The sequence below is a fragment of the Paramisgurnus dabryanus genome, chromosome 13 (assembly GCF_030506205.2).
Source record: "Paramisgurnus dabryanus chromosome 13, PD_genome_1.1, whole genome shotgun sequence".
Taxonomy (NCBI): domain Eukaryota; kingdom Metazoa; phylum Chordata; class Actinopteri; order Cypriniformes; family Cobitidae; genus Paramisgurnus; species Paramisgurnus dabryanus.
This window is the reverse complement of record NC_133349.1, coordinates 17,950,628-18,527,343: the sequence shown is the minus strand read 5'-3', so window position 1 is coordinate 18,527,343 and position 576,716 is coordinate 17,950,628. Positions and strand designations below refer to the sequence as shown.

At 37.4% G+C, this 576,716-nt stretch overlaps 32 protein-coding genes across 54 annotated transcripts; 18 read left to right on the top strand and 14 right to left on the bottom strand.

Annotated features, from left to right (window-relative positions):
• The first annotated feature begins 1,090 nt into the window (after positions 1-1,090).
• On the top strand, positions 1,091-2,689 carry LOC135743340 (uncharacterized). Its single transcript, XM_065261001.2, has 4 exons — positions 1,091-1,238; positions 1,331-1,377; positions 1,537-1,687; positions 1,771-2,689. Exons 2-4 carry the CDS (start codon positions 1,338-1,340, stop codon positions 2,339-2,341), a joined length of 762 nt encoding a protein of 253 aa, XP_065117073.1. The 5' UTR covers positions 1,091-1,238; positions 1,331-1,337; the 3' UTR covers positions 2,342-2,689.
• A 10,833-nt stretch (positions 2,690-13,522) lies between these two features.
• LOC135727715 (uncharacterized) lies at positions 13,523-14,888 on the top strand. The gene is made up of 3 exons (XM_065245699.2): positions 13,523-13,599; positions 13,725-13,875; positions 13,957-14,888. Exons 1-3 carry the CDS (start codon positions 13,560-13,562, stop codon positions 14,531-14,533), a joined length of 768 nt encoding a protein of 255 aa, XP_065101771.2. The 5' UTR covers positions 13,523-13,559; the 3' UTR covers positions 14,534-14,888.
• An 8,708-nt stretch (positions 14,889-23,596) lies between these two features.
• Positions 23,597-24,996, top strand: LOC135743338 (uncharacterized). The gene is made up of 3 exons (XM_065260999.2): positions 23,597-23,659; positions 23,774-23,924; positions 24,009-24,996. Exons 1-3 carry the CDS (start codon positions 23,620-23,622, stop codon positions 24,583-24,585), a joined length of 768 nt encoding a protein of 255 aa, XP_065117071.1. The 5' UTR covers positions 23,597-23,619; the 3' UTR covers positions 24,586-24,996.
• A 3,860-nt stretch (positions 24,997-28,856) lies between these two features.
• On the top strand, positions 28,857-30,135 carry LOC135727713 (uncharacterized). Its single transcript, XM_065245696.2, has 3 exons — positions 28,857-28,919; positions 29,032-29,182; positions 29,257-30,135. The coding sequence occupies exons 1-3, from the start codon at positions 28,880-28,882 to the stop codon at positions 29,831-29,833; spliced, it is 768 nt and encodes a 255-aa protein (XP_065101768.2). The 5' UTR covers positions 28,857-28,879; the 3' UTR covers positions 29,834-30,135.
• A 4,565-nt stretch (positions 30,136-34,700) lies between these two features.
• apoa4b.2 (apolipoprotein A-IV b, tandem duplicate 2) lies at positions 34,701-35,954 on the top strand. Its single transcript, XM_065245695.2, has 3 exons — positions 34,701-34,802; positions 34,942-35,092; positions 35,167-35,954. The coding sequence occupies exons 1-3, from the start codon at positions 34,763-34,765 to the stop codon at positions 35,741-35,743; spliced, it is 768 nt and encodes a 255-aa protein (XP_065101767.2). The 5' UTR covers positions 34,701-34,762; the 3' UTR covers positions 35,744-35,954.
• Positions 35,955-41,105: 5,151 nt separating this feature from the next.
• apoeb (apolipoprotein Eb) lies at positions 41,106-42,892 on the top strand. Its single transcript, XM_065260992.2, has 4 exons — positions 41,106-41,262; positions 41,455-41,608; positions 41,704-41,991; positions 42,080-42,892. Exons 1-4 carry the CDS (start codon positions 41,169-41,171, stop codon positions 42,438-42,440), a joined length of 897 nt encoding a protein of 298 aa, XP_065117064.2. The 5' UTR covers positions 41,106-41,168; the 3' UTR covers positions 42,441-42,892.
• Positions 42,893-47,124: 4,232 nt separating this feature from the next.
• apoc1 (apolipoprotein C-I) lies at positions 47,125-48,612 on the top strand. Its single transcript, XM_065260991.2, has 4 exons — positions 47,125-47,237; positions 47,855-47,923; positions 48,045-48,180; positions 48,330-48,612. Exons 2-4 carry the CDS (start codon positions 47,869-47,871, stop codon positions 48,388-48,390), a joined length of 252 nt encoding a protein of 83 aa, XP_065117063.1. The 5' UTR covers positions 47,125-47,237; positions 47,855-47,868; the 3' UTR covers positions 48,391-48,612.
• Positions 48,613-54,588: 5,976 nt separating this feature from the next.
• On the top strand, positions 54,589-55,511 carry apoc4 (apolipoprotein C-IV). Its single transcript, XM_073811720.1, has 4 exons — positions 54,589-54,740; positions 54,816-54,858; positions 54,978-55,056; positions 55,209-55,511. Exons 2-4 carry the CDS (start codon positions 54,816-54,818, stop codon positions 55,381-55,383), a joined length of 297 nt encoding a protein of 98 aa, XP_073667821.1. The 5' UTR covers positions 54,589-54,740; the 3' UTR covers positions 55,384-55,511.
• A 2,182-nt stretch (positions 55,512-57,693) lies between these two features.
• apoa2 (apolipoprotein A-II) lies at positions 57,694-59,074 on the top strand. The gene is made up of 4 exons (XM_065245692.2): positions 57,694-57,817; positions 58,008-58,044; positions 58,254-58,470; positions 58,586-59,074. Exons 2-4 carry the CDS (start codon positions 58,008-58,010, stop codon positions 58,743-58,745), a joined length of 414 nt encoding a protein of 137 aa, XP_065101764.2. The 5' UTR covers positions 57,694-57,817; the 3' UTR covers positions 58,746-59,074.
• A 3,812-nt stretch (positions 59,075-62,886) lies between these two features.
• On the top strand, positions 62,887-64,439 carry apoc2 (apolipoprotein C-II). Its single transcript, XM_065245691.2, has 4 exons — positions 62,887-62,969; positions 63,413-63,475; positions 63,623-63,776; positions 63,966-64,439. Exons 2-4 carry the CDS (start codon positions 63,427-63,429, stop codon positions 64,057-64,059), a joined length of 297 nt encoding a protein of 98 aa, XP_065101763.1. The 5' UTR covers positions 62,887-62,969; positions 63,413-63,426; the 3' UTR covers positions 64,060-64,439.
• Positions 64,440-77,143: 12,704 nt separating this feature from the next.
• Positions 77,144-119,053, bottom strand: bcam (basal cell adhesion molecule (Lutheran blood group)). Its single transcript, XM_065245702.2, has 16 exons — positions 118,817-119,053; positions 89,146-89,273; positions 88,832-89,045; positions 86,755-86,831; positions 86,553-86,649; positions 85,584-85,766; positions 85,362-85,483; positions 85,130-85,274; positions 84,870-84,985; positions 84,583-84,724; positions 83,083-83,207; positions 82,832-82,970; positions 82,529-82,567; positions 81,150-81,291; positions 80,966-81,065; positions 77,144-80,388 (listed from the first exon to the last, which is right to left on the bottom strand). The coding sequence occupies exons 1-16, from the start codon at positions 118,875-118,877 to the stop codon at positions 80,386-80,388; spliced, it is 1,833 nt and encodes a 610-aa protein (XP_065101774.2). The 5' UTR covers positions 118,878-119,053; the 3' UTR covers positions 77,144-80,385.
• Positions 119,054-143,431: 24,378 nt separating this feature from the next.
• Positions 143,432-147,866, bottom strand: rps19 (ribosomal protein S19). The gene is made up of 6 exons (XM_065245689.2): positions 147,789-147,866; positions 147,163-147,239; positions 146,941-147,041; positions 144,455-144,638; positions 144,233-144,287; positions 143,432-143,488 (listed from the first exon to the last, which is right to left on the bottom strand). Exons 2-6 carry the CDS (start codon positions 147,237-147,239, stop codon positions 143,462-143,464), a joined length of 444 nt encoding a protein of 147 aa, XP_065101761.1. The 5' UTR covers positions 147,789-147,866; the 3' UTR covers positions 143,432-143,461.
• A 7,980-nt stretch (positions 147,867-155,846) lies between these two features.
• Positions 155,847-335,211, bottom strand: cadm4 (cell adhesion molecule 4). Of its 3 annotated transcripts, none has more exons than XM_065245687.2 (9): positions 334,953-335,211; positions 185,844-185,990; positions 180,068-180,355; positions 175,915-176,076; positions 173,614-173,704; positions 171,746-171,918; positions 166,682-166,759; positions 161,506-161,634; positions 155,847-157,467 (listed from the first exon to the last, which is right to left on the bottom strand). In XM_065245687.2, exons 1-9 carry the CDS (start codon positions 335,023-335,025, stop codon positions 157,358-157,360), a joined length of 1,251 nt encoding a protein of 416 aa, XP_065101759.2. In that variant the 5' UTR covers positions 335,026-335,211; the 3' UTR covers positions 155,847-157,357. The 3 variants fall into 3 exon arrangements, with proteins under 3 accessions (XP_065101759.2, XP_065101758.2, XP_065101760.2); XM_065245686.2 differs by lacking the exon at positions 334,953-335,211 and adding an exon at positions 235,419-236,417; XM_065245688.2 differs by lacking the exons at positions 166,682-166,759; positions 334,953-335,211 and adding an exon at positions 235,419-236,408.
• Positions 335,212-338,012: 2,801 nt separating this feature from the next.
• LOC135727704 (vascular endothelial growth factor receptor 3) lies at positions 338,013-346,365 on the bottom strand. The gene is made up of 7 exons (XM_065245685.2): positions 346,207-346,365; positions 344,518-344,639; positions 343,386-343,596; positions 342,654-342,808; positions 340,135-340,279; positions 338,900-339,038; positions 338,013-338,689 (listed from the first exon to the last, which is right to left on the bottom strand). Exons 1-7 carry the CDS (start codon positions 346,262-346,264, stop codon positions 338,602-338,604), a joined length of 918 nt encoding a protein of 305 aa, XP_065101757.1. The 5' UTR covers positions 346,265-346,365; the 3' UTR covers positions 338,013-338,601.
• Positions 346,366-348,025: 1,660 nt separating this feature from the next.
• Positions 348,026-353,679, bottom strand: LOC135727703 (uncharacterized). Of its 2 annotated transcripts, none has more exons than XM_065245683.2 (3): positions 353,012-353,679; positions 352,394-352,646; positions 348,026-351,620 (listed from the first exon to the last, which is right to left on the bottom strand). In XM_065245683.2, exons 1-3 carry the CDS (start codon positions 353,030-353,032, stop codon positions 350,191-350,193), a joined length of 1,704 nt encoding a protein of 567 aa, XP_065101755.2. In that variant the 5' UTR covers positions 353,033-353,679; the 3' UTR covers positions 348,026-350,190. The 2 variants fall into 2 exon arrangements, with proteins under 2 accessions (XP_065101755.2, XP_065101756.2); XM_065245684.2 differs by lacking the exon at positions 353,012-353,679 and adding an exon at positions 352,749-352,945.
• A 1,440-nt stretch (positions 353,680-355,119) lies between these two features.
• On the top strand, positions 355,120-367,570 carry nfkbid (nuclear factor of kappa light polypeptide gene enhancer in B-cells inhibitor, delta). 2 transcript variants are annotated; one of them, XM_065260974.2, is made up of 12 exons: positions 355,120-355,672; positions 358,236-358,366; positions 358,452-358,482; positions 358,581-358,786; positions 359,737-359,966; positions 362,511-362,616; positions 362,702-362,848; positions 362,945-362,996; positions 363,142-363,314; positions 363,783-363,899; positions 365,488-365,652; positions 365,801-367,570. In XM_065260974.2, the coding sequence occupies exons 1-12, from the start codon at positions 355,657-355,659 to the stop codon at positions 365,867-365,869; spliced, it is 1,443 nt and encodes a 480-aa protein (XP_065117046.1). In that variant the 5' UTR covers positions 355,120-355,656; the 3' UTR covers positions 365,870-367,570. The 2 variants fall into 2 exon arrangements, with proteins under 2 accessions (XP_065117046.1, XP_065117047.1); XM_065260975.2 differs by lacking the exon at positions 355,120-355,672 and adding an exon at positions 357,291-357,502.
• On the bottom strand, positions 367,522-371,228 carry fxyd7 (FXYD domain containing ion transport regulator 7). Of its 2 annotated transcripts, XM_065260978.2 has the most exons (6): positions 371,061-371,228; positions 369,586-369,624; positions 369,429-369,503; positions 369,056-369,086; positions 368,428-368,468; positions 368,178-368,345 (listed from the first exon to the last, which is right to left on the bottom strand). In XM_065260978.2, the coding sequence occupies exons 1-6, from the start codon at positions 371,074-371,076 to the stop codon at positions 368,326-368,328; spliced, it is 222 nt and encodes a 73-aa protein (XP_065117050.1). In that variant the 5' UTR covers positions 371,077-371,228; the 3' UTR covers positions 368,178-368,325. The 2 variants fall into 2 exon arrangements, with proteins under 2 accessions (XP_065117049.1, XP_065117050.1); XM_065260977.2 differs by lacking the exon at positions 369,056-369,086 and having other exon boundaries at positions 367,522-368,345.
• Positions 371,229-371,848: 620 nt separating this feature from the next.
• fxyd6l (FXYD domain containing ion transport regulator 6 like) lies at positions 371,849-382,142 on the bottom strand. Of its 4 annotated transcripts, XM_065260979.2 has the most exons (10): positions 381,933-382,138; positions 378,217-378,273; positions 377,885-377,911; positions 376,333-376,356; positions 375,937-375,960; positions 375,206-375,280; positions 372,637-372,670; positions 372,459-372,490; positions 372,348-372,376; positions 371,849-372,251 (listed from the first exon to the last, which is right to left on the bottom strand). In XM_065260979.2, the coding sequence occupies exons 2-9, from the start codon at positions 378,266-378,268 to the stop codon at positions 372,366-372,368; spliced, it is 279 nt and encodes a 92-aa protein (XP_065117051.1). In that variant the 5' UTR covers positions 378,269-378,273; positions 381,933-382,138; the 3' UTR covers positions 371,849-372,251; positions 372,348-372,365. The 4 variants fall into 4 exon arrangements, with proteins under 4 accessions (XP_065117051.1, XP_065117052.1, XP_065117053.1 ...); XM_065260980.2 differs by lacking the exon at positions 375,937-375,960 and having other exon boundaries at positions 381,933-382,140; XM_065260981.2 differs by lacking the exon at positions 377,885-377,911.
• Positions 382,143-391,410: 9,268 nt separating this feature from the next.
• LOC135743172 (engulfment and cell motility protein 1) lies at positions 391,411-398,029 on the top strand. Of its 2 annotated transcripts, XM_065260744.2 has the most exons (7): positions 391,411-391,697; positions 394,776-394,912; positions 395,029-395,141; positions 395,281-395,388; positions 395,802-395,884; positions 397,218-397,295; positions 397,513-398,029. In XM_065260744.2, exons 2-7 carry the CDS (start codon positions 394,875-394,877, stop codon positions 397,723-397,725), a joined length of 633 nt encoding a protein of 210 aa, XP_065116816.1. In that variant the 5' UTR covers positions 391,411-391,697; positions 394,776-394,874; the 3' UTR covers positions 397,726-398,029. The 2 variants fall into 2 exon arrangements, with proteins under 2 accessions (XP_065116816.1, XP_065116817.1); XM_065260745.2 differs by lacking the exon at positions 391,411-391,697 and having other exon boundaries at positions 395,010-395,141.
• A 1,036-nt stretch (positions 398,030-399,065) lies between these two features.
• On the bottom strand, positions 399,066-402,686 carry LOC135743321 (serum paraoxonase/arylesterase 2-like). Its single transcript, XM_065260973.1, has 9 exons — positions 402,536-402,686; positions 402,285-402,355; positions 402,011-402,066; positions 401,472-401,637; positions 400,929-401,055; positions 400,650-400,850; positions 400,454-400,535; positions 400,218-400,346; positions 399,066-400,132 (listed from the first exon to the last, which is right to left on the bottom strand). Exons 1-9 carry the CDS (start codon positions 402,610-402,612, stop codon positions 399,971-399,973), a joined length of 1,071 nt encoding a protein of 356 aa, XP_065117045.1. The 5' UTR covers positions 402,613-402,686; the 3' UTR covers positions 399,066-399,970.
• Positions 402,687-406,306: 3,620 nt separating this feature from the next.
• On the top strand, positions 406,307-416,276 carry ywhabl (tyrosine 3-monooxygenase/tryptophan 5-monooxygenase activation protein, beta polypeptide like). Its single transcript, XM_065245670.2, has 6 exons — positions 406,307-406,462; positions 407,952-408,257; positions 411,429-411,552; positions 414,685-414,848; positions 414,932-415,027; positions 415,242-416,276. Exons 2-6 carry the CDS (start codon positions 407,964-407,966, stop codon positions 415,299-415,301), a joined length of 738 nt encoding a protein of 245 aa, XP_065101742.1. The 5' UTR covers positions 406,307-406,462; positions 407,952-407,963; the 3' UTR covers positions 415,302-416,276.
• A 998-nt stretch (positions 416,277-417,274) lies between these two features.
• negaly6 (neuromast-expressed gpi-anchored lymphocyte antigen 6) lies at positions 417,275-420,064 on the bottom strand. Its single transcript, XM_065246113.2, has 5 exons — positions 419,959-420,064; positions 419,553-419,666; positions 419,316-419,462; positions 419,080-419,190; positions 417,275-418,743 (listed from the first exon to the last, which is right to left on the bottom strand). The coding sequence occupies exons 1-5, from the start codon at positions 420,005-420,007 to the stop codon at positions 418,532-418,534; spliced, it is 633 nt and encodes a 210-aa protein (XP_065102185.2). The 5' UTR covers positions 420,008-420,064; the 3' UTR covers positions 417,275-418,531.
• Positions 420,065-423,039: 2,975 nt separating this feature from the next.
• Positions 423,040-424,906, bottom strand: LOC135727433 (urokinase plasminogen activator surface receptor-like). The gene is made up of 5 exons (XM_065245222.2): positions 424,855-424,906; positions 424,405-424,518; positions 424,148-424,291; positions 423,819-423,929; positions 423,040-423,709 (listed from the first exon to the last, which is right to left on the bottom strand). The coding sequence occupies exons 1-5, from the start codon at positions 424,904-424,906 to the stop codon at positions 423,537-423,539; spliced, it is 594 nt and encodes a 197-aa protein (XP_065101294.2). The 3' UTR covers positions 423,040-423,536.
• A 5,053-nt stretch (positions 424,907-429,959) lies between these two features.
• LOC135728009 (urokinase plasminogen activator surface receptor-like) lies at positions 429,960-431,748 on the bottom strand. Its single transcript, XM_065246111.2, has 5 exons — positions 431,697-431,748; positions 431,130-431,243; positions 430,868-431,011; positions 430,552-430,662; positions 429,960-430,461 (listed from the first exon to the last, which is right to left on the bottom strand). The coding sequence occupies exons 1-5, from the start codon at positions 431,746-431,748 to the stop codon at positions 430,235-430,237; spliced, it is 648 nt and encodes a 215-aa protein (XP_065102183.2). The 3' UTR covers positions 429,960-430,234.
• Positions 431,749-436,902: 5,154 nt separating this feature from the next.
• Positions 436,903-441,068, top strand: smg9 (SMG9 nonsense mediated mRNA decay factor). The gene is made up of 13 exons (XM_065260971.2): positions 436,903-437,416; positions 437,885-437,959; positions 438,055-438,283; positions 438,400-438,497; positions 438,586-438,698; positions 438,791-438,902; positions 438,986-439,081; positions 439,180-439,265; positions 439,389-439,495; positions 439,606-439,713; positions 439,863-439,988; positions 440,141-440,282; positions 440,499-441,068. Exons 1-13 carry the CDS (start codon positions 437,273-437,275, stop codon positions 440,575-440,577), a joined length of 1,515 nt encoding a protein of 504 aa, XP_065117043.1. The 5' UTR covers positions 436,903-437,272; the 3' UTR covers positions 440,578-441,068.
• Positions 441,069-441,567: 499 nt separating this feature from the next.
• On the top strand, positions 441,568-446,122 carry LOC135727696 (uncharacterized). The gene is made up of 4 exons (XM_065245665.2): positions 441,568-441,694; positions 441,879-441,943; positions 442,022-442,136; positions 442,867-446,122. Exons 3-4 carry the CDS (start codon positions 442,044-442,046, stop codon positions 445,873-445,875), a joined length of 3,102 nt encoding a protein of 1,033 aa, XP_065101737.2. The 5' UTR covers positions 441,568-441,694; positions 441,879-441,943; positions 442,022-442,043; the 3' UTR covers positions 445,876-446,122.
• Positions 446,123-446,676: 554 nt separating this feature from the next.
• kcnn4 (potassium intermediate/small conductance calcium-activated channel, subfamily N, member 4) lies at positions 446,677-467,014 on the bottom strand. Of its 2 annotated transcripts, none has more exons than XM_065260969.2 (9): positions 466,463-467,014; positions 463,959-464,054; positions 461,647-462,101; positions 460,596-460,731; positions 457,030-457,140; positions 453,914-454,035; positions 450,756-450,825; positions 450,052-450,257; positions 446,677-447,698 (listed from the first exon to the last, which is right to left on the bottom strand). In XM_065260969.2, the coding sequence occupies exons 1-9, from the start codon at positions 466,745-466,747 to the stop codon at positions 447,695-447,697; spliced, it is 1,485 nt and encodes a 494-aa protein (XP_065117041.1). In that variant the 5' UTR covers positions 466,748-467,014; the 3' UTR covers positions 446,677-447,694. The 2 variants fall into 2 exon arrangements, with proteins under 2 accessions (XP_065117041.1, XP_065117042.1); XM_065260970.2 differs by having other exon boundaries at positions 450,052-450,218.
• A 2,030-nt stretch (positions 467,015-469,044) lies between these two features.
• Positions 469,045-474,571, bottom strand: LOC135743315 (maternal B9.15 protein). Its single transcript, XM_065260967.2, has 5 exons — positions 474,386-474,571; positions 471,575-471,756; positions 471,270-471,407; positions 469,823-470,123; positions 469,045-469,605 (listed from the first exon to the last, which is right to left on the bottom strand). Exons 2-5 carry the CDS (start codon positions 471,745-471,747, stop codon positions 469,417-469,419), a joined length of 801 nt encoding a protein of 266 aa, XP_065117039.1. The 5' UTR covers positions 471,748-471,756; positions 474,386-474,571; the 3' UTR covers positions 469,045-469,416.
• A 5,374-nt stretch (positions 474,572-479,945) lies between these two features.
• spaca6 (sperm acrosome associated 6) lies at positions 479,946-513,423 on the top strand. Of its 13 annotated transcripts, none has more exons than XM_065260955.2 (12): positions 479,946-480,379; positions 492,576-492,695; positions 504,816-504,865; positions 505,625-505,681; positions 508,379-508,465; positions 508,954-509,025; positions 509,286-509,309; positions 511,154-511,231; positions 511,775-511,875; positions 512,531-512,687; positions 512,787-512,967; positions 513,201-513,423. In XM_065260955.2, exons 4-12 carry the CDS (start codon positions 505,651-505,653, stop codon positions 513,298-513,300), a joined length of 831 nt encoding a protein of 276 aa, XP_065117027.1. In that variant the 5' UTR covers positions 479,946-480,379; positions 492,576-492,695; positions 504,816-504,865; positions 505,625-505,650; the 3' UTR covers positions 513,301-513,423. The 13 variants fall into 13 exon arrangements, with proteins under 13 accessions (XP_065117027.1, XP_065117029.1, XP_065117037.1 ...); XM_065260961.2 differs by having other exon boundaries at positions 479,949-480,379; positions 505,625-505,677; XM_065260957.2 differs by lacking the exon at positions 504,816-504,865.
• A 6,221-nt stretch (positions 513,424-519,644) lies between these two features.
• has1 (hyaluronan synthase 1) lies at positions 519,645-525,080 on the bottom strand. Its single transcript, XM_065245653.2, has 5 exons — positions 523,754-525,080; positions 522,804-523,478; positions 522,486-522,711; positions 522,263-522,395; positions 519,645-520,945 (listed from the first exon to the last, which is right to left on the bottom strand). The coding sequence occupies exons 2-5, from the start codon at positions 523,467-523,469 to the stop codon at positions 520,270-520,272; spliced, it is 1,701 nt and encodes a 566-aa protein (XP_065101725.1). The 5' UTR covers positions 523,470-523,478; positions 523,754-525,080; the 3' UTR covers positions 519,645-520,269.
• An 18,292-nt stretch (positions 525,081-543,372) lies between these two features.
• On the top strand, positions 543,373-545,749 carry fpr1 (formyl peptide receptor 1). Its single transcript, XM_065260951.1, has 2 exons — positions 543,373-543,465; positions 544,212-545,749. Exon 2 carries the CDS (start codon positions 544,228-544,230, stop codon positions 545,344-545,346), a length of 1,119 nt encoding a protein of 372 aa, XP_065117023.1. The 5' UTR covers positions 543,373-543,465; positions 544,212-544,227; the 3' UTR covers positions 545,347-545,749.
• Positions 545,750-548,197: 2,448 nt separating this feature from the next.
• Positions 548,198-567,619, top strand: LOC135743310 (uncharacterized). The gene is made up of 3 exons (XM_065245651.2): positions 548,198-548,433; positions 549,165-549,250; positions 565,035-567,619. The coding sequence occupies exon 3, from the start codon at positions 565,444-565,446 to the stop codon at positions 567,070-567,072; it is 1,629 nt and encodes a 542-aa protein (XP_065101723.1). The 5' UTR covers positions 548,198-548,433; positions 549,165-549,250; positions 565,035-565,443; the 3' UTR covers positions 567,073-567,619.
• The last annotated feature ends 9,097 nt before the right edge of the window (positions 567,620-576,716 follow it).

Below are 576,716 nucleotides of genomic sequence, written 5' to 3'. Positions count from 1 at the left end.
GTTAAAATAGGGCCCAATGTGTTAAAAGCTTATTGCACAAAGATGTGTTAATCCTTTTTAAGAGTGTATCAATATCCACATACATGTACATGGAGATGATAAGGCATATTTTATGGATTGGGTCCAAAAAATATCAATCGAAAGTGTTTGATGAATGATAATGTGCTGAGAGAAAACATGTAAAAACATTGTGCTTGGTAGATTAGATCAATAGGTGTTGTTTTGTGGCTGTTTTAACACTTTCGACCACATGAGCGTCTAAACCAGTGGACATCAAAAAGTTTTTCACCCCATTTACACCTGTATTTAGCACCGCCTACTTGTGATCTAAATGACCAAAATGCATCCTTAGCTCCTCATATGGTTAAAATGACAATAAAGCTTGACCTGACTTGAGGTCAGTTATTAGATGATACGACCACAGCCAATAAAAACAGTAAACCGTAAAATAGATAACCATGAAATTATATTAAACCATTTTAAAATGTTTAAATATACATAAGTCTATAATATAAATTGCTAACAAACATGTGACACATTAGGCAAATGGTACAAAAATCAGACTCTCATGTAAGAGAGTTCAACAGGAATTTATTGCAGACATCCAATAGTGTTGTTGTAAGTGAACTCTGGCCCTCCACGCTGGCTGGTTGTGAAAGAGGTGTGTCTCTAGGGGAGGTGGAGGATCAAGGTATACATGTTATCAGTATTTCTTTGGGAACATGCTCAAGTCCAATTTCATCCCTTCATAAAATACTGTACACTTCAATATGTTGGTTTTTGATTTGATTATGTTAATGATATTTCTTTGCTTTTCTCTGGTTTACAGTGCAGTGTAAACTGAGTTTACATGTCCTATTTACAGCAGAGGTCTCCAACCTTTTTGTGAGCAAGGGCTACCACAATGGATAAAACAATGGATAACACTATGTTGGAGACCACTTAAATCATGAGTGTTACATGCCATTATGAATAATGTATTTTAAAGAAAGGTTAAAAACCATGATGGTCAGTTTGTATTCAGTCAGTAACGGTAGGTTCAAAGCTTTACAGCAACATCATGACAGCAGGCTTGAGTGACGCAGGGGGATCGGCACTGACAGCATGGCACTGAGTATTGGACTTTGATTTTTCTGTGAACTACTTAACTACACACTTTTATATTTTTAGCAATAGACTGTCTAGACCAACTGAAGTTTATTGGACTAAGAACTACCAAGGCTGTGGAGCTTCACAAGGTAAGTTAAACTATGTAGAACTAATATAACAACCATTCAAATAAAATTAGCAAATGTGTAAACAATTCTTTTCTCTCACTCCCTATGTCTAGAAACAAGATGAAATTGTATTTTGTGCTCGCCGTTGTTGCATTCACAGGTAAATAATGCTAAATTCAAACATAAGAAAGCTCTAAGATAATTGTTAATAACATTAACATTGGTACCTTAATTAAACTATAACTAGATGTGCATACTGTATTCTTTTGCTATTTAAGGGAATTTACAACTTAAATAACTTTATTTTGAACTTTTCCAGGTTGCCAAGCCAACCTTTTTTATGCCGATGAGCCCAAGCCACAGCTGGAGCAGCTGACTGATGCTTTCTGGAGTTATGTTTCAAAGGCAACACGCACCGCCGAGGACACTCTAAAAATGATCCGAGAGTCTCAGCTGGGTCAGGAAGTCAAGTGAGTTAGTCTGCGTTCAAATTACTTAAATCTCAGCTCGTATGGACTTTAACAAAACTGTGTATTTTTTTTACATTTCACAGTGCTAGATTGACACAGAGTGCAGATATGGCCAGTGAATATGCCGTCACCCTCAAGAAACATGTGGATCCTCTGACTGAAGAGCTGATGACCAAAATCACCAAGGAGGCTGAAGTGTTGCGAGAGCGTCTGGGTCAGGACCTGTTGTCAGTGAGAGACAAACTGGAGCCCTATGCCGACAACATCAAGAGCCAAATTCAGCAGAGAGTTGAGGATCTCAGGACCGCCATGGCTCCATATGCAGATTCCCTGGATTCTGAGACCCTGAAGGCCACTCTGCTCCAGAAAAGTGAGGAGCTGAGGGGGAGCGTGGAGGAGAGCGTGAAGGAGCTGCAGGCTCAGCTGGAGCCCTACACCGCTGATATCAAGGACAAAGTGAACCAACATCTGCAGGAGTTTCAGAAGACTGTGAACCCAATGGCTGAGGATCTCCAGGCCAGGATTGCTGAAAGAGCAAAGATGGTTCAACAGAGTTTAGCACCTTATGCTGAAGACCTGAAGGAAAAGCTGGACCCCTATGCTCAGGATCTGAAGGCCCAGCTCACTTCCCTTTATGAGTCCTTTGTCAACTAATGCTTTAAAGACTTCTTATATCACTAATGGGATTGTTTATTCGTGACCCCAAAACCTCATACATTTAATACCATGCCCTTAATTAAGCAATTAGGCAACAGCATTATCTTTTTGGTCTTTCAATTTTCCATTTATAAACCATCAGGAGAAAGAGTTAGAATTAAAATCTTGACATTTACACCTTAGATATACATTCTCTTTTTATTGTGATAGTTGTGTGTATTTATTTAAAATGAGCAACTCTATTACTTGTGACTTAAAATTGTGTTTATTAATTTTATGAATGCAAAGTTTATCATTTTATATTTAATATATATATGCAACAATAAAACAGCTGACATTTATTAACATATGTTTCAGCTTAAGTGTGAAAGATGTGCCCAGGTTACAGAAAACAATGAATCTTTATAGGTATAAAGGATTTTTCAAATTCTAGATAATAAATGTGGGATGCCATATGATTTTTCAAAGCACAACATTACTGTGCAGAAGTCTGTTTACTTGTAAAATGAAAACATTAAAAGTAGTTGAAGCACTGAACTCTTCTGAACACGTTTTTTAAAAATAAAGCAGTTATCTAAAAAAATGACTTTAGCTAGGTTTCCACTAGCCGGGTCACAAATGTTTTTTTCACGAGTATCAGATGCACAATGGTATAAAGATACAGGAAGTAATTTTCAAAATATAAAAGTTTGTTCATATAAACAAAAGGTGACACATGGAACCAAATGTCTACAATGTAAATCCCGATAAGTTAACTCAACTTAAATCGTTTGAGGAAACCGATTGCCATGAACATTTAAGTTTTAAAACTCATACATATGAGTACTGTAAACTGTAAATTATAAGTGCATATGACAAAAAATGTTTGAATTACCTTTACTCAAATATTTTTAAGTTTGCTTAAAGGGGCAATAAGTAGGATTTTAAGTGTTTTATTAATCAAAATCAATGTCTTTATTCATAAATATGTCCTCATTGGTGTCAAATGACCTCTGCCAGTGATCTGAATTTTCTTAGGAAGCTTAGAATTTCTTCTCGGTAACACTTTATTTCGATAGTCCACTTTAGACATTTTACTAATTATAAGTAACTTTGCAACTACTTATCAACTTCTAATCTTTAGAGATTTAGTAAACTGTCTGAATTAAAAAAAAACTGTACAAGAATTCAAGATCCAACCTGAAGTAAGTGTTACAGTATTGTGTATTTGAACACTATTAATGGTCATTTCAAACACTGTCCGAGTTCTTTTGCCATATGCACTCTTGTGCAAGCGATGAGAAAACCTAGTGTAAGTTAAACCATACAAACAGCACGTTTACATCTGCACATTTCCATATCTTTTCCCCACAACTAAAACAAACTGAACACCATACTGTAAGGACGTCTTGCATTTATACACAAATCCGGACACCTCACTAATGTGTAGAAAATACATTCAAATAAAAACTGGATTGTATTTTATTTACATCCTTCCTTAAGAATGAATGAATAAAAATAAAAGAATAAAGTTTGATTTTAAAGAAACATGCATTATATATTATAGTAAATGTAGAGTTGATTTGCACAAACAGATAAGTTCCATATGAAATTCTAAAATGATCATTTTTATTAAGCTGTTTATGTTCAGTAATTGCACTTTAATGGCAATGAAAATAACCTATTCATATAAAACATGATAACAAACAGACACACACGTTCTTTTTTGTTTACTGTTTGCATGTTTAAAGGCAGATGCTGACATGTTTGTGTTGTGAACATGAAAATAAATACAGAGTTAACCGTCAGAAAACATCTGTGTGTGTGTTTGAGATTTTTTCTCAAATGACACATTATGCGATGTTAATGTACCCATTGCAGGACTGGGATAGGCTGCTTTACTTGTATATAAGCAGAACAATAAGACTTTTGAGGAGAGGTTTGTGAAAACCCTCCAAGTAGTCTGAAATTCAGTGCTTTTGCGCTACTTCTTTATCAGATCGGAAGTAACGAGTAACTAACTACTTGAGTTTTTTCATCTAATACTTTTTTACTCTTACTCAAGTAAATAATTAGATTTGATACTTTTACTTTTACTGGAGTACATTTTTGTATAAGTACTTGTACTTTTACTTGAGTACAGATTTTGGGTACTCTACCCACCTCTGATAGTGCTAGGTCTTTGTCCTGTATATAAATTAATTTCTAATTGCAAATTGCAGTTCACCTTTTTGAATGGGTTACTATTAAGGAGTTTATGGAGTGATTCTAACTCATTTTTTATTTGTTGAATTTAATTAATGAACTAAAGTTCTCCCTCCGCAATGTTTCACGTTGCCTGCAGGAAACTGCAGTACAGGCCTTCATGAACACACAATTTAGATAATAGGTCGCAAAATTAATAATAATAATAATAAATGTTCAATTTACATTATGTAGAAAGCTTAAACATTTTAAAAAGATAACGTATACATTTAATATCTTACTCACCTTTTGTGGAATTAAATGAATAATGTTATATTTCTCTGTTATATATGCCTTTTTCAAACAATTCAGTCAGCAATGGTTCATGTTTCCGCGGGAAAATTCAACACAGGGCGTCGCAATTGAGCACACAATTAATTTACAGCGGAGAATAGTTTTACATTACCAATTTATTCGAATACTTTGTGGATATAATTAACACAAAACTAAATAAACCGAAAAAGACCGCAATAAAGTCACATTTATCTTTAAAACACGAACCGAGCGAGTGAGCGAGCAGAATTTGTCTTAATAGATACATACATATCTATTCGTGAGAGAACCCACCCATTCAGAGGAACAGTATGATTGGTCAGTTTTTCTGTCACTCAAAATGAGTTACAGCTGGACCACCAATCGCAGGCCGTTTCTGAATCCAAAGGGTGTAGACTGCGGAGGTCACATGCAGACTGCATACGCCATTAAAGGGATAGTTCACCCAAAAATGAAAATTCTGTCATCATTTACTCACCCTCATGTTGTTACAAACCCACATAGATTTCTTTGTTCTGATGAACACAAAGCAAGATATTTTGAGAAATGTTTGTAACAAAACCATTTATGGACCCCATTTACTTCCATAGTAGGAGAAAAGAATACAATGGAAGTGAATGGGGTCCACGAACGGTTTGCTAACAAACATTTCTCAAAATATCTTGCTTTGTGTTCATCAGAACTAAGAAATCTATGTGGGTTTGTAACAACATGAGGGTAAATGATGAGTAAATGATGACAGAATTTTCATTTTTGGGTGAACTATCCCTTTAAGCCTGGTTTGTTTAAGTTAACTAAGTATTACATTCGCAAGTCATACGCATATTACAACAATTTACGATTAACTAAGAATAAAAGTCAACTTGTTAATATTCTGAAATAAGACAGTCTTGATGACGAATGCATCCTAGATAAGGTCCTAAGGCTGAAGTTACGTCCAAACCCAGTTCATATTAATCCTTATTGTAATTAATATTTACAAATTACAAACAAATTATACAAAGAAACACTGCTTATAGACTTATAAGACCAAAGATTGCACGTTAAATTTACCCGAAATGAATTTTATCCACAGTTTAAACACTACATTGACGTCACAGCCAGCTGTGATTTTCAGCAAGACTGGCCGTTGTCCGATAGATATGAGTGCTGAGCGCCCGCTGATTATCTGGAGCTCCCATCGCCAAAAACTCGAAGGAAATGTTTAAATAGGCGATATCTTTATGAACCTACTGCAGATTCTTGTTTAAAAAACATACATTCTCGACTGAAATGCTTTCAAAACTTAGAATTTTGGCACAATAACAGAAATATTTCCTAAATCCGTGTGGTCAGCGCTCACGACATGCATATCAACCATGAAATGGTTTTTAATTTAAAACAGCTCATTTGTATTACTTTGGATTTATTCAGTATTCGCCACAAAATTACTTTTATTAAATAAAGTTTACATATTTAATTTCATCAAATCTACAAGCCTGCAGAATGACTTTTTACAGTGTATGCTAAAGACCTAAAACGCATGAGATGCGGCAATACATCCAATCAGAGAAACTGGTCTATTTTAATTAAAGAAAACATATATCAACTATATTTTCCTCATTTGATTAAATTACAAGTCATGAAACATTCAATGTTTAATTTATTTTAATTATTCTTGATATATATTAAATTAATAAAAACTTTGTAGGGGGGGGCACAACAACCTGTTTGGGGGGGCACGGCCCGCGAATGCCCCCCCTTGATGCCGGCCCTGGCTAAACAGTAAGAAAACCCACACAAATATGAAATAATTTCCCATTGAAAGAACTGTGGTGTACTCACAACATAATAAATGAATGTGGTAAAGTTACCTTTTTAAGGTTTTATGAGTGAAGGGCTGTCCGTCAGTACTCACTGAAAGAAATTCAAACTTGCGTGGGAAATGTTTGTGCTAAACAGTAAGAAAACACATAAATATTAAATTATTTTTCAATTTAAAGAACTGTGGTTTACTCAAAACATAAATGAATTAAAAAATCTGGCTTTTTTTAAAAAACGGGCTCCTTGCTGCTTGAAGAATTAAAACATCGTCAGAAACGCTCACCACACTTCCAAACCTGAGTATGGTAATGTGCAGTTAACCCTCGATGTGTAACAAGGTAGGGTGAAAAATGTGTCACTCTCAACGTATATTAGTAGATTTCTAGACTAATTTCTAGATACAACGGCAGAGTTTGCCCAAGATCACATACATTATAAAGGTAGTCAAATTTAGTGTAAAATTCGTTCCTCTAATAATTTTATAGAAACAAGTTTTTAGTAATTTGCAATTAAAATAACATTCATTTAATAAAATAACGTAACATAATGGCACAATTAAGCACCATTAAACAAGTTATTAAACAGGAGCCTTTATCTTAATTTCGTTATTGCCAAATACCCATCTTAATTCAGAGTGTATTATCTTCATTTAATTCGTTAAGAAATAATTGTTTTTATTGGCATGTTGGCCTATTTATAGTGTATTGCATAGGCCTATTTAGAACGAGATGTTACGATGTTACAGATTACTTATTTTAGTTCTTTGTTTCAACTTCCAAGTGGGGTGTAGCCTAGTTAGTCATGAATAAATAATGTTAAAACCTGTGTAAATGACCCATTCTTGACAAAAGCTATGTGTGTGCGCACATTTAAATATTGTCGGGCTGTAAACGGGTTCGGGCTTTTAAGCTGTCAATCTAAATGTACTTTCGGGTTCGCGCTGCATTTTGTCGGGCTTCGGTCATTTCAGGCCTAACTTTTAAGGCCAGATTACAGCTCTAGCATGACGCCCCTGGTCTTGTCCTTGGTTCACAGAGAACATCTGAGACAGACATGTTCAATTGTATTTTGGAATTCCACAAGAAACGCAGAGCAAAGAACAAGGAACAAGAAAAAACAAGGAACAAGGAACCAACATCACATACATTGCATACTTTACTGGGGTGAAAATATGCAGAATAACAAGAGGGATAACAATTAACTTTTTGAGCTAATGAAATACTAACATAGACAGGAAGCAAGACAAGACACAGCGTCTATATATATATATATAGACCTAGCTTGACACATTATTCACGCCCGTCACGCTGCATATGACACAGCATTGAGATTCCCTTGAAAGGGAATAAGGTCGTTAACCGTAAAGGTCTCCTTCCACAAGGTCGGCAAAGGGGACCCTTTGTCCAACTGTTTCCCTAAGTTGTCCAAATTCTCCGCTTGGTAAGTGAAGAGGAGTAAGGAAACGTTAAGGGCCCTGACAGCCAAGGCCAAGGACTTATAAGAGGCCTGGTGAACTGGTTAAGATGTCTGGCGCGTGGCCACGCATTCACAGACATCAAGGATAATGGACTGGGGTCAGTGCCGTGTTTACCCACCATATAAACCACGCAACTGCGTGGGGTCCCGTGGGCTTGGGGGCCCCCTTCTGGCCACAATTGGTTAACTCTTTTAATAATTTCTTTTCATTTAGACCCAAATCTAAGCCATGGATATAAAGAAAGCGTAAGCGAGAGATGTGCGCAGATATATATTCATGCACAGAAAAGCATTCTTGTGTGCGGTCGCATCCGTCAAGCACCTGCTGTGCTTTCACACATACTCCGTTTGCAGTGCGCTGTTGACCGCGGATTCTGCATATAAAATGATCGTGTGATTGACACTTTCTGTGGAAAAGCGCATAAACAATATACATTGTAAAAAAAATCCCATAGTAATTACAATGTAATTGCAGCTGGGTTGCCGGTAATTTACTGTAAACTTAAATTTATGTTATTTACTGGCAAGAGATTGTTCAAAGTTAAATAAATTTTAAATATTAACAAGTCTTTATTTTTACAGAATAAAACTATACAATAACAGCCTCATGCAAAGCATTCTGAAAATCCAGAAAGCATCATCAACCTTTTTCTGGGTTTTGGTTCAGATTTTGTTTCCAAGAATGTTTTGCTTAATGCTGTTTTTTTTTAGTTTACTCTGTAAAGACATAGACTTGTAAATGTTAAATGTTCATTTAACTTTGAACAAAATGTTGCCTGTAAATAACATACATTTAAATCTACGGTAAATTACCGGCAACCCAGCTGCAATTTCTACGGATTTTTTTTACAGTGTAATAAAGCATCCGTTTGTTCACAAAAAATATACTTTAGATAATATTTGATAGACTAGTAAGTGTAGATTAAGGATGTTTAAAATCTCTAGCCTCAGGACATGAATGGATCAAATCAGCAGATTTGCAAAGGTTTATTTATCTCCTATATCATAAATAAAAATTAGCAGGGTTACTTTGCAGTATACCACATTATATATGTGATTTCCGTATTATAAACGAGAGTTTTCAACGACAATATATATCTCATATGGCAACAAATATCCTCACAACTTTATTATTTCGTAAAACTTTGACAAAAAGATATTTTCAAAAGAAACTGTATTCTTACAGTTATTCAAAGATGTTAAAGATAACAATAAATAATCGGAAACTGTAAAAAGGCAATTTATTTTTAGAGGATATCCAAACAATCGGTTTCAGAAACCAATTGTGTGGATATCCTCTAAAAATCCTCATTTAATTCTTCTTCACTAACTTTCCAAATGAGAAAATTATACATTTTTCAGGCCATATTATTATAGATTAAGTCCAATTCAAATGTGCCCATCAACAGATTAGCATAGCTTGGAGCCAAACATTTTTTAGTTTTATAAAGTTACATTTACTCACTTTAAGTAAAGAATCTAAGGTGATTTTAAAGACCAGCATAAACTGATGAGCTGGTTTTAGCTAGTCTCCCAGCTCGGCCTAGTTGCCCACAACAATATTTGAAGACACCCCAATCACTAATTTTTTCCACATACAATTAAATAGAACTTGGAATGAATAGACAGATGTATATTTGCTACAAAAATGGCCAAAAAAGAGAAACTTTAAAATGGCTTGTTTTGATTTATTTTAATGCGTTTGTCCAATTTTTTATAAAAAAAAAAAATCTGCGGAGGCCCCCCTGTGGACCCTGGCCCCCTGGTTGGGAAACTTTGCAGTAGGGAATGCCAGACAGATTTAAAGTCGCCATGAAACGGAAGTAGCAATTGTTTTTTTTCTGTAGTGATATTTGAGCGAAACCGGCTTCTGAAATGAAATAAGGCAGGGCTGGACTTGAATTCATCCATTAAGAACTGATTGGATCATTCAGGGCCAGCTCTATCCCTTTAGTTGCCCTATGCGAAATGAGCTTTTTCACCACGGTGAAAAGACACATTCCACCGCATTATTGAACATAAACAGCTTAGCTAGTGATGGCTTAGTAACAGCAATGAAACGTCCAATGCACAATACTAAGTACATTTATTTCGTTTGACAACTTAACAGGGTGTGAAGGATCACAAAACATGGTTCAGATCACATTATGATTTTTTTTTAGGCACGCATTGGATTATTTTTCGGATCAGCAAAAAAGGGGTGGAAAAAATCTAACAACAAATAAAGAAATTACAAACATTAATAAAAAAGAAGAAAGTTGCACATTAAGTAAGGTCTTAAGTTAGCAATAGTTAATCAAATCAAATGAATAATAACACTGTCTTTATTGTATAAATTAAATATAATTATTCTTTTTTTTAGAGCTGCAGAAGTGATTTTCTCTTTGTCTTGGGTTGTTTGATTAACATTAATGACACAGAGGTTAATTGAGGGTTACTTTTTAAAATAAGCTTGAAAGTGTTTTTTTTACTCTAAAAATGCAGTACAGCAGTAACGTAGTGTCAATTCATAAACGCTTAATTTGTCAGGCACATAGTATGCAGACTTGATGTATATGGCTCTCAAGTCAAAAAGTTTGCCTACAATCTTCAAAGATGGACCTCTACCAGTTACTGTACATTCAGTACTAATGATACAACAAATCATACAGTTGGCCAATGTGCACACATTATTATCAGTGTTGACGTAGATACAAAAACACATACAGATCTTCAGTACATATCTAGGACACAGAGTCTGTCTATATAAACATTCACTCTGATATTGAACCATTTTCCTTGACAAATAAATCTTGTAGATAAAAAACTGTGTTGAAGCAAGGCGTCATTAAAGAAAAATAACTGACAAGTTTTTGAAACACCAATAAGTCAGATAAATCAGTGGTTCTCAAACTGGGGGCCCTGAGATGGTTCCAGGGGGACCCCAGTTTAATCACATTTTATAAAATAAATAAATGTATCATAAATTCTGTGTAATTAAACTTCAGAAAAATAAGCCTACTAACCAACAGCACTACATTGTACACTTTAATATGCTTTGTTTATTTGAAATTTTAATGTTTTAAGTCCTACATTTTCTGTGGGAGGGCCACAAAGGGATGCACCGTACATAATGGGGGCCGCACACAGAAAAAGTTTGAGAACCACTGAGATAAATAAAGAACGAGTAGGAAATATAACAATTAACAACTGAAATAAAAATCCAAATCACAAACCTAGGTAACTAAATTTGACCTACAAAGTGGGGCTGAATTTTTACTGTCAGTAGCTTTACTAACTAAACTTTGATTTAGACATTATAGTTAAACCATCCACATCTATGACAATGGAAGCTAATTCTTAATACAAAATTATTAGAGTATTTATTTTCTTAATTTACTTCATCAGTTCAATATGTCATACTTTATATTTAATATTACATCATGAAAGAGTCTATTTATCGCTAAACCTAACATTATTTTTTATGAGTGTGCTTTTATTTAAAATAGTTTATAACTCCACTTATCATTGTTTACACTGATTTAAAGACTCATTGATATGAAATGTGTTTTGTTTTGATGTGTAATCCTGACAGCAAGACGCAACCCACTGCATTTATGCTTCATTCACCTCCTCAGAATATATAAATACAGATATGAAACAACTAGTTTTACTTGCTCTTCAGGCTGGACAGTGTGAATTAAAAAACACAGCAACAAAGGTAAGTGAAGAAATTTGCTGCCAATTCAAAGTACAGCTTCTTTCAAATACTAATTTATTTAACATAACAGAATTTTAATATTTTCAGGCTGAAACCGAAGAATGGAGACTATTGTGATTCTTTTGCTCTCCATGGCTGTTTTTACAGGTAAATATAACTAGTGACAATACTGTTTTACAAATCAAATTTAATGTTATTTACAATTGTAAAACAGAATACATGGTAAACATAGAGTTGACAATGAAAAATAATTTGTAGTGTGAAAAGTTACAGGTATGTTCATCTGAAATGGTTTATTTTCACAACAGGTTGCCAAATTGGTCTTATTAATGCTGAGGAGCCCAATCCACATCTGGAAAACTTAAAAGATTTGTTCTGGAGCTTTGTTGCCCAAGCAACACACACCACTGACAAAACAGCAGATGAGAAGATCAATGAACCCCAGCTTGGACAGGAAGTCAGGTGACCTGAGAATATTTACTAGACACTTTAATCGAAAGGGTACGTTTGCACTATACTTTTAGTTCCCAGGTATAAACTACATCTTTCTTTTCCAAATTATAGTACCAGCCCAACACAGGACTCAGATCAGTATATCACCACCATCAAGAATCACATGGATATAGTGGCTAAAGAGTGGATGAGCAATGTCGCTAAAGAGGCTGAAGTTTTAAAAGACCTTCTGGAGCAGGATCTGATGACATTGAAAGACCAACTTGAGTCCTACGCTGATAATATCAAGAGCCAAATACAGCAGAGAGTTGAGGAGCTCGGGGCCGCCATGGCTCCATATGCAGATTCCCTGGATTCTGAGACATTAAATGACACTCTGATCCAGACAAGTGAGGAGATAAAGAGCTGAAGAAACTGTTTACAAATGTTGTGAATCTGTTTTTGGTATAATGCAACAATAAAATCATGTTGTATTTAAACACTCCATACTGCATATTGACTTCCTCAGATGAAAAATGTTTGCACTTAAAGCATCACTGTGTATTTATAGCGCTCTCTAGTGGTGGGAAATGCAATTTCTCTCATCTCTTTCTGATCATATTTGATGAATAATTACATACAGTATAATTTGATAAAAAAGCAGAGAAACACTACTGGTGACTGTTTATACTGCTGATGTTATCACATTTATTGCCTGTTTTTTCATTATGAACTGCTTAAGTCAGGGCTAAAGGGCCGGGGACTGAGAAACACTGCACAAAATGCCAGCAGACACAAAATCAAGAGGCTTTAAGTGACGTTTCACGTCTTATCAGAGAGTGAAGAAAGTGTGGTATCATATAGGTTAAAACAAGGCTCTGTCTTAGCTGCTGTGCCTTTAATTAAATACAAAATTCAGGACAATATTTTCTTTTTTGTAATATTTGTAAATATTAAATGTTTTGGTATAACATTTAGAATTTTGTCTCTTTTAAAACTTTATTTTAATGACAGTTATAGTGTGATGAAGCAATAACCTCCTTATATAAAGTTTCGGTTCTACAAACGTTCATATCATTTTGTAAAAAAAGTTCACAGTCCCACACTTATCTGTAAAGAATACGAGGATCTATGGTGATAAAAGGTCGAGTCAGAAGTTATGATGTGGAGTGTTCTGACAGCAAGGCACTACCCACTGGACTTTGGGTTTACATTACAGCAATCACCTCACTATGCTGTATAAATACAGATATGTGACAGTTACATCCTCACTTGTTCTTCAGACTGGACACTGTGGAAAATAAAACCATGAAGGTTCTTGTGGTGCTCGCCCTTGCTGTATTTACAGGTCAGAAAGAAACCTAAATATTTTAGCAATATGAAATGTCTGCTTTGCATTATTCATAATGTAGCTGACTATAATTTACATGTAACAATATTGTTTAAAACTGAAATGCCTTGTTCTATAAACAGGTTGCCAAGCCAACCTATTTTATGCTGATGAGCCCAAGCCACAGCTGGAGCAGCTGACTGATGCATTCTGGAGTTATGTTGCCAAAGCAACGCACACCGCTGAGGAGACCGTCCAGATGATCAGGAATTCCCAACTGGGGCAAGATGTCAAGTAAGTCAAGAACATTTTTAAGAGCATTTTTAAAATAAATTTCTTGTGTACCACTGACATTAAACTTTTTTTTTCCGTCAGTGCTCGACTGACACAAAGTGCTGATATGGCCAGTGAATATGCCGTCACCCTCAAGAAACATGTGGATCCTCTGACTGAAGAGCTGATGACCAAAATCACCAAGGAGGCTGAAGTGTTGCGAGAGCGTCTGGGTCAGGACCTGTTGACAGTGAGAGACAAACTGGAGCCCTATGCCGACAACATCAAGAGCCAAATTCAGCAGAGAGTTGAGGATCTCAGGACCGCCATGGCTCCATACGCAGATTCCCTGGATTCTGAGACCCTGAAGGCCACTCTGCTCCAGAAAAGTGAGGAGCTGAGGGGGAGCGTGGAGGAGAGCGTGAAGGAGCTGAAGGCTCAGCTGGAGCCCTACACCGCTGATATCAAGGACAAAGTGGACCAACATCTGCAGGAGTTTCAGAAGACCGTGAACCCAATGGCTGAGGATCTCCAAGCCCAGATTGCTGAGAGAGCAAAGATGGTTCAACAGAGTCTGACACCCTATGCTGAAGACCTGAAGGAAAAGCTGGACCCCTATGCTCAGGATTTGAAGGCCCAGCTCACCTCCCTCTATGAGTCCTTTATCAAGACAAACTAAAGCTTTAAAGACTTCTGAATGCTTATTCCTGCTTGACTCCAAAATCTCATACATTCAGTACCGTACCATTACAGTACCATAACTTAACAAATTAAGTTAAACAATTTCAAGTTATGTCAACTTATCATAAGTCAAAACCTAAAATAGTAGGTTGAATTGAATTGTCAAGCTGCATTTTTTTGCAGTGTATACAACAGCAATATCTTTCGGTTGTCCATTTATAAACCATTAAGAGACAGTGTTAGAATTAAAATCTTGGCATTTACACCTTAACCATTAATCTACACCTTTAAAGATATCTGTTCTCTTTTTATTGTAACAGTTGTGTATTTATTTAAATTAAGTAACTCTATTACTTGTGACTAATATTGTGTTGTTGTTTTTTATAATGTTCTTATTTATGCAACAATAAAACAGCTGACATTTATTAACTTAGTGTTCTTGCTTCAGTGTGAAAGAAGGTTACAGAAAACAATGAATCTTTATAAATGATTTTGCAAAGTCTAGATAATAAAAGTAAGATGCCATGATTTTTCAAAACACAACATATTACACAGTCCAGAAGTCTAAGGCCATGATGCCACCATTAGATTTGTTGTTTTTGCGATAATAACCAAATATAATTACTACTTAGTCTCTTTATTACAATACAATAAAGGAATTTATGCAATAATTAAAAACATATAAAAACAGCTTTTTGTTTTTTATAATTAATATTACTTTGATTCGCTTGGAACCTGCAGGCTTGCTTAAACCTAAATTGAATAATTTCTAATGCAGTCTACTGATCATGAATAACAGTAGGAATGTGTTAATAAAGCATTTATTAACACACTGACTAACTTATTACTCTGTCTAAATAATAAGATGTATAAATGAATCTTTATATAATTTATTAATCATTTACTTACACTTCCTAAATCAGGGGTCGGCAAGTAACTTTGGCCGCGGGCCAATATTTTTTTTAGCCAGTAGATGGCGGGCCTACTTACTGTAGGGATGTGTTAATAAAGCATTTATTAACACACTGACTAACTTATTACTCTGTCTAAATAATAAGATGTATAAATAAATCTTTAAATAGTTTATTAATCATTTACTTACACACCACTAAATGATCTTATGAACCACTGACAACTCCTTAATAACTGGTCTGTAAATAATGTAAAACTTATTTTAGGAATGATGAATTGATCATTAACAAAGTATGAAAAGACAATTATTAAACACATTATATATTATAAATCAAGAATAAAGCATTTATAAACTACTTACTAATGTTTAATAAATGATGAATTGACTATTTAGTAAGGCTTAACTATGCTTTACTAATGCTTCATAGTGTGCAGTTATTATAAACAGAGGTGTAAAGAGTAGCTTAAAGCCATACTTGAGTAAAAGTACAAATTCCTTACTGTAAAAATTACTCCACTACAAGTTACAAGTCACCAATTTAAATACGACTTGAGTAAAAGTATTAAAGTAACCCAATTTAAAAGTACTCATGTATTTTTACTCGTACTAAAAGTTGGCTCAAAGATGCACTAGTATTCAACACAAAGAGACATTGTAGGTCTGGGCAGTGAAAACTAAGAAAGTTTATTTATGAGGTTTTATTTCCTAATATAGAAAAGAAATCAAACACCTCAAAATTTTGACCTGGCAGAACAAACACAGATTAAACATAGTCATAGTCTTTTGACTCAAATTTAATTTAGTTTTAGTCATATTTTTGTCATCTGAATTGATTTAGTTTTAGTCTAATTTTATTCAACTAAATGCCATGAGATTTTAGTCTAGAAATCTACATTAAATTTAATTTAAACCCATTTAATTTTAGTCTAGTGTCATTGTGTACTTGAATGTGCCATACTGAAAAATATATAGCCTAAATTTGTGATATAAATATATGGTAACACTTTACAATAAGGTTCATTAGTTAACATTAGTTAGCTACATTAGTTAACATGAACTAATAATGAACTGCACTTATACAGCATTTATTCATCATTGTTAATGTTAATTTCATCAATTACTAATACTTTATTAAAATCTTGTTAACATTAGTTAATGCACTCTGAACTAACATGAACAAACAATTAAAGCTTACATTTTTATTAACTAACATTAACAAAGATGAATAAATAATGTAACAAATGTATTGCTCATTGTTTGTTGAAGTTGGTTAATACATTAACTACTGTTAACTAATGAACCTTGTTGTAAAGTGTTACCAAATATTCTTATATAGGCCTATCCTAAAAAAGATATCATTTTAATATTTAAAAAATTCCAGTAAACTAAAATTACACTAACATAAATATGATAATGCATATTAAAAACGTGAAGTTGTTCATTTGAAAGATTAATTGTAAACACATGTAGTACGTAACACGACTATCTCACAAGTGCACTACATTTCTTCCGTCGTGCATCCCTCTAACAGTAAATACATTACAGCATACTTGATTAAATGTGAGGACAGTAAAATTGTACACTTATTATCAATCTTATAATGTCAAGTTACTCAGGCAATCAGTACAGGACATCGCTGGTTTATTTTGGCTTATATAGTAAGTTATATCAAGTTATGAAACTTACCAGCTCGTGTTAGCTGATAAAGTAGCATCAGAGTCAGGGGCGTCAGTTTGTGTTGAAAAGTGGTGGGGACAAAAGATTTGAAGAAAAAACATTACAGCAGGACGGGAAAAATATTGAATAACGGCTCATAAAAAATGGGCCGGTCAACAACACAAAAATACTCAGCATAAAACCCTCAACAATGTCGACTGTACAAGTAACAGTCCCTGCAACACCAGCTCAACCAAACAGTGCCAAAGCACCATACGGTAGAAAACAGCAGCACGTTGAGTCAATGATTACAATGAAATTCATATGTAAAACAAATAATCTTGAACATTTTTCTTAAACACTAAATTCAAGAAAAATTCAAGAAAAATTGCTTACCCCATTGGCAGATTTTCTTGCTTGTTTTATGCAGAAAATCACTTTAATTTGATATTTTGGGTCTAAAGATCAGATTTTTGCTCATCAAGAAAAAGCATCTTAATTTAAGAATTTTTAGATTATTTTACTGAAAATAAAGACAAAAATACCTGACAAAAATAAAATCTGACTTTCTTACTTAGTATTTTTGTCTTGTTTAGTAGAAATATCTAAATATTCTTAAATTAAGATGCTTTTTCTTGATGAGCAAAATGACGTTAGAAAATAAGTCTAGTGTTTAGACAAAAACTATACAATTTAAGTGATTTTGTGCTTAAAACAAGCAAAAATATCTGCCAATGGGGTAAACAATTTTTTGCTTAAATTAAGTGTTTAAGAAAAAAGAAATCTTATTTTTAGATTTTTTTTCTCATCCCATTGGCAGATATTTTTGCTTGTTTTAATCACAAATTCACTTAAATTGTATATTTTTTGTCTAAAAACAAGACTTTTTTTCTTGGGTCATGAAAATACATCTTGATTTAAGAATTTTTTGATATTTCTACTGAAAACAAGACAAAAATACTAAGTAAGAAAGTCATTTTTGCAGTGTAAGACAATCATGCATTGCTTGATTTTTCAGAACATTTTAACCAAATGCTTTCAAAAAGTGGTGGGGACAAAATCAGCCATTTCAAAAAGTGGTGGGGACATGTCCCTAGCGTCCCCAGTGTAAATGACACCTATGATCAGAGTATATAAACATTTGTGCTTGCCTTTGAGTTGCGGGATGACTCTCCTGCAATCGCGCATCACTTTTGCTTTGATTGTAGCATCACATGTTTAACAAAGGGTCCATTGACTGAAGCAAATGTGATATGCATCCATATGTTTGCTCTTTATCTCTTCTCTCAGACCAAACGCGAACTTTTCTCTACAGTTTATGACATACGCAGCACGCAGATGTCCCGCTACGGTGGCTCAACGCAAGCCATTCAGCGTTTGACATCAAAGTACCGCGAGACCAGACTTCTCCATATGCATTTGATTCGCTCTCGCAGTACTTTGATTTCATACGATTGCTCTGCGCAGCGCCAAATGTGTGTGCGTGTAACCTCGCGACCACAGATTCTATCCATCATCACTATGGAGCTAGAAGAGTCTCAATAAAGATAAATGCACACACTACATTCACATATGCACACACAGGATTCATAAATACACATGCAGGATACACAAATGCACACAAAATTCACAAATGCACACACAAAATTTAAGAAGCACAGAAGATTCACAAATGCACACAAAATTCAGAAATGCACACAAAATGTATAAATACACAACCAATTCAGAAATGCAAACAACATTTACAAATGCACTCAAGATTCACAAATGCACAGGACAAGATTCAGAAATGTATTTCTGATGCACACACAAATATATCTTGATTTACAAACTGTTTTTGGTCTGTGAACTTTACTGCATTTGTGTGTGAATTTTGAGACTCCCCTGACTTGGCTCGACACACAAATGGCTTTTTTTAAACAGGGAATGATCTGCAACCAATAAGATATCTCCCTTGTTTAAGCCAATCACATGACCTTTAAGCTGGTTTGCCAACCGCCAATAAAACTGAAAAAGAAGTAGTTTACACAGCGTGATATGCACGTGGTGCGGGCGCGAGCTAACGTTAGCGCGGTGGAGTTCTGTCTGTCAGTTGGTTTGTTGAGAATAATTGCAGATTATTCACATTGATATTGTAATCACGATTATCTGTATTTGGTGTCCAAACATACGTCCGAAACGCACAAAAATAAGCACAAATGGATAGTTGTAATTGAGGCTTTTGGCGATTATAACAAGGAGATAACTAGCTAAACACTTTAAGTTCTACATACCGCTCCCCTGTGGTTGCCAGAAGCCATGTTGAGGTCTCAACCAACCAACTGACAGACAGAACTCCACCGCGCTAACGTTAGCTCGCGCCCGCACCACGTGCATATAATGCTGTGTAAACTTCTTCTTCTTCGGTTTTATTGGCGGTTGGCAAACCAGCTTAAAGGTCATGTGATTGGCTTATAAGTAAACAATCCCCCACGTGGGGTGCATTCTTGTGATTGGCTAAAACAAGCGAGATATCTAATTGGTTGCAGATCATTCCCTGTTTAAAAAAGGCATTTGTGTGTCGAGCCAAGTCAGGGGAGTCTCAAAATTCACACACAAATGCAGTAAAGTTCACAGACCAAATACAGTTTGTAAATCAAGATATATTTGTGTGTGCATCAGAAATACATTTCTGAATCTTGTCCTGTGCATTTGTGAATCTTGAGTGCATTTGTAAATGTTGTTTGCATTTCTGAATTGGTTGTGTATTTATGAATTTTGTGTGCATTTCTGAATTTTGTGTGCATTTGTGAATCTTCTGTGCTTCTTAAATTTTGTGTGTGCATTTGTGAATTTTGTGTGCATTTATGTATCCTGCGTGTGTATTTATGAATCCTGTGTGTGCATATGTGAATGTAGTGTGTGCATTTATCTTTATTGAGACTCTTCTAGCTCCATACATCACCCTCTGACACTTTCGTCTCGTTTTTATTTGACGAATAAACAATGTAGCGAGTAACGTTAAGTGTCATTTCAAATGTAGTGGAGTAAAGAGTACAAATACCCAATCAAAAATGTAATTGAGTAGAGAGTAAAAGTTGCCTATATTTTTGATACTCAGTACAAGTACAAAGTAGCCCAAAAAATACTTAAGTACAGTAACGAAGTACATTTACTCAAGTACTTTACACCTCTGATTATAAAGTGTTACCCAAATGGGTGCTAAATAGCACTAAAAGCTCGTAATCAAAGGGGAACCATTTTTAGTGCTATATAGCACCTATAAAGCAGCTATGAAGAACCATCTGGGGGTGATATAGCACAATATGGTTTTACACAGGTACACTGTAAAAAATTTGCTGTAATTATGCAGCTGGTTGCCAGTAACTTACTGTAGAAGAAAAAGACTGAACATTTTCATGTTCATTTAACTTTGAACAAACTGTTGCCAGTAAATAACATAAATGTAAAATCTACAGTAAGTTACTGGCAGCTAGTTGCCAGTAATACCCAGTAATACTGTAATTTCTACAGTAATTTTACATTGTACTACAGAAGTCGTTTAGTGTCAATTCAGAAAGGTTTAATTTGTCATGTGTATATGATGCAGTTCTTTACTTGCATTCAAAAAGCTTGATGTGTGACTCTCAAGTCAAAAGGTTTGCCATCACTCTACAATTTTTAAAGATTGACCTCTACCAGTAACATTCAGTACTAATGATACAACAGATCATACAGTTTGTCATTATGTCCACGTCATTATCAGTGTTGACGTTGATACTCAAATTAACTTACTGTATGAGCCTGACACTCCTAAAATACATCAAGATCTACATCTTAGGACACAGAGTCTGTCTATATAAACATTCACTCTGATACTGAACCATTTTCCTAAAGAATATCTTGGAGATAAAAAAAACTTCTCATTATCATTCTTCTGCTGTGGACGTCATCATGACTGTTAAAGATGAAAATTATCCCAAGAAGTCAGAGAAATAAAGGGACGAGTAGAAAATATAACAATTAACAACTGAAATAAACATTCAAAACTCCTCTTTCTATGACAATGTAATGCAGGTTTTGCGTGAACGTTTGGCCTGTCAGGGTTGAGCTGAACTTTTACTGTCACTTGTATAGTAAATTTACTGACTAAACTTTAAATCACACTCTTTATAGGTAAACCATCCACATGTATACCAATGGAAGCAAATTATTGATACAAAATTATTAGAGTATGATTTATTTTTTTAGTTAACATTATATGTTCAATATGTAATACTTTTTATTTAATATTACATTATAAAATAGCTCCACTTATCATTGTTTACACTGTTTTAAAGACTCATTGATATGAAATGTGTTTTGTTTTGATGTCCTGAGGGGAAGACACAACCCACTGCATTTATGCTTCATTCACCTCCTCAGAATATATAAATACAGATATGAAACAACTAGTTTTACTTGCTCTTCAGGCTGGACAGTGTGAATTAAAAAACAGTGACAAAGGTAAGTGAAGAAATTTGCTGTCAATTCAAAATACATGTATGAATGTTTATTTATTTAATATAACAAAATGTGTAATTACTTTACAGGCTGATACGAAAGGATGAAGACTATTGTGATTCTTTCTCTGGCTGTTTTTACAGGTAAAATATATAGCTAGTGACAAACATTTATATATGGTTTTAAAAATCAAATCTCACTGTTAAAAAAGTCGTGTCAACTTTATAAATTAAGTTACCTTGTAGCATATACATTTATCCTAATTAAACTTAAAATATTGGTTGCCACAACAATTTTTACACAAGTTTATTTTTAAGTTAAATAAACTCAAAATTTTAAGGCAACCAGGCAACTGTTTACATTGTAATGTAATTTACATTTGTGAAACTGAATAGTTTACATGAAATTCACAATGAAAAATTATTTGCGGCACAGCTGCAGTATTGACATGATCTGAAATGGTTTATTTTCGCAACAGGTTGCCAAATCAGTTGTATTAATGCTGAGGAGCCCAATCCACATCTGGAACACTTAAAAGATTTGTTCTGGAGTTACATTGCCCAAGCAACACACACCACTGACAAAACAGCAGAGAAGATCAATGAACCCCAGCTTGGACAGGAAGTCAGGTGAATTGAGAATATTTACCGGACATTTTAATCGAAACGATACGTTTGCCTAAACTTTTAGTTCCCAGGCATAAACTGCATTTTTCTTTTCCAAATTATAGTACCAGCCCAACACAGGACTCTGATCAGTATATCACCACCATCAAGAATCACATGGATATAGTGGCTAAAGAGTGGATGAGCAATGTCGCTAAAGAGGCTGAAGTTTTAAAAGACCTTCTGGAGCAAGATCTGATGACATTGAAAGACCAACTTGAGTCCTACGCTGATAATATCAAGAGCCAAATACAGCAGAGAGTTGAGGAGCTCGGGGACGCCATGGCTCCATATGCAGATTCCCTGGATTCTGAGACATTAAATGACACTCTGATCCAGACAAGTGAGGAGCTGAAGAGCAAAGCGTGAAGGAGGGGTAGTCTAAGCTGGAGCCAACTGATATCAAGGAGAAATTGGCCCACATTAAACTTTTAGATTGCTTTTCTTAAACATTTTTTGACATTTTTGAACTTAACAAAAAGTAATATGTCGTGTATCTGTTGTTTTGTATAATACAACAATAAAATCAAGTTGTATTTAAACACTCCATACTGCACATTGACTTCCTCAGATGAAACATGTTTGCACTTAAAGCATCACTGTGTATTTATAGCGCTCTATAGTGGTGGGAAATGCAATTTCTCACATCTCTTTCTGATCATATTTGATGAATAATTACATACAGTATAATCTGGTAAAAAAGCAGAGAAACACTACTGGTAACTCTTTATACTGCTGATGTTGTCACATTTATTGCCTGTTTTTATCATGAACTGCTAAAGTCAGGGCTAAAGGGCCGGGGACTGAGAAACACTGCACAAAATGCCAGCAGACACAAAATCAAGAGGCTTTAAGTGACGTGTCAGGTCTTATCAGAGAGTGAAGAAAGTGTGGTATCAAATAGGTTTTCAACTTTTAATAGGTGAAATGTTCAAACAAGGTTCTCAAATTAATAACAAAATTCCGGACAATATTTTCTTTTTTGTAAAATTTTTATTATGTAATATGTTATTGTAATATTTAGCATTTTGGCTCCTTTAAAACTTTATTTTAATGACAGTTATAGTGTGACGAAGCAATCACCTCCTAATATTTTTAATTTGTATAAAGTTTCGGTTCTACAAACGTTCATATCATTTTGTAAAGAAAAGTTCACAGTCCGACACTTATCTGTAAAGAATACGAGGATCTATGGTGATAAAAGGTCGAGTCAGAAGTTATGATGTGGAGTGTTCTGACAGCAAGGCACTACCCACTGGACTTTGGGTTTACATTACAGCAATCACCTCACTATGCTGTATAAATACAGATATGTGACAGTTACATCCTCACTTGTTCTTCAGACTGGACACTGTGGAAAATAAAATCATGAAGGTTCTTGTGGTGCTCGCCCTTGCTGTATTTACAGGTTAGAAAGAAACCTAAATATGAAATGTCTGCTCTGCATTATTCATAATATAGCTGACTAGAATTTATATGTAACAATATTGTTTAAAACTTAAATGCCTTGTTCTATTAACAGGTTGCCAAGCCAACTTATTTTATGCTGATGAGCCCAAGCCACAGCTGGAGCAGCTGACTGATGCATTCTGGAGTTATGTTGCTAAAGCAACGCACACCGCTGAGGAGACCGTCCAGATGATCAGGAATTCCCAACTGGGGCAAGATGTCAAGTAAGTCAAGAACATTTTTAAGAGCATTTTTAAAATAAATTTCTTGTGTACCACTGACATTAAACAGAATTTTTTTTCCTTCAGTGCTCGACTGACACAAAGTGCTGATATGGCCAGTGAATATGCCGTCACCCTCAAGAAACATGTGGATCCTCTGACTGAAGAACTGATGACCAAAATCACCAAGGAGGCTGAAGTTTTGCAAGAGCGTCTGGGTCAGGACCTGTTGTCAGTGAGAGACAAACTGGAGCCCTATGCTGACAACATCAAGAGCCAAATTCAGCAGAGAGTTGAGGATCTCAGGACCGCCATGGCTCCATTTGCAGATTCCCTGGATTCTGAGACCCTGAAGGCCACTCTGCTCCAGAAAAGTGAGGAGCTGAGGGGGAGCGTGGAGGAGAGCGTGAAGGAGCTGAAGGCTCAGCTGGAGCCCTACACCGCTGATATCAAAGACAAAGTGGACCAACATCTGCAGGAGTTTCAGAAGACGGTGAACCCAATGGCTGAGGATCTCCAAGCCCAGATTGCTGAGAGAGCAAAGATGGTTCAACAGAGTCTGACACCCTATGCTGAAGACCTGAAGGAAAAGCTGGACCCCTATGCTCAGGATTTGAAGGCCCAGCTCACCTCCCTCTATGAGTCCTTTATCAAGACAAACTAATGCTTTAAAGACTTCTGAATGCTTATTCCTGCTTGACTCCAAAATCTCATACATTCAGTACCGTACCATTACAGTACCATAACTTAACAAATTAAGTTAAACAATTTCAAGTTATGTCAACTTATCATAAGTCAAAACCTAAAATAGTAGGTTGAATTGAATTGTCAAGCTGCATTTTTTTGCAGTGTATACAACAGCAATATCTTTCGGTTGTCCATTTATAAACCATTAAGAGACAGTGTTAGAATTAAAATCTTGGCATTTACACCTTAACCATTAATCTACACCTTTAAAGATATCTGTTCTCTTTTTATTGTAACAGTTGTGTATTTATTTAAATTAAGTAACTCTATTACTTGTGACTGATATTGTGTTGTTGTTTTTTATAATGTTCTTATTTATGCAACAATAAAACAGCTGACATTTATTAACTTAGTGTTTATGCTTCAGTGTGAAAGAAGGTTACAGAAAACAATGAATCTTTATAAATGATTTTGCAAAGTCTAGATAATAAAAGTAAGATGCCACGATTTTTCAAAACACAACATATTACACAGTCCAGAAGTCTAAGGCCATGATGCCACCATTAGATTTGTTGTTTTTGCAATAATAACCAAATATAATTACTACTCAGTCTCTTTATTACAATACAAGAAATGAAATTATGCAGTAATTAAAAAACATATAAAAACAGCTTTTTGTTTTTTTATAATTAGTATTACTTTGATTCGCTTGACAGGAACCTGTAGGCTTGCTTAAACCTAAATTGAATAATTTCTAATGCAGTCTACTGATCATGAATTACAGTAGGAATGTGTTAATAAAGCATTTATTAACACACTGACTAACTTATTACTCTGTCTAAATAATAAGATGTATAAATAAATCTTTAAATAGTTTATTAATCATTTACTTACACACCACTAAATGATCTTATGAACCACTGACAACTCCTTAATAACTGGTCTGTAAATAATGTAAAACTTATTTTAGGAATGATGAATTGATCATTAACAAAGTATGAAAAGACAATTATTAAACACATTATATATTATAAATCAAGAATAAAGCATTTATAAACTACTTACTAATGTTTAATAAATGATGAATTGACTATTTAGTAAGGCTTAACTATGCTTTACTAATGCTTCATAGTGTGCAGTTATTATAAAGTGTTACCCAAATGGGTGCTAAATTGCACTAAAAGCTCGTAATCAAAGGGGAACCATTTTTAGTGCTATATAGCACCTATAAAGCACCTATGAAGAACCATGCGGGGGTGATATAGCACAATATAGTTTTACACAGGTACTACAGTGATCTCTTAGTGTCAATTCAGAAAGGTTTAATTTGTCATGTGTATATTATGCAGTTCTTTACGTGCATTCAAAAAACTTGATGTGTGACTCTCAAGTCAAAAGGTTTGCCAGCACCCTACAAGTTTTAAACATTGACCTCTACCAGTAACATTCAGTACTAATGATACAACAGATCATACAGTTTGTCATTATGTCCACGTCATATTCAGTGTTGACGTTGATACTTAAATTAACTTACTGTATGAGCCTGACACTCCTAAAATACATCAAGATCTACATCTTAGGACACAAAGTGTGTCTATATAAACATTCACTCTGATATTGAACCATTTTCCTAAAGAATATCTTGGAGATAAAAAACTTCTCATTATCTTTCTTCTGCTGTGGACGTCATCATGAATGTTAAAGATAAAAATTATCCCAAGAAGTCAGAGAAATGAAGGGACGAGTAGAAAATATAACAATTAACAACTGAAATAAACATTCAAAACTCCTCTTTCTATGACAATCTAACGCAGGTTTTGTGTGAACCTTTGGCCTGTCAAGGTTGAGCTGGACTTTTACTGTCACTTTTATAGTAAATTTACTGACTAAACTTTAAATCACACTCTTTATTGGCAAACCATCCACATCTATACCAATGGAAGCAAATTATTGATACAAAACTATTAGAGTATGATTTATTTTCTTAATTAACTTCATATGTTCAATATGTTATACTTTTTATTTTATATTACATTATAAAATAGCTCCACTTATCATTGTTTACACTGATTTAAAGTCTCATTGATATGAAATGTGTTTTTAATGTCCTGACAGCAAGACACAACCCACTGCATTTATGCTTCATTCACCTCCTCAGAATATATAAATACAGATATGAAACAACTAGTTTTACTTGCTCTTCAGGCTGGACAGTGTGAATTAAAAAACAGTGACAAAGGTAAGTAAAGAAATATGCTGTCAATTCAAAATACATGTATGAATATTATTTATTTGATATAACAAAATGTGTAATTACTTTACAGGCTGATACGAAAGGATGAAGACTATTGTGATTCTTTCTCTGGCTGTTTTTACAGGTTAAATATATAGCTAGTGACAAACATTTAAATGTGGTTTTAAAAATCAAATCTCACTGTTAAAAAAGTTGTGTGAACTTTATAAATTAATTTACCTTGTAGCATATACATTTATCCTAATTCAACTTTAAATATTGGTTGGCACAACAATTTTTACACAAGTTTATTTTTAAGTTAAATAAACTCAACATTTTAAGGCAACCAGGCAACTTACTTTTTTAAGTTCTAGTCTGTTTACATTGTAATGTAATTTACATTTGTGAAACAGAATGGTTTACATAAAGTTCACAATAAAAAATTATTTGCGGCACAGCTGCAGTATTTACATGATCTGAAATGGTTTATTTTCACAACAGGTTGCCAAATCAGTTGTATTAATGCTGAGGAGCCCAATCCACATCTGGAACACTTAAAAGATTTGTTCTGGAGTTACATTGCCCAAGCAACACACACCACTGACAAAACAGCAGAGAAGATCAACGAACCCCAGCTTGGACAGGAAGTCAGGTGAATAGAGAATATTTACCAGACATTTTAATCAAAACGATACGTTTGCACTATACTTTTAGTTCCCAAGCATAAACTACATCTTTCTTTTCCAAATTATAGTACCAGCCCAACACAGGACTCTGATCAGTATATCACCACCATCAAGAATCGCATGGATATAGTGGCTAAAGAGTGGATGAGCAATGTTGCTAAAGAGGCTGAAGTTTTAAAAGACCTTCTGGAGCAGGATCTGATGACATTGAAAGACCAACTAGAGACCTACGCTGATAATATCAAGAGCCAAATACAGCAGAGAGTTGAGGAGCTCGGGGACGCCATGGCTCCATATGCAGATTCCCTGGATTCTGAGACATTAAATGACACTCTGATCCAGACAAGTGAGGAGCTGAAGAGCAAAGCGTGAAGGAGGGGTAGTCTAAGCTGGAGCCAACTGATATCAAGGAGAAATTGGCCCACATTAAACTTTTAGATTGCTTTTCTTAAACATTTCTTGACATTTTTTAACTTAACAAAAAGTAATATGTTGTGTATCTGTTGTTTTGTATAATGCAACAATAAAAGCAAGTTGTATTTAAACACTCCATACTGCATATTGACTTCCTTAGATGAAACATGTTTGCACTTAAAGCATCACTGTGTATTTATAGCGCTCTCTAGTGGTGGGAAATGCAATTTCTCTCATATCTTTCTGATCACATTTGATGAATAATTACATATAGTTTAATTTGGTTAAAAAGCAGAGAAACACTACTGGTGACTGTTTATACTGCTGATGTTATCACATTTATTGCCTGTTTTTTCATTATGAACTGCTAAAGTCAGGGCTAAAGGGCCGGGGACTGAGAAACACTGCACAAAATGCCAGCAGACACAAAATCAAGAGGCTTTAAGTGACGTTTCACGTCTTATCAGAGAGTGAAGAAAGTGTGATATCATATAGGTTTTCAACTTTTAATAGGTCAAATGTTCAAACAAGGCTCTCAAATTAATAACAAAATTCCAGACATTATTTTCTTTTTTGTAATATTTGTATTATGTAACATGTTATTTTAATATTTAGCTTTTTGGCTCTTTTAAAACTTTATTTTAATGACAGTCATAGTGTGACCAATATTTTTTAGAAAGTTTCGATTCTACAAACGTTCATATCATTTTGTAAAGAAAAGTTCACAGTCCCACACTTATCTGTAAAGAATACGAGGATCTATGGTGATAAAAGGTAGAGTCAGAAGTTATGATGTGGAGTGTTCTGACAGCAAGGCACTACCCACTGGACTTTGGGTTTACATTACAGCAATCACCTCCCTATGCTGTATAAATACAGATATGTGACAGTTACATCCTCAGTTGTTCTTCAGACTGGACGCTGTGGAAAATAAAACCATGAAGGTTCTTGTGGTGCTCGCCCTTGCTGTATTTACAGGTCAGAAAGAAACCTAAATATGAAATGTCTGCTCTGCATTATTCATAATGTAGCTGACTATAATTTATATGTAACAATAATGATTAAAACAAATGTCTTGTTCTATCAACAGGTTGCCAAGCCAACCTATTTTATGCTGATGAGCCCAAGCCACAGCTGGAGCAGCTGACTGATGCATTCTGGAGTTATGTTGCCAAAGCAACACACACCGCTGAGGAGACCGTCCAGATGATCAGGAATTCCCAACTGGGGCAAGATGTCAAGTAAGTCAAGAACATTTTTAAGAGCATTTTAAAAATAAATTTCTCGTGCACTGACATTAAACTTTCTTCTTCAGTGCTCGACTGACACAAAGTGCTGATATGGCCAGTGAATATGCCGTCACCCTCAAGAAACATGTGGATCCTCTGACTGAAGAGCTGATGACCAAAATCACCAAGGAGGCTGAAGTTTTGCGAGAGCGTCTGGGTCAGGACCTGTTGTCAGTGAGAGACAAACTGGAGCCCTATGCTGACAACATCAAGAGCCAAATTCAGCAGAGAGTTGAGGACCTCAGGACCGCCATGGCTCCCTTTGCAGATTCCCTGGATTCTGAGACCCTGAAGGCCACTCTGCTCCAGAAAAGTGAGGAGCTGAGGGGGAGCGTAGAGGAGAGCGTGAAGGAGCTGAAGGCTCAGCTGGAGCCCTACACCGCTGATATCAAGGAGAAAGTGGACCAACATCTGCAGGAATTTCAGAAGACCGTGAACCCAATGGCTGAGGATCTCCAAGCCCAGATTGCTGAGAGAGCAAAGATGGTTCAACAGAGTCTGACACCCTATGCTGAAGACCTGAAGGAAAAGCTGGACCCCTATGCTCAGGATTTGAAGGCCCAGCTCACCTCCCTTTATGAGTCCTTTGTCAAGACCAATTAAAGACTGTTTATGTCATTACCAGAACTGTTTTCTCATAAGTGAGAACTGTGACTTCAAAATCTGACATATTTGATCCATTCATCCAGTTATGTCTAAACAACAACTACTAGTCAAAAATATTCAATTGATGCTATGGTTATGAGTAAAATGTTTTATAACTGTTTTGTATATCTGGTGCATATTTATTTAGTAAAACAAATGAAGTTTATTGTTTGTGAGTGAAAATATATGTGAAGTTTCCTGTAGGTGCCACAATTTTATTTGATTTGATCAAATAAAAAAATCAGCATTTATAAACTTAATGGTGTTTCTTTTAAATGGAAAAAGATGTTACACATCCATATCAGTCCCGTTCCATATCTACCCTATTGTAAATATTCTCTATGATAAATATACAATCTCTTCCAATCTAAACATTTCACTTATCCAGTCAAAGAAATCAATCAATATCATAAACAGGTCGTATGACATATAGTCTCGCCAAAATACAGTATCATAATTTTGACCTGACACCATAGATATCCTTTTCATGTTTAAGCAGACGGTACTTTCAAGTTTACCGCTTGACACATTTCATGGTTTGCACTCAGACGTTTGTAACTACAAGTCCCGGTCAGGAAATTTTAATGTGGAGTAATACTGACAACATGGCACTACCCACTGGACTTTGGGTTTTTATTGCAACAATCACCACCTGAGGCATAGGTATATATAAATATTGATATGAAACAGTTATCTAACCACTTCAGACTCAACAGCCTCGATTAAAACACACCAGCAAAGGTAATTAATATTAAGTTCAATTATTATTTGCTATTTAATAGCACTTTATTTATTTGCTATCTGCAATTATTTTAAGCACTCTGCAATTTCTTTACAGGGAAAACTGAAAACCATGAAGGTTTTTCTAATTCTTGCATTGGTTGTATTCACAGGTTAGACCTTTAACAAATACACCTTCAGAAAATATGTGATCCTGGACCATGAAACTAATCATAAGTAGGAAAAAATACAATATATGGGTCAGAATTATAATTTGTTTATGCCAAAAATCATTAGGATATTAAGTAATGATCATGTTTCATTAAAAGTAGGGCTGGGCATAGATTAATCTAGATTAATCTCATACAAAATAAAAGTAATTTTTTGCATAAAATACGAGTTTGTGATGTGTGTAAATATTATGTATATTTAAACACACACATATACATATAAATAAATGTAAGAAATGTTTTATTTGAAATATAGTTTTTATTTATTTATATAAAATTAAGAATAAATAAAAAATAAATAAATATATAAAAATATGTAAATGTTTCTTAAATACATACATGAATGTGTGTGTATTTATATATACATAATAATTACACACAGCACAAACTCAAATATTATGCAAAAAATACCTTTTATTTTGTATGAGATTAATCTAGATTAATCTATGCCCAGCTCTAATTAAAATATTTTGTAAATTTTCTACCGTAAATTAATTTATCATTTATAACATGTTTTGCTAAGGACTTCATTTGGACAACTTTAATGGTGGTTTTCTCAGTATTTATATTTTGTACACCCTCAGGTTCCAGATTTTCAAATAATTGTATCTCGCCCAAATATAACAAGAAATCAAACATTAACAGAACGATTATTTATTCAGTTTTCAGATGTATAAATGTAAAAATAATTACCCTTATGGCTGGTTTTGTGGACCAGGGTCACATTTACAGTAGCCTACATACACCTTATACTGTATAATCATTTCTTACAGACAAAAAATATGATTATGGAATAAAATGTGTATAAGGCTGACATGAATAATTATTTTTCATATAGTATATAACTATTGTAAACTATTTATATAACTAATTGAAATTCTGCGTTGATTCAACAGGCTGCCAAGCCAGCCTGTTCAGTGCCGATGAGCCTAAGCCACAACTGGAGAGGCTGACAGACCGTATAAAGGAGGAATTGAATAATGTGAAGTGTGCCCTAAAGCCCTACTTTGAATATGTGATTACCGATCCCATTAAGAAGGGAGTAGACTACATAAGATCGTCTGTGGCTCCGCATGCAGAGAGTTTAGATTCTGAGACACTGAAGGACGCTCTGCTCGAGAAAAGTGAGGAGCTGAGAGAAGCCATGGAGCAGCGCTTAAAGGAGATTCAAGCTCAGCTGGAGCCTTTAACCGAAGAGTTTAAGGAAAAAATGAATCTCTACACCCGAGAGCTAAAGGCACAGCTCACCTCCTTTTATGATTTCTATATTAAGAGCAGCTAAATATGTGCTCCTCCAGACTACAGTCTCGTAATCGTTTTATGAGCATCAAAGTGTGATTTCACTATTTTAATCTTACTCAGTCTATATATTTTTACAGAATGTTCTTTACATGATGTAGAATGATTTTAAATTTTGTATATCATGATTTTATATAGAATGTATTAATATTTTGATTTTGAAATCTAAGTTGTATGCTGTTAACACCATGTACGCAAGCTGGCCTAAATTTTAAGTTTTCCTCTAATGATGTATTGATGGCCTATCACACAAACCTTTAAAGGCATAACTGAATGTTTTAGTAGACAATGTCTGTTTAATTTTCCATACAGTCTCCTTAGCCATAAAACTGTTTTATTTAAATATAAAAAAACGTTGTATTTATTCCTGAAAAAAAGACTAATTTTTCATGTTTTTTTCCATTTGCAACTAGGAGACACTTCATTTATCATTTGTTAACGCAAAGTTTTTTGTTAAATAATAGAAAAATGTGCATATAGATAATTGAATAAATTCAATAAATGCAGAAGAATACACGTCTTCGTACCATACTCAACAAAAAAAGTAAACCGTACTAAACACTGTAAAGGCCATGTCCTTAAGAGTTTTATGAATACATTATACATGTATAATTAAAGTAGTACAACATGCTGCCCTCATCCATAAGTATTTTTTCTGGGTTTACATGTAAACACTGTCAAAAGAAAAGGTACAAACTGTACATTTTCTGTAACTGGGGTGGTACTCTCAAATGTTAATTTTTGTACCTTTAAGGATAAACAACACATTTAAATGTTGTACCTTTTGGGGTACAATATTATACCCTAAAAACCTATTGTGTACCTTTAAGGATCAATTCTTTATTAGGTAAATACAGTACATTTACTATGTCCCCAAATTTACCCAAAAAGGTACAACATTGTATTATGTTTTATATACATGTAAAGGTACAAAACGGAACCTTATGGGTACCACCCCAGCGACAGAAAAGTTGACATTTTCACCTTTTTTTCTGACAGTGTAGGCGTAAATTATTAGACCTGTAATGACAGTGTTAAAACCCATGCATATTTGCTGAAATAAGCTTATTGTTTTGTTAAAGCTAACCCCCAGCATGTGACCTGTTTTCCCTTTAAAGAATACTCAATTTTTAAATAAATTTTAGCCAGTTCAAAAGTCACCTTAATGTGCTTCCAGCCTGATCTCACATGAACTTGTACTTATTTTATAAGTTGGTTAGTTCATACAAATTTGTACAAAGTAAATCGTACAAAAACATATGATCATTTTTTTTTTATTATGAAACCCACCCCTAACGTCATAGGCGCAAAAGCAAATCGTACAAAATGTGGGCGTAGGAATTAATATGACCTTGATTGCATTGTGTGCTTCTTCTAGCAAATAAATTTATATTAGGTTTTATGTATTACCAACCGTGACATGAATTTGTTATTATAGCTATGTAATTTTCTGTTCAGTCACACACAAAAATTTATTTCTAAAAGGTTTTAGAGGTATACCATTCTTCAGCAGCAATAACTTGGCCACTAGGTCAAACAGACACCTTTACCAGGCACTTCACTTTAAAAACGGCTGGGTTATTTTTGATCCATAATGTGTAAAACAGGGGTGTCCACTCCTGTTCCTGGAGGGCCGGTGTATCTGCAGAGTTTTATTCCAACCCTAATCAAACACACCTGATCCAGCTTATCAAGGTCTTACTAGGCAGACTTGATACTTTGAGGCAGGTGTGTTAAGGGAAGTTTTAGGTTAACTCTGCAGGACACAGGCCCTCCAGGACCGACTTTGGACACCCCTGGTGTAAAAGATAATATACGTATATTTTTACCCAGCGGTGTGGTTTGTCCAAATGTTACCTATTTTTGGTAAAAAATGGCCCAGACATTTTTAAAAAGGTGTATGTAGGCTACCAATTGTAATAGTAACTCTGTCAGATATTAGTTACAGGGTCTGTTTCATTTCAGGTTCTGGGCAGGTTCATTAAAATAACACAAAGTATTGTAACTTAAATAACCTACTGCCAACATGAAGGCAAAATGGCAGGAAAACGTGTACATTTGTGAAGTATGAAGCTCGTGGATATTTACACGTAGAAACAGAATCAAGAACACATTTCACTTTAAGTGATGTGTCAAATCTTATCAGGAAGCGAACAAAGTCTTGTCGCTATTATTAGGTCAAAGGTCCGAACTCTGTCTGGTTTCACATAGATTAAGTGTATCAGATCTACACAGAAAGCCGCTTCAAATATCCACATTATTAAATCATTTATATGATATTAAAAATAATACTTTTCTTTTTGAGATTTTTAAATGATTTGGTCTGCATATTTATTTATTTGCTTGTTTATTCATTTGATAATTAATTGATAGAATATCAAAAACTCTTTTTAAATAATAGATTAATAGATCAAACTAATATTTTGTTTTCCAAGTGCTACCAGTGTGTAAATTCAGGATGTAATATTATGATGACAGGATGTCAAGTTATGATGTGGAGTGTTCTTACAGCAAGGCACTACCCACTGGACTTTGGGTTTCCCTTACAGCAATCACCTCACTATGCTGTATAAATACAGATATGTGACAGTTACATCCTCACTTTATCTTCAGTTGGGACAGCGTGGAGACTAAAACCATGAAAGTTCTCGTGGTGCTCGCCCTTGCTGTATTTACAGGTAAGAAATGAAAACTCAAGAACTTTACTGAAATTATTTTCACAATTTAAAATGTCTCTGCTATTGAAAATGCTTCTGACTGGAATTTAAATGCAACACTATTGCTGCTTAAAACTAAAATGTCCTTTTGAATCAACAGGTTGCCAAGCCAACCTATTTTATGCTGATGAGCCCAAGCCACAGCTGGAGCAGCTGACTGATGCATTCTGGAGTTATGTTGCTAAAGCAACGCACACCGCTGAGGAGACCGTCCAGATGATCAGGAATACCCAACTGGGGCAAGAAGTCAAGTAAGTCAAGAACATTTTTAAGAGCATTTTAAAAATAAATTTCTCGTGCACTGACATTAAACTTTCTTCTTCAGTGCTCGACTGACACAGAGTGCTGATATGGCCAGTGAATATGCCGTCACCCTCAAGAAACATGTGGATCCTCTGACTGAAGAGCTGATGACCAAAATCACCAAGGAGGCTGAAGTGTTGCGAGAGCGTCTGGGTCAGGACCTGTTGTCAGTGAGAGACAAACTGGAGCCCTATGCTGACAACATCAAGAGCCAAATTCAGCAGAGAGTTGAGGACCTCAGGACCGCCATGGCTCCATATGCAGATTCCCTGGATTCCGAGACCCTGAAGGCCACTCTGCTCCAGAAAAGTGAGGAGCTGAGGGGGAGCGTGGAGGAGAGCGTGAAGGAGCTGAAGGCTCAGCTGGAGCCCTACACTGCTGATATCAAAGACAAAGTGGACCAACATCTGCAGGAGTTTCAGAAGACCGTGAGCCCAATTGCTGAGGATCTCCAAGCCCAGATTGCTGAGAGAGCAAAGATGGTTCAACAGAGTCTGACACCCTATGCTGAAGACCTGAAGGAAAAGCTGGACCCCTATGCTCAGGATCTGAAGGCCCAGCTCACCTCCCTCTACGAGTCTTTCATCATGAGAAATTAAATATTGCCTGCATAGCCCAGCTATGTTGTTTCAAAGACTTTTGCCATTTGCTGCTAATGTAATTGGATTTTTGATTCATTTGAATGTTGACGTATATAACTTAACTATCTGTAGTTGTATACTGCTTAACAACTACACCTGTTCAGAAGCACCCGATGGAAGTATTTATTAACAGCAATGAAACAAAACATAAAAAATAAAGGTTATGTTAAAAGAAATTATAGTTTTCCTTTTCTTTACAATGGGGTTTCTTTACAACACTCTTAGAAAGGATTTACACATCTTTGTGGGTTAAGCATTTAACACATTATGTGTAATTTTAACACATTATGTGTCATTTTGTGTTGGTTTTGTGTTAAAATATAACACAAGTTGTGTTATAAGTAAAAAAAACACACCAAACGCGGGGCATCGCGTTACTCGCTCTAGATTACTCGCGGTATTTAAATTCGTGTCATGCGAATTTTTCGCTCGAGTTGAATATTTTCAACTTGGGCGTGAACGCGTTTGAGGCGAATACCGCGTGTTTTCGCGGCAAACGCGACGCCCATATCGCGTCATTCGTATCGCCCCACGCGAGTGCGTCTATGATCGCGTCTTTGCATTGACTTTGTATGTAATCTACTAGCGCAAATCGTTGAACTCGCATCTGGTGTGAACCCGAGTGATGAAGTTTCTTATTGATGTTTTGTAAGAATAACCTAGTTATGTTTACTGTGGCATTTTAATTCAACTAAACTTTCCAATTATGGCGGGGTAAGACAAGTCAAACAACTTGCATTGTGAAATATATTATTCAATGCAATCTAAAACTATGCAAATTAAGTAGGGCACCCAGGTATGTCAGACAAGTCACAATGCACAGATAAAAAAACTGCACACTGCAGGAAATTATAAGTAAGCTTTTCCAAACATAGAAATTGGTTTATGTTTTATGGACCCTGTTTATCAGACAAATGATATAACATCTAGCATTCCTCAAGGACAAAACTCCTCTCACCACACTCCTTATTGCCATTAACTGGCCAAAGTTAAAACACAGACGGATTTCCCAAACTATTGCTATTGTAAACAATTTTTTGCATACACAGTGTTACAATTGTGTATACAGTATACAAACACACAGCATGTGTAATTATTAAAGTGATTTAATATACAGAGTTAGAGAATTGATCAGTACTGAATTATGGACTTTATAACTGTACATGTACTTTAATCTCTATAAGAGATTTTTTTTACAAACAGATCTTGCCTATACAGATACTAGCTATCTATTTAGGCCATTGGATTAACTGGCTATAAAAATGAGCATGACTATTAGTCAGACAGTTCATAACATGTTTGTATCCACCCATAAAGTGATGATTTGTAAAAGGGCAATGTCATGCACTATGCACTTTGTTTTGTTATATAACATTTTTAAGCATATGATAAAGCTTGATGGAAAGATAAAAAAAACTGAGAGAGAATGCAAAGGCAGGGCTTCAGGATCACTTGTTCAATTCAGGAACACAGCAGTGGACGTACAAAATAAGGAGACTTTTATAAATGCAGGTCAGAACATGAGTAAACATAAAAGAAAGTTCAATACAATGCGTGTTATGTGCAGAACACACGCCACCTAGTGGGAGTTCACATTATAGTGAACTAATTCTACAAGTCACTACAAGAACATTATAAATAATGCTTAGTGTTCATACTGGTCATATCAAGTGACTGTTTGCCAAGTAAATCTTTTCAATAGACGCATGAAGACACGTGTGCATCGGGAACATTGGTAAATACCCCCAAACATTAAAAACAATAATCCCACACAATCTCTGTGGCAGCATGTTGGGATCGGGCTGTGCAGGCTTGTACTGTAAAATTACCTGTTCTGCTATTTCCAAGAGTCTCCCACACACTCCCATCGGAACAAAAACAACCTTTATCTGCTAAATGCACACAATGGAGTTCATCCTGCCCCTGCCAAGGCAGAGGCAATTCAAACAGGCATGCAATCATTACAATGACACAGCTCAAAAGGAAGCCTATTGTTTTCCATATACAAAAAACACAGTTTAAGGTAATAGAAGTGACCAAAACAAAAACAATCGAAATGAACAAACACACACACATAAAGAAAATGCGAGGTTTCATTTATACAGTATTGTTAATGAAATATAATAAAATTGTAATGGCAATTCCACTGGTGAAATTGTTTGCTTCCATTACACTTTTTTTTTGGATATTTATATAGTCCTGTGGGTCATCAATAAAGTACTGCCATCAGCAGAAATCTTAAAAGTGGAGATCAAGACAGAGATTAAAATGCTTTGGCTGCTTTTTCCAACACAAAGCAGCTGAGAACCCTTTGACCTGGAATGTCTGACTGATAAAAACAATGACAACCAATTTAAATGAATCACAAACCACAAAGCATAAGACAACAGTACTAATACTAGAGTTCACTATAGTTCATCTCCACATACACTGTACAGAGCTTGTGTGTGGGTTTGTGTACAGTATCTGGATAAGTTTCATTCTGCGTATCTACTCAAGTTTAAATAGCATATTTTAGTTTGTAGGGGGACAGGGCATAGTTTGGTTACTCATAAGACTCAGCTTGTGTGTGGGTTGTGTACAGTATCTGGATAAGTTTCATTTTTGCGTATCTGCTCAAGTTTAAAAAGCATATTTTAGTTTGAAGGGGGACAGGGCATAGTTTGGTTACTCATAAGACTCGGTCCACTGGACTGAGAAACCTCATTAATCTAAATGATGAGTTGGCTGAGGTTACATGCGTTCAGTGCTTACTGTTCACCTTTCACACATTTGGGCAAAAACCACATGGTCCATGAACAACAAAGACCTTTCATGAGCTCATAATTAAATCATCTTGAGTTTTTTCAAAAGCAAAATTTGTTTTCATCCACGTATTCCACCTTTTTCAGTACTCCGCAATCCGCATATCAGATTCTGGTTATTAAAAATGTCAAAAAATACTTTTAGCAACTTCTAATTAGAAACCTATGAATGCTTTGTTTGACACTTGGCACAGATCTTCTTATGGAAAGAACTGTTGTGCTGCTTTCATCTACAATCCATTAAAAGGCTGCCTTTTCATTTTTTTCCTTATTCCAACAGCAGAAGCGTCAACTTCAGTCATCAATAACTTTTACGTGGTTAAACTCTGCCTTACTCTTAATTTATAAAAACAGAACCATGGAAATAGGAAGTATTTAAATTGTCATAGAGAATCAGCATGACAGACATTACATCAATGCCACACCGGTCACACTGGCATAATTCATTTCAACACAGAATAACCTTAAAGGAATAGTTCACCCAAAAATGAAAATTCTGTCATCCTTTAGTTATCCTTATGCTGTTACAAACCTGTAAGATATTAGTAATTAAGCAGGAAATGGGAATACTACTGACTTCCATATATTATTATAGAAGTCAGTGGTACTGTGGAAGTCAATGGTGCTCGAAATATCTTTATTTGTGTTCAGCTGAACAAAGAAATGAATACAGGATTGAGATTGAATAAACGAGGACAGAATTTTCATTTTGGGGTAAACTATCCATTTAACTGCACCAAAGCAATACTGTTTATATTTACAACTTTTGTCCAAAGCAATGATGATAAATGCTACAAATGTCAAGTGATTTTATAGGACAGATGCATACTTTATTTTTATTCTGTGCATACTGATGTTTTTAAGGAAATAGATTAAACTCACAAAATTCTGCACACTACTGTATCAGTATTCCTTTATCATAAGAAAATTTATTAAAATGGTGTAAAAAAAAGACCAACAGCAGATGGGGAAATGTACATCAGACTATTCATATAATAATAAAAATAATAAATGTTAAACTGTATGAACCTTGTATGTATGCATACTTCTGCAACAGCGATCCTGCTGGGCCCTCTGCTTAACCAAAAATCTTGTTTGTTTGCAGCAGCTGCAGGGGTGAATCAGACAAGGCTGAACGAGAAGAAAAGGGACAAGTTGGGACAAGAGGCTAAAGATCACTGAATAGGTGGAATTAAATTGTGGGTGATAAGCCTTGTGTTATACTGCCATGGCAAAAACAAAATTACACAAGACATATTGGCCTGGATAAAGATTTAGTTAAAGAACACGATCCTGTTTAAACGAGTTGTGATTTGTGTTCAGAATAGACCTGCTGAATGAAATGCAAGGATGTGGTTATAAGTAATTCTGGGAAAACATGGAATGCATTATCTTTGTAAGATAAACGACACCACGTGGAGGGGCACTGGCGATCAGATGGGGTAAAATCAGCAGTTGTTTAGAAACCCATGACATTATAATTACATCAGTAGGTAGGTATTACATAATAGCATAGATACGCAAAAAGATTTTGTGAACATGTTGGAAAGCCTCGTTTTAACGTAAGCAAATGTTTCTCTAGTGTTTATCTTCTTCGTGTTATTGTCATCGCTAATGTGAATGCAAATCTGAATGTGTCACTATAAAGATGCTAATAGGGTTTACCCACGTTGATATCCATCGCTGTAGAACAAACAAAGAGCCTGAATTGTTGAATAACTATGCTGGCGCCTGCGTTTGGGTCACAAACAGTCCCTATTATCTCTTTGATCACGAGGGCTTTGTCTCAAGAAAACAACTGCGCGATTGACCACTCAAAATGAACAGCGTCAGTTTTATCCTAAACAGTGTAATTTTTATTAAGCAAAATTACGAAATAAAACAGTATTACAGTATGAAACAGTACAATACTGTACAGTATTATAATTAAAATTCGAATATATAATATTTTCGTTATATTTATTAGTAGGCTATTTTATTATAATGTAATTTTAATAACTAATAATTTTGTTACTGCAGTAAAATTCTGCAATAAAATTTTTACTAGGACATATTAAAGTTCCCTTACGAAAATTAGCCATAGTTTTAACCTTGTGAACTCCTGAACTGAATCGCGCGATAGCCAGAATCAACTAGTCTTAAATATGTGAAGGGTTATGTGCTTATTTGAAGGGAATCAAGAAGATTGTGCAATGTGTCTCCAACCGGTGCGAAAAGATGCGGACTTCGCTTGCTGTGGTGACGCGTGGGATGATGCTGAGCACAAAGGATGAATCACGTGGCAGTGATTGTGAGTCGCGGGACAGTATATAAGACCTGACACCACCACTCTCTCTACACGGAGAAATCAAACTTCTCAGGTTAGTAAGCTCCATTTGAAATGCTGAGGTCACTTGTTATTGAAAAGTTTGTAAATATATTGTTTGATTTATTGTCTTTTTGAACACTTGAACGGTTATTTTGCTCGTAATATTAAACCATTTTTTATTAAAAACTTTGAATGATTACTGTTTAATAGTTATGTATGACTTCATACATTTGACTTTCCATTTTAAACCACTTACTCTGATCTCTGTATAATGATTTTTCTTGTTTTTCCTTTCCTCAGGTGTACTTGTCTGACTATCAAAATGAGGGCTCTCACAGTTATCTTTGCTCTGGCAGTAATTACTGGTATGAAAAACGTAATAATTATCATTCACTCAGGCTATTTTTTTGGTACATTTACAATATAAAATTTGTAGTTTTTTACTAAGTGTAAAATCACTGGCAATGACTGTAAATTGTCTTTCAGTTATTGCCTCTCATTCCAGTGTAATTGTAAAAAAGAATCAAAGTTCACATTGTTATTTTCACCCCTTGCAGGCTGCCATGCTCGTTCCCTGTTCCAGGCTGATTCCCCTCAGCCCAGATGGGAGGAGATGGTGGAGCGGTTCTGGCAGTACGTAGAGGAGCTGAACACACAAGCTGATGGCATGGCAAAGAACATCCAGGGCTCCCAGCTTACCAGAGAGCTTGAGTAAGTCAATATTGTTTATATTTTAGTACAACCACATATTTATCTTCCCATACCTGCTGCCTAAACATGGTCCTGACTGACAATTTGTTTTGCAGCACCCTCATTACTGACACCATGGGCGAGTTGAACACTTACAGTGAGAATCTTCAAACCCAGCTGGCTCCATATGCCTCCGATGCTGCTGGCCAGTTGAACAAGGATCTTCAGCTCTTGACCACCAAACTCCAAACTGACATGAACGATGCCAAGGAACGCTCCAACCAGTACCTGCAGGAGCTGAAAACCATGATGGAGCAGAATGCTGAAGATGTGAAGAGCCGCATCAACACCTACACTCGCAAATTGAAGAAGCGTCTGAACAAGGACACTGAGGAGATCCGCAAGTATGTCTATGTGCCATTAAGGTCTCATTTTGTTCGATGTTCAACAATTATTTTTGATGACAATATGCATTTTCTTTTAACCTTGCAGCACCATGACTACCTACCTGGGTGAGCTGCAGTCTCGTGCTTCCCAGAATGCAGAGGCCGCAAAGGACCGTCTCCAGCCCTATGTGAGCCAGGTCAACGACGGTACCAACCAGAAACTGGAGGCTTTTGGCGGTCTGGTAAAGTCCCATGCCCAGGAAATGAGCGAACAGCTGGAGCTTCAGGCTGGAGTTCTGAAAGAGAAGCTCGAGCAGACTGCGGAGACCCTGCGCACCTCCCTGGAGGGACACGTTGAGGAGCTAACCAGTCTCATCACCCCCTACTCCGAGAAGATCCGTGAGCAGCTGCAGATTGTCATGGACAAGATCAAGGAGGCCTCTGCAGCTTTTCCCGCTCAGGCTTAAGAACTCTGTCCAGTCATCTACTGTAAACACCAAACATAAAAAGATAGATGGTTTCTTGTTACTGTAATATGCTACTGTGGTAGGATGCATATGCGGTTAAGATCTGGACTACTGGTGTCCATTACTGGACAAATAAATAACTCACCATGTTTACTTTCTCAGTATTAACCCACTGAATATATACTTTCAATAATTAGAATATAAAGTATAGAAAAATCTTATGAGGAATCAACATGTCTTCATGTTTCACAGTTGGGGGGCCAACTCGAATTCATAATAAACAGTCACAAAGTGCTATCGCGGTTTAAAATAAGTCACTGGAATATATGCAGAGATGAGCTTTGTTATCTATAGCTCAAAAATTGTACTATGCATGTTTGTGTGCACTGAATTTGTTTACAATAAATGTTTGTCCTACAATAAAATTCATTTTCTCATTTGTTTCTTAATAATATGTATTGTGTGTGTGTTTACATTTGTGTTCCCATTACATGTAATGCTCACGCAACACCTTAAAACCATAATGAAAATCTCATAGATAGTATATAAAAGATAATATACTGTATATAAATAATGCATAAGTGTGGATTATTAAAGCCGTTTTCAGTCTTCTTTGCCCATTGGTCTGTATTATTTTAGAAAGAGACCAGGTCAAGCTAAAAAATTGACTCCTATCACTTTAAACAACTACTATGGATGTAGACCATGATTCACAAATATGATTTACATACATGCTGACAAAAATATTTATTTATTCATCTTAATTTTACAAGGAAGTCTGTTTGAGATTAAAATCTCTTTTACAAGTAAGAACAAGGTCACTCTAAAAAAACAAACGGTGCTATATAGCACCAAAACAATTGCTTTGGATCGTAACGATAGAAGAACCATTTTAGTGCCATATAGCACCGGTGAAGCACCAGTGAAGCACCAGTGAAGCACCAGTGTAGAACCATATAGGGGCCATATAGCACCACATATGGTTCTACATAGCACTATATGGTTCTACACAGGTGCTTCACTGGTGCTTCACTGGTGCTTCACTGGTTCTTCACTGGTGCTATATGGCACTAAAAATGGTTCTTCTATCGTTACGATCCAAAGCAACTGTTTTGGTGCTATATAGCACCGTTTGTTTTTTAGAGTGATAGCATCCATACAGTAGACAATACAATTTTACAATAAGACAATACATTTTACAATACAATTACACAATAAAACAGAAAATGAACACATAAAAACTCAAACTTCATACACTGATACTCAATCAACAAACTGCCTTGGCTGCAATCTTGGAAATGTGATGAAGGATGTGAAATATAAAAGCATGTTTCGACAAATACTATTTTATACAAAACTATGTTTTGTACATTTAAGCATGACTGATCCAACTTTTTCCTTTCACTTGCTCCATGTCTGATTTCAGATCACTGTCACGCATGTCTATGTCTCCTGCATTCACAACAAGACTTGTGTGGACAAGACTAAACTGTTATTTACACCTTTCCTTCTCATGGATGACATAACCTCTTCAAGGAAATCTTTAGTAATGTTGCCTTTTAATAATTCCTTTCTTCTCTGCATGGTTTGGATTAATTTTTTGAATGTATATTGGATGGTTGTGTGTTGACATGGATAATATACAATGAATGTCTCTGAATAACATTTGCAGAGGCATCTGTCTGAAATACAATACAGTAAACAAAAGAATGTTTAAAACATAAAATATGGCCACCTTTTCATTTTAAACGGATGGAAATTATTATTTGTTGAATAAAATATGTTCAATGAAGTTGATATAAAGTTTAAATATCACACATGTGAAAACTTTTAAAACAAGGTGAAAACGAAAAAAAAAAAAATTATTTAAATAAATTAAAACAGAACAGATGTATCCACATGGTCTTTGACCAGTCCTTTCTACCGTACAACTCAAAATCCCACACTTACATCTGTTTACAGTAAATGACTCAAAAGGGATAAGTTATTTTTGAATTAGACACTTGCATGTTCATCAACACATTTTGCAAAAGAAAAATCATAAGGCCCTATTTTCAGAGGGAAGACATTCTCCTTAAACTCCTCCATACATTTGTTATAACAGGTCAATATATCCCTGCTTTGTTTGTGTCCAGATCAAAAGGATCCAGATCCCTATTTATGCTCCCTTATAATCATTTCGTCATTGCTGTAAATTTTAAAGGGGACATGTTGAGATTTGCTCCAAATTCCATTTGTTTACCTGCGGGTCTGCCGTATTAAAGAACATGCTGTGCCCGTAGTTGCGTTCACTGTGCTTGTTTTTCCTTTCCTAATCTTTGCCATATTGTTTGTCACAGTAATGCATCTGGGTAACAAATACAATTACGCAAACAGACTGCGATAAATTAACAGTTGAACAACACTATCAAATGAAAGTCCCATCTTTGTTGCATATGCATTGCCAGTAGATGCCACCCTTCCTCCGTCTGCCTCCGTCCGTAATATTTTTCCTAAAATCAGTTATTTTGCCTACTATTTTGTGTTCTACCGAGTTGCTGATTTGTTCTGCAGTGGAAAGTTTTACCTAAAAACCAGTTTACCTAAAAACAGAGAAAAATCGCATGAACATCTCTTATTTAAAGAACATAAGTAGAATAGATCTTTTTGTAAATTGTTTGTAAATGCATTTATACATACATTTAAAAATAAATTCATGTGAGAATATTTTTAGACAAACAGACAGAGAGACAGACAGAGAGACAGACAGAGAGACAGACAGAGAGACAGACAGACAGACAGACAGACAGACAGACAGACAGACAGACAGACAGACAGACAGACAGACAGACAGAAAGAAAGGTTAAATAGGTGTTTTGCACTGACTTCACTCTGAAGAGGAATGGCATAATCCTGGTTACTCCCCCTTTTCCAAGAAAAAGGCTCTTTTTTTCACTACAGTTTCTTGTTTGCTTGTGATAAACAGAAATTAAGCAACATTCAAAAAGTCTTATTTAATAACAAACGGTTTAGATTTAAAGCGTCCAGATTGCATGCATACTGGTGTTTGGCAAAAGATAAGCCTATAAAAATATCCAAATGCTTTTTTTCAGCAGAACATTTTAACTGGATTCTGCATTACAGCTACTTTTTATGAATGCATAAATACGGTTCCTGTAGTTGCACTATCTTTTGTAGTTTTTATAAACTCAAAAGCACAGTTTTTCTAATGCACCACACTTTGCATTACAAGCCCAAAGGCCAAACAAAGAACCTAAAATGGCACAGCATGCCACTGTCTGGACAAGCTGATGGCCTACATTGCCACAAATTTTAAAAGACTATGGGCCATCTTTAACAGCTACTGTATAAGAAAGAGGCATGCATAAACAGGGGCCAAACGGCCAAGACTAATAAGGTGGGCTGAAGAGCCTTTAACAGTCACAAAAGAAATATCTCCACCATGACTCTCACCACCGCTCCCCCACAGACTTCATCTTCATATGTGACCAGAGGTAACTGTAGTTCATGCCTTTGCATAAACATTGTTGTCGTTTGTACAAAAAGCTCACTTCCCTCTTCTGAGTCTAGACTCTTTCAACACTTTCATAGTCAGCCTTAAAAACATCAACTTTCCTATCAGAATCATAACTTTAAATAGATGTGCTAAAGTACAAGAAAGTGTTTTATTCTTTCTCTAAATCAATTTTAATACAAATACAAATGAAACAATCCAATTGCCACCGCCTGCAAAGAACTGTTGTGTACGTTTGTGAGTCAGTTTTTTTTAAATCTGTGATTAAGCTGCTTACAATTAATTTTTTAAAGATTACTCCCATATCAAAGTTCAAACTCTTGTTTATTTTGATTTTAAATTAAAAAGCAAAGTTTATACTTTTTAATAATACTATAATTTACTAAAAATAATGTTAAAAGACATGCAGCATGATGAGAGTCAAGTACATTGTTAGAGAAAGCTGTTCGGGGCTTTCTTTGGGACCAACAGACAGTTACAGAAATAAATTATTATTCTAGTCTATGGCATATACAGCAATGACATTTTAAAGATTGGTATGCATTAGATTGGGTCAATAAATGTTAGATCTAATCATCTTGCTGACCTAGATCAGTAAAAATCCAAAGGTGGTTAAAATGCAGCTGTTATATCAGAGGTTAACACAACTCTGCATATCTGGTGTGCTTTGAGACGGTGCCAGGATTAAAGGCAAGCTTAAGTAATACATTCAGATAAAAACAAATACACCTCAAGACTTTATATCTCATCTTATGATGTGGCTAATAGCTCAAAGGACAAGTCCAAAATGACATGTCTTTGTGTTCAGACATAACAGTACTTTTATAATGATAGAGGTCTGATTGATTAAGGATAATGACACTTAATGATTACAAGCACAGAATGTTATCCATCTTTCTTAAAATTCCTGATAATGCATGGACATTGTACTACCAAAGCCCCAAGTGTTATGTAACATTATTTTAATTGTGACTGATATTGTTGTTTCAAAGGTTGCTGATTTTACATCTTGACTACATCCTAGGAGTATCGGAATAAACATCTGGTGTACAGATGTAGCTCTGAAACATGTTTACATTTAAGCAACTATCTGATATTTGCAGTATGACAACATAGAAATGAAAACAGATAACAAATCTGTTTGGACACTAACGATCAGCAGGAGTCTTAATAGGTCAGAGGTGGTGCATTTCGCGTCAGCTCTGTAGGACTATAAAGAGTCCTTGCAGTCATCTGTGAGCCATTAAAATCTCAACTGAACTCTCCTGTGGACCACAAGAAAGGTACGACCACTTACATTTATAAAGCTTTAATTCAGAAAAAAAGTATTTTACGAATAGCAAAATCTTTACGCTCAAATATTAAAACAAACTTGAATTACGTGAGCTCTTCTTAATGATAAGCAGTATACTGGCGACATCTAGATGTCAAGGCTTGGCATCATCGGCAAATTTATCAGCTTTTTAAATATTGACGCAAACAAACAAAAAAAAATCGACTGGTTAGTTTTATTCGTTTTTATACAATTTGTTATTTATTATATTTTATAATAATAACCGATCAAGTAAACGCAAATATAAAATTTAAATATATCAATATAAATATTTTTATGAGATTTAACAAAAAGTTTAAGTGAAGGTCTTAACCATTTTAATAATAATTTACTCTATTAAATGCAATAGGTAGATATTTAAGTAAAATATACTTAATTTGCAATGTTTCTGAAAAACAAAAAAAATATTAATATCGAAATTACGCTTAGAGAAAAAAGAGAGCTGTCCATACAGCCAGTGCTGATTTAGTCCCGTCTGCGTTTACGTTTACATATTTAAAAGTCGAATTGTATCATCCCTACATAATCTTGGTTTTTAATGTAGTTTAATAATTTCTGTGGTTACAGGAAGTACTGAAAAGATGAAACTGTATCTCGCTGCAGCTGTGCTGATGCTTGTGCTGGCCGCACACACAGGTAACTTACTTGCGCTGACTCTTTAAGACACATGTTTCCCATTGAAATTAAATAAAAAGTCTGCATCTGTAATGCAGTTTTAATGCATCGACTTACATACTTATATCTGAAATGTAAACAGAGGCCCAGGAGGACACACTGGAGCAGCGCTTCGCCAACTTCCAGAACCAGATGAAAGATATGACAGAAGACCTCGCACAGAAGACCAAAGAAACATTCGCTAAAGTTGAAAATCACGAGTATGTCGTTAAAACCAAGTAAGATAATTACGCATTTTCTCTAATAAAATATTATTAAAGTTTGTATTGCATCTATGCTTTATAGAAACTGGCATGAAGGCTGTTTTTATTTCTATTTGTTAATAAGATAAATGTTTCAAATGTGCATTGTTTTTTTGTCTTGACAGGAACTGGTTATCTGAGCAGTTTGAGAAGGTGAAGCAGAAAATGTCAGAAACTTTCAATTAATGAAAACCGCTGACCTACATCTCTACAACCAATCAATCACATTCAGCCTTTTGTGTTGATTGGCCCAAATGTTACAATTAACTCCACAAGGTTATCATCTGCGTGTCATTTGTAATCTGTACAACGTTGTTTTGTGGAATGCTGTTAAATAAGAAGAAATGGAAATGTACAGAAACATCCTGGATTTTTTTTTCAAATGAATAAACAGTTAAATAAAAAACATGTTTTTTGCATCATTTGCAATATGTGTTTGTTCATATTAACCAAGTTAAAAGGTTATAAAATATTAACATCCATAACATCAACTAAATAATAAAGAAATTGTAAATATAAGATATTTGTATATTTAATATACAAAACGCAAATATGTGACATTATACTGAATAAATAAACCGAATTTACTTTAAGCAGTTTTGTAGTATACTACCATACTCTAAATAAAATAACAAATAATTTTTTTGATATTTATGTCAACTCATCACTAGTCAAAAGCTTAAAATAGGTTCAAAAACTTAACATTGATTAAGTAAGTACACTGTAAAAAGTGACAAAATCGAATCGACTTAAAAAATTACTTCAATTGGTAACATCTAAAATACTTAGGTTTATTCAACTTAATATTTAACTTTATTTTAGGTGAAAAGTTTAAGTTGAATAAACACATTTTTAGGTGTTACCAATTCAAGTAATGTTTAAGTTGATCCAACATTTTACATTTTACAGTGTAAGCAAACAAGTAAACTTTATTTATATAGCACCTATTAAAATTGAAATCACAAAGTGCAACAGTGCAAACAATTTAAAAACAAAACATAAAGGCCTGACCAACTAAAACAGGGTTCCTACAGGTTTCTTCAAGTTAAATTCAAGTCTTTTTAAGACCTTTTTATAAAAAATTTATACCCATTTCACGTCCCTACCAGCAAAGAAAAACTAAAATACTTAAACTTGTGTTCATTTATTTTTCCGATGTGAAATGGGTAAAAAGATTATAAGCCAAGCAAGTGTGAAAAAAAATTTTCAGTAGGCCACAAGAAAGTTTGCCAAACAATGTTAAGTTGTTAAGGAATTTCTGAGATTTTCTTTGATTTTTCCCGCTTCTCCTTTGCCTGTTGCTGTGTTGTGTTGCAGTCTATGATTGTGGTGATCTTCATTTACTGAAGGTATCACGTGTTCGCAGTATTTTGTACTGTGACCCAGGACTGTGTTTCGTTCTCAATTATTGGATCCGCCACTCTTTATTTATACTACTTTATTAAACAAACAGAGATGCAAACACATGTATGTTCAAAAAAGAGAAAGGTAATCTAAGCCCTCACACCCAGGCAAATATCCAGATACTTAGCCACAGACCCCTGCCATCCCTACCAACCTAGGTATATAGAGAAAAATGAAATTCGAAAATCAAAAGACGCCGACATTAATTTGGAATATTCAATTTCATTTTTTATGTTAAACCAAAACTCTTATTGAACTATCTAGCACTTCTTCTTGCTTTACTCCTTCTTCCTCTTCTTCCTGGCCACCTCCTGCAACGTATCCAGGGCCTTCCATCTGGCTGCATTCATTTATATTAATTTCACATTATATTTCATAAATCCAACCATAAATGAACAAAGCTGACAATGTTTGTCAAAGCATCACAAAACACTTTACTGTTTTTGCACTGACATATGAAGCAATACTTGTGTAGATGACCCCTTTTATCAAACTCTTTTGAATACAATAATATGTATAGTATATTAATGATAGAAAGTGCAGGTCTAGAGATTATAAATGTAATCGGTGTGTTATGGTTTATGTAGTTTTCTTTCCTTTTTTAGATAGAGCAGAAGCAGTAAAAGTGCCTCTTTTAATTCCTCTCTTGCAGATTAAAAGAGCTTAATCCACTTATTATTTTAGATTCAAAAGTCTACTTGCTGTCCCAGTGACTGGTGACTTTATATTAGAGCTTTGCGTTTTTTATATCTAGAGTCAGCTTGAGCTTTGCTCGTGCAATGGGCTTAATTAACATTCACATTGCTTTTTTGCTACCATCTTTGTGATCTTTGAGCAAACTTTTTAGATATAAAAAGATGGTTCATTAATAAGAATATTATTAAACAAAGGGACGGAGAAAGAAAGTGCAGCGCGTGGTCGTGACTTTCAAACCAAGCCAGTTGTTATCGCAATAGAAACGGAGGCACGCAGCTTGAAACTGCACGTGAACATTAGCGCTGACTGACTCTGATCACGGCCGTTTTCCTATCGACTCGGGTTTTACACATAATGTTAATCGGACCCGGTCCTCCGTGAAAACCTCTATGCATACAACTCTGCTCAAGTTCAGAAACATGTTACGCTGAACTCGCTTCATGTCGCACCCAATTCATCGAGAAACAGAGAGCATGTGAACGTACAGCAGACTCATCGGGAGAGACACGATGTGCTCGCAACCAAAATGCCATTAATAATAAAAAGGCGCAGGCGCTGAAAAGCGATGTGTTTGCATCCCTGATTTAATCAAAATGTGGTTGACAAAGAAACTTTTAAGGAAAAATACAATATGGAGAAGTTACATACAGCACAATTTTTAAGACCCAGACATCAAAATTTAAGACTTTTTTAAGTCTTTTTAAGGTATTATTTCCAAATTCATAAATTCAATGCTTTTAAGGATGTACTGCTCAATGCTTTTATGTCCATGTACTGCTCTAAAAGTTAGAACTAAAATGTTAAAATTAATTCGGTCACACTTTATTTTACGGTATCACTGTTACAGTGTAATTAAAATTTAAGTACTAAGAAATAATCATTAACAACATGTACTTACTAGGGTTGGGGTTAGGATTAGGGTTTGGTTTAGGGTTAGTTGCATGGAACTAACGAAAATAATTAACTGTTATTACTATAAGAATTACATGTAACGTGTAACAAAGAAACTGTAAAATAAAGTGTTACCATTAATTCTGTATTTGACTGGAAGCCAATGAAGTGTAAATAAAATCAGTGTTGTTTGTGCCCTTCTGTTTGTTCCCGTCAAAAGCCTGGCTGCAGCGTTTTGCACCATTTGGAAACGACTCAGTGAAGATTTGTAAAAATTGAATTACAGTAATCTAAAGAATTACATTACATTAAGTCATTTAGCAAATGCTTTTGTCCAAAGCGACTTACAAGTGAGGTAAACTATAGAAGCAACACAAGAACAGCAATACATAAGTGCAGTAGAAGTAGTCTCATCAAGTCCGAGGGTTGGTTAGTCAAAATTTTTTTTTTAGAAATGTACAGATAAAGAAAAAGGAAAGTAGAAAGAGATAGTAAGTCCTTTATAAGGAACTGAGGTAATGGCGGAAGAGATGGGTTTTTAGCCGAGTCTTAAAGACAGCTACAGAAGAAATAAAGAATAATTACCTCGAGGCAACTGTATTCTCAATTTAGAGATATTTCTTAGATGATAAAAGCTATATCTGACCAGCGGCCTAAAATAACCAACCAGAGACATTGATTGGTCAAACAAAACATCAAGGTTTCTTGAAATGCCTAAATGTGCAAAAGTAATGTGTTTTAAAAGGTAAACGGATTAATGTAAACATGGCCTTAGGCTGAACTGGACAGAGTCCAAGAAGTTGTTTTATATGAGGTCATTTTTGGTCTGGAGCAATGATTAAGATTTCAGGTTAATTTTGTAAATAGTTGTAAGTAATTATTATTGTATCAGATCTTAATGGATGACAGGCATTTCAATCATTCAGTCAACTTAACTCTGACTCTTAATGTCGTCAGCATAAAAGTGATAAGACACACATTAAAACATACAATTATTTCACCAAGGGGAGTAATATACAAAAAAATAAATAAAACTGAGCACTGTGGACATCCACATGAACGAGGGGTCATTTCTGACAGAATGTTATTAACAAACACACAAAATGATCTATCACACAAATAAGAGGAGAACAATTTTAGAACATACTCATTTCTATTTAACAGTACATCATGGTCCACTGTATCAAATGCAGACAATAGATCAAGTAAAATCAACACAGTGTACTGTCCAGAGTCTGCAGCCTTCAACATGTCACTTAATACTTTTACAATTGCAGTCTAAGTTGAATGGCATTTGCGAAAACCTGACTGAAATTTATCAAACAACTTATTTCCATCAAGAAACCCAGTCACCTGCCCAGCAACCATTCTCTCAAGGATTAAGGATTATAGTTATGCTGCGTTCCAGGCAGGTTTTTAAACCCGTGAGTTACGACTTCAAAACCACGACTCACGACCTTATGCGTTCCAGGCAGGTTTTTAAACCCGTGAGTTAAGACTTCAAAACCACGACTCACGACCTTATGCGTTCCAGGCAGGTTTTTAAACCCGTGAGTTACGACTTCAAAACCACGACTCACGACCTTATGCGTTCCAGGCAGTCTGTAACTCGTGTTTTTACATCCTTCTACCGGAGAAAGTGCACTGGAACAGCAGTCAAACCCGTGACTTCCCACCCGTGAACTCGTACTAGATCGATGTACTCCCAGTTCAGAGTCGTGAGTCGCGGTTTTGAAGTCGTGAGTTACGGGTTACAGGTTGCCAGGAACGCAGCATTAGTTGGTTCAAAAGAATCCTAAGTAGGCTTTTTCAGTAAGGGGCTAACAACTGCTTGTTTAAAAAGGCTGTGCACACAACTGGTTAAAAGGAAAAGATTGATCAGTTAAACAACTAAATCAAACACATTTAGCAATAGCTTAAGGATAGTTTCACTTTTCTAAGAAAAACTTAATATCCTTGTAGCATGATGGGTGAAAAAGCATCCCAAAGATACAAGGGTGATAAACCACAGGATATGACCTCAGAAGATGGGTTTAATTAGTAGTTCTAATATCTTGTACCTTGTTTACTAGAGCAGTGGTTTTCAAACTGGGGGCCGGGGCCCCCAGGGGGGCCGCGAGATGGTGCCAGGGGGGCCCCAGTTTTATGACATTTTATGAAATACATTAATTTATCATGAATTCTGTGTAATTAAGCCTAAAACAATAAGGCTACTAACCAAAAGCACTACTTTTTTGTATAATTTTAGAGTTTTAGAACAGTTTTTGTCACAAATTTTCTTTAGGGGGCCACGAAGGAATGCACCGTTTACAAGGGGGGCCGCACGCTGAAAAAGTTTAGGAACCACTATACTAGAGCATGTAAAACATGTTACAATCAGTCTTTGAGTGCATAGGCACTTGAGGAGCTAGAGGAAAGACATATCAAACAGGACCTACTACAAGATTAGAATAAACAAAAAAATCAGATTAAGAACATAAGAGATCATTAAGAACATAAAGGGTGACCCGCAGCGAAAATAAACTTTTTATATATTCAGTATCGTATTCCTGTTCTTCAACCAGTGATATGTGTTGCTATCAACCCTAAGGTCATGGGTTTGATTTGAATGGGAAGCACAAACTAACAAAAAAAATAGAGAATTTTTTGGCCATAAACATTTCCATTAACTGTAAAACACAAAGCAATGCAGTAGAAATTCAAAATGGTAAAACAGTTGTAGAAAACAAATATGGAAATGAATACAATATTTTGAATTCCCACTGCATTGCTTCGTGTTTATATTATGGTTTTTGTTTCCCAAGTTGAATAAAAGTTGCTTTGCATAAAATTCTCCGCCAAATGTGTAAATGCAAATATACCAGCAAAGTAAAGTGAAAAGCAAATCAGAGGTCAAAGACCTTCCACCATCAGGCCACATCAGGCTAAAGTCACTGTTTGTCCTCAGTACATTCATTAATCTCAACCCCCACAGTTTAGTAGGGAGTTTCTGAACCCTTTTCCTAGAATTGCATCCTATTTTGAATTTCTTCCGTCTGAAAGTGACAAATGTTTAAGTTGAACAGAATCGGAAATAGTTCACTAATAACATCAAATTACTACTGTAACAGGGCATTGTAAATGGTTTTAGAAATCTTAAGTAGTAATCTTAAATTATTAAATCTTTACTTAAAAAAAAACACTGTTGAGTTTGCAAACACTTTGCAGACAAAATTTTGCAGCATCTGACAAACTAACATGAACCAGTTCAGAAAAGCATATTGTATTAGCGGACAGCCACAATATGAAAAAGGCATTTTCATATAAAGCTTTTATTATTAGTATTTAAAATTTGTACCACAGGCTCAATAACATTTGCTTGTAACCTGGCCATCATCTAAACAAACAAGCAGTGTTTTCTCAGAAACGATCTGTTGTCTGGTTCTCAGAATGTGAATTGATTCAGATACGGCGCTGGTGCAGCATGTTAGAAATCAGACTGAAACCAAGACATCCTCACCAAAAACCAACTCATTAAGCAGTGGATTAACTAAAGAACTACAAAGGTATACGCTTACATCACATACAGTTATATAGCTATCAGCAAAAATTGATTCATTTAATTGATTTGTTTATCATAGATGTCCAGATTGATGTTGTTTGTTCTGGTCGTGATGTTGCAAGGTCTGCCTCTATTTATACATTTTATTTATTTGCTACTTTTATGATAAACTGTATACATGTAAAATCTTTAACAGAAATCAATGCAACATATTTTTTATTTTTATATCTGTGTCCATTAGCATGCATGACCACATCTGTCCCAACTGAAAGTCCAGAAGAAACTGCTGGAATTTTGGAAAGGGCAAAGCTAAAGTACAGGTATAACTGTTATATGCAATTTATTCCTTCTCATTTCATTTAGTAATAAAGTCTAATTGAATCCATTCTTTAAAAGAAGGACATGATCTGAACATGTTGTCCTATGTTTTATTTTACTGTTTGTGTATGTCTGTTTGCTTGTTACGTGACAGGGAAACAAAGGCTAAAGTTCTGAATGTTGGCAGCACAGTGGCTGATTTGGCTGGCATGTACTATGAAGAACATATCAAGGAGGTTGCTGACTCTTATATGGAGTGGGCTAAAGACAGTGCAAGTTCTCTGTGGCACAGACTAAAAAATAGAGTGCCCACCTTCAGATCCACCTGATATACTCCAATTATGACTTCAAGACTTAAGTTTGTCATAAATCTTAAAGTCATATAATTAGGTGTTGTAAACCAGATACCCACTGTAGTTGTTCCATTGTAATACAACTAAATAAAACTTCACAAATATCCAGTTTTTGATGTCATTTATTAAAAAAGCATATGCTTCTTCAAAAACGTTATTCATGGGGTATTCTTTTGTAAATTGTTTTAGCACATTAAACAAAAATATCACAACACAGAATGTAGAAAAAAATGGAAATTGTTGATATTATGTACCAATAATAAGCAATATACCAAATATATTATACCAATAATTAAAAAAAGTAAAAAGTACACAGTTTGTAGATTAGACACGTCATGTTCCAAAGTTGAAAGTTCACTACGTCTAGATCTGTCTATTTAGTATGTGGTAAGCTTTTCACAACCTTTGGACAGCCTTTGCTCAACCCTGATTGGCATATGTACATCAAAGCCAAGAATATTGATTCTGGCACTCTTGCAAGAGAAATGAAACAGCTTTCCTGCATAAGCACAATCTGCAATTTCAGTGCTGAATAACATTATCCTCCTAAGACCCAAGATTTGGTTTGTCTTTTTTTGTCAGATTTCTACCAGCTATTTTGGGGTTAGGAAGAACCAATAAATATAATAACTAAATATTTTTCGTAGAACATGAAGTATTTGTCCATGTTCGTGTACAGCAGGTTCCAGTTACACAGAATTAACTACTATGGTGCAAAGCAACAAAAAATTGGATGTCCACGTACACTGTGAAAACTGCTACTTAGATCTAACTCAATAAATTTAAGGCAACATTTTCCAACTAATTTTGTAAGTTTATTGAACCAACCGGTATTTTGAGTAAGGACAACTTAATATTATGTATTAATATGGATTTCAATTAATGCAAAAATATTAAGTAAAATTTATAGAAAAAGCAAATAAATTAAGTACAACCAATGTCAAAAATATCAGCATATTATACACAGACTTAATTAAATAGGTATATTTTAAATGAAAAAATACTAGTTAATGTCTTCTGATCTATTAATTAATTTTATTATTATATTATTTATGGTTTGTTGTTGTTCTTTTATTCCGTGAGATGAGCGCACAAAATGTTTCTTCAATCAACGCACCCACTCAGTTTAGTTTGGGCAGCTTTAAAGCGCAACATACTTACAAGCACCAGTCTTCTGAACAATGGCAACTACAAAACTCAAAAGAAGAAACAGTAACACTTCCATATCTCGAAGATAAATAAACATTAAACACTAACAAGTCTTTCTTTTTAGTTAAAAACACATAAAATAAAGTTTAGATTCAAATTATACTCTCCAAATGCAGTCCCTTGCAAAGCATGCTGGGAACTATGAGTCCACTGCCTAGTTAGTTATGTTTAATAATAAAATCATGTAGTTACAACACAAAATTATTAGGTTAATTTCCTTCTTACAAATTTAAGTGGATTATACATGATAAAATGAAGTTGAATTTACTCAATGATGTTTTAATTTAGAATTACTCAAATTATTCACATTATTCTGTAATTTTGTACTCATATTTTGATTAAAAATTTTTTTTTTTTAAATTGTAACACAGTTTACTCATTTTATTTAGTTAAATCTACTAAGGCACAGAAACACCTTTTAAAGTGTATGTAAGGAAGTTAAATATAAATGCAAAATGAAAAGTTTATAAGTGAAATGCATTCAGAATTGAAAAGTGAAATGCTTGTTCCCCAAGAAGCTACCAAAAAAAGCAATTGAACATTTGATCAACAATTCAGTTTATGATGTCATTGTAACAAAAAAAAAACTATGCATCTACTCGTGTGCATCTTCACTGAAAAAAATTATTAATTCAATTTACTACATTTTTTAAAGGTAAGTGGTTGCAATCAATTTATTTAAGCTACATTTAAACAAAAGTTTTTAATTCAATTTAATTTTACTATTTTTTATATATTTTTTTTGTTTAAATGTAGCTTAAATAAATTGATTGCAACCACTTACCTTAAAAATTGAGTTAATTGAATAAATATTTTTTTCAGTGTTCTTTCCGCCACTTTCACATATTTAAATTAAAACAGAGTACACACACACATGCACAATTCTTTATTGAAAGATTTCATAAGCATCCTCTAATGCCTTATGTGCCAAACAGTGGACTTTGAGTATGTGTATGTTTGCCCTGTAGGAACAGTAGGTTCACCTGTGTGGGTGGGTGGGTGTGCATGCATGCAGTGTGAGCAGATGTGTGTGCTTAAAATTGATTGTGTATGCAGATGTGTGTGTGTTTGTGATGACGTTTGTTTGGCCTAGCGGTCAGTCAGATATAGGGGTGGATGCCGGACAGTATAACTGCAGGCTCAGCTGGTGCAGTTGACTCCAGTCCTTCATTTTTCTCTGCAGGAATCCTATAAGCACAAGGTAAAGTAACTAATCCTAACAGTCGTATATTCATGCATGCATGCTTTTACTTGTATCACTACATAAAGAAACTACTTGCGTCTAACCTTTTTTTTATTGTGACACTTGTATGTTTAAATAATGGTATGGAAATAAATCTGCGGGATTTAAGTCGTTCTGACATGTCACATCTAAATTTCTCCTCTCTTAGATGAAGCTGACATTAGCTCTCCTCCTTGCACTCCAAGGTAAGATACTTACAATAAAAGTTCACACTGGGATGTATGGTTCACTTTATTAGGTGGTGCACATATAAGATTTTTAAAACAATGCCTGGGCCTGTTCATCTCTTTTTGACTCAACTTTGACCTTTTTCTTTACATTCTGTAACCTTCAGTATATTAAGTAGGCAACACATTTTATTAAATGTCAAGTTATCTTTCTTTTTGTCTTTTAGTGTCGGTGTGTGTTTGGGCAGAACCTGTTCCCGAGCCAAGCAGGGAGTTAGTGGAGAAATATGAAGGGTTGAAGGCTGTTTTCTCTAAGAGGATTCTCAATGCTTTTTCAAAGTTCGCAGCTGCCATGGAACCAGTGCTAGAGCAGTCAGAAACTAAGGAGTTTTTGGAGGAACTTAAGAAACGCCCAAGAGTGGAAAGCGCCGCCAAGATCATCTCGTGAGCATTACCCTATAACCTCAATAGTCTCTGTGTCATTCTTAGTTGCTTCTCATTCTGCTGTCATTCAGATGTTTGCTGCGTGTAAAATGGTTTTCTTGTCTGTTTCTTCCAGTGGATTGGCTGCTGAGCTGGAGCCCGTGGTGGAGAAAGCTCGCTTGGCTATCCTTGGTGCTTATGCCCACTATCTGCGCCCTCACATTGGGGAATCTCTGGACAAAGCCATCAACAACATCAAGCCAGTCCTGGATGTCGTCTTGCCAGCTGAGAATTAAAGCCTGTTGCTTGTTAATCTCTGACTCTGTCAGATAAGATATATCAGCCAAGCTGTGCTCAAACTAGACTTATTTTATATATGGAGAGCATGTATCAAACATGCATTACATCATATCTTTAATAATGGATCCAAATCTGCATCCAGCCCCAGCTATCATGTCAACACAATTTTTGCATGTATATACTGTATCTGTATATTTGATACTGTTCTGTTCAGTGTAAGGCAGAGTAGAATTCAATCCAGCATTAATGGAGCATGAGAACTTTTTGTGACTCAACAGCAAACAACGAGACTCTAAATAAAGATCCCTGGATAATGCAAACTGCATTTGATTTGAGTACTGTGTTTATGTAAATACTGTATCTGTCTTTGAGACCTTACTATAGTGCTGTATTTATAAAGCATTATTCAATAGATTAGTTTATTCTAAATCCATAGGGCCAGTGTTCTCACAGTGTTTTGACGAAAAGGCCCTATTTTTTCAAATATTAAAATAAGAATTATATGATTCACAAATCCACAAAATCTGAATAAGCATTTAAAGAAATATACCATATTATATAACCATAGACTTCCAAAAATACATAGAAATCTGCATTTTGCCACGACAACTACCACATTTTACCCAGGATTTTCTAACGAAATAAATTTTCTTTGCAAATGCGAGTAGCTCTATAGCCATATATGACCAGAATACCCTGGTAACCAACCATAACAACCTACTATTGGCAAGCAGCGGTCATGAGGAAATCTAGTTATTATTATTTTATGGGTACTGACCACTTGGGTCTATATATATGAATTAAGTTATCTCTGAGACTGGGACTGTACACTTCTGGTGAAGTCATATTAATTACATGTCTTTGTTATTGCATTCGATACTTCTTTAATGTTACTGTGTTGAACACACAGCACATCTGGCTTCCTCCAACCCCAGCAAAACCTCCCAAATCAAAAAGGGAAAGCAAAACAGAATATTACTAATAATAAATGGATTTCTTTTCAAGCTTTTTTGCTTCAGTGACAAACTGCTCTAAAATTTTCTATGGACAAGCGCTACGGAAAGCCCTTATATGGAGCTGGTTTGGTAAGAACGAGTATAAAAACAAATTCATGTGCGTACAAAAAGCGTCCACAATTACTAGTGAATAAGGTGTAAAGATTCTAAATCATTAATGTTTGAGAAGAAATGGAAACATTATTGTGCTTTTTATCTGTAAAAGTATGATTGAACGATATTGCAGTGGCCAATATATTATACATAACAAATGCTTATAATTTTAACAATTTTCTCAAATTTAGTTTGTCTTTTTGTTTCTCTCACCAGTTTGTCTCTCATTTACTGTAAACACATTTGTGTTATATCGGCCTTAAATTGGCCATACTTGGGGCTGCAACATTTCGTAAATTTTCAAAGCATCTGTGCTTTATCAGAGTGTTTGTCCTGGGAAAAAATTACTTTACTAAAAAATGTTCACTACATTCTAAAGCATAGAATCATACTGTGTATTCTTTTATATTGCATATTAAAATTATTTAATACCTAATTACATAAAAATTGTGTTCTTTTACTTTTCTACAAAAGTACTTAAGTAAAAGTAGATGTTTAATGTACTTAAATATTAAATATAAACCAAAAACTTGAAATTATGAAATGTAGTTGAGTAAAAACTATGATAATATGCTGTGGAATGTATGTTTTCCAAAGAAAAACACTGATAAAATACAAATACTTAAAAATGTACATTTATGTAGATAGTAAAAATATTTAAGTAGTCTCCGCCTCTGTATTAATGATGTCTTGTGCTGTGTGTGAGCTAGTGTGCAACAACATCATACCATTGTAAAGGTTGTAAAGCATTGAATTTAGCTAATATATAATTTAAAAAAGTAGTATATATATATACTAAAAAGTAGTATATATAATTTTAAAGTAGTAGCTCTTTCTTCTACATTTTGCTATCCAGTTTTCTGTTTTCATACAGAATTAATGTACCACCCAAAGGTTTGGACCCATTACAATTAAGTTTGAAAACTATTTTTAATTTTTTTAAAGTCTCTAATGCTTATCAAGCCTGCATTTATTTGATCAATACATTTATTTGTTTTAAAAGATTTTTGTTTAAATAAATTCAGGCTTGATTAAGTATCAGGATTCTTCAAAATCTGTATATACCTCGCTTATGACCAAACAAAATGTTTATTAATATTTGTATATGATATAGGGGGGTTTCCCGGACAGGGATTAGACTAGTCCTAGACAAAAAAAATAAATGTAAGAGCTGTCCAAACTGACAACAATTTTGCACTGACATATCATAAAATAAATCAGTGCCCTTGTTTTGCCTCAAAATGCACACAATAATGTTTTTCATAAGTCACGTTTGTTAAAACTAGTTATATTTCCTAATTAAACTAAGGTCTTGTCCTGGCTTAAACTAATCCCTGTCTGGGAAACTACCCCATAGTTCATTATATAGTTTAAGCTGATATAGTTAATTTCTTTAAATTTCCAAATAATTCCCATAAATTCCTTTTAATTCCCGTTTCCCCAGATTAAATTCCCATTAAAAGTTTCCGCCCCCTTTGCAACCCTAGCCTCACTGTTTTCTCAATATAGATATCGGCCATAAAATGACTTATATCGGTTGACCACTAAGTAAAAGCGCAGCTCGCCCATTTAGTTGAATGTATTTTATACATATGTAAACATAGACATACTATAGTCATACTATATTCCCAATTTGGTGGCACAGTTGATCCATCATAGCAAAGGGCCAAATCACTCAGTAGCCCCTGTGAATGTCTTTGGGCTGTACTACATCAAATATTTTACAAAACATATTACATTATACCATAACAGTTATAAACTTTGTTATTACATCATTCATGAGCCCCACTGTACTAATTTCTATTTGGCAGTGTAAATAAAGATTACAACTCTCATTGTTCCGCACTCCTTCGTAGCATCATCAAGCTGCGATTTAGTTTTGTATGACGACCTCTAGTGGTGAAAATTACATATATTGCCTTCAAATATACTGTACATACATAAATATTTAAATGTAAATTTAGCTGAAATGTGAGTAGATTGAATCCCTGAATATCATAAAATCTTCAAACACGTTTTACACTAAACCAACCTACAAAATAAACACCTAAAAACTATCTTATAAACCAATCTGATTAGATAATCATTACAGTTTACAGACTTATTTCACTTCGACTACAGAATGTCTTTTCTCATCATCTGTCCCTTCTGCCTACATTATCACACCTTTCTTGGGTCTGTTAGCCAATGATTACCTCAGCTGTTTTACTGGAACTAAAAAATCCAATTAGTATGCAAGAACAGCAAAACAAGTCCATAGCATATTTTAAAAAAAATGCTGCTATAAAGGACAAAGGGACATTAATTTTCACAAACGTCCCACCTGTACAGACACAAAGAAACAAAACTGGCTGATTGACACACACACACACACACACACAACACTGCGGTGCAAAATAACTTGAAGTTATCAGGATGACGTGTCTATGGTAAAACAGACTTAGGACTTTAATTGGAAACGTGTAGAAGTTCAATTGCGTAAGACAAAAACCTGTGAATTTCTCTGTCTGGAGGTGGTACAAATAACACACAATACAAAAGACATACAAGGTTTTTTGAAAGAACAACCCCTTTTATTATTATCAGAGAGCTCATTTACATAAACTTGTCTCCTTTTACTTTCAATCATCTTTGAAACTGAGTGAATCAATATTGACTATTTTGTAACCAGCCTAATTCGTAACATTATAAAAAGTTAATTGTTTTGTTTTATGTTGCTAATTTGATTTAAAAAACAATCCTTTATTAAACTGTTTTTTTTTTTCATATTAATTCATAGACCATTTTAAGGTGAATGGTCATTGTCAGTCTCCATTAATGTTTTGCAGTAAGTTTTCCAGAACTCAAAATTTTTCTTATAAACTCTCCCAGTTATTTGAGACTCTCTGTTTCTCTCTTTTGTAACAGTATTCTTTTTTTAGTTTATAACTTTCAAATAATCTTCATTTGAATAAAAACAGCTCCACAGAGACATGAACACAACTCACAACATTTATCAGAAAGACTTTGACCCATGGGTTAAAAGGTCAACACATCAGCACCTATATATAAGATAGGCCAAAGAATTGTTGCTGCTATCTAGTCTGACACATCTTCCACTGAGGAGTAACTGTGAGTATTTTCCCTGTTGTATTAAAGTGTTAAGGTGCAAATGTTTAACATATCTGTCATAATGTTGATGATTGGCTATTGAAGAATTTTGGTGTTTGTTTATTGAAAAGCTTCAATAAAAGTGACAAAATGGTAACGTAGATACAGATTAAATTGTTGCATACTTCATGGAATAATGTATGTAAGAGGACGGTTTTCATGCTTTGATTGTTACAAGCAATTTATAGCCACAGCGAATAATTTTTAAAAAAAAATAAAAAAGTATAATATTATAATAATTTTCTATCACTCATTTTTTTAAATGTTTGTCAAGTAACACTGACTTTATGAATGACTAAAAAACACAGACTTTATGAATGACTTTACTGATGCTAAGATTGTAATAAGGAATACAATTCTGCCCCTTGTGGTCATATTTAAACGTATTTGAATACATTCCTCAGATCTGACAGTCACTATGAACAAGCTGCTGGCTATCACAGTACTTGTTGCTTTCCTCGCTCTGGGTATGTACAACACACAGATACTAAGACTATTACGTCTGCTTCTTTTATGTTTTTTCTGATAATGACAATGAAAATAAAGTAGATTAACTTCAGATGCTGCACACTTCTGAATGACTTGAGAACTTAACTCACTACTGCCCCCTGCAGGAGCCGAAAGCTTTCGTGTGCTCAGAGAGGCTGAGGAGAAGGGAACAGTTGCCACTGTGATTGACACACTGAAGGGTTACTATGACAAGAGTATTGACACCGCTAGCAGTTATGTAGACACCATCAAGTCTTATAAACTGGAAGAAAAAGCCAAGTAAGTCCAGATATATAAGCTACCTTGCTTAAAAACAATTCTTTTAGGAACTTCTCAAGGCTTTGGAGACAGTCATAATACAGCTCAATAATAAAGTTTGCACCGGGCCTTGCACGCCCCCTGTGAAGTCTAGTCAAACAACATATCACCTATTTTGCTCTGACAATATGTATTTCTTCTCTTCTAAAGGAACCTGTATGAGGAGACAGTAAGTGCTGTCACCACCTACTCAGGCATCTTCGGTGACCAAGTGTACCACCTTTTCTATTCAGACAGCCATTAGGTCTGAGCTCATAAAGTAAATACCTCACTTGAACTTTTCCCACCTCTTTCTGAGTTAACCACAACGTTGGAACCACAATGTCATTCTGCAAGAAGACAGAAAGGTCTACAGTGAAGACATAACTGTAATATTCCAAAGGTGCTCTGTCGATTATATAGCAATATACTGCAAAAATACATTTGCATAGGGATTATAGATTCTACTGCTGCTTACTGTTGTCTATCTGGTGCCTTTATGGGCATCAAGGTTAAATCATTGACTGTTTCATTGTATTTACCTGTATAGATTACAGAAATGTATGTATTGTATCAACTTTTACTAGTTCTGTGTCCATGCTTATTAACACGTTGAAATAAAACTCCACATTTGTAGATAATAAAGTAACTGTCTCTACTTTTGGGCACTTAAAATCACATAAACAACTATACTGTATGCACTATGAGGATATATGAGGAAATATTAGAAATCTATTAGATAACTTTTCAAAAAGTAGTGGAGAGCAGGGCACAACCTAACGCTTTTTAACTGTGGCTCTTTGGATCATTAAAAAAATATTTAAGATAGACTGATAATTTTTTTACACAATCAACACAAACATCTCTGCTACAAATGAACACTTAAGGCTTGTTTGTGGGACCTATTGTTATCTTACAAGTACAGCGAAAGTGACAGGAGTGAAAACGCTACAACTTACCACTTAGGTGGGGTTCATTGTAACAAACAGAGGGTTTGTTGTAACACCTGCTGGACAATTTAGTTTCAACACAAACAATTCAATAAAATTCTGTCTATATACTAAAGGTGGATATTGTTTATACATCTGCCTATAATAGATAGATATCCACACATTCATCCATTTTTGTGATTCTGTATCTAACACTGTTACAACTAACCCCGCTGTAAAAAAATTCAATCCCAGCTATCATTTACTAGGAGTTGCTGACATGTTTTGAAATGGTGTTATGTTTAGGTTGACAAGACGGTGATTTAAATAATCTTCTGATAGTAAGAGAAAAAGACCAAAAGCACAGATAGCTAGGCCCTGTATAAATATGTAAAGCAGCTGCGTTACAATTAACCCTGCATTAGATTCAGGGTTTCCACACCTTAGTTAACTTCAAATTCAATGACCTTTCAAGGACTTTACAGGTCCAATACCCTCAAATTCAAGGACTAAATGTGGGGACACATTTCAAGTGAGAGCAAGGTTACATTGTGTTACCTTTTAAGATACATTTACAGTTCCCTTTTAAGGAAACTCGCGCTGCGTCACTGCAGTGACACTTAAGGGATGCCTCCAGTGGTAAGTTTGTATATCAAATTCAACCAATGGTGAGGCTTAATAACAAAGACAGGGTGCAGGAAGTATGGCAAGGAAGACACAGCGTCTCGTTTCCTTCTCAGGGAACAACAGTTACATAGGTACCCGAGACGTTTTAGTGTGTCAAACACAACTATGCAAAAAAGCATTTTGACATCAACATTCGCATACAGAAGATATAAGCATTTAAAGCGAACAGTTTAGCACGTGTGCTTAAAAAGTCTAGAATTTTCATGACATCATCCGACACTACACAGGGAATAATATGGATTTTTTTTGGGTACCTCAAAGGTACCTATCTGTACCAAAATGGTATTAGGATCTTTAAAAAAGTACTGTCCGAGTGACAACTTTTGTACTTTTTCTGAGAGTGTAGTTTAATTCCTAAATATTTATTTCACCAGGTCTATGTAGTTTGCACAGGTAGAAATGCTTTAACAAACAGATCGAGAGGCAGTGGGATGGGGTCAGCGGTCGCATACAGCCATTCCTGCAGTGTAAACAGCTTAAAGTCAACAATTAAATTCAGAGGAACAGGTTTCTGATAAAGATTTAAACCAGAAATATTCCTTCGTAAATTAAAAGTCTATTACTCTCCACTGGCTATGTATGAATACATCTATTTTGTTTATTTGTTTTTGTTCTTTTGAAATATTCTAAACCCTGGAGAACCCACGGGTCAAATTTGGCCAATGTTAATTAATGCTAGAAGGGTTATTGGGTTCTCCAGGGTTAAACTGATAGATGTATAATACTGAATGAGGGTCAGTGGTGATGGTCCCTATCCACTTCCATTGTGTGCAAAAGAACAGCATTTTAGCTAAATGGCTTTTTTCTGTCCTATGCATAAAAAAATATGTTTAGAGCAACATTAGTGTGAGCAAATGATGAGTGTGCCATCAATTTAAGGATATTCAAAACTAATTAGATTAATTTCTTTAACAGTACATTAGTGGCAGTTTGTGATTTTCCCCAAAACTTAATTAAGTTAACTTAATACCACAAAATCAGTTACATTTAAAAAGTAGTAATTTGCATCCCTTATTATCCTAAAAGTTCTGGACACTTTTTCTCATTGATTTAGCTTGATAAGAAACACAAACATGAATGTACTTATTTCAAATTGTGCAACAGTGACATGACATTTAATTATTAACTGTTGTTACCTTTTCTTCAAAACTACCATTTGGCCTAGAACCTTCAGTAAACAACACACAGAAGTCTAATACCACAGCTGATAATTCTTTGCAAACCAACTTTGTAATACAGAATTTTGAAAGTGAATTTGAGACATATTTGTCAAGTATGATTCATTTGTTACATTTTAGCTATTTTCTACAGACCTCAAAGCGCTTTACATATGAATAGAGGAATCTTTTCAACCACCACCAATGTGCAAAATCCACCTAATCCGACGGCAACCATATTGCGCCAGAACTCCCACCACACACCAGCTTATTAGTGGAGAGGAGACAGAGTGATATAGCCAATTAGTATATATGAGGATGATTAGTAGGCCAATGGGCAAGTTTGGCCAGGATGCCAGGGCACACCCTTACTCTTTTTCAAATGACATCCTGGGATTTTTAATGACCACAGAGAGTCAGGACCTCGGTTTAAGGTCTCATTCGAAGGATGGTGCTTTTTGACAGTGTAATTTCCCGTCACTATATATGGGGGTGTTAGGACCCACACAGACCACAGGGTAAGCACCCCCTGGTGGTCTCACTAACACCTTTACCCTACTTAGCTTTAGTGGGCAAGGTGTCTTGGGCTACAGGGTGATATGGCTGCTGGTCATTTGGAACCCAAATGTGACCTCTGGATCCCAGTCAGTAGTGAACACACGCACGACAAGTCATAAACACACACTCGGAGCAGTGGGCAGCTATCTGTAGAGCAATTGAGGGAAACATGCTTTGCTCAAGGGCACCACAGCCACAACCAGGAGGTTTAATACTAGAGAAATATAGTCCATACCGGCCATGCACTGGCTTTTATCGCTTGGCATTGAATTTTGAGCTTTATAATTTTGCAGGTATTATTTATGCTCTAACAACAACATTACACACTAACTTAAGTTTGAAAAATCGGATCAGGAAAAACGGTACCTTTAAGGACTTCGGGCCAACCCACTTACAGCCATAAACCTGGGCAAGATTTTTTTTGTCTTTTTTTGAAAAATTACCTAGTTTCAAACAGTTTATCTTCAGCTTTATCAGTAAAAAACCCAGTGTTGTGTAAAAACCATGCTTGCGCTGCACTTATAAAAAAAGGCCATTAATTTAAAACGGTCAAACTCTTTAAAATTGTACCTTAAAATAGTGGTAAGGTAGCAGTGAGTGTTTAAGTGTATGATGTTAGTTTCTATTTGTGTGTCTGCAGATGTCTGACAGATATTAATAAACCCAAACTTTTCCTGAATGAAAAGAGATTTTTGAACTAACCTAAAATTCAATATAAACATAATGAGGCGGTTTCTCAAACAGGGTTTAGATTAAGCTAGGACTAGGCCTTAGATTTATTAGGACATTTTCTACATCTCAAGAAAAACAATGGCACTGACATATTTTAAGATATAGCTCAAACATGCATTTTAGTCTGGGACTACCACCCCAACATGGCTTTATTTATGCCTTTATATGCCTTTATATTTTCCAATCCCTATTCTGCATCATCAAGACAGAACCTGAAAAGCAATACAAAGATCTAAACCAATCATAAAAAAACAATTTCAAAAGAACAGTAGAGCAAACTCAAGTATTCTGGTTCTGTGTGTATTCATATATAAAAATTTTCCTGCAGGCGGTACCAGCAAAATATTTAAATAACCACCAAGGAGAAACAATGCAATTATGCTAATGTGTCCTTTCTTTAATAGGTTCTCTATCTGGAGGACAGCCTCCAGGCTAATGTTCTGCTCTCAGGTGTTACATTTTCTGTTTCTCTCTTGATATAAAATCCACTGGGATACCTCAGCTTTTCTCCCCTTTATGCCTAATTCACTTTGATAAAGACATTAATGCTTCATGAGGCACACACACACACGTTTCTCAAGTCTTGACGCTGCTTGATTTGGTCTACTGTATTAACGTCTGCCAAATGCATAAATGTAATTTCAGGTTTAATGAGCTCATATAAATACTTTAGCCAGTGTTAATTACATGACCTATGCATGTTTCAACCAAAAGCTCATGCCTTCTTCACCGCTAGATGGCAGTAGATGAATATTTCTAACCAGGAGGGTCTACGTATAATACAGAAAGCCCTCTCTCAGTATTCACATTAAACGCAGTTGCTCGGCTGGCACAGGACACCACAAAATTATATGGTTTATTATATGTAGGGCTCTCGGTACAGGTCAATTTTCAAGAGAGAAATATGTTTTTGTGTTGAAGAATGCTATCCAACCAAAACATGAAACCATGACTCCTCTACATCTCCACTATAAAGATTTTAAAATTCTCGTCTCGTCTAATACTTAGACCAAAACTGAAGTCGCTTCACCATCTGCCTTTCCTCTACTGTCATCCATCTCTCTTTCCATTTCCTCCTCCCCATCCCTGTACCTCATCTGTCTTTTGATAGGTGCATCTGTTTCGGCTGTTAAATACCCTGCCCTGTTCTAACTCCTCTTTATTTACCTTTATTTTCTTTTTGACCTTCTGCATTTTTCCATCATCCATAATTCCACCTCCATAACTTCAGCCATCATTCATCTTAGTTTAGGCCATTATGCTTGATTTCCAACAAATATATTAACTCAAAACACTTCTGTTTATCTGCATTTCAGATTACAAACAGAGAGATGAAAAGCAGTCCTTAATACTGTACCAGGAAGCACTATTCACGGACAATTACACAAACCAGATGAGCCTTCGGTGATGGACACCATTTAACAGACCGCACACACTACACCTTAACTATTTTATTCATCAATCTCTATCCATCTATAAAACTTCTCATATAGATCTAACTGAAAACTAAAGCACATTAGCAAGAGATTTTAGACTGAATACAGATGAAGGAACCATAGCGTGTGTCCACCTTTCATATATAATATATGTTTTACAGTGCAAATGGTATTTCCTTTCTTTGTCATCCTAAACTGAAGGAATGTATAAATATTCCCTCTAAAAACTAGGGGACTCGATTAAGTCACACATTTACTCTAGTGGAAATTTCTCTCTTGAAAATGACTTTTGGTTTGGAAGACATCCAAAAAAGTCAAATCTAAGAGGTTTTACGTGTTTAAAAGCACTATTATGTATCATTTTGCTATTGTATAACTTACAGTTACTGAGCTGCTGCCTTTGTGACAACCAACCCCAGTCTCTTCTATGAATGAATGCTTTTCCAACTCAATTTACGGTTCTTGCTCCATCTGCTCCCCTTCTCTTATTTCTCCTATATCAGCCACAGTACAGTATTTGTGTTTTTCCTCCATCCAATTACACATATGACTCCATTCAGATTTATTACAGTAAGTTAAACTGTTGTATACTGTAAGTGGATCTGGATTTTGCATAGCATAAGCATACACACCACCTGCTCTGTTGAATGTGTGGTTGTATAAACTCTGGTTTATCCCACGCCACCTCTTCCATCTCCATCAGTGTTTCCGCAGGCCACTAAGTGAGTTCTGTGTTCTAATGGTTTAACGCAGGGGATTTTAATTCTGCCCAAGCGATCTATAGTGTCAGCCCACCGTATTATTGACCTCAAGTGTATTTATATAAAAGAACACCTGCGTTTCATAATAACAACATTCATTGCTCTAGGTTTACCAACATAAAAATAGGTTTGATAAGTGGATAATGCATCGGTAATCTCGTTTGTCTTGTGCTTTTATGCTATGAAAGAGCCAAACGCTTTCATCTCTGCAAAAAATGTGCAATCACAAAATGCATGAATAATCTAATGGAAAATCTAAGCTCACCTCTGGATCGAGTTGAATTTGAAACTTAACTCACTTGTGCTACTTTTGCATTCAGATGGCTTTATAAAGGACCCAGAGAGATCAAACGCTGGTGTCAATTTAGCATAATTCTAACCGAAAGGAACCTGTGTCAGCGGCACCCGCTTTAAATCTCAATCAGTCTCTGTGATGGCAAGACTCTGTCTCCCGCTGGCAAAAATACATATACTTATCTTTTATTTATTGAAGCACAATTTCCACAAAATGCTATTTGCAGTAAACACACTGATAAAGCACAAATAAAATGCTCTTTACTGCTTAAACACACTTTTCTATTCAACATATTTGCACCAGTGTGCACTGCCAGTAAGTATGGGAAATCTCAATATATTGATGAGTTTATTTTTGCTACTGTGTTTTGAGGGGGATGAGGAAGCCTTTGATGAGACTAAAAGAAACAGAGTGGAGCTGAACAAGCCGGGTCTTGCATGTGTGTGCCAAACTGGGAAAACAGTGCTGAAAGGCATGACTGCATCAGAACGGGTCATAAAGACAGACATCTGCACACACATTCAGTTTCCTACAAACATGTGTGTGTAGGTACTGTATGGTATGAATCACAAAGAATGCCAAAATAAAACTTGTAGCCTTGGGATATAGATTTTAAACTGATACAACATAAAAATACCCAGACTATTTATTTTCTGGAGGTCTAACATAGTTATACAAATTTTGAGCAAAAAGGCTGCAGTGATTAGATATACTTTACAAGACACTTACACACACAGCAGCATACACGTATACATGAAAGCACTGACAGCACCTGTCATCAGCTGTGTATAATGGCACTTACAGGAATTCTGATGTATAAAGCACGTTTTGTCATGGCATTATGTCATAGCAGAAGGAAACCCCTGAGGCAGAACACCGCAGAGACCAATAACACTGCCAAAAAATAAGCTTTCCATTTAACGACCAAGATTATTTTGAGATCTTTAGGCTAAAAGCCAGGGTAAATAAATAAATCAGTGAAATATGAATCGATGATGATTTAACAAACTGCAACACTACTGACATAAGATTTCAGACCTACTGCTTTTCATTTGTACCAAACAAGCAGTCTGTTAAAGGGCCATTCCACCGAATCGGTGCCATTTCTGTCCCCAGGACATTATATATAAAAATGAAACTCTAAAATAGATTTTCTCATTAAGAAAAGTGTAAATTTAAATTATATCATTTAAAACATTAATAAAAACTAAATAGAAAACTGAAAACAGCATTGTTTATCCATCCCAGCTCTCACTATATATATTTTACCTTTAAATATAAAGCATAAAAATCTTCAGATATCTTTATTTTTTTTTATTCTGTGTGGGTTCATATCCCATCTTTGCTTCCATCCTTCCATAGTTTCCACCCTCCAAACCATGTTAAAAAATAAACAAGCTACCCAAGATTGACCAATACGTATTCATTTAGCTGACGCTTTATCCAAATACTTATTTTGAAACTTCAAATTTGATGAGTTACAACACGCGAATTGCACCGATTCAGTGGAATGGCCTCTTAAATATTAAAAAATTTGTGAGCAAATTAGACTTCATCTGGTAAAAGACCTCCAATGCACACCCCTTATTTAACCATGGTTTTACTACAGTTCTATTATGAAAATCTGACCTTTTCCCTGTTTAAGTGCTACAATTGCATCCCCAGTGCTTCTATCAAATGTGTAAAAGATCAACCCAGTAACTTAGTTTTAATAAGCCATTCTGTGCAAGCATGTGAAAAAAACTAGAGCCGTTTCTCAATACCAAGTACGCCAAACTCGGACTTGTGTCCTTCGTAATTCTAACTTGCAAGTTCAGACTCGGAAGAACGAACTCCTGACGCGAAATGCATTCTGAGAAACTTCGCTGTCATAAGTCCACACAAGTCTCCTCTGATGCATCCTCAATAAAACGAGCAGATCAAGAACACATCCGGGGATTTTATGTGAACTTGGGCTTGATGCGAACTTTGATTTGGAACAGTACTTGGTCCGCGACTGATGACGTTTCACAAGTCACAAGAACACAAGTACAGACAAGAACGCATATTGAGAAACGGCCTAGGAGATCGTAATTTGGCTCCGACTGTGATGTCAGAAGGGGATAATACCACCCCTTAATCTGCACTAACCAACTACTGCACTGCCATTTAGTGCAGAAATCTGCTCATTTGCATTTAAAAGGACACACCCAAAAATGACACATTTTTGCTCACACCTACAAACTGGCAATTTTAACATAAATGAATAATAAATTATCCATATGGTATTTTGAGCTAAAACTTCACATACGTAAACTGGGGACCACAAAATGAAGTTTTATTTTAACAAAGTTCGGGAGGCGCACGTTCAGGGAATCAACCAATCACTGACGAGAAGACCGGTATATGAAGCCGTCTCTCACCTCTATCCCGCGACAAGTTCAACAGCATCCCTCCACCACCCCCTCACCTCACTCTAGCCTAGGCTCTTCTAACAGTGATTAAAAGGGGGGGGGTTCTCTGGGTTCGGGCCATATTCCGAGCTCGGAGCCCTCCCCGGACAGCACGCCAAATACGCATAAATTAATATATATGAATTACCCAAATTACGATTTCATGTACGTGTAAACTCGTGAAGATGTATTTAACATCTTTAAAAAGTCTTGTGAAATGTCCCCTTTAACTTAATATTGGAGATCTGAGACGCATGATACTATATGGATGAAAATAAAGTCGAGGATTTTTGTGTTTAACCTCGCTCTAGATAAGCAAACCTTGTGGTTACTTAAAAAACAGTGGAGGTCTGTGGGAGTTTTTGGAGGGTACTGACATGATAATGTTAATTAAACCAATAAAAACTTGCAGTAGACGTTATGCGCCACCACACAGGCAATCAGCAACACTTGTAAACCTACGCGACAATTCACACAGAGTCATACAGACGAACACAAATACCGCATGTCATGTGCTCACCTGCATTTGAAGAGTCCATCAGATGCTATCTTGTCTGGGCTTTGATATTTGTTTTGGGGCAAATTGTATTACAACATGAACATACGCGTTAAAAAAGCTTGAAATGACCTCGACATTGTTCGTTGTAGATGGAATTTTGAGGTGTGTGCGACTTCCTGCGCTGCGAAGACCAATCAGCGCATAAAGTCAAATTGTCGCGAGAGTGATTGGAAAGCTGAGATTTGATCTCATGCTTTAAAGTTACAGTTTTGTGATTTTTTTTTTGTATTTTAGTCGTATTTTAGTTGAAAGCAAGTGCGTTATGTGTATGTGCATTTGGTCTGTCTAATGGGGGAGGCAGTATGATTAATAGCCTACATGGTTGCCTTTAATTTACATGAGAATCCTGGCTAGATCGGTTATTTAAAACAATAGTTAATTTAATTTAAGATACGTTTATTTATTATATTTTAAAGTATTAAATAATAATGTATAAAATATCCCCATACACGCACACATGTACTCAATCTATAATCTTTAATGGAAGTAGAGTCTGTACCGCGCTTGTGACTTTCAGTGTAAGTGCACATATTACACCTTGACAGCAGCAACGAGTGAACTGCTGTGGACGAAAAGTGCTGATAAACAAAGAGGGCTTAGTATGTGAGTAATGTCAAGGTCTTTCTGCTATCTCTCTTTCACTTCATGAGAAGCTCCCTCCCACCCTAGAAAACTGTTACACACCCAATTCTTCCCATTTACAATGCTGGTTCGGGGTTATGCTAAACTTTTCTCATCAGTAATAGAATCTAATTAAAACATAATGATCCCATCACAAAAAAAGCTAATTAACAAAATGTCTCACTTGAAGTAACAAAGCGAGATAATTTAGCTTTGTCTGGTTCTGCTTCAACCCCTAACACAGCAGGAGCTTTAACAGAGGGTTAAGGATAATGAGGAACTGAGGACTTCTTATGCTCACTGCATCATTAAAGAGCAAATTGAGTGTACATACAACATAGTGCGCACACATTTGCAATTGAAAGTTTCAAAAAGACCCCCCCCACTCACACACACAAACAAAAAATAAGCCTTAAAAACTCTCTTCTACGAGAAAGGCAATGTGGATAAGAAAATAAATGAGAAAAACTGTGAGTTTTAAAAAAAAAACTACAAAAGACAAGATAGGCATTGAGTAAATAGGCCATCAAGATGGCAACTAACAGTTGCCAGGGTATTGATTAAAAAGCAGCTGTAATGTAGAAAACAGTTCAAATATTCTTCTTTTATGCTATCTTGCCAAACACCAGTATGCATGAAATCTGGAAACTTCTGGACAGTTTACTATTGAATATGATTGTTGAATGTTGTTTACCACAAGCAAGTGAGATAAGAAACTATATTTTTTTTAGAAAAGGGAGGAACCAGAATTATGCCGTTCCTCTTCAGTCTATGGAGTCTACAAGAAGCTGATGACTAATTATGCATCCTCACGTTTAGGACAGTGTGTGTGGGCAGCAGAACTGTAAAAGCATTCCTGAGGTGCAGCTCTCAATAAATTAAACATATCAGGATATTTGCATCTTGATGGCCTATTTACCCTAAAGGAGATGAGACCGTCTGCAGGAGAGATTTCACCTCAGGGCCAAACATTTACAAGAATGTGACCTTTGTCTGAAAACGCATTTGTTTAAGCAATGCTTTTTTTCAGTCACAACAAGTGCCTATTTTCATCTAAGAGAAAGATCTCTCACAAACCTCATGCATGCAACAAGAGGATGGCAAAAACCTAGGTCACCTTTTCCAGAAAAAAAGTTCCAGAAGAAATGGCACATTTTCTGAATTTACGTGCCACTTTGTGAGATGATTTCAGATGCAGGGTGGCTGACTTTCATGCATGCGTTTTCTTCAGCTACATTTATGTAAATTAAGGCCAGCGTTTGATCTCTCTGGGTCCTTTACATGCAATATGCCAAGTATATACAGAAACAACATGACTAAGTGGAGTGGACTTGGATTTTCAGAATCTTAAGAACATGTAGCCTACTATAAGAGCAACATCATGTAAACAAAACAAAATCTCTAACCCCCCAAATTTTTCCAACATTAAAAACCACACTCCTTTAAACAGTGGTATGTGGCGCAGCATCTCAATCATTCACATAGTATTAGGGAGTAGAGACAGATCAGCATTAGGAAAAAGATGGAGAGCCACTTGCTTTGATGTGGAAGAATCATCATTAAATCAATGGAATGGATCTAGACACGAGTGTCTCCATTAGCTAAATTAAATGCATCGTGACTGAGAATATCTGATACAGCTGAGTCACCACCATTTTCACATATTTCACATCCTTCAAGTATCCTTTCTAATCTTCTCCACAAAAACATCTGTGGATCTTAAAAAAAAAAGATCTTTGAACTTTGTTCAGCCTACTGGAACACACCACTTCTCTTTATATTAAACATCTTTTCATCTTCCAATTATGTTTTTCATTTCCTTCTTTTCAAACTATATCAGAAGGCATCTGAGCTGAAAATGTTTTGGTCTGACAGGAGACTGAGCTCTATCTAGTGATTGAAATGTCAAAATCAATGATTCTATAGTGATCTGCAGATGCTCCTTGTTTTTCATTTGACTCTCTCCTCATATGGACACCACAGGCAAATAATGTTAATCACACCCGAGGCAGGTTTATTATCCTGTATTTAGAGCTGTCGCCTGAGAGGAGACAACTAGAATGATGTCCTGATTCCTGGGATAAGGGCTCACAAACATGCCTTTACACGCTACGGTCAACTCTGATAACTTTGTCCTGGGTCAGTGGTTTTCAAACTGGGGGCCGAGACCCCCAGGGGGGCCGCGAGATGGTGCCAGGGGGGCCCCAGTTTTATGACATTTTATGAAATACATTAATTTATCATGAATTTTGTGTAATTAAGCCTAAAACAATAAGGCTACTAACCAAAAGCACTACTTTTTTGTATAATTTTAGAGTTTTAGAACAGTTTTTGTCACAAATTTTCTTTGGGGGGCCACGAAGGAATGCACCGTTTACAAGGGGGGCCGCACGCTGAAAAAGTTTGGGAACCACTGTCCTGGGTCATATAAATCATACTACTGTAGGTGTCCTGTCTAGTGAAACATTATATTTTTAAAAAAGACTTAAGTTACATCACATCTATGAACCAGGATTTAACTAGTTTCAGAAATGTGTTACTTTGGATGTGTTGCTTGTTTGAGGTGCAATGAAAAACTTTCAGGAAAATAATTATAAGCAAACTTTCTATAGGGTAAACTGTATCTCTACGTACATGAATGCAGGTTAATTCTATCAAAAATTTTGTCTTTACATGTGGAAATACCTGGAGGGGGGTTGCATCATTTAATGATTAACAAGATCATGCACGATAGGTTTATACCAGACAGTTTTGACAGGAGTTTATTCCAGGCTGTTGACTTTAAACTTTAAAATATTTTAGAACCATAAAGGAAACATTTTATTCTAGTTTAGTATAAATTATTATGGTTAATATTATTATTCTTAATATAAACTCACCTAAAGGATTATTAGGAACACTATACTAATACTGTGTTTGACCCCCTTTCGCCTTCAGAACTGCCTTAATAATAAGTGGCATTGATTCAACAAGGTCCTGAAAGCATTCTTTAGAAATCTCGTGTTGACCAGGACAACACCCCTAAATGCATTGAAGCAACTGCCATTGTGATTGGTTGATTAGATAATTGCATTAATGAGATATTGAACAGGTGTTCCTAATAATCCTTTAGGTGAGTGTAAATGATATATTGATATATGAAAATTATTATAATTTCCAGAACACAAAACAAGAGGCATATGTTTTGGGATTTCTTTTTTTGGCAGTATAAATTCTACACATTTCCATTCAGAAGACAAGCTACAAAGTTCACAAATGCGTACCACAAAATATACAGTATACCTGGAGGGCATAAACAATTTTAGCAATCCATATGACAAGTATGACATCTTTTTCAAAACAGTGTTATTCTGTATCCCAAGACCAGTTCAATTGGTACAAAAAAACTGTTCAGTAGTTAAGACATACATAAACGTTTTTAAACACATCGGTATGCATGTAGTGGTCACATGCACATATTACATTGGTAATGAAGCTGTGGTACATTTTGCAGAATTAAATCAGTAAATGTCAAAAGTAGCATTAGGATAATAATACAACATAAGTCTGAAACAGAGGCTTAACAAATAGTCGTTATACATTTCCAGTGTTTGAAATTGAAGTTTCACGTTCCCATATTCTCAATAATATGATAATCTTCCATGTGTCGATTGGACAATGAATACATACCAGTTCATTAGATCACTCACCACTACATACAAAAAAATAATGTCATAAATCCAAACCAAGCCCTGCTGCACATTCAACCCAGCTCATGTCTGCTCAGTCCACTCTGTGCTGTATACATGATACTAGTTAAGAGTCTAGAATCACTGTTTTGTTGGTTCAGACAAGCACTTTATGTGTTATCTGCATGTGTCTGTGGACATTGAGTAAACTGTAATTGAGTAAATATCGTCCCTGCAATTTACTGTTGTTCTGGTATGCAATGGACCTAAAGAACTGCTATTATGAATCTGTTACCTGAAGAAAATAACAAGGCTCACATAATCACATAAGAGTGGAAACTTGGTTAAAAATGACAGGGTGTCCCGACAACATTGTGATTCTAGAATCTTCCAGCTGTGCCTAACCTGAACACCAGTGTGCTTTCACTGAAAAAAAAAAAAACATACATACAGATGCAAAACAAAGAAACCTGAAACAAATATACAAGCTTACAGAAATAATTTTTACAGTCTTCAATCATATATTTTTTGGTTTAAAAAAAGGAAAAGATAAAGCAAAATGAAAGAGGTTATGAATAAAATGATAAATAACAAAAGCTGATCACTCATGAACCTATATATATAAAAATTCTGCCATTATCCCTTAACTTTTACAAGCTGTTTTTGTGTCTCCTTTCTTTTAAAATGTACAGTCATTATTTGTATATGAAATGCTGTACAAGCAACCAGGCACATGTCACCAAACTTATAGGGGGGGTTTCTTGGACAGGGATTAGATTAGTCCTAAAATAAATGTAAAAGCTGTCCAAACTGAAAACAACTTGCACTGACATATCTAAAAATACATCAGTGTCCTTTGTTTTGCCTTAAAATGCACACAAGTAATGTTTTAGTAAGGCATGTTTGTTATTACTACATATATTTCCTAATTAAACTAAGGCCTAAGCATAGTCCTAAAATACAAAGCATGTTTAAGCTGCCATAACTGAAAACAGCTTACATTGTTTTGTCCCAACATGTACACCAGTAATGTTTCTCGTAAGGTATGTTGTAGAAACTACTTAATGTCTTTAATAACGGAGGCCTAGGCCTGGCTTAATCTAAACCCTGTCTGGAAAACCACCCCTTAAACTTTAAGAAAGGCCTTCAGTGTTTAATTTGATGGTTCAAACTGAAAAAAAAGTAAAAAAAAGCACTTTGATTTGTACACAATACAGAAATAATTTTCAATCAATTTAAAATATGAATACAAAAAGAGCAGAGGTAATAATATATAAACAAATCAACCCTAAACCCTGTCAGGAGCCATTTAAAAAGAGCGCGTGCCTGTATTTTAAAACCACAGGATAACCCTGACCTGACCTGTCCTCCTAGTAGCCCATGTTTATTAATTACTGCATTAGGTTCAAGTCTTTGAACATGTTTGGGATGTAGATTGGAATTCAGGGCAGTACAGAGGAAATGAACTGATTCAGTTAGTATCTCTGAAGCATTCCCAAAACAACTAGATGTCTCGCATGTCACTTTTCTTATTTAGTCTTAGCTCAATTCTTAAAGGTGTAGTACATTAAAATAGCATTTTGTGTGCTGTTTTGGGAATAATCTAAACTATGAGGCAAACATGTGAATATGAACTACATATCAAGGTGGATATGAATGGCAGAGCTTAATAATGTCATAAGCAAACAGTTGGACAGTGTATATGATAATGGCATATCCATATGTTTCATGCAGAACACGACCAAAGCAGTTAATGTCTACCACCCAAGATAATGATGGCATAATATGGTAAGTTATGTTTATGATTCAAAATAAAAACTTTAATAAGTGCGGTTTCTTGGTTAATAATGGTTGGCGGCTTTACTGCACCGAGCAAAAGCATGTTCAAATAGACCAAGGTGTAGCACGGTATGAACAAGAGCAACATGCAGTGCCTAAACTTTATAGTTTGTAAAGTGGGTATTTAAAGGAAGACATCACAGTTTTACAATATTTTACTATGTTCTTACCTCAACTTAGATGAATTAATACATACCTATCTTAATCAAAGGGTGTACTTTTACCCTTTTACAGCGCTTCTTGAATGTGTAAGCATTTAGCTTAGCCCCATTCATTCCTATGGCTCCAAACAAACGTTTTAGTTTGTGCCACCATACTTACTTGTGTAACTACTCTTGTAACAGTCATTCAATAGGGAAAACATGGAAGTGTTTGGTGGCTTTTAAATTCATCCATGTATGGAGCCATAGGAATGAAGGGGGCTAGGCTAAATGCTAACACTTTCACGACGCGCTGTACAAAGATTAAAAGTGCACGCATTGAAAAAAGATTCATTTGTTTAAGTTGAGGTAAGATCATCAAAATATTGAAAAATGGTGGTGTTTTCCTCTAAGTAAAATTGACCCTGCTTGTTTAGCACTGAACGGCTCTTGTTTAGCACTGCATTAATGGCTCTATCCCATAAAGAGATCTACTACCCAGACATTCTTAATGGACAAAGATTGACCTGATATAATCATGATACAGTAGACACCCTTATCAAAATAATGCCAGATTTACATTTGTTGTGCCCAAATTGACCCCCCTCCCCAGATTCATCAAAATAGCCCATCCCTTTCCAACCCACCCAACCCAAAAGAAAACTGTACAACTAAAAATGTATCCTCTCTCTTCTCCATCAGGCTTAATACTCATGAAGAGAAAACAGCGCTTCGATTCCAACACTTCATCTCCTCTTGAGTTCTTCTCTGTCTTTATCACTGTGAACAGGTAAAGGTAGTTAATAAACCTTCTTTATAGACATATTAGTAAATATGAAAGACTCAACTAAGGGTATTAGCCATTATTTAGCTGCCTTAAGAGATAAAATTCTTGGGTGATAGTGGTGGAGTGAATTATTGATCCACACAAAATCTGCACCTGCACAGAAAATTCAGAAGATCTCTACAGAAAGTTTAGCAGATTTCCACTGAATTGAAATTGAAAGTGTTCAATGCTTCCCTTAGCCACTGCAGACACATTTATTTGGGTATTTGTGTTCATTTGTGCATTCGGCTTCCAGTAAAAGCATCACGCATCAAAAGCATTTTTATTTTTACATTTCTATCTATTTAAAACTCACTCTGCAGATTATAAATATCAGTCAATTAATCAATAGCCAACCACAAACAGGAATACAATCTAAATCTCAATATAAGCATAATCTTTACTGTCCTGTATTTGAGGACATTACGTTTTTAGCTGTGGTCAGATTAAATAACATGTTTGCCATTGACCTGTGATGTCTCAAGTGTGCACAGTGCACCCTATACTGAACGGTATCTGTGACCCCCTCACCTGATCTGCATGAGGTTTGTTTAGCAGACCGGACTCCTCGTTGCCTTTATCGCCGGACTTCATCTCCACCACAATACCACCTTTCATGTCACCAGAAGGCCTGGAAAGACAAAGGATCTTGGCATTAATACATGTGCCACGAAACATGACATGTAAATGTTGTTTATTGCCGTTTGGTACTCACACGTCCTTCTTGTCCTTCTTTCCACAGCTCAGCTTGCCTTTCTTATTCAGGAAGAAGATCAGAGCCACCAATATAAGCAGGACCAGAACGCACACCACCACCGCGATCACGACCACACTCGAACCCGCCTGCTGTGTTTCGGCTGAGGAGAGCAAAAGCGTGAGGGAGAACATATGAGGGAGGGAGCATGGAGAGCGAGAGAAAATTAGAAGAACGTTGGTGAGATGTTGAAAATAGAGATTAAATGGATAAAAATGGGGGATGCAGAGAAGTTGTCGGTTCGGGCGGGAGAGGATAAGAAAGAAGGCGTGGGGGGCGTTGTCAAGAGGGTGGAGAGGAAGTAAACTAGAAGTTTACTATTGTTCTTCTATCAATAGCAAATGCAAAATACACAGTGTGATTCGTGGTAAATAAGGTCATGATACAAAAACATGAAAATACACAGCCTCACACACTTCCTCAATGCTGTAAGCAAAGGGACGATCAATACACACAGCCTTTCATTATAATGCACAAACTGAAGATGGAAGAGCAGCAGGGGAAATACAGACCTGTTTTAAACACTGGGTTTCCTTCAAGCAGCATTATAGGAAAAAGACAGTTGAGTCCCATTGAACAGTACACACACATCATTAACCCTCATTTATTTACTGCAAAACATTCTTTTCTCAATCATTTTTGCATTGCTTTCTAGTAAAACTATCTAAACGTGTTTAAACCAAGATAAATATACTATAGAGGCCAAAGAAATTTTAAGAGAATATATATTGAGGTTTATTTGTCTGTGCCAGATGAATATTTTTCTTGTTTCAAGCATAAACCTCACAGAGTTTTAGAAGATTTATGTAAAAACCATGACAGATCTCTGTTTTAATATTTAATACAATTAGCTTCTTAAGTAAATTTATCTTGTTTAAGGCTGTTTAGATTTTTAGATCTTAAATGTTTTTGCTGCAGTGCTTGAATGAGGTCCATCACCACAATGATGACACAAACATGTGCACATACAATACAACAGTGATGGAAATGAGCCAGCTAGACACCTCACCACACGCCCGAGGATGGAAGGAAAGGAGAAGAGTATTAAGACACAGACACCTCAGACACAGAGAGGAAGGAAAGAGAGGAAAGTAAAATAGAACAGAATCCTTTATTGTCCCAAACAAGGGAAAGTTAAAGGTGCAGCATCCACAAAATATAGGACGGACATCATACAAAGATCACATACATAATACAATATACAATATGCACAGTGTTTGGTAAGGGTACGTAATATACAATGTACAGAGCTAGAGAACTAGATCATGGAGTATATTCAAGAAAGAGTCCTGAGAGGAGGAGGAAGAAGAGGAGCAGAGAGAGCTGGGACAAGTGTCTACCTCGGTTAGCGCCATTGGCATCTGCTGCTGTAACTTGCTCTGCAAAGATGTAACAAGAGAGGCTGAATTTAGAGAATGTGGCTTGAAATAATTTTTATATTATTGATCATTTACTATATGTTTGGAATGGTTTAGTTTGCCCTCCAGGACCAAAGTTGAATGGACTTGGAATACCTGCAGAATTTTCTATATGCCTTAAAATACTACATACAAAAAGCATACAGCATAAACTGCACAGTTAGCAATAAGCTAGTTTTCTAATCTAAACATAGCCACAGTATGTACAAAATAAGACGTGCTAACCTTTGATGGACACCGTAAATTTCTTGCTGTCTTTTCCATGCACGTTGGATGCTTCGCATGTGACACCGTCGTTCAGAACTGCAGATGAGGCTTTAAGTGTGATAGTGCTGATAAACTTGTTCCCCATTACTGTTACAGACTACACACACACAAGCAAAATCATTTTACAATTATACAATGATTATAGATCACATAGATGAAAATGGATCACTGATGTGAAGATCATTATTACAGTAGTTAAAATCACACACCTCTTTGCCAGAGGGTTTCCAGGTGAACTGTGGAGGAGGATAACCAAGAGCGGAGCAGTTGAGCGTGACCACGTTCCCCTCTTTAGCAACCAAACTATTCACTGGAGCCTCAATCTCAGGTTTACCTTCAAGAACAGACAGCAGAGAGCGTGCACAAGAGAGAGAGAGAGAGAGAGAAAGAAAGAAAGAAAAGACTTAACATTACACCCTCAACCAGGTCATCTTAAATACCAGCTCCTGCTTTTCCCCTTAGTTACAAAAAAATCTAGCCATGACATTTCTCCATGTGCTCTGCACCAGGGGAGAACTTAAGTAACAAATTATACAGTCAATAACGCCCAAATGTTATAGTCCAGAGCATACTCTCCTGCTTGTAATTTATTAAAACCAGGAAAAGGTGTAAACTCCACCCATGAACACTATAAAGGTCATTATGAGTATAGAACAAACACAGGAAAGTCAATGTGGAAACAAAGTTTTCCAGGTTTAACATAATAGGCACTTGAGACTTGAGAGTGTGTCACATAAACTTCAAGGGGTGGTTTCCTGGACAGGGATTAATTTAAGACAGGACTTGACCCTAGTTTAATTAGGAAATATAACTTATATAACTAAAATATAATATAACAGTTTATATTAGATATATAAATGATTTTAGAATGCAGCCACACTCAATAGAAGAGTAACTACATATTACATATTTTGCAAATAAAGATTACTATTCAATGTATATGTATTTTTTATACTTATTTACTATTATATATTATTATTATTTTTTATTGTTATTTATTTTTGTTTATTATTTATATATATATTTTTTTTAACCATAAAAAATGTAACAGTTTATACTAAAACATGTGAAAATATTTGACAAATAAAAATGTATATGTATTTTTAAAAATTAAAACACACATTTTCATTTGAAATCTCTGTTATTTCACAGAAATGCAAACTCTGATAAGTGGATCTCGGTTCAGGATTGGTAGGTAGGTTAAACTTTACTATAAATTCGACAATTAAACCTTTTTACAAATGAAGTTCAAACTGACATACGCCATTATATAAAACATACACGCACCATAGTTTAACAATGTTTATAGCTTATTGTAGGTTTGTCTTAAAAGCATCAGTCATGAAGCTGAACTGACATTATAATAAAGAGGAATCTTGATACTGATAATGACTATAAACAGTATTATCAAACATGCAAATTTATTGTGGCTGTGTTAATACCTCAATCTGTAGATATCTAAACATATTATCCAGACAATGGAGGACCAGCTGCTATTACATAAGAGCTGGCTGTTCACATTGTTGACAGTGAGTAGTTTACTTAATAACCAAGCATATTTTCATCTTCTGAATACAAGCTGTTTTGACAGCTTTTATTCACATTTTACATTGGCAAGCGATTAACATTCAAGTGTCATTTCTTCCCTGAGTTCAATTCATTTTGATTGCATTTGTATAACACAATAAGACAATTGTGTGTGCAGGTACCTTGGACGGTAATGGTGACATTGGCTTGTTTTTCGAGACCTGGCACAGTGGGTACAGCTCCCACACATAAATACAGACCAGCGTCAGAGAGAGTCACCGACTGGAGAGTCAACACACCGTTCTGCGACAGCACCTTTGAGCCCTACAGTACACACGCACAAAAACACAATGAAACAAAAAGCCCCATGTAGAAAATTGATACCAATATGTTCACAGAAAGCAACGTGACAAAGTTAAAACAAAGCATTTGACGTACTCAAAGAAAGGATGGAGATTTATTGACTTGCCTTTTTCCACTGCAGAGTGTAACTGTCTGAGGACTTGGTCTTACATTGAAGCTCCACAGCCTCTCCCTGAGAAACATTCAAAGGACCTTCTGGAGCTACAACCACAGGGTCAAGATCTGGATGACATAAGAAGAGAGTGGTTACAAGAAAATATAGCTAACGAATGATGGAAAATTACATGGTTGTGATTTACTTTAGCGATACTAGTTAACTCAACAACAAGTTCTCACATACTCTGCCATGGTGGCATTGATACTCACAATGCACATTAACATTCAAAGTCTTGTCAAGCACAACTTCGGGTCCAGCATCAAAATCCTCAGCTACACACTTGTAGGTTCCAGCGTCCTCGCGAGTCACGCTCTTCAACATCAAACTACCTGTTGCCCCTGCCAATTGCTTATCCTGTAAATAAATAAGTGAATGAGTCAATGTGAAATGATCAAAACAATATTCATTTATTTGGTTGCAATCCGGGATGGATGGTCTCACCTCTTTAGAAAAAAGAAAGTTTGGCTGAGGGTTTCCATCAGTCTCACAGATCATATGCACATCATCCCCCTCTTTGATCGGCCCATGATTCATAATTTTAAAGTACACATTTTCCGCTGAATCTGATTGGAGGAGGGTACAAGATTAGGGTTTTCAGTCTAATAGAAAGTATAGTTGATTAACGTGGCTCATCTTGAGTGTATGTGTGTGCGTGGGACTCACAAAGCAATGTGAGGTTGAATGTATCAGAGTTTTCCTGTTTGATCTGTTTGTTTGGCATGCTGTACTCCACAGTGCAATGGAAAACTGATTTAGCATCTGCTTTTTCTGGCCGCATGAATAGTGTGCTGGTCACAGTGTACAGGCCTGAGGCTTCCTTCACTACACCAGCTATCATGTATGTTTCTGAAAAGCAGAGAGAAAGGCAAGGTAAGAAGCAGTTTTCAACTTTAACAAATAAACGGAACCCCATCCAGACCCTACTGAAAGAACCGGCAATGTACTGTAAAATAGTTTTAGTCTCGAATTACATCTGTAACTTTTATTAATAATATATTACTTACTATAATGCTTTTTGTTGACTATTTAAAGGGGACATTTCACAAGACTTTTTTAAGATGTCAAATAAATCTTTGGTGTCCCCAGAGAATGTTTGTGTTTTAGAAGTTTTAGCTCAAAATATCATATAAATAATTTATTATAGCATGTTAAAATTGTCACTTTGTAAGTGTGAGCAAAAATGTGCCATTTTTGGGTGTGTCCTTTAACATGCAAATGAGCTGATCTCTGCACTAAATGGCAGTGTAGTGGTTGGATAGTGCAGATTAAGGGGCGGTATTGTCCCCTTCTGACATCACAAGGGGAGCCAAACCTATTTTTTTCACATGCTTGTGGAGAATGGTTTAACAAAACTAAGTTACTGGGTGGATCTTTTTCACATTTTCTAGGTTGATAAAAGCACTGGGGACCCAATTAGAGCACTTAAACATGGAAAAAGTCAGATTTTTATGGTATGTCCTCTTTAAAGATAATGCAATGCCTTTATCTGTCTACAGTCCCCCGGCCTGAAAATACAGGCTGTAGAAAATCTGTAATTCAACAGTTGGTGGGCACTGAAATTGACCTCAGTTGGATTTTTTTTGGACTATAGTGTGCAGACAGTGATAAATAGGAACGATCACGAACACTTACTCTCCTTAAGGTCCTTTACTTCAGGCATAGGTGTGCCATCCTTGAACCAGATTAAACGAGGCTGAGGGTGTGCGTTCCTACTGGTGCACTTTCCAACCTAAACAAATGAATGCCACAAATGCTATTCTTGTTAAAACAAGGTACAAATGAAACAACACACATCTCACATAGATCATACAGTATGCAGCAATATGAGATTCACCTCAGAGGAGGAAGTAAATCCCTCAAAGACAGGGATAGACTGGTCATTGCCAGATATCACAGGCTTCTCTGGAGCATCTGTGATAGGACGAGATGAAAAACATTGTTAATGCAAGCTCATTTTTTTAATAGATTAATAATTTGTATATGATTTCCAGACCATCACACAAACAGGCAGGCGTCAACTGGCAAGTCTAAAGCCTTAAAAGGGAAAATAAATCTTCTAAATATGTAGAAAAGGCAAATAAATTTACACTATAGGTATGTCTTTGCTCTCTTTCCAAAACACTTTAACACTGCAATCACTCCCCACCCCTTAATTCACTCGCAAGGTCATCATATCACTGCCCCAGCTGTCATCTGCTACAAATATAAACACATCATTTTCAATAGCATTAACAGTCTTTCTTCCTAGAGCCTCTATCTCTCTTTGTCTCTTTACATTGATTGCCTTTCCATAGCACAAGAGACCTAATGTAGTTCTCAGTTCAAGTATGTTTCAATTTTTAACTTTTATTTCTTAAAAAAATTAAAATATGGAGGAATTACTCAGTGTTGGAGAAACAACTGAGATATGAAAAATCATTTATAAAAAAAACATTTACTTTTCCTATCCAAATTCAAGCAATACACCAAATAATCTCTTTCTCTCGCTTTCTCTCTCTCTCTCTCTCGCTCTCTCTCTCTCGATAAATAAAACAGCTACAGAGAATAAGAGTGTACAGTATTTGTACGGAGATGGACGTTTCTCCCTCTTAAAACGAGGACATTTCTCTCTAGTGAAGCCATTAGCCATGAAGCAGGCAGAAGTATTGTCTCCTGGGAGAAGATTCCATTGTTTTCCGGTCCCAGTGCACTCATTCACAATTATTACAGCCATTACGGCTCTCTCTCTATACAGTCTGGCGTGGAAAATGAACAAAGAGCCTGTTCTGTTACTCTCTATGTATGCGCACACATACTTGCACGCAGCACACGACCCCCTATGCACAAACACAGTTGCCACAGTTTTTCATAAAGTGACCTCTTCACACACACACAACTGGGGGAGGGTTTTTAAAGAAATAATGAGTTGGCAAGCAGCGGGGCTGAAAGTTCAATGTCACCAAATGCAGAAGTAAACTGAAATAAATGTATTTATGGAGCTTTTGTCAAGGTTTGTCAGTGAACTCCTTTGCTCCTGAAAACATTTTTGGAGTTTCACGAAGAGGTCTATTTGCAGGACTGGGTACTATACTGTGAGAACCTTCCCTCTTACTCCTATTTGGCTATCACAGCCTTAAAATGACATCCATCAAACATGACAAGTGCAATCACTCTATTAATCAATAGTGTCAAATGCAATCTTAACGGTTATAATTGACCCGGGGCAATTTATAAACAACACCCAGGGCTAATGAATAGGAGTTAAAGTGGCTGGCCATATGTCTCATTTAGGTTATGCAAAATTGTGGAGCAGACACATGCCCAGATGAATACGCCATAAGCCAAAAAAGAATTTTCAGCTGTATTTGCTGTATGGATTTACCCTGTACATGTTAAAATAAAACTGCATAAGGTTTACACTTTGTATGATAAAGCCAGTAGAGCCAGTTGTAAAATAAAAAGTTGGATAGAAATCAAAAGAATGATTTCTGGACAGTGGCAGCTCGTGACTGCTCTTCCGAGGGGCGCAAATTCAAAATGTGTGTTTGTTGTGTCATGTGAACCATGTGCATTATGTGTTTTGTCAAAATAAGTGCCTGCCGCACACGCGTCAAAACCGTTTATGATAAAAGAGATGCTCACATTCACAAAATACACGCAAGACACTCCCTTAACAGTAAACTCTGATTACGCATCAGATTATGTGAGTATCTGACAAACGCGAGCGTCTCTTTTATCATAAGCCCTTTAGACGCATCTGCAGCAGACAAGTCATGCACATAGATTAACTAGACGTGCAAACACATATTTTGAAATTACGAACCACACACGACGGGCTACATACATGTTGTGACAAACTTCGCATATTGCGCCCTCGAAAAAAGAAGTCACGGGCCGCCACTGCTTCTGGATTCATTTTCAGCCAGACTTACAGAAAACCTTGACCACGGTTTCAGCCTCAGAGACCCCCGTAGACCCCGTTGTAACTTGGCAGTAAAAGCTCCTCTCATCGTCCACTATGACTGGAGAAATGGTGATGGACAAGTCATCTCCCAAGACTAACCGATCTGTCAACGGTGTGTTAGCATCAACGCCAAAACTACGCTCAGTCTTGTAAGCTATCTGCTTCCTTACACCTGCAACCTCCTACGGATAAAAAGTGACACGTATATGATGCATGATCATAAAATAAAAATACTGCAATTATTTGCTTATTATTAGGAATAAAAATCAAAAATGTACTCACAATGAACCACTGAGCAACAATAGTGGAGGCAGATGCAGTGGTGGTGTATGTGCACGGCAGCTTGGCAGTCTCTCCTTTAATCACCTCCACCTTTGGGGTCACCATGACTTTGACCTCAGCCAAACACACTGTAAGGTGAACAAGAGAGGGAGAGAAACAAAAAGTCATGTATATATATCTCAATTGAAAGGAATAGGCAGATTAAACAATTTGCACGACAACTTTTCCCCACACCAGCCTCAGTCACACGCAGTGAGAAATGATACACATGCTGTGATTCTCAAACAGCCATTATGTTCCTGCTGTCCCAAAGCATGAAGGCCAGCTGCACAGAACCAGGTGCAAGAAGAAAGAAAGAAAGAAAGAGAGAGATTACAGATAACGCTGTGGTCTTATAAAATTGGGTAGCTGGACTATGTCACCAGGAAAAGTATTTCTAATAAATATATAACAAGCTATGCTAAGAACCAGTTTTTGGCCTCCAACTGTAAACAAAACCCCAAAAAATCCCCATCCTTTTTGTCTGTAGTATGTAACATGAGTTATGGCTTTGTGAGCATAGTATCCATGGGACCTCCTACCTCAGAGATCACAGGAGCAGTGTGGCATCCAAACAGACAATAATCTCTTTCAAGATCCGCCCTCTTCCTGAGATTTTTTCATCTGATAGACAACACACACGTCCGAACATAAACACTCCCTAGCAGATTCTCATGACTCCCACTAAAGCGCACAACCCAAACAAACAGCTCGTGATTTTACACACCTGCCAACTTTATTAAACGGTAAAATGAAAAGAGGCTAAACTCTTTCTTAACAACAAAGGAACCAGTCAGATCCAGATGGCCTGTTTTAGTCAAACACTTCTTTGGCTCTGGACATCCACACACAGTGGGCCGCTCTGATCGCACACATCACAGAGCTTCATTCTGACTAATAAAGTTACAGGTAATTCCTGCTTTCAGGTTTTTAATTTACTCTCTAACTCGCCCCCTCAGACAGATCTCATATCACTGTCGGTCTGGATACACATCCCTGTGGAAGTGAAATAACAAACACGAGTGGTGACAGCCCAGAAGACACAGTCTAGCGTAACATTATTGGCCAGACTTGAGATCATATGCCCGATTAGAAATGAGCTGATGATGAGCTGCTAGGGACTAAACAGAATGTGTTGATCTTTACAAATATGCACTGAAGAGCCGGTGGAGTGGTGTTTTCTCAATGTAAACTAATTGAAATATTTGTGTATGTTAGACAGTGAAAGTGTACAGGCCAATGTTCGGGTGTGACATTCCTTTGGGGATTGAAAGGGGACGCTTGGGAGACCTTAGTGGGCAATGGTGGGGTCAAAGGTCAATATGTGTAGACATGCACAAAGCATATAAGTGACATGTAAATTTATGGCTCAATCAATAGTGTCTACCTGTTTTAGGAAACATCCATTATTCAATCTTTGTTGGAAAACAACCTTACTTTTTGCAGTATATAGAAATTACACTCTGCACCTTTATTATATTGCAATCTGAAGTCGGTAAACACCATGTGAAAACACCATGTGAAAAAACAAATGATAAAAGGGATGTATCATGGGTTAGACCCTGACCTGGTTTAAAGGATTAGTCCATTTTCTTAAAAAAAATCTAGATAATTTACTCACCACCATGTAATCCAAAATTTTGTCTTTATTTGTTCAGTCGAGAAGAAATTATGTTTTTTGAGGAAAACAATCCAGGATTTTTCTCATTTTAATGGACTTTAATGGACACCAACACTTAACAGTTTTAATGTAGTTTAAAATTGCAGTTTCAAAGGACTCTAAATAATCCCAAACGAGGCATAAGGGTCTTATCTAGCAAAACGATTGGCATTTTTTGCAAGAAAAATAAAAAATATAGAAGAGGTCACGGATGACGTATCGAAACTACGCCCAGTGTTTACAAGTGTGGAGAAAGAGGACTGTTCCAATGTTGTTGTATGTCGAATGATACTAATTAATGTCTCTGTGTCAGTTTATTGTTTAAAATGGTCCCCAAATGTGCGTTTCGTATATGTAAAACTTGACCTTTTGACGTCATTATGCAATGACGTGAGGTCGCACTGACGCGTCACACAGCCGGAGGAAGACTTGGGGCCCTATCTTGCACCCAGCGCAATTGACTTTGTCAGTGACGCATGTATCATTCGTATTTGCACCAGCGCACAGCGGGTTTTTCCCTCCACAGACGCACGTCGGCAAACTAGGGAATGAACTTGCGCTCCCTGGGCGGTTCAGTGCAAAAAAGGAGGCGTGTTGCGGCGCAAACCATACCTGATGCTATTTTGTAGTTTCAAAAAACAATTGCCCCACTGACCAAAAAAAAATAGTCTAAAGTCAGTGTGTTATAATGTATAGTGTGCACAAAACGTGCACACACTTTGCTTATCTAATCTACACAGATGCAACAGTTATTTTTGCAAATCATAAATTGTTACAATAAAAAATATTAACACATGAGATAAGGGAAATCCTAGTGGTGAGCATTGTGGTGATAGTTTTTAATTATTGTGTGGCTGCGTTAAAAAATTCTCATAATATTTTCATAAGCTTGTTGTGTGGCTGTATTACATTTATTTTATGTAAATAATAATTAAAATGTTTTCATAAGAAACCTTAATGTATATGAACTTGATTTGTAAGTTTACTTTGGGGTTGGACCTTGCTTGCGTTTCTTGGGTCCGATTTCAAAGCCCCCAAACCCTTTCAGCGGTGAGGGTGGACGCAGCGATGTCCTCTGCTGGCGTCAGGTGCTGTGTAGAGGCAGATCCACCTCCCGTTACACGGTGTGCCCGATTTATGCTGGCAAGCTTGGGATTCCCCCGTCTCCTGACATCATTGTAGCGCTTGGCGCAACGATGGGGATGCCAGCTGATGAGACAATTGTGGCTATTTCCTCTCACGCCTGTTTAACCTACACTGATTTGGGCGGATTTCTCCTATCCCCATACAAAACAACTTCTCTGTCTTTGACTGCTCTTACAAGAATGTCGGTCTCCTCGGCTGTGAACCGCTCCTGGCGTGCGCCTGGTAAATCCGCCATAATAATAGCAACCCTCCATGGTTCTTGCGCTCTTGCGTTTAAAGGGAATGTTGGATAGCGTTCTTTATTTGACGTTACGCCCAAACCACACCTATGAATAATGAACCTACTTCAGACCAACCCCTTATTGATTTGCGCCTGGCGCAAGAGTTATTTCTCCCGCCGGGAAAATAGCAACAGCGACCAAGATCCGCCCACAAACTCACTTGCACTTGGCGCTTCGCACTTGCGTTTCAGATCGTAAAAATAGGGCCCTTGAAGTTTAAAAGTGCATTTTTTTATTTTTCTTGCCAAAGATGACAATTGTTTTCCTAGATAAGACCTTTATGCATCGTTTGGGATCATTTAGAGTCCTTTGAAACTGCAATTTTAAACTGCATTAAAACTGTTAAGTGTTGGGGTCCATTAAAGTTTATTAAAATGAGAAAAATCCTGGAATGTTTTCCTCAAAAAACATACTTTCTTCTCAACTGAACAAAGAAAGTTGGAGTAAATTATCTGAACTTTTTTAAGAAAATGGACTTATCCTGAATATCACATGGTTACAGGGTTATAGCTACTGTAGAAATTCTGGACTCCTGACTGTATTCTGCTTTGGTCCCATTTCCTGTAAATCAATATTACTTGAATTGTTAAGGGCCCTGTTGCACCTGTGGGGGTAACATTTTTCCATCTATGCTTAATGCATCTGTGTAAAGCTCCCATCCCAATTTCAACTTTCAATCTCCACACTATATTTGCCTGATCAATACTCCTCTGCCTAGGGGAGCAGCTGGACAAGCAGAGGGGCAATTAATGGGCAATTAGTGGCTTCAATCTCCACCTCAGCAGGGGCTGGGCGGGGCACGGTCAAGGGCGAGTTTGTGCGGGTGCGAGTCGTCGCTGCGGAGGGAAAGATAATCGGATTTAAAGACATAGAGCGCGATAGTGGAGAGAGAGGCAGATGGACAGGAGACGTTCTGACAGCGAGCAGCAGACACATCGACAGACACTCACACTGAGAGGAGATCGTCCACACACACTTTTACATTCAGTATTCATGAACCGGTGCCATACTGCACCCAAAACAACAGTTTTCACCTGGATGGATCATTTCAGTACTGTCCAGATGGTTGAGAGTTAGACAGAACTGGGTCAGTCGATTTTAAAAAGATTGAAAGCCGCCATAGGAGTCAAAGCATGCTGTCGTAGAGTCTCATTGAAGTTTTGGCCCAAATGCTAACTTTATACTATGTCGGTCTTAGTACACGATGCAACTACAGAAGAGTCAAGTTTTAAATAGCAAAAATACAGAAACTCTGTTATTTTTTAAGAGCGGCGCTAATGGTCTAATCAGATTCAATGGATTATGCTAAGCTATGCTAAAAGTGCTAGCGCCAGACCGGGAGATCAGCTGAATGGATTCCAAAACATTAAGAATCAAATGTTTAACTCTAGGGGAGCTGGAAAATGAGCATATTTTCAAAAAAAAGTGGAATGTCCCTTTAAATTTCAATCTATTGTAACAATACGTCCTCCCTCCTTATTTGCCCTCCTCCCTTCATTAATTTTCTGGTTGGTGGTGTCATCACAGGCACACACAGAGGGCTTGATGTATTATACAGATGAATGGTGTGTATACAGTATCTTTCCACAAAGAGGACATACTGTACACTCCCTCGCTCAGACACACACACAAGGTCTGACAGGCGAGGTGGATGATCGCTCCCTCATGGCCAACAGATTCAGTGTAAACTCAATTTTCCATTAACACCCGGTCATGGGTACATGATCTGCCCGTCCTATGAGGGATCTGACAATAGAGGCAGCTGAGTCCTCTGAGCATATAAAGAGTGTAATATAGAAGATATTAATTGTAAAACCGTCCTTTTGTTCACTTAGAGTGGTACTTGACACTTATCAACAAAGTATCATTGAGCTACGGTGCTCAAACTTAAGACATACTCTCTGCAAATTAGATTGGGATAAGTATTATAGCAGAAAAATACACACTGGTTTAAGGCTATGTTATGATGTGAAAATGATCTAGTTAAACTGTGTGCATCCTGATGTTCCACAGAGGGTTTATAAATTATGAACGAGTGTTTATGTTGTTGCAAACAGGATTAAACTGGCCATTTAAAAAAGCCTTGCGGCTAGTCTTAATGATAGTAAAAACAATGAGTCATAAATATTCTTACTAACTATGCTGATAAATAAAATACACATAATGTTTTTTTCTTATCTAAAGGAGTATTTCCATATCCACTTGACCACTTTTCTTTATTTTGAGAATAAAACATTAATTTCCTGCCATTTATTTTCCTATGAGCACATTTATTATCTGCAATCCCTCATGTGGAGGAAACTAAACAGATATACTTGTCTCTCTAAGTGTTTGTGACAGTTGGTCAACACAGCAGAGCATCTTTATTCAATCCCGACTCTATTTTGTATGAAAACTGTATCTGCTGAACTAGTGAACCCACTATTGGTTCATGCAATATTGGACTTAGATTGAATTATACCCTGAGGGCAATAGGGATGTGATGATGCTCCATCACTTTCGCTCAAAAAAAGTACTATTTTCGCAACATAAATACTGTGGTCTTCCAAAAACGGTAGGCATGTAAAATCAGATATGCGTTTACTCATATAGAATTTGAATCGGAGGTGGAAAAGCTACTTTCACTAAAGTTCGGCTTTTGGATATTATTTATGCATGAAGCCCCGCATATATTAAAACAAAATAGACAAAAACACTAAGAATATGAATATTCATTTGAAAACATCCACCCACACATATGCAAACACAGAAAGGGTTAACCTTGTTGAATTTTATGTAGGTCTTATATTTTCACGTAATGTTGAGCTGAATATTATTGCTATGGCAACAGGGTATCAGGACTGCCATGGGTGGGGGTACAGCAGTGAATGGCAGGGAAGAGTATCAATGGTGCTTCACTTACAACTAAAGCATTTACAACTTAAACCATAATACAAAAAAATAATTATTTCATAGAATAAATTAACTAACGTAATATCACTTCGTCAGTAAGCTGCCAAACACAAAATGATCAGTCAGTAGATGTAGCCAGCCTGCTGTGACTGTGTGTGTTTGTGTGTGTCTGCGTGTGTGCAAATACTGGGTGTGGGGGGCAGAAAGGGGCACGGTGGGTCCATGTAAGGCCTGACATCAGTCATCACTGCCATGATGAGACATGAACAGGTGCAAGAGCACCAACAGCAGCTGCTGGCTCTCTCACACACACTGGCACACACCCTCATAGTCATAAGATCAGGGGTGAACAGAACAAGACAGAGTGATTTGGAGAAATAAGAACTGAAACTGGATTTGTTACAATATGACAGACTATAAAAGAGCAAGACACCGCCAAAGAGACAAAAAGATGGAATTGAAAGCTAAAAATGAAACATGCTGATTGCAACTAGTGACACATCAATTACAAACAATAAAGGCAGACATTTCACCTTTAGTGACCCATTGTTACAGCCATGTGGAATAAATTAAAACTTTGACTTATATCAGTTCTCCTTTCAATAACTATTACATTTTTGTATCTCTGTACACTTTTAAACTGTGTTGAACTGTGGCTGAGCCGGTCAGAGACATAATTTTGAAAAGCAGAATAAGATGATCAGACCAATTTCTTTCCTGTTTTAACACAAATCTAACAAACTTTAGCAAGATTTATGCCTAAAACACAAATTTCATATACTTATTTCTAATTATATTCTTTAAATATAATATTCTACCATTTTAGTTCTCAAGTAAATGTATTTTGTTTTTTTAGACTGTTTAGACAAAATACATATTTTAGTCATCGTTGTTGCGTCAAGTAGCTTAACTTAATTTATAAGACTTAAAAATCTTAGCTGGTTTGGGTGTAACCCATTTCTGTGATACAGTAATAAAGCGGTCACATCTGGATCACAGCTGCCACAGGTTACACAACACTTACTGACATAAAAATGAAGTTTGGAAATTCAATTTAAGCATTTAGACTTAACTGACTCCAGTCTTTACATAAAGGTTATGTGTGCGTGTGTGGTCAAAGAGTCTTCAGCTAAAACAACACATCAAACGTGTGTGTGGATTTATCTTTTGGCTCCCGCTAAGCGGTACATTCCTCTATCTCATGCATCTCACCCTGCCAGTCTGTTTTCATTTTGGGACCACAGACCTGTGACAAATGACACTGGAGTGTATATTTACAGTCGTGCTGTTATGAATTAGGCATGCTGTTGGTTGTTTAACATTTAGCCATTCACAAGGATTTATCTATGCAATAAATCTAACCTTAATTTGTCCGCACTATAAACAAAGCATAGCGTTCTGTTTCTCTCCATGTATTTTTTTCTCCCACCTTTTTAGTTATGCTCTTCATATTTACTTAATAATATATCCCAATATGCAAATTCAGAATGCTCTAGTTCTTGTATAAATAGATAAACAGTCTCATTCTATAAACTCTGAAGTGGGCTACAAGGTCAATACACTCCAGGTCTTTTGTACTGGCAGCGTACCCCTTTGATACAGCAGTTGTCCTGACAACAGGGTCATGAGTCAAAGCAATTCTGTCTGAGGGCTAAAGTAACTACCACACACAGCATGACATATAGACAGACAAGCTGGGAACTATATGCTGCTTACACGGGGAATGTGAGCATTACGTTTCGCCAATCTATAAGATTTAAGAATTAATAAAAGATGTGTTTATTAAGCATGTGGTTCACATGCCTCCATAAAATCAATGTTGGAGACATTTTAAAAGCTATCTTATGTGGTGTTCTGCATCTATAATGTATAGTCTAGTTAGTTAGATGTTGCATTTGGGCAGCAAATCTAAAGATAAATAATTCAGACGAAATATATCCTCTGGAGCTAGCCCAATTGATGTTTTATTCTTTTTTAGTTATTTTAAGCTAGTTTGAACTCATCCAAAGAATTTTTTTTTATTTTTACTACTCTGAGCTTGCATAACAATACCAAATGTGGACGCATATCTGTTTGTGCCTGAATGACACAAATCAAACTGTATCAATAAATATGACAGCACTACATTAAGTGGCCTGAGATCTTAGGGCACGTCTCAAAAGTTTCAAATTGCCTGTTTCCAAAAACTCAATTTGAAATTGCCTCTAAGGGTCCGGAATGAAACTCGCACGGCATTGACAAAAATGAAGAGATGGGATTCTTATTAGGGGGTGTCACCAACGAGGCATAGATGAAAAACTGAGTTAATATTTAATGTTGAGGGACAACTCTCTCTCCCTCTCACCTCACCAGCCCTCAGGCAGAGCAATTACCAGCCCCACGTTCCTAACTCTGGCTGAATGCGAAAATTAATTTTGGGAGGAAGGGCGGTCAAATCTGAGAGCTGAGAGACAACCAGGACACAACCAAAAGATGGATAGTTAAAAAAAATGGGAATATAGACAAAGATGTCTAAATGGACGGAGAGCCTAAATGGTGCAATTTAGTTCCTGTCTGCATTTCCCCCACTTACTTAGCAAATATGAGCACCTATAACAAACAGGAGCCAGATATATGCATTGTTTGGCAGAGCAATCAGCCTCAGTAGATGACATTTAATGGTGCAACAGCCGGTAATGGACATCTAAAATGAAGTAAATTGAATAGAACTAGGAGGGAGAGAGAGACTGAAAATAAATACTCTGAATGAAGGCAGGCAACAATAAAACAAATAGGTAAGTGACAGCAGCGGGGTGGCAGTGGGGGTTGTATTAGTGCTGACAGTTACTGTAAAGGGGCTCGCACACGGTTTGTGTTTTTTAATGCTGCAGCTGCTGTAAGCACAATGCAGAGGGAGGTCGGACGGCACACGGGCACCTCTGCCGTGCCACTCAAACTCATTAATGAGATAGAAGGATAAGGAATAGGGGAGAGAAAGCTGAGTCAGAAGATAAATAGTAGGGCTGTGTGAGAGAGAGACATTGCGGCTCGAATTAATCTCGCTAAAAGGGTTAGGACAGTGAGCACTGCCCTCCCTCTCTTCCTCCAGAGCCAATTCACTTGTCCACTACATCTCTCTCTCTCTCTCTCTCTCGTTCTCTCTCAGCCTACTCTCTGGGCAGCATAGTTTGCTCTGAGGGATGATCATAATTTGTTTTTTTATAAATATTGAACAGACACACTTGTGTGTTTTGGCTGTAGATAACCAGAGGGAAAATATGTTATAGGTTATTCAGTCAATTCCTTCTTATTTATCTGAGATGTTTCTCCTAAAATCCATTTGAGAAATACAATAGAAACTAATTGAGTAGTTGTTGACATTCAGTAATATTTAGGAGTCTATCAGGCAACTTTGAGAGGTTTGTGACCCTGTCAGTGAAATGTAGGCTAAAGTCTAAATCTAATAATGAGATTAGGAGCATTAAAAGTTTTTTATTTGATTTTAATTTCAATCTTTAACATGACCTTAGTCAGTCAATCAAGTCAATGTTAAATATATCAATATTATTAGAGATATTTAAGATAGCAAGGTTATATTTTCACAAAATCATTGTTTTTTAGATGTATTTAGAAAACAGCTTTTACAATACTTGACTTTAGCTCTGTTTTCACAGACACGGTCACATTTGACTTTTCATTGGATTTCATTAAATTAATTTATCACTTTTTTCTCATTTATTATTTTTTGTCTTCGTGGCTGCGTATTAAAATCACTAGGAATTTAAACTAAAGTTCAAATGAAGTTCTCCTTTTGACCGGGCCACACACAAACACATTTTCTGTCCCCTGAGTCAGTCTTAATGCAAGTCTCCTGACTTTAGTTTTTATTAACACTTCTCCTTTTGTCAATCCCTTCTCTCTCTTTCTCTCTCCTCCCCCCTTTAAGCTCCCCATTTCTCACACTCAGGTGCTGTAATAGCCGGACAATAGTGTGGCTGACTTTTGGAGGGGATGGCGGGTGGTCGGCACACAAGCTCCACACAAAACAGTAAACATATGCATTAGTAAATACAGGAAAAAAGCTTTAAATTGGATTCTGCTAACAAACAACAAACTAACTGCAAACATTGCCTCCCCCTAAACCCATTATATTCAACCTTTACAACAGATAGAATAAATTAATCGTATACTGGGTTTAAACACTTTGGGGCGGTTTCCCAGACTAAAATGCATGTTTGACAAAATTTTACCACCAAAGCCACCAAACACTTCCATTTTCCCCCTATTTAAAGACTGTTACATGAGTAGTTACAGGAGTAAGTATGGTGGCACAAAATAAATCTTTTGTTTGGAGCCATAGGAATTAATGGGGCTAGGCTAAATGCTAACACATTCAAGAAGCGCTGTACAAAGATTAAAAGTGCACACATTGAAAAAAAGATAGGTGTTTATTAATTAATCTAAATTGAGGTAAGAACATTAATTTAATTTTAATTAATAATATTTATTTAAAAACACCTTTACTGACATCTTATATCAGTGACATTTTTTTGTCTTAAGATCACATCAGTAATGTTTTTGTAAAGTATGTTTGTAAAAATTCATCTAAATTCATCTAAACCCTGTCCAGGAAACTGCCCCAATATGCTTTACTTATATTTAATGTAGGATACATCACATTCTGTTTAAGCTCACAGGTAAGCTAAAATGTAAAGAGTTTAGGTAACCTAAAACAAAATGCCATCAACCCATACTGAATATTACTGATTATTAACTTAATCTTAAATGTCTATCGTTATAATCTTAAATCTCTAAAAAACAATAATTACAAGACCATTTTAACCACCAATTTATCCACAGATGAATAATTACTTTAGGTATCTGCATTCTCCAATACTTTCCTGGAAACAATGCACATAAGAACAATAAACCATGGTAGACAAACATACCATGCAAAGTCTCAAAACCTAATTTCCCACAATTATTTATTTAAATATACCAAATATATAAAGAAAGTGAAAAGTTAATCTAGGATTAAAAATTGACCTGAAAATGTAACTATTTCCAGTGTAAAAGGTGAATCCAAGTGAAATCCAAAACCTCTCTATATCCAACCCATAGGCAAAAGATTATTATTCCTCACTTTTCCAACATACTTTTCCTCTCTCTCCTTCTCTCGCCCTCATCTTTCACCCAGTCTGGCAGCAGCCCCTTTCTATTTAGTCAGGAAGCTCTTTTCCTCTAATGAGCTTCAGTTTGGCACTGGAGACAGAGAGAGAAACATAGAGAAGGAGAAAAGTGTCTCCAATCCCTGAGGCAACTGATGTTTGACTGCACATCCCCGACCCTGTTTTCCTGTCAACCGCTGTGGAGTTAGCGCTGCATAGTTTTCCCATTTCCAGAGTTATCACGAGCGGAAAAACCAGGAAATGAGGGGAGGGTATAAGAAAATCAGCATGGAAAGGAGTTTATGGGCTGTGTGATAAACGTTAAATGACTGTGAATAATTACATCCGCAATGCATATATTAACAGCTTCACCCATGAGTAAGCCGGGGCGAAATTTTAATCAAATGATACGCTGTTAATCCGATAGGATTAAGGAAAGACGTTATCTTAGCATTTCACGTCTCCATGGTGAAACACAATGAAAGTGGTCTTGTCGAACCGGTCCCGTGAAAACAGTGGAAACGAACACCGATGGCGATCTCGTGAGGTCCGCTTACAAGAAACCCAACTATTGTGACCGCGGTCTGTGCGGGTGTGTGTCAGGAGAAGATAGCGAGAGCCACCGGGCCATTAAAATCTCTGCTTTGATTAAATAAAGCTGAATTAAGAGAGGGGTGGGAGAGGGAAAGACTGATAAAGTTCAATTGAGGTTAAGAGTCGTTTTGTTAGGTGCATGCATGGTGCTTGCAACAGTAAAGTCAAGCGTTTGATTCCCAGGGAAAGCATGAACTAATAATATGTTTAGCCTGAACGCACTGTAAGCTGCTTTGGATAAATGCATCAATGTAAATGTCTTGCTGTTTCCAGCACAATGCTATTAAAGTCAGTCCCGCACCTGCTTCCCTCCCTCCCTTCCTTCCTTCTCAAATCTTTTTTCCTCTTCTCCTCCGCCTCTCACCCCATGTCTCTCCCCTCCAGGTTTTCTTCTTATTCCTGCTGTTTCTGTGTCTCATATTGCTTTATTCTCCGAGCTTGTCTCCAGCATAAGATATGATTGTTTACAGTGTTGACAGTGCTAACAGTAGACTGAAGGCAAAAGGTCACACACAAACAATCCTTGCTCTTTCAACACACCCTTTCATCCTTTCTCCCTGTTTTATTCACTCCGCTCTTGAGGAGTTTTTCGTTTAATATTCCCTAAACCAGACAGAGATACAGTTATGTGGACATATCATGATATAGTGATCCTATTAAATTGAACTTTTCATAAGGATGCATGATATATTTGTGACCATATCAGTCTTTGTAATATTAGCAGATTTTTTATGACCTGTATTGGTCCATGCATTTTTGATGCAGGTTACAAATTATGAAAAGTAAAAATAAATGTTTGATTATAATGTACAGTGCATTGTATATTTTGGTGAAATTAACAATAAGGGAAAAAACAACACAACAAAAACTACATTTAAGATAGTAAATCTTGTCCAAAGAATGTTAAGCAAAAAAAGAATGGTTAAGCAAAAAACTGACAGCTGTATATTTATCATTTATATTTATTATATCGACCCACATATCAACTATTGATTAAAGGGATAGTTCGGCCAAAAATGATATTAAACCCATGATTTACTCACCCCCAAGCTCTCCGAGTTGCAAATGTCCATCGTTTTTCAGACAAACACATTTTCGGATATTTTAGCAAATGTTTTAGATCTTTCAGTTGATTAAATGTAATGTTACGGGGTCCACAACCTTCAAGTCCAAAAAAAGTGTGTCCATCCTTCACAAAATAAATCCAAACGGCTCCAGGATGATAAACAAAGGTCTTCTGAGGGTAATCCGCGCGGTATTGTTGTAGAAATATTCACATTTAAAACTTTATTAACGTAAATAACTACCTTCCGGTAGCGCCGCCATCTTAGTCGTGTCTGCATTCAGGATGAGAGCTTACGCAGCCTACAGAGGCTACTCTGCTGCTGCTCTGTGCCCCCGCCCTCCGAATTTGTCATACGTCACTAAGAAAAGTGCGTACACTACGCTAATACTCTCTCCTGAATACAGAGAAGTCTAAGATGGAGGCGCTACCGGAAGGTAGTTATTTACTAAGGGTGTCACGAAATTAAGTCACAGCTTCGAACTTCGAATTAAAAAATGGGATCGTCGATGCTGCCACGCCCCCATATCACGTCCGGTCGGCTTGCCAAGCGAGGGGAAAAAACTCTCAGAGATGCCTTTAAAAACATCTGTCCAGCGGAACGCGATCATATTTTAAACATGAGGGATTCTACAACTCCTTGAAATGCATATCATAAACAGGATTACTACCTAGTGATCTGACTTTGGACAGAGCGCAGCTCTCTGCTCTCTTAACCCAACGGCAGGGTTTTTCCTTTTTACCCAATGTTGGGTTGAAAAAAAAACAGCAAGTTACTTTAAATAGCAGCATGGCATTACTATCCTGCCACTATATCATAAAAACATGGCACTGTTTTTCCCCTCGCAATTTATTAAGTGTGATTATTGTTGGGTTTAGCCTAGTGGCACAAACCATGACCTCATCATAAGGGACTGTCTGTACAAGTTATCAGTTTCTTGAACCAAAAACACAAAGCTAAGCTTCTAGTATGAAACCACCGATCCATTTTATCCCTCCATTTCACTTGCTCTCGTACACTGCGACACCAAGCCCTCTATTTCTCCCTCTCTTTTCCCTATTAGGGGGGATTAGCTTCATAATGCTTCAATGACTGTGGGTAAGTAGAAGGCAGCGAGTCACAATCTCACGGACGCTTGGGGTTTGTGTCTCCAGCTCTGTAGCTCAGAGCAGCCAGTGCGTAAACAAGTCAGAGAGTTTGACGGAGGATCGATGCAGCTCACGGCCAGCTAATCCATCTTATCCCTGTTAGCGTTGTGCACTCTACCTTTAATGATTCCTTTTTGTCAACCTACTCTCTACTGTACTCTTCCTCTCTATTTTTTCCATCATTGTATTGTTCTTGTGTGGCTGTGAGGTGATCCATTTGATTGATTAAAACAGAGGGTCACCTAGCGCAGACGACGCTCAATGTTAAACCACACACAGTCCATATACCCAGACACTGAGGAGACGCTGATTCACAGCAGCAGGAAATTATATTCGGATGAGATGAGGAGATTTATTTAGTATTGCTTGCTCAAAAATAACCATGTTGATCTTAAAGAGATAATTCTCAAGGATGGGTGATATTGACAATTATTTATATTTTGGTAATTTTAGGGAGGATTGCAATATGCAATAAATATTTGTATTTCTACAAAGATTTGTAAATGTTAAAGGGGCGCCTTTTTAAAAATATGCTAATTTTCACAGACGGAAAATTAAAAGTTTCTATGCCGATATGGGTAGAATCATTGCATAATATCACTACGCCTCCTGCAGCCATGATACGGCAGCAAAGTCCTTGATTATAACGCCAGAATGAGAGTATAGTTCCTAGTCCGCCTAGAAAATTGCAACTTTTAATTTTCCGTCGGTCTTAATATGTACAGAAGAGTCAAGTTTTAAAAAGGAAAAATATTGAAACTCTTTGGTTATTTTTTAGCACTATGCTAATGGTCTAATCAGATTCAATGGATTATGCTAAGCTACGCTAAAAAAGGTACCGCCAGACCCGGAGATCGGCTGAATGGATTCCAAAACAGTAAAAATCTAATGTTTATCTCTTGAAAATGAGCATATTTTCAAAAAAAGTGGAATGTCCCTTTAACATGCAATTCAAAGCCTTATGTGAGACGTTTAAAAAGTGTATGACGAAAATAAAATTCAAAGACATGGTTTTCCTCCCTGTTTAAAAATATACAGCTGCACAAAATGCATGCTGGTTGAAAAGCTTATGTCTGAGCTTCTGGTACAAAAAGTGAGGGTCATATCAGGCCATACCGATATAAGCGGTATAGTTACTGTATCCCTCTTTGAAACAATACTGATATATTACCAAAACTAGATATACTGCCAAGCCCAACATTAACTCACCCTTATGTCTTTCCAAATCTCAACACCAAAAATATAGGACAGGCTAAAATTGAAGTCACTTTTGTGCTTCGAATACAGAATGAATTATAACAAGTTTTAAATGGTATGAAAGTAAATGACGACAACAATTTATTTCAGCAGTGCTATTCTTCCAATTGCCCTACACATTAGTGATACAACACAACAACCAGAGCCATATTTAGTGTGCGCTTGTTTGTGGACTGCTGGGAAGACCTTGTTAACACCCCGTCTCATCTATAATGCAGACAAAGTAAATCAGATAGCAACCTCATATGTGTGCATTGAGAGGTTTTCATTATGTGTGTTGGGACAAAGTTTACGTTTGTGACGTGCTTTCATTAAAGATAGGCTACTATGCATTCTACTGTGTCATGTGAGCAGAATATCGCACACACTTAGGTATGTAATCAAACACACATGCATGCATGTTTCTCTGAATTCAATCAGTGAGACACAGATAGACATAAAGATAGACAGAGAAGTTCAGAAATACGCAAGTGTCTGCGAACACGTAGGAAAGAAAAATCATCAAGTGATGAGTTTATACATAAACTGGAGAAATTAGATTAAATTGAGACTTTGTCTTAAATCTCCAGAGAAAGACTTTAGTAATCTCACGCGTCTTTTTGAGACATTTTTTAAAAAAATGTCTCAAAGTGTGCAGTCTGCAACCATATTCAATACGAACTCAAACATTTCTTGTACAATTCTTCAAAATTATTATCCAAATCCAATATATACCTCAAAATTCTTTAAAAATTGAGTAATAACTAAACACAACACTGTTGCATTTTTTTGTGCTATGAAATGTGCTATGTGTTTTTCCTTTAGAAAGACATCAGTGGCCTTTGCCAATGGCAACAAAGGCAGGAAAAACAGCCATCCCACCTCCCTAAAACGTTATCCATCGGTCTTTCAGTGTGTATGTGGAACAATCTAACCTAATCTTTGTTGTTACGAGACACCTGTATTTTATCACTCTGTTAACACACATACGCACACACACACGCACACACACACACACTCACTTCCACTTGCCCTTTATCCATCTATCACTTGCCAAAAAAGTCAGCTATAAAGACATGAGAAATTCTAAATTACACCCTAAAACACAGACAAAGTGTCCTGCTTCATATCCTCAGGGAAAACCTCCAAATTTGAAGGGCGGAGAGGACAACAATGCAGTGTCAACAAGGTTACTGGCTTATTTGTAGGACAGCCACTAAGGGGACAGAGATAATAGGGGAGGATGTATCCCCTTAGATGGACAGAGGTGGGATAGAGGCGGTGGGGTGGCGGATAGGTCAGGTCAAGGACGGGTCTTTGGCCTAAGGAATCACGTCTTTATTGATCGCTTCACTGATTTAAGGTAACACTGCTGGAGGTTACACAGCAGAGATCATAGTTAAGACATCAAAGAAGAGACAAATCACCCTCCAGAAAGTATTTTTCATTCGTCATTCATGATGTCACTGCAGTGCAAATGTACTGTAATATGGGAAATGCTGTCCTTATGTACAAAAGTTCATTCATAAAAAGGCTGAATAAACTGAAGGATTTATTAAAAGCTACAGTAAATATGGCAACACCCAGGTATTAATTGTAAATAGACTTTAAAAGTTCAACAACAGAGCAGAGCGAAGACTGCGTGAGCCAGAGATTAGGATCACACAGCCATATCTGCATTACAGACATAACACGTCTCAACCTGTAGGAGCCAGGAAGAAGAGATATGAGATTGTGTTTGTCAGGGGTATAGAGCTGTATAATTATTGAGCAGATTGAGAAAAGTCTATAAACACAAAAAGTTGCAATTTGACTCTTTCATACATGACGGGATGGGGAAAAACATCCTGCTGAAGACAGACACATGACCACACATGGAATCTGAGTAACCATCTCAGACCGATACTCGCACACATAAATGGTTGTTTTAAAATGTGTCACATCGGATGTGAAGTCACAGGTTCCTTAAGGCTACGGATCAGGTGTACTTTATTACATCTCTTCCTGCACACGCTGCCCTTCAGTAAACACATGTTCATCTCTCTGTCTGAGGTCCCTCTTCAGACCCAATCCAGATATTCACTAGCTCCACCTTCAAACACAATGCAGCAGATCTGTTTCGGGACTAATCTGTCTTGCTGTGTACAGCATATACATTAACTGTAAAATCTGTACTTAAATGGTACATATTAGGACATGTTTACGTTCTTACGTTCTGTCTTCTCATATCAAAGACATTGGCAGACAAGGACATGGTTCAACTATGAAGGTCAGCATGCAAGCACCCAGCTAAAAAAGCTACCACTGCTTTAATAAAGACACAAACAAACAGATACAAAACCACCATCATACTGATGAACTTGAGATATAGTTGGTGAGCGCGAGCCAACATGAATGTGAAAAGGGGCGGATGGGGTGGAGACTGGCCAGAATGTTCACAGTCTGCTGAGAAGCAGATAAAGCAGACGAAGAGCGCGACCAAAACAAAGACATGAAGGTGGAAGGACCAGCATTGTATGATCAAAAAAAGATGTTTATCAATAATTAGGGCAGGTGACAAATTATCTTTTCAATCTGATTTCCGGCTGGACAGAGAGAGAGAAATGTAAGACAGAATTTTAAAGCCTCCTTGCTGAAGTTAAATCTATGGCTTCTAGTGAATAGCGGGTGAGATCTGAGGGTAAGGGAGGGAGAGAAAAAGTGAAAAAAAATAGATGAAATTGAACACAGGTTACTCCGATGCCCTTGGCACAACATCCTCCTCTTCAAATGTTCTGGCAGGATGGACAGAAGCTTGAGCTTGTGGAGATAAGAGAAGAGATAGAAACATAGAGGAGGGTAGTGAACTGAAACCTTGGGTAAAAGAGTGATAAGAACAGAAGCTACTGTCTCCCAGAAAACTTTTTATGAAATTCTGAAACAAAGACAGAAAGAAAAAAACAGATGAGGTGTTGATCTCGTCTATGAAAATAAATCTATGAAACAAGATAAATGTACATTATACTTTAAGAAAATGGACCCAAGCTGACACTAGGCTGTCACCTATTTCATTGTTAAAACAATGTTATTTTGTGTATTTGGTATAATACAATGTGTTCAAAAAACATTCTTTTCCACATACCATACATTTTTCTAGCTCCAGATTTCACTTGCTTCATGAAACGCATGGATTCACAAAACTCATCCATTTGAAGAGCGCTAATCTGTACGTTGTGATTGGCCTAAATACCTCTGACGTCAGCCGGAAATGTGACGCTCCTTACCATGTTTGAAAGATTCGGTCACAATCTTTTTTTCTGATAGTGAAAACTAGGTAAATTAATAAGACTTATTTTCATGAATGTCTCTTGAACCAAAATTATTTTTTTAAACCAAATCGCAATTTTGATTCTAAAATGATTTCATCTTGGTTTAAGCATATTTGCACTTAAAAACACAGATTATAAAAATGTTTTTCAGCTGTGTAACCTTCAGTATCAAATGCACATGTAACGATTACAAGGTCATACAGAGCTTAACTATGACAACTATTTGACAAACATGATAAGAACAAACATTAAAGGACTGCAGTGTATTCCCAGCCTTTTCTTCTGAGTTGTGACTCATTGTATGACCGTTAAAATATGTTACACGCGCACGATTGACATGAAAGGACATGTCACACTGTATCCGCTGAAAATCATGCAAACACACACACACCAGGTGGAGGTGATGGCAACTGTCGGCAGTTTAAAGTTGCAATGAAATTGAAATATCAAACGGTCATTTGTTTTGGAATATTGTGTTTTTTTTTTTTTACAAAATACTTTGTAAAATTCAAGTGCCCTCATAATCTTAAATCAAAAAACGCAAATCTCCTCCCCTCCTCGAAACAATCTCTCTTTACTTCCGGTCATATGGTATGGTGGGTGGGCAGGGTCCGGGTAAAGATCGCAGAAATTAGCAAATAGCAAACATGACCCAACTTTAAACGATCCATTTAGTTCTTGATGGACGAATTCAAGTCCAGTCCTACCTTTATTCATTCCAGAAGCCGTTTTATTCGGATATACGTCACCACAGGGAAAATAAGACAATCACTACTTCCGTTTCATGGTGACTTTAAGCTAGAATGAGAGTGTCAGTTCAACACTTAGGGGCGTGCACACCAAAGCTTTACGCTGGCGGCCGTCGTATGTTTAAAATTGTTTCAAATGGGAGAGCTTTTTTTTAAATGCCAGCAGCTGGCAATAAAAAGTCGTCACTTGCCATGAGTTGAAAAATATACAACTTTGAGTGAAAAGCTCAACTCGTCAATGTCAGTTCTCACACCGCATCCAATCACAGTGGAGGAGGGGCGGGACAAATATCACAACAACCAACCGGCCAATTGTACAATGACTGATAAACGAAGCAGAAGTATCACAGAAGCCAAAGCGCTCAGCTGAAGAAAGCTGGCAGTCGGTTGAAAAAATCTGGCAGACGGTGTCGGCCTAGTGTTTTCAGCCGAATTTTAAAGCTTTGGTGTGCATACACCTTTATTGCTAAATCTTTAAAGAGCTTTGGTGCTAAAACCAACCTGGAGAGGTATGCATGGCCTTAGGCTGTGTCCTAACTCTTGGGTAAGATGTGTATTTTAGCGTGTTTGCTAAAGGTTCTGCAAGGCTTGGTGGCATAGGGTCTGTGTCCAGGCAGGTATAAAGAAGAGGGAACATAGTGACAAAAGAAAGAGGGAAAATGGCCATCTGTCATCTAAAATGGGGGTACGGCAAATGCGGAGGGGGTGGGGTACGGGGATAGTATCTGCCTGTCTGTCACTCATCAGTCTTTACCATCTAAAGTTTTCCATGCTTGACAAATGAATGACACCGCAGGGGTTCGAAGAGTCATGCTTTTAAAACGTGTTTCCATCTGAATGTGTATGTGTGTGTGTGTGTGTGGTAAGGGGCTTATAGTTACTGCCCCAGAGCAGTTTCACCCACTGCTCCACAAAAAAGAATACAAGACGCCAACTCTACCATAACACATAGCACCGTGTGCATTTACAGTAGGGAGTTGATAAAAGGAGTGCAATGGGCAGAATAAGAGAAGTGGAACGAAAGAGAATTAGAGATAGAAAGAGAGGAAAACTGTAAGCAGACATGCCAGTGAGCATGTGTAAGCTGATCCGTAGGGCAGCGTGTCCAGCTGTCTCTCTGTCAATCCGTCCAGAGCAACACTGTACACCATCATTCCCACAGAGATCGGTGACAGGTCTTTAAAGCATAAAAGCTTCCTAATGGAGGTTAAGATTTACGCTTAAACCAAGACAAAAATAAAAAGAATCTATTAACAGTACAACCAATCGTAATAAGTTTATTAGAGTTAGTGTTCATGTAGCTCAATTGGTAGAGCAACATGTTAGCAATGCAAAGGTCATGGGTTAAATCACAGGGAACATTCATACCAATAAAAGAAATGTCAAATGCCTAAATGTAACTAGCAAATTAAATTCAAAATTACATTTTTATTCTTGGCATTCTGAACATTATTCAGCTTACGAATTGGCAAATGAATGAATTTGTACCTAGTCAAATTTCAATATAGGAAACCATGACAAATGTTTAAAGGAACCTAAACCCAGTTGCCCAGCACTTGCAGGAAGCAGATGGACATAGAAGCTGGAATTCTATGGAGGGTGAGGGCAGATCATGGGTAGAGGAGGTTGACTTTGACATTGATTACACCACCATGCGTGTTGGAAACGGGATGGTGTGGAAGGTGCCAGGACATGATGCTGGCTGATGCCACCTGGCCATGTAGCAGAGATGGCATGGTTGACATTGGTTGGCAATGTGGCCCTCCCCATGGAAGCACCAACAGGCAACCCCCATCTTTCCCCACCCTCTTTGGTTCTCTGTTATTCATACACTCTGAGATCCACGGCAGATCTGATCACCATCTGGTACTGTTATGATGGGACCTCCCAGGCATTCCACTTCCTATTTTTAAATACAGTTCAATCCAAAAGGTTCTTTTTTAAGTCCCTGTTTGATAGTGATGCCCCCCCACGTATACACACTTAAAAAGTTAACACACTCATGTTAACACACAAACACATCGGAATGTTAGTTCTGTCAATAATAAACACATTCCGCATATACAAACTAATCCTAGGAATTCAAAGTGACCTGTGAACTGCATTTACCCAGAATCCTCTCCTGCTTCACAATGCCTCCACCTGCAATATGCTCCCCAATCTGTCCCACTCCATCATTATTTTCTCCCAATCCAGTCTTTCTTTTCTTTCTCTTGTTCCTCCTCATCTCCGTGTTCCCTCTCGCTGCGTCTAATCACTCAGCATTAATACCTGCATTCCGGCAGCCTGAGGAATGTCTTAACAATGTAGCCCTGTCTTTAAACTGCTGCACAGGTACAAGAGGATGTGTGTCTGCGCACGTGCGGCTGCATGTTTCTATGTCTGTGTGTTCGTAAGACAGAAAGTGAAAAGATTCAAATGAATTGAATGGGTCGGAAAAAGATTAAAAAGTCACAGTGCACTTACTCAATAAATAAATAAACATGAAATACTGATTTACATTGATTTTATTGACTGATTTACGGCCCAAAACTGGTTACATTTACTTATTATGTAATGAAAAAAGCAGATGGTACCCTTTTAAAAAGACCTAATATGTGCCATTTATTTGTATACATTTGGTACCAATTGTACCAAAGCAGAAGTACTTATGTTCTCTTAAAAGTGTACTTTTTTAAAGGTACCGCCCCAGTGACAGCTTTTGCATTTTTTTCTGAGAGTGCAGAGACAATTATCAAATCTTTTTTTCAATTTACTGTATATTTGGAAGGAAGGGAATTTTCACAACAGTAACAGAGACGTTAACAAAGCAAGTCAGAATAGACAAAGTGCAAAGTAAAGAGCATAGTGTGAGAAAGTTGCCTTAAGCTGAGTGTGGTACAGTAACCACTGTTACACACAACCACTGTTTCAAAGAGAATGAGAAAGGGGGTCTTCAGATCTTACATCTGAACCAGAGTGGATCATTTTAATGAACATGTGTCCTCTGTACTCTCTCCACCAGCCCTCCCCGGTGCACTAGTCAATATGCGCCCATACGCCCACTCCTACTCCCACTTTGACTGTTAATTGACTAGGGAATTGTGCGTGCTTGTCGCTATGGTTACTTGGCAGGGAACGGGGGTTAGACTGACCTCCATCTCAAAAATGTTCATCCGAGGTGTGGGGAGCGACAGCCGCCAGTGCCCTCGCCCAACGGGCGTTCCACACCCCATACGGCAGGCCAGACTGCCCAAAGACACCAACAAACCCGACAAACATATGCCTGACAGATTCAGTCTACCAATGTGTGTTTGTCTCATCCCAAAATGACTGTCTAATTAAGTCAGTCTTAAAAACATAAAGCCCTGTGTGTTTTAGTGCAGAACCATTTCGTAAGCTTTGCCTTTCTAATGAACTAAACTAATCCACCGTAAGCCAAATGCCACAGTTGTATGTATAATTGTCATTTAAGAGCAATTCGGGATTTTGCTGAATTGAAAGCAAACAAGAATTCATTGGTTCTCATTAAAGCTTAATTTGATTGCACCGATCCCATTTCCTTTGATTACACATAATATCGTCATCTGGATTTTCATTTGTGCTGAATTTTAGTCAACTTGGCTCTCATATTCTAGCTATGGGGAAATATCTTTCCCATTGAAGCAGGTGCATAATGCAAATGACATCTACATCCTCTGTGATTTCTGGCCATTAATAACCTTTCATTTCAGAGCAAATATATGGTTACAACCTATAAGAAATAACAAGGTAGGAAACTTGAAACTCAATAGGGAATTTAGCCACAGCTGTCAGTCACATGCTGGTATACTGTACAGGGAAATCACTGATTGGATGAGATTATACTGCAGTTAAACCATTGTGAGCTTAAACCCCGCAGGCCTGAATATGATTATCAAGCTAAGTGTCAATCAGGAGGCCACCAGAATTCCAGTTGGCACCGAGATCCTCGTAGTCCGTCCGACCACCTTCCAGATTAACTATCAGCTTGGGACACTCATTAACCAAAAACCGCTACGCCAGCTAATCTAAATCACAGGAATGAGGGGTTTTAGATGAGGAGGAGGGAAAGTGTGAGAGACAGAAATCATGTTTTTTTTTTATTTAAACTGGTCAATTTTAAAGTCATGTTCACACAGGTTTAAGCAAAGTGAGCACTGAGCAGGTTGTGGGAGCTGACGTTAGATGAAATGAAAGGTGCTGTTCTCCCGCAGGTAAACATGTGCATCCTGAATGAAATGTGATCTGTCACCCAATCCCAGTCTGAATACGGGGAACCCCCAATCTTAAAGCCTTACTAAAGTGTCCATAAGCCTGCTGGTTATCTAATGTCGCGTCCTCCAAATGTGGTTATTTTATAAACAGGTTTATTTATAGAGAAACATGCCATGATTTTTGCAGTACGTCTTGATGTAATGCGCCCCAGACCCACACACGCACTCACTAATGGACTCATTTAATTTGCTTTCCTCTGCTCAGCAAAACTCTCATTGCTTTCCTCCCTATGAGGACATTTTAAATCATCAGTGGGCCCTGCAGTGCTCCATGGGTCAAGCGCTGTTAAAGCAACAATGCGGCCTGTCAAGCAGTGACCGTTTCGCTGAAGAGGTTAACAATGGTCGGCTAACCATTAACCAGATTAAAAAAACGACAACATAGTCCCGATAGAAGAAAATGTGTCCTTCATGGCACATGCTATGTAAACAGAGCATGAAAGATTGAAAAGGAGTCTTTAGATGATAAATAACAGCCAGCACACCAACACCTTGTTTGTCTTAGTTAAATATCCAGAATAAAACATTTAAATTGTAGATCCTGTGTACACATAAGGACACTTAAGACTACACAGTAACCAAACTTTTCCAATAAAATAACTTTTTTGTATTTTTACAATTGCAATATTTGCTGGAGATTTTGTGCACACACAACTCAAGGTTTTGCAAAAGATCAAAAGATCAGGGTTACTATAATGTGTATGTGTGTGTGTGTGAGTGTAATATCCAATGGGAACACATCTTAAAGGGTCTCTGGAGTGCAGGGTAGTGAATACCTGAGCCTAGGGGTGTGTTCTACTAACCAAACAGCCAAAAGCTAAGGGTTATAAAAGCTTTTTTCTCCCCTGTGTCAGTATACTTTTCTCTAGGGAATGTTTGCCAGCTGATAATACAAGGACAACAAGCAGAGTCTGTGTGAGGAAGAGGATGTTTGAAGAGTTCTTAAACAAGTAGTGTTTCAACAATTCTGTGTTTTCAGGTAAATCTTGCCCATTTTAAAACAGTTTCTGTGGATTCTAACTGCGAGTGAAAGAGATCAAGATCAAAACATTGCTGAGCAGCATCAAACCAGCATAAACTAGCTTGGGAATTCGTGCTGGTCTATAGCCTACTGGTCTTTCAGTCTGTGATGTAGTAAGGAATACATGATATATTTATTATTTGCAATGCACGTTTTATGCGGGTGATATATAAATGAAGTGGCATTGTAAAAATACTGCTCAAAGTGAAATTAAAGGGCCACAAAGGTTTAATAGTTTTGAATCTGCTGTGCAACAATGGCTGACAATTCCAGGTATAAAGGGCAAAAAAAATCAAGATATTATCATGCTATATCATCATCCAGTCCTAGTTTTAATCAAACAACAAAACAAACAATCTAGTGCAGTGGTTCCCAACCTTTTTCACTTCAAGGCCCCCTAGTTCCCCACAACAATATTTGAAGGCCCCCCACTCACTCAGTTTTTTCCACATAAAATGAACTAGAGCTTGAAATGACTAGACAGATGTATATTCCCTACGTAATTGGCCAAAAAAAGAAACTTCTAGATTTTTGCTTGATTTAGCCAATATTTTATAATTTTAAGTCATCTTGAGGGCCCCCTTGGATATCTGCTAAGGCCCCCCTGTGGGCCCCGGCCCCCTGGTTGGGAAACACTGATCTACAGTAGTGTATGACAGAAAACAAGATACAAAGCATTTCTCGTAAGCAAAATCCCCAAACACCGTTAGGATAAACAAATCAATTCAGTATTACTAATGTCCATCTCTGGATCGATAAGAGTCTAATAGATGCTGCGATGTACTACAGGATGGGCAATAATACATCATGACCTAAGTTCTCTGCTAAAAAGGGATATTTTCCCCAAAAGGAAACCCATCAGCATTGAATCCATTAGGAATGCCTGAGAGAGGCTTCAGGATTTGCATTGGCCAATCACCTTGCTGATCTCTACAGCTAAATGGATCAGTCGCACTTAACCCTGTCTCCCCAAAGAGCCCATGAGGTTTCCATTCTCATCAGACCCACATTCAAGGATGTGCTTCAAAGCACTACCCCAACACACACACAAAAATGCACTTTCAGTGTCCCTTATATCCCACTTTAGTATCAAACCACTTCAACATCCTTTACAGCCAACATACACTACTTCCTTACACACTGTTGTGTTTGTCTGTGTATGCCAGTAATAACTACCTTGGAGAAATGAAAGAGCAGCGGGTCTACCTGCTTCCTCTTTCTCAGCCCTGCCCGAATGCTTTGTAGTGTGGGCAGAATGTTTGATGGCTGGAGGACTGGGCAGGGTCAGGATTTCATGAAAGACCCGAGGGTTGGTGAGGGGCTGAGGTGCAGACGGAGAAGAAAAGTGGAAGTGGAGAGAAGAGACGGCGGGGTATTCTTTTCTCTTCTTAAGTCGTGACTCTATCAGCAGTGGTGGTGGTGATAAATTGCGAAAAAAGTGAAAAGTCTGCATGAATTTACTGCCACCCCCCGTCCACATAAACACGTCTGCCCTCAGTGTCAACCTCTCTGTGTGTACGAAAGCTAGATATCTATGCTAGGACACGCACAATAGCTGCATGTTTAATGGAGACAACCGTAAATCACTGAAAACATCAATAGTCACCCACTGATTTTCAAACAAAAAGCTCCATCATTACTGAAAACAATGAGAGAAACTAATAATCATATACGGGCATTGAAAGAACTGAGACAAAGCTCATCCATTGCAATACAAGTCTGTGTGTGTGTTGTGTCTGGGTTTATAACATCTGCAGCGCCGTCTCAACTGAACCAACAAGGGGGTCGTCCTTGACAAGAGGTACTAAACCAGGTTCAAAGAGAGGCTTTTTACAGTTCACTATATTTGTTGAACTATAAAAAAGATTTGATGTTATGACTTGATTTTGTTTCTAAGTAACTTCACAGGTCCTTCTCAAGAAAGTCAGAACTGTTAAAACATAGACATAAAGACATAAACAAGCTCAGCTATCTTATTCATTGGAAGTGAGCTACTTGGCAAGCCTATTGTTGATTTAGTTATATGACAGTCATTGTAATAATGCTAAATGACATGTAGCATAAATATACAGGGAAGTTAAAAGAAACCCATTTTACCTTAGAAACGAACCTTGAGGCTCACTGTTGGGGTTTATAAGATAAAAACGGCTTGGGAAACACTGGCTTAATAGATGATATTAAGATGAAATGCCAGACTGCTTTGTTTCTCTCTTACTGAGCTCACATCAAGCTGTAGTGCAGCATGTGGTTGCTGCTGCTTTGTTGCCAGCGAGCTCTCTTCAAACGCCTGCCAACACGACTGCCGCCATTGGGCATAAGCTTCCAAAAACAAGCTTTCGTAATGGGCTTTCCAAACAATTAAAGCAAGCCCAGCGCTTTTTGATCATCATTTCAGGCATTTAAAGAATCACTTTAAGCTGGCTCTGATTTTGGTGTTAAATGAAATAGATATGTCATATTACTCAGGCTACAGTTGTATTTACAAACAGTCTGTTAAACCACCAAAATCTGAACTATGCATAAAATGTGCCTTATGGTCTAACACCAAACACCAATATTGGTTTGGATAAAAACCAGTGTTGTGGTTGCACGACCATTTTTTTGGCAACCTGTGTGTCCATCTGTGCCGAATGAGAGATAGCGAAAAACAGAGAGAGAATCTGGGGGGGTGGCTTAAGAGTCAGGGGGCGAGATGTAACCTGTCCCCTGCTGAATGCCTTTCATTCCAAGCAGTAACTCCCCCCACAGGCATGAATCACAAGGCTTATGCGAATCTGGGTCCCACAACAATAAGCTGCCTCACACACTACCACCATCCCCAACCAAATGAGTACCTTGAGTCTGTAATGTTGCACAATGTGTAAAGTGAGTTGCAGTAGCCGGTGTTACCGTAAATGGGTGTGCGTGTCTAGCTGCAGGTGCACGCGCTGTCATAAAGAAATGTATACGTGTGTGAGATGGATATCTACGTGAGCTTTGAGCTCGGAAAATCCACCTCGGAGACACAAGTTTGGCTTTTATCTGCGGGCCCGGCACAAAGAGCAGGTTTTAATTTGAAGCTTCCTAATACCATAATAATTACAGTTGGCAGCAGGAGGTGATGTGTGTGCGTGCTGGCGTTTGATGCCGCGGAGTTAGGGGAGGCGAAATTTAAGCAAGGAAATGAACTGGGGAAATAAGCCAGTGATAGACAAAGGAGGGAAGCGCAGTGTTTTTACCCAGCTCTTTAAACTCGGTTGACAAGCTGTCTCAACGATTCTTTCCGCCACTTTCTAACATCCTACTGTGATCAAACGCATGAAGCCACACACACCTCACTGAGGTGCACGGTGATACCACCTAGGGATATACAGTTGGGACCCCCCACCAAAAAAATAGCAAAAAAATACCATCTAAATGCCACCTGAAAAAAAAGGAATTGCTTTGTGACTGACAGTGAGGGTGGTTAAAGTAACACGGTCAGGTGAACTTAATATGAGGATGGCCATGAACTATTTTATATGCTAATCACTGAATCATCCGTTATGGAATAGATAGGATAAATTATAAGAAACCAGCAGCAGAAGCCAGTGCCCCTTTGGGCTGGCAGAGGAAAGCAACAAATTGAAATGAATGGGCATGGGTCCAACAGCTTCCATTTGGCAGTTAAACACTACAGCGATGAAACCACTAGAAATGTTAAAACAGGTTTTCCTGTGGATGCATTTTCTGTTCTAAATATAAAGGAAATGGTATTTTAACCCCACCAAGTTCATGAAATCATGGGTCATGTGGTATTATTGCAAACCACAAGTACAGTACAGTGATACAGTCTGGCCACAAAAGAGAGTATGCAGATCAAACAACATACTGTTTCGGACTATGCAAAGCATTGCAAAAAAAAAAAAACTTTGCTTACTAAACAGTTAAGAAAACATAAATACACTTAAATACATAGGCTCACATGAGGTACAGAAGCATCAGATATTGATTAAACCCTGTGAGCAAACATCATCAGAAATACTTTATCTATGTGTTGCTCCACACATACAGTATTTTAACACTGCCCAAGGGCACTGTGCGCATTTCTCTCAAGGTAAGTATAGGGCGCTGACTGAGGGATAACATACATGGGTAAAAAAGGCAGTAGATATCTGCACCAGAAAGAAGGTGAGAATGCTAGAAAAGGCAGATACACTTGATATGATTGGGGAGTGAGAGAGCCTCGAGAGCAGATAAGATAAAAGCAGGTACCTCTGAGATGGAGAGGAATGCCAGCCTGGGAGGGGTTTGGGATTTGGGAGGGGGGTTTGGGGAGTGCAGCTGCACATAAATCGCTTTTATTTACCAAATTCAAATAATTAGTCATAAATTGATGTTTTGAGACATAGGTGAAACAGATTTTGCAGTTTGCAATTAAACTCATGATTCAACAATTCAATAACTTGATTTGCTAAACGAATGTCGTTTAGCAAAGCGGCTTCGGCTGTGCCGTATACCAAAGTGCTAATAAATTAACCCATTCATTTTTTATATGTAATAATAAGTTTTAATGGTAAACATGGTGAGTCGGAGTTTTGTAGTTGTTGCGCATTTAGAGCGAGACGCGCGTCTATCCGGCGACAGTCGCGCGCACGCGGACACCTCCGCTCTCAAGCGCAACGGAGCGACTCCTCAAATACAAGACTTGTCCGAGTTGTTAACCCATGAACCATTCCCTGATTTAAACAAGTCACAAACCTTCAAAGACCACCAACAGGCACAAAAATTATCACAATCTCGTTACTTTGAGGAAGTGTCTCTTTTAACGACAGACGTGAAGCCCGTGAAGTTGTGTAGGGTAAGTAAAAACCGTTAAAGAAAAAAAGTACACACTTGCGCTCTTTTATCTTCCGCACAAGGTTTCGAGGAACAGGTTGTTGAGACAAAACATCAGAAAAAAATATGCATATGTATCCATTTTAGAAATATAATCTGCGTTCAAACATTCAGAAGCACGATCATAAATCAATAAGTGCATTAATTATAACTTGATTTTTTTTTTTCAAACAAATGCGCTTAAATTGAGCCGTAGCAAGTCAAACTTCCTTAGGCGCTTTTTTGTAAAATGACTCGTGTTTGAATCGTTCTTACCTTGCAGTGTTAAAGCAAGTAAGGTCCAAAACCTGCAGCGTCCCAACATCGTTCTTTCCATAGTTGCTTTATTTCGAGTAGCGTCGCTTTAATATTTTTGCGATGTCTCGTCAGTCCGTCTCAGGTTGGTATAACTCCTTCGCTCTCTGCTTTCAAACTGCCTTACACACTCTCTCTCACACACTCAGTAGTGCGCACCCCCTGTCCTTTTTACTGCAAGAAATCTGATGCGGATGGCAGTGACTTGGTTGATATATTTGTAGCAAGGTGACCATCCGCCCCTCCCCTCTCCCTCCCAAAAACGTGCAAAGTGCTGCTAGAATGAGTGCAAACGGACGAGAGTTTTGTCTCAAACGCACATTTTAATTTTTATTTCAAAATGAATGATTATGCGAAAAGAACAAGATTAAAATGCAGGGGTGTCTTTGTACAATTTCTAAAAAAAAAAACACTTTTACAATTACAGTTTTTTTGAATTGCTAAAACACTAATCCCCAATCTCTGAACCAAATTCATAGTGGCCTAAACCCATTTGTCAAATCATGCACTCTTTTTGCAAAATTCTAAACACAAACTTCTCACTAAAACACACATTTCACACTGCAATGAACTTGTTTTATAAATAGGCCTACTAAACACAGGCAGGCAAAAGTTGAACACAACTAAAACACCGTTATCATCGAGTAAACACAACAACTCAAAATTCTACACACTTTTATCTAATGGTATTTTTACCAATTGTGTGAATTGGAAACAGTCTAAGAGGCAGAAGAAGAGTATGAGGAAGAAAAGGACACCAGAGACAATGCAATTGGCAAAATTTGCAGTTGGATTGCTGACTTTTTACAAAATACAAGTGCTGCTTACAGTAATATTGAAAACTTACTATTACTTGCAGTACTTACAGTAAAGTATTCACTATGTTCACTGAACTAAACTTGTGATTACAGTAATAGAGATTTTAAAAGTATTTGTCAAGTGTGTTGTTATGTACAGTAAACATGTATTTTTCTGTAAGCAGAACTCCTGGATGTTGTGTTTTCCATTTTTTAAGGTAGTGTCTAATGGATGCTTGTAGTGTTTTATATTATAGACTTATTTGTTTATGATTTGAAAGCTTAGTTTGATTTTGAGTACAAGTGAAATGGTTTTGAAGCAATTGTTTGATTTTGCTAAAAGAGTCAGGGGTTCTGTGAATTTTGTTTAAAATTGGGATTTGTGTTTAAGGTTTTGAGAAAATGAGTGATGGTTCCAAAAAATGTGTTTTAGCAATTCAGAAAAACTGTAATCGATGCTTTCATTTAAAGCAACTTACAATGCATTCAAGTTATAGGCTACAATTGTTTAGCAGAATGTGTTGACTGCTCAGTGGTTTTACACATAATAGTCTTATAGTATGAAAACATTCTGTAAATGCCCCATTCAAGTGTAGTACTACACTTGTATGTCTAAATTAATGTTGTTTTTCTGTGACTAAAGAGGAGTTTCTAATTTAGGCAGGGATGGGATGTGATAATCTCACCCCAGCCACTGATTTAGATCATGCATCTCTGCGTCCTATCCTATTGGTAATAATAGTTTCTAAGCTACACACAAGGTTTCAAACAGACATTCAGAGGATAGTGATAGCAAATGAACTATTTTTCTCAAGGTAAAAGTGGGGTACGTGATAAGAGGGAAGGGTGTGGGAAATGAAGTAGCAGAGAAGTAAAGAAAGAATGAGAGAGAGAGAGAGAGAGAGAGAGAGAGAGAGAGAGAGAGAGAGAGAGAGAGAGAGAGAGAGAGAGAGAGAGAGAGAGAGAGAGAGTGAGAGAGAGAGAGTACAGGAGGCGGGCATAAAGAGAGAGAGAGAGTACAGGAGGCGGGCATAAAGAGAGAGAGAGAGTACAGGAGGCGGGCATAAAGAGAGAGAGAGAGAGAGATGGATTAATACAGTGATGTTCAGATGTGTCATAACTGTTACTTTGCGCTATTCTTGGATCATGACACCACAGCAAAGCATTAAAATGCTCATCTCATAACACTAGTAGTGACTCTTAGCACTTCAAAGTCCATATAGACCCTGCACAGGCATTTCATCCTCACATTTAAAGGTAAGGGGAAATTACAGTTTCCTGAAGAATGGAATAGTTGGGATTTAAGTTTGTTTTTTCAAGAAAAACAGTCCAAAAATAACCCCTAGCTTTCAATGGGGCAGTGCCCTTTCAAATAGTATATTTGCACCTAAAGAGTTCTTATTAGTACCCCAAAGGTAGCAAATGTTTACACATCTACGGTACACAGTAGCAGTTTGTTAAAGAGTACTGGCCAGTGATAGTTTGGAACCCATATATACCATATTTTTTTGTGAGTACAAATGTTCTGCTAACAACACGACAGACTGATATAAAGCAACCTTGCTATGATATTAAGCTTCTGTTGTACAGTATGTGGTATAAAGTTTCAAAGCCTACTTTACTACTGGTACCAGAGCCAGAATAGGAAAACATTCTAGTAATTGAATCCCAGTCTGTGACCTTTCCATGATCCAAACAGTAGTCTTGTAAACATTGACCCAGAAGTGTACATAGTAGTGATCTAAACTGAGCGTGATTTTCCTCAAAAGTGTTGTGCTGAGTGTCATTTTCAGGACCATCAGAATTACACTCAAATGGCAGGGTGAAAAAGAGAAGTAATGATAAAATGATGAAAAGGGCAGAGAAGAGGTCAGAGAAGTCTTTGATTCTTAGGTGTGACTAGCATGAAGCCTCAGGGAACAGAGATATAAGAACAGAGGAGGGGAGAGAAACAGAATGATAAATTGGTGCTTAAGAGACAGAAAGCAGGACTTTAGGCTTTAGTGAATTAGTACAGACAGAATAAAGGGATAACAGACAGTTCAGCTATAATAAATTGATGCGCTTTATGCATTCTGATGCACATTATAGGTTGTTGCGCATATAAATGCACTTACATAACTTGCTTTTTCATAAACGCAGGCGAAATTTGAATTTAAATTCCTTTGTGCAGCTTCTTGCTTTCATTTTTCTTTTTACAGATGCACTTTACAGATACATTTTACCTTCCCCATGTTTATTGCATGTGGTATTCCTGTCATTAGGAGATGTGACTGAAAATGTGCTTTTAAGAGATGCCCTTTTAACATTGGACTACTCTTGGTTTAGAAAACGGAAAAAAAGCCAAAATGGTGCAGGAAGTGGTAAAAATTGGCAGCGTTTCAAGAAGTGCTGTGAAAAAATCCTGGTCATTGAAAGATGCATGAGATACAGTATTTTACAGAAACAAATTTCAAATGATGGTATATGCAACTACCAATAAAACAAATATTTCACAAATAAAGAAAATATTGCCATTGTCAATCCAAATGCAAGAATTTGAGTCTTTTCCTCACAAAGCTATCATAAGAGATCATTAGACTTGAAACAATTTTCCAGTGGTGGTGGTTTTTAATATTGTTATTTGAAAATCCCTTTCCACTTACTACTCAGATATTTATCTGCATAAAATTCCTATTGTGCGTCACAGTCAGAAGACACAACATACAATTGGCTGAATGCCATGATGGTGAGTAAATGATTAAAAAAAAATGATTTTGATAGGACTTTTCCTTTAAATCTCCTAAACTGGATTTATTATGTACATTATGCAGAAATGTGCTGCACATGGTGCATGTGGCAGACGGTATAACTCAAATACAGATGGGACAGATCCACATTCGGCAATTTCCAGGAATGACTGTCACCACACTAAGTCCACAAGCTGCATATATCCAGCTTTTAGATCTAGCCATAACAGTCTCTAATCATAACGGCACAGTGCCTAGGATTTAAACCAAAAGTTTGCCTTTTACGTGCCAATCATGGCAGCGTGGCACGTAGGCGGGCGTGCTGACATTTCAGCTCTAGGGTTCTTCCTCATTGGGGCCTTTAGAGAAACAATGGAGGCTATCATTTCTGCTGCCCACAACCTGACTTAACATCCTTCTCTGCACACAGAGCTGATTATCATAAACCATAAACCACATAGACCAGAGCTTAATGTGTGGGTCAGAGAACACAGAAGACGACATCGAACTATCAGTTAACACTGCAGATTGAGATTCATCGTGAAGACAAAGTAACAGCCTCATTAAACACAGTCAGTGTGTACAGAATACAATTCAATGACTCTATGCTCCATAACGCAGGAGTTTACTGTAAACGCAAATAGGATGACTCACACAATAAAACTGCCAGTGTCATAATCACTATAGTGAAACAGTTCACACAAGAACTTTGTAATAGCAAAGTTTTGTTATTGTGTATACGGCAGCATCTTATGTTTTTATGTTTTACATTAGGCAATGATTTTCGGTTCAGTACTTATAGTTCTGTCTATAAATGCCTGGCTTTATAAAGCAATATGTAGGCTAAATCAACCTTTAAAGTATATGATATATTACATCTCGGTTAAGTTTGTAACCCTTGTTCCTTGAAAGAAGGGAACGGAGATGTCACATGCAAATTTGCAAATCGTCGGTCACGATGTGACGCTGTAGTAACCGACTGAAAGGGAAAACTTTATGTAATACATCAATAATTAACAGGTAGCATTTATTGTAAATGCATCTTATTAGTCTTTAGTCAGTTTAGAGCAAAAACAAAACCACCAAAAAGGACATTGTTACCTTATAAGAGGAAAAATCACATCAGTAAGAGTTGAAATAGTTAGTAATTTAATTCAGCAAGAAGCACATTATGACTGATAGGCAGGGATGAAGGATAGCAGCACATCTAGCTTCATGAACTTTCTCAGCTGACCTCATATATAAAAATTTGATTATTTAAGCTTCAGTCTGACATGTCAATGTCTAGTTTTTGGAAATAATATACATGTACTACTCTATTATGCAGGGGTCTCCTGATAAGGATCTGTTTTTGTGGAAACAGAACCATGTATTTAAGAGTGTATTTAGGATTGCTGTTGTTTAAGCAGCATGTGTAATATTTTTGAACCACTTGCATATGGTCTACTACTCTCATCCAAAGCTTACAAAGTAATTAAAATATCTAAATTAAGGGTAGCACATCAAACAAACCCATCCTCTACTTTGAAAACTGTATGGTAAGCATCAAAGCCTAATAAACATCCAATTTTATAAAACATTAAAAAACAATATTAAAATATTCATAGTTTAAATGCCTTGAGAATTTAAACCTTTATCCGTTTTAGCACTCTCTCTTTACACACATACAGTACGCCTGCACCCTGCCTGGGGTACAATTCAACATGAGTCAAAAATGTATGTGTGGGGGTGTCAGAGCTTTAAGGCAAATTACATAAAGTTACATAAAAAAAAATGATAACTCACTTTCAAGGGAAATAATCCAGGTATATAAAATGAATTGAGAGGTGATTATGCACGAGTCAAAGCGTGACTGTTTATCTAAGAAGCATTTTAATGAGGCAACCAATATGTGCATAAACATGCCGCGCTGGCCACGCTGGATCTCATAATCCCAACACAAAGAAGACAAGCAACACTGCAGTCTGAACCAGCCAGAAAAACTAATATTTGAACACTTTCTCAACCCACAGCTATCATTCCCGCAATTTCATATAACAATTGCACCATACAGCAGAAATAACAGTGAATTTTGGCTGAGAGATCTGTGCGCTCAGATTTCTAGTCCATCTCTCTAGAGCCAGATCGTAAAAGTGTTTGTCCACCTGTGCATCCATTAGGCAGTGTTGCTGACTGTCTGTGCGTCTAAGTTGCTTTATAGTGGGGCCCCATCTGTGTTCAGTGAGGCCTATTTCAGTGCCAAAGTCCACTGATGTCACCTTCCCCCAAGGGGCCTCATCACATGAGGGGGACAACCAGACTCACCCCAAACCACCATATACACATTTATATAGCCAACTTCTGCTCTTTGTCGATTCAGCTAGCAGGATAATCCACCACCACCACAGATTCTGGACTAAAGCCACTTCAGCCAATAGTCTTCTTAACTTAGCACATAGTGTTAAAAGGTTTAGTTGGAATGCTCCAGCCTTAAGAAGAATTTGTGTAATGCAGACATGCACTAGCAATGCATTTCAATGTTATCTGTTTAAAAATAACAAATATCATACAATATTTCCATCTATTTTTCAACCCCAAGTTCCTCCTCTCCCCCACTCCCATCTCCTTTACATCACCCTGAAAGCCCTTTCCTTTTCCAACCCATGCCTGCCCATCTCTCTCACCATCTACTATTACTCATGATGACGCTCATTATCGTATTAACCCCAATGACGGTGCATTCAGGGAAGAGACACTATGACACATGCTCAGGCACAATGACAAATTGCAAGTATAAATTGAAGCTTCTGTTTGGAAAAAAAAAGATAGAGATCCCATGCTTCTTGCAGTTCTGGGAGGGTGAAACTGAGCACCCTTACTGCTGTGATTTAACACTGTGATCTGGGCTCCTGAGCACCCAGCATGCCCGCTCATCAAGACGAATGGAGCAATGCAGTGGAATGCCCATGTGTTCTTTTAATCAACTTACCAGCTGATTTACCATGGCTGCCAGCAGAAATAGATTGTTGCAGAGATCTGCAAAAACATTGCATTATTCAAGTATAAAGCAAAGTCTTTGCTGTTTTCAAAAGCCAAGGGCAGCATAATGTAATTTCACTGCAGTAATTTCCTGAAAAAGGTTTAGACTTAATTAAGTGCTAAGGCATGGAAGTATAAATCAATAAGAATCATAATCAATATTCAGCATATGGTGAGGCACGGTGTCCCACAGGAGAGCATATGTGTGTGACGGTGGGTGTGATCATCTGGCTCGGTTGGTTTGAGCTTTGTTTCTGTCCCTTTGATCAGGCAAGCAGGTCACAGAGACAATCCAAGCTTCTGTGTGAGCCCCTGCACAGACGAACACTTTCACACAGCGTCACATTCACAATTTGAAAGCTTGTTCTGAGTCTATAACAGCATTTTAATATTTTTTGATATTATTGTCAATATAAAACATATTTGTTCTTATAAAAATCTTACACATATTTCTGTGAACTTTTTACATTCCTATCTCACAAGCGTGAATACATATTATAATTACATTATAATGTATATACATTACAAGAACTGTGATTATATAAATCTTCATATATAATAACAGTATATCAGATTAATTTACGGGCCAACATAGAACATTGATTTAGTAGTTGTTTATTTATTTAATTTTCAAGTGCAGCAAGTAGTTTAAAGGGCACATCATTTTATGCAAAATCCACTTTAACAAGGTTTGGACCAAAATTGGCAGTGTGTGAAAAAAACAACAACCCTACAATCAAAAAACACCCTCTATTTCTTTTTTAATCCCCATTAAACCAAAGCAGTCTCATTAGACATGCTGGTTTGATGCTCTTGTTAAAGGGATAGTTCACCCAAAAATGAAAATTCAGTCATCATTTACTCACCCTCATGTTGTTACAAACCTGTATAAATTTCTTTGTTCTGATTAACACAAAGGAAGATATTTTGTAACCAAACCATTCATGGAGCCCATTTACTTCCATAGCATTCGTTTTTCCTACTATGGAAGTGAATGGGGTCCACTAACTGTTTGGTTACAAACATTCTTCAAAATATCTTACTCTGTGTTCATCAGAACAAAGAAATGTATGTTTTTTTAACTTGTAGCACTAATGTGGCTTAAGATACTATTGTCTCAGACTGTATTTACAGGAATCAGATCTATTTTCAACTAAAAGCTCTCACTGTCTGTTTATAAGACAATGCGGACCTGTCGCTGATTTGCATTTAAAAGTACAGACATGAAAACAGTGCTTTTTTGCTCCTAGAGGCATTTTGGACAATACATAATCAAAATAATGAGCAATACCTTTCTGGGGTCAAATGGACAAAATATGTGCACGTCAATGTGTTTCACGTCGGTTAATCCAGCTGAGATAAAACTCTGATTATGATATTATTTTATTTATTTTATATTATTATGATTCACAAGATATACAGTATAAATGTTCTGCAGAAAGGATTTGTTTATTTTACAGTAAAATGCTGTGAAAACTACAGAAATTTGTTACAGTGTACCCAATTACAGACATTTTGGCATTTTTAATAATTATCACAATATCTGGAGTATTAGGAATAGCATTCAATATGAAGTGGTTCATTTAGGAAAACAAGTCACCTTTACTTGTATGATGAGTAATTTAGTTAATAAAATGGCACCTAGTTATTTAACCCATGCAACTATCTAGACAAGATAAGCAGGCATTTCAGAGCACACAAAGATGAAACAGGGCAAGAATTATGATCCACTTACATGTACAAGCATTTCTTTATAGTTTATTAAAATGTGTTATCTTCATAACCGGGACAGCTAGCATCAAGTATACCACTGGACCAACTGGCAAAGCCAAAAATTTTAAACTGAGTGGACCTCGATGAAATAGAGTGGACTGTGTACTCTCAAATTACACAGTTTTAAAATATAGTAGTGGTTAAATGGGTCAAATTAAGTTTTTTGAGTCATAGATCGAATAATTTTCGGATCAGCAAAAAAATAAAATAAAGTTAAAACAAATCAAGAAATTATAAGGATATAAAAAGAACAAAGTTACAAATAAAGTATAACAGTAGTATTTAGGAACAGAAATAGAATCAAATGAATAATTCTTCATTCATTCTGTAAATTAAATATAATAAAAAAATTTAAAGCTACTGTACAGAAGTGATTTTCCTTTTGCCTTCTGTTGTTTGATTAACATAAGTACACAAACATAAGCAGATTTCTTGAGGGTACTGCCACTGACCAAATCAGCATGGGTCCTTATACACATCTTTCTTTCTGAGTTGTTTGTGTTTACTTTTTAGACAGAACTTTTTTTATGAGAATAATTGCCAAGACTCTCGTATTTCGAGATAATTTTGGGTTGTCGTGGGTTTTCCAGATGGAATAATGGATGCAGTAGAGAGATATGTAAAATAATTCATTTTATTAAAGAATTGGATCTAGACAGCATAAACACAATACTGGCTCAGCCTGATGATCATCAGAGAGATATGACAGCTGAACTGCCTCTCCAAACCCAACAACTCCTATTCTTATAGTTTCATTGCAAGCTTGCGATGCACAAATTTCCTGTTTTTTAACACCTTTTAAAACAGGGTGTATGTTTTGTGTCAAGCACAGATAGATTCTGTGTTTATGTGCTTTTTAAAACGCACGTCTCCATGTGTGCGCTTATGAGTGTGTGTTTGTGCATACAGAAAACAGCTCAATTTTAACATCTTCTTGTGCTCAAACTGTCTAAAATTGCTTGAATGTTAATATTTACAAGGTTTAGAAACACATTCACACGATAAACGTTCTATATAAATAGTTATTTATTTCTGAGTATTATATATGATTTCTTCTGCTTTTCCACTAAAATATTTTGTGTCTCTTCTGACTGGGTGGGCCAGCTGTCAATCTGAGTGGGCCAGTGCCCTGCCCCTTATGTAGCCTCGCCACTGACATCAGATCTTATGGGTTCCCCAACAAGTCCCAATTTAACCCCTGTGCACTCACATACTCCATAACCACCAAAAATCTGACTCACTTTCATACTTCACATCCTCTGACATTATCAACAATAGTTTGATTATTATGTCATAATGACCCACTGACAGATCAGTTATTCTGTCATGGTGACCCACCACTCAGCACTTCCTGGTAGAATGATGCTTTCTGAGGTTATGAGCAATCTGACTCAGCATCTCTGACTCGTGCTGGACTAAGATGAGATGACTTCACACTGCAGTCTACAGAATGTGCGCTACTGTTGGCAGGAATATCAAAGAAAGGGGGAAATGCAAGAACAATCGATCTGTTTACAAGTAGAAATAATAGATTTTCTCTGAGTGCTTTTTAAAAGCATACAATCACAATCACACCCTTTCTATTTCTTGCCTCCCTTCTTTCCCTCTCTTATATTTTACTCCTACCTGCCTTTGTTGTGTAACTCCTCCTGTCGGGTTGCATTTTTTCCTAAGGGATGATCCATTCTTCATCAACATGCAAAGTGGCTGCGTTCCAGCTGTGAACAAGGGATTGAAATGGAAATAGAAGAAAGAGAAAGAACAGATTATCCTCCTCCAGCATTTGTTATGGCTTTAGCTCAGAACTGGACTATGTAGACTGCTTCAATGCAGTGCCTAATTCAAGTGTTTGAGAGATGAAAAGGGCACTAACAAGTGCACTATGGTAAGGGCACATGGTAAGTATTAAAGAATGGAACTTTCTTAATGTATGTTAATTGAAATGTCTTTAATGAATATTAAAGCTATTAGAGGTACAAAACAAGTTGAAATATTATTTTGTGGCCTTGGGCAAGTGTTTTATAGTCACTATGAATCTGTCAGTCACTCACACTACCACAATATTAACTCTAACTAGGCTACAGTATTCTTAATGTATAAATGAATAAAACAACAGCAATACAAACCATCCATCCAGTCCCAAAACAAGCTTGTCTTCTGCAGGGTTGCGGATCTCAGGTCACAGTTACCTTTAGGGTACACCCTGGATTGAAGGCAACTCTCTAAATTCTGCTGAGTTATTTTTAACCCAATGCTGGGTAAATATTGTACAGATCACATGTTGGGTTACAAATACACCTATGCTGGGTTGATTGTTAACCCAACCATGAGTTGAAACAACCCATCATTGCATTGAAACAACCCAGCACAGGTTTATTTATTAACCAAACATGTGATCTGTACAGTATTTACCTAGCATTTGGGTTAAAAATAACACAGCTAAATTTAGAGTGAGTGAATATAAACCATCAAAAGCAAACATAACTTTTGATAAACTATATAACCAATTATTTTGGTACACTTCTATTAAAAAATTGGAAAAAAAACCGGTAACACTTTATTTTACGACCCGCAAAGTACCGCGTAATTAAACCGAATTTACAGCGTACCTATTTGTAACAACAGGGTAGGTAACCTGTAGGTATAAGGGAATAATATTTTAAGTTTGGGGTAATAAGGGGGTAAGAATATGAAGAATTATAAATTATTTATACTCTAAGTATTTTATAACAACAGGGTACCTATTGTAATATTACGTGGTATGTGACTTAGTCAAGTCTATGGGGAAATTATGTTTTATTTATTTTTTATTGTGAATTTTTCATATTGACTACTGAATGTTGTATACAGTCAATGTCTACGAGCCACATCGGCAAATAAATATAACAGCATATCACTTTTATTTTAGTAGCCTATATTACTTGCTTTTAATAACAAAAGTCCAGCTGATTTAATGTGGTTATCTTTTTTTTAAGGTAAGTACAATACAAATAGCAACTTATTCCCTATTTACCAGGAAACTCCTACATTTGCGGACATATTTGAAGTGGTGCTTTGCAATTTATTTACTGTAAACACAAGTATTTTAGCCAAATATAATTTATGAAATGGCAAACCAGAATGAAACAACAGCAGATATCAGCTCCCGCTAAAGCAAAAGACGACTACATGCGTAGGCTTCTGCGCAGGTGTAGAGCGCGCGGTCGTCTGCAGGAGGTTTGCTGGAACGCGATCCTGAGGTGAAATTTCTTTAAGAGGTTTTAAAAACGTTCTACACTGTGGAGTACGACTGCGAGTGATGTCAGCAGGATCCGCATGCTGGATAAGGTGACTGGTTTTGTTAATACATGACTCACGCATTTCAAACAATGTTTTTCAAGAAAGTTGCTAGCTAACGGTAGCCGGTTAGCTAGCACATAAGTAAGCCTAAAATTTATAAACGTAACTGGCTTAGAAAACTCTGTTTCTGTCAAGGCACAGTGAAGAAACATTTACTGAAGGCTTTCATTTATGTTTTTTATATGTAATGCAGAACAGCATTTGTGAGACGACATCAACTCATCATCCGAGTGGAGTGGACAAGAACACCAACAGAGGAAGCCAAGCTGCAAAAACAATGAAAAATTGTCATGGACTTTTTATTTTAAATAAAAGTTATGTGATAATAAACATTAAGTGTTGGCTTAATTATAGTGTTTTAAAGATGTTTTGAAATAAGTTGTTTTAAAATAAAAATAACAATATTCTGTATGTTTATGGTATTTACCCTATAACAAGAGGTGAACAAAGCACCACTTTAGTTTACAGCCCGCAAATATGAGAGTTACCTGGTACATACACAGAACAATCGGGGAATAAGCCCCACTTTAGTTTACAGCCCGCAAATATAAGAGTTACCTGGTACATACACAGAACAATCAGGGAATAAGCCCCACTTCAATTTACAGCCCGCAAATATAAGAGTTACCTGGTAACTCCTGTATACATATACAGATCAAAGAGGTACAAGTTGCTATTATCTTTATTGTGTGTTATATTTTATTTGCCGACGTGGCTTGTAGACATCAACTGTAGGCTATACAAAACAGACCATATTATATAATAAGACCATATTACCCATAGACGTAAGTCATACATACCACGTAATATTACAATATGTACCCTGTAGTTATGAAATACTTAGAGAATAATTTTCCATATATTCTTACCCCCTTATTACCCCAAACTTAAAATATTATTCCCTTATAACTACAAGTACGTACTGTAGAGGTACTCTGTTGTTACAAATAGGTACGCTGTAAATTCGGTTTAATTACGCGGTACTTTGCGGGTCGTAAAATAAAGTGTTACCAAAAAACCTTGTTGGTGGCAATTTTTTTTATTGACACTGTGTCCATCATTTACATTCTAAAAATGCTGACATTTTTAACTGCGTTGGGTAAAATAAAACAAACTCAGATGTTGGGTTAAATTAATCCAGAAAATGTTTATATTTGACCCAAAAATTTAACAAACCAAGCACTTTCTGTTAAAACAACCCAGCATATGTTAAGTTACAACGCAACGGTAGGTTTGTTCTTTGAAAATAATCATCCAACACTGTTCAGAGTGCAATGAATAAACTATGCTGATACCCCATTCAAAATATACAAATTAGCCACATCATTTACATATTTTCGTGAGTATATTTGCAAATGTGTTAATTATGAGGTCACAACACATTAAACTATGATAGGCAAAAGTATTCTGACATCACAAAATGCACTGAAGCTAATTTCTCTGTCAAAATATGAACGCAAAAACCCAACCTGCTCAATCCAAGATAAAACAGGACAATAAAAGGAATAAAAGATGTTATCGCAAAAACAACAGGGATCGAAGGGCTGTGCAGGCAGCAAAAGCTGAGTGGCAGTTACAATTGCAGGTGGCAGAAATTTTTAATGGGCAGGGATCTTTGTACCCACCCAACCATTACTCCCATAGGGCAATGAATAGTATTAGCGCATTGTTATTCATGAAATGCCGTGTGTGTGTAGTGCTACAGATTTAAAACACAGTCAGACATGAGACAGCTGTAAAAGAAGCATCGTGGCTGTGATGAAAAATGAAAAAGAGGGTCATTCATATATCAAAAGGCAGGAAAGCACGACTCCCTATTACTGTAGTACAGAAGTGCCTCAGGCAAATGCATAATGTAACACTAAATATCTGTCTGTAACAGTTGAGCAGCACTAATGCTGGTTGGAACCTTTCATCTGCATTTGATGACAAGAGTATGCAGATGGGACAGAATGAGACGCTAATTTACAAGTTTGCTCTATAGCGTACGGAGTGATTCAAGTAGCCTGCATTAGACACCTCACATCCATCACAAAGTAGCACTTCAAGGTCTCTTCTGCCCCTTTAAAAGAAGGGGATAGTGTACTGTATGTGAGACAACTTGGCATGCTAATAGATGTGAGAGCTATGACACAATGTCTTCTTTCTGGAACAGTGTCCTAAAATTTCACTGTCCTGACTTTGAACGTAGCATTAGTATTCTACGCCTGTTTTTTTCCTGAGTGTTCTTCAAAAACAGGCGACAGGCACTATTCTGTATCCAGACAGCGGTCTCAATGTCCCAGTGTGGCTCTGAAGCTCTGTACTACCTGACAGACAAGCACTATGACTGTAGATGGAACATAAAAGATCTCAGTCCCAGTCCCACTCGGTCCACCCCCGTCCACTCAGTTCAGATGCATGGTCATGCAATTTAATGACTGTATAAAAAAAACAAGAAATAGAATGAGAAAGGGTAAAAGGACAAAACACTGTTGAAAAAACAGAATGTTGTGGATGCTGGTCCTCAGGACTGGAAGGTCAACCAACCAGCTTCATCAGAAAGATTATGCTGGTTGACCAGCATTTTTGCTGATGAACAACAGTATAGGTCATGTGCCGGCCCATCTAGACCAACACACAACAAGCACTGGATGCTACCAGAAATGGTAACTAGAGATTTTAAACCTTATTTACATAATTCATTACTGCACATTCATTATGAACAATAAAGTTAGGTGATTGTCTAAAATGGTGTATGTTTTTCAGTAAAGATAAGAGTAAATGGTGCTCATTTGCATTTAAAGAGACACATACAAAACAGCCCCTTTTATCCTAAAAGGGGCTTTTCAACATGTTGTAATAAATTATCTTTAGGGAATTTGGTCCTGAAACTTTACAGTCATATTCTGGGGACACCTTAGAATAATATTGCATCGTGAAAATGTGCAATATTAGGTGACCTTTAAGTAATGAATAATTACTGACGGGCTGTTGAATAATTTGAAAATAATGCACACCCAAATAAGGGTTAGTAAATGATTCTGCTTATAGCACAGTTACAATAAACATTGCTCTGGTGGTTATTTTAACTCTTTCCCCGCCATTGACGAGTTAACTCGCCAATTATGAGAAAACGCTTCCCTGCCCATGCGAGTATTTCCAGCTGTGTGTTCTTACGCAACTTATGCAACCCAGAAGTAATGCCTCATGTTAAAGAGCAAGAAATCTGTGTTTTTAGGATCGCGCTGAATGAGATCTCTATCAAAAGTCCTTCACAAAAATGGAATTATCTCAGCTTTTTGCTCAAATTTGGTGTTTTTTAAAAAATATTTGTGTGAATATGTGATTCCAAGAGAACTAGGTAGGATGATTTTTTTTGTTTGAAAGCAGAGGGTCTGTTCTTTCATTTGATATATTGTATGTTTATATTTAAGGAAGAACATTTTCTGGAAGTCATTCAACTTTTGAGAAAATCATGAAAAATGCTGGCGCTGGCTGGGAAAGAGTTAAAGGGGACATATCATGAAAATCTGACTTTTTCCATGTTTAAGTGCTATAATTGGGTCCCCAGTGCTTCTATCAACCTAAGAAATGTGAAAAAGATCAACCCAGTAACTTAGTTTTGGTAAACCATTCTCTGCAAGCATGTGAAAAAATAGGTAATTGAAATTCGGCTCCCCTTGTGATGTCAGAAGGGGATAATACCGCCTCTTAATCTGCACTATCCAACCACAGCACTGTCATTTAGTGTAGAGATCATCTCATTTGCTTTTTAAAGGACACATCCAAAACTGGACATTTTTGCTCACACCTACAAAGTGGCAATTTTAACATGTTATAATAAATTATCTATATGGTATTTTAAGCTCAAACTTCAAATATGTACTCTGGGGACACCAAATACTTATTTGACATCTTAAAAAAGTCTTGTGAAATGTCCCCTTTAAGACATTTGACAGGTCAGGGGTGCGTTTTACAGAAAAATAATCAGCACCTGTGGAACATTTCTCAACCAATCAAAAATAAAGCATCTCACAGGACTGTGGTATAAACTATAATTAATTATTTATAAAGGGCATCAGCCTTAGAAACAACCAGTTTAAAGTAACCCCCAAAAATTGTCATCTTCGCAATTCTTCTAAGATTTTTAGAATAAGATAAAAAGTTTGGGGAAAGTTGGAGAATGTGAAAATGTTAGAGAGAAACACAAACGCCAACCCTTACACACACACACACACACACACCTTTGGAATCACACATCCCTGAAGCATTCCTATACTACAAACAGCATGTTTTAACACAGATGGGCACAAGAGGAAAGTAGAAGAGAGTGCAGAAGTGGGAGAACTTTGCTACAAGTCAAAGAAACGGAGGCCTGCATTCAACTAAAACCAGAAGACGGCTGCAAGACTATCATCCCACTAACCATAACAGCTGCCATAAATAATAATCCATCATTCCTGCCATTCTAGAGAATACACTTGTTCTGATAAACCCTACTTGTGCGTGCCTGGTCTAGTTGTCTTCACTAACTGCAGGGATGTGGACTGTCACATGAGACTTAAAAAATAACTGCAGGTATGCGCATGGCTAGTGTTCACATTCTCCTGGACACTGTTTGAGTAAATATTTAATACCAGGATGTTGCAAAATTCATATTTCGGCGCCAAGGAATGGAAAGGTGGACGTGTATTGTCTGCAGAGTACAGATTGAATGCAGAATGGGTTGATGGGTATAAACCAGAGTGAGATGCTGATAAAACAGCAAAGCTGAGAACTTATAGTGAACTGTGACTTAAAAAAAAGAGAAAGAGAGAGAGAGGTAAAGTAACTGCATATAGAGCTCATAGCAAGTGAAGGAAGCAGACTCAGATGAGATAAATACTGCAGAAATGGAAGAAGTGTCTGGTTATCAGTTTGTATGATTAGATTATGAGGAGTTGTTTAAGAGGAAAGACAGAGACAGCCTCTTAAAAACATCAAACAAGCTTGTGTGTGACTGTTATTTAGGGTACCAAAGCAGAGGTGGGCAAGACAGATAATCCATCATACTGTAGATGTTTTTGATAAAGCCATGTTACATATGGAGGTGTCATCATCTCACACCCTGCTATATGATTCACTTTTCATTTGCCTCTGAACCTCTGGATTGACCAGATGCTTATAAACGTGTCAATCCAATGCATTCTCATTAAGTGCGTATAAATAGCATGCAGTGTGAAAAGTCATGCAATACATACACTAAATTCCAATTTTGCGTGCGTATGATATGCCAGCCCTTCCCATTCACTTAGTACAACCCATCGTGTTGTTTTATGTAATGTTTTTTCTGTTTTTTAAATTATTGTTGCTTGTGTTTAGGATTAGATTTGGGATTTGCTTTAGGATGTCATTTAATATATAGGGGTGATTCTCACGAAATTAGACTTATGAGGTGTCATGAAACATTTTGATAATAAAAGTAAATGCTATCAAAATAAGAAGCATACAGTTACAAACATCTCTTCATGTACTATTTTGCACAAGATTTCAAATGACATCATATGAACCAATTTTTTTCCACATTTTAAGGGAAAATTTGTCCATGACTATTTGGGTTCTCATTACCGAAACATGAATTTGTAAATGCATATATTTAATGTATATCATATTGCAGTAATGATAATTTTTGATAATGATAATCTAAAAAATTTAAATAATTTGATAGGAAATATTTTTTTAAATCCTCTAAAAAATAATGCTTATAGTAAGTTCAGACCTTAATCTTATATATGCAAAAATAAAAATTGGCTTCAAGGGCTTTTTAAAATTTCTGATTAGGTTTCTCCATGTTTTGTCTATTTTTAAACAATGGTTGCTTGGAGTTGGGGTTAGAATTGGGGTTTGGATCTCATTTTATATAACAACAGTTGTTCTAACTCCAAACCCAAGCGACAATGGTAAAAAACAGGAAAAAAATAAGAAAAAACAATACATAAAACGACACAAAAAGATGGACTGGTCTATCATATGCCTGCAAAATTGACATCTGAGTATGTATTGTACGACTTTTCACATTGCGTGCTATTTATAGACATGGGAATGCGATGGTCAATCTCATGAATCAGCTCTGCATCCACTGCAAAAAAAGTTAAAAATGCCTTGAAACCTGTGAGGATATCTAAATATTAGTGTTGTAGTCAAGACCATCTAAACCGAGACCAAGTCTTAACCAAGACCAAGACAGGCCGAGACCGAGACAAGACCAAGACTTTAAAGAGTCGAGACCAAGTCAAGACCAAGACCAGTGCAAGTCACTGCATTAAAACACTTATGATAAAATGTGGAATATGCAAATGATTAGGTACTTCTTGTCTGTGTGTGAGAAGTTGATAAAATAAACAAAGGCATTGCAGATATGTGGGAATTTATCTTTGTCTATAAGCAAATTAAAGTGAACAAACTCTAAAGAGCTGAAATCAACACAATGCAGGTGTTTTAAATAATAAAATTAGAAAAATTGTCAACGGGAGAGACCTAAACTATGCTTAAACAATGCCAACATCATATGCCAAACCTAAAATAAAATGCATAAAATTTATGATAAAAAATACATTTGTGATGTGCCATCAGTTGTGGTCTTGACCGGTCTTGAAATAAAATTCAGAGTCCTCTTTGTCTGAGACCGAGACGAGACCGAGTAAAAATGCGGTCGATTCCAAGACAAGACCAAAACCTTTAAAAAGTGGTCTTAAGACCGATCTCGAGACCGAGACCAGTCTCGAGAACTACAACACTACGAAATATTCTTAAAGCATGTTCAAGCTAACAAAAGATCTCATAAAATTTGACAGAAAAACTATTTGTCAGTGCGATAAAGAAGACTACAAATGGATAAAACATCTTACTTTTGCACATGTTATCCTAAAATGATCATCTTTTTTTATTTTTTTACAGAAATGGAACGAAAAATGAATCCCATGAAAACACAAAGGATTTTTCTTTGACAGGTGTTACACTTGGCAAATGTGTGAACCCAGATCATGTGCCAAGCAAACACACTCCAACACAGTCTTTCTAACCTGCATCTGTTCCCTGCTCGCCTTTTGCCCCCAAAACAGGTGTTATGTTTTAGAGAGCAGACCATGCCATGCGCCTGTTGAGTAAAGACAACACGGGCTTGTCCGCCCCAAGGCTGTGCCACACACACACAAGGAAGCATCACAGCCACATTTGCACACACAGACAAGATTAATGCACAAACCACCAGGATTTACCACACCACCTGCCCAAAACAAAAACAAAGCATGATGGGAAGATTAGCAACGACGCCATGAAGAAGCTGTAAGTGTCAGGGACGGTCTGAGGAAGAAAAACAAACCAGCAAAACAGCTAGAAAGAATGACTAAATGAAACAGAATGAGGGTCGGAGGTGGGCGGCACATCATGAAACTCTACCAACTGCAAGTATTTGTTTAGATAATGAGTTCTGCGAGTGTTTCTACTCAGTGTGTTTATTTTTCTTTTTACACAACCAACCAACAAAACCAACAACGACAACTCTGTGCGCAGTTCAGATAGTGGACAGTGAGATGGTGAGAACAGAGGAAAAGAGAGAAGAAAAAATATTTACAGACACTTTAGCACTGTGTGAAAAGAAAAACCTCTGTATGAATAGATACTGGAAAGCACACATACACAATGGTGTTCGTCTGTGTTTGGAAAAGGAGAATGCAAAACGAAAGCTTTATTTAAACAGGAACATTAAAATGTATCAATCATATTACCTCATTCCATCACTGCCTTTAGTCACATTGACATTTTGCCCTAATCTCAATATCCTCCAGGTAAAAGAAGACTGGTAGAGACAAGACCAGTGTGTCAGGATATGAAGGGTGATGAGTGGCATCACTGATAAAACCGCTATTTTAGAAGCAGATGCTCAACCCAGAAATCCTCAAATCAACACATATGCAATGGAAAACTACAGATCCTTGATAGTTCCAAAGTCGTTTTTGCTGGCATTAAAAGGTTTAGGGATTACCTGAGAGCACAGTCATTTAATTATCTAATCTCAATAATACAGTAACTATCGCTTTAATCTACTCTATATACACGCACATGTTCCATTAGGGAAACAATGCCTTGGAAAGGTTAACAGACGAAACATCAAGGCTGCAGGGCTTGGAGCCGCCAGCGACAGAGGAGGCCAGACTAGATCTCCACAGTAGCAAGTGAACAAACAGCAACACCTCCTCAACCAGCATTCTTTACATTCTCCTCCATCATCCAAAGACATGTTTATCTTTCTCCCGTGCTTTCAAATTACAGGGTAGAGAAAAAGAGAAGGGGGCAGGTGAGAGGGGGAGGGGCTCAGGTGTTCTACAACAGCTGGTGCTCTAAAAAACAGAGATGGAACAAGGATGAGAGAAAAGGAGGGAGGGAGAGAGAGAGAGAGAGAGAGAGAGAGAGAGAGAGAGAGAGAGAGAGAGAGAGAGAGAGAGAGAGAGATGAAATGTTAAAAAAGAATAACTTTGATGAAGGATAAATGCGGAAACTGCTGACTGATTTTGTAAACACTTTTGTTTGTACACACAGTCACAGATAAATTGTCAGAGTGGGTAGTGTGGACACAGAAAATGACACAGACTCTGCCGCTTTTTATCAGGGATCATCTGAACACACATTTGGTTCAGAAAACGCAGTACAGTAAACAGTAACTCAAATTACCTCCTAAACACAAATCCTCTGTGGGGCATTCAAAACAGAATTTTTGTTAAGTTATATTCATAAGACATATTCCCACAATTTGGAAAATGGACCGCAGTAGTACTAAAAATAAATCATGATCTTTGCTTCCCTCTGCTGTTTAACAGCAGTAGTAGTCTGTAAGTCATATTCAGCAATAACGCCAGCTAATGGTTGATAAATGTATTACATTAAGCTAACAGAACTGAACTGTAGATGAACTGTAGGCCTACCGTTTAACACAACGATCATGTTGCTTCTGCCATTTCATTTTTATTCCTTGACAAGCAATTGTTGTTATAACAGTTAAAGTGTATTAACAAAGTTTTTTTGTGCGTTAATTGTATAACCACAGTACAATTGTGTTGTTTAACTACCTGTACTTGGTCAACTATAGCAAAACCATGGTTTACTTGATTATTATGTAGGCTACTGCAGTGATATGTGAAAATCAATCATGGGCAGTTTCCCAGACAGGGATTAAATTGAACCAGGAATAGTCATCGTTATATTGGGACATTAAGTATTTTTTATTTTTTATTTTTAACAAATAAACCTTTTTTACTGGTGTGCATCTTTAGACAATACAATGCCACTGACATATTTTAAGGTATTCAGTTAAGAAAACTCAAACATGTATTTTAGTCTGGGACTAAACTTAAGCCATGGACAGGTATTAGACTAGTGCTAGACTAAAATAAATGTAAGAGCTGTCCAAATTGCAAACAACTTGCACTGACATATCTTAAAATACATCAGTGCCCTTTGTTTTGTCTCAAAATGCACACAAGTAATGTTTTTAGTAAGGCATGTTTGTTAAAACTAGTTATATTTCCTAAACAAATGTCTAGTCCTGGTTTAAAATAATCCCTGTCCAGCCGGTTGCATAAAACTTTAAGACTAGACTTAAAAGTTAGTCATGATTTTTTCTTCAAGACTGATCATAACTGTTTTAAGTATGTTACATAGAAAGGTAGATTGGTCTAATTTAAATCCAAATAATAAGACTGATTAGCCCTAACTAATTGCTAGTCAGAATCATTCTTAAAACGCAGTCTTAACGTCACGGCTATGTTTATGCAACCGGCCACTACCACCCCATAGAGTAAGAGCCTAGACCAGCTTTAAAAGAGACCAAAACACAGCTAGACCCGCTTGCTACACCAGCAAAACCAGCTTTCTACACTAGCATATGTTGGTCTTAGCTGGATTTTTTCATAGGCTAAAATAATGCATTCTTTAAAATATGCCTACCAGGTGCACATTGTATCTAATTTTTCTAGCCAGCAACCATATCCCCTGTAGCCTAAAACTGGTTGCCCACTTAAGCTAAATAGGGTTGAGCCTGGTCAGTAGGGGAGAGTGGGGCAAAGTGAGCCAGTGGGTAAGTTGACCCACTGCCTGTATCTATGCAACCATACAGATTTGTAGCCATGTGACCACAAATCAAAGAGAGAAGTATGACTTTTTTTACAAAAAGAAAAAACTGTTTTTATCCGATCCAAGTAAAATTTATGCATGTCAGGTATAATGGCTGTTATGTCAAAGCATATTTATCCAGGTCTAAATATTTATACGATACATATTGGTGATAGGCTAATGTAAAAAAAAAAAACATGTGAATGATTTAGCTGAAGATTAATCTGAATGATTAAACTAGGCAGTTTTCCCAAAATGTTGGCTATTGGGCAAACTGAACCAAATGCTGTGGGGCAAACTCAACCAGCGGTTCAACATACCCATTAGGCACTGAAACCACTTTAAATAAAGTTGTTTATTTAAAAAAATATTTCTGTGTAGTTTCACATAACTGATTTGTTCATTTGTAAACATTTTAGAAACCATATCATGCCAAACCATTACAATTTTTATTCATTTAATTTTATGCATTTGGCATAAAAATATCTTGCGTTTAAAGGTGCCATAGAATACAAAACTGTATTTACCTAGGCATAGATAAATAATAAGAGCTCTGTACATAATGACATATTGTGACCTCAAACGCAGTTGTTTCCTCCTTCTTATGTTAACCTTGTGCTCGCAAAAGACCACTGTAAAACAAGCCAATCTCAACGTAACATCAACTGTGAATGTCACAGTTGAGATGTACTCCCCAACATTAAATTACACAATAAATTAATAACATAAAGTTGTTAAAATGCTAAAAACAAAGTTGTGACTGATGAGTTAGCGCTACATGCTAATTAATGCTATATGCTAGCATTTAGGCTGAAGTTCTACTATTGACATTACAATTCGTTTTGCAGGTCCATACTGAAAAAAAAAACTTCTCACTCATCCATTAAAAATCTCCAAACAATAGTAGTTCCTTAAAATCTGTATTTTCGTCTGATACAGGCTCAACCATATAAGGTCTGTTTACTAATGTGAGCTACTGGCATGAGCCGCAGAGCAATCAGAACATTCAAAGGACAAATCTTAGTGTTGTAAATGGACATGTAAAAACGTTTCTGGATAATCTTTGCACTTAATAAAGTCACAAACCTTCTATGTAAATATCAAAGAACAATTTAACATTATTTCAATGCATTCTTTGGCACCTTTAAAATTACATTTAAGAAAAGTGTTAATTTTTAAACTATGTTCAGGTTTAAACAATAAAAGTCAGTGGGTCAGTTTACCCCTTCACATGTATCAACTTACCCCTCAGCTGGGCCAAGTTGAGTCACAAGAACACTTTTTTTTGAGAAACCATTTTTCAAAGCCCTTTGTTGTGAAGGCATTCCTTGATGGGTTGATGTTTTTGTTTGACTTCTGTCTCATTTTTTTTATTCAGAGAAGGCAACATATGTAAAAATCGGCTCATCTTACCCCACTCTCCCCTACTTGGATGGGAGACCTCCTAGAAAAACTATATAGGTGGAGGTGTTAGTGAGTCCAGCAGAGGGTGCTCACCCTCTTGTCTGTGTGGGTCCTAACAGCCCCGTGCATAGTGATGCGGACGCTACACCGTCAAAAAGCAGTCCTTTGGATGAGACATTAAACTCTCTGTGGTCGTTAAAAATCCCAGGATGTCCTACGAAATAAGGTAGGGTTGTGCCCCCGCACCCGGGCCAAACTTGCCCATTGGCCTACTAATCATCCCTCATACACCGTGTCTCCTCTCCACTATTAAGCTGGTGTGTGGTGGGGATTCAGGTGGATGTTGCACATTGGTGGTGGTTGAGAAAAAAAACCCCTTTCATATGTAAATTGCTTTGAGTGCTGCAGAAAAGCACTATATAAATGTAACGAATTATTTTAATGTTGACCTAATGAATTTGACAGAACACCACATTAATTCATGAACCGTTATGTGTCGGTTTATCATTTATAACAATTCAGAAACATTATATAATGTATATTGAAAAATTTTACAAACCAACATAATGCTTTGGTGATAGGTAATGGGGCTGAATTGGCCTCATAGCCTAGACCAGGGATTTTTGAAGCGGAGGTCCCCAGACAATTTTGTAGTTAATTCATTAGGCTACATGAAGTATGTTTCAGAATAAATGTTTGTTTCTTTCTATTATGCTTTTGTTTGAGTCCTCTTTATCTTACTGGTGTTCATACTCATTGTAAAGCTGCTATGAAGCAAGATGTGTCAAAATTGCTGCCTGCAGTACAAACAAATAAATAAAAAAGTTTGCCTTCAAGTTTATACATCAGGCTTTACTCTGTGTGGCCAATAATATTCCTTATAAAAAAATATGGAAATGTTTTATATATTTAAAAAAAGAATAACTATCCTTGGCATGATAAGGTTAGAAAAATCTCTGCCCTAGACAGCCACACGATGGCACTGTTGACTTTAGTATACAGCAGCCACATTGCACTGCTCAAAATGCCATTATACTCCATTTATGCGTTTACTGCTTAAAATTTTCTGCCAAAATTAACAGCAGGGAAAGACAGACACTTGTCTTAATGACTAAATCAATCAGCACCCGTGGCAAGAAGTGATGAAATGAATACAGCAGTTTTCTTCATCAAATTCTTGGAACAACATGCAAGCAATTTCCATGATTCACTTTCGAGTCCAAATTAATGCACAATATGATTCAAGGACTCAAAAAACATCATGCAGTCGCTAAAACTAACAAACTAACTCAAACACATTTTTACAGAACACAAGATAATGACATTAGGAAGTCAAAGTACTTTCATGGTTCGACTTCGGTTTACTCAAATTAAAACAAAACACTGGATTGAGTTTCTCACAAAAGTTTATTGTACATTTATAATTTCTTGCTCGCAGCAGCAACCTGTAAAAGAACAGGAAGAGACCAGAATTAACAGACATAAGAAAAAGACAAATGTGCAGTTAATCTTTAAATCACCCCAATAAACCTTTAGAAGTGAACAAACAGCTGAAAATATTTTGCTTATCCAGTGCTGGGTCTGAGATTAGGAGGTACATGCCGTTTTAATCAGACATTTTTGCTCAAGCCATTAACAAGTAGCCAAGTATATAAACAGAGCTCTGGAAGATGTCAGAGAGCAAAAATAAAGCCAAGGCAAGCGCAACAAGAAAAATCACATTAACTCATCTGAATTCAGCTCATTAGGGGGATCAAGCAAAATAAAATGCGCCATACGGCAACCCAGCGAGCATGAAATTCAATCGGTTTGTTTACTTCCTCCAGCACTGGACTGGCACACAGTAGCAGCTAGCAGAAGGACCAGTGCAGGACCAACACACAAGCTTTTTGGGGGGAATGAATTTCTTTCTTCAATACTGTTTCCTACCCATTTACAATAGCAAAGACATTGTGGTTTTCTGAACCTAAACCTTCAAGGTATTTAAAAGCTTCTAGAACAGGTCGATGAGACTTAACAAATGGATCAGTTCATTCATGCTGCGACTCATTCATCTTAATTACTAGGAAAATGGTGATTGCAGGGCTGAATTCAAGGAGCATTTAATGAGAAGCTGTATTTAGTTTCAATTCAGAACCCTGATTAGCACGCTAACAAACTTAAGAAAAATCAAAGTTCCAAATGCTTACCTGCCCAGCAATTCTGTCCAGGTCTCTGGTCCCCTGAGGGGTCAGTCTACGCCCACTGGTAAAAAGAACCAATTCAAAATAAGTTAAAATCACCCCACAACTATTCATCACACCACAAACTTACACAGATGTGGTCAAGCAATCAATGCAAGTGTTATCGTACACATTACTAAAAATGTAAAAACGTACAAAGCCCAAAGAAAGTTACTGAAGGGCACTCACCCATTGGGGTCTTTCTCCACCATCTTAAGGCCTTCAAGGGCCTGGAGCACTTTACGGGCCACGTTCTTGGAGCCCACGCTGAAGTGAGAGGGACACACACCGTTCCTCTTACGCCCGCCGTAAATCTTGGTCATAGCGCCCACACCAACACCTCCACGTAGGTACAGGTGACGAACTGTGGAGGCTGAGAGAGAGGAGAGATAGGGTAAGGGAATTGGACATACTTAAGCCTGAAGATAACCAAGCAATGAGTAGCCACACTTTTCAGTCCAAGACGGAGAAATCTGATGCAAGACATACAGAAAAAAAATCAGCTCACATTCAAAATCAGTAACAGCCATTTTTAAAGACTAAAACTGCTCTTTATTTTCTACATGGTGTTAAAGGCACCTGTGATGAATATCTTACTGACAGAAGCACCATACACCCCAAAATGCTGACACGCACTAACATCAATAACAAAGCCTAAGCCTGCCACAAAAGCCTGCATTCAAAATCCATTATTTTTAAGCAATAATAAGAAACATCGTGTTCCCTAACTCATCTTTAAAAACATTTTTGTTGTGCTCAGGACATTCTCAAACAAACTCCACACAATGTATTTTAATATTAATCCACAAAAATCAAATAAGAGTTAGGAAAATCCATGGTTTAAACAAAAGGACACACAAAATCAAGTTTAAACCAACTGCTGTTTAAATAATTTACAGAAAACGGTGATCTCAAAACAAAAATGATCAGGGCTGGACGATAAAACAAAATCGATATGTACCGTCGATACACCTTTGCCGGTAACAATAGGGGGAATCCGTTCGATGTGACACCTGGTAACGCATTGCTAAAACTGCATTGGACTACATTACATTGCCGTTCCTAGATCTTTATCAGGACATATAATAGAATGAGTGACAAGCAAACAGACAACAAGTGTTGCTGTGGGGTATGGTTGCGCCATCGCCCTGTAACAGGAAAAGGACAAAAATGTGTAAAAATGCTCAGCCACAGCACTCATATTTATTTCCATAATAAAAGGAAATGTTAGATCGCCAGTGTGGCAGTTCTTTGGTTTTTTGCATGGGAACAATGTTGTGTGTAAGCTGTGCATACTTGAGGGTACACGTCAGCGCAGCTTTCAAAGTATACTTGTTGCGCCTACGCGCGGATGGCAGTTTCTATACAGTTCAGTCGCACATGTGCAACCATTAAATTTGACCTTTTTTTGGTGATGTGACACTGAATTTTAAAATTGAGCACATTGTACTTTCTGCATCTATCATCAAAGTATTTATTAGTAATAATGTGAATATTTGGTTCGCATGTTGATTATGGTATGTGCCCCTAAATTTTCTGGTTGCGCCCCTAAAATTTTTAGTTGGAGGCCACTGTGCTCCTAGTGAAAAAAGTTAGTCTGGAGCCCTGTGCTGAACTAAAACTGTTTGTTTGCCTTAATAAGGTGTGTACATAAAACATACAGTGGTTAAATTAAAACTTCTCTACATGTCATTTTTTTAAAAGCTTAATAAAATGTAGCGATAATGATCGCTATCGAATGATATTACACGTTATCGATGATAAACATTTTCACTCTATCGCCCAGCCCTAGATCAAAGATAAAAAAATTACATTACAGCCAATGACGTAACGACTAATATAAAGGCCAATTCACACGGCTCTCAAAAAAACACCAACCAACAAATGTTGGTTGGAGTTTGCTGGATCACTGTGATTTGGCCTTTTACAAGTCTGTTATCAACTGGCTATTATACAACAGTTTATATACAACAACAGGGTATTAAAGGAAAATGTCATGGGCGACAACTGGAAAAAAAATTATAACATACATTCATATTTTTTTCTGGGAAAAGAAAGCATCACTCTCCCTGTCTTTGTCAGACTCTTTTCTATCTGCAATAATCTAGAATTTTGACTATAGGCATTTTTATGGAAGTTTTAAAATCATTTGGTTATTGAAAACTATCGCACACTGCAACACTCAACATTTGCAATGTTATGGTTATTTCGGAAAATCCTGCAGCCCTAGTACAGATAAAATCATTATTTACGGCATATACTAATGCACGGTTTACCACACCAACACTACTCATTTTTTAAGGCTTCCTAATCAAACACACCCAAATTCACAGAGGAGCACATTAGTAGAGACTTCAAGATGGGAAATAATGGGGTTAGATGTGGGAGACATCCAAAATAATCCAATTAAATTTTTTAAACTAATACACTGTTTAAATAAACTACCAATTCCTCTTAAATATTTTCTTTTACAATTATTCTGATTCACTTTTGATAGATATAACAAAATATATAAGAAACCTACAACACGAGGCCAACGTATAATACTTCAAATGAACGTGTCAACACACAGCATCCTTGCTCTTCATATTTACATCTCCACTCAAGTTATCATAAGACTGAATTAATTTTCTGCCATGAATTTGCATTAATTCTTGCAACAGGTGAAGACTCACCAGCTCTGATGTAGAACCAGTTGTCATCGCAGGGAGCCAACTCTTTATGCTTGGCAAGCTTAACAATGTCAACCCAGTCTGGCACCTTTACCTTTCCTGACCTGTAAAGACATCGAGGTTCAAAGACAAGAGAAACCACCCAATGCATTTTTACTATTAAGGTCCAAGCCATCGACGCAGGCATGTGAATACAATCTTTATCGACCAGCGTGGTATACTCACTTCTTCAGGAAGGCTGCCAGCGCACGGACAAACTCCTGCTGGTTGACGTCTTTCACCGTTACACCACCGCCTGGCATCTGAAACAACAATTAAACAATCTGATTAAATATCACAAAACCTTTCTAAATCAGAAAAACAGATATTGGTGGCTTCCTGTTCTACATTTAGAAATAAAATATTTTTGAACAGACGCCCGCTCATCTATCTGGCGTGTTAGCCGTGCTGCTAACGACCACGTTTATACCAACGCGGTAAGCATCACAACAGAGCGCATATACAAAACACACCGATTAACAAATAACACGCCTGTTGTGTTGGACTACACATGTCGAATTGTAAAAATTAATTTTTGACATCGGAACCGATGTTTAAAGTGAGACATATTGAATAGACCAGGCCCCAGTATATGCATGGGCGCAGCCATTATACATCAGAGCTTCGTAGCGTGACATGCGATCTGAATTGTTTAAAAATAATGTATTCTGCTATATTTCAATGGCTGTTTGGTGTAATTTGGGGTAAATACGAGTATTGCTCAAATAAAGAAATGTTTCTTGGAGCGAACTACCGGCAAACAAAGCTTAAAATCCACTTTATTGCACAGAAAGACACGGAGAATGTTTTACCTTGCTTGTGGACAGCAAAAGGAAGAGGGACTTGCGGGGTTTCCTAGGCGTGTTAACAGGGGCGAATCACGCTCAGTATCGCGAGATTTGAACAGACCGTAATGACTGGAGTGAGCGGTCATCTTAATTTTGTCTCTGTAAAACGTATTTATTTACAGGATTTTATTAGAAATCGTGTGCATTGTATTGACACACTGATAAAACAAATATAAAAGAACGTAGTGGATATATTTTGAAATATGAGTGCAACGTTACATTATACAGAATTGAGATTATAAAACATCAAACACACACACATCTATCTAACCGTATCTATCCATCCAGGCAGGCAGTCAGACTATTGAATTATACATAAGATTAAATTTGTGTTTTGCTACAACCTTTTATTTTTTTTAAGAAAAGCAATAAAGCAGACTTATTGAACCGTGGCTGACTATTATTTTATATCCTGCTGAGAACTGAAAAAGTTATGCTTATTGACACCTAAACTTCCAAAGAGAAAGCTCTTCTTCAACAGTTTTGTATTCTCTTGTGATGTCTGTTTACTATGAGCAGTGTTGTCACCCCCCCCCCCCCCAAAGAAGAATTTGAATGAAAGAAAACATTAAATGATACAAAGTAGTGCTAATGTCAGTAGCCATGTTTTTCTAAGGTTACATTTATGATAAATGTATTTTATAAAATGTCATTAAACTAGGGGCCCCCCAAGTCCCATCTCGTGCCCCCAGTTTGAGAACCACTGCTGTAGAGAGAGTGTACACATATCTTTGTTGGTGTTGATTGTGTTCTTTGACATCTTTATGTGTTTCTGGATGAAATGGATGTTTATTTATGGTGGTAATGGAATCCTTTGTACTGATCTAATGGAAAGGGCTGTTCTGCTCACGCACCTGACTGAACTAATAAATCTACACACTGCTTAGAGAAGGCAGAAGATGAAGTCAGAATGGATTATGAGTATGTGTTTACTCTGTCCATCAGCACACAAGACCTACAGAGCATACTAAAGGCAAAGGGATTTAATAATGAGATAAATAGTAAATGATTACTCTAGGCTAGAAAATTCATATCTTGTCCAATTAAAGTCATTTTAAAAACTTACTCTCACATGTTTTGCTTTTTAATTAGCACATTTCCTATTCCTTAGTTCGAGGAAGACCATGTATCCATGTGTTTGTTGTATATCAGGGCTTATAGTTGATTAGCTGGAGAAATTAATTGTGCGGCGAGTGAAGTGCAAAAGAATTACAATGGGAGCCACAAAATGAGAAGACTTCTAACTTTAACACCATTAATTATTTCAGCTAATCAATTTGTGAGAGTATAGGGAAAACAATGAGAGAGGAACAGACCCAATGGCCCAGCTATGCTTGTGAGGAGCAGGGGATTAAAAGATTGCGCAATCATTGTTCATTACTATAAAGCACTCATGGGCATTCTGGAACTGATTACCGTCGCTGCCTGTTAAAAAGGTCAAACTCATTATGATAAGGAGACAGGTGGCGTATTGAAGCGTTTCCAGGGATATTTTAACAGCTTTTTCATCTGGATATATATTGCTTATTGTCTAAGCACAAAATGAAATAACCTGTCTGTCAAAGCAGCGACTGTGGCAAGTACGTGATTAGTTTGTCCCAGTAGCTGTTACCGTGTGCATGATTCCTCTGGCTGCTGTTCCACACTGTGGATTCTCATTACGCTCACATACGCTGTGTGGATGCTCTCTGTCCCAGCAAGACTCTGCTAACCTTTTCAACGATGTGTAAACCACAAATGCCATGAGAAATCTTTCTGTCTTTGTACTCCCGTTGCCTGCTATCTTTTTTAATCCTACCTGGAGTGCTAACAACCGAGGAACACAGGACTGACCGGAGCCCCTGCGAGTTATAGACACAAATTACAAGGAGGGAGTAAATGTGAAGGTTTGGCCCGTCGACTGCTTTTGAGATCGCTGAACCCCACTCATTTACATTTATTCACTGGGCAGAGGCTTTAAATCAAGGTGATATATAAATGAGGAATAGTTCAGCAGAAATTATTTCATAATTCATTAAGGGTCATCAACCTTTTCAAGCCAAGGACCCCTTGGTGGAGAGAAAGAGACAGAGATGAGACATTTTGTTAAATATGGAAATAATGGAAAAAAATAGGAGACACTCCAGTTTTGCCTTTATTGATAATTTCAAAATGTATTATTTATGGCATTTCAGCTTTATTCATGGAGAACCAGTTAATCTACACACACGTTTTATTCAGACAAGTTGATTCATACACTGGTTGGAGAAAGGAACAATTTGGCATCTTCAATTTGCATGTTTTTGGCCTGTGGGAGGAAACCAGTACCTGGAGTAAATCCACGCTTACACAGGAAGAACATGCAAACTCCACAGAGATAGGCCACCTGCCCTAGCCGGGACTTGAACTGGGGAGACATTTTTAATTATACGAATAATATATATTTTTTCTTTACTTCCCATGTAATTAATGCTGTCTTTTGGGAGATATTAAAGGAACACGCCCACATTTTTGGAATTTAGCTTATTCACTGTATCCCCCAGAGTTAGATAAGTCCATACATATCTTTCTCATCTCCGTGCATGCTGTAACTCTGTCTAACACAGCCCAAGCTAGCTTAGCACAAAGTCTGGAAGGGAATGGTTCCAGCTAGCATACTGCTCCCAATATGTGACAAAATAACGCCAACATTTTCCTATTTATGTGTTGTGATTTGTATAGTATACTATACAAATCACAACACATAAATAGGAAAATGTTGGCGTTATTTTGTCACTTATTGGGAGCAGTATGCTAGCAGGAGCCATTCACTTCCAGTCTTTGTGCTAAGCTAAGCTAGATTGGGCTGCGTCAGACAGTTACAGCACGCATGGAGATGAGAAAGGTATGTATGGACTTATCTAACTCTGGGGGATACTGGTGAATAAGCTAAATTCCAAAAATGTGGGCGTGTTCCTTTAAGTACTTTTGTAAATGGTAAATGGACTGCATTTATATAGCGCTTTTAACAGACCTATGGCCATCCAAAGTGCTTTACAAGTTGCCTCACATTCACCCATTAACTCACACATTTATACACCGACGGCGGTGTCCGCCATGCAAGGCGCCATCCAGCTCATCGGGAGCACATGGGGTTAGGTGTCTTGCTCAAGGACACCTCGACACTTGGTCAGGTGGAGGCGGGGATTGAACCACCAACCTTCCAATTTGTAAACAACCTACATGAACCACTGAGCCACTGCCGCCACTTGCAGAGGGCCATAAAGACCTATTGCTTTCACAGGATGTGGCCAACTGCTCACATCACTATTTTAGTGATACATTTTGTGAATTTATGTATATATAAGCATTAGAAAGGACATTCAAAATAACTATTATTCAAATAGTAGAATTTTTTTGTAGTTTCTGATGCATTTTGAAATGTCTGTTTTTACAAAATGCCACAGAAATTTGACTAAATGTAAGTGTGTGTGTGCACGCATGCATGTTTGTGTGTGACTTTGTCTTTCTCTGTGTGTCTTTTTGTGTGTGTAAGTGATAAGGGCTCGTTATAGTTGTGCGTAGGTCCTACGGCGAAGCTGCCACAGTGTAGATCATTCCGCGACGGTTTTCATTTATACTTTTGCGTCGTCTTTCGCGTCGACGTGCAAACCCGCGTGCAGACCTCTTTTAGGCAGTATCCACGTGTGTAACCACAGTAGCAGCACAACTGTCAAAGAAGAACAAGCTTGGCAAGTAAACGCACAAACAAAGAAGAAACAGCAACTTGTTGTGTATGATTTGAGAAGACCAGCAATGATGGAAGTAAATAAACAGCGACTTTTGTTGCAATTTGAGTTAAATCACTCCTTAACTTGGCCATTCTTTGTTTTTACCGTCGCAAACGTAAATACCTATGACGCAGCTTTTTTACCCGAGGGGAGGGGTTCTGGTAGACCAATCACAGCTCTTGCAGTCCGCGTAGAACTGACGCGCTGTTAAAAATTGTACACGTCAGGCTACACAGAGCTACGCACAGGCTACGGATAGCCAATGCCGTAGCTACGGCCTAGAACTTATGCATGACTATAAACCGGGCTTAACTGTGTCTTTGTGTGTGTGATTGAGCTGTTTTTTTATATATTGCATTTGTGCTCTAGTTTCAGACCTTCTTTTCTGGAAATTTTCAGATTAATTCTGGATGCATTTTTTTGACAAATAAAAAAATCCTATTCATTTTCAATTGGGGTCATATTGACCCCCAAGGACCTCTTTTGTAAAAAAGAAATACACATCTTCAGAACAACCGAATCAAGCCCAGTTTTTTCTATGAATAATGACAGATAATTTAGAAAAGTAACAAAATCTTATTCCACTGAGATGAAGGGAACCATTTTTTTAAATAAAGAAAAGTGGCTTGTGGGTTATTTTGACCCCAAGGTACTTATATGTGGTAATATGGGAAAGACAACTAACTATTTAGATTTATTTAGCTTTGTTTGAAGTTAACTTAATATTGTAAACACACTCTTTTTCTGGTTGAAGACATCTGCCATAATTCATTTATTTTCTTTGCAATGACCCTTCCCATTTTATCCCACACAACTTTCTCACTCACTCACTCACTCTCTCAGGTGTTATGTATGCTGTGTGGCTATAATCCCTGTTTAAAAACTCTATTAACGGTGCTAATGATGGGAGTGAGTGTGAAGTTGTGTATGAAGACACGTTCCACTGCAGCTGGTATAGGAACCAGACGCTAGAGCTTTGCCTTGGTTTGGTTGGATCAGTGGGTGATGTTGTGAATACTGAAAATGTGGAGTTGTTTTAATCCATGGTTGATTTTAATATGGACATTTTGCAGGCTAATTTATTCCCAGCGGTTGTATTTGTCCATTTCCTTTTTTATCCAAATATATTTTGAAAGCAACCCTACATTTTTAAAAGCATATGAAGGCTTGATTATAGGCAGATTTTTGTGTTCAGTGCTGGCTTGCTGGGTAACCTCAGCGATCGCTGCCTTTGGCCAGTTCATTGTTTTAAGCTCTCCTGGCACCTGGAGACCTGGTCAGACAGAAGATACAGCTGGACCTGGACGAATAGCCTAAAGCGAATGATAACACGCCTTTAAAACTGCACTACCTGATAACTCTGCAATCGGAAAGTTTTGCCTTATGAAAGCTTCCTCTCAAAGTTCCTGGCCACAGACAATATGCAAAGTCCAGTCTCATTCCATGGTTCACATATACGCCCTTACTGTTTTTCTTATTCCTCTAGTGGTTGTGTATCTGGATTTGATACTGCAAGTTGCGAGTTCTACTTTATGAAGCTCAGTCTTGTGTTGCTCATTGGTTCTCTGAATTTCCCCCATGGTAATGCTTTGCCTGCCCATCCACATCACACATACTTTCCAGCTCTTCGCCCTAAGTGCCACTAGACCCAGCTGGTCTTCTCTGATAGCCTTCATACTTCTCCAGATAAATAGCATTGTGCCCCCTCTCTTCTCTTCACCACCACATCCCACCCTGTAGGTAAATGAGTCCTGCTGTTATTCGTGCCCAATCTGACTACTATCTCTAAAGAGAGAAGTCTGTGGATGGTGCATTCTGTTCAGTCTTGGATTTTTGTTTCTCTGGCCCGACCAAAGACAAAATATCTCCAGGCGTGTGATATCATTCGATGCTTAAACAGCTATTTTTGTACACTTATATAAAACACAAATAGAGTTAATTGATATCTAAGTTGTTTGTCCTATACAGAAATGAGAATAAATGGAGAGGAAACAGAAACTTTTGCTTTGAGTTGTTGTCCTCAGAAATAGATTTCAGTCATATGTCTCCTATAGTTTTAGCGTCCTAAGACATGGTGTGTCCACATACGTGGACATCACATTTTTTTGTTGTTTGAACCATAATACTTAATTCTGTATTACTGGAACATGTTTTACACAAACTGCTTCATATTCAAAGAAACTTTTTGGTTATTATATTTATTGGTTCTTCCTAACCCTAAATAGCTGGAGGAAATCTGAACAAAAGACAAACTAAAGCTTGGGTCTTAGCAGGTTAATATATAGTCTTAGATTTACTCATACAAGTTCTTATTTCACTTTCATTTTGATTGGTAAAATAACATTTCTGCTATTTACATTGAATGTATAGCGCCATACCGTACATCAGTAATTATCTCATTTGTGTCTGTTTTTATTTCTTGTTTTCATTTCCTAAATGAAATCTTCAAAAAAGCACTATCCAGAGCTATTAAAGAGCAATATTTGACCAACAAAACATCTTCTCTGGGCTTTAATGGATTCTATGTAAATCTGTTCAGTAGTTGAATAATACAAACCCAATATTTGTCCATTCAAGATGCCAGGCTTTCTGCATCCATATGCATGTTAAACTTGTAAATTCTTGTCATGTGGCAAAAACCTCTCAATAAATATTCCATTGCTGTCATGTCTTTTATCAGTGATATTCCAGGATTATGGTCAAAGTGAATAACACAGAAATGGGATCCCAGAGGACTGTTAGATGAATGCCATCAATAAGTTTAAATATACTAATGCATAATTAAATACAGCACATTTAAATGCACCCCATCAACATTCAAACTCAACGTACCCTTTTGGTTTGATCTAAAAGTTTAATTAAATGACTTTAATAGCACATCAAGTGGGAAAGACTGTATGAATGCTTTGAGATGATTAACCACTTAATAACTCCCGTGCAGGGAAAACAGGATTCCATAGCTGATTAAATGCACACTTCTTATGTGCAGCTTGAATGAAAGCCCTGTTTCACACTAATTGGATTATTCGTTTTCCTCACTTTTGCCAGTGCCGCTGTGAGAAATGACTCCTTTTGTATCTGTATATTTGTGTTGATCTCCCCCCATCTCTCTCTCTCTCTCTCCCAAACCACCCATTATCCATCTGTTTCAAGCATGAAATGCTCAGTCTAATGTCACTTTATACCCAGTTTGTCTTTTTAACACTCCACAGGCTGAACTTTGAGACTGTAATTTGTCTGGTGTTTTTTCTTAATTTCTTGATTACCATCTTTCACTTTCTCTCTCTCTCGCTCACTCGTTGGAGAGTGCGCTAACCTCAAGTTCTGGTGTGAAGTATTGAGTGAACGCATGCTGTTAAAAGGAAAAAACAAGTAAAACCTTTTTCGTGACTGAGAGCTCATTCAATTGTTCTTCTCGCATGAGAGCCCTCAGCTTCCTGCCAATATGACAATTTTACTTCACCAAAGCAGTTTCGGTCAATTCATCACACCTGCTCTAATCCACATCTCCTTGAATGGGGTCATTACCAGGAGCACGGAAGCTTCAAATCCGTCATGCGGAGAATGCAATGTTCATTGTCCTTGCCTGGATAGAGCTGAAGGAATCTTTGATGTGGTATTTGACCAACAGCCCATGGATTCACATCAGCCAAATATGTTTGTGTCTTATAAAGGAAATTTATACAAGAGTGATGATATCTTCAGATGTCTACTGTCATTCTTCATTTAAATTCTACATCCGGAGTTCACTTCTCGGAAGCCATCTATATGTATTTGTTTTGCGGAGCAGTTAGGAAAAATATTGCTAGCATATGTCCTTCTGTATCCAAGAAGGCCATGCAACAGAACAGCAGGGAACAGTGTGTACGCTTTGATTGTCATGTGACGCTTACTGTTTACGACTGGCTTCTGCAGTGCCTCTCCATCAATAAAGGACAAACACATCGATCATCCATCCTACCCTCTGCTTTAAAATCTAAACGCACTCGCCCCCCTTGTGCGCCCAGCAAGGGACTTCTGACACAATCTTATATTGATTGCTCTGGAATAATAGAGGATTCATATTTTAATCCACCTATTTTGTCTCTCACTGTCTGTCTTCTACTTCATTCAAATGATCCATCATCCCAGTCGCATGCCTTTCCATCTTTGTTATTTTGATGCTGTTTCGGCTAATCAAAAAAAAAAAAAATATCCCCTGTTCTCTCCTACTTTTGTGAAACTCCATCAATGTGTCTAATAAGTATATGAAAGGAAGTATCAAGTCACATGAGATTCTTTAAGTTTTTTATTTTGTCGTGCTTGGTATCTTTCCCCTATAAAGATGTACAGTTAGCTATATCAACAGCGACGCAGAGACTATAAAATAAACAGGAAGTGAAAGACAAAGAGGAGACGGACAAATCTGGAGAAAGACACGAAGAGTATAGAAAGATCTAGAAAGGTGAAAGAGATGAGAGAAAAGTGGGTACACAGCTGTTTCTACAGGTCAAACTAAAGCATGGAAAGTATACAATTTATAACATTTACAATTATAATAACAGTAAGAATAATAACAATAACAACGATCATAATAGTCCAAATAATAATTAATAAAAACAATTAAGACCTCAGGTATCTCTTTAAGACGTAACGAAATATATATTTTTGTAATTTTCAGTTTTTTCTTTTAAAGATGACGTAACAGTAGTTTGTTCAATTTTGCACCTCTAAGCTAATATTCTGTGTTAGTACAATAGCATCGCTCAGTAATGCGCGAAAAAGAAAGTCTTTTTTTTTCAGTTTTTAAAAGAGTAATTTAACTTATTCATAGACTTTTTCCTCATACAAATAATGACTTCAGAGATATGTTTCATTGTGTAAGTGTTCCGTGTAGTAACAATCAAAAATGTTTAAATATCTGGCACGTTCTCTATACAAACCCTTCTTCGCTCATTTGTTCGCATTGACGCTTCGTGATAATTAAGCCCCTTTTTACAGTTTCAGAGCGAGCCGTCCGCTCCAATTTATTCTAGTCATTAAAAAGAACATGTCCAACGCTTTAATTATTAACAAACAAAAGTGGAAATAGAGGACGGAGAGGAAGGAAAATGGAAGAGGGGGAAACTGAGTTTCACAGAGAGAGAATCAAAACAAGAGGGACCGTCTTTCAGCAGGACCACTAAATCGTCAGGAAGCGAGTTTTGGCCAACATGAGCAGATAATGGAGTTGCCGGATGAAACACGGTGATAGACCGGTATGAATACTTTATAAGGGCAGCTCTGAGGTCTCAGCGCTGCTATTGGTGGATGAATTTCCAACTAGTTTAGTCTCTGAAGCTCAGATGCTTTGGCAATGCAAAGTATTTCAATTTGCTCACATTGGGACATTCAATAGCTCATGAGCCCTTGTGGCTTCCCGCAGCGCCGCTGTCCCAGCCAGTTATGGATCGGACCGTTTTAAATGGACACTTTTCTCTCCTGGCCCTATAGTTACAGCTAGTTGTCTCAATCTTACTCACAACTAAAACGGCATGTGTGTGAGAGATGAGATGGTCTTTGTGGTTCTTCGCATCTCTTTCAATCATAATAATTATACTCTTGTCTTGGCTCCTGCTCCCTCTCCCTCTCTCTCTTGTTCTCTTTTTCCGCCCTATTCCATTAAATTTCCTGTCCTCTCTTTTCCACTCCATCTTCATATGGCACGATTGTGATGCCTCTTTCTGGTTGTCGTTGTGGTGGTGTGTCTGTTTCAGAGCGGTGTGTGTGGTTGCTGTGTTTCTGAAGTGATCCACTAGGGCGGCGCTACAGCAGGTATTCCTTTTTGCCCTGGCTGGCATCGTTACCGTTGAGGAACGCCTCCTGCACCTCACCATGTTCATCCAACCCACTGGCCTCATGAGTCAAATATGAACCTAAAAGAGATAAGCAGAGATGACTTTGAGTTCATCATACTAATCGTAATTATTTATGAGGACATCATCTTCCCACTAAATACTTTAATTGTTTGCTTTTAGCTTTAACTGTATATTTACTTTACTGTATATTATTTATGTTACATTGTAGACTTTTTATTTAATCTATTCTCATTTTATGCGAACATAGTCATACTTCATATATGGGTGAATCTCGCGAAATAAGACTTATGAGGTGTCGTGAAACATTTTGATCAAAAAAGTAAATCAAAATAAGAAGCATACAGTTACAAACATCTCTTTGTGTACTATTTTGCACATGATTTCAAATGACATCATACAAACCAAAGTTGTTGTTTTTTCCACATTTAAGGGGGAAATTTTCATTACCGCAACGTGTCCATGACTGGATTTGGGTTCATTTGACATTGAAATATTTCAAATTAAAAAATCTAAAAAATAAAAAGCTTCAGTGCATGTTATACTATAAACATTTACAGTAAAGAAACATGTGGTATTTGGTGATCGTTGATAAATGTAGAGACAATAATACGGAATATAAATGTGTCCAAGACCAATATTCTCATCCTCCGCAACAACTTTAAATCATTGTTTAAGCCCTCAAGGAACTAATATTTAAAAAAATTGTTGGAAGGGACATAATTGACTGTGACACTTAAGATGGCTACCAGGTAAGCAGTTGTTATTTTTTCTCTCCAGATAAAGTTGAAATTATTTTTGTCATAGTACCTAGATAACTTTTTAGTTCTCATTACCGAAAAATGAGTTTGTAAATGCATATATTTAATGGAATATCATGTTGTGGTAATGATAATTTTTGATAATGATAATCTAAAAAATTTAAATAATTCTATAGGGAATATTTTTTAAATCCTCTAAAAATAATGGTTATAGTAAGTTCAGACCTTAATCTTATATGCAAAAAAATTGGCTTCAAGGGCTTTTAAAAAATTCTTATGTTGGACACCTTCAAAATCTGGATTTCGTGAGAATCACCCATATATCTCGTGTCTTCACCTGTACTGTACCTATAGGGTATGCATTTGTCTCCACTTCAATCTGTCTGCTAAAAACTAATTGGACCCTTGGGATTAATGAAGTTGTTGAATTAAATCAACCTCACATACACTTCTAAATCTTCATTATCTGAGTGCCATGTTTCGGCCGAGCAAAGAAAGCAATCTGGGCTTCTTCTGCAGGTCATTGTCTATAACTTAAAGGACAAGTTCAGTATTTTACACTTAAAGCCCTGTTTTCAGATTGTTTATGGTGAAATAGAATGGTTTTGATTGAATTTTCGACATATGCGGCTGCCCTGAGAATTTTCGCTTGTTTTCGTTTCACCTCACACCTCTACAATGGGTTTAATGGTGCACTGGAACAATCCTTCCTAAAATGCATTAAACTTTCGTTTACAAAGACGTGAAACTCACCGAGTGGCCTGGGGTGTTCACTGATATGCTCACACAAAAATCACTGCAAAAGATGCTTTCCAACAGGTGTTTTAGCATTCATTGTAAACTTGTGGACCTATTTTTCCAAACGCCTCACACCCGTACATTCTTCCGCTTAGAGCTTGAATAATAGACACTCCAGCCCAGGTGGTGGCGCTAATCCGCCATTGCCAATTTGCAAGAAAAGAAACAATTACTTCCCGGCGCGGAGTAATATCGTACCTCACAGCACATCTAATACATGTCAATGGAGTTGGCAAAAAGTACGATAAAACCTGTTGGAATGCGTATTTTGCAGCGATGTTTGTGTGAGCATACCAGTGAACACCCCTGACCACTCGGTGAGTTTCACGTCTTTGTAAACGAAAGTTTAATGCATTTTAGGAAGGATTGTTCCAGTGCACCATTAAACCCATTGTAGAGGTGTGAGGTGAAACACAAGCACGCGCAAATTCTAGGGGCAGCCGCATATGTCAAAATTTCAGTCAAAACCGTTCTATTTCATCATAAACAATCTGAAAACAGGGCTTTAAGTGTAAAATACCGAACTTGTCCTTTAAAATCCTATGTGCACCATCTTGAATCACAAAAGTCAGTGACGCTATAATCCCCCCTAAAATTTTAATGCGTAGTCAGTAACACAATTCAATATAACCTCTTTATTCACATTATTATTTAAGCCAATAGTTTTGTATTTGTGGCACAGGGACAAATAACACTAATAACTATGGTAGCGGCACAGTGTTTAATTAAAAAAATCGATCTTTAGTACGTGCGGTTTTATTTTTAAGAGTAGAGGAGAGGCTGATAGGGTCGTTACAACAACAGGAGTGTCACAGACCATGCCCGCCAGGGCAATACATCAAGGGCTTTAATGTTCCTCTTCCTCTATACTAAGCCTCCGATTAATCACTTCCATTCTGTCTTGGAAGCCAGCTCAAGGTTAGACAGGATCAACTCTTAATGCTCTCGGTTTCTACGCTGATGGGTGAACTAACTGCTTCTGACTTTGATTGGCAGGTGGACTCTGGTACCTCCCTCCCTCGGCCTCCGCCCCCAATTTGTGGGGCTTGTGATCTTTATTGGAAATTGTGACATACTGAGATTGGCAGAAGTTTCAAAGCAGCGCAGGGACAAGGTAATTAAGTTTTCTTTCTAGATGTGCCACGATACGGTCGGCAAATGAAGGCAATTAAACGTGAGGGCTATGTATGCCTACGTTTCCCACATTTCCCTGGGCTAGATCTCTATATAACAGATCTGTCACAGTCTCTCTCATCTCATACTAACACATACACTTTTCTTTGTCTTGCCCTCGGGAACACAAGATGTCTCTACACCAACTATTTTCTCCTGCTGGGTTTTACTCATCCATTATTCTCTCACTGTAGAGGTGGGTGGCACAACCAGAATCTTATTATCTGACTGTATATATATTTTTATATATATGTGTGTGTGTGTCAGTGTAAATATATACTGTTTGTACATAAAATGAATTATCTGCTCAAATACCTGTGCATATACTGTATACACAGCACTTTCTTTTATTCCAGTGCCTTTTAATTAAACAACTGCTTTTATAGCCTAAACGCTTTGTTTACCTTGTTCTGTCGCGAGTCCAGCAGACCAAAGTAGTAAATACACGAAATGGAGTTTAAATTATACAGGCTCTAATTGAGCCAAATGGGATTTGAGAAAACAGCAGGGTGAAAGTCAAGGCTGTAGCTAAAATGTGGAACGGAGTTTAATTTATTAGGGCATTTCTCTAGTAAATGAATTTGACTGACAACGCTCTGACAAGTGAACAGACAAATGCGCTAAATAAGAGAAAAATTAAGTGGGTCCAATTTCCTGTGTCTTAAGAAATGGGTGGATCTTGTCCTACCCACATACAATGGTTCCGATCCCAATAATTTTAGGAAAAACTGATAATGATATATTATTACATAGGCCTAACCATGTGCTGATGCCTCTTTTTGAATAAGACGGCTTTTAATGGCTGAAAAGATAAATCTACAATTAAAAAAAATTAAGTATTGCATCACTGCGAAAACAACTGCACATTATGTAAACCCTAACATTTAAAAATCAAAATACGGAATATGAAAGTTATTGTAAAACAGCCAATGCGTATTAAGCCCATCAAACTAATTCTTATAATTTAACAAGATTAAACCCAATGATCCTTTTTTGAGAAACTATATTATCAGCATACTTTTAGTGAGAAAAAGTTAACGCTAACATTAACATAATTATGTGCAAATGATCCCAGCAGATCGTTCCAATCAGCATCTAATGTGCCTCAATGGGAGCAGAAATCTGACCTTTTGTACAAAAGAGTTAGTATGGGTCAAATTAGTCACTTTAACATTTCTTTGTTTTACATTCTTTTGTTTTGCCCTTCCTCACCACACACCCCTGTTGCCATTTATTTACTTTTATATTCCCTCACTCCTTCTCTCTACCATTAGACATTTATTTGTGTCCTCCCTCCTCAGGGGGTCGAGCTGTAACATGTCAGTGTGTCACGCCCGGCTAAGTGCGTGTGGACAGAGGAGGTCACCTTTCTGTCGGACGGAGCACCAGATGGTGATGATGAGCACACAGATAATAGTAAAGACCAGTAGAGCCAGGATGCCCCCTATCACCGCATATGGAACTGCACTGTGGGTCTCCACCACTGCCCCAGGGTCTGAATAACAGGACAAAACACAAGGAGTACAGCTTTAGCATTGGAATTTAAAAAGAGTGAAAACAAGAAAGACAATTGATTATTTTTGTGCGTGTAAACACAATGAATAACAGCAAAAGATTGCAGAGAATAGATGAATCGATGTAATGAGATTGTGGGTGCATTCAGGCATGTATTCACTAAAGTTTTTTACACTGACAGATAGATAGAGGCTGACTCAGAATCATCATTTTTTGTGACAGGACAACACTTAAATATTTAACAACCTGAGAGAGAGAGAGAGAGAGAGAGAGAGAGAGAGAGAGAGAGAGAGAGTGTCATGAAATAGTGAGGACATAAAGACAGAAGAACAAAGTATGCTTGCTTGCAGCCAAACAGTCAACAGAAATGTTTCCACTGGTGCCTGGAAAAGAGGGCAAATGTGTCTTTCCAATGGATGCCACTGCATTTTAAGCTGACACAAGAGTTATTTTACACAAAAATGAAACACTTCAAACTATAAGCTTTAAATGTTTAAGTAAGAGTGGGAAGTCTGCAGAGAAGGAGGCTTCATTAGAAACCATAGGCAGTGGAAAATGAAGAGCGCTCCGTGTCTTACACACTTCTCAGGGAGCCAGTCAACCGGCACCCAGCCAGTGACATTAAAAAGAGAACACAAGCTCTGTGTTTCCAATGTAGTGCTTCTCTGCCCGCTATTGTTCTTCTCTCCCCGACTGTTCGAGAAAATATCATTTCAGTTCTCAAAAGTTTCTGGAGAAAGCAAAAATGCGAACAGCTGCAACTCAAAAATTAGATGAAAAATTGCACAGATTGGAGATAAAGCGAGAGGCCATAAGAAAGGGACTGAGAGAGAAGACCATAACAGAATAGAGAGCAAAAGGTGATAGATTCAGTGACTCTGCACTATGAAGTGCATGAAATGAAAATGTTAGAAATGGATGTGATATAATCTTCTTTAGGTCAGGTGGACAGAACAGAGCTTTTCACACTGATTAACCCTGAACTTTTCTTATGATCACTCTTTTTTGGGGGCCCTTACACTGAATTGTGGATTCAGACGCACCGAGTGTGAAATCTTTTTTTTTTCCTTTAAAGAAAGGTTATTGCTCAGAGATTGCTCTCTCAAAGCTCAAGAGACGACTTTTTGAGTTTTCTGTTATGTTTTATTTAAAAATCCATTTTCTGGATAGTGTAGTTCAGATAGGATGAGAAATTCTGCAATTGACTTCTGCTTTCAGACTTCGCTGCCTGAGCACCATCTGAGGCCTTGATGACATCTTTTCTGAAACTCTGGAGACACGTAAAATGACTGAGGCTTGTTTTCCAGGAGAAATATCTGAGATGCTTTTGTGAAGTCTCCCATAACTCTCCATTTTATTATATTTCTGTCTGTAAAAAACTAAAACTAAAATGTTAAAGAGAGAGGGTGTGTCAAACAACAGATCTTCACAGACCCGCTGTCAGCTATAACTGGGTTTCCCCCAAAAAATTATGGCAATACTTGCAAAAAAAAACAAAAGAAAAGAATATATAAACGTATATATAAGCCCACTACTTTAAGACAGACAAAAAGAGATTGCTCACGGCACCACACTTGCACACTCGCTAGCCAGGTTAACTGTCACAGATCTTTTTCTGGGGCACCTTCTTATAGGCAAAGCCCTGCCCCTTTTAGTTAAGACTATCATTAACACAAGAGGTAAGTAAACAGGTAAGTATGTACATTTACACAACGCAACACAATTATATATATAAACATATATCAACAAAATATTTATAGAAACTAAAAAGGTGATCAAAATAACAAAACACAAAAGATAAATGCTTTCATTGTTTGGAAAATATAACCAATCATAAACTAAACAGTGCTTACCTTATTACGTATTTATGTGCTCGTACAGAACACCATAGCGTTTTTTTGTAGGCTAAGCCGAATGCTAGCGGGACACAAAATAAATAAGCTCTGTATTTAACAAAAGTTTTTGAGTTTCTGATCGGAGCCGCTCCGATCGCGAATTGTAAATATTAAACATGCTTAATATTTACGATTCGCGATCGGAGTGGCTCCGATCAGAAATCCTGATGTGTGGGGCGAACCCCAAGGACAAACGCACACACGCTCTTGAGATTATCACGTGAATTGAAACAATATACAATCAGAAAGCTATGATGGAAGACGGAAGCAGGCATGCCGCAGCACAAACTGAAGTTGATGCAAAGTTAGTCTCAGCCTCACGGCGCGTTCACACGGGACAAAAGCGTTATCGCTTGACGGAAGGCTTGTCTGAAGCGTGGCCAACAGCCAATCACAGTGGCTGCAGCACATGCTCCGGTCTTCCATAAACACATTTCAGTTTGCCAACGCTTGAGGTCACCCATTAAAAGTGAATGGAAAGCGGCAACGCTTATGCCCCGTGTGAATGCGCCGTCAGACGTCACGCCCACAGAATGTTAGCTAAACGTCTGATGTTTATCGTACACTTTCCTGGAAACCCTGTGCGAAAGACAAAGTCGTCTTTTGATTTGTTGAAATAAACCGGATTTCCGGGAGACGCGAGTGTCGCGCTTAGTTTCCGTCCCTGAAAAACAAAACTCTGACGTTCAATTGAGGAAGAGAATCAGTCAGGTTCATGTGTATTATAATGACCAGTTATCATGATCAGCGAAACATCGGATTCTCAAAAATATACAAAGTTTGCGGCATAGACTCTCTAAAAGACGTCCAAGAGTTTTGCTTTAGGCAGTTATGAAATCCAAAAGTTCGGTTCTTCTGAATTGCTTGTAGGTGTTAAAAAGTGGAGTGATATTCTTCAGGGCCAACAGCCTCGTGGGCGGGCTTTGTCCAGAAAAAGCAGCGAAAAACACTAGACCTTCAGTATTGAAGACCTTCAGTATTTTTTTGCGAGGGAACCAGTGTCCACTTCATCCCTGTGGCACTCTATTGGCAAACACATTTATTGGCACGAAGAGAATGTATTATTAATTTCTTTTCTACATTTCAATACACTGAAATCAACAGCTGTTATTAAAAACAAGTTGCATGCCCGTCGAGTTTGATCTCATAAATATGCAAATAATAACATTAACTTGGAGTTCATAAGCATAGAGGGAGAAATCTTGATATGTAATTATCTAGGATATATTTCTAACCCTGGATAAAGTATGATCTGCGTGAAACAAGATGGCACTTAAAATGCAAAAACGTGACGTATGTCTTTGAAAACTTTCAGTAGCTCTGTGGGGTTGGATGTTCAAGGGCTCTCTGGTGACACGACCCCACTTCCCACAACATTATGAATTTAAGGAGTTTTTCTTTTTGTGCCCTCTCCTTTTAGCATGTGTCTCTTCATCTGTTCACCGGCTCTCATATGCTAACAAAAACATGAAACAGCAGCTTAGCAGATACTTCAGAGAGCAGCGCTAGTGCTTTAGATGACAAGGGCACTTGGAAGACAATAGGAGTGTATGCACGTGCATCTTAGGGAACAATAATAAATACAGAAACACATGAATAAGAAAATGGAAAACATATGAAGGAACGCTATTTTAAAGGTAAGCATTCAGAGCAGCGTAGTCGGAAAAGGAATTCACATGGATTTACTCAGAATAAGTTAAAACAACTGAAAAACAAGATTTGCAATTCCTAAGGGAAAAAGAAATGTGTGAGGCGGCAAAAAATACTGACATTTCAGGTAAAATGAAAAGCTGTAAATCCAAATATATATATATCAGATAGAGACAGATATAGAGGGTAATATGCAATAAAGACCGATGAGTAAAGATAGCTTCTGTTTCTGATGTGCTGCCTATAAAGGAAAAGATCAAATGGAATACGATGCTAATCAAAAAATTCCTATTAAAAACAAGTTAACTTTAATTCTTAAAGGGATATCCCAAAGAAAATGTACTCACCCTCATGTTGTTCTAAAGCTGTATGAGTTTTTTTTTATTTTGGTGAACACAAAAAAGATCTTTTCATAATGGCAAGCACACAGCTGATTGTAACCATTGACTTCCATAGTTGGAAAAACAAATAAGATGGAATTCAATGGGTACCGTGAACTGTGTGCTTGCTTACCATCATTTATCAAAATATTTGTTTTCCTACTTAAAAAAAATATATTTTTTGTGTGTTTATCAGAAAAAAGAAACGCATACCGGTTTAGAACAATACATAACATTACATTTAGGCATTTAGCAGGCGCTTTTGTCCAAAGCAATAAAAGCGATATGTCACCTTTTTGCAATAGTACAAAAGGTGCTTATAACAAAATACAAGCATTCACTATTTCTAAACAATACCTGTTGAGATAAAAGAAAGAGTTCTCTCTTGTAAAACAACATTAGAATGAGAAAATGATGTCATAATTTTTATTTTTGAGTGAAAAACTGTACCGTATTTTCCGGACTATAAGTCACACTTTTTTTCATAGTTTGGCGGGTCCTGCAACTTAAGTCAGGTGCGACTTATACGTCAAAATTATTTCATATGGACCAATAGAAACAATTAATGTCTACAGCAGCGAGAGTCCGCTCCTAGCTGCTCCTGTATTTATGTAATTCAATGGATTCAGTAATACAGACCTTTTTTAACTTAATTTGCCTTATTGTTTTAATTTTGCCCATTCAGCCACCCAGGTTTTTTCTGTATGCTATGGTGTATCGTTTAAATAACCGTTTATGTTACTTTAACGTGACACCTATTCAGCCTGCTGTTCTGTGCTATTGTTTAGTTTAATAACTTGCCTTTTCAGATTAAATCTCTGTTCTTCGGCTTGAATTTTGTGAAATCATTTTCTAAATAAACGCGACGTACAGTCCAGCGCGACTTATATATATATATTTTTTTCTTCAAAATGCATTTTTGACTGATGCGGCTTATACTCCGGAGCGACTTATACTCCGGAAAATACAGTATCCCTTTAATAGGTACAATAGCAAAAAGCCTCTTAAAAATAGGTGAAAATGCCAAAAACATAAATTTGGTTAGAAACAGGAAGGGAAGGGAAAAGAAGCAGAGGAGGTGAGGTGATGGAGGAAGGGTTACCTTGATACTCGTCTTTAAACCTGGTGGATGGAGGGGTGGGTTGAGCAATGGCAGGATGGGAGGTGGGTGAAACAGACACTACAAGGGAATGGCAGTAATACAGGGTTATTTATAAACTACTGCAGCTGAACACAAGCTCATGCAGAGGCAAACACATGCAAAATGACACATATTAGACATGTAGTGTGTGTGGGTAGAGAGAAAAAAGGTTGGGGGTCAAGAGGTCTCCACATCTCCAGCCAGCAGGGTGCAGCAACTTTCTCCTAAAGCCCTTTATTCCACACCGCTGACAAATACTGCAGTTACGACGCACCCCAGGTTTCGCGCTCTGTCTCACTGTAATCTTAAATCCCTCCGTCCCAAAGATCATCAATCTTTCTGCTGTGCTCACCATCCTCCACACCTCTAATATAAGCACTAGTCTCATCAGTCTTTCTTGCACTGTCTCGCTCTCCTCAAAGGCTCACAGCTACTCTTTCTTCCATCTGCATATAAGTCTATCATCTTTATATATAACCCAAAGCAATGACTATTTTTATGAGCGTGTATGCGTGTGGCCCCTTCGAGGGATAAATAGCATGGGACCACACAGATTAATAACTCGGCACAGATCAATATCTTGAGACCACCCTGCATGTTCAAAAAGAGGAGGGAGCTATATTTTCTCTTCCTTTCCTCTCAATGACTGACACCGTACGTATGCCAAAGAATCCCCAAACAGCCGTGATACTCAATCATTCAGATTCTTTAATTATATTACATCTGCTCCTCTCTCCTTTTCAACTCTCGCTTTTCATTCAATGCTTTTCTATAGCACTTTTTCGTAACTGCCATTTAAAAGGCATTTCTTCCTGCTTCCTGTATATCATTACGGTTTAAGCTGAAATCTAATAGGCAGTTCATCACACAGATGTTAAAGATGTCGGTCTCAGAGTTGGTTTTGGGCTAGCATTATACCAAAGACAGATAGACAGGAAATAGGTCTTGCATTTATAATTATTTATATATTCTAAGCGACTTAAAGTGCATACTTTAATCCATACATTTATTCATCAGTATGTTACCTGGGGTCAAACCCACAACCTTTGTTCTGCTAACAAATTCTAGTTAAGCTAAAGAAACATATTCTAATCCACCGACTACGGAGTCCATCTTGATCTCTCACCTCTCCTCTCTTCTATCAAAGATCACATCCCTGTCGTCAACACCGTCGTCGTACCTGAGATTCAGCACACTTAATATTCCTATCATGACTTCTAAAATGTCAAAATTACAATTTTACTTCTTGCTCACTTTCTCACCCTTTTTACCGAGCTTCACTTCATTAATTAATCGCCTGTGTTGTTTCTCCCAATTAAAGCTCCAGCTCATTACTGTATGCATCTCTCCTGCGGGCAACGATGGTTCTGCCTCCATCTTTCTCTCCATCGCACTTTCCCCTCCATTCATTTCAATTTCAGTGGCTCTCTCAGGCAGTTCGATAGTAATGGCTTTTATTGGCAGCGAGGTCAATCATAGCAAAGTGCTGCTTCTGTTTTACATAAGCACGTCTCCGGAGGGCTTCAAGGTCTGACTGGATGACCACTAAAACAGACTGCGTATGTGGAGGTAAGCAGCACACACTCACAGTTTGAAGCTATAGGACCTCGCCGACAGTTGACTGCTCTCCACAATGGTTTTAACATCCTTGTAAAATTTTGGTTGCAAATTTTCATGACTAAGTAGTTACACAATGGCTTTGTTAAGACAGCGTGTTAAAGCAAATAAATAAGAAAAGCACAGAAATGTGTACAGAATGACAATTTGATAAAAACACACAGCATGTCAGCATAAATGTTCACAAACATATTTTCCTCCGCCTTTGTCCTTTGCTCCTCACAAGGGTGAATTCAATAATTTGGAGGCCCAAGGCAAAGAAAAGACTGCGTTTCCCCTGAGCTTTCTCTCCTGCTGCTGCACTCCCTGCTGTTAATCTCCTCTGAGACTGTTAACAGTTCTAATTATTCCTTTAAATCATGATTTTACTAGTACGTTTTAGGTCTCAGGTGGATTTAATGTAATTATTGTGTAATGTTTAATATACTCGTGTACTTACAAAGAGAGAAAGGGTATTTTAGCACACACAAAAATGGTTGCCAATAGATTTATAACAGATGGATTAAATTTATTTTCATAAAATCTTCATCACATATATGTGAACCTGTCTGTAAAACAACAGCATCAACGTTTCATTTCAATCTTTGACATGACCTCGCTCATTTTTACATTTAAGACCTTAAAACTGGCACCATCCTGTGAGCGAGACACCTGATATTACTTTCAATATTTTGCATTAAAATTTTTATTGATCACGACAAACCATGTATCATTGGAAAGGTCTAAGCCTCTAGAATACATATTTCTACAGTGTTTTATAAAACAGATTATGTAGGGAGAGTAAATTATTCATTTAGGAAGAAAGTGTGCCTCAAAACATTTATATCCTGCAAAATGTCACTGTCCCGACAGCGGGGCGCCTACGTTTACTTCAGTGTTTTGCATGTGAACTCTTATCCAATCATTACAAACTATATATCGTTTGAAAGCTCTAAGAGTGTAGTTTTCATCACCATTTTAGTAAAGGAATGACAAAGTGACAGCCATTTTCTAAAATACCACGGGTCCACAGGTGGGCACACTTTGTTATTATATATTTGTAACACTAATATCCTATTTTGAACCTAAACAATCTTGATAAACTATATATTGTTGGAAAGCTCAAAGAGTGTAGTTTTCATATTGCATCACCACTTTTTTGTTACATAACCCCCCATAGGAATGCATATTAATTTGATATATTCCTAACTATATATCCTATTATAAATCTTCAAAAATGTTGACAAACTATATATCATTGGAAATCTCTAAGAATGTAGTTTTCATATTTCAAAACCTTTTTGCATAAATAATAATGCAGTGACAGTAATTTATTCATTTGTGACAAGAGTATGCAGCACAACGTTGACACCTAGTGGCCGTTGTTGGTAAAACCACCAAAAGTGTGACACAAACCTCATTTTTTGTGATTTTACCTTAAAATTTGGATCTTAACTATTTGAAACATGTGGCTTTATGCTTACATTAATACTTTTGTGAAACATTTACATTATTATAATTTAATTGATTTATTTATGTTATTGCATTATTTGTATATATATTTTAAAACATTTAAACTGCTATAACTATTTTTTTAATTTAATATTTCACGTCCAGATCTGTGAAAAACCTTTGATTGTCTTCTTTAAAACAAGACCACGATTAGGCTTCTAGCCCAAAAAAAATCAAAAGGGATTTGTGCCAGTTTAGGGGTTAAGATATCAAGGTTAAATTTTTACAGAATGTTCATTACATTATGTATGACTGCTTTTTGTAGGAAGCAGTAAATAAATAAAAAAATCATTTAGCTGAGTTTTCACAGGCAGGGTCGCATATTTGAAACATGACATTACAATTAGATAAATGTGTCTAACTGTTGTGAATAACTTTATATGCGCTACATATTTAACACATTTAACTAATTTCATAACTTCATATATTAACGCTGGAAGCAATTCATTGAATGTACAGATATGATGATATAAAAATACTATACTGTTAAAATGGGAACTGTGCAGCCCACTGTCAAGGAGATATATATAGATCAAAAGAGTGTATGTGTGTGTGTGTGTGTTGCATGTTTCATCACTTCTGCTGTCTCTCTCACCCTCCTCAACTTTCTAAACATCATTCAAAACCCAGCCCATCTTTCTTAAAGTGGCTGTTTGCTCTTCATTTCGCACTTCGTGGTCACTTTAGACAAGACAATAAATCGCTGGGAAAAATGTTTGTCAGTGCGAAACAGTGAGATATTGAGATCTCCCCTCCTCCATCCTCAATTCCATTGAGCTGTCACGGTGATGGCTGACTCATCATCTCACCAGCTCTCCCTCTTCTTCAGTCAGCCATTTCACTACCGCTATCACTGAACATATGAACTCCGGCATGTGATGCTTGAATAAGCTAATACTGCGAGTAAATGCTTCATCTTCTCCTGGTCTTAGCCTGGTCTGTCTGGCCTGTATATTGATTTTAGGAGGGGTTTGAGGCATCTTAAACTGATCAGCAGAGGGGACCAGCTGGTCGATTACCTAAACGAGTTACAGTAAATACAAACTTGGCCACAAAGTTGGAAGACCAGGCGGTCCTAAACCAGCTAAAACCTTGTGATTGTTGTGAACTCCCAGATTCATAAAATAAGGTCTATGTTCTGTCTAGGACACAAAAAGAAAGAAATTAAAGAAAAAAAGAAAGGAATATGTAGAGAAAGGGCCATTTTCTGAAGTGCAGAGGAGTTTCAAAGCTAAGAGGCTCACCTACACAGATCTGTTAAAGAGAAAGAGCAAAAGAGAGAAGGAGCGAGGGATGAAAGATGACATTCCCACCCACCTGCTCTCTCTGAGCCCCCTTGTTAACAAGAGTGTTTGATGGCTGTCACTACCATGTGAAAAAAAAAATGAGAAGAAAGAGAAAGCAACCTCTGGGGATCTAATTTCTAACACTCTTTCAAACTACATCACACTTCCGGCAGATCTATGGATGGTTGAAATGTGCATTACCCCGCATGGCCACAGGGGGCGACCTTGGTTGAGAGGTAAGGAGAGGAAAAAACACATGGGGGTCGTGTTGGGGGAGACACAGGATGACTTTGTTACAGCCAATGCAATAAAAAAAGACTTATGTAGCTATGAAGAACTTTCCTTTAAGACCAAAGACACACATTTCTCCCTCCTTCTCTGTGTATGTGCGTGTTAGATTTCATTTACATTATGCATTTGGCAGATCCGAAGTGATTTACAATGCATTAAAGGTTGACATTTTATCAGTATGTGTGTTTCCTGGAAATCAAACTCACAACCTTTACGATACTAATGCAATACTCTACCAACTGAGCTGCAGGAAGGCCGAAAAGAATGGATGGTAATAAATAAATGAGTGCTTAATGTGAAAGGTCATGTGACCAGGGAAATCTTTCTCTTTAATTCTTACCATACACCAGCAGAGTGTAGTGGTCAGCTGCACGGCCGTAATTATTATGCGCTTGACAGAGGTAGGTGCCGTTGTGTGATTGGCTGAGGCGAAACATATGAAGTATGTTGCCAGTTTTCTCCGCCCTCTCAGGAAGAGAGTCATTTACTCGTGACCACTGGATGTCACGTGGCCTAGAAAAGACGACAAATATGAAATTAATCAGGACACATTGTTTCATTTGGATCATTAAGAAATAAAAAAGCAAAAGAAGTACTAGGAACAAAAGAACAACACATGTAAGTGTTAAGACTTTCTAAACAAAAGAGAGGGAGAAAAAGAAAAGCCAAAAAAAGGAAGAATATAATGAAGCACTCTAAACCATGAATATGCACGGTAAGGATTATAAGAGGTTCAAAAACTAAAAAATTCAGCAAATATGAGGCAGACAGAGACAAAAGAGCATGACGGGAGAAGATAACTAAACACAAACAGCTGTGAGGTTATCCATAGCAGCAGGAGATACATGAAAGCTGCAGGGCAAAAGCCTAAGGCTTCTGTTCTGAGCCCTGCTAAACATCTCATCTTTCATCCACCCTGACTAAAACACAATCCCTCCATCATCACCCACTGTAATCCCATTGGGCACTTTTAATTACAGCCCTCACAGGTTTTTGATCCACACACACACACATGACCACAAACACCAAAGATGAGCCCACCGAGCACCGAGGGATAATAAACACACCCCTTCGACAAAAGCAGACTGTGTTTAATTGGTGATTAATGCCGGACGAACAGGATCGTAATGGCTTTATAAGCAAGCAGCACGAAGCGGTGTACCATGAGTTCAGCTACTATAGAGCAGCATCTGGAGTCATCCCTCATCCTGCTATCACCGCACACGTTTATCTCCACCCATCCAGAGACGCAAGCTCTGTATGGGTGGGCGGTCTAGTCTCATTTCTCATCACTGCAACCTGTAATCGTCAAATGTGTCCCTACAATTAAACATTTCGTACAATCTTTTCTCTAATGTTCCCCATATCACATAAATCATACGGTATGTCAGGGTCAATAGGTACAAACGGGAGTCATTTGTGTCCTATATGCGAGTGAATTTCTTAAACAATGAATAACTTACAGCAGTAAATGACTATGTAAATGTAGACATTTTTGAAAATGACAATACCAGTTTTGGCTTCTTGTCAATAAACTTGTCAACTCTGTTGCATCCTAACATTTATTAAAAAGCATTAATATGGCTTGAGATGCCAGCATGCAATTTATTTACTCATTTATCTGTCTGACAGAATGGCAAAATCTTAAAAATTACCATCTTATCAAATAGAAAAAGGCACCCATTTTATAATATAAGCCTTTATCTCTGTTTTACAGCTAAGGCTTTCTCTCTCTCTCTCTCTCTTCTTCAATCCTTCGTTTCAGCATAAAATGAGTGACATTGGCAGTTCATCCGTCCTCTCTATCTCTCCATTCGTCCATCTTTCATTTTAGTGCCGTCCCTTACGAGACTCCAGAGAGGTTTAATGGCTTGAAGCTCACAGCCACTGTGGGAGAAGGACAGATAATTATAAAGAGTGCGAATAAGAGAGGCCGTTATGGGGAGTCTGTTACGAATGTTTTCCCTCGCGCACACGCAGGACGCTTCTTTCCCAGCTGCTATACTTTGGATGGATTGCGATGATCCATTGTAAGCACTTTGGATTGTAAGAAGATAAAAGCTGCGCTTTTGGGAGCGGTTCAGATGATTCGATTTTAAAGCACATGTAGAAACAAAACTTCACACAGGCTTTCGCATCCATCAAAACTTCCCACGCACCATCGGAAACGACAGCAAAAAAGAAACAAACACATTTGTGTGTACTCACAGTGGGTTGCCGGTAACAGAGCAGGTGAGACTGAGGGAGTCTCCCTCTCTTAGGATGCCCTGAGGGGGGATGATTTTCACTGTAGGAGCAACTGCAGAGATAAAGAGAGAGATGGAAAGTAGGAAATAAAGAGGGAGGATGAGACGGGAAGTATCTAGGCACGTTGTTAACAGGTGTCTGATACAAACTCACTGTGGGTTACAACAGCAGTAAACACTCTACAGCTTAATTAGACTCTTTGGACTCAGATGTCTTTACAGTATATCCACCTGTTTCTTGACGTAAAGTGGGCGCCGCCATCTTTGAGCTTTCCTGTTTATGACTTCCGGTGAGCCACTAAAGCTAATGGTAGTCTATTGCGAAGGACACAAGTGTGCCGTTTTGACTAGCTGTTTAATGTTTATTATGAAATCCAGGAAGACCGACATAATTTTTGCAGTTAGGGGTTGCCATAATAGCTTATACAAACGCAGTAAATCTCTACAAAACATTTGTTTTAACCATAATCCATGCACAAGAACTGAATGTGTATGTGGCATCTGTATTTACAAATCCATCCAGTAAAACCTCTCATAGAAACTGCCAGTAAACAATAAATACATTATATATATTATAAAAACATTTGATTACAGTACAGAATATATCCGACATAATCTGCTTAGTTAATGTTTATAATAGTAATGGGTTTGCGCATACTTTTGAACACTTTAAAAAGTAAGCAAATAATTTCATAAGCTCATGTCTCCACCTAGTGCGTAAGAAGCCAGGGTTTCCCGCAGCACTTTGCAGTTCGGGCGGCCCGCCTAAGCTGGGAAACCCTACCGCCCTAACTAGGTCGTAAAAAAAATCACACCGCAAGCGGGCACGCGCGCCACACAGCCGAAGTGAGAACGACGTGGTCTGGACCGTCACTGTCTAGCCAATTGATAAAACACGTGTCCGTGAGAACTGTAAGTGTACTAATGTTTTGGGTTTATTTAAGCCTGTTATTGTATTATTAGTCTATAGTTCTTGCAAATGTAAAGTAAGTTAGCTGGTGATTTTGCTGTTTGAGCAACCTGCTAGCTAGGTTTCACGTGCCTGTTGATTAGATATAAATGTAATCAGTTTTTGAAATTTTTGCGCTATCTATCATCGTTTGCCAGACGTTCTACAACATCGGCTTTAGTTTGTGTTTATTAACCCTTTAGTTTCCCTTCATCACGCAGCTATTCCTGTTAGAGGTGAAAACATTTGATTCATTAATAATCTAGTATGTGTTCATTTTCTGTCATACTTTCTTCAAAATTACGTTTTATTTTAGTGTTTTAAATAAAAATATTTAGATTTTCATCATGACGCCCCTTTGATTGCCACGCCCCCGGCAAATTCCATGTACAAACACTCGACTGACTTTCCCATTGTAAAGGTACTGGTATGTCTCTGTGCTTTTATATTTGCTCATTGAAGACCTGTGACCTCCGATCAATAACACTAAATGATTGAATATATCTTCATATATCAAGCCACTTCTTAATTTCATCCTTACACTGGTTCATACATGGCAGGTGTAGTAAATATTAACTGTTTAAATCATGTTTTACGCGTGCTCCCACTACACTGTTTTCTACCAGCTGGCTATTGAACCGGAAGTCTTGCACAGGAAGGGAAATCTGTCACATCACTTACTTCTTCCGCATTCGAGAAAAAGGTGGATAGAGTAGAGATGCACTGATGCTGATACAGATATTCGATTACTTAAAATGACATCTGATACCGATAGATAACGATAGTTTTGGTTTTTACTTCTTGTTTCAAATGATGATGTGAAATCATCCTAGAAGTACAGAGTATACAAACTACAATTCGGTTGTCATTGTCAACCATTGCCCCTGGCATCTCACCACCACCCTAACACTGTTAAGCCACCCTCTATTAATTTTACTTTTATTATGTATTAAATATTATGTTACATTAATTGATTTAGTACTCCAAGAGGGGAAATTTAGCTCGAGTCGATCGTCATTCTTAAACCCTTCATCAGAGACGGCAAGCCAAATTTGTCTCATTTACGAATTAAGAGATAATGTTAAATCGTGAATCATTTTTTCAAGTGTTTAACACTTGATGTGTAATGGGATATACTGTCATCTTCATCATCCTTTATCAGAGCAGGCGAGATGTAACACAAACAAACAAACCTTGTTAGAGACTTGCCAAGTGAACATGTTTAAACAGATGGGGCTTCAGCTAGCTAATAACAACCGCTAATCAGTGTAATATGGCAGTAGTCATGGAAACGTGACTGCATTGTTGGCTCACAATGAACATCCAGGCTGTAGTGACGAATTCGCTTCTGTCCTCTGAGAGCCGGGTGAGACGCCTCGCAAGTCAGCGCCGCTCCATTATCTTTCCTCTCCACAGGGATACGGATAGTGTTGGACACACTCACAGTCTTCCCGTTCTCCTGCTGAGAGATCACACCTGGAGAAATGAAAGGGACGGAATAGAAGCATTAGAAGAATATTTTCTCTAAACTGTTTTACATTTCAACTAGACACTATTTGCATACTTTTGATGTTGTGAGTGGCACATGAAGCACAAAACAGAGTTGTGTTTTCGCTGCATCTCTACTACGTTTAAATTGAGTGATGTGAAGAATGAAGGAGAAAAACATATAGCGAGGAAGAATGAGGTGATTAAGAGACTGAAGTTTAGTGTACTATTGGTTGGCCTAACTAACACAGTTGATATATTTATGAGTGATATTTGGTAAAATCCTTCATCAGGCAGACATTTGAATTATTTTTAGTCAAGCGGAAAAGGAAAGCCGTTGGCTTAGAGGTGTAAACTCTGAGACCTGTCTTATTGAATCTGCTGTGGGTAGGCAGATACAGACATACACTTGATCTGTTTTTTCCCACTGTACCATCCTAACCATCTTAGGAACCTGATAAGTGACTGATCTGCCTACACAACTAGCACTGTGTACAGGAAACATGTTAGCTTAACATCATGTGCCTTCCCAACAGCCATTAACTGTAATTTGCAACTTGCCAGTTGTATGCAGTTGAATTTGTTGTCATTCAACAAGAATTTCATTAGTCAAAACTCAAAAACTTCCAGTACACACACACACACACACACACACACACACACATGTTTCCATGTTTTGTAGGGACATTCCATAGACGTAATGGTTTTATACTTTACAAACTGTATATTTTATTCCCTTCCCCTAACCCAAACCCAAACCCCAGTCGTCACATAAAACCTACTTCAGATTTTTCTAGTTTTTTTCAAGAAACATAATTCTGTTTGATTTATAAGCTTGATTCCTCATAGGGACTTTAAAATGTCCTCACAAGGTCAAAAATTTACTGGAATTCCTGGTTTGTGGGGACATTTGGCATCTGAGTTCACGTTTAATCTGGTCTCTTATTAGGGCTGGGCAAAAAAAAAAGATTTTTCGATTAATCTGTTTTTTTTTACGTGGCCGATTCAAAATCGATTCTGAAGAGCAGAATCAATTTTTTCAAATTTATTTCCGCAAACATTGAACGCAAAATTAACGTTAATCTTATTACTATTTTTCTTCACTAGATGTCACCCTCTTTTTTGCCTTGTGCGATGTTACCAAGGAGCGAGAGGCGAGCCTGTCATTCATTCATTCAGTGCTTAATATAGCGGTTTCAGGTGCTTCATTGACGTTGATGCCACCTTCACATAAAAAGTCAGAGGTATGGAAGCATTTTAGATTTTGCAAGCAAGACGACGACAATAGTGTTGAGCCCCTTAGACTGCATATTGAAGGTAAAACAGCCAATAGGAGCTCACTGTCTCCTGTGTATGTGCACCTCTCACCCTTAAAGGTAACGTTTTTTCTGATACCATTTTTAAAACCCTAGTTAGTGTGTAATGTTGCTATAATAGCATAAATAATACCTGTAAAATGATAAAGCTCAAAGTTCAATGCCAGGCGATATATTTTCTTTAACAGAATTCGCCTTTCAAAGCCTACAGCGAACGGCCGGATGGACTACAGCCCTCTACTTCCTGCTTTAATGACGTCAGTAGAACAGTTTTTGACTAAACTCCACCCAAAGGAATACGGCAGTCGCCAGCTAAGCTAACGGCAAGCTAAGCTGCTATCATATCACAACACAATAAACAAACTACACAATCAGAACTCGGTACGTATTTCTGAAGGAGGGACTTCATAGAACAAGGACGACATCAGCCCGTTTTGAGGACAATGAAAACAGTAAACTGTGTGAAAAATACCGCTTTTTTATACGTGAAACATGAACACATATTAGGTTATGCACTGTAAACACAATCAAAGCTTCTAAAACACAGAAAGAACGGGACCTTTAAACAAGGTCAGAGCAAGCGTCCTCTTTTTAAAGTTTCTGCTAATATGACAGTTAAAGGAATAGTCTACCCTTTTGCCATATTAAACTATGTTATTACTCAACCTAGACGAATTAATACATACCTATCTTTTTTCAATGCGTGCACTGTACAGCGCGTTGTGAATGTGTTAGCATTTAGCCTAGCCCCATTCATTTCTATGGTACCAAAAAAAAAGTTTTATTTTGTGGCACCATACTTACTGGTATAACTCCTCATGTAACAGTCTTTAAAAATGGAAAACATGGAAGTGTTTGGTGGCTTCCCTGTTTGGTAGCATAGAAATGAATGGGTCTAGGCTAAATGCTAACACATTCACGACGCGCTGTACAGTGCACGCATTGAAAAAAGATAGATATGTATTAATTTGTCTAAGTTGAGGTAATAACATAGTTTAATATGGCAAAAGGGTAGACTATTCCTTTAACAGCAAAAGAGCTCTCACGCTTCAATATTTGACTGAAAGGACATCTGTGTCGGTGGTTGCCTAGCAATATAAGAAGCTGCAATATAGTACTGCTTGTGACCAAAAAAGGCAGTGCGGCGCGGCTTTTTATATAGCTAGGCAACCACCGACGCAGATGTCCTGTGAAAAAAAAATAAGACTTAATTTAAGCAAAATTTTCTCACCCCATTGGCAGATAATTTTGCTTGTTTTAAGCACAAATTCACTTAATTTGTAGACTAAAGACTAGACTTATTTTCTAACGTCATTTTGGTCATCAAGAAAAAACATTTAAGAATTTTTAGATATTTCTACTGGAAACAATACAAAAATACTAAGTAAGAAAGTCATTTTTTGCAGTGTACAGCAGAAGGCCCGCCTCTCCCCTCATTTGATTGGACAATGGAAAGACATGAACGAGGTCAGGCACTTTTCTGCTCTCAGCGCTCCTTCAAAAACGCATTCTGCAGCAGGCGTCAAAAAACGCAAGGCGTTTGGCGAGCATAAACAGCTCGCATAGCGCTCACTGCCCATAGAAAATCATTAAAAAAAGGCAACTGCCATAAACGCATTTGGTGTGATCGGTCCCTAAGTAATCTATTTCAAAAATTATATTTTAAAATAAAATAATATATATAAGGTAATATTATCACTTTATATAAACACACTAGCATATAGACACACACTGAGGCCAAAAGCCACAAAACTCTAATATCGATTTTATAAGGTCTTTAAAATGCTGCCTCTGTAAGCAGCTCACTAGGTTTTGGGAAAAGAGCATCTATCTTGTGCCTGCAATCAATCTTTACATTTTAACAGCCCTGATAGCGCACTGAGCCTAAAATCCAACTCTGCACTTTCCCCATCGCCGTTTCTTTCTTTTTCTCTCTCTCTCTCTGTTTCATTCTGTTTCTGTTTCTTTTTTTTTTTGGAGCCCAAGAGAAAGCTGAAACAAAAACACACAACAAATGTGATGGCAGTGAGAAAAAGGGGAGAGATAGAGGGGAAAACAGAGCAAAGTTGACAGAAAAGAAAGGAAAGCACAGATTGGGCTGCACCTGGATCCAGATTCTAGCACAGTAGTGTGTGGGTGTGTTTGACAAACCCTTCTCTGCACACATGCATAGGGACACAGATGGACAGATGCATTTGAAACTCGACAGAATGGCATGAATCATTCGAGTGGAACATTTCTGGCAGAGATTAGTTAAAACTTATGACATTTACTTGTGAGAACAGAAAGTCTAACAGACAATCAAAACAAATCTATATGTCTAACCCTGTCTATCTGACCCTATGAATCTGTCAGTATTTATGTGTGTGATCTTTTGTGTCTTTATAAATATGAAGTACATATTGCTTGTATGTCAAATGAGTGTATAGTATATAAATGTTTGTTTAAAGGATTAGAGACTCCTCACGTATGGCCATACACTCTCACCTCTTTATATTTATCATTGTAAAGGACACAAACCTTCATGCAATTTTTGATTTTCATTAAAACCCATTTTAATATGTTTATTAAACTGTCCTCATTGTATGTTGGTCATGTCAGGTTTTACAATACTAATGGGGACTTGAAGTCCCCTCAGTTTAGGCACAACCCCAAACACTCACCAGGGATCTCTCTGCGGTCTCGAACCCAACGCAGCGTGGCCGGCGGTTTGCTCCGTGGAGAAACACATGTGAGTTCCACCTCTCCGCCCTCCACCGCCTCGGTCTTCACCTCCACTGTGGGGATCTCTGGCAGCACCACCACTGACAGCGTGGCCACCTGGTGGTGTGTGGCATCGGTGTAGAGCTGGCAGAAATAGCCGCCCTCATCAGACACACTAACATTAGTCAACGTAATCCTCACCAGCTGCGGCGAGAAAAGAACCATCTGAAAACGGTCGTCTTTGAGCGCTGAGAGACAGAAATAGAGATAGGGGATATATGAATATATAGACAGGATAAAAATATATTAGGAAAAACAAGCAAAAGTAGATGGGAACCTGCAAAATGCAAGGAGCATGAAAGTATCTTGTTGTTTCGAAAATAGTGTAGCTGTTACAAGTCATTTCACTACAAGCTATTTCCAGTAACAAGTTGCGCTGTGGTGTGATAAAATACAACATTTTTATGTCGCACTGTCAAATTTTTATGTCCTATATTTACAATACAAATGCACACCCTTTAAAATCCTGCATTCTTAAAATGTGCTAGGAAGGCCAATTCATTCTGTCAATTGGTTTGTTCAGATTGTTTACAACAATAAGTTTACAGTCACATAAATTAGTTTTTTTATTAAGTGTCAATCTGACACTGAGATCATGATTGTTTATATGGAAGATATGTAAATTTGTTATAAATCATTTGATAGTAAAACAGATAAGAGGTATTTTGTCCTTTAAAAAGCTTGTAGGTGTAGCTTAATGCTAACTATTTTATTAAGAGTGGACCACTTTAACTTTGCAGTCAATAAAATTTTATTATGCAAAAATGCATGTATTTATATATCATTTTCTAATAAAACTGCATTGCATTCAAGCTACACATTTTAAGAGTATGTGCATTCCCTAGGAACCAAAAATCTGTTGAGCTTCACTCCGATGGAGAATAAAATGATACAAGAGAACAAAAAGATGATGAAAATGAGAAGAAACTGAAAAAGTGAAGGGTTTAAGTATTGTTTATCACAGACCAACACAAAAACGGTGAGAGTAGGCAGAAAACACAGCGATTTAGGACAAGATAGTGGAGAAAATGATTTGTGCTTTGAAACCAAGGTGAAAGAAAAATCAATCTTCAGAAAATGATAATAATAACAAATAATGATGCCATGTTGCAGGGGCTGAACGAGGCTTTTTGGGATAAAAATCACACAAACTCATTTTGTATTGACTGGCACTAAATACTGCTTTTTCTCCTACTTCCTTTAAAGCTGTTTGTCAGGCTGACTGTGCTATGGAGATATGACCCTTTGCCATCAGCACACTCTTAGATAGCAGCACTATGCACTGGATCCATAAGATGATTACTGCTCTCAATGGGCTGAGGGCTTTTTCAACACCTGGGCTTTGACTGCATTTATCTCACTTTTAAGTTGGAATGTGAGTTAGAGAGAGAGAGAGAGAGAGAGAGAGAGAGAGAGAGAGAGAGAGAGAGAGAGAGAGAGAGAGAGAGAAAGAGTGAGTTAGTGAGTCAGTTATGAGTGAACAACCGAATAAGAGTGGGAGATTTGTGAATGAATGAAATACACCGAGCTCAGATGCAAACATGAGATAATGATATTGACCGAATGCTCCAGGCACGTATTATACGTTCATCAAATACTTTTGCTAGTAATCCGCTTAAATCACGCCCTCAGGCCATTCAAAAATACAGGTTTGTTGGCAAAATCCATTTAACCGCATAAAGATTTTTTAGCAAAGTCCTCCAAGTGCACTTAAGAACAAATGAACTAACAAATGCATATGGGTTATTCTCACAAAACAACAGATTTAGAAGTTGTCCAGCATCAGAATTTTTAAAAAGCCCTTGAAGCCAATTTTTTTTGCACATACAAGATTAAGGTCTGAACTTACTATAACCATTATTTTTAGAGGATTTAAAAAATATTCCCTATATAATTATTTACATTTTTTAGATTATCATTATCAAAAATGATCATTACCGCAACATGATATTACATTAAATATATGCCTTAACAAACTCATGTTTCGGTAATGAGAACTAAAAGTTGTCTAGGTACTATGACAAACACATTTTCAACTTTTATCTGGAGAGAAAAAATAAGAACTGCTTACTGTACTCATCTTAAGTGTCACAGTCAATTAAGTCCAATTTTTTTGTTGTTGTTGAAAATGTTAGTTCATTGAGGGCTTAAACAATGATTGAAAATTGTTGCGGAGGATGAGAAAATTGGTCTTGGACACATTTATATTCCTTATTATTGTCTCTACATTTACCAATGATCACCAAATACCACATGTTTCTTTACTGTAAATGTTTATAGTATAACATCATGCACTGAAGCTTAATATTTTCTGAAATTTTTTAATTATAAATATTTCCATGTCAAAGACCCCTAATCCAGTCATAAACATGTTGCGGTAATGAAAATTCCCTTAAATGTGGAAAAAAAAATTGGTTTGTATGATGTCATTTGAAATCATGTGCAAAATAGTACATGAAGAGATGTTTGTAACTGTATGCTTCTTATTTTAATACTCTTACTTTGCATTTACTTTTTTTATCAAAATGTTTTATGACACCTCATAAGTCTAATTTCGCGAGAATCACCTTTATACACTGGATTTCAATTGTTAATTGTTTTGTTACCCGGTTAAAGAGGACCTATTGTGAAAATGTACTAATATGTGTTTGTGTGTGTAAACAAACAGCCTATAATTGTAAACCTGCTCGCTTCATTTTTAATAATTTAATAAGTGACAGAATAAGTAAGTGAGAATTTACTGATACGTACTGTAAAATTGTGAGTAAGAAATTGAATGCTCCCCCATGACATGTGTATCGACTCACTCTATCCCTGTTTCATTCGCAGGGAATAAAAAGACTCACGCTGAAGAAGATAAATACCTTTGCTTGTGCTAAATGGCAGGGAAATGTCAATGCATTGTCCATACTGGTGTCACCTTTAGTCACGGCTCATTTACATACCACAAAGATCTAGCCAGTCTGAATGAATCTTACAGAAAGGACGCACACTGATAGGCTACAGTATTGTGTCCGTGACCGCCAAGGGATATTTACACCCTGCCGCCCACTAAAAGACTGTTATCAAGATTCATTAGTTATCAAGATGAGAATTTAATTCAGTGTTTTGCTGTGCATTCAGACCTGAGCACACAAGATCAGCCAGGAGCCATCACGGCCACAGCGTAGAATCCACAGATATTAAAAGCACAGAGATTATTAGCAAAAAGCATGTCTGGATATATTGAAGTAAATGCTTTAGAAGAGGGGTGATTTAGCATTTACAAAATGGCTCAATTATGTTCGCGCACAACGGCGGATATCACAGATACTATTTTAGATTTCAGCTTTTGTATCGTCTATTATTCTTTCTCCATTTTGTATTTGGCTAAATTACGTATGCTTTCTGAGCTCTCCCTTGAGTCAAGGGTTACAAAGAGATGGATGAAAACATTGTGGGTCATGTAAAACGAGGCCGACAGAGAGTCATCACTTAGAGACATTACAAATTTAAGCAATAGTGACGGCTGGAAGGTAAAAAAAACAAATGTTATTGCATGAAAGCGACTTTAAAAAGGAATAGGAATAAGGTGTAATCAGTTAAAAAGGATTCAGAAAGACTGATAGCACCAGTAGATGATAAAAGCTAAACAGAATGAAAAGAGACTGCTATAGACTCCAAAGTTGTGTTTAATATATTTAACACTTGCCAGCGCTGCAAGACAACCATTAATAACCAAGATTATGTCATGTCATATGGTATACAAAACACTCTGAGTGTGTCTGGCATGTTTTCTTTTAAATGAGCATTTTTATCAGGCTCTTATGTTAAGGTGTTAAGTGCCATTTATAGTCGTAAGGTCTAAGCCGTAGGTTATCCATAGCCTCTGTGTAGTCTGATGTAGACCTCGCCAAATTTTTTAGAGCACGTCAGTTCTACGCGGACTGCAAGCGCTGTGATTGGTCCACTAGAATCACTCCCGCCAGGTAAAAAAACTGCATCATAAGTATTTCCATTTGCGACAGTGAAAACAAAGGTGACCACGTTGGGGTTTAAATTAACTCAAACTGCAACAAAAGTCACTGTTTATTTACTTTCATCACTGCTGTTCTCAAAACATACACAACAAGCTGCTGTTTCTTGTTCGTTTGTTGGTTAAACTGACCAAGCTGCTTCTTCATTGATGGTCGCACTTCTACTGTGGTTACACACGTGGTTTCTGCCTACCAGTGGTCTGCATGTGTGTTTGCATATTGACGCGGACAACGACGCAGAAGTATATTTGAAAACCGACGCATATCCTATGCCGTCACTGCTACGCCGTAAGACATACACACAACTATAATGAGCCCTTTATATTTTCATTTTAATGGCCTTATTTTCACAAATGTCACTTCAGTCATTTTATTGGTATTTTAACAAATCTGACTCTCTTTTCAGTCCTTTCAGAAAAATGCAGTTTTTTTGTGATTGTTGCGGGCAAAAATCCTTGATTTTGCAGCCCGTTTTCTTAAAAAATGCGATGGAATATGCGGGATAGTTATGCAATTTTATGCAATGAAACTGCGGGAACTTGCAAAAATTGCGGGAACTTGCAAAAATTGCGGGAACTTGCGAAAACTGTTTGCAGCTTTTTACTGATGTTCACGTCACATAATAACGTCACTTTATAATGTTCATATGGCAACAGGGGACATGGCTGCGCTTGTGTGAAGTAAATGCAACATTTTTCAACTTTCTGCTAAGATATATGTGACTTTTTGCTATGACAAAGCAGGGATATTTTGCAGAAATCTGCAATTTATGCAGTGAAAGTGCGGCGTATTTGAAAAAATGTGGCCCCCGCATAAATATGCGATTGCATAATCACGTTTTTCTGGAGGGACTGTCTTTTGCTGCAAAACCCTCTAAGTATATGATCTCCAAAAATAAGTATATGATCTCCTTTTGCTGCAAAACCCTCTAAGTACATCATCTCCAAAAATCTCCAAGTCTCCAGTCACGCTTTACTATTCTCGGCCATTTCATATTAATCAATGTTGTCAGTAAATCAATGTGGTGTTTAATGGATTTTGCCAACAAAACAGTATTTCTAAATGAACGAGGCTGGATTAAGCAGATTTAAAGCGAAAGTATTTGATGAACACTTAACATGTGCAGAGAGCAGGTTAATATCACTTTTTTATTTTTGACCACGTGGCGTTTAAGCGGCTTTTGCATCTAAGCTCTTCATATATTCTAACATATAAAAAGTTTGTGATTTATAATAACTGAGATTGACTAATGATCTGTTAAGCATTATATAATCAAATTAGGATTGTTAGTGTTATTAATGACATGATTATGAAGTTGTTGTATCATGTCACCAAAAACTTTTCTCATTTGCTAAATCTCATCGGCTTTGTACTGCCTGCTTTGTTTTATAAATAGCAGATACATTCGTACAAAATCAATTTAAACGACTCATTGCTGTTGTTTTCCATTCCTTTGTTGTGTATATTCTTCTATTAAAACTATCTGACTAATTAAACCCGTTTATCCCATAACAATCAATCTTCAAGCTAAACTAAAATCACTGCAGCAGGCACAATAAAACGTTCTCTGAAAACATCAGTGATAACATCTATTTCGAGATTTAAGCATTCAAATAGACTTCTTGGTGATTGAGGTGGACATCGCAGCTCACGATCTCACCTCGCGTTCCATTGAAGAAGAGCGTTTGCCTGCGTGGATTTTGAATGACCACGATTGAACCATCGTAGTTCTGAAGACGACACGCGATCTGTGCCGTCCCCCCCTCAAGCACTGTCACGTTCTCAGCCTCCACAGCCTGTCCCCGTGCTGAAAGAGAGAAAGAGAGAGGGTTTTAATGGATACGTCTCATTCATTTAAATGAATCATTTATAAATGCATTTTGATGAACAGGAAGAGATGGTACAATAGAGCAATTCAAAAGATAAAATATCGCAGTGACCAATTAAAACATAGATCACGTATCTACCTTTGTGCTCAGAAGTATGAGCTATGCAGAAGGGGAGAAAGCAAGAAATAATGAGAGACTGACAGATAGACAGACGCAGCGAAAAGGACAAAAAGAAAGAAAATGGTCTTAATTAAGTGGCGGTAAGACCAATAGCATCATTATCTTTATCCATTATTTTGGGCCTGGCACACATCTCTCTCTCTCTCATCTGACACTCAGCTCATGAGAGCAGTGGTAATGATGGCTCTTTTTTAGGAAAGCGAACTCAGAACCCTCACACACAGAAACAGGAAGCATCCCTAATGGCACTTTCGATGCTTTAGTCTGTTTACAACATCTTAATGGCCAGTCGAGCACAACAGCACTTGTGGCACGTCGCTGCTTCATATGTTGTGCCTGACGCTTCGCAGCCATCGTTGATTGTTGATATTCATTTGAGAAGGCTTAAGATGGGGTCATCACCACTGGATTGCGAGTGGATGTCGCGGAAACCCACGGCACATCATTAGCCATGATCTTGGTCGAGAGCCTGTCTCAGTGCGCGGGATAATGATTCGCAATACTGACAAGTTTTTCAGCGGTACACTGACTCAATCTGATGACAGATCACTAGGGTAAAATTGTCAGATTTCGTCCAGCTCCGCACTCGTACACAATAGCTAAGACATGATGGCTGACATGCTCAGAGTGACTGTTTGGCATGACACATGACATTTTACAGATATACTGTAGGGGTGTCAGGACTGGAATGATGATCACCCACGTTTCCGGACTACTTTTGCTGAATTCATCTGGGAGTTCGTAAACAACAGGAATCTTTGCTGTATGTACTGTACAGTGGAGTCTAGGTGGATGGATTTTCAGATTTTTTCATTACAGATTCAGTGTAATATTGAATCGAACATTAATTTCATAATGCTTGATTAGTTTGTGCAAAAGTTTGACCTTAAAAAGTGCTTTAGGTCAAAAGAAATAGCTGACAGCAAATTAAAAGAAAATTAAAAGTTGCGATTTTCTAGTCATATGCTCTCATTCCGGCGTAATAATTAAAGGGGACTGAGAGTGAAAAACCATTTTTACCTTGTCTTTGTTGAATAATGGTAGTCTACCCGCATTCATGAACATACAAAAAGTGCTAGACATGCTAAACATCTCAGTCTCATAGAAATTCCTCTTTTAGGAAAACGGCCCAATCTGAAAAACTGATGCTTATGACATCACAGGCATCTCACTGCCCCTCCACCTTAAAATAATTGGCTACATTTTTTGAGTGGCAGCAAAGTCAGCCAATCAGTAATGAGATTGCAAATTAAGCCAGTAGGGGGAGCCTAATAGGTGCAAAACCACTTGTTTAAAATCCCCCACCCTAATAGAGCTATCTGAGAGAGGTTTTTAAGAAGCTTCTAGGCATTACAGACCCAAACAAAAAAATTTTGTCTACATGTCACATCACAGAACAAGGATAAATACCCCGTTCAATCATTCTATGTCACCTTTAAGGACTTTGCTGCCTTACCATGGCTGCATCAGGCATAGTGATATAATGCAGTGCCCGAAAATAGTCCGCTGCTATTGAAAGTAACCAAGGAAACTATTTTCGGGCGCTGCATAATATCACTACGCCTGCTGCAGCCATGTTACATCAGCAAAGTCCTTGATTATTACGGCAGAATGAGAGTATAGTTCCTATCCACATCAGCCTAGAAAATAGCAACTTTTAATTTTCCGTCTGTCTTAGTACACAATGTAACTACAGAAGTCACGTTTTAAATAGGAAAAATATTGAAACTATTTGGTAATTTTTGAACATCGTGCTAATGGTCTAATCGGATTTAATGGATTGTGCTAAGCTATGCTAAAAATTGTACCGCTAGACCCGGATATCGGCTGAATGGATTCCAAAACGGTAAAAATTTTAATGTTTTACTCTAGGGGAGCTGGAAAATAAGTGTCCCTTTAAAATGTTCAATGTCAAAAATTTGTTTTAAATTAAATTTTGTATCTCATTATGATCTGAACATTTTCTAAATTATCAAAAAATCTAAAGTTTTTGAATGGTCAATGTCACAAATTTGCTTTAAATTAGTTTTTAAGGAGCCTTTCAATATGGACTAAGACTTTTAAACCTTGCTGTAGCTTTGAACTACAGTTTATAAAGTGCATTAGAGTTTAAAACTCACACAAAGGCATACTGTAGAGGTCCTATTTAAACTTCTCATCAGGGGCTCCTGGGAAGATTGGAGGCAAAAGATTTCTCGGAAAAATAATGACTTTTTTTAGAAACGTGGTGTTCGCGTGAGGTGTGATGACAAAGAATACATACGAAACAAGAAGTTCAAGAAGGAAATAAAGAACAATGTATCAAGGTGTGAGACTGAATCTTCCATCATCCACTGGTCCGTTCGTCTGCTTTCATTTAAATTTAATACTGTCAGGGTCTATCCATCTCACTGTGCCCTTGTCTTAAATTCTGAGCAGAGGTATAGCAGGCTAATAAAACATTGTGAAGGTTTTGAGCTGAAACAAACAGGGCGAGAAACACAATAAAATGAGAGACACTGACTGAGAACATCCTGATATTTTGCACAATTGCTATTGTAATTGCGGCCATTATTATTTCTGTCCTCTGCATCAATATTGTCATTCATATCACGACAATCGGTGCCGCCATTGCCATCCCAATTATTATTCTAATGACTGTTATTACTCAGCGCTCGGGCGTCCGTGGATTTGGCCGCCATTGTTTTAATGGCTCCTAATTGTTCCAACAGCGCTATACATCAAAAGAAATCGTGTGAATGCAAGAAACTTGAAGGAAGGCAATTATAAACCTAATTCTAACCAAAAAGAACTCAAACAAGTGGCCAAATTCACAACAAAGGTAGCTGAAAGTGTTTGATTGAGAAGTCAAAGAAAACACGGCTAATTGAGCATCGGTTAAATGCACTATGCCACATGCCAGCTGTCTCCTCTTCATGTAAATGAACGAAAGGAAGGGACGTGAACAGGAAGATAGATGGCGCGGAGGGAGGGGAGACGGCCATTATGCCAATAAACCATTTGAGAAATCTGCCAACACACTGATGGGAGAGAAAAAGAACTAAAAGTTCAAGCCGTGGGGTTAGGACGCATTTGCGGATGGATCTGTTAAACCTGCTATAAGTTTGATAGCAAGATAAGGAGTTGTTTATGGTCATATTTGCATTGTGGGAGGTTTATGAGTACAAATGGGCAAATGAACACAACAAACGACAAGCTGGAGATGAATTAATCTTGACCCTTGTAAAATCAAGCCATAATAAAATACTCAACTCGCTCTGAATTGGATTAAGTAAAGAAGTCAAGCAATCGATAACAGGCTGGTACTGACACTATGAAAAGTAAATAAATGAACACTGGAGGGGCCGAGGTACAAACATTGGCCAGATGAGGGCGCCCTATCGATACACACAGAAAGCGTTGGCAAACACTCATGCAAATGCCTTTCAGATATAGAGAGTTTTTAATTTACTGCACCCTTGCAATGAAGAAAAGGGTTATTATTTCTGGATGAATGAGAAAATAAATAAATAAGATGAGTGAATAAATAAACAAGGCCATATCATGGCAGCGTAATGGTCTTGGGAAGCTGCGGTGAGTTATGTTGTATGTAGGTGAGTTCAATTTGGAGAGTTGGTAGAAAGCCAGATACAGTACACAGTTGGCATATGAGCAATATGATTAACTAGCTGAATTATAGCGCCGAGACCCTGAGACGCCCACAAAGAAACCAAAAACGCTCACGCACACACATAGAAAGCTGTCATATATTCACTTTTACAAGCCTCAAATGAATTAGCAGATATGCAGGCGGAGAATCATGACCTCCCTGGAGATTTACATCAAAGTTTAACAATACTCCTGCTATAGAGACATTACCGCAAGTCCTCTTTTATTTAATCTTTTAATCCAATTTCACTTTCGTCTTTCTGTTTCGCTCTATAAGCACATGATATCTTCATAACTCATGAGTCACCTGATCCTCTTTTTATCACGTTTTATTCTTCTAACCGTGATTCTCCATGACCTGAAGCTCCTGGATTCATCGATCATTTTATCATTTCCAAAGTGTTACTAAAACATTGTAGGCTCTTTAACCAGCCAAATCATGTTTTAGTTTAAATGTAATAATGTCAGTAGGTTTGTGTTTGAGTTTCTTATGTTTCACTAATGAGTATTTTGGTAGAAAATCTGTCAGAATGTGAATTTTTAGGCCCTTACGGTTGGTTACACACTATAACTATATCTGGCTGCAAAAAGCATCTCTACTGAAGGGCATTCAACATTGGCTGTCTAATCAGATGGGATAAAACTTTAATAAAAGCAACATGACAATCGCAATGTTTATTACACAGTTCTCTGGAAGGCTTGAATCCGGTCAATTGTGTCAAAGGATAATGTCATTACAGCAAAATAAATCTGACGTTGACAGCTCTCTCAAGTTACCACAGACCTTATCTCTGAATAATCTCTTTCTGTCAGTCATTTCAAGTTTTAAAAAATACGTTCAAACCAAAAATAATGCAAAATCCCTAGCAAATCCTCTCTCTTTCCGATTATGCCAATATGTCAGTCTCTAATTCCAGTTTTTTGGCTTCTTCCGGCTTTGTGATTCTTCTCCAATCCTGCACATTTCTATCTCTGCCCTTCTTTTCCTCGCTTTCCGCTCCGTTCGAAAACTCATAATTCCCCCTCCTACCGCCAGCTTTTCCTCACTAATCTCATTCCGTCTCCCTCTTTCACACCTACACACGCTCCCCTGCCTCCTCTTCTACATTAAACCCCGTCTTTCTTCTTCATCTTTTCCTCTCTTCAGTCCCTTTAACCCTCATGCTAAGATGCCTTTACTCTTTAACAGCCATCATTTACTTACTTTCCCTTCAAGGCACATAACCTTCTCCTGTCCCCGTGTCTCCCGCTACTTTACATTTTCTTAACTTTTTCCCCTTTATCTCCCTGCCATGGATTCCTCATCATTTCTCTGGTCTCTGTGCTATCTCTCCAGTGAGGGCCCTGTTTATTTCCATCTCTCTCCTTCAGAAATGTGATTTGTTCTGCAGCTCAGGCTCGCGGTATAATCATCCCCTTTTGTCCGAGGGAGAGAGAGGGAGCAGGAAATAGGAGCTAAAGTGAAAGGGACATGCAAGAAAAGCCAAGAGTGGGGAAAATGGGCCGAACATCCATCACTTGTGTCTTTGTTGCACTTCTGTAATTAGATCCAACTGATGCTGATATTTTTCCATTATTTTCCTCGCGCCGGTACGGGTGTGGGGGGCATTCGATGTTGTATTGGTAATTTATTGGCAATGTACTGTTGGAGTTCCGCTCGCCCAACCTAAATGTTAACTACACAAAACACTTTGAACAAAAAACACTTCTTGGGCATTTGTTTGTGAAATTACTTGTCATGTCTTATTGATGTACCGTCCGATAATGATCAGAGAGGCCCGTTGTTGCTATGGTAACCTGCCCAGGCAATTCAGTTATGCTAGAGTATAATAAGTGTATTTAACTGGAAGTCAAATTGCATACTCTGAGTAAACTGTCAAGTTTTTTTTAATACTAAAAAGCACTTTTAAACCACCCACATGCACACAACATTTAATTTGACTTACTTTAGGGGGTTCAAACCATAATTGGGGAGACATTAAACATCCTCCCTTTACCCGCCCACCCATAATTCACATCCCACTTTTTTCTGTCTCTTATCTGAAGCTCTATTTTAAATCTGTACCAAACAGCCATTTGCCTCAGCATTTCATTTCCTATTTATGGTGTTTTTTCTTTCATTCTCAGTTCCTGATGCATCTGGTCCTCATCTGTGATTTCTGCCTGCTGTTCTGCTTATCTCTTCCCCACACTAAAACTGCTGCACTCTCTCTTTCTTTTGACCTTCATGTTTTATGCTCGCCTGTCCTATCACCATATTTCAGTCATATCCTCTCCTCACTCCATTTCATCCCTCGCTTACTCGCTCCATCCCTTCATTCCTCTACAGTAGATGGCTTCTCTCGCTCTATCAGGTTATACTGTCCCTGATATCTGCGGTTTCTTTATGTGCGTGTGTGCGTTCAGCGGTTTCGGGGCAATGCGGAGAGACCCATTGTGTTCCTGACATGCTGTATGAGTTGTATCGAAGCGCTGCAGAGACATTTACAGTCAGGCATAACAAAGGGGGCTTACGGGAAATTTACAGGGCAATTACACCAGGCAAGCCTGCGAGAGTTAGCCCAAGGCCAGCACAGAAATCCAGACTGCACACATACACTCATCTGGCTAAACTGGCTCCCATCCCCACCAGCATCTCGCATTTAAACTGCAAAGGAAAAATGCTTTATTGGCGAGAATTACGTAGTGGCTAATGCTGCCAAAGCTAGAGAGACCGTTCTTTATCTTTATCCACCCTTCTCTCATACACGCACACAGTCACTGGTGCAGAGAATGACCTTTTGTTGATATGAATATACTGCACACTGGGGTCCAAAAGTCTGAGACTACATTTTTTGTCATTTATTGATTTTTTTCCATTATCAGCATAACAATTTGAATGAAACATGAGTTTAATCATTTTGTAGTGTTTGGGGTGTTGCTCAAATAACAGCATGTACTCATGTTGGCATGGATTCAATTTGCTAAACCTGATGATCCGTGTTATCCCAGCATGACTTCCAGAATGTTCGAATGAGCATTTTGCGCACTTTAATATGAGCAAGGAAATCTGACCTTTTAATTAAAATTACTTAGGGGGCGGTTTCCCAGGCAGAGATTAGCTTAAGCCAGGACTAGACCTTAGTTTAATATAACTAGTTTTAACAAACAAGCCTTACTAAAAACATTACTTGTGTGCATTTTGAGGCAAAATAAAGGGCACTGATGTATTTTTAAGATATGTGCAAGTTGTTTTTAGTTTGGAGAGCTTTCAAATTTATTTTAGTCTAGGACTTGTCTAATCCCTGTCCAGGAAACCGCACCTTAAAGGATTAATTTTCTTAAAAAAAAAATCCAGATAATTTACTCACCACCATGTCATACAAAATGTTGATGTCTTTCTTTGTTCAGTCGAGAAGAAATTATGTTTTTGAGGAAAACATTCCAGGATTTTTCTCATTTTAATGGACTTTAATGGACCCCAACACTTAACAGTTTTAATGCAGTTTAAAGTTGCAGTTTCAAAGGACTCTAAACGATCTCAAACGAGGCATAAGGGTCTTATCTAGTGAAACGATTTCATTTTTGGCAAGAAAAATAAAAAATATGCACTTTTAAACCACGACCTCTCCGGTCCTGTGATGCGCCCTCACGTGATTGCATAGTTACATCGAAAGGTCACGTGTTACATATATGAAATGCACATTTGCGGACTATTTTAAACAATAAACTGACACAAAGACATTAATTAGTATCATTCGACATACAGGAACGTCGGAACGGTCCTCTTTCTCCAAACTTGTAAACACTGGGGTGTAGTTTCACATTTGTCTTCCATGACCTCTTGACGTGATGATGTATTACGGCACAGGACCGGAGATAGACGAGAATTTATTTATTAGTAATTTATTTTTCTTGCCAAAAATAACAATAATTTCGCTAGATAAGACCCTTATGCCTCGTTTGGGATTGTTAAGAGTCCTTTGAAATTGCAATTTTAAACTGCATTAAAACCGTTAAGTGTTGGGGTCCATTAAAGTCCATTAAAATGAGAAAAAAACCTGGAATGTTTTCCTCAAAAAACATAATTTCTTCTCGACTGAACAAAAAAAGACGTCAACATTTTGGATGACATGGTAGTGAGTAAATTATCTGGATTTTTTGTAATAAAATGGACTAATCCTTTAATGAAATAGTGCCAAATCTTAAATATTTGTTTATTACAGTGCATTGAAAATGCGCTGTACTGTTCTTACTGGGCTTTTTATTATTATTATTACAGTGCATTGAAAATGCGCTGTACTGTTCTTACTGGGCTTTTTATTATTACAGTGCATTGAAAATGCGCTGTACTGTTCTTACTGGGCTTTTTATTATTACAGTGCATTGAAAATGCGCTGTACTGTTCTTACTGGGCTTTTTATTATTATTACAGTGCATTGAAAATGCGCTGTACTGTTCTTACTGGGCTTTTTATTATTATTACAGTGCATTGAAAATGCGCTGTACTGTTCTTACTGGGCTTTTTATTATTATTATTATTATTATTATTATTATTCTTCCAACCAAATTTCGGCAATTAATACGGCTCGAACCGCTTAACTTAGAAACTTCATTCAAACTCTCAAACGTGCGGACTATTCGGGAATAGTGGGCTATGACTTTTATAAGCGATCGGGGGTACGGTCTTCGCCCCAGGGGCGAAAAAGCAGCCGAAAAATCCCATTGACTTAACATGGAGACAAACTTTGACGAGTCGTAGCTCAGACCTAGAATTTCACAGAAACTTGTGACTTGCCACATTTGAAGAGGCTGGCAGGCTCTGTAAGAACATACCTCACAATGGGGTGTAAGTTGTACCCCTGGGGTGTAAGAGGCCCCCAAATTTCCCCATAGACTTATAATGGGGCAGGAATCATGCCCATATAAGGAAATAAAAACGTCCCAGATGGGATATCTTTGCAGCGCAGTGTCGTAGAGACATGGGGGTGGGCTCATTTTACTCAGGCATCCAATCAGTCCCTTAGGATCCTTATTGAGCTATCAAGCCACGCCCCTAGCAACCATTTTGGGCACCCTAGCAACATCTCCCATAGACTGCCATTATAAAATGCCCAGATGGATATCTTTGCAGCACAGTGTCACAGAGACATGGGGGTGGGCTCATTTTACTCAGGCATCCAATCAGTCTCTCACCATCCTTATTGAGGTATTAAGCCACGCCCCTAGCAACCAAATATGAGCAGCCTAGCAACATAATAAACAAAGCCTTATATCTCTGGATCCGGACATCATAGAGACATGGGGGTTGGGTCTTTGGGTCATATTAGCTTCATGCTTGCTTCATGCTAAGTCATGCTAGCTTCGTGCTAGTTTCATGCTAGCTTTATGCTAATTTTATAATAAATCTTGCTAACTTAATGTTAAATCATGCTAGCTTCATGCTAAATCTTGTTAGCTTCATGCTAAATCATGCTAGCTTCATGCTAGTCATGCTAGCATCATCTTAATCATGCTAGCATCATGCTAATAATGCTAGGATCATGCTAATTTCATGCTAAATTCATGCTAACTTCATGGTAATCATGCTAGCATCATGCTAGCTTCATGCAAATTATGCTAGCTTCATGCTAATCATACTAACATCATGTTAGCTTTATGCTAATCATGATAACATCGTGCTAGCTTCATGCTAATCATACTAACATCGTGTTAGCTTCATGCTAATCATGATAACATCGTGCTAGCTTCATGCTAATCATACTAGCATCGTGCTAGCTTCATGCTAATAATGCTAGCATCGTGCTAGCTTCATGCTAATCATGCTAACATCGTGCTAGCTTCATGCTAATCATGCCAACATCGTGCTAGCTTCATGCTAATCATGCTAGCATCGTGCTAGCTTCATGCTAATCATGCTAGCATCGTGCTAGCTTCATGCTAATCATGCTAGCATCGTGCTAGCTTCATGCTAATCATGCTACCATCATGCTAGCTTCATGCTAATCATGCTAGCATCATGCTAACTTCATGCTAATCATGCTAACATCGTGCTAGCTTCATGCTAGTCATGCTAGCATCATGCTAGCTTCATGCTAGTCATGCTAGCATCATGCTAGCTTCATGCTAATCATGCTAGCATCATGCTAGCTTCATGCTAGTCATGCTAGCTTCATGCTAGCTTCATGCTAATCATGCTAGCATCATGCTAACGTCATGCTAGCATCATGCTAGCATCATGCTAGCTTAATGCTAGTCATGCTAGCTTCGTGCTAGCTTCATGGTAATCATGCTAGCATCGTGTTATCTTCATGCTAATCATGCTAGCTTCGTGTTTATCATGATAACATTGTGCTAGCTTCATGCTAATCATGCTAGCATCGTGCTAGCTTCATGCTAATCATGCTAGCAACGTTCTAACTTCATGTTAATCATGCTAACATCGTGCTAGCTTCATGCTAATCATGCTAGCATTGTGCTAGCTTCATGCTAATCATGCTAGCATCCTGCTAGCTTCATGCTAATCATGCTAGCATCCTGCTAGCTTCATGCTAGCATCGTGCTAGCTTCATGCTAGCATCATGCTAATCATGCTAGCAGCATGATAATCATGTTAGCATCATGCTAGCTTCATGCTAATCATGCTAACATCATGCTAGCTTCATGCTAATCATGCTAGCATCATGCTAGCTTCATGCTAATCATGCTAACATCATGTTAGCTTCATGCTAATCATGCTAGCATCATGCTAGCTTCATGCTAATCATGCTATCATCATGCTAGCTTCATGCTAATCATGCTAGCTTTATGCTAGCTTCATGCTAATCATGCTAGCATCATGCTAGCTTCATGCTAGTCATGCTAGCTTCATGCTAGCTTCATGCTAATCATGCTAGCATCATGCTAACGTCATGCTGAATCATGCTAATCATGCTAGCATCATATTTCATCATGATAACTTTTTTAAATCATGCTAGCTTCACACTAAAACATGTCAACAGCCAGGTAAACTACTAGACTAAATTTCTTTTACATTTCTGGCAATCAACTTTTTGCATTTTCATGCACTGGTAATTCCTTGGGAATTGCATATCTAGTTATTACAGTGCATTGAAAATGCGCTGTACTGTTCTTACTGGGCTTTTTATTATTATTATTATTATTCTTCCAACCAAATTTCCGCAATTAATACGGCTCGAACCGCTTAACTTAGAAACTTCATTCAAACTCTCAAACGTGCGGACTATTCGGGAATAGTGTGCTATGACTTTTATAAGCGATCGGGGGTACGGTCTTCGCCCCAGGGGCGAAAAAGCAGCCGAAAAATCCCATTGACTTAACATGGAGACAAACTTTGACGAGTCGTAGCTCAGACCTAGAATTTCACAGAAACTTGTGACTTGCCACATTTGAAGAGGCTGGCAGGCTCTGTAAGAACATACCTCACAATGGGGTGTAAGTTGTACCCCTGGGGTGTAAGAGGCCCCCAAATTTCCCCATAGACTTATAATGGGGCAGGAATCATGCCCATATAAGGAAATAAAAACGTCCCAGATGGGATATCTTTGCAGCGCAGTGTCGTAGAGACATGGGGGTGGGCTCATTTTACTCAGGCATCCAATCAGTCCCTTAGGATCCTTATTGAGCTATTAAGCCACGCCCCTAGCAACCATTTTGGGCACCCTAGCAACATTTCCCATAGACTGCCATTATAAAATGCCCAGATGGATATCTTTGCAGCACAGTGTCACAGAGACATGGGGGTGGGCTCATTTTACTCAGGCATCCAATCTGTCTCTCACCATCCTTATTGAGGTATTAAGCCACGCCCCTAGCAACCAAATATGAGCAGCCTAGCAACATAATAAACAAAGCCTTATATCTCTGGATCCGAACATCATAGAGACATGGGGGTTGGGTCTTTGGGTAATATTAGCTTCATGCTAGCTTCATGCTAAGTCATACTAGCTTCATGCTAGTTTCATGCTAGCTTTATGCTAATTTCATAATAAATCTTGCTAACTTGATGCTAAATCATGCTAACTTCATGTTAAATCTTGTTAGCTTCACGCTAAATCATGCTAGCTTCATGCTAATCATGCTAACATCATCTTAATCATGCTAGCATCATGTTAATTTCATGCTAAATTCATGCTAACTTCATGGTAATCATGCTAACATCATGCTAGCTTTATGCAAATTATGCTAGCTTCATGCTAATCATACTAACATCATGCTAGCTTCATGCTAACATCATGCTAGCTTCATGCTAATCATGCTAACTTCATGCTAATCATGCTAACATTATGTTAATCATACTAGCTTCATGCTAATCATGCTAGCATCATGCTAGCTTCGTGCTAATTATGCTATCATCATGCTAGCTTCGTGCTAATCATGCTAGCATCATGCTAGCTTCGTGCTAATCATGCTAGCATCATGCTAGCTTCGTGCTAATCATGCTAACATCATGCTAGCTTCGTGCTAATCATGCTAGCATCATGCTAGCTTCGTGCTAATCATGCTAGCTTCGTGCTAATCATGCTAGCTTCATGCTACCTTCGTGTTAATCATGCTAGTTTCGTGCTAATCATGCTAGCATCATGCTAGCTTCGTGCTAATTATGCTAGCATCATGCTAGCTTTAATACTAATCATGCTAGCATCATGTTAGCTTCATGCTAATCATGGTAGCTTCATGCTAACTTCGTGCTAATTATGCTAGCATCATGCTAGCTTTAATACTAATCATGCTAGCATCATGTTAGCTTCATGCTAATCATGGTAGCTTCATGCTAGCTTCGTGCTAATCATGCTAGCATTATGTTAGCTTCGTGCTAATCATGCTAACATCATGCTAGCTTCATGCTACCTTCGTGTTAATCATGCTAGCTTCGTGCTAATCATGCTAGCATCATGCTAGCTTCGTGCTAATTATGCTAGCATCATGCTAGCTTTAATACTAATCATGCTAGCATCATGTTAGCTTCATGCTAATCATGGTAGCTTCATGCTAACTTCGTGCTAATTATGCTAGCATCATGCTAGCTTTAATACTAATCATGCTAGCATCATGTTAGCTTCATGCTAATCATGGTAGCTTCATGCTAGCTTCGTGCTAATCATGCTAGCATTATGTTAGCTTCGTGCTAATCATGCTAACATCATGCTAGCTTCATGCTAATCATGCTAACATCATGCTAGCTTCATGCTAATCATGCTAACATCATGCTAGCTTCATGCTAATCATGCTAGCTTCATGCTAATCATGCTAGCTTCATGCTAGCTTCATGCTAATCATGCTAGCATCATGCTAGCTTCATGCTAATCATGCTAGCATCATGCTAGCTTCATGCTAATCATGCTAGCATCATGTTAGCTTCATGCTAATCATGCTAGCTTCATGCTAATCATGCTAGCATCATGCTAGCTTCGTGCTAATCATGCTAGCATCATGCTAGCTTCGTGCTAATCATGCTAGCTTCACGCTAGCTTCATGCTAATCATGCTAGCATCATGCTAGCTTCATGTTAAGCATGCTAGCTTCACGCTAGCTTCATGCTAATCATGCTAGCATCATGCTAGCTTCATGCTAATCATGCTAGCATCATGCTAGCATCATGCTAATCATGCTAACATCATGCTAGCTTTGTGCTAATCATGTTAACATCATGCTAGCTTCGTGCTAATCATGCTAGCTTCATGCTAGCTTCGTGCTAATCATGCTAGCATCATGGTAGCTTCATGTTAATCATGCTAGCATCATGCTAGCTTCATGCTAATCATTCTAGCATCATGCTAGCTTAATGCTAATCATGCTAACATCATGCTAGCTTCATGTTAATCATGCTAGCATCATGCTAACTTCATGCTAATCATGCTAGCATCATGCTAGCTTCATGCTAATCATGCTAGCTTCATGCTAATCATGCTAGCTTCATGCTAGCTTCATGCTAGCTTCATGCTTATCATGCTAGCTTCATGCTAGCTTCATGCTAATCATGTTAGCATCATGCTAGCTTCATGCTAATCATGCTAGCATCATGTTAACTTCATGCTAAATCTTACTAGCTTCATGTTAGCTTAATGCTAAATCGTGCTAACATCATGTTAAATCATGCTAGCTTCATGCTAGCTTCATGCTAAATCATGCTAAATCATGTTAACGTCATGTTAGCTTCATGTTAAATCATGTTAGCTTCATGATAAATCATGCTAGCTTCATGATAAATCATGTTAACTTCATGGTAAATCATGTTACCTCATGCTAGCTTCATATTTCATCATGATAACTTTTTTAAATCATGCTAGCTTCACACTAAAACATGTCAACAGCCAGGTAAACTACTAGACTAAGTTTCTTTTACATTTCTGTCAATCAACTTTTTTGCATTTTCATGCACTGGTAATTCCTTGGGAATTGCATTTCTAGTTATTATTATTATTATTATTCCTCCAACCAAATTTCCGCAATTAATACGGCTCGAACCGCTTAACTTAGAAACTTCATTCAAACTCTCAAACGTGCGGACTATTCGGGAATAGTGTGCTATGACTTTTATAAGCGATCGGGGGTACGGTCTACGCCCCAGGGGCGAAAAAGCAGCCGAAAAATCCCATAGACTTAACATTGCGACAAACTTTGACGAGTCGTAGCTCAGACCTAGGATTTCACAGAAACTTGTGACTTGCCACATTTGAAGAGGCTGGCAGGCTCTGTAAGAACATACCTCACAATGGGGTGTAAGTTGTACCCCTGGGGTGTAAGAGGTCCCCAAATTTCTCCATAGACTTATAATGGGGCAGGAATCATGCCCATATAAGGAACTAAAAACGTCCCGAATGGGATATCTTTGCAGCGCAGTGTCATAGAGACATGGGGGTGGGCTCATTTTACTCAGGCATCCAATCAGTCCCTTAGGATCCTTATTGAGCTATCAAGCCACGCCCCTAGCAACCATTTTGGGCACCCTAGCAACATCTCCCATAGACTGCCATTATAAAATGCCCAGATGGATATCTTTGCAGCACAGTGTCACAGAGACATGGGGGTGGGCTCATTTTACTCAGGCATCCAATCAGTCTCTCACCATCCTTATTGAGGTATTAAGCCACGCCCCTAGCAACCAAATATGAGCAGCCTAGCAACATAATAAACAAAGCCTTATATCTCTGGATCCGGACATCATAGAGACATGGGGGTCGGGTCTTTGGGTCATATTAGCTTCATGCTAGCTTCATGCTAAGTCATGCTAGCTTCGTGCTAGTTTCATGCTAGCTTTATGCTAATTTTATAATAAATCTTGCTAACTTAATGTTAAATCATGCTAGCTTCATGCTAAATCATGCTAACTTCATGCTAATCATGCTAGCATCATCTTAATCATGCTAGCATCATGCTAATAATGCTAGGATCATGCTAATTTCATGCTAAATTCATGCTAACTTCATGGTAATCATGTTAGCATCATGTTAGCTTCATGCAAATTATGCTAGCTTCATGCTAATCATACTAACATCATGCTAGCTTCATGCTAATCATGCTAGCATCGTGCTAGCTTCATGCTAATCATGCTAGCATCGTGCTAGCTTCATGCTAATCATGCTAACATCGTGCTAGCTTCATGCTAATCATGCTAACATCGTGCTAGCTTCATGCTAATCATACTAGCATCGTGCTAGCTTCATGCTAATCATGCTAGCATCGTGCTAGCTTCATGCTAATCATGCTAACATCGTGCTAGCTTCATGCTAATCATGCTAGCATCGTGCTAGCTTCATGCTAATCATGCTAACATCATGCTAGCTTCATGCTAATCATGCTAACATCATGCTAGCTTCATGCTAATCATGCTAACATCATGCTAACTTCATGCTAATCATGTTAGCATCATGCTAGCTTAATGCTAATCATGCTAGCATCATGCTAATCATGTTAACATCATGCTAGCTTCATGCTAATCATGCTAACATCATGCTAGCTTCATGCTAATCATGCTAGCATCGTGCTAGCTTCATGCTAATCATGTTAACATCGTGCTAGCTTCATGCTAATCATGTTAGCATCGTGCTAGCTTCATGCTAGCATCATGCTAGCATCATGCTAATCATGTTAGCATCATGCTAGCTTCATGCTAATCATGCTAACATCATGCTAGCTTCATGCTAATCATGCTAACATCATGCTAGCTTCATGCTAATCATGCTAGCATCATGCTAACTTCATGCTAATCATGTTAGCATCATGCTAGCTTAATGCTAATCATGCTAGCATCATGCTAGCTTCATGCTAATCATGCTAGCTTCATGCTAGCTTCATGCTAATCATGTTAGCATCATGTTAGCTTTATGCTAATCATGCTAGCATCATGCTAGCTTCATGCTAGTCATGCTACCTTCATGCTAGCTTCATGCTAATCATGCTAGCATCATGCTAACGTCATGCTAATCATGCTAACTTCATGCTAATCATGCTAGCATCATGCTAGCTTCATGCTAATCATGCTAACATCATGCTAGCTTCATGCTAGTCATGCTAGCTTCATGCTAGCTTCATGGTAATCATGCTAGCATCATGTTAGCTTCATGCTAATCATGCTAGCTTCGTGTTTATCATGATAACATTATGTTAGCTTCATGCTAATCATGCTAGCATCGTGCTAGCTTCATGCTAATCATGCTAGCAACGTGCTAGCTTCATGCTAATCATGCTAGCAACGTGCTAGCTTCATGCTAATCATGCTAACATCGTGCTAGCTTCATGCTAATCATGCTAGCATCGTGCTAGCTTCATGCTAATCATGCTAGCATCGTGCTAGCTTCATGCTAATCATGCTAGCATCGTGCTAGCTTCATGCTAATCATGCTAGCATCGTGCTAGCTTCATGCTAGCATCATGCTAATCATGCTAGCATCATGCTAATCATGTTAGCATCATGCTAGTTTCATGCTAATCATGCTAACATCATGTTAACTTCATGCTAATCATGCTAGCATCATGCTAGCTTCATGCTAATCATGCTAACATCATGCTAGCTTCATGCTAATCATGCTAGCATCATGTTAGCTTCATGCTAGTCATGCTAGCATCATGCTAGCTTCATGCTAGTCATGCTAGCTTCATGCTAGTCATGCTAGCTTCATGCTAACGTCATGCTGAATCATGCTAATCATGCTAGCATCATATTTCATCATGATAACTTTTTTAAATCATGCTAGCTTCACACTAAAACATGTTTTACATTTCTGTCAATCAGCTTTTTGCATTTTCATGCACTGGTAATTCCTTGGGAATTGCATATCTAGTTATGTTGGCTTGAAAAAGCCAACATATTGTTATTGCTTTTAAACTTATATCTTATTATTATGTTGGCTTTGAAAAAGCCAATATATTGTTATTGCTATTAAACTTATTATTATTATTATTATTATGTTGGCTTGAAAAAGCCAACATATTGTTATTGCTTTTAAACTTATATCTTATTATTATTATTCTTCTTAGCACCCCAAAATTTCTGACACTAACTCGTCCTAGGGCTTTCAAGCTACATGCACCAAATTTTCCACGGACCTTCAGACTGGTCTGACTTAGTGTGCTATATCTTTTCTAACTGATGGGACCTTCCGAATTCCTAAACGGGGCGCTCAAACACCCCAAATTTCCCATTTACTTAACATGGAGACAAACTTTGACGGGCCATAGCTGCGAGTGAGAAACTTGTAGAAACTTGTGGCTTACCACATTTAAGGAGGCTGACAGGCTGTGTAAGAACATACATCACATTAAGGTGTAAGCTGTACCCCTGGGGTGTAAGAGGCCCCCAAAATTTCCCATTGACTTATAATGGGGCAGGAAACATGCCCATATAAGGGAGTAAAAGCGTCCCAGATGGAATATCTTCACTTTAGAGTGTCGTAGAGACATGGGGGTGGGCTCATTTTACTCAGTCATCCAATCGGTCTCTTAGGATCGCCCCAGAGCTATTAAGCCACGCCCCTAGCAACAATTTTGGGTACCCTAGCAACATCTCCCATAGACTACCATTATAAAAAGCCCAGATGGATATCTTTACACCAGAGTGTCATAGAGACATAGGGGTGGGCTCATTTTACTCAGGCATCCAATCAGTCTCTTAGGATTCCTACTGAGGTATTAAACCACGCCCCTAGCAACCAATTTGAGCACCCTAGCAACATAATAAACAAAGCCTTATATCTCTGGATCTGAACATCTTAGAGACATGGGGGTTGGGTCTTTGGGTCATGTTAGCTTCATGCTAGCTCCATGCTAAGTCATACTAGCTTCATGCTAGTTTCATGCTAGCTTTATGCTAATTTCATAATAAATCTTGCTAACTTCATGCTAAATCATGCTAACTTCATGTTAAATCTTGTTAGCTGCACGCTAAATAGTGCTAGCTTAATGCTAATCATGCTAGCATCCTGCTAATCATGCTAGCTTCACGTTAAATCATGCCAGCTTCATTCTAATCATGCTATTCTCATGCTAGCTTCATGCTAGCTTCATGCTAATCTTGCTAGTTTCATGCTAGCTTCATGCTAATCATGCTAGCATCATGCTAGCTTCATGCTAATCATGCTAGCATCATGCTAGCTTCATGCTAATCATGCTAGAATCATGCTAGTTTCATGCTAATCATGCTAGCTTTATGCTAGCTTCATGCTAATCGTGCTAGCATCATGCTAGCTTCATGCTAATCGTGCTAGCTTCATGCTAGCTACATGCTAATCATGCTAGCATCATGCTAGCTTCATGCTAATCATGCTAGCTTCATGCTAATCATGCTAGCATCATGCTAGCTTCATGCTAATCATGCTAGCATCATGCTAGCTTCATGCTAGATTCATGCTAGCTACATGCTAATCATGCTAGCATCATGCTAGCTTCATGCTAATCATGCTAGCTTCATGCTAATCATGCTAGCATCATACTAGCTTCATGCTAATCATGCTAGCATCATGCTAGCTTCATGCTAGCTTCATGCTAATCATGCTAACATCATGCTAGCTACATGCTAATCATGCTAGCATCATGCTAGCTTCATGCTAATCATGCTAGCTTCATGCTAATCATGCTAGCATCATGCTAGCTTCATGCTAATCATGCTAGCATCATGCTAGCTTCATGCTAGCTTCATGCTAATAATGCTAACATCATGCTAGCTTCATGCTAATCATGCTAACATCATGCTAGCTTCATGCTAATCATGCTAACATCATGCTAGCTTCATGCTAATCATGCTAGCATCATGCTAGCTTCATGCTAGCTTCATGCTAATCATGCTAGCATCATGCTAACTTCATGCTAATCATGCTAGCATCATGCTAGCTTCATGCTAATCATGCTAGCATCATGCTAGCTTCATGCTAATCATGCTAGCATCATGCTAGCTTCATGCTAATCATGCTAGCATCATGCTAGCTTCATGCTAATCATGCTAGCTACATGCTAATCATGCTAACATCATGCTAGCTTCATGCTAATCATGCTAGCTTCATGCTAATCATGCTAGCATCATGCTAGCTTCATGCTAGCTTCATGCTAGCTACATGCTAATCATGCTAGCATCATGCTAGCTTCATGCTAATCATGCTAGCTTCATGCTAATCATGCTAGCATCATGCTAGCTTCATGCTAATCATGCTAACATCATGTTAGCATCATGCTAGCTTCATGCTAATCATGCTAGCATCATGCTAGCTTCATGCTAATCATGCTAGCATCATGCTAGCTTCATGCTAATCATGCTAGCATCATGCTAGCTTCATGCTAATCATGCTAGCATCATGCTAGCTTCATGCTAGCTACATGCTAATCATGCTAACATCATGCTAGCATCATGCTAGCTTCATGCTAGCTACATGCTAATCATGCTAACATCATGCTAGCTACATGCTAATCATGCTAGCTTCATGTTAGCTTCATGCTAATCATGCTAGCATCATGCTAGCTTCATGCTAATCATGCTAGCATCATGCTAGCTTCATGCTAATCATGGTAACATCATGCTAGCTTCATGCTAATCATGCTAGCTTCATGCTAGCATCATGGTAGCTTCATGCTAATCATGCTAGCATCATGCTAGCTTCATGCTAATCATGCTAGCATCATGCTAGCTTCATGCTAATCATGGTAGCTTCATGCTAGCTTCATGCTAATCATGTTAGCTTTATACTTAAACATACTAACTGCCAGATAGCCTACTAAACTAAACTTCTGTCAATCCGTTTTAAACGTTCAGGCTACGCTTTTTCAAGCCAACATAAAGTTTGTCTTCAAACTTTAATATCTAGTTATTATTATTATTATTCTTATGTCTGCACACTTTTTCGGCGCGTAACTCGTCCCGCACGGTTTGCCGTAGTCCCATGAAAGAGGGCTCAAATCGACCGGTTTTTTGAGGAGATGGTGGCTATGACTTTTATAAGCGGTCGGGTGCAGAATTTCCGAAAGGGGGGCAAAAAACCACCCGAAAAATCCCATTGACTTAACATTACGCCAAACTTTGACAAGTCATAGCTCCGCTCGAGGATTTTGTAGAAACATGTGGGTTACAACATTTGAAGAGGGTGGTAGACTCTGTAAGAACATGGATCACAATGGGGTGTAAGTTGTACCCCTGGGGTGTAAGAGGTGCCCAAAAATGCCCAATGAAAAGTCAATGGGGGAAAATCCCATAGACTTAACATTGCAAAAACTTTGACGGGTCACAGGTCCGAGCGAGGATTTCGTAGAAGCATGTGGGTTACTAAATTTGAAGAGGGTGCTAGACTCTGTCAGGACGTCCCCCACAATAGGGTGTAAGGTTACCCTAGCAACCATTTTGGGCACCCTAGCAACCTATCCCATAGACTGCCATTACAAAATGCCCAGAGGGATATCTTTGCACCACAGTGTCACAGAGACATGGGGGTGGGCTCATTTTACTCAGGCATCCAATCAGCCTCTCAGGACCCTTGCAGAGTTACTAAGCCACGCCCCTAGCAACCACTTTTGAGCACCCTAGCAACATAAAATTCAAACAGTTATATCTCGGCATCAGAACATCGTAGAGACACGGGGGTTGGACCGTTTGACTTGTGACTAGGGGTGTAACAATTGGGCACATCATTGGCCACTCCCAAGCCACGCCCCTAGCAACCAAATACAGTACCCTAGCAACAGAGTAAACAAAGCCTTATATCTCCGCATCAGAACATCGTAGAGACACGGGGGTTGGACCGTTTTACTTGTGACTCGGAGTGTAATCACTGGGCACATAATTGGCCACTCCCAAGCCACGCCCCTAGCAACCAAATACAGTACCCTAGCAACAGAGTAAACAAAGCCTTATATCTCCGCATCAGAACATCGTAGAGACACGGGGGTTGGACCGTTTTACTTGTGACTCGGAGTGTAATCACTGGGCACATCATTGGCCACTCCCAAGCCACGCCCCTAGCAACCAAATTTGAGCACCCTAGCAACCGAATAAACAAAGCCTTATATCTCCGCATCAGAACATCGTAGAGACACGGGGTTTGGACCGTTTTACTTGTGACTCGGAGTGTAATCACTGGGCACATCATTGGCCACTCCCAAGCCACGCCCCTAGCAACCAAATACAGTACCCTAGCAACAGAGTAAACAAAGCCTTATATCTCCGCATCAGAACATCGTAGAGACACGGGGGTTGGACCGTTTTACTTGTGACTCGGAGTGTAATCACTGGGCACATAATTGGCCACTCCCAAGCCACGCCCCTAGCAACCAAATACAGTACCCTAGCAACAGAGTAAACAAAGCCTTATATCTCCGCATCAGAACATCGTAGAGACACGGGGGTTGGACCGTTTTACTTGTGACTCGGAGTGTAATCACTGGGCACATCATTGGCCACTCCCAAGCCACGCCCCTAGCAACCAAATACAGTACCTTAGCAACAGAGTAAACAAAGCCTTATATCTCCGCATCAGAACATCGTAGAGACACGGGGTTTGGACCGTTTGACTCGTGACTCGGAGGGTAATCACTAGTGAATGCCATTTTTTTCCCTAGCAACCAAATACAGTACCCTAGCAACAGAGTAAACAAAGCCTTATATCTCCGCATCAGAACATCGTAGAGACACGGGGGTTGGATCGTTTGACTCGTGACTCGGAGGGTAATCACTAGTGGATGCCATTTTTTTCCTTAGCAACCAAATACAGTACCCTAGCAACAGAGTAAACAAAGCCTTATATCTCCGCATCAGCACATCGTAGAGACACGGGGGTTGGACCGTTTGATTCATGACTCGGAGGGTAATCACTAGTGGATGCCATTTTTTCCCTAGCAACCAAATACAGTACCCTAGCAACCGAATAAACAAAGCCTTATATCTTCGCATCAGAATATCGTAAAGACATGTGGGTTGAATTGTTTTACTTTTGGCTTGGAGTATAATCATATATTGTCCCCCGAAATTTGCCACGGCAAGCACCACTTCACATTTTCTTCAGGAAATGTACCTATCTAGTTATTATTATTCTTCTGGTCCACACTTTTTCTAACTGTAACTCCTCCTAGAGTTTTCAAGCTACACCCACAAAATTTTACAAAACTTTTAAGACTGGTACGTAGATTTATGCTATATCTTTTCTAACTGATGGGACCTACCGAATTCCTAAACGGGGCGCTCAAACACCCCGAATTTTCCATTGACTTAACATTGCGACAAACTTTGACGGGTCATAGCTGCGAGCGAGAAATTTGTAGAAACTTCTGGGTTACCACATTTGAAGAGGCTGGCAGGCTCTGTAAGAACATGCCTCACATTGGGGTGTAAGTTTCACCCCTGGGGCGTAAGGGCCACCCAAATTTCCCCATTGACTTATAATGGGGCAGGGAACATGCCCATATAAGGGAATAAAAGCGTCCCAGATGGAATATCTTCACTTTAGAGTGTCGTAGAGACATGGGGGTGGGCTCATTTTACTCAGTCATCCAATCAGTCTCTTAGGATCACCCCAGAGCTATTAAGCCACGCCCCTAGCAACCATTTTGGGCACCCTAGCAACATCTCCCATAGACTGCCATTATAAAATGCCCAGATGGATATCTTTGCATCACAGTGTCACAGAGACATGGGGGTGGGCTTATTTTACTCAGACATCCAATCAGTCTCTTTGGATTCTTATTGAGGTATTAAGCCACGCCCCTAACAACCAAATATGAGCACCCTAGCAACATAATAAACAAAGCCTTATATCTCTGGATCCGAACATCATAGAGACATGGGGGTTGGGTCTTTTGGTCATGTTAGCCTTATGCTAGCTCCATGCTAAGTCATACTAGCTTCATGCTAGTTTCGTGCTAGCTTTATGCTAATTTCATAATAAATCTTGCTAACTTCATGCTAAATCATGTTAGCATCATGTTAGCTTCATGTTAATTCATGTTAACATCGTGCTAGCTTCATGCTAATTCATGTTAGCATCGTGCTAGCTTCATGCTAATTCATGTTAACATCGTGCTAGCTTCATGCTAATTCATGTTAGCATCGTGCTAGCTTCATGCTAATTCATGTTAGCATCGTGCTAGCTTCATGCTAATTCATGTTAGCATCGTGCTAACTTCATGCTAATTCATGTTAGCATCTTGCTAGCTTCATGCTAATTCATGTTAACATCGTGCTAGCTTCATGCTAATTCATGTTAGCGTTGTGCTAGCTTCATGCTAATTCATGTTAGCATCATGCTAGCTTCATGCTAATTCATGTTAGCTTCATTCTAATTCATGTTAGCATCATGCTAGCTTCATGCTAATCATGCTAACATGATGCTAGCTTCCTGCTAATCATGCTAGCATCATGCTAGCTTCATGCTAATCATGCTAACATCATGCTAGTTTCATGCTAATCCATGTTAGCATCATGCTAGCTTCATGTTTATTCATGTTACCATCATGCTAGCTTCATGCTAATTCATGTTAACATCATGCTAGCTTCATGCTAATTCATGTTAGCATCATGCTAATTCATGTTAGCATCATGCTAGCTTCATGCTAATTCATGTTAGCATCATGCTAGCTTCATGCTAATTCATGTTAACATAGTGCTAGCTTCATGCTAATTCATGTTAGCGTCGTGCTAGCTTCATGCTAATTCATGTTAGCATCATGCTAGCTTCATGCTAATTCATGTTAGCTTCATGCTAATTCATGTTAGCATCATGCTAGCTTCATGCTAATCATGCTAACATGATGTTAGCTTCCTGCTAATCATGCTAGCATCATGCTAGCTTCATGCTAATCATGCTAGCATCATGCTAGCTTCATGCTAATTCAAGTTAGCATCATGCTAGCTTCATGCTTATTCATGTTAGCATCATGCTAGCTTCATGCTAATTCATGTTAGCATCATGCTAGCTTCATGCTAATTCATGTTAGCATCATGCTAGCTTCATGCTAATTCATGTTAACATCATGCTAGCTTCATTGTAATTCATGTTAGCATCATGCTAGCTTCATGCTAATTCATGTTAGCATCATGCTAGCTTCATGCTAATTCATGTTACCATCATGCTAGCTTCATGCTAAGTCATGTTAGCACCATGTTAGCTTCATGCTAATTCATGTTAGCACCATGCTAGCTTCATGCTAATTCATGTTAGCATCATGCTAGCTTCATGTTAATTCATGTTAGCATCATGTTAGCTTCATGTTAATTCATGTTAGCATCATGTTAGCTTCATGCTAATTCATGTTAGCATCATGTTAGCTTCATGCTAATTCATGTTAGCATCATGCTAACTTAGTGCTAAACATGCTAACATGGTAACTTTTGGTATCATGTTTACGGAAAGTTATAATACTAAACTAAACTTGTTTTAAATTTCTCTCAATCTGTTTTAAACATTCAGGCTTGGCTTTGTCAAGCCAACATAAAGTTTGTCTTCAAACTTTTCTATCTAGTTATTATTATTCTTTTTCTCCCCCCAAAATTATAAACACTAACTCGTCCTAGGGCTTTCAAGCTACATGCACCAAATTTTCCACAGACCTTCAGACTGGTCTGACTTAGTGTGCTATATCTTTTCTAACTGATGGGACCTTCCGAATTCCTAAACGGGGGTCTCGAACACCCCAAAATTTCCATTGACTTAACATTGAGACAAACTTTGACGGGTCATAGCTGTGAGTGAGAAACTTGTAGAAACTTGTGGCTTACCACATTTAAGGTGGCTGACAGGCTCTGTAAGAACATACATCACAATGGGGTGTAAGCTATACCCCTGGGGTGTAAGAGGCCCCCAAAATTTCCCATTGACTTATAATGGGGCAGGAAACATGCCCATATAAGGGAATAAAAGCGTCCCAGATGGAATATCTTTACTTTAGAGTGTCGTAGAGACATGGGGGTGGGCTCATTTTACTCAGTCATCCAATCAGTCTCTTAGGATCGCCCCAAAGCTATTTAGCCACGCCCCTAGCAACAATTTTGGGTACCCTAGCAACATCTCCCATAGACTACCATTATAAAAAGCCCAGATGGATATCTTTACACCAGAGTGTCATAGAGACATAGGGGTGGGCTCATTTTACTCAGGCATCCAATCAGTCTCTTAGGATTCCTACTGAGGTATTAAACCACGCCCCTAGCAACCAATTTGAGCACCCTAGCAACATAATAAACAAAGCCTTATATCTCTGGATCTGAACATCTTAGAGACATGGGGGTTGGGTCTTTGGGTCATGTTAGCTTCATGCTAGCTCCATGCTAAGTCATACTAGCTTCATGCTAGTTTCATGCTAGCTTTATGCTAATTTCATAATAAATCTTGCTAACTTCATGCTAAATCATGCTAACTTCATGTTAAATCTTGTTAGCTGCACGCTAAATAGTGCTAGCTTAATGCTAATCATGCTAGCATCATGCTAATCATGCTAGCTTCACGTTAAATCATGCTAGCTTCATGCTAATCATGCTATTCTCATGCTAACTTCATGTTAATCATGCAAGCCTCGTGCTAGCTTCATGCTAGCTTCATGCTAATCTTGCTAGTTTCATGCTAGCTTCATGCTAATCATGCTAGCATCATGCTAGCTTCATGCTAATCATGCTAGAATCATGCTAGTTTCATGCTAATCATGCTAGCATCATGCTAGCTTCATGCTAATCATGCTAGCATCATGCTAGCTTCATGCTAATCATGCTAGCTTCATGCTAATCATGCTAGCTTCATGCTAGCTTCATGCTAGCTACATGCTAATCATGCTAACATCATGCTAGCTTCATGCTAATCATGCTAGCTTCATGCTAATCATGCTAGCATCATGCTAGCTTCATGCTAGCTTCATGCTAATCATGCTAGCTTCATGCTAATCATGTTAGCATCATGCTAGCTTCATGCTAATCATGCTAGCATCATGCTAGCTTCATGCTAGCTACATGCTAATCATGCTAGCATCATGCTAGCTTCATGCTAATCATGCTAGCATCATGCTAGCTTCATGCTAATCATGCTAGCATCATGCTAGCTTCATGCTAATCATGCTAGCATCATGCTAACATCATGCTAGCTTCATGCTAATCATGCTAGCTTCATGCTAGCTACATGCTAATCATGCTAGCATCATGCTAACTACATGCTAATCATGCTAGCTTCATGCTAATCATGCTAGCATCATGCTAGCTTCATGCTAATCATGCTAACATCATGCTAGCTTCATGCTAGCTACATACTAATCATGCTAGCATCATGCTAGCTTCATGCTAATCATGCTAGCATCATGCCAATCATGCTAGCATCATGCTAGCTTCATGCTAATCATGCTAGCTTCATGCTAGCATCATGGTAGCTTCATGCTAATCATGCTAGCATCATGGTAGCTTCATGCTAATCATGCTAGCATCATGCTAACTTCATGCTAATCATGCTAGCATCATGCTAGCTTCATGCTAATCATGCTAGCATCATGCTAGCTTCATGCTAATCATGTTAGCTTCATGCTAGCTTCATGCTAATCATGTTAGCTTCATACTTAAACATACTAACTGCCAGATAGCCTACTAAACTAAACTTCTGTCAATCCGTTTTAAACGTTCAGGCTACGCTTTTTCAAGCCAACATAAAGTTTGTCTTCAAACTTTAATATCTAGTTATTATTATTATTCTTTTTCTGTTCCAAAATTTCTGACACTAACTCGTCCTAGAGCTTTCAAGCTACATGCACCAAATTTTCCACAGACCTTCAGACTGGTATGACTTAGTGTGCTATATCTTTTCTAACTGATGGGACCTTCCGAATTCCCAAACGGGGCGCTCAAACACCCCAAAATTTCCATTGACTTAACATTGAGACAAACTTTGACGGGTCATAGCTGCGAGTGAGAAACTTGTAGAAACTTGTGGCTTACCACATTTAAGGAGGCTGACAGGCTATGTAAGAACATACATCACAATTGGGTGTAAGCTGTACCCCTGGGGTGTAAGAGGCCCCCAAAATTTCCCATTGACTTATAATGGGGCAGGAAACATGCCCATAAAAGGGAATAAAAGCGTCCCAGATTGAATATCTTCACTTTAGAGTGTCGTAGAGACATGAGGGTGGGCTCATTATACTTAGGCATCCAATCAGTCTCTTAGGATCACCCCAAAGCTATTAAGCCACGCCCCTAGCAACAATTTTGGGTACCCTAGCAACATCTCCCATAGACTACCATTATAAAAAGCCCAGATGGATATCTTTGCACCAGAGTGTCATAGAGACATAGGGGTGGGCTCATTTTACTCAGGAATCCAATCAGTCTCTTAGGATTCTTATTGAGGTATTAAGCCACGCCCCTAGCAACCAAATATGAGCACCTTAGCAACATAATAAACAAAGCCTTATATCTCTGGATCTGAACATCATAGAGACATGGGGGTTGGGTCTTTGGGTCATGTTAGCTTCATGCTAGCTCCATGTTAAGTCATACTAGCTTCATGCTAGTTTCATGCTAGCTTTATGCTAATTTCATAATAAATCTTGCTAACTTCATGCTAAATCATGCTAACTTCATGTTAAATCTTGTTAGCTGCACGCTAAATAGTGCTAGCGTCATGCTAATCATGTTAGCATCATGCTAACCATGCTAGCTTCACGTTAAATCATGCTAGCTTCATGCTAATCATGCTAACCTCATGCTTACTTCATGCTAATCATGCTAGCCTCATGCTACCTTCATGCTAATCATGCTAACATCATGCTAACTTCATGCTAATCATGCTAGAATCATGCTAGCTTCATGCTAATCATGCTAGAATCATGCTAGCTTCATGCTAATCATGCTATAATCATGCTAGTTTCATGTTAGCATCATGCTAGCTTCATGCTAATCATGCTAACATCATGCTAGCTTCATGCTAATCATGCTAGCAACATGCTAGCTTTATGCTAATCATGCTAGCATCATGCTAATCATGCTAGCAACATGCTAGCTTCATGCTAATCATGCTAGCATCATGCTAGCTTCATGCTAATCATGCTAGCATCATGCTAGCTTCATGCTAATCAATGCTAGCATTATGCTAGCTTCATGCTAATCATGCTACCATCATGCTACTTTCATGCTAATCATGCTACCATCATGCTAGCTTCATGCTAATCATGCTAGCATCATGCTAATCATGCTAGCTTCATGCTAATCATGTTAGCATCATGCTAGCTTAATGCTAATCATGCTAGCATCATGCTAGCTTCATGCTAATCATGCTAGCATCATGCTAGCTTCATGCTAATCATGCTAGCATCATGTTAACAACATGCTAACATCATGCTAACATCATGCTAGCTTCATGCTAATCATGTTAACATCATTCTAGCTTCATGCTAATCATGCTAGCATCATGCTAGCTTCATGCTAATCAATGTTAGCATCATGCTAGCTTCATGCTAATCAATGCTAGCATCATGCTAATCATGCTAGCATCATGCTAATCATGCTAGCATCATGCTAGCTTCATGCTAATCATGTTAGCATCATGCTAGCTTCATGCTAATCATGCTAGAATCATGTTAGCTTCATGCTAATCATGTTAGCATCATGCTAGCTTCATGCTAATCATGCTAGCATCATGTTAGCTTCATGCTAATCATGCTAGCATCATGCTAGCTTCATGCTAATCATGCTAACATCATGCTAGCTTCATAATAATCATGCTAGCTTCATGCTAATCATGCTAGCATCATGCTAACTTCATGCTAATCATGCTACCATCATGCTAATCATGTTAGCTTCATGCTAATCATGTTAGCATCATGCTAGCTTCATGCTAATCATGCTAGCATCATGCTAGCTTCATGCTAATCATGCTAGCATCATGCTAGCTTCATGCTAATCATGCTAGCATCATGCTAGCTTCATGCTAATCATGCTAGCATCATGCTAACAACATGCTAACATCATGCTAATCATGCTAGCATCATGCTAGCTTCATGCTAATCATGCTAGCCTTATGCTAATCATGCTAACATCATGTTAGCTTCATGTTAATCATGCTAACATCATGCTAGGTTCATGCTAATCATGTTAACATCATGCTAGCTTCATGCTAATCATGCTAATCATGTTAGCATCATGTTAGCTTAATGCTAATCATGCTAGCATCATGCTAGCTTCATGCTAATCATGATAGCATCATGCTAACATCATGCTAATCATGCTAGTATCATGCTAGCTTCATGCTAATCATGTTAATATCATGCTAGCTTCATGCTAATCATGCTAGCTTCATGCTAATCATGCTAACATCATGTTAGCTTCATGCTAATCATGCTAGCATCATGCTAGCTTCATGCTAATCATGTTAACATCATGCTAGCTTCATGCTAATCATGCTAATCATGCTAGCATCATGTTAGCTTCATGCTAATCATGCTAGCATCATGCTAGCTTCATGCTAATCATGATAGCATCATGCTAGCTTCATGATAATCATGATTGCATCATGCTAAATCATGCTACATTCAAACTTACATACTAACTGCCAGCCAGCCTACTAAACTAAACTTCTGTCAAACCGTTTTAAATGTTCAGGCTACGCTTTTTCAAGCCAACATAAAGTTTGTCTTCAAACTTTAATATCTAGTTATTATTATTCTTCCAACCAAATTTCCGCAATTAATACGGCTCGAACCGCTTAACTTAGAAACTTCATTCAAACTCTCAAACGTGCGGACTATTCGGGAATAGTGTGCTATGACTTTTATAAGCGATCGGGGGTACGGTCTTCGCCCCAGGGGCGAAAAAGCAGCCGAAAAATCCCATTGACTTAACATGGAGACAAACTTTGACGAGTCGTAGCTCAGACCTAGAATTTCACAGAAACTTGTGACTTGCCACATTTGAAGAGGCTGGCAGGCTCTGTAAGAACATACCTCACAATGGGGTGTAAGTTGTACCCCTGGGGTGTAAGAGGCCCCCAAATTTCCCCATAGACTTGTAATGGGGCAGGAATCATGCCCATATAAGGAAATAAAAACGTCCCAGATGGGATATCTTTGCAGCGCAGTGTCGTAGAGACATGGGGGTGGGCTCATTTTACTCAGGCATCCAATCAGTCCCTTAGGATCCTTATTGAGCTATTAAGCCACGCCCCTAGCAACCATTTTGGGCACCCTAGCAACATTTCCCATAGACTGCCATTATAAAATGCCCAGATGGATATCTTTGCAGCACAGTGTCACAGAGACATGGGGGTGGGCTCATTTTACTCAGGCATCCAATCTGTCTCTCACCATCCTTATTGAGGTATTAAGCCACGCCCCTAGCAACCAAATATGAGCAGCCTAGCAACATAATAAACAAAGCCTTATATCTCTGGATCCGAACATCATAGAGACATGGGGGTTGGGTCTTTGGGTAATATTAGCTTCATGCTAGCTTCATGCTAAGTCATACTAGCTTCATGCTAGTTTCATGCTAGCTTTATGCTAATTTCATAATAAATCTTGCTAACTTGATGCTAAATCATGCTAACTTCATGTTAAATCTTGTTAGCTTCACGCTAAATCATGCTAGCTTCATGCTAATCATGCTAACATCATCTTAATCATGCTAGCATCATGTTAATTTCATGCTAAATTCATGCTAACTTCATGGTAATCATGCTAACATCATGCTAGCTTTATGCAAATTATGCTAGCTTCATGCTAATCATACTAACATCATGCTAGCTTCATGCTAACATCATGCTAGCTTCATGCTAATCATGCTAACTTCATGCTAATCATGCTAACATTATGTTAATCATACTAGCTTCATGCTAATCATGCTAGCATCATGCTAGCTTCGTGCTAATTATGCTATCATCATGCTAGCTTCGTGCTAATCATGCTAGCATCATGCTAGCTTCGTGCTAATCATGCTAACATCATGCTAGCTTCGTGCTAATCATGCTAACATCATGCTAGCTTCGTGCTAATCATGCTAGCATCATGCTAGCTTCGTGCTAATCATGCTAGCTTCGTGCTAATCATGCTAGCTTCATGCTACCTTCGTGTTAATCATGCTAGTTTCGTGCTAATCATGCTAGCATCATGCTAGCTTCGTGCTAATTATGCTAGCATCATGCTAGCTTTAATACTAATCATGCTAGCATCATGTTAGCTTCATGCTAATCATGGTAGCTTCATGCTAACTTCGTGCTAATTATGCTAGCATCATGCTAGCTTTAATACTAATCATGCTAGCATCATGTTAGCTTCATGCTAATCATGGTAGCTTCATGCTAGCTTCGTGCTAATCATGCTAGCATTATGTTAGCTTCGTGCTAATCATGCTAACATCATGTTAGCTTCATGCTACCTTCGTGTTAATCATGCTAGCTTCGTGCTAATCATGCTAGCATCATGCTAGCTTCGTGCTAATTATGCTAGCATCATGCTAGCTTTAATACTAATCATGCTAGCATCATGTTAGCTTCATGCTAATCATGGTAGCTTCATGCTAACTTCGTGCTAATTATGCTAGCATCATGCTAGCTTTAATACTAATCATGCTAGCATCATGTTAGCTTCATGCTAATCATGGTAGCTTCATGCTAGCTTCGTGCTAATCATGCTAGCATTATGTTAGCTTCGTGCTAATCATGCTAACATCATGCTAGCTTCATGCTAATCATGCTAGCTTCATGCTAATCATGCTAACATCATGCTAGCTTCATGCTAATCATGCTAGCTTCATGCTAATCATGCTAGCTTCATGCTAGCTTCATGCTAATCATGCTAGCATCATGCTAGCTTCATGCTAATCATGCTAGCATCATGTTAGCTTCATGCTAATCATGCTAGCTTCATGCTAATCATGCTAGCATCATGCTAGCTTCGTGCTAATCATGCTAGCATCATGCTAGCTTCGTGCTAATCATGCTAGCTTCACGCTAGCTTCATGCTAATCATGCTAGCATCATGCTAGCTTCATGTTAAGCATGCTAGCTTCACGCTAGCTTCATGCTAATCATGCTAGCATCATGCTAGCTTCATGCTAATCATGCTAGCATCATGCTAGCATCATGCTAATCATGCTAACATCATGCTAGCTTTGTGCTAATCATGTTAACATCATGCTAGCTTCGTGCTAATCATGCTAGCTTCATGCTAGCTTCGTGCTAATCATGCTAGCATCATGGTAGCTTCATGTTAATCATGCTAGCATCATGCTAGCTTCATGCTAATCATTCTAGCATCATGCTAGCTTAATGCTAATCATGCTAACATCATGCTAGCTTCATGTTAATCATGCTAGCATCATGCTAACTTCATGCTAATCATGCTAGCATCATGCTAGCTTCATGCTAATCATGCTAGCTTCATGCTAATCATGCTAGCTTCATGCTAGCTTCATGCTAGCTTCATGCTTATCATGCTAGCTTCATGCTAGCTTCATGCTAATCATGTTAGCATCATGCTAGCTTCATGCTAATCATGCTAGCATCATGTTAACTTCATGCTAAATCTTACTAGCTTCATGTTAGCTTAATGCTAAATCGTGCTAACATCATGTTAAATCATGCTAGCTTCATGCTAGCTTCATGCTAAATCATGCTAAATCATGTTAACGTCATGTTAGCTTCATGTTAAATCATGTTAGCTTCATGATAAATCATGCTAGCTTCATGATAAATCATGTTAACTTCATGGTAAATCATGTTACCTCATGCTAGCTTCATATTTCATCATGATAACTTTTTTAAATCATGCTAGCTTCACACTAAAACATGTCAACAGCCAGGTAAACTACTAGACTAAGTTTCTTTTACATTTCTGTCAATCAACTTTTTTGCATTTTCATGCACTGGTAATTCCTTGGGAATTGCATTTCTAGTTATTATTATTATTCTTCCAACCAAATTTCCGCAATTAATACGGCTCGAACCGCTTAACTTAGAAACTTCATTCAAACTCTCAAACGTGCGGACTATTCGGGAATAGTGTGCTATGACTTTTATAAGCGATCGGGGGTACGGTCTTCGCCCCAGGGGCGAAAAAGCAGCCGAAAAATCCCATTGACTTAACATGGAGACAAACTTTGACGAGTCGTAGCTCAGACCTAGAATTTCACAGAAACTTGTGACTTGCCACATTTGAAGAGGCTGGCAGGCTCTGTAAGAACATACCTCACAATGGGGTGTAAGTTGTACCCCTGGGGTGTAAGAGGCCCCCAAATTTCCCCATAGACTTATAATGGGGCAGGAATCATGCCCATATAAGGAATAAAAACATCCCAGATGGGATATCTTTGCAGCGCAGTGTCGTAGAGACATGGGGGTGGGCTCATTTTACTCAGGCATCCAATCAGTCCCTTAGGATCCTTATTGAGCTATTAAGCCACGCCCCTAGCAACCATTTTGGGCACCCTAGCAACATTTCCCATAGACTGCCATTATAAAATGCCCAGATGGATATCTTTGCAGCACAGTGTCACAGAGACATGGGGGTGGGCTCATTTTACTCAGGCATCCAATCAGTCTCTCACCATCCTTATTGAGGTATTAAGCCACGCCCCTAGCAACCAAATATGAGCAGCCTAGCAACATAATAAACAAAGCCTTATATCTCTGGATCCGAACATCATAGAGACATGGGGGTTGGGTCTTTGGGTAATATTAGCTTCATGCTAGCTTCATGCTAAGTCATACTAGCTTCATGCTAGTTTCATGCTAGCTTTATGCTAATTTCATAATAAATCTTGCTAACTTGATGCTAAATCATGCTAACTTCATGTTAAATCTTGTTAACTTCACGCTAAATCATGTTAGCTTCATGCTAATCATGCTAGCATCATCTTAATCATGCTAGCATCATGTTAATTTCATGCTAAATTCATGCTAACTTCATGGTAATCATGCTAACATCATGCTAGCTTCATGCAAATTATGCTAGCTTCATGCTAATCATACTAACATCATGCTAGCTTCATGCTAACATCATGCTAGCTTCATGTTAATCATGCTAACATCATGCTAACTTCATGCTAATCATGCTAACATCATGTTAATCATACTAGCTTCATGCTAATCATGCTAGCATCATGCTAGCTTCGTGCTAATCATGCTATCATCATGCTAGCTTCGTGCTAATCATGCTAGCATCATGCTAGCTTCGTGCTAATCATGCTAGCATCATGCTAGCTTCGTGCTAATCATGCTAGCATCATGCTAGCTTCGTGCTTATCATGCTAGCATCATGCTAGCTTCGTGCTTATCATGCTAGCATCATGCTAGCTTCGTGCTAATCATGCTAACATCATGCTAGCTTCGTGCTAATCATGCTAGCATCATGCTAGCTTCGTGCTAATCATGCTAGCTTCATGCTAGCTTCGTGCTAATCATGCTAGCTTTATGCTAGCTTTGTGCTAATCATGCTAGCATCATGCTAGCTTCATGCTAATCATGCTAGCTTCGTGCTAATCATGCTAGCTTCATGCTACCTTCGTGCTAATCATGCTAGCTTCGTGCTAATCATGCTAGCTTCATGCTACCTTCGTGCTAATCATGCTAGCTTCGTGCTAATCATGCTAGCTTCATGCTAGCTTCGTGCTAATTATGCTAGCATCATGCTAGCTTCATGCTAATCATGCTAGCTTCGTGCTAATCATGCTAGCTTCATGCTACCTTCGTGCTAATCATGCTAGCTTCGTGCTAATCATGCTAGCTTCATGCTAGCTTTGTGCTAATTATGCTAGCATCATGCTAGCTTCATGCTAATCATGATTGCATCATGTTAGCTTCATGCTAATCATGCTAGCTTCATGCTAACTTCGTGCTAATCATGCTAGCAACATGCTAATCATGCTAGCTTCGTGCTAATCATGCTAGCATCATGCTAGCTTTATGCTAATCATGCTAGCTTCATGTTTTCTTCATGCTAATCATGCTAACATCATGCTAGCTTCATGCTAATCATGCTAGCATCATGCTAGTTTCATGCTAATCATGCTAGCATCGTGCTAGCTTCATGCTAATCATGCTAGCATCGTGCTAGCTTCATGCTAATCATGCTAGCATCGTTCTAGCTTCATGGTAATCATGCTAGCATCGTGCTAGCTTCATGCTAATCATGCTAGCATCGTGCTAACTTCATGCTAACATCATGCTAACATCATGCTAATCATGCTAGCATCATGCTAGCTTCATGCTAATCATGCTAGCATCATGCTAGCTTCATGCTAATCATGCTAGCTTCATGCTAATCATGCTAGCTTCATGCTAATCATGCTAGCTTCATGCTAGCTTCATGCTAATCATGCTAACATCATGCTAGCTTCATGCTAATCATGCTAACTTCATGCTAGCTTCATGCTAATCATGCTAGCATCATGCTAACGTCATGCTGAATCATGTTAATACCATATTTCATCATGATAACTTTTTTAAATCATGCTAGCTTCACACTAAAACATGTCAACAGCCAGGTAAACTACTAGATTAAATTTCTTTTACATTTCTGTCAATCAACTTTTTGCATTTTCATGCACTGGTAATTCCTTGGGAATTGCATATCTAGTTATTATTATTATTCTTCCAACCAAATTTCCGCAATTAATACGGCTCGAACCGTTTAACTTAGAAACTTCATTCAAACTCTCAAACGTGCGGACTATTCGGGAATAGTGTGCTATGACTTTTATAAGCGATCGGGGGTACGGTCTACGCCCCAGGGGCGAAAAAGCAGCCGAAAAATCCCATAGACTTAACATTGCGACAAACTTTGACGAGTCGTAGCTCAGACCTAGGATTTCACAGAAACTTGTGACTTGCCACATTTGAAGAGGCTGGCAGGCTCTGTAAGAACATACCTCACAATGGGGTGTAAGTTGTACCCCTGTGGTGTAAGAGGTCCCCAAATTTCCCCATAGACTTATAATGGGGCAGGAATCATGCCCATATAAGGAACTAAAAACGTCCCGAATGGGATATCTTTGCAGCGCAGTGTCATAGAGACATGGGGGTGGGCTCATTTTACTCAGGCATCCAATCAGTCCCTTAGGATCCTTATTGAGCTATCAAGCCACGCCCCTAGCAACCATTTTGGGCACCCTAGCAACATCTCCCATAGACTGCCATTATAAAATGCCCAGATGGATATCTTTGCAGCACAGTGTCACAGAGACATGGGGGTGGGCTCATTTTACTCAGGCATCCAATCAGTCTCTCACCATCCTTATTGAGGTATTAAGCCACGCCCCTAGCAACCAAATATGAGCAGCCTAGCAACATAATAAACAAAGCCTTATATCTCTGGATCCGGACATCATAGAGACATGGGGGTCGGGTCTTTGGGTCATATTAGCTTCATGCTAGCTTTATGCTAAGTCATGCTAGCTTCGTGCTAGTTTCATGCTAGCTTTATGCTAATTTTATAATAAATCTTGCTAACTTAATGTTAAATCATGCTAGCTTCATGTTAAATCTTGTTAGCTTCATGCTAAATCATGATAGCTTCATGCTAATCATGCTAGCATCATCTTAATCATGCTAGCATCATGCTAATAATGCTAGGATCATGCTAATTTCATGATAATTTCATGCTAACTTCATGGTAATCATGTTAGCATCATGCTAGCTTCATGCAAATTATGCTAGCTTCTTGCTAATCATACTAACATCATGTTAGCTTTATGCTAATCATGATAACATCATGCTAGCTTCATGCTAATCATACTAGCATCGTGCTAGCTTCATGCTAATCATGCTAGCATCGTGCTAGCTTCATGCTAATCATGCTAACATCGTGCTAGCTTCATGCTAATCATGCTAGCATTGTGCTAGCTTCATGCTAGCATCATGCTAATCATGCTAGCATCATGCTAATCATGTTAGCATCATGCTAGCTTCATGCTAATCATGCTAACATCATGCTAGCTTCATGCTAATCATGCTAGCATCATGCTAACTTCATGCTAATCATGTTAGCATCATGCTAGCTTCATGCTAATCATGCTAGCTTCATGCTAGCTTCATGCTAATCATGCTAGCTTCATGCTAATCATGCTAGCATCATGCTAGCTTCATGCTAATCATGCTAGCATCATGCTAGCTTCATGCTAGTCATGCTAGCTTCATGCTAGCTTCATGCTAATCATGCTAACATCATGCTAACGTCATGCTAATCATGCTAGCTTCATGCTAGCTTCATGGTAATCATGCTAACATCATGCTAGCTTCATGCTAATCATGCTAGCATCATGCTAGCTTCATGCTAGTCATGCTAGCTTCATGCTAGCTTCATGGTAATCATGCTAGCATCATGTTAGCTTCATGGTAATCATGCTAGCTTCGTGTTTATCATGATAACATTATGCTAGCTTCATGCTAATCATGCTAGCATCGTGCTAGCTTCATGCTAATCATGCTAAGATCGTGTTAGCTTCATGTTAATCATGCTAGCATCGTGCTAGCTTCATGCTAATCATGCTAGCATCGTGCTAGCTTCATGCTAATCATGCTAGCATCGTGCTAGCTTCATGCTAATCATGCTAGCATCGTGCTAGCTTCATGCTAGCATCATGATAGCATCATGCTAATCATGTTAGCATCATGCTAGCTTCATGCTAATCATGTTAACATCATGCTAACTTCATGCTAATCATGCTAGCATCATGCTAGCTTCATGCTAGCATCATGTTAATCATGTTAGCATCATGCTAGCATCATGCTAGCTTCATGCTAATCATGCTAACATCATGCTAACTTAATGCTAATCATGCTAGCATCATGCTAGCTTCATGCTAATCATGCTAACATCATGCTAGCTTCATGCTAATCATGCTAGCATCATGCTAGCTTCATGCTAATCATGCTAGCTTCATGCTAGTCATGCTAGCATCATGCTAGCTTCATGCTAGTCATGCTAGCTTCATGCTAATCATGCTAGTCATGCTAGCTTCATGCTAATCATGCTAGCATCATGCTAACGTCATGCTGAATAATGCTAATCATGCTAGCATCATATTTCATCATGATAACTTTTTTAAATCATGCTAGTTTCACACTAAAACATGTCAACAGCCAGGTAAACTACTAGACTAAATTTCTTTTACATTTCTGTCAATCAGCTTTTTGCATTTTCATGCACTGGTAATTCCTTGGGAATTGCATATCTAGTTAGTGGTGCTTGCATTTATGCAAAGCATCACTATTACTATTGCTCAGGGATATTATTATTATGTTGGCTTTGAAAAAGCCAATATATTGTTATTGCTATTAAACTTATTATTATTATGTTGGCTTGAAAAAGCCAACATATTGTTATTGCTTTTAAACTTATTATTATTATTATTCTTTCTTATCCCCCCAAAATTATAAACACTAACTCGTCCTAGGGCTTTCAAGCTACATGCACCAAATTTTCCACAGACCTTCAGACTGGTCTGACTTAGTGTGCTATATCTTTTCTAACTGATGGGACCTTCCGAATTCCTAAACGGGGGGCTCGAACACCCCAAAATTTCCATTGACTTAACATTGAGACAAACTTTGATGGGTCATAGCTGCGAGTGAGAAACTTGTAGAAACTTGTGGCTTACCACATTTAAGGTGGCTGACAGGCTGTGTAAGAACATACCTAACAATGGGGTGTAAGCTGTACCCCTGGGGTGTAAGAGGCCCCCAAAATTTCCCATTGACTTATAATGGGGTAGGAAACATGCCCATAAAAGGGAATAAAAGCGTCCCAGATGGAATATCTTCACTTTAGAATGTCGTAGAGACATGGGGGTGGGCTCATTATACTCAGGCATCCAATCAGTCTCTTAGGGTCACCCCAAAGCTATTAAGCCACGCCCCTAGCAACAATTTTGGGTACCCTAGCAACATCTCCCATAGACTACCATTATAAAAAGCCCAGATGGATATCTTTACACCAGAGTGTCATAGAGACATAGGGGTGGGCTCATTTTACTCAGGAATCCAATCAGTCTCTTAGGATTCTTATTGATGTATTAAGCCACGCCCCTAGCAACCAAATATGAGCACCCTAGCAACATAATAAACGAAGCCTTATATCTCTGGATCTGAACATCATAGAGACATGGGGGTTGGGTCTTTGGGTCATGTTAGCTTCATGCTAGCTCCATGCTAAGTCATACTAGCTTTATGCTAGTTTCATGCTAGCTTTATGCTAATTGCATAATAAATCTTTCTAACTTCATGCTAAATCATGCTAAATCATGCTAGCTTCACGCTAATCATGCTAGCATCATGCTAGCTTCATGCTAATCATGCTAGCATCATGCTAGCTTCATACTAAATCATCCTAGTTTCATGCTAATCATGCGAGCATCATGCTAGCTTCATGCTAATCATGTTACCATCATGCTAGCTTCATGCTAATCATGCTAGCATCATGCTAGCTTCATGCTAATCATGCTAGCATCATGCTAATCATGCTAGCATCATGCTACCTTCATGCTAATCATGCTAGCATCATGCTACCTTCATGCTAATCATGCTAGCATCATGCTAGCTTCATGCTAATCATGCTAGCATCATGCTACCTTCATGCTAATCATGCTAGCATCATGCTAGCTTCATGCTAATCATGCTAGCATCATGCTAGCTTCATGCTAATCATGCTAGCATCATGCTAGCTTCATGCTAATCATGCTAGCATCATGCTAGCTTCATGCTAATCATGCTAGCATCATGCTAGCTTCATGCTAATCATGCTAGCATCATGCTAGCTTCATGCTAATCATGCTAGCATCATGCTAGCTTCATGCTAATCATGCTAGCATCATGCTAGCTTCATGCTAATCATGCTAGCATCATGCTAGCTTCATGCTAATCATGCTAGCATCATGCTAATCATGCTAGCATCATGCTAGCTTTATGCTAATCATGCTAGCTTCAATGCTAATCATGCTAACATCATGCTAGCTTCATGCTAATCATGTTAGCATCATGCTAGCTTCATGTTAATCATGCTACCATCATGTTAGATTCATGCTAATCATGCTAGCTTCATGCTAATCATGCTAACATCATGCTAGCTTCATGCTAATCATGCTAACTTCATGCTAATCATGCTAACATTATGCTAGCTTCATGCTAATCATGCTAGCATCATGCTAGCTTCATGCTAATCATGCTAACATCATGCTAGCTTCATGCTAATCATGCTAGCATCATGCTAGCTTCATGCTAATCATGTTAGCATCATGCTAGCTTCATGCTAATCATGCTACCATCATGTTAGATTCATGCTAATCATGCTAACATCATGCTAACTTCATGCTAATCATGCTAACATCATGCTAGCTTCATGCTAATCATGCTAGCATCATGCTAACTTCATACTAATCATGCTAGCATCATGGTAGCTTCATGCTAATTATGCTAGCATCATGCTAGCTTCATGCTAATCATGCTACCTTTATACTTAAACATACTAACTGCCAGACTGCCTACTAAACTAAACTTCTGTCAAACCGTTTTAAACGTTCAGGCTACGCTTTTTCAAGCCAACATAAAGTTTGTCTTCAAACTTTAATATCTAGTTATTATTATTCTTTTTCTCCCCCCAAAATTTCGGCAACTAACTCGTCCTAGGGCTTTCAAGCTACATGCACCAAATTTTCCACAGACCTTCAGACTGGTCTGACTTAGTGTGCTATATCTTTTCTAACTGATGGGACCATCCGAATTCCTAAACGGGGGTCTCGAACACCCCAAACTTTCCATTGACTTAACATTGAGACAAACTTTGACGGGTCATAGCTGTGAGTGAGAAACTTGTAGAAACTTGTGGCTTACCACATTTAAGGTGGCTGACAGGCTCTGTAAGAACATACATCACAATGGGGTGTAAGCTATACCACTGGGGTGTAAGAGGCCCCCAAAATTTCCCATTGACTTATAATGGGGCAGGAAACATGCCCATATAAGGGAATAAAAGCGTCCCAGATGGAATATCTTTACTTTAGAGTGTCGTAGAGACATGGGGGTGGGCTCATTTTACTCAGTCATCCAATCAGTCTCTTAGGATCTCCCCAAAGCTATTTAGCCACGCCCCTAGCAACAATTTTGGGTACCCTAGCAACATCTCCCATAGACTACCATTATAAAAAGCCCAGATGGATATCTTTACACCAGAGTGTCATAGAGACATAGGGGTGGGCTCATTTTACTCAGGCATCCAATCAGTCTCTTAGGATTCCTACTGAGGTATTAAACCACGCCCCTAGCAACCAATTTGAGCACCCTAGCAACATAATAAACAAAGCCTTATATCTCTGGATCTGAACATCATAGAGACATGGGGGTTGGGTCTTTGGGTCATGTTAGCTTCATGCTAGCTCCATGCTAAGTCATACTAGCTTCAAGCTAGTTTCATGCTAGCTTTATGCTAATTTCATAATAAATCTTGCTAACTTCATGCTAAATCATGCTAACTTCATGTTAAATCTTGTTAGCTGCACGCTAAATAGTGCTAGCTTAATGCTAATCATGCTAGCATCATGCTAATCATGCCAGCTACACGTTAAATCATGCTAGCTTCATGCTAATCATGCTATTCTCATGCTAACTTCATGTTAATCATGCAAGCCTCGTGCTAGCTTCATGCTAGCTTCATGCTAATCTTGCTAGTTTCATGCTAGCTTCATGCTAATCATGCTAGCATCATGCTAGCTTCATGCTAATCATGCTAGAATCATGCTAGTTTCATGCTAATCATGCTAGCTTTATGCTAGCTTCATGCTATTCATGCTAGCATCATGCTAGCTTCATGCTAATCATGCTAGCATCATGCTAGCTTCATGCTAATCATGCTAGCTACATGCTAATCATGCTAGCTACATGCTAATCATGCTAGCATCATGCTAGCTTCATGCTAATCATGCTAGCATCATGCTAGCTTCATGTTAGCTTCATGCTAGCTACATGCTAATCATGCTAGCATCATGCTAGCTTCATGCTAATCATGCTAGCTTCATGCTAATCATGCTAGCATCATGCTAGCTTCATGCTAATCATGCTAGCATCATGCTAGCTTCATGCTAATCATGCTAGCATCATGCTAGCTTCATGCTAATCATGCTAGCTTCATGCTAATCATGCTAGCATCATGCTAGCTTCATGCTAATCATGCTAGCATAAGGCTAGCTTCATGCTAGCTTCATGCTAGCTACATGCTAATCATGCTAACATCATGCTAGCTTCATGCTAATCATGCTAGCATCATGCTAGATTCATGCTAATCATGCTAGCATCATGCTAGCTTCATGCTAATCATGTTAGCATCATGCTAGCTTCATGCTAATCATGCTAACATCATGCTAGCTTCATGCTAATCATGCTAGCATCATGCTAGCTTCATGCTAATCATGCTAGCATCATGCTAGCTTCATGCTAATCATGCTAGCATCATGCTAGCTTCATGCTAATCATGCTAGCATCATGTTAGCTTCATGCTAGCTTCATGCTAATCATGCTAGCATCATGCTAGCTTCATGTTAATCATGCTAGCATCATGCTAGCTTCATGCTAATCATGCTAGCATCATGCTAGCTTCATGCTAGCTACATGCTAATCATGCTAGCATCATGCTAGCTACGTGCTAATCATGCTAGCTTCATGCTAATCATGCTAGCATCATGCTTAGCTACATGCTAATCATGCTAACATCATGCTAGCTACATGCTAATCATGCTAGCATCATGCTAGCTTCATGCTAATCATGCTAGCATCATGCTAGCTTCATGCTAGCTTCATGCTAATCATGCTAGCTTCATGCTAGCATCATGCTAGCTTCATGCTAATCATGCTAGCATCATGTTAGCTTCATGCTAATCATGCTAGCATCATGCTAGCTTCATGCTAATCATGCTAGCATCATGCTAGCTTCATGCTAATCATGCTAGCATCATGCTAGCTTCATGCTAATCATGTTAGCTTCATGCTAGCTTCATGCTAATCATGTTAGCTTCATACTTAAACATACTAACTGCCAGATAGCCTACTAAACTAAACTTCTGTCAATCTGTTTTAAACGTTCAGGCTACGCTTTTTCAAGCCAACATAAAGTTTGTCTTCAAACTTTAATATCTAGTTATTATTATATTTTATTCTTACATCCGGACACTTTTTTCGGCAATTAACTCGTCCCGCACGCTTTGTTGTAGACCCATGAAAGAGGGCTCAAATCGACCGGATTATTGAGGAGAGGTGTGCTATGACTTTTATAAGGGATCGGGTGCAGGATTTCCGAAAGGGGGGCGTAAAACCACCCCCAAAATCCCATTGACTTAACATTGGGCCCAACTTTGATGGGTCATAGCTCCGCTCGTGGATTTTGTAGAAACATGTGGGTTACAACATTTGAAGAGGGTGGTAGGCTCTGTAAAAACATAGATCACAATGGGGTGTAAGTTGTACCCCTGGGGTGTAAGAGGTGCCCAAAAGTGTCCCAATGAAAAGTCAATGGGGCAAAATCCCATAGACTTACCATTGCAAAAATTTTGACGGGTCATAGGTCCGAGCCAGGATTTCATAGAAACATGTGGGTTACTAAATTTGAAAAGGGTGCTAGACTCTGTCAGGACGTCCCCCACAATGGGGTGTAAGGTTACCATAGCAACCATTTTGGGCACCCTAGCAACCTATACCATTGACTGCCATTATAAAATGCCTAGATGGATATCTTCGCACCACAGTGTCATAGAGACATGGGGGTGGGCTCATTTTACTCAGGCATCCAATCAGTCTCTCAGGATCCTTACAGACTTACTAAGCCACGCCCCTAGCAACCACTTTTAAGCACCCTAGCAACATAAAATACAAACAGTTATATCTCGGCATCAGAACATCGTAGAGACACAGGGGTTGGACCGTTTTACTTGTGACTAGGGGTGTAACAATTGGGCACATCATTGGCCACTCCCAAGCCACGCCCCTAGCAACCAAATTTGAGCACCCTAGCAACCGAATAAACAAAGCCTTATATCTCCGCATCAGAACATCGTAGAGACACGGGGTTTGGACCGTTTTACTTGTGACTCGGAGTGTAATCACTGGGCACATCATTGGCCACTCCCAAGCCACGCCCCTAGCAACCAAATACAGTACCCTAGCAACAGAGTAAACAAAGCCTTATATCTCCGCATCAAAACATCGTAGAGACACGGGGGTTGGACCGTTTTACTTGTGACTCGGAGTGTAATCACTGGGCTCATCATTGGCCACTCCCAAGCCACGCCCCTAGCAACCAAATACAGTACCCTAGCAACAGAGTAAACAAAGCCTTATATCTCCGCATCAGAACATCGTAGAGACATGGGGTTTGGACCGTTTGACTCGTGACTCGGAGGGTAATCACTAGTGGATCCCATTTTTTTCCCTAGCAACCAAATACAGTACCCTAGCAACAGAGTAAACAAAGCCTTATATCTCCGCATCAGAACATCGTAGAGACACGGGGGTTGGACCGTTTGACTCATGACTCGGAGGGTAATCACTAGTGGATGCAATTTTTTTCCCTAGCAACCAAATACAGTACCCTAGCAACAGAGTAAACAAAGCCTTATATCTCCGCATCAGAACATCGTAGAGACACGGGGGTTGGATCGTTTGACTTTTGGCTTGAAGTATAATCATAAATTGTCCCACGAAACTTGCCACGGCAAGCACCACTCACATTTTCTTCAGGAAATGTACCTATCTAGTTATTATTATTATTCTTCCAACCAAATTTCGGCAATTAATACGGCTCGAACCGCTTAACTTAGAAACTTCATTCAAACTCTCAAACGTGCGGACTATTCGGGAATAGTGGGCTATGACTTTTATAAGCGATCGGGGGTACGGTCTTCGCCCCAGGGGCGAAAAAGCAGCCGAAAAATCCCATTGACTTAACATGGAGACAAACTTTGACGAGTCGTAGCTCAGACCTAGAATTTCACAGAAACTTGTGACTTGCCACATTTGAAGAGGCTGGCAGGCTCTGTAAGAACATACCTCACAATGGGGTGTAAGTTGTACCCCTGGGGTGTAAGAGGCCCCCAAATTTCCCCATAGACTTATAATGGGGCAGGAATCATGCCCATATAAGGAAATAAAAACGTCCCAGATGGGATATCTTTGCAGCGCAGTGTCGTAGAGACATGGGGGTGGGCTCATTTTACTCAGGCATCCAATCAGTCCCTTAGGATCCTTATTGAGCTATCAAGCCACGCCCCTAGCAACCATTTTGGGCACCCTAGCAACATCTCCCATAGACTGCCATTATAAAATGCCCAGATGGATATCTTTGCAGCACAGTGTCACAGAGACATGGGGGTGGGCTCATTTTACTCAGGCATCCAATCAGTCTCTCACCATCCTTATTGAGGTATTAAGCCACGCCCCTAGCAACCAAATATGAGCAGCCTAGCAACATAATAAACAAAGCCTTATATCTCTGGATCCGGACATCATAGAGACATGGGGGTTGGGTCTTTGGGTCATATTAGCTTCATGCTTGCTTCATGCTAAGTCATGCTAGCTTCGTGCTAGTTTCATGCTAGCTTTATGCTAATTTTATAATAAATCTTGCTAACTTAATGTTAAATCATGCTAGCTTCATGCTAAATCTTGTTAGCTTCATGCTAAATCATGCTAGCTTCATGCTAGTCATGCTAGCATCATCTTAATCATGCTAGCATCATGCTAATAATGCTAGGATCATGCTAATTTCATGCTAAATTCATGCTAACTTCATGGTAATCATGCTAGCATCATGCTAGCTTCATGCAAATTATGCTAGCTTCATGCTAATCATACTAACATCATGTTAGCTTTATGCTAATCATGATAACATCGTGCTAGCTTCATGCTAATCATACTAACATCGTGTTAGCTTCATGCTAATCATGATAACATCGTGCTAGCTTCATGCTAATCATACTAGCATCGTGCTAGCTTCATGCTAATAATGCTAGCATCGTGCTAGCTTCATGCTAATCATGCTAACATCGTGCTAGCTTCATGCTAATCATGCCAACATCGTGCTAGCTTCATGCTAATCATGCTAGCATCGTGCTAGCTTCATGCTAATCATGCTAGCATCGTGCTAGCTTCATGCTAATCATGCTAGCATCGTGCTAGCTTCATGCTAATCATGCTAGCATCGTGCTAGCTTCATGTTAATCATGCTAGCATCGTGCTAGCTTCATGCTAGTCATGCTAACATCGTGCTAGCTTCATGCTAGTCATGCTAGCATCATGCTAGCTTCATGCTAGTCATGCTAGCATCATGCTAGCTTCATGCTAATCATGCTAGCATCATGCTAGCTTCATGCTAGTCATGCTAGCTTCATGCTAGCTTCATGCTAATCATGCTAGCATCATGCTAACGTCATGCTAGCATCATGCTAGCATCATGCTAGCTTAATGCTAGTCATGCTAGCTTCGTGCTAGCTTCATGGTAATCATGCTAGCATCGTGTTATCTTCATGCTAATCATGCTAGCTTCGTGTTTATCATGATAACATTGTGCTAGCTTCATGCTAATCATGCTAGCATCGTGCTAGCTTCATGCTAATCATGCTAGCAACGTTCTAACTTCATGTTAATCATGCTAGCATCGTGCTAGCTTCATGCTAATCATGCTAGCATCGTGCTAGCTTCATGCTAATCATGCTAGCATCCTGCTAGCTTCATGCTAATCATGCTAGCATCCTGCTAGCTTCATGCTAGCATCGTGCTAGCTTCATGCTAGCATCATGCTAATCATGCTAGCAGCATGATAATCATGTTAGCATCATGCTAGCTTCATGCTAATCATGCTAACATCATGCTAGCTTCATGCTAATCATGCTAGCATCATGCTAGCTTCATGCTAATCATGCTAACATCATGTTAGCTTCATGCTAATCATGCTAGCATCATGCTAGCTTCATGCTAATCATGCTATCATCATGCTAGCTTCATGCTAATCATGCTAGCTTTATGCTAGCTTCATGCTAATCATGCTAGCATCATGCTAGCTTCATGCTAGTCATGCTAGCTTCATGCTAGCTTCATGCTAATCATGCTAGCATCATGCTAACGTCATGCTGAATCATGCTAATCATGCTAGCATCATATTTCATCATGATAACTTTTTTAAATCATGCTAGCTTCACACTAAAACATGTCAACAGCCAGGTAAACTACTAGACTAAATTTCTTTTACATTTCTGGCAATCAACTTTTTGCATTTTCATGCACTGGTAATTCCTTGGGAATTGCATATCTAGTTAATTATAAATGTTGTACTGAATGCAATTCTAATGCTTCTTTCCAGGTATACAGTATGAGTATTTGAATACCATATTTTCAAACTTTTGGACTCTTTATATTCTCTTTTTCACCTGCTGACACCAAGATCCAGCATGCCAAATCCGTTAGTTATTAAAATTCAAAGGAAACCGCTAGGGCAGTCAAAAGACAACAAGTAAATAAAGTCTGTCATATTATCCTGAGATAGTGAGTCACAGAGTAAAGGAACAGCGATGGCCTGGCAGAGATATTAATGGAAATACTTGGGGAAATATAGCAATTACACCTCAAAATGCCCGATCAAAGTTTTCCTCGAGTGCTTTGAGGTTTCTCTGAATACACGTTCTCTTTAACTCCAAAAATCCCTGAGTGGGTTTGAGGTTATCTTCTATAAAGCTGCTGTCATATCTTCATCCTTCATGCTACCTCTTCTGGGTCCCTACTGAGCTTGTTCTTGTTCGCTTTCTTGCTTTCCTTTACACAGCAGTTTCCTTTTTCTACAGTGTACTGTTCAGTTTAATGGTTGTATTAACAATTCCCTTTTTATCACGGTCCTGTCCCCTTGGAGTTTTAAGCAAATTTATCTTCTATAAACAAATCTTAGATAATTACAAGGTTTTGCTACACAGGTTTACCTCTGCCTAGATTTCTGCATAACCTGAAAGGCATTTCTCTAGGTGCATACTGGTGTCTATTGGTTGGAGTGTCCACTAGAGGCACTAGAGGTGCTTGTTTGTTCTCCATTTTGATGCAAATTGATTCCCGGTTACAAAGCAGACAATACCGAACATTACGTGAGGAATAATTGACGACAGACCATTAAATTATTTGAAAATATTTACTTCATGCTGTTACACACGAGGGTGTGCATTATTTTCAAATAATTAAAAGGACCGGAGTTAAATATTTCGCTTATATTACGGTTAACACAGACATTGCTCTGGTGCTTATTTTAAGACATCTGACAGCTTGGGTGTGCATTTTACAGAAAAATAATCAACACCAGTGGAACATTTCTTAACCAATCAGAATAAAGCATTCAACAGGCCTGTTGTATCATTTCAAATATTTAAAAGTAGCGGATAAAGGACCTGAATCAATTATTCTGCTTATAGACGGTTTCAGCAGTAACCACATAGCTTGACTTCATTACATCTCAAACAACATATCTGAATGAACACTAATCTGAATTATCCAAGCAATGCCATAGAAGAACCTTTCTCACCTTTTCATAGTCTGAAGAACCTTTTTTTCAGTGCAAAGCAAGTGTCGTGCAACAAAATGCAACCATATAGTTTGGCCTTTCAAGAACCTTTTTTTAAGAGTGTACACAATTTATAAGAAAATTTTGCTTTTGTTGGTCATGTTTTATCTCACGTACACCTGCTGCTGATGCCCCCCTCAGAAATGTAAAAAATAGTTGCATGACATTCCTGCTTTCTGTCCTTTTTTGTCTTCAGTCCACACTCATTCTCTGAACCCTCAATCATAAATCTGCCAGCTGGCTCGGTCTTCACTTTTCCCTCACTGTATCCTCTTTTTATGCTCGCTCTGTCTCTCCACGCTCCCTCACTCCTTCCCATAAATTATCTTCCTCAAGAGTGAGAGAGAAGGACAGAGAGATGTTTCTGGAGAAACAATGACTGCCGAAACCAAAGAGAGAAGGCTGAAGTTGAGAGGAAAATGAAAAATGAATGTAGCCGAGGTTTTCGTAAGGTTACAGACACAGAAAGCAAAGATTCATTTGGAGGTGCGTTCAGAAATTGAGATGGCGAGAGAGATGCCCAGATGGAAAAATAGAGGAAGGGGGGAAATAAAGAGTGGAAGTGTGACACTCACGGCTGAGGGAGAGCAGAACGAGAGATCGCAGTAGGAGAGAAGGAGTGGAAGAGAGGAGAGATCGCTGGCCCGGTCTCATTGTGTATTGAGGCTCGGCAGCTGATCAATGAAGCCTCTGTGGTCGATGACTGCACAATTCACCACATACACACAAACACACACACACACACAGTACAGGCTCACACACCAGACAGCTGAAAATGCTGCGAAATTACTACACTAAACATGCAGGGTTAACTAAATCACTTAAGCGGCAATGTTTGAATACTAATATCGCATGCGGTAATATCCAACTGAACGCAGCTAATTGAAACGATCCAATCTCCACGTTTCAAGAGTGAAAAAAAACTCTCGGCAATTTTCACACTTAACTTTCTGATTAATGCAGCCCGACCACTTATTAGCACTCAAAGTACGAACTCAATTGTTATAAACATGAATGAGTAGGCGCTTTTAGATAATAATGCACTTTATATGCAGAAAGCCGTTTATTGTATTCTAAACGCTTGCCAGCTATGAACACTGTCTGAAGCCACAACACATTTAAATCCCCCAAAAAGCTTTCGGATATAATTTTTTTTGTTTATCCAAACCTTCCTTCCAATCGTCTGATTTTTGCGTACTGTATTTGTTTTTGTGTTTGTGATGAAGCAGATCCCGCTGATTTTACCCCGCTGTAAAACACACCTCAGTGCCAGCACGATGCTGTGATACCACAAACATAGTTTGGCTTATGGAAACAACCATAAATCAATACGCTATCAAGACTGCCAACTGTTTTTATCAGATTCTAAGTGAGTTAAACGGTTTTTAAATTGAGAAAAATCAAAGTACATTCAATCAACTTCAGAAAGGCAAATTAAGGCTTGCACAAATGAACCGACGCCTTTGCAGGTCCCAAACAATGCAGTTCATAATTATTACATGCTTATTACAGTGTAATTACATAGTAACAAACCCCTAAATAGCTCAACTTCAATGTGACATTAAAGATCACATATATATCACAGGAAATATTTCAAAGTTTCACAAGAAAACGTACAAACTGCGCACTCAAAGTCCAGTCTGATCTTTAATGATTAGAGGGCTATGAGCCTTATCGCAGCACCCTGTGCCTCTGCCTCTGTTTCATAAAGCCCAAAACAGCAAATTAAGCCGTCTTCTAAGCACACCATGAAACTGAACACAATCAGGCATCACAGACACACACACACACAGACATCAACTGTGTCACAGTTACAACGTGTAGGGATCACAACCCGAGATCTGTGCCCCAGGTAACTGCAGCGGCCGTCTGATGCGGAATCAATCCTCTCCGAACCATTCACACAATGTCCAAGGTTGGGTCAAAGTTAATCCATCTCTCCTCTCTTATCCTCGCTCTTTGTGGATCTATCCATCCGTGAATGGTCATGAAGTGTTGTGTCTGCCGTTTTCTCTGATTCCAGCGTACTTTGTTTTAGTCCTCACAAGGAGTCCCTTAAACAGATCGATTAATCTAACTCCTCTTAATACTGAATGATTTGGGTGGTGCAACCTAATATATACTCGAGTGTGTGTGTGTGCGCCTGCCAAAGCATACTCCACATATCAGTTATTTTTCTAAAGGGCAACAGAGGGTGTAAGGCTACAATAGGACTCATTCAGTAACCAAAACAGTCAGTCAGTCAGTCAGTCAGTCAGAAAATCTCTTTCTAATTCATCCTCACTTCTACAGTGGTGTCTGTTTGGCCAAAGCTCTCTGGGTCATTAGCTTTTTTCTGATCAGCCTTTATCTGTCTGCCACACAGAGAGTGTTCATGGGTCACGAGGGGCCGTTTTAAATGAATGCGTCTTATTTCACAATGCGTTGTACATACACTGCTACACTACGTGCACATGCATGTGTATGAATGCAGCGGCTTTTGTGTGTGTATGTATTCGTGTATTTTAAATGTGTGTGCATCATGCATTAACAAGTATCTTGTCTGTGTGTCTGAAAGTCATGTATAGACATCACCATTGTGTGTGCATCTCTATGCATTTATATATCAACATTATATACTGAGATGTGTGTGTGTGTGTGTAAGGAAATATGGTTGCATGCATGTGCACAAACTAGCAAATTAACATGCAAATTTCTCGCTAATCAACACGTTCGGTCTAGTGGGTCACATGACTTCAGCCGAAATTGCTCTACTCATGGTTGGAGGAGGATGCATTCGCCCGCACTGCAGACATCTAAGATGGTCTGCTTTAATGTGGAGTGTTCACACACAAGCCAAAATGCTTGCAAACCAACCTGAGACTAATCAAGTCGCCCAAAGGCTGACAGAAACTGTAAGCGAGTGTGACATGAGTGTTTCTGCACCATTTATGATAATCCAAGCAGCATGAATCTGGCAATGGAGATATGCATGCTTTCGTTTCTCACCCGTATCATCTTGGCTATGTGCACCCTTCTTCCATTCACACCCTGTGTTAATGCTGCATCGGACAGAACCAGCAGGCAACCGAAGTGACACATGCGTATTTAAAAAAGACATTTACATAAGTTAAACATTGACTTGCCTATTACTTGAGTTTCTTCCAATTTGGCTACACTCACTGCAAATAAATAAATCATTTTCTTATTTAGTGTTTTGTCTCATTATTAGCTCAAGATAAATCTATTTCAGAAGTACTAATGCATAACTTTCAGAGAATATATTTTGTATTATGTTTATTTTTTAAGCCACTGGCAAATAGTTGTCTTCCTGTTTAGCATAATTCTCAATAAATTGGCCAGTGGGGTCAAATAAACAAGCTTAATTCGAGATCTATTCTCTGAACACGAGTCTTAACATCTGATGCAATTTTGTTTCAAGGAATTTCAGGAATTTAGATATTTTCATGAAAAACAAAACAAATTACTACCATTTTCTCAATCAGTAAAAGCAGCCCCTCAAATGCCAAGGGCGAGCATTTGGCATGCTCTCAAGCCTCCACCAGCTCAAATTGAGCACGCGCTGCCATGTTTATCTGTCTGACACAATTATCACTTCTCTAATGCACAGATGTTTCTTCATTTAACTTTATCCTTTTGTCCTTATTACGCTCTATTGCCAATAATGCGACTGTGTCCCACAGTTGCAGCATGACACCGTGTCCCCAGCCCATCTTCTCGATTTTTTAACCAAATCCAAATCATTTTGATTTTGGCTTTCATCAGCGCCACATCTCAACAAACGCTGCCAAAGGGTCCAGAACTCACAGCTGCGTGAGCATAATGTCATAAACTTCAACTTGATATACTCTCTGACCTATTCTGCTGATATAGTAACATTAAAGGTTTTAACGCTTAATCCAGCACCCATAATTTGGTTCAGGAAGGCTTGAGGCGGGCGTCTGTGGATGCAGGAATCCTGGCGTGTCAGCAGAAAAGGTGGAGGATACTTTTAATGCACTGATCCTGTGTTCTGCTTATCAAAGATTAAATTTGTGCTTTGTCCTTCGGGCGTTGTAATAATCCGTGCGGGTAGAGGGAGGGAGCAGTAAATTTACGCCCTTTGGAGAAGGATGGCGTAGAGTAAAAGAGAAAGAGAGAGAAAAACCGGGTGTGTGTGGCCCTGTGTGTGTGCTGAAGACCGTCTTGGCTCTGCTCTCTCTCTTTCCTTCCGAGTCTTGTTGTTTGTTACTGCCAGGCTGTTATGCCAAGCCGGCAGCCATTACTCAGTCAGACAGCTTCCTGCGAGCTATTCTCATTAAAACATCACGCAAACTCTAAACCTACGAGCACAATTATAGCCCTTTACATACAAATGAGCACAAACACGGACGTATTTGCGACCAAAACATAGGCGAGACCGAAATCCACGTGCTGTTGTGGTCTCGGTTGATGGGACACCATTAAACACTTAATTTAGAGATGAACCGTCCCCTACTACAGACACATACAAAGCCTGTTTACAACAGCTAAGTGCTCCCGTAAGGATGAAAACAACATGTAAAGCCTGTTGCATGCTGTACAATACTGGCCAGGATTTTGTGACCTGAGACCTTGGATGAAGTAGGGTCACAGTCTGGTGCTTCAATAATGACAAAGAATCATAAGAGCAAAGCAGTTGTGTTTGAAAAAGAACTCTAAAATGTTGATTCACATCTCATTTGTACTATTAAAATTTTGCTCTTAAAGAACATGACTTTTGGAGACTTAGGCTTATTCACCGTATCCTCCAGAGTTAGATAAGTCCATACATAACTTTTTCATTTCTGTGCGTGCCATAACTGACACACCCACCGATAACCTAGCTTAGCACAAAGACTGGAAGTAAATGGCTCCAGCTAGCAAACTGCTCCCAATAAGTGACAAAATAACTCCTATTTATATGTTTGTGATTTGTATAGTCACACCATGTACAAATAACAAGGTCATATTAGACACAGCCATCTTTTAACATATACATACTGGGAACTATATTCTCTGCTTGGGCGGAGTGATTAGCACAACACTTGTGCAAACTCTCTGTTCCTCACCACGGGGCTTCTCAGGTGCTGCAAGCAAATCACACAAAATTAAAAAATATATATTTTACTAAATCTAAAGCCTATATGTGTATGCGGCAGTCCTGTGGGCGAAAATGCTTGTCGATGCTAGAGGTCAGAGGAGAATGGGCTGACTGATTCAAGCTGATAAAAGAGCAACTTTGTTTGAAATAACCACTCGTTATAACCGAGGTATGCAGCAAAGCATTTGTGAAGCCACAACACGCACAATCCTGAGGCGGATGGGCTACAACAGCAGAAGACCCCACTGGGTACCATTCATCTCCACTACAAATAGGAAAAAAAGACTACAATTTGCACAAGCTCACCAAAATTGTACAGTTGAAGATTGGAAAATGTTGCCCGGTCTGATGAGTCTCGATTTCTGTTGAGACATTCAGATGGTAGAATCAGAATTTGGTGTAAACAGAATGAGAACATGGATCCATCATGCCTTGTTACCACTGTGCAGGCTGCTGGTGGTGGTGATGTAATGGTGCGGGGGATGTTTTCTTGGCACACTTTAGGCCCCTTAGTGCCAATTGGGCATTGTTTAAATGCCACGGCCTACCTGAGCATTGTTTCTGACCATGTCCATCCCTTTATGACCACCATGTACCCATACTCTGATGGCTACTTCCAGCAGGATAATGCACCATGTCACAAAGCTCGAATCATTTGAAATTGGTTTCTTGAACATGACAATGAGTTCACTGTACTAAAATGGCCCCCACAGTCACCAGATCTTAACCCAATAGAGCATCTTAGGGTTGTGGTGGAACGGGAGCTTCGTGCCCTGGATGTGCATCCCACAGATTTCCATTAACTGCAAGATGCTATCCTATCAATATGGGCCAACATTTCTAAAGAATGCTTTCAGCACCTTGTTGAATCAATGGCACATAGAATTAAGGCAGTTCTGAAGCCGAAAGGGGGTCAAACACAGTATTAGTATGGTGTTCCTAATAATCCTTTAGGCGAGTGTAAATAGGAAAATGTTGGTGTTATTTTGTCACTTATTGGTAGCAGTATGCTAGCTGGAGCCATTTACTTCCAGTCTTTGTGCTAAGCTAGGATAGCGGTGGGTGCGTCAAACAGAGTTACGGGACGTACAGAGATGAAAAGGGTATGACTAATCTAACTCTGTGGGATACGGTAAATAAGCTAAAGTCCCAAAAAAATCAGCATGATTGATTGATGATCTAAGCCGCACGGTCAGTGCTGTCAAACATGACCAAGGTCTATCTGTGACATACAGCACATAGTACAGTCTTATGGGCTTTTAGCAAAGATCTCAATGGGTTCACATCGTACAATCTGACAAGTTTGCACCCATCAACACAAGCTTGCAAACAAACCTAGAACGTATCTGGTCAATAGGAAATGTGATATCGGAGGCTCTGAGAGCGCTGTTGTATATTGCTTCCTACAAGGATCAGAGCCTTTTGTGCAGAGCTCTATGTTGTTTATTAAAGGAACAGGAGACAGGGAACATGATCGGCATGCTCTTTTTTTAAATCTCCCCTCCTGTCCCCATTCTGCCAGTTATCTCCTAGCACACAAAGGAACTGTTTCTTTCCATATGATAACATAATCTTCCCTTTCTGAATAGTGCCCTTTAGTAGCTCTTTATCAACACTGTTTCCCTCTCCCGAGCTGTCGTTTTCTGTCACTTTCTTCTAAACAACTCTCTCTTTTTTTCTGCCAGTGACCTTACAGTGTGGCTTTGAACCTTTGCTCTTTCTTCATCCCTCTCCATCATTCTCTCATTTTCTCTTCCTCCCTCTCTCTCAAGAGGAAAATCACACACTCATCAGTTTTCCCTCGCTCGGCTCTGTCGAGCAAAGTCACAAGGAGAATATTAATGGACTTCTGCGACCAATTAACACCTAACTCACATAACAACCTATTATACAAGCCAGCAGGCTGGGAAAATAAGGAGAGCGGGCAGGGGAGAGAGAGGGTGGATAGAGTGATAGACGCATTGAACGCCATTAATGTGACATTTACACATCGATGATGAAAATGACAGCGGTGTCTGGGAAAGAATGGTGAGAGACGGAGCGCGTGATTGTGTTAAAAAGACTTTGAGGAGGGGTGATGGGTTTGGACACGGCGTGATGAGGAATCATGGGATGTTACTTTAGTCACAATTAATCAAGAGTTGTGCTTTCTGACCTATCCTGTTGAGAGTATTAAAGTGATTACAAAGGAGTTCATTATTCAACACACATAATTAAATTCCAATCCCTATTAAATTCTCAAGAAAAATAATTGAAAGGGAGCTTATTGCTGTTGTGACTGCACTATAAATTTAAAATGTGTGATATATTCAGTTAGACAGTCATATGTTAAAGGAAAGGCATCATCGAAATTCCTTGAGACAGTGTTTTGTAATATTTACTACATGATGCTCTGACTACTTGATTCTGATTGGTCAATCTTGTAATGATAACAGACACATGCGACACTTAAAGGGAAAGTTCACACAAAAACAAAACCTCAGCCTCATGTTGTTCTAAACGTTGAACACATGAGAAGACATTTTGATACATGACGGTAACCACACAGTTGACAATACCCATTGACTTCCATAGTAGGAAAAACAAATTCTATGAAAGTCAGTGGGTAATGCCAGCTGTGTGTTTACCATCATTAAGTCAAAATGTAAAAATGAAGAAACTGAACAACACAATAGGCCCAAGTACTCAATTGCATGCTGCCATTCCTCCAATTAATCTTTTGTGCACTTAGAGGACTTTGCTAAAAAACTAATGTGGTATTTAGCGGATTCTGACAACAAACCAGTATTTCTGAATAGCCTGTGACCAGAATTAAGCAGATTTGATGCAAAGGTATTTGATAAACTTATAATGCGTCCATAGAGCATTCGGTTAATATCATATCTCTTTTTTGAAACAGGTGGCGTTTAGCGGTTTTCGCATTTGAGCTCCTCATACATAAAATTTGTAACCATCTAGTTGTGTACAAAGCAAAGATACAGGATGTGTGAATGAGAATATTGTGAAATATTTTGTTGGAAACCAAGATGTGTTCTAAATCCAATTTCTTCCGGTGGCTTCGAAATCTATAAATAACAGCTAAAGCACATCAGAAAAAAAACATCTCCTCTGACCCAATCCAAATGAAAGCAAATCAAATTACCAAACAAAATATAAATGGCCTTGGAATACTGAAAGTATAAAACCAAACCATGATACAAGTCATAATGTCATTGAGCCTCGAAATAAGATTAGGAAATGGCTGAATATGTCGTCACTGTCATAGAAACTGAATACAGATTCACCTAATGTACCATGCAATACAAATGCACAGAATATATGCCCATTTGCAGAGGTACAAAACTGTAAAGGTTCAGTAATCACACTGCACTGCAATAAGACAATGCCATGTGAGAGCCACTGAGGTTTTCTTATTGCTGGTTGGTTCACTTTGATTAGATTTGATGACCAAGCTCTCCTGACAATGTGAAAATTATATCGATTCAAAGCATAGAGCCTTCGTGGATATTCTTTTGTGCAGCAATGTAGAAAGGTACAAGAGATGCAAGAGAAGTTGTGTATTCTCATACTAAAGCTTTCTAATAAAAATAAAAATTATAATGTAGATCATAAATAGCATTAAATAACAGTTTATTTATACATTTGTATATGGTTAAACTGAGAATGGATCCTGGTTTATTGGGCCTTCATCCAAAAATAATCCTACTTTTAGGTAAATAATGCTCCCTTAAATGGTTACGCTGAAAAATAAATTTAGAAATATATCAGGGGCAACCCTCTTTTTCACATCGCAAATTATGTTGCAAATGGTTTAAAAAAATATTTAAATACCATGCCAATTATTACTTACATTTGCCACTCAGCGGGTGTTTATTTTGGATAGTTGAGATTTTGGGCTTCATGCACCGCCGTAACTGTGCGCCAGTAATGCACTTTCACAAAACACACTTACATATTTCAGTCTGTCCTACATTAAAACTCACTACCTGATCCATTTTGCTCCATAAAAATCAGAAAAAAACATTGTGTGCATGTGCACGCATGTGCTTTATCTAGTCATTCAATCATGTCAGTGATAAATGAGGCAAACTACTTTTGACTCCAATGCATTGCTGTTTCTTTGATTAATAAAGGGTTGCATAACCGATACTTTGCTGATTTGCCAACAGTGTGACGGTCACGCCACAGAGAGAGAACTGAATTAAATTGAAATATGGGAAATAGAGGTGAGAGGGCTCTAGGGAGAGTTTAAATGAAATAGCGCGTTTACAATAATGACTTTGGAGATCAACAAAGGTGGACAGCAAAGCTAAAACAACTCCAAAACAAAAAGAGGTTAAAATGGGTAATGACTGCAAACAAAGCAGGTACACTAGCAAGAAATAAACGAAGGGTAAAGATGCTTAAATGGTTTGGAAAAGTAAAAGAAAGTCTACAGAACACATCTTCACAAAACCAACAGGCTGTTGACGGAGAGAAACAACTTAGGAAATGAGAGCTGAGGGAAGATGAAATAATTAGAAGGTCTACCTGCGGCGTTCATTCAAATATGCAAATCCATTTAATTTTCCTTTGATTTGCTCGGCTGCTCCCATTTCTAACTTGCCCTCTCTCTCCTCTTTCCTCCTTTCTCTTTCTCATCCTTTCCTATTCACTCCAGACATATTAAACTTGCATTAATACACTGTAGGTATGTCAGTTCAATTACTGTGGTTCTGTACTGCCCCTGGGCACAGATAGGGTGCACGGAGAGATATAAAGAGAGAGTCGGAAAGCGTGTGATAAGATGTTTAGAAAAGTTGTTATGTCTGAATCATTGTTTTCAAAAGCCCAAAGAGTTGAGTTATAATCAGTGTCTGAGGTAAGCATTCAAGTGAGAAATATTTGGTTATGAAAATACACGATGTAGCTGGGTGTGACTGTGTATTTGAAAGAGAGAGAGATAGAGCGTGAGAGAGAGAGAGCGAGAAAGAGAGGGGTATATAAATATCTATTTAAACTGCAGATCATGAGACTGACCACAAAAAGAGGAATCTGTCTATTGCTAGCAAAATTGCAAAAATAATTACTGTTTATGCACAGGTTTCATGAACAGCCATTTCATACCTGACAATATAAATAAACAGTGACCGGCAATCCAGATTACAATTACTGTGTTCTCAAGACTCATCCTGCACAACATATATTTTGTCCTGTCAAATGCTTTTAAGATTGTTAATTCACTTTTTCCTTATGACATCTGCCACCAGCAGCAAATCTTGATTAACAGTGGTAACATAACAACAACCTACTGGCTTTTTTGCATGTTTTGGACTGTGGGAGGAAACAGGAGGACCAGGAGTAAACATATACCGGATAGATGCAGTAAAGGTCACCTGACCTAGCCAGTGCTCAAACAGGGGACCTTCTTGCTGTAAGGCAACAGTGCTATCATTTAATGGTGTCGATGACTTATGGTTGTGTGCGGCTCGTCACGTCAAAATATGTGTTCGGCATGTCATGTGTGTGGCTCGTCTTGTCAAAATGTGTGTTCAACGTGTCGTGTGTGGGTAGTCATGTCAAAATATGCGTTTGGTGTGTCGTGTGTGGCTCGTCATGTCAAAATATGCATTTGGAGTGTCATGTGTGTGGCTTGTTATGTCAAAATATGTGTTTGGTGTGTCATGTGTTTGGTGTGTCATGTGTGTGACTCGACATGTCAAAATATGTGTTTGGGGTGTCATGTGTGTGGCTCATCATATCAAAATATGTGTTTGGCGTGTCATGTGTGTGGCTCATCATATCAAAATATGTGTTTGGCGTGTCATGTGTGTGGCTCGTCATATCAAAATATGTGTTCGGTGTGTCATGTGTGTGGCTCGTCATGTCAAAATATGCGTTTGGTGTGTCATGTGTTTGGTGTGTCATGTCTGTGACTCGACATGTCAAAATATATGTTTGACGTGTCAAATGTGGTTTTTCATGTCAAAATATGTGTTCGGCGTGTCATATGTGTGGCTCGTCATGTCAAAATATGTGTTCGGTGTGTCGTGTGTGGCTCATCATGTCAAAATATGTGTTTGGTGTGTCATGTGTGGCTCGTCATGTCAAAATATGTGTTCGGCGTGTCATATGTGTGGCTCATCATGTCAAAATGTGTTTGATGTGTCATCTGTGGCTCGTCATGTCAAAATATGTGTTCGGTGTGTGGCTCATCATGTCAAAATGTGTTTGACGTGTCATCTTTTTTGTAGGCAAAACACGGAATTTTAGCGCTTCCGTTTCCATCGTCCAGAAGGCAGTGGGTTATTTTGGGACACCTTCAATAAGATCTGGGACACCTTCAATAATCCCAAAATATTTTATTCTACCACATCAAACACACAAATAATCCCCCCCCTTTCATTAGTGATTTTTTAAAGCTTTAAAGTGTCTTTACAAGGATGATGGCAAACAAGTTGCTACATGGGACTACAGACTTTGTCAGGCACTTTAAACGTCTTCACTCATTAAGATCTCAAAAACATCGCAACATCTGCATGCACAATTCCCAACACAGATGTGTTTAAATGTGTTTAATAAAGTTTAAAAAAGTTATTGAAAGCTTGGTGGTGATGATGTCGTGTGACCGTGGTGTAGTCCGCTTGTAGCCTAAAACTAGCTTTTATTCTAGTAAACGCCTTAAGACTTCATAAAAGTTAAGTGTTCATTTGTGAAGATAATCCTGTTGGACAGAATGTGTAAGTGTCACAAACTGTTGTTGAACACAGAGCCTATTTTTTGCGATAATCCAATAGTCTATGGGAAAAATGAAAATGAATGGGCTTTTTGGCAAAAGAACCTGTGCAGTGTCCCGCTAATTTCCAGGTTGGCCTGCAAAAATACGTCAAAAATCTCTGCAGCACTCTTTTTCATGGGGTGTTTTAAATATGGGAAAATGCACAGTTTTATTAATAACTACACTTTACCTTTATTCACACTTTGTGCCACCTCTTCCCACCTACATCCTCTATTCCTTTTCTCCATTCCAGATTAATAAAATGCCTTCCTTCTGTTCATCTGTTAGAGGCACTGGGCAGTTTCTGAGAAAGGTGACCTTAGCTTACAGGTGCTCTTTGATAAATAATGCACTCACATTTTACTACAGCGCTTCATGTCAAACTCAAGCTGTTGCTATCAGATAGTCAGCAGCCAAGAAAACAGTACATCTTGGCTGCTCAAAAGCATTATTATCTCCAACCTACACACACACACACACACACACACACACACACACACACACACACACACACACACACACACACACACACACACACACACACATATATACACGCACACGCACACACAAACGCACACACAAACAAACACAAGTGTATCTCTTCTCAGCTGCATGCATCTCTTTGCACCAAAGAGTTCTATTTCTGTGCGTCTGCATTTGCGTAGATTAATCACAAGCCTCATTTGCTTGTTTTTACAGATAAAGCTCCAGACACTCTAACTTACTACACACAAACACACACTAAAAGCTTTTACTTTAATTTGTTTGTCTCTCTTTGCGGACAGTGATGTGCAGAATTGATTGAGGGACGGGAAAGGAGGTGGAAAGGTAAACAAGACATGACCCAGGTCAGACTCCAATCCAGGTCTGCCTGCACCAGCAGCTCTTATATATGAGCAGCATACAGTATAGGCTTCACATTGTACAACAGCTGGTTTGTCTCTTTCTTATTATTTGTGACCCAATATGTGAAAACCCAGCTAAAGTAATTTTTGCGATTTGCTGTTGAGAAACGCTCCTACGTAATGAAATATAATTCTGTAAAAATATAACCTTGATATCTTTAAAGTGATAGTTCATCCAAAAATGAGAATAATGTCATTAATGACAATAAAAACATCATCAAAGTAGTCCATGTGACATCAGTGGGTCAGTTAGAATGTGTTAAAGCATCGAAAATACATTTTGGTGAGACTAAAGTCACGTGACAATGATGTATGACGTGGCTGACGTGTTATCTGGTGCGCTCCAGCAATTTTTTTTGTTTGTTTGTTTTTGTGTGCCTGAGCTTTGTTTACAATCTGAGGGAGACGCACGCTGTAAGTTTGAATAAAAAAAGGATAACTGAGGATTCAGTCACGTGACTTCAGTCTCGCGTATGTTCTTCACAACAGAACCGGAAGAGAAGACAATGCTAAATAAAGTAGTAATTTTTGTTATTTTTGGCCCAAAATGTATTTTCGATGCTTCAACACATTCTAACTGACCCACTGATGTCACATGAACAACTTTGATGATGTTTTTATTACCTTTCTGGACATGGACAGTATACCGTACGTAGATTTTCAATGAAGGGTCAACAAGCTCTCAGACTAAATATAAAACATCTTAAACTGTGTTGCGAAGATGAACGTAGGTCTTACGAGTTTGGAACGACATAAGGGGGAAAGGCATTAATGACATTATTTTCATTTTTGGGTGAACTATCCCTTTAATGCTAATTGAGGAAGGTCATGTCAAAGGTTGAAATCAATGTGAAATGAGTAAAATCTAACTTTGATGCTCCTAATCTCATAGATTATGAGACATAGGGGTCGCATAGGGGCAGTTTCCCAAAAAGGGTTTACTGTAGAGGAATCCAGACCAGGACTAAGCCTTGGTTATATTAAGACATTTTAAGTTCCTTTTACAAACATACCTTAAAAACAATACTGGTATGCATCTTGGGACAAATACAATGGCATCAATATATGTTAAGATATGTCAATGCAAGGAGATTTTAAATTAAAGCGTGGGTTTACTGCGGTTTCCTTCCACAGGCCAAAGACATGCAATTTAGGTGATTTGGAGATACCAAATTGCCCTTCCCCCAACGTGTGTATGGATTAACTTGTGGGGATCAATGTATGGATTGACCGGTTCATGCCATTATGAAATGGATTGAAGAAATAAGAAAGAAAAAAATTAAGGCAGCTTAAATATGCATTTTACTCTGGGACTAGGATAACCCCGGTCTGAAAAAACACTCTATACCGTATAAGCACAGGCAAACTCGCAGAAGTAAACACAAACACAGTCTATAATTTTCAACTGTATATGCATGTACACACGTCCAATAAAACAGTCTATAGGTTTGATTTCAATCACCTAAATGCATTTAATACATTGTGCTGATTATCATATAATTACAGTTTTTAAACCTATTTCCATCCTCACTCATTTTCCTCCCTCTCTACCTGTTTTTCTCATGCACAGCTGGGCACTGGCTGCATCAATCACTGCCTGTAATGTTATTCAGCATAAAACACACAGTCGCCAAGCAACTGCCTATCAGAAGACACACAAGCCTCTGTGCACCGGCCACACACCAGCACATTCGGCCAATCAGGTGAGTCGCTCCCCTGAGTCATTCCACTGTGATCAAAAAATACAAGGGGTCTGGGCATAATCTAAAACACATTTCATTCCCTATTCTTCTCATTCATTCCTGGCAGTTTTCACCCTCAAGTGAGAAATAAAAAGCAAAAGAGGCCATGTGAATAATTTATGTGACTATTATATATGGAGGGGGGGGGGGGGGTCAATGAAGATGGAGTCCTAGTTCAAAATCGAGGATTTCCATTTCTTTTATCCATGAAAAGGCCACCAAAGCTATGCTAATTTCAAACATAAATATAGTGGAATTTTCTGCATCCATGCTGTGAAAATATAAAATATGTCTCCAATTTTGTTCCAACCAGTAAATCTCAGCCACTTCCATTTCTGACTATGTACAGTATATGAGGAATCCATGTTATTTACAGTACAGAAGTAGTGTATCCCACTGCTTTTCCAGTGTCAGTCATATACTATCTGTGCTCCATCACTTTGCTGTCATTAGTATGGCTAAAGTGTCAGGCATTGGCGATGCTGAGCACCAGGGTTCATGTAGAGGACAGCCGAACAAAAATGGAAAGACAGCAGCTGGCAGGAGGTGACAAGGTAGAAACACAAAGGAACTGAAGCTCACCCACACACATTTCTTGACCCGAACAAGATACATACAGTACAGTACAGTATGTCTTGAACGGCAGATGGACCACAGAGCTCCAAACAAAATAAGAATTTCATGTTGCCCATATTGTGCATTTATTGTATTTGCAATGCGAAAGCTTTAATGATAACTTTCGCACCAAACTACTATTCTAATATACCAATTTATTATCTGAAATTCATGTATTTCTATTATTCTTGCTAGGGATGCATCGATACCGATACTGGTATCGGGTATCGGCCTCGATACCACATTTTCTAAAGTACTCGTACTCGTTAAAAGTCCCCCGATACCAGGGATCGATACCACGGTCTGAGAAATGTCTATATTTGAGCGGCGTGTAAGGGGTTAATGCCTCTTGTTTTGTCCAAAGAGGCAGAGTTTACAACAAACTGGAAAACTAGTCCCTTGTTTTTTTGTTAAATTATATGACTAAACCTGTTACCTGTAAATTTAAATCATGTTTTTTTATTAAGGGGGGGGGGGTTTAATGGTATTTCAAGCATTCTGACTTATTAACACAGTTATAGAGTTGTTTCCTCATGCTAAACGTAGGCAAAGTGACAAAAATGCAGTTGGGCGTGTTTCAAAGTATTTCTGTGCCGAATGCACTTCGCCAGGGTTCGTACAAGTTTCGGCTAATTTTTTTCGATTACGGTTCTAACTGACGTTTCAGGGGTTTTCGATACGTATCACTTCTTTATATGGGCTTCCGCCGGAAAACTTCCCCCGGAAAACCCCGCCCAGCCGTCAGTCAGCGGGAGACGCTAGAGCTTGCTAACAGCTTATCACGCCACTCAGCTTTGTTTAATTTCAAAAGTCAACAATGGCACAACAAGAAGTGTGTTTTTGGATGTAAGGGGAAGACATCCAGCCTTATGGAAACAATGGATATAGTTTATTATCCGGATTAGCAGCGGAGTTTTGCGTGTGTGTGTTTGATGCGGTGGATTTTCATGACGAGTTACACGCGGTAAGTAAGACTTCTGTCTTATGTTGGAAATAGGCGCGTGTATATTATATAAATGACACGAACATGTAGTGAATCATAAGTTAAAACAGTGTTGTATAGTGTTGCATGACTCGTACTCGCTCCTCCCGTGTTATAACTCCTCCTTCTTCATTTTTTCGTACGTTATCGGAAAGATTCGGTAAAGCTAATCTTTCTTTTATAAATCTGATTAAACTAAAGACTCTTCAGAGATATAAAGGATGTCATACTACTCCATAGGTACTCCAGATTAATATCAGAAATGCAGAAACAGCGTGTGTTACGTGAGCTTTAAGTACTCGGTATCGGTATCGGCAAGTACTGAAATGCAAGTACTCGTACTCGTACTCGTATTCCAAAAAAGTGTTATCTATGGAAGAAAAATAATGACAAAAGTTTTTGAATTAAAATAGCCTGTTGAATTGTACTACCTGAAAAAAAAATGCATTGTATTAACCGTACTTGAATTTTAATGCATTGTATTTTTATGTTTTTGAATTAAAACAGCCTGTTGAATTGTACTACCTGAAAAAAATGCATTGTATTAACCGTGCTTGAATTTTAATGCATTGTATTTTTAGGTTTTGCATTTTTAAGGGCTGAAATTCAACATGCGTGTATATTTTCTGTATTAAAAATTCAATAGTCCACATTCACCTTTTAGATTTCACTTTAAAATATTCGGTCTGTTTAAAAATACAACGTAAAATATTCAGCAGGCAATTTTCAGTCCATTTAAATTCGCGTCCAAAAATTCAAGTCCAAAAATTCAGTCTTACAGATTTCAACATTTAACATCCGGGAACTGCAGGAAAAGCAGTAGAGCACCGAGTATAATCTCATCTGCTGTTAATCGATCTGGCCAGCAGGTGGTGCACGTGTTCGCCAAAACTTTGTACATGTAAGATGATTTATCCACTGCAGTGATGAATGTTGGCTTTTATGTTCAGTTTTAGTAGAACAACTGTAATGCACTCATACAGAGAGTGTATTGTTTGGTTATGTTATTGACAGGATACTAAACGGTTTTTAAATGCCATATAAATTAAATAGGGCCTTTCTGCCTGCTATTGGCTTCGTTTCTCAAAAGCTAAGTTGATTGTAGATTTTATTGGTGGCAATCTACCATCTTCTTATGCCTACGAGAAACGGACACGTTTTTGTAATTCGTCACCTCAGTTTATAAACCATACTCGGATTATTGAACTGTTCAAGTTACAAATCGTGCGCGCGGATTAATAAACCATACGCACAATTAAACAATCAGTGCTCTCAGATTTTCAATCCATATCCACAAATTCATAAACAATAAATAAATAGTGCACACGCTTTCGCAATGGTTTTGCAAACTGAGTCCACTACCGCAGAGGTCCCCAACCACTGGGTCGTGGACAAGTTGCCCCCGGTCGCAAGAACATCCTGAAAAAATGTGTATAATAGCTACGTTATAGTTTAATCAGGTGTTTTGTCCTTTACGAGCCGACTTCAAATAACATATCAATCCACTTCTATACAGGGCCGCGCTCTCTCTTTTTCTTTTTCTTTTTTTTCTCTCTCTCTCTCTCTTTCTCTCTCTCTCTACCAGCGCATCGGCGATCACAGTGCTGTCATTAGAGTTCAAGCATACAGTACTTCTAAAACACAATCAATCAAAGAATTTCAAAGGTATGACTTTATGAATAAAATGAAGACATTCATTTGATATCGCAAATGAAACTAATTGCAGGCAGGCGCGGAGCTATGGGCGGGCCCGCCCAGATTGACAGCTGGCCCGCCCAATCAGAAATGTAAAAAATACTACTCGGGACGTCGGGTAGCGATTTTGCGAGCCCTGCATAGGTTTGTTTTGTAGAAAGACTTTCTTTAAAGTGAATTTCGTTTTGTATAAATTTTATCTTAATATTAATCAATGTTTAATCAAACAATTGCCTCGATTTAATAAATAAGAAGCAAACCAAGAACGTCTGTGGTGTGGATTATAGTCAGGGCCGGTTCTAGATATTTGGAGGCCCTAGGCAAAATTTATGTTGGAGGCCCCTCACACCCCTCTAATTTTCAGAATAATGTGAGAACGTGTTATTCTACTGCATAAGAAATCAGATGAGCACTACAGTTATTAAACATGTTTTTCCCCATTACTTTTACTTTTTATTAAGTTTTATCAACAAATTGATTAACTTTATGCTAAAATGTAATTAGATATTATGCAAAACCACATGTGTTAAACATTTGAAGGCAGTCACATTTATTAAAAACACCACCTTTTTGTGATAACACAGGATAACAGTTTTGCTTTCTCCAAAGAGTAAAATAAAAAAAACAGTACATTGCAAAAACCCTAACCGTAAAAAAATTACAGGTGAACAACTTTTATTGTTTTTTTATTTTAACTTGGTATAAAGAAGAATTTCCCTCTTACTTAACCAATATACAGTATAAAGTTATCTATCAGACTATTGCAATACCTTTTATAAACTACCTTAAATATCCATACAAATCAGCTGCCACTGGAAGTTAAACAGACAAACTACTTTCATGATTTGAAAACTAAAATAAAGTGTAGAGGACTTAAAAGATATACAGACAGTTTACTTTAGGTAATGCCAGTTTTGTTTGCTGTTCGACTTTAAATACAAACCTTTTTAAATACAAACTTAATTCTTGCAGTGGCGGCGGCGCCTCATAAAGTTGAACTCACCTTAAAACTTTATCCAATGCTGTCAGTAGTGATTGTCGGACCAGCGCACATGGACTTAGCAGTTATGGAGGCCCCCCTTCCTAGCTTGAGGCCCTAGGCATTTGCCTACTCTGCCTATAGCTAGCGCCGGCCCTGATTATAGTGAACCCACTATATTTCCGCAGCCTACTCTTTCTGCTTTTAATGCATTTCTTAAATGAATGTCTCAATTACACAGTAGGCTTATAGGTTGTTATGATAGGCTATTTGTTGCTAAAAGCAATAGACTATATTGTATAAAGTGTAGCAATAAACATGGCGTGACTTAGTGCTGAGTTAGAGAGCTGGTAGGCTATCAAACAACATCACTGTGATCAGATGGTTCCTTTCTATTTTTTACCCCGCTGTCATATTTGTTGTGTGTTTATGTTATTGAGAGGAAAGCGCGCAGCACATATTTATAACGTATTGTTATTCAAAATACGTTTTCCACTTGCTTGCAAAAAAAGTTCTCAAAGTGATCATGGCTGAAAGCTGCTCGGGAATATTTTTTTCATTAGAACCATATAACGCAACATTCAACTTCTTTATAATAGTTTTTAAATAGTTATCAGGCTTACTTATAATTTTACTGTTTTTAACATAACATGCAATAGGTAAAATACACCATATGAAGTAGTATCCATGTCTAACTGTCCCGGGGCTATGGCGAATTCCTGTCGGGCTACAAAAATGTATCTGCGCCCTGCCCGTCGGGCGGAGGAAAAAATATTGTAATGTTCACGTCTGAAATGCGCGCTCCTCGGCTCCGCTCTTTACGAGTACCCGCTTGCTCTTATGGTCATCAAAAAGTATATTAAATGTTTATTTATTTGTCATTTCGTTTAACCTCAGAGTCAAACATTTTTCTAGCAATTCCCTTTTTCTTTCTTTATTTAGTAAGTTAACTTAAATATGTGAGAACGAAAATATATTTTTAGTGATTTGTATGAAGAGAATATGATGTTAGAAGCTTTATTTTATAACACAAAATAGTGACTTCACACTCACTTGCAAAAATTATTTATTATAACCAACGTATCTGCAAATAGCCTTCGTCAAGGTATGTGTTCGCTCAGAGTGAAGCTTCATTTTAAGCATTTAGTAGCTTAATTTATTTAAACAGTTTTAATAGGCTATTTTAAAAAGTATTAGGTTTTTTGTGTTCATTTATATTTCTTGTCACTGTGTGCAGGTTCTTTTTTTGTAGGCTATGTGACAGCCCAATAATTTTTTTAACCAAAAAGGCTTAATTAATGTCATGTTGCATTACAATTTAAAGTATATCAATAATGTCAAAAATGTGACGTGCAGTTCGGGTGTTCTCACCAATACGCTTGTGATTCCTGAAGTTTTGACGAATTTTATAGACTTGTTATAGTTTCTTATTCAAAAGTGACACCCATAGATTCAGGTCCACCCGGACTTAATCCATGTCCACCCATATGTCACGTTCTGCATCCGCAACTGAAAGGGTGACTTCAGATGATGAAATGTAACCACTGATTTATTTTGGGTGCTTTTAGTCACCAACAAAAATTCTCACAGACACAGTTACATTTGTGCTATTGTAGTTTGGACGTGTTTATTATTATTCTGTAATATGGAAAAAATATAAATAATAAAAAAAATGTAGGGGTTGTCCTCGGTATTTGAAAAATCCTGGCTACGGCCTTAATGACAGCAATGTGATCGCCGATGCGCTGGTAGAGAGAGAAAGAGAGAGAGAGAGAGAGAGAGAGAGAGAGAGAGAGAGAGAGAGAGAGAGAGAGAGAGAGAGAGAGAGAGAGAGAGAGAGAGAGAGAGAGAGAGAGAGAGAGAGAGAGAGAGAGAGAGAGAGTGAGCACAGCCCTGTATAGAAGTGGATTGATATGTTATTTGAAGTCGGCTCGTAAAGGACAAAACAGCTGATTAAACTATAACGTAGCTATTATACACATTTTTTCAGGATGTTCTTGCGACCGGTGGCAACTTGTCCACGACCCAGTGGTTGGGGACCTCTGCGGTAGTGGACTCAGTTTGCAAAACCATTGCGAAAGCGTGTGCACTATTTATTTATTGTTAATGAATTTGTGGATATGGATTGAAAATCTGAGAGCACTGATTGTTTAATTGTGCGTATGGTTTATTAATCCGCGCGCACGATTTGTAACTTGAACAGTTCAATAATCCGAGTATGGTTTATAAACTGAGGTGACGAATTACAAAAACGTGTCCGTTTCTCGTAGGCATAAGAAGATGGTAGATTGCCACCAATAAAATCTACAATCAACTTAGCTTTTGAGAAACGAAGCCAATAGCAGGCAGAAAGGCCCTATTTAATTTATATGGCATTTAAAAACAGTTTAGTATCCTGTCAATAACATAACCAAACAATACACTCTCTGTATGAGTGCATTACAGATGTTCTACTAAAACTGAACATAAAAGCCAACATTCATCACTGCAGTGGATAAATCATCTTACATGTACAAAGTTTTGGCGAACACGTGCACCACCTGCTGGCCAGATCGATTAACAGCAGATGAGATTATACTCGGTGCTCTACTGCTTTTCCTGCAGTTCCCGGATGTTAAATGTTGAAATCTGTACGACTGAATTTTTGGACTTGAATTTTTGGACGCGAATTTAAATGGACTGAAAATTGCCTGCTGAATATTTTACGTTGTATTTTTAAAGAGACCGAATATTTTAAAGTGAAATCTAAAAGGTGAATGTGGACTATTGAATTTTTAATACAGAAAATATACACCCATGTTGAATTTCAGCCCTTAAAAATGCAAAACCTAAAAATACAATGCATTAAAATTCAAGCACGGTTAATACAATGCATTTTTTTTCAGGTAGTACAATTCAACAGGCTGTTTTAATTCAAAAACATAAAAATACAATGCATTAAAATTCACGTTCGGTTAATACAATGCATTTTTCTTTCAGGTAGTACAATTCAACAGGCTATTTTAATTCAAAAACTTTTGTCATTATTTTTCTTCCATAGTTATCGGTGCATCCCTAATTCTTGCCTTGGTCTCTTTCTATGTACTGTAAGTAGAAAGTTATTGGCCAAAATAAGCTACACAGTGGACTTGTTGTTGTTCGATCAGGGACTATGCTGGCTACGCTAAACTAGTTTATGGAGCCTCATATATCTCAGACAGAGAGCACCAGGGGTTTGGGAAATACAGGAGGAAAAGAAATATGCGTTTCTGTTCACAGTCAAATACACTCTCACATACTCCCAGTCTGCTGCTGACCAGCATGAATTGATGTGCTGGTTATTGCTGGTCTACCAGTATGCTGATAAGTGCTAGTAGTTGACATGGGTGTTTTTTAATAGCACTACAGCAACACAGCTGGATGGTCGATGCAAAACCTTATTTGTATAAAAAAAATATTTAATTTAATGGACAAAACTGAAAAATGAAAATGTGCACTAAGCCATTGGCAAGGCTATTGGTAGATTTGGGAATTGCACTCAGCAGAATGACCACTTCTGTTAATCGATGGCCAAGTGGGCATCTTTAAATGGTCTAATATGGGCTGAAGTATCAGTCGCTTGCCAACCAGAAACAGCATCCAACAACATACGCAGGTGACCAGTTACGCTTGCCTTTTCAGACCGCAAGGTTAAAGGGGTCTTGAGCTTTGCAGTCACCATTCAGCTCTTTGAAGAGTTGCTGAACAGTGTATGTAACATTTATCATGTCATCTCAAGTGCTCACAGCTGGCAGAGTAAGAGACAACACAAACAGGCAGAAAATAGAGAAGCTTTAGCTTCGACTAGCCATGGGCTGTTATAAGATTCTGGTGGTATGATAACCTTTAGCAAAAATACCACGGTTTCAATGGTGTTGCGGTATTGCCATTGCAACACTAAATGTGTTATTTTCAAAATAAAGCCTTTAAATTATAATATGCTTTCGAAAAATATATAATATTTCCATAATGTATATTAAATCAATTACATGACTTAATAATTTAATGAATTTTGTATAAACACAGCTCATACCTTGGAGACAGTATCACAGAACATTTTAGTGGTTTTGAAACCTTGACTGTTTAAAACCTCGTTATACGTTGAAACTGGGAACCGATTCATGCTTAGCTTCGACTGCTGTTTTTTTCCAGTGTAGCCAAGCTGGTACAAAAAAAAAGTGGAAAGAGCATAACACACCTGATAAGACAGCTTCAGAGACACAGCCATCTTTTAACACTATACATACTGGGAACTATATTCTCAGAAGGCGAAGCACTGCTATGCGGGCGGAGTGATTTGCTCGCAGCACCTGAGAAGCCCCTGGTGAGGAGCAGAGAGTTCGGTCAGAGTTGTGCAAATCACTCCGCCCAAGTAGCAGTGCTTTGCCTTCTGAGAATATAGTTCCCAGTATGTATACTGTTAAAAGATGTCTGTGTCTCTTATGACCTTGTTATTTGTACACGGTGTGTGTGACATAAATAGGAAAATGTCCGCGTTATTTTGTCACTTATTGGGAGCAGTGTGCTAGCTGGAGCCATTCACTTCTAGTCTTTGTGCTAAGCTAAGCTAGCGGGGACTCCGTCAGACAGAGTTACAGCACGCACGGAGATGAGAAGGTATGGATGTATCTAACTCTGGGGGATACGGTGAATAAACTAAATTCCCAAAATGTGGGTGTGTTCGTTAAAAGGTTCTTAAAACAACCATTTCTTTCTTACATTTTTATAGTCTGTACCTTTATCTATATCCAACCTTTGCCTACAAAAATCCTTTTGTCCAAAGAAAGATTCTGTGGATGTTAAAGGTAATTTATGAATGCCCCATGGAGTAAAAGAATTGAGGAACAGATCACACATTAACATTTTATATCACACCAATGAATTATTGCCTAGTCACCTTCCAGAGATGAAAATGAATAATTAAGCTTGTCTGTTTGTTTCTACTTGAAGCTTCTTTTCATGTCTCCGTGATCAATGACATTTGCGTTCATGTGTGCAAGGGTTTGTTGGCTGATAGACTCTATGCATCAAAAGGAGGCTGAAGCATCGCTATTATTCTGACAAGCAGCTTGCTGATGATGTCAACCTTAAATTGTTCTCATTGTTCTCGGTCCTGCCAAGCACTCACACATACAATTATTAATACTCCCACATCCCCAGACAAGCGGGCACAGACACACACGGAAATAATGCTTGAAATGTTTGACATATTTGTTCTTTATAACCGCACACCCACACTTTCAATCCTTTCGCCCAGTTGGGCTCCGATGAAACGCACGCCGCCCTGCATTGGGGTGGCCGCTGTGCCGTGAAAACTGCTTAGTTCTGTCCTTCTCGGGTCCTGAGCACACTGATGCCATTAGCCAAGTTTCCATCCACTTGTCAATCGAATTATCTGAAGTTCGGTAAAAAAACGTATGCGAATAAAGCGGGTGAAAGTGTGTTTCCATTCAACGGCTTTAAAGCGAATAAAAACCTGTACGTAATGACGTCACATGCTGTTTTGCGATCAAATTGGTATATCGAATTGATTTGAGACATTTGAAGGTGTTTCCATTCATTTTCACACTGAATCGCACAATATTTAAGCAAACATTTGCGAACAAAGTTTTGCTAGACAAAATGGGTTGCGCCATACAAGTTATAAGTGCTTATGTGCCAGCTGAGCTGATAGCGACATATCAAGCTATAATAATAAGAAAATGACGTTAACATCAAATTGCTATGATTATGCAGATGCATGTAAATGCCCGACGACAACGGAGGCATTAACGTGAAATGATAGTCCGGATCAATGCTTTACGTAAATGAGAACGACAAATATCTTTCCTGAGCTGTTAATATTGGAAGCCAATGAAACTACGAGGGTTCTTTGGCCAAGGATCCATCTCATCAAGGTCGAATTTGCTTTTATTTTCCCTCTGGCACCGTTGCGAGATAACTCTCTTTTTTAAAACACATATCGCTGTTTGAGCACCTTACATTTACTCTGGAGGACGTCCCACGTCTTGTCATAACCATTGTTGGACATTTCCTTTGCGAGTTCCTAATAAATTATGGCATTTCTTAGATTTTTGCTATCTAAAATAGAGCTGTAATCGTGCCTTAAAAGTTAGGCCTGAAATAACCGGAGCCCGACAGAATGCAGCCCGAACCCGAAAGCACATTAGATTGAAAGCTTTTTAAAAGCCCGAACCCGTTTACAGCCAGATATTATTTAAATGTGCGCACGCAAACAGCTTTTATCAAGAATGAGTAATTTACAAATGTTTTAACATTATATATTAATGACTAACTGGGCTACACGTCACTTGGAAGTTGAAACAAAGAAAAAAAATAAGTCATCTGTATTCTGTAACTATAACATCTCGTTCTTAATAGGCATATGCAATAAATTATAAATAGGCCAACATGCCAATAAAAACAATAATTTCTTAACGAATTAAATTAAGATAATACATTCTGAATAAGATGGTTATTTGAGAATAACGAAATTAAGATAAAGGTTCCGTGGGATTTGCTTCGGCATGCCAACATTAGTCTATATCCTCTGTCTAAATTATGTATTTAGTTAAACATTAAAAAACCTTTACTCACCATGATTAGGCTACATTTTTGTTGAGGAAATTATTAAATCCACTGTAAATGGCTTCAGCGTGGTCCTGCGCTTACTGATAGGGCATTCAGCAGGATTGAACTTGACCGCTCATTTACCGTGCAAAGGCGGAGCACGAGCCCGTTGAAAATGTTAGAAATGAAGCCCGAATCCGACCGAACCCGTCGGGTTTGGGCAAAGATCTTCAGCTCTAAAATAGCCGTTATTTTCTCTGGTAAATTAAATTTTAAATGAATCTCGTCTCGTCGTGTGTCCACTTACATATGACTTTGTTGACACACGCCATGTGTGCCACCAGAGCGGACCTAAAACTTTTTCTTCTTTGTTTTGTGTGTGGGTTGCAACCATAAAATGACATAAACCTTAATCGCAAATCATTATTTATTCGGCAAATAACGTTTCCATCAGCGTTTATCGCATAAGCCACATATCGATCAAGATAAAATCCGATGAGATCGAACGTATTTCTTTTGAGTCGATATTCATGAAATTCAATCGAATTTTACTGTTTCCATAAGGCATTTTTCATTCGATATCACTTAATTCGGATAAAAACATGTGGATGGAAACATGGCTAGTGTGTTTCTCTAAAACGGCACAAAAGATGTTTCTACGCCCAATCTCACAGTAGGGCTGTCAAATTTTAATTCGAATTTCGAATATTCGTCGAATGTAAAAAAAATATGCTTATTCGAACGTAAAACTTTGCATTCGAATTTTACCTGTGTCAGGAAGCTCACGCAACGTGATAATGCATAACTGACGCGGATTGTTATACAGAGCGGCTCAGCCAACTATGCGGAGCAAGCCAGCGTTATTCATTTGAAAAATAGCAAGAAAAGACAGTGGGGATTACGAGTCGGACAGAATACATATTAAAAGGGCTGTGTGATGCTGCTTTGGTTTTTGGAGCATCAACTGGAATTCAACCGCAAAGTGAAACTAACTGAGATGAATTATTGTCGTCTGCTTCTAAATGCAGTTTTAAAGTTTAAAATAACTGATCAACACGAAAGTGCCATAATACAGCTGCTTGTTTAGCAACATTAAAACCATATGTGCATCTACAGAGTCCACAACGCATATGAGAGAGTTGCAATGTAACGCCGCGGTGGCTTTATGTTTATAACTGACTGGAAACTTGACTTTCACCTGGACATTTGATATGCAAGTTTTTCATCAACATTATCTGCGTGAAATATAAACATGATGATCATCTGCCAACTCGACTGTTTCAGCACGTCCTCTATTAATTACGGAGAGTCTGCTTTATTAACGGCTTCGCTCTGCGCGTAAGTTAAACATTTCTGTTCTGTACTTTATTACTCGCATATATTTCTACATATTTTCAACCAAGGAACCAACAAAATATAATATAAATTGTTGTGAATAGCGTTTAAGCTTGACAAAATTTAAATGACTAATGATCTTTCCCACTTATTTTGGCTTAAATAAAGATTCATTCGTTTTTATACTTTATTAGAAACACGTTAATTTATCTACTTATATAAAATGCCCTATATTAATATGCATTGTCTATGTATGGCATTCGTTTTGTACATTTACAGGTGCACAACTATACTGGTTAATTTTGATTTTATTAGTAGTGTTTATAACATTCGTTTTAACAAAAAAATATGCTGTGCATTATTATATTATTGGGGCTTTGTGCTGCGCCCTCTTGTGGGCTTTTAGGAGTATTTTCTCCAAGAAAAAGTAGGTCTTTATAATTCGAATATAATTCGAATTTTATTATTTTTCAAGGACGAATTTCGAATGTACTTGTTCAGCCATTTTGACAGCCCTATCTCACAGTCTCCCTGTCCTATTCTTTCCACCCTAATTGTTGCCTCAGATGTGACCTAGAAAGGAGTAAGTGTGAGAAAGAAACAAGAAGGGGAAAAAATCTTGACTGAAAGAAGTTAATGAGGAGAAACCTGTCTGACCCCCGCAGGCAGAAGAATGTAATTGCAGTTAACTCTCCTAATGTGGTGCTAACTAACAACAACAACCTAATCTACTGGAGGGGGCTCGCAGGTGCCCGATAGAGGCTTGCCTGATTAGCCTTCTAATCTCACCGTGTATGAAGACTGTTTAGAGAGTCAGCGTTTCCCCTTCACCAAACCCCCCGGTCAACTGTTCTTGTGGGGAACAAGAAAGCAGCGACGAAAGGAAGAAAGCCAAGAAGTAGAAACAGGCACATAGGACAAAGGCAACAAGGAAAGCCGGTGACAGAAAAGCACACACAGTGCAGAGGATATTGGCAGGATGCTTTCATGTTGTCAGATACTGGCTGGGAATCTCTGTGGTTGTTTAAGTAGGCCACCATTGGTGTGTCTTTGTTTAACCTGATGATGTGTGGCCCCTGTGACCTGTCAGCTGCCACAGCGGGACTTCGGTCCATCTGCGACACGTAGCCGACCGGCAGGTACGCCAGCATGCCGGTTTTACAGTGCGATTTCTCACCTTTCTCTATAGTCGGCCTGTTTCATTCCCTCTCTCTACATCTGGGTTGTTTGGTCAGATGAATAGAAACGCGTATGGCCTGTACTGCTAACTGTTATTTTATGGCACAGAGACATTGTAAGGGTGCTGAAGTGAAACTAGCAGCAAGCTGAGACAGTGCGAGTGTGCGCGCTGTGGTGATAAAACGCTGGTGCCCACGCGTGGCATCAGGGATGGACCAGGCAGCGGGACGCCCTTCGGAGAGACAGTTACACAGCCATACTGCAATCTGGAGAGCAAAAAGAACACGTCTTGCTGGGAGCAATCTGTAGTCTTTTATCTCTCTCTCCCTCAGTTTGTCAACCTCTCCTAAAGTCACTCGCTCACCTTTTTATTCTCCTGTTTTAGGAGGAATTCGTTAAACATGACCCCTATACTCACCTCTCCCCTGTCCTGTAATGCCTCTCTGTGTGAAGGGTTTCTGTGTGCCTCATTAAATAGCTGCTTAGTCTCAGTGGCACCTGCAGCTGTATGGCTCTATGCACTGTGCGTTATACGTTTATTACCATATTGTATAAACTCAAATGAGACAGAAATGAGAGCGAGAGAGACAAAGATGTTTGCATGTGGTGGAGGGTTGGGGTGTCAAAACACAACACAGCATCTACACCAAATTGGTGTTTAGGGTGGCAGAAGAGGCACAGCCTGCAAGTAGATGCCAAGGCCCAATTCCAATTTTATCTTATACCCCTACGCCTACTCCTCACCCCTTACACTTGCCCCTTGAAATGGAGTATAAAGGGGAATGGTTACAAATTTTCCCCTAAGAAATGGGACACCACTACGTCACCGTCAAATGACATCAAATGTCCTATATCAAAGTAGATGCAATGTTTATAACAAACTTAAAAGATGCTGCCTTCACTTTCTAGTCATATAAGTTTAGTTACAGCCTTAAATGCGGTCCTGGAAGCCCAAAAGCGGCACAACACACACCCCTCTCTTAGCTCCCCTCCGTCTATTCACGTTCCGGTTTTTCAGCTGTCTGTTTGAAATCCCTGTAGTGGACTGGCAATCTGTAGCACCGGGAACAACGAGAGCAGACTAGGGGAACCGGGATGCGATCAGACTGGAGGTACCAGGATGTGTTCAGACGGGAGCTCCATAGCGCGATCGCATCCCTGTTCCCCAGTCTGATCAAGTCCTGTTTTTCCCAGTCTACTCCACCGACCGCTGAAAACCGGAACGTGAATAGACAGAGGAGAAAGGCATTTGAATTGCTAACAGAGGGGTGTGTGGTGTGCTGCTTTTGGGCTTCCAGAGCCACTTTTTAGGCTGTAACAAAACTTAACTGCAGATGAAGGCGGCAATGGGATAAACATTGCATCTACTTTGATGTAGAACGTATGATGTCATATGACGGTGTAGTAGTGGTGTCCCATTTTTTAGGCGAATATTTTTAACCCTTCCCCTTTTTTCTCTGTTTCAAGGGGCAGTGTTGAGAGGTAGGCATAGGGGTATAAAATAGAATTAGAATTGGGCCTAAACAGAGGGGCAGGGGTAAGGGTAGAAATGGAATTAGGCCAAAATTTAGCAATTTAACTTTTCAATGTCTTTGTTAGTGTCTTCAATGCAGATTTTGAACATAGACTGTATAAAACATAACTGTAGTGTCCATGACGTCAACAAAGGTTTCTAAGGAAGCCCAAAGTTGGCAGAGTTGGCCGTCGCCATCTTGGCAGTTTGTCACCACTCGTCACTTTTGGATAACAAAAATGGGCAAAGAGGCGGAATGTGTGTGTGGTTGCTGAAACCACGCCCAACTAACTCGATGGTAATGACAGCAGTGCCAATCCACCTGTCACTCAAGTGGCCACAACCTAATAATGCAGAACTTTAAAGACGAATTCACACTCGTCCAAAACTACCAACTCCAAAAGATACCTAGAGACACCAAAATTCTAAAGTCTCATTTACTTTGATCCAACAACTGCCAACAGGGGTTTCACACTGATCCAACAGACTCCAACAGATGCATTCAAACGGATGAGTCACAAAAAATTCACCACCCTCACAGTTGTCATAAAATCACTTTTCGTACCAGGCTGTAAAAAAAATTTTTCTGCTGTAAAGTTGGACATTTTAACATGGAGAGATCTATGGGATTGACGATTTCATAGGGAATCGTGATATTTTGGTGCTGTGACAACCCAACTTTTCTTAGAAAGTTTCCCTCAGAGCACATTGCTTCTTTCATCTGTTTTCGCTGTCCACAGTAATCCCAAAGTAGTGTGTGGTATCACATTCATTTCACAATGCAATTTCTCTGTCCCAGCAAAGTAAACCCCTCTTGACTCTCTCTCCACCCACTTGTCTTTCCCTTTGCCTTATCAATTTGTTAGACGCCCACCATCACACTCAGACCCATAGCAGTTAAATCTGATAAGAAAAGAAATTGCTGCAGAGGAAAGAAAGAAACTGGAATTCTACCTCTCCTTAACTTATCCTTATATTCCACTTCATTCATCTAAAAATCCCTCCGGCTTATTCTTCCCAGGCTTTTACCCCTCACAAATCCATAAATGATCGGTTCTATCCCACCAACATCAAACACTTCAATACGCTCCCTGTCCAGTGCTTTGCTTCATAATCTCTTCATCTCCAAACACGTCTCTCTCTTTTAATATCACACTGCCTGTCCCCTGCGCAGCCCTCCTGCCTGTTTGTGTTCTTCCGTTGTGCATCACTGGGGGTCGCCATGACAACATCACCCTGCCAACCAACCCTCCTCCCAATGTTCCACTCGTTTGCATCTCATTTGCATGTTGTCACAGCAACGGGCCGCATTTGACTTTGACAATAAAGGGGTTCGTGTAACCCCCGCCATCGCTCTCTACCCTGACCCCTTGGCTTTTTTATTTAATTTAACCAGCATGACATGCTATTTATTTTATTTCTGTCATAATTCTTTCTTTCAGTCACCATGCACATTTCTAAAGCATTGGCTTATTTTCTCTCTCATTTTTGGGTAGAGCTCATAAAAACTAATTAAAAGTTGACTGAATCATTTCCTTTAAGTCAAATCAAATATTATGCATTTAAACTTAATTTCACCAGACACCTTCTCAGCACAAATCTATTTCTTTTTGTCAAAAACATTACTTAATTGCTCTTTTTCTCTTCAGATTCACACACACAGAGAAATTGGCACTAAGACAAGGACTTTCCATTGCCTTAATGTTTTAATGAAATTGCACAAAGGTTTCTGTCAGGGTGAAGTTTAAAAAATATATAATTTGCTTTTCATACAAACCATTGCTTTAATAGATTTATTAATCGGTTTTAGTTACAAGGGCAGTTTGGTTGTCCTCAAAAAAATTGTTGTCCTGTACTAAAATTCAGTTTCACCTCTTTTCTAAGGTCATTTGTTTTTATATAGCCATAATGGATACATAATATGTAGCCACACACACTTTCTTCATTAAAGATGGGTTATTTCATTGACATCTATTGTTTTAATACAGAGCTAATGATATTTTCTATTCCCCAAACCTAACTCTCATATTTTTATGCATTTTCAGTAGTTCATTAAGACATTATTTAGTATGTTTATTAAGTCTTTCTTCTCTCGGGGACCGTTGGCTGTTTCCCTTAATTTAAGTGATTTATACTTTTACTGTCCTTTGGGAATATTCTGTCCTTTTAATATATAGTCAAAACCTACCCACCGCCCATCTCGCACACATCTTCACCATTTATCCTGGGACTGAGGTGGTCCCCATCCCCTTTGCCCAGCAGCTCCAAGCACAGCTGCTACAAAATGACTTACTTCCCATCTGCAGGAGATACAGCCAATACTTCCGTCATTTGCATTCCAGCTCCGCAGAGACACACACACAAACACAAACACACACACATATCACACAGGAGACTACCTCAAGCAGCTGTGAAATTAGTTACACATTTTGATTTTGTCATTACTGAAACATTTTGTGTGCATTTAGGTGACTAATGAAATGCCGCCTGTTTTTTTAAGACAAGGATTTCGGTTAAGCCCTCTTCTGATAAATGCAAGCGAACGCGTGACAGGGATAACTAATGCGTTTGGTCTTTAAAAGTATTTACAAAAAGGAAGCAACAACGCTGTTGAGTCACGGACCACTCTGGCAGGAGCACGGTGGCCGGGCCTTCGTAAATCGGCTGGCTGATGGAGGCCGAGAATTAAGTCATCCTTATCTTAGGAGTTTTGCTCGGTTTGTCCACTAAAAAACAGACCCACAACGAGCACTGTTGAAATGAACTGCATACGCAGAATGCAAAGTAGTTCATACTCGGCCTGCAACTGCTTATTTACTATGCTGAAGTGTGTGCTTGGGTGTGAGTGTACCTACAGGTATGTTTACCGTTCAGTAGACACTTGTATGTGTTTAAGAGTAGGTGGCACATTGTTTGCATCAGCACAAAATGACCACATTCTGCCTCTGTGACTTCCATTTGACATTTTAAAGCTAAAGAGAGAGAAAGAGAGAGAGGTAAAGACTGAGAAGGAGAGATACAGGGTAGCAATACAGAGAAAGTTTTATGAAAACAGAAAATGCCTGTTGTTTAAAAAAAAGAGTGATTTCTGGTCACATGATGGACAGCGCTTAAATTGGGTTCAACCCTTTGCAAATGAGCTGTCCTGTGATGTGCCAGCCACTGGAAGTCATCAGGTCAGAAGGCGTTCCTGCGTCTGCATGCCCGAATCTTTTTAGTGAGATGAAAGTGGCCAGCTTGATAATTCTGGCCAAACACAAGATCAGGGAAATTTAATTTCAGATGTAGTATGCACATTTCTACCTGTTCATAAACAAAACTTTGCAGGAAAAGTGTTTGCATGCAACATCATCCCAGGAATATATACACATTCGTATGTATATGTTTAAAATCAAATGGCATTTTTATCGTGTTTCATTATATCCCTGCATTATTTTAAATCTATCCCCCCCATTCATAGCTGCTAGTTTTTTCCATTAAGCTGATTTGCTTTTGCATTCACTTTTCTTAAATTTGTGGGGTAGCTGTGCATGACTACATTTCCCGTCCCACTAAAAATAAATGACTTCCGGGTGACATTCAGCAATTTAATCACTCAGACTGAAATGGGCTCGTGTTTGTGTGTATATCAATGTGCGTACAGTATGTCTGTATTGCCTATCCAAAATGGATACAGCAAAAGGACAAATTAAATGAAAGATGGTGTGATTCAGAAGCAGACAGTTGAATTTAATGTCAAACGCTGTTCATGGACATATATGAAAACGTTGAGGAGGCTGTCCTTGTAGGCACAATAACAGTAAAGCTCTGGTGGAACACGCATAAGCCTACCATAAAAATCAATAATATAGCCACTCTACATAGTGCTTTATTTCTGAAGAAAAACACAGTGTGCTTACCGCACTTCAATACAAAACAGCACATCACTGTCTGGAAACTGAACATGAGCAAGGCCAGGTCAATTCAAACTATTCATTTCTGTTCTAAAGAATTTATTCTGCGCATCCTGATGTTTATATAATGCATCTGTGTTATACATACTCTGTATGTTATTGCACTCTCCACAACATACAACAAGTAAAAAAGCAAGAATATAAAAGCATAAATGTAAGTCGTAAAACTAAAAATAGGAAGAAAAAGAGAAAGATAGATAACAGAAGAAAATAAAGCAATAAGCGGCCACAAGAGACTGTGCCTTGCAGACCCATTTAACCAATGTTAAGGTGTGTTGTTACAACACACAAGCTTGGAAGCATGGTAAAACTCAGCCTGAAATTGCTTTCATAAAACAAAATATGTTAATAGTGACAATAAACAACTCTTCTGCCTACTTATAGAGTTCATGTGGTTGCTTAAATTCACCCAGTGTGAAGCTAGACGTGCACACAGTATTGATAATTTAACAACAATATGAAATGCTTATCCATTACAATTCAAAAACGCAGAAATGAGATCTGTCTAGTTTTTTTGAAGCTGGAAGCGGATGGATATTTGAAAATAGAAAATTGAGGACAGAAAATGACATTTTGGATGATGGACAAAACGGCGAGTGTGAGACATGAGAGAGGGAGGAAGGATTGAGATTAATACAGTGATTGACAGGAGGTAAAAATTCCCCATTGCGGGAATACTTTTCATCACCCCTCACACTGCTCAGTTTCATCTCACTGTAATTCTACCCTATCTGTGACTGCCAAAGCACTCCAACACTCCACTGCCATCTCTCTCTCTCTCTCTCTCTCTCTCTCTCTCTCTCTCTCTCTCTCTCTCTCTCATGTAAACTGAATGTGAAAGTAAATGATGTAAGAATGCTGTCTATGAAAACATGCTCTTCGCTAAATTAACATTGAAGGTTGGCAGCCAGCTCACCTGACAAATATTTCAATCTCAACCAACCAAACTAGCACTGTAAAGCCTCACAAGGAACCGTATCACTTAAAACGCCTGTGAACCTTCACTGTAACTCGGTTTCATCTCTTGCTGTCTACACCAATGTTACATCTTTTTTAATAAATCTCTCTTTCTCTCTTTTTTCAATCTTCTTGTCTCTTGTGTCCCTCATCCCAGCATCCCCCAGGACACAATTACAGTTTTCCTTTGGACGCAAGATAATTAGCTTAAAAACTCCCACGAATGAATAAATGAGGGAATGGAGCTAAACAAATGCTAATCCTTGGTGCAGTGCTCATGTACATGGGCAGAGGGATGGTAAAATAGCAGAAACATGAGTATATACACACACATACACAGCGGCAGGGTGAAGTTGTTACTAGAACACAGTGGGAGTCTGTAGTAAATCACTACACCTGTGCCGTGTAACCTGTGCACAACACCTCTCTATCCCCAAGGGAACAAACGGCCCACTTAAATGCTTGTATAAAAGCTTTGCAGGAAAACAAATGTGTGTTGGGAGAAAAAGCTCTTAATAAAGGGTAGACTGAGTTAAATGCCTCAAACGGCACGTCCCGAAAACAGTCTTAAACAAACACATTTTAATAAGAGCTGGCGCTACAAGCCAACATTATACTAACAGGTTTGTGTTCAGTGTACTTTAGCCAGGGGCGAAAATCTCATCTAAATGTTGGGGGGGACAATAAACATAAAATTTTTCAAGAACAATTTTTGAAGGGGACACCAATAATACAGGCAAAATTGTACTTGCAAGGAAATGGGTACAGATAGAAAACGTTTCTCTTTCTCTATGAACAGACGCAAATTTAATTTTAATACATATGAATGCAGAGGTGAAAAGAGTAGGCTAATAAAATTTTCTACTTAAGTAATAGTAAAGTTACTTTAATAATATGCTACTTAAGTAAAAGTAAAGTTACTTTAATAATATTTTACTTAAGTAAAAGTAAAGTTACTTTAATAATATTTTACTTAAGTAAAAGTAAAGTTACTGGTCTAAAAATCTACTCAAGTAAAAAGTCATTTTAATTTTAAGAGTTACTTTTTTACAGCGGGGAGAGGTTTCTAGTATAGTTCACAAAGGAAGGATATATACATCTCAAACTATGTTTTTAATTGTAAACATCTCTACAATTAAAGTGCAATAACAAATGTTAATAAAATAAAAAGCTTTTTTATAACTAAGAAACATTTATGGAATTATTTAATGATTTTTACAGGTGAGTTATGCACTTTTGAAGCAAAAATAATATGAGGTCAGCAGCTAAATACAATCATTATATGAAGGTTGTAATTGATGTATTGCTGGTAACATACATTGTTATTAAACTATATACATAAATGAGCATATAATGAGATGAGTGCCATGGCTATACACTATACATCCTTTACACGTTTATTAGCTCCCAGACCTGTGTACCTGATGTCTTTCAATCTATCTCTCTCGCGCGCTCGCTCTCTCTCTCTCTCTGCAATGTCTAATGATCTGCGCATTCTCGAGGACTTCTTAAGTTGTTTGACTTGACGCAAAGCTGCTAGACCTCGGAAGATAATGCGCATGTATTAAAAACGCATCGTGCAAATTAGCGGTTAAAACCCGGTCGGCAATTCACAAACTCCGTACTCAAGAGCACGAACCCTACCTGAATGAAACAATCGCTTTGCGTCAAAGGCCAGGGGTTTCTTTCATAAGAATTGAATTGAGGGTCTGCATTAGCCCGCGCCTGTCTCGTCCCTCTCCATGGTTCTTTTTGCGCGTTCCCCCGCCCATCAATCAATCATCCGACCGTGGCGCGTCTTTATCACCTTACTTTTTTATTTATTTTTACTCAGTAACGGATATGATTTAACATGTAGCGAAGTAACCTACAATACTTTAAACATACTTAAGTAAAAGTAAAGTACAGATTTTAAAAACTACTCAAAGTAAAAGTACACAAAAAACTCAGTTACAGCCAGGTGAGTAAATGTAATTTGTTACTTTCAGCTCTGCCTCACCTCTGCATGAATGCATAAAAATGTTTTCTTGATCGTTTATCTGCTTCTGTTCTCAGAAAACAAAATATGTTCATGTTTAGATGTCAAAATAGTCCAGTTTTAAAACATATGAGGATAAACTGATAAGTGATGGGAAACGTTGTATAGCTGATTAACGCGTCGGCTCCGTACACTTCTCTACCACCGGAATGTGTGGTGGTGAGGTAAAAGGGGCGCGGGCAGTGGACCAAACCACTGTGAGGCAAGGGAGGGGGAATCAAAATGTTTAAAACGTTTTTTTGTTGTTGCTCCGTTTGCATTTGTATTGTTTCACTTCTTACACAACTATTTTAAGTATTATAAATCATTAAATTATTTTCAATACACATATTCTAATGATATTTTAGGGGGGACAACCCTCAGATAGGGGGGGTCCTGTCCCCCCCGACCCCCCCGGGATTTCCGCCCATGACTTTAGCTGCTAATGTAATCTAGGATAAGGAAGGATGGTAATTATGAGGAAACAAGCTCTGGGAGCCATTAGCACTTCCTCTATGAATAAAAGAATAGAGCAAAATTGACAAGTGTGCATAACTCATGGTGCAAATGCTAATGCCACGGGATTTTCTGTATTGAACACCTACTGCAACACAACGTTGACCCCTGATCAGTTTTAAAATTTTCTCATATAACCACCAATCACGGAAATCAATCCAAAGGTTCTTCGCATCAGCACCTGAGGAAAACAATTACCCGTAGAGGGGATGCTCTTTCGGCGGCCATTTTGATATTCATGACTTAACATCCGTGAACTAGACCTAGAAAGATATTGATGGCACGAACTCGGCTCGGAGCGATTTTTAATAAAGGCCAGACTAACAAAGTGTAGAGAGCTTCGGTAAATGACCCCAGTAGATCCAGCGCCATTCAGCTGTAATGGACTTTAATAAAACAGCATGAAGATACGTTTATAAATCCTCACTCCGAGGCAGGTGTGGAGGCACAGCAGGGGCAACGCTTCAAAATCGCTAAGCTAGGGATGCGGAACGAAGAAAGGTTGCTTAGCGGCACTACCGAAGATTTGCAGCATTGCTTAATGAATGTTACGCTAACGCAGATGAGCTGTGGGAGTTTAGCAGTGAGACAAAGTGCTTCATTACTCAGTGACTCCAGGGCAATGGAGATGGAGAGAGAGCGACTAGGCTAATACACAGGTTAGTAGATGTGGTAATTAGCAGGTAGTCATTCATTACCATGGTATAAGATATTAGATAGGTAACAGACTGTCTCATAAAGAAGGCTCAGATATGAAGGGAGTGAATGAAAAGGGCAATGAATATATTAACTGGACAAGGTTTGGTCACACTTCACAATAAGGTTTGCATTAGCTAACATTAATATTTATAAATCTTAGTTAATGTTAATTGCATCATTTACTAATGCATTTTAAAAGCATAAGTTCACTGTTACCATTAAGTAATGCAAAATGCATTAGTCAATAACATGAACAATGGTACTGGCATTAACTTACATTAGGAGAGGTTAATAGAAGCTGATTAAACTTCTGTATATTGCTTGACTGTAGGGCTTGACATTAACACCCCCCAAATGTGGGAAGATTTCAGCTTAAAAGAAAAAACAATATTTTTTGCAATATTTTACTACCTCAACTTAGATGAATTAATACATACCTATCTTTTATTAATGCGTGCACTTAATCTTTGTACAGCATGTCATATGTGTTAGCATTTAGCCTAACCCCAATCATTCCTAAGGATCCAAACAGGGATGAAGCCACAAAACACTTCAATGTTTACCCTATTTAAAGACATGAGTAGTTACACGAGTAAGTATTGTGACACCAAATAAAACGTGGCGATTGTTTAAGCGAATAAAAATGAGAACTATATTTTATGGCGGAGGAGCACTTAGTTTGCAGCACTTTGACCTTAGGCGCAGTAATATTGACAGAAGTTTGAGCGAGAGGGGGAGTAGTCAGGAGTGATGATGTTACTGCGCGCGAGGTCGAAGTGCTGTTCCGCCATACAATATAATTCTTATTTTTATCTGCTTAAAAAAATCGCCACATTTTAATTTGTGCCACCATATTTTCTTGTGTAACTACTCATGTAACAGTCTTTAAATAGGGAAAACATGGAAGCGTTTGGTGGATTCTAAATTCATCCCTGTTTGGATCCTAAGGAATGAATGGGGCTAGGCTAAATGCTAACGCATTCACGACACGCTGTACAAAGATTAAAAGCACGCATTTAAAAAAGATAGGTATATGTCAATTTGTCTAATTTGAGGTAAAAACATGGTAAAATATTGAAAAACTGTGGTGTTTTCCTTTAAAGTCAACTTTAATCATATAAAATGTATCTCCCCCCCCCCCCCAAAAAAAATACTGAGTGGATAGTAACTTTGGAAAACCACTAGCCACTTTGGGTGGTGAGCAAAAAGTTAATATCAAGCCCTGCTTGACTGTATAGCTAATGCATTTACTAATGTTAACAAATTCAACCTTTAAGTACAGTGTTACAGATGGTTAATTTGTAGTATGCATACTTTTTTCAATTATAAAGTCCACATTAATCGGCATTAACTTCTAACATTAAAAATTCATTTGAATTGTTTGTTTGTCCCACTCCAAAACATTCCACCTCGTAAAAAATAATGTTATCCAAGGCTAACTTTTTTGTCCTTGTCCATCCAGTTAATTTTCTTGCCACTGCATAAATAATCAAGTTAAATAAATACTAAAGTTGCCAGACTTTTGCCAGAAATACTTCCTTAAAATGACATATTGGGCATATTCATTTTTTTAAGTTATAATGCACAAAAGGAACAAGAGAACAATGTCAGCTTCAGTTTGACAGAGCTTGTCTCATCTGTGTCACATGACTGGTACATCATTAGAGAGATGGGTGGAAAAAAGGTGTCAATCTACTATGGACTAACCATTAGTGTCAAAGAGGGTCTCCGCTGTCTGACTCTCTCTCTCTTTCTCTCCACATTTACTTTCTATCCTGGTCATGATCTTTATTTTATACCTCACTCATTTTCCCTTTCATTTTTTAATCAGGTGAAGGCTGCTGCAATATTACTTATAATATTTTATTTCTATTGCTATAATTACGCTTCATTAACTTTCTCTAACATGTATTAACATTACCTTTGTAGCAGCCTGGACTTGGAATGCTAACACTGTAACAACACATACGCATAAACATACACATACACAACCTTCAACAACCCTTCTGGTACCCCAACGCTTAACCCCAGCCTCTATTGCATCACCATGGTGACCAGTGCCTGGCAACAGCTGGAGAGTAGTTGTCGTAGCGATGCAATGCACGGCGGTGATGTCATGGCCGGGTTACCTTGGACTCAGGGGGCTATTATTGCTGCTCTTAGGGGAGATATTTAAACATTATGCATTCTCTGCCCCGTTACCACGGCGATCCATCGCAATCGCAGTCGGACTTGGACCTCGATTCGTCTTCATTAAGGAGGGCTCGGCTGCATTTCCAGCCTTACTCTATCCACACTTTACTGTCATTCATTTCTGTAGCTGATCTCGCCGTACATCAATAGCTCTCTGAAATATCTTTCCCTTTCTCTGTCTTTCTCTCCTCAGCCTTTTTCCTCTCTGCTCTAATCAAGCCTAAGTAATGCTGTCACCAGCTACACACACACACGTAAGCTGGCCTGCTTTGTGCTTTTTCACAGACCACAGAATACATGCAAAATCAATACGGTTCACTGTGCTCACCTTAGAGTAAACATATAAACTCACAGAACCTTTCTTTTTTCTCTCGCGCTCCCTTTTAAACATGCACTCCATGCTCTTAATATTCTTGAAAGACTGACCTTTTAAATCAAACAGACTCAGTGCAGAATGTAGTAAGCAAAAGAACATTCATGGTGCCTACACCTAAAATTAGTGTAAAATGTGTGATGCTCCAAAAATTAATCCATTACAATAACGTTTTTGGTTTTAATGAAAAATATTAATTGGTTTTTAGGCATATTACATGTGTTTAAAATCAACATATGTGAACTTGACACATTAAAGTTGGGACTACATGAAAAATTTGTGTTGTATTAAAACAATATTACTAATACTGGGCAGGAAAATACAGTTCAGAGCATGCTTTACATAATGAGCGTGAATATCAAAATAAAGGGTTATTTTATGCATTTTATTTAAGATAAAAAAAGAAAGTGGACTTATTAATGTTTAGTATGTTGTTATATTAGTATTTGAAAGAGTTTCTGTTTTGTTGTTGGATTTTTTTAAATGGTAACCATTAAGCATTTTCTAAGGATGAGAACAATCTCATTGTCATGAATCATGTATCAGTTATTTAGTGTTGTTACTGTTTCAATTGAGTGTTATTGGTTATGGTTAGCATGATAATGAGTGCTGTTGCTGTAGTATAATAACGTTATATTTCTAAATTTAAGTAGAACTAACATGTTTAGATGATAGTAGCATTGGTAAATGTAACAAATTTTTACTCATATCAACTTAATTTAATTGTGCTAAGGTTATTAAAAACAATTGAGTAAGTTCAAGTAAATACATAAATGCAATTTAATTGTGTGCAACCACTTGCTAAAAAATGAGCCAATTCGATGAATATTGTTTTTTGTGTGAGCAGCGCAAAAGGTCATGTTTTCAATTCCCAACACACACTGATAAACAAAAAAGTTTCCAGTATAGCTTAAACCCCCCTAACCTAAAATGCACTTTCAGATGTGTTTCTATCAGAAAATGATTCGCCATTGTGTGTGTTCAGAAACATCCTGTTATTAAAGGAATATTCCATTTTCTTAAAAGAAAAATCCAGATAATTTACTCACCACCATGTCATCCAAAATGTTGATGTCTTTCTTTGTTCAGTCGAGAAGAAATTATGTTTTTTGAGGAAAACATTGCAGGATTTTTCTCATTTTAATGGACTTTAATAGACACCAACAATTAACACTTAAATCAACACGTCACAGTTTTTTTGAACGGAGTTTCAAAGGACTATAAACGATCCCCAACGAGGCATATGGGTCTAATCTAGCAAAACGATTGTCATTTTTGACAAGAAAAATAAAAAATATACACTTTTAAAGCGCAACTTTAGAAAAATCCTGCAATGTTTTCCTCAAAAAACATAATTTCTTCTCGACTGAACAAAGAAAGACATCAACATTTTGGATGACATGGTGGTGAGTGAATTATCTGGATTTTTCTTTTAAGGAAATGGAATATTCCTTTAAGGGTGGGCGATAAACTGTTAGATATGATAAACCTGTAGAAATTTGTCAATCGGTAAAAATTTTGGGCTATCGTCTCTATCAACGTTACACGCCCACATCACATTCCTGTGCACGTGGTCACCAAAACTTTACATTTGTACACATATATAAGCACCGCTGTTTTAAAACAAGTGATTTTAAGCCATTGAAACACAAACAACATTGTATAATGAAAAATCTGTTGTGTATTTTGAGCTAAAACTTTACAGACACATTCTGGGGATACTAGAGACTGTTTTAATATTGCTGAAAACACCTAGGTTGGGGGCTCTTTATAGTGATAGTGATACCCAAAAATGAAAGTGGTATCATTTACTCACCCTCATGTTGATCTAAACCTCTCTGAACCCAAAAAAGCTTTTTTTAATAAATAATGGTAAGCACACAGCTGCTGATATCCTTTTACTTCCATAGTATTTGTTTTTTCTACTATGAAAGTCAACGGGTACCATCAATTACGCGGTTAACATTTATCAAAATATTTTATTTTGTGTTCAACAGAAGAAAGAAACTGATACAGGTTAAAAACAAGTTGAAAGTGAGTAAATGATGACAGAATTTTATTTTGAGTGAGTTGAATTGTACCATTACAGTAAGTAGCTTTGCTTTTGCCAAATGCATAATTGTAAATGTGTGTGGGGGGGGGGCATTCTCAATCTAGAAACCATTTCTAGAATGAAAGAGACTCTAAATTGGAAATACTTGAATCTCCTAAAGGTTAATTTAGTCATTTTTTAGGAGTGCACTCGCATACAGATGACATCAAAGCTAATGGACATGGACTAAAAAACTCCACTTATGATTTTATGGCATTCCTAAGCATCTTATTTACGATTACATCTTATATAGCACAATTACAGGCCACAGACTCGCTTGACTTATCCACAGGAGGTTTTCAAACAACCCAATGTTATCAGAAGAAGAACAGCAAACTTTTAATATGATGGTAAAAAAATAAACTGGTCAGTGGCATCAAGGGCATGGAGATCAGCAGCATGTGATCAACACACACATTTGCATAGGCTCGACTATTGAAATGAGCAAAAACCATCAGGTGTGTGCACTCACAAACACAACGCTTTTCTCCCACTCGAATGGCCTTTGCACATGGTGCGCACATGGTGACATTTAAAGGGGACAACAGAAGGACACAGTAATTGTATGGCACTGCAGAACGGGCCCGTGTATGTGCGAGTGGACAGGAGGTTGTAAATTATCAAGCACATGTGTTCCAGCTCGCACAGATAAAAGTATTATTCTCAGTGGAGCAAATTGCCTCATTTCCAACCCATTTAAAAGGAAGCTCATCCCCATCAGCAACATACAGCAAAATTACATACAAGCCCATAAACTGTCCATTTAATTACCTCTCACCAACATGCACAACTTCAATCCCGCTGTTACAGTGCGACGTCTGTTTCTCTTTGCCTAAGGACAGAAAGCACTGCCGCAGAGGGGCGGCCAGCCAAGGGATCACATCGAAATTCTGTATGTGTGTGTAACTGTATTAGTGTGAAAGGCTGCGTTAAACACTGTGGTTTATTACTTAACCAGATCTTTATCGGTAAGCCGCGCATGCGTGATTTTGGTTGTACATAATGTATTTTTATTTCATGCGTACGATGCAGGTTTTCCCAGCAGAGTTTCATTGTGATTACGCTCACGGTCTCACCAGATCCAAGCAGTGGTCCATGTCTCGCAACGGGGAGGGGAATGAATAATGCCTGCTTTGTCACCAAACTCATAAATCCAGCATCTTGTCTCACCTATGCCCAACTGGCTTCCCTTGTCCGTGCACGAGTTGTCTTTGAGGTCAGGAAGTATACAACACGGCCAAGCAGCCACTTAGTCAATGACCACCTGGTGTCAGGGCCCTTTTACAGACGCTTCCTTCACTTTCAGCCCACCCCAATTTTGTAAACACCCTTCTTAAAAAAAAACACAACAGCATTAATATAAAAATATCATATTTTGGATACTACTACTACTATATATAAGACGAGCCAAGAATTTAAATGCTGGAAGAATTTTTTATATGTGGGCCATCTCTACCTGGGCCAATGAGTAGTTTATACTTCAGAGGACAATGAATATTGTACAGTATATGATAAGGATGCACCGATACCACTTTTTTGGAATACGAGTATGAGTACGAGTACTTGCATTTCAGTACTTGCCGATACCGAGTACTTAAAAAAAATACATGATTTAACAGATTTTTACAGGTAACAGCTTTAGACATATAATTTAACAAAAAAACAAGGGACCTGTTTTCCAAACTCTGCCTCTTTGGACAACACAAGAGGATTAACCCCGTACACGCCGCTCAAACATAGACATTTCTCTAACCGTGGTATCGATCCCCAGTATCGGGGGACTTTTAACGAGTACGAGTACTTTAGAAAATGTGGTATCGAGGCCGATATCCGATACCAGTATCGGTATCGGTGCATCCCTAGTATATGAATATGGTAGCCATACACTATTGTGGTCCATACCATATGAATTGCCAACTGATAGAATCACTGCCAAGCTAGTGCCGCAATACTTTTTTAGTACATATCAAATCACTTTTATTGTCACATTAACAATAGCAGTGGTGAGTGAAAGTCTTGAATGCTCCAGACAGTGCAAGACACAGTTAGACAAAGTGTAAAAATAACAGTAAACATTACACACAGTACACAACATGCATCTGAAATACACAATAGATACACAAGGTCATGTTCACTTAATACACATAATGCAGTTATGTGCTGTGGTATTAAGGTTGATATTTGGATGATGGCACAGTTAGTTGTGTTAAAGTGCATTGCATGGTACATTACAGACCATTACAGCGTAGTGCATGGCATAGGTTAGAGTAAGGATGTGCTGTGTGAGGTGTATCAAAACACATTTTGTCTCATACCCATCCACACAATTTTATGTGTATTACAGGCAATCCTGCTGTACAACTCCCTTACAATGTACTGGTGTTAGATGATAAAACTGTGGGGTACTTATACCCCATGGTGCTGATTAATTAACCAAATTTATATACAGATTTATATACACTGAGAGTATGTTTGAAGGTGTGTGTCCCGAAAACCCATGGTTATATAGCATGTTTTAGTAAGTGCTCATGCATTAGTACATTAGTGCTGTGTTCGTGTGTGTGTGTGTGTGTGTGTGTGTGTGTGTGTGTGTGTGTGTGTGTGTGTGTACTTGGTAATTATCACGTTGCGGGGACCAATTGTCCCCACAAAGATAGGACATTTTGACGTCCCCATGAGGAAACAAGCTTATAAATCAAACAAAATGATGTTTCTTGAAAATGTTAAGTACCAGAAAGTTTTCTGTGATGGTTGGGGTTAGGGTTTGGGTTAGGGAATAGAATAACAGTTTGCATGGTATAAAATGCATTACTTCTATGGAATGTCCCCACAAAACATGGAAACCAGAATGTGTGTGTGTGTGTGTGTGTGTGTGTGTGTGTGTGTGTGTGTGTGTGTGTGTGTTGCTGGTAAAAGCTCTAGTAACTGTGCTTTGTGGTTGATTTACAGCGTGCCAGCGAGTGGAGGAGATTAAATGTGCAGTTTGACTTCTACCCTTCTCTCGCTCTCTCTCTCGCTCTCATTTCATCTCTTCATTCCATACATTTTTTTCCACTCTTTAGTTCCTTTATTCATCTCATGATATACCCCCCCCCATTTTATGGATGATCCCTCTCTCTCTCTCTCTCTCTCTCTCTCTCTCTCTCTCTCTCTCTCTCTCTCTCTCTATGCAGTAATGATTTACATCTCCCTGTATTTAACTGTGTGCATCTACTGTATATTAAGACTCAAAGTATCATACTAGAAATATATATATTTATTATTTAAGATTCCTAAACTAACAACATTATGAAAAAAATAACAATTTACAAATGATAATTTATAAATTTTCACCCTTAAAATGGGACATATCATGAAAATCTAACTTTTCCATGTTTAAGTGCTATAATTGAGTCCCCAGTGCTTCTATCAACTTTGAAAATGTGAAAAAGAACAACCCAGTAACTTAGTTATGGTAAACCATTTTCTGCAAGCATGTGAAAAAATAGGTAATTGAAATTTGGCTCCCCTTGTGATGTCGCCCCTTAATCTGCACTATCCAACAATGGCAGTGCCATTTAAGGGTTGTGCACACCAAAACTTTTAAACGCGTGTGAAAATGCCTGGAGGACACCGAATGCCAGCTGTTTTTTTAGCTGAGCTCCAGCTTTCTTCAGCTGAGCGCTTTCTGATACTTTTGCTGTGAGCCGGTTGGTTGTTGTGATACATGTCCCCCACCTCCTCCACTGTGATTGGACGGCCGTGTGAGAACTGACATTGACGAGCGGAGCTTTTCACACAAAGTTGAATCATTTTCAACTCGGTGGCTGGTTTTCAGCGCTGAAGACGACTCCTAGGTGCTGGCATTTTTGAAAAACGCAGAGCTTTCATTGGAAACAACTGAAAACATGCGCTGGCCGTGGGCGTAACAGCTTTGGTGTGCACACCCCCTTGGTGCAGAGATCAGCTCATTTGCATTTAAAAGGACACACCCCAAAACGGCACACTTTTGCCACACCTTCAAAGTGGTAATTTTAACATGCTATAATAAATTATCTATATGGTATTTTGAGCTAAAACTTCACATATGTACTCAGGGGACACCAAAGATTTATTTGACATTTTAAAAAAGTCTTGTGACATGTCCACTTTTCAATATCATAATTAGGGTAGCAAGAAAATATCGTGTGAAGTTTTTGCTATTTTGTTTGGCAATACTGTAAAAAAATTAAGCAATATCAATATTTTTACATACAAGATTCATGGCAGTTGTTAAGTTTGGAGTATACATCCCAACCTCTAGTAAGCATTCTTCTTGTCTCTGAACTTAAATAGTGACAGGAGCATAGGAATGCATCACAAATATTTTTGCTAAGGTTTGCAAATGGTGGTGTGGTCTCAATGACAGCTTTCCTTAAATGAAGTCCTATTATATTTTTGCAGTACCGTGACATATCGCCTCGCAACCCCCTGTATCGTGATCACATTGTGAGATTCTCGCTGATACAATCCTAATTGTAATATGTAAAAAAATGCTTACTTTTCTATGCTTTTTCCTCAAATCAAAAAAAATTTACATAGTAAAACTCCATTCACCTGGTTCAACTTGGATCCCAAAATTCCTTTTTATCTTTGACTCTCCCTATATAAAGGCACTTCGGAAAGGTCTAGAGAACAGAAAAGCCTGTCACAGTCCAGCAAACAAACACTCAGACCCTTCAACTTATTGACTCGCTCACTTGCTTTTGGTCTCTCGGCCATTTCCACTCTCATTCTGCTGCAAGACCTTCTGGTGATACACAAAATACACACAATGTCCCCTCCCAATTTCTTTCCTCTCTCCAGAGGGTAACGCAACAACAAGCTTGTTTCATTTAGAGTGCGCTTGACTGTTGGGGTGAAGACACTGACCGCAGTACAGAAACACATTCATCTTTAAATATCCACACATCTCTCACACTTCTGTAATCAACACACATGGATAAACAACACACAGATAAAGCGAAGATGAAAAAGATAAAGAAAGGAGTTGAGTGGGTGAGATTTGAACAAGAGAGAGAGAGAAAGAAGTAACAATCCCGGGAGGGAAAGGACGAGACATCGTGGACTTTTAAGTGATGTCAGCGCTGTTGTCACTGTCTGGAGTAGACAATCTAAGCATACAAAGGCCAGACAGAAGAAACACTGTTTGCTAAAAGCGACTATAATGACGGAAAGAGCTGACGTCTTAAGAACGGTGACATGGAAAGCTGAGCATAAGAGTGGACAGAGCAGCAGAAGGTCTCAGCCAGTGCCAGCATTGATTAATTAAAGATTTATATCAGAAGTGATACAGAAAGGACCAGACAGTGATAGAGAGATTGATAGAGAGATTTATAGATAGATGGTGATGAAGAAGAGGCCTTTGGCAGGCTATTTACCCTTCAATGTGCTGTGAGGAAAAAGGAAAAAATATCGGTACGGCACGGGTGCCTTGGTATAGATTAGGACTGAAAGGCGAGGTGAGAATCTGTAAGCTTACTTGTGGTCAGCCATCCGTGAAATAGACCAGTGATATTTATACCCTTCATTGGTTGAAAATATTAAACATCTGTAATCATTACAGACATAACCTCTAATCTGTGATGTTTTCGTGCAGTAGTGAGGTGAAATTAAATAAACCATGCATTACGGCAGTGGTTCTCCAACTGGGGGCGCAAAATGGTGCAAGGGGGTGGGCACAGTGTTTGACATTTTATAAAATACATTAATTTATCATCGATCAAAAACCAACAGCACTGTAATGTATAATTTAATACGTTTAATTTAATTTCTATTCTAATTTTGTTTTATGTCATGAATTTTCTTGGGAACGGCGCGTAGTGCTGCACCATACACGCGAAAAGACAACCACTGCATTACGGTGATTTTACCACAGTTTGGGGGTTTGTGGCATGATACAAATTACACATTGCTTGAAACTATTCTGCCAGCAATACCATTAAAGACACCAAAGTTTGATAAACAATTATCATAGTAAACTTATAAAAAACAATTGCAGCAACTTTTACAGCTCATTAGCATAACCGTGGACAATTTATGAGAAGCAATTTGGCACAGTTCTAAGCTAATGTTGTCTGTTTAGATTACTGTCATCCTATGTGGCTCATCCAATCCGCTTAAGATCCAGAACAATCCGTAAAAGTCTGACATAAAGACCAACAATCCCTGCATTCACACTTTCCAGCACCAAAAGAAAAGCCCATTTTTATCTATTAAATTAGCGTAATTGTTTTCATTTGAACAAGCGTGTTAAATTTATTCGCTTGTTTCGTTAACTTTAGACCACCGTTGTAATTTTATGAGGCAATAACTCTCCATTCTCTTTTCAAAGAGGCTCAGTTAAAAGGATGCAGTGCAGTGTGGACCCAAGGCTGCACTGAAACCAGCTCTTATATAGCATGTTCAATTACTCACTGGCATGAATTTACTTCATACTCTGTAAGTGCTTATCTTTCTGTGCCAGCACATCTGCTGATATTGCTACACGGGCTCATTGAAATGACTTATCTCTGCCTATATTTCTGTATAACTTGAAATACGCTGCTCCTGGCACTGTACATATCACTGCATCTTTCAGTTGGAGTGTCCACTGGAGACGCTTGATTTCTCTCTGTTTTGATGTCGGTTCATTTAAGGTTACAAAGCAGACAATACTGAACATTATTGGAGTATATTCTTCAGTTCATGCTTGTGTGACTGTGGCGGATAAACGTCTGATGTCAAAAACACAAAAAACAAACGCCTCTAGTAGACATTCCAATGAAACATGCAGCAATAATGTGCCCGGAGCAATGCAATTTGGAGAACCGAGGCGAAAGTAGCGCTGGACGAAAGTAACAAAATCATTTACTCCAAGTCCTGATTACATTTGCATTCCAAACTATGACAGCAAATTTAGCACACAACCCTTGACTGAGCTGACAAATATCGCATTATTTTGTCACCGTTTTGCACGTGTAGGTCCAGAAAGCGGTTTTCAATCATGAAGTAAATTCCTAAAGAATTATTTTTGTTCCTATAAAACGTTGTGTTTCTCGTTTCATGTGCTCCAGTACTGATCAGTCTACAGGTTATTTAGTGTTCTAACAAATCCTGAAGTTTGCCATCTCAGAGTTTTTCAAAATAAAAGTAGATTGGGTTTAAATGTCAGGAGTTCCTGTATTATATTTGTCCGGCTGCTAATATTGTTGCATTATGTTGAAAATGTATATTATTCTAATTTGATTTAGTTTAATTTTCATAGTGTTAAACATTTTAAAAAATGTTGAAAAATGTTTTATTCTCAATAATTCAAGTTTATACTGTCGGGTTGCTTTTGAAACATTTAATGAAACTGAAGTTTACAATGAAAATGTAATTTAATTATTTTTTGCAAAGATAAAAGACAAAATATTTTTGCAGTTACATATTAACAAGGTCATAGTCATGTAAAGTTTACAGGTGTAACACAAAAATTGACCCACTTGTGTGGACTTTCGTCCCAGCTGACAGGGTAAAAAGTTACAATGCGCTACTTATGCAGCCTGGTTCCAGGATGATAAACGGCTCCAGGATGATAAACAAAGGTCTTCTGAGGGTAATCCGTGCGGTGTTGTTGTAGAAATATCCATATTTAAAACTTTATTAATGAAAATAAATACCTTCCGGTAGCGCCGCCATCTTAGACTTCTCTGTATTCAGGAGAGAGTATTAGCGTAGTGTACGCACTTTTCTTAGTGACGTATGACAAATTCGGAGGGCGGGGGCACTGAGCAGCAGGAGAGTAGCCTCTGTACGCTGCATAAGCTCTCATCCTGAATGCGGACGCGACTAAGATGGCGGCGCTACTGGAAGGTAGTTATTTACGTCAAAAAAGTTTTAAATATGGATATTTCTACAACAACACCGTGCGGATTACCCTCAGAAGACCTTTGTTTATCATCCTGGAGCCGTTTGGATTTAATTTGTGAAGGATGGACGCACTTTTTTTGGACTTGAAGGTCTTGGACTATGGGTGGACCCCGTAACATTACATTTAATCAACTGAAAGATCTAAAACATTTTCTAAAATATCCGAAGATGTGTTTGTCTGAAAAACGATGGACATATGCAACTCGGACAGCTTGGGGGTGAGTAAATCATGGGTTTAATATCATTTTTGGCCGAACTATCCCTTTAAGTTTTTCTGAAAAAAAAAAGTACTTTCGCACATGCACTCCACTACATATGGCGCGTGAGCCTGGTTTGCGGTATAGTATTCATTGTAAATCTGGTTTGTTTTCGAAACCTCTGCTTTTTTTACAAAGCTTTCATCCATTATTTACTCACACTGCCACGTTCAGCGGCCAATATCAGATTCACTTTCAAAATTTTAGTTAAAAGTTAAGTCTTAAAGGTTTTTCAAAGGCCATCATCATTAGTACCACTTGTTTACAACAGCACAGGTGCTTATGAAGAAGCAAAACACACACTGATAACAACAACAGCAGAACAAAAGATCCAAGAGATCTCAGAGCTGATGCTAGTGCCAGGTAGTACAGATTTGCTTGGCCAAAACTCAAAAACCTGGGGAAACATCAAAGCAGGATCTCCGTGGAAACCAGTGGCATCCGAACCAGTTTTCCATCTGTAGACGAGTTGGGTGGGCATAAGTGCTGAGAAGACTACAGCTCGTGTGTACCGCACAGGGGTCGATCTATCTCCAAAACACTTCATATTCAATTCAGACCAGCTCGTCCTTTAGAAAGTGAAGACACGAGATGAAAAATGTGCACACTGGATTAAACGTCTATTCTGCTATTTAACAGATTGCAATGAGGTTCAAGAGAGACGGCGTATCGATATTTAGTGTTTTTAGCTCCAGGGCCCAAATCTGCTTTTGTAATTTGCACCGTGCCAAAAAGAAATGAGTTACTGCAGGTGCGAGAAACTCATCATTCTAAATACCCTGATGGCCTTGGCTCTGTTAGATAATGTGTTTCTAATGTAAAACTTGTAATACTATTACTTTGCTTTGCATCAAAGAGATGGAAGGTTTTACTTCTTATATCTTGAGAATATTATTACACTTTTCTTTTTTGCCTGTAAAGTACATCGATTTCTTTTTCGCTCAGCGGAGCACAAAGCGTTCTCGTGTCGCTAAGCAATAACTTTGACAATGACTGCGGTGTCTTCAGAAACACAAAGGAATATTCATTCTTTCTATAGACCGGTGACTTCCCATTTATGGGAGCATAGCAGTTATTGCTTCTGGGACTTTTATGAGGGTTTTACAGAGGTTATCCCGAAACATACTTTATAAGAGTACTTTAAAACGCTATGCAATAACAGCATCAACACCTATGAATGACTACGTTTCATTAAATAATTGAACCATTTACATTCATATTCGGAGCATTTTGCAACAACCTAAATTGAATTTGTGAGGGCAGGAATACGTTTTTGTTGTGTGATCACACCTTTTGAAAACCTGAGGCTCTGAGGGATGGTGGATTTCATAATGTGTATATGAAGAGAGCGGGTGTTAAGGAGCAAGGTGCATGTCCACACATCCTGGCCCAGTAAGCAGCTGTAATCATGAGGCTTGGTGTGCTAATAGATGAGCAGCGGTGGAACGGCATGGATTAAGAAGCTTAGAATGAGCTCTAATAGTCCTGGATTTCAGCTTCATGTGATCCTGCGACACACGTACGCCAACAACAAGCCCAATTACATCTGCAGTATGTCTATACCTCACAGGCATCTGTCTTGTTTTGCTGTGTTTGGGTGTGTGTGAGGATCAAAAGGATGAAACTGACTGGCACTGTGTTTGTGTGCATGTGTGTGAATGTTTGTGTGTCAGAATCAATCCTCAAACAGAACACCAGGACCAACATACTGTATAGGCAAGGGACAAAAAGTATTTTTGGTTTCCTTGCAGCTTTTTCTCACATTCACCACACATGCAAACTGTTTGCAAACCATGTCTTCACACTGAAAGTCACATGGGAAAACAGAATATTAATATTAAGGTGTTTCATTGTTGGTCCATTCGCCAGTTCGACCTCAATCAAACCAGCACAACCCAACCAGGACCAATGAAAATTCATGCTGATCAGAATTCAAATGGTGAAATCGAACCTTTCTCTATAATAATGAAGTCTAAATGTACAGTAAATGTCTAAATTATAAATCTGTGGAATATAAAACAACCAATCAGTGTTAGTTTTAAAACATAGACGGTTTCAACAGCAACAGCGTAAACAAACAGTATACAATATACAGTACATACTGTCATTTTAAGAGTGCATTTGCTGTGGGAGCATAAAGCCATCATTGTGTATGAAGTACAGGGTAAAGCGATTAGATTTGAAATTAACTTGTTCTTTCTTGGAAGTCAGCATTTTTGTAGCAGTGTGAAAACTTGTACACATGACTTTTCTCAGACGGGTAAAAACATTCCGAGACTGACTCCCAGAAATTACATACAACAAAACAACAATCAGATTAGAGCTTACAGTTTTATGAAAGGTCTTGCTAGTTTTGTGTGCAATATGCATTCGATAAAGTATAAACCATAGACTGTAAAAAACGATGGACCACGTGACTTCGCTTTCTTCCATTATAATGATCTGAAGGCAAAATGTCTGATCGTGGGTGCTGCCACGTTACACAAAAAATTTTTGGAGACAAGGCATCCCAAAGCCAGGGGGCGCCCTCGTGCAGAAACTCCCTTTGTGCCACAGAAGAAGTAGCATTACAAACGCTATTCCAGGAAATGTCTATAGGAATATTTATATTTCTGTTCTTCTAATTGTTTCAGAGATTTTCATGATAATAAAGAATATTTGGAATGATTTTGTTTAACAAGTGTTGCTTTTATAAATGCACGTTACAAACAACTCCGACTTTAGATTGATAAGGACTTCCTACTGACCAAATGCCGAAGTACACGCACAAGCTGTGCATGAAACACAGAATCAATTCAAAATCGATTCAAGATGCTGTTTTTTTTAATAATTTTTGGACAGAGAAATGTTTTATATATATATATATATATATATATTGGCCCATTTTGCCTTTGTTTGATAGACAGTAGTTAGAGAGATGACAGGAAAGTACAGGGTGGAGAAGGGGTATAGGATCGGCAAAGGACCTCGAGCCGGGATTTGAACTTGGGTCGCCGAAAGTGCGTCTGCACCATATGTCGGAGCACTGTCCACTACACCACCGGCTCCGACTTAAGACGCATTTTTAATGGGACACGCGATTAATCGTTGCAGCCCTACTGTCAATCACAAATTTCAATCATAACATCACGCCCCTTTCTATAGCATCAAATTACTGACTAAAATTAAACTTATCACAAAAATGAACAATTGAACATATATCAGCGTGATAACAATTACAGTAGCCTACCTTAAAGGACCAAAACCATCTTTCGGAAAAATGCATTTATTTTGTCCTGAGTCTCGTTCATGGAGAGGGCGGGGTTTAGGACTTGTACTGCAGCCAGCCACCAGGGGGCGATCAAAGAGCCAGCAGCTTCACTTTTCAAGATGTATGAGGCACATACAGTATGAACACTTCACTGGACAGCCTGGACATTTTGACATTTCAGCTAGTCTGTACACATTAGAGTTGCTTGGCAACACCTTGGCACACCAGAGTGACACAACACAGTATGGGCTCATGTACCCTAATATTATGAGCTACCCTGCCACACACACACACCAGACAGATCCAGGATAGGCCAGAACGCAATAGAAAAATAAAGTGCAAGTTCTGACAGAAGTAAAGCAAACATGGGGAGATGTACAGATATTTTACGAATTACAAAGTTTTTCTAAATATACAAAACAAAGTAGTCTAAAACCACAAATTTAATCAATTGAAATGCATTCTCGCTCTGGACAATTGTGTCTATAAAATAAAATCAACATGACATTTAACAGACAAAATTTCAGAAACACCTAGAAGTCTACACAGATTTAAGAAAACATTTTTTATCACAAACTTGCTTTACCTTTGTAAATGGCTACTATAAAATCTCACCATGATCACACCATGATTAGACCTGTTGTCGTTTCAGACCCTTCACACTATATTTGCAGTGGCTTATGACTGTAGATTTAAAGAGCACCTCATTGCTAAAACACATTTTCCACATGCAATATATTTTTGTAGCTCCAGATTTCATTTTCTTTCTAAAACTTGCGGATTTGAAAAGCGCTGTGTCCCTGATTGGCCAACTAATCTGTATGTTGTGATTGGTCTGAATACCTCTGACGCCAGCCGGAAATGTGACGCTCCTTACCATGTTTGAAAGATTTGCTCACAATGCAATGCTAAGAGTCCAAAGCAGGAGGAATTATGATAATGTCAGTCTTCTCCACATCACCAATCCCAGGAAGTAAACTGTTGCCTACAATCTGTGTGTTTGTTGTAGTCCAAGAAAAGAGATTTACGTTATAGACGATAACGCGCGTCATCTTTTACTTTGGGGTACCTTTTGCATATCGTTAACATGTCCTAATACACACTTACACACCAAAGGGAATGTAAAATCGTGAATTGGATCATTGGTGCTCTTTAAGTAATAGGACATCATACACTACACAATGTTTTTACTCTAAAGTCAGCTCAAAATATCAAAAACTTTTTAATATTTTCAAACAAGACAAAAAAATGTGTCAGACCCAACATACTGTACAATATGAATCTTCGATGAAATTCATCAAATATACAACATTTGCAGACTTTAGGCTAAATTAGCCTTGAAAGTCATGGAGATGGGTAGAGCGATGTTGTGCTGCTAGAACACAGCAGTGTGCATATTCCTGTAGCAGTAAGATGAGGAGTTTGTCAGACGGCAAATCAAGGCACAGGTTGTGAAGTGTAATTCAGCTTTAAACCACCATCAATTGCTTTTGAGTGAAGTGAGTCTGACACCCTCTCATCTCACTGCTTACACTGTCCTTCCTCTCTAGAGTAAAGCACTGCCTGACAAGTCTTCATAACACTTCCTTCTCTCTCCGCCCCTGTCTCTTACTTCCTCTTGCTCACAATTCAATTTAGATGTAATCATACAATACTGTGCAAAAGTCAGACATTAGGTTCTTCATCAACATTTTTTTTACATTAGTAATATGGTATGTTTTACTGTGTCAGTGCGATATCTCAATATCCGCCCTTTTTCACAAGACCAAGCAAAATTCCCAGTTATGTTCTGTGTGGATGTAAGAAGGACACTTAAGTCATCCGATTTGCAGTTTAATGTCTTTAGTAAGGCATTATTGACTTACTCTGAGCTCTGAAATGGTGGTTGTAATCTGTTTAATTTCACTTTAAAGCCTAAATGCTAAACAATGGCAACATTAGTCTGCTGCGGTGGCAGCACGACCACGAGTATTTAACAAAGACTGTAAACAACATTAGTCAGTTACTTAGCCAATGATGTTGCCCAGTGCCAAGATCCTAATTTATCTCATATTAATTCAATTTTATGCAATCTCAGGTGTATATGACAACCATTTATAGTTGATCACTTATTTTCTATTAAAACACTGTGATGTCATCTTCATATATGACAGCATTATCCAATGGCAAAGGCCAATAAAGCACATTCATCCATCAAAGTAATACAAATAACTCAAGTGTGTAAAAAATTTGATAATTTTGCTCTAGAAGACATTTGTTAGGAAAAGCACTTTTTGATTGATATTTTTAAATTATTTAATGTAAAATATGCTGTGTATTAGCAAACATATCCGAGTGTGAAATTCAAATACGACTATTATAAAAAAACGACTTTAATTTCAACCAGATTTAATAGTAATAGTAATAGTAATAGTAATAATGATTTATTGGGATGCACATCCAGGGCATGAAGCTACCATTCCACGACATCCAAAAGATGCTCTATTGGGTTGAGATCTGGTGACTGTGGGGGCCATTTTAGTACAGTGAACTCATTGTCATGTTCAAGAAACCAATTTGAAATGATTCGAGCTTTGTGACATCAGAGGATGACTACATGGTAGGGGTGTCACGATTCATCTTGGCGGCTCTCTCGCGCACGTGCAAAGAGCTGGGCTCTGTACAAATGCAGATCACTAGGTAGTAATCCTGTTTATGATATGCATTACAAGGAGTTGTAGCAATACATCCCTCGTGTTTAAAATATAAATCGCGTTCCGCTGGACCGATGTTTTTAAAGGCACCTCTGAGAGGTTTATTTTCACCCGCTTGACAAGCCGACCAGACGTGACATGGGGGCGTGGCAGCATCGACAATCCCATTTTTTAATTCGAAGTTCGAGGTTGTGACTTAATTTGGATCGATTTCGATTTAAAATCGAAATCGTGACACCATTAGTACATGGTGGTCATAAAGGTATGGACAGAACAATGCTCAGGTAGGCTGTGGCATTTAAAAGATGCCCAATTGGCACTAAAGGGGCCTAAAGTGTGCCAAGATAACATCCCCCACACCATTACACCACCACCATCAGCCTGCACAGTTGTAACAAGGCATGATGGATCCATGTTCTAATTCTGTTTATGCCAAATTTTGACTCTACCATCTAAATGTCTCAACAGAAATCGAGACTCATCAGACCAAACAACATTTTTCCAGTCTTCAACTGTCCAATTTTGATGAGCTTGTGCAAATTGTAGCCTCTTTTTCCTATTTGTAGTAGAGATGAGTGGTACCAGGTGGGGTCTTCTGCTGTTGTAGACCATCCACCTCAAGGTTGTGCGTGTTGTGGCTTCACAAATGCTTTGCTGCATACCTCAGTTGTAACGAGTGGTTATTTTTGCACACAGGACTGCCGCGTACTGGATGTTTTTCCCTTTTTATACAACTCTTTGTAAACCCTAGGAATGGTTGTGCATGAAAATCCCAGTAACTGATCAGATTGTGAAATACTCAGACTGGCACGTCTGGCACCAAACAACCATGCCACGCTTAAAATGGCTTAAATCACCTTTGTTTCCCATTCTGACATTCAGTTTGGAGTTGAGGAGATTGTCTTGACCAGGACCACACTGCTAAATGCATTGAAGCAACTGCCATGTGATTGGTTGATTAGATAATTGCATTAATGAGAAATTGAAAAGGTGTTCCTAATAATCCTTTAGGTGAGTGTATAAAAAAGTTACATGTAACTACACAGTAAGAATAAAAGAATGAGGAACAACAGCAGGAGTGGTGACTGATCACTCAATGGCCCTCGTGTTGTGACATGCGGACAAATATTGTGCAGCTGCCCTAGAACACAGGTGTCTCAGTATTCCCAGAGTAAAATGAGTCTGACACTGTTTGGCAGAGTCTCAAAAGTGTGGTATATGTGTAGGCCCAGTGGCCAGAGCATGAGATGCCTAATCTCACTCTCTCTCCCCATTTCCACTTCTCTTACATAATAAAAATGACAAAATTGCCCTTCTGGCTATGCAGAATGCAAAAAAAATGAAGAAACGTTGGGGGGTTGTACTTTCTTTTTCCTTCCTGATCTCACTTTCATTTTACATGCTGAGCTTATCAAGGGACACAAAGCTGGGATGGAGTGAGAATTAAGAGAATTTTTGTTGAAAGAACTTCAGGTAGATGTAAGCGCAGGAGAGATGGATGTTGTAAATGATACAGGGAGAATGGGATCACAGAGGACGAAAAACACAGATTCAAAAATCAGTACAGAAAAAGAGACTTGAAATCAAAGACAAACAAAGACACAGCGGGCTGCAGATCGGATTCGTCCGCGCGCGAACACATTTGCAAACCTTCAGAATCTTTCCGAAGAGTCCAGACAGACATGACTACAGGAACTACCCACAAGAAACAAGGAATCAAAAACAGACAGATGGCTCAAACGAGACTCCAAGAGACAAGCAGGAGAATGAAAGATGTTACGGGGAATAAAGAAGAATGCATCAGGAAGAACAATCCTGCTGAGGGGAGTTTGTATTTTTTGCTGTTTCTCTAATACAGGAAAGGTTTCGACTTTTTATTTGCGTCCCTGGAGAAAACAGAAGCCAGAGAAAAAAGACATAAGAACAAAACATCAGAAAAATAAGGACAAGCTGAAAAACTGTAAGACAAACTGTAACTAAAGTACACACACACAGACAAAGAGAAGCAACGGAGTGTGTAAATCAAAGGTTAAAATCTTATCCTAAATCAGTCTTCACACATTTTGAATCATGCTACTAATGCAGACAAACAAATGCTGGCTTGAGCAAAGAAAATAAACAAGAAAACATCTAACAAAATAAAATGAAACTTTAATCAATAAGCCTTTGAATTAGCGCTATCATTAAGTAAACAGGAACAAGGCACATGAAATATTCATGTGGCACTCACATTTATTAAGAAACTGGCCCTCAGGCCCCCCCCAGAACTGGGACATATCATAATATATACAGAGTGTATGTGTGGGAGAGAGAGAGAGAGGGAGAGAGAGACGAATGATTAAAGAAGAGAGAAATTGGAACATGACAGAGATACAGATACTGTATGGAACGAAAGACAAAAATGGATTTGAAACGATGAACTGAAAAGGGCAAGATGATGAAGTGATGTGTAGAAAACAACTGCAAAATGATGAAGGGATTCGGAGGTGAAGGTGTGTGGAGTAAAGAAGAAGAAAAATACAGGAAAAGAAAAGCTGAGCTGAGACAGAAGGGAACGGCAGGTATGCTGAGCTAGAGGAAAACAATGATTTCAGAGGGCGAGAGCTGAGATGAAACAGAACAAAAATATTTAGACAGCAATGCTCGAAAATGCAAGATTTGCAACAAGATCAAAGCACGACGGACCTCACCATATGGTTGCTTACTGTAATACACGCACTGCATCCACAAAATGCCTTTGAGAACAAAAAGTGCTCGGTAAAGGCACAAAGAGCTTAGAGGTACACAACAACACATACACAGACTTAAATATTTATTGAAAAAGAAATTGCATCATTAAAGAACGTCAGTAGTAGTTGTTCAAGCATGAAACATCGTCCTGTGTGCATCACAGTGGAAAGTTCAAGCATCTCATTTTATCCACTAATTAGTTTTGAATGAGACTACTCTTCCCTCGGGCAATACAGGCTTTTTGACGAACAAAGCCTGGGGTTACATTAATCCGTAAAATCAAACAAAGGATCACATACATGTTGGCGGATTAAATCAACCAATAAAAGATTAAACTTTTTGACCACACATTGATTATACGAAGTCTCACCTCATCTTGCCGTTCATACATATTCATAGATAAGTGAAGCTGGTGTTTATATATAAAGATTTGTCCCGTGCTTGCTTTATAAATAATCTTAAAAGAGAGAGCAGATGTGCCGGAGTGAAGTATTAAAAACACGATACACAAAACAGAGGAGAGGGGGGAAAGAGAGAGAGATAAAGTAAGTGCGATCAGATGAAAGAGGAGAAATGAGAACAAACTGAAGGTATAAAGTGATTGATTTTCACACAGTTCTAAAGCTTCGTCTCCAGAGAGAGAGAGAGAGAGAGGACGAGGGAAAGAAAGAGAGGAAGAATTAAAAGAGACTCTCGCTCTAGTTACACACATTTATTTCTGCCCTTTATCTTTCTTTTTCTATCACCCACCCTTCTATTCCCTCCTTTCCCTTTGGCTCTCACGGTCAACCTTTATTCAAAGTCTCTTGCCACTGTTACTTGAGCTCTGCGCCACATGGGAAGAGCAAAATAAAGAGCGAGATGAATACGGAGAAGAAAAGAGGATACAAAAGCACAGAAAAGCGAAGTAGAAAGACACAAATCAGTCAAAAAAACAAAACAACAGAGAAACTTGAGCGCTGAGTCAAGTCATTTTTATTTGTATAGCGCTTTCACAATACGTATTGTTTCAATCAGCAGCTTTCACTGAAAATCTGAGGATGCCAAACAGCGCTAAAGAAAAGCCAGATAGTGTCGGTTAGATAGTGAGAAGAACATTAGGAGGAGCCAGACTCATCCGGGAAGGCACATTTTATAATAAATCTGCCCAATATTATCCACATAATATGTATAATTCCTCATGGAAATCATCTCAATAAGTGACTGAATAATTGAATGCTAGCAACACATTGTGTGATCTACTGTACGGTAAAATTATATCTCTGAGGCTGTTTGCTCATAGCTCAGGAGATTTAACAGAGCCCTCAGTTATAATTTAAGTAACCACCTTTTCGCAAACACTTCTGTTCAATGACACAAATGAGAGCATGGATCTATAAGAAGTATTGTGTATACCGTCTCAAACATGTAGTTTTTTCTGTGGTTCTATCATTCAAAAAATATTTAGGTTAGATGAATCATTTTTACACAATCAACACACACACAGACACATATCTGCTAGAAATAAACACTTACAGTTTGTTTGTGGGACCTACTGTTATTGTACAATACACAGAAAGTGACAAGAGTGCAAATGTTACATAGCTGGGGTTAATTGTAACAAACACAATTGTACCACCTGCTAGAAAATTTTGTTTAAACACAAATAATTAAATACAATTTTGTTTATATACTAAAGGTGGATATTGTTTATATACCTGCCTATAATAGATAGATATCCACACATTCATCCAGCCATGATCATTTATCTAACCATCCTTCTATTATGCTTTAACGCATATAAATTGATTTATTTTTAAAGGGCTGTACAATTAATTGTCAGTTATTTTCCTCTGATATTGTATCAGTTATCATTTTGATTAATAGTATTTACATTGTTTTCATTTCATTATCACCTGAGGCTTAATAGTAACACTGCGTTTGCAACTAACACCGCTGTGTAAAAATGTTTTCAATCCCAGCTATCAGTTACTAAGAGTTGCTGCCTTGTTTTAAAATGGTGTTATGTTTTAAGTAACAAGACCGTGATTAAAATAATATGAAGTTGGATTTGATGAATTTTCTTTTATGCCTCCAAAAAACTCTTTGTTCAATATCTTAACCAAAACAAATCAAAACTTTTCACAGTTTTGATTTGAAAAGGCTCAACCCTACTTTGTTTTTAATGCATGCTTGTATATCAATGTCAAATCTCTGCACAGTCTGGGACCTTGAAAATGAAATCTCCACTAAATCACTAGAAACAATACATTACATTACTAGTTTTTTATTTATATAATAGCAAAAACAATCAAAACAGTATAAAGAGATCTCATTTTGCTTATTTATTTGCTTCTATGAACAATAAAAAATAAATTAAGTGATAGAAATAACTAATTATAGTGATGCCAATGAGCTCTTAAGTTATTTAAGACACAACAGAGCCAGAGAAATAAGCAGACACATCACTGTTTCTGAGCAAAGACTTGGAAAATGAGAAGGAGGAGGAGTGTAGGAAATGAGGTGGAGAAAGGGCACTGTTTATGTCTGAAAATATTATCATTAATAAAATCTAAAAATAACATTGGCACTCAGAGAGATGTCTGAGTTATAGCGCGAGGCAGAGCGGTAATTACAGTGGGCTATCAGAAAGCACGCTTACATTAAATATTAAGAGAAGAACCGGTGCGCGCGGCTAATGTGTTTGAAAGTCCTCCAGCGGTGCTTTGTATCCGGTGTTAAGACCAGCCTACCCCTGCTGAGAGAAAAAAACACAAGCGGGTGATAATTTGCCCTCAGCTTTGGTTCTCCAAAAAGCAATGCTCTTAGAATGAGCAAGGACACTGTCACTCTCAGATGTGAATTCGGTAAACAGGGTTTTTTTATCTATAGAAAGACGAAATTATCCATTCAGAGCGCAAATTTCAATGTTCAATAGAACACAAACAAAGCCACAGGTGTGCCCGCACATACGCACAAATACATGTGTGTTCCCTCAATCCTCGTCGTGGACAAACAAACAACCATGACCTGAAAAAATGTAAATAAAGGTGAGACACAAAAAAGTCCAGTTCAATGGTGCATAAAGACACAAATAGCATTCACAGACATAAAGATGCCCTGGGTCAGCGCCACTGGCCAGATAATGTATCCAAACGCTCACACACATACAATACAGCAATTACATCGTCTGCTCTCCAGTCACATTTTGGCTCTAGACATGACATAAAGATGCTCATGTACTGTATTTATCACCTTTAGACTGACCATACTGCATGTCTGTGAAATCCTAAATTTTACTAAAGATTGATTTCAACGACATGACTTGCTAAATCAATATTGAAGATATCAAGGTTATATTTTTTATACTTTTCTTTTTAAAAATGCTAGGATTTCACAGTCACAAATCTCAGCTTTTAATCCTTATTTCATCAAATAAATGCAATGTAATGCATGCATACTGTATAAACACAGAGGTGACCTCAAAATATATTCAAGTAAGGTCACAAATATACACACACACTGACAGTTCTGTACCAGTGGCACATTCAATATCAATGTGCTTTGTAACAAACAGCCTTAGAACACATAAATAAGAAGTACTGTTTGTTCTGATACTAGTAATGATTTTAATGGTGCCTTTTATTATAACGCTGTTGCGACTGTTTTATAAAACCAATTTGTGCATAACCTTGATTTTACCTCAGATACACCCTGCAAAGCAAACAAATTCTGTCAGATCTTTTATAAACTCTCCGACAAGTACAGCTGGTTTTCGGTACACCTGTGCAAGATGGCACACAAATGTTAACACGCACACACACATGATACACAACAGTTATTCTGATTACACAATGTAACCAGACTTGACAGTTTCCTTCGATTTTAATTACAGGAAACACTGTTTGTGTTAAACGATTGCAAACGAGTGGGAGAGGGCCCGACGGGAGTTTGAGGAAAATAAAATCCCAGCAGTCGCCCCTATATTATCATAGCTTCCAAGATTATGTAATGACAAAAATCCCCTTGAAGGGAGCATTGCGATTTCATTTTAAGCATTGCGTCCCTCCCTCTTTCCGGAGCTTTAATTCAAAGTGTGCCTGATTCATCTGCACAGGGGAACATGAGGCTCCTCATGCTGCTGTGATGTCGGCACCCGGCACTACGCCAGCTCTGACCCCAAACTGTTCATTTGTCAAAGCTATTTCTTTACCCCGGTGGATTGACCCTGCGATGACAGCTCGTAAACGCACATGTCGGGACAACCGGTGGGGCTGAATTGTTTTTGTGGACTTGAATTTTCGAGCCACATCAAACGCTCTTAGATCTGCGAGTAACATATTTCTGAAGTCAAAGCAATTTCCACATAGATGACAGACAAGGATGAATATAATAGCAGAGGAGCCGTGAAGCACTTGAGGACTGTCATTAACATCAGCCGCTTGAGACACAAGAAATCAAACAAGTGCAGTGGTTCCACAAAGGCAGCTGAAGTCTGGGCTGATTTAATAGTTGCAGTGGATATTTTTTTTCCTTTATTTTTCATTAGCTTGAGGGGTCAACATAAATCAAGAACAGGGAGTGAGGAAAGAAAGATGTATGTATGTGTGTGTGTGTGTGTGTGTGTGTGTGTGTGTGTGTGTGTGTGTGTGGTGCACAGGGAGAAGAGCTGGGTAAGAGTGTTCATAAAAGATAAGCTCTCTTGGCTCAATCATAGAATAAGAGAGAGGGCCCACCATTAAGCAGTACAAACATGATTATTCAACCAGCAACTTTCACTCCACAAATGAGAAATGTCTAGGGAAACATGCAGCAGAAAATAACAGAGGAAAGAGAGGGCAAGGGGTAAATGATGGAACGAGAAGCCCAGCAGATTCAACAAAAGAGAAAGAGGGAGGGCAGGAGATGGACATGTTTTTCATTTATCTGAATCTTCCTCATTTCCCAAAACAAGCAGTATGGACGAACACAGTGTAGAGACTATTATAAAAATGTACCAAACAGAACCGAAATAGTAGCTTAACTTTTTATATTCACCGTGCTGTTAATCTTGCAGGTGTTTTGGAGTAATGGTATGCAGGCGTGAAAAAATGTAACCAATTAAACTGTACCTATTTTATTTGCTAAAAAACAACATTATTTTGTGTATTTGGTATAATACAATGTGTTTGTGTGGTTTATGGTTAAAAAACTCATTCTTTTCCACATACCATACATCTTTGTAGCTCCAGATTGGACTTTTTACAAAACTCATTGATTTGAAAAGCTCTGTGTCCCTGATTGGGCATCTAATCTGTACGTTGTGATTGGCCTGAATACCTCTGACATCAGCTGGCAATGTTACGCTCCTTACCATGTTTAAAAGATGCTAACAGGAGTTATGGGTCAGAAGCGGGAGGAATTATGATAATGTCGGTCTTCTCTACATAACCAATGTATGAAGTAAACTGTTGCCTACAATCTGTATGTTTGTTGTAGTCCAAGAAAAGAGATTTACTTTGGAGACGATAACTGGCATCAACGTTTACATTAGGGTATGTACCTTTGCATATTGGTAAGTATGGAATAATTGACGACGGGGCTGTGAATTACTCCGCTTCATGTTGTGCCGCACTACCACCTTTGGTGTGCGTTATTTGTGAATACTTCAAAAGGACCGGAGTCAATTATTCTACTTATACCATGGTTACCACAAACATTGCTCTGCTGGTTACTTTAAGACATTTGACAGGTCAGGTTTGCGATTTCCAGAAAAATAACCAACACACATGGAACATTTTTCAACCAATCAGAATAAAGCATTCAATAGGCCCGTGGTATAACATGTAATTATACCCACTTATACCAAAGGAAATGTAAAATCATGAATCGGACCATAGGTGCCCTTTAAGCGACCACTCCAATTTTTACTTTAATCACCTTTCTAAATGTATTGTGATTATTTTTATGTATTGTGAAGTCCAGTGTCTATTGAATTAAATCAAAAGCAAACCTCAGGAGTGACACTCAAGTCACTCAACAGCAAATGTAAAAGACTGAGAGCATGACAAGACCCATGAAAAATATGATTAAAAATCAGTGTTATTCCATAAAATTTATATTTCAGACATTTTCCTAAAATACATTTAAAAACATTAGTATTCTATTATTGAGGAAAAACATTGAACTTGTTTTCTCTGCAGTATTCAAGATTGGAAAACGCTGCATCTTTTTAGTTATTTGGACCATGCTTTTCAACATTTCAAATTCTCAGTAAATAAATAAAAAATAAATACATTTCTATTAAGAGTTTGGCAGAAATGTTGTCAGTAGTTGACAGAATGAAACAAAAATTATAATTTTACTTAAATAACTAAATAGTATAATAATGGTCTCTTAATTATTTCCGCAGCTGTATATCGCCATCACATATATCTATAAAATTTTCATTGTCAGCATCTGGTAATTGTTAAATTGTTATGTTTGGCCACCATGATGTTGTTTCTCAAGAAAAGCCACTCACATGTAAAGCCAGCATACAGACAGTGAAATGACCAATCATCATTGCTTTTAATGACATGACCTTTGCAGCAAAAACATCTATTCATATTGCACCGTACCGTGCAGTGGCAGATTCACAGCCCAGCGACAGCTCCAGTGTGGCACACAGAAAATATTTTGCCCCACAAACAATTATAGGCCTCATATGGGCCAAAAATTTCCCGCATTGCTTTTTAAATATTGACATTAGCTATTAAAACATGTTGGTTGACCAATATTTTGGAGTACCATGTAAATACAATAGTACCCATTTAGTACCATGGTACTGTAATAGAAAGTAATACCAAGGTATTTCTCTGATACAATAGTACTGTCAAAATACTTTTAAAATGGCATATTGGCATTTTCAATATTTATGTCTATCCCTCAAAGAGACAATCCAAAAGTCATAACTAGTAGTACAGATTCGTGTTTCAATAAATTTGCATGTTGCAAATGTGCATCAATTACTTTGCATGTGCAATCATCTATTTCACGAAAACAAGCACAATGTCCTCTGTAAACACAGCCAATAATGCTTAATACTGAACAGTAGCTTGTCCGTCCAACATTTGTAAACCACTCACTACTGACCCGTGCAACATGACTTAATCTGAAATTTATACTGTTGATGGTCTGAACAAAATAACATTTAAGCAGATTAGCAAGAAGAGCCATTTTTAAACCATGATCAAACATATTCCCAAACGCAGAAGCACACCAGATGGAATCCACAATGCACAATAAACAATGCAACTGTAGCAGAAGAAAGAACAGAAGGACTTAAGACAAAAGAATGCAGAAAAATGACACCGAATGGTACCGAGTTACGTTGACAGAAGTTTCAGGTCCAAGAGGCAGATTGGCTCTGAAATATTAATGGCAGCAATCGTTGAGGAGATAAATTGAGGGGAACGTGTGATCCAAGCACAAGTAAAACTATAGTTTTAATATTGACTGTATCTCATCCTCCATCTTTCCCTCTATAATGACTTTCTCACTCATTTTCTCCGTCATGGCTTATGTGACGCTTTCCATCTCTCTGCCATTGAATGAATTACGTTATTTATCTTGGGCTCATCCTCTGAAACAGTGTGTGCGCATTCATTCCTAACAGCCGTTTTTCTACCGCAGATCTGATTGTGTCGATTTGTCTTGCAGTCACGCTAGTCTTCAATTTACTAGCTGTCTGTCATGGCCTTGCTGAGGACTGTTATTGATTGGCTATTGTTGCCGTCACTCATTATGACTGTCAACACACAATCCCGCCCATACCACTTCCAAATATAGACATATGTCGCTCAAATATTTCATTCTACTATGGCATAATCCATTGAATCTGATTAGACCATTAGCATCGCGCTCAAAAATAACCAAAGAGTTTGATATTTTTCCTATTCAAAACTTGACTCTTCTGTAGTTACATTATGTACAAAGATCAACGGAAAATTAAAAGTTGCAATTTTCTAGACAGATATGGCTAGGAACTATACTCTCTGGCGTAATAATCAAGGACTTTGCTGCTGTAACATGGCTGCAGGAGGCGCAATGATATTACGCAGTGCCAGAAAATAGTCCCCTGCTATTTAAAGTTACCAAGGGGACTATTTTCGGGAAGTGCGTAATATTACTACGCCTGCTGCAGCCATGTTTTGGTTATTTTTTTATGCGATGCTAATGGTCTAATCAGATGGATTATGCTAAGCTATGCTAAGTGGTACCGCCTGACCCGGAGATCAACTGAATGGATTCCAAAACTGTAACAATCAAATGTTTAACTCTAGGGGAGCTGGAAAATCAGCTTATTTTCAAAAAAAGTGGAATGTCCTTTTAAAGTATCCTCTAAAATATTTATGGTCTTTGTGGTAACTATGAATCATGAATATACCGTAAATAGAAGCCTTGCGTTCTGCATTAAACACACAACTTTAGTCTGCGTATAACAGTTCCCCTGAGATATGTAAAAATAAAAACAACAACAAAAGGTTTATCCTGCAATAAGATATTGAGATGTCTTCTCCCAAATGCTAAATTACCTGTGTTTTGCATATATAACCAAAACAAAACTCTGAAAGAAGATAATCACAGAGGTGAATGATCTGTAAAGCTATTTAAAACTGTGTACTGTACTGTAAAAAGCCCTATTGTATACAAATAAAAGTGACTTGACTCAACGTTGTTCAAGCAACCCACCGACCACATTATTTTAAAAACATCTAGTGTTTCACATCCCTTTGGACTTTTCACCCACGAGTTAATGCAAACTAAAAACTGTGGAGAAGATTTAAATAAAGTAATAAGCTGCTCAAACGGAACCGTGTGTATGTGTAGTGATTACCTGTCATGGGCTAATTTACTGTAAACCAAGTGTATCATGCACACTCCAGCACCCTGTAGCTGCACACAAACCCACACAGTATCAGGTCATTAGAACGGCATCTAAAATCAATCCAAAAAGGCCATATTTATAGACAGATTGAGCATTACATCATCTCTCTGACTGTGCTGCTTAGCAAGAAGACATCAATGCTACGCAGCACTCAATAGTAGTTGATGTTGCCCATGACATCCTGCTCAAATGCCGAGCGATTCGTGGAGTCCCAGTCTTGCAGTTTCAATACTCCTGCGCACAGTGCTGTCATTCATTCGTCTCACACAGGGCTTCTACTAATGTGGTCTGCAACTTGAGCCTCAGAGGACTCAAATGTTTATCTGCTTTGGACTGTTCATATACAACAAATTAATTATTTCATGATAGTGATACTTCAATGGAAGAGAATGACTACTAAAGCAGAGTCTTGCTACAATAATCCTATAGTTTCATCTTTTCTTACAGTATCTGGCCTCTCAAATTGTTCGCTGCAGCTTTAAACATGTTTTGGCAGTTGTGGCCTAATGGTTAGTGGCGCTTGTAACCTGAAGGTTGCCTGTTCGAGTCTCACAGCAGGCTGGTTTGCAACTGAGGTGCTTTTGAGGTGCAAGGCACGTTTTGTCCAATTGCTTCCATTGATAACTTCCCAGTACTTTGGGTGTGTGTGTTCACATGTAAGGTCACATTTCAAATATGAAAACTAGACAAGCTCAAGACAAGCCTGGGTGACCAAGCAGAAAACCAGTGTAGGCTTCTTAAAGCTGAGTTTTATTAGTAAAGAGATCAATCAAATGCATTACCAAAGACATGAATCTGTTATTCTAACCCTAGCAGGGGTTAAAAAGCAATTCAAAAAGGATGAATTTTTTTCTTCCTTACTCCCCTCCTCTGCTGTCTAAATGCCCCCCTAAGGAAAAGAAGTCCAATACAGCCTTCAATTGATTGAAGGTGACTGAGTTTAAAGATTCTGCTTCGGAGATGCTATTTGACTGCTGCCGTAGGGATCTTCACTGAACTGGGTTCAAACTTTAGTGAAGCTAGACAAAATTGGCTCTTTATAAGGACCCCCAGGACTGTGTATGAACCGATAATATTACTGAAGACAAAGCTGGTTTAAAAAGACTCTAAAATCAGTATTGAATATCCAGCTTTGCTGTATATAAAATGGTACATTGGTTGAAGAAATTGAACATGCAACTGGTTTTTATTCACAGCAATAAATGTACAGCACACTTACAAGAAATCTCAAATTTATGATAACAACAACAGACTGCATGCTTAAAAAAAATGCCACAATGGTTTCCAAAGTTTTGTACAGACAGAACACTAAATTAATGGGAAAAAAGTCTAGACATTGTTGTCATTATTTCCAGCCATGCAAACACAACTTTCTATTGCCTTGACATTTTAGCAAGACGCGCTTTAAAACTTGGACTATTTTTAACTTGGCATTACAAAGAAGCAATTTTTCTAAGGCTTTTAATGTTCAATCGATCAACCACACACCAAAAAAACTAGTTCTTTAGAAGTGCTCATTATATCCATTATAAAAACCTGTAGACCCTCACTCTCAAAGTTTGGGTAGCAGGCACAAAGTAAAGACTTCAACTAGCATGATGTAACATGCATCATATGGCACATAACTGGGTTGTGGTCTTGACCTAATGACTGGGGCTGACACCAATCCACCACACAGGGTAATTTTGACTAACACCTCAAGTTATATCATCTCATTTTTCAGTGATGTGAAAAGGTAAGGGGCAATTACAGATGTGCTTTAGAGTTACTGTGTTTGTGTGACTGTGGGAGTGAAAGAGTATACAGTATGTTCAAATGAGAGGTTGAGTGTAGTTCATTTCCACCTCATTGGGCTCTCTCTCATGTCTCCCTGCTGAGCCAATCACAGTGCCCTCAGAGATCCGAGAATCCAACAGAGCAGAATGCTTATGTTTTGTACTAAAAGAAGACAACTCATACACCAAGTCAAACAACTCTCTTAAATTTTCCCTCAAATAGACAAAAACACAGTGAAAACAGTTTTTTCCAACACACTCACATACACACATATGGCCAGGGTACATATAATCAGTTCGCGTAATCCTTAACTAGTACTATTTTTTATAAGTGAGGAAAAACTGACTGAACCTTCACTTGCGTTCAGTGACTTTGTGAAACACTTTGACACATTCCTCATTTCGTTTTTTATTTTGTTATAAATTAACTGAGCATGTTATTTAACCTTATAACCTTGATTAATTAAATACAACTAAATGATTGATATAAGTTTTAATCTTTGGAAAATTATTTTGATGTTATGCCAATATATCAAAGTGATACAACAATCCTTTTTATTTGTATAAAGTTTTATTATATGCATATATATTATTATATATATTATATTTATTTTATTATAATATATATATTATAATATATATATATATATATATATATATTAGAGCCCGACCGATATGCATTTTTTTGGGCCGATGCCGATACAGATATTAGGGAGTAAAAAAAGACCGATAACGATATATCGGCCGATATTCTTTATGTGTATATTATAGTACAGTACACATATACTACAGTATATTATACTACAGCAGGCTACTGTACATATAATACACTATATACATAAACAGAATATACTATATATAAATACTTTTTTTGCAATGATCACTCACAAATGTGGTGATCAAACACTTAAAATGACGTGACAAAGATATGTAATATAGGCAGGTGTGTTTTACAAGTTAACAATAAACTTTATTATCCAAAATGATTCTAATATAAGTGCACAAAACAGTAAACTTGACTAATTATAAATAACTTTAAAACACAAACAAAACAAAATACATATAACTTAAATGATTGTCAGTTTGACGAGAATAATGTTATATTGGGCTTATTTTGAAAATGGAAACTTACAAAGTTATTGTTTATTAGCTTTACAATAAGTTATGTACTTCACAAATTAATTAGAAATTTACCGTTAAGATGACAATGCTTGACTTGCTGACAACATACTGATGTAGGTTTATGTTTAATGTACTGCACAACGTTTTTATAACACGAACCCACAGTGTTCTGCCGGGACTTTAAACTTTTATAAAACTAAACGTCTGCTCTCCGCCTCTTTAATTTAGCGAGGGTGTAAAGTTGCGCGAGCTTATTTAATCAATTGCTTTGAAATGAGCATGTTCAGTAACAGCACAAGCAGCTGTACTCCCACAGACGCGTCAGTTAAAGCGCGTCCTTTCTCCGCCTCGCGTCATTTCTTCCGCTTGCGTTTTAAACAACTCGCAAGTGGACAAAAGAGACGGATTAAAAACACCAAATGTAAACCGGAATGTGTCTTTCTCGCCCACTTATAATCCAATCGACCACAGCGCGTCTTAATACCAGGTGTAAAATGTTGTGAAGAAACCGCGTGGCTGCCTCCACCTGAACTGAGAGACTGACTGAAGTGAAGGGGGGTTGGCTGGTGTCACTACAGTGAGTGACCTGGGTCACCATTAGCAACCAGTAGGGCGCACTCTGCTGGACAAACAAGTTCTTACATCTTTCAAAAGCATTTAATGTCTTCTCTAAGGAACGTTCATATCGGCTTCATATCTGCGGCTTATACGCCGATACAGATATATCTGCGACAGGCTCATATCGGCCGATAAAATCGGCAAAACGATAAATCGGTCGGGCTCTAATATATATATATATATATATATATATATATATATATATATATATATATATATATATATTATATATATTTCTAGGGTCATTTTATTTCTATTTCTAGGGTGTAGGTTCATTTTGACCTCAACGGAAATAATCAGGAATGTAAACAGGACATAAATGACCCTATATATATATTATTTTGATGTTATGCCAATATATCAAAGTCATACAACAATCCTTTTTATTTTTATAAAGTTTTCTAATATGCATATATATATATTATTATATATCATAAGGTTGTATTTAATTAATCAAGGTTATATGGTTAAATAACATGCTCAGTTAATTTATAACAAAATAAAAAACGAAATGAATGTGTATATAAAAAACTAGTTATATATAAGTGTCTTAACCCCAAGGGACTTATAAGGGTTAAGGCAATGATTATAACTTGTTATCAGTGTAATGATAAAGCTGTAAATATGTGTGGCAGTTTTATAGTCATTACATAACTGACTTCATTTATGTCTTACTGTTCTCAGAATTAATTATCTACATTTGTATGTATAGTACAGCATCTTCAAACAGAAACATAAGGTAGCATCCAATTTAACACTTAAAGTCACAATGAAATAGCAATAGGCTTTATGCCTTTACTACTTCCTGAACTTCAGCCAGCTCCTTGTTTCCTGTCTGCCATTATTGGACAAACTGATTAATCCAGGTGTGCCTGACCTCAGTAGTTACAAACAAACTGATTAATCCAGGTGTGCCTGACCTCTGTAGTCACAACAACAATAATCAGACACACCTTGATTAATCAGTTTGTCCAATAATGGCAGACAGGAAACAAGGAGCTGGCTGAAGTTCAGGAAGTAGTACAGCTGGGCATAAAGTCTATTGTTTTATTCTCCCGTTGTGACCTATTTCCAAGTAGGGGAGAACCGGGGCAAAAGTAACGCTGGACGAAAGTAACAAAGCGATTTTCTCCGAGCCCTGATAACATTTGCATCCCAAACTATGACAGCATGTTAGCCACACAAACCCTTGACAGACCTAACAAATATCGCGTTATTTACTCCGCATGGAAATCCAAAAAGGTGTTTTCAACCATGATAAGTAAATTCCTCAAGCAGTAATTTTTTCTTATAACGCATTGTGTTTTTTGTTTCATGTGTTAAAGTACTGATCAATCTACAGGTTATTTAGTGCTCTAACACATCCTGAAGTTTGAACACTCAAAATTAAAGTTTTTCTAAATTAAAGTAAATCGTGTTTAAATGTGAGGAGATCCTTTCAGGAAGAAAGTAACACTTGTTACTTTTGTCCCGCTGCTAATGCTGTTGATATGTTGAAAATTGATATTATTCTAATTGTATTTAATTTTATTTTTATAGTGTTCAAACTGTTGAAATTTTTTTTTATTCTCAACAATTTAAGTTTGCACTGTTGGTTGCTTGAAACATTTCATTAAACTGAAATTTTAAATGTAATTTCATTATTTTTAACAAGGATAAATAACAAAATATGTTTGCAGTTATTAACAAGGTAATTTATTTATATTTAATAAAAACAAGTGTAACACAAAAATCTATTTTGTTTTGTTGTGTTACTTTTGACCCACTTGTGTGTTACTTTCATCCCTGCAGGTCGAAGTGAAATTATACTGAAGTCGTTTTACATTTTTTCAAAATTCCACCTGGTATTGATAGACCACACTTGTGAAATTAAGTTTTTCTGAAAAATTGTACTTTTGCCCCTGCTCCCCCTATTTCCAGCTTCTGAAATGAGAAAAGAAAGGTAGGGCGGGACTTGAAGTCATCCATGGAGAACTGATTGGATCGTTAAAAGTTGGGTTATCATGTTGCTAATTGCTAATCACTGCAATCTTTTCTCCTTGCGACCGGAAGTAAAGAAATATAGTTTTGTGGAAAGGAAGAGATTAGCATTTTTTTATAGAAGATAATGAGGACATATTAAAAAAATGAAGCTCACAAATAAGTAATTTGTAAAAAAATACTACATTTTTTTTTTTTTATGTTTCATTGTGACTTTAACTGTCTGATTCCAGTGAAAGCAGTGTGCAAGGTTCCTCCTGAAACAGACCACCCCATAACTTTATCCCATCATCGCATGGACAATAAAGAAAAAGCGAGAGCCCAGATCAAGATTCCAGCCCCTCCCAGTGGAGATCCGGCTCAGAGCAACAATTAACAGGCCAATCCACCCAAACTATCAGCCTCTGTGATCGGCACTGCTAGCCACCAGGATTTATCTCACCACAACCACACAGCAGTAATACAACTCAGAGCTACAAGCACAGCCGGAGAAAGAGAGATTGTGTAACGGATGAACAACCAAAGTGAAAAGGGGAATTGGAGAGAGAAAGCCATGAAAGAGGGTTGGAAAAAGAGGTAAAACATGTGTCATCTATAAGAGAGGAAGTCGAAGAGTGTGAAGTCGTTATGAGACACCATTATCAGACTGATCCACCCATCAGCACAGTCAGAGTCCGTATAAGCAGGTGGAGATGGTCCACTCTGTGAAAAATAAATTGAGGAAATCGAAACATTCATTATGGAAACTTTAAGAATGGACACCCTATTTAATTTCCCACTGCACATACTTTATGTCCATGTTGAAAGCATGTTGGTTTGTGTTCAGCACAGTTGATAATGTGTAGTGTGCACAGGTGCTTTTAAGTGACCATAAAAAATTACTTTAACTGGGTTTTCTCAGACAAGGTCACATTTTTAAAACCCAGAGTTTAATTTCTGGTGTTGTATATCCTACTATCAATAAAAGTGTCAAAATCATAAAAAAACAACAGAAGAACAAGCAGAAAACTTACATGTGATGGGATGGGAAGCTTGAATGGCTGTAGTTTGATTGCTAATTCCAAAGTGCTATGATAAACAACATTCTTACACCCGCTGACGTGAGGTTTAATTGTGAAACATGATGGATAGCTTCAGTGAAAAGCTGAGTTACAATAGCCACGCTTCTTCAGCTTTAGGGCATTTAAACATACTTCACGATCAACACCTCAGAGAAAAAAGAAATGCAATTTTACCCAACCTTGATCCACAACTACTCGTATGCGTGTTATGTGATGTTGTTAAGTGATTAACTGAGGAAAAGCAAGGCCAAGTGAAAAGCATATATCTATGTGAGAGTCTGTGGTTAGCCTCAGAGTCATTTAAGATCATTACAGAGCAGACACCTTATTTAAATTCAAGAGACCCAGAGTTTAAGTCTCTCTTACACACGCCTGAAGATTTGTCTGATTTGGAAAATGAGACTAAAAAAAATTAATCGCTCAGAGAAATTCTTGCCCTCTACAGTTTAATGCATATGCTCAGGAATGTGTGATACTTTGTAAACTCTGTTTTAGACTAAAACTGTCAGTACAAATCTAATTTGTGTATCTGATTGGAATCTGATTTACTTTCCACACAGTGCATCCGATTTATGTATCCTGTGGCGCTCTTTCATTTTTCTGAATATCTGCTTAAAGGAACAGTATGTAAGAAATTTATATCAATTAATCATAAAATGGCCCTGATATGTCACTAGACATTAAGAAATCCTTTTCATTTCAAATACTTATATCACTGACAACAGTGATCCGGCCAGGATATTGTCATTTAAAAATTGGAGTTGCAGCCCTCAACTGATGTTTATGTTGTCATGTTGTGTATTGGCCACCAGTTGGGTGATTGCAGTACCAGTTTTGGCCACAAGTTTTGTGATTGCAATACCAGTTTTGGCCACAATCCTACAAACTGTTCCTTTAAGTTTCTATGGCAATGCCGTTGCATGGAGGGGTTTGCAAATTATGTTTAACTTCATGCGGTGCTGTACAGACCAATTCGCAAGTGACATTAAAGTACAGTGAGAGTGATTGGAGAATGTGAGCCAAACTTAAAAATCGAAATTACACACTAAATTAATTTTTTCTCCAAAGATGGAGTTTTAATCATTTCTTTTGATGCTTATGTACTTTTAAATGTTTGTTTTTCTAACAAGTTTGGTTTTCCGGAATATAGCAGGACCGTGGCTTCACTTCACAATCACTGTTGTGCAGACTTCAAATGACATCATCGGAGAAAGATTTTACTATGGAGTCTATGGAGACACATCATATGTTTAAGTCATGCTTTAGTTCTCCCTGTGTCAGCGTGGATTTAATCCGAGTACTCCGGTTTCATCCCACAGGCCAAAAACATGCAAGTTAGGCAAATTGGAGATGCCAAATTGTCCCTCCCCCAACCTGTGTATGGATCAACTTGTCTGAATAAAACTTGTGTATGGATTAAACTTGTTCTCGCCATGAATATAGCCGTAGATGCTAGAATGGCGTAAAAAGAAATAAAGGAAGAAGTCGTCATGCTTTAAGATTTTTGAACTTCATTGCATTAAAAACTGTAATGTCTCAAAAAAGACAAAACATAAGATCTCACTTAAGCGTTTATTCAGGCTCTTCACCATCATGCAGACCAAATACAGAGCAAAAATAAACATAACACTTCCATCATCCTTGAATCTCTTGTATAAACCGCATAAGATGCCAAAGGAAAACAATGAACAGCAAACACTACAGATATAATGCGGCACAACATTATTACAAGGGTTATAGATAAAGCTTTAATATCATTTGTTTGTATAAGCATTTTTTAATTCAGACCCCTGGAACTTAAATAATAAACACTGTTTACATGAAAATATTAGGGCTGCCTGGCGATTAGTCGCGACTAATCATTTGCAGAATAAAAGTTTTTGTTAAATGTGGATGTATATAATTAAGAAACATTTGCATGTGTATATACATATTTATATTTATATTTCAGGGTTTCCCGCAGCACTTTTCAGTTCGGGCGGCCCACCTAAGCTGGGATACCCTACCACCTTAACTACCGTAGGTCGTCCAAAAATAAATTCCACCAAACGCCACATGGCCGAAATGAGAGAAAGACTTGGTCCGTCACTGTCTGAAGGATAACTAGCCTGTTGATAAAACATTTAATTCATTAATAATCTAGTATGTGTTCATTTTTAGTCATAGTTTCTTCAAAATTGAGTTTTATTTGAGTGTTTTAAAGAAAAATATTTTTATCATGACGCATGATTGCCACGCCCCTGGCCTGCCACATGCACAACCGTACCACCTTAACTGACAAATTTTCTGTGGGAAACCCTGTATATCATTTGTATTATATATAAATATTTATTATATAATTATATTTTTTCTTTAAATTATACATGTTTGTGTGTGTATTTATATATACATAATTATTATACACAGTACACACACATATGTAAACAAAAACTTTTATTCTGCAAACGATTAGTCGCGACTTGTGAATCGTAAGCAGCACTAGAAAATATTGTGTACATGTGAACTTAGGAAGATACAGTCCTATCCTTGCCTGAATTATGTAAAAAAAATACAAATCACTCTCAGAAGAAAGGTAAAAAAAACTGTGGCAGTACCTTTTTGAAAAAGTACACTTTTGTACCTAAAAAAGTGCATTTGGTTCCTCAAACATACACATTTGTACCCTAGGTACACACTGGTACCCTCAAAAGTACACATCTTAGTACATAATACATAATAGGACCTTTAAAATATACATAATAGGACCTTTAAAATATACTGTCCCAGCTGACAACTTTTGTACCTTTTTTCTGAGAGTGTCTCATTTAATTAATATCCTTCTATTCTTCTGTTCTAAACTGTGAGGATTTGGATAAAAGTAAAATGGTAAAATTAGCACAGCATGTGGACCAATTTGCTCCAAAACAGACTGACTGGGGTTCAGTTTCATACTACACTGAAGTGATTACTAAGAACAGCACTTATGATCCAGGAAGGGACTTTGGTTTATTAGCCGTCATCAATATAAAGAGAGAATTCTGGGAACACTGAAACGGCACACTAAATGCCAATCAACCGGCAAAGCTTAAAGTGCTTTTACTCGAGGAAGAAAGACCACCAACTAGTCTAAAATTAAAAGTTCTCTGCTCCTTTAAGGCTTGGGATTGTGTACACGTTCTGTGGTTGTTCCCTGAAGCCTTACCTACATGAGTGCCAGGCACATGACACATCTGAATATATGAATCTGTCATTTATTACACATACTTGCATCATGAAAGCCAATAACAACAAAGTGAAAAATGAAACATAAAGTCACTCCTTCACCTCTGATTTCCCGTTTTAGTATTTCTCAATCTTTCGGTCAGTACAAGGGGGTGATGGGGGTTGATTTGGGGACTTTCTGTGTCACACTGAAAGTGAAAGTGGTCTCTCTTTTTGAAATGGGCCAATCACAGGCCTAAATATATCAGGGTTTTATTTTTCACAATTTCACAGGGCTTTCCGCAGCCTCCTACGCAGGAAACACTTGTACTTATATGTCTGCGCACATACATTTCTCAGGTCATGGCTTATTCTCCATCGAGACTTTAAAGAGATGAAGAGAATAAAAATGAATTTGAAAGAGAGGATTGGGACTGGAATGATGCGATTAGAGTAAGAAAGATAAAGAGGGAGAGAGAGAGACATATGGTAGATCCAGAAAAGTGGTTGGAAAGACTTTTAAAGAGAAAGCGAAAGTAAAAGCCAACATTAAAAAATCTGATCTATCCAAACAGTCTAAAAATAGATAGATGCTTATTATTCAAATGTGCATTAGTACTGTATTATATACAATAATTTTTAATTAGTTTTGACATTAAATCATAGTGACAGCATTTATTTCTGTTGGGTATATACAACCCCAAAACAGAAAAAGTTGGGACATAGTAGAAATTGTGAGTAAAAAAGGAATGGAATAATTTACAAATCTCATAAACTTATATTTTATTCACAGTAGAATATAGATAACATATCAAATGTTGAAAGTAAGATATTTTGAAATGTCATGCCAAATATTGGCTCATTTTGGATATCATGAGAGCTACACATTCCAAAAAAAGTTGGGACAGGTAGCAATAAGAGGCCAGAAAAGTTAAATGTGCATATAAGGAACAGTTGGAGGAGGACCAATGTTTAGGAATAGGAATGTTGTCCTATGCTTGTCTAAAACAGACTTCTAGTTGCTCAACTGTCTTAGGTCTTCTTTGTCGCATCTTCCTCTTTATGATGCACCAAATCTTTTCTTTGGGTGAAAGATCTGGACTGCAGGCTGGCCATTTCAGTACTCAGATCCTTCTTCTATGCAGTCTTGATGTTGTAATTGATGCAGTATGTGGTCTGGCATTGTCATGTTGGAAAATGCAAGGTCTTCCCTGAAAGAGACGACGTCTGAATGGGATCATATGTATCTAGAACTTGGATAAACCTTTCAGCATTGATGGTGCCTTTCCAGATGTGTAAGCTGCTCATGCCACACGCACTCATGCAACCCCAAACCATCAGAGATGCAGGCTTCTGAAAAGAACGCTAATAACAACTTGGGTTGTCATTGTCCTCTTTAGTCCGGATGAAATGGCGTCCCAGTTTTCTAAAAAGAACTTCAAATTTTGATTCGTTGGACCACAGAACAGTTTTCCACTTTACCAAAGTCCATTTTAAATGACTCTTGCCCAGGGAAAACGCCTGTGCTTCTGGATCATATTTAGATATGGCTTCTTTTTTGACCTACAGAGTTTTAGCTGGCAACAGTGAATGTCACAGTGGATTGTGTTCACTGACAATGTGTTCTGGAAGTATTCCAGAGCCTATGTTGTGATTTCCATTACAGTAGCATTCCTGTATGTGATGCAGTGCCATCTAAGAGCCCGAAGATCACAGGCATCCGGTATGGTTTTCCGGTCTTGACCCTTACGCACAGAGATTGTTCCAGATTCTCTGAATCTTTGAATGGTATTATGCACTGTAGATGATGATAACTTCAATCTCATTGCATTTTTTCTCTGAGAAACTCAGAAAACTATTTTTCGCTGCAGCATTGGGGGAATTGATGAATCTTTGCCCATCTTGACCTCTGAGAGACACTGCCATTCTTAGAGGCTCTTTTTATACCCAATCATGTTGCCAATTGACCTAATAAGTTGCAAATTGGTCTTTCAACTGTTCCTTATATGTACATTAAAATTTTCTGGCCTCTTATTGCTACCTGTCCCAACTTTTTTTGGAATGTGTAGCTCTCATGAGATCCAAAATGTGCCAATATTTGGCATGACATTTTAAAATATCTTACTTTCAACATTTGATATGTTATCTATATTTTACTGTGAATAAAATATAAGCTTATGAGATTTGTAAATTATTCCATTCCTTTTTTACTCACAATTTCTACTGTGTCCCAACTTTTTCTGTTTTGGGGTTGTAATAAATCGGTTACACTGTTAGTATTCATGACAGCACATAAATTAAGGTTAATTAAAAATATTTTTGTTTATTTTCTTTTATAAAATTCCCTTGTCAAAACACAGTCCTTGCGCAATATCCCTCAGCAATTCTATAGTGATTCACAATTCAAGCACCTTAATTCAGTGTCAGACAGATACTATAAAGTTGTCAAGTTCAGAGAGAAAACAAATACAAGAAATAAATTATCCCCTTTCCTCTGGGAAAAAAGAAGAGAGTAAATAGATCAGAATTATTAATATATGGCCAAATATATCATCGTCTACAAGCACTGTGGATGTGTATGCACTTAGCTATTTTTTTGGGGGGGAACAAAAATGTCATGGAACAAGTTATGAGCCAAATCTGAGAAAACCTCTTTTTGGGGACATCCAGGGACAAATGACTTTAATTGTAATGGATTTGCAGGGTTTTCATTTTAAGGTTAGGCTACATAGCTATCATTATTAGCTCTGTAGAAAAAAATGGTCGACTTATAAAAATGTAAAAATGTCTGGTATTACTATCTTTGTGGAGACATTTGGTCCACCATAATAACCATTTTATTTCTACTGCATACTGTATATCTCCAGCGCATTACCATATTACCATGTACGAGCACAGACAGATATACATCTCTGTGCAGGGAGCCTGAAATACCATATGGATGTGAGTTAGTGTTGCATGTCCATCAGCATTCATGAACCGTTTCATGCGGAGACATGTATCCATTTCACACTCCGAGACACAGCAGCGAAAGGTCGCGCACTGGCTTGCAATTGACGTTGGGCAAGTATAGATTTAGTAAACACCTGTGTTTGTGCGAGCGTACGACTAAGAGAACGAAAGAGAGCAAAAAGGTTGACATGGCTCCATTGCTATTGAGGAAAAGAAGTGGCCATCAACTTGCCTTTCAAATTCTAATCAGTCTCTTCTTTCTCTCTCTCTCTCTCTCTCTTCCTGTCTTCTTGCTCATCAACGCCGTCATCAACATGATCATAATAATCAGATCTCTCATCTCAGAGCTCCGTAACACCTGCTGTTCCCTCTCGAACCGTTCACCTCCCACATCCTCTCTGCATCTTTATTTCTCTTCGCCATAATCATTAAGCTCGCTGTACAATCATTAAAGTTCTATTTGTTTAGAGCAAAACCCTGCAGCGTTTCTCCCAATACTTTCCCCACATATTGTGGGAGGAAATAAGCATTTTTCAGTGAAATAGATGTATAATGTGTTATATACTAATCTGGAAGTTTAAACAAGAACGCATATGTTATCTATTTTAAAAAGGAATAATTGCTTGTGCTATTGTCATTTAGCTGTATGTTTTTGTCCAGAACAGCACAGCAGTTAAGAACAACGGCTTAAAGTATAATTCCAAACTCTTTGTGATTGTCAGGATGAAAAATAACCATGGAATCTGTGGAATTCTGCATGGGTGTTTTTATAATTCCAAATGCAACTTTTATATGAAAGAATCATTATTTTCATATGCAATATTCTCTCTCTTGTACTGCTAATAATAACCACCTGTACGAAATCTCATTATTTAACTCTCTCAGTCATTCTCTTAGTTTTTTATATTGTATTTTCTGCCTGCTGTTTCACCTTTTGTGTTTCATTTTCTCACAAACCCATGACATTTTTAAAGCGGCCGAACGTCTGACACCAAGTGCCTCAATGTGTCACTTTCATAGATTTTTCTCTCTCTTTATATATCTCTCTCAAGTTATATCTAATTACAAAGTAGCCAGAACTCATTTTAATCTGTGGCAAAGCAGCTATGTCTCACTTACAGCTTAGCATTGCCATTTTTAACTTTTTATTTGTTCTTTTTTCCTAGTTTCCATAATCCTAAATCTCTCCTCTTCTGATCTTCCTCTTGTTTTTCCATCTCCTAAATCTGTTTATCCTGTCCTCTCACATACGGCGTAATCCGGATCCTTTACGCCTCGTAGTCTTAAACATACAAGCACACAGAACTGGAATGAACTGCTTCTTCTGCTCATATGCACATCCTTCATTTAAACAAACCCTTTCTGGAGTAGCGCAGTGAGAATTTCAGCACATTCTCCATCTATCAAGAAAACTTGAGTTGAATGTTAGCTGGCTGGCAGAACATGCAAAAACACACTTCTGTGTCCCCTGGTGAGGGACATGATTGTCCCCCCCAGGACAACACACACTGTGCATTTGTGTATGTGTGGGTCTCTGTATCACCACTAGGCACCATCGGAGAGCCGCGCTCTAATGGTGATAGATTCTTAGCAGAACGGATGGGGCTCCACTTCAGATAAAGTGGGTCATGTCTGAGGAGCGGCGATGAATTTGCACAGTGCCAAATCCAAATGCATTAGCCTCTCTGTTTTACTTAACAAGGCAGATGACGGAAATGATGGGAGGGGTGTGCTGCACTTCTTCCATCTGAAGAACGTATGTACGGGTGAAAATGAGTAAGTATGTGCATTAGGAGGTGTGATGACTCACTCTGACACTGTAATACAGCAAGCATGGTTATCTATTTTGTCCTATTTTCTTAGGTTGCCTCATTATGATTTCTTTGTTATTTTTTTGCTTTTATACAGTTACAGTTTTTTATACCATCATTATACAGGACAATGAAGGGTAACAAAGAAGAGAATATGGAACTGGGAAATGACTCACGCGGTACAAAAACAGCATAATGTATTCCAGTGGCAGCTTAGAGTCACAGCCTAACAGTGTTATCTACTACTTTGGGAACAGGAAAGCTATGTATTGCTGTCAGTAACAGTCACAGATTCTGTGATATTGTAGAGTTTGCATTTGTAATTCGAAGAGAAAAATGTTTAGTGGTTAGTAACATATCATGGTTGGGAAAACATGTTTTTTACGCCCCATACCCGAACCCAAATCCTTGCAGATTACATTTGACCTTAAAAAAATACTTCAATTGGTAACTTAAAGGAAAACACCAAAATTTTTCAATATTTTACTATATTCTTACCTCAGATTAGACCAATTAATACCTACCTATCTTTTTTTAATGCATACACTTAATCTTTGTACAGCGCATCGTGAATGTGTTAGCATTTAGCCTCGCCCAATTCATTCCATAGGATCCAAACAGGGATGAATTTAGAAGCCACCAAACACTTCCATGTTTCCCTTTTTTAAAGACCGTTACATGAGTAGTTACACGAGTAAGTACGGTGGCACAAAATAAAAATGGCGATTTTTTTATACGGATAAAAAATGAGAACTATATTGTATGGCAGAAGAGCACTTAGTTTGCAGCACTTCGACATCTGGCGCAGTAATATTGATGGACGTTTGAGGGAGAGTAGTCAGGATGTTAGTGTGCGCCGAGGTGGAAGTGCTGCAAATTTAGTGCTCTTCCGCCATACAATATAGGCTGCATACTTGAGATCTTGGCCACTTGAGAGTGCATGCACACGACACGAAGTAAGTGCGCAAGACTGTCCCATGTCTTCAAACTGGCAAAGTGCAGTGACCTTAACCGACACTCACCCCCAAAATATCTCAAATACTGCTTCGGAGCGGTATTCAGGCTAAGCGTATCCCATCATGCAACATGTTCTGGATGTAAATCGTGAGACATTTTGCCCAAACCTCGCAAGATTTCGCAGAAACTTTTAATTGTAAGTTAATAAATGGATATTACATATTATGTTGGTAATAAAACAAAACATGTTGCACATTATTGGTGGCAGCATGTATTTTGTAAAATATCTGCAACTGCTTTTATCACATAATTAGAAACAACATTAATGGTGTCCTCTATTCAGGGACTACTGAATAAACAATAAACTTTAATACATGCACAAAATGAAGAGTTTTTAAAGGTGCAAAGAATTCTGCTTCTGAAAGTTTCATGTAAGTAGATAATAATCTTTAAATGTTCATTTATTTATTCATTTGTTTATGTGTTAAAGAAAACTTAAAATATATAAAATATATATTTTAAGTAGCCTAAAAAAATAAATGAATATGTTTTGGTGCAAACTGCTGCCACTGCCTGGATTGACATTTTTCACGTGCTAAGTGTGTCCCAGTGGGTAAATAATTTTTACATGCATCTTCACGCCCACTATAACACAGGAAAATACAGGAAATGTGTCATGTAAGTAGTGAAGTGGTCAACTGCAAAGACCACAAGTATAGTTATTTGGACGCAGCTTTAGTTCTCCTTATTATCTGCTTAAAAAAATCGCCACGTTTTATTTTGTGCCACCATACATACTCGTGTAACTACTCATGTAACAGTGTTTAAATAGGGAAAACATGGAAGTGTTTGGTGGCTGCTAATTTCATCCCTGTATGGATCCTATGAATGGGGCTAGGCTAAAATTCATGACGTGCTGTACAAAAATTGCACACATTGAAAAAGTGCACACATTGAAAAAAGATAAGTAGTATGTATAAATTTGTCTAAGTTGAGGTAAGAACATAGTGAAATATTGAAAATGGTGGTGTTTTCCTTTAAAACTTAAGTTGAAAAAAATCTGTTTTTTAGGGTTTAATCCAACTTTCACTTTTTATAGTGAAGTTATGCTAGAACATAACTTCCCTTCTCATAGAAATTTTTTAATGACTTTTAACCACATAAGTTTCAAGTTCATAAGTGATGTTTAGTTGGTTCACACAAATGAACAAGCAGGTGAAAAATATCACTGGACACTTTGTATAGGTTAAGATTGTGGATAACCTACTGCTTTACCCGCAAGTGAAAGATTTCTCAAACTGCCTCATATAAGTTTCTCATATGTAAGGTGGTGGTGGCCTTGATAAGCTACACTTTTCATGGATAAAAGCCTCTCTGTCCGTCTCAAGGGTGGCTCACATTATAGTGTAGCGACACAGAACCGCAACTGAGCCACTTCAGTTTTTCAACTTGCCAACTTGGTAATTGACAGCAACAGTCGAGAATGTGGGAAATATTGAGGAGACAAGAGGAATAGGAAATAAGAACCAAATGACAGCTCAAACTCATTTTAAGCACATGAACACCACAGCTGGCGGCGTTGACAGAAATGCCCTGTGTTAAAGGAAACCCCACTAAGGTCCTCTATGGCAGGGTTTCTTCAACTTTATTAAACTAAAGATCTCTTTCATTACAGTACACTGTTTGTGGACCCCCTCCAAGAAACCGGGTGCATTAATAATAAAACAACTGTCAATCAAAAATTGTAAATCCAAAGTTCTTAACTAACAAAGTACAGCAGTTTTTCTATTTACTTGAAAATCAAACTTAAATATAATATCACTGTTGGGGTAGACTAAGCCTTAATCTGGATTGCTAAAAGCCTATTATCCTCATTTAATTAGATGGCACTTGCTTTGGTAGGGCAGTAAGAACCAATATCAATACAGCAGATGATGGATTTATGTCTATCTACAGTAGATTCACTGATGAAACACACCTGTGTGTAGTATAATGCAACTGCAAATAAAAATGATATTACGAATCAAACAGTACTGTAACAGTTAAAACTGTTAATATTGCCAATCTTACAAAGCAATAATATGCTCTGCAACTCATTTTAAATCGTGATGATGGCCATATGGACACTTAAATGAAACCACTTCTGATTGTAGGCACACATTAGAACACATTAAATCATTGTGCATATTTACAGCAGTAATAATCATTTACATGCAAGTAATCTGAACTTCATAAACTTTGCAGGAGCCCAAGACCCATTTAGCCATAATGGCAAGCTTTGTAATGCGCTAATTTGCATTACTAATTAGAACGTGCATATCAAACATGTTTGAAAAACATCCATTCATTCTCAATAATGCTTGAGGTTTCAGGGAGTGCTGGAGTCTATCCCAGCTATCCCATCTCAGACAGAGGCAGGGAAGCATCATGTACAGGTTGACAGTCTATCAGTAAAACATAAAAAAATATATATATTTGGGTTTTGGGGATTTTTTTTCTTTGAAGCATGAAAACTAAATTTAGAGCTGTGCAGCAAAAACTGTGCATATATGTATTTATTAAATGAATGTAGATTTACATAAAACATCAAGAATGACCTGAAATCCCAGAAAACATGCTAATAGATGATACATCCATTACCTAAAATGCATTAAATAAAATGTGATAAATATGCATGAGTGTGATCTGTTCAATATTGTGAAATGCAGTAATGCATTTTAATGTTTTAATGATATGATTGGAATTTGCCATCACAAAGGCTACATTAGACTGCAGTGTGATCCGTACATTGCTCTTGTTGCCACATGCACGTCATCATACAGAGTAGGAACAAGCGTCTCGTCTCATCAGCCGAACACACTAGCTCTTTTCTGACAAGATATCATCATGAGCCGGCATGTTTTTATTAGATATGATTAGATCTGGATCATTTCACGTGCAGTTTCCATGTCTGTGTCAGTTATCAGATCTGTCGGAGTTGTGGCTTCAGCTTATTTTTCTTATTTTACACGTATATTCAGTGACGTACGGATCATATTTTTATATCATTTCGGCATTGCTGATTTGGTTCTATATTTGGTCCTCTTGTTGCGAGTCTTGTTTAGCTAGCAAACCAGGCCCTGGTTAGAGAAATGGAGCTCTGTGGTACAGCCTATTTATTTGAATCCTGCAGGGCATAATGGGTTGACCCATAAACATTAGGGGGCAGATTCCTGAACAGGGCTAATCCTTTTAGTCCCAGACTAAAATGCATGTTTGAGCTGCCTTAATTTAAAAACATCTTGCCCAGACATATCTTAACATATATCAGTTCTATTGTTTTGTTTTGTCTCAATATGTAGCAATGCTAACATCGCAGTCAAAATTCTTAGGCATAAAATCTGTTTCCGCCCATGCAGGACTTTTTATAATGCGTCTCATTCTATATTCAATCCTCGTTGCATGGTTGTAGTATGTTTTCACTAAATACGACAATAAATACGTCAAGTCCGACCAACGAAAGCGTTTGATATTTAAAGCTTTCCACCCGGAGGTGTTTTTAGTTCACAGCAACTGTTTCAAAGTTTGTGTCACATTCAACCAGTCAGTGTGCTTCAACTAAACTCTGGACACTTATGAAAGGTGGGTGGACCAACATATATATCTGTTATCTAGGTACTGAAAAATGATAATCTAAATCTATGGAGGAGATTGTATTAGAATAAATTGCGGAAATTTGAATATTACGTTTTTGGTAATAGACTACAGTAAACGCCCTGTCAGAACGTCCACTCAGGCATCGTTCTAAAAACCATGGTTACCATGGGTCCAATGCCCATTCCAACTAAAGTCTGATGTCCATTCTGACTAAAACAGTAAATGTTCATGATTTAATTTGAAAGAACTAACAAAATTCTACCTTCTGTTAAAATTTCATGAAAATATCTGATAAAATGACAAATTTACAAGCAAAAACATGTGAATAAGCAGCATTTTTCCATCACACACCTTCCATTGACATCCATATCTAACTTTTTCCTCATAATATCATAACTTTCTCAATCCTCAACGGATTTTTACAATCCACGTATCTTTGTAAATGGGAATGTCTGCTCTGTCTAGTCATGTGATACATTTTGAGCTTTGGGGTTTTTGAAAATGTTGTCACCATACAATATGCATACCAGTATTGTAAGGTATATTTGTAAAAAACTAATTAAGAACGTCCTAATATAACTAAGACTCAGTACTCCGGGATTGATCTAAACCCTGTCCGGGAAACTGGCCATTTTAGTCCCAAACCCAGCATATTTATGCCATCTCCTGATTACAGCGTTTGCATCTATAACTGTCGGTTTCGGCTCCAACAAGATGATCTTTCGAGACATTTTCATGAAAACAGCATGCTAGAAAACAGGCAGTGATTGAGAACATGAAAATTAATTTGCTTTGCAGAAAATTATTAAGTCATTAATTGTGATATTGACAGCAGGACATTGATCAGCAAGAGTTGCCCTTTGCATTCACCGCCCCCCCCCCTTCCACCATTTCACAAAAGCACACAAAAAACAACTCTGAATCCTCGCAGGGCAATCGCTCCTTAAACACAAAGGCCTGTGTTGGTGGACCTGTTTGTATAATCACAGTAATTTTATCGGGAGCCACTAATAAAGCCTTCGATGGCCATCCATAGGGCTTTTAATTACCTCATGAGCCTCTGCATTGATTCTTTTCCTCCATCTTTTCAGCCTTCTCTCCTCATCGCAGTCTTTTATTAATATCGCAAAGCAATAACAACTGTGTCACAACCCAGATTTCAGCAGTGTAATCAATGGGATTAATTCAAAGCCAGAAGACGGATCTTGTCGACTGCTTTTAAGGCTTTCTGTTAGGTCCCTCATTCAGATGCACATACAGCAACCATTCTGCTTTTCCTCCTGTTTTGCGCTCCCTGCCAACTCTCGCATCTGAAAGAAGAGGCTGGTGAAGTATAAAAGGATGCGATTTAGCCACGAGATAGATAGAGAGAAAGAAATGTGAAAGTTAAAGATGCTGGGGATAAGGTGGGGGTGTGAAAAAAATGATTTGAAACCATAAAACCATGAGTTACAGTGTGACAGCAGCTTGCGGGCCGTGGGAGTGTGTGAAGTATTTGAACTTCAGGCCACTTGGACATTGTGTGGATAATATATCACCAAAAGGCAAAAACGTTTGATTGTGTATGCGTTAGTATTGGTGAGAGTGTATTTAAACAAGCAGGTGACTATATAAAACTTTATAAAACACATGAGAGTCAAATATACAACCAGCATTGACCATACACCTATGTGCTTTAAAAAGACAAGTAAAAATAACTTGCAAGACGTCTCGGTTCTCTATATTATACTCTTTGGGGAGTGGATGTTTAGCTTGGTCTTTTAGTTTTAGATTACAAACAGTTTTACGGGAGGACTGAGGTTTATATTGTTCAATTTATCCCCTTGTAAAGAGATTTGTGATGTATGTACATATATCTTAGAAAGTGTCATAAAACATTGCATGGGCCAACATTTACCCCTGATTGATTTACAGGTGCATTTTTTACTTTATGAGGGTCCATTTATCTGTAAAACACCACTTGCTATTTATTTTATGCCAAATATTTCAACTGAACCGATCACAAGTCTAAATAATAATAGCTATTAAATTCTGTGGTTGAATTCTAACCCTCAATTAAAAACTTTACCTGGTTCAACAGAGCAAACTGATCTTTACAAGAGTGTCAGACGCATTAACATATTAACACATTAACATATTCATTCTCTAATGCTGTGTGTTCAGCACAAGGTAAGTTGCGAGTGCGCGAACGAGCGTAAATGGAAATGTGGGCACGTACGAAAGACTGGGGCATGCTGGGAGATGCGTTTGGAATTTTAATGACGTGTATGATGCACACCACTAAGCCAATAAAAGCTAACACCCATAGATGCATATTACCCACAGACCCATATAGATCCAGCCAGTGCTCTCCTATATTTTGATATGCACATAAACCTTTATGTGATATCGCCTAGTGGGGAGAAATGGAGAGCAATATATAAAAGCTGAAGCTATAAACTAGGCTTGCAGGCGAAGAAATAAATCTGCGGAAAAAGAGAACAGAAGAATGAGATAAGGAGAGATATATCTGCTTTACATTCCTAAGCATTACTATAATGCAGGGAGATGAGAAAATTAAATATTCATGCGCGTAAATAGGTTTAAACGTCCCACTGCTCTGCTCGAAGAGCTCTCGGTGGACATCAGCCAAACTGTGTGGTGGTGACTTCAAATTCAGAGGGACAGAAAACAGAAAGATAAGCACAGAAAGAAAGTGAAAGTGAGAAATGTGAGGTAAGTTTGTGATAGATAAAGTGATGAGGGGGAAAGATAGTGGGAGTAATAAACAGGAAAGGATCAAATGAAACAGGAAATTCCAATGGACTAAAATAGAAACGTAGAAAAGATCAACTATAAGAAAAACTCTAGTACTGCACAGATGCAAAATGCACACTTCAGCAAGTCCCAAAGACAGATAGACTATATAGGATAGAAAAAGAGCAGACTAACTGTTGATGTATTTCCTATTACGTAACAGTCATAAATCCATTGTTTTTTAATAAGTGCAGGTAGTATTAGAAGAAATTATGCTCTCTTCTAGAGCACCTTATCAGACAAAAATCTGTGTAGTGCATTAGAAGAGAAAGTAAATGCTTATTTGATCTAATAATGAAATGAAACGTCAAGGACAACACTAGCATAAAGGTGACCTCGAGGCAAACAGACAAGGCCTGAAATACAAAAGTCCGATTTGATTTGAGGTCTTTTAGGATTGATGGGGAAAAAAATCACAACAGATTTCTAGTATGCAAATCAGCACTGCCACAGGCGTCCAGTCTGGACACCTGGGCACAGTGCGCTGCTACGGAGCACCTGTCGAACACTAACACACACAGGTTTTGCTACAAAGCGTAGCCCACGGCCACAACTACAAAATCACCTTCTCTTACCATACTGATACCACATCCTAACCTCCCACAAGGGAGAAATGAATGGCCGCTTGCATTAATATGTATTTGTGTGTGTTGGTGTGTGCGTGTTATTGAAAAAAAACAGACACGGGCAGAGGCCGAAAGAGAAATAGAGTGAGAAACACTTTATATGAAAAAATCTATACAGATGTCAGATCTGCAGTCTCAGTTTTCCTCCCGGGCGAGAAACAAGAAGCATTTTAAACTGCCATTTCTAGCAACCTCAAAGAGATTTATAGAAATGGCTCAAATGAGGTCTCGTGATCAACCTCCCGACTGTAAGGCCTTTTCTGTTTACGGGTGTGCAAGTTTACACGACAATTCTGTGTGCCATCAACCAAACCTTTAATCATTAAAGCTTCTGCTAAGTTTAATATTCTTAATATCCTAAAACAAATAAATCGCTTTGTCTTCTGCTCTCATTCATCTCTGAGCACAAGCAATCTAATTTTTTTAATTAGAAATTTCCTGTAGCAGAGAGTTGTGTTCCTCGGAGCTTCATTAGTTGAACACGCATATAAGATGAAGAATTATGGGTAATTAAAGCGGTATATACTGTATGATTCCTCTCTTAAATGAGTTTCTACAGTCTCTGGCTGATATTTACCTCAAAATTTGTGTTTGCAACAAAAAATGATCGTTAATATAACAGTTTGGGCAACATTGGGATTACCAGCAAGGCAGAGCGGATCTGACTCATGCAAGAGACGATAACATTATTTCTCTTTTGGATGAGCTGCAAGATTGGTGAGTGCTCCAGGTTTGCTCTCAGGGGTAAAAAGAAACACGGCAGAGTCACAGCCACATCAGTGTTCGCTAAAATTCTAGCGCTACTTATTACACATCACCTTTTCCCCATTCTCATAAGAGCTCCCGGGAGTTCAGTTTCCGCCATCACCAATCCTCAAGGTCGGCGGTCAGGGATGTCTCGCTTCGAACCGAGACAATCTCGGAAACGTAATCCATTGTTAGAGAGAGTAATCTCCTGCAACTGAAGCCCGAGGAGGACAAACTCTCCGCATCGGCCTAACAACAAGATGACCTAGCGTTCTGTGGTTTTTAGCAAGCAATAAAAAGTTTAAAGTCCAGTGAAATTAAATTTAAACTTTTTCCCTTTTAGTATATATATATTTTCTCTTTTAAGAATAAATATAAACGGGTATGATCCAAAACACTGACAAAATTATCATACAGAACAGTAGGTACAGTACTATGGACCGTTTCATCAGACGCATGCATGCAGTGACGTTATTACGCATCTGGTCCGAACTTTGCTTCCGGTTTCTGTTTGTTTAATGTTCCGGTTTCTAGTTGCTGAAAACAAATACCTCGTCGAAAATAACAAATGTTTTGGTTTCCTGGTTAATCTGTGTGTTGTTTATTTTGCTTATTATATAAATCAGGGATGGGCAATTTCGGCCTGGAGGGCCGGTGTACTGCAGAGTTTAGCTCCAACTAGGGATCGACCGACATGGATTTTTTTTAGTGCCGATACCGATTTTTGTTTCATCAGCCTTAACTGATGACCTATACAGGCTGCCAATTTTATTGAGCCAATATTTGGAGCCGATACTGCTTTTGCTCACTCAATTTACATCATAAAAATGACACGATGATGCCAAATGTTACAATTCTCAATTTAAAAGGTAACATTTATTGAACTTAAAAAAACCATATTTAATAAATATTAAAAACAGGTGAGGGTGCTATGGAACCATGAACTGCACTCTCCACAATGACGAGGAACTATCAGCAAAGGATATTGATTTCTAGCATTTTACTACTACAAATATATATAGAGATGAGAAATAAAAACCTGCTTTGTCTAGCTATGATCAGCTGTTAGGCCGAGCTTTCGATGTTGTAATGGAAAGGTTGGTTTTTTTTAGTCACATAACATGCGATCGCTTGCGGCTTCCAGCACTCCGTCTGTAAATAATGGCAGAAAAAAATCGGCCAATGCCGATACACACAAAACTCGCAAAAATTGGCCTGATATATTGGCCTATCACTAGCTCCAACCATAATTAAACAATTAAATAATTAAGCGGCCAATCAAGGTCTTATTAGGCATACTAGAAACTTTTAGGCAGGTGTGCTAAGGCAAGTTGGAGCTAAACTCTGCAGGACAGCGGCCCTCCATGAACGAAGTTGCCCATCCCTGAAATAAATAAACTACTTTAAATGGATTTTGATGTTATTTATTCTTAGCAGAGTCAAAGCCGCTTGTTTATGTTGTTACTGCTGAAACCGTCTTTATAGTATGAATAAGGCTAGTATGAATGAATTCTGATGTACTACATCCGCCATATTGATACAACACGTGACATGCGTCACTATAACAACAAGTTGGTCGTTAACTGGAATGCGCAATTTAACCACAAAGGACAGCTGTTTAATATATGTAATTGCATTTTTTCATCTCCACAGGATAGTAAAGGGTCCATCAAATGAACACTTTGGGATCTTGTAGGAAGTAGTAGGTCATCTGGGTTCTTTTTGCCTACTGTTTTTGAAATACTACGAATTTGGACATACTAGTACTCGCCTCGCCTACTAATTTTCGCTAAGTATATAGTATGGAGGCAGTCTCAGACACAGCCAAGGTCTTTGCTGGACTGTGCCATAAATAAAATGCTATTGGTTGTTTAAAAAAAAGGGGGGAGCGTCTTCTCAATAGTACCATTCTGTCTTCCTGTTTCTGTTAAACTGACATCACATCAAATAATACTGCACATTACAAGGCAGGACGAATGTCACCAGTGCCGCTTCATCCTACAGCCGTGGTTTGAGATTTAATTCCAGAATTAACAACAACTTTCGATGCTTGTTGTTTTGTGGTGTCAATGTATTTGGGCTAATGAAGATTTATTTGCCGCCTACTAATTAGCCAAGATCAAAGCAGCACGCAAAGCCCAAATTCATTGTTCTCAGTGGGAAGGGGTCGCTGTCGGGTTGATTTTTAATAATGCCAGTGGCTAGATGTAAAACTCCTGTGGCTGTGTTTTTTGACATCGATCCAGATCTGAATTGTTTATTAAACTTAAATCTCTCATCAGCCCAATCTCCAGATAGTCATTATAACTGCATGCATTTATATTGTGTATTATGTTTGGTGTTTCCTCAGTGGGAGCTCTATTAACTGCCTGGCTATGTATCACAGAATGTAACCCTTGACCCACGACAGCGGCGGGGATAACGGTGAGAGAGCACATGAGAAAGTAATCTGCTTATGCACCGTTCCTTACCAAGTTATCTGATGGGTTTCAATCAGGTCCTCTTTTCATTTACCAGCACGATGTTGAGTGCCGCAGTGAGCATATCAATGACAGCAGAAGACTGGGAAGGAAATGTGATTGTGTTTGGGTGCGTAAGCGTTTCCCCCTGACCTGCCACTCAGATCCAGATGGGTGGCTGGCTCACGGTAAAATGTCCTCATTGATCATTTGTTCCCACTTTATAGCACTTTGTTTTACTTTGTGGCAGTCACTTAGAGTACATAACTATTCGTTTTACCAGTTTATATTCCTTCTCTCTCTCCTTCTCCTTTACTTTATTCTAGACTCTTTCTCACCAACGATGCCTTTAATCTTCTCAGTGGATACGGATTTTTTAAACCCGCACTCTGCTGTTGGTCTTTCTTCCCCCAGATCCTTCAAATGCTCATTTATTTTTGTTATTCCTCCCACCAACAGCCACTCTTCACTCTCTTAAATCAGGTCCGGTGCAGCCCAGCCTCTTTTTTCAACACAGCTCTTTTTTACAGCCCATTGAACTGTGTAGTGTAGGTGCTGAGATCTTCACGCCGTGCTCCTTTAAAGGGAGAGTTCATCCAAAAATGAAACTTTTTAATAACCTTTCCGTCATTCCAAGCCCCTTTCTTCAATAAAAAACAAGGGAAATGCTGGAGACTGTCCATATCACCGTTTTCCATGAAAGAACAACAAAAAGGGAATAAATAAACTGCTGTGGCATACTGTAGACCACAGTGTTCACTTTGACAAAGACAGATACATTTGGTCATTATTCCTAAAAATGAAACGAAGATATGTTTTGGTGGAAAGCATGGTTACCATGGTAACTTCTTGTAAGGATCATACTGAACCCTTCAGCTTTACCATTTCTAAACAGAAACAATGCGTCCCAATTGGCATACTTAAGTATGTATTGTCTTTGTAATGAGAAAATATATACATTGTAGTACATAGCAATAGTGTATGCTATTACAGGGACATACTAACGCGTAACTGAAGTAAGCATTGTTGGATGACACTGAGATGGTTAACAATCATATATCAAAATAAAACGCCTTGCGTTTCACTTTTTCTCCATTTATTGTTTCCTAGTCCCAAATGATTTCCAAGTCCCAATTTTGCATGCTACATGCAAAAATAAACTGTGTTTTTTGACAATTTGTGCTGAACAGAGTGTTCTGTCTTTATTTATACCACTTTATGCCAGTTCTCAAGGCTATGATCACACATATAAGGGTCTGTTTGTCACATAATAAACTGAGAATCAACTGAGATGTACCCTTGAGTATCACTTATTTGGTTCCTGTAAGGAAAACAGAATTGGAATATCGTGTGCATAGTTTAAGTGCATAGTTTATACCATAAAATTCACTAAGCATCACTAAACTTTTCCAACAAATTGTGGTCAATATCCGCCATTAGAGTGTCTGCAATTCGAAATCATCAAAAATAGTTGATAATCCATGTACTTTAAGGGTACTCATTTTTAATACACTTCATTTTGAGATTAGGACATACTTATTCCAATTATTTAGGATGGATAATAAGCGAAATTGGGACACGGGAAATTTATCATATTAAGTGAAAATCCACTCATCTCTTTCAGTTTCTCTCCTCCTTGCATGAGGATGTGCTTCGGGCAGGATACGTCACACAAACACCTGTCCTGAATAGGGTTGCTCCCGCCTGTCCTCTCTGCTCGTCCAGAGCCTCATTATCACCTCCACGCTCTCCACATAATATAATCGGCACAGGCGGCATTAGTCTCCCTCTCAAGAAGCCACAAAGCCTTTCACATGCACTCCATCTGGAGCCGGGGCCCATTTTAGTTCTAATGGGCCCTTCATCCAATCAAACCTTGTGAGGTCTTAAGTGCCACTCAAAGTCCTGTAATTATCGCAAAAGCCCGGGACCTTTACCGAATGTGGGCATGAAACAGAGACTCGACGGGAGTCATGTCGACAGGTGGAGGGATAAGGCAAGGGAATAAGAGATAGAGAAAGACGGATGATTTAAACAAGCGCAAAGTTTGCAGAGTCATGGCAACGCTGTGCCCCATACAGAGGAATGTTCAACCTCTTTGCCAATCAACCACAACACTCACTTATCTATTTCTCCGCCTCTCTTTTCATCTCCGGGAGCCTAGTGTTTGATTTTTTCTCTCTCTCTCTCTACATTGCCGAGTCTCTTCCTCATAAGTGTTTCAAATGTTGATTTTTCTGGTTTTAAAGAGAGCAGAACTGAAAGCTCACCATTGCTCAGGGCGCAGAAACATTATCAGACAAGACAGCCAAATAGAAAGCTTGCTTATGATTTAGGAATATTACTTGAGAACTATTAAACTGACATTTATCTCCATATTCATTAGAGCAAAAGGCAAATTTTAGATTGATGACTATTTCTATTCGCCACTTTCACGCTGTGAAGTAAAGATGCTGAGAAATAATGCACTGCTATTCTCAAGTTTTATTCTTCATGCTGAGAAAGATGTCGCCAAGTCCCAGACAGCAAATCTGCCACTCAGACATCTCACAGGACGGAGGAAGAAAAATTAGATCTGAATCAGTCTGCACTTCAGAAGCATGAAAGTTTAAAGCTGAATTATTGACAAGTGTGAGTCTGGGAAGCGACAGACAAAATCAGGTCCTGTATAAATAGGCACATTTTAATAATTCAGTGCAAGCACTTACATTTTCACAATGAATGCGCTTTGATTCAATCAAAGCAACCTGAAGAAACGGCTTAAGAAAGATAACCCTGTAAAATACTTTTTTTTTCATTACAATAATGGTCTAGTTCTTCTTTTGGGGATGACATGAAAGAATTATAGTGTAATTATAGCAAGGCGCAGTGCTCTTAATAACATCTGTATGTGACATGACCAACCAGCATCGGATTCATCTATTAAAAATTGCAGTCTTGCACAAGCCACCTCTCTTCGAAGCACTTAAGCTCTGAAATGCTACATAAAGAATTACATTTAATGCGGGTGACCGCGGGCAGGCAATGGGAACGAAAGAGAAAATTAAAGGAGTGTCTAATCAGACGAATCAGATTGAAGATAATTACGGTGAAATACATTTAGCGTGGCATGCCACCTGCGACATGCCCAGCCTGCATGACTACACCATGAAAACCAGCAAATTTCTCTCTCTCTCTATTATCTTTTCTCAGAGGTGTGCGCGCAAGGCGTTCCTGAATTTTTATGACACTTATGACTCTCCAAGTAGGAGAGGCAATTGTAGGATCTAAGCTGAAGAACTGCGTTCTGTCTTTTGTGATGTTCTGTAACAGTAGGTTCCTATGTCTCAAAAAAAAAAAAACATCCGTTTAGTTATGTAAAATATGTAGTGTATTAAACTGATGAAAAAAGCCAGGTAGCCATGTAACAGTTTGCTGCTCGTTCTGCCTTTGTGTGTATTTCAAAATGTGTGAGCCTGGATTTAGTGTTCACTGTGAAATTAAAGCAAACTGAGAAGCAACCCGAAGGCTTTGCCACACATCTTTTTTCCACACACTGGTAGGAGGTGCCTCGACTTAAATTAAATGTCAACATTTTTATTTTACTGAGGGAATTACACAACCACGGGCTGGAATCAAAGGATAAACCCTGGGCTTAAAATAAAGGCTTCCTCATGGCATTACAGAACAAAGTGTCAAGTAAAAATACAAATTTTGGCATTTCATGCAATAACACTGAATAAAGATAATCCTATAGCGTCTGTGCATATGATGCAAGAGCTGGCAGAGAACTGCTTCAAAATGCAATAGAGCTCTTTTGTTTTTCCGGAAGACATTTCTGGGAATCCCTGGACCAAGGTTATCTGTGATTTCACATTGTCCTCTTCCTGTACATATAATAAATCATGCAACTGTATAACTAAAACAATGGCGGTTTGTTAACCTTTTACCACAAATAGCTTTATAATAAGGCAACGACTATAACTGTAATGTAAAATTGCTTTCTATTTGAATAAAAAGGAAAAATCCATACACGTTTTGCTAAACTGCACTGCCGTTTTTGTGCCGTGGTTCCAATTAGGAGGCAATTTGGCCCTCCAGCAGAAGTTACATTGACAGAGTCCCAACAAATGATGAAAACAGATTCAAACGAATGACTCTCATATTGCTTGCCATCGAATAAACAAATAGAGATGATTAACTGTGCAGGCCCAATGAGAGTTGTGATGGGAGAGGATGTGCGCAGAACGCAGCACGTAGAATGCGACTGGCGCAGTTGTAGCCATTTACTGTGTGTGCTCGTGTGTGTCTGTCACAAAACACTGTAAAAAAAGCTGTGTGGAGAGAGAGACAGAGAGAGAGAGAGAGAGAGAGAGAGAGAGAGAGAGAGAGAGAGAGAGAGAGAGAGAGAGAGAGAGAGAGAGAGAGAGAGAGAGAGAGAGAGAGAGAGAGAGAGAGAAACAAAGGTACAGGGGGCTCAGATGGAAGACACAGGCTGCAGGCTTATGCCCAAGGGACACACACGCAGTCACTGCTCACAGTACACTCTGAATTTGTTGTGGTGGGGGAAAATGGGACCTTCAGAAACACGCACACACACACAAAGCTTTGTTTCACTGAATTAGTGAGTACTTACGGATCTAATAGGCTTTTATTCTTAGCATGTTAATGATATTTTCTATCCACTAAACCTCACCAAAACCATGATGACGTTATTAGAACATAACATGATTTTTTTTATCAGGGTGGGTACTGTTCATTAACTTCTAATGCTGTAATAATATTTTCCACCCCCCAATTCTATACATTCCTCTTAAAGGGACAGTTCCCCTGTCCTGGCACCTTTCTGGTGAATCAGTTCTTTCTGGTTATAGTAATAAACAGATGTGGATCTTGTATCTAAATCTCTATTGATTTACATGATGAGGTGAAGTGATGCACAGTTCACTTGTCGTCCTCCACCTCCCCCCTCCTCTCTCTCTCATCCCCCACCTCTTCTCCTCTCTCACCTCTTGTCACTGGAGAGATTAATGACAGTCATTTCCATAGCTCCTTCTTGACCTCGAAGATCCAAGTCAGTTCAGCCTTTTAAACAATGTGTACATATGGCGACAAACACGGACCGCTCACAAAATTCCACACATAATCTAATGTATCACAGACGCAACCACATACTGTAATATAAAAGTATGGCTGTGTGCAGAAAATGGCATGCATGTTTTAGTTTCAGATGCATAAACATCACAATCCCACTTATTAGCAAACAAATAGTCACACAAACCTGGAACAAGCTCAGACCACAAACGGCTATTGAATTTTAATGGATGATGCTTTTAGAATTTCAACTAGATATTTATGCTATTCTCTTTCTTCCAATATAAAAACCCAAATATATATGCACTTGGCACAAACAAAGTGACTTATACAGTGCATCACAATGTATACATTTGATCAGTAGATGTGCACCGTGCATGGGAATCAAACCCATGACCTTTGTCACTGCTCTAAAGGCAATTTGAGCTAGAAGAACACCAAAGCGCGCACGTGAATGGTGAGCAATCCGTGTGCCCACATTTTTAGACTTTTCTCTGATTAATAATTATTATTTGGTCCTCGTTTTACAAACAGATGGCACAGCTTGAGAAGAAGAATTAAACCGCCGCCTGGTATCTTTCAAGACACTCTTGTAATCCAAATCCCAGGGCAACAGCAGATGCACTTAACATGCGATGGCAAGCGTGAAATACGCGGCCCGTGTTGGGATTTGCTGTAGACAGCAGTGTGATGCTGCTGTGGGACAGAGGAGGACTGAATCCAAGTCCACATGAGCAGGTAAATATGACTGTCGCAATGGCTATGCGAATACGCATCTCTGCGTGTCGCACCGACACCCCACGAAGGACATCGGAAAGGAGGCAACATTCAAAAGCATGAAGGAAACACCGTGCGCGACAACAGAATGATGAAACAATGTCCAGTAACGAAAGCTATAGGCTCTTTATATACGTAGCTATATATGTGTATATGTACGCGCTTAGTTGTACGACGACATCTAGTTATCGAGCGAACTCCCTTCATCATTACTGGAGTCTTCGGAGTCAGCAGAGGAGCAGGTGACGCAAACTACTCCCAGTGATAAACATCAATAACGGCAAGTAGCAATCAGATTGTATTTACAGAATCTTACACACGTAAACAGGGAGAACTTTCAAGAGGAACCAGTTTCACATAGCGCAAACACCTTAAGGAAACAATCTTTTTACCATAATTTCTGCCATACATGATGGTGTGCAGCCTACGTATCGGACAGTAAAGCATGATCGTGTAATGTGCTGAATCCATGTGCATATGCCTCCAATGTATTCACTTTATAGCCTCGTGAAATTGAAAGCAATAGTAAATGGAAAAACACTTCATTGACATTCTCAATCGAGCATGGCAGGTTAACTTTAAAAGTGTTTCACCGCGCGCTAAATAAACAACGATCTTACCTGTACGCGAGCAGGACAGGAACAGCAGGAGGGAAAGAGGAGCGCAATACTTCCAAAAAGCAGAAAATGTCATCGTGGATGTAATTCCGTTCTCTCTGAATTAATTCCTCTTCCTTCGACAGGAATTAGTAAAACATGAGCGCGCAGGCTCTCACCTACGAGGCTTTTCTCAACTCCACTGTCAGCTGCGATCGCTTTTTGTTACATACCAACACTCACACATACACACTCATATGATACACTACTGAATTAAGGTGCGAATGTAGAAACGCCGGTTTTGTGTGCACGCCCACAAACCAATCGGATTTCACAATGACCGACACACGCCCAATAATGGGCGGGGATGGAATAATTATTCCAAGACAATAAACGTTTGTTATTATGGGGAAATCACGATATAAATCAATAAATATGCAAAACATATGTATCAATAGCACCGTAACAACAACTCTATACACCAAAGTCTGTTTTTCTATTGTGTCACGTGAACTGCTCGAGTGTATTGCGCAATATGATGAACTATTGTATTACAAACTTATGCATAGGCTATCTGATTAGGACTATTAAAAATTAGAATTTACAGAAAGAATGGCTTTTAGGTAATATATATCAGCTTCGACAGCGATAAAGGACTGTTTTAGTGATTCAGTACATACAAAGAAAAAGGATGTGATTTAAGTAACTATTTAACACAAGTCAAACTGAAGCAACTCGATTATTAGCTGCCAAACTAGCATAAAACCGCTACTAGCACAACAACATCTTACCGTAAAACTCAATTGTGCAATTACAAAACAAAGAAATTCAAAATAAATGACAGTTTATTGCTTGTGTTTAGCGACACCATCTGATAAAAGTGAGAACAACAAGACAGAATAAAATGTAATATGGGTTTGTTCAGTACAAAGGTTTGTACATGGTTGTTTAATTGGATGTCAAAAGAAAGAAACTGTGAGTCTTGTGGTTTTTATAAGATTAAAGTGATTTATTTTTCAAGCTACTCTAATGAGATACATACAAAGTGATTATGATCAAGAACACTTTTTTACTAAAATAATTTCCAAGCACGATCAAACTTGTTAGAAATGTTTGGTCACACAAATAATTTGCAAGTGGATACATTTATACAAAGCAAACCGCAAGCCATTTAAATGAGAAAATAACCATGACTGCTGACAAGCACCTGCTACCATTGAGAACCTTGAGACGTGAAATTTTACTTTCACACCTCAGTGTTTCTAATTACAAATTGCAGCTTTTGGCATTTTGAAGCTAAATAACAGTGAACAGCAAATGAACAGATGTAGTCAGTCAACAGTTTTAGAGAAATGTTTTGTGTGAATTAAAGGTGTTTCTGCAACACTGAAAGATATTGAACTTTACTCTGATTTGCAACTGAGCCATTTACAGCTAATGACTTTTAAATGGTTATTCAGACCTTTTGCTTGAAATGTTTACTTGAAAACACAATTGCTATTTCAAACTTTGTTTGCTCTAAAGAGTTGAGATTGCCAACACATTCTCTAATTCATATGAAAGAGAGAGAGAGAGAGAGAGAGAGAGAGAGAGAGAGAGAGAGAGAGAGAGAGAGAGAGAGAGAGAGAGAGAGAGAGAGAGAGAGAGAGAGAGAGAGAGAGAGAGAGAGAGAGAGAGAGAGAGAGAGAGAGAGAGAGAGAGAGAGAGAGAGAGAGAGAGAGAGAGAGAGAGAGAGATGTTGAAAGCTCTGTTTGCTTGGTAATACTGTTCTTGCTGTTTTCTATGGCATATGCCTTCAGTAATGAACTGTCATTGTTAAACCCCAGAAACCCCAGTTATTAATGGAGGTCTCTGGTCAGCCACACACTGGTAATAAACCATGTAAAATGAACTGTGGCTAGTAAAAGTAATAAAATGTGTAAGTGATAATGCCTCCAGTTATGAACTGCTGGACACTAGTAAAATTAAGGCATTGAAGGGTAAAATTAAAAAATTGAGTTGCTGTTATGTGTTGAATAGGGAGAGTACAGGCAATTCCTGTTCATGTTGTTTGTGAATAACCTTGGAAATGTCATATAGAGTTACAGGCCTGTAGCAGCATGTACGGATCCAATATGTTATATTCTGAAAGAATACCTCAGGAGTGCCCTTAGGCCTTTTCAATGTGGATTTTTTGTTTTTAGACAAAAGAGTTGTCTGACACATTTCTGGTTGTGCCTTTTTTGTCTTGTGTTTGATTGATTCCTTTATTTATGGATTCATTTATGGATCATTTATGGATTTTGCCCACCCATTGAGAGCTTTGATCAATATAAGAAAACATAGAAAAGATTCAATATTTATATGAATTGTTTTTTTATGTATATAGACATATTTCTGCCATTGGATAAGAACATAGTAGGTAGGTTCATTGAAGATGCTGGTATATTTGAAGAATATATAGCCTATCCAAAACCCTCATCTGACATGATTTCTTGTAAATAAGCAATAAAAATGTTATAAGTCACTAGTCAGTAATTGAAATGCTTTATTGCAACAATTGTCACTTTAGTCACATTGGTGTTTTACAAATTTTATTGTCTTTCACTGCAAAACCCATGCAAAAAATCTCTAATTCTAAAAAAGTCTCTAGTCATTCTTCACTATCCTTTTTGACTTTAGGCAAAATTATCAAAGTTCTGTTCAATATCCTAATATATTTGGTAAACCTCATTTAACCGGGGAAATAAACTCTTGTAGGAATCATTGTGACGTAAGTATATTATGGACGTATAATACGTGAAGAGAGCATTCAGTCAATATCAATCTCTTATTTTTGAATGAGGTGCCGTTTAGCGGCTTTTGCATCTGAGCTTTTCATTTGTTTTCTGCAGTGTCTTGTAAGGTTCACCAACACATAGTCCTGTCCATCAAAAGCCATTTATCATAAATCGGAAAAAGATTTAAGGAATTTTGAGACTGTATTGATTCCATTTGCATAGAGATGAAAGTCGGCTGTCAGTTTTAGATTATTGCATGGGATAGTTGAGCATACATGAATATCTATCTTAATTAGATCAGTAAAAACACTCATGGGTAAATATGTTGCCAAATTTACAAACAGTTTAATAGCGTTAAATTCAAAGATACAGAACAAAAAAAATCAACAAATCAACAGAACAAAATTAAACTTGTGCAAGTATTACAGTCAAAGTGCATATAGAGCAACTGGTCGAGTATTAGTCTAGATCTTATTTACTATCCTTCCAAGTGAAGCAGAACATTTTACATTTACTTAAAGCAATATCTAAAAAAATCTATATCTGTATAATCTGAAAGCCTGCAGACAGGGAGTTTGCTGAAAAGAAATGTTAATAATCATTTTAAGTCAGCTCTCAAAAACATCTTTTCAATTTTTTTTTTAATTTAGCAAGCCTGTCAAATCTATAGAAAGATTGAGAATAAAATTGCACACCTTTTGTCCATCATGCTGGACACAACCTAGTTGTTAAAACGATAATCTGTTCCACCTTTCTATACATTTTCATTCACTATATAGTCCCTTAATTATTTATCTGAATAAAGACCCCAGAACATAAAATCTATGGACAAAACATTCATTAAGTCTTCTCCACTCAATATCCTCCATTCTTTTTCACTTTTCTTCAGTTCTCTCCTCCATCAATCTCAGTCTTTATACAAGTGGCTGGCTGTCAGAAGAGGTGGAGGGCAGAGACTCCACGCTGGATTTGTAGATGGGTTTCTTCTGGGAGCGGTCATCACTGGGGATGAGGGAAATACAAATGATTAAGATGGAAGAGTGAGTTTTGTATCAGGCAGGATAAGAAAATATGTGGGGTTAAGGGAGTGTTATTGTACATTTCCTAGGCTGTGCGTATAGCTCTGAGAGGGTGTACATAAAATAAGTGCGTAAAGTGTGCAAAAAATAAGCCACATGTCCTAGTCCTTTTAGGACGACTTGGAGTACTTACATGGGTCCCTTGCACTTATTTTGTTTGGCTCGGCGGCAGAGGTATGTTATCATGGAGATCGCAATCACCAGAATGACCAATCCTACAGCGCATATGAGATAAACTTGACCGGTGGTGGACTCATACCATGCTGCATCCTCTGTAAAACACAAACGGGGAGATTTTTTGCCTTTTAATTTAACTTCACTCTCATTTAAAAGTTAAGTTGCAAAAAGAAGTTATCTAAAAACCTGATGAACCATCAAAATCCAATAAACACTTGAAAATCAGTAGTTCAGCCTTAGGCAGGTAAGCTAATTGTCGGTAATTTGCTTAATTTTCAGGATCACTTCATTGCTTTCTTGGGGAAATATGCAAAACGTTCAAATGCTAATAGAAAAGCAGTATTGCTGTATAACAGTAAACAAACAGACTGAAAGAGGGTTTTTGGAGGTCTTATAGAAAAAATTTATATATACAATTACTTAAGTATTAAAACATCTAGACAACTTTTCTGTTTATTGCATTTTCTTCTTAATCATTCGCCTAATGTGCCTGCTGGTCTATATCCCCTTAGTCCATCATTCAACTAAAACTAACTCCATTATCACTTTTTCTTGGATTTTCTCACCTCATTTTCCTCACAAACAGGTCCTTCATTTTTACCCTACCCCTATGACCTCATCACCCCCACAGAAAACAAACGTCCTTTATTCTTTCTGATGTTACTGTAGTGTTGCATGTCAACCATTTTCTATTATTAATATTCATGACTGTAATGCAATAGTCTAATGGCAGCTCTTTTTGTCTTACACCGTGTCTACAATGTGGATGTCACGACAACGCTAGAGCGTCCTGTGATGATCAATGGAGCTGTCTAAGCGTGCGCCTGTCGTACAGACGGCTCAGCTGATTATAATGGAAGCGTTTTGGCTTTGTCGCCTCAGGTTGCTTGCGGCGCAGATGTATGTCTGTCGTTCTGTGACATTTACTTATAAGACATTACAATAAATGCACCGAAATCCATTTCTAAGAAAAAGCGTGGCACTGAGCTGATGCATTAGCACAGGGTGCTATGCTGCAGTTTGTGCCTGCGCTGAACAGAAATGCAAGAGTGAATGTGCTACAGTTTGAACTTTACGGTTTGTGAGGTAAATTTAATGAACAAATCAGTACTCTCGTGCGACAATTAATAAATGGAGTTTTTATGGTTGACCAACAGCATCACACTGTGGCCATCTTCTGTCGGCTCTAACCTGGCAGCACAGTGATGCTGATTGTGCGTTTCTTCATAAGGGATTCCACAGTGGGGGACTGAGCGGTACAGGTGTATCTGCCTCCATCCTCACTCGTCACTTTCTCCAGCTTCAGCTTAGTGGCAGACCTAACCCAGACCTCTCCCTTGATAGAAAAAGACACAGACAGAGAAGTTGCAGAGTACAGCAAACCAAAGCTGGAAATGAAAGAAAGGTATTTAACTAAGAATGCTTATGTAGAAATACTTCATAATTCTTAGTAAAGGAACTGTGCATAAAGGGGAAACAAAAAAATATTAAAAGTGATCTAATATGTTATGGGGAATAACCATGTCAAATGTTAGCCACAAAAATGAATCCTGCATTTCAGCATCGAATCTAAATAGTGGGAATGATAAAAATAAAATAACAACTGCAAAAACATTCAAGTAAAATGTGACAGAAAGCCCTGTGGTATAAAATGTGTGTTAGCTTTTAAAGTGTATACAATACAGGGAAACAAATGTGTGTCTGTGCAAAAACTGGTCAGAGGCGCCATAACCGCACAAATGCTTTTGGCTCCGGATGGGTTTTAGCAGCCTGCCAACAAAGTCCATTTCAATTTCAACTAAAGTGAATTAACGGGATTCTCAGTATAGTTCTGGCTTAAACACCATTGTTTAACCTTATCCACTGGCTCCCAGCACCTTCCTGTTTCCTCTGTTAGAGAGCAGACACGTAGCCAATAAACATGTCGATGATATAGTACCAATATAATACTATACTGGTTTACTATAAGAATCAGCACCTATCAGTGTTACTTTGAGAAAGTGCATATTTGAACTAAATGAAAATATGACTATGGATCATATTTATGTATTACTCCAAACAACACTAAAGCTGAAAGTAGCTGTCAGAAAATAATACTATATGGTTATATAATGTACAGCACAGACTGGATTGAGTCATTCTGAAAGTACCATAAGCTGGAGTTTAACAGTGTACTACAGCAAGTCATCCCATGCGATTATGGTCACCTGCCCACCCACACTATGACATTTAAAGGGACTCTTAAGGCCTGAGAAAAAGGAACTTGCATGGTGCTTCCTATAGAGGGTTTTGTGTGAAATACTTGTGAGCAACATTTACATGTATTGTATTACAAGCCTGTTACATGTTGTTACAAGCCTGTATAAATTTCTTTGTTCTGATGAACACACAAAGGAAGATATTTTGAGAAACGTGGAACCCATTCACACTCATAGGAAAAACGAATATGGAAGTAAATTGGGTCCACAAATGTTTGGTTACAAATATTTCTCAAAATATCTTCCTTTGTGTTCATCAGAACAAAGAAATGTATACAGGTTTGTAACAACATAAGGGTGAGTAAATGATGACATAATTTTCAATTTTGGGTGAACTATCCCTTAAAAGGATAACTCCAAAAATCGTGATAAATGTACTTAGCCTCATGTCATCCGAAATGTTGATGTCTTCCTTTGTTCAGTCAAGAAGAAATTACGTTTTTTGAGGAAAACATTTCAGGATTTTTCTCAATTTAATAGACTTCAACACATCTTCAAAGGACTCTAAACGATCCCAAATGAGGCATAAGAGTCTTATCTAACAAAGAGATTGTCATTTTCGGCAAGAAAAAAAAGAACTTTTAAACCACAACTTCTCGTCTTGCACTGCATGTGAAACGCACATTTGCGGACCATTTTAAACAATAAACGAACATAAGGACATTAATTAATATCATTCCACATACAATAACGTCAGAACGGTCCTCTTCTCCAGACTTGTAAACACTGGGGCGGTAGTTTCGCATACGTCATGCTTCACCTTTGACTTCATAATGCATTATGTGAGGTCACGCTGGTGCGTCACACGGATAGTGCAAAGCAAGAAGTTGTGGTTTAAAAATACAAATTTTGTAGTTTTCTTGCCGAAAAAGACAATATTTTCACAAGATAATACCCTTATTCCTTGTTTGTGTTGAAACTGCAATTTTAAATTGCATTTAATCTGTAAAGGGTCCAATAAAGTCTATTAAATTGAGAAAGATCTTGGAATGTTCTCGACTGAAAAAAGAAAGCCATCAACATTTTATAAGACATGGGGGTGAGTAAATTATTGGGGTTTTTTTTAAGAAAGTGAAGTAATCCTTTAATTTATTGGTTACAACAACTCACAATGTGGCTTAGCCCTGCTGTCTATTCTGACCAAACCTCTCAAAAGATCCAGGATTTATCCCCACATAAACCAGTGCGCAAGCAAGTTCCCTTTTCTAACTAAATACAATTTCCTCAATCCTTTTCTCAGAATTGAAAGAACACTTTCACTTTCACCCACAAGCAAGTGGGAATTTCAAAGCTGCCTGCCTATCTCCCTCTATAATTTAAAAGCCCATTACAACAGTTATATTTCAGACCGAACACTGATAGGATCAGGATATGGTGTGATACAAAAATAAAATATCTCCAGTCAAAACGCGAAAGGATAACAGAAAGCAAATGAAGTATTGGATATGTCACCTCTTTGGTCCAGTAGTAATCCGGTTTCTCAGAAGCAGAAGTAGAACATTCCAGTTCCACATCATCTCCTAATCGAACTTTTAGCTCCTGCACCGCACTGTAATAGCGGGTAAGGTAGCCTAAACCAGCCCGGTGAACTGATACCTCACGCATATCTAAACAAAGATAGAGGGTGGATAGATACATAGGATTAGTCAAAACAGCTCTGTTCTTGTAAATGTTTACATGAAAATAACAAAGGGGCAGTAGCATTCACATAATGAAATATTACTTTGCACATGTGCTTAAATATGTTGTTGGAGACAGTGATGGATCATTATTAAGGAATATTATATATAATCTTGTTTTCATCTGTTGTGTGTATTACAAGCCCATCTGTTTTTCCCAGCAAGTAACCAACCCATCTCTGGGCACAGCAAAGCCAACAATCAATATCAATACTGATGTAGTTATCTTAAAAATAAAGAGTTTATTTCCCTTCTAATCTTTAGGTTCAAAACCGAAAACCTGCTTTGTGACAAAATGCCATTGCCAACTTGACTCACACAAAACGATTTGTAAATTGAGGCATTAAGCGTCTAGACCATCTAGACATACACAAATCGATTGGTGTTCGTAACAGTCAATGGGGATTTGCATCACTGGCCAATTACATAAGAGTCTTGAACAGTTTCCTAATGATTCAAACAGCTCATGATGTGAGCTCTTGGCAGAGGTCTGACTCTCACTCACAGTGGACGGGGATAGTGAAGGATTCGGAGGAATTATCTGGTGCAGAAGAGTTCTCAGACACGCAGCGGTATGGACCATCAGACCAGGACTGGATGTTGGGAATTTGGACAAATAGCTTGCCCTCCTCTCTTCTCACACTCACATCATACAGAAAACACCTGCGATATAAGTACACGTCTTCTGATTCGAGACGAAACCACGTCCTCATGTACTGTTGTGAAGAGATAGAACAAAACAAAAAGGTCATATTCACAGAAAATAAGCATAGTTAAGCAACAATAACATCATGAGACCAGTTGGTGTCTTGTAACAAAACATCACATTTGACTTTTCAATCAGTTTTAATCAATGTGTCATTTTGGGACATTTTTTTGGCACAAGAGGTAGAAAAATGGCATGAGGTTAAATAAATAAGAGAAGGTGAACTCTTCCTTTAACTCACAGACAGACCGCATGAAATATAATAATGCGGTATAGCCATTGATTGCTGAATTTGATTAAATATGTTAGGAACTATGCATTGGCACTGGGGAACTTCTGACAGCAGGTAATATAAGTTTGCAAAACAAAACATCTGTCTTTGCGATTGGTTCTATAGAAATCTTTTTAGTCTTGGCACAAATGCATAAATCCCTGGAAAAAGGTGACAAACAGACAACGTGTCGACAGAAGCAGCAGATGCTGTGAATCCTCGAAAGGCTCCTTGGTGCCAGATACTAATTAAACTCAGAATAACAGCTCTCAGATGCCTGGAAAAACACATACTGCACTCTGCTTTGTAAACACAAGTTTCAGCCCTGATCTCCAGACAAATACATTCAAATCATAATTATCTTTCTTTGTTATTGTTTTTGTCTTGACTAAATAAGTTTGGCTATAAAATTATGAGGGAAGAAAGTGATTTTCTATCAAATATCTAAGATTAAAGATCTGTTTAGGGTCATTTAAGATCTCTGTTTTTAGTAATCAGATATGGAGCGTAACAGAGCGGAAACAGACAACACAACTAACCTGAATTTCTAGAAAAAAATTAGGCTTGTTCATTTCAAGCTACAGTACTGTTTAATTTAAATAAACATACAACCGCATTGTACAACGGGCAAATTTAGTTGTCTTTTGTAAATGATCTTACCTTAGAGAGCCGCTCAAAGTGCACTGAGCTCATATTGAGCTTAGATTCTGTGTCCACACACTCCAGCGTCACATCCTCTCCTTCCAAAACCGGCTCTAATGGGCCTTTAACCACCAGAGAGCCTAAGGAACATATATAAACAAAATAGTATTGAATTAGAATGTGCATAATGCTGTTTTATGATCTTTGTGTACAGTTGCAGTTTGGGAATTGCTCTAGATGAGAAAATGCAAATGAAAAATGGAATACTGGGTTAAATTTGCCTATGAACTAGAGATGTAACGATAACCGGTTATGGCATAGCCTACTGTGTTAAATTTGCCTCTGAACCAGAGGTGTAACGTTGAATCTTGATAAAAATGTCCTGTACAGTTGTGCTGACACATATGTACTTAATATTTCTTTAGACAGAGCAATCTTTTCTTTTCATTTTCCATTAAATCAGTGGTTCTCAAATGGCATTTTGAGCATGCAGCCATCCACGTGTACAGTGCATCCATTCGTCCCCCCCCCCCAAAGAAAATAAAACATTCTAAAACTTAAAATTTCACTTAATTTAAACAAGACACATTAAATTATACAATGTAGTGCTGTTGGTTAAAATCCTTATTTTTCAAGGTTAAATTACACAGAATTTATGATAAATTCATATATTTTATAAAACTGGGGGCACCATGGCACAATCTCGCAGACCCCAGTTTAGGAACCATTGCATTAAATGATGTGATCTGATGAGTTTAAAGCTTCTTTCTACTATGTTTGTTTCTTCCGCGATTGCTGTGACAACAGGTCGTGTCATGCAGCTTAGTCCTGGGTCATAAGGTACACCCGATTTCTCACAACATACGCAGACAAATGACTTGCTGATTTGTCCTGTGTTTGCATGAAAATCTGATTTACTCACTTGTTTTTAATCTGATCCAGATAAACATTTTGCAACTACAAATGTGCAATGATTAATGTTAATGGTTTTTTACATAATATAATACGATTAATATAGATACCGTGGTGATTTTGGTCACTATAACAGATGATATATATGCCTTTCATACAGTTTCATCTCTGAACACAGAAAATAACCCTGAATGTCATAACTCTGGTTTTCTGTCATTTCCTTAAAATGTTGTCTAACTGGTAGGGTATGTGTTAAATATTTGTTTTTATTTTTCTGAAGATTACCTGAAAGAATCTGTGTTATGATAACTATGTAAGCTTAATATGCTAAGGCTTCCTAGGGGATTTTCACAGATAGGCCTACTGTAATTATAACAAATAACAAACAGCAACACTTTCATTTTTATTTTCACCTACCTGTATTTCCAAACATGTCTACTGTCTTACACCTGAGGTAAGGAATTGTTAATTTGGATAGGCTTCAGCTATTTATCTATTTTTAAGCTACATTTTATGAAGGAAATGTATTCAAACTTTATGTTAGACAGCCAGCAAGAAAAAAAAGACGACGAATTGGGGGGGTTACAATAAAAACTGTGCAAGTAAAAATAACGGTGTAGAATAATTATTTTCTGAAATTGCAAAATTATATAGCTATCTTCTTACCAGTGTATTTTGTGTATGGCTATAGATAATAACAGGCTGCATAAAAAGGGTTTAAGTATATAACGTTAGTGATAGAATAAAAGAGTAAAAGGTCCACGACGATATAAACCAAGACAAAAATATATTTACCAATAGAGCTGTGGAGACTGGTGAAAGCGAGCAATACAAGGAAAATGTAGCCTCTCATTTTGATGTGCGCGTGACTCTCTTAGCACTCTTGATTTCTGCGCTTCGCAACAAACTTCTGATGAAATGAACGCTTGTAAACACAATTTATCCACGCGGAAGAAGGCGGGGTTTGACATTCAATTTGGGTACGGAGAATACTTGTATTATTTTGGTTACAAAATACACTGATAAACCAGCCCTATTACACAAGGTGCAACAAAAGTCTATACTTATTGTAAGGTAGCTGATTGTTGTATCAATAACCAAAATACATAGACAAAGATTCATACGACATAACTGTTAGTTTCGAAGCGGATATCAACCCCTTATGCAAATCGGTTCCAAGCGTCACCTGTCTCCAGCATAATCTGCACGCATAGGGTGTGAGGACATTTCAAAAGATAGTTCTGCTTTTTTATTTGCTTGTCAAAGGTTATGACGCACCTCCCAAACAATAACAATGACAATGCTTATGACCTATGTGGTTGTCAATTTGAAAATTAAATATACAGTACTAGGCTATATGGAAATATTCATCTTAAAAAAATAATATTAATTGTATTATTATATAATTGCATTATTATATTTTATATACTATATCTGCCTGTGAAAACCCAGCTAAAGTATTTTTTTCTGATTTACTATTTTTTATATAAACTCATTTTTAATGTAATATGTAATTTGTATACATCATATAAAGATAATTATGTGAAAATCAATATATATATATATATATATATATATATATATATATATATATATATATATATATATATATATATATATATATATATATATATATATATATATATATATAACTGATACAACCATTTTAAAGATATAAATGATTGTCAAATCAGTGAATGAAATTAAACTTTGATGCTCCTAATCTCATAATTAGATTATGAGACTTTAGCCTGGATTTAGACATGGTCACATATTAGGTATATAAAGTATTATTGCATTCAATAATTTGCATTCAAAAATACCCTATAGAAACAGATCGTCTAGGGCTTAAATAAAAATCCCCACTTGTTTCACATGAAACGCTATGGCTGACTTCACTGAAGCGCAACATGCTGCTGTGGGCTTGTTTGTTGTTGCGACTCAGTGTAAAATTAGATGCTGAGCGTATATTTTACATTTCTTTCATCCACAGAAAATCAGAACAGATCCAGGTCAAGGCTACGGAATTAGATGAATAAATACATTAATGTTGTAATGAATAGGCCTACTTATAATTTACTGTACAGGCTCGTACAGTATCTACTGGCCTGCCTAAATCCCAGTGGAAAATCCCTAAGACAGAGTTCATTGACCTTATACAATACTGTCAGATATCAGCACTGGTGACTTTTTAAGGAAGTTTAAACACAAACTACAGTTTTAATAATAACCTGTATAAATACTTACACAAAGCCAAATTTACTTTGGTCTCTCACATTTTGTTATCTATTCTAATATCTGCATAAGCCAAGTCAGGTTACATTAAATCTGTATCCGTCTTTACCTGACTACTTGGGTACTTAAATTAAAACTTAATATAACTCAATAGGCCATAATATGTAAAAAAAATATATATATATATTTTCAGGCCATAGTCTGGGTTTGCAGTTTGCAACATTCATAACATCTAGTTATTCATTAACTTTCAAAGAATAATTTAAATGCTGTTATACTTCCTTCTAGCAGACATGTTACAAAACTATGGGTGATTTAGTAAGGGTTAACAAATGGTTATGAAAGGTGAAGCAGTTTACAAATTAACCAGCAATGCATTTAAGATGTTTTATTACCATACTGTATATTCAAAACATCATATATATAAAAATGACATGTAAATGTATGATCGACAGCTTTATTCCCCTACAAACAGGTGAAACACAATGACAACTGTAACACTGTAACGTTCATTTCTGTAGCAAGCTTATTTTTCGAAATAATAATAATAATAAAAGTAAATCTACATCATGTCATAAATGCAACATCACTGATCAATGTTGACACTGACAGATGTAGCAAAAGAAATGCGATGCTCTTTGCTGAGAGGCTGTACAGGTGTAAAACTTGAGGATGGTCAGCATTTCAACAATTTTGAAATAGACCATGTTTTTTTCTTATAGCTTTCCTAAACATTAACTACCATATCATACAGATTTACTTGAAAACTGAAATGTAGTTTCGTATACATAGTTTCTGCAAACAGCCCATTACACGTCCTATGGGAGGCGTCTCCAACCCTCCTCCTGGTGAGCTATGGCCCTGCAGACTTCAGTTTCAACCCAGCTTCAACACACCTGTCTATAATTATCAAGCAACCCTACACATTGATTAGCTGCTTCAGCTGTATTTATTTGGGCTTGGAGCTAAAATCTGCAGGATGGTATCTTACCAGGAGCAGGGTTGAAAACACCTGTCCAACGGTGTCACAGTATCGGTGCTATTATCAGGTAAAATCAACGTTTCGTTTCAAACCCACATTGCAAAAATGTTAGCATTGAAAAAGCAAAAATAACAAAACCATTTAAATAATTTCAACCAAATGATTGTTAGCAATACTTTTGATCTATGGCTTTTAAAGCCAGAATCTAAAGATGTTTCTTAGTTTGAATTTGCTTTGCAAGATCCCCATCAGGAAAGGCACTATTACTTCAAAAAACACACATTAGATACAAAGAGAACTTTTTCATAATAATTAAGTTCATCAAAATAATATTAAAGTTTCTTTGATCACTAAAAAGAAATCACTACTTATAAATACCTGCACTTACATTAAGTATGTAAAAAAATCTGTGTGTTTAAACTTGTCATTCATTGTCAAATTCAAAATTAAAAACAAAGCAAAAAATAGCCCACTAATGTTTTTTTCATAATAATATGGACTAAAAACTTTTGTAGCCGAAGTAACTGATTTAAAACTTAAGGTGCAATTCACAATATGTCACCAATGTAGGTTGTTGAGGCACAAGTCACAGGCAAAATAAAATTACATGACCAAATAATAAAAGTCTCTGTAAATAGATTCATAACAGCTCTTGAACCTATGTCAGACATGGCAGCAGGTCAATAATAATTATAAAGAGCATCAGTTCATGTCATGATAAAACCACTGGATTAGTAAGTATTACCTTTACGATAAAGCTATATCTTTTTTGGAGATTGACACTATGTTTACACTGCAATGATGTAGTAAAAAACTGAAATTTTTTATGTACACACAATGCTGTCAAAACGATTGTCAAAAGTTCGTTTTCAGGACCCCAAAAACAGTTCTCGTGTAAAAAAAAAAACAGTCAAACCACATAAAAAAATTCTTGTTTACGGTGGAAATCGTTGTCTCGTTAACAGCCCCTGACTTTCTCTAGGTGTTTCTCAATGTCAAGGAAGGATCCTCGGAAGCCAGAATTTCGAGGATGCTACTTCATCGACATCCGTCGAAGGACTGTTCCAATGTTAAGGATCCTCAGAATTGCAACTAAGGACTGAGTCCTTCGTTCTAGAAATATCCCATACACATGGAAATAATGTTTATATAGTGTAGCCTTTGCGCTCTGAAATCACCCACAATCCTATGTGCGCACACTGAAAGCACACTTTTTCACTGACATAATGACACAATGACATGCACTCGCTAGCCTGTTTCATTCCGTGTTCTCGGATGCTAAAGAGGAGCCTTGCATAGCGTCTCAAGGAAGTGACTTGTATGGACCAGTCCTGCCAAGGAAGTATCCTTGACATTGAGAAACACCTACTGTATGGATTAAATAGCTAAACACTCATTAAATGACTTCTAACGTGTTCCACAGACTAAAATAAATTATACAAGTTCAGTAAATAGTGACAGAAATAAAAATTTTGAGAAAACTATTTAATATATGTGGCTAAGTGCATATTCAAGATCCAGCAGTGTTTTACTGACTGCTGCTTCAGTCTTCTGTCGTTTGCCTAATCTTTATTGTTATCTGTACATCTGTCCTCCCTTTCTCTCTCTTCTGCAGAGTAGTGTTCCAATGTCTGGTGTCTGTTTCTAGTGGGAGCATCTGGAAAGCGCTGGCCACAGTCCTCACAGGCATATGGAAGAGCTCTTTTTTCACTCTCCCCACTTATCTGTTTTTTGCTGGATGGACTCCTCCCATCCAGTTGCTGGAGATTGAGCAGGTTGACAGGCTCTTGACCAGAAGTTTGAATTCTCTGAAGGTTCTCAGATGCAGGGGATGATGCCGTGGCAGCCAGGCTGGGCCTGCCTACCGAATTTGGCTCCGTCACAATCCCATGAACTGTACGATGATGAAAACGAATGCCGGACCGATTGGAAAAGCTCTTCCCGCAGAGGCTGCATATGAACGGCCTCTCACCGGTGTGGATCCGAGTGTGAATCTTTAACGCCCCAGACTGTGTAAAGCTCTTACCACACTGGACACATTGGTAGGGTTTCTCCCCTGTATGTGTGCGCTGATGGGCCCTCACCCCAGCCAGGTGAGGGAAACCCCTTCCGCAATAAGAACAGGTATATGGTCTCTCTCCGGTGTGTATTCTGCGGTGAATCTTTAGTGCCCCCGATTGGCTAAAGCTCTTCCCACAGTCCACACAGCTGTAGGGCCGAGCTCCACTGTGCACGTTGAGGTGGATTCGCAAATTGCTGTGAGAATTAAACGCTCGACCGCACTCGGCACACATGAAGCCGCCCGTTTTGGACGCGTGTTCGGCGCGTTGATGCTGCAGAAGTTGAGAAGGCCGAGGAAAAGAGGCGCTGCAGTGCATGCATGGCAGATGCTGCAGACCGTCCTGCTGCACGTGGCCTTGCTGGTGGCGCAAAAGTTGGGCGCAGGTGGGAAACGTGCGCTCGCAGGACAGGCATGGGAAGGAGGAGAGTGACTGGGCAGCATGGTGCAGTTGTGAACACGGCATGCAAGAAGTAAGAGGACAATGATGGCCGTGCTGGTGATGATGATAATGCCCAGCATGCACCCCGGCGTCCTTTTGGTGCCGCAAAAGTTGAGAACAAGTTTGAAACCCACGATGACCGCACAGACAGGGAAATGCTTGAACATTTGGGGTCTCATGGTTTGACTGTGGGATCGGGCTGTGGGTGCTAGTGCTTTTGTCCTGATGTTGTGGACGACCAGGCTCAGAGTTAGATGAGCTGGTGGCCTCACTGGTGCCCTCTTCTAAAGACAGACCCAAACCTAGACACAAGCCCAGGCCAACAGATGCAGAATTGGGCTCTTTGACCTGCTGTGATGAGCTGGACGGGGGTGGTGAGGGTGGTTGGATCTGTGAGGCAAGACTGCTTCGAGGTTTCAGAGACTGGAGTAAGGAAGAACAGAGGGATGAGGAAAGTGGGCATCCGGGGCATGTGCAGGTATGATGCTGAACTACAAAAGAGGGAGAGGAAAGGTGAAAAGTCAATATAAATAAACTAAACTCCAGATAAAGAGACACTCCACTTTTTTTTTAAAATATGTTCATTTTCCAGCTTCCCTAGAGTTAAACATTTGATTTTTACAGCTTTGGAATCCATTCAGATGATCTCCGGGTCTGGCGGTACCACTTTTAGCATAGCTTAGCACAATCCATTGAATCTGATTAGACCATTAGCATTGCGCTCAAAAATAACCAAAGAGTTTCGATATTTTTCCTATTTAAAACTTGACTCTTCCGTATTTAAATTGTGTACTAAGACCGACGGACAATTGGCTAGGTATATCCATAAGTGATATAGGAACCATACTCTCATTCTGGCTAAATAATCAAGGACTTTGCTGCTGTACCATGGCTGCAGGAGGCGCAATGATATTACGCAGTGCCCAAAAATAGTCCCCTGCTATTGAAAGTTACCAAGGGGACTACTTTCAGGCGCTGCATACCTTGGAGATCAGCTGAATAGATTCCAAAAAAATAGCAATTTTTGAGGGCAATGCTAATGGTCTAATCAGATTCAATGGATTATGCCAAGCTATGCTAAAAGTGGTACCGCTAGACCAGGAGATCGTCTGAATGGATTCCCAAACCGTAAAAATCAAATGTTTAACTCTAGGGAAGCTGGAAAATGAGCATACTTTCCAAAAAAGTGGAGTGTCCCTTTAATTTTGCACAAATATTATGGTGCAATACACCAAACAGATTATTATCATTTTCTTTTACTCACCAAGGCTTTCATGTTCTCTAGGCTGCTTTTCCCTTTCCTCAGAATGCAGAGCAAACCCTACTGTGTTTTTCACCTGTTTCTGCCTAGAAGGGTTAGATTGTGAAAGATTAGAGACTTTGGGTCTGGCCATGTCCCAGGCAGAGCTCAACGGTTCATCAATACGCTGCTCTCTCAGTGGACCAGAGACTGAAGCGCTTGCTGTCATAAGGTCACCAATGAAATTATGCACCTCCAGCCAAGAGCACGGACCAGGCTGCAAACAATATTACAACAAAAATCCTGTTTACTTTGAAGAAAACACTGAATATTGTATTGAAGTAAGAACGTTATATGATGAAAATAATAATAATAATACATTGTTATGATGCATCATGTGAAACGGAAACGCTTGGATTCGCTTAAATGATGTAGTACAAGCGTCCCAAAGTGTACGATATCAAGCGACACATCATACTAGATATCAAAACATTATTCTTATCCACCCATAGCGACGTATTGTATACACGTAAGCCAAATAAATGTTTGCGTTGTGTTTTTCTGATTCCGATATATATAGATATGGTATGCGTTACACCCCCTTTATGACTACTTCCTAGTGTTATTTTTGCATGTACTTACTGCGAGTCTGTCTTTGTCCATTTGTGGAGTGATAAAAAAATCGGTTATGAACAATATCGGATTGGCTTTTCAAGTCATGCGGTGGACAGCAACATGCGGATTGTATTTTTACTTTACTGCCCCACTTTATGGTATACTGCTACTGCTGCACACATCGACATTTCATTCAGCAGTTTATTATTTCCGGGATATAGAGCATGTGACTAGTTCCTTTCAGTCGGTGTGTTCGACTTCTGGCGGCGCTGCGCAGACTGACATCAAGTACCGCGAGAGCGATTCGAAAACACAGCTATCGCGGTACTTTGATGTCGTACACAGGTCGCTCTGCGCAGCGTCTGTTTGCGGAGGGTGAATTCAGCTAAACAGGACGCTTTTTGGTTAATCATCCTAAAAACCATCAAACTAAACGGGTACAACATAAAAAATATTTATTTTTGTCAGGTCTACTGTATCTCTTTGTATCACTCAGGGTTGCAAAAAATCATTTGTAAAGTGCTTAGAATCAATATCGTTTCTTGAAACTGTTATTTTTAGTCTATGTTTATTTTAGTTTGTTCCCTTCATTGAGGTTACAGTTTCATTTTTATTTGTTGTTGGCTACTGGACTGTGTTCTTCAATGTTGAGGCATATGTCTATAATATATTTGAACACTAGATGGAGCAATATTCAACGAAGACAGAAGCTGCTTGCTCCTCAGATGTGGCTTAAAGGGATACAGCTACCGCTGTTGTCATCCTACCCCCAAACCTAACTCTAAACCAATCTCGCGAGATCTGAACCTTGCTCCATCCACTCCTCCTCAGTTGCCATGTTTGGAATGGAAGTTTATGCTATATTTTGGCTACTATTTTCTTTCAGTGTTTCTGCAACCTTCAAGTTCTCCTACTCATTTTTATCAGCAGGTAGAGGATATATGGGTGTAGGAGGCAAGAACATTAGAGGATGTGGGGGTTGTGGAGAGATGGAGAGGAAATGGACATAGTGGTTAATTTCTCTGAGGCAGATTAACAGATCAAAGATGATCTGGTGGGTAGAAAAGTACAGGTGTTGGTCTGAAAAATGAGGCAGGTTGTTGATAGGTGAAAAGGGAAGACCTAACAGCAGGGAAACGGGCATACAAGAGCGACTTCAAGGGGCATTTATTATAGCAACAGGCTTCAGAGATTTAAAATGAGAATGAGGATATTTCTCCTCATAGTTTACTTCCTCTCTCACTTGACACTGTGGTTGTGAAATGCCCTTTAACCAAACTTAAAATACAATAGGCTACAATGTTCTTATTTACAGTATAAGTTTTCTTTCATTTATAATTATGTAATTAATATGTTAATGAGTTCATGAAAAATAGCCTTTATAATAAGATTTTTTCTGCTTGTCTTCCTCTTCCCATTCCTTTTTATATTTATGCATTCGACAGACAGTTTTGTCCAAAGCAACAGTCTAGACAGAACATTTCAGGCTTTTTAAACAAATATCCTTTATAATAAGCTTTTCCCTCTCTAAGAGAAAAAATCAAATGTTTGGTGGTTTATCCTCTGTTTTATCTAAAAGATTTTTTTTTTTTTTTTGCTTGTCTTCCTCGTCCAATTCCATTTTATATTTATGCATTCGACAGACACTTTTATCCAAAGCAACAGACATTTCAGGCTTTTAAACATTTTATTATATGGAATCCCCTGGACATGAAACCCAAGGGCTTGGCATTGCTAGTGCCATGCGCTACCAGTTTATACAGGAAAGGCATATAGCCACAAAGTACCAGAACAAAACACGACATAACTCGTGACATTTAGGATACAAATGAGGTTCAATCACAGGCTATTGGCTATACAACATTATTTATGCTATGATAGGCATAATAAATTAATAATGGGGCATGTCCTGTAAGTCTAGTCTTACATAACTAATAAAATATACAAAACTTTGCTTTTATTGAACTGATATACCTTTTTTCTTTGATTATCATCGTTGTAATTTTATAATCGGATAATAGAGATTATTGGAGAGTATTTTTTTATAAAAGGAAAGAAAGAAAGAAAGAAAGAAAGAAAGAAAGAAAGAAAGAAAGAAAGAAAGAAAGAAAGAAAGAAAGAAAGAAAGAAAGAAAGTAAAACTATTTTAAAGCACAAAGCTTTCGTCTATGTGTTCAAGAGTTTTTCTAGGCCGTTTCTCAATCTGAAGGCTGCTGCCTTCGGAGGGGGCATTTCTAGGCTGTATGCGTGATCAAAACGGTCTTATTTCAAAATATTAACACCTATAAAGTTGACTATTATTTTTAGTTAATCGTAAAGTTTTGTAATATGCTTATGACTTGCGAATGTAATGCAGGCTTAATGACGCATGCATCCTGCATATGCGACCTCCGCAGGCTGCAGTTTGAAACGGAAGGGCGGAGCTAAAAGTGGGCGGACTGATATCGACGGCAGCGGGGCGGAGCTAGACGGAAGACTGAAAACAGCGTGCTCTCTGTATACATAGTGGAACGTGCCAATTTAAGTTTGTGACAGACAGTGTCAGACAGAAGCACAGAAGGTTTATCAAGATTCGAAGAGTTGATATTTAACAGAACCTGGTTTGCGACTGACATCACTCGTTTCACCTGGCGTGGGAGCCGAAATTTAAAGACAGCAAAAGGGATTCTGACATGCACTTTCAGAAATGTAAGTACTTTGTTTTTTTATGTATTTAGAGTTATTTATTTGTTGCTTACAGGCTAAGCTGTTAGACCATTAACGTTAATGATGCTGGTTTTATGATGCTAAAATGAGAGGGGGCAAAGACAAGAACTTTTATTAATATTTTAATAAGATATCATCAGAAAAGCTTACTAATTTTGATTAATAATTGAATACACACACACAGTGCCCTGTTGAATGTAAATAGCAGTTATCTTTTACATGTTTATTTGGACTTCTTAAGTGGGAAAAGCACTAACGTAAATTTGGTGATCCAAATTTAGTGATTTAAAAATAAACTTAACTCATTTAAATAAAGGATCTCCAAAAACTGTAGCCAACTGAGTCTATTTCTGAAGATATCTGGAGAAACCCCTTGATTAACTACTCCTCCCTGTTATGTTTTCAGTTCCCGTTATGATGGGTGTGGGTCTCAGTCACTGACACGTTTTAATTTAGAAATATAAGTGAAAATGAGAATAAAAATAAGAATAATAAAGGAGTCACGTCTACTAAAACAGATATCTTTATGAAAAGGTCAAGTTCAACGAAGTGTTAACAACAAACAATAATGTAATTGCGGTGTCACATAAAGTTGACGAGACCGGAGGACATCTGCGGAATCCCCGCTACATCACCCGCTACAACACCCACGCGCGTGACTCATTGGCCAGGGTTTTCCGTCTTTGAAATTACGAGATACAAACATCAGGGTATCCCGGCCACTAAAGCCCACCCTTTTGGACATTTTAAAGACACAATCTTTATACACAATATATAGCCTAATTAAACGCCGTTTGAATGTGTTCCTGCAGTAGCGAAAAGGTCATGGGGTTCGACTCCCACAAAAATAAACAGATACAAAAATGTAAAACTTTAATGCACTGTAAATCGCTTTGGATGAAAGCTTCTGTCAAATCCGTTTTGTGTAGACATGAAACTGTTGCAACGGACAGCAAAGGCACTGATGTCTTTTGGTCAAGCAGTAATGTGTTTTATTTAACTTTATGTTTTGACCACTGGCTTGATTATGTAGCTTCTAGAGTTCCAGAAAAATAATTGTTATACTTAAAATCAAAACAGGTATCGAAAGGTGCTGTATGTTGCCAGTGAAGTAGTGTTCTTCATTGAGCAATATCCACTTTGTAGATCAGTAGCCCATAAAGTTAAAGTTAGTGAATCACTAACTTTAACTTTATAAAAGTGAGATGGTTAGTGATAGATAGTGATGGTTGAAACTGATAGTGTAAGTAAACTAAAAAGCATGGAGACAGATACAAATATAGATAAGAAAAGGAATCATCCCCAGTGGAATTTCCATGCATGTTAAACCAGAATTGCCTTCCTCTTTTGAATCCCCTTTGTCATAAAAATAAACTTGCATACCTAAGCATGTTTTTGTGAAACCAGTTTTTTTCCTGTAAAATGATTGTTTACAGAAAGCTACGACTAAGCTTGAGAACATGACAAAATGTAAAAAAAACATTGTAATGCTCCTAATATATTTTGACAATGGATGCAGTGGTGAGTTAAAGTATTGCAACACTTATGTGGCTGATTTTAGCTCAGTACGATCACTCGGTGCAATCTAGCTATCTGGTATTGTGAAAGGCATCAAATCTGACTCTGGATCAGTATTTACAATATAAATATAGTCTGTTCACAACCCTACGGGGCCCCTCAAAGGATGTACGTCACCAATGCAGGAAGAAGATGTGGTTTGCCACTAACGGAGCGTAGCGGAGCGTAAAGGAAACAGAAAATGTGCTGTGTGAACCCTCTCCATAGACACAAGGTTTCTGGTGAAAAAGAAGGGTAGGCATGAGCTCACTTTTCCAGATGGAATACCTTCCTCAGGGGTGAGCGTTATGCTCCTTTGGTGGAAATTTCATTTTTATCTCACGTTTGGGGTCAAGAGTTTGAAGAAACTTTCCTTGCATCTGCTCTAGTATACGTAAACCGATGCCCACTGGAAACCTCCCATATTTGCATTCTTTTCTTTTTCAGTTACTCTTGGTGACTAACACGAAAAAAATACATTTTTATGTCATATCAACACCTACTAGTAAAGATGGTCTCTGGGGAAATCACATTACTGGAGAGATTAGTCAGTATTACTTAAAAACAACAACAACAACAACAAATGTGCTCTGAGGATGTTGGTGTCCAGCAAATTGTGACAATGCATTATCTGTCATAATGGGTTAGAAAATGCAATGTTGCTACAATAATAAAATTACTGTTGATTTTGTCTTTGTAAACTGTGTACAAATGTATGATTTGCAAATGAAATATGCTTCCCATAACACCAAGGACATCAATTTAAGTATGTGTCCATTTATGCTCATTATATCTTATAAATAACTGTTTTGTATTCTTGTCCAGTGGTACACGAGGAGTATTTCATGAACTTTATTGTCGTTGTTTTGCTTTGTTACATTTTTATATACTTATTATGTATGCATGATAATGGAAAGGGTGAACTCTCCTCTTTTAAATTTGACAATGCATTACTGAGAGATATCCAATGTTTTACACCTGCCAACAGCACCAAAGGAAAAGGCGTGTTACCCTCTGCCCACAGTGAAGAAACTCCTGGAGCAGAAGAGAAAAAGGGAGACTTCCTCAGCACCCCCTTCCTGCTCTACAGTGACTTACACTGCTGGTGGACCTGCATCTGTGAGTAAAAAAACACTGACATGTTAACATGAAGATCTGAAGGCAAGTGCAAGACATTAATCATCATTTAAAATGTTTCTAACAGGCGCTGACATCCGTTCAATCTCCCACTGCCGGTAAGCCTGACCATCTCAGCTAAGTAGAGCTGGATGTTAAATATACTTAATTCATGGTTCAATTTTTTTATAGTTTTTCTTCTTTCGGTTTTTTGCAGGGGCCAGTGTTAGCTACCCAGACATGGGAGCTGTTAGATACGACAGATGGGAAGTTCCCAGCATTCATCAGCCTCATTCTTCCCTACAGCAGTGCAATCCGTTTCAATTCATGTCCAACTTTTCTCAGACTGGACAGACTCTTGGTACTGGCTACAGCTCTCGGCAGATGCAGGAGTGCCACGATGCCCAGACAACACAGCAATATGTAAGCTTGAACTTAGCTCATCAGCTATATAGCAGCGATTCCCAACAAGAGAATTCAAGTATCCTATGTGGATACTTGGAAAAATGTTGATTGAATGTAGATGCTATACCCAATATAATATGAGTTACAAGAAACATGTTTTTTGTGTGGTGTTGTTGAAGAGATATTACAACCGATGAGGCTGTGTTTATTTTAAACAAAAATTGTACGAAATTATGTTCTGTAGCATTTCAGATTTATTAAAGGTGCCATAAAATATAAAAATGTATTTAGCCTGGCATAGAATAATAAGAGCTCTGTACATGGTAATGAAATATCGTAAGCCTCAAATGCGTTTGTTCCCTCATTTTTATTGAAACCTTGTGCACGCAAAAAAAGACGTCACAGTTGAGATGTACACCCCAACATTAAATTACACATTAAATTATTACAAAGTTGTTAAAATGCTAAAAACGAAGTTGTGACTGCTGACTTAGCGCTTCATGCTAGTTAATGCTATATGCTAACGTTTAGGCTGAAGTTTTACTATTGACTTTACAGTTACATACTGAGAAAACCCAGAAACGTACCACTCAGAAACGTCCATTAACAATCTCCAAACTATTACTCAAAATCTGTATTTTTGTCTTATACAGACTCAAACATACAAGGTATGTTTACTAATGTGAGCTACTGACATGAGCCTCAGAGCAGAGCAGAGCTCGACATTATTATTCATGACCCCTCCAAATAGAGCAAAAACAGACCTTTTTATTCAAAGGACAAATCCTACAGTTGTAAATGTAAAAACGTTTCTGGATAATTTGAGAGGATTTTGAGAGAACTTTGGACATTTACAAGTTTGAAGCAGAATGATAGTTGAAGGCATGTGGAAATGCTAAGGCCAAATGATAAACAAAGGTTAGTTGTATCTGTCAAAATCTCACGTTTCTATCTCTCCTCTCTCACAGTCAATCACAGTCGATTGTCCTGTTACTGCATCTGGGACTGATATGACCGGAACTGTCTCTGCTCAGAGTTCCATACAGTGTTGGCCATCTCAATCCAGAGAAGATCACGCCACCCCGTATCTTCAGGATTACAGGACACAGATGGATATGGTGAAGCTACAAGAGGCTCGAGTCTTCCTGCAGAATATGGATTACAGTAGAACCACCTGGCAGGATGATGACGGGGACACGTAAGTTAGGGAAATTTGAATATGAATGGTAAATGTTGGGTCGATTTATTGCAGGATGAATGATCTACAATTGTAGCACTGAGCCTTGTTCAGCACCCACATCTAACTAGAAAGGGTGGTGATTTTATCTACTTACAATGTAACAGAATAAGCTATTTATAATGGTATCCCCTGGATTTTTCAGAGTAAACGGTCCCATTACTTTAAGTCTGGTTTAATGTAAGACTTAAAGGGGCTGGACAGGGTTTAGATTACACAAGGTGTAAGCCTTTGTTATATTATGACATTAAGTAGTTTATACAAACATACATTACAGGTGCGCATCTTCAGACAAAACAGGAAATTAGACGGGTACCTTTTCCGAAGAAAAAGTGAGTCTTGCTGTGGCAAAACTCTACAAAATATTACAATGATGCTAACATGATTTAGCATGATGCTGGCATGATTAACCATCATGCAAACATGATGCTAACATGATTTAATATGATGTTGACATCATTCTAGCATCATTGCAAATTATGCAAACATAATTTAGCATAATTATTAAAATTTAACATGAGGCTGGCATGATTTACCATCATGCAAACATGATGCTAACATGATTTAACATGATTTTGACATAATTTGCCATGATGCTAGCATGATTTACCATCATGCAAACATAATTTAGCATAATGTTGACAAAATTTAGCATGATGCTAACATGATTTAGCATGAGGCTGGCATGATTTAACATGAGGCTGGCATGATTTACCACCATGCAAACATGATGCTAACATGATTTAACATGATGTTGACATAATTTGCCATGATGCTAGCATGATTTACCATGATACAAACATAATTTAGCATAATGTTGACATAATTAACATGATGCTAACATGATTTACCTGGATACAAACATAATTTAGCATAATGTTGACATAATTAACATTATATTAACATGATTTACCATGATGCAAAAATAATTTAGCATAATGTTGACATAATTAACATGATGCTAACATGATTTACCTGGATACAAACATAATTTAGCATAATGTTGACATAATTAACATGATGCTAACATGATTTACCTGGATACAAACATAATTTAGCATAATGTTGACATAATTAACATGATGCTAACATGATTTACCTGGATACAAACATAATTTAGCATAATGTTGACATAATTAACATTATATTAACATGATTTACCATGATGCAAAAATAATTTAGCAGAATGTTGACAAAATTTAGCATGATGCTAACATGATTTAGCATGATGCTGGCATGATTTACCATGATGCTAACATGATTTAACATGATACAAACATAATTTAGCATAGCATAATGTTGACATAATTAACATGATGCTAACATGATTTACCTGGATACAAACATAATTTAGCATAATGTTGACATAATTAACATTATATTAACATGATTTACCATGATGCAAAAATAATTTAGCATAATGTTGACATAATTAACATGATGCTAACATGATTTACCTGGATACAAACATAATTTAGCATAATGTTGACATAATTAACATGATGCTAACATGATTTACCTGGATACAAACATAATTTAGCATAATGTTGACATAATTAACATGATGCTAACATGATTTACCTGGATACAAACATAATTTAGCATAATGTTGACATAATTAACATTATATTAACATGATTTACCATGATGCAAAAATAATTTAGCAGAATGTTGACAAAATTTAGCATGATGCTAACATGATTTAGCATGATGCTGGCATGATTTACCATGATGCTAACATGATTTAACATGATACAAACATAATTTAGCATAGCCTAATGTTGACATAATTAACATGATGCTAACATGATTTACCATGATAAAAACATAATTTAGCATTGTTGACATAATTAACATGATGCTGGAATGATTTAGCCTGATGCTATAGCATGATAAAGAAAATTACATTTGTATTATGTTTATACAGTCAAAGTCCCTTTAGGGATGTTGCGCCACTATGCGGCCATGTTTGCAACGCCTCCGGGCAGTTATTTCAGTCATGCGGGAGTGAAGTCATATCTACTTAAATGGGGAAAGACAGATATCTCTAAAATCGTTTAATTAAACAACATATTTCTGACCAACAATTATACCTGACATCAACTGTACCATAACATTTTCTTAAGCTCAAATTTGGTTAAAACACATTTTTATCATCGGTTAATAATAATAATTGGTTCTCTTAACTGGAAGGCGAGATTCCCATCATCAGAGGAGCCATATTGAGCATTGCATTTCCCCATGTTCAAAGTAATAGCGGTGCTTAATCTTGTTATTTCTAAAATCTTTGATACAGTACAGTGTTTATGTAAATTGTTTAGTTCCCCATAATGCGTCATAAATGATGTGGCCACATCAGACCATATCATTAGGTGTTTCACCAGAGAAGTTATAAGCTCTTAAGTTTGTCATCCTATGAGTCCTGTGACAAGTCACTCCAAATGAAAACGGACCTTGCGGGACAAATAGAGAACTGAAACCTATTTATTTCTCTCCCTTTTTTAGGATTTTACATATCTACACGGCTAAAGGTTTGAGGGAATATGCTTATGCTGCTGCAGAGAAACTTTTTGAACTGGGGAAGTTGGACTCCAAGGAGCACAAGGGCAAGGTGAAGATCATAACAATACTGTTAAATAAATAAAGGCCTTTTTTATTTCGCATGCAAACTAAATAGTTGTCCTCTTTTATCCCAGACTGCTTTGCTGGTGGCTGTAGCAGCCAATCAGCCAGAGATAGTCCAAGACTTACTCTCACTTGGTGCAGACATCACCACATGTGATGTTAATGGTCAAACCGCACTTCATCTGGCTGCCACCTATGGTTTCCCCCGAGTCATGCAGGTTAGTGGGCTAAGCTGTCCATTGTATGTACATACATAATTCAAAATCACAAAGGCAAATAAAAGTAAAAAAAAAAACTCTTTTATGAATTCATAGGTTATTCTTTCCACTGGACTCAGAGTGGACCTGGAGGCTCGTAATTTTGAAGGTAAGAACCTGTATGAGATTTCATAAAATGACATTTTGAGTGTTCATGTTTATCATCCTCAAAGGCATATGTATGCCAGTGAGTGTACATAATAATAATAAATAATAATATATAATTTTATTTAATAATAATATTTCTGTCTTAGGTCTGACTGCTCTGCACTGTGCTGTGATCTCTCACTGTGGGACGATGAAGGCTATAAATGCCTGCTCCTCATCTTCAACATGGCTCGCTGATGGCAGTCTGCAGACTCAGGCAGAAGATAAACTGATGTGCTTGCGGTTAATTATAAATGCTGGGGCCACAATAACCAGCCAGGTACTATGTCTGTTTAACTAGTTTGTAATATGTGACTCTGCCTGTGAAAGCCCTGCTAAAGACTTTTTTATGTAAAATGTTTAGATGTTTAAGATGTTTAACTCTAGGAAAATGAGCATATTTTCAAAAAACTGGAGTGTCCCTTTAATGTTATATATCTTCAGGACAATTGTTTTATTCACCTCCTGAGCATTTCTTTTCTTTCAGAAGTGCTTTGTAAACAAAACAAATCACAGGTATTGACATTTAAAAAATGACGATAGATATTTCCACGGTATGGGAAAAAACAACATGTTTTCCAAATGTTCCTTTCTGAGAGACAGACAAACAATTGATTGTGTCATTGTTCCATACGCATTAGTTTCGTTTTGAGAGTGCTTCACAAGTAGGAAATCTCATTCATGCCATGGCGCCTTTGATCTCGCTTCGGTTTCACTTTGTTGACTAGTATTGCTTCAACCTTTTCAGGAAATCAAAAGCAACAAGACAGTTCTTCACCTGGCAGTGAAGGAGGGGAATATCCATCTCGTGCGCTTTCTCTTGAGTCTGCCGTTCCCTGATATGCCGGCCTTCATCAACCTGAAAGTAAGAGACACATGATATCAGTTATATTGTATTGAAGTGGTTTCATGTAGTCATGCGCTATATTTATCACATACTCCAGTCATTGCAGGATAGAAGTCAGCAATTGTTTTGATCTTTAGTTTTTTTTACATGATCATCACTGTTCAATGTAAATGTGAAAGTGATAACTAATTCCACCATCATTGGGTTATCTGTGTGGAAAGGTTATGTTAAGCTAGGTTAATCTTTATATTTTAAATCTTTTTATTTAAACTTTAAGCATACGACAGGCCATTTTTTTACTAAAACATTTTTAAGAGCTCCCCAAACTGAAAACAACTTGCACTGACATAAAATACATCAGGGCCCATTGTTTTGCCTCAAATTGCACACAGGTAATATTTTTAGTAAGGCATGTTTGTTAAAACTAGTTACATTTCCTAATTAAACTAAGGCCTAGTCCTGGATTAAGCTAATCTCTGTCCGGGAAACTGCCCCAAAATCATAGTTTGATTTCACTCATTAATTTCACTTTAATTTGAATCTTTGACATGACCTTAATCAAGATTAACTCTTTCCCCGCCAGCATTTTTTTTAAGTTGCCAGCCAGCACCAGCATTTTTTATGATTTTTACAAAAGTTTAATAGCTTTCAGAACTTTTTCTTCTAATATATAAACATACAATATATCAGATAAAAGAACAACCCGTCTGCTTTCAAACAAACAAACTGACAAAAACATCTTATCTTCATTTGTTCTTTTTTTATAACAAAATTGTGGTATTTTTTAGCAAAAAGCTGAGATAATTGCATTTCGTAAAGCACGTTTGTTAGAGATCAGATTCAGAACAATGATTAAAAATATACACAGAGTTTTAAATTTATTAAGTCTGGTAAGAGCACCTAGTGGATAATAGCGAAAACAATAGCCTAACCTTTTCTTTGTCCTAAAAACTCAGGGAAGAGTCATTGGCAGGGAAGCAATTTTTCTTAATTGACAACAGTGGCGGCTCGTGACTGCTCATCCAAGGGGCACAAATTTAAAATAAGTGTTCGGAGTGTCATGTGTGTTCCTCATGTTTTCAAAATATGTGTTTGAACCATGTGAACAATGTGCATAACGTGTTTTTCAAAATAAGTGCTTGCTGCACACGCGTCAAAACCGTTTATGATAAAATAGACGCTCACATTCACAAAATAAACGCAAGACACTTCCTTAACAGTAAACTCTGATTATGCATGAGATTATGCGAGTATCTGGCAAACGAGAGCGTCTCTTTTATTATCATAAACCCTTTAGATGCATATGCAGCAGGCACTGATTTTGACAAGACACGTGATGCACACAGGTTCACTTGACGCGCCGAACACATATTTTGAAATGACGAACTTCGCATGGAGCGCCCTCAAAAAAAGAAGTCACCGGCCGCCATTGATTTACAAGATAACTCGTCAATGTCAGGGAAAGATTTAAAGATATAAAGGTTATATTTCACCAAATTTTCTTTACATAATGCAGGATGATTTTATGTGAAAACGGTTCGTAGCAAAAACGGATTTTAGCTGGGTCACATATAATAATAAATGTGTACCAAATATATTTTTTTAGGCTCACGGGCACACAGCCCTCCACATGGCCGCGGGGCTTCATGGAAGCCCCTGTCAGGAGGAATTGATCAGGCTGCTGCTGAGATGTGGAGCTGATCCCAGCATCCGCAACCTAGAAAACGACCAACCCGCTCATCTACTGCAGAGCGGGGACAGAGGAGAAAGGGTAAGAGGCTTTTCTTTATTCATAAAGCAATGTTTAAGCTCATCAGGGGTCTGGCTGGGCAGTCTGCCAGTTTAAGTATAAGTATTTGAGTATAACAAATGAGGAGAATATGCAACAACTGATTCTTTGTTCCCCCTCTAAAATTTAGCTCAAACTCATCTTGAAGAAGAAAAGTGCCTCTAGACGGCGTTTTACATCCTTACAGGACCAAGAGTGACTAGGACTACTTTTATAGTCCCAATGTACCCCACCTTTTCAATAGAGATACCGTCATCTGCAAACAATAGTATGTATACTTCAGTCTTAAAAAATATCAGCCATCATCAAGAGTTTTGATTAGATCATTGTCAGATTAGAATGAAATAAATAGTTAAATTCGAATGAACTAGGTTATCTCTGGAGGAGGATGGGTTTTACCTATAGTATCTTCTTATGGGGATTTTTACGTATTGCATCATTTTAGTATGACAGTATAGTGCAGATTGGATTCTGCATCATAAAACTGATTCACAGTTAATGTAAAACCTCACTCAGTGATTGGGTGTTATTATGTAGCATGAAGAAAGCGATCATACATGACTATGTATTTATAGTGATTTCAATGAAATCGTCATTAGGACTGTCAGTACCAGTCTAGGTATAATTTATGAACCATATTGGTTCGTTTATATGAACAACTGGAACCCACTGTGTGGTGAATTGTTTTTTTTGGTTTTTTTTTAACGTATTTATATTGTATTTGGTTGTTGTATGTTGCATATTATTATTTTGTGATCTACAAAAGAGAGTTCTAGAATTGTTACCTTAAAAATAATGTCTCTTAAATGGGTATTTGCCTCACAGCATAGAACTCTCTTCCTATCAAGAACCATTTTTACTGTGTATAAAGTTCTTGAGTTGCTCTATTGTTCTTTGGAGTATTGAATCATTCCTCAGATCAACATTATGGTACCTATAAAACACCACATAGAAGCTTTTAGAGGATTAAAATAGAAAAAGGTTCTCATATGATGTCACTGTACAAACCTCATTAGTTCCAACTGGAACTTTCTTTATCAAAGAATGTATGTTACTTTCTCTCAGGGAGAAGATCAGTTACAGTATTTATTACATTGTATGATTAACATGACATTAGTTTCTGATGTAATGTGCATTACTCAGTAGCACATATGATATCATAGATGTCTATACAGGAGATTTGTCATTTGTGAATATGTTATTTTGATGATTCATATGAGGGCGTGAAATGTCAGGGGTTCTGAGGTTAAACTATACTCAACCACACTGCTGTTGTCTTTAAGACCATAGTATCAAGATCGTAAGGTTGTAATCATCATTAAGATGTAACTGATTTAAGTATAAAAGTATGATTTTTGTAATGTGGGGATAATATCTATCTTGTATCAAGATTTTATATAATAGAGGTTGAGTCAGATGTACGAAGAGAAAGGCAGACGGTTTATAACCTGCATGATTCATTGTGTTGAAGTACCTACAGAGTCCCTCAGGAAATTCAAATGAGGGAAAACACGCTAATGTCACTTTCTTGTAAAACAAAGGGAGGACTGTGGATTTATGAGAATTGATTCACTTTTATAACAAAGACAAAGCGTTCACTTTGCTATGAGTTCATTTGTGGAGCTGATTCATTTGTGAAACTGATCACTGTTTTAGTAAACATTGTAAACACAGTAATGAATAAAACCATTGACAAAACCAATGTCTATAAAATCTAGCATTAAAATTTGCTGTGCATGTACACAGTTTGAGAATGCCATATTTAATGACCTTTTAAGATCATGAATGTTTAATAAATGTATGTGTGTATGTCACCTGGCTAGGTCACGTTAATCAAAGTAAAGACCAAGATCTCTGTAACTTAATTTTTTATTGACTTTGGTACATGACAGATGTGATCTGATCATAAATAAAAATGGACTTTCATATTATTGTTTCCAGCGTTTTAATATGACTGTGGTTTTAATCAAACTCATAACAAACTCCATCATATAAGCAACAAAAAAAATCATTTTAGTGTAAAAGTATGATAAATAACCATTAATAAACATTCCTCCAATAACAGTCAAACATGCCAATGGAATAATGTGATTCAAAATATCACAATGATTTCCTCCCTTACGCTTCCGTTTATCTTTTGATAGATTATACAGTACTGTTATAATATATTATTACCATGTGCTGCTTCCTCAAATATTTGTTAAATACTGTAAGTACATTCAGTTGCTGTTAAATCATAAGCTAACATATTTACATACCAGTGTATATCCATGCTGATAAAATAGACATGACCACGTTCAACTTCTTATGCATTTCAACCAATTCCATAAAGCAATTTTCCATGCATATTCAAATAAATCATAGCCAGATAAGGTACATTTCTCCAAAACCTTGTATTCAGGTAAAGTGGGCTTTTAAATTTTAAAGATACGATAATTCATGTCATTCAGTTATAATGAATAATAGAAAGAAACATGGACAAACTGTAGCACAAGTGTTAAAGAGACCTAAAAATACAGCAATAGATCACCATTCAAGCTGAGGTTACAAAAAGAGGTCAAGTATGTTCTACTTTCCTCCACATTCCTGTAAGTAACCTTCGTCTGAGCATTTCCTCTGTGAAATGGGCCAACAAATCGCACATATGTATCTTCTTTACACAGTCTGAGGGGGAACTAAAAAAAAAATGGTAATGTTTATTAAAGATTAAATAAAATATGACTGCATTCGATTTTTAGTATACAAGTAAAGGCGTACTTTCTGTCTTTTGTGGCTGAAGGCCTTCATCTGGACTTGATCTGTAAGTATAAAGCAAAAGCAGTTATCCTGTAAACACCCTGAAACATTCGGCTGGCATGCGTATTTCTGCGCGAATCGCATTTTCTTCGATAAGGCACAAACTCTAACAAAGGTTTGTATGCAAGGATATGAAAGTCACAAGTTTGGGCTCACTAGCCAGTTGAGCTCTTGAAGACATGCTGAGACTCCCATTGATATACACTGTCTATTCACTCAATAAACACTGATACCAAATTCATTCTTCTTATCAGTTTGTGTCGTGTAAAAAACAACATTCAGATATTTTGTTATTTCATGACAAAATTTTAGCTTGCTCCAGGAATAGTGACACTGTTTTTAACATGGGACGGGTCGTTTGAGTATTTTGAGGGGGTGGCATTTGTTGTTTGGGTGGATAGACAGTGTTTGTGTTCTGGTCAGTTTAAAAATCTCTAGAGGCTGCATTTCGAGCAGCTTTTATAATTAATATGCAGGCATAACCAATAGTTTTAATGCACATCTAGTTTCCAGACGTTCTCTCGTCCCGTATTAAGACTCATTCCACATGCACAGTCAAGGCTGCACATTTGCTTGGAAAAACTCTTACTTGGATGCTTTTGAGCATTTGCACTTTTTACCTGTCGGGGCAAAAAACATTTTGAGAGAAACGGAGAGAGAGAAATGATGATGATAGTGAAAGATGACATTTAGAAGAACTGTTTTGGGACCGTGTGGCCAATTCAGATTGAGATCTTATTCAAAATTACCAACTTTTTGGTAATGTAATGCAATAAATGGTTGAAACTCTTGATTTTATTGATGTATTCCCTTCACTGACCAAGAAAATGTGATTAGTAAATTTAGATTTGACGTGTGAAGGTGACCATTAGCTGGTGTTAAACATGTACAGATAGACAAACTGACAAAATGACTAGAAATGAAAAAGAACTGTTGAACTGTTACTAGTTTGATTGACTTACTCAGAGCAATGAGAATCCCAGCCACAAACATAACCGAAGCCAAGATGACACCCGTGGTCCTTAATGTCTCATAATCTGTTCAATCATATTTAAAATTAAATTTAGTCATATTTGAATGTTTAAAGGAATGATTTTAATTCAATATTTGCCCACCTACCATAGTTAAAGGCACTCTGGTCCAAATATTTGTATGACTCTGTAAAAATTTGAAACAAAGTAAAATTCAGTCTATTTAGCAATAGGCATAATTTAATGATTCACCAGAAAATGAAAATTATCCCATAACTATCCATGTGTCAATAAATATGCATAAAGTAATAATGATTTTATCCCCCAAACGTATCGTTTAGCTTAATAGACATATTGAATCATATGGATTACTTTGATGATGGATGGATGTGCTTTTTGGAGCTTCTAAAAATTCAATGCCATTACAAAGTTGAGAAGAGCTATGATATGATTTAATAGAACTCATAAATAATATAACTTAATACAACTGAACAAAAGAAGCTATATATAGACCTGGAATGGCAAGAGGATGAAATTATGATATCATTTTCATTTTCCGGTGAACAATTCCTTTAAGATTGCTGTGAAGTTATTTAGGAAGGTAATGCAGGGTATTGAGTTCAGCACCATGGACAGATGCTTCTCTTCTAAATTTAAATATACAGTTAATACTACACCGATCAACGGATCAAATCTGCAATAGGCTATTGAACATCTAGAGGGCGCAGTTCTGTGTCTGAGACACATTCTGACTGAAATTCATAATTCATTCAACAATTGCATAATATATTGCTATCTTAATAAGCTTCTGTCAATGTTTTGGGCGCGAGCCACTTTGCAAACTCAGGTAAATGACGTCAGTGGTGTGGATTATTGATTAGCTGAAGTTGCCTGCTCAGCAAAAAGCTGGGATACTGCAGTCACCACAGACCTTCCTCTAGTCATAATCAATAAAAAGGTTGTATGCCGTGTGTGTGACCCTATTTAAACAAAATATATAGGCTATATATATAATTATAATACGAAACATTACAAAATGAAGCCGAATCTCAGACCACTTTATTAGGCTATACTGTTTAGGATTAAGAATAGACAAACCAGATTTGAACTTTTAAAACTGGTTTTAAAAAATGAGAATATGCAATTGTGTCCTGCTGAACTTTCATGTCTTTTGACAGCTTAGCGCTTTTCAGCAGCCCATCTCATCTGAGGTTGCTACAGCGACGCCCTTTAGCGCACTCAAATCTTTATGCAATACTTTGCACACATTTCAAACGTGCCATTAGATGAACAGCACTTTAAAAACACCAGTTTTAAATAGGATATACAGTGAAGATGAACCAAGTAAGAATCACATTTGTAAAAGCTGCAGGGCAACAACATATTGTGTATTCAGCAGAATCCTGGATTTTAAATTATTGTACATAATACATGCTTAATGTTGTTCTTAAGACGGATACCTTTTTTATTTTATTTATGCAATATACTCACGACAACACAAAATGCAAAACAAAACATGCCTCACCCGTTCAACACTTATGTAATATAAAGAATTAATAAAATACTGAGAATAACAAAAGGAATTGCATCGTTTTTAAAAGTAAGTGCATGCAATAGACAAACCTGTTGGAGCTGCCATTACTGCAGTTTTCTGTATTAAAGAAGCAGCCGGCAGGGTTTTCTTGATATTGCTATAGAATGTAATGCAGCACCGTGAATGAAGACTGGAAGAAAGACTGCGCCAATGCTGCGATTTAGGTTTTGCGCGCTTGCGCCGTCTAGCGGTGCAGCTGCGCCAGTGTTTCCCCACGGGACCCTCAAAGCGTTTGACACATGAAGCCTGCTGGATATTGCAGTGGGGATCCCGAGCCAAACAACCACCTCCCACTATACAGAGTCCACGGAGCCATTTGCGCAAAACCACACCTAAAGCAGCCAGTGTGACTGTGACCTGCCGGAGGATGAAGGACCTGAATACTGTAGAAACTATTACTGGTTTTTATTATCAGCTCTGAACACACTTTTGCATTATCAATAACAGTTTGCTGAGGAACATAGATCATAGGTTATAATAAAAATTAATAAATTAGTATCAAAAAGTAATTATTCAATGATGATTATTAGTTAATGATAATGATGAGTTTCCTCGTAATGTTCATGCTACAATCTATTGGACCTTAAGTATCCACTTACATTTACTACGCACATAACAGATGTTATACATATTTAAAAGAAAAATACTGGCAGTGGCCACTTTGCACAGCAGCTATAATACGAATATTATGGCACAGTCGCAAAATCAATAAATAAAAAAACTTGTAGACATGCTAAATATGAGTAACAGACTATGACAGGTGCACAAGCACAGAGTTACATCATGTTCTCGAGGACACTTAATAAAAGGCCATTAGTCATTAATAGAAATCAGTTTATTTCTACTGCAGGCTACAGTGTGATTTGTTAATTCTGCAAAGTTACAAAACTGAATGAATATAATTTACAAAACATATAAAATGTCTGCTTTTTACTTTAGTAACAGAGAACTGTGCATTTTATAAACTTCACTGCGAGCTAAAAAAAAAAAAGAATCTGTGCATAAACTGTAAAAGAGAAGCATCTTCTGAAATAACAAACCTACTGGCAGTAGCCCTAGCGGAGAATCAACAATTTTTTTAAACACTTTCAAAAAATTTATTACAAAATTATAAAGAACACCATAGTACGACAAAAATCATCAGATCAAAAATCATTGACCTTCATCCAAATCGCCGAACGGCTCAAAGATTTGGCACTGTCTTCAGGCGGCCATGCTTTCTGTCAAAAGAAGCCAAGTGAAGGATATAGTCTTGAATATTTATGCAGAATATACATCATAAATCCAAACGCAGTGCAGTTGTGTCAGTTGTTTACCTGTTCTCTCCAGTAACGTTACTTTGAACCTGAAATATAAACACTGTTAAATGTCTGTTTCTTGTAAAAGTTTTGATACCTAAACTGAATCAAGAAAAACAGGCAACTGACCTCTTGCTGACTCTGGGTCAGGTCCCACTGGCCTATAAAGCAGATTAAAGAGAATGAAAAATGGTAGCTTTATGAAGCACAAAAATATAAGAAGGAACATTTACTGTAATGAATTTTGGCATGTAGTAGATCCTGTCTATAATGCACCATATTGTGGAACCTAGTATATGCTACTTACCTAGGCTTACTCCCTTTGCAGCGGCATTTCCGACCTGCAAAAAAGAAGTCAGACCCAAAACATTATACATTTATTATGATACAAAAATTAAATTATTAATAAAATATTATACAAAAATTGAGAATTATGTTGCTGTAAAACTTGAAACTATGTACATTTACATATATAAAAACATACACAAAAAAGTAATGTTGTTAAAAATCATAAGTTTTGCAATGCTGAGACAACATCTCCAATTTGGATCCTCACTAATAATTTAAGGGGTCTTGGAGGGGGTTCCAGAGTAAGAATTTCAAGGGTTTGGCTGACTCCCTAATACTCTATAAGTCATAGAGCGGTGTTAGGTGTCGCAGAGAGGTTAAACTTAGAGATTATGAAAGACATCCAGGCCTGCCACCAGCTTACCCTAAACTGATCTTTAGCTTGTTTATCGCATTGCATAGCCACATGTCTACCAAAGCTGTGCACTGACATGAAATGTTCTGCATCAGTGCATAAACACAAAGAATTCAGTTTTTGTAAAAGTCAGATATCACGTGTACATTTCCTCAAGGGGTTGGACACATGTAGGTGCAATTTCTAAATTCGTCCACACATGATAAATCATATAAAACAATCCCTCAATGACATCAGTGTGACCACAAAGGGAGTTGTGTGTAGCAGATACTTCTGACGGGTATTCATGACACCACACAGCATCTTGTTATCGTCTAGCTCATAACCCAACACAACAAAAATGTAACAAAGAAGAAGATGGGGATTGAGTAGAGTTTAATCACATTATAACTAGTGCTGGGAAAAGATTAATCGCATTCAAAATAAAAGTGATTTTTTGCATTATATGTGTGTACTGAGTGTAATTATTATGTATATTCAACCACACACACATACATATAGTCATTTCAGATTTTTTTATTTATATCTCATTTTTATTTATTTATATATAATATATAAAAATATAAATAAATATATATATACACATTTAAATGTTTCTTAAATGCATACATGAATGTGTGTGTATTTATATATACATAATAATTACACACAGTACACTTATTATGCAAAAAAATCATTCGTATGCGATTAATCTTTTCCCAGCACTAATTATAACTTAATGAAAAACTTGAAATGAAAAAAGCTATGTAATTTGTCTAGAGGAAAAGGAAGATATGTTGGATGTGAATTGAATTAGGATCAGTATATAAAAAACCCAAAGTGAGAAACGGCAAAAGCATGTGATAACTTGATAAAAATCAGCAACACGCCTGAGAGAAAAAAAATCTTTTTAGAACACACCTATATAACACACCTATGCCCCAGGGGTGCTCAGTTATCTGGTTAAGCCACTTAGGCCAATCCCACTGACAAAGAGGCCAAAGGAGGGCACAAGGGGTCATAACAGTCTCCATTAAATTGTACAAAACTACCGCTAACATAAAATCAATGAAGTGTGCACCGCTCAATCATAATACAAACACCTTTGAGAAGACAGACCATCAGTAGTAAAACTGCATATTTAATAAAAGTGAAGTATGACAAATCTACTTTACAGTACAGCACGATATTCATCTGTCATATTGGGTATTATGCAAATATTTACACTTATTGTCCATCTTTAATATACTTTCCATATCATACTAAATGTACAGTATGCACATACAAAGTCACCCAACCCCTATGAGTCACTGATGGATAAATCCCCCAATTACAATCCCGCTTTATAGTGCATGGAAAAACATGTTCTTTACTTTGATAACATCAAGTATATTAAAAAGCTTTTAAAGAAACGTATTAATAACGTAATAAATTAATAATTCTTATTTCGAGGGTGCTCGATGCAAAGTTCGTCACAACATGTATTTAGCCCATCATGTGTGTGGTTCCTTTTTTTTTTAAATGTGTGTTCTGCGTGTGAAGAGATCCTGTGTGCATCAAGTGTCTTGTCAAAATAATTGCCTACTGCAGATGCGTCTTAAGGGTTTGTGATAAAAGAGACGCTCGCGTTTGCTAGATCAGTGGTTCTCAAATTGGGGTCCGGGTCCCCAGGGGGGCCGCGAGATGGTGCCAGGGGGGCCCCAGATTTATGACATTTTATACAATACATTCATTTATCATGAATTCTGTGTAATTAACCCTAAAAAATTAAGGCTACTAACCAACAGCACTACTTTGGATAACTTAACATGTTTTGTTTAATTAAAATGTTACATTTTTTTTGTCAAAAATTTTCTTTGGGGGGCCGCACGCGGAAAAAGTTTGAGAACCACTGTGCTAGATACTCACAAAATCTCATGCATAAACAAAGTTTACTGTTATGGGAGCGTCTTGTGTGCATGTTGTGAACGTGAGCGTCTCTTTCATCATAAACGGTTTTGACGCACATATTCCCTGATAAATGCATCAAGCAAAAACCAAAAAATATAATGGGTTTAACTACCAATAAGAGTGTACTATTATAAGCAGTATTTTACACCGCGTAAACACCCTTCAGAATTATGCATTTATTTTTTCCAAAAAATATATACAGATGCAAAATTTCAAAACAGAATAAAGATAGTTTGGCACTCACTGATGATGAGGAAGATCCCCATCAGGAAAAGGATCACTGCAAAGATCATACCACCAATCCTCAAAGATTCATAATCTGAAAGCAGGATTTAGAAGACTGAAAATACTGCACAGCCTTGAAACACAAGCATAACAGCATCAACAAAATAAATTCCATCGCATTATGGGTAAAGAATATACACATTTAGATATGCACATAAACAAGCTTATTTGTTAAGGCCAAGACAAAATGTCCAAACAATAACAATGTACTGAGCATATTATACCGCAATGTTGTCCGCTGCTTGTAGTATGGTGATTGTCTGCTTATAGATCATAGGCAAAATCAGAATCTGAGCAGATTAAAGTGAATTTGGGAAATTCTGGAGTACTTATCAAATGATGTGATCTACAGATGCATAGCCCTAAGATGACTGTTTTCCATCTATTTAGGGAAAACAAGAGGGGAAACGCAAATCCTTCTGACTTTCCAGATGTTTCCTGATCAGGGTGATGCACTCTGCCCTTACAGAGCCTTCATTTTTACAAAATAGTCTCAGCTTACTGTGGGAACCATCACAGCTCAGATCTAATACTGAACTCTAATCATATAATACATATAGAGAGCAATAAATGCCCCAGAGCAATACTCTGCATACTAGCATTTACATTTTACAAGTCAACCAAATGATTTTTCTTAATCCATGAGTCCATATGCTCTTCTCTAAGCAGCTAAAGTAAATCTTTACTCACCATAATGAAATGGCTTGTCGAACTCTGGTGGGAAGAAAAGATACTGTAAAATGTCTAAAATTGTCAAAATTCAACACTAAAAACAAGTAGTCATATATGCACAAAGCCACAGGCCATTTTTCTCATCTACAGAAGGCAAATAGACTAAGTGATACCACATGAAATGTACTGTATGCTAGGATAATTAAAGCTCACTGTCTGGAAACTTAAACATGTTCTCACACCCGCTGTGAAGTAAAAGCTTCTAGTGTCAAATGCGGATTTACAAGGCACACAAAAACAAACCTCGGCTGACTGTGGTTTGGTCGGCTAAAACGCTTTGTTAATAAGCCACCAAGACATTTAGTTAGATTGTTGTATAAAGGTGCATTTATTTTATACCACAAATTTCCTTACCATGAATTTCATCCATTGTGGAGGCTGAGGGAGAGAGACAGAGAGAGAAAGAGTGAGAGAGAGAACAAAACAAGATTTACAATTCAAATCGGAAGTATAAAAATGTAAATGTCAGTTAAATTATGGCCAGAAGCAGTGTTAGATCCTGTTCTACATGTTTCAGGACAAATTTATAGAGGGTTATTTATACACAGAGTCAGTCTACTTTAAATTTCTTTAGCAATCGAGTGCCAGCTAAACATTTTAATACACCATCAAATGTGTGTTAATAAATGCTACTGATGCACACTACATTCCAAACATGTTTGGACAAAAACACATACAGACACAAAACTGTCAAAAGGGTGCATTTGGCACAGTTTCCTCAAAAAGCTTGTGCACAAGCGAGACACATCTGAAAAAGAGTTCACATTGTGGCAGCCAACCTCAATAGCTTATATTGATTCTGTCAGACAAACAATCTGTATTTAAAATGAATAATGTATAATAGATTTCTATAACATTGGAAAAACTCTCACGCAGTAAGACATATAGATATAGATCTTTAAATTTCCCAAAAATAACACATTTATTTTCATTTCTGTGATGACGTACATTTACGGTACAATAAACCATTTCCAAGACTTTTGGCAGAAAATGTTACTTCCCATTGTATTCTGCTGTTTTATGTCACAAAAAGAGATGAGTTTGCAGTAATAAAAGATCTTCCTGTTTTTTAGGAGCCACTGTCGATTTTAAGGGGGGCTGCTCTTTGTAAACAAGAATGCAGAAGGCATTGCTCCAAATTTCCCATGAGACATTATGAATGGTCTGACTGTAGGACTTTAGTTATCCGTAATGATCTATTGCTCACCCTCTCTCTCTCTCCCTCCCTCATTCCCGTTCATAAACAATGAACAATACTTAATAAAAATACTTTCTATAACAATAAATATTACTTATTGCATGTGAATTTATGCGAGTCCACGAAGCATGCGTGTGTGTCAAAGCACATAATTGTGCAGTCAAATTATGTAGAGTTGCCAACATAAACAAAAGAGTCTCAGAATGCGGCAAATCCCAGAAATCCAAAGGGTAACCTAGATTCACAGTGACTAAAATACTTAATAGAGAACTATTCTTATGGGAAAATACTGTAAGTGCAACATTGCTTTAATTATTCGAGCTCAGTCAATCGGAAAAAAACTTTGTGTGTGTAAAAACTTCTAATGGAGCGGTAGAACTTCATGTACTACAGGTTGGTACAACATGAGCTGGACTGGCACACACAGTATGAGTCTCCAGCCTCGTTGTGCAAGAGTATTGTTTCTTCAAGGACTCTTCACAAAACCCTTCAGGGAAAGGTAGAATTGTAAACGACTTGTTAAAGCAGAAACAAGACACAGTGGAACCATCCAACAAATGCGTTAAAAGCATGCGTGGGAGAGTGGGAGAGCATGGTTGTTGAGTTTCTGAATTATTCACAAAAACAGGTAAACGTTCGGAAGCACACAAAAATGAAATTCTGCCCAGCACACATAGAAAAGTTTCTCGTAACCCTCTACACACTTACCTGGCATTTCCCTGCCAAAAGCGGACCCTGCATACATACAGACATATACACAGACACAGGCCAGTTCACTAAAAACTGTCTACAGGAAAGCCTGTGTGAATGGCCAACACAATATTCCGCTGCCACTTTGCTTAGCCTTTATGGCCAATTACATTCTTCAATAATAATAATAATAATAATAATTGATACAGTAAACGCATTAGGAACGTCCACTCCTGACTTCTTATAAAACTGGCTTTGTATTAGAAAAATAAGCAAAGGAAACAATCTGGGAATCGTTAGAGATAAAACAAAATAATACCAAAATTAAACCCAAAAACAAAAGGACTCACCCAGAGCTGGAGCAAAATAGGACAAAAGCACCACAGCGACAGAAACGTCCATCTTGTCTGAAAAACAAAACAAATACTGTGTGTGAGAGAGAGAGAGAGACACTGGGCAGTCTTAAATCCCTGCAGAATTTCACACACGTACTTCAGTTTCTCTGGGACATCAAGTAAACATGACCCATTTGCATCACATTTTTTAGCATTGAAGGGGACATTTCACAAGACTTTTTTAAAGCTCCACTGTGTAAGATCTACTCCCATCTAGCGGTGAAAGTCTATATGACAAGCAACTGAATAATACTTTCTAGCCCCCCCCATTCGGAACGCGTTTTAACTCGTACGGTGGCCCGGCCGTGTCATGCCAAGGTTAACATGGCTTCCAGTAGCTCCAAAGCAAAACCAATGAAAAAAAATGAACAATTTGCAATGTCCTTTGCCTGTGATCCATCAAAGCACACAGATTTATGTTTAACATGAAAAAAGTCTGATTGTCATGATATGTCCGCTTAAAATCACATACAAAAAGCAACCATGACGGGTTTAAATGGACGCGAACTAATATTATGTCAAAGTACAATGCTTATGTTTTAAGTAAACGTTACAGGTCCGTGTATATGTAAGAGCTTTCTCTCATATTGGTGAAAAAAGATCGCGCAACTTTCACAAGCTTGTAAAATGAAACGAAAGACGCGCAGATCAGACGCTTTTATCAGAGTATTATGTCAGACATTATGTCAGAGTACAATGCTTATTTTTTAAGTAAACGTTACATGTCCGTGTATATGTAAGAGCTCTCTCTCATATTGGTGAAAAAAGATCGCGCAACTTTCACACGCTTGTAAAATGAAACGAAAGACGCGCAGATCAGACGCTTTTATCAATGAAAGGCTAAACATAGCGCTGTCACCGTGTGTTTGTGCTAGAGGTCAGAAAAGATGAAAAACATTTATCTCAGTACCTCAGATTACATAAATGGGCGGAGAGACCGCTTGTGTCTGTTTGAACACATTAAACCACATGCATGTTTACACTAACAAGTGTTATGCATAATCATGCTAAAGTTAGCCAAGGAACTATAAAACTTCAAGTTTACAACATGGACTGTATAGATGTAAACGAATATGCTGAATTACCTGTGGAGAATATAGAAAGTGCAACTTCAGTGTCCCTTGAGCCCCCTCTTGGAAAACTAACTCCAATAGTGACTTTGGTCTTGATGTTTTTCCTGTCACGTTGTCGTTTAAAATCCCCGTTTCGCATCCTTGGCGATTTGTTTTAATGTCCTCGAGAATATGTCTTCAACAGGCTTTCAAATCAAAGCATTAGATCGCAGGTTCATCACGGTGTGCGGTTGTTGTAAAATCCGAAGGATTCAGCTACGCAGCTGGATACGTCATCAAGCCTGGTTTATTTAAATCAACTGAGCATTACATTCGCAAGTCATATGCATATTACATCAATTTACAATTAACTAAGAATAATTGTCAGCTTTATAATTGTTAATATTCTGAAATAAGACTGTCTTGATGACGTATACCGCCTACACATGCAACCTCCGAAGGCTTCAGCTATCAGCCAGCGTGAGTGTAGAGTGAAAGCGCGAAAGGCGGAGCTTGAATTTCAGGAATGTCCCTCGTCGGCGAATGTATTTCAAAGATGGAGGCACAACATGGATTCAGCCAGAGAGCGCTTCGACGGTATGCATTTTAAATAGCAGATTCTACACTTACGAGAATACTTTCATTAGTGGGTGGGAAGTAATTACACATGAATGAGCACATACTTTTGAAAGAAAACATGGGTTTTTGTTAATAATTAACTCAATAAAGTACACAGTAGAGCTTTAAGATGTCAAATAAATCTTTGGTGTCCCCAGAGTGAAGTTGTGAAGTTTAAGCTCAAAATATCATATAGATTATTATAGCAAGTTAAAATTGTCACTTTGTAGGCATGTACAAAAATGTGCCGTTTTGGGTGTGTCCTTTAACATGCAAATGAGCTGATCTCTGTACTAAATGGCAGTGCTGTGGTTGGATAGTGCAGATTAAGGGGAGATATTATCCCCTTCTGACATCACCATGGGAGCCAAATTTCAATTAGCTATTTTTTCACTGGCTTGTGGAGAATGGTTTATCAAAACTAAAGCCGTTTCTCAAAACCAAGTACGCCAAACTCGGACTTGTGTCCTTCGTAGTTCGAACTTGCAAGTTCAGACTCGGAAGAACGAACTCCTGACGCGAAATGCATTCTGGGAAACTTCGCTGTCATAAGTCCACACAAGTCTCCTCTGATGCATCCTCGATAAAATGGGCGGATCAAGAACACATCCGGGGATTTTATGTGAACTTGGGCTTGATGCGAACTTTGAATTGGAACAGTACTTGGGCCGCGACTGATGACGTTTCACAAGTCCACAAGAACACAAGTACAGACAAGAACGCATATTGAGAAACGGCTTAAGTTACTGGGTTGATCTTATTCACATCCTCTAGATTGATAAAAGCACTAGGGACCCAATTATAGCACTTAAACATGGAAAAAGTCAGATTTCCCCTTAAATTATTTATTTGCGATGCAAGAGTCATTTTAGACATCCTACAAAGTTAAAGGTGACTTGGATAACCCTTGCAATCTGCAACACCTACCTTTTGTACTATGCTCTGTCAATATTACAGCTTCATGATTAAATCACCTTTATTTTTCTGTACCCACATAATGGAAATGACCTGCACAAAGATCACTTTCAGCATGTTTTGGTATCCTGTTGCTAATAATGGCTCTCTATTTTTGGAGAAGCACCTAAAACAGTGGCGTATTGAGCCCAGGGAGTAAGCGGGTTGTGGGTGTGATGTTTCAGATAATATTTTTGTGAAACATAGGAGACCCGTTGAAGTAACTTCCAGTAAGTCTGAATACTCGAGATACATGAGATGCAAGAGCATGTCTTAAAATACATTAGATGTCTAGGCGGTTTTATTTGACGAATCATTTTAAAGGTTGTGACTGGATGCAACAAGCTATTCATTGGGCTTATAACATCTAAGTCACAAAGCACATATTATTCTAAATACATACAGAAACCTAATAATAAATCAAATGAGCTGATCAATGATTGAAGAATTAACATGTATGCAATCAGCATCTTAGATTAAACTTAATTTAGACTTAATTCTGAATTTTACAAACAGTGTCACCAAAACATTTACCATAAGGCAAGTCTATTTATCTCTGATAAACACACACGAGACCCCTTCCCCCATAACCCACTTTCCAAGCATATCACACCAGTGTTTGGTTCTTTAGGGGTAGCTTTTCTTTATCCCAATAAACCAAATATTAATCATATTACACACTGTAACGTATTAACGTTGAATACAATATACGACTGTGTGGTAAAAAAGACGAAACGAGTTCTCAAAAACAACTCAAGGAGCTGTAATATGACACAGACGGTCACGTGCCCGAGCTGCCAATATAATCAAGTCTGGATTCCTCTAGTGCTAAACAAAGGAATTAGCAAATAAAAATGCGTTTAATAAATCCGTGCATATAAACTAAACGTTATTATAATAATCAACTGACGTGTGTACGGATGGGTCTTACACATCCACCATCATAAAGCCAACAAGTTGTTTGCTTAACTGTTCCTTAAGAAATCTCGAGTTTACATAAGTAATTAAAAACCATGCGAGTTATTTTAAATGTATACAAAGCCTTACCTGTTAAAACAAACTGGCTCTGCTGAATTCCTGTGGGAAAATCTTGGCGACACGTTGTCTCTGTAAAACTGATTTGTAAAATCGAATATCTTCTAAGATTTAAATTAAAATCTAATCATTACATTCACAACGACATGCACGTATCGTTGTGCACATTACACGAACAAGGTAGGCTACATTTGTAGTGTTGGAAAGCGCGCGTGTGTAGCGGAGGGAGACTCCTCCCCCTTTCTCACACGACGTTTATCAATGCTCAAATAAGCATGTTCGCATGTTAATACACCGCTGCGCAGATCACTCGAAGTATGACATCAAAGTACCGCGAGAGCGAATCAAAAGGTTTGCTCTCGCTGTACTTTGACGTCGTAATCAGATCAGTCTGCGTGGGGAGGCAGCAACGTGTAGCAGCAGCAACAGCAGCATTTTACTCAGTGTTTCTTATCCATATTATCTATTTTATAAGATTTCGATACAATTGTGATTCTGATGTAATCATGTTAATGCATAAATCAGCGTTTAAAAGTAGAAATGCAACCTCTTTCTTACATTTTGTGTTCTTAAAACAGATCTTTAGTGTTGGTCTGAAGGGTGGGTTCCAAATAATGACTGTTTGTTAGCGGTTTACAAGCGTCTCTCCTGAAATTCCCCAAATTCCAGAGGCGTTTTTGCGCAACACCTAAGCGCTTACAACAGTATAGTGTTGGTTTACACCGCAACACGTCTCCTTTTGTTTTAGGTCATTTGGAGTTCCCTTTAAATAATAATTTAAATATAAATATTATTTTAATATAGAAGTGCATTTCTTTCCAAACAAAAAATATATAACCATCGTTGCTAACATGGAATTTCATTTCCAGAACAATGAAGCGCATAAAACTAGCGTTGACTAATAATACAATAAATGCATTTGGGGCTCATGGTGGCGCTCTGAGAGTAGGTGAAAGAATTTATCCAAAAAAATAAAAATAATAATTTGGTTTCAATCTTCCAACACTGGGGTGCAGTAAATCCTCATGTAGGATTTTCCCCACTTAAAATAGCCTCAAACATTTCAAATAAGCATAAGGTCAAATATTTGAGAAAACTCAAACAAAAACATTACGGACCAAACCAAAGCTTTTTGACGATTGTTTTCCACCTCTATGACACTGTAATTTTAAAGCCTTTTACACTTGAGGTTTTCTCATACATTGACATTGTTTATTTGCTAAGTGCTATTAAAAGCTTTTGTAGGCCTGTTGAAAACAAAAGAAGGAATGGCAGTTTGCACGTGATAGCACAGAATAATAGTCATGGCATTAGAGAATAATTGTTTTATTGCCTTTTGCAGTATGTAAAAACATTCTTGTTAAGGCAACTTGTATCTACTGCTTAAACAACTGCAATTCAAGTCTTAATTAAATAAATAAATTCCTGAAGCTTTATAACTTGTCACTATAAACCCTTTTCCCAATTAAAAGCCATGCTGTTGAACTTGTTGAACTATTGAAATGTTTGCAAGCTCTTATAATATGTGTTTGTGTGTGTGTGGGGGGGGCGTTATGTTTTTATATGTTGTTTCCAGAATGCAGGAGGAGGTCAGTGCTTATGACAGTGACTCGCTCCAGAAATAGCCTGTGACGTCAGTGTGTGAAATGGGCAGGTGTGCCCTTGTCAGATGCTGGGTCATTGTTGAAACATCCTGATGTGTGTGTGTCACAGGTGAGGCTACTGGAAATTATTCTCAACCCAGTGTCAAGGTCCACTGGAGTGAGATGGAGGGCAAAATAATAGCACATTTATTAGTACTGATACATCTACTAAATATAATAAAATTAAAGTTTCAGTTACAGAGACTTGATCAAAATACACCGAAATCAGGGTAAACACTATAATACACACTTAAAAAGATACTAAATTCTACCACAGAATTAAAAGAGTGATGTTTTATTTTCAAGAAAGAGGAGCGGAGGATTAAATACATATGTGCAATGACCAGAAGTAATTATGTACTTATGTAACCCGACTCTAGAATGCAGAACAGACACATCTCCACAGAGAATTCCCTAAAGACCTTTCTGTTTTCCAAACCACTAAGCAAACAGTGACGAATTGCTATTTATACAGAAATATGAAAATTGCCTCAAAACAGCCTGTGCTGTTATTGCTTATTTGTTGAACTGCCATCCATCTGCACCACCACACAAAAGTCATGTCAGTTTGCCTTAATAATAAGCAGATACAAACACATTTTTTCAGATATGCCATTAATTATATCTCTGCTTAATCTTTCCATAGGAATACTGAATAAATTGTTTGACTGTCCTAAACATACGTGTATGAAATTTGTGTGGTTAACATGATACTTAAATCCTTAAAGAATTCTTTAAGCCTCAACAAATTTGGAAATTGTTGCCTGCATTCCTGCAAAAAATAAATAAAACTGAATTATTGAACATTAAGCCACAAGACCTTAAAGCAACAGGAGACCTTCAGGCCCTGGGAGAAGCCCAAGTATGGAATAAATATTTTACTGAGCACTGAAATCAATTTGAGCGCTGAGTAAGTTTCATCACCACTGGGACAACAAGTTTGGGCACCAGATGTGTAAATGCTTTTTTATTTAAAAAATCCACAAATCAACAAAAATCCATAAAGCTCATTTATGATTGCATTCCCAAGGAAGATGTTGTTTTACACGTGTTGTCGGCAGATGTGCTGATGATTATTTTGAAGATTATTTACTAAGATGAAGGTGTTTTGGCCTTTCTATAATCTGAAGCAAAAATTGGATCTAGTGGCTCACTACAACTTACATAATTACAAAGTCACAACAACCGTTAAATGATGAGAATATAAATACAGTTTTTGTATTTTACAGATGTGAGATTTAGGTGGTTAGGTGCATTCTGTTTGACAGATGTTTGCATTCCTGCATAACATACCTCTTGCATAACCAGTTTTTTTATTTTATGTTTTGAGACTACAACTTATTAGTAAGGAAAGTTAATTGGTGCTGCTGTAGTGGTATTGCATCCCAGATAAATAAAATTAGAGAGGACATCTTTCAAAGCACATGTAAGAATAGGTTGGCAGACATTGTGAAGGACTCTTAAGGGTCCAGCTTTTACACACTAAAATATCTTTGTATGGGGGTTATGTAAGGAATTACATAGGACTGTAGTACAAATGATACAAACATGCACAAATATTTATAGTACAGTAGGATTTCACAGAGGATTTTGTTGGTGGTGTTATGGCTGACAACAAAATGGCAGATATTATAATGGTATTTTGTCTATTTAATGTTTACTAGTAAAACTATAATCTGGAGGTGATTCAAGTCAATGTAGACATGCGTAAAAGTACAGTAGAAAAATTTGTGATTTTTTATATTCCTAATAAAATTGGTATAAAATCAGCATCTCTGCAATTATATCTTTAGATTTTTAAATATATGGGTTTACTTCTTATTATCTGTGTACACCCAAAGCCACACATAAACACACTGTTTTAAACAGACCAAAATAATACCTGCAACTTCTCATTAAAAAACTTCTTGAAAGTTTAAAACCTTCTAGTGACTTAAGCTTTACTGTAAGTCCTTAAAACCTCTGTGCTAATTGGAGGTCTTCAAAGAGAATTGCTCATTAACACAATAAAGTGGCCTTAAACAGTTTAAAGAACCGAATCTGCCCCAAAACACACATGCTTGTTTTAATGGCAGTTCTGTGAGATTTGTTTAAAACTAATGGTAAGAAAAGATAAACAAGCTGCTGAGGTTTCCAGATAGATGAGTCAACATTATACATGCTGATACTGCACAGAATGTCTGCAATGCGATGAGAAAGTGTATGGATTTATAGCACACTGCAGATTGGAAAGTTTGTGTTGTTTTCATCTTGGACTTTAAGAGGTAGCTAAGTAGCATGACTTCCTATCACTAAATGTGATAAGTCATTTTACAGTACATTTACAGTGCAAACTGCATTTACATTGTTCTCTGAGGTCTACTTTTTAATGTAAACTTACACCAAAAACATCATAATTTACAATTAATAGCAGTGGCGGCCGGTGACTTCTTTTTTTGAGGGCGCTCGATGCAAAGTTCGTCACAACATAGCCCGTTATGTGTGTGGTTCGTAATTTCAAAATATGTTTTCTGCGCGTCAAGAGATCCTGTGTGCATCACGTGTCTTGTCAAAATAAGTGCCTGCTACAGAGGCGTCTAAAGGGTTTATGATAAAAGAGACACACGCGTTTGCCAGATACTCGCATAGTCTCATGCGTAATCAGAGTTTACTGTTAAGTGAGTGTTTTGCATATATTTTGTGAACATGAGCATCTCTTTTATCATAAATGGTTTTGACGCGTGTGCAGCAGACACTTATTTTGACAAAACACGGTATGCACATGGTTCATTATGGTATTTTAAGGGCGCATGCTTGACCATGTTTGGCGAATGCTCTTACAAGAACGTCGGTCTCCTCGGCTGTGAACCGCTCCTGGCGTGCGCCTGGTAAATCCGTCATAATAATAGCAACCCGCCATGAAACTTGCGCACTTGCGTTTAAAGGGAACGTTGGATGACGTTCTGATTGGTTTTTTGACGTTATGCCCAAACCACACCTATGAATAATGAACCTACTTCAGACCAACCCCTTATTGATTTGCGCCTGGCACAAGAGTTATTTCTCCCGCCGGGAAAATAGCAACAGCGCCCAAGATCCGCCCACAAAGTCACTTGCCCTTTTTAAAATAAGGCCCTATATGTTTTTTGTTATTAAAAGAGTGCATTAGTAATATGCGCCTATAAACGGGACGACAACGCGGGTTTGCTTATCACATGCATGAATGCGCAGCAGCACAAAAATGCTTTTGAATATGAAAGATTAAAGGATTGAATGTAAAAGATTATTATTGAGTCTCTTGGACATCAATGAGGACTAATTATGAGACGTTAGAAGTCGTAAAGAGCTGCTTCAGCTGTAGCCTGCTAAGTAATTAAATGCTTTGCTTTAAACAAATTCATCTGTTTTGAAATGTTTTTTTTTAAATGCTACCTCACGGATTTATTGTATATGATTACTCTGTACCTGTGGATATGGTGAGATGAGAAACATTTTTAAGTAATGCTTAAAAAAAAAACTCATGATGCTGTCCAAGTGCTGAAACGTGCGGAGAGAAGTTTGTAAATTCTTTATCTCCTGTTTGTTACAAATAAAGTATTTTTAGAGTAAAAACCTTTTCTTACAAACTTGTAAATAATTTTTTATGATATTGGATAGCCATACATTTAAAACAATTAAAAGCCTGTTTTTTACTTCCGTGACTAAAAGAAAACGGGTTTTAAAGGTTTTAATAAAAAATAACAATTTCAATACAAGTGAAAAACAACACAATTATTTAACATTAATCTTAAACTGGGGATCTTCTTGCTCCGCTTAGTTTTTCAGTTTACAAAGTCTGCATCTAAATAGGGATTAGACAGAGAGCTGAAACTCTCATTGGTTTATTGCACATTACACCGAAAATACTCCCATTACTCATTAAAAAAATAGGACCAACCCTTTCCCGTCGTTAAATTAGCAAAAGTGGATTCGGACACGCCCATTTAGACTTTGTGCTGTGCGCTTTAGAAAATGCGCTTAGATTGTTAAAATAGGGCCCTTGATTTTTCAATTAATTACTTAGCCTATTAAATGTTTAATGTGATGATTACTTTACTAAAAATAAAAACCTTTTTAATATCTACTATTTATAATTAACATCTGATATTAAAATACAGTTGATCTTAATGTAGTTTAAAAAGTTCATACATTTTTGCGAGGATCAGTAAAAAAAACCCTACAAACTCTTTAACACGACCAACCCACTAGGGATTTTCACACTGTGCTTAACCCTGGGTTATCTTTGTTCTAATCCCCGCTTTTCACCCTAGGTTAAGGATCATTTCACACTTGCAATTAAGAAGTGGGGTTATCCCTGAAATTAACCCAGGGTTATGAAACTCTGCTCTGAAGCAGGGTTAGCACCACTTTTGTTGGGTTAACCCGCATTGCGGTGCCAACCATATGCAGTGTGAAACGAAGCAGGGTTGATGTTATGAGCCCAATTAAACACAGCTGAAGCAGCTAAATAATCAAGGTGTTAAGGGTTGCTTGATAATTACAGACAGGTGTAGCAGCACTCCCCAGGGTTTAGGAATCCACAGTGTGAAACGTCAGATTATGAATACCCCGGGTTATCTCTTAGTCCCTGATTAAGTATGAACAGTATGAAACGTGAAACAGATAACACAGGATTCCATTAACCCAGGTTTTAGAATAACCTAGGGTTAACTATTTCTAGTGTGACCTTTTGTGTATCATTTCCTTTTTTTCTGTTTCATAGGCCTAATTTGTCACTTCATTTAAAGTGTCCTGTTTAAATAAATACTTTCCCAAAAAGTCTTGCATGCACTTTTCATTCAATCAATAAAGGGGACATTTCACAAGACTTTTTTAAAAAGTCAAATAAATCTTTGGTGTCTCCAGAGTATGTATGTGAAGTTTTAGCTCAAAATACCTTATAGATAATTTATTATAACATGTTCAAATTGACACTTTGTAGATGTAAGCAAAAATGTGCCATTTTGTGTGTGTCCTTTAACATGAAAATGAGCTGATCTCTGTACTAAATGGCAGTGCTGTGGTTGGATAGTGCAGAGTAAGGGGCGGTATTATCCCTTTTGACATCACAGGGGGAGACAAATTTTAATGACCCTTTTTTCACATGCTTTAGTTACTGGGCATGGGCGCGGGAAGTGGGGGTGCTGCAGGTGCTGCAGCACCCCCTGGTGGCAAAGATTTAAAACTGCAATGAACATAAAATGATCGCTTATAAATATCTCTGATTGTTGTTTGTTACTGTTCCAAGACATTTTGTATGTCATGTTTGGGCTGTGTGATGAAGAGAGAATTATTAATTTAGTAATTTTAAAATTATTTAATTTAGTTCAGTGTTTATTAGCCAATCAGATTTGTTTTGACGAAGTGATTGCGATTTTTTTTTCAATCACACAGCCCAAAAGTCCCGAGGACTAGCGTTATTTCTCCAAATAACTCCTTATCCTGCATATCAGAAAAAGGTAATCTTTTCAAAAACTATTTAAAGTAAACATTTAGGTAAAAAAGATTGAATTAAATGATTACAACGACATGAAAGGAACTAAATTTTAAAGCCTCGATGTACAATAAGGAACCTGCGCATTTAAGAGTGGTGGGCATTTCAAAAATTAATGTAAATTATTCCCATGCATCGATTTTAATGTTAAACATCTATAAATCCAAATTAATACATATGGAATATATTCCGACAATTTAGGATATGATGTTTGAATTTTAAAGTTGAAAAATATCTTATTTTTACACCGCTGCGCAGGAGGCATTGCAAACTGAAACAAAACTTAAGAAAAAAATATTACATTTACGTTTAAAAAATAGAATTAAATGAAACCCGTGAATTGAAAGGTCCACTAATCGCCTTAACTCGAGTGATGTCAATAAAGTTTCCATGTTAGAAATTATAAATATTAAAAACTTAAAAAACCAAAGGAAAACAAAGCCGGCGTAGGCTATTGGCACGAGTGAGAATGTATAACTGGTTCCATACCTCCGACTTTCCTCCAAACTTGCTTAAAGTTAATTCTCCTGTTTTTCTTTTTTTCTTTACATCTTCAAACTCCGTGTTGCACTTAAGCTACATCATACAGAACAGCAGACCCGTGCGTGATGGGTGCCAGAGGAGACTCCGCACATGACTCGCGTTGCATTTTGTAACTTTTACAAATCATTTTGTAATTTGTGTAACTTTTTGGACACATTTGTTACTTTGGCCTAAATATAGTCTATATATAATATTTCTGATTATATGGCATAGTTTTCTCCCCACCCTATGAGGATAATAAAGTAATGATAAAAAATATGCTTAATCAACGGTCCGGCCCGGCCAGAGAATAGTAGCAGAAAATAACGACCCTGGCAGAGAATCTAAACTCTACTATATTGCAATAGGCTATATAGTTTGTATGCACCGTCAGCTCAGCTGTACATTATGGATGGGAGGTGCGAGTGAGTTTTTAAAAGAAAAGTGGTCTGCAGAATAAAAAGCTTGTGAACAACTTTAGAATTCTATAACTCTATACACCCCCCCCCCCACCGCCGCACCCCAGCACCCCCTACCGAAAATATCTTCCCGCGCCTCTGTTACTGGGTTGATCTTTTTCAAATTTTCTAGGGACCCAATTATAGCACTTAAACATGGAAAAAGTCAGATTTTCATGATACGTCCCCTTTAAAGGACAGCCTATAAAAGTGTCTATAAGGTTATAGACCATTTCAAAAGATGTAAACAACACTGGTCAAGAAACACTTCCTGTTTCAGTTTGTGACTGTTTTCAGGTCTATATGTTCTGTTGGTTGTATTTTATCCTAATGTTTATCAAGTGTTAAAAAACTTCTGGACCAGTGTTGTTTACATCTTTTGAAATGGTCTATATCTCAAATCCTACATCAGAAAAATTCTCTAGAGACATCATCATCAATCTCTTTCTGTCAACAATATGAGAGTGAGAGATAGACAGTTCAGTGGGAAAGACAACATGCACAAGTAAACAAGAAAGATCTGGACACCAATGTACTTGTTAAATGGGTCAAGTTCAGTCACTCAGGCTATTCACAAGCTTGTTGCTTGCTTCCAGTTTCTTGTTCAAAAAAATGTGCATATTCTGCATTTTTTTTTTTTTTTTGGCTAGACCATCTTTATTCTTTACATGATTCTTTTAAATAATACACCTATAGTATAATTAAAGAGTTCATCACCCAACTATACAGCTTACAACAAAAGCTTGAAGGTACCTTTCAGCACTACGAACCGTATGCAATTAGTATTTTTTAACCAACCTTCCCTTACCTAGTACATTACCTAGACCATGAATCATTGCATCTCTCCACCTACAGCTGATCAGCCTTATCTTACACATACACATCAAGAACAAAGATGACGGTGGTAGATGAAGTGAAGCTCTTATTGTCTAAAGCTGGAGTAGACATCGAGTCCCGCCACCAGCCCGACAGGCCACACTAAACCGGTTTCCATGACAACTGAATTCTAATGACTACACCCCTGGCTTTTGCTTTGACGACCAGAGGAGGATGCTACTGAATCTCGATGGTTTCACACTTCGACACCTCTTTCCCTATCAAAATAAATACACATCAGAATGTCTCTTGCATCTCACTGGGCTCCCAAGTGAGATCTACTACACTGCGATTTAACCACACATACTGCCTCTTAAGACATTATTTTTCGGGTTCTCCTCTTTTCCCATCCCCCATCCAACCTGCTTATGCTCTCCCTCTGTGATCCACTCATGTGACCATGGCCAGCTGTTCATTGGCTGGCGCCACAAAGGCATCCGTCCAATCGGTGCTGTTCACTCACATAAACATAAGCAAAGCAGCATTTTTATGATTCAGAACTGAGCCTTTCTTTCAGTGAAGAGTCAATGGGAATTACTACATTGGGTTTCATCACTTCCTTTCCCCTTATATTTCACTGCACCTATAGAGCAAAGGAGATTTTCTCTTTTTAAGAGAACTGTTCTTGCGTTAGGACCATCTGCTGCCTGCATTATTTTGATCTCACCCTCTTGCCATTGTGACCAGCCAACAGTGCGTTTATGGTTCCCTCCTCTTCAAAACACATGCAATTTCAGCACTGACACAGCGGACAAGGCTGTGACATGTAAGTACAGCGAGCCTTTGATTAATGCTTGACCTTACCTGACTCTACTCGCACAATAACCCATAAAACACAAGAATACTGGAAGAGCTGAATAATCAGAGGTTTGTTTTTGTAAACATTGTGTGACCATGCTGAGTGTGCATTGGAGCATTGAGAAGAGTTGGTTGTCAGGTCTGTGACAATTTGTTCAAAATATTTATCATTTTGTTATGCTGCACAGTGCAGGGATATTACAGTTATTTTTACATCTGATCTTTCAGAAATTTCTTCAGGATATTATTTATGTTTTTAATACTTGCTCCTTTTTTGGTCAAGATGGTCTTTTATTAGCTGGTCTTTTCAATATCTTTTTGTTTTTGAAAAAGCATTCTGTATGTTTGGGCAGAGTAAAAAAAATCCACTCACCTATAATGTAAACAAGATCTATATTATAAAAACATAGCTACAAATTAATTGCAAGTGTTTTTAAGTGATACCCTTACTCTTGATTTAGTGATCTAAATTACTATAATTAATAGCAGTGCCTATATTTAGTTGGACCACTACCATATTTGTAACATGTATATAGTGAATGCTAAGGCTTACAAATCCAGGTAACATAACTTTTCAAATAAATCATGATGTATGGAAGAACAGTGGAACAATAGCTGGTAAAATACCTCAAAAGACAATTTCTGGAGATCCTGAAAGTATTGATTGAATAGAACTCATTTTAAACGCTTCAGCAGCAGATTCTTACTTCCTATTTGCCTCAAATACCATAATCTAATACACATTATATCCTTTGCATTTACATGTATGTATATTGGGCACATTAAAGACGCAGCAGCCTATTCTTCATTGAATGAACAGAAAGTGCAGAAATATTAAGAGACCACTTCGATAATTTACAACACTGTTAGACTTAACTGTAATTTCTACAGTTACTTACCACAAAATGCCCAGTAAAATACCATCATTTCCAGTTCATTACTGTAATATGCATTGCATTATGGGTATTAATATTTAATTTACAGTGATTCACTGTATGTTTTGAATTTGCAGTAGACTGCTGTAAAACAACAGCAGTAGTGCTACTGTAGTTGAATAAAATAGTGTTGTAAAAGCATATAAAATGGAAAAATAAAATATATCTATGAAATGAAATACATTTTATTTGTTATGCTTTTAGCAGGGAAGCAAATTTCCAATGTGAATTGTTTTTCAGCAGTGTAAATAATTTATTGAGAATTGTAGATAGAAACAAGAAAGGGATTATTGATAAATGCTTGACCGTCAAATTTGAATTTGACCTCAAGACTTCAAAACACTAGTGACGCCAAGATTTCGCTCCTCGGAGTGTTGTAAGAGTGACAGAAGAGGCTACTTGGGGAGTGTAGCAGGTAACTTTCATCAAGTGACTCTGTAGCATTGTGTTACGGACCTACAACATGGGTGACCTGGGTTTGATTCCCCTTCAAGGCAATATTTTTAAAACTACGGGTATTATACTGTAAAATGGAACTGCGGTAAAGGCATTATACTGTAAAAAAACATGTACAGTTATGGTACTGTAATGGGACAGTTGCCGCATATATACAATAAAAAGTCTGACAGTGTATTTATTGGTATGTGTTTATTATTTTTGTTTCATTCTGTCAACTACCGAGAACATTCATGCCAAATTCCTAATAAAAAAAATTGTATTTGCATTTTTAGTTTAAAAATGGGGGGAAATGCTCAAAAAAAAAATCAGCCACAAAATGCTAATGTTTTACATATATTTTAGGAATAGTTTAAAAGTAAATATTTGATTCACACATCTTTCATGTGTTTTGGCATGCACTCTTTTACATTGCTGTTGGGTTACTTTATGTCACTTCTGAGGTTTTCTGAAATTAAAACACACTGGACAAAAATGGTCACAATACATCCAGAATTGATGAATAAAGGCACATTTGCTGTTATTATGCAGCTGGTTGCCAGTAACTTACTGTAGAAGATAAAGACTAAAAATGTTTCATATTCATTTAACTTTGAAAAAACTGTTGCCAGTAAATAACATAAATGTAAAATCTACAGTAAGTTACTGGCAGCTAGTTGCCAGTAATACCCAGTAATACTGTAATTTCTAAAGACATTTTTACAGTGAGAACATAACATATTTTTTTTACCAAAAACATTGCCTATTAACATGTATAAGAGATGGTTTAGAATACAAAACAAAAAGGACATCCCCACATTTGGTTCAGTTGTTTATAATCATTGGCCTAGAAAACCTTGAATGCACTTATCAAATTGACAGAATCCCAATAAAAAGAATTCATGCCCAAACATGTTTGTTTCCTTGAGTATTTCATTCGGTAGTTGAAGAGCAATACACAACTGAACAATATTCCACACACACATCTGTCTAATTCCAGATGAAAAACTGACCAATAATCCACTCAAAAGGAAATTTCCCTATTGTCACCCAAATCCACATTTACAGTTCAAACAGGGCTATAAGAGGAACTAGAAATCATTCAAATGCATTCCAATATGCCAAGTGCTTTTCTAAATACACACTGTACCTGCTGCTGTGCTAACATCATTAATAAAATTATTATTTCAGTGCAATAAGTCCAAGTACATGGCAACCAAAAATTCAGCCATTACCAGTGTGTATACAGGCATTAGCCAGCCAAGTCACTTTAAGGCACGGTATCAGCATGCTTCTCCCCAGGCTCTGTCACAGCACTGTTGAAGATTAGATTGACAATGCCTTAATCCCATCCCTGCAGCACTATGCCAAGTCTGACCATGCCCTGTGTTAGGCAATACTCGCACAACAGACACACAATGAGCTGCAACATCTGAGATAAAGAAGGACTCCATTAAGCCACACAGATAAAAAGTACAACGACATAAGTGAAGACCCATATACTAAAATAAATTGCAGGGCTGCCGAAAGCAATCAGGCTCTCAAACACCAAACTAGACTGACAGCTGCTGTCTTGAAGCCCTCAGGCCTTCGAGTCGGGGACGCTCACATCACCAACATCGAATCAGAAACATTGTAGTTATTGAGAGAGCGAATGAATGTCTGTATCATTTAAGGTGGGGAAAAGGCAGAAGCAGCGGACCATCTAAAGTGTCACATTGGAGTTTAACACAGTGGACGTTAACAGGTCACACAGATCAATACTGAAGGCCAAGATGATGAACCAGGATGACCCAAAGTCACATCCAATGCTGTAAGTACATCAAAAACAGACCATTTCGCTGGTTTCATGAGTATCCTGTTAGATTTAGTTTCTTTAGAAGATGAAAGATTATCCATTTTTCTAAAAGTATAACTATGGATGTTAAGTGAGCTACAAGAGAAGCTCCAGCCCGAGGTGACAGAGCTGATTAAACAGCAGAGGTTGAATCGTCTGTGTGAGGGGGCCTGCTTCAGAAAAATCAGTGCTCGCCGCAGACAAGGTCAGTTACCCACACAAAAAATAGTCAATAATGTTGAAATTACATAAGTTTATTTACGATGTACATGCTTGCAATGATAAATGCATGTGCTTTATCAAATGTCCATAACTACTGAGAGTAATCCCTTCTTCTTCTCCAGATAAATTCTGGTATTGTCGTCTATCCCCAAACCACAAAGTGTTACACTATGGAGATATAGAGGAGCTTTCCCAAGGACAAATACCACATGACTCTCTCCAAGAGAAAGGTAAACACCACAGGAATCTCAACCACATGTTAATTACACATTTAGAGAAGATCTTTTTACTTACAATTGCTTATATAGTATGGCATGGCAGGGTCTCCATATGTTCAGAAAACAGATTCACTTATATTCAAAGTGACAAAGTTTTTGTTTTTATGTATTCAGTTTCATGAGTTTACTCTAAATTATTATTCATGAGTTATTATTCTTTAGATTATTAAAAGTTTAGAAAGAAACGGTTCTTTCAAAAAACAGTATGACAGATTGGTTCACTGGGGAACCAGAAATGGTTCTTCAGTGGCATTGCTGTGAAGTACCTTTTGAAGAACTTTTATTTCTAAAAGTATGTTCATTTTTAAATGCCAAAAACTAGAATTTGTAAACTCTGCATAACATTTCTATACTATTTTATTCAGTGACGGTGGCAGATATAAAAGCTGTGGTAACAGGAAAAGACTGCCCACATATGAGGGAGAAAGGAGCGCTTAAGCAAAATAAGGTAAATATCAAATCACTTAAATATTTCTTAAAGGTGCCATAGAATAAATTGTATTTACCTAGACATAGATGAATATGTACATGGTAAAGACGTACCGTGAGCCGCAATTGCGTTTTTTCCTAATTTTTATGTAACTTGTGCACTCAGAGGACTGCTGGAAAAAGGCCAATCTCAACATAACACACGTACACCCCAACATTTAAATACACATTAAATTAATTAAAAATTGCCAAAAATATTTACTAATGTGAGCTACTGGCATGAGCCTCAGAGCAGACTTCAGTATTATTATTCATGACCCTTCCAAATAGGGCAAAACAGACAATTTCATTCTAAAGACAAACCCTAGGGTTGTAAATAGATAACTTTTGCACTTGAAAAAGTTATGTACCTTCTATGTAAATATCAAAGAACAATTTAACATACTATTTTAATGCATTCTTTGGCACCTTTAAGATCCTCCCTACTGCAGTACTAAGCTTTTCCTTTTGTGATTCCAAACCCAAAATAGGGAAGGCTTGTAGCCTAACCGGCAGATTCCTGTAGAACTGAATGTCACTCTCAAGTCGATAACTTGAGGCAATAATGAAGTTAAGGCAAGCATGCAAACGAAAAACAAGCATGCGCGTGAAGTAAACATGATACAGTTAAATAGTTCCCTCTAGTGGTTAGATGAATTAATGTTCTTTAACACAAATACAGTAGGTAATTTCCCACACAGGGTTTATCCTAGTCCCAGACTAAAATGCATGTTTGAGTTTTAGTAAAAACTACTTTAATGTCTTATTATACCACGGGTCTGTTGAATGCTGTATTTTGATTGGCTGAGAAATGTTTCATGGGTATGCATGGTAACCGTGGTATAAGAGGAATAATTGACTCCGGTCCTTTGGATTATAAGAAAATAATGCACACCCACGGTGTAACAGCACTCTAATTGCACCTTGGGTGTGCATTATTTTCTTATAATTCAATGGTCGTCGTCAAATATTCCTTACATATAACTAAGGCCTAGTCCTATAATTTTAACCCTGTCTGGGAAACGCCCCTATTATAAATCAGAGATATTTTAACACCAACAAAAAATCTCAAGGTAGACATTTTGTAATGCCAGATTTTTAAAATTTTTCCAATCTCTGTATTTTATAAAATGATATTTTAAATTCACCTTCACCTGCTTTTTAAAGTCTAGATGCTTTTGAAAGCAGGTGCAATGAAGCCATCTGGTGTGCACAACCACCTCGAGTAAAGATCAAATGGAAATCAAAAGGTGAGATTGGGTGCAGTGTCTGGTATCAGGTTTGGGGATCATTGCCTATTTCTTTGCTTTCAGGAGCTGCTGGAACTGGCATTCTCCATTCTCCATAAGTCTGATGAATATCTGAATTTTATTGCACCTGACAAGCATGAGGTGAGAAGCCTCACAACAACAAATTCGTATAAGAGTTATTCTGCTCGCCTGGAACAAATTAAGAACCCCTGTTTAGTAAAATATATGACTTTATTATGCTTATTAATACAGTCATTATTTGAATATTGTCATATCAGCTTAATCATTTACTACTCCTTGAATCTGAAATGAACGTCATTCTTAATCATTTATATTTCCTTTCAATATTTCTCCCCAGTACTGCATTTGGACCGATGGTTTGAATGCTCTCCTGGGCAAGGAGATGTCCAGTGAACTTACAAAATCAGATATGGACACTCTTATTACTATGGAGTTAAAACTTCGCCTCTTGGACCTGGAAAATATTCAGATTCCTGAAGTTCCTCCTCCTGTTCCCAAAGAGCCAAGCACTTACAACTTTGTTTACGACTTTACCCAACAACAGACTTGAGAGTTAAGTCCTTACTGATGCAGATCAGCTGCAAGTAAGGAGTGTTTAACCACCTGTTTTTTGCTATTCCTGTTTCCTCTTATACAGACAGAACCATGTCCAGATCTTAAATTTCCCTCTAAATTGTGACTTCGGTGTGATGCTTCAGGTTTCTATTTTACTTTTAAATGTCTTTCATGACTGTGCTTTTTTTGCAAAGAGAAAAAACGTACTTGTGTACAGTGACTTTTCTGTTGTCTATTTTTATTTAACACTCCATTTGATATGATGAACAAAATGTGTTAAGTAAAATACATATAAAATGCTGAAGGGTTGCGTCTTTCTTAGCTGTATTTACTCTTTAGATTCTCTTTATAGATGCTTTCAGCCAAGAACACCCACACTGTAAAAAATCCTTGTTGCACAAATTTTAAATTTAATACATTTTAAATTACAATTAAATAATTCTTGATTAGTGAGGAGTTGCTATAAATTATACAAATAAAATTGAAATAACTTAAGCTAATTCAACTTTATTTTTTTAATTTATAGCAACTCCTCTCTAGTCAAGAAAGTTGAAATTACATGTAAATGTAAAGTTGATTAAACTTAAAAAAAATTACACTGCACAGATACACTGTAAACAGTAATACATAGATCTAACTTATTAAAAGTCAACTTGCAACCTTTTTTAAGTATAATAAACACTGTAATATTACTTAATACAAATGCAACAAAATTAGGTTTAGTTAACTAATAGTTCTAGTATTCCTCTATTAGTTTAATTAACTTTTCTTGGTGCAGGTAACTTTTTTATGGTTTGTTTTTGTTTCCATAAACATTGATTTAGACTTCATATTTTTGTGAGATGAGGGCACGAATTGTTTATTCAATCAATGCCCCCACCCAATTTCGTTTTGGGCAGCTGTAAAGCGCGACATACTTCAGTATGCAGCCTATGCACAAGCACCAGTCTTCTGAATAACAGTAACTACAAAACTCAAAGATGAAACAAAAACTCTTCTAAATCTCGAAGATAAATGAACATTAAACACTAACAAGTCTTTCTTTTTAGTTAAAAACACATAAAATAGAGTTTAAATTCAAATTATACTCTCCAAATGCAGTCCCGTGCAAAGCATGCTGGGAACTACGAGTCCACTGCCTAGTTAGTTATGTTTAATAATAAAATCACGTATTTTCAACACAAAATCATTAAGTTAATTTCCTTCTTACAAATTAAAGTAGATTATATATGATAAAATGAAGTTGAATTTACTCAATGATGTGTTCATTTAGAATTATTCAAATTATTCAAACTATTATGTTACTTTAACTCATATTTTGATAAAAAAAAGTAACACAGTTTACTCATTTTATTTAGTTAAATCTACTAAGGCACAGAAACACTTTTTACAGTGTACAGTCAATACCAGTAATTACTGCAACAAATACTTTGTGGTAGTTATTCATGGACAGACATGGATTCTTCAATATATTATCAGCCTTCATTTAGCATCTATATGTAAAACATGAAAATTAGGCATATGATATTCTCATATCATAATACAAATAACCCATAATCCTCTGAAGAGCACAATTCTACCTTTTTTTCCCCTAAAAAACACATTAATGTGATTTTTTCCCCCTGTTACTTTTAAACTAGTCCAAATGAAAGCTATAGTTTACCCAAAAATAAAAATTCTGTCATCCTTTCCTCATCTTCATGTTGTTCTTAACCTGCATGTGTTTCATTCTGTTGAACACAAAAGAAGATATTTTGTTAAATGAAGGTAAGATGGTTACCATCACTTATCAAAATATCTTTGTGTTCAGCAGGAGAAACGAAAGAAACTCATAAAGGTAAGTAAATGATGGCAGACTTTTCATTGTTTCATTACAACTATAGCTGTAAGCATCTGCAATGCTAAACTGATAGCAGATGACAAACCATTTGCTTTCAGTGATCATATTCTGAATAACATTATATGAAAATGTCACTTTTGGCTTAATGTATATGAATGCATATGGGAAATAGTATATTTCTCTTCCTTATGATAATATGAGGTCATAAAAAAGCAATTATACATAATTAAAAAATATAGTTTTAGATTTTAGCATAACTTTGGCATACCACCCAATGAACCAACTTGTATTCAATTTGTTAGTTGCAAAAAATTTGTTTTTTTGAAATGATGCACAATATCAAAAATAAATTTTCATACACAAAACATCAAGCTTTATTTAACCACCCCAAGTACATGCCCTACTTGAGGTCACAGATCAGAGCTTTCTGATAAACTGTTCCAATAAGTAATTTTCCTCCATATCGAGTTGCCACAGAAGAACCAATGATCACACTGCCATTATCTGCATATACCTGAGTCACCTTGGGCTTTTCAGAAAGGATGTCCTGAATCTTGATGACCTGAAGGAGAACATGGTAATATATTTAAAAAATGTTATTTTTGTTTTATTGTTAACAATTTCATACATTAATACAGTACACACACCTCAGAACCAGGCGGATCATTGGGATCACTAAGTAAAAATTTAAGACCATTTGGGTGGGAGCCCAGCCATAGATCACCAGTTTTGCGATCCACCTCAATGTTGTCACATAGTGACCCTACATCAACTTCCTGGGCAAGAAAAAATAACTTTGCGTTTTTACAACAAATTAAAAACTAAAACTTCATACTTTACAAGCCTTATTGCACAAATGAGATGAATGTAGTTTTGTGTTTACCTTTAAACGGGACAGTATAGTGTTTTTCTGTATTTCCAAGACAACAATAGTATGGTTCATTACATCCGATACATATAAATGCCTGGAAAAGAGAAAATAATTGAGGGTCAATTGAATTATTAAAATATGAACAGGACATTATTCCAGATGCTTTGTTGATTGCAATGCAAACCTAGGCTTTTCTTCTGAAACTTGCCTTTTGTCAGGGGAAATATTTATGCCATTGGCAGAAAGGAAGCCCCCTGCCACAACCTGCACTGTATCAGGACTGTAGTAGATGACATCACACCAGCCCAAAGTCAGTAATGGCTCCAAAAACTTCAAAAACCCATTAGTGAAGTAATGATCGTTGGTGGCATAAAAGCTTTCGGTACCCACAGCTACAATGTCATTAACGCTAACAAAATGCACACACAGTATGTAAGCGTCAAGTTAGCGTTAGGAAAGTATTTCTGTGGTTTAATGAAGCACATACCTTCTCAGCAGATCGTGTTTAATGGTCTTAATGTATTGAAGAGAGTTTTCCTCTTCAACAAATCTGAAAATCTCCACCTGACTTTTTCCGTGAGGATGATTAACAACAAATAAATAAATTGCACCATCTGTAGAGAGAAAAGAATTTGCAAACTTTTACATTTCATCAAAATACATTTACATGGTCTGCCAGTGCAGATTATATATTTAACAAAAATACTCTTTTACCACTAGGTGGCCAGATTTCTTTTATTCTTTAAGAAAACATGTTTTAGCATTATGAGTGTGTTTTATACCATTGTACAAAAAACAACATTTGTAATTAGCTGTCATTTAGCAATTGATGACATTTGGATGACATACAGAAATGTGATAAATGAAAGTATAGACTGGATTCAGTCAGGACATTTAACATTTGGCAAACAATGCAAAGTGACTTAAAGTGCATTATAAGGTATACATTTTATCAGCACGTGTGTGCCCTGGGTTTTGCACTGCTAATGCAATGCTCTGAGCCACAGGAGCACATTTATGGCATACAAACCTTTGTCATCTGTGTACACGCTTATTCCATGTGGATTGAAAGAATCTTCATCAAATCCTCCCTTGATGCTCAGTGCTTGAATATTTTGTCTGGAATCCAAGAGATCCAGAGTATAGATCTTCCCAGGATCATCTGAATAGGAGGGTAATCCTGGAAACTTCAAGCCCTAGGTATGATCATTTAAACATGAAAACTTTTACACTGCTATTGTTGATTATTAACCTATGAGTGTTTTAAGTGGCCCTTCAGACACAGTGGGGTGGTTTTCCGGACAGGGTTAAGATTAATCCAGGACATTTAAGTAGTTTTTACAAACAAACCTTACAAAAAACAATACTGGTGTGCATCTTAAAGGCAAAACAATGTCACTAAAATATGTCAAGATCTAAGATTTTTTTTTTATTAGAACACATCAAATATGCATATGTCTGGGACTAGGTTAAGCCCTGGCTGGGAAACAAATAACTGTTGCAAATATAAGATTTATGAGTTTCATTTGTATTGAAATGTGTATATTTCGATATTTTATTACGACATACAGTGCTCAGAAAGGCCAATCCATCTTCAAGTATGGTGATATCTTCAGCCCCAAACTCTGTAAAAACAACATGTGTGACGTTTTAAATGCGTCAACTCCATATGTATTTAATTAGACCGTCAGGCTTATCAAAAACGCCCTTTGATTGTCGTCGACCCTCGTTTTAAACACGTTGTTTACTAAGCACCAGAAATAACATAACACTAGACATTTGCTGCAAATTTAGTTCAGTATTTGAAAGCTGGCCAGAAACGCACCAGGTGTGTTTAACTTACCTATGCCCTTTATCAGGTGGCAGTTGGGCAGGTAGTTCTGAGTTAGTGCTCTAGAAGAAAGTGTCAAGTGCCTGTGGAGAACATTAAAAACGATACATAAATATCGCAACCTCTCGCCTGCTTTTTTATGACCACGCTGCTAATGTAAATGCAAAGATCAGATGCAGCGCTGAAAGTAAACAACTTTGGCTGTTTAAGAAAACCATAAGCACGCGTTTTACTTAAAGAAAGTTAACAAACAGTTAACCAACCTTAATGTTATTAGTCTTTCACCGATCAAAACTGAAATGGCTAAAGCAACAAGCGAGAGTACTGCTATCTTCCCCATGTTGTTAAACTTTAGCACTTGGCGGCTTCACACCAACAACGTTTATTGCGCATGAGCAACATAACAGACAGGGGGTCTCATTCACTAAGCATGCGTACGAATGTGAATGAGACCCACTCATTTGATGATTTCGCAGTGGGTACAAAAAATAAAACTCAACTACAAGTTTAAGATTCAACATCGAATTCCGACAGGCATTTTTAATGGGACACGCGGTTTAACCGTTACATCCCGAATTATTTATAATTTGCAAACTAATTTAAGTACTACTTATTGGCCACCAGTCGGCACTATTGCGATTTTGTATTCTAATTACAGTAAATGACACATGTAGGACTTTTTGTTATTTTTGCTTGCTGTGTTATAAAGTTTTAAAGGCAAATTCACTAAGAGGTGTCAGGTTATGACAAAATCTCTACAGCAGGATAATTTAACAGCACTTGCCTATCTGCTTATTAGGAAATTGCACAATTCTTTGGCTCGTTTATGATGCATATAATCAGTGTCTCATAAATACATCATTGCAAAGTGCAAAAATGAATCATAAGTAAATGAGTCATTCGTTGATTCTATTTTTAAACAACTGCATATGTGGTCTTTGGATGAAAATTATGTAAAAATGGTGTGAAACCTCATCCTCACAGATACGTATCAAGTTTTTTACTGTTATAGATATATAAAATCTGCACAACAACATACTGACACAATGTAAAAAATCATCAAAATTGCCCCATACTTATTTCTAGTCACATCTCAGAAATATTTTACACTACCATAGGCCTTCAACATTACTGTTAAATGAATAGTTCACTTTAAAATGAAAATTCTGTCATCATTTACTCATCCTCATGTTGTTCTAAACCTGTATGAATTTCTTTTTTCTGATGAGCACAAAATAAGATATTTTGAGAAATGATGGTAAACACACAGCAGTAAATGACCATAGACTTCCTTAGTAGGAGAAATATATTTTGTAACTGTGCATTGGGCTGTCCACACGGAGACGCGTATCACTGCATACGTATAAATTTGTTATCGTATTGGCGTTTCATCCACACGGATCCAGCGTTTTGGGAGACTGAATCCGCTATTTTTTGAAACCGGGTCCTAAAGTGGATAAATCTGAAACCGACACCCTTGCGGTTTCGTCTGTACAGCCAATCCGTATATTTTGTGAAGCGAAAACGTCATCACATCACGTGTCGGAAGCGTCACACGTAACAGCAACAGCAATAACGGCGGATTACGTGATTGTGTTCGTGCTACAGAAGCTACTAAAGCCTACTAGCTTTATTACAGCAAAATCTATTGCTTCTATGCAATTGTGGTGACCAACAAGCAATAATGGACAACACCATACGTTGGCTATGCGCATGCTCAAAGTCTTCTTCTCCGTGTATAGTGTATATCTGTGGCAGAATTACAGCGCCCCATACTGGTCCGGCATATATACTACACCGCTTTCAGTCGGTTTCAGTGGTTTCGTGTTTACGGATTATTTTTTTAGAGCAAGGGAAAAAAATGATCGGATAGGGAATGCACCGGCTTCGTGTGGATATAGCCTCAGACCGCCACCGGCGAGAGTGTCAAAGTGGCCGGAAGTCATTCATTTTCAATGAGAGCCGGCGGTAAGCTCCGGCAAGCAGCGGCGCGAGCAGCGGCGCGTCATGTACAGCGTGAGCGTCGAGGAGAGTTGAAATCAGCTCAACTTTATGGTAATGAGATATGACGCGGTTTGGCGGCAACCAATCGGAAGGCTGAGAGAAGTTCAGAGAATGCATTCGAGCGTCAGAGCGTCCACTACAACTTTTCTTTAGCGTCGTTGTCAGGGCAGCCAGAGCTTTTATTGACGCTCTCGCCAGTGGCGGTCTGAATGCACAGTTAGTATTGTGATAAATGACTAAGAAAATATTTTGATAAATGATGGTAAGTACAGAGTTGACGGTACCCATTAAATTCCATCATATTTTTTTTATTCCTACTATGGAAGTCTATGGTCACTTACTGCTGTGTGTTTACCATCATTTCTCAAAATATCCTATTTTGTGCTCATCAGAAAAAAGAAATTCATACAGGTTTAGAGCAACATGAGGATGAGTAAATGATGACAGAATTTTCATTTTAAAGTGAAGTATCCCTTTAACACAGGACATCTGTGCCTTCGACAATTCTTCACGTAAAAATTGTTTTGGGTTTTTTTTTTTAAGAATTATTCATTACTTTATTTTCATCCCCTTTTTATAGTCACAGCACCATGCTGATGTTTAATGTAATGTTACAAAATGTCACTTTTATTCTGATCATTTTTATGCACTTTTATACACATTCAGTGTTTATGTAAATGCTATATCAGAATATATAATTCTAAATGATTTCAGCACGAGTAAGGCAAAACGTGTCGATGTAAATGTAGCTCAGAAGAGGAAAGTTAAGTAAATAATTTGCGTCACTGATTCAAATAATTTATAATAATAATATGCACTATTTGGCAATAAAATATAAAATATGTAATATATGTGTTTGAAATGATAACTACTTATCTTGTAAATTAAACAAAGAGCCTACCCAGCCTTTGCATCAACCACGAATTACATTTTGTCATTCCTGACTGCATAGTTTCTTCTGTATTTTCACAGAGTTGACATGATGACTGAGAGTGTGTGAACCACAGCACTGTAGCCATGGAATACTTACAATAAGCAAATGATTCTCACCACCCTGCTCTGACCACTGGGGTGTGGCTTTAGAAAAACAAAAACCTGCCCTACTAGTCATACAGCAAACTCGAATCACTCTTCAGATTTACATTTGAGTGAAACTGTTGCTGAATTTGCTACTACAATACAATTGCACATGTGTATTGGTCCCACTGTGAACTGAACTTGCATACCAATAATACAGAGTTTTGAAATAGGTTACTGAATATATAATGGGAGGACATGTGACAGTGTAGAAAATAGACTCATTTCCCCATGGAAACAAACTGGAGTAGTGCAGAAATAGCTCCTCTTCTACCAAGAAAGCTCTGTGTTCTCTGTGAGTGTCCTGTGTTCTAATTTTGCCTATGAAAGACTCTTCACAGGCTTGATAATGTCAAGCATCTGTTCCATAAGTCCAATTCAAACTTTAGGGATATTCCAACTGATGCCACAAAAGAATTAAAGGCATTTAATAACAACTAAGTACATATTGACAGTATATATATTATAATTTATATAAAATATAAGGGGCCTCCAGGAGGTTCTAGGGGGTCCCCAGAAAATTTCAGATAAAAAAGCCAAATAAATTGTATTTATTAGGTGTTTATCTCTCATTTCTTATCTTACTTATTGCGTTTTATAAGGCAGGATTCCTTGTAAAGCCACTATCAAAAAATATTTTCAAAGTTGATGCAGAACAACTACATTGTATCTCTTTATAAATCCAGCATTACATATTTGCTATACATAAAATCATATACATTGCTATATATAGCTATATTTTAGGTAGGGGGTCCCTCAGAAAAGGTTTACCATATTTGGGGGCCAAAACAGTGTTGTGAACTGACTGTTAACTTAAACATTTGTAATACAGTTAAGCGGTGAGAAAGGGCTGAGGACATGGAAATAAAAAGTGGAGGGAAAATGGTGCACCGCTGAATCTCACATTGGCTCTCGTGTAATCACAGGCAACGTGAAGTCAGCTGTCGTCTTGGTTACCGTTGACGTCACATGGCCCAGCCTTGTCTCGGCTCCTGGGGCTGGTCTGATTGGAAGGAAACCCCGTGGATTAGCCCGACAGCCCGTGAGAATCAGCTGTGAGCCGCGGTTAGCTTAGCTCCGACAGGACCATCGTTTTCCCCAACACTCAGGTAAGACAATAAAGGTCGGGATAAATGGGGGCTTCTCGTTTAGTGCAACAGAGTAGGATCGCGTTTTATTCTCTGATATTTAAATGGCGATACACGGCGAGACACTGACTAGCCGATGATGCTAACGTGTTGAAAATGAACAATAAGCTTTCGCTTGGCATTTCTAGGCCGCCCCTTTTTGTTTCCTGCTGTTGGTGGGTTATCTTGTCTGGTCGATTCTACACTTGAAATGCATGATTTCAAACGTTTTAAGACATGCCTTTAGATATTATCGTTACTTTGTTTAATCATCAGTAACAATCTATGTTTGTCCTCGTGAAGTAGTGGAAGTGAACATTTCGGCACAGTGTGAAACGTGCCAGAGCTTAGATATCAATACGTCCACCAATGTAGTAATTTTTATGCAGTCTAATCAGTGTTAAAACCTTTAACCTTGCATTAAACAAACTGTATTGATATTTGATCGTTTTGGGTCGTCTGGTTGATAATATCAGACGAGCTTATCTCAACATATTGTTTGCAGTCTTTCAATCAGCACAATCTATTTGTTTATCGTCCAGTCCTATATAACCACACAAACGTGTAAATAAATTCAAAACGACCTGGTGGTTTTGTATATCATAGATAACAGCGAGGAGCCGCATGTTTCTTGACTGTGAGGTAAGTCGACCATGACGATGGGCAGGGCAGACCTGGCTTTACAACGCTTAGCCAACAAGCTAACTTGATTTAACGCGAAAGGATCAATAATTTTACCACGTTGTTTGTATATTATGGTGAAATTTGTAATACATTTGCCATACTGCGCTTTCCAGGTGAATTAAGTTGGTTCTATTACATTTATTGTAGAGGAAACAATAAAGTCACAAGCTTCTTGTTTTGCTGGTTAAGCTTTGCGTAGGCGGCACCTAACGCACTTTAGTATTTTCAGATTATGCAGTAAATACTGATGTTTTGATCTCCGTACTAGCAATACACCAACGTAATGTGAAAGCGTGTATACGGGTAACTATGGGAACTGGGCGTGGTTGGCTGGTAAGGCACATCCGCATATTTCCTCGCAATGTAATGCCACCCAGGAGGGCAAAAACTTGTGGGCTAGCTCAGATTGTTTGTGTAATACTGGCACCTGACAACACTTTTAGCTTTCACTTTTTACACAATATCCTTTGCATACTTTATGTAATGGTTCTCAGAAATGGAATGATTTGAATTTCTAAGCCATTACTTATCTTTATAGGCTGTCAGATGAATTTGGCACCAGCAGATGACAGATAATTGATTTATTTGTGTGCTGCTGTTGACTACATGAAAAAATCTGTGTAGTGCACAGTTGAGTCATCCGTATTTTTGCTCGTTTTCCAGGAAAAGAAGTCGACTAAACTTGTTTTTATGGGTTTTAAAAATAATTTAGCTGTCTTTCCGTTAATTTGGAATCCGTGTCTTTTTTTATATTCCATGACCCTAAATTCTGACTCTTTCTTCTTAGCACTGAGCAGCCATGGACAAGAGCGAGCTAGTGCAGAAAGCCAAGCTGGCCGAGCAGGCTGAGCGTTATGATGATATGGCAGCAGCTATGAAGACTGTTACCGAGGGTGACACTGAACTGTCTAATGAGGAACGCAACCTGCTCTCTGTGGCTTACAAGAATGTGGTGGGAGCCCGTCGTTCCTCCTGGAGAGTTGTCTCCAGCATCGAGCAGAAGACGGAGAGCAGTGACAAGAAACAGCAGATGGTCAAGGAATATCGGGAAAAGATCGAGAAGGAGTTGAAAGATATCTGCAATGATGTCCTGGTAAGAATCTTTGTTTCATGCTTCAAAACGAATTGAAATTTAGTCTGAAGTGTAAAGCATTTGCTCTGCATGACTCAGATGTACATCACAGAGTTTCTGTATGTCCCTAAATAAATTTCAATAGCAAAATCCTTGATGGGTAATGTCGGTTGATAATTCTTCTTGTCTTAATTACTCATCATGAGCAAGGACCTCTGTCAGCCAAGCCTATTAGTCCAAACCTGATCTCATTTGTTTCAATGCATGCACAGGTGTCCTCTCCTCGGGACATGTATTGTATGTAAAAGCCCTCTTTGATGATGAAAGATTTAAGGGGTTAGGGTTTATTTAACGTTTTTCAAGGCTTTATCTTTCCCCTGTTTACATAATTTTATGTAGATTTGAATGAATGCTGAATTCAATTTGTGTTACTAGGTTTCTTTATACTTACCATACACTACAGTTATATCCCTGTGTCAACTAGCAAATTGAACATAAAATATATGTATTAAATTTAAAACCTAAATATTTTGTTGTCTCTTAGTGTCTTGGATGTTATTTTTTTATGCAGTTTATTACAGTCTTGTTTATGACATTACAACAGTGAGGTACAAACATTTGGCTGAAGTATGTGTACTTTTAACAAGGCCTTTTGCCAACCAACATCACAGGAGACTTGATCTATAAGTCAATTTTATCTATAAGCCATAAATCAAAATGTCATGTGTCCCATGAGCGCCAAAATCTGAGAGAACATGGGCACCAAGGAAAGGATGATGTATGTCTAGGCAGAATACACCCAGGCAGGGTGTTTGGGACCCCAACGTGAAGCTTCTTGCCAAGAGTAAATAAATAAATGCAAAATATTTTTAAAAAGATTTTAATGGCTTATTTATATCAAATTCAAACCTGGCATGAGAAACAATGAGCAGAGCGATACATTGAACGTGTAGTATCGTTTTATTTGACTCACAGTACCCAGATGAGTGATGTGTTATCAGATTTATGGGTTATTATCGGAGGAGAACAAACCTTTGAATGTTGCGACTGACCAATCAGAATCAAGTATTCCAAAGAGCTGTGTAATTAGCTTTTAGCAGCCGCTTGGGTGTGAGATGTGAGACTGTAATGAGACGTGGGAAGTAAAGAGGTCTCCAAAGAACATATGAGAGCCTAAACCCCACAATGTGTCTGTGGACCGCACATGGGCATAGTTGAAAAGTTGCGAATGCAATTTATACCTCAGCCAGCCGCATCCACACACACTCTCCGCATGACACACAAAAATGTGTAGCCCAATAGCACAACTAGTCACAAATGACATTTCAATGAGATCAATGATTGTTCATGAATACACATGATGACAAAGACACCCACAGAAAACCCCCACCAGTGAAATCTTCGTGCTCGGTTTATGTCCTCCTGAGCACATTGAATACTTGAACAAGACACTCAACCCTACATTGATTCAAGGGCTGTGATGTCAGACCTAGTCATTTGGCACACAATATTTGTTTTCTTATCTGTCTTCATCGCCCATCACATCACGTCATGAGCTCACACAAAAAAGAATCAGGCCATGGTCATGGCAACCTGAGTCAGATTAACTTTGTTGTAGAGGAGGGAATAAATTCATGTTGTGTGGGCATAGCATGAAAGGGGCTGTAGGGCTCTGTGATACTGCACAGGTTGAGTCACCTCTCTATAATCCCATAATGAGAGCAGCTGAGCTCTTATTTTTTGGGCTAGTGGCATGCAGGGCTCTATGTTAAGGCTAAAGAAGCAGAAAATTGTACAATCAGCACTTAAGCACAGGAATGGAGCGAGTGTAATGCCATGGGGTGAATTCCTATCATGTAAGGTAATGTTCGGTCGTTCAGTGTGTGTTATGTTACCAGAGATCTTGACCGTTTCAGTGAAGCTATTGTTGGATGTATGATGAGGAGGGGTAATATTCACGATAAAGCATAAATGGTAGGAGCTATTTCTCACTTTTAAAGTATGTTATTACATTGCTAGTGTCTTGCATAGTTCTATATTGTGTGGTTTGTCCCACTGATTTAAAAAGGGAAGTGTGTTGCAGTTGGCAGCAAAGTCGCGCTTTATTATCACTCATAAAATAAATAACAGAACAAACCCATCTGACACAAGCTGCCGTAATCTCCTGTCTACAAGTCTGTACTTGTTGTAGAGAGGATGGGAAGGCAGATGGTTATGCAAAACCATAACTGTCTATATCTGTCGCTATGAGTTGCTCATATGTGGGATCCCGCACAAATGGGTCATTGGTTAATTACGTACACTAAGCATATAAAAAGTGTCCTCGGTTTAACCTTGGATCATATCAAAGCCACAGACCGGTGACATTACAAAATTTTCACATCTTTGTCACATTAAGTCTTCATAGTTAAGTTCTTCATCAGTAAGGGATGCTTGTATATCTCCTGTACAGCTCAGAGGTAAAGCATTGCGTTAGCAGCGCAAAAGGTCAGAGGTTTGAACCCAGGGAACACATGCTTACTCACAGTAAGTTGTGAATGCATTGCAGTGACAACCCCATGGTTCTTTTCAGTGACAATCAGGCTAGTCGAACTGTGAACGAGCCCAGTAAACTCAATGACCTACTTCCCAAGCATTGGCTGACACGATGTAGTCCATGTTCCTTTTCTCCCCTTCCCCCTCACTGGTATAGAAGCGCTAAAGAATGGTGCAGAGATGTAGATGTTTCGTAATCAGTCTGATTTGTGTCCTTGCTATGATCCAAGGTTAATTCCAGGACACTTTTATATGCTTTGCATCATCAGACCTAGAAAAACAGTTCAGAGATTCCTTTGCAATGAACTTTCAGTCTTCTGTAACCCCCAATGGCAATCAAAGGTCATTGTGTAGAAATGCCCAGAATGCTGAAATTCTAGAATTAAGGAAGGGGCTTTTTGTGTACTTTTAATGGCACACTGAGGTTTCGCAGCTACTGTTTCACCTAAACCTCTTTTTTTGTAACAGCATGTAGTCAAACCAGTTTTACAGAACTTTGTGTCTTATCTCTCTATCTTGACTATTGTTTTTTTGTTTTGCTAAGATCCCCTTCCCCGTTTTCCCTTAAACACACTGCCTCGCAATAAACTGGACACAATAACGTGCTAATATATGTTTGTATGTTGCCTAATGTGTATAATGTATCTTTTGTTACAGGTCCTTCTGGACAAGTACCTCATACCCAAGGCGACCCCGGCTGAAAGTAAAGTCTTCTATCTGAAAATGAAAGGCGATTACTATCGCTACTTAGCAGAGGTGGCTCTGGGAGACGAAAAGTCCAGTAAGTCTCTACGTAATGGGGTTGTGAGTGGGTTACGTTCATTTCCAGCTTCTTACATGCTTAAATATGGTTAACAATGTAGGTTAGGTAATCATGTAGGAATTTGGGCAAGTTTGAGTTGCTTTCACATCTGTTGTAGTGAATAGTGATATCCCCGTCACCAGCCCACAAACAGACAAACTTCTGCTAAAAATGTAACCATTTCCGCAAACTGTTGACACGAAGCCAAACTTTAGAGGAAGTGGGGGGTCTCTAAAGAGGATTTTTTTTCCAGTTAAGGCCCATTCATAAAAATTTGAATGACTAATTCAAGAGTAAATCCACCAAAAAGTCAATAATCAGAATAGCGTGCAGTACAAAAGACACTCTATTGGTTTAATGTTTACAAGGTATAACTGCTTAATTTGGTTAAGACAAACGCTGTACGAACCTCAATGTGGTTTGTTCTCCATTGTTTCTGTCATATTGGTGTCAGAAAGGAACAGGGTCAGAGTTTGCATAACAGGAAGAATCCTGTGTCTGACTTCCTGTGCCAGGAGGTTGACAAGCTTGTAGGGCGTGGTTCTAGGATTCAGTTGTGGGATAAAGAGAAGGAAAAAGAGGGTCTTTAGATCTGCAGAGGAAACGGTTAGCAGTCAGATTTCCTTCCTTCATTGGAACAGGTGCAGACATGTGAGTCCACCCACATTACAAATGAATGAGAGCCCACGTGTGGGTGAAGCTTAAAATGCACAGGCTGATAGATTTCTGTTCTGCCTTATCAAAAAGGAAATCTCTCAATTCTTTATATATAGAATGTCCATTTTGATTTTTTTGCTATACGTTTCGACGACATTTGTCTCAAATCTATGGTTTGTGATCAGTACTATTGCTAAGCTAACACTTTAGATTGCAAGTAGTTTGTACACCATCCATGACAGATGGACTATGCTCACCATAGGGTTAAGAGAACTGGAGGACATTGGTCTTCTAAGTTTATTTTTTTTAAGCTTGTAAATCATCAGGCTTGTGTTAGGTTGTCAGAAGCTCATGAGGTCCATTAGAAAATGCTTTAGTTTCCACTGGATAGTTATTTCCACTTACTGCACAAATTAATGGATTTTAATGGATTATTTTGCAAGAACAACCGTCTGCCTATACATTATCCTGCTACTACACTGCTATATAATAACTTATAAGTTAGGTATTTATTTGAAAAATTTAATTAGCTCATTTGTAGCAAATACAGACCTTTCGCAAGGAAAACCCATTTATTTTTGGGTATAAGACGTTTAAATGTCACAAGCGTGATAATTGGTTTAATTATATGCAATTTAATGTCATATCTTCTTAAAAGACATATTTCTATTTAATTTGTGTTAATTGTGTTATATTTGTGTTCTATTTAATTTGTGTAATATTAAACTGTATTTGTCAAAGTAGACTGTAAAAAAGATGGACGACGCCCTTTCGCTCTCTTCCATTGGTTAAAAGTGAAGCCGCCAGTGTACCGATACAGTGCTGAAATCTTGGGGCTTGAGTCTGCGCAGTAGCAATTTCAGGACCAGTCTTGCGCAGTATTGAGCAGGAAGTAAAGATGAGATATTAAGGCTTGCCCTTGCTTTCGCAGAATGCGCATATCACAGCTGTCAATCATGACATGACACTGATGTTTTATGGCATTAAATAACTAAATAAAAACAAACCTATTTTAAAAACAAACACTTGCATTTACATCTGTGTGATAAAAACTACAGTAAATGACAGAAACCAGCTTCGGAAAAAAGATAATCGAAGTATAATAAAAATTTTTAGTTGGTCTCAAGTCCCATTGAATAACATGTGGGAAGTGGGGTTTATGACCTATACTGGGACCAGTCACTGGGGGGCGATCGAGACGTTTTGGCTTGACTTTTCAGGGCTTGTGCGGCACGCTTGGTTTTGAAGGGTTTTATCCATTCTTGGCCTCTGAATGAAACCTCAGTGTGTCTCCTCATGTCTATTTAGTCAAAGGGAACATAGTTAGAAGAGAGTATAGACTTCAGGGCTCCAGACTGCCACCAAATGGTGGCATTTTGCCACCAAAATTTGAGAGTGTGCCACTGAATGCACAGCACATTGTACTTACTGCATCTATCATCAAAGTATGTATTAGTAATACAGTGGAAATTTGTAGAAATGTGATTATTTGGTTAGCATGTTGATTTACGTTGTGTGCCCCTAAATTTTTTTAGTTGCGCCCCTAAAATTTAAGTTGAGGGCCACTGTGCTCCTAGTGAAAAAAGTTAGTCTGGAGCCCTGGACTTGCCTCCTAAATTGGAAATGAATATTTAAAGGAATTGTGTGTTAACTTTTATTTTGAAAATAAAGACATTTTGATCCTTTGATTATTTGTAAAAAAAAAAGTGCTGTCCTGCTCAGAATGTCAGCATTATTTAGCAAAAAGAAAACCGTTAAATATTTTTTTATTTTAGCATGTAATGTTGTCATCAAGGCCCTTATTTTCCCTAAGGCTAGAATAGTTTCTTATTTGCATGTTGTAGTTTCACACTCACAATGCTTTTTTCTAGTGCAAATTCTAACAGAAGTGCAAATGTTGTCCTTTAACGCCCCCTAGTGGAAGTGTAAAAGTTATGGTTAAATGCCCCCTAGTGGTAAATGTTATTTCACGAAGAGCTGTTTTTTTTCATGGCAGCTTACTCACTGTACAATTCTCAGCTTTTACCTCCATTTAATTGTTTAACATTGTACTAGTTGCTTTATTCTTCCATATCTTTTAAATAGACAATTTTACACTTCTTCTGATCTGAAAACTAAACATTTAAGTTTTCAGTAAATCAGTGTTATTGCAGTAGAAACAATTCAATTAAGTGCCAAATCTTGAGTTACACACCTTTTAGACACAGTACCGCAAATTATTAAGTTTATTTGTATTTTTTTTAACTAAACTACTTTCAAAAGAAACCAAAGTCAAGCGTAGTTGCATTGACGCATTGAGTAATACAAACAAATAATAGTGTGTTTCAGTGCTGTTATGCAGAGTGTTATAATGTCACTTTTCCATTTAAATTGGTGGACTGGAACTGTTATATACATTTTATAAAATTCTGGATAAGTAAAATTATACTCATACTTTTCCCTTTTTGTCCTCAGGTATCATTGGCAATTCACAGGAGGCCTACAAGGATGCCTTTGAAATCAGTAAGGCAGACATGCAGCCCACACATCCCATTCGCCTGGGCCTGGCCCTTAACTTCTCTGTATTCTACTATGAGATTCTCAACTCACCTGAGCAGGCCTGTAAGCTTGCCAAAACGGTAAGACTAAAAGCATTACCCACAATTACATTGTGAATGCCCTCATGTAACCCCATATAACACATCATTTTTGTTTCCTGTAGGCATTTGATGAGGCCATTGCAGAGCTTGATTCGCTGAATGAAGAGTCATACAAAGACAGCACATTGATCATGCAGCTACTGCGGGACAACTTGACAGTAAGTTCTCCATGCTAGCAGTTTAAATGACAGCATCTTAGCATTAATACGTTCTCTAAGGTGTTTTCTATTAAAATGTGCTTTGGGTCATCCAGTCCAGAAATGAAATGCTAAATACACATTTGGAGAAAAACATGATAGCACTGAAGTGAACCAAGACAGATGTGTGATGAAGTGTGATGGAGAGACTAAATCAGTTTTGTTTTTTTTGTAGCTGTGGACTTCAGATAACCAGGGAGATGGTGATGACACCGAGGAGGTTCGGGGAAACTGAGTTTTTCCCCTGTTATTCAGCTACCATCGTTCCAGCTCACCGTCAACACTGAGACCACCTCATAATGAACTTCTGTCTCTTTTAGTTCTACTACTCTTGCGCCTTCCTTCCTTCCTTGCTTTCTTCCTTCCCTTTCATTGTGGGATTTTTTTCTAAGGATTTGTGTGATGGGAGGTGGGTGGGAGGGGATAAATAGTGGGTGGGAGGGCTTTGGGGGGCAGGACATGGGACGGGACCAAGGTTTGTCTACTGTTAGCCTTGTTTTCTTCACGGGGAGTGCTAGGTTGCCGCATTAGGTTGAAAGAGAGTGGGTTAAAGTACTCGGCTCATGCAAAGTTGCAAGTCAAAATCCTTTGTTATTTTTGGTATACTGTATGTAAATCTCCTTGTCTGTGCATTTGCCATCGTCATTGTGTATGCCTGCAGGTTAGCGACAGCGTTACAAAGAGTCCTTGCTTTAGTGGAGAGAGCAGCGCTAGGAAAGATGCAGCAAGATGTCACACAGAATACTGCTATCTCACACGTCCTGTAAAATCATGGGCTAAAAATACATTCCATTTATTGTCACTTTTTAAGTTTTTTATTCCAGGCATTCAGTGCCCTGCAAATGGCATTTACCCATTCCCTATTAATTACGAGGTATAGTGAACCCTAAGAACAAAGAGCACATAAGCTTGATACTGTTACCGTATGACTGTACAAGCAGAGCAGTAGGAATATCAGTGTGATTTAGTTAATACTTATTCCAGTAATTATTTGTTTTGTTTTTCAGTTTTCCTTTTCATTTTTTTTATACTTGCCTAAATTGCATGTGGCTATGAAGTAGTTAACATGGGGAGGAACTGGGGATACTGTCGGCTGGCTAGCTTTGTGTCATGTCTCTGGAGTTTTCATACAGAACACCCAAGCATAAATGTTATTTGGAGGGAAAATATGTAATTTCATGTACGTGGAATAAAAAATAATTTAACACACTGTTTTTGCCATGTTTCTTGTTTCTAAATAACATGCAAGAATGAGAAACTTTACATATAAATCAGATACTTTAAACCTTTAAGAAAATATAATCTATCATCAGGATAAGAAGGGAAAATACTAGTTAGTGGTAACAATACATTTCATATCTGAAAACTGTTTATTTAATATTCAGACAGTGATCAATAAGGTCTGCAATTTTTTTTAAGTCATTTAATTTAGGAGAATCAGAAATTATCAATATTTACTCATTTGCAATTTTTTGACAGAATGAAAAACCAGAATATTAAAGGGATAGTTCACACAAAATTGAAAATTCTGTCATCATTTACTCACCCTCATGTGGATACAAACATGTATAAATTTCATTATTTTAATGAACACCAAGGAAGATATTTTGAGAAAGGTTTGTAACAAATCCATTCGTGGACCCCATTTACTTACATAGTATTCTTTTTTCCTACTGTGGAAGTAAATGGGGTCCACGAATGGTTTGGTTACAAACATTTCTCAAAATATTCATCAGAAAAGAAGTAAGTTATACATGTTTGTATCCACATGAGAGTGAGTAAATGATGACAGAATTTTCAATTTTAGGTGAACTATCTCTTTAAAGGCGGGTGCATGACTTAAAAAAAAAAAAAAAAAAAAACGGGTGAAGGGAGTTGGGCCTAGTACCAAAACACACTTGTAGCCAATCAGCTGTGAGGGGCGTGTCTATTAACGGACATCGTTGCCTGGGTTGCCTATGTGTGGGGCGGGTCTATCAAAAAAAAGGTCCAGATTTTATTGGGGTAGGGGTGTGTTAGGTGATTTCAAATATCAACATTGGCTTTCAGAGATCATGCACCCCGCCTTTAAGTATAGGGTCAATTACTCTATTCGAATAAATACACAGAACCCCTGACTCTTCTAGCAGAATCGAACAATTCCTTCAAAACCATTTCACCTGACAGTATCTCAAAAAAATGGAAAACACAACATCCAGGACATCTGCTTACAGAAAAATGCATGTTTATTGTATATAACAACACACTTGACAAATACTGTTAAAAATCTCTATAACTGTAATCACAAGTTTAGTTTAGTGAATACTTTACTGTAAGTACTTCAATTAGCCTAATAGTCAGTTTTCAATATTACTGTAAGCAGCACTTTTAAGCAGTATTTTGTAAAAAGTCAGCAATCCAAGTGCAAATTTTGCCAATTGCATCGTCTCCGGTGTCCTTCATCATTCTCCTCATCTGCCTCTGGTTAAAAATACCATTAGAAAAAAGTGTATACAATTTTGAGTTGTTGTGTTTGCTTGATTACTGTGTTTTAGTTGTGTTCAACTTGCCTGCCTGTGTTTAGCATTTATAATACAAGTGCAATGAGCCGTAAAATGTGTGTTTTAGTGAGAAGTTTGTGTTTAGAGTTTTGCAAAAAGAGTGCATGAATAGACAAATGGGTTTACGCCACTATGAATTTGGTTCAGGGATTGGGTTTTAGTGTTTTAGCAATTCAGAAAAACTGTAACTCACTTTGCATTATGTTCACTTGTCCTGCTGCTAAAGAAACGTGTCCATATTTTGGACCTTAAGACCTCTTTAAGGGTTAAGATGCTTTCTGAATGACTTCTTTCTTTAATAGGATTTTTAATGAAAAACACACATTTATAACTATTTATTTTAGAATTTTGTCACTAGGAGCAACTCTTTGCGCCAAGATTGTTCATGAATACAGGCTGGTTATTGTGCTCACATTTATAAAGATATGTAAACGGTGTAACTTGAAGATCTACTACTTTCATATTCCTTGTCAGACAATTCAGAGCTGCAAGGCATGAAAACCATGAAATCATGTTAGTGTCTTGAAACTAAATCCTCACAATCCTGAAAGGAAGACACCCGTAAGCAAATGTACAGTGTTACGCACCAGTTTCGGAGAAACCAGTTGTTTTGACTTGTGTGGGACATACAGTATATTCATTGATTTTTAACATAATTCAACTTATTTAAATATATTAAAGAAATAAAGTAGGCTACGGCAACTGTTGATTATTCAGATAATGTTTTTCAATTAACCAGTAATAAATCCTTTAGTAAATACAAATTAAATACAAAAGCCTTAACAAATACACCAACGCTCCTGTTCTCTATTTTTAAAGTGTATGCAGAAGAGCAATTAACAAACATTTAGGAACACCCTAACAATGCAGAAACTTAAACATTTGTAACGTTAGAACTGATGCTTTATAAAAACCATGACAAAGTTTAAAATGATGCCTTTGCAATAGCAAAGATCAGCAGGCCTATTTGAATCAAACCGTGCTGACTGACAACTGTAGCCCTGTTACAAAGATTTCCTCTACAGCAGCTCAGGCCCCTTGTTACAGTGGACTGGACAATCTGTGTGGAAAGGTCACCTTTACAGAAACTTTTGGTGGCACATCCTCTCATCTTCATTATCTTTCCATCAGCCTCAACTGTAGATGAATAGATCATAATCATTCTGCAGTGTGTGTTTAAAGGGAAATGACAGCTGTATACTATTACATTTAAACCATTAGACAAAAAAGCCTTATTTGGGGCACCGAGGCTAAGTAATATTACACTGTTTCACGGCCTGCAGGGGTGTGCAAACAAGACTCCAATAACATCAGAAAGATATCAAGAGTCTTTTATCACAAAGTGCATAAGGAAAAATTAGAGTTTGGTTTAAAATTGAAAACTAAAATCAATATCAATACCTTATATAAATCAAAATTGTGAAATACTTTTAGTATAGATGTGGTTTTTGTCTTGTTTATGTATTACATTACCTGTAGCTTTGATACAGTGATCTTCACCATCAACACAAGCTAAAGTTGAAGTGCAGTCCTCTCCGTTGCAAGTGTAGCACATTATACCATTTTGGAGATTTTTTGGTGGTTCTATAAAACATCCACAATTAAAGTATAGTAAAATAACAATAACTTGCCACTTAAGCACATAAGTGCTATAACAAATGAACATTTTTAATTTGTTGTCAAATGGCATTCTTGTATGAAATGTGTACCTGGTTCGCTCTGGTTATTGCACAGGTTAGTATTACAACACTGGTTGCTGATGACTGCTTTTATAACCCCTAAGTTTACAGATGCGGTCACACATTGTTGAGTTAAAGAGCAGTTTTTCATAATCATGTCTGCCAACTTGTCGTTACCTACAGAGAAAATATAAACAGAAAAGCTCTATAGGTGCTGTATAGAAATATACATTTGGGTAGCAAACTATAGTGTGCAATAATTCCTACCCAAATAAGATGTGGTTTTCATGGTCCCACACTGACCGACAGCACACTCCACTTTAGTTTCGGTACATTTGACTGATGTCTCGGGTATGCATTGATAACAGGTCAGGGAATTTGCTGAATTAAAAAAGACATATATGTTTTATATAAAGTTTTTCTTATGTAATTTGAAAAAGAAAAGTTTGATCGCAGCATGAAATTTAAGACAATAAAATAATGCAAAATATTTCTAGGACACACAACATAACATTATTTGTTGTTATTACATTTTATTGCAATTATCTATTGAACCTTAGAAAGGAAGTCATCCATATACAGTTCCTGCTTCACCGCAATATATTTCCAGCAGCTGAGCACACATATCACATACACATACTAAACATTTCATGTGTAAAGAAAAAGCAATTACCTTTGTAGAAAAGTGTACTCATCAGAATAAAGAGAAGAGCCTGTGCCATTTTGATTTGTACTCAGACTGAGGTGAGTGGACTGTATGTGGACAGAACCCAACAACCCCCAGCTTGTAATGAATCAATGCACTGAAATATAAAGCACTGCTGAAACTGATACCTCAAAAAAGGTGTTGCCCACATGTAACAAAACTATGTAATGCATTTATGTTCACTGTGCTTAATAAAAAGTGTGACAAATAAAAAATAGATTTGTTGCTAGGTGTAATAACGTATTGATAAATGATTTTTATATATATCAGCTATTTTATGCCTTTAATGCATACAAGAAACATGAACCTCAAAGTCACAGGACACAGGTACTAAATTGCAGATAATCTCAATGCATTTAATAGTGTTATGTGTGAGAAAGAGAAACTAGATTTTAAGTTATGAGTAAGGGCTGTGGTTACCATCTGCTTTCATTGTATGACTGCAACCATTGTATGGGACAGTCCTGGAACAGTCAATTTATGTGATGAACAAAGAACAGTCATTAATGTTTTTCCACACTGTATTTGTTTGTGTGTACCTGGTAACCAGGTAAAGTGTGGGGACCACAGAGATAGTAATACCAGAATTTGTATTAAATTTTTTAAGATCCCCATAAGGGATTTTGAAAATATAAAATAGCAGAAAGTTTCTGTCAGGGGTTGAGTTAGAGGAAGGAATATACAATTTGTACAGTATGAAAGTCATTACATCTATGGATCCCCCACACAAATGGAAACCAGTGTGTTGTGTGTGTGTGTGTGTGTGTGTGTGTGTGTGTGTGTGTGTGTGTGTGTGTGTGTGTGTGTGTGTGTGTGTGTGTGTGTGTGTGTGTGTGTGTGTGTGTGTGTGTGTGTGTGTGTGTGTGTGTGTGTGTGTGTGTGTGTGTGTGTACCTGGTAATTATATGGGGACCAAATGTCTCCACAAAGATAGGAATACCAGTAAATTTGTGACCTTGTGGGGACATTTTGAGGTCCCCATGAGGAAACAAGCTTATAAATCAAACAGAATGATGTTTATTGAAAATAAGAGTAGCAGAAAGTTTTCTGTGATGGTTGGGGTTTGGGTTAGGGGAAGGGAATACAATATAAAGTTTGTGTGGAATAAAATGCATTACGTCTATGGGATGTCCCCACAAAACATGGAAACCAGAATGTATGTGTGTATGTGTGTATATTATCTGTGTATTATCTGAGATACAAGTGAAATTCTCATTTAAGACTGACAAACATTTGTGTTGTATTTTGTTTCATATCCTTATATTTATTTATTAATCATTACTGATTTTAATATTTTAAATTTTTATTTTTGTGTTTTCTTGTGTTTTAATGATTTTATAGTAATTGATGTTTCAAATTAGCATTAATTTAATTCCTGCTTAATGTTTGTGTCTGTATTTTAAGTACAGATAGAGATTTTCTCCATCCCCATCTGTTTTTAACAGGGCAAGTTTGTGAAGCAGTAGCCTACATTTTGTCAATGTATATCACCTGCATGGTAAAAAAGTCTTTACTGTCTTATTTTTTTTGGTTGAATCAACTTAGATTTACAAGTCATTTCAATGTATTTATCTTGACTAGAGATGAGTTGTTATAACTACAGATCAGTTGTTATAACTTATTAAAATATAGTTGAAAAAAGTCAACTTCATTTTAGACGTTGTTGCAACTCATCTCTTGTCAAGATAAATAATAGTAAGTTGACATGGCTTGTAAATCTGAGTTGATTCAACAATAAATTTAAGGCAGCAAAGATTGACTTAAAAAGCCTCTATTTTCAGTTTCATGAATTTGCATTTCTTTTGGCGTGTAAGTGTGTGTTAAAACATGTTAACAATCTGCAAAGTTACAAATTCCAAAGTCTACGATGACATGAGTTATCATCTCCAACTGAAAGTAAGTAAGTACTGTAAGTAGCTTATTTTTTCAATTGTAAAGAATTTATTCAAAACATGATAGGGCTTGTTTTTTGTTGTTTCTATGAACACAAATGCAGGCATGTTATTATGTTATACACTCTAAAAAAACAAACGGTGCTATATAGCACCAAAACAATTGCTTTGGATCGTAACGATAGAAGAACCATTTTAGTGCTATATAGCACCGGTGAAGCACCAGTGAAGCACCAGTGAAGCACCAGTGAAGCACCAGTGAAGCACCAGTGAAGCACCAGTGTAGAACCATATAGGGGCCATATAGCACCACATATGGTTCTACATAGCACTATATGGTTCTACACAGGTGCTTCACTGGTGCTTCACTGGTGCTTCACTGGTTCTTCACTGGTGCTATATGGCACTAAAAATGGTTCTTCTATCGTTACGATCCAAAGCAACTGTTTTGGTGCTATATAGCACCGTTTGTTTTTTAGAGTGTAGTATCCTTACCTATCCTTATTAAGCTGTTACATTCTGTGCAAGCCACACTGGGAAGTTTGATTGATTGGCTTGGTCATTTGATTTTTCTGTATCAGATTCAGGCTCATATTAAGGTAGTAAAGACGATATTAACTCCTGTTGGGAGCTGATCTTCCAAATATGGTAAGGGGTGTCACACTTCCGCCACATGCTTGAGGTATTCAGCCAATCACATAGGGTCTCTTTAAAACAATTAAAATTATTTTATAAACACTTCTGATTTGATTTGACCATCACTTTATATCTTGCCTGGTGTTCTTCTCCATTTCTCTATCTATGCTTTGTGGTTGAAGTTTTACCCCCCATTGTTACAGAGTTGCAGAATCTTTCCAAATTAGTAAGTTCAAGAAATATTGAATTGGATCTAAACTTTGGATCTGTATCTAATAGTCATAGCCATGGCATAATCATACTTGGATATGAGATATGATAAGATTTAACGAAGCAAAAAATGAAAAATAAGAATAAATCTCAAATGTTTTTATTCTAAATAACAGTTACAAATATAAAGAAACAGTTGAAATTAGTAATGTAGTTCTTTTAAACAACACATGCTTAAATAATCTATTTTTTATTAAGCTCTTTTTAATAACATAGAAAAAGAGCACATTACTTATTTCTGCCCAATTAGATGAAGTACAGTCAAATGGCCGCTCTTCCACATGTGGTTTTAATTTGTAGTCATCCATCACTCCAAACAAATATTGTGCTCAATTGTGCTCACTATTGTCAACAGACATATTTGAGACCCTGCCTGTGAACACCATGTCTACATTGTAATTGTAAAATAAGGAGCATCAGAGTTTGATTTAACCTTTACTATAATTTTTATATTTGACATGGTCTTACTCAGTCAATATTAGAGATTTCACTGATACATTTTCACAAAATGTTCTGTACCCTATGTAGGATGATTTTATGTAGCTGGGTTTTCACATGGAGGATCACATTTTATAATGGTAAAACTAATGAAAAAAGAGCGACAAGAGGGATAGGCATATATAAGTTGTCTCCTACAGACATGCAGCTTTGATAGGACCACACCCTGTGCTCTCTCGCACATCCCCTTAAACTCAAAGATTAAGAGAGAAGAATAAAGGATCACAACCTAATTTTCACTTGTTTCATCTTACACAAAAAATAGGAAAATTAGAGATAAGAGCGGAATAAAGAATGCTCTAATGCTCTGGGCACTGTTACACAGGTTACCGTTGCAACATTTGTTTTCATTAAACCCAATGTTCAAACAGAACAACTTGCTTGCACATCCTTTCTGAGTCTGATTCTTGCCAGATATCGCAACTGAAAGAGAAAAAAAACTTGTGTGAAATATTAAGACAAAAATCCGTTTAAGCGGCTCAATGGCAAATGACTGTGTATATGTTTTAAATACATATTGGCCATAAATTACCTGTGGAGGTGAAGCACTGGTTCTCATCACCTTCACAAGCCAAAACCTTTGAGCAGTCTGTATTATTACAGGTATAACAAGTCTTTCCATTAACAGGAAAGCGTGGATAGGCTGTGCAAGTAACAAAATGCAATAAATAAATAAATAATAGATCTAATAAGAACATTTACCTAAAACTCCTATATCACACTTTGGGCACCATAAACTAAAAATGCAACTGAAAAAATATTGTTACATCATCCTATCATTGATTTTTTTAATAGCAAAAAAGTACTAATTGATAATGAAAGATACTGCAGTAAATACACAAATTTGTATGCTCAGATTACCTGGTGGAAACTGACTGTTGCAGTAATCTGTGCCACAACATAGGCTGTTTACAGTTACTCTGCTTTGTCCATAATTTATGCTTCCATTGAGACAAGAATATGGATCCCCGCAAAGCTTAATGCTCTGATTTAGTTTAAGGTCACCTATTAGGAAAAAAACATTGAATGTAAAGATTCACTGACATTCATGAATATTATTATGTTATTCCTTACTTACATGTTACAGATGTTATTTGATTTTATCATGCTATTCTTACCTAGGAATGTCATTCTGGTCATGGAGTTACACTGTCCTAAACAGACATTTGTCAAATTTGACCATGTTCCTGTTACTGGATCTGTTATATTTCCATAGCATTTCAATGCCAGTGCTGAAAGATGAGGAAAATTTACAAAATTAAAATAAAATCCTATTGTAAGTAAATCATAATGTAAAAATGTTTTGTATACTTTTAAAGACACTACTTAATCTATCACATAAAAAGAAATTATTATTGCTCTAATAATATATTTATAAAATATTCAATATAAAATTTCTATCTTTATATCAAAAGTTGTATACTAATGTTTTCAATCTGTCTAAGGAATTTACAAACCCTCCTATACTGTATACCATTTAATTCAATTTAATTTTAATTAAGTAAAAAAATAAACATAATTGGTAAAATATTAAGCAGTTCATCAGAAATAAATAATGCACACTGTACCTTTGGAGAAAAGCACAGTGGTGAGAAGCAGAACAATGAAATGCAGAGCCATTGCTGGTCCAAATGAAAGAATGATGGTCGCTTCAACCGAGGTCTTATAAAGCCTCCTCCAAAGGTGTGCTTTGCATCCCATTTTAACATGAAAGAAAGCTACCTGATTTCTTTTGTTAAGCACAATGCTTAAATCCTCAAGCTAAATTTACTCAAAACAAAAGCAAAATCTACATTTTTTGTTTTGTTTTTGAAATCTTGTTTACTATCAATTAAAATATAGATTGGTAAAATAATGAAGCCTGATATAAAACATACTAACATAAATTTTTACAATAGATTTGTCAGTTAAATGCAGATGTACAGAATACATTAAAATACTTAAAATGCCTGTCACAAATCCGTCAAATTAGCTATGAATGCATTTTCAAACGAATGTAAATTTCATATTTACATACAGTGCACATATCACTAGGTGTGGCTTCCTCGATGTCATTCTTTGTAGCATCTCTATAGATAGATCATACGTGGTGTCAAAACACAGCTATACGCTTAGTAGACCTTGATTTTCATCAAAAAGAAATTAACGAATGAGAAAGTCAAAGAAAATGATTTTAATTTTTTTATTCTTTTACAGTTTTTTATATTCCTTATAGTTTTTGGATATGATATCTTTTCTTTGAATTCTATACACAACACAAAACCAGAAAACACACACAACATGCAAAACATCACTTGTCTTTTGTACCTTATTCAAAACTATTTTTACTTTTTTATTTTTACTATTTTTGCTTTGCATAGTAACTCAATACACGACCATCAAAACATACACGCCAAACCACACATATATAGCTTCACACTTATAAATAAAGCTGCTACACAATCCCATAGACTATTTTTTTTTTTTTTGCTGTCTGGGTCTATTCAGAACTTTTACAGGAATATTTGAAGTACCATTCTGTTTCACAAAAGGATTTTTGTAGGTTCTTTATAAATTGGTAAGAAAAAATGGTACTTAAGGAAAACAAAATGTTTTGCAAAAATGGTGCAAAGAACACTGACAAATGTAAAACGTGTCTTTGCATGTTCATGTGCAGTCAAGCAAGAGCGTGTGACAACACGTATACCTACATGTATGTTCACGAATGTGACCCTGTCTTTGAAATCCAGGCTAAAATCTTTAAAGTCTCCTAAGACCCGAGCTTTGGTTTGTCTTTTTTTCAATGAATGAATGTTTTTCATTGTACATGAAGCAGTGTTATTGTCCATGTTTGTGTACAACAGATTTCAATCATTGATTTTAATCTTTGACATGGCCGTTCTCAATATTAAAATAAACATATCAAGGTTACATTTTCACAGAATAGGATGATTTTATGTAGAAACCTAAAAAAAATTACTTTGGTTATTTTTATAGTGTCATAAATACTCTATATTCAGTATAGATGCATTTTCAATATATTGCTTGTTCTCAGACATGTACAGTACAGTAATAATGCATATTAACATTTAAGCATTTAGCAGCAAACATTGAAGAAAACAACGAAGCACTTTATAAAAGGCAATACGTATACAAAGTTGCATCTGTTGAGAAAAGAAAATAGAAAATAGTATCCTAATAGAGTGTGTTTTTAATATAGTGTGAATATTCAACATGATCAAGTGTTCACAAAAACATACATTTTTAGCAGTGAGGGACAATGAAGATGAATGACAATGAAAGTGATTTTGTGCCTTTTTTGCACTGCTCATTTGTTGAGGGCATGTTTTTGGATAAGGAGTAGATGTGTAAAGGTAGTGCAGAGCAAGGGGCCGTCTTGTATGCATACTTGATGCGTGCAGTAACTGTGTAACCAGTAAAGAGAGATGAAGAAGGTGTGACATCCATTGATTTGGACTCCTGTAATGCAAGTCCATGAAGGGTATTGCAAAGTCCAGTCTAGAAATGGCAAGGGCCTAGACAAGCAGTTGTGAAATCTCAGTTAGGTAGGGCATGATTTTCCTGATGTTGTTAAATGCAAATCTGCATGGCTGTGTTGTTTTTAAGATGCACTCTTTTCTGGCCAGTTGGCCATGAGCCAAAACCAAGATGGTGAAGTTGTAATAATAAAACTATTAACTATATATATGTGTGTTATTGAGTGTTTGTAAGGTAAATATGCTACATTTGTATAGCAGTATTGTGATATTTGACACTAGAACCCTCCTGATGACATGACGAACTCAAGACATATTGGCAAATTAATCTGTACTAACAAAGCATAAGACTGTTCAAAGCCCAATGCAAAATATACTCTTTAGATATTTATTTAAAGAAAGAAACCGAAAGCATAAAACATCAAGCTTGTAAATGTAGTTGGAAGAATTGGACTTCATTTCAGCAAATACATTGTTTCCCAGAGGCATCTTGTTTACTCAAGCAGCATTTTGTCTATCCTGCTGTGCCTGAGCAGTTGAATACACTATATGAACAAATATACACTATTGAAAGCACATATTATCTATGGTGTATAGAAATAAATAAATATAAATAATTTACATGTATAATATAATATAATTTAATATAATATAATAATATAGGTTAATACATACAATACAATATAAAACAACACAAAACAACACAACACAACACAACACAATACAATACAATAAAATATAATACAATATAAAAACATTTTTATCCGTATACATTTTTTGTTTTCTGATATTGTGTACGTGTTGTGTAATGGTCACATGACATGCATGTTCAACAAGTAACATTTATCTTTTTTGGAAAAAATAGTTTTGTAGTATTTGTTTTATTTTATTTGAATATATTTTTATGATTAATTGCTTTTCATCAACTTCCTCACTGCATCCTCCAGAGGTCGTCATAAGACTGTCTTATTTCAGAATATTTAAAAGTATAATGTTGATTATTAATCTTAGTTAAACGTAAATTGTTGTAACATGTTTTCTTGTGAGTGTTATGCTCAGTTAACTGAAATAAGCTAGGCTTAATAACGTATGAAGCCTGCATATGGGTTATTCCATTGGTTCCTTTTGCATCTATGACATAGACACTAAAAACAAATACATTTGTGAAAAAACATATAAATGCTGTGTATTATTTTATCAATATTACACCAAAGTAAAGTCAACGAAATATTATTACTATTATAAATAATTAAAATCGCTTTTATTATGACAAGGGGATGTTTTTTTGCAATGTCCCTTAATTGTTCTATTTCAAAGGGACTTTTAATATGCAAATTGAATGCAAAATGATACAAAACAATTATATTTTTGCATATTGTTCTAGATACAGTCTAACTGTCAATCAATATTAATATACATCATTTTGTATGAAATCTAAATCATTTATCCATGTCCCCGATTTCATGTCAGCCCTGTTATCCTCACAGAAAACCTCTTGTAAAACAATAATACATTCCAGTGACATCACTTTCAGGAAGTTCCACCATCTCTCAACCAGTTAAAACAAAAGGTAGTTTTTCTCTATCTTCTATAATGTTCTATTTTTGATTATTTGTAAGGTTTTACTTGGGTGGTATGATGCAATGTCAACCCTGTTACCGTTTTTGAAGGAGGCATATACAGGTAACATTCAATTATTTATTTAATGTACTATAATCATTATTTACAAGAAATATCCCTTCAAAGTGTACAACATGTGCTTTTGCGATCTGGTCTGTTAGCTAGCAAATAGCAAATTAACTTCAAACCTGTTAATGTCACCCCTGTTACTTTTCCAGAGTAAAAATAGTTATATAGTAAATAATAAAAAATACATAGATGAGATGGCACAATACATTGTCTTGTCGTTTAAAGTTGTCTTTATTTCATACATATACTTTTTTTAATTAATCATTTTATTTTAACATAACATAAACATACATTTTCAAAGTTGAAAAGGCACCGAATTCACAAAAATGACCCATATGCGCCCTCCAGAGGATCCAGCCATAGTGTATCTGCACACCAGCATGTCATACGTATCTTCACCACTAGAGGTCATAACTTTCTGCTTACTGACTAGATCAGTGGTCTCCAGCTTTGATTCTGATCTACTGTCCTGAAGTGTAACTCTAATGACCCCAACCAAACCCAGCTGAACCTGCTAATCCAGTTGTTCAGGGTTAAACACAGGCAAGCAGACCTGAAACTAAAATTGGATGGAAGAATAGATGTAAAATCAAAGCCTATGATTTAGAATGTGGTTAACCAGACAATACGACAGGTATTATATGAAAACAATAATAAGGCATTACTTCCTTTGAATTTCAGTCTCTGATAGACAGTTTCACACGGATTAATAGAGCAGTTAATGTTAGCTGTAAAAGCTCAGAAAATGCAGGTATATCACAAACAGTGGGGCTGATGACTTCTTTTTCAAAGGCACTCGATGTGAAGTTCGTCACAACATTTAGGCTATGTAGTAGTCCGTCATGTGTGTGGTTTGTAATCTCAAAAAATGTGTTCTGCGCGTCGAGTGATCCTATGTGCATCACGTGTCTTGTCAAAATAAGTGCCTGCTGCAGACGCGTCTAAAGGGTTTTTGATAAAAGAGATGCTCGCATTTGCCAGATACTCTGATAATCTCATGCATAATCAGAGTTTACTGTTAAGGAGTGTCTTGCGTGTATTTTGTGAACGTGAGCGTCTTTTTTATCATAAACGGTTTTGACACATCTTCAGCAGGCACTTATTTCGACAAAAAACTTGATGCACATGGTTCACATCACGCAACAAACACATATTTTGAAAACACAAGCAACACACATGACACTCCGAACACATATTTTGAATTTGCGCCCCTCGGATGAGCAGTCATGAGCCGTCACAAATCATTTGAATAAATAATCATAATAATCATAAACAAATTAACTGACAATGGTATAAATATAGGACACGTAAACAACATATCAACATATTATATTATAAATTATATTTTATTTACTAAGCAAAGCATTGATATCTACACGGTAAGTCTTTAAAAATTTTTTAAATAGGTTAAGTTAAATAGAAACACATTATACACACACATTATACATTTCTTTAATAGGAGTGTTGATAGTTCACCCAGTTACATGCGGTAGAGTCAAATATGGAGGTTCACAACATCTACCACATGTGGTTTATTTTGTGGTCTTCACTCAGTTAAGGCAAACGTGATGCTTTCTATTATTAGCAGTGTGACTTCAAAATGGTAAAGCAAACTGAGAAAAAGGTTTATAAATATATAAATACATTTTACATTTTATACATGGATTAATGTAAGCTGTTTACTGACACAGAGCTATATGGTGCGTGCAGCCACACCTCATGCTCTCTTGTGCACACCCAAACTGTGTGGCCATTAAAAGGAGGACATCATAATTTCCATTTGTTACAATATCTTTGATGATAAGTATAGAACGATTAGAAATACCATTGGAACAAAGAAAACTCTCATGCTCTGGGCACTGTTACACAGGTTTCCCTCACAACATTTCATGTCAAAATAACTCGAACTACGTCCCTGCATAAGTGCTTTATTGGCTCGCGATCCAAAGTTGCCACAGAACAGCTTGCTTGAACATCCTTTCTGAGTGTCATTCTTGCCATTTACCTCAACTAAAAAAGAAAGATTTGGGTGTAAAAATTCTGACACAAATGTAAGTTTTACAGAAACTTTTGATTTGGGAAGTGGAAGACATAAATTACCTATGAAAGTAAAGCATTGGTTCTCATCACCTTCACATGGCAAAACTTTAAAACAGTTTGTCTGATCACAGGAATAACAACTCTTTCCATTAAGGGGAGGTCTTGGCAACTCTGTAGAAGTAACAAGCAAAAAAAAAAAAACCCTTAAATAACATTAGGTATACTAAAATGTAGCTGGGAGATATACCATCAATAAAATAGTTTTTATTATTTGAAAAACATTACAGATTAGAATAAAATCTTTAGATGTGTAATAAAACTGCACATGTTGAAAGAGATATAGATGGTAAAAAGCACATAATTATGTTTATTTTACCTGGTGCATCTTTACTGTTGCAGAGATTTGTATTACAGCATTGGGTGTTGACAGATATTCTGCTTTGTCCATAATTTATGCTCCCATTGAAACATGAAAATGGATCTCCACAAGACTTCATGCTATTACTTTGTCTAAAGTCGCCTGTTAAGGCAAACAGTAAATATGAGGATTGACTACTGTACTAACAAAACCCTCGGAGTAGTGTCATGTTAATTTTTCTTGATAATTTTTCATGTTATAGATGCTATTTTATTCTTACCTACTGCCACAGTCATGGTCATTGCGCTACATTGAGATTGACAGTCAATTTGACCATCTGTGCATGTTAAATTAGCTGGATCTGGTATACATCCATAACATTTCAGTGCCAGTGCTGAAAAATTATAAGAAAAATAATACAAAAAATAAGATTTATGCCCATGCAAATTAAATTCTTATGTATGGGTTATTTTCAACCCAGCATTGGGTCAAGAAAGAACAAGCCCAGCAGTTGGGTTAAATTATCCCAGAAAATGTTTATTTTTGTCCCAAGATTTTGGTTTGAAACAACCCAGCATAGGTTGAATTGGAACCCAATAGGCTGGGTTCATCCCTTTTTGATCTAACACTGGGTTGAAAATAACCCCAAAACTTTTTTAGAGTGTAATATTGTATTATGACTTATAAAGGTTCAAATATGTTTTATTCATTCTGAAAAAAATAACACATAACCCAGAAAATAATCTCCTATTTAATTTAAGGTGTTAATATTTTTTTACGTAAATGATGAAATGCTGGGCAGTTTAAAACACACAATGCATTTTGAAATAAATGATGCACACTGTACCTTTGGAGAAAATCACACTGGTGAGCAGCAGAATAATACAATGCAGAGCCATTGTTGGTCCAGATGAAAGAATGATGGTGGGTTCATGTGACTTTTTCTTATAAAGACTTTCTAAAAGGTGTGGTTTGCATCCTATTTGTTACAGACCATTAAGGTTGTAAAAGTAACCTGATGCCTTGGTACTATCTGTAAAAACATACTAGTGTGTTTTTAAGTTAACAGAAAATATATTTTTTTACAATAGGCCTATGTGTGTTGGTAAATGGACATGTATAGGATGTGAAGCGACATAATGTATTTATAGTCACATATAACACTTTCATCATTATTTTAACTTAGTGGTGTTGCTGTACATAGATTTATTATTATATTTTCATTTTGTTCAGATAGACAATTTCTTAAAACACAATAAATGTTTTTTTTTTTCAATAACATCATAATAACATCATTTAACAATGAATTTTCAACTTAATGCAAATTTCTTGTTTACACACAAATGACCACCAGGTATCGTGACCTAAATGAGTTAATGAGATCTCTTTGGTCTTTATACACATATGTGGTTTAGAATTTGTGGGAATGTTAAAACAAAACATACCATTAGACTAATATAAAAACAGTGAAAGATATCCTCAAATGCACTTGTGGTGGGGAGTGGTTTTGTGATGTCCATACATTAAAAAAACTGGGTTAGATTTGATCTGAAAATGAAAGATAAATACAAAATGTCTGACATTCCAGTATGAGAATCACACACTCGGGTCTAAAAACAAAATCTTTATAAGTCACAATCCAAGCTCAATGCCAGATGGACTGAAGATCTAAAACATCTGGACTTATAATTGCAATAATATCTTGCAGTTTTATTTCCTTATTTGTGAATGACATGATCTACATGTGGAAACATTGAATTTTACAATGTGCGCAAATCAGCATATACTTAAATGGAGAAAGAAACTTCTTGGATAATAAAAATAAATTGTGTTACACTTTGATTACATTTAAAGACATCATGGTAAATATTATGAAACATTTTGACATGTTCCCAGGTATGTATACCAACGCAGTACAATAATAGCAACATAGAATGGTGGCAGTGTTAAATAACACTGCCTAAAGAACATGCTGTTTTTCATAGATGAAAGGTCGTAGTGGTTTAGGGTGTTGTGTGCCTGTTGTAAATACAACTTTCATCTCATGTTATTTGGTAAGGTGCATGCAGGTGGTGTATTCTTTGTTAGTAGCCTAAAGTGAATCATTAATAAAACAAATGAGAAGAAAAGCAACTTGTAACTCAAACGTCTATGGAAATTCCAGTAGTGTCGCTGCTTTTAAATTGCAAATAAGATGTTTCCCTTTGTTGTTTTGGTTTATCTCTGAATAATATATATATATATTATTTTAATAATTAGAAAGTTATATCCTGTTACAATTAAATCTTATCTGTTTGTCAGCAAGGTTTTGTTTGTATTTGTACACAAATTCACACTTGGAAATATCCATTCTCTAAACCCATTTGTTCTCTGTATAGAATTCTGGATCCTAAAAGAAGGAGACACCATGGGAAGATAGTCAGTCGATTAGGGAAATATTTTAAATATAAAAAATACCATGAAAAAAAATATAAATGTATAAAATAAAATCCAGCAGTTTCACATTTAGGCAATGGCCAGGATAAACCATAGAACTATGCTTAAGGATGTGGCACAAAAAAACTCTTACTTTGGATAAACTTTAATTTTTGACTCATGAGTTGTTCTAACTTATAAAACAGATGTCTTATTTTCTGTCACGACACGGAGGTGAAGTGAGGACACAAATGCTGAGTTCGGAAAATAAATAACATTTAATGATAAAACTGAAATAATAACACGAGGAGGTAACAGGTAACCAAATACAGGAACATCCAAAACAGGGAACAGACATGGTTGCAATGACAATCTACCGGCAAGTGCACATACAACAGGCAGGGGTATATATACAAACAGACTAATGATACACAGGTGTGATGAGGCAGGTAATTAATTAACAAGAGTCCAGGTGACGACAATCGGAACAGACACAAAACATGACACGGACTAGCCGTGACATTTTCAAGCTTTAAACTTAACTTGATAAGTTAAAGTAATACAAAAACATATGACTTATTGATCACATCTTTTTATTTGTACATTAAGTTTCCCTTTTATTTGATATGGACTTCATAGATAATGAATCACATTGAAAGTGACGCTGGTTCTAAATCACACATAAAGATTACGTCATCTTACTGCAGACAATTAGGTGATAAACACTCTAACAAGTAGTCAAACAATTTGTCATATGTGATTAATAGCCTATATCTATTATATTCTTCTCTTTTCTGGAAGACAGACAATTCGTTCATTTCATCAAATATATTATAAATGCCTTTCACAAATACATCACAATGGCTAGTTCAGTCGTTTAACAATGGATTTCCAAATGAATGCAAATTTGATGTTTACATATGTGACCAGGTGTGTTCTCCTGAATGAGTCTCTACAGCCTCTACAAACTGGAGTCTTACAGTATGTGTATTAGTGAGACTCACATAAGTATTTAGGATTAACAGCAGAATACAGTTAGTCTCAGAATACAATTAGCATTTCTTACCTTTAGAAATTAAAATTCTTAAACATACAAGTACAGTATTATTTAAAAAAGCAGATCTAACTAAACAAAACAAACAAAATCAATAAATAGGTTGCACACATGCACCTCTTGTGGCTATAGGCTAAGAATAAACTCTGTGTTTAGCTATGTGTTGTTTAATAGTTCTGTGTGTAACACCATGGTGAGAATCGTTGGTTGAAATTACAATAAAGCTTATCTTAAATTGACTCTCTTGACTCTTGAGATCCTTGTACAACATGCATTGCTTTTGCTAAAAAATATTTTAGCATGTACATGTATATTAACCTGGAAAATGTTCATTATCTCAATCGAATATGTGTCTTCATTTAATATTTATGTCTAAAACGTGACCATTCAATATTCTAACAATGGCCATAGAAAGATAGAAATTCACTTCATTGGATTTGTTCAAATAATGTGTTTTATTTTTTGAAAAGGATTCAATCACTACAGTATGATATTTTGACACTGTCAAATATCATGTCTAATGTCTAAACATTAGTGCAAATAAAAATTTGTGCATAGATGCCAATACGTTTTAGCACTTTATGTAAAAATCATGTGTAATCAATACAAATTTAGGATATCTGTCAAGGAATTCAAATGTACATGGCTAATGCAAAACAACATCAAAGGGAAAGACCACAAAAAATTTCAAAAAAGGTTGTTTTTTTTTAAGGGCTACACGGGCACTGCCAGAAAAATTGTTAAAACATGATCCTAAGCTGTAATTTGGGCAGTACCCTTTATAAAGCTCCTAATATGTACCATTTATTTACAGAAATGTACACTCTTACAACGGTTGTGTAAAACAACACATTTTTGTGTCTGGTTAAGGACAACACATTAAATGTAACTAGACACATTTTTGTGTTATTATTGGATCAACACATTTTGTATTGCTTTAACACATATTGTGTTGTCTTTTTTAATATTTTAAACACAAAATCAACAGAAAACGACACATCATGTGTTACATAGGATAACACAGAACAATTTGTAACCATTCTCATTCTATGGAATTGTCCATTTTTCTTTACAGAAATATTATACTTGAAAAAAATGTTTAGGGTTACAATTTTTTATATTGTAAAATGAAATAATATGTTATTTGAACAATTACACCTTCTTGAGCCATCAATGTAGCAATATTTGATTTTTATTCATTAGAATCCCAAGCACCACATGTGCTCGACCCCACAGTCATGTACAGAGGGAAAATGCTAAATTTTAAGATCAAAAGCAGCATTTTCTTCCATTTAAAATACAACTATGTGTCCATAACTATCAAATATATGATGTAAATTACATTAAAAAACAAAATTCTGGCTTTACCTTCCTTATGGGTAACACCAGTGAAGATCAGTGATTTGTTGTGTCACTGGTGTTACTGTTTTTTTTTCTTTCACATTAAATAAAATCTTTCACATGTGACATGATGATAATTTTAGATTCATTGAATTGTGCTACAATTAAGAATTAAGCTTTAAAGTTTATTAAAGTTTATTAAAAATACTATTTCACAAACATCTTTAATATTGCTAAAGAAGTAAGGTAACACCAGTGACAAAGAAATTGTGTATGCCATCTTTAAGTACATGCACACAAAAAAATAAAAAAAATCATTAAGCTCTCATTTATGTGTCCTCAAAAAGTCATCTAATAATGTGGTCTAAGTTTAAATGTTAGAAAAAGAAATACATTTTAAGACATCTTGCCCTACCAAAAGTGGACGTTTCTGTAGAATACCCATACCAGTTTGAGCTATTTGAACTCTTCTTTAGGTGCAAAGATGTACTTTTTGAAATGGTACCGCCGCAGTGAGAGCTAGGGATCATTTATTGAATGATCAGAAACATAATTGTTCGAAATAAAGTATATCACTCTTTTGGGGCCGCCGTACCCTGGTTAGAGAGTCAGGCTTGACACCGGATAGTTGATGTGTATGTTCATGATTTACAGTGCGTGTGTTCACTACTCACTCGGTTAAATGCAGAGGTCAATTCCAAGTATGCATTCTATACTTGACAAACAAGTCACATTTACTTTCAAATTCGTTGCTGCTTAATGTTTACAAGCTTAGGCCTCTTTCAATGTATAAATGTTACAACTTTTTAATTTCCTAATGAAATCAGAGCTGCTGCTTGCTGTGGAATTTTTAAAAAATGAATTAACTAAATTAGTTGTTAGTTTTGTATCATTAATTTTTGTAAGAAAAAAGAAATAGATGTAAAGGCCCCCACAATTGTAAAACAACCAAGGATGGTTTAATAGGATATCTAAATAAATAAATAAATTAGCATGTTTAGACTTATTATTAGCCAGTTGTGTCACACTAGAAAAACTCAAAAATATTTTCTAAAGTATTTTTAGCATGAATATATGCTCAAAATATTAGCGTAAAATATAATCCACATTTATCTGTGTAATATTAAATAAATTGTATATATATATATATTGTACATCAAACTGCGCGTGCGCGTTTAATGACGCGTAACGTTTGGAACTCAGACCACTATTTTTGTTTCCCCATCGGCATATTTTTAAGGTTGTACCCATGTGGTTTTTCGTAGTTCCGTTTTATAGGCTGCTTCTACATACGATGAAAAAGATGATGCTGCAGTCGAATATGATCTGATAGTGACAATTAAATATTTATCTACATCGTTATATATAAAGTCGATGTTGTTGTTTTTTTGTTAGATTGCTTTATAAAACGTGTACTTAACGGAAAAAGACAGTCAGAACAGTAATTTTTCTTGATGTTTAGTGTTCCTACTCTGTTATACCAATCATTATTGATACTTTAGGTTGTATACAATGAAAATTATACATTTTAAACGTTACAAAGTTGCTGTGTGAAGTTGTGCAAACATATTTAGATTATACTTAGCGGTCCAGAACTTTACAGTAGTATCCAGATGTCAGAGTCCGGTCACAGCCAGCCCGGCATGTACGGACAGGGAAGGAGGAGAAGGCGACGTCGAGACAGAGATCCAGGACCACCAGGACAAAACCTCTCTGGTCCCAGCCGTGATCGAGACTACGTTCCCCGCGAGCGCAGGGTGAGATTCCGCTTGTGTTTCTGAACGTGAGCTACTAACCCAGTGGTTTTCAAACTGGGGGGCGCGATATGGTGCCAGGGGGCCCCAGTTTTATGACATTTTATGAAATACATTAATTTATCATGAATTCTGTGTAATTTAACCTAAAAAAATAAGGCTACTAACCAAAAGCACTACTTTTTATATAATTGAATGTCTTTTTATTAAAATGTTGAGTTTTAGAACAGTTTTTTGTCACAAATTTTCTTTGGGGGGCCGCGAAGGAATGCACCATACACAAGGGGCGCCGCACACTGAAAAAGTTTGGGAACCACTGTACTAACCTACACAGCATCAAAACTTCATCCCTCTATCTTTGATGTTGTAGGAAGGCAGCACACTAACTTAAAAGAGCCATCTTTGTCTTAACAATTTTCTTTATTGAATTAAACTATTGTAAAATAAATGTTTTGATATTGGTTGTCTTAGGATGGTAGCGAGGAACCTACAGGTCCACTTTTACAGAAGACCCCCATAATTCTTGCCAAACCTCCTGGAGAAAGAGTAAGTATATTCTTAAAAGTTTGTGTTTGTCATACACAAACCAGCAACAGTGATATGTTTTTATTAGGTTTTGTCTTCTGTCTACTTTGTTTCAGTCCAGACCAAGTGCTCCTGTAAGTGGGACCGCAGCTTTGGAGAAGCCAATCATGCTTATTAAACCCAGAGAGGAGGGGGGAAAACCTGGGACCACACCTGATGTTCCCCCTTCAGCCTCAGGTGCAGGAACTGCCAAACTGGAGAGGGAAGGCCAGCGCCCGACTCAGCCTGTTTACCAGATCCAAAACAGAGGCATGGGCTCAGCTGCATCTGGTGGAGCTGTTGATCGTGAGTATCTTCTCACATTTTCCCCCCTAATCCATCCCTACCAGCAATTTTTATGTGTTTTGATTCTTTCTCTGTTGAATTATCCCCTATGTCTTACTTCACTATTTACTTTGTAGCTGTGATTGGCCAGACTAAGCTCCTCCCCCCTGAGAAGATGAAGCACAGCATAAAGCTAGTGGATGACCAAATGAATTGGTGTGACAGCGCTATGGAGGCAAGAGCAAATTTTGCCAAAAAAAGGAAGTGTACTATAGTCAATGTATGTTGAATGGTTGTGTTGATTGTTAACCTGTTTATCATAGTATCTGCGTGATCAGACGGACATGTTGGTAGTGGGAGTTATTGGTCTGCAAGGAACAGGCAAATCCACAGTCATGTCTCTTCTGTCAGCCAACAGCCCAGAGGAGGACCAGAGGTGAGAAGAAAAGCTCAACATGGATTCATGAATAAATTATTCGCTTTATTGTCCTTACTAAATATTGTGCTTTATGATTGTATGTTAAACAGGGCATATGTATTCAGAGCTCAAACACAAGAGATCAAAGAGAGGGCTGGAAATCAGAGCAGCGGTATCGATTTCTACATCACTCAGGAGCGAGTCATCTTTCTGGACACACAGGTCAGACTGTAGGACCCGGCCTTAACTTCTGAATCCTCGCAGCTGCTTCAAGTTCATACTCTAACAGTGTTTCTCATCTGTAGCCAGTTTTGAGCCCCTCTATTTTGGATCATCTTATCAACAATGATCGCAAGCTTCCACCCGAATACAACCTGCCACATACATACGTCGAGATGCAGGTTAGTCATTAATGCAGAGCGCTTTATATCATACAGTGTTATCTAAAACTGGGTCTTTAAAAGTGTCAATATGTTTTCTTATTCACTGTTGGGTTTAGTCTCTGCAGATCACTGCCTTCCTCTTTACCGTGTGTCATGTTGTGATTGTAATTCAGGACTGGTTCACTGATACCAACTTGTACAGGTATGTTGATGGCTTCAGTTTAGGTGAAGCATAGATGATGAACTTAAAATGAAGAGGCATTTAAAACATATAAATGTGGAAGATGCCATTTTAGAAAACTGACAAAAAGGATTTTGTGACCAGGTTTTTACAGACTGCTGAGATGCTGAAACCTTCAACTCCATCTGCCAGCCATGACAGCACTGGCTCCTCAGGAGCTGATGATGCCTCTGAATATTATCCTCACATAGGTGAGACAACCATTAAACTTATCATCACTTCTTAAGCATTTACTTAAGTTACCTATGATGGTTTAGTGTTACAGATTTAGTTAATGTGTGTTTTTCTGTCTGTTTGAAAGTTTTTTTGCAGAACAAAGCAAGTCGGGAGGAGTTCTGTCCGCGGAACCTGAAGAAGATGCATATGGTGGTTGACAAGCTTATGGCTTACTCCCATCTAAAATATAAAGGTTAGTCTGCTTCACGTGACAGCCAAAACATGATTCATCATCAGTCAGTAAACAATTTAGTCCAATACTCTTTCATAGATGTTTGGTGATTAGGTTGTTTGTTATTTGGCTCTCGTGATATGGTGATGTTTTTTTGCTTTGTATTGTAGGTACATTGTCCATGTTGGACTGCAACATATTTCCAGGCTTGAGTCGAGACTACTTGGAAACAGAAGTCAATCTTTTTCTATTGCCTATGATGGAAAATGATGGAGAAGATGCTTTGACAAGAGCAGGTCAGAAAATGATAAGGCAACTTACTGTGATTGTGTGTATGTCAGATACTGGATGGTCCATGTTGTGCCTTTATCAATGGACTAGAGATTCCAGACTTGTGGATGAACCCTTTAACATAAGTTGTATTTGGCCTGTATCTTTTGTGTACCAGGTTCAGGTCCGCCACTATTCTCTCTGCTTCCTGGTTATAAAGGCCATCCCAGTTTTTCTTCTCTGGTGTCTAAGTTTCGCAGTCAAATCCTGGCTATGTCCCGAAGTCAGCTCTCACATACAATCCTCACTGAGAAAAACTGGTAAGGCACACAAATGGACATAATGCACCTGTTTATCATAATAGACTGTTTTTTTATTGAAATGTGCATATTAAATTAAAATCAGCTTACATTTAGTAATTTAATATTAATGTATTATGTTGAGACAATATTAAGCTTCATCATTCTCTTAAATAAAGTTCTCTTTTGTTATCACTTGAATATTTTCACTTTCAATGACTGCTTTTGTTTTTCTAGGTTTCATTATGCGGCTCGAATTTGGGATGGTGTTAAGAAGTCATCGGCCCTCTCTGAGTATAGCCGGCTGCTGTCATAGTGATGTTGTGAAAACCTTTGAAGTCCTTGGTAAAGAGAATTGGGCCCTCAGATGATTTCAGAAAGACAGACCATTCTCAGAGAGAAGATTAAGCCACAGAAGTAGAGCTGGGTTGGGTTTATCAAACTTCTCTAGAGGTTTAACCCAGCAGCTCCTATGCAACATGGGATGTGCTGTTTGTTCACTGAGAATTAACCAGTGCCTGCAAAGTCCATACATTAACCAGTCAAGTGTTAAAGATTTAACTTATTTGTATGGTAAGAGATGGTGTACAAGGATTTGGCAATGTGACCCATGAAATGTAATTTTTGTTTTCCCAGTTGTATTCTGCTGATGTAAACAATGCAATGTTTAAAATAGTGCACTGTGTATTTGAAAATACCTGTTTGATCAAGCAGTTGTTTCTTTAAGGCGATTATAACACATGTTTCTAAATAAATGGTCCATGAGAAGAAAATGTGATTTTTTTTCAAGTTTAAGCTTGGTGGCTTTATTAAAATTGTGTTGTTCACTAACTCTCATTATTTATTATAAGTGATAACAATGCGGCACTTTTAAAACACAAAAATTGTAAACGTATGTATCAAACCTATTTTTTTCCTAAGATACACACTATGCAGGACTGTGTGATACTACCCTATGTATGTCAATGATTTATATAGAGAGCATTATGATCAAAGGGAGATTGATGTTTTTAATTTAATCAAAAAGGACAAGGACAATATGGGGTGATATGTCATAAAATAACAAAAGAATAAAACCAAGTTAATGGACACACTAAACCAAATTAACATATACATAATTACAAGGTAAATCATGTTCATTTAAGTGTGGAATAAGAACAATATTAATAAATCAGACCATTATTAGATTAAATATAAATATTTGTTTGTTCATGTGTTACAAATAAATAAATGCGCATGCGCTACACATACCTTTGTTGCACGGAATGATTTTAGAGACGGACTCGCGCTTGCGCACATATGTGTGGGAGGAGCCAGTCCCAAAACACGTAAAATATTATTAAAAAGGTTTTTTTCACGTGTTTGTAAGACAGCCACTCCAGATCTGTCTGCTTTTATGCATACTGTAAAAGAGAATGGCGGTATAATGACAGGTTTGAATTTAACTCTTGTTCATTATTTGGGCTTGACTATATGAGGTTGTTAAATGATTTAATAAGTGTGATGTCCGCCGCACATGACATAATATCAGTCTTACGATCTGGCAAGGCTTAAACATTCTGCACTTTGTACAAGTTGCTGAGGCATGCATTAATTATATTAACTTATATATTGTAGGAAAAGTTTTCAACATGACCAGAAATATTCAGATTTAGAGCAAATCGCACACTGTACTGAGAAAGGTAAGTTACATCCGGGTATTCACAACCCCTCTTGTAGGATGTTTAATGTATTTATATTGTTTATTCTCACTGTTTCAGAAGTAGCTGTGAAACAGTTGCCATGGATATCCTACCATGTAAGGAGGAGGAGGAAGAGGAGGAGTGTGCTGCGATGGAGTTGAAGCAAGCAGTTGATCCTGGCATCCAGTCTTCAGTAAGTAAACTTTCTTTACATGTGAAAACAGTCAGGAGCCTCCTAATAAGGTGGCAGACTCAAGTTTCAACATTTCCATCGAACCGTGGCACAGACTAATCCTGTGTTGACTTTTTTCATTTGTATTGACTTTATAGATGTATAGATAGTGAGTTCATTATTTTACAGTTAGTTGCTTTATAGGTGGTGCTTTCTTAGCAAATAAAGTCCTGAATTGAATGCTTGCCAGCTGTTGACCATGACAGTCATGCACATTAAACTGAAACACGCCAAGTTAGTTTGGGTTTTGCACTACTTGTTTAGAAGTAGAGGTTTGGCAGGTTTCTATAATGGTAGAGTTCAACAGCTTGAGCTTTGCATTAACAGTGCAAAATGTCAAGGGTTGGATTCCCAGCAGACACTTTTTCCAAAGTATCTGCTGAATGCATAAAATGTATTTTGTGCAATTATGTACATGAAAAAAAATGAAATATATACATGACAATGTTTACACTTACCCAAACTCAGCATAACAGTTAAAATTTTTCAAATCTAGGAAACCAAACCTTTACATTTTTGTTTACATTCTGACTCACACATTTTTGTTGTTGTTGTTGGTTCACACCCCATAGACTGTTTTCATTTTGGATTTTACTATTGCTGTTGCACTGTACTGGTGTTGTTATCACAGATATATATACTGTGCAAACTATCTTTTCAGTTTTCATCAATTTGCTAATCCCTGTTTTAGGGACGTGACAACGACATGATCACTACACATTACGGCTTCTCTGGAGAATCCAGTGATGAGGATGATTACACAATAACTGTCGGAAATGAGGATTGTGTGTGCTGCGTGTGTGGAGAGCAGTTCCCCTTCCTAGATCAACTGATGGAACACTTTAAGACACACAAAGATGAAGTGTGCTGTAACCTATGTCAGACGAATTTCAGCCGCGCAATTTCCCTGGCATTACACTTAAAGTACGCACATCCTAGGCACGACCTCTTCTGTACGGTCTGTCAAGCCCCTTTTGTAAGCACGTGGCATCTGAATGAGCATCTGGAGAATCATCAGAAGGAACTAACAACACATAAGGAGGAAGTGGAGTTAGTGGATGTCAAACCTTTGATTGAAATGATTGACACTGATGACATCATCGAGTCCATTAGCATCCAGAGCTGGGGCAGTATGTTTTTGCATGATCATTCATATTGTCTGCCTGGACATTTGAATGTGTCTCACAGTAAAGCGATTCAAGTTCAAACTCGCACTTGCATCAGGAAATGTAATGACATTGTTAAATGTTTGCCTATGGACTCTTTATCTAAAGGTGCACAGCAGGGTAGCAGCAGTTATTTTACGGTGACAAGCCAGCATGTGAAGATTGTCTTTAATAAAGAAGCCCAAAACAATTCCCCCAGCTCTTCACGTTCATCATCTCCCTCAGGCCAATCAGAGTCAGCTTGTGAGGAGGAATACGTGATACCAGGGGAAGAAGAAAGCACTGATACTGCTGCTGAGGAAGAGGATGATGCTCTGCATTCTGGAGACACGGATTATAGCCTCGATGAAGACCTGAGCTCCGACTCGGAATTTTCTACAGGTTTTAACACTGATAACTCGAAGAGTAGTTTGGAAAGCTGTCACGAGAAGACACATGCAAATCACAGTACGAATGCAGAGTCATTTACCTGCTCAGAATTATTAGAGTCTAAGACTCTTCCAACTTCGCAGAGCGATTGCTCTGATGTCAAATTTGAATCTCAGACTCTTTCAATTTCTCAGACAAATTCGTCCACCATCAAATTGGAGCCTCAGACTCTTCCAGTTTCTCAGACGGATTCCTCCCCAATCAAATTTGGTTCTCAGACCCCTCCAACATCTCAGACAGACTCATTCACCATCAAAGTTGAGTCTCAGACTCCTCCAACATCTCCGACAGAGTCCTCCGCCAGCACATTTGAGTCTCAGACTCTTCCAACTTCCAGGACAGATTCATCCACCAGCGCAGGGAAGAATGGGAATGATTGTGAGAAAAATCCAACTTTTTCGTGTCGTATGTGTAAGGAGGAATGTAAAAATAGAGATACACTGCTTAAACACATTGCTAAAAAACATCCCACTGCTGTTTATATCTGTGAAGGCTGCTTTAACACATTTCCCCAGCAGGATGCTTTCCAGAGGCATGCCTGTTGGAAAAGACCTACAGGCCAAATGAGCGTTTTGCTAGCCACCCCAGGAACACCGTTACCTTCTCCTGCAGTAGCCTCTACAAAGCTTAGTCAAAACTTAAAAATCACAAACTTAGTCCCCAGTGTGACACCTGTTACTAAAATTTGTGAAACTGTTGGTCAAACTGTAACAACGCTGCCGCAAACAACTGTCCCAACACAGACCAGACCTTTTGGCCCAGCTAAGTTGACTGATTTACATCCACAAGCTGTGACTCCACCACCAACTCTTGTAAGGCCCCATTGCCCTCCTAGTATTCCAGTGGCACGACCTAATGTTCCTGTTAATTCACCCTCCATAGTGCGTGCCTCCTTTCCCAACCAAACCATGACGACATTGGTCGGAATACGAAATTTCAATCCGTCTCTTCAAACTTGGAACAAAATTGTTGTATCCTTTTCGCCCACTGTGCCCAATTTCTCCGCACCCATTCTAGTATCAGGCAACAGTAATAAGTCCATGCCTGCTCCAAAACTTTCTCAGTTACCTGGGAATCCTCCTGTTAATTCATCCTCCACAGTGCGTCCCTTCTTGCCCAACCAATCCATGACGACAGTTCATATTCCTAAGCCTTTCAATCCGTCTCCTCAAACTCAGAAAAAATTTCTTGTAACTCTTTCACCAACTGTAAATGGTCCTGCCCCTATTCAAGTATCAGGCAACAGTAATAAGTCCATTCCTGCTCCAAGACAGAAATTTGTAGCTAATATTACACCTTCTCAGTTACCTGGGAATATTCCTGGTCATTCGCCCTCCATAGTGCGCACCTCCTTGCCCAAGCAATCTACGACGACCATTTGTCAGAACCAAATTGTTGGTTCATTTTCGCCCACTGTGCCCAATTTCTCTGCACCCATTTCTGTATCAAGCAACAACAACAAGTCCATACCGGCTTCGAAACCTCTTACGTTACCTGCAAATGCCCTCGTGACTCACGTGTCCTGTCCGACTCTGGTAAGCGCCCTTCTACAGAAGAACCAGCTTAAGGTTTCTTCGCACACATCATCTGCCAAGGTCCAGGATCCTACTACCGGCTCCCTTAAAGCAGTGGCCATGTCTCGGAGCAAACGCAAGGATTTAGCTCCGAAAAAAACCTGGCGCTCAAAGTCTATCTTCCCCTGTCGTCATTGTGGTGCTATCTCAAGACAACCCTCACTAAGGCTACGTCATCGCTACTTACGCCAGCGGTCGCGGTTATATAGATGCAAGTGTGGAAGCTCATTTCAGCGGCAGCTTCATTTACTGAGGCACCAGGTACAGCACGCAGAGTCTGTCCGGTTTGTTTGTGCATGCTGTGGAAGTACATTCAATGGGGCACATGAATTGGCGAGGCACAAACAAGGGTTAAAGACTAAGCATAGACAATATGCTAAAAAACAATGCATATCAGCGTTTGATTGTATCTGTGGCAAGCTGTTTGCAAGACCCTCTGCTCTATTGTGGCACATGCTTAAAAATACAAAATCCCTGAAACACACACACAAAAAACATGGTGGATCAAATGAACCTGCCTCTGCTGTTTAAACCAGATGTGTGAATGAGAACTTGAGGAGGTTCGTTATTTAATCTTTAATTTTCTGTGTTTATCTTTCTTCACTTTTGGATGTCTGTATACGTTTTGGTGGTGGATCCTATTTGATGACTGAAGATTGAAAGTAAAATGTATAATCGTTTCAAAAAGTGATACTTTAACACCAATAGTGCATTTTATAGAGGTACTGGTATTTTTGTTTTACCTTTAGCCTCTGTGGTGAATGTTGTACATATAGTTAAAGATGATGAAAGAGAAGTGTTCTGAGTTTTGCATTTATTTGATTTATAAACTATAATAGTTAAAATGGTTTCTGTCTTACAGTACACATGTGATTGACTCTAATCAATTTGTAATAAAAACAATACACACACATACAGAGCATTTCAACATTTGTTGCTCTTTTTTTTTTAACTTTAATCGTTTTTCATACAACACAAAGTTCTTTTAACATGAGATGGTTTGTTAAAATGTGCAAAAATAATGCTGTAAACGTTTCTCATTCATTTTCAACCAGCTCTTTATGTTGATTTCACAATTTAATCAACTTTAATCAAAAGCAATCAAATGGTTTGCTTTACTGTGTTTGCTTTAAAGCTCCTTTATAAGCAGCAACAGTTAATGATTGGTGAAATAATGAGTCAGGTGCTATTCAAATGTTCCACTCATGGACGTCCTTGGGCCAGCAGTTTAAAATGAGTGAAGACAGCAGTAAAACTGACATCTAAAGTTCCTGCTTGTGGTCCAGTTGCAAAACACATTCATATAAATACAACAAAGCCTGGGCTCTCCTGTTCAGAATGACTCCTTCATTATGTTTATTATGTTGCATACATTGCTAGGAATTTAGTAACTGTATATCCTAAAACTTACAAGTCTCAAACTTGTGCAATGCATATTATTGTCCACCTGGGGGAGATACAAACAACAAAACGCAGTCATCCTCAGACAGCCTCAATGAACCTAATTAATACAGAGTTCCTCCGTGTAATTAGGGCCTGCATGTGCCATCATTTTACAGATCCCCTGTTACAATACAGAGCTGATGGATATTCCCATAATTATATATATATATTATTAGAGTGAACTTTGGGTGTAGGTGGTTCAATTAGGGTCAATGTGAGAAAGCCTGGCCCATCCATGACACTTAATAAAAATGTTTTGACTTGCGTTGCAAGCGTGTTACGGATGCATTCATTAAAGTAACAAACACAGGCTATATGCATATTTAAGTTTTCTTGTCCATGTTCAACAGATTCAGATAAAGACAATAATTAAAGATAGTATGCATATACAACCATCTAATATCTGTAAAGAGAATTTGAGAAACTTGTGATTTAGAGATCTAAACCTTCTATAAACCTATTATGGACTCCTAGTCCATATGCAGTTAAACAAAGAATAAAAAAGCTTCACATCCTTTTTTCACGACTTGAGGGCTCTGTGCCAGCCTGTTCCAGGTGCCTTCTTGTCTTGCAAATTAACAAAATTTGTTCTTAATGTAAAACCAGAAATTCCATAAATGATCATAGCTCTGGTATCACTGTAAAATTGAAACTATAAAAATTACAACCTTTAACTAAACCAAAGTTGATGGCCTTTCAGTTCATTTTCAATACAAACATTAAAAAACACCAAATACAAACACTTCAATGTTTTATCATGATGACAATGAGTATCTGTGCCTGTTGCTGCTGTTAATCTCATAAGAGAAAAGCTTCTTCATACAATTCCTTCATAAGCTCAACACACCAAGTGGCTTAGGAGATCGCTCAGAGGGTGCAGAGTATAGTGGTCTTCATAATAAGTTTGTCACCTGTTTAGAAACAGAGATTTTATTCCATAAACCTATTTACAAATGTAGACAAATGCATGTAAAACACATAATATGCATGATTATTGTCTCTTTTACACATACAGTCTTTACTGGTAAATTGGCAGCAAATAGGCTTTATGCCCAGCTGCACTACTTTCTGAACTTCAGCCAGCTCCTTGTTTCCTGTCTGCCATTATTGGACAAACTGATTAATCCGTGTGTGTTTGATTATTGTTGTTGTGACTACTGAGGTCAGACACACCTGGATTAATCAGTTTGTCTAATAATGGCAGACAGGAAACAAGGAGCTGGTTGAAGTTCAGGAAGTAGTGCAGCTGGGCATAAAGCCTGTTGCGGTTAACAGATCATGTGTGAATGGAACCTTACTGGATTGCTACTGCCAATTTACCAGTAGGAGGAGTTGTTAGATTTCCAGTAGTTTACTGGTACAATGCTATGTGCGAACAGATAATAGGATTACGGGTATGAGCACCGTAATGGGCGTCAGAACGTGTTGACCGGTTTGGGCCAATATAACGCTATTACATTTTTGTACGATTTGCTTTTGCCCCTATGACGTTCGGGTTAGGGATGGGGTTTCGTTATTGTTTTTTATGATAATTGTACACTGTCAGAAATAAAGGTACAAAACTGGTACCTTTTCTGTCAATGGGGCTGTACCCTAAGTTTCCGTTTGGTGCCTTTACAGGAATACAAAACAGAATACAATTTTGGGTAGATTACTGTACCTTAAAGACCTACATTGTTAGAAAAAAGTCAAAATATGTACCCTAGCTGTCAGTGGGGCAGAACCTTTTAAAAAGGTAATTGTATGGACCATTATGTAAACATTTAGTACCAGTATGTACCTTTGAGATACTAATATGTGTTTTTGAGGTACTAATGCGTTCTCTTTGGTCCCAGTACCTCTGAAATAAAATGAAATCCTTAGGTGCAAAGCTGTATTTTTTGAAAGGGTACAACCCCAGTGACAGAAAAGATACAGTTTTGTACCTTTATTAAGTCATAAAACATGTATGAATTCTCGTGAGAACAGGCTGGCCAATCGTAACATTCTGCCTAAAATGTATGGAAGCCAATGATGCTCCTGTTTCCTACTTGAAATCTAATATCTTCCAGCAGAACAACTTCAATAATGACAGAATTTTCATTTTTGGGTGGAGGTTCTCTTTAAAGTTAGCGTCCACATCTCCACCATCTATTTGCCAAAGTGCCCACTTCCTTCACACATCCTCTGTGGAGCCTAATGTGTAAACATTACTGCTGTTTTAGACGCAGGTTGCGACTCTTTTCCCCTAGAGTTCAGTTTGAAGTCAACTAAAACAATGTTGTTTGGTCAAAAGCAACTGCACAACTGTCAGCATTCGCCACAGAAGTGAAAACAAACTGCATTTTTTTAAAGGAAACTTCCACTTTTTGACAATGTTTGACAGAGTTTACCGGTATTTTAGTACTAATGTGTAAATACATCTTAGTTGTAAAAAGATGGAACACTGTTGTACATGTGAACGGCGCCTTTTTGTATTTATTACTATGCGAAAGAGGCTCAATGTCTGTATTTCACCAGTATTAAAATATAAACACTATGATTGGCCATCTTTCATACATAAAAAATATATGACTGTTATTGTTTCTACACTCTTAAGAAGGAAAATGAAATCTTAAATCTTTATTTAACTTTTGAGGGTTCTTTATGGACAAATAATCTATTTTTAAGTGTATGTCACAATATTAGATTGTGTACGCTATATTCTGTACTTAATGTTTGTACATACTGTATAATTCACAGCATGCCTTGGACAAATAGTGGAATTACATATCTACACATCTCTATTCCTACTTTGTAAACATAGCTTGTAAACTACACCTTAAAGGTGCACTGTGTAATTTTTAGAAGGATCTCTTGACAGAAATGCAAAATAATATACAAAACTATATTATCAGTGGTGTATAAAGACCTTTCATAATGAACCGTTATGTTTTTATTACCTTAGAATGAAACATTTTTATCCTCATACACAGAGGGTCCCTTTACATGGAAGTTGCCATTTTGTGCCACCATGTTTTTTACAGAAGCTCTTAAGGGACAAACTTTTTTACTAAGTTATCTTCAACGGTGATATGTTTGTCCTGTGGCGGCTACCGTAGCTTCTCTATGCATTTCAGAAGCTATGGGTGAGCTGTAAACTGAGTTGTTGGTTGCAATTTGCAACCTCACCACTAGATGCCACTAAAATTTACACACTGCACCTTTAAGGGATAAAGATTAAAATTCTGTCATCATTTCTCACACTAAGGGAGATTAGTATTATTTCATTATTGACAGCATCACCTCTGATCCAGTCTGTTGTGATGTAGTGCCTGTGTGAGCAGCTCTGAAGTGCTCTGAAAGGAGCGACTGAGCTCATCAAGCTTCTGCTCCATTGACATGATCCTCTGTTCAAGATCATAATAAGAGCTGTTCCAGTTTGCGCTTAGATCACACATGATCATCTGCATCTGTTTGTGGACACAGAGAACACACATGCAGGAGGGTTTCTGGAGGAAATATGTGTGGAAATATGAGGTTTAAATACATTGTGAATATTGCAGACAGTATACTTTGATTTGAGAATGAATAATATTTTTAATGATTAAATAATAATTTATTAATAAATGACTGGTCATTTAGATACATTTTTTTGTACCAAAAAACCCATTTCACATTCTTTTTCAGCTTTATTTCTCATTTATTTAATGAAATACAGTTTGAGTGGAAACACTGGAAGATGTCTTGTTCTCCTCAGGCTCTCCTTTCCTTGCAGTTATTTTTAGGCAGGCAGCCATAACGCCGTGTCAGACTTAAGCTAATCTGGACATTTTACAGAGATTTTTATGGGAGTTTCGCAGAAAGTGCATTCGTCCAAACACCTAGCAATAAAGAACGTGGGCCAGTCTAAGGCACTAAAATAACACAGATTATACGCATTTACTGTAGCGCATGGAGCTGGTTACATGAATGCCCCCGTAAAGCACAATGATGAATTTCTGGGTTACCTTTGAGAGATCCACCATCTCGCTGGCATAATCTCTCAGCTTTCTCTGCTTTAGCCTCAGGTGACGAAATCTGGTTAAAGAGAGAGATGTGTAATCATTAAAGTTTGCAGGTGTAACGTTCACATACATCCATTCTTAAAACTCTTGGGCAGTTGTGTTGTGTATTTTAGCAAAAGCTTTTGTCGATAATTCATCTCAAAAGTTTTTAGCTGTATATTGGTGTGCAATAAATCTCTCTCAACATTTTTTGAACTGAAAGTTGTTGGTCTGCTCCTGAACCTTCTGTGTCCCAAAAAAGCAAACCGCTTACGGAAACCAGTCATTGCAGGGGGAACTAGTAACTGCTGAGGTACGCAAAAATGACAGACTGGTGTCCGTGTGACATGCAGACCAAGAGCGAAATGGAAACAGAGCAAAAAAAAACAGAAACCAAAATGACCTTCTGAATTTTGGCTGCTCTGTCCAACCACTGAAGTCTTGTTTTAGATGTCACTTAGCACTCATTTCATTCCAGCATATTTTTGTTGGTTCTGCTAACTGTAAAACGGGAAGCCACCTGTGCACCGTTTCTCCTGGTCATATACACGAATGAAACATTCTGGGTGCCAGATTCCTGGAGTTAATAATACTGTGAACTACTGCAATGAAAAATTCACACATCTAAACTTCTCATAAACTCGTCACATAGAACCAGACGGCTGAGCACCTCTTTCAAATTTAGGCCTTTATCTGCAAAAAAAACAGGAGCACATGTTGTGCACCATGGAGTGGTGACATCAATCAGATGAGTGATGGTGAAATAAGTCACTTCCAGATGCTGGGGGAACATTGACTGATCACGAGATCAACAACCGCAAGGCCATTTATTATAAAAGCAGCTTATGCTGTTCGGATCTGATATGATATATTTGCTGTGTAAAATAATGGGATCTTAGTGACTCTGAACTGTCACATGTACATGTAAAATGTATCTAAAAATATCATTTTGAGAGAAAAGAAATGAAAATAAATTAACACTGACTGTATTATGGGGTTCAGAGTGCAAAATTAGGTCTTAAAATGACCTATTATCAAATGATTACATAATTGTACACTGTAAAAAATACTTTGCTGCCTTAAAATTTTTTGTTAAATCAACTCAGATTTACAAGTCATGTCAACAAAGATGAGTTGTCACAACTTATAAAATATAGTTGAGAAAAGTCAACAAAATTTTATAAGTAATAACAACTCACCTGTAGTTATAACAACTCATCTCTAGTCAAGATAAATAATAGTAAGTTGAAATGACTTGTAAATCCGAGTTGATTCAACAAAAAATTTTAATGCAGCAAAGTATTTTTTACAGTGTAATATCAGCATCAACAAGCAAACAATATAATCTTGGCTTCCTTGGCTGTTATAAAAATAAGAAATCAGGGCCAAAGCGCCCAGCTAAAGGTGAAACTATTCAATGTTATGACGTCTAATTAATATTTCTAATTAATATGAGTTCTTCAGTTTATCTTTATATACACTCATCTAAAGGATTATTAGGAACACCATAATAAAACTGTGTTTGACCCCCTTTCGCCTTCAAAACTTAATTCTATGTGGCATTGATTCAACAAGGTGCTGAAAGCATTCTTTAGAAATGTTGGCCCATATTGATAGCATCTTGCAGTTGATGGAGATTTGTGGGATGCACATCCAGGGCTCGAAGCTTCGTTCCACCACATCCCAAAGATGCTCTATTGCTATTGGGTTGAGATCTGGTGACTGTGGGGGCCATTTTAGTACAGTGAACTCATTGTCATGTTCAAGAAACCAACTTGAAATGATTCGAGCTTTGTGACATGGCGCATTATCCTGCTGGAAGTAGCCAACAGAGGATGGGTACACGGTGGTCATAAAGAGAGGGACTGGTCAGAAACAATGCTCAGGTAGGCCGTGGCATTTAAACGACACTAAAGGGCCTAAAGTGTGCCAAGTAAACATCCCCCACAACATTACACCACCACCACCAGCCTGCACAGTGGTAACAAGGCATGATGGATCCATGTTCTCATATATGAATATATATATATAAATATTTACTATTTAACAGATAAGAAAAAGATTTTGTTTTGATGCTCTTATCATAAAATCAATCATCTGTCATCCTTTTATCATGCTAGTTTTAATTTCTGCATGCATAATGTGTTAGAAAACATTTCTAAAATATGAATATTGCATTAAATGTACATTAAATATGTTTGTTTACTGGAAAATTAACCCACCACCTTGGTGTTGCAAGTGCCATGTGCTACGAGCTGAATTACAGTATTTTTTAAGTAATAGTTAACCCAAATGTTATATAAAACTATATTAAATTATATATTTTGTATTAAAATGCTTTGATGTTATCTTCTTATACAAAGCTGAACACAGCGAAGCTCCAAAATGCACATACATTCATCATTAAAGTAATTTAAATTACCTCAGAGTGTTAATATATGGTCCAGTGTGTCTTCTGAAGCAAAGCAACACATTTGTGAGAGAAAACAATTAATATTTTGAGCTTATTTAGCAATCAATGGACAGCATGTCAGTAACATTAAATCTCACTGGTTCTTTCATGTCTTTTGACTAGTTGTCATTAGTGACCTTGTTTGTGAAATCAAGGTTAAAGTAATAAAATCTAATAATGTGATTAGGAGCATCAAAGTTTGATTTCAAGAATTAAGTTTACATTGATTTCAATCTTTGACATAACGTAACTCAGTCAGTATTAAAGATATCAAGGGTATATTTTATTTACAGTATTTGGGATGATTTTGTGTAGAAAACTTTAGCTGGATTTTTACAGGCAGGGTCAAATATGCATGTTTCATCATGAAACATGCAAGAACCATTGAGAATCGTCGATTTTGGTGTGCCACCATGTATCAATCCTTAAATAAGTTCAAAATATTATTCTCCCACAAACAAATCATTTTGCTTCAGAAGACATATATTCACCCAATGGAGTGATTTGGACTACTTTAATGATAGATGTGCATGACAGCATAATATTATTCATTTGTGTTCGATTGAAGAGAGAACATCAAACATCAGGAAAGGCATGAGGGTGAGTGAATTATTAAAAAACAATTCCTTTAGTGGTTAAATGCACATTGTGATGTTAATGGATCACTCACACACGAATAGCTTCCAGCAGGCATCGTTGATGATGTCGATGTTCTCCACGGTTGTCGCTTCTTTTGGTGGTTTGATGTAGCAGCCAGCACTCTCTTAACACGTTGGCAGCTGCATGCCGGATCTGTGGCACAGAAAATAGATAGATTAATAAGTTTTCTATTTATCATAACTGTTCTATTATCCTCTGTTGATGCTCTAACTAGTAAATGTTTGAATTGTTCACCAAATAATTGACAGAAATAAATAAAACTACTGATATAAATGATGTAATTTTAAAAAACTAATACTCTTGTAATATAACAGCGTTCTATTGTGACGTCTTTAAATTGGGACAAAACTATAACTATGCAGATCAGATCATGCAAAAAAACAAAAAGAAATTTCATGGAAGGAAAATGGTGTGGCATATTAAGAGGAGGTTTTGAAAAGAACACAAACAGAAAACAAAATTGCTATTTTGAGGATGAGTTGCGGATGAGAACAGTGAACATAAAGTTATATAATGGCTTACTTTTTATGAAACCCATTCCTCTACCTTCTTTGATTCTATTACTGTCTCATTGTCTTCCTGTTGAAAACCTGGTTACTCATAATGATGTCACGAGCGCCGTGCCAATTATGTGTGTTTGTGGTTATTATTAGAGTTTCCAGGAGGGACTGTGTCCAGATGTCTTCCTTTAAGTATCATCAGAGTAAATCATTGTAGGATCTGATGAGTTGGATCTGTGGCACGCTCACATACACACACGCAGTGATGTACCCTGTGACAGGATATGGCTTTTGCCAAGCTGAAAGCACAGGATCCTGACCTACCTACATGATTATGTTGACAACCCCAGTGTTTATAGTGCTAGAAAGCCATCAAATGTCCTCTTACACCTGCCATGAGAAACTGTATTTACTCTTTGTAATATGATGACAGATATGCAACACATTTTATTTTCCTACTCTTGGTGAGCATCGGCCAATGAGTTTCATGGCTTTTCCAGTCATTTGTAATTAAAGCATTAGGATTTTTATTTATTTATTTTACATTCACAAAGAGCAATTTCTAGCTGAAGAAATACTTTAGAGCTGAGTGTAACTAAAAAATATAAAGAGTTTAGATGCAAACCCTCCAAAAAAGTGTGTCTGACATGTTTTCTTGTAAATTAGTAATATTTTTATCAGGGTCTTATGTTTAGGTTCAGTAATTACACTTTAATGGCAATGAAAAGATTATTAGTCAGCAAATTTAATTTTTTTAGGTAAAAACTTCCACTTCTTAGAAAAGTGCTGTTCTTTGGACAAGAGTAAACATTTGCAAAATCACGAAAGATGCAACTAGAAACACTGCAAATGATGAAAGTCAGAATTCAAAACGAAGAAACTAAACCACAAACAGGGCAAGCTGTGATGCACGTGAGTGCCACATTCGGGTTGTATTCAGGTCCAAGTACCAAAGTTAAAATGTAATCCACATTTGTCTTCGGTGCATGTAGAGGACTTTGCTAAAAAATTGACGTGGCTTTTAACCGTTTCTGCCAGCAAACAGGTATTTCTGAATGGCCTCAGGCCGAGATTTGAAGCGAGAGTATTTGATGGAGTTGGCGTTTAGTGGTTTTTGCCTCTGAGCTCTTTGTCTTAGGCCACCATGCTACCATTAGGTTTGTTGTTTTTGAAATTGTATAGTGATCATATATCATTATTTCTCAGTCTCTTTATTAGAATACAACCAGAAAATACAGGAAATATGTATGTAGTATTAAAACCAGTATAAAAGTATAAGCTAAGGTGTCAATGATTTAGGGTAAACTCCCCTTCCACTTGAGCACTAGCAGGAAACTGCATGATCTCTTAAACCTAAATAAAATTAAATCCTAATTTCTAATTCTAACCGAATGACTTCAGGACTTCAGTCTGCTCAAAAAAGCTCAAGATGTGTTTCGTGCCATATTAAATACTGACTGATGCCTATAGGAAGACATTTAGTTTGTTTTTAATTTTATGTATATATTTCCTGTATTTTTTGGTTGTATCTTAATAAAAACAGTGAAACATAAATATGGATGAACATTAAAACTTTTCTAAAACAACATTGCTGGTTATTGTGGCCTAAAACTTTTGCACAGTACTGTATTTAATTTAAAATCTTTTAAAACTTTATTCATTTTTCTATATGTGTAAAGTCCCTCATATTTCCAGATTTTTAATAAACATGGGAACCCTGTAATTGATTAGTTGAATGTAAATAGTAAAAGTACACTTCCATTTTTAATGAATGCGGTCAAAATCCAACCTCTGAATTTGGTTTCAGTGATCCGATCATAATCCAAACTGCAAATATAATAAACTGCAATCTGATTGTAATCGGATCACTGTTAACAAATTGATGCCAGGTATGAAGAGGGCCACAGTGGAATCATGCACCTGTCAACAGATGCTTGCCCACTCCAATATACCTGAATCCCTCTCACTCGCTTTGCAGACATCTTCCTTTATGAATTTATTTTTGAGGTCTCCATCTTTACTGATAAGCAAACAGATGGATCCTGTGCGAGGAGTGTAAAGCCCTACCCTGACCGCCTATCTAGCCATCTAAATCCACCCTTTAAACGCCCTCTCTCCTGTTCACAGCATCAATGAATCTTTTTTCCTGTGTCTAGTTAAACCTCTCATGGACTGACACAAGTTCTTTTCCTGATTGTTTCCTCCCTTTGACGCCTTTTGTTGGCTATTAAGAGCTCAACTGCTTTCTATGCCTGGCCGACCTAAGCGTTTTCCCACAGTGAGCTGCTGTTTGGAATTCCCTATTTAAGGAAAAATAATATTATAAAAAGCCTCAGAAATCATAACACGCGTGCTGTATGGAAAATAACGTTGCTTCCGCCCATGTGTGTTCATCCTTTGGGTCACTGCTTTTTTCTCATGCGAAACAGAGAGCTGTTATTTAAAGGATATAAGCGTTCCCAAATCCCTACATTGAGCTGATTATTATTCAATCATATTTTTATTGCTACCAAATCAGCAGGTGTTGCACAGTGAATGTAAAGACAATGAAAATTCGAAGAGGCCTACAGTACATTCTGAGAACCAATACTTCGACACAAATCCATGTGGTGGTCCATATGCTCACCCGTTTAGAAATCTGAATGTCCATCATGAAGAAATGCACATGTTTCTCCCCTTTGTTGAGCGCCAACTTCTTAGTCATGACTGCTACCAGCATAGCAGTGCATGCCACACCCTAACAACAAACACACATGAGCATGGTTACCAAATGTTTCATTATTTCAAACATCTACTCAGGCATAAAGTATTTTAAGTTAACATTGTTCAGACAATACACAGAATTCCATGCATGACAAAGTGCTGATTGCATATATTTGCATTTACCTGAGCTCCTTACTTTGTTGCATTAAAGAAATGAAAGATGAAGAAAAAGAGATTGAGAAGAAGAAAAAACATTGATGACAGTTGGATAAATTTCCCTAGTCACTTAAATTAGGGAATTTTGGAAAACATATTTAAACCTACTATCATTTTTTACAAGGGGTTTCCCTTAATTCTGCTGTTAGACAATATCTTCCAAATTCTTCAGTGTTTACTGTCAAAAATAAAATGGTAGAAAAACTGTCCCAAGCTGTCTGGGGTAGTACCTTTTTCTATAAAGTCCTTATATTTACCATTTAGGTACATATATGTATGCATTTGGTACCAATATGTACCTTTGAGCTACCAATATGTACATCCATACTGAAAATTCCAGCAAAGACCAGCATAAGCTGGTGAGCTGGTTTTAGCTGGTCTCACAGCTTGTTTTTAGCTGGTATTGCTGGTGTAGCAAGCTGGTCTAGCTGTGTTTTGGTCACTTTTTAAGCTGGTCTAGCTGGTCTTAGCGGGTGAGGCTGGAAGACCAGCTTGGCCAGCTAAGACCAGCTACTGCCACCACCAGCTACTGCCACCTTAAACCAGCTAAAACCAGCTACCAGCTTATGCTGGTCTTTGCTGGATTTTTCAGAAGGGCTCTGGGATGTTAAAATGAACTCTTTAGGGGCTCGGGTGAAATGGGTACTCCCCCAGTGACAGCTAGAGGCCTTTTTTTTGACAGTGTTGTAATCTGATGCATCAAGATACACACCCATCTTTCAAACTATCCCAATCGTGAGGAGAATCTGAGTTCAGTCCTACATGCAACGAGCATAAACATGCAAAAACAAACATATTTACTTTTACAAAGTTTTAGCCAAAGCAATTTGAAGTATGCAATTTTATCCCTGGGATTGAATCCACAACCTTTGCACTGTTAATACAATGCTTTAGAGCTACACTACATAACAGGTGAGAATAATGGAAGCTGGTCATGTTTTTGTTAAGGTGATGACCAGTATGAATCTAGAGATCATTGTGAAAGGCATGATAAATACTTTTGCTGAATCAGCTACAGGTGAGAGGGCTTTCCCCAACGTTTTTGCACCCAGTGTTCTGTTCCAGCTGGATTAGGAAACTTTTATCTGGTTTTCCAAGTCATGGGCACAGGTTGGCACGCCCTCCTGATCTAGTGGCGCCAAATGCTATAAACCGCCTAAAAATGGCAATGGTGGAAAGTTTTCCCTAAAAAAAGGGGAAAGCTTATAAAAAGACTGCGCGAGAGAGGAAAAGAGGAGTGATGGATTTTTTTCCACTGTGTCAGGGAGGTGTCTGAATTTGGCTTTAGATCCTGTCGTGTGAGCCCGGTGCCACTATCCTGACCATTTATCAGCTCGGATCGGAAATGAGCCGTGGAGTAAAGAGGGTAAACGATTCGATGTACATGCAGCTGTGTAAGTCAGAGCAAAAATAGAAACCAAACCCTCACAAATATATGAATGGAACGTCACAGGACATGTTTGTTTGTTAATGTATACATACTGCAACTGCAAGGATTATTTCACTTTCTTTTCTGATCTGATACATTTATTAAAAATACTTAAAGGTATACTTCGAATATACACCAGTCAACATTTGAAGTGGATCAAAATCTTTTATAAAAGTTGAATTTAAACCAGTACCCAATAACTGTTCTTGTCTTAGGGCAAGCTTGATAAGCTTTTTTGACCCGCCTCAAATGCTGACTAGTATATATTGAAATATTTTAAAATGTAGTTTCAACTGTTTAAAGGCATCTGAAAATAATTTAATATAATGCAAAAAAATGCAGCATGAAGTTAAAGGTCACGTTCTTTCTGATCCCATTTTTCAATTAGTTATTGTGTAATGTTGTTATTAGAGCATAAACAATACCTGCAAAATGATAAAGCTCAAGTTTTCACTGTCAGGCGATATATTTTCTTAACAGAAGTCTCCTTTCAAAGCCTACAGCGAACGGCCGGTTTAGACTACAGCTCTTTTGTCAAATTAACATAAAAAAAGGTTAATTTGACAAAAATGCTTAATTTCATGTGTCAATATTCATTAATGCATTGACAATATTTACAATGATATTGAAACGATGCTGCACAGGTGTTACCAAAATATTTGGCTTATACGTAAACAATGTACTATATGTACTATATGTATTATATTGCTGAATCCTACCCTCCCTTCTTTACTTCTCAACTTAGATACACCCAGAAACTCACAAACCCTGTGGATTAAATAAAACAATAATCATACCTCACATTGAAACACTTGTAAAATTTCTGCTATGCTATGAAAATATGTTAAAACCACAGTTAAAATAATACAAATTTTTTAAATGCTCTCTGAGAAACAAATCCCCATGACGCTGCAGAGTACAAGGATGGATGGAAACACATTGGGTTTTTGTTAAAAGGTCAAATGTTTAATTTTCCAGAACTTTTTGTGCCATTAAAATATTTGTTTGCTTGACCAATGACAGGAACTTTTTGAAAGTAATAAACCTATTATATCATTTTGTTTGGTGTCACAGAAATGACACTTCACCTTTAAAGTACTCTTTCCTTGCTGAAAATGGTCTCGCAAAAAAGTACTTACTGATTATGAAACACATCACGGACCATGACTCCTTCAGCGGTTTGCTTGTCAATGCTACATTACTGAAGGATCCCGGTGCTTTTGTAAGGCAGGGTGGGATGACAGCTGTAACTGGTATAAATAAATGTGTCCAGATGGCCCTGGACCTCATAACTCAATCACTATTCTCTCAATGTGATGAAAATGAAGCTGGCATAACTACAGAAACTAATCCACTTTCACGCACTGCACGAAAAAATTCAGTGGATGCATTTTGACGCCCCATCTACACCACAACAGAGCAATGTGACTGCATCTTTGATTACTTGGAAGTTCACAAAAGTGCATAAAGCCTGCATGCTAACACGGTTCTCACATTAAAATGTTGAGTTAAAAAATGTCAACCGTTTGAAATTGTGTTCTGGACCATATGTGGTATGCATTAGAGAATTACATATGTAGATGAGGTGTTTTTATTTTCAACTGTGCTAAAGTTGTGGTTTAGATGGATTGGGTTTAGAATATTTTATTATTTCTGTCAATAATAATTTCAAATGGCAGAATATAAATGACTAATTTTGAATGCATATGCACACTTTAAAAAAAGTTGTGATATCGGGGCGGTACCATTTCAAAAAGTACACTTTTGTACCTAAATGGTACATATTGGGACCCTTTTAATAGGAGTGCATAAATATATACTAATAGTTATAGTCTTATAATTACCATGACACCTGTGAAGAGACAAACCAACTTGCCACAGCTGGTATGAGGGGACACATCTCCATAGCCCACTGTGAGGAACGTGATGGCTATGAGCCAAAGCGCCGTGTCCATACCACCTGTCTCTACTTGTTCCTGCCTATAGGTGGAGACAGAGAGTAAGTGAATGTAAAGCCTCTGTGATTGATTTGCTATACAATGTAGAAATATTCATGACATGTACGAAAACATATTTCATGTGACTTCAAACCCGAACTTAACTTGAACTGAACTTAACCTGAAAGTCTTGTTACCACAAGAACAAACAAACAAAAGCGAAACGAAGACAATGACGTTAATGAATTATACAATAAAAGTATTTACTATGTACGCCCTGCCAAAAACAGTTCTTGGAAAACTGAAACACATGGTTAGTGACATGTTGCCAATGCTGAAAAACAATTTGTCTGGTCCTAAAATAAATGTAAGCGTAGGAGATGCGTAGAAGACAACATTTCAAACGGATCATTTACATCAGAGATGGCATGAATGACATAAAAGCACTGATGAACTATTTATAATAAATCAAGTGGAAATGGATAGAAAAATAAACACTGCTGCATGACTCTGTGTACGCAGGATGCAAATTTTGGTCAGATTTGGTGCGCAATTGGCTTTGGTGAAATAAACTCCCATTATGTTAAGCTTCTGTTTTCTCAATACTTCCATTATTAACAGGTAAAGTTTATTTTGAACCATTTCAGTGCATATGCAACTTGTGTTTGTGTTCATTTAACTCTTAAAGGCGGGGTGCATGATCTCTGAAAGCTAATGTTACATTTGAAATCACTTAAACAAACATGCCACTACCCCAATATAATCTGGACCTTCTTTTGATAGACCCGCCCCACACATATGCAACCCAGCCACCGATGTCGGTTAGTAGACACGACCCTTACTGCTGATTGGCTACAAGTGTGTTTTGGTAGTCGGCCCTACTCCCTTTCCCAAAGTGTTTTTTTTTTAATCACACACCCCGCCTTTAACTGTATTTGCATGTGCTTGTGTTCTGTACCTCTCGCACAGTCGCAGCATCCAAGATGCTGAGAGCCAGAAGAACATGATGAACACCATCAGTGTGCGGGCGGGATACTGGTTCATCAACACTTTAAGCACAAAGCGAAAGGTGAAGTTGATGTAGTTGAGGGAGCCGATGCTTCTGTAAGAAGCGCTCAGGAGAACCTTGCTGTGCAACAGGACGGCCCTGTGCACCAGATAGAGCCTCAGGAACATAAGGGCGGACAGCAGCAGCTCCACATCTAGCAAGACGTCTTTGGGACTGGAGGACAAGCAGAGAGGAGAAGAGAAATTTCCCTCTGATTTCCCCTCCAGCCTGTTCCCCATATCTGGCCTCAGGTAGGTAGCCACAGGATGGATAGAACATACAATGAGTTCCAGAGAGATGCCAAGCACCCGGTTACTGGTCATGGCGATTCGCCAGTCCACCTGGTTGTGGTCAATGATGAAAAGCTTGAAGAAAGGAAAGAAAACAGGCGCGATGTGCATCAACATGAAAATCTCTTGATTGATCTCACAAGCAAGCAATGATTAACAAAGTATGGCAGAGAGGAGAGAAAGAGAGAGAGAGAGAGAGAGTGAGCAAGACATTCAAGAGCGGAGCCAAAATAAACCCAACCCTGCCCTCTCTGATAGGGCGTTTGTTGTGAAGGACAATCGTGTCAGTGAAATTACTCATAGCCATAAATTACGAAATAATGGCTCATTAATTTTTACACATATAAAGATAAAGAATGACACTGAGAGGTGTTTTCCTGATTTAGCTGATATTGTACCTTTTGTCGAAATTTAGCGGCTGAGAAACCTGTTTTCCATAAAGTATGAGATGATATAAGTGTTGTACGCAAGTGCTGTCTGTCCGGTATTCTGTACAATATTGTACATAATATTACAGCATTAGTAATATGTGACCCTGTCAGTGAAATCCAGGCTAAAGACTCATAATCTAATAATGAAATTATGAAAAGCATCAAAGTATCATTTCTCTCAATGGCCTGGCTCAGTCAATATTAAACATATCAGTGTTGTAAATAGCAAAAAATGACTTTAGTTGAATTGTTATAAACAAACACTGAACAGACTTGACAATTAATGATTGTGTTCACAAGGCCGAGAAACTGTTTTTTTTTAGACTAGCAGGTGGCTCCACATGTCTTCCTTCTTTAATTATACCAGATGGATTTTAGATTATTTCAGATGTTACCCATATGTCTGTTAGGCATGAGAGTTTTTTCATGTTTCATTCTTCTGCCATGTTTTGTCTTATGATTGAGCTCATTTGGCCTAACTTATGTATTTGGTAGCCATATTGGGGTATAATTGACAATTTGCCTTATGATTTCACTCTGATCTAGTAAATTAGTTTTGCTTTGCTTTTAAACTTTTATCAGTCTTTAAAATATAAACAAGAGTACCCCCCATATCACCGACGCATGAGCAGTCCAGATAAGGCCCACCGGCTCCTAACAGTTCACGCCGCTTATCTCTATTCTGCATATGCCGATCCTTGTTATGAAACGCATTCTGTATCCGACACTGTTAAAACGTCTACTTTTCTATTCAATTCTCCATTTATTTTGTTCTTGCTTATCAATAAATGTGTCATACAACATAAATCCTGTGCTTTAAGCCATTTCAGTGGAACCAGAAATTATGCATCATAAGACAACCGAATTTCGTCATATATTATTCCTAGCAAGACTTTTATCACACTATAGGGCTTTACACACTTAAAATAAATAACCCTGGGTCAGTGTTGTAGTCGAGTCCAACTCAAGCCCGAGTCAAGACTAAGTCCAGACATCAAGTGTTGAGTCGATTCAAGGCCACTCGAACACGGACGCGACTACAACACTGACCCGTGTTATTCTAAACCCCCGGGTTAACAGATATCTTTTTCACATATCACACTGTTCATACTTAACCAAAATATGCAAATAAGAACATTAACCCAGGGTTTAGGTATGCATAGTGTGAAACATCAGATTTTAAATACCAAGGGTTGTCTCATTACCCCTGGTTAAGCAGTGTAAACGTGAAACAGATCTCCCAAGATTCAGTTAACCGGGGTTAGGATTAAGTATTTACAGGGTGAAAAGCTCTGCTTAACCCGGGGTTAAAAGCAGGGTTTAGAATGACTCTGCTTTAAGCGCAGTGTAAAAAGGCCTTATTTTTACACAAAAAACTAAGATGATAATAAATGACATGATAATGCTGCAACAGAAGGAACCCAAAGACAGCATCAAAGTGTTGAGATGCTGAAAATTTAATATAGAATCAAACAGATATATATTGAATAGAAACACTCACTCTGATGTCTTTATAATGAAAAGCAATGATGAGAATGAGCAGACAAGCAGTGGAGACGCTGATGAGGCCATTAATGGAGAGGGCATATATGGATCCCTATAGAGAAAAGACAAAACAAAAAGAGATAATTACTTAAAATCTGATGGATTTTCCATGTGAGAATGAATAAAACGATATAAATAGATCTCATGGTCATCTAATAGGTAGCCTAAAGTCACAGTATCAAACATTAATTTCTGCTGTTTGAAAAAGCATCAAGTATATGTGCCATTAGAGGTCAAAACTCAAATCCATTATTCAAACAGGCACTAATTATGCAGTAAATGATGTGGAAAGATGCATTATGACCGTAGGCAGTTTTAACAGCCACAAAAGGGGAAAGAGTCCAGGATTTCTAACTCAACATGATATGTGCTACATTTAAAGTTTTAGGACTTTCCATAAAACCGTAAGGTTTTACCTTAAGATGATACCTTAAGATGATAACCATTACCTTAAGATAATATTGTTTTAAAAATGTTATTCCTTATTATGAACACTGTAGAGAAGAAATACAAACTCTCTAAAACGTTATTGGGGAAATTATAAATTGGTCTTCTTAAAAATTAATTTGAGGATAAATTTTTAAGAAATGGTAGAAATATTTTTTCTTAAATTACTTAAAGTATAAGTATTAGGTCTGCAACAAACATTGCATATTAAAGTTTATTCACACTGATCTGATAAAAGTCAACAAATGCATTAGTATATTCTAATTTTTGTTGGTGTTTGTTGCCGTTTCAATGTGTATGATCCGAGTGAATCAGCTGTTAGATCTCAGGTATGGGTCGGGACCTGTTGTACCGTATGCTTCATGTTATACTATTTAAGTTACATTCGAAGAAAACTGTCTGGTATATGACAAATGAGAGACCACTTTTCATAAAGACCCATCTGACATAACCAGATTGTTTTAATACGGCAAGGTGCAGGTAGTGGAAACTTCCACTGCATTGGTTTTAACCTGCGAAAGGCATGCTTTGCATTAAAGAGGCTTAAAGACTTATTGATTCATATTCTGCCATACAATCTATTGTATTGCCAAAAAAGCTCAACCACATATAACTAATATGCAATTATTGTAAGATATTTTATGATTTATTTGTACATGATTGATTTAAGGAAACAGTTAGTTTCAGGGGGGTTAAAGAAAGTTTTTCTTCTCATTCCAATCACCATGGTATGTGGAGAGAATAACACGTGAAAATCAGCACAGTGCTTGCGTCCCATTAGAGGTCAACACTTGAATCCATTATTCAAACAGGCACTAATTATGCACTAAATGGTGTGGAAAGATGCAATATGACCATAGGCAGTTGGAGCAACAAAAAGGGGGGCAGAAGGGGGGACAAAATGTGGAAAATCTTGCATAAATAGCTACTTTTCCTGTAGAATTTGGTTTCCAGGAGAATGGGAGCCATAAATACACCAGCACACTTGCAGAAGTAAAACTAAATTTCAAACTTGAAATGATTTTTTTCCCTTTAAACTGTCACGCACGATATGACAAAAAACAACTCCACGAACGTTCACAAAGTTGTACTAAAAAAACAAGTAAAAACAATAAATAAATAAATGGAAGGGAAAGTAAACCAATAAGTTGCCAGACAGGTAAATAAATGCAGGTGACGAAAACATGACCCAATTACTGATGCACTTAAAACTGCAGGGTACTGTAAATAGAACTAATATGTTATAAAGGCCCACATGAAGATGAGTTAGAAATGTTACATTTGATCAACATTTAAGGAATAATACTATTTATTTATTTGATAGTTACAGTATGCCACTATAAACAATATATTTTCTGATACTTGTCATAAAGGTTTAGCTGCATTCTTTAAGTGTCTGTAAATAGCCTACCTGTTAATACCAATGGAATGAGTACCAGAGTAATTGTGTAATAATTTCAACAATTTGTCTTCAACAACATTTGGATAAACAACATTTAAATTGTTACAAAAAACAAAACAAAAAAAGTGCTGAGAGAGGAAAATATTGTTACAATTAGAAGAAAAACACAATACTGCAACATAAAGATATGCTATTGCTTAAATTTCAAGACACAATCTTCAATTTATTTTTATGTTTGTATGTATAATTTCACAGCATTATACATTTCTTTGCATTTTAAAGCTATTTCTCCTGATAGGCAAGGTTGTTTCCGCAGCTCAAACTTGTAGACCACAAAGCTGATTTTTTTGAAGATATGACTGAAGCAGTGCTGGTTCAAATATTTAGCAACTCATAATTTCTAAAAAAAAAATTGGTAGCTTAAAAAAAATCTATTACTTGAAAGGCTAAAGGCAGTGTTCTTTTAATTTAAATGTGACTTTAAAGACTATCATTACGATATAATTTTGCCAATATTCAAAGGTTATTCTTTATCCACCAGTCATAATTTTCCAAAATAAAATGCCATTACATGATATTGTGTTTCATTACAGGACTGCAGTTGTACTCACCGGCTGGTACACTACAGGACACAGTTCGGCATGTAATATCATCAGCATTATTCCTAACACCGCGGCTCCCAGAGACCACGCGCAAAGGCGCTTCTTGTCCTCCAGAAGAAACTTTCTGTCCCGCAGTCTGTAAAGATTCCCCCCCTCGATCGGACCGAGTCTCTTCCCCGACTGCGACAACGGCAGTCTGACCTCCGTCGTCTCCCCGTTGTGGTTGACGAGTCCATCACAGTGTCTGCCATCCACCTTCGCGTCGAGATGCGTAAAGCGAGAAGTCATCTCCATAGCGCGCTCTTATTTTCAGTCCACGCAGACCTGATCGCCGCTGTCAGTCCCTTTGTCTTCCATCCTGTCTTTCTCCTTTGAACAAAATGTCTAACACACCGGTGTAAAGCATTGCACGGCAAGCTCAAACAGGACTTCAAGTTGTCCGCTATTCCTAGCGCAATAGCAAAGTGAATCCTCAAATGCGCGCTCCCACCTGAGCTCTGCCACTCACACGCGCCTTAAGTGTTGACTGTAGCTACACTACACGGCTCTGTGGAAATAAAGCGCTGCGAAACTCTTCAGTATGAGGTTTCGCTCTTACGTATGCTGTGGATCAACTACATTAACGTGTGAAAATGCTGCCACCTAATTTGATTACTGTGACTCAAAACAAAATTGTTTTCTTCATTTGATGTCATTGCAGTGTTTTGTTCAAAAAGTGCAGTAACAAAAAAGCAATAATACATTAGTCCTGTACAAATAACCAGTGTCTAATGTTAGGAATTAACTTTAAAATGTCTAATATTTGTTCTCCAGCATGCCACTTTTAATGCAAGAGATTTTGTAATGCAAAAGTTTAATTAACTCTTGAATTAAAACAGCAGAAACTCCACTGCCAAATTTAGCTGCATTGAACATTGTTTGCCTAGGATTAAATACCAATGAAAGTGGACTCAAATTGCATTTAAATGGTCTGAAATTTGCTTTTTTGTCTGAAACATGTAAATTTGAGTCCACTTTCACTAAATTGAGCAAACAGACGATTGGAAAATTTGCATTAATAGACTGTCACATCCCTGATGAACTGTTTTGACAGGAACTCAGGAATAGTTAGCAAGCATGGTGTTACAGTAGGGTTGTGACTGTCTACTCTTCATTTAAAACCCCCTCTTTGTAATTCAAACTATTTCTATGCTAAAAACCTTTTGTCTTCCTCTTGGAATGATGTTATGACCTTGGGCCATGTTCATAATAAGCTTTACAATGTTTCCAGCATGTACAATATACTTGCCTTTTGAAAGTTATTTATCTTTTATCTCTTTAAGACTCATAACCTTCAAACAGTTCTAAAACACCATCACGAGTGCCTCATCTTAGGGGCTTAAAACTATAAGGGGAAGCTTCCCAAACAGGGTTTATTTAAAACATTTAAGAAGTTTTTACAAACATACACTACAAAATCGTGAGACAAAACAATGTCACTGATATATGTTAAAATTAGTCAGGACAAGGTGTTTTTAAATTAAAGCAGATCAAACATGCATTTTAGTCTTGGACTAGGATAAGCCCTGTCCAAGAAACTGCCCCATAGAGATTTTACATAAAACAAAGACTTTATTTTGAAAAGAAAATTACTTAGAATAGACACTATGAAAGTAAAATATGCAATGTGTCTGCTTAATGCTAACATTTAACAAAAACAGTAATATTTTAGTAATAAAATATATATTTGTAACAAATTAAAGGATGGACAGTTTTAAGATGAATTGGCCAAAGCAAAAACAGTATAAAGAAATGCAGAACCACAAACATTATTAAAAATGTTTAATATAAAAAAGCACAGTAGGGACAAATAAATATACAATTGAGGTTTAAGAAATAAAAAAATGAGTAAGTTACATTGCATATATTAAACCTCATCCAATTTTTCAACTAAAAAGAAAATCAATGTGACATTCCAGTCCTGAAAATAGTTTACAACAAAAGTTGGTGGTTTCAATTATGATTCTGTAAAATATTTATATAAATAAACATTGTATTTATCCAACAAATCATTTTGTGGGAATGAACACTGTAAACGTTTACATGCTGTTGAATTCATAACAAACACCGGCAAGTTTCTAGGACCAAACGATGCGAACAAACAAAACATGATTAAAATAAAGTATGGCTTTAGCCTTAAGACAATATAGTACCACCTAGTGGTTTTGTAATAAATTACAATAAAATTACCAAGCTACAAGCATAACAGCATCATTGTCTGTTAAATCAAGTATAATAAAAAAAAAACGTTTAATATTAATGCAATCTTTTAAACATTATGTGCAGACATAAATATGATTAAATCTCTGTGAATAGGTGAATTCACATTATCAAACAGCATCAATATGCACCACAGCACTTTATGGCTTCAGTATATAAAAATTACTTTCTGTAGAAATGTAAGAGGTAAGAAAGAGGTAAATGCTACCTGGTATTTTCACAGATATTGCTGAATTTAAAGACTCCTGAGATCACCTGCTGGATATGTTATTTTATATTTGGAAATGTGTTTTCACAGAGGACTATCAGCCTATATTTATGATTATTTATGATTATATAAAATACCACTCAAACACATTCTATAAAAATATATATTTTTTTAAATATTCACTACATTAACTGATGAAAGAGATGTTACAGTACTTCTCATTTTTGTATGCAGCAATTTGGTCAAGTAGTTGATAAATGTCCCTGTTAAGTTTTTGATCACCTAATAACAAAGTAAATGTGCAAAAGCAGTTTTAGAAAATCTTAGTAATCTTAGTCTTAGTAAACCAACAACCCACAGAAAACCTAATGAGAGTGTGTGAAAAGAGTATAGTTAATGGTTTCAGATTTTAATGTAAAACGATTTAAAATGTTGCCACACGTCAGACTGCATAATAAAAATAGCTTCATGACAATAGCCTTGGATTTGACCTGATTTATCCTTTTACTGTCCCCCAGGTTTGAAAGGTAGGCATGATGAACTGAGAAGCGGGTTTGGGAATAACGTAGTAAGCAAACAACGGAGAAGGTGCCGGTGCACATACGGGCGTGAAGAACGTGCCTCTCTTTTTCTTATTCTGGAGCCACATTGGCAAAGGCTGATAGAAGTAATGTGGGGCAGGCATCTGTTAATAACAAACATATTATTTATGATATCAATCTGCTATTCAAATAAACAAGCAACAAACACTTGTCTTTTGTTATATTTTAAAAAAAATATCTTGTAGGCATATATGAGCTTCAGAGCAAATTGCATTTTTTCCCCTTGTAATGCAAATATTTCAAGATTGTTAGACTTAAGAGTATTGCCCTGCCAAAGTACTGTTGAAGCAAATTATTTACCTGAACTTGAGGAATCTTTCGTGGCCCTTTTGCATCCCTTGTCTTGAATCTTGTTGTGCGAGCTGTGTTCTTCACTATTTTCTCTACTACTTTCTTTGTTTCTTTCATCTTCATTTCTTCTTCTGTGTCACTTGAGACGGTCGAGCCGCAGTCAGAGGAGGACGCTGAATGGTAATCAGAGGTCTCCAGATTCACAGCATCCACTGTGCTATCCTGATTCAAGTCAATCTCATTTTGCTCATCCTCCTCCTCCCCTTTAATAAACTGAGCCACTGTAAAATATCTACAGTTTTCCCCAGAGCTGCAAAGAAAAATGAAAATAAATGATTTTTTTTTTACTTTTAGTGACTGTTGTTTCCACATTTCAAAGACCTTAAATAAACAATAAAATCATTATAAAAATAAAATAATTTACAAAAATGTCCCTGACTGATCAAAACAGTTTTTTGATTTGTCAAATATTAATTTCTGCACCATCTTACACCAAAAGGACACCACATTTGTGAAAAACAAAGGACTTCATCCAACACAGTGAACTCTCCATGCACCCCCATCAGAAATAGCATAACCCAACGGAGGCTGCAGGGTCCTTTTCTATGAATTTACATCTCCATTTGGAGGAAGTGTACTTTGGTCTGGGTATTTAAGAAAAACTAGCAAAAGGTTCAGGGGGGGATTTTATATTTCTGTAGAACCCCATGGTACTCTATGTTACTTTTGACTCCACCCTTGGGACAATTTGGATGATACCATACAAATTCTTATAAATTCTTACGATACATTTTTTGTATGATCTGTTTTTACTCTAGTGAAAGGGGTTCACAGTTGGGGTTAAGGGTGGGGTCACAGTTTTTTTTTATAATCATATTTTTGGACAATTCACTTTGTATGAATTCATACAAACTTAGCCACCTTGTAAAATAGATACAAATTTACATGAGATCAGGATGGCTGCCCTAAGGCTCAAGCCCATTCTTACACTATTCTATATTTGTATTATTAAATAAATAAATAAATATATTGTAACTACCTACAAGTATTTGGGTGTATATTTGAATAACAAGCTTGACTGGTCTGACAATCCGATACAGATACTTACTACTTTTGTGAAGCATGCTGCTGTGACATGATCATTTCTTTCTGGGATCAATAAAGTTTCAATCAATCAATCACTCAAAATGCTAAATAACTTTAAGGTTATGCAAATGCCTCAAATCATCATAAACATTATGTCCAAGCAAAACCTACACATACATTTTTTTGCTCATTATACTTGTTTCGGACTATCCAATGCAAGCAAGTCTGTTCACGTTTTAACCTCAAAAGCAGAAATGCCACGTTTTTTTAAAAGCCCCTGAGACACCTCCTTATTGCATTAGTAGGTTTTTGTGTAGATCTTTGATAGTTATTAGCAGTTTTGTTAATTTAAAAACATAAAGTAACTTACCGCACGCACACCTCCAGTGGATCAATCCATACTGTAATTTGACGAGGAAAGCCCAACTCAGACGGCTTTAGACCGCAGTCTTTGCATGCTTGCAACACTGATTCATCGCAAGGACCTCCTTCATTAATTCTGATGCATCTGCAGAGTTACAGAAAGGATGTCAAAGGAAGTCTATCAAAAAATTTTAAAATAAAATTAAAGGATTATGCTATTTTTCTAAACCCTTATACACAATTGTCTCCATTTATTTCCATATATGTTGCCATGGAAAGTAGGAACAGCATAACAATATATTATTTATATACCTGTATGCCTGTCCCTTGGTAGGATTGTCTGGGTACCAGTGGTCTGTGAACTTTTCAAGTAGAAGCTCTTGTAGTTTAGCAGCAAACTGTTTGGCTTTGATTTCGTCTACACCTCCACGTTCCACCGCCAAGCATTTGAGAAAGTTCACTCCCGCTTTCACTTCTCTTCTCATCTTTCCCCACTGCAAAGAAAAAGCCCATCGTTGAGGTTTGACAAATCACCTGCGATCATCTCTGCTAATCTTTTATGTAAAGTTGAAAAGTTATAGCTTCTTATTTTGAACATTTTGTTCAGCTTATATTTTCACTTATAAGCTAAAAATGTCCTTTTACCTGTAAAACAAATACATTCTCATGCGCCACAACCTAAAACACCCACGCAGCTTTAGTGGTGACCTTTCAACACCCTTTATTGTGGGGCAGGAGGAACCTTCCTATTTACTGATGGAGGAACTTCCCCGAGCACTGTTTGCACTTTCAGCTGTTTTTTTATCTCTACTGTACAATCTCAAAAAAAGGTACAAAGCTGTCACAGGTATGGAAGCCTACCTTTGATAAGGTCATCATATACAGTATACCATTAAGGTTAAGATATGTATACATTACATTTGGTACCAAGATGTTCCTTTGGTGTACTGTATGTCCTCTTTAGGTACAAAAGGGTACCGCCCCAGTGACAGTGTGTACCACAGGAAAAACATTGTAGGATTGATATTACACAACAGCCGTTATTTGAATTAAAGGCAAATAAGATACAAATAAGAAGAGTTGCCCACATCACAATGACATCTTTATAAATAAAGTTCACTGTTCACCAATGCATGCAAATAAACATGCATCCTTTGAATTGAACCAATGCAAATGTATGTTATTAATGTTATAGGGTTATAAAACTGAGTGAGACCAGCTATATTAAAGTACATTACATTACACCTATGGTGAGTTGTTTACTTACATTAGCAAAAATTAAATGTTCTTGTGTGGGAACATTGAGTGCTTGTGTTGAACAAACCTCATCTCTTTTACTGACTAAATCAATATAAAAGCTTTTTTAACAAATTCAACCGTGTAGAGGATTTAATTAATACATTTTCTACTTTAAATGCCTTGTTGTAAAATCTACTGTTACAGTCAATAAAATATAGTATCTACAGTTACAGTAGGCCTAATATTTATCAAAGTGAAATAAATAATGACTACTAGAAGCTGTCTTGGTTCTGCTAATAGCTGTCTGAGGTTGTAAAATTATGCAACATTGGTGCAACACATTAATACACTTATGGCTTAGTCAGAATGATTATAGTAAAACAACAATAAGTGCAGTTCTTTATTTAACAATTAAAGCATATATGCCAGGAATACAGCTCAGATTTTCAACCTAAATCTCATTCGGTACTCATGACAGCATCTGAAAACTGCAAAGTTAAGCAGAAAACTTGATGCATGTGAATGTTGCATGTTTCAGTTAGTTTGCAGCAAAACAACTGCTCTGCATTTAGGGCATTCTCACTCACATGTGCACACTGGGAGCAAATCAACAGGTGTATATAGCTTTTATCTTGGCTATGTCAAGTCTGTGACCTAATTTATTACACTGTAAAAAATACTTTGCTGCCTTAAAATTTTTTGTTGAATCAACTTGGATTTACAAGTCATTTCAACTTACTATTATTTATCTTGACTAGAGATGAGTTGTTATAACTACAGGTGAGTTGTTATAACTTATAAATTTAAGTTGACTTTTCTCAACTATATTTTATAAGTTGTGACAACTAATTTCTGTTGACATGACTTGTAAATCTGAGTTGAAATAACAAAGAATTTTAAGGCAGCAAAGTTTTTTTTTTACAGTGTAGAAGGCACCACACATCATATTCTTGTATGAGGAATACATATCATTTAAAATAAAGAGTGTATGAAGTACTATAGATTAAAAATGATTTTAAAAGATGAACTGCTGTGGTTTGGGGTTAATAGACTTATCTCTGACCTTATTGATAAAATAATTTTAGAAGATCTCTGTCATTTTGAACAGAAGGCTCACAAAAAGAATATGACAACCACCAATCTTATTTTTTTTTTTTAATGGTTTTGTTTAAGAATCGAAATGTACAACTTGTACAATGTAGTTTGACTTCATGCGGTCGATGACATCAAAGTACCGCGAGAGCGAAGCGACAGCGCGGTTTCAAATTACTCTCGCGGTACTTTGATATCATAGGCTTCCGTTCTGCGCAGCGCCGCAAGTCCAACGCATTTACGATATATAGTCACGTGTTAAGCGCACAACTCTTGCAATAGTTCGGAGTTTTCAAGCAAGCAGTTTGGAAATAAAAGCGGTGATCAAAAAGTTCTCACCAAATTAGGTACGTTGAAATTTCGCCGTTAAATGCTAATTGTTAAGCCGTTTATCAATGTTGTCATGACCAAGGTGTTTTAATTTCCTTAAAAAAACATAACACATCATCGGAAATTCCCAAGACTCCCCAATATCACTCAATATATTCATAGCGCTCGTAGCCGTACTTTTATGTACTTTCAGACAGATATTTTCAACCTAATATGGTATTATAGCTAAATTACTCTTTAACCATATTATTATATTTACGTGGACAATTTAAATGTAGTCATATACAATATTTATTATATGATGATTACCGACAGTTACAAGTTGGCTAACGTTACACTTATTTAGCCCTAAAAAGCATATACATGCTTCTATTTTTTCTAAGATTTTAACATTTCCTGAACTTATAGGGGAAAAGAAAATTCTATGTATGTATAAAAACAGTTCTGAAAGGTTTTCCTTACCAAATCTGTCGTCTCAAATACGATGGATCCAAAATTACTGTTACGTGTTTGTTGTGTCTTTTACTTCCTCAAAACTGTTTTTACAAACAGGCTGATATCCCGAGTAACACGTTGTTCCCTGTTATAATGTACACGCTCAGACTGTAGCACGTTTCCTCAGTCGTGTTGGACTCGGTCGACCCACAAACGCGTCATTTTACCGTCAACGATAAGCGTATGACTCACTTCCTCGTCCATAAAACAGTACAGTAGCGCTTTTCTATCAGAGGCAGCTAGGTCTTTTACTGTTACAATGACGCTGATTTACTCATAACTCCAAATATGGGCAATATAGGAAGTGAAAGCAAAGTCAAATAAAATGTAAGAAGCAATGAGTCAAAATACCAATAATTTACTGATATTTATGAAAAAAAAAATCATTATTGGTTCAGAAACAAAAATAAGGAGACTCCGAAGAGATGTTAGTAAGTAGCCAAACTGATCCATACTACAGTACACTGTGGCTTGAATAGAATTACATTGCATTTCTCCATACGTGCAGCAGATGGCACAGCTGATCTCCTTTCTCTTTCTCAACTCTGATGTTTGCTACTCTCTTTATTTCCCCTGTCTCTGTCTGGGTAAGGATCTGATGTAAGAGTGTGTTCATCTGCCTGAACGTTAAATCAGCCTGCTTGTATTGAACATGTCCTGATAGTATGATTTAACTAAAGAACGAATGATACGATAAATCTAATGTACCTTCCTCTTAATACTGTATCATCACTTCACAGGCAGTCAATCCTTTTCAGATCAGGCCAATGTCACAGTATGATCACAAAGAACGTGCCTTTTGCCAAATCAAAAGTGAGGTGGACATAAATTAAAAGAGACCGATATTCAATAGGTTTATCTACTGACCGTGCAGTTATATGGATGTTTCAAAATCAACCTGCATCTATTCTGAAAAATCAGGAGGATGCATGGAAAAAATGGAAAAACATTCAATTCCTCCCCTGTTTCCACATTACCTTTGTAATTTTAGACTGCCTGTATACATTCTTGGCTCCAGATTCCTTGTCAGTGGTTAATTCCGGTCCTCAGCTGGTAGACTGAAGGGATTTTCCTGGATACGTTTGAACAAGCAATTAATTTGGTCAAAGAGCCATGGGTGATTTGGCACACCACCTAAAATCACTCTTACGGAAATAAATTTTTTAAATAAATGTAACTCTGAAAGTAAACCCCTGCTAGTACTTTTATATTATTCCCCTGCTCTCACACCTGTCCAAGTTCATAGCCTATTGTAGATAGGTGAAAAATAGCTTGAGGGTCACTTATAAGCCACAGGTGTCTCACAGGCATTCAAACTGATCAAGAGGAAGTTATGAATGAAGCTTGTACAGATGCAAAGTATATAACATATTTAAACACCAAACACATTTTATATATATAAAAATTATAGGTTAAATAAGTTTCATATTAGTAGAATCCACTTTGTGTCAATTAAGTCCACATAACCAAACGCCATGTGCCACTTGCTTCGCCTTTAAAAATCTATTGATTTCTTGGGCTTCTAGCAAGCGTAATGCAATCGATAGTGATGCCTCTTCAAGATCAGCGCTAGTATAAGCACATCATCCTCTCATGCACACTTACCTTTTACACACACGCACACTGTCATTGTGCCCCCCCACCCCCGGCAATGATTGTCCTTGGGCAAAAGAACAGTTTGTCTGCATTAGGAGTGAAGTGTTCCTAATGGAATTGTTCTCCCACACTGGTAATGATGTTATGTATGAAGGGCCAGTTTGGTTTTCTAATGAAGGTGAAAGAGATTGCAGCACACTTCTGTTTTGGCCTTTGTTATCTTCCCTGTCTTTTATTCCTCCTCAGCTCTCGCCAATTCTAAATCAGATCAATAGTTGTTTATGTTCGCAGTGTTCACAAAGATTTGTCTTTGGTGTGTGAGGTGACCTTGTAACTTTTGATGAGGGCAGTGGCGAAACTGTGATTTTAATTATTCTCAAAGGTTACTCAATGTCATTAACACAGTATAAATATATTCTGAACACTTTTTAAATTAATGTTTATGTTACTGTGTATTTACCTAAGAATCTACAGAGTATGGTGACTTGTGTCTGAAAAATACACTTGTGTAAAATTGAATTATTTTGTAATGGGTGTAACATTATTTTGGGAGCAAAAGTGATTTAATCTGTTCCTACTATAAACATATTAACAAAACATGTAATTAAACAATGCAAAAAAGCAAAATGTAACATGCAAATCTGTTTTTATATTTTGCATTTACTTCTGACCATACAATTTCTGTAAATACTCTAAATTGCATGCAAGTTAAGTCTCCCTTATCAAAAATCATTCTTTTGTTAAAAGCTCTTTAAGATTAAAGGGGCCACATGTAACATTTATGTTTTCCTTTGTCTTTGGGTGTTAAAAGCTGTTCATGTTCGATCCATAAAGTCGCAAACTCAAAGAGATATATTTTTGTAAAAGTGAAAGCTTATCCAGGCCTTATAAAACGCCTCATTTAAACACGCCCCATATATAAATGTCACTGTGCGGGAGGATTTGCATAACTCTGCCCAAATGTTTTCGCAAAGGGAGGCATCGTAACTTTTATTACCGCTGTAGTATTGCTGCCGTTGCCACACCATGTATGTGAAAAATAATGTATTTTTTTAACCTTGAACCGCACAAACACATTGCATTACACCAAATACACAAAATAATGTTTTTTTAACAAGATTATATGACACCTTTAACAATTCCAAATGACAGCATCATTACCGGTAATAGGAAGTATGCGAAGCTGGAAAAACACCCATGGACTAAAGAAAGAGACGAACCTGAAGTCTAGGCAGTTCAAACTATAGATATGTAGATGTCTCGCCCGCGCTGCTGGCCAATTGAGTGGAACGTCGCATTTGCCGACATCCAGGCAGTTCGCTCACTCATAGCATTGAGTTTTAATGGTGCAGGTACTTTTAAATGACCATAACTTGCTTAATTTTTTTAAGATTTTTAAACGGTTTGGTAAACGTCAAAGATGTACCTATGAAACTGCATACTTATACTAAAAAATTATAATAATTTCATGAAACATGTTAAAGCATTCAGAATTATAGCCACGTTAATAACGTTTGTAAGAAACCAAACTATTGGTAAAAAATTGGTAAAAAATTGAGCAAGTTATGGTCATTTAAAAGTACCTGCACCATTAAAACTCAATGCTACAGTTGAGTGAGCTGCCTGTGGTAAGATGACCGCCAGGTGATGACGTTAGAGACTCCGATGTGACACATCTAGCCTTTATTATACATATCTATGGTTCCAACAGTGACATGGGCACTTGGGACTCACACAGCAAAACCCACACTGTAAAAATGTCTTACATTTTTTTTGTTGAACTCAGATTTACAAGTCATGTCAACTTCCTCTTATTTATCTTGACTAGAGATGAGTTGCTACAACTTATAAAATATAGTTAAAAAAAGTAAACTTCATTTTATACTCATCTCTCTATTCGAAATGAAAAACAGCAGAACAGCACAATTATAGAAACAGTTAAGGGAGGGGGCCAAGATCAGATGACCCATAAAATGAGAAGAGTCATTTATTCACCTGTGTTTTTCTTTTGTGAGGAAGACTGCATGAAGACTCAGTCCTGGGTCACTTGTATAGAAAAGATCAAATATTACCATGGCAAGAAATTTTAATTGCTTTGCAAGATTTAATTGTTTTGCGTGTGTTTAATTGTATATTTCTTCAGTTGTGTGTAGGATGACTAGAGTTTAAATCTTGTAGGCTTGAAAGCTAGTAGTGTCAACATGTATTTTAGTTAAATAAAAATAGCTTTTGATAACAACTCCAGAAATAACAATTGAATTTAGGACATATAATACATATTTTACAGACACATTTTATTTAAATGTTATTTAACGTTATTATACATTTTTTCAATTCATTTTCCAAAGTTGACTAGTACACATGTTCTTGTTGCATTCACGCACCATTGGACCAGCGGATTTCGCCATTGTGTTCAAGTTTCGGAAAGTTTCGCATCTTCTGTTGCAAAAAAATTATCTTGGCAACTTTATACTTTATATCGTAAATTAGTTTAAAACAAACAATTTTTTTTGTTCTGGGGTCAAAAGTTACGTGAGAGACGGCGATGACATTCGCCAGCCTTATGATTGGCTGATTGTCCTGTCAGACGATAATTCCCGCCTCTTCCTGGTTCCGTATGAGGTAAATTAACTACCGGTAATTACAGAAAGTTTTATTGTACAATAAGCAGTTGACAAAAGCGTGTCTAAAAATCTCTAAATAAACGTGAAATAATTTTAATGATCTGATTATAAGCGACTTAAGTTACTTTTACAACCTAACGTTACAGTGTATAGGCTTGCAACATCATCTCACGTGTACTGTTTACGTATTGTACAAACGTTTCTTATCAACTGTGGCAAGTAAACGTGAAAATACGGTAAGTTTAACTTGCTTAGTTGTAGTAAGCAGTGTTTAACGCAATATGGAAATAGATAGTGACTTTTATGTCACACCATCACATCACTTTGTGTTAATATTGTAAATATCTTTTTGAAATAACAGTTACATGATTGATCGATTAATATTTTTTGCATAACCCAATATGTAACATTTGACTGTTGTTCATAGCAACATGCCCATGCTGTGGGCAATTTTTAGCTCAGTGTTGTGGTAAAATGAGTCTGGCTAGGGGGCAATATTGTTATGATGGTGCGATGTTCGTCTTGTTGCTATGCCACTTGTTTTCTCGGTTATAAAAGTGTATTTTTTCTGAGCTGAAGCTTTGGTCTATTCTCATATGAAATTTTTTACATTTATGATTAATATGAGTTTAAATTAGTGTCGTAATTGGTAGTTAGTCATGTGCAAAATCGATCCCTTCAGGACTGTAATGACCATCGGATTGTATTATTCTTAACTAATCAATTTGGTCAGGAAATGTATGTTACACCAAAAAAATATATTATTGTAAAATATCAGAAACTAGATCTCAGAAACCAGTCCTGCATTTCTCTGCTATGCATATCAATGTTCTCTTTCCCTTTCTGTCCCCCAGACTCAGTTCATTCTCCTGCAGGAGGCTCCCGGGCAGAGAGAGGCCAGGATGGGGTTGCAGACCAATAAGAGCGTTTCAAGTTCAAGTGCAAATTTATAACATCAGCTATCCTGAACAAGAAGAAAGCACTGAAAGACCAAGTAAAAGCTAAGATAAACTAAATTAAACTAAGAAAAATAATCGGTTTTCTACTGTAATCTTAACAGCACAATGATTTAAAAAAAGATTAATAAGAAAAAAAGGGGGAAAATGCACCCCTCTGTATTCTCTTCATAGCTTAACTCCTCCTCATTCCCTCCCACCAAGATATTCTGTCTGAAGCCACTCCCCTTTTCTCTCCCTCAATCTCTCTATCAGTCTACCTCGATCTGTCCTCTCTTCCAATCCTGCACTCTCTCCCGCACATCCACATACTATTAACCACCACTTCATTCTTTACCGTTGTCTCTCATTCAGTCATATATTTGTGCATTCAAGTTGCATCCTCAACTATTTCTCTTGCTCTTTGGAGAAACCGGCTCAATGCTGCTCCCTCTTTCTCGCTCTCAGCTGTTTTTTAACACACTGGGATAGCCTGTTTCTCATTGAGAGGCCCTTTTTTTCACTTGTAAGACACAAGTCGCTCCCTTTTTGCAGGTTTTTCTCCCCCTCCCCTTCTCTACACTTATCCATGAAGAAAGGAAGGAAGCGGAAGAGAGGTGTCTGTAAGGAGGAATGAGAGAGAGAGAAAGAGAGAGAGTGAAGGAAGGAGGGGGGAGAAGAGAGCAGGACTGAGGAGAGTGGACTGGCATAAATGTGAAATACGAGAGCGAGAAAAGTAGGAGAGGAAACCGTAAGAGGAAAAACGAGGGATGGCTGAGATGGAAGTAGGCAAAATCCGGGGAAAGGTAACCACCGTTTCATTGCACCACTTGCTGGGATTAAGCCCTTTACTTTGTCTTATGTTTTTGCTATTTATTGTCTTCTTTTACTCAATTTCTTTCTTTTCATTCTCGTTGGTCTCATTTTTCTCTTTGTTTCATCTTTTTTGTGCCAATATGTTTTAATATTAGTTCTTGGTATTTTGTTAGAACCTGTAACTGTTTCTTTCTTCTTTCTGTGAAAAAGTGGCCATCCATTTGTGGACTTTTAAGTACTTTTCGTCCATCACATTCCTTTTGCAATCGTTTTGTTTAACAATGTTAAAAGAGCCCTCTGATTTTTGTGCTTTACACATTGTTGGTGTATTTCTGGTCTACGCCTTATCATTACACTGTGAATTCATATTTGTGACTCAAAGTGGCAAAATGGGGCCCGGTTAGAGGATGATTCCTGGGGAATGAAAGGTTTAGTGCATAACGTTTACATCAGTTTAATTTTTACTGCATTGAGACACCTGTCGATTCATTCATGCTTCCTAAATTTAAGCTAATTCATTCCCGGATTTTTTTTAGTTTGTGCCACCTGATTTATTTTAAAATATAGTGTAGTTTCTTAATTGGGGTGTCCCCTCTTCTCGTCCAGTTCCACGCTCCTCCCATCACCCGTACTGCATGTCTTTCTCTGTCGGCACCTTTGAAAAAAGGTTTTTGTTTAAACACTTAGTACGAAGAAATACATATATTATAAATGAACACTTTCTCACCACCATAAAGCCCTTTCTGTGTATATTTTTACAAGCTTTAAAACTGTTTAATTGATATTATCCACTACTGCACCTAACCTTAGGGTTCTTTCTAACCCACCATCGTCTAAAAGAGTAGGCAGTATAACTGTCAAATAGTCCATTAAATCATCTTTGCTTTTAATGTAAATGCTAGGGGTTCTTTAATAAGACAAATTATATGTATATATATATATATATATATATATATATATATATATGTAATTTTGAAAGACCGTTTGCTGTTATGTTCCTTAAAAACTTTTCATAACAATTTGTCCGTTTACTGCCTCAAAAAAGTGACAGATATCTAAAAGTTTAAACTTAAAGGTTTGCTGAGTTGAAGATTATCTATCTACTTGCATTTGCATCCGTTCCTCAGTCTGTGCCATAAAGTGTCCCTACGGAATGGGACGTAACCCAATATGGGTTTTGTACAGTATAGGGTGGCTAGCAGCAGGAAAAGGGGGAAGAGGGTCTTGGGGTTGAGGATGTCTGTCTGTTATGGGGTCAACCATAGCAAGGATATTTTACTATTCTTGATTCACTCATGTTTTTGTGGTCTGTGTTAAGCAAATCCCAGAGGAATAAATGCTCCAGTTGCATTAGTGTTTGTCTGTCTTCTGATGGGGTGCTGTTTTAAAGGTTGTCAATTCTGCTCTTAATATAGCAAACATCTATTGTGTGGAAGCAGCAGCTCAGTGAAGTACCAAATGATGTAATCTTTTATATTATGATTAAAGGGATAGTTCACCCAAAAAATTAAATTCTGTCATAATTTTCTCATCCTCGTGTTGTTTTAAACCTGTATGAATTTCTTTTTTCTGAAACACACAAAAGAAGATATTTTGATAAATGATGGTAAGCACACAGCATATTGTAACCATTGACTTCCATAGTAGGGAAAACAAATACGGTGGAATTCAATGGGTACCATCAACTGTCCATCATTTATTAAAATGTCGTCTTTTGTGTTCAACAGAAAAAAGAAATTCATACAGGTTTAGAACAACATGAAGATCAGAAAATTATGATGGAATTTTCATTTTTGGGTGAACTATCACTTCAAGTCAGTTTTAAAGTGTTGACGTTTCTGTCTGGCCGTAACACTAAATGCCTTTTTTTAAGTATTTTACAGCATTTTGTTTCACATATTTTATAGTCAGTGTATATTATACAGTATAAATACCTTTTTTTAGGGGATCTGAAATAAAATCCTGTTTTGAAAAGAAAGTACATTTATATAACCGCAGCACAGCAGTTTTAGGTGCCACAACTTAACCATTTTGAGCGACTTAACCACATGAATTGTCTCAGCAGTATAAAAAAATGTAACCGTATAGGTCATTTCACCCTATATGCTCAAGTGTCTTAGATTGCTAAAGTCCTCATTGAAGGGTCTTCATAATGAATCAGTAGTTTTGACATTATCGCTGCCCTGTCTCTTACAATTTCTCAAAAAGCCATTGAAAAAGTGAAAAGAAAATAAGCTGGATACATTTAAGGGGGTAACAGTGAGACAATGTATTGTACAGTGCTTAAAAAAACCTTGGGTTAGATTCCCTGTGATCCAGAAGTCGCAATCTACTTTTGCGTATTTCCAAGTGAAACAGAATATCACAAAAGGAGAATAGTAGGTGTGGCACGTGTACTCCACTGTAAATTAATTGGATATAGAAAAGCAAGCTTTTCATTCAGAAATTGAATCAGAAACAGTTGGTGGGGTGGGGTTAACGGATGCCCGCGCCCAAGCCGCCTAGCTGATGAAATCAGAGAATGATCGCCACAAGAGGGCAGATGTACATTTACAGATTTGGATTAAAGTTTATAAGGGCACATGATTTAAAAATAATCACTTAAACAGATTAATTTTTTTATAATAAACACTGTCATATTCCATTAAAAAATAGGAATTGTCGGTTTTGATTTCACAGGGACTATAATACTACTCAGTATCAGTGGCGGCCGGTGACTTCTTTTTTTTGAGGGCGCTCAATGCGAAGTTCGTCACAACATGTATGTAGCCTGTCATGTGTGTTCTGTACATCGAGAGATCCTGTGTGCATCACGTGTCTTGTCAAAATAAGTGCCTGCTGCAGATGAGTATAAAGCATGGGTCTTCAACAGGGGGTCCGGGGCCCCTTGGGGGTCCGTGGTGGTATTACTGGGGGTCCCCCAAATATTATTTGAATTCAATAAAAAAATGAAATTAGACATTAATGAAAAATGCATTAATAAACTAATAACACAAATTATAAAAAAAACTTGATTGAAATGAATGTTCCCATATATAATATAATACTTATATATAATATAAAATAAAGGTTCCCTAATATGTAGTTATTTAAAATGTAATTTTAAATGCAAATTTAAAAGTATGTTAACAGTATGTGTCTGTGTATACAAGAAAAATTATTTTATATATTTGTAATGTAACCATAAAAAAATATATAAATCCAGTTTTTATATGATACATGTATTGGGGGCCATGGTCTTCCTCTTTATCCAATAAGGGGTCTTTGGACTGAAAAAGGTTGAAGACCTCTGGTCTAAGGGTTTATGATAAAAGAGACACTCGCGTTTGCCAGATACTCGCATAATCTCATGCATAATCAAAGTTTACTGTTAAGGGATTGTCTTACATGTATTTTGTGAACGTGAGCGTCGAAACAGGAACCAAACACACGAGACACTCCAAACACTTATTTTGAATTAGCGCCCCTCGGATGAGCAACCACGAGCCGCCACTGCTCACTATATGGTCAAAGGTGAATGGTCAAAATACATGTTAAATAAATCAGATTTGAGCCATAAAAGGTGTGTTACCTTAAAATTTGATTTACTTGGTTTCACAAAGAAAATGCCTGTTCTGTGTCATTGATAAGTTGACATGTCCTTTAGCCATTCATTTTGGATTTTTTACTAACCACATAACTCCCATAATTATTTTGTTAATTACATTATTTAGTTTTGTATGTTTAATTAATTATGTGGTTGCAGCAATGTATAAAACATTTCAAAACATTAATCTAAAATCTATTAATCTGCAATAACGATCACAATTACAATATCAAGGTAAATAATCGGCAATTACGATTTTTGTCATAAACGCCCCCAGCCTTAATTGAATCACATCTAAATAGCCTTCCATCAAATCTTAGTCCACTTCACAATTTTAATGGGCTAAATTAGTATTGTTGGTAACAGATGAATGCAATAAATTTAGTTGTGCAAAAATATAGAGAACAACAGATTTCTTTCTCTCAATCGAGATCTTTGTATTCTTGCATGAATAGAATTTTTTTAACATATATTTGCTCTCACTAGCTTAATTATTACATTCTTGAGATGCTAAAGCTTAATTCTGGATAATGTATCACTTCTGTTTTGTCAATTATAATCATGCGCATAAGAATTTAAATATTATTAGTGCTTTTACTGGAAGGTAGAGCTGTAGTAGTGATATTTTTAAGCAAATACTTTACAGTGAGACATGCTGACAGTATGGAGATAATTAACAGTTGCCGGACTGCTGTAGAACTGTGTGTTTACCTGGAGTGCTGACTTAAAGCCCAGACCAAATTTGTGAATGCGTTTTGTACATTTTCTGCACTGATTCTTGTTGCCAATCTAGGAAATATTGTGAATAGGATTGCCACACAGTAAAATAAGTTTAATGGAGCTGGTTGTAAAATACTCATAATGAGGAAAAGAACGCTAAATAATATGCGTCATACAAACTATAATATCAAATAAATGCAACACAAAGGAGGCAGGACGTTTGTAGAATGTGTGCTCCAATGTGAAAATCTGGATAAGAAAAGGTCATAATGTCATTATATTTCAGTGTGTTATACACTATTCTGGTTAATGGAGACATAAAAGTACTAATATATGTGACCTTGTGAGAATAATGAATACGATTAGCTACTGTATATTGTGCCATGATCTGTCCGTAACTGTGCCTACGATTGCACAGGTTTGAATGTGCTTTTCCAGCGTCGGTCAGGACAGTGTACCTGTGTAAGGAGCGGTTTACAGGTTTGTGTGTGTACAGTGCTTGTGATCATATGGTTGTGCATACAGTGGTCATGTGGGGGTTAATATCTGCAGTCCAGAGGAATGTGTTTTGGGTCAGCAATGAGAATTCCTCAGTTCTGCATTAGTAGGTCACAGCTTTGCTGCTTGCCTCAGCAAACTCCCTCGCTGGCAGTATCCTCTCTAATTTTTGCTCCTTCTCTGCTCTGCCACGTTTTATTTTCAACCTTAACTTGTCTAATATGAAATTGTTTGATGTTTGTTCAATCCTTCTTTGTACCCCTCTCTTCTGTAAACGCATCTAAAACGTGAGTAAATGATAAAACGTGGGTGAATAGAAGAAAAGGTTGTATATGTGTGTGTTATGTAAATGTAGCCCTGTGCACTGTTCACCCCTGCTGTCTACTGTGTATGATTTATATTGCTTTGGAGCTATAAGTTGAGGATCTTTATTATCACTGTCTATACATCGATTAAAAAACTGCATTCTTCTAGCTCAACTGCTAAGCCATAGTGCCTGGACCTGTTATGGCTACTATTTTTAAGGAACAGACGCTATCCAAATGAATGAAGGTATAGATTGTTTTATTGGTGAATACTATGTCTGAATGATGGTGATTTTGGGTGTAATGAGTGTATATAACCAGTGGTAAAATAGTCTTGCTCCAAATTACACATTTTGTTTAAACATAGTAAGCTGAGAGATGGTGAAAGTATGTTAACATCTACACACTTATAGGGAAATAATACTTTAGTGGCTTTAGTGACATATGCCATGCACAACATGTGCACCCGCTGACCCACACGCAGGTAGCACAGATTCCCAGCAAGCAGAAATGCAAACTGGGGTATTATGTATACATTTGCCACCCAAAGCAAGGCGATATTCGGTTTTAACCTTGGAAATTCAATTCAACATATGGCCTCCAGCTTCAGGGTGGACCCTGTTTTCAATTATACCTTTGTTCCAGTGTCTTCCCTTTTTTGTGTGTGTTGTATCCCTGTCTTTCTCGTGAAGATACCTTTCATTTTCTAGGCTTTTGCTTTCCCATCTGCGCCTCTTTCCACATTCGTGTCTGCATCCCCTGCCTGTCTCTGCTATCTTATCCTCTAATCCCACACTGCAGGCTATGTTATCCTACTCTTTGTTTTTACTGTGAGCGTGTGTGTTCTTGGTGCGTTGTATCGCTTTCATCAAATTGTGTATTTTTGTCACACTCTGTGCCCAAAACTTGATGTTTTGATGCAATCCAAGAAAACCAAACCCTAACCAGCTTTGAAGGATATTTAAAAAGTTGAATACATGGTAAATGGTTATATTTAGGTTTAGCTTGTCAATTATATTAGTTGAAAGACAGATTTTATTACATGATAAAATGTCCTGTTTAAATTTATGCTGTTCACATTCACAAGAACTTTGACCTTACAGCTTAAACATGTAGTGCTGTTGAGTCCACAACACCATCTCATCCTTGACAGTGTTATAACCGCCTCCATATTGTCAGAATAGATCCTGCCAGGTGTTTATTGTCAAAGTACCAATCTGTGTCAGACAGCAAAAACTTTTAAGACATTTTTAAGGTAGGGCTTTGCAAAGCTGACCAGCTGTCTTACACCTATGGTTGACATATTACATGGAAGAGAGTCCAGACTAAGGACGAAAACCCATTATATTACCTTGTCTTTTCTGTCCTCGCAGGGTCCTTAAGCTGTTAACATTTTGCTTTCAACTGCAGTCTGTCTACATGACAGTTTAGTGTAATTTATTTTTATTTGTGAAGAGAACAAAAGTGAGAGCGCCTCAAATTAAGAGATACTTAGATTTGATTAAGTGATGGCGAGTATTCATACAGTAAGCCATATCACAGACATGTCTCGCTCACTGAAGTGCTGTTGTCGTAGCTCTGCGTCTCTAAGCAAAGTACTGCAATCAATCATCCATCCTCGAAAACATCAGACTCCTCCAGCAGGAATAAATACCCATATGGTTTATAAGAAGCGTGTGGTCTGTTTTTTGGCCTCTTATAGCCTTTCACTGACCGTCATGGAAGATTAGATGACATTCACCTTTTAATATGGTGGAATGTGTGAGGGCCATGAAACGGCTGTATTGTTGGTTAGCCCGATGGCAACAAAAGTTACAAAATGGTCGTATGAAAAGTAGCTGTGGCTTTTGGGTACATGTGATGTGGAGGAGCCACACTTTGATTTAAAGGGGTAACCATGGTTCCGCTCCTCGGGATGTTTGTTTGGAACATGGAGAGGTCAGGAAAAGCGTTACTGCATTATTTAAGTTTAAGGTTTAATAGCACTTTTTAAGTGATCTGCCACTGCTTGTAGTTAAACACGCCATGAAACGGAAGTAGCGATTGCCTTATTTTTCCCGTGGTGACGTATAACCGAATGAAACGGCTTTTGAGATGAAATAAGGCAGGGCTGGATTTGAATTTGTCCATCGAGATCTGATTGGATCGTTTGAAGTTGGGTCGTGTTGCTAATTGCTAATCGCTGCGATCTTCTCCCGGACCCCGCCAACCTGCCATACTTATGACCGGAAGTGAAGAGAGATCGTTTTGAGGAGGGGAGGAGATTTGCATTTTTGATTAAAGATTATGAGCACACACAAATTTTTTAAAAATAACGAAGCTCACAGATAAGTCATTTGTTAATAATACCACAATTAAAAAAAAATATATATATATAGTTTTTCATTTCAATTTCATTGCGACTTTAATATTTGTTAGAACATGCAACAGCTTGGCAGCATTTTGTGTGTAGAAACCAATAAATAAATAACATGATTATATATCTATGTGATTGAAGTAATGATGATATACAGCTCTAGAGAATGAACAGCACACTGTAAAAAATAAATAGTTTAGAAAATGTAAAAATAAGGCAACTTAAGTTCTCAATGATTGTTTTAACATTTAGTCAACCAAAATGTTTATTCATGCTCATTTCTTTATTTTGCAGATCAAGTTGACAAGTAAGGGATAATGTAGAGGCAGCCGGTAGTTATTGGGAAATAAGCCCCGACAGTGTGATCAGGACCCGACGCGAAGCGGAGGGTCTTGTATCACACTGAAGGGGCTTATTTCCCAATAACTACCGGCTGCCCCTGCATTATCCCGCTTATTACACGGCTACTTGCCACATAAGAAAAAAAACTGGACATGAATATGATTTGAAACATTTTATTGGCATATTTGTTTTAAATTAACATTTTTATCCTTCCGCGAAACATTGCACAGATGCATAAAATGATCGTAATACCTTATTAAGATCCTATGCTTCATACTTGTCTGTCTCCATTTTTTTCTCTTTAACCAGTCTTTGAGAAGTTTTAATGCCCATTCTGTTTTTTTTTTGTGTGTTGGCTTCGTAGCTGTCATGCTCTATTTTGTCAAGTTCAGTCTCAGTAAGCTGTCTGTGTCTTGTCGTGGTTGTCGAGTGTTTGTCACAAGATGGCGCCAAACAGACAGTAATCTTTATTGGCGCGGAGTGATTTTACTCGTGCAAGTAGTCCGGCTATGCGTTATTATTTTGGAGCGGTTATTATTTGAAAAGAACGAACCTGCAAATGTCTCAACTGACCAATCAGAATCAAGCATTCCAGAGAGCCGTGTAAAAATTTCAAATAACAACAAAAAAAGGATAAAGTTTTATTTAACTTTTTTACTGTATAATATGTAATCCGCATTACCACCTTGGATGTGCATTACTTTCTAATATTTCAACGGCCTGTCGTCAATTATTCCTTACATGCATCTTACAAGAACAGTGCACAATGGGAACATTCCATTGCTTAAAGTAAAATTGTTTGTCCGTGAACCAAAACATCTTCATTAGCATCATGTTTAGGCTAATTTTGTTTAGTATACACAAAATAATAAGCTGACTGCTTTTAATAAAAACATCAAGTTCAAGTTGTGTTATGACTGTGAGTATTTTTTTGTACTGAAGACACAGTGATATCCCAATTAATTTAATAAAGTTCCTCAAATGCTCACAATTTGTATAGCAAAAAAGCTTTCATAAAGGATGTTGAAAAACAACAGAGAACAACTGAACTAAATGGAAAGGGAGTCACTAAATAGTTGAACGCACGAGTGATCATACAGCATCATTGGCTGATGAGTCAAAGGTGATTTGTGCTCAGCTGTGCCCCGTCTGCCCTCTCAGACAATGTAGAAGGTCACGGCCGGAAGGTCAGATGTCAAATCCGGGGAAATGTGACACTTCCCCCAAAACTTGTCCAACTGCCTCCTGTGTTGTGTCTGGTTGGCTGATGTGTCTGTATTTAACCCCCTATGGGATCCCCCCCACCCCATTTTCAGATCTTGTTAACAGGCAACTTTTTATCCTGTGTCCGTCCATATTTCTAAAATAACCTTTTCATACCTGATGTGTCCCTATAAGTGGACATCACTTTTTTGCACCATAATAGTTATTTCATTGGAACTGGAACCCGTTGTACACAAACATGGACAATTACACTGCTTCAAGTTAAAAAAAAAAATTTGATTATTCAAAATTTAGGTAAAGCTGGAAACTTAAATTTCAAGTGCCCCTAATATTCACTGTGTTTGTCCAGTAATTCCTTACCAGAGGAACAACCTGGTAGCATTATAACCTAAACACACACACACATACATATAAATTTGGGTCTGACTCACCCCTTTAACAGAAAGTCAATAACAGCACTGGAATGATTAATCAGTTGCTCTATTGTCCAATTCCACCGATCCCCCTCCTCTCAAACACACTTTGGGCCCCCTCTCATAGCATGGTATTGATCTGAATGCATTTGCTTTCCATTTATCCAGTGAACACAAAGAACTGTGAACTCACCCAGTACTGTGCCAAAATCCATCCATCCATCCAGGGAGGGATCACTTGCCCTACCATACAGTACATGCATAAATAGGTTTAGCGTAAACGTTACTCAATGCAAATCTACTCAGCAAACAGATTAAGATTGTTTTTTCTGATTTACTTGACATCTTACATACTGCCAGCCATGTGTTATGGGTCAAAATATTTGACATTGCTGTAAGAACTACAAATTGCTTATACCGCCAGAAAAATGTAAATTAGAAAAACTATTCAGTATAGCACATTGACATTCAGGAAGTGGGACACTGTATATCATATTACAGTTTGTCAAGTATGGGAGAAAAAACTGATTTAATTAAGTGATAGAGTCAGTTGTGGGAGTTAAAGGAGCTTTTCACACGCAGGTCATATTTAATGCTGGAAAAATATGCAGTCAAATACACTGCAGCTATAGCTGTGAACGTTTTGCAGTATTTTAGGAATTTACATGAAATTAAACGTTCTGTTCAAAAATTGCTTTTTGTGAATGAAAAAAAAAATTGTGATGTTAAAGACTTACGAGTTGGTTATGATGGCTATTGTATGTATGACACATTACATTTTAACCTCATTCAATGGCTTCAGTGGTTTCAAAATATGCATGTCAATCATCACGTTTGGGAGTTTGGGACCTGTGAGTGTATTCTTGAGATATTCAAAAACCAGCAGAGGGATTTGACAATAATTTGATAGACAGCTTTCTCAAAGCCCTCCCTGTCTACCCATCATTCTTGTTGCTGAGAGTCAGGTTGCCATGACACCAGACTGTTTTGTCTGCCCTTTGACCCCTTTAAGAGTTGCTTTGGTCAATCAGGCATTACCCATAAGGGGCCAACTAAAAGGGGGAAACATGGGGCGGCACTTCCTTTTTAAAAATTAGGTACAAAGGTTCCTCTATACATCCGTTGTGTGCAAGGGTACGGGCACAGTTATGGGTAGACACAGGCACATACACCGCAACAAAGACACGGATGCATGTATCCATGCTATAGTTCTGCCTTGGAATAAATGAAAGGATTTGCAGGGTCCCTTGGGTGGATGAGGCTTAGGCTCATAATAAGAACAGCTATTGAAAGGGTTTTCAGGCAAATGCAGACTGCAAGGATGAAAGTATAAATTAGAATTTAATAATTTGATTTGCAGACAAGTCAGTTACAAATAGTTTTACAAATTAAAGTGTAAATGTAAATGTGATTGCATATGAAACCCGATTCTGAATGCTCGCTGCGTAGTTATAAATGGCAGGATTTTCTTTTGATTGATTCTTTAAAAAAATGTATTGCTTGGATATTTGCAATACTTAATTTTGATTGGTCAGTTGCGGCATTGTGCATTTGAAATATTTCATGTATGTTCATAGCAGAGCTACGTGCAGAACTGCCATTTATCCAGCAAACCAATGCTTACTACATAGCTATACTTGTGCTCTATCTCGATAAATAAGCTAATAAAATCATTTAAACTCAAGTCAATATTTTATGACCATTTTTTTATTTATTAACTAGTACTATAAGCAAGATAAAGTACTGTCAAATAGTCGTTATCCTAAAATAAACACGGCTTGATTAAAACAGACATTGAATTCAGTATTGTGTTTTATTGACCGGCTGACTATACATTATCTCTTATTTATTCCCTTGATCAATATTCCGAAAAGAAGTGACTGTTTTTTTACAGAGTGCTGCCATTACCGCATTATCTCTAACTGGCTTATCTCTAAATATATTAATAAATCTATTAGCATAATTATATAAATATGCCTTGAAGCTGACACGCTTTGGCTATCATGGCTAGTCAAAAGAAGATGAAGCATAAGTCTTGTTTACACTTGACTCCAGTGAACCAAAACCCGACAAGCCTTTGAAATTAATCCTGTCTTCCTAAAACCGTCGCATGTGTCTTGCTCCCCTCTGAAGATTGTTGTGACTCGCTATGGGTCCTCGTCAGTACTGATAAGATTAGCGTGGGTTCTGTTCTCACCCTAGGACACAAAGTATGTGGAGCAGAATAGCAGCTTATGGGAATTTATGTTGCTCTGTTTATACGTTATGCTGTAGAGTATGAAATTGAGCTGGTTTTCCCTCTCTAGCTCCATAATCGCCAGTAACTTGGATTTCGGAAGCCTCTTCTCATGTCAGTTTTAGTTCTGTCATCGGCAGTGACCTGCATATGACCTGTTTAATATGGTGGGTGCATATGAGATTACTGTCAGACTGAAGGCTGAATTTTACTCATGCAAATGAACACAGAAGCCCGTCTATACACACACATAAAATATGAATAACATACTAGAGATCTGGTGCTGGAGCTGTTTATATTTAAACACTTATATGCATGATGTCTCAAATATCTGGGTAAGACGATGCATCAGGGGAAACTCGGGCAGAATGAAGTGATTTCATTACATCATTGCAAAGCTAAGTTTATTACGTGTAACCATAAGAATGAAATAGGTCGGATAATAGGTGTTTGTGCTTTTGGTGCATCTGTTCATGTTGTAAGCTTGAAATCTTTTGTCTTTCCAGGGGCTGAGACATGGACGCATCACCTGAGATCTGCTTTATGTCTTGTTATGAGACAAGTAAACACCTGTAGTCCCTGAGGAGGACCAGAACTCAGAGGCAGACCAGCTGGTCAGTGATCAGGTAACCCTGCTTTTTCTACCTCAGTTTCCACCCATTGTCTTCTAAACCTGCAATTCTTGTGCATTAGAGCTCAACACACATAAAACTAAAATGCACACTGCTCTTCATTTATTTAGTTGTTGCTGTTATGTGTAAATGGGGCTGTTTGTGTTTGTTTATGACTGTTTTATGTTCCCCGTTAATTATTAAAGATGACATCGACATGCTACAGTAGATGGCTTAGAAGATATCAAATGCATTTTAGAATGAGAATGTCCACTGCTTATAATTCATATTATGTGATGTAACTACAGCGTATTGGCAATTAAAAATTATTTTGATGTGTACTGCCAAATACAGCAGTTTAGGTATATATGTTCTTTATATGCATGCCTGTTTTTAGGACCGCTTGTGCGTCAGCATCCATTTTTTTTTTATACGTATATTTTCTTTCACATGCTATTGAAATAAACAGCACTTTACAGGATGTCAGGTTACCCTTCAGAATATTTTTGAATACTCGGATATTCAGGCTTTTCCTGAATATCCTTGGCATTTTATTGTGCACATACAATGCCACCTGACCTTCATATTTTAAAGCTGGCCAGATCGACGTGCGTATCTGTTTTCTCACCAGCAGAGCTCAGTCCCACCAACATGCCTGGCACACACACTAACCCCTCCGACTTGACTGACAACTCTGCCCTAGCAACCGCTTGGCACGTTGCCGGCCTGCCAAGGGTTGCCAGGGAATGTGTTCCCATAGCAACACGCTTAACCACTTTATTTGCCACCTTGAAATGTAGCAAAGGTTTTGCAAAGAGGCAGAAAGGGATTAGTGGGAAAATTTGTCCTGGAAGAAAAATGTGTGAAACGGTTTTACAATTCTATCGAAATTATTTCCATGTTTACTAATTAAATTGTCATTTTACATTTTCTTGGTAGCCTAATGCCTAAAGACACTGTTTTTTGTCGAACAGTGATATTGTTTTTATTTTTTTCGATTTTAATGTTATTGATTAAGTGAAACCTTAATTTAGCCTTTATGTCAATGAAAGGTTTCATTTACTGTCTTACATTTAGTCAAACATAAAATGCATGCATTTCAGACAGGTAAATATTAATACAGCAATAGGACACTCAAAGCTTTAACACGCCTTTGCACATCGCTGTTTATCACATTATAAGTGAGTACCTGTGTACATAGGCAGTGCATGGTAGCACACGTGTTTCAGCCCACACCTTGAGTCATATGTTAACACTCAGATTGGCACTCAGAAAACATTGCACAGGGTCAGAGGACATAAATATGGTTGTTGCAGTGTAAGTTCAGCTTTAATGTTGTTCATCGATCCACTGGAATTTAATTGTCAGTAGGAAAAGCAAGTATGCTGGGCCTTATGTAGTGTGCTTAAAGTCTTTTCATTAAACTAGTTTTATATTACAAATTAAGAACAAAACCTGACAATTCATGTGCTGATCCCATCATGATTTGAGGATGTTCGAGAAAAATGGAAGTAAGAAAACGTTTCTAATATTTTGTACAACAGTCAAAATCATAATTTGTTATCTGCGGAATTATTATTTTTGCATATGGAAATTTCTCCATATCGTTATGTTTATTTTCAGGTTTAAATCAAATTTTGAATCCCAGATGAAATGTTGTTGACTGCATAAAAATAGACACAAAATGAAACAGGGAGACATAGCAGGACAACCAGATGTGTGGTGACCACGAGCACCAGGATGATAGAGTAAAGAAGAAAGGATTGATTTGAAAAGATTTGATTTAAAAGTGATACATATAAGGTGCTAGTTTTAGATAGGGTGGTATTAAAAACATAAATGCATCTTGTGAGAACAAGGTTAATGTGATATTAACATGACGGTTCTGCTTTTCTGCATGATTTGGTTTGGAAAGAAAAGTGTGTGTACAGAGGTCAGCGGAGGACTGTAAATAAAAGTATTGGATAATTGAAGAAAGGGAGGGTCTTACAGATAGCTCAGAAAAGGCACAGAGAGAACAGGCAGAATTAGGGAGGGGTGGCTGGCTACACACAGGCAGTGTCAGATGATTAGATATCTGAACACCAATTATTAAATAAAACGGCAATAGTCTGGAAATGATAAGGGTGTAGGACAATAATACACCTGGCAACAGCCTAATGAATGATGTGGTATTGCCATAGTAGCATGCCACATGGTAAATTGCCGCAGGGTTTTAATGCATGTTTAGATTTAAGAGGTTCATGCAGGGGTCACATGATAGCTTGCAGAGCTGTGGAAAAGCCACGCACACTGGTGTAGTCTTTTTTACTTTTGAACCCTCTGGGAATGATGTAGTTTTTCAAACTCTGGTTAATCAAAAGTTAAATCAGCACACTATACAATGCATCTTTTTGTGAGTAATATGTACACTGTAAAAAGTATGCAGTCAAATCAACATATATTTTTTGAACAATTTTAACTTGTTTTTATAAGTTATGTCAACTTATCACAACTTAAAACAGTAGGTTGAATTGACTTACAAAACCAAGTTGTTTCATGCTGCATATTTTTTTACAGTGTGTTGATTTAAGCATACAGTCATAAACTCATTAACTGCACCTATAAAACATTAATCTTAAAACCTTTCGGGTAGATTTGTATTACTATAAACAAACACAACGTAGGTAAACTGTACTCGGTGCGGCTTATGCAGGTGTGGATCATTTGCATTCCTTTGCATGAGTGCCATCTGTAAAACGTGTGTGTAGTAGGCATGCAAAGCAATTCGGCATTAACTTATGGCTTATGTTGTTTGGTTCTATGTATGTGGAAATGAGAGGTCTCCGAGGATTGCTGTTCCGCTTTTTTCTTGCTGAATTAGCACAAGCTTCTCTGTTTGCAGACAGACTCGATATTGCCAGACCTGCAGAATCAGTCTAGACTGATAATATACCTTACAGCTATAATTTACACATCATTTACTATATAGATATTTTGTATCATTTTGTTTAGAATATGACTGAAGAGAGTTGTTGTGTTTATTTAGTGGGGTTGGGAGAAATATAGATAATACAATAATGAATAAAGACATTGTATTGTCAGGGCAGCATGAATATTTTAGTAGTTGCAGAGAGTGGGTGGTTTTACCAAGGAAAGCGCTCTGATTGACTGGTGTGTGTGTGTGTGTGTTATGTGTTCCTGTGTGTGTTCACAGTGGTGCATGTGTGTGGGTCTGTGTCATGTGCTGTCATTATACCGTATATGTGAAGAAGACACTAATGAGCAGAAGAAGAGAGAGAATGAGGGAGGCAGAGTTGATTCAGTGCTGGGTATCACCAGCAGAGGGCAACAATGTCACAACAATCATTATAGAAGACTTTTCATATTAGGGCTTTGTGTTTGTATTTTTGCCATGGGTTCAGTACAGCTTTTATATTGTGGTTTCTGTGATAGTGCTTGTCTTTTTGTATATTTATGAATGTCTGTGTAGGTAGGGTAAACACAGTAAAAAGTCTCTTCGACATATTTTAAAGGCAGACATTAAAGCCATTTTTATCATCAATTCTTATTTTTTGTTATCTATATATGTTTAGCGATACCATACAGGCAATCATACAGTAGATCAGGCTTGACAGTAAAGATCCATCAATTTATCTGGCAACAGCTTAATAAGGTCCTCAGAAACCTCTTTAATGGGCTTTTCATGGAGAAGTACGTGGTCCTGCATGTGCGTTGCGGTGTGAGGTAGTTGGTTGTATGGTTTCGCATAATAAACGGCGCGGAGATAACTGTACAACCTTCTAGCTTTCCCTGCGGCTGCACGCTTACGGCTATTAGCACCCACTGGCATTGACGCCTGAAGCAGAATGGTATGAGGTCAAGTGAACAGCCTGGAGTAATGATTAAATTAAAATAGTTATGTGGGAGAAGCAGATGAAAATATATTGTAAAAGAAACATTAGTTGAAGTCGTGTCGGTTTTGATCATCATTCTCACACCTCTCAACACTATTTTAAAAGTCAAACAGTTGGTAACAGCAGGTAGTGTAAGTCAGTGGTTCTCAAACTTTTTCGGCGTGCGGCCCTCCTTGTGTACTGTGCATCGCTTCTTGGCCCTTGACATAAACATTTTTAAAACTTAAAATTTGAATTAAACAAAACATATTATATTATACAATGTAGTGCTGTTGGTTAGCCTTATTTTTCTGAGGTTAAATTACACAGAAATTATGAAAAATGTATGTATTTTATAAAATGTCATAAAACCGAGGCCCCCATGGCACCATCTCGCGGCCCCAGTTTAAGAACCACTGGCGTAAGGCACTATATACATTGTGAAGTTTTTGGTTAGTTTTAAGGAATTTAAACTACACAGGAGCTGTTGATCAGATTGAAACGCAACTCATTTATTAAAATGAATGTGTTTCAGCTTTTTTGTCGAGGTGACTGTTTTATCAGACTAATGGTATGCAACATATGATATTTTATGTATCGGCTTTAGTGTGGAGAGCATGTAAGGTGAGATTTACTGTCCATGCAGCTGATTAAAAACACAAAATTCTGTAATGATAAGGTTTTAAAACACTGTGGGGCGGTTTCCCGGACAGAGATTAGAGTAGTCCTTGACTAAAATAAATGTAAGAGCTGTACAATCAGAAAACAACTTGCACTGACAAATCTTAAAATACATCAGTGTCCTTTGTTTTGCCTCAAAATGCACACAAGTAATGTTTTTAGTAAGGCATGTTTGTTAAAACTAGATATATTTCCTAATTAAACTAAGGCCTAGTCTTGGTTTGAAATAATCTTTGTCTGGGAGACCACCCCTATACGTATTTGTTGTTTTAATTTTCTAATTAAAATATATTTTACATTTATTTGTTCATTTAATTACGAATTTCTTTCTTACAAAGAAATTTCTAAGCTAAAGAATATTTAAAATAAAATAGCAGAAACCTTTAAAAGCTTATTTGTGGTAACACGTCTCGTTGTGTTTGCGTGTGTGCATGTGTTTGTTTGTTTGTTTGTACCTCCTATCTCTGCATCACCATCCAAGTCACCCCCATCCTCCACATCCCCATCTCCCCCTGTGTGTCTGGCTGGTGGCTCAGACAGCCAGCATCCGCATTGCGTTGCTGCTCTCTTTTACTCCCCCTCTTTCTCTCTCTTTCTGTCTGTCTCTCTCTTCTGTCTTTTTCTCTCTCCCTCAGTCTCTTTCTTTCTCATTCACCTCCATTGGGTGTAAAAAGGGCATGCATCAGCATATATTCTATCGGAGGTGTGCTGAAAGGTTGTTCGGTGGTCAGATATATCAGTAGTTTATGTCAGATATATCAGTAGATGATAGTGTGTGTGTGTTTCATTCATTCACACACAGGTACTGTAATAGTATGTTTTAAAATGATGTGTTTCTGACTGGTCCATTTGATCTTTTTCTATCTAATGAAAGTAAAAGGTTAACCCATCTGTCTATGGTCCCTATTGACTTTTATTAAAGGGGAAAAAACAGGTTTGGCATTTTTCTCCTCTGTTGATAAAAGAAAGGTTTACTGGAATCATATAAAGATTCATATCAAAGAATCATATAAATAAAGACTGAATTGTTGAATATTCAGAACTGTACCTTTAAAGGTGCACTGTGTAACTTTAAGAAGGATTCTTTTGACATAAATGCAATATAATATACATAACTATATTTTCTGGGGTGTATAAAGACCTTACATAATGAACCATTTTGTTTTTGTTACCTTAGAACAAGCCTTTTTATGTACATACTAGGGCTGTCACTTTTGAGAAAAATCAAATTCGAACGGATTTCGAATATCATGCAATGTATCCGAATATATTCGAATATCTGGGCACCCATCCCCCCCCACCCAGCGCACATCAAAAACCCACCGTAATGGAGATTCAATCACAAGATTATTAACAGTGACAGTCATAAACTGGGCTGTCTGGATTACCTTTTTACTTAATGTTTGAAACAGCAGGTTATCAACTTATGAATACAAAACTTATATATGAAAAACGATTCAGAACAGTTACAAACAAACACATGACAACTTAAACAGCAGCAGGAGTATAGGAGCCCAAACGGAATTCGCGCCCGCAGATTTCGGAAGAAAACTCCGCGGAATTCTGCGAATTTAATGCCCGTCATTGACAAGCACACATATCCCGCGCTTGAGCGTGTTTGTGAGAAGTAATCTCATTGACAACAAGGACACATACATAGCCTATCCTGCGGGTTTGTGAGCCGTCAGTGGAGAGTACATTAACCCTGCGCGTGCTGTTTGCTCGCCCGTTTTCAATGATAGAGAGCACAAACCCTGTGATATTTGAGATGAAATTAAACGTACCGCTGAGTTAAGCAGATCTCACTTGACTCTGTCGTCTATGTGACGCGTGACATTCAGCACATGATCATTTAAAATCTGTTTACAAGACAAATGCTGTTGTTGTTTAATATAAAGTTTACATTGCATTGTAAAAATAATAAAATTATCTTCACTCATGCTAATTTCATAATGCGAACGTATTAACACAAGCTTTTATTCTGCTATAATATTTAACACTATAAACATTAATATGTAATTTTATATACAAACTATAATTCTATCTTGACATGCACATTAGGTTCATGTTGGTCCAATTTGATTCCCTCTCTTGCGCACAGTTGCCGTCGTCGGTCTCACTCTCAACCTCCTTCCTATTACGAGGTGTTACTGTGAAAAATGCGCTACACATGGCATTTAAAAAAACGGATAGTTTATTTAAAGTTCGAATACGGATATTTCATGTCATGTTCGAATGCATATTCGAATATCGAATAAAAAGTGACAGCCCTAGTACATACATTGCGTGTCCCCTTACATGGAAGTTGTCATTTTGCGTTGCCATACACTAGCTTTAAATGGAAAAAACAGAATGTGTTTCGTCACAACGACGACATGGTTGTCCTATAGCAGTCGTCTTCTCTATTTTTTTCATGACTGCCACACTGATAGATCAGAGTCAATTGGAGAGCCGCCTTTACCGCAAAGTATCAAAAGTTACATCCAGTCATAAATAGCATGTCTGCTTATCAATCTGTTGCAATGCAATATATATGAGGGTGAGTCATTTCCCAGTTAAATTTGTAACTGAGACAAAATGATTTCCCTTAATGACATAAACAGGATTTTAATGCTAAGCCTTCTTTTAATATGCGTTTGCAGTGCCCCCCAAACCACTAGGGGGCCACCTTCTCCTAATTTTATGCGGCACTGCACAGAACAATTGGCAAGTGACATTGCTATGCCACGAGAGAAATTCAAAGGCTTAACAAGCAGTCTGCTCTGTGCAAGCGCTGCATACGATTGAACACGCTTATCGACATGCGTCTTGATATAATGGGTATGTTGTTATAACAAAGTAAGCGTCCGGAGCAGAAAAAGTGCAAGCCTGCATGATCATATCACCGTATTATTAACTGCCATGCGAGCCACAAATTAAAGCTTGCCGAGGTGCATGTGGCTCGCGAGCTGCGCAATGAGTAACACTGTCCTCTGGCGACTACCGTAGCTTCTCTATGTGTTTCGAAAGAGAGGGGTGAGCTGTGAAATGAGCCATTGTTTGCAAATTCACAATCTCGCAGCTAAATGTTGCTAACAATTACACACAGCACCTTTCATTTTCATACCCTTTTCCCAATTTAGATTTCATCATCTTTGCTGCTCATTTGCGCAAGTGACAGTTTTCCTGTGACTGTCGCTGGGGAAATTTGTATATTTCATTTCTTCAACGTCCTTTTTCAGAGTGATATTTTTTCAGTTTTCTTGAAATTTATTTGTTGACTCAAGCAAACTGATCTCTTGCTGTGTGACAAGCAGTAATATTGTATGTGACATATGGTAGAAGCAGTGTGACTTGAATAACAGGGCTCCAAAATAGAGAAACCTGCACCAAGCATGGTGGCGTCATCCCTCTAGCAAAAACCTCATTGCTAAAATTATTAGTAATTTTTCATTGAAAAATATTCTCATTTGTTCATTAAACTGGCAACATTTTTTCAGTACTGTTTTTTCTGGGGATTGAAGCGTGACCTTACCATTGTTAGTGCCATGCTCTACCAATTGAGCTATATTGGAACACTGTAGCCCCACACAAGGCCGTAGCCAGGATTTTTCAAATACCGAGGACATTTTTTTTATTATTTACATTTTTTCCATATTACAGAATAATAATAAACATGTCCAAACTACGACATAGCACAAATGTAACTGTGTCTGTGAGAATTTTGTTGGTGACTAAAAGCATCCAAAATAAATCAATCGTTACATTTCATCATCTGAAGTGCAAGTCACCCTTTGCCTAGAAACTGCAAAACTGTGTCATTTTTTCAAGAAGCTTCTTAAATTTTCAATTTAGGATGAATTTTTAAGAGTATAGAAGGACTTTATATATAATATGGGCTCTTAGTGGCTGCTTTTTCTTTAATATTCAGTGTAAGTCATCTATTTCAAAAAATATATTTTTTGGTTTCTAATAACAAAAATTATTCTGTTTGGCACTGCTATATTTTGTCTACAAAAGTAATTTCAAGCATTTAACCATAAGCCTTCAGATTTAATGATTTTTAAGAGAATAGTTAACATTTTAGTTAAGTGACCTTAAACTTTTGAGCAGTAGTGTAGGTTTTAATCTCATTGGTAGCCGTATTGCATCCCATATTGTAGGCTATTTGCTGCATAACCTTTAACTTTCTCATCTTCCCTCCTTCTCTGCTCATCTTTTGCTGGCTTTCCAAATGATAGTTAAGTTTGTTACAGCCTTTTCATTTTTATTTGCTTTATTAGATTAGAATAACAGACGTGGAGAGACTCTTTCTTACGTTGCATGTTACATAAACATTCTTGCCTTTCTTGCATACTATTCTTGTATAGAAGCAGTGCTTATTATACTTTGTGTTTGCGACCGCTACCTTTGAGCTTGTTGTACTTGCCATCGCTCTGTCGTTGCGGGTGTGAGGGACTCGGGCGGACTGCACGTGAGGACCGGGATGTCTGTTAGTGTCTAGCAGCAGCAGAACCCACTGCTCGTTGAGTGTAGAGAATGATACTCTCGTGTCAGTCTCCAACCACGACAGAAAAGATTAGATTTGTCCTTTTTCGCTTTTTTTAAGTTGCTAAATCTAGCGACAAAGTCATCAACAAGTTGGCAACACGGCACTGCTCGGACTGTGCATGTACATAGTGTATGAGCTATTCCTGCTTCTGGTTGGCTAACGATGGAAATTCAGCCAATCATCATTGATTATGTGGTTGTCCCACCCCCTCTAACATAAACAGGCCAATCATCATAAGTTATGTGTTTCCCACTCCTCAACACACAAAAACATTGCCTGTCCGATGAGAGTTTACTCGCTTCAGTGAGATTAATTATACTAATGCGCAGCATTTTAATGGAAATTACGTTTATATATAACGCCGTTATTTCCATCACTGCACGTGATGGTCCGTAGATGCATGGATTGTCTCGTCGGCTATTTTCACATTAAAATGAAACGAAACTTCAAGAAAAAATTCCCTAGGACATGACCTCGGTGTCCTCAATGGTAGCTACGGCCATGGCCCCACAGCATCACCAAAGTCAGCTTCTCCTGAAAGTCTTACTGTGAATTAGAAAATAGGTTTGCAATATTGCAATGAACTGAATGAAACATTTTTATTATTGTTATTAATACAATTATTACGACTGGGTATTGATTCAGATGTCGATTCGATTTCGATTCACAATCTTCCGATTCTCGGCTCAATTTTTCAGTCAATGAATATAGATTATAGAATATTATATTATATTATAATATTAATTAGAATATAGACTGAATGAATGAATGACATGTTCGCCTCTCGCTCCTTGGTAACATCGTGCAGGGCAAAAATTAAGGGTGACATCTTGTGGAGAAGACTAGTAATTAGATTAACGTTCATCTTACGTTCAATGTTTGCGGAAATAAAATTGGAAACAAATCGATTCGTGGCCTTTGAGAATCGATTTTGAATCGAACACAAAAAAAAACTGTTTAATCAAAATCTATTTTTTTTGCCCAGCCCTAAAAATTATTATTTTTAGTATTGTTTTAGTATAGTGGCCATTATTGCTTGTTGTTTTATAAAATTAATTTCTCATTTCTGTTTAGGAGCAATGAGACAAAGAACAAACATAGACATAGAAAATCGAGGGAAATAAAGTTGGTTCTTTAGCATTGGAGAGATTGCAAGGAGATAAAGCACAAGACAAAGGCTTTAGCAAATATCTCCCAGACTGCCTCCAGTCAGATAGAGAGCACCACTAATAACAGTTGTTGCCATCGCTCTATGTTGGAGGGATGTGTGTGGAAGTGGATGTTATTAAGCATTCCCATCGCATTCAAGAGTAACCTGCTATAAAGCTAATGTATCTGTGATTTATATTCGTGTGTCCTTGTTTAAGTGGCTCCCTCGTGTTCCCTCGCATCAATGCCTGAACATCTTTTTCCCCGACTGTACAAATAATGCTGTCTGCAGCCGACATTTTGGCTCGAGAACAAGTGTCTTTCACATGATGCAATGGCACTGAATAGGAAATTCCCATTTAGCTCATGCGATACAACATCAAGTGTTCCCTGCTCTGATGTTTGCCTATCTTTGTCTGTTTTCCTCCTCCATCTCAAAGCAAAATGAGTAGCCACCCCCACTCACTGTACCAGCATGTCATAAATCATATTTAAACAACTACACCTCCGCTGAGGATGTGGGACCGAAGTGTGGCTTGCTAAGAGGCCATGCGAGGACAATGCAGCATTGTTAAGATTTAGTTCGAATTTGACTCTCTTAGAAACGACACCCTGATAGTTAAAAAATTAAATGCTTCCTACTTTTGATTTGCTCAAACAAACTGTTGATTTTCTGTAACGCATCTACTTTTCAGGGATTCGTATTGTAATGAATCAATTATACAGAGGATCTGAAGCATGCATATTGCATGTTATGTGGTATAATAGTATTTGGTTGTACAATAATGCACTACTGCCCCCTTTATGCCCGACAGTTTTGTCTTAACCTGCCACTGAGTTGCATTAAGCACAATGCCTCTGGCAATACTTTACCTCACGTGTTGAAAATATAAACTATGTACTGTAATAACTGTGCGAACGCGTTATTGTCGATATTCGGCACCAGGCGAGCGGCGTGGCATGCTGGGAGAGAGTAATCTGATGAGGCGTACCCACAGATTTATTAAGAGAAGATTGCGGCAAACACACGGAGGAATATTTTCCATCACTTTATCTTCTCGCTAGCCTGATGCTCTTTGCCTTCTCACCCTGTTTGAGATTCTGACCCTCCCCCTTCGCTTTCCTCTCCTTCCTAGTCTCGGCTCGCGTCTCCTTTCCCCTTTGCCCCCTCCCTGCTCCCACTGTCTCGCACATACTTTCTCTCTTCCACACACACACACACACACACACACACGGAGAAAGGGAGGCGTGCGAACGCACAGACTGCAAAAGATGGGGGGCAGGGGGAGTAACAGAGACACGATGCCTGAAAAAAATGTGAGCGAGGGAAAGCGAGAGAGAGAGAGAGGTGGAAGAGAATAGGGATGTCATAGGCTGGGGAGGGATTGAGAGATTGAGGATGAGAGTTTGAGATTGGGTACCAGGGATGTGACTGCTTGAGATGCTGAGATGAGACAGAAAGGATGGAAGAGACGGTTTGTGCTGGTCAGCGAGAGAAGAGAAAGGCAATGGATGTAAATGTGTGTTTGCACAGATGTGTGTGTGTGTTTCTGTCTGAATGAGATGAGACACAGTCTGAGGTGCATGTGGTGTTGCAGACTACGGGATTGTTTTAGGGGAGGTTGGTTGTGTGCTACCTATTGGATCACAGTACCTGCCACTGTGCTCATTGTCTGTCTGTCTGTCTGGCTTGCTGTCTGATCGGAAAGAGATGGCCAGACACTTAGCTGAGATATACAGAAACAATGACTTTGGGTGATTTTTATTTATATATATATATATTTTAGGCTTTTTCTTTTTGTATCAGAGTCACACACTTGCATTTCCACAAGCCTTATGTCTCATAGTATGTTAGCTTAGTTTTTAAGAGACTTATAAATCAGTTTTTATCGCCCAAAGGTTGATATTCATCCAAGCCTGCGTTTTCCAGATGCAAGACCAGCGATAAGGTAGTACTTTCTCTGCATCACTTCTTAACATTTTTCCATATAGATGGAGTGTTTTGGGGCTGAGCACAGACATTTTTGCCATTGCCGGTTTATTGTAGTGCATGTGTGCACACCTGTGCATCTGCTGAATATTGGACTGGGGTGTCAGTGTCGTATGCAAGAGCGATGAATAATTTTTTGATAAGGTTGTGTGATGTTTTGTACTATTGTTGCTGCTTTGTTTTATTTAAAACAGATGTCTGTTTTTTATTTATTTTTGTACAATATATTAAAAAGAGCTGTGGGTCTAAATACCGCTGCAGTCATTTTCTCTTTCCATTATCTCTATTTTTTTTATTCTCATGGTACAGGTATTTGCGAAATCTATAACCTGTCTGCAATATTGCATATCTACTGCGACCAACCTACCGATAACGTATCTATCACAGTGTGTCAGCGCTTTGATTTTTGTGTGTTTAACTGTAAATTTTTATCATTATTATTATTATTATTTTAAATATGTGCATTGTTTTTTGATGGGGGTATGAAGCTTTTTACCAGTTTTGTGTCTCACTCAGTCACTGTGTCAGTTGTACCAACTGTCTACCAAGTAGGGGCGCTATTGCACCATTTTACCATCTCTACGTTTCCATTTTTAGTTAGTGTTTCATGCAAGCAGAATGTATTTAACACTGAAGTGTTTAACACATAAACAGATTCACACTACTAAAATGTTTAGCATTGGATATTTTCATATTTTTCTTTATTTTACCCTTACAGGTTTCAAATCTGGCCATTTTGAAGTGATGTGGATTACTTCCAGATGCTGTTCTGTAGGTATTCCATTTTTCCCTGTCCTTATTTTACCTGCTGACAGTTGAAACCACTGTTATTTGTGTTGTTTTGCATTTGTAATATCTTCCTGGCTTTTTAAAACTCTAAATTATTATGGATCAAGAATTTTAATATTATAGAAACACATCTCTATTTCTGGAGTCAGCAAATAAATGTTGAATCTTCCAAAAGTAAAGCTTCTTTAGCAGATGAGGTTTTACTGAGGCTGCTGGTACAATCATGCAGTGGATCATGCACGTCTGCATGTGAAAGCTTACAACCTCTGCGGTAAAACAGTGCAGTAAAAGTACCCATCAGCAACACCCAACGGGTTTATTATGACTGACACAACACGGTTTGGTGCAAAGATTGTGTTTACTGCTCTGTGCACTTGACAGCCTGAATGAAGCAAGTGTGAAAATCTGACTGAATATGAACAGCGCATTGCAGCCTATGCTCATTTTTTCGAGGTGGTTTTAATGTGATGTTGTGAAGCAGACTGCAAAAAGAAACTGATGTGTCTGAAAGCATGACAGAAGATGTAATTATGTATATATTTTGTTCCAGCAACATGGTCCTATTTTTGAAGTATGTCTCTTTGTCCCTGAGACCCTTAACCTGTGAGGTCAAACTAGGTCACAGGTGAGGTGCTCAGGAACAGGGCTTCATACACTTTCACCTTCAACGCTAAGAAAAAGAAACATTTTGTTTTGTTTAAATGGATTAAAGAAGTTTTAGCAGTTATGTATTTCTATTTTATTTTTGACTCGTTTACTAGATTTTTCTTTACCCTTGTAGGGGACACACCCTATTGGCTGTCTTTGTGTTCTTGACAAAGAAATGATCCAATAAGAGGACAGCTAAGGGTAGTGACCCCATAATATTATCATCACTGGTACTTTCATTCGAAAGCAAGATGGACATATGATTAGACATGGTGTTGGTATATTGATGTTACAATTTAACATCTTCTTTTACTCTTCCTGTGAGTGAGCATCAATGAAGTTTCAATTTTTCTGTCTGTCAATAGCTTATATATTTTTGTGCACATTTTCACATCACCAACCTAAAATGAAATGGTATATGGTGTTTGCTGTTAGTTTTATATGTTAATGCATTACTCAAATCCCATACGTTTATGTCATTTGTTCACGCTAACATATGGTCCTCTATATAAAATACTAAATGAATGACATCATAACGTCTCTCAAAAAATGTGTCTTGTCACTGTTAATAACGCCAAAGCGATGTTGAAAAGCGAAATCTCGTGCAAATAAAAAATATGAACTTCCTGTCAGAAAACGATGTGTAGCATTAGCATCTTGGTGCGGTTGCAATGCTACCTGTCTTCTGATTTTTTTTCTTTGATACGCCAGTTAACTGACTGCGTTCTAGCAGGCCTGCGGTGTGGCTCCTACTCACTATTGATTGTCTTGTCTTTGCAGAGACAGATGAATGCATTAGTACCCAAGTCGCCCCTGCCACTGGAAATATATTAACTTCATGTATTAGGCACCCTGTCTCGTTACCATGGCGACACTTTCGAAAAGACAGGGAAGGGAGGTGGAGGCAGAAGAGGGGGTTTTGGGGTGATGGAATGGGGGAGGGGTGTTTGAGATGGGATGCAATGAGCTTGTGGACTTGATTGGTAATCCTTCTATTACACACACACACACACACTGCCTGTGCTGTGTATCTTCCCATATAATGCTCTATTAGGTCTCCTTTTAAAATATGTGTGTTTGCACTCTTACATTTATCAGTTTAAGTGGCAATTATGTTTGTTCTCATGTCTTCTTATTACATCCATTGTTTCGGTATTGCATTTTGTCTTTATTTCCTTCTTGATCATCACATGCACGATATCTTTTCCTTTCTCTTTGTTCCAGTCAATTTAGATCATATGCAATATCACTGTACCCCACCATCACCATTAAAAGCCATATTCACACACATCTTTCACTCCTGTTTGCCCCACTCCCTTTCTCTCACTCGTTTTTTCTCTGTCTCTCTCGCACACACACACAAACTCACACCTCTTTGCAGCAAAAAGGCACATAATGGGAAAAATAATAAGGTTGAAAAGACAATGGGGAAGAAAGAGGAATTAAAAGTGGGAGTTAAGAACATGCATGTTTAACATAATTGGTTTTAACATGGTATTGTCATCATCTTTTCTTCATTGTTAAACATACATTACACACCTGCATTCTTACCCTCTATGTGTTCATTTGATGACGATGTCATTATGATGTCATCATACTGTAGAACTTTCTGATGTTTCTCAGAATCTCTTCAAGCTGAATTTATTCAAGAATAGTACTGTAAAATGTTTGTGTTGAAACTGGTATTTTTTAGCTCTGCTATTAGCACAGCTTTGAGTTGTTATCAGTGCTTTATCGATGTCGACGACAGTCTTCGTTTGTGTTGGGGCCACATTCTTACCAAATACAATACAAGGAATGTGGATTCTTGTTTCAAAACACTGGATCGAATATTCAACAATGAACCTAAAATAATTGAGGCGGGGAAAGTGGGTGAGCGATACCACCATTAATATGTATTAGAATGTTCATTGTAAAACTAAATATAATGTGTTATTAAATAATACACATTTTATTTGTATTATTATTTATAAATGCCATATATTGTTCTCTATTTTATTTTATTTTATTTTATTTATCATTTTTTGTGGCGTAGGGAGAGGGTTTGACTTGATGCTGAGGAATATCTTGCTGGCTGAAATTATGCCTATAGTGGAAGAATTTGACCAGGAGACAAATGAAGGTAATGGATGCATCTTATCATAAATCTTCAACAAGTACCAGCTGTATGCGCTCTTGAGGCCAAACCTGTTATAATCAGTTAACTTATATCAGTGAACTTCAACAGTACTGAGATTACAAAAGAAAAATTAGCCTAAAGATTTCTGCTTTCTTACACAATGTGTGCTGTATTGATTAACGTGTCAAGCAATTACTTAATATACCCCCAGCCAGAAATAGATTGGATTGGCAGGTTATAAAACTGTTCCGATTCAGATTTTTTATAGGTTAATTTTAAATAGTTAACCTTATTTGTTAGTTCCTTTCCTGATAAAGTGTTTTGAGGAGCATCTTTTCATTACTGTTTTATAAGAAAATGACAGAAAGCAGAGGTTGATGTGAAGCATCATGAAAAGTGCCTGATAGAAAGGGACAAATCATCTTTTAAATGTACACCTTTGGTGTAGTTGAGATAAATGGGTCTATTTTTCTCTCCCTCTTCATTTTCAGACACTGTGTATGAGTTCAGATTACAGGCAGCAGCAAATAATTTCATTGCTGAGGCTTCAAAGCTGCCTAGAGGTGAGACTTACATCATCACTTTAATTTTTTTAAGGTATAGCATAAACACTGCTCTTAATTTTTCTTCTTTAGCAGTGAGGTTCTCACTTTTCCCACAAGTTTGTTTTATCACAATTTCCTAATTTTCCTTCATTGCAATTTTTCAGCATCCATCCAGCTCTGTAATAAAGACTACTAAATCTGCTTTTTAATCTCATAACTGGTGCACATGGACATTATTGCCTGATCTGTCTAACAGTCTTTTCTGCCCTTTCTTCCAGCCTCTGGATGTTTCCCCCCCTGTGGTGAGTGATAGTTTTTCATCAATGCTCTCATATGACCCTCCTGAATTAGTCTTGATGAACTGTCTTATCACATAATATGTAATGTCGGTGCTTCAAAACCTTTCCCTCCTGAAAAATGCATTAGAGAAATTAAAGAGTTACAAGTTCTTTAGATCAGGGGTTTCCTAAACTTTTTGCGGCCTGTGACTTCTTACAGGGTAGATAAATGTCCAAGGACCCCCATCAAATTCATTCGGACTCAACAGTTATACATTTTAAAGGGCACCTATTGTCCGATTCACATATTTACATTTCCTTTGGTGTGTAAGTGTGTATTAGTACATGTTAACAATATGCAAAAGGTACATACCCCAAAATAAACCATGATGTGAGTTTTCGTTTACATCTCTTTTCTTGGACTACAACAAACACATGGATTGTAGGCAACAGTTTACTTCCTGGGATTGGTGATGTAGAGAAGACCGACATTATCATAATTCATCCTGCTTGAGGCTCATCCTGTTAGTTAACTCTTGTTAGCATTGCATTGTGAGCGAATCTTCAAACTACATAGTATGGAGCGTCACCTTTCCGGCTGACGTCAGAGGTGTTCAGGCCAATCACAACGTACAGATTAGCTGGCCAATCAGGGATACAGCGCTTTTCAAATCGATTAGTTTTGTACAAAATCAGTGCTATTCAAAAAGAGAGTAAAATTTGGAGCTACAAAAATTTACGGAATGTGGAAAATAATGTGTTTTTGAACCATAAACCACGCAAACATATTGTATTAAACCAAATACACAATATAACATGGTTTATTAGCAATGAAATAAGTGCTCTTTAAATTATCTTAAAAACTTTCAGAAAATGTACAGTAGAAAGACTAACATGGTTCTTAGATCTAAATATCCCCAATACGACAGTTATATAATTTATTAAAATTAATTTCACAGGCCCACTGGCTTCGCATTGAGGACCACCAGGGGTCCCCAGACTCCAAGTTTGAGAACCCCTGCCTTAGACCAATATAATTTTTCAAGGGAGCCAAAGGTTCTCTAAATATTTCAGCTACTGTGGTGACCTAAAACTTTATGATGCCAAGGACCCCCATATATGTTAAATCAGGGGTTTAACTTTTTGTTTTACTTATTGATTTTATTTTATTTTACATGTTGATATGTTTTATCATTGCTTAAAATGTTAACATACATAAAAGAAGCCAAGCTAATACAAAAAATACGTAATAAATACATGTTACAATTGAAACTATTAATATAATGTGCTTTTGCGGGCACTTCAAAGACTCTGTGTGGGCACCATGTTGGAGACCACTGTGCTAAACCTTTTGTGAGGGACCCCCTTCCTAAAATATGTCTGTCTATATAGTTTGTTTAAAGAAACATTTAAGCTATGTTAGATAAATAGTAATTGTGATATTATAGGACATTTTCAATTCAGATTTTATTGTACTGCAGCAGCTTTCCCAATAAGTCAGCAGCTTTACAAAGAATACTGCCTTACAAACCCCAGTGAGTAAGATAAATGGCACTATAGTGAAAAAAAATGAAAACAAACATTAACAATTTTGCAAATGTATGTAAGGAGCGATGAACACTTTAAACAGTTATAATAATGTTCATTTGACGTTTTTTCTTTGTCTTTCTCCAGTTCTTTTCTCTGAAATTTTATGTGGACCCCTTAGAACCTTCTGGGAGCAACCTGTTACTTTCATTTAGTTTTACATTGTAGAAAATAATATACAAGCCCTTGTATACACTTATTTTAAAATGAATTTAGGCACACATGATTATGATTAACCAAAATCATATTGACACATAAATTGGATAAAATGTTTTGTTTAGGTTTCCAGGAGCAAGGTGCCGTTTATAACTGCATGACCTGTCAGTATGATTCCTGTGAGTTCCCGCTAGACTGCCCCGGTGAGTTGATGGCTTTCTTCAAAAGTGTGCAATCTTGTCTCAGTCTACTACTGCATGATATGTAATTCTTTGCACCGCCGCCCACCCGCCCACTCCACACTTGACATGATGGATATGTTATAGCTCGACCTGACAAAACTGTCTCTGTAATTATGTAACAGCATTAACACAGCACAAACATCTATTTGTAGCTTTTAACATTATAAAATGTACTTATGAGCTAGGCAGAGTTGTTAAACGAAACTTAGGGCCTTGACACACTTTCACACATAATATCATTTTGCACAAATAGCCCTTTGGGTCACCTAAGATGGCAGGCCAGCTCCCACACACTGTGGTATTCATTTTCGCACTGCACAGCTACAATTACAGCTCAGCATATCACTTCCTTTACTGCTCTCCCCAGAGGCTCTGTTTAAATATTATAATTAGGGGAATGGTGGGCAGAAAGCACTGCCCCTGTTCTTCTGTTGACAAAAGGCATTCAATTGCAAGGTGAAGTGTTACACATCTGCTTTGTGTGTGATGTGTGCGCTTTTTCAGTGAAAGAAATCAAAATAGAGGAGAACAACAGGACTGAGATGTGGTGTAAGGTTCCATTCCTCTTGCCCACAGACGCAGAGATAGTCTGGAGATATTCTGTGGTAAGGAAAAACAGGATAAAGGATTGTACTTTTGAGGTGAAATTACTAGCAAACAAGCAATATGAATCGATTTGAAATATAATATATTTATCCAACCGTGCATTTGACAGTATGTGAATGTTAAATTTGAGCTTAGTTAGGGCCTGATTTTAATCAGCCATTATATTAAAGGGGACATATCATGAAAATCTGACTTTTTTCCATGTTTAATTGCTATAATTGGGACCCATTAACTTAGTTTTGGTAAACCATTCTCTGCAAGCATGTGAAAAAGAAGGTCATTGAAATTTGGCTCCCCTTGTGATGTCAGAAGGGGATAATACCGCCCCTTAATCGGCACTATCCAAACACGGCACTGGCATTTAGTGCAGATCAGCTCATTTGCATTTATAAGGACACACCCAAAAATGGCACATTTTTCCTCACACCTACAAAGTAGCAATTTTATCATGTTTTAATCAATGATCTATATGAAATTTTAAGCTAGAACTTCACATACTCTGTGGACACCAAAGATTTATTTGACATTTTAAAAAAGTCTTGTGAAATGTCCCCTTTAAGGTGCACGTTCCTAGCAAAAATGCAGTCAGACCAAATTTGAGTTTATTATTAGAGCATGCTAATAATCCCTGTACTTGCTGAACTGAACATACAGAAGAATACCGTGTTGATGGACCATTTCAAAGAGGTAACGGTTGGTGTGGATCCTGTTTACTTCATCCCCTCTGCTCGCCTGGAGCACTCGGGCACCTACCAGTGTGAAATATTTTCACAGGAGCATTCTCTCGTACGCATCTACTACTACCTCACAGGTGACCACCATGCGCCTCCATTACAACCTCTGTGGCACCATCAAGATATTTGTAAACATTTAAGAGATGTTTTACGAAATTTCTCTGTTTCCACCACAGTGGTCCCTCTGACACAGTTAAGTCATGCAGAACTACAGGATGTCTTTGACAATGCTCTCCTCCCAGGAGGCCAGTTCCCTCACCGCTCCCCTACTGTCCCATTCACCTTGTGGCTGCCTAGCCTTGAGCTTCTGACCACCTGTTTGACTGCAGTACTGCTGCTGGTCTTCCTTAGTCTAGGGTAATAATACTTATGTAATAACAATGAATAATATTAAAGTAATTAGTGCTAATGTATTTCATTAAATTAAGGATTTAATTGTAATATTTCAGCATTTCTAAAAGTAAAAATGTATATGTATCGTATTAATTACATTTGTGTTTGCCTCAGTTTATAGTATGGAAATAATCAGACCATAATCTTATTATTTCTTTGGTCTGTATATAGCCTTTGAATTGTTTTTCTTTCCATAGGGTGCTGTTTTGGCTGTCCTGTGTAAGAAAGACCAGTAACTATGATCCAGAGCAAGACAAAGAATACACAGAAAGGGAGGTTTATTTAATTCACTACTAAACTTGAGCGACATCCACATGAGGTAAACAATAAAATATTAAGTGCCAATGAAATGTGTTCCTGTGCTTATTTGGTAGAGCATTTCTAACAGTCCAAAGGTTGTGGGGTCTGGCAGGACACAACAAAAGGTACCTTCAAAGTGGCTTGTCTGTCAAATCTCGTTAATATAAACGAATGTAATGTAATGTAAACTTCACTTTATCTTGAAAAATGTATGACTTGGTAACAAAACTACAGTAAACTTTAAATTTAGTTTGATAAATGTTTAATAGAGGAAGAGAACACATGTGCTGTTGGCTGTCGCGAGTGTTTGAGTAAAGCTGTACCACTAGCTCACTTTATAAACCCTATTTTATGTTACTAAATATAGCTAGACATGACTCATTGTGTAACTCCGTTTACAGTCATTACTCAATATTTTGTTAAAATTGGGCGCGGTAATACTTTATAGCACTACAACTGAAAGAAGAAATAACATCTTATATGAAATAACTTCTATAGCTAGCGCTGGTTGATTATGACTTTGCATTGATGGTATATTATATTATTTGAAATTATTAGGCTATTTATAAAATGTATATAATACTAAATATTAAATAATGCAATATTAAAAAATAATACAATTCCTTACGAATAGTTCATTTATCCAAAACGTCCTAACTGAATTTGAACATTTGAAATTACGCAACTTTAATGACGTCAAGTAAAGGGACTCCGACAATTTCATTTCTTTCGGTGTTAAAAAAAAAAATTCTTTCAGTGTTGTTCATGCTACTGGATAAACCAACTAGCTTAAAACAAATCAACTCAAGCAGTGTTTTCACAACATCTGGTTACATACGTTGAATTGATTTATTACCAAAGGGAAAACAAATTGGGTTTGAACTTTGTATCGTCATCTGTATGGAATCTTGATTTTTGAGTATTAGAAAGCCTATGCTGTCAGACTCGTTCTTTGCAACGATTAGATCTTCATAAAAAACGTACATCCTAAAAAAGTCTACAGTACGGTCAAATAGATATTTAAAAAATGTATAGGTCTATAGCCTATTAAACTACGATCTTACAGTAATTGTTTTTAGTTGAGACAAATGTGTTATTTTATTTTATTTTATATATCTGTGCATTTTGACTGAAATGTCTCATATTTGTAGATTTTTATTAATTTATTCCATTACAAAGTACACATTTTTTTTAAGTAGAAAACTTTAGCCAAATTAGTAAAAGAATTATAAGTGAGTTATGAGAAGATAATTATAAGATATATTATGATTATTTAGATTTTCACAGATAACACCTTTTCTGGGTTGTTCCTGATGACATTCACAACTATATTCTATTGAGCCGTGTAATTAATACGAAATAAATGCGACAGCGACAGGCCTATTAGTAACCAGTGACGTAAATTGTACCATGGGGTGGGGGGTGATCCGTTTCGTTGACAGCTGAAATGTGTGCCGTTGTTATTTTTGGAACCGTTACAACAATAACCGCAGGCTAAAGTAATATGGGTGTGCCCATGCAACTATTGGGACTGATTGTGTATATTAATTAAAGTAAGTAGTTGCACGCAATTAAATTATCTAAATGTAGATATATGAATATATAGTTTAGACTTTAATGTTTTTAGTTACCTTAGTAGTACAATAAAATTGTGATCTGATTTGAGTAAAAATAAGTTAAATTCAGCAATGCTACTACTGTATTATCTACTGTATTATCTAATCATGTTAGCTCTAATTAAACTCAGAAACTGTTTTGTTAAATTTATTTAGGGTCAGTGGCATTTTTTCAATGTACATAAGTGAATTACCTTTTAAATATTTGCTAAGGTTAACGCACAACGCGTTTGCAGATTAATACTCTTTATTTGATTTCTTAGTTTAAAAAATCTTTGTTCTTGGTCGAAGATTTAGACTCATTAGATTATTTTTCTCTTTGATTCTGTGTACTAAACGAACAAAGTTTTATTGTGATTATAATTACTGATCATCACAAATCGTGATGCTTCTGCTTCGCATGTCTTTGTGCGCTTCTTTATCTTGAGCTTCTTGAGATTAACAGTAGCCTACCGAGGTCATGACTCTAACATGGAAACATCTGGGAAAACAAGACGAATGTTAATATCAATACAGAGAATCTGTTGGGTTACTGTACCACAGACACACCTGAATAGCTGGAATTACAAAGAGATATCCTTTTTTTAAATTACGCACTACGTCTAATGCGTCTAGGTTGCGCAACCAAAACTTTGCTGTGTACAATCCATGGTTGGAGAAATTAACTATGTAGTCACGACCACAGACGTAGTTTTGGTGTTGATATATATGATAATAATGCGGGAAACACCCCTGGGTTAAAATATTTTTTATTTATTCTATAATTCAAACAACTTTTTTTTTTGCTTATAGTTTGACAACATGCCCCGCTTTATTGTAGGCAATCATAGCGGAAATCAGTAGCTTTTTGTAACCAGGACTTAAAGTTTTAAAGTGGATTAAAGGAAAAAGAATATATAAAAGAATATATATAAAAAGAATATATATGCACAATGAATAAAGATGGTGTGGTACCAATAAATGTATCAAGGTACTGTACATGACTCATATTTAGTGGAGTAACCAGAAGTTCTAGTTGCTAGAGTGGTTGCTTTGTTGTGTTATGGTGTGGGAAATCAGGAATGAGAAATCTAGAAAGTGCACACAGTCTTAGTCAGAGATTTCTGTTTCCTGTTTTAATTACTTCCAGATGTTAAGTCTGTCTAGGGCTGTACTCTGACACAGGGAGTCAAATAAATGCAAACATTTGTTGAGGGTCATTTTTCCATTGGAAACCGACAAAGTTTCCACATTTCTGTCAAGTTTTATCAGGATGATGTATGCAAACTTCCTGTATCATTAGATGAGTACCAATCTTTATCAGACAAATGAAATCATGACTAAATGAAACCAAGCAGTAGTTGGAAAACCACTGAATGATGTTAGTATGACCACAGTATAGACCTGGCTTTTAAGAATGATACAGGGTTGGTCTTTTACTGGAATTTCACTTCAAATGTTTATTTTGGCAAACTGAATAATTGCGTCAGGATACGCAAAAGCCTGGTCATTTGGCATATAAAAGCTGAAGTGAATCATGTGAGAATGATGAAAGAATGCTATCATTTAGAGAAACTGATTTTATTCATATTATTCAGTATAGGCTACTCCTGTATACACTTTCATCTGTTTGTGGTGTGAGGGCATTATGATTTTACAGTGGTCTGCTGAGACAGATATTAAATTATTTGATTACATTTAACATTAGTGAAGTGAATAATTGAGTTTAAGTTGCTTCACGGTAGATTATAAAAATGTCACAATTGATTATAAAATGTTGGAAAGAAATGATTGAAAGATTCTTTGTGGAATCAAAAATGGTTTACTATGGCATCATGTGAAGGACCTTTCAAGCACCCAACCAGACAATATACAAAATATAAAAGAAAAGTTTAATGAAAAGGGTGTGTTGTTGTTCCTATTCAAGAAGATTGCTATAAATATAATGATTTGTTAAGGTTAATACAGGTAATGACGCTCATTAAAAACCTTTATGATAACCCATACAATTATAGTAATCTGATGCTCACAATAAAACACTGAACGTCAATTTACCTCTTTGACACACTCCAAATACAAAGTACCCTAAAAAACTTGCTACTGTATAACTAATAGAGCTTTAATTATTTAATGGATCTTAACACACAAGTGGTAAATTTGAAAAACAAGAGACTTTAACTTGACAAAACCATGTATTTCTATATGGGAGATATTTTATATGGACGAAAAGATGCAGCAGAAGTGTAATGACAGATAGATAGATTGTTTAACAACATACAGTGGTCAAGTCCTTTTGTGTAAAGTGTTTTTATCTTTCTTGTTAAAGAAAATCAATTCTATATGCTTTTAAAACACATTGTAGATTACAGAAATAACAGTTTGAACACCTAATCCCAACAAATCAGAAATGATAAATTGCTCTTGCTCTTTGGTCTCAAATGTTTAAACACACACATTGTATAACTTAAAACACACATAAATGACTTGTGTATTTGCAGGTCATATCATAGGAATGGTTTAAAAACGGCTTTTGAGAATTATTTACCAAACCTTCCCATGATAATTAGTAAGGGGGTCACTGATTACATCATTGCTTCATACATTGTAAAAAGGTTTTGTAGCTCCACCCACATTAATGCAAATATTTGCTGATGTCATCAGTGGATGAGAACTGACCCATCAGTTTCAATGTTTATTGTGCTGCGCTATAAATTAAAATAAATATACCAAACAATAACATCCTAATTTGTAAGTGGTACTTTATGTAATATATTTCACAATGTAAAAACGCCAATCACAGCCACATTATATTATTTTGTACCTTAATAGATTGGAAATACCAATAATTAGTGTTTTTCTGTCCTTCTTTATAGAAGCTAATGATTATCTGGAACAGTATTGTAAAGTAAGGAGCATGGTAGTAACTTTTTTACAATATTGTTTTTAGATAATCATTAGCTCCTATGGAAGGACACAGCACCATTCGTGACCCTGGACCAGAAAACCAGTCATAAGTCGCACAGGAATATTTGTAGCAATAGCCAACAATACATTGTATGGGTCAAAATTATTATTTTTTATGCAAAAGAATCCGCAAGGAATGTTCCAAGAAGATATTTTGTAAATTTCCTACCGTAAATATATAAAACATGTATTTATCAATAATATGCGTTGCTAAGGACTTCATTTGGACACTTTAAAGGCGACTTTCTCAATATTATTATTATTATATACTTTTTGTACTTTCAGATTCCAGATTTTTTAATGCGATGATTATGGTATGAATGAGGTTTACCAAAATTATTGACAGAGAGTGACCTTTTATGTAGTGAAACATTTTGCATGTACTTGGGTTTTGCAGTGAAATGTGTTAAATAAAAATAAATTGTCTGAAGTTACATTTGTGAAAATAAGGCATTTCAATTACGGACTAATAACTTTTTCATTGCCAATAAATGTAAATTACTCAACCTAAACATAAGAACCTGATAAAACATGTCGGACACTTAGAGGGATTTGCATCTGTGCTTGTTCACACTATTGGTTTCTGGACATATTTTACTATGCTGACATGTGAATAGCTTTGGGGTGTAAACACTTGTTTTGTGACGTGTTTAACACGTTGGAAGAGAACTGACATCACACATAGAGCCGCCTGGAAAATGAGTAAACTTCCAATGCTGCTTGTAATCAGTATATCAACCAGACTAAAGTCTCAAAATCAAATTCTCAGATAATGAGAATCAAAGTTTGGTTTCAGCTATTCATTTCACATTGATTTCAATCTTTGACATGACCTTACTCAGTCAATATTAACTATATCAAGGTTATATTTTCACAGAATATTATTTATGTAGAATGATTTTATGTAGAAAACAGTAAATCACAGCTTAGTATTCACAAGTGGTGTCACATATATTGTAAAGCAGTCAATTTTAACTTTTCAAACAAATATAATTTTTGTATTGAATATGATTTTTAATAATTAACCTCTTGTTATTGGTGTCCACCTTTAGTTGCCTTTGGTAACAATGTACACATGGTACAACACCAAAACAAATCTTCATAAAACAGAAGCAATTAGCACAAAACAACATCCACCTCCCTGTGATTCAGTCTGCGTTTACACATGACCAGATTCATTTAATCACATGCAAAGGTACATTTTTTACTTGCCATTCATTCTGTATGCCAAAGGTCAATAATAAGTGATCCTAACTTATTTGAGTACTGTTATCCTACAGTATTATTTATGTCAGGGTTGTACATATGTCAGGAAAGTATACATTTTTGACTAGCCTAGCATGATGCTGTTGAGATTCAATCCCAGATTCAATGTTTTATTTTGGATAACTAACGTATTTGTAAACTAATGTACTTTAATATCTGACAGCAATGTCACAAAAATATATATAACCTATGTGAGATCAGTTAAATAGTAAGATTTTAGAAATGTACATTTCTTACCTTACCAGATTCTTTTATTTAGATCGACTTGCCATTTGTAAATTTTGCCTTGATGTAAATGTTTTGAATTGTTTACATTATTCTGTCTACTCATTTCATTTTAATTCATGCATGTTGTATGTTGAAATATTTTGTATGTTTTGTATATGATCAGTGTGTATTGTCAGTTAATAATGCTGGACAAACATTTTAGGCATTATTTAAGACCTTCATATTTTTCCATTGAAAGAGGATCAGTTGATCTTTCTTAAAAAATAATTTATTTTATCTCATACGTTACAACCAAAAAACACACATAAATTCACATTTACAGAACATCAAAGATTTCAATAAATAGCCTATAATAATAATAAATAAATAAAACATACACATTACATACAAACAATTCATAAAAATGACTTGATAACACAGTCATTACAACAACGTATTTGAAATTTCTGGCACATTAAATATTTCTCTCATATTTTCATTAGTAGTCATTTTCATAATAAATATGAAAACATCCATAGATTGTGATTCTTGCTGTTGTATTTCCACAGTGTCTAAGATCCATAAAATTAACATATAAAAGTGTGTCATAAATTATGTGTCTGTGTCATGTAATAAATAAATACCACTTCGTAAACCTCACTAATATACGATAACATGGTAAAAAACTAAATCTTGCCAGAATTATATGTGTTTTACACATATTTGTCCATTCATTGTCAAGTTTCAGTGCGTTCTGATTGGTCACTTCCTTCATTTCCAAACTCTATTGCTAGTACAATATATGCAGTAAACAATCTATTTTTCATCATACTGTAACTTGCTTACATTAATACATCAAGTACTTTCTTATTCTATAACAACATGTAAACAAATGTGCAAATGTTCTTAAATAAATAATACACTGTGTGCAGTCCTAAACATTCACAGTATAAGTCTGTGAGCGTTTTCGGAATAATCTCCGAAACCAAATCCAGTAGAGACCAATCATGATCAGCCAGTAGCACACATAAGCTACAGATCCATATATCAAAAACTTTGTCTCCTCTTTTTTTTCCTGTTTTGTCCAATTCGCCTGGCTTTCTCTGTAAATTGTGTACCCCAGGCCTCCCAGCAAGATGGCTGCCCACACTGAAAGAGGTAACAGAGGGATGTAGTTGCCAACCATCTTTCGGCGACCCGATGTCCCCCAGCTGCTTTTGGTCATGGTGAGAATGGCAAAGTATTTGGCGGGCAGGAGGCTGGTCATATAGAGGGCAGAGTATAATGACATGAAGATCATCACCACATTTTGTCGCAGAATGCACGCGTACGCCGCTTTCACCAGACCGATAATCTGGATGCAGCACAAGACCCACAAGATGTCCCATAGAGTGCCTGTCCAGAAGACCTTGATGATGGTGGCAGTAACGAAAAATGGAAAGACGCCAGAGACGATGGATTCATAGGTCATCCACAGGTGATGCTTGTGCCACCACATTGCGTTGAAGAGCCATTCGCGAAAGTAGGATTTGGTCCAGCGAGTCTGCTGGTTTAGCCAGCGCAGAAACTGGGCTGGGGTCTCTGTGTAACACTTTGAACGGGCGGTGTACCTTTAAGAAACAAGATAAAGTCCATTTAAAACACTGCACATGAGTTTGTATAAGACATGCACACTTGATAGCGCATGCTGCTGAGGATTGGTTGTCCTGTTTTTATAAAGAGGGGTCGTTTAATGAAAATGCATTTTAAAACACACAAAAAAATGAGCGATTCATGCAAATGGCTAAAATGGCAGCCTTTAAAGCCTGAATCTCAAATCTGTGACAACGTGAAACAAGTTATGAAAATGTGATCGAAATGCAAATTATTTGACAATACTGAGACTTTGAGAACAAATAATATGTTGTCATTTAATTATGTGACATTATTTCTATAAAGTAAGCATTTGCTTATATTAAAACATCATAATGAAATGAATACGCACAATGCAAGTGACACAAATACATATAAACATTATATTGCTCTTTAATTGCTTCTCTTTAAACAGACCTGACACTGGTTGAACCGCAGTAAAGATAAAGATCTAGGCATTAAAACTTAGACTTGGCTTCTGCATAGACGTTAAGCAACACATGCCAATTTAAATTGATCAATTTTATAGCATGTAGTGAAATAAAGGCAATTATTTGATATGAAGTTTGTTGGAGTTCACCAATAAATCAGTACTTGATTCTTTTCTTTTAAAGATCGGATGGGGACCCATAGTTACCATAGATACCTTCGCATTGGGCCCCCAATTTGCTAAATCCTCAACTGTGGGTAACATACTTATGCCGCAATAGTTAGCCTGTCTGGAACCAAGCTGATTTAAACCACATCACTGTATGTCACTTGCATTCCATGTGAACTGCCCCTATGCTAATAGGATTTTGTTTCTCTCTCCCTGTCTCGTCCTCGACCCCGAGGACAATGAGACAAACAGACCCAGTTCCGGTAAATGTGAAAGTCGGCACACCTCTGATCTACTGGCAGTCCTTCAACGTGATGCCCAGTTGATGCCTGACCAACGACCACCGGCAGAACCCGCTTAATCTCCTTATCCGTTTACATGTGTGTATATGTATATATATATATATATATATGTCCCAAGGGTTTTTCCCTTTTATTTCCCCGGCTAAAAAGTTGGCTGCCTTCTTGGGCTTAACTTAGCACCCTCTTCTTTACGTTACATTAGTAATACGCTCGCTTATAATGTTGATTCATAGCTGCAGCAAATTTAGCTGCTTATGCTATCGTGTACATGTTGTGCTATCTGTCGATTTTCTGTGCTTTTCACTGCATCTATTAATGTAAAGCTGCTTTGAAACAATTACCAATTGTGAAAAGCGCTTTATAAATAAAATTGAATTGAATTGAATTTAACTTACTTTGTGGCATAGCCCATGCTCAGCATTCGATTGGTGAGATGACGGTCATCCCCAAAGGTGCAATGAGTACCAAGAAACTTCTGGTTGTACCAGGACTCCAGAAACTGCTGTAGCAAGTCATTCCTGTATAAACCTGCAGCAAAGATAATAAAACTTAGAGATACGTATGGACAAAATATAAAAACTCACATTTTTGTCAAGATCGACAAAGTTTCTCTCTTACCTAATGGGCCGCTGATACAGGAGACACAGTTAAAGAAAGACTGGCAGGATCTCTCGATGTTGAATGCCATCCAGTAGCGCAGGCTGCTCATGAAACTGATATAGGAGTCTTTAAGGTTGAGGATCATCACATCGCCTCCCACAGCACCATATTTGTCATTACTCTCCAGCACTTTGCATAGCTCCACTGTAGCCAGAGGGTCTAATTTTGTGTCTGAGTCGCATACCTGATCCAAAGTAAGGGTAGAAGAATGAGTAACTATATTGAATGCGCATATTGTACTGAATAACATAAGCTTCCTGTTTGAATATCACCCACCTGTATGTAATCCACCGATGATCCCAGTGCCTTGAAGGCCGTATACATCACTTCTCTCTTTCCTCCCCATTTTTGCATAATACACACGCAACTCTTGGTCCTGATCAGCTCCTCAACCTCCCAGCGCTGAGGGTCCTCAAAGACAATGCCGTCAGCAGCCAAATTCTCTCCTTGGGCCCTGGGATCCCAAGAGTGGTAGTTGTTTTGCCACACATAACAGCCAGGATCTCGATCCGCAAAGACTTGTCGAAACATCTCCATCATGTAGCGGTCGTCGTCCGAGTTCCCGTCCACCACCATGATAATGCGGAGTTTGTCGTTTGGGTACTGCAATGCCCTTACTGACTGTAGGCACTCCATCAGATAGTCAGGATCCTCCTGATAGGCTGAGATGGTAAAGCCAATGGTCTTGGTGTACGTGCACGGTTTTTGTCTCGCTCGCATCCGGCGATGCTCCATGAAGGCGAAAAAGCTTTGGACGAGGATGTGGAGGCTGAGCAGCACGCCATAGAAACCGAATGAGATTATGTTGAAGGGAGACGAGGCTACTTGGAAACCTTTAATGTACGCCCATATCATCACCCCGAGTACGAGAAAAGCAAAGAGAAATGTAAGGATCGCTCGTGTCACAGTGCCAAATTTCCGTAATACTGGTTTGATGTCCATTTTGAAATGCTGGAATTAATAGAGAAAATGAATTACTGATAATCTACTGTTTTAGTGTGTATACCATCTAAAAATAAATGAAAATTAAATTGTAAAGAAAAACATTTGAAATAAGAACTGTTCTGATTTAACTTCAATAATTGAAAATAATATTATTTAATGATATGCAAATTCAAGCTTATTGCTGTTTAATAATGCATTAAGTTTTTTTTAAAAAACCAATATGTTATATTTTACATCTTTAATAATACACTTATGATAAAGTAATAAAGTTATGAACATACCTGTTGTATCTGACTCCAGCAGATAATTCTTCAGCAAGGTTTAGTTTGCTCCTTGTCTAGTTTTGAACTAACCTCTCATTTTCAAAAGCCCAAAACTTATAGTCTGGCTCTGAGCTCATGGAACAACCCCCCTCCCTCCAGATGTGAAATGAGCTACAGATGTGGCGTAGCAAATCACACCCTGCTCTCACGTCTGTCCTCTGCTGACTCACACAAATGATGTCAAAACTTAAGAATACTCCTTTTCTCCATGACAAAGTTGGTGTTATTTTTGTGTCAATAACTTAAGATGTAAAACTGACTTTTTTTGTCATGGTCGCCAAGGGTTTTATTTTGGTCAAAGTTCACAGAGTATCTTTAAAGTGCATGTTGACATGTTAAAGGTGTGCAGGTATATAGCCACATCATAATTAGGTGACCACATTTCTGTATTCTTCTTCTTTTGTCTTTTTTCTGTATTTTAAGATATATATTTAAAGATTTTATATACAAATATTTATATATTTGTTTTTTGATGCTGTCCTCTATTTTTTTCCTTTTAATGCTCTCTTATTTGTTTATCTAAATACTTAGAGTGTCTCTCTAGATTGAAACTTAAACAATAATTTTATTTACTAAATATGAATGTAAAACTGTAAAACTGAAGTTTGATGCTGCTGAAATGCATGTACAATGGTATTTTAATGGTACTCCAATGTACTTTAAGAAATACCATTAATAATGCAATAGTATCTGTTGAAGCAACCTTAAGTACATCAATTTGTATTATGTTTAATGATTCTTTTTTGTGTGTTGAAATCAAAGTAGAAAAAACTCTAGAAAAAACTCTGCATAATGACTACTAAACGAAGATATGTGAACTGGTCTTGCGTGCTTGTTTATCAACATATTTTAAATGGTTTTACTTTTGGATACTGCGCATGTTGCATTTGTCACCATCAGTTTAGGTCTTAGGTGTGTCACTGATGTCACTGCCGTGATTGGCAATATCTTATCAAGCGCAAAACACCATCACTGCACCCAAGAAAATATGAGGGTGTAAAAAGAGAGAAAAGCTTTTGTTTTGATAACAAGCTTCTCCTTAGAAACGTCAATAATGTCAATTCATCTATAAGATAGGGTGGATTGCACAAATGTTGGACATTTTTAGACTTCTGTGAAATAGGCTTCCTATTTGATGATTGCTTCACCCTCATATGACTGGACATTTAAGAGGTCATGATAGGTTGATTGTGATGCCATAGTTTCATTGGCACTCGTGTATTTTGGGGGGACCTCATTACACCCCACTTTAGGGCATTTCACCCTAACTAGGGGTATCTTTTCCCTAAATAAAATTAACTTTAATCGTGTTTTAAAATATATTGGTCTCATGTCGTTTATTATTTTACAATTCTCTTTCACAGCTTCTTTGACAACATATCTACCATGATGCCGGCACATAAGTAGTACTCCAGTTAAATAAAGGCAGTTAGATGCAAAGGGTGTGTCCCACAGCATACACCAATGGACCATCACAGTCACTCCTGTGCGTTAGTTGGCATATAAGTATTAATAAATTTAAATTTGAAATTGGCATCATTGGCTGTCAAATCTGACTACACCACCTTATCACATTGTTGGAGGGAATGTAGGAACACTCTAAGAAAGGATGTGTTAATTTTTTACACATTGTTTTGTGTTATTCTTTTTAACACATGGGGTGGTTTCCCAGACAGGGATTAGCTGATTAGATTTTTGGCAAAACAAAGGACACTGATGTATTTTAAGATTCGTCAGTGCAATTTGTTTTCAGTTTGGACAGCTCTTACATTTATTTTAGTCTAGGACTAGTCTAATCTCTGTCCGAAACCGCCCTATTATGTGTTATTTTAACACATTATGTGTCATTGTGTGTTGATTTTCTGTTCAAATAAATTAAAGGGACAACATGTTTTAACAACACAGACATGTGTCTAGTTAGGGGCAAAACATTAAATATGTTTTTCTTAACTAGACACAACATGTGTTGTTTAAACACAACTGTTTAAGTGTGAAGGAAGGGAATATCAGAGAATGTAAAACATATATCACCCTGTAGCCCAAGACAGCTTGCCCACTGAAGCTAAGCAGGGTTGAGCCTGGTCAGTACTTGGGTGGGAGACCACCTGGGAAAACCAGGTTGCTGCTGGTAGAGGTGTTAGTGAGACCAGCAGGGGGTGCTCACCCTGTGGTCTGTTTGGGTCCTAACACCCCAGTATAGTGACGGGGACACTATACTGTCAACAAGCACTGTCTTTCGGGTGAGACGTTAAACCGAGGTCCTGACTCTCTGTGGTCATTAAAAATCCCAGGATGTCTTTCGAAAAAAAGTAGGGGTGTGCCCTGGCATCCTGTTGGCCTACTAATCATCCCCTCATACTAATTGGCTATATCACTCTGTCTCCTCTCCACTAATAAGCTGGTGTGTGGTGGGCGTTCTGGCGCAATATGGCTGCTGTCGCATCATCCATGCAGGTGGATGCTGCACATTGGTGGTGGTTGAGGAGATTCCCCCGTTCATATGTAAAGCGCTTTGAGTACTGAGAAAAGCGCTATATAAATGTAAGGAATTATTATTATTATTAATTATTATTATTATTATTGGCATGAGATATAATGGAAAAAAGATAAAGTATTGGCAGGAATGTACCAATCCTCCAATTTTATTTCCTGCTTGTTGAATACCCAGATCAGTTTAGCAAATCCCAATTCTTCATAATACATATGCACTGAAAAAAAATGATTCGTTGAATTTAATCAATTTTTTTAAGGTAAGTGGTTGCAATCAATTTATTTAAGCTACATTTAAACAAAAGTTTTTTATTTTACTATACTAATCATTTTGTTTAAATGTAGCTTAAATAAATTGATTGCAACCACTTACCTTAAAAAAAATTGATTAAATTCAATGAATCATTTTTTTTCAGTGTTTTATTGGCTTGCAGGATGAGTAATATTAGCTGCCAAGATGATTATCTTAACTGGATGAAACTACACATTACTACTTTAACATCACTCCTCATACCTTATGAAAATGAAAAAGATAAAAAGAAAACTCTACGGCTTAACCCTAAATCTGGTTTGTCCATTTTTTACCCCATTGGTGGTTTAAAAATAACCCAGCATTTTTTTAGAGTGTATTAGCCAAACATGGTAAAACAAGCAGTTAACAACTCATCAAAATACAATTACAGTAGTTTAAAATCTACAGAAATAATGCAAACACATGGACTTTCAATACAAATGTTTTTTACTACTGAAGGGACCCACAGCATTGAATGCTTTTTACCTCCAAAATTACCCACTTCCATACTACAGTATATTGTGTGTGTGTGGGGGGGGGGGGTGGTGGTATATTTTTAACACAGCCTTGGGTCAAAAAGAGACGATCACAACCTGCTGGGTTGTAATTTACCTATACTGGGTTGTTTTAACCCATTTTTTGTGTCAAATAAAAATTGTATGGTTTAATTTTTTTTATTTTACTTTTTGACCTATATCACTGGGTAAAAACAATCCATTTTTAAAAGTGTGGTATTGCAAAAAAACGGATAAAAAATATGTTTAAAGGGGTTTAAAGGGGTTAAACTTTAACAACACATTAGTAAAAAATGTTTGTGGTTGTTGTTACATATCATAGGTCAGCAAACATCAAAACACAGCAGATTTTATATGTTCAGAATGTTGACAGCACCCACACATACTGTATAGGAACATTCTGTTTTACCTGTCAGACACTTTATTTAATTCAGTACATACTGTCACAGTAGTGTTCGGTATTGAATGCAAGGTTGGCATTGACACACTTCACACATATTTTAAACCGCACGGGTTTACACCCTTCTCCTAAAGGGCCAACTTTCTTGCAGAATTTTGCTCTAACCCAAATCAATTGCACCTGAACTGGCAAATCAAGATGTTCAGGAATAATTTGTCATTAGTCATCTTATTCAAATCTACGCATGCATGCATGCTTTACTGGGAAACCTAGGAACTAGATTTCTTAGAAAGCAAGAGAGTAGGCTACTGACAAAAAGACATCCGCCTCCGCCTTCAAAGAAAATAATGAATGAGTTTTACATGCTCTACAAACTTCTAAATATAACAAAAGATACCAAGGCTAGACAAATCAAGAAAAAAAATGAAGTAGACTACTGACCCATTTCATATTTTACAATTTCTGATTAGGCTGTTGAAAAGTGTCACATGAATAACTGCAGCTGTGCCACCACCTTCTGACCATTTACTAGAGTAGCCAGTTAAATTCTTAACTGTCCTGTACAATATCTATTATATGTCCTGAAGTTTCCCAAGATAATCTCTTTAAGAGCAAATTCAACTGCAGAGTTCATTTGGAAAGCTTGCATTTTAACGTTCCAGAAATATTAGCAAAGAATTGAATGTTTGCTTTGGTCTAAAAAACTCTGAAGATCTGTTACATTTCTAAACGAAAAGAACACGCAAACATTTCCTTCAGCTGCTGCTTGTGTCACCAGTTTATTTCGTGGAAATTTACGTGTTTCCATTGGCCGTATTTTCAATTCGCATGGTCAATTTGGGCAACTCAAGGTGGAATAATGGAAACGCGGCTAGTGTAGCATATTTTACCAGCAGAGGGCAGCACTGCACCACCCTTAAAACCAAACGACCCAGACATGTGAAGCAAAACGTTTAAGATTGAGTGTGCAAAAACTGATCTATGTGTAATAGTTTAAAAATTATGATACATTTTTAATATAAAACTCACAAAATATGATTCGCCTTAGCCTAAATATTGTATTGCTATTATTATGGGAATCTTTATCACTTGTTAAAGGGATAGTTCAAACAAAACAAAAAATTCTGTCATCATTTTCTCACTCTCATGTAGTTACAAATCTTTATAAACCTCTTTTTTTCTTTTTTTTTCTTGTTTTTTGTAACAACATGAGAGTGAAAAAATTATGACAGAATTTCCCTTCAAGCCACTTTGTGTTGAAATAATATGGTTATTGTCTAAAGTGAAACTGTCAGAACCGCAGATTTGATTTCTTATTATTAGATTTTTGCTTTTTTTAGAATAAAGATGCAATGTGTGATTTGGAACAGTTTCAGCCTGGACTTACTGTTGTAATAAAACATTAAGTGGATTCAAATAATGCAAAAAATGAGGTTATTAGTTTGGGTTGCTAAGGAAGTTTAAATAGGTTTGTAGAAGTATTACAACATGAGTCTAAGAAAAGAAACAAGCATGACTTTTCACATGCTATATAACAACAAGGCCACTCAAAACATGTAACATCCACCTATAAAATGAAATGGATTTTGTATTTTAGGGTTATCTAAATTTAGTGATAGGAAATTACCTGACTTCTAAAAAAACATCTTATTTCAATTAATGGCAGTTTAACCCTCAATTGGTCCTTGGGGTCTATATGACCCCAACAACATTTCATTAGTTAAAGAGTAACTAAACCCCTGGTCAGAGCCTGACTCCACCCACTGGCAATATTTGAAAAATGCAAGAAAAGTGGGCAGATCCCAACAGAGATAGAGGGGACGAACTTAGTGTGTGGTGAGATCGTAACAAGGGCGTGGTGAGCTTGAAACTGCTTACGTCACGAGTCATTTCTTGGACCCAACATCCAATAGGAAAATTCAACTGCAATAGCCACCGTTCAACCTGAAGAGGGCGGCACTCAGACGTTTTTACACCATATATTGCAGTATTGAAACACTTTATATCTAAATGTCAAAAAAGTTACTAAAATCAATGAACAGCACTAATAAAGCATCATTCTTACAGATCATTAACTAAAAAAAGTTGGTTTAGGGTCTAGTTACTCTTTAAAAAAGGTTCCCTTTATCTTAGAGATATACAATTTTGTAACTTTTCCTAAATAATATGCATACACAAAAAACTGGGCTTGATTCGGTTGTTCTGAAGGTATGTAAAAAAATTAGATGATTCCAAGTTAAATTGAATTAGAAATGCAAAAAAAGTATTTTTTTGCATTGTTAAAAAAAATCCAGCATAAATCTGAAAATTTTGACACAAAAATGAAGGCTTGGTACTTGTGGAAAAATGCAATGCAAAAAACACTTGCTCACACAAACACACACGCACACACACACACACACACACACACACATAGGTATGACTGCCACAGAGATAACTTGTATAGAATTTGGCAAATAAAATCACAAATGCAGAAAAAAGATATATTATAGACCCAAAGGGTCAGTAATGTAAACCGGAAATGAGGACCATTGGAGGGATAATTATTTTGTTGATGTACCACATATAACATGATGAAATAACATGACTGGATTCTCTATTTTTAAATCAAATATTAAAATATTATTTAAAATTATTTAAAATATCCATAACTACAATTTTCACACATTCTCAAGAAAACATAATAAAGAGAAAACATAAAAAAAACTTTATGTTATGTTATTTTAAACCCATCTAAGAAGTGATCTACCCCTTCCCTAAACTAAAGCCCCCACATTTCCTGGACAACCTACAAATAGAAACTTTAGCAAGGTGTGATAAACCACAATATCTGATATGCAACTAAAATTGATGCAGCATTAAATGCCAACCGGAAGATGCATGTTCATAAAATATTTGTTGTGTTATATTATATTGTACTTTATTGTATATATTTGTAACACACCAAAATGTTTAAATCCACATGACACCATTGCCATATGGTGTTTCACAGCTGGCTTGGTCACTGTATCTTAATATGACATAAAAAGACTGAATGTTCTTGTGAGGGTGAAATAAAAAGTTAATGTAACATTAGCAAGGTGTGATAAACCACAATATCTGATACGCAACTAAAGTTGATGCCAGCCGGAAGATATAGCATTATCGTAAAATGTTTTTTGCAGTATATTATACATGTACTGTAAAACAGTCAAATCCACATGACAGACCATGGCTTGGTCACTGAATCTTAGTATGAAACCAAAAAGGCGGATGTTCTTGTGAGAAAATAGTATGACATAGAAAAAAATGTGCACAGTAAAAGTAGCTGGGTTATTTTCAACGGAATATTTCAGCCATTGGGTTAAAGTAACCCAGAAAATGTTTGTATTTGACCCAACAATGAGTAAAAACCACCCAGCATTTTGGGTTAAAACCACGTCAAACCAGCTCAAAAATATGTGTTGTAATTAACCCATGGTTGGGTAAACATTGGGTTAAAAAATGTACTAAATGCTTGGTTGTTGTTACCCAACCATGTGTTGAAACAACCTAGCAACCTGCCATTGGGTCATTTTTAACCCATCTGTGTCTTCAGTCCAATATTTACCCAACCATGGGTTAAAATCAACCCAGCTTTTGTTAAAGCCTCGTTTTATGTCAGATCTATGATGTCATCTTTAGCCAAGTAATGGAGCTTTCAAAATAATGATTGTGGTAAATAATAATTTGACCTTACACACTGTGTAGTGCAAAGCGTCATCTAAGTTACACAACTCAGTCCTCAAGAGTAAGTTAGTATTATGCCATTATATAAGTATTGCAAAATAATGCATTATATTTTATTTATTCATTTTGACTTTTTAGTTTTTAATTTAAAGGGGTAACAATTTTGGTTATTTTAAGAAGCCTTTAATAGGAATTTCTTTCCACTCCATATTTCCTGCGTCTAAGCAAAAAATAAACAGAAAATGTGGCAGCCTATAAAATAATATCCGTATTTTAAGTTTTTGGTCCAGTGCAAAAAACAACAACAACAGTTGTTAATTCATGCATGCATTAAGTAATGCTTATAGATTCAGATTGTCAGGTACTCTGTATAAACCCATGTGCCAAGGTGTTTATCAGTGGCAGACAGAAAAATAGTCAGATGTAAGGCTACATTTAACTAACCCCATGATTATATGTACTTAGGTTTTAAATATAATGCATTCCCATCCAGTATGGTCAAGTTTTTTTCTTTCTTGCCCTTTATGTCACAGTTGGTTTGCTTTTATTTGTTAAACTTCAAAGTCTGGAACACGAAATTCTGGCATTTGAATGATAAATGGCCTTTTTGGTCTTTAATTTGTTCAGACACGAAATGAATTGTTTAAGTGGTATTTTGTGAAAGCTTGAGGACAAAATCTATAATAAAGGTTTCAGTTTTGTTTCACGAATCAATTTTGTTAACCCAATGGAAACCCTGCTCACATGATTAACTTAATAGAAATGGGAAGCATTAAACAAATATTGCACATATACGGGCTTTTGAGCAAGGCTTATGTGGAAGTAAAGTCTTTCGTTTTCGTGCAAATAAGGAAAGTTAAGATTTTAATTAACCAAAACATTCACATGAAAGCACAACAAAAGACCTCCGCCCCCTAGTGGTTATTGGAGGAACGTCCCAATACTTCTGAAATGCATTGCTAATGATGGTTAAAAAATATTAGGTTGTGTTCGCATCGTGCATTTGTTTATTTAAAATGTCTAAAAAAAAATGTCTAATATTCTCATTAAGACTGAGAATCCAGCAGTTCTGTTTCACTTAAACAGAATTAACATCCAGTAAGAAAGTCACAGATGTGGAACTGTAAGGGGAATATGGCTCATGGCTCCCACAAAAAGCAGCATGTGCCCAACACATGCTGCCTGTTTCAGATGATGAACTCTGTTTGCTGAATGTGGTCAGTGGAGGAAGTTAAAAAAACAAGAGGAAGGCAAAATTTTATTGTCCACTCTTGTGTGTGTGTGTGCGTGCGTGCGTGCGTGCGTGCGTGCGTGCGTGAGTGTGTGTGTGTGTGTGTGTGGCCAATAGGTTTATTGACTTTGTATATATGCCAGCTTCCTGTTCAGTTTTATAGCACATGCATTTCTCGTATGGTTTCCTATAGATGCGTCGATCGGAAAAACAAAGAGCCTCTATTCATTGCTCATCGTTTTTTTCCCTGTAAGAGACAGTACTAACTGTACCTCTCTTTAAAAAATGTGCTGTTCACATATTGTTTATCTATACATATGTCTGCCTGTTGGCTGTCTCTGTGGTAAAGCGATTTATATTTGCGTCGCTGATCACAAACATTGTGGCTGGGAGCTGAGACAAGTAATAGGAAGTGGTTTGGCATGGAGAGATCAGGCATCCACATTTTTTTGGTTTTTGGTCAGATTGGCAAAGCAAAAGTGGGGAAAAATGTTTGACAAAATTCTTGACCTTCCGCAGCTTTAACTCCCACTCTGAGTAACCCATCCACAAACCTCCTGAAGTTAACAGGAGTGGGAAAAGTCCTATCCCACCTCTTTAGGTGTGGCTAAAGATATGGGTTTCTATAACACTGATTCAATACAAACACTGACCAGTTTTTAAATAGGTTTAGAGTAAAATGACCTAAGAAAGGGCGTAAGAAAAATTTGGTGGATAGCAGCTGGCGAACTGCTAATGTGAGCGCATGAAACAGTGTTAAAATTAGAAAAGAAAATGCGTATTTTTTTTATTTCCAATAGAAAACCAGCTGGTTAAATAAAAAAAATCCAAAATTGTTTCTGTTCGTATTTCATGTTTTGCTCTGCTTAAATGAGGTCTGTAACTTAAAGGAACAAGTAATATGGGTTGTGAGGATTTTCCCCTTACAGCTAAATAAACAAAGGGTGGAAGTCTGTACTGTGCCTCATTAGATTTTTCATTGCCACAACATGAAGGCAGAGCAAGTTCATTTTAAACCCTTTGGATCTGTTTATTTCATGACCACACCCTGCCTTCATCTGCACAAAAGAATTCACTCTAACCAAGCCCCCCAGCCCAGGCACAAAGCTACTTTCTGCCCCATAGTGCCATTGGTTGTTTTACACACCCAAATTGGTATTTATGTTGGCCAACCAAATTGCAAGTTTGGTTGGTATATCAAGCAGTGGAGAGACCTAGAAGACCACAAATTATAGGATCTATTAATATCTCATGCAGACACCATCATTATGAATGACTCATAACAACGTTATGGGACAACTTAGTTAAAATCAATTAAAAAGCATAATAATAATACAAATGTCAAATGGGATTTAAAGGCAGGATAGGCAGGAAATATCTAAAAAAAACTTTTTTACAAATTTGTTTAAACTTTCTTTATATTCCAATACATAGTTAAAATGTAAGTACTCTGAAAAAGAGAGCATAAAACTCGAGTGTCTGTAGACCTCTAACGACTGTTTTAAACACAGCTCATTATTTCCATTCGGGACGAACAAATGATTGGCTTGCACGGCTGTCACATTCCCTTTCGCGACCATGGCACCACCCCTGTTCCTACGGGATCTGCCCACACATGCGATTGATTTGAACTGTACTTTTTAACGATCCGAGCCCGGGCGCGCTTTCGTCATTAAGATGCGATTGTTTTGAAAAAAGCAGGAAGTTAAGCTCTTTCTTAACACTGGAACCCACCGTAATGATAAGTCTGTGTTTTTTATCGGAGTCGTTTGGTGCGCCATTACAGACAGCCCTCTCACATGTCATCATATTGCTTAGTTGATCAGTCACGTGTGCAGCTAGGACATTCTCTTACCCCTTCTGCGCGCATCAAAAGGTTTTTAAGGAGGCAGATTAAGGTGAGTGGACACGCAACTGACGTCTTCACCTTTTGAATCGCGTTCAGACGCGATTGCGCTCACACCACAGCCTTCCACGCCTGAGCCAAAGTGAACCGCACTCCGGCCCACCTCTGCAACCCGGCCCGGGGCGCGATTAACCAATCCCCGCCCGGGCGCGGTACAGAGCGATCACCATAGTCAAACAAACCAGGCTTTGGGGGTCAAACGCGCCCGAGCACGGTTTGGATAGTGTGAGTGCGCCCTAATTGCGTTACTTAGTTACTTTTCATGGAAAGTAATGCTTACGTTACTTTTAAGTTACTTTTGCGTTACTTTTTCTTACTTTGCAGGTGTCTTTCTGACTAAGAAATTCTGCATTCAGAAATTGCATATTTCCATCAATAAAATGTCAAGCTCTGGCCTGCCATCTTCATTTCTGACAAACTGTTCATGCATAGAGTGTGTAATTCTACGTTAATACGTTCAATTGTACGTTTAATGCAGTACATTGTTTTTTTTTAACGTCTAATTAATTAAACTGAAAAGTATCTCGCATTACATTTTTAAAAAAGTAACTCAAATAGTAATGTGTACATTTATAAAGTAACGTGTTACTTTACTCGTTACTTCAGAAAAGTAATATTATTACGTAATGCACGTTACTTGTAATGCGTTACCCCCAACACTGAGTATTACACGTGATTGTGACATGATGTTACTACATGCACCGCGCTCCTTCCTCTCCGCTCGTCTGGTAAATGCTTCTCCCAGCATAGCCGTCAGCGTTGAACGTTCATTTGTTTTGGGGGCGTGGATTTAGAAGAAACCCAGAAGAGAGGGGGTGGAGTGAATGGAAAAATTAGCTGTGTTTAAAACAGTCGTGAGAATACAGACACTCAATTTTTATACTCTCTTTTTCAGAGTACTTACATCAGGAGTGGGGAACCCTGGGTCCTGGAGGGCCACTGTCCTGCAGAGTTTAGTTCCAACCCTAATCAAACACACCTGAAAAATCAAATTAAAGTCTTCAGGACTACTTCGAAATTAATTTCAGGTGTGTTTGATTAGGGTTGGAACTAAACTACGCAGGACAGAGGACCAGGGTTCCCCACCCCTGACTTACATTTTACTTATGTATTGGTATATAAAGACAGTTTAAACAAATGTGTAAAAAAGTTTTTTTTAGATAATTCCTGCCTATCCTGCCTTTAATGTATTTGTAGCATAACTAAACCCATTTACAGTGGCAAGAAAAACCTTTTGGAATTTCATCGTTTTCTGAATAAATCTGTTATAAAATGTGATCAGATCTTCATATATGTCAAGGGTATTGACAAACATAATGTCTAAAAATAATAGCACAAAAATTCTGGTCTTTCATGTCTTAATTGAGAACAAAAACCTCATAGTAACTCTGGAAAAAGTATGTGAACCCTTGAGTTTATGACCTCAAAAAAGCTAATTGGAGTCAGGTTTTAGCTAAAATGATTTGATGGAACTTGCTAACATCTTTGTTTATGAGTCTACAATATGTAAAACACTGAACAAGCAGGGTATCCACGGCAGGACACCACGAAGGAAACCACTCCTTACTAAAAAGAAGATTGCTGCACACCTGAAGTTTGCAAAAGAGCACATTGATACTCCACAGCGTTATTGACAAAATGTTTTGTGGACTGATGAAACTATTGAACTATTTGGTAAAAACACACAGCCCTACATTTGGCGTAAAAAATGGCATGGCATATCTCATGGAAACATTATCCCAGCTGTAAAGTATGGTGGAGGAAACATCATGATTTGGGCCTGCTTTGCTGCATCAGGGCCTGGCCAGCTTCCAATCATTGAGGAATAGATGAATTTCCAAATATATCAGACAATTCTTCAGAATAATATGTCAGCTGAAACTGTGTAGAAAGTGGGTGATGCAACAGGACAACGACTCAAAACACTGTAGCAAGTCCACAACAGAATGGCTTCAGAAAAAAATAGTTAACTTTAAGTTAAAAAAAGTTAACTTTTTATGTACTTCTCTAAATTTTATTTTCGGTACTTCTCAGAAATATACTTAAATTGTACTAAAGTATACTTGACCTTTACTGACCGAAATGTCTAAGTATATTTGGCCTATACTTGTTTACTGATATATACTTAAAAGTATAAAGTAAAAATGCAACAACGAAGGATGGTGAACTTGCATGTTAGTAAAGGCAGGCGCAGAAAAAAAACTGTTCAGTGTTCTGGAAACATCTTTAGGGCTTTCAGTCACAAATATTTATTTTCCCAGTCTTTCTTGTACCCACACCTTCTCTTTTTAATTGATGATGGCGGTGCAGAGTCAGACTCAGTCTCTTTCTCCATTTTTCGAATTGGAAAGCGCGCATCTAAAAGGGATACACGTGCGTGGCTGCGTGTGGACTGCGCTGTCATGACAACAACGAAAAGTTGACAACAACCTAGTCAGCAGTTCAGCTGAGGGGCAACAGTAGCGTGCGAGTGGCGAGCGAGCCTGAACTGTCTAGTAATGTTCGTTTGGCTGCCTGGGGCTCAAGGATATAGAGCGACCAACTTTTTTTTAAGCAAGCATTGATTATGCGTGACACGGTATCAATTTGCGGGACGCATGAATTGGGCTTCAAACGCTGTGCGTTCACGCGCTACGCGGGACGGGTGGTCACCCTACTTGTAAATCTGAGTTGATTTAACAAAAAAATTTAAGGCAGCAAAGTATTTTTTACAGTGTAAACTTTTAGTTAACTAGTGTACTCATACTGAAAGTGTACATGCAAGTGCTCTGTTAGTGTACTCTTAGTAAACTAGTAAGTTATTGTGTGCTGCAGGTATACTTGCAAGTATTCTTTTACTTTTAGTTAACTAGTAGTTTACTACTCAACTTTACTTTAAGTGAACTTAACATCATACTATAAATATATATATATATTGCACTTAAAGTACAATTCTCCTGTCTATTAATTTGACATATACATTGTAATTGTACTTTCAATTTGAAGCTAAATCTTTCGTATGCTATCAGTGAGGTAATCAAACAAAAATAATAAATAAAAAAAATTATAAATATATATTATATACTCACTTTCAACATTTGATATGTTATCTATATTCTATTGCGAATAAAATATAAGTTTATGAGATTTGTAAATTATTCCATTCCTTTTTTACTCACAATTTCTACAGTGTCCCAACTTTTTCTGATATGAGGTTGTATATATATCTATATATATGGCTGAATCCCCTGAATATTAACTTTCATTCTGGACTCCATTTCCCATAATCCTGCATACCTAGACTGATTACTCTGCCACCTGAAACTCATTGGACAGCCTATATAAACTCTCTTTAGTCAGTGCAAAGTCTTGATTTGTACCGGCTGTCATTGCTGAGCGGTTTGCCTGCCTGCATATCTATCTGTATTTATTGATCTTTATCTGTTTTACCCGGTTTACGAGTATGTTTGTTGACTGCCCTGACCCTTTTGCCTGTTTCATGACTACGAGATTTGCCTGCCCTACATTGCTGTGTTTGCTGTTGTTTGACCTTGCCTGTTGGAATATGAGTGTGTTTAATAAAAACCTGCAGATGGATCCTCAGTGTCAAAGTGCTTTGTTACACAAGCAGTATACAATACGTAAGCTACTAGTTTACTAAGAGTAATCTAACAGAACATTTGCATGTACACTTGAAGTATAAGTCTAGAAAACTACTAGTATACTCATGAGTTCACTTGAAGTACAATTGAAGAAATAATTTTGCACTAGTTGTACACTTAAAGTTGACTACTCTTACACTTATAGTACACTTAGAAGTATACTTTTATATACTAAAAGTGGGCCAATTTACTCCCAAGCGGTATTCAAGCAGTACACTTACAAGTATACTACTAGAACATAAATGTTAGTACACTTACTACATAAAGTATACTTAAAACTATACTCCAACATTACTTAAGTATACTTAATAAAATGAACTTGAAGTGTACTTCTTTTTCGTAAGGGAAGTCATCATAGCCCAGACCTCAACCCAATAGAGATGCTATGGATTGACTTGAAGAGGGCCATACACATGAGACTTCCAAAAAAAATGACAGAGCTAAAGCAGTTCTGCCAGGAAGAATGTGCTAAAATTCTTCCTCAATGATGTGCAGGTCTGATCATCATCTTCAGGAAGCGCCTGGCTGAGGCTATTGCTGCAAAGGGGGGTCAACCAGTTATTAATTCTAAGGGTTCACTAACTTTTTCCATTGCCATTTTGAATGTTGAATAAGTGTGTTCAATAAAGACATGAAATATTAGAATTTTTGTGTTATTATTTTTAGACACATTATGTTTGTCAATACCCTTGACTTAGATGAAAATCAGATCACATTTTATGACAAATTTATTCAGAAAACCATGAAATTCCAAAAGGTTAAAAAGTTAAAAAACTTTATTCAAATTATATTTAATAAATACTGATTATTCACAAACCAGGAAAGAAAGCTCAGATTTGCATATTGATTTTATTTCCTCAAAAACTTTTTCTCCTGCGCCCTATTATGAAAGCATTGCATTAATTATGAAAGGATGTCATAACGGAAATTCACTTTCATTTGTTTCTGGTGCTTTTAACAATTACAAAAATAGAATAATTTATTCACTTAAAGTTTCTCAACCCCTCATCCTCTTCATTTCTGCTTCGTCCTCTCCCCCGTTTTTTTCCTGACTTAGTTCTCTTCCTCCGCACATCTGTATTGGCAGAGTGCACAACTTTGCTTGCTTATGCTCTCTATTAGAACTCTTTTGTTTTGGCATATGCAATCTATTTTTTATTCAGAATATTCTTTATTAATTTTGTTATAAAGTGACTGTATTAGAAGGCATTAATTGTATTTGGTGTGCATTTTTGCATGTCTTTCTGTGAGTTTATAAAAAAATCTCTCAATCTTTCTGACTGTGTTATTCTCATAGGGCTTTGGTAAAAGAATGTGCTTTTGGAAATGTTGTTAAAAGTGGAGGATGACGATAATTTCTGGAGGCTTGAGTGACCCTCGGAGAGATGACCCTAACAGTATTTAAAATATGTTTCTGTTTAGGTAAAGGTGAACATGAAATCAATCCGCTTCATTACATTGTGAGAAAAAGCTAGTGGGGTGTCAAAATCTAAATTAAACAACATAAATTAAACATCACTTAAAATTGCTCTACTGCTCTTTTTCTTTTTTAAAGCTCTGCACTAGCAGGGCTGCCAACTTTTGAGTTCACCTTGGAGTGAGATTTACTTGGGGGAGGGGTGTTCAGGGGTGCATAGAAGGTTGGCATCTTGGGGGGGTATTAAATTAATATTATTATTTACTTAATGTTTATTTTAGACTAGTAAATAACTTATACAATAATTTTAAAGTAATTATTTGCCAAACAATGTATTTGAAAATAGTGTGGATTTTTAGCTATTTCTGTGTTGAATTGTTGGAAAAGTCTTGGAAAATTAAACTCTTTCTGAGTTTACAGTTGTGAGCTCTCTGTTATTATTTTATCCCATTCTATTACTTTTATTCCTGATAGACGTGCCCAAAACATTCTAAAATTCTAATGAATACTGGTCTGTGTAAAATGTATAAAACTGCAGATGACAGCTGATTTGATTCAGTTCATCCACTGAGAAAGAGGAAAAGCACAATGTGATCATTTATATTTGAGTAATGCTAATAGAGGGACTGTCACATTCACAATACACTAAACCAAATGAGCCCTTTAAATATAACTGAAGACACATATAATGTGAATATCAAGACCATAATTATATTTGTTATATATAATATAAATATATTGTTTATAGATGTCAAATATCAAGAATTTTTTTCTCTTTTATTCACGCAGGCTTGTAGTATTTGCATCATTTTGACTTTGACAAGCACTTTTAGACTGTCGAAGATTGAGGCAGACAAGGTAAAGCTTTGTACAGTATTTACAAGCATATTAAGGAATTATTTCACTTTACACACCATGGGGATTTGAATGGTGGGCACAAGCCTGCGTGAGAAAATGGATGTGGGTGAGGGTTGGCAGCCCTGCTTTCTAGGTCAAGACAAATTTGTTCCACAAAATGCAAGTTTGTATATGAGAAGTTCAGATGCAAAAAAGTGCTTCTGACATGAGCATTTTTATGACATGAGAATCTTGTGTTTAGGTTCAGTAATTTTTCTTTATAGGCAATAAAAAGGTTATTCAGTTACTGAAATGCTTTGTTTTCACAAATATCACTAATTCACAAATGCATTGGTATTTAACAACTTAACTCTCACTCTATACTTTAACTCTTAACTCTATACTTTAATATGTTACAATTAAATTCTAATCATGAGAAAATATATATAATTGGACATGTCTAAGACTCTAGAATAAGTATTTCACCAGTGTTTTCCAAAAAAATGATGCAGGAACAGACTACTTTATGACAAGAGTGCACATTTTAAGAAATCCGACTGTTTTTCGCTGCAAAACCCTCTAAGTGCATGTAAGCTTTTCTGGCAAAACCCTCCATTTCTTTGGAGAAGACATGGTAAACAATTGCAAAATCACTAAAGATGCAACTAAAGGGCTCATTATAGTTGTGCGTACATCCTACAGCGTAGCCATGACAGCATAGGATACGCGTCGGTTTCATATATACTTCTGCGTCGTCGTCCAGGTCGCAAGTTTTTTTTACCTGATGGGAGGGGTTCTAGTGGACCAATCACAGCGCTTGCAGTCAGCGTATAGAACTGACATACTGTTAAAAATTTGGTGAGGTCCACGTCAAGCTACGCAGAGGCTATACAGATAATCTATGGCGACTATAAATTGGACTTAAACATTGCAAATGATGACAGTCAAAATTCAAAATGAAGAACCTGAACCACACATTAGGGGGCGCTGTGAGACATGCACTGCCAAATTCAGGTTGTATTCAGGTCCAAGTACTCACAAGGGACACAAGTTTGAATGTGATTCACATGTGTTTCGTGCATTCACATGTCGTTCATCCAATGCATCTTCCGTGCATTTAGAGGACTTTGCTGAAAATTGGTGATAAAATAGCAGATTCTGCCAATTCAATCTTTGAATGGTATTTCTGAATGGCCTGAGGCCGGGATTATTTGATAAACATATAAGACGTGCCTGTAAGCTCCTCGTATATACATCCAAGCAGCAATCTTATATGTGCACCACATTAGAACAACATCAAACGATTCTGATTGTTTTAACAAGGCAGTAGTGGTTTTAACAAAAAAGTGGTTGAGATTAAAATGCCTCTTGGAAGAATACCCCACACTATATGTTTTTCCAGGCACACACTTACAATTACATATAGCAATACTTCAAAAACAGGTCTGCGACCACCAGTAACAATGGTTTCTTAACATTGTTCTATTCTCACAGCTGTCCAGTACAACATTTTGCACTAAGAAAAAGGTTCACATACTGACTGCCAATATTCCCTATACACCCACACATTTGTACAAGTTTCTGCTGTCGGGGTGTATAATAAATGAGACGCATAGGGGGCTGGTGTGCAGAGCCTATAAACTTCATCTCTGTTGGTTGGGTGTGTCTTGAGAGAAGCTGTCCACTTTCTAACATCCAAGGGAATAAGACGCGGAAAGGGATCTGTGATCTCACAGCAGTGTTCCACCTACACAGCGCCTTTTTACAGCTTGAACTGATTAGGATTTTCCCATGTACTACACAATCTTAGCTGTGTTTTCCATCTTTGACAAATGCACATGCTTTATGCAGGCTATATTCCAAAACAAGCCTGACTAAGGTTTATCTGATCTTTTTTAATAAGCAAGTTGTTATCATGCAAAGATATCTTGGAAAAATGTGTCAACTAAACTATGTTATGAGGTTTAAATAAAGGCCACAGACAAATGTATAATTACTGCAGGTGATAAAGGCTAGTCTTATTGTCTATGGACTGTCTAAAGTCTTCTATAGCTGAGCTTCTGATGCATATTAATATTCATAAGAACTGGGAAATTATTTTTTCATTCCAGTAAGTTCTGATCTGATTGGCAGACTGTATTTTTAAGAATACTTTTCTACCATTTTTCTCTTTGCTTTTTGAAATAATCTATCTAACCCTAGCTAAATATTTACACAATTCTCCCCTTTCTTTGGGATGTCACATTTAAGAAGAATTCTGTTTGTCATCCAAAATAAACAAAACACTTAAACTGTCTCGGCTTAGTATTTAGCTTGGCCATGCTAACAGGTTTTGACAGAAACCCTTCGTAAGTTTCAGCATTGGTAAATTTGTAAGCATCTTTGAAAACTAAACCATAGATATGGGTTAAGTTTTGAGATTTCTGCATAATAAATGGTCTCTTTTTTATATTTTTCATATCAGACTCATGCACTGATGTCAGACTCTTGAGAACCATATTTTCACTAAAGACATGTTTATGTTTTGCATTGAAAACAACTTGACAAACCAATGGAGTCATCATGACACAGAGGCAGTTGAGACCACAGTAAATAAGTGGTTGCAGTGAGACTTCTCAGTTGGGATACAGTAGTGTCTTCTTCAAACAACACAACGCCAGCATTTGAAACTCAAGCACTTGCAAAATATTGACCAAATAAAGTCATGCATGTGACTTCATTTTTTCCAGCATTGGCTGTCATCATAAAAATAGGTTCTGAATTTCTCCCTTAAAAAAAATCATACAGAAAGTCTTCATTACATTTTAAGATGTAGGATTATATATTTCATTTGTGTTTGTGTGTGCTCCTCTCAACTTTTTCATTCACTGTTTTTGTCTAGGAATGTTTGCTTGCTTTACCGCATTCGGAAACCGCACTCTCATTCCATGTCTCTAAGGCTAAATATATTCGGCATTTAAAATCCGCAAAAATGTTGCTTACCAGCAAAGTTTAAATTAATACGCATAATAAAATCATACGTGGACATAAAAACTGCTTTGATCAAACCTATGAGAAAAGATAGGCTACTAAAACTAAGAGCTACAACCGAGCAGACTGGAGAGGCGGGGTGACGTGACGTCACTCAAGCGGGGCTCGTGGCGGGTCTTGCAGATCCTTGCAGTTTTACTCTCGCGTCTCACAGGTGTGAGCACATTTCGTTATAATTTTGTGGAAGTATTAGGCAGCTCTGGGTAAGTATCTTATTTTGGTATTATTATAATCTTTTTGGTGTTATTATTACACCTCATTGATCGCAGAGATAAGTATAGCCTACTGTCTGAAAACTTATGAAAACTTATAAACCACACAATTATCAAATAGACAGTTACTCTGGACAGCCAATGTGTAAACAAACCACATTAAACAATAAAATGGGTTATAAAAAAACAAACTGCCAATCTCTATTTGTCATTTACTGATTTTACAATGTAGTTAACGTTATGTGATCCAAAATTGTCTATCTGTACCTAAAACATTGCATTTTGACTTTCATGTGATTGTAGGTTTCTTGTGGATCAAAATCTCGTATTTTTAGGTTTTTAACATATTATTTTGCATGTATTTTTAAGTAAAATTTGCCTTGTGCACAACTGAAAGAAACCGAACACGAAAGGGTCGTAAACATTTCAACAGACGTTTATTGCCTTATTGCCTTTGCAGAGCAGCGGAGGTCAGATCGCCACAATTTAGGCAGTCGGATTAATATATGTTTAATGTGTGAAATGCAGTAGCTGAGAAAACAGAAAAACATCCAAGAGATGTATGTCTTTTCTTTAGTGCGAAATGTATTTATTCTGTCCTCTAGTGGATAAAAGTAGAACAACGTGTTAATCTGTTGGTTTCTATGCCTACTACATCAGGACCGTTATGTGTGATATTTTGTTTGTTTGTTTTTTAATATCAGTACTGAATCAAAACTATTTTTCTGTCTATCCAGATTTGAACTTACAACAATGGATCTAGCCAATTACACAGAAAGTCCTGTGTATGACAACACATCCAACGAGTATGACTATGAAGACGATTATGAGCTAACAGAGATTGTGAGGTCTCTTAACATCGTGTCACTCATATTCTACAGTCTGGCTTTTGTACTTGGAGTGGTGGGCAATGGCATTGTGATTTGGGTTACTGGATTCAAAATGAAAAGAACAGTCAACACTGTCTGGTTTCTGAACCTCGCTATTGCAGACTTCTTATTCACGGCCTTCCTCCCTCTCAGCGTAGCTTATACAGCTATGGGCTTCCACTGGTCTTTTGGAAAGTTCATGTGTAAGTTCAACAGCACCCTTAGTTTCCTCAACATGTTTGCGAGTGTGTACATCCTGGTTGTGATCAGCATTGACCGCTGTGTGTCTGTGGTGTGTCCAATTTGGGCACAGAACCATCGGACTGTGAGCCGTGCTTCTGTCGTGAGCCTGGGAGTTTGGCTGTTTGCCCTGGCATTGAGCTCACCTTACTTCGTCTTTAAGGATACTGCGCCGGACCACCACAATAAAAACATAACCAACTGCTTCAACAACTTTGCACTCTCTGATGACTATGATACACCAGAAGTGGAGGCGATCCGTATTCTACACCATCGCACCATGATCATTACACGTTTCTTGCTTGGCTTTGTGGTGCCTTTTGTAATCATTGTATCCTGTTATGCAGTTATTATATGTCGGCTCAAAAAGAACCGATCGATGTCTGGCAGGACTGGACGTCCCTTTAAGATCATTGCAGCTGTGATCACTGCCTTCTTCCTGTGTTGGGTTCCGTACCATATTCTCATCATCATCGAGATGGTAAACCACATGGCAGCTGAATACAGCTCCACCCTGGAATATGTCACCAGAGTTGGAATGCCCATTGCAACCAGTGTGGCTTTCCTAAATAGCTGCTTAAACCCATTGTTGTATGTTTTCATGGGGCAAGACTTTAAAGACAAGGTGCGCAAGTCAATCCTGAAGGTCTTGGAATCAGCATTTACAGAGGAGATTTCACGCACGAATACCTACACAAATTCACTGCACACCTTTCGAAACAAAGAGCAAGGGAGTAAGTCTTTCTCTGATGCAGAAGTATAACTAACAGACATGAGGCACTCTTGGATAAGAGAGGACTTTACTGAGACTCACCATAGCTGTCGGCATAATTGAGGCACATTTACTGGAGTAAAACTGGAAATAAAATACATTTCAGTTAGTTTGAAGCTTTGTATTATAACACTGCCTTGTAATTATGTAGCATATATGTGATGCATATTTAGTATATGTATGTGCCAATAATGATATACCTGCAAAGTATTTGACAAATATATCTTTTGTAAACTACAAAAACTTATTAAACTAAAGTCTTTCATCTATTGTGCATGTAGGTAGCTTTTAAGCTTTTATGCAATTTTTTTACTATAACTAATTGTCTTAACGTATTTAATAAAATAGTCATATCAGTTTGCACTTTGATTTTAAATATAAATAAAAACTAATAATAATTAAAGGTATTAGTAAAGCTCATCATTACACTGTTCAATGAGATGTCCTTATCATCAACATTACACATTAAATCTTTTACACTTCAATTTTAAATATCCCCTTTTAAGTTGAAAATAATTATTTATAAAAAAAAACTTATCTGAGCTATAATCTCATATTTCTTTAAAATATGATTTTTAACTAAAAGCACTGCAAATCTGCATTTTAATAACTTATGACAGAATTACAACAAAATCTCATCAGAATTGTGGAATGTGGATGATTCATATGGGTGGATGGACAGACAGGCAGACAGCATTAATACAAACAGACAGGGCATATAATGTATAACTGCAATAAATATACAATTTAAACACAAATTTGAAAGCTAAAAAGTAACTACATTGAATAAAAAGTAGATTTTTAAAACAATATAAAGCAGTTTTAATAAATGCAGACCAGTAATTATTGCACATATCAGGTTGTGGATGTGACGTTCTTCTCTCAATGAGCCCTAACTGTGTTAATGTCTGTCTGGAGACCAGTCTCTTGTCACATGCTCATCCAATGTATCATAATGTTCTTATTACATGTGCTTATGCTAATTAGTATGACGTAGAAACGTTTTATAAATTGAGTTAACTGAATTGAGTTATTAAGACTACACTACATTGACTTCTTGAAACCACACTACATTGAGTTATTCATACTACACTAAATTGAGTTATTAAAACTATTCTAAATTGAGTTGAGGCAACTACACTTAATTGAGTACTGAAATCTACTTTAAATTGAGCTGGACAAACTCAATATATTTTTTAGTTATTTTTGAGTTAGGGGTACACATATTGGATGGAAATCCTGCCCACAATTTAAATGAATTAATCTAATGAATCATTTTTATGAGAAATATAACTTTACTGATAAAATGGGTGTATTGATTAAACTGTGAAATGGGTGGAGGGTCCTTATTCCTAGAGAGAAGGGTTAATGAAACCTCTGAACAAAGTGTATAAATTGTGAAATCCAATGGTAATAGATAATAAAGACCTTCTGTAGTGTTCTCTGTTGCATCAAGATTCACATACAGTTTCACATAAACACATTGTTTCCCAACCACTGTGCCGTGTCAGACTAGTGTGCTGTGACCACTTGTTTGGTGTGCCGTGGAAAAATAACACTGCCACAGTGTTTGAAAAAGCGCTGAAATCTAGCTACCAGGATGCTGAGTTGGTCACAGCTGCGTGCGTCACCCATCATCAATTCCAGCCAGGATATAATTTGTATTCATCAAAACCAGATTACACATTAAATGTGAATACTACATGTAATACAGTATAATATTCTAGTTTAACAAGTCATTTAAGCATTGCAATACAGGTTTGTGCAGATCTGTTATGCTTATTGTGACAGTGGTGTGCCGTATTATTTTTTTACTAATCAAAAGGAAAAAAGGTTGGGAAACACTGCATTAACATACCCCAAAGCTTTACATATAGACCCTTTTACTGTTTGTACACAATGATAACATGGCAATGTATGCACGTGCATTTTGGCAACGGAAGTATGGCAAGAATCAGCTGTGAAGCAACACAGACAGACAAAGTTATTTTAAAACGTTTACTTTATCAATTTTTTCAACAAAGCTACCAGATCCGTGAACTATAGTGGAGTGGATAGAAGACATTAGCAGATGGCCAAATATAAATATAGTGCTATGGTTCTACATAGCACTATATGGTTCTACACAGGTGCTTCACAGGTGCTTCACCGGTGCTATATGGCACTAAAAACGGTTCTTCTATGATTACGAGCAAAGAACCACTTTTGGTGCTATATAGCACTGTTTGTTTTTAGAGTGTAACACATTAGAACTACTGAGGAACAAGATACTTCCGTGGCCAATATGCGCGCGCAGGCTATTTGATCGCGTGGGCTGTAAAAGAGTCTATAGATGCCATTCTGGTCGGCAAGAATAAAATTACATAAAACAGCAAATAATAATTAGCAATTAATGTGTTTCTGAAATCCTGTGATAACTTTGTGTAAAAAAAAGAGATGAAAATGTAAATAATTATTTGTACAAAATAGCTCCCTGGAGTTTGTGCAATATTTTGTATATACAGTTTCATATAATCTGTATAATATATATTATATAATATCTTCTATTTCTTCATATTTATTACAGTTTTACAGTCTTCATACAAAATGCTGGCCCAAATCAAACCTACCTTAAGACACAACTGAACATCCACTCAATTAATTAATAACGTTTTTTATCCAGGTAACTTTAAAGAAAACTTAAAGACCTAACATTTATCAAACTTCTCACTGAGTGCCCAGTATGAATGAACTACATTAATCGGTCAGCCATTTTCTGATAGCTGAATGCAATACCACTATATCTCCAGAGGGTGGCAGTAATCTACGTAGCTGGGTGTTTTGCCACGTCTAATTCTTAGAATAAGAATCAGGGCGGAGAATGGGAAGAGGAAGCTTAATTTTTTTTCTTTTTCTACCTTTTTTTCGATAATATACAAACAACTGGCCAAAGTCGACTACAAACCAAATCTAAGATATAATGAACATAATATTTGCATGGAATCGGACTACAGCTAACGATATACTCTAACCTGAACAGCATTCATCATGTTGCTACGCATGCCTGGCCTTCAGTCGAAACGTCTTTAAATCGACAAGGTAACATGCTGGTTATTTTTGCAGATATATTGATATAAAGGCATAAAATTTCGTTTTTCACAACATTCATATAACACGTCAGACTTCCCCATGTTATTGGCTTGTTAGTCACTAAATAAATTACCGTTTGCTACGATAGGGCTTAGAACTAGTTAACATGGCGTTGTTTATGCAATGTTGCTGTTGTAGTGTATTATGTGGTGTTGGGCAATAATCGTCCAATAATTCTGGAAGAATGCATCATTAACTAGCAAAGACTATATATAAGTTACAGTATTTGAGATACTTTGAGACGTTAGATTGTTTGACTTCTTAAGAAGCTTCATTCTAAGCGATATGATACGAGTCGAGTTCAGACCACACGGTCCACGAGGCATAAGGATTTAAAAGGCATACTATACTTGTGTATAATAGTATGCAGTAAATGCATCAAATTTGGTTGCCGTGTCCTAAGAAAATACAAATGGTTACTTCTGCATAGTGCATACATTGATTTATTTGTGGAAAAATAATGACCTTTAATGGTGCTAGATAAGAAGATAAAGTTACGTGCAGAAACTACATTTTTTAGTCCGCAGCATGTAAGATGTCTGTTCAAAGTAATGTAATCTGGATGTTATTGCTTTTTCTTTTTTTAGTCATCTACTAATTGGATTTCTGTATTTGTTTATATCATGCATAATGATGAAAATATATCTAATAGAGTTAACTTTCTAATTTTTCTTGGTCAGTGTTTGGAAATCCCGGGTAATCTGTGGCATTATCTCTAGGCTCATTAAGGGGGAGTGACATTAGGACATTAAACATCAGAATTGGGGTGAGTAAAAGTTGAACTGCTTCTTTCTTTGTTGTCTGAGCCAGGTTAGGTTTGTGTTATTTTATTAATGCATTAGCTCTCCAAAATATTATTTACTCACATTATTTACTCACACGCATCACACATGTCATTCAAAATCCAAATGTTACTGTTTTTTTTTTTTTTTTTTTGAGGTACACAAAAGAGCCGACTTTATCCTGTTCTTATAGTTCATGGTAACCTAAAAAGGTTAGGGTAACCTAGTTATCTTTATTATCTCATCATGAGTTTAAAAGATGTATGTGCAGTTTCACTGCAAGTCACATTGGGTTAAAGCTTTGCCAAATGTAATCTTTGGTCTTGAGACAAAAGGCACCATATGTATTTTGAGAAGGGTAGTGTTAATGTTAATGTTCAGTGAATTTAATTGTGGTTTGTTTACACACAAGATATTCTATATCTTAACAATTTGTGGAATGACATTCATAAAATATCCTATACTTTTATAGGTTACTTTTTGTGTGTCTGTTTTTCTCCCTTTGGTTTGTATAACCTTTCCTTACATAAAAAAATCTTTTTTAAGATTTCTTAAAAATTTCCCATTTGTTAGAGAACCAATAAAAACATGGGTTTGGAACAGCCTATAGATGAATTTATAATTATCAAACTTTCATTTTTGGGTAAAGAATTGTATACACGAAAAATAGAGGTATGCAAATATCCAAATTACATCAGTCAGGTGCAGAACAAAAAAATGAAAGTAAAGAAAAAACAGTTAGGGCTGCACGATAAATCGCATGTGATTGTCATGCGCATCTCGTCAGTGAAGCCAGTTTCTTGATTAGTAGTAAATCGCCATCACCTGCTTTCAGATGAAGCAGCATTTACTACACAAAGCTGAGTTCACTGACAATCAGGGCAATGTGGCATTAATTATCACTGACGTATCGCCTGCGATAAGTGTGCGATATGGCCCAGCTTGTCAGCGGACTACCACAGTACTGACTGTACTATAGAAACAGATCTCATGTCCATTACAGTAGCAGGGCTCCAGACTGCCACCAAAATTTGAGAGTGTGCCACTGAATTTTACATCCAGTCGCACATGTGCAACCAGTAAATTTGACCTTTTTTTTGTGATGTGACACTGAATTTGAAACAGCACATTGTACTTTCTGCATCTATCATCAAAGTATTTATTAATTACACAGTGGAAAGTTGGAGAAATATCATTATTTGATTAGAATGTTGATTTACGGTGTGTGCCCCTAAATGTTTTGGTTGCGCCTCTAAAATTTTCAGTTGGGGGCCACTGTGCTCCTAGTGAAAAAAGTTAGTCTGGAGCCCTGTGTAGAGTAGAGCTGTCCAGTCAACTGTACTGTATATCAGTAAATAGTTGACGTTGAGTGCCTGCACGTGACAACACGATAATATCGTAAATTCAATATTCAAAACAAAACTGCAGACATTGTTAAGTTCAAGTCCTGCATGCTATGACATAAGGCTTAATTTATGGAAGGTCTGTGTTACAAACATGCCTAAACCAAAAAGCAGTGTTTTATTCTTCTTACCTGGTTAAAAAAGAGATTGAAATGCACTAAAATGATGGCAAATGACTTATTGCTGCTTATTTATGTTGTGAATTCTTTGTTCTTTTACTTGCTGTGTTTTTAAGGGCACTGTTATGGTTATAAAGCGTATCAACAACAGCAATTAAACTGGCCAGCATGTAACTTACTTTGTTCACTTGCATTTTGTGCAGATAGCTGCACGTTGTAATATATAACATTCATATTGTGTATCTAGACTGCCTGATTAATATCATGTAGAACGCTTCAAGTATTTGTGTTTACTGTGTTAATTAACTCTTTAGTTTTACCTCACGCATCTATTCCTGTTAGAGGTTTCTTTTTAAAGTGCCCATCTTATGACTGCTTTTCCACAAGTTATATAGGTGTATGAGTTCCATAAAGCATGTTTCAAAAGTTGTTTGCTCGAAATAGCTTGTAGGAAAAGATTGTTACCCATCTCTAGTAGCCTCTGTTTCAGGGCAGTTCAGATTGTGCCGTTTTGAGCTAGTCTTACATATTTATGAGCTGCTGCTCCTTTGATCACGCCCCACTACTAACGTCATGTCCCCTTGCGCGTGCTCAGTGGTATCGTGAGCAGTACAGACCATACGGTGTTATTATTTTATATATTATTATTATTAACGGTTTATGTTTCCAACAGACAAATCATGCAGAAAAGTATCACTAATAAGTACACTACAGGAGAAGAAACTCATGACACACAATGAGTAAATTGTGATGTTACGTTAGCAGTCACAACAATAAACTCGTTTTCCCTGGACAATGCTAACATATTCCAGTTATAAAACATTTTCAAGCGCATTATTTTCGCAAATTACAGAAATTAAGACCCGGCGGGGGATGTATACTGCTTGTGGGCCACGTGCTAATTGCTAGAAGCTAGCGGGAGGTCCGGACCGTAAAGTTATAAGAGGCTTGGGGGTTAGCATCGTCAGAAAAGCCGGGGCTGTAAGGCCCGGTCTCGGTGTGTCAAACTCATCATGACACAAAGATTCCAGCGTAAATTGTGATGTAGCAGTCTGAACAATACACTCGTTTTCCCTGGACAATACTTACATATTCCCGTTATAAACCTTTTCAAACGCATTATTTTCGCAAATTACAGAAATTAAGACCCGCCGGGGGATGTATACTGCTTGTGGACCGCGTGCTAATTGCTAGAAGCTAGCGGGAGGTCCGGACCGTGTAACTTGTATATCTATGCAGACCGTAAAGTTATTAGAGGCTCGCCTCGTCAGAAAAGCCGGGGCGTACGGTCTCGGTTAGTTTGGCAAAAAGCTTTTAGCTCTAGCATCATAAATGTAGTATTTTGTGACAGAAGATGACAACATGCAAAATATAACGTGACTTCTTACCTTTTGTGATGAAACAACGCGATCGCGAATCGAATCCAGTCTGTTTCAGATGTGTGAATGATCCATGAAAGTCCAATAAAATACATCCAATTACCATTTTTTCCACAAATGCTTATAATCCGTGAAATATAGATACATAGTCTGTTGTTTACATCAGATTTCGCATGAAGGTCTTATCGCCTACAATCTGAGGACTGTTTGCGTCGTAACACACTGTATATAAGATTACTCCGGGTTCCAATAACCACGCGTTAAAACTTTGTTTTTAAAAGTAGGTGGGAGTATAATCCATAATATCCAAATAGCGCTCTTATTTCCGTGAGACATGATAACAGCACAGAGGGTCTCATTCAAGTGACTGCTCTATGCTGTCTAGCTACCTGGAGGGTGGAGACCTGCGAGTGGGGTGGTGGGCGGGAAAATTCAAACTGAATGTGACGAAACTTTTTGTTACGTCACAACGGAGCTGAGTTTTAACTTGCGCAATCTGAGACTCAAGGCAGAGGACATTCAGAAACCTGTATCTCACTCAAAACAGCATGGATGAATTTTTTTCCAAGTTTGTATGCGTGTGGGAGCATCAGAGACACAAATGAACACCCCAAAACCCAGAAAAAGTGAGTTTTTCATAATACGGGCACTTTAAAACTTTGTTTCTCATTAACCTCCTAAGACCCGAGCTTTGGTTTGTCTTTTTTCAGATTTCTTCCAGCTTTTCTGGGTTAGGAAGAACCAATAAATATAATACGCAAACATTTTTCTTTGAACATAAAGCAGTGTAATCGTCCACGTTTGTGTTCAACAGGTTCCAGTTACACAAAATTAAAGGTATAGCGGAAGATTTTCCCGAATTATTTAAAAGAACCCCCCCTCAATATTTTTAAAAAAATGCTCCCGAGGGGGAACGCCTGTTAAACGCGTGCACGAGACAGAGAGAGAGCATGCAGGAGCTCAGTTCTTCTCTTCGCTCTGTTTACAAGTTTCTGTCGGCATGTTTACAGTGTCTGTGCGTTTCGTGACTTGTGCCAGGGCTAGCATCGCAAATCATAGCTTACATCAACTTTTACTAGCAGTGATTTTAAATGGATTTCTCCAAATAGCATGACAAACCGTATGAAACCGTAGCACAACACACATACACGTGGAAGTGCGCATGTGCAGAAAGCGAACGTAGAGGCGAGCACGTACGACGGTTATACACCAACATATAATCAGAATGATTGACATCTGGGATGACCAATAACAGTGGTGATCCACCCGGAAAACGAAAATCTTCCGCTATACCTTTAAGTATTATGGTGCAAACAACAACAAAAAAGTGATCCAGGTCTTAGGAGGTTAATAATCTTTTCAAAAATAATTGACAAAAAAAGTCAAATATTTTTCTAAATGCTAGAATTTGTACTAATTATTTATTGTCAAGGTAACCAAAAGATTAATCAGCTAACAAAAAATAATCGTTAGATTAATAAAAAAAGAATTATTAGATTAATCAACAAAATTAATCCTTAGCTGCAGCTGCAGTTTGTTTTCATTTTTTCTGTAGCCTGTTGCTACAACTTCTTCTGCCATTATTTCGGTAATGTTGACCTGTTTAAGGATATTATGTTCACAGGCAAGAAAACTAGTTGACTTTTAGTGTGGGTGTGTGTTTACATCAATCATGTATATAAATGACTGCTCATAGACTGCTAACATAACTGTGGGAGGTGAAACCCATCCTTTTTGTGAGCCTACTCTGCTCTTATTGGCCGAATAAAGAGAGGGAGAGAGTGTGAGCAGGGGGAGAGAGAGCGAGAGACTGCCACACTGACTCACACGCGCACGTTGCTTCTGATGTAAATAATGTTCACATCATCATTCTTCAAATCATTATCGGTTGTTCCACGGAATCACGTCTCTATCCGGGACCCACCCACATATTTTTAAATGGTAATATGGAAAGAAATACACATTTTACATCTTATAATTGAGTAGTTTTTATTGTCATTTTATCAATGAAGATTTAGCTTTAATTGAACTATCAAAATAATTTATTGTATATCATAAAATCATTGTAATTGCTTGTCATTAATTGAACTAAAAGCAACTTTGCGCTACCCACCGTGTCCCACTGTGCAACCCACAAGTGGGTCCCAACCCACAGTTTAAAAAAACCCTACTCTACTTGGTACAAATGTAATTATCCTTTGGAAAATGGCCGTGTTCGACACGTATGCAATTTAAATGATTTCTTATTCAAATTATTACTCTACCAGGTGACAGGGCAGCAATGATTTGCGACATTTACAGTAGATTAAAACATTTAGGACAGATTAAGAAAAGTAGCGGATCCAACATTGCAAAAAAGTTTAGAACAAACAACAAGAAAACAAAGAACAGCAATCAAACATTATCGTGACGAAAATGCTCCACAGCTTTCTGTTCTTGGAAGAAATAAAAATAAAAGAAGTAAGAACAATGGTGTGTGTGCAAACGTTGTCTATTGCCTTTGTGTAATTGTTTAGTGGAGTGTCCTGTCTTAATGTTTTAACACGCGTGCGATGTTGTACACGTACTGTCCTCCTGATGTTGAAAAAGGTGTCATGTGGACGACGCCCTAGTATACTTTCAACTTTAATTTGCGGTGGTTGTAGGTTTGCACACGGCTCGACATCCTCCTCCCTTTCTCGGGAAGCTTTTCTTCTTGTTTCATTGGCAGGTGTCGTTTGAATAATGTTACAGATATACTGCCGCCTGCTTAACCGGAGGTCAATTTAGCAACATTAAATATGTGGGATTTTTTTATAGAAAGACTAAAATATGGGAGAAATGGGGACATTTTAAAACTGGATGATGGCGGCAGGTTTCCCGCAGAAAATTTGTTAGTTAAGGTGGTAGGGTTGTGCAGGTGGGCGTGCCGGGTCGTGGCAATCAAAGGGGCGGGGCGTACGTGTCAGATGAAAATATTTTTATTTAAAACACTCAAATAAAACTCAATTTTGAAGAAACTATTACAGAAAATAAACACATACTAGATTATTAATGAATTAAATGTTTTATCAACAGGCTAGTTATCCTCCAGACATTGACGGACCATTGACGGACTCTCATTTCGGCTATTCTCCGAGATTCACTTGACGGCCTTTTGTGCAGGGAATGTTTTTTTTGACGACCTTGTTAAGGTGGTAGGGTATCCCAGCTTAGGTGTGCCGCCCGAACTGAAAAGTGCTGCGGGAAACCCTGTGGCGGGAAAGAATAGTAAAATACGGGAGTATCCCGGGAAAAACGGGAGGGATGACTGGTATAGTTGTTACATTTTTTTGAAAAGGTGCACGTCAGGCTACACAGAACTTAAAGCCTATGGCATATGTCCAATGCGGAACTAAAATTGCTATAAAGTTTGAGTGGAATTTGTTCTTACAGTCCCCCTTTGATGCTCTTGGCACAAAAAAAATCACCTCCACTCCATTCATACAGATTAAACCTCCCTTTTTGGGCAGTTGCCCAGTGGCGGTAAAGCCACTTTAAGTTGTACATCTCTGGCTTCTGGAGAATCTTACATGAAATTGGGTCATCACCTTCTGCACACTGGTTTACTGCTTCCTTTAGACCAGGGATGGGCAACTTCAGTCCTGGAGGGCCACTGTCCTACAGAGTTTAGCTTCAACCCTAATCAAACACACCTGATGCAGCTTATCAAGGTCTTCAGGATTATTAGAAACTTCGAGACAGGTGTGTTGGGGCTGGTTTGAGCTAAACTCTGTAGGACAGTGGCCCTCCAGGACCGAAGTTGCCCATCCCTGCTTTAGACAGACTATTACTTAAAATGTGGCACTAATAAAAAAATCTAGAGCTTGGAAAAGAGGCATTCAAGAAACATCACATATAGTGGAAAACCACAACTATTTGAATAAAAGTATCAAATGGTTCAACTATATAATGTGTTTGTCTTTGTGTCTGTATGTATCATTTACAAGTGTCATGTGCAGTGTGTGTCTTTGCATTTTTTATGGATGCATCATTTGTCCATGGCTGTTCTCTATGTGCAGATATATCATTGTCTTTGAGTCTCTGAAAATGGCTTGAGTCTCTTGAGTTTGTCTTGTCTTTCCTTTGTTTGCTGCTTCTTTCCTGAAAGAACAGTCTCTGGACAGTGTTCTTTCACATTCTTTCCCATAATCAAGGTTCAAGTGATGTGTTTCTGGGCCCCTGGACCTTTGGTTGCTGCTGAAGTCCATTCTTTTCCATAAATCCAGACTCACATGCTGGGTTTTAAGTTTTGGATCTTTCCTGTTTGGAAATCTTTGGTTGGTGGGTCACTGGATGTCTGGATTTCGGTCCGTCAATTTTTACTCTGTCCTTGTGAAAGTCCACTGGTTCTGTGTTCTTCTACTTGTCATGTGGATTGTCCACATTTCTCTAGGGCATTTTGCATTCCGGGCAAACATTTTGCGTACTTGAAAAGAGAACTAAAATGAAGAGGTTGCCCCACTTTCCTGAACAAGAACCTTTACACATTCATAACATTAAAGATCTAAAACATTACTCAAGAAACATCAGGTATTACTAATGTCATAAAACAAATAGAAAAGTCAAGGTTCTAATGTCTTGAAATGTGCCTACTTTTTCCACATCTGTAGCAAGTGGTAACATCTAGACTGTCTCTCTTGAGTCACCTCAGTTATTTTCCTCAAATTTAGCAAATCTACCTCCAGACCTTTAAGGAGTAGCCTAGTAATGCCATCCTCTGCTACTCTGCTTCACTTTGTAGACAGAGTCTGGCTGGGCATAATTGATAAGCGTTTACCTTCTCGTGGTGGAGGACTTGTCTGAAGTTTAAAATCATTGGTGTAAATGTAAGCCAATCACATAACATTTGGTTATGATGTGTGTTATGCGCCGGGTCAGTCGCATCAAACTTCCACTGTAAACACATGTACAACCCCAAATCAGAAAAAGTTGGGACACTGTAGAAATTGTGAGTAAAAAAGGAATGGAATAATTTACAAATCTCATAAACTTATATTTTATTCACAATAGAATATAGATAACATATCAAATGTAGAAAGTGAGACATTTTGAAATGTCATGCCAAATATTGGCTCATTTTGGATTTCATGAGAGCTACACATTCCAAAAAAAGTTAGGACAGGTAGCAATAAGAGGCCGGAAAAGTTAAATGTACATATGAGGAACAGCTGGAGGAGGAGCAATGTTTAAGAATAGGAATGTTGTCCTATTCTTGTCTAATACAGACTTCTAGTTGCTCAACTGTCTTAGGTCTTCTTTGTCATATCTTCCCCTTTATGATGCGCCAAATGGTTTATGTGGGTGAAATTTCTGGACTGCAGGCTGGCCATTTCAGTATTCAGATCCTTCTTCTACGCAGTCTTGATGTTGTAATTGATGCAGTATGTGGTCTGGCATTGTCATGTTGGAAAATGCAAGGTCTTCCCTGAAAGAGACGACGTCTGAATGGGAGCATATGTTGTTCTAGAACTTGGATAAACCTTTCAGCATTGATGATGCCTTTCCAGATGTGTAAGCTGCCCATGCCACACGCACTCATGCAACCCCAAACCATCAGAGATGCAGATTTCTGAAATGAGCGCTAATAACATCTTGGGATGTCCTTGTCCTCTTTAGTCCGGATGAAATGGCTTCCCAGTTTTCAAAAAAGAACTTCAAGTTTTGATTCGTCTGACCACAGAACAGTTTTCCACTTTGCCAAAGTCCATTTTAAATGAGCCTTGGCCCAGAGAAAATGCCTCCGCTTCTGGGTCATGTTTAGATATGGCATCTTGTTTGACCTAAAGAGTTTTAGCCGGCAACGGTGAATGGCACGGTGGATTGTGTTCACCGACAATGTTTTCTGGAAGTATTCCAGAGCCCATGTTATGATTTCCATTACTGTAGCATTCCTGTATGTGATGCAGTGCCGTCTAAGGACCCAAAGATCACGGGCATCAAGTATGGTTTTCCAGCCTTGACCCTTATGCACAGAGATTGTTCCAGATTCTCTGAATCTTTGGATGATATTATGCACTGTAGATGATGATAACTTCAAACTCTTTGCAATTTTTCTCTGAGAAACTCAGAAAACTATTTTTTACTGCAGCATTGGGGGAATTGGTGATTCTCTGCCCATCTTGACTTCTGAGAGACACTGCCACTCTGACAGGATTTTTTATACCCAATCATGTTGCCAATTGACCTAATAAGTTGCAAATTAGTCCTTAAGCTGTTCCTTATATGTACATTTACCTTTTCCTGCCTCTTATTGCTACCTGTCCCAACTTTTTTTGGAATGTGTAGCTCTCATGAAATCCAAAACGAGCCAATATTTGGCATGACATTTCAAAATATCTCACTTTCAACATTTGATATGTTATCTATATTCTATTGTAAATAAAATATAAGTTTGAGATTAGTAAATTATTCCATTCCTTTTTTACTCACAATTTCTACAGTGTCCCAAATTTTTCTGATTTGGGGTTGTATGATGCGAAAACAAATCCATTGAGTGAAATACTGGGTTCATTGAGTGAACATGGCTGTGAACGACTTTTGCAGTTTATGTGAAGTAAATCGGGCCAGAGCTAGTTGAACACTATCCTTACAGTGTCTTTCCACTCACGTCTCAAACTCAGAAAAACCCTAACCATAATGTAAATTAAATCTTCCTACCTTATTTTCTGGTTAATCAGGAACCTCACCAAAGAATGGTTGTCCACGCATCCTCCACTATTAACTGTAAACAATGACATTCCCCTCCATGATTTCTCGATCATTGTGCACGCCAAGCTGTGCAGCACACAGACCGAGATTTGTTGCCTCCTTAACCTGATCCTCCATGAGAACAACCAAAGGGGGGACACAATCAAACTATCGCCTCACCGGCCTTTGACCTCCCCAGTTTCTCGCTGATGATCGGTAATTGTTGATAAATTTATCTTTTCCCAAAACCTGACAGGAGTAGGGCTACATCATCATCTCAATGTTTAACACACACCCTTCTTGTTCAGGCTTCAGTTGGCAAAAGCCAGGAATATTCTCCACAACAGAGCGAATAGCATTCTGTGTCTCCATGTCCGCTGTAAACCACAATCTTACATTTGGCGCTTAGCGTCTACATCACAGCTCTCAGCCCATACCTCTGTTCGTTGATTTGGGTCCGGCTGTTTTGGAGCTAGAGGAAAATGGTTATAATGGGAGATATCTCAGACTAAGTACAGAAGCAAAATGAAATTTAGTGGAAGTACGAAGTCTGATGTAGTCAGGCTACTAAGTAGAGCATCTTTTCTTTAACCTCAATCTGCTCATTTGTTACAAACACTTTTTAAAAGTGGTCCACTGAATGAATGAGGAACCCAAGTCATAAGCAGTAACATGCCTTTAAATTTGTCAAACCATAGGAGTCCAATAGATTCTCCAGCTTTGACAAGAACTCAACAGGATCTCCTTCTCCAGTTTGAAATGTATGCACTGCATTAACAAGATTTGCATGTTCGAGCAGTCAGGCAGATGGCTTTTTGTGACTTTCCAGGTCTGTGCTCACTGCCTCTTTCATCTTTAGTTCCTGCATTTCTTGATTGCACTGGTGCAACTAGGAACCTCACATAATGATTAGAAGAATAACATGTTATCACTAGCCATGTTTCCATCACCATGATTTTATGTGCATTTTAAAGTATCGCAAAAGAAACTTAAAATATTTACAAATATAACTCCCTTAATTTGCAAAAGTTTTTATGCCTGCTAAAGGTTTTTTTTTTTACTTGTGCGAAAAAGAGTAAACACAAATAATGGGAGACAGAAACGCATCTGCTGAATAAATTCTGATGTAGCAAACATTAAACCCTGTGGAACAGACCATCAAGCTGTTTCCGCTGATGTTGTCTTTGCCAAGAATGGGGCTTGATATTGTCTTAAAGGAATTCTTCAACAAATTTAATTATGAATACATTATTAAATTGGGTCACCTATGTAGAAGAAATGTCAAGTTTTTTTAGAAATCGGTGCCTCCTAGCCAGAAAATGTGTTTTTGGCTCATGTGGATGAAAAACACCAAATCCCAGAATGCATTGCTTCACTGCACTACGAGGCCACGCCTACCAGTTCGAGAGGGCAGGAGGGAGGGACATTCAACTTGGTTAGCTACTAGCAAGTTGACTCAAAAACTGACATGACACCGGTTAACGTGAGTCTCTGTGACGAGTTAGTTATAAATACTACTTTATTCCATCGAAATTGTGATAAGTTGCTTTGTACCGGGATGTACAGTCAAAACCAGGAAAGGACAAGTAGTAAGTTTCCATTATTTGGTTTATAGATGTAAATATAATAACCATAGCTCAGCTGACAGACCTGAAAAACAAACAAAATACTTACATAATACTCTGATCTCTGTTTCTACCTTTTTTGTATATCATTATGTCAGTATCAGTAGTTTCTTTCTACCGTGCACAAATAAAAATGTCACTGAACTTTTGCGTGTAATTGTAACAATGAGCACTCATTACACACCAATCCAACAACTACTAAAAACACACACAAAAACAGATTATCCACAGGCACTGCACTAGTTCATAAAAAGACATGCCTGTATTATGAAACAGCATGTCAGTCGTAACCAAAGGTGAAATGAAATGTGATATGTCCATGCTTAGCGTTCACAATATAACATCCATTTGTGTATCATGCAACGTATTGCATATGAGAAATATTTATATTCCATCGGATTTATTATAAAATAGTCAGTACGCCCCAGCTTGAGTCTGCTCAGGCTCTGGCGATTCTTCCTGACCGCCAGGCAAGGCTCGCTCCTTGGCTAAAGCAGCTACTCCGGCATCCTCTTGTTTCTCGCTGTATTGCGGCTTGTATGTGTAGCCACAAGCATCGTATCCGTGCACCAGATCTTCAAAGTCCCCTTCTGCCATATCGTCTTCTAAACTAAGATAGCTGACACTGTTTATAGCCTGTTGTTATAAATGTTTACTGCTGAAAAGGGAGAGCCTTGGCAAAGATTCAAGATGCCCGGGCTCTGGCTATTCCTCCTGACCCCCAGACAAGGCTCGCTCCTCTGCTTAAGCAGCTGCTCCAGCATCTTTTTGTTTCTCGCTGTGTTGCGGCTTGTACGTGTAGCCATAAGCATCGGATTCACGCACTAGATCTTCAAATTCCCATTCTACCATATCGTCTTCAAAACTAAGATAGCTGACACTGTTTATTGCCTGTTATAAATGTTTATTGCTGAAAAGAGAGAACCTTAGCAAAGATTCAAGATGCCCGGGCTCTGGCCATTCCTCCTGACCCCCAGACAAGGCTCGCTCCTCGGCGAAAGCAGCTGCTCCAGCATCCCCTAGTTTCTCACTGTATTGTGGCTCGTACGTGTAGCCATAAGCATCCGATTCGCGCACCAGATCTTCAAAATCCCCTTCTGCCATATCGTCTTCAAAACTAAGATAGCCGACACTGTTTATAGCCTTGTTGTTATAAATGTTTACTGCTGAAAAGAGAGAGCCTTCGCGATGATTCAAGATGGCTGACTCTCGTTTTGATTCTTACTTTTTCGTATGGACTCTGCAATCCAACCCCTATGGGTGGGTTGAACACATGCAGAAATAGCTCCTACTACTGGCTGTTGTCTTTGCCTCTGGCCAAAAAGTCTTCAGGAACACGGTCATTCAGAAAAACTGCCGGGTTTCTACTGATACAAAGCTGAATGCTAAATCTGTGAAGTATCCCTTTAATGTCCTTGCTGGTAGTGCCTGCATCAAATATGCTGCATTACTTTTTCTGTGCACAGCATTTAGTTTGGCAATTAAAAGCTGAACTGCTAATAAATTAATAACTTACCCATCGTGACTGCATGCAGTCCTGTCACCATTTTCCAGGCGTGCCTTGTTTTGTTTAATGTTGGTTACTAGGTTACCAATACCACCCTCATTTGCTCAAACAACTTTATGAAAATGCACCTAATTCACATTTGTTTGTTTTTCTTTTTTTTTAGAATAATGAAAATATTTGCTTTATGATTGGATCTAATTTAAACACTTTATTTTTTTCCTTAATTTTAATCCATATTCTCTTATAAACATCTCACCTGCCTAGTAGTTTCTTAAAGACAGCACTGTCATTGGTTTTAGAGTGGTAGCAGTGACGAGTCAAATTGAACACAGAACGGTACATTTATAGTGTTTTAAACCAATTGTCTAACGTTATTGAGGTATTCCCTTTTAAATGTAAATTAAATCTAACAATAGAAGTGACCCCGGTTGGTTCTGATGCTACAGTTATCACCAACTGTGTGCCCAAACAAATGGTCAAATGATATTTAAAAAGATGTATTTTGTATCCCATTCTTTTGATCTGTGTTGGTTCTTGAAATCTCACTGCTACATAGGTGATAATATCTGTATATTGCTTGGACTGAGATTGTCTTGATGAAAATCAAGCATTTTAGGGAGATTAGCTTGTTTTAACTCAAGTACGTTGGAGTGGAATCTGTTCAGAGGCAGTCTGTAGCTTCTGGATCTTTCCTGTTTGAAATGCTTTAGTCTGTGGTGGATCGCTGGATTTTGGTCCATCGGTTCTTTTCTCTGCCCTTGTGAAAATTCCCAGGCTCCACTGATTCTACTTTTTCTGTGGTCTTCTACTTTTCCTGTGGATTGGCCATATTTCTCTAGGGCAGGGGTCACCAATCCTGCTCCTGGAGGGCCGGTGTCTCTGCACAGTTTAGCTCCAACCCTAATCAAACACACCTGAAGCAGCTAATTTATGTGCTTCAGGTGTGTTTGATAAGGGTTGGAGCTAAACTCTGCAGAGACATCGGCCCTCTAGGAGCAGGATTGGTGACCCCTGCTCTAGAGCATTCTGCATTCCAGGCAAACAGAACTGGGATAAAGCGGTTGCCCCTCTTTCCCACAAAATAACTTTTAAAACATTAAACATCTAAAACATTAATCAAGAAACATCAAGTATGACCAATGTCATGAAACAAATCTAAAAGTCAGATTTTAGTGCGATTTGGTTGTTTAACTCAAGTTGGAGTGGAATCTGTTGTAAGAATTACAGACTGCCTCTAAACAGATTCCACTCCAACTTGGGTATTAAAAAAAAGCTCATCCCCCTAAAAGGCTTGATTATTCTAGAGGTAATCTCAGTCCAAGCAATACACTGATAATATAACCTAAATGTATATTATCTTAATTATATTATGGGAGCAAAAGTGAGACGTCGAGAACCAACACAGGTCGAATGGGGGTCTATGATAATTAAAAACATATGTTTACACATCACCCAATCACTTGGGTGAGCACTGTAGCCTAATCCGATCAATTCGACCATTTAATTAAGTACTCCATGGTAACTGTAAGGAATTGAGCCATTTACATCAGTATTCATATGTTATAGGGGTACAGCATTAGCATTTGGAAATGAGTACAAAGAGTGATAATGGCCATTTACATGGATGTTCTTGCTTTACATCTCAAAGGGTACAGCACTAGCATTAGAGGTGGGGAAACAGATTTCAAACTGTATAAAATGTTAAGACCGACTTTGTTCAGGGTTCACTCCAACTCCGATGAACTCTGAGTGCTTCATGTACTTTGCTACTGCTTCGATTGAATAAACTAATTTTGGATTGAGACCTTCAACGTCCTCCTCATTTTTTCTTACACTGTATAGAGGCAGTCTGTAATTTCTTACAATCTGTTCCCGAGTAAAAATAAACATTGCAAATAACATCAGATGTAACTTAATTTACATAAACATAACTAAACACTAATCTTGTGGGACTGATATGCTGTGAACTGGGTGAATTTAAGTCATGACTTTGATGTTAAGATGCAAGTCATTGGCACCCTCTCTCAGTTGGACAAACCAATATGACCACTCAAACACTTCCGGTGGCTATACTACATTTGTTGTAAAATAAGATTTTTTTTATCAATTTACTCCAGTGTGTGTGGGTAGATGACTCTTTTAAATTCAGGCATGCCATTGTTTCCCACAGGATTTTGAGAGACTGTGGCGGTGATGACGTCACACGCCGATTAGCATATATATGACGTCATTGTGTCGTGTTTTACTCTTTGATCTGTCACATTATATTGCATTTTAACACAACTGAATGCTATTTTTAAATATTATTCGTTCTGTTGTCTATAAAACAGTGACTAAACAGGACCCAGTAAAGACCCACGACCCAGTAACTCCTTGTTTAATCCAATCCGCTCTTTCTTTAACTGCTGCTAACCTTTTGTTAAGTCACTCATGATGAACTAGATCAGCCTTCTTTGCTGTCAGTAACATCCGTGACTGTTGTTGTTTACTTGAAAAAGAAAGTACATGGGGGAACGCACCGTGGAGTTAAAATACTTTTCACTGTTATGTGAGAGAGGCGCGCTGCACGCAACATGAGAAACATGAGGGAGAGGGGAGGTCCTGGGCGCTCTGTTGAGGCCCTGGACGCAACAAGAGAGGGAGGAGGGAGGCGCGCTGAGTGCTCGCTACAATGAATTAAGACAATTTAAATAGTAAAATTAAAATGTAAATGGGAATCATAAAAAAATCTATTGGTGGCAGCCAGTGTTGATTCTGTGTCGGCCCGCCACAGATAAATCAATGTATGGGAAACACTGCCTACCCCTTAGTTTTGCACATTCACGTGAAGGTGCAAAACTAAGGGGTAGGTGTAAGGGGAAAGGGTAAGACAGAGAAATGGGATTGGGCTTAAGACATTTTTTGGGATGATCACTATGATGTTTTGTTAATGACCAATAATCTGTAGTATGAAGTATAATTTAACATTTCTGTGTTACATAAAAAATGACCAAATTACTGATGTATCTTGTTTTCTCTCCTTTTTAGATGGCAAGATCCAAATTGTCGGCCACCAGCTGGAACAGGACAGGCCATACCTAATGAGGTTTACATCACTGTATTTTGCTCAAAGGCCATACTTTCCAACAAAACTGGGAAACTGGTGATCATTAAATTCACGCTCAAAGACTTTTAATTGTTTCAGATATATTTTTTTTTATAATTCTGTTTTCATGCTTTATTCTTATTAAAGTTGACCAATTGATAATTTGAAACTATTTACCCTTTCAAGCACATGTAAAGGGTACATAGCAACTTGGCTTTTTTAGTGTCTTACCAAATGACGACTTTTGCTATTAAGATGTTGTTTTAAAATCTACATAATTATATACCATTTCCAGTTTCCCAAACCATTGAATTTTATAACTCAGAAGAAGCAACTTTTAGCTTTGTCAAAATGGCGTACACCTCAATGAATGGTGCTCAAGGGTTAAGTGGAGGAGAGGTGTTTATCTGTACAGAGTGTGGTGAAGGGTTTCGTCATTACCAAAAGCTAGTTGAACACATGGCCATTCATGGCTTGTTTTTCCCTGATCCTTTAAGTATTAATGGTGGTAATAATACCAACACACACATTGAGTTTGCACTCCACGAAAATGGAACACTCACTGTAGTTGATCGATCTGTGTTGTCCAAGTTTTCATTTTTATTTGGAAAACCTTCATCCAAGCCGTCATGGTGTCAAACCCCTACTCAAGCTGCCCTGACATTATCTAAGAAGGAAGTAAAGGAGTCTGCTCAGTTTAGATGTGAAAGGTGTGGACAAGGTTTCAGAAGCCAAAAATGCTTACAACTACATCAGCAATATCGTGTCCTTGAGCAGGGGTTCAAATGCACCCTCTGCTGCAAGGTGTTAAATGACAGAGAGAGTCTGCAAAACCACCTTCAGAACCATGCTCATGAACGATTTTATAGTTGTGGACACTGTGGAAAGCGGTTTTTAAGACGAGAGACACTTTTGTCACACCAAAAACAGTGTCATGGATCGTCTGGTTCCAAAGCTTTGATACGATTACAAGATCAAGAAAATAGTATGGAGAAGTCTTATCCTTGCAAAATCTGTAATTTACGTTTCTTTTGGTTATCAGACTTGCAAAGCCACCTAAATAGTCATTTGCGTATCAACAAGCAGTCCAGCCATGCCACACAACAGCAGGAAATGCAAGGAGATGAAGAAAGAGAGAAAAATGGCATGCCAGAACTAAACAACCATCAAACATCACAGCATCCAGGGGTAAATAAAGAAGAAGATTTCAGCTCATCAGCTAAGAATAAGGTGCATCAAATGCCAGCAAAAAAACAAATGCAACAAGGCAGTCCAATCATGCCAAGGATGAGAAGTAGACGTAGAGGAAGAAACCATGCTAAAATATACTCCTGCAAACAGTGCCCTCAAGGGTTTGTACATTCTAGTAGTCTCTCTCGTCATATGCGTTATCATAAGGGTACTCTGCATGCCTGTGTTCATTGTGGGCGGCGGTTTCCACAAAGATGTGCTGTCACAAAGCATGTGGCCATGAACCACTGTCCAGTGCTTCAAATGAAGATGGCGTCAAAGGCAAATGAAAGCAGTCAAACCTTAACGCAAACAACAGGTGAGAAGGATAGTAAACAAGAGGAATTGCATGAAGAAGATCAGCACTCATCAAATGTAGATGATGAGCTCTCATTGGATCAAGGGAAGGGATTTCTTAATCCAAGGATGAAGTACAAATGCAAAGAATGCTGTAGGGTATTTGGACTACTTAGCGTTTATAAGCGACATGTGATTTACCACAAACAAGATCCTTGCAAAGTATTGCTTAGTTGCCCTCACTGTCCTAGCCGTTTCACATTCCAGACCGCTTTAGATCGCCATATTGAGAATCATATAGAGAACTTTAAACAGGATGAGACAAAACATTCTAGTAATAATGTAGATGATCCTGGAAATCAACACAAGGATACTGATGCTGGAGAACCTAACACAGATGCTAATGATAGTGTACCATCAAAAGTATTGGATAATTCCAGCGACTGTTCCTAGAGTTAGACTTGTCTTGCAAATGCTCTTGGTAGTTAAAGAGTATCCTAACAGTTTTATGCCCATAGGCATGGTTCCCAGTCTTTAAGTGGTTTTCTATAGTTTTTGGCTTGTACTCCTTGGGTATGTGGCATTTCTTGTGTTCTAAATCTCTTCCTTTCCCATTTATATTTCTCCAAGGGTTTTTTTTTTTGCAAATGACTCAACAGACAGAAAAGAGGAACCTGTATGAGAACCTCTTTAATGTACTATTTTGATAAAACAACAAAGCTGAACATTACTTTGGGAATTATTTATATTGGAAGGTTCATTACTGTTTTGAAAGCTACTTGTGTAGTTGATATTATTATGTACCTTTTAGCTATACTTTCATAATTAATCCTTTGTCATATTGTCACTGTATGGTGTGTTTTTTTGCAACAAATTGTTTTTTTTTGTTTGGTTTTTTTGTAAAAGTTGTGATGCAAATTAACATATTTTGAATATTCTTAAACATTAGCCAAGTAATGTTTTTTGTTTGATTAAATAAAATGTGTACTTTTTTCCCAGAGGCCTTGTAATTGTTGAATGTGTGTTTCCTGCACTGTTGCTGTGAAGTATAGTGTATGGACTATGTTTATGGTATTTATGGACATTTGACTATTTTATGTAAGTATTAAGGGTTTTACATATGTATATAGGTTTCAGTTTAAAATATATAGAGTTAATGTGCTAAGATCCTAATACCCCTTAGGCCCACTTTTAGTTTTAAAATGTATATTTTTTATTTATTGTGCCATCAAATATAAGTATTTTTTTTCTCAACCAGGGGGCCAGGCCTCACAGGGAGTCTTCAACAGATTTCCAAGGGAGCCTTAAGATGCTTTAAAATTATTCAAAACAAGAATTAAAAAAGCATTAGAATAGGATAAAACACCCACAAATCTACATTTTTCTTATGGTTTGGTTATTTTTGTAAAATGAATATAAAACTGTCTAGTCATGCTAAGCTCTAAATCATTGAGTAGAATATATAAGTATAATATTAAGTAGAAATAGAAGGATTGGGGTGCCTCCATGTATTGTTTTATGTAATGGGGGGCCTTGAACTGAAAAATGTTGAGAACCACTGCATTAGACACTTCATTAGCCACTTTTTAGTCATAATATTAATTTAAGATTGTCCCTGGAGAATTGAAAAGATTTGGTGCTCTCAATTACTATCATTATTACATGATTTTTAAAGCAAATTTACTTTACTTTGACTCTCTTCTCTTAGAAATTTGGCCTGTTACATTTCTGTTGAAGTTGTTAAGTGTTTGGACTCACGGTATGGGTTTGGGGTGAAACTAGTTCTATATGTGAACTGTCTAATTAACCGGGTTTGATCATTTCCACTGTTTCTGTGTTAACGCTACGCAATACACTCTTAAAAATTGCTGGTTGTTTTTAACCCATGCTGGGCAAATATTAAACAAAACACACAACTGGGCTAAAATGACCCAATGGTTGGGTAACAACAGCCTAGCACTTGGTAATTTTTAACCCAGCAATGTGTTCTGTCCAGTATTTACCCAACATGGGTTAAAAACAACCCAGCAATTTTTAGAGTGTACATTGTCCTTCTAATAGATTGCGCTTTTCAACATTAAGGGTCCCTGTCTAGCATGACACTATATATGCAATGTTTATTTTGTATTTAGTGTGAAAGTACATCCCTGGCCTGCTAAAACAAAACACCTTTGGAATTAATTGGAATGTTTGACTCTAAGGGCGCACTCACACTATCCAAACCAAACCGCGCTCGGGCGCGTTTGACCCCCAAACCCTGGTTTGTTTGACTAGTGTGATCGCTTGATCGCTGGTTATTCGCGGCGCGGCCGGGTTGCCGAGGTGGGCCGGAGCGCGGTTCACTTGGGCTCAATCGCGGAAGGCTGTGGTGTGAGCGCAATCGCGCCTGAGCGCGATTCAAAAGGTGAAGACGTTAGTCGCGCGACCGCTCACCTTCATCTGCCTCCATAAAAACCTTTTGCTGCGAGCAGCGGGGTTACGTGAATGTCCGAGATGCACACGTGACAGATCAACTAAGCAATATGATGACATGTGAGAGGGCTGTCTGTAATCGCGCACCAAATGACTCAGAATAAAAAAAACAGACTTATCATCACGGTGGGTTCCAGTGTTAAGAGAGAGCTTTACTTCCTGCTTTTTTCAAAACAATCGCATCTTAATGACGAAAGCGCGCTCGGACTCGGATCGATAAGAAGTACAGTGTGAGTGCGTGCATCTGGGGGAGTAGGGAGGGGTGACAATCGCGCTGGGGCATGCATCTCGGACATTCACGTAACCCCGCTGCTTGCATCAAAAGGTTTTTACGGTGGCAGATAAAGGTGAGTGGTCGCGCAACTGACGTCTTCACTGACGTCGCTCACACCACAACCTTCCGCGCCTGAGCCCAAGTGAACTGCGCTCCGGCCCACCTCTGCAACCCGGCCGCGGCGCGATTAACCAATCCGGGCGCGGAACAGAGCGATCACACTAGTCAAACAAACCAGGCTTTGGGGGTAAAATGCGCCCGAGCGCGGTTTGGTTTGGATAGTGTGAGTGCGCCCTAAGAGTCATTGTTGAATGTTAGTCCATGTTTTTGTGATGCTCTGAATGAAAGCACATCCTCGTTTCCAAATTGCAACATCTAGTGGAATGTTCTAGCAGAATAAAGTATTTTGTCATGCTTTTTAATTTAAATGTTCAAGATCGTGCACTGATGTTGGGTTATAGTGCCTGGCCTGCATTTTAAAATCCTTAAAAAGGTTCTCAGCTTGTGCAGATCAGTCAAGTTCACCCACACCAGAATTGGTGAACTATTTATCTTTATGATTCTTACTTTGTGTGCAGAAACACTGTCCTTTTGTAAAGGAAAAGCTGGTGCTAAACTATTGCATAAGGTTGGAGGCACAAAATGCGCTAGCAAAATTTTAACTAGAATACCCAAAGCCATGGATTACAATGAGCTGTTTTCAAAGTGTACAAACCGTTTGTACGAAGAATGGCAGTTGGGATGTTTGGCCCAATCTTTCGGGGCTATCTGCTGCTGTTTTTAGATATCTCTATTGGTATTAAATGGGACCTACATCTGGGCTGTGTCCGAAATAGCTCCCTATACCTTAGTTGCACTATCTGAGGGGACAGCCATTTTGTTTTGATGTCTGAAAAGATGGTAAACATTATTCAATTCCATAATGCACTGCAATAATGAATATACAACTGATGTACACTAGCTAGCCACAATACCTTCACTGTGAGGAGTGTGCCAAATGAACTACCACATCTTGACACAAGATGGTGACCGCAACACTTCCTGTGCTTAGTGTCTGAATTCATTCACTTGTTCAATTGGACTATATTAGTGAACTAATAAAGGGAATAGTAAATAAAGGTATATTGTTTAGGTAAGTTTAGCAAACCTCCAGTTGGATCTCTAATTAACCTGTTGGGACCGCCTACTGGAGTCTCCTACCAAAACATTCCTCTTGAAGTTGGTGACAGCATGAAACTGTGTGTTGCAAGTCTTCCAGGACAGTACTCCTACTTGCCTGTCCTAAAGTGAACAGGAGAGAGTCTCTTTTCCTTTAGAAATAGGCAATAGAGATAAAGCAGCAGCTGGATAAAAACATGCTGTAGATCTGAGTGAGTTGGAACAGTTTTGCAAGAGTGGAACATTCAAGGTTCATTGGAATTTTTTCTCACCCCATGTTACAGCCTCTCATAAAGTGTGGGATCAAGTCGGGTCAGTGAAGATGCATGCAGAGTAACCTGAACCAGCCATCAATTCCCATTTAAGTATCTTTAAAGCACACAATAATTTTTGTCTGATAGGCACAAACAGTGAATCATTGTCTTAGGAGTGCTAGTATGTTTTTGCTGATTAAACCAGTTTTTTTGTTATTTAAAAAGGCACAATATGTAAGATTATGGAATAAAAATCCTCAAAGCCACTAGACCAATGTTGTAGATATTTATATATATACGTATATATTAGGGATATGCATTGATGCATCGCATCCCCATTGAAAAGACCTGTCTAAAAATCGATTCTGAATCGTAAGGCTCCGATTCAGTGTTTTATGCACAGCTTGTGCATGTACTACGGCTCCGTGATCAGTAGGAAGTCCTTATCAATCTAAAATCACTATGAGTTTGACTCGTTTATAACAAGTATTTAAAAAAGCAACACTCGTCAAACACAATCATTAAAAATATTCTTTATTATCATGAAAATACCTGAAACAATCTGAAGAACAGCGATATAAATATTCCTGTAGACATTTCCTGTAATAGTGTTTGTAATGATACTTCTTCTGTGGCACAAATGGAGTTTCTGTGGCACAAATGGAGTTTCTGCACGAAAGCGCCCCCTGGCTTTTGAATGTGGCGGCATTTCACCGTAATTCATTCATTGAGAAAACGCGCATTTGCCCGATTAATTGTCACAACCCTTTATATATAGATTGTTCCCTTGTGTCTTTACATTATCCCAAATGTTTCCAGCACTGTTTGAATACAGAGAAATTCACCTCCTTCGCATGTCAATGGTGTCAATGTTTGTGTTATCCTCTGTTTTCACTTTACTGCCGTAGATATCTAGCCTGGTCCAACCAGACTCTCGTACATTTATTTCATTTGTACAGAGAGTCTGGCCACGCTCCATTGCAAAGCGTTACTTCCGTTAAGGAGGGTCCATTGTTGAAGTTTAAAACTATTGGATCTGCCCAGAGTCACTCAGGATCTGCCAAAGCCAATCGCTAACATGTGGTCGTGACGTATATCATGCACCGAAACCGGACAGAAACAAGTCAGAATAATCAGACAAACAAAACTTAGCAAACCTGGTTCTTGCTCCGGCTTTAACTTCTGTATATTCGGCAGTTTTGCAACATCGGACCGAATAGCTTTTCTCACGTCTTTCTCCGCTGCCATTACTGAACTGCAACTCAAACTGACGCACGACCTCAACGTCATCGTTCTTTGCCACCCCCATCTGTTCGCTGATTGGTCCTGCAGATTTTTGCAGGAGAAAACGAAACTCTATAGAGCCATCCCAGACGTACTGCTGAAGCGAAATGAAAATTAAGCGGAAGCACGTAGGAGGGCGGAGCCAGGCTAGTAGATATCATAGATGTGTGTCATTCTCACGATACTTTGCTGTCATACGCTAATCAATCTGCACAGGTGCAATGCAGTAGGTATTGAAGTGGTAGTTGTAGCATCAGCAATACCATTATGTTGTTGTTTATATCAAGCCATGCTGTTAGTTTACGTTATAGTGTAATGTAAGAAATCGGTTTTAAGTCAAGCCATGAAGATGATTTGTGAGTTACATTGGATTTCCACTGGCAGTGGATTTGAAAACTACAGCACAACTACATCATTCCATGCTCCTTCAGTGTCATCAAACTACACTGGTGTTATTGTTTCACAACCTCTAGTGGTGAAAATTACATATTGTGCCTTTAATGTGTGATTTATCTAAATGTGTGAACAAGGAGTTTAATACGGAGACAGCAGGCTTGTAAATCTTCAGTTTATAGGATTGATCTAGAACAGTGATGCCAGACATGGCTCCTGGAGGGCAGTCCTGCAGAATAAATTCTAACCCTGTTCCAAACAACTTTGATCTGTAACAGATCTTGATTAGATATGGTTGTTAAAACATTGTATTACTTACTATGCAATGGTCTTGTTTCATTTATTTCTTAGGAACCAGCTTTTATTTTTGGGGATACAAGCTTTAAAATCAGTAAAGCAGTGTCTTATTTAAAAGTTCCCAGAACAACACGCATATTCGAGAAAGAGACACATGCAGGATTTGGGATTGACTGTCAGATTTGTTTGAATGTGTTTATATCACCTTTGTATACCTGGTTGTAGCTACCACTGAGCTGGAAATCTAAAACCTTGTGTTACTGTTCAAACAAGATTGTGCTGAGTATTGTTGTGTCTAACACAGCATAACATTGTCCGAATGGTGATTGGTTCTTTTACTGTCTGTTAGATGTTGGCTTTACATGCGAGTGTTTTTTTAAGTAACAAAGCATTATATTGCACTTTTTGTCAGCCGATGCCGATAATTACAATGTTCCAAATATCGGCGGATATGTTGGTCTGCCACAGTTTCACACACCTTTGAGAGACTCTGGCTGTTTCTCAATTCAAAGAACGGACTTGCGTTCTCGTGGAGATCGGTCTTGTAAGGCGACCTAGGAAGAACGAACTCAGAAGTTCGCGAGAACACAGAACGCTCTTGTGAGAATTGAGATGTGTGCGATCTTCCTGTTGGTCACCTGACCTCAGCCATTGTTTTGCTGCAAGGACTTCTGGGGCGTAACGTGATTTCAGCCATGCAGTAGATGCATCCTTGATATCAAGAACAGTTCTTGAGAATTAGAATTGAACTTCGACGGTTAATGATGACGTAGAGCAAGAACACAAGGACGCAAGATCGCTGAAGAATGCATATTGGGAAACATCCAAAGTTTTTAAATCTTATGTGTATAGTCAAGGAAGTGGTGCATAAAGTTGTAAATATAATTCAATTTTGGTTTACTGGATCCTAATTTGATTGCGGAATGGAACTTGTACCAGATTTTTTACCAAAAACCGATTGTTTTGCGATTTGGGTGTTATACAATAATTGGGTGCAAAAAAAGTTTTCCATTTTTACTTTTGTATATTTTTCCATAGTTTGATAAGTGTATTTTAATCTTTTTTACTGGTTTAATAATTAGCACAAGCAGACAACTTAAACTTTTTGGGCCATACCTTTACCATGTACCTTGGAATAAATTCATCTGGTCAAGGACGATTTACTATCGACAGCTGTAAGCATCTTGCCTACCTCTTCCCTCCATCGGTTGTTCCTTCCAAACACATGAAAACATACAGCACTCACTCAATACTCTGGTTTTCTTTCTTGAAGATATTTTTGAACTCTTCTCTAGCTGCTACATTTTTAGATCCTGTCACCATTCTTCTTCTTTAATTCATTTCTTCTACTATTTTACATGGACTCATAATAAACATCCCTTATCATGGCATCTTCCCCATCAATTCATGACCTTGCTGTTCCTGTCCCCAAAAGAATCTAAATAAACTTTGATTTCCTTTCACAGAGCCACATGCTTGTTACCAACAGTCAAGGACGCTGAAGCACTACAACTGGAAAGAACTACCTGAAGGACGTTCCTCCTCATCCTGCTTGACCTGTCTGTTACCTTTGACTTGGTTACTCTTTGGATCTCTTATTAGCTCCATCAGAGCTGGTTATCAATGATACTCATGTTTGCTGATTCAAGTCCTTTGTTACAAGCCAATCCTACAAGGATTTATGGACAGCAATGCAGTCTGAATCGACTAACCAGTGCCACTAAGGTATCTCTGGGATTGTTGCTTGTTTCATGGCCTGGCCTCACTGCTTCTCATCTTACTTCTACAGAGATTTCACACAGCTTTACCTGTCAATCGGATACCAACAACCCCATGATCTCAACATCCGTCTTATGCCAGATACTGAACTTTTGGTCATCTTAGCAAGACCATCAACTAAACAACCATCAAGTGTCATCCCAAAACTGGACTACTGCAGTGCCGTACTGGCCTTATAGCAAGCAATTTTGAACCTCACTGATAATCTGTAATGCAATAAATACATCTTGTTTTTAATCAGAACTCATATTACACTCTTCTTGGTCATTCTCACTAGCGGGCTTTAGCTATCCACATTGAATTCAAGGCCCTGATGCTTGAACTTCTGGAAGACCACCCCTGGGTCTACACCCTCTTCTCTATACACTGATATTCCGATTTGTGAATAAATGTCTGTGTTCTTGTGTCTGTGTTGTCATATCATGGGGCAATAAACTATTTTACAACTTTCACAAATTCAGTCCATCAATGGTGGAATGGTCAATGGGAGGCCCTATACCAAGTGCCAACTTTTATTAAGGAGGACTCTTGTGGTCCTTCTCCAAGTCTATACTTTGGTGGATTTAGACTGTTGGGAAGTAGTCTGCTGCAAAGTCTTCAATGGTGTGGAATTGGCAAAAGGAGACATTGGGAGTGCAAATGACCTTACCTTAGAACCATAAAATGGAAGATTGGAAAACCCATAACAGGAGGACCTGAATGACCACTAATTTGACAAGTTTAAATCAGGGTGCCCAAATTCGGTCCTGGAGCGCCAGCGTCCTGCAGAGTTTAGCTCCAGCTTGCCTCAGCACACCTGCCTGAAAGTTTCTATTATGCTTAGTAATACCTTAATTATCAAGGGGCCTTAATTATTGTTGTAGCCTACTGGTTAGAGAGTCTGGCTTGTATCTCGAGAATTGCTGGTTCAAATCTCATGGCTGGCAGGTTGCAACTGTGGTGCCCTTGAGCAACTCACCTGAACCCTAATTGCTATCTTTGTGCTGAAGGCTAGTTTTCCACTGCTCCAGGTGTGTGTGTGGGTGTGTTCATGATTTGCAGTGCATGTGTTCACTACTCATAGGAATGGGTTAAATGCAGAGGTCACATTTAAAGTATGTGTTGCATACTTGACAAGCATGTCATACTTTTACTTTTTGACAACGTTCTGACGACCTTAAGCTGCTTCAGGTTTGTTGATTAAGGTTGGAGCTAAACACTGCCGGCACACCAGACCTTCTGGACCAAGTTTGGGCACCCCGGTTTAGATCAAACCCATATCAAAACCACCTGCCTGTAATTGTCAAGTAATTCTGAAGACTTGATTAGCTTTTTAGAGGTGTTTAATCAAGGCTGGACAGTTACCAAAGCTCTGTTGGACAATAACCTTTACAGGACTGTCTCGTGCCCTACTGTCTCGTGAACTTTGTGGTCACTGCATGTCCACAAAAATTACACAATTTAAAGTGCAAAAACCCTTTCACCTCTGCCCTAGTGTTAAACTGGTATATACTTAACATTTTGTAAATATGGTGTGCTTCTATTGTGCTTTGCCTTACAACAGTTGCTTCTGTTTGTAATTATTCTTATTGTAAATCGTTTTGCATAAAATTGTCTGCTCATTAAATAAATGGAGGAAGCGTACCATATAAAAGGCCCTATTCTGACTTGTGGAGGTGGGAGTCACAATGTTAGTACTGGGGGAAGTAATGTTAACATCAGAAATAAGCAAAGCAACCTGCAATACTTCTCCCATATCCACTCCCTAACCCCCATGTTAAATAGATGGTAGGTGGTAATTGGTTCTTTTGTGACCAGTTGCAACATTTAAATACGTTGGTTTATAACTGACTTTGAGAGTTCTAAACAAGGCATGCATCTGAAGCAGTCTTGCAATTCAAAATTACAATGAGGGCTTTGACACATCAAGGTTAAGTATGTAATTTCATAATGTAAATATTATTGTTTGAGGGTTACTACGAACTCTGATGTTATTTTATTTCTGTGTCATTAGCCTTGTGAAAGTCAATTTGAAGAGTCAGACAAAAAAATGTAAAAAAAACTAGTACAGAGACAGACAATAGGCCAAACTATACTGGAGAGAGTTACCTGAACTCTCTTGATTTAAAATCAGGCAAAGACCAGATTTGTTCTGATAACAAGAAGGGGTCAAACAACAATATTGTGACAAGATCCTGCTTGAAGAA

What these genes read in the sequence shown, in the direction of transcription:
- kcnn4 (XM_065260969.2), bottom strand. Translation starts at nt 466,747, where the DNA reads ATGGAGATGACTTCTCGCTTTACGCATCTCGACGCGAAGGTGGATGGC. An exon ending in GTCTCTTCACAGGTGTCATG is followed by an intron (nt 457,141 to 460,595) that starts GTAATTATAAGA and finishes GTTTGTTGTTAG; the next exon opens with GGTGTGGCATGCACTGCTAT. An exon ending in AGATGGTGGATCTCTCAAAG is followed by an intron (nt 450,258 to 450,755) that starts GTAACCCAGAAA and finishes TATTTCCTCCAG; the next exon opens with AAACCCTCCTGCATGTGTGT.
- LOC135743310 (XM_065245651.2), top strand. Translation starts at nt 565,444, where the DNA reads ATGGCGTACACCTCAATGAATGGTGCTCAAGGGTTAAGTGGAGGAGAG.
- LOC135727703 (XM_065245683.2), bottom strand. Translation starts at nt 353,032, where the DNA reads ATGGACAAAGACAGACTCGCA. An exon ending in TGGACAAAGACAGACTCGCA is followed by an intron (nt 352,647 to 353,011) that starts GTAAGTACATGC and finishes TATTGTTTGCAG; the next exon opens with CCTGGTCCGTGCTCTTGGCT. An exon ending in TAGAGAACATGAAAGCCTTG is followed by an intron (nt 351,621 to 352,393) that starts GTGAGTAAAAGA and finishes CCTCTTTTGTAG; the next exon opens with TTCAGCATCATACCTGCACA.
- ywhabl (XM_065245670.2), top strand. Translation starts at nt 407,964, where the DNA reads ATGGACAAGAGCGAGCTAGTGCAGAAAGCCAAGCTGGCCGAGCAGGCT. An exon ending in ATATCTGCAATGATGTCCTG is followed by an intron (nt 408,258 to 411,428) that starts GTAAGAATCTTT and finishes CTTTTGTTACAG; the next exon opens with GTCCTTCTGGACAAGTACCT. An exon ending in TACTGCGGGACAACTTGACA is followed by an intron (nt 415,028 to 415,241) that starts GTAAGTTCTCCA and finishes TTTTTTTTGTAG; the next exon opens with CTGTGGACTTCAGATAACCA.
- LOC135727713 (XM_065245696.2), top strand. Translation starts at nt 28,880, where the DNA reads ATGAAGGTTCTTGTGGTGCTCGCCCTTGCTGTATTTACAG. An exon ending in CGCCCTTGCTGTATTTACAG is followed by an intron (nt 28,920 to 29,031) that starts GTCAGAAAGAAA and finishes TTCTATCAACAG; the next exon opens with GTTGCCAAGCCAACCTATTT. An exon ending in CAACTGGGGCAAGATGTCAA is followed by an intron (nt 29,183 to 29,256) that starts GTAAGTCAAGAA and finishes TTTCTTCTTCAG; the next exon opens with TGCTCGACTGACACAAAGTG.
- LOC135727704 (XM_065245685.2), bottom strand. Translation starts at nt 346,264, where the DNA reads ATGAGAGGCTACATTTTCCTTGTATTGCTCGCTTTCACCAGTCTCCAC. An exon ending in CAGTCTCCACAGCTCTATTG is followed by an intron (nt 344,640 to 346,206) that starts GTAAATATATTT and finishes TATGTTCCTTAG; the next exon opens with GCTCTCTGGTGGTTAAAGGC. An exon ending in CTTCACTATCCCCGTCCACT is followed by an intron (nt 342,809 to 343,385) that starts GTGAGTGAGAGT and finishes ATCTTTGTTTAG; the next exon opens with ATATGCGTGAGGTATCAGTT.
- apoc2 (XM_065245691.2), top strand. Translation starts at nt 63,427, where the DNA reads ATGAACAAGCTGCTGGCTATCACAGTACTTGTTGCTTTCCTCGCTCTG. An exon ending in TGTTGCTTTCCTCGCTCTGG is followed by an intron (nt 63,476 to 63,622) that starts GTATGTACAACA and finishes TGCCCCCTGCAG; the next exon opens with GAGCCGAAAGCTTTCGTGTG. An exon ending in AAACTGGAAGAAAAAGCCAA is followed by an intron (nt 63,777 to 63,965) that starts GTAAGTCCAGAT and finishes TCTCTTCTAAAG; the next exon opens with GAACCTGTATGAGGAGACAG.
- nfkbid (XM_065260974.2), top strand. An exon ending in CAGGATGATGACGGGGACAC is followed by an intron (nt 359,967 to 362,510) that starts GTAAGTTAGGGA and finishes TCCCTTTTTTAG; the next exon opens with GATTTTACATATCTACACGG. An exon ending in GCGGGGACAGAGGAGAAAGG is followed by an intron (nt 365,653 to 365,800) that starts GTAAGAGGCTTT and finishes TCTAAAATTTAG; the next exon opens with CTCAAACTCATCTTGAAGAA.
- LOC135727433 (XM_065245222.2), bottom strand. Translation starts at nt 424,906, where the DNA reads ATGGCTCTGCATTTCATTGTTCTGCTTCTCACCACTGTGCTTTTCTCC. An exon ending in CAACAGTCAGTTTCCACCAG is followed by an intron (nt 423,930 to 424,147) that starts GTAATCTGAGCA and finishes TTACTTGCACAG; the next exon opens with CCTATCCACGCTTTCCTGTT. An exon ending in CCAGTGCTTCACCTCCACAG is followed by an intron (nt 423,710 to 423,818) that starts GTAATTTATGGC and finishes TTTCTCTTTCAG; the next exon opens with TTGCGATATCTGGCAAGAAT.
- LOC135743321 (XM_065260973.1), bottom strand. Translation starts at nt 402,612, where the DNA reads ATGGGGAAGATAGCAGTACTCTCGCTTGTTGCTTTAGCCATTTCAGTT. An exon ending in GAAAGACTAATAACATTAAG is followed by an intron (nt 402,356 to 402,535) that starts GTTGGTTAACTG and finishes TGTTCTCCACAG; the next exon opens with GCACTTGACACTTTCTTCTA. An exon ending in GATTGGCCTTTCTGAGCACT is followed by an intron (nt 401,638 to 402,010) that starts GTATGTCGTAAT and finishes GATCATACCTAG; the next exon opens with GGCTTGAAGTTTCCAGGATT.
- apoa2 (XM_065245692.2), top strand. Translation starts at nt 58,008, where the DNA reads ATGAAGCTGACATTAGCTCTCCTCCTTGCACTCCAAG. An exon ending in TCTCCTCCTTGCACTCCAAG is followed by an intron (nt 58,045 to 58,253) that starts GTAAGATACTTA and finishes TTTGTCTTTTAG; the next exon opens with TGTCGGTGTGTGTTTGGGCA. An exon ending in AGCGCCGCCAAGATCATCTC is followed by an intron (nt 58,471 to 58,585) that starts GTGAGCATTACC and finishes TGTTTCTTCCAG; the next exon opens with TGGATTGGCTGCTGAGCTGG.
- LOC135727715 (XM_065245699.2), top strand. Translation starts at nt 13,560, where the DNA reads ATGAAGGTTCTTGTGGTGCTCGCCCTTGCTGTATTTACAG. An exon ending in CGCCCTTGCTGTATTTACAG is followed by an intron (nt 13,600 to 13,724) that starts GTCAGAAAGAAA and finishes TTCTATAAACAG; the next exon opens with GTTGCCAAGCCAACCTATTT. An exon ending in CAACTGGGGCAAGATGTCAA is followed by an intron (nt 13,876 to 13,956) that starts GTAAGTCAAGAA and finishes TTTTTCCGTCAG; the next exon opens with TGCTCGACTGACACAAAGTG.
- negaly6 (XM_065246113.2), bottom strand. Translation starts at nt 420,007, where the DNA reads ATGGCACAGGCTCTTCTCTTTATTCTGATGAGTACACTTTTCTACAAA. An exon ending in CAATAACCAGAGCGAACCAG is followed by an intron (nt 419,191 to 419,315) that starts GTACACATTTCA and finishes GATGTTTTATAG; the next exon opens with AACCACCAAAAAATCTCCAA. An exon ending in TCACTGTATCAAAGCTACAG is followed by an intron (nt 418,744 to 419,079) that starts GTAATGTAATAC and finishes ATTCATCTACAG; the next exon opens with TTGAGGCTGATGGAAAGATA.
- LOC135743315 (XM_065260967.2), bottom strand. Translation starts at nt 471,747, where the DNA reads ATGAGAAGAGAAGTGAAAGCGGGAGTGAACTTTCTCAAATGCTTGGCG. An exon ending in ACCAAGGGACAGGCATACAG is followed by an intron (nt 471,408 to 471,574) that starts GTATATAAATAA and finishes GTAACTCTGCAG; the next exon opens with ATGCATCAGAATTAATGAAG. An exon ending in CCACTGGAGGTGTGCGTGCG is followed by an intron (nt 470,124 to 471,269) that starts GTAAGTTACTTT and finishes TTTTCTTTGCAG; the next exon opens with CTCTGGGGAAAACTGTAGAT.
- apoc4 (XM_073811720.1), top strand. Translation starts at nt 54,816, where the DNA reads ATGTCCAGATTGATGTTGTTTGTTCTGGTCGTGATGTTGCAAG. An exon ending in TCTGGTCGTGATGTTGCAAG is followed by an intron (nt 54,859 to 54,977) that starts GTCTGCCTCTAT and finishes TGTGTCCATTAG; the next exon opens with CATGCATGACCACATCTGTC. An exon ending in AGGGCAAAGCTAAAGTACAG is followed by an intron (nt 55,057 to 55,208) that starts GTATAACTGTTA and finishes GTTACGTGACAG; the next exon opens with GGAAACAAAGGCTAAAGTTC.
- cadm4 (XM_065245686.2), bottom strand. Translation starts at nt 235,497, where the DNA reads ATGAGACCGGGCCAGCGATCTCTCCTCTCTTCCACTCCTTCTCTCCTA. An exon ending in CGTTCTGCTCTCCCTCAGCC is followed by an intron (nt 185,991 to 235,418) that starts GTGAGTGTCACA and finishes TCTCTCTTTCAG; the next exon opens with CACGGGGACAGGCTGTGGAG. An exon ending in GTTTAAAGACGAGTATCAAG is followed by an intron (nt 161,635 to 166,681) that starts GTAACCCTTCCT and finishes CCTGTTATTCAG; the next exon opens with ACCCTGGGGCAGTGGTGGAG.
- LOC135743338 (XM_065260999.2), top strand. Translation starts at nt 23,620, where the DNA reads ATGAAGGTTCTTGTGGTGCTCGCCCTTGCTGTATTTACAG. An exon ending in CGCCCTTGCTGTATTTACAG is followed by an intron (nt 23,660 to 23,773) that starts GTTAGAAAGAAA and finishes TTCTATTAACAG; the next exon opens with GTTGCCAAGCCAACTTATTT. An exon ending in CAACTGGGGCAAGATGTCAA is followed by an intron (nt 23,925 to 24,008) that starts GTAAGTCAAGAA and finishes TTTTTCCTTCAG; the next exon opens with TGCTCGACTGACACAAAGTG.
- LOC135727696 (XM_065245665.2), top strand. Translation starts at nt 442,044, where the DNA reads ATGGATATCCTACCATGTAAGGAGGAGGAGGAAGAGGAGGAGTGTGCT. An exon ending in ATCCTGGCATCCAGTCTTCA is followed by an intron (nt 442,137 to 442,866) that starts GTAAGTAAACTT and finishes TCCCTGTTTTAG; the next exon opens with GGACGTGACAACGACATGAT.
- apoc1 (XM_065260991.2), top strand. Translation starts at nt 47,869, where the DNA reads ATGAAACTGTATCTCGCTGCAGCTGTGCTGATGCTTGTGCTGGCCGCA. An exon ending in TGTGCTGGCCGCACACACAG is followed by an intron (nt 47,924 to 48,044) that starts GTAACTTACTTG and finishes AAATGTAAACAG; the next exon opens with AGGCCCAGGAGGACACACTG. An exon ending in GAGTATGTCGTTAAAACCAA is followed by an intron (nt 48,181 to 48,329) that starts GTAAGATAATTA and finishes TTGTCTTGACAG; the next exon opens with GAACTGGTTATCTGAGCAGT.
- LOC135743172 (XM_065260744.2), top strand. Translation starts at nt 394,875, where the DNA reads ATGATGAACCAGGATGACCCAAAGTCACATCCAATGCT. An exon ending in CAGTGCTCGCCGCAGACAAG is followed by an intron (nt 395,142 to 395,280) that starts GTCAGTTACCCA and finishes CTTCTTCTCCAG; the next exon opens with ATAAATTCTGGTATTGTCGT. An exon ending in TTGCACCTGACAAGCATGAG is followed by an intron (nt 397,296 to 397,512) that starts GTGAGAAGCCTC and finishes ATTTCTCCCCAG; the next exon opens with TACTGCATTTGGACCGATGG.
- bcam (XM_065245702.2), bottom strand. Translation starts at nt 118,877, where the DNA reads ATGGAAAGAACGATGTTGGGACGCTGCAGGTTTTGGACCTTACTTGCT. An exon ending in TTGTTGCTCAGTGGTTCATT is followed by an intron (nt 89,046 to 89,145) that starts GTGAGTACATTT and finishes TTTTATCCGTAG; the next exon opens with GAGGTTGCAGGTGTAAGGAA. An exon ending in ATTTACGGTGTCCATCAAAG is followed by an intron (nt 82,568 to 82,831) that starts GTTAGCACGTCT and finishes ACATCTTTGCAG; the next exon opens with AGCAAGTTACAGCAGCAGAT.
- spaca6 (XM_065260966.2), top strand. Translation starts at nt 508,008, where the DNA reads ATGTTTGTGTTGAAACTGGTATTTTTTAGCTCTGCTATTAGCACAGCT. An exon ending in GTTCCCGCTAGACTGCCCCG is followed by an intron (nt 511,232 to 511,774) that starts GTGAGTTGATGG and finishes GCGCTTTTTCAG; the next exon opens with TGAAAGAAATCAAAATAGAG. An exon ending in TAGTCTGGAGATATTCTGTG is followed by an intron (nt 511,876 to 512,530) that starts GTAAGGAAAAAC and finishes CTGAACATACAG; the next exon opens with AAGAATACCGTGTTGATGGA.
- fpr1 (XM_065260951.1), top strand. Translation starts at nt 544,228, where the DNA reads ATGGATCTAGCCAATTACACAGAAAGTCCTGTGTATGACAACACATCC.
- LOC135728009 (XM_065246111.2), bottom strand. Translation starts at nt 431,748, where the DNA reads ATGGCTCTGCATTGTATTATTCTGCTGCTCACCAGTGTGATTTTCTCC. An exon ending in GACCATGACTGTGGCAGTAG is followed by an intron (nt 431,012 to 431,129) that starts GTAAGAATAAAA and finishes TTGCCTTAACAG; the next exon opens with GCGACTTTAGACAAAGTAAT. An exon ending in CAACAGTAAAGATGCACCAG is followed by an intron (nt 430,663 to 430,867) that starts GTAAAATAAACA and finishes TTACTTCTACAG; the next exon opens with AGTTGCCAAGACCTCCCCTT.
- LOC135743340 (XM_065261001.2), top strand. Translation starts at nt 1,338, where the DNA reads ATGAAATTGTATTTTGTGCTCGCCGTTGTTGCATTCACAG. An exon ending in CGCCGTTGTTGCATTCACAG is followed by an intron (nt 1,378 to 1,536) that starts GTAAATAATGCT and finishes GAACTTTTCCAG; the next exon opens with GTTGCCAAGCCAACCTTTTT. An exon ending in CAGCTGGGTCAGGAAGTCAA is followed by an intron (nt 1,688 to 1,770) that starts GTGAGTTAGTCT and finishes TACATTTCACAG; the next exon opens with TGCTAGATTGACACAGAGTG.
- rps19 (XM_065245689.2), bottom strand. Translation starts at nt 147,239, where the DNA reads ATGCCAGGCGGTGGTGTAACGGTGAAAGACGTCAACCAGCAGGAGTTT. An exon ending in CTGGTTCTACATCAGAGCTG is followed by an intron (nt 144,639 to 146,940) that starts GTGAGTCTTCAC and finishes CCTCTCTCTCAG; the next exon opens with CCTCCACAGTTCGTCACCTG. An exon ending in GTGGAGAAAGACCCCAATGG is followed by an intron (nt 144,288 to 144,454) that starts GTGAGTGCCCTT and finishes TCTTTTTACCAG; the next exon opens with TGGGCGTAGACTGACCCCTC.
- fxyd7 (XM_065260977.2), bottom strand. An exon ending in CCAGAGTGCCTTTAACTATG is followed by an intron (nt 369,504 to 369,585) that starts GTAGGTGGGCAA and finishes ATGATTGAACAG; the next exon opens with ATTATGAGACATTAAGGACC. An exon ending in TCAGCCACAAAAGACAGAAA is followed by an intron (nt 368,346 to 368,427) that starts GTACGCCTTTAC and finishes TTTTTTTTTTAG; the next exon opens with TTCCCCCTCAGACTGTGTAA.
- smg9 (XM_065260971.2), top strand. Translation starts at nt 437,273, where the DNA reads ATGTCAGAGTCCGGTCACAGCCAGCCCGGCATGTACGGACAGGGAAGG. An exon ending in ATACATACGTCGAGATGCAG is followed by an intron (nt 439,082 to 439,179) that starts GTTAGTCATTAA and finishes TGTTGGGTTTAG; the next exon opens with TCTCTGCAGATCACTGCCTT. An exon ending in TGAATATTATCCTCACATAG is followed by an intron (nt 439,496 to 439,605) that starts GTGAGACAACCA and finishes TCTGTTTGAAAG; the next exon opens with TTTTTTTGCAGAACAAAGCA.
- apoa4b.2 (XM_065245695.2), top strand. Translation starts at nt 34,763, where the DNA reads ATGAAAGTTCTCGTGGTGCTCGCCCTTGCTGTATTTACAG. An exon ending in CGCCCTTGCTGTATTTACAG is followed by an intron (nt 34,803 to 34,941) that starts GTAAGAAATGAA and finishes TTGAATCAACAG; the next exon opens with GTTGCCAAGCCAACCTATTT. An exon ending in CAACTGGGGCAAGAAGTCAA is followed by an intron (nt 35,093 to 35,166) that starts GTAAGTCAAGAA and finishes TTTCTTCTTCAG; the next exon opens with TGCTCGACTGACACAGAGTG.
- apoeb (XM_065260992.2), top strand. Translation starts at nt 41,169, where the DNA reads ATGATTTTTCTTGTTTTTCCTTTCCTCAGGTGTACTTGTCTGACTATC. An exon ending in TGCTCTGGCAGTAATTACTG is followed by an intron (nt 41,263 to 41,454) that starts GTATGAAAAACG and finishes CACCCCTTGCAG; the next exon opens with GCTGCCATGCTCGTTCCCTG. An exon ending in CAGCTTACCAGAGAGCTTGA is followed by an intron (nt 41,609 to 41,703) that starts GTAAGTCAATAT and finishes TTTGTTTTGCAG; the next exon opens with CACCCTCATTACTGACACCA.
- has1 (XM_065245653.2), bottom strand. Translation starts at nt 523,469, where the DNA reads ATGGACATCAAACCAGTATTACGGAAATTTGGCACTGTGACACGAGCG. An exon ending in CATCGGTGGATTACATACAG is followed by an intron (nt 522,712 to 522,803) that starts GTGGGTGATATT and finishes ACTTTGGATCAG; the next exon opens with GTATGCGACTCAGACACAAA. An exon ending in CTGTATCAGCGGCCCATTAG is followed by an intron (nt 522,396 to 522,485) that starts GTAAGAGAGAAA and finishes TCTTTGCTGCAG; the next exon opens with GTTTATACAGGAATGACTTG.
- fxyd6l (XM_065260979.2), bottom strand. Translation starts at nt 378,268, where the DNA reads ATGGACGTTTCTGTCGCTGTGGTGCTTTTGTCCTATTTTGCTCCAGCT. An exon ending in CGACAAGCCATTTCATTATG is followed by an intron (nt 375,281 to 375,936) that starts GTGAGTAAAGAT and finishes TCCTGCTTTCAG; the next exon opens with ATTATGAATCTTTGAGGATT. An exon ending in GGGGATCTTCCTCATCATCA is followed by an intron (nt 372,671 to 375,205) that starts GTGAGTGCCAAA and finishes TCTTTTTTGCAG; the next exon opens with GTCGGAAATGCCGCTGCAAA.